Source organism: Marmota monax, unplaced genomic scaffold, assembly GCF_021218885.2.
Source record: "Marmota monax isolate L192 unplaced genomic scaffold, Marmota_monax_Labrador192_F-V1.1 WCK01_AAM20220418_F8-fsc00001, whole genome shotgun sequence".
NCBI classification, from domain to species: Eukaryota; Metazoa; Chordata; class Mammalia; order Rodentia; family Sciuridae; genus Marmota; species Marmota monax.
This window is the reverse complement of record NW_026693777.1, coordinates 16,269,556-16,784,140: the sequence shown is the minus strand read 5'-3', so window position 1 is coordinate 16,784,140 and position 514,585 is coordinate 16,269,556. Positions and strand designations below refer to the sequence as shown.

The 514,585-nt window shown below is 42.7% G+C and overlaps 5 protein-coding genes, 1 long non-coding RNA gene and 1 pseudogene across 20 annotated transcripts; 3 read left to right on the top strand and 4 right to left on the bottom strand.

The window, feature by feature from the left end:
* The first annotated feature begins 30,484 nt into the window (after window positions 1–30,484).
* On the top strand, window positions 30,485–208,814 carry Smoc1 (SPARC related modular calcium binding 1). 8 transcript variants are annotated; one of them, XM_046460856.2, is made up of 13 exons: window positions 30,486–30,851; window positions 116,475–116,640; window positions 118,046–118,158; window positions 136,204–136,393; window positions 138,403–138,450; window positions 151,535–151,624; window positions 153,452–153,532; window positions 169,865–170,057; window positions 170,610–170,692; window positions 172,846–172,951; window positions 182,528–182,772; window positions 187,586–187,636; window positions 188,154–188,524. In XM_046460856.2, the coding sequence occupies exons 1-13, from the start codon at window positions 30,753–30,755 to the stop codon at window positions 188,165–188,167; spliced, it is 1,479 nt and encodes a 492-aa protein (XP_046316812.1). In that variant the 5' UTR covers window positions 30,486–30,752; the 3' UTR covers window positions 188,168–188,524. The 8 variants fall into 8 exon arrangements, with proteins under 8 accessions (XP_046316816.1, XP_046316812.1, XP_046316811.1 ...); XM_046460855.2 differs by having other exon boundaries at window positions 188,151–188,524; XM_046460863.2 differs by having other exon boundaries at window positions 30,487–30,851; window positions 136,204–136,303; window positions 151,568–151,624; window positions 188,151–188,524.
* A 2,300-nt stretch (window positions 208,815–211,114) lies between these two features.
* Window positions 211,115–345,734, bottom strand: Slc8a3 (solute carrier family 8 member A3). Of its 8 annotated transcripts, none has more exons than XM_046461691.2 (8): window positions 345,400–345,734; window positions 327,817–329,665; window positions 230,273–230,379; window positions 222,867–222,884; window positions 218,804–218,928; window positions 218,165–218,264; window positions 216,169–216,444; window positions 211,115–213,186 (listed from the first exon to the last, which is right to left on the bottom strand). In XM_046461691.2, the coding sequence occupies exons 2-8, from the start codon at window positions 329,601–329,603 to the stop codon at window positions 212,810–212,812; spliced, it is 2,790 nt and encodes a 929-aa protein (XP_046317647.1). In that variant the 5' UTR covers window positions 329,604–329,665; window positions 345,400–345,734; the 3' UTR covers window positions 211,115–212,809. The 8 variants fall into 8 exon arrangements, with proteins under 8 accessions (XP_046317647.1, XP_046317649.1, XP_046317646.1 ...); XM_046461693.2 differs by lacking the exon at window positions 345,400–345,734 and adding an exon at window positions 344,481–345,131 and having other exon boundaries at window positions 216,169–216,441; XM_046461690.2 differs by lacking the exon at window positions 345,400–345,734 and adding an exon at window positions 344,481–345,130.
* A 35,144-nt stretch (window positions 345,735–380,878) lies between these two features.
* LOC124104357 (nucleolin-like) lies at window positions 380,879–383,378 on the bottom strand. Its single transcript, XM_046461249.2, is given in 2 exon segments — window positions 380,879–382,847; window positions 382,850–383,378. Coding segments are annotated over 2 exon segments (2,124 nt in total). The 5' UTR covers window positions 383,217–383,378; the 3' UTR covers window positions 380,879–381,090.
* Window positions 383,379–440,273: 56,895 nt separating this feature from the next.
* LOC124104738 (cytochrome c oxidase assembly protein COX16 homolog, mitochondrial) lies at window positions 440,274–457,663 on the bottom strand. Its single transcript, XM_046461829.2, has 4 exons — window positions 457,524–457,663; window positions 450,371–450,442; window positions 443,399–443,461; window positions 440,274–440,629 (listed from the first exon to the last, which is right to left on the bottom strand). The coding sequence occupies exons 1-4, from the start codon at window positions 457,590–457,592 to the stop codon at window positions 440,513–440,515; spliced, it is 321 nt and encodes a 106-aa protein (XP_046317785.1). The 5' UTR covers window positions 457,593–457,663; the 3' UTR covers window positions 440,274–440,512.
* Window positions 457,664–457,789: 126 nt separating this feature from the next.
* On the top strand, window positions 457,790–493,088 carry LOC124104740 (uncharacterized). The gene is made up of 4 exons (XR_006855503.2): window positions 457,790–457,929; window positions 465,964–470,417; window positions 470,519–470,631; window positions 490,888–493,088. It is a non-coding gene; the product is annotated as an uncharacterized LOC124104740 (long non-coding RNA).
* Window positions 465,352–496,588, bottom strand: Synj2bp (synaptojanin 2 binding protein). Its single transcript, XM_046461828.2, has 4 exons — window positions 496,384–496,588; window positions 483,342–483,478; window positions 472,001–472,096; window positions 465,352–469,862 (listed from the first exon to the last, which is right to left on the bottom strand). Exons 1-4 carry the CDS (start codon window positions 496,445–496,447, stop codon window positions 469,722–469,724), a joined length of 438 nt encoding a protein of 145 aa, XP_046317784.1. The 5' UTR covers window positions 496,448–496,588; the 3' UTR covers window positions 465,352–469,721.
* A 4,818-nt stretch (window positions 496,589–501,406) lies between these two features.
* Window positions 501,407–502,187, top strand: LOC124104602 (cyclin-dependent kinase 1-like; annotated as a pseudogene).
* The last annotated feature ends 12,398 nt before the right edge of the window (window positions 502,188–514,585 follow it).

The following is a 514,585-nucleotide window of genomic DNA, read 5'->3' as shown; positions in this document are numbered from 1 at the left end:
GTCTTGACCTTGGACAACTGACATTTTAGCCCTGATCATTCCTGTTGGTGGGGGACAGTCCTGAGCCAGGAAGGAAGTTTGAGAGCACCCCTGACCTGCCTCTGTCCTGCATGTGTAATCACCAGACATGTGTCCCTGACATTGTCAGATGTCCTCTTGGAGGAAATATGTACCCTGTTGAAAACCATTGTTTGAAAACCGCCCAGGCATGCTGCGTGTGCCGGTATGCCCATTATTTTGGGTTCTGCTGTTGTCTTTTGGGGAAAACAGTTGTCTATCCATGTGGGATTCTTAAAGTTCAGTCCTGTGATTTGTGGGGCTGTAGCAGGAGAGCAGTTGGCTGAATGGGACAAGACCAAACTGTCTGAATACCAAAATCCAGAGTTGTGTTGAGGCATTTTGAATTGGGTATCTATCTACATTTTTGGGTTCCATTGGGTTGAAAGCATGGGTGATGGTAGTGTGAAGAAAGCCTGACACTGAAGTAAGTAGGAAGAGGACTTTGTTGTACACAGCCTGTCCCCTGCTGGCCCTCCATGATGGGAAGAGGAGTTAACTCAGTTTTCATTTTTGGCTGCAACTTGTGTGACCCCACCTGCATCCAGCTCCTCATCCTTCTGTGGCCTGCTGTGGCTTTAGCCTACCAAAGAGTTCCATTTCCCACTTCCCAAAGCTTACCCAGGCCACCCAAAAGCCAGCCCCAGGCTCTGGGTCCACACTGAACTGAGACCTATTTCAATTCAATTGCCTCTTTCTCACTTAGAGTTGATTTAGAAGTGGACTCCCTTGTATCTGTCTTCCAGTTCTGGCTTTCCTACAACCCATTTGGCTGAATTGACTTGTTACTGGAAATGTCATCAACTAAAGGCATCTCTGGAAGAGGGTCAGATCCATGGGCATGTTGGCGGCACCAGGGCCTCCCAGACTGCAGACTTGTCTCCGGCACCCTCCTGGCTGGGCTTCATTAAACATGCACCTGTGTGGGCAACTCAGAGACTTGGGGATCGAGCCCTCTCGAGAGAATATACAGGATACGGGCTAAAGTTCAAAAGAGGACAGAAAGAAGTGGGAAATTGGGATAGTAAAGGCCCATCAACATTTCAGATAATGATGGGTTAGGACTTTTTGTTTTTGTCTCTCCGATATATTTTTTGGTGCACAAAGTCAGTAGTCTTTATACAAGTGTGTGGGGATATTCCATGTTCCTGTCTAACAACCTGCTTACATTTATAGGAAGGCCCACATTGAATCTCATGTGTACTCAAGTAAAACTGATTAATGAGAACTGTAAGCAAGTATAGGATATGAACCTTTCAAAGCTACTTTTATCAACACTTCTTAGTTTTAAAAATGACAAAGCTCATCAACTCCATTTTCACCCAAATCTCCTGCTAAACTTGGGTGTGATAGGGCTTTGCAGGGATCTTGGTCTTAGGGATTGAACCCAGGGGTGCTCTACCACTGAGCTACATCCCCAGACTTTTTATTTTTTTATTTTGAGACCGGGTCTTTCTCATTTGCTCAAGCTGATTTTGAACTTGCGATCTTCCTGCCTCAGCCTCCCGAGTCACTGGGATTATAGGCATGGACCACCATGCCTTTCAGGATCCAAAACTTTTTTTATTTTTTTAACTGTAGATGGACACAATACCCTTATTTTGCTTATATGTTTTTATGTGGCAGTAAGGATCCAGCCCAGTGCCCCACACTTGTTAGGCAAGCACTCTACCATTGAGCTACAACCCCAGCCTCATTCAAACATTTTTAATAAGACTTTGAAGCATCTTGGTGCAGGAGCAATGGCATAGGCCAGACCACAGCCCCATAGCTGACTAGGAAAGGTCACCAAGCACTAGGGTAGGTCTTCTGATAATTGAAGTTTATCTCTGTATCTCTTCTTCTAATATGCCTATAAGCTTTTGGGGTAAGCAGAAAAACATGTGCATAGTACACCACCAGAAACACCCTTAACTTAGTTTGGTATAATGTACATAACTTTCCTGTTTTCCTATTAAGTCAATAATACATATTTGGTGGCTGTGACTTCCCATTTTATAAAAGGGAGACATGAAAATAAGGCATGTGAGGATGTGTGTGTGTCTCCACCATATGTAACCGCTTTCTTTTCTTTCCACTGAGTGTCTCCCCCTCCCCTGGGTGGTTTCCATTTGCCCTCCTTTTGCTGAGATAATTTTCACTCTCCAACTTCATTAGCTGCAACCCCCTCCTGCCCTGGGACAAAAAATAGGGCCAAACTGTTCAAAGGAACACATGGAGACCCCATTAATGATGGCCCTAATTGTGCCAATTCAAATCCCTCAATAACTCTAATTAAAACCTGTCTTGTACGGGGCGCTGAACGGCAACACAGCTGCCACTCCAAACAATCACATAGCAGAGCTAGGAGGAAAAGGGTCTCTGGGCAGTTTTTGGTGGTGGGTGTTATGGAGGGGTCAATGGAGGAGGATTAAGACCGGGGTGCAGTCAGAGGGGGAGCCTTGAAAAAGTCTTCGATGTCAGGTCACAGTTTGAAATCGGAAGACCTTTAGCTTTTCCCCTTAGCTTCCCCCTCCTTCCCCACCCCCCAGGCAGGAACACCTGCAAGCTGATTGGAAGGGGCCATGACCACCAGACACATGGACACCACAAGTCGACTGCAACATCTGAAAGAAGGGAGGGGTGGGGGGACTCCAAAAACTCAGCCATCAAAACCACACAGCAAAAACTGAGAAAGGGTTGTTTTTTTTTTTTCTTTTTCCCCCTTTGCTTCCAACCTTGTCTTTTAGGATCCAGCTGCTGCACTGTTCTGGGCACCATAAATAACTCTGCAATTACATTAATTGGTTGCATATTTGTTGACACTGAAGGAGAAGCCCTTAAGGTTAGAAGAGGTGGATTTCAGCTGCAATTTAACACTCTTCCCCTCTGCCATCCCTCCATGTCTGATTTTCAACCACCCTGCTTAGTTTTCCTGAATGGGGCATGTGCTAGGCTGATGGGCTCCCTTCTGAATAAGCTTTGCCCACCCCTAACCAGACTCATGTCTCCTCTGTTGGTTGTCCCTGGATCCCTGGATCCCCTGGGTTTTGATGTAATATCCCACTACAGGAGAACTCGAAAGAAGGGTTTCTGGCAACACTTGATGGAGTTTAATTTCCTCTGAAGGCAGGGTCAGGGGTGGGCTTAGTGTCAGACATATTGTTTGGATCAAATGGTAACTGGGTAGACCTTTGCCTGGATCACCGAACACGTCTTGGATTCTTCTAAAGGCTTGGCCTACCCTGTGGAGTCTCGTGAGTTTCATTCCTTCTGAAGCAACTGGATGTTAGTTACCTTGTTCATTCTACCGCAGTCAGTGGGCAAGAACTGGAGAGCTCAGCTTGAAATCCAGGGTCCTGTCCACCAGGAGAACTTCACGAAGCAGGGTGGAGGGCGAATGAGGTAACAGAGACTGAGCCCCAGTTGGCAGCTCAAAGTTGGCTGAGGACTAGAGATAGAGACTCAGGACTTAATTTCTCCTCTGTCAGAGCTGGAACTGGAGGAATTCCCCAGGGTCCTGGATGGAGCATGAGAGAGCATGTGATGTGCCCAGGATGCCTTGGAAGCTACCCCCACCCACAACTGTGCCTGCTAAGTGGTATCCTGGGAGGAGGGGCCATGCTCATTTTACTCATCACTGTATCCTCAAATGCCCAGCATGCACCTCGTGGACTTTGCACATGGGGGTGCCCAGGTAATATCAGATGGGTGGATAGGTAGGTTGAAAACCTGAAATTTTGGCTTCCAGGTGCTCTGGGCTTTTAAGAAGGAAGATGTGACATCCATCCAGTCTCTGGTATTTCTACATGGTATGCTGTTCAGATTTAGGCATTGGATGAAAACTTTTTTTCTTCTTCTTCTTTCCTTCTCTTTTTGTGGCACTGGGGATTGAACCCAGGGCTGTAGGCATGCTAGGCAAGTCCTCTGCCACTGAGCTACGTCCCAGCCCCAGACCACAGCTTTCATACACGTATGGAAGTCAACACAAAGTTACTTGCATTGGTTTTCTCTGTGAAACCAGTGGGGAGAATAACAGGAATCTGAATCCAGGACTTCAGTTTCCTCGCTACAAAATAAGAATGTAGTCCTGCAAATTAGCAAAGGGGGAAGCAGCCTTGAAAACCCGAAAGCCTGGGCAAAACTGGTCTCCAGGTATGCTTTCGCCCTTAGGGCTAGGTATTTGCTCTTCCCTTGGCCTGGAATGCTCTTCTCCCAGGTTTCTGCATGGCCCGGTATCACCAGCTCTCCTTGCTGGGGATCTAATGCTGGGTTCACAAGATCTGACTATTCCAGTAACTCAAGAAAATGACAAAGAAAACACGCAACCACACAGAATTACTTTTCAATAATCTGGAGACGGCTCTGTGACCTTAAGGGTCCTTGGAAAGAAAGAGAGCCACCAGAATTCTTTTCTTATATAGGGAACACACAAGGGGAGGTTCCATGGAACATTCCATCCCCAAAAGGGCAAAGGGGTAGGATTACAAAGGAACAGGTGAGTGTAGCTCAACCCCTCTGGGTGCTGCCTACTCCAAGGGCCACATCTTGTCATCCGAGTGAGGGAAAAGCCCCAGTCATGAGTCTTGGCACTACTGGGCCAGACTACAGTGATCTTTCAGATCCCTGTGGGGCATCAGGACTTAAAGGTGTGTGCATTTGGAGTGACTCCCGACAGCCCAGTCCTGTTCAAATGTCACCTTATCAGAGTGGACTCCTTGAGCACTACATCCAAAAGAGTAACCTCCCCTTTCCATCACTCACTTCCTTTATTGTTTTCACCCCTGACATACATATAAATTGGTTTGTTTGCTGTCTTCCCTTATGACGTTCTGAGTTTTATAAGGACAGGAACTTGTTTGTTTTGTTCACTGCTGTATCCATAGCACATAGAGCAGCACCTGACACATAGAGGATGTTCAATATTTATTGAATGAGTGGATGGAGGAAGGAGTGGCTGTACTTTACAGTCACCAAGAGGAAGAGCACACCTGGCCCTAAATATGTCAACTCACTCCATGAAAAATGCATTGTACAAGGGTGGCCCTTCTCTACTTGGTTCCTAACCTGGGGTCCTGAGACTAGTGGTCAAGGTCATAGCCTTTAGAGTCATATAGATCTGGATTTCAATCATGGCTCCACTCTTCGATAGCAGTGTGAACTTGTGGTAATTACCAAATGCTTCTGAGTCTCAGTTTCCTCATCTGAAGGTAATAATTATGGCATTCTAGGCCTATTAGGTGAATTGAAATAATGTTTGAAAAGTGTTTTTTTGACAGTTCTTAGCACAAGTTGTTTATGGACCTTTGTTTTGTTTATTTATATGTGGTGCTGAGAATTGAACCCCGTGCCTCACCCACACTAGGCAAGCGCTCTACTGCTGAGCTATAACCCCAGCCCCTGCTCTCTTCTTTTTGAAACTTGCACTTGGTTGCCACTCACAACATTGTGTAGACACAGAAGGACCACAGATTCCCCACTGACTTTATTCTCTTGAGCTTGGACAGAAGATCCTCAAATGGTATGTGGGTCATTATCACCTTGACATGGAATCCAATTCCTCTTCAAACCAGAACAGGTTACTGTCCAAGGCCAGAGTCAATGCCATACCTTCAGAGGCCAAATAGATGAGTCAGGAGCAGACAAACCTGAGTCTCATTTCTGAGTTTTACTGGGATGTGGTGAGCGGACACTCCCTCAGTCTCTCACCACCACCAAGAGCTGGTCGTAGGTGTGGGCAAAGGGGACAAGCTGCTCCTGGCTTTCGACTTGGCAGTCCATGTGTGGACCTTTCACTTTTCTGGGACAAGTTAGCCTTATGTTGCAGCTATTTATCCGCCCAGGTGCCCTGTGTTCATTTACATGGTATTGTATGTGTGGATGTTTATGTGCGGGCATGGAAACACAACACACACACAAACACAGTCATTCCCTGCTTTTGGAGAGTTGGAAATTTTTGGAGGGTAGGCTTTGGAATGATCTAGACCTCAACTTCAAATTCTGGCTTTGCCATGGAGTAGTTTTGTGACTTGCTCTCCCTAGAATCATAATTGGTAAAAAGGTCCTAGATGGAGAATCTAGTATGGTTCCACCTGCATGAACTCTCTTATGCACATCAAAAGGCACTTTCCTCCTCATTTCTCCCAGCAGGAGAACAGGGTTAGACAAGGTTCCTGGGTAGGGAAAGAAAAGGAAGGGGTCACATTAGAGAAAAGGGAAGGACCTATTAAGAGTGGGGTTGTGCAGACAAGTGAGCAGAGGAGAATGAGCCTTTGGAGCAAGATCCCCATACACCCTGGCTCACTGTGTGAAACTGTGGTCAGGGGCCCAGCTGTACCCCAGAGCAAGTGCTGCTCACCCAGATGCACGGACATTCAGTTTGTAGACCTGGATACAAGGCCTTTCTTTGGCTTTGTCTCAGTGCATAGGTGGGGAGTGTGGACCAGGAGCAAGTGGAATGAGAGCCATGAAAGAGTCTTATCCATGGATACATTGAGAGAGCTTCATTGACAGTAAGCAGTGGTCTCTGAAGGGTAGCCTCAGTCCTTGGATGGTGGGAAAAGAATAGGAGAGCTTCAGTTTCTATCTGAAGTTTACCTAAAAACAAAACAAAAGGTGACTATTAGTGATTTATCACAGAGTATCTCTTATTGCCCCAACTGGTCCAAACATCAGACAATGTAAGGACAAAACAATGATCTGGCGAGACCCAGTGACTAAAACAAATGGAAATGATCACGAAGTCTACTTGAAATACAAACTTACAGCACCCATCATTCACTGAGTCTTTCCCTAAGCAAATATTTTGCCTTGATATATCATTGAATGATTGAAGCCATCACGATTAATAACATATGATTTTTCATGTTCGTTTAATTTTTTTCTTTTCCCTCCCTTCCTTTTCTTTCTTTTGTAGTTCTGGGAATCAAACACAGGAGCTCATGCATGCTAGGCAAATAGTCTACCCTGGAGTCACATCTGCAGCCCTCTTTTAAAATTTTCTATTCATTCTGTATATACTACGTCTGGAACTTTCAGTGGTCTGGGATTTTGTTGTTATTGAAGATGCAGCACCTCCCGACTCCAGAGCATTTAATGTGGATCATGGAAACAGTTTAGAATTTTCTTGTTGTCATAGTTGTCTTTTTTCCCTCTATATTTTATCTGTATCTGTTAGGAAAAAATGGGCAGGGGGTGCTAGGTGTACCCAGATCACATCTGGGAAATGTTAGACATGTTAAGAATGCGGCACTTAGCTGGGCAGTGGTGGCACGTGCTTGTAATCCTAGCGGCTCAGGAGGCAGAGGCAGGAGGATTGGGAGTTCAAAGCCAGCCTCAGCAACAGCGAGAAGCTAAGCAACTCAGTGAAACCCTGTCTCTAAATAAAATACAAAATAGGGCTGGAGATGTGGCTCAGCGGTCGGGTGTCCCCGAGTTCAACCGGTAGCCTCCCCCCCAATAAAAGAATGTGACCCTTTGCACACACCTTTAATCCTAGTGACTTGGGAGGCTGAGAAGGGAGAATGGCAAGTTCAAGACCAGTCTCAGCAATTTAGAGAGGTCCTCCGCAACTTAAATGAGACCCTGTCTCAAAAGAAAAAATAAAAAGGGGTGGAGATGTAACTCACTGGTCAATTGCCTCTGGGTTAAATCCACAGTACTCCTCCTCCCCCCCTGCCAAAAATATGAGTTTTGAATGGCAACACTTGCTTGCTAATAACCAATAGATGAATTCTACCTAATTTGCATCAATTAAAGACTTTCCGTGCTGTTGTCCTGTGCCTCTCTTAGTAGGTATTTTATATTCTAGAACAAAGTAAAACAATTTCTTTAGAAATATTCCATTCATTGGGGTTTTAAGTGATCAGGGTGATTTTCCTTCAATTAGGGAAAAAAGAAAATTTTACTGGAGCTTAGGATGTGCTGGGAACAGAGAAGAGGAGGCGGCTGGGCATGAGACGGAAGGACGGTAAAGGGGAGACTGGATGGAAGAACAGCTTGAAGAGAGAGAGGAGAGCGGCCAAGCGCGGGAGTCTGGGGAGAGAGCTGGCCATGGAAAGGGAGCTGGAGGAGAGGGGGTGGGTGGGAGTGGCGGGGAGGGGGTCCTGGGAGGAAAGGCTCTGGGCTCCCTCCACTCCCTGCTTCTATTAATCCGATTAAAGTGTTGAAAATCAGATCCCATGTGAAGCTTCGAACATGAATTTTTCATTACAGCATTGGGGTGGGACTGGGGGAGGGAGCAGAGGAGAGCAGGGAGTGGGGAAGGCACTGGGAGTCACAAGGTGGGATGGGAAGGCCCCTGGTCTTCCCCAGGACACACTATGTGGGCCAGGCCTGCTCTGGGGCCCAGGCCTGCTCTTCCGGGGCCTACCAGAAGCCCTGGCCTCCTCCTTCAGGTGAAATTTGGCCCCTGACAAAGAGAGAGTCTAGGAAGGGCCCTGCTCGCCTCAGAACAGCCAGCTCTGCCACGTTGCTTGTCCTTCCCCCGCATGATCACGGTGGACTCCGAGGTAGGGGAGGAAAGAGAGATACCAGTGCCCAGTGCTGCCCATTCAACGTCAATTTGTTTCAAAACTTTGGATGATAAAAACTGGCTGAGGAACTCTGTGTTCTCCTTCTGCTTCTGAGAAAATGGAACACTGGGCAGGGAAAAGGTGTGCTCAGGCGGAAAGGATACTCTTGTCCCATCCCCAGCATACCCCTCCTGCATTGTCCCACCTTCCAAACTCTGTTCATTCAATTAACAATTACCATTGGCAGCCAGGCGCTGTTGCATATGCCTGTAATTCCAGTGGTTTTTGAGGCTGAGGCAGGAGGATCCTAAAGTTAGAGGCCAATCTGAGCTATAAAGAAAGACCCTGACTCAAAATAAAAAAATAAAATGGGTTGGGATGTTAACTCTGTGGTAAAGTGTCCCAAGATTCAATTCCTATTATCAAAAAGAAAACAAAAATTATCATTGGTGCCTGGCGCTGTAGCTGCAATGTCTCCAAGGCTGAGGGACATAACAGAGTCTGACAATCTGTTTTGGTGTGAGCAGGAGAGGCAATGAACAGGAAGCAAACCTGCTACCTTCAGAGCATCCTACCAGGGCCAAGGCCGCCCCAGCCACACAGCCTCCTGCTTTTCAGTCTGATTTCATGACTGTTTGGAAAGCTAATCCAGATGTCAAACTCGACTCTGCAAAATCTTCCAGGTAGCAGAGAAGGCTGGTGTGAAAACCCAGACCAGGCTTTACACTTTCTGTAACTCTTTCACCCAGACTTCCTTCCAGATGATGTTTGTTGTATGGTTAATGCATTTGTTTAGCAGGGCGCCCTGGCACGTGCCTGTAATCCCAGTGGCTTGGGAGGCTGAGGCAGGAGGATGGCCAAATTCAAAGCCAGCCTCAGCAAAAAATGAGGAGCTAAGCAAGTCTCAGTGAGACCCTTCTCTAAATAAAATACAAAATAGGGCTGGGGATATGGCTCAGTGGCCAAGTGTCCCTGAGTTAATCCCTGGTACTCCCCACCCAACAAAATACATTTGTTTAGATTCAAACAAAACAAAACCCTAAAGGGGTCAGTTTCATCACATTCACTACTCTGTGCTGTGTTTTCCTGTGACTTACCCTCCCAGACTGATTGTCAGATGGACAAGTGGCTTGGATCTGGGTGGATAGGGTCAGGGTGGCATGGATGGTTCTCTCCCCAAACTCCCCCTCCATGCTCAGCTCCCTTCAGCGGCACTGGGGGCTTCCCTGGAAGGGGGCCTCCCCACCCGCCTGGGGTTTAATCTCCGCCAGGCCTTGCGCTGGGCTGCTGGTGTGTGGTCCTTCACACTGACGTGGCTCAGCAGCTGGAAACAGTGAGGAGGAAGGGAGACCTCGAGCATAAAACCCTGGCACTTCTCAAAACAAAACGAATGACTCCAGCTTTTAATCAGTTTAGGGCTGAGGTCGGAGAATTGTGGTTGGTTTTACATAGACAAAGCCCTTTCTAGGTCTCTGCTTTCAGAGGAGTCTGTGACTGCCCTTTATGCAAATGACCGCAGCAGCCTGGGCTGAAGGTGCCTGGGCTGCTGGGCAGAGACCTGGGGGAGGAGGCCCTGCCTGTGGGCAACCAGACCCCTCTGTGGTGAAATTGGGATCAGTTACCCCCTTTTCTTATCTCTGAAGCCAGAAAAATCACAGCTTTGGGGACTTTTTTTACCCTGCCTTATGCTTTTGACAGGGGCTCCTTCAAAAGTGGGGGCTTCAAATTTAAGGTTATTTATTTATTTATTTATTTTTGTACTGGGAATTGAACCCCAGGGAGCTTCGCCACTGAGCCACATCACCAGACCTTTTAATTTTTAAAAAATATTTTATTTTTAGTTGTAGATGGACACAGTACATTTATTTATTTATTTATTTATTTATTTATTTATGTGGTGCCAAAGATTGAACCCAGTGCCTCACACATGCTAGGCAAGCGCTCTACCACTGAGCTACAGCCCCAGCCCTTTATTTTTTCTTTTGAGACAGGGTCTCCCTAAGTTGCTGAAGCTGGCCTTGAACTTGCCATCCTCCTTCCTCAACTTCCCGAGATGCTGCAATGACAGGTGTGTACCACCATGCCTGGCATGCTCAATTTAAAAAATTAATTTCTACCTTAACACTGGTTAAGGAAACTTGCTATTTCCAGGGCTTAAATTGTGAAAGAGTACATTGTAAACCCAGAATCCTTTCACATCTCCTGTTTCTTAACCCTTGCCCTGTCCAGAATTTTAGGTTATTCTAGAATCTGCAGTCATCCTATAGTGACTCAGTGAAAAGTGCTGATGGATGAGCCATACCTGAGGCATAGACTGGCCAGACTTTGTTAGAGTCTGTAAACAAGTCAGGATGGCTCCTGGCATTTTGCCAGAGAAATCTTAGAGTCTGTAAACAAGTCTGGATGGCGCCTGGCAAAATGCCAGAGGGAGTGGTTTGTGAAGTAACACCAGCGAGCCATTAAGTGTGGAGATTCCTTATTGGTTGACTGCTGTATCTAGTTTATGCTAATTAGATAAGCTGTGTGGAATGTATAAATACTGCTCCTGTCCTGCAATAAACGGCTTCCACTCCTGCTGTATCAATCTACACAAGTTGTTCTTCACCTCCCGGTTATTTTGCTGCAGCCGGACTGTAGCAAGACTTGGCAAAATCGCCCAGCCAAATTTGAAGTTCAGATAAACAATGAATACATTTTTAGTTTAGGTATGTCCCATGCTACAAAATAGGATTACCGGGTGCATGCCTATAATGCCAGTGATTGGGGTAGTTGAGGCAGGAAGATTACAATTTCAAGGTCAGCCTCAGCAATTTAGAGAGATGTGTCTCAAAATAGAAACTAAAAAGGACTGGGGATGGAACTCAGTTGTAAAGTACCCTGGGTTCAAACCTCAGCACCCAAAACAAGACCAAAACCAAAAACGATGTATCTGTGACATACTTATACTTGTCCTCTTGTCTTTCTTTCTTCCTGCCTGCCTTCCTTCCTTTTTTTGCTGTTTATTTGACATTTGAATTTAGCACGTTCGGGGCTGGGGATGTGGCTCAAGCGATAGTGTGCTCGCCTGGCGTGCGTGAGGCCAGGGTTCGATCCTCAGCACCACATACAAACAAAGATGTTGTGCCCGCCAAATACTAAAAAATAAATATTAAAAAAAAAAATTCTCTCTCTCTCTGAATTTAGCACGTTCTGCCTGGCTGCTGGGCTCTGGCCGTTGCTCACAGAGGTTCCGCTGTGGATCTCTTCCTCTTGTCTCCTTCAGGTCCTCCTCTTTTCTTCCTCTGGTGCTCTCTGGACTTGGGTCTCCCTGGGGTCCTTTCCTCTATGTTTCTGTCTAGTTATAATCCTCCTGTTCTCATCTGGTGTTTCTCCACTCATCTGCTCTCACTTTTTCCTTTATTTAGTCCTACTTGCAGACTTTGGGTTGGTCAAGGTTCAGCCACTGGTTCTGAGGACTGAAGGTAATAAGAGTGACATCTTTGATTTTGTGCCCTCCTCCCTGACTTTGCACCAGGCATTGTTAGCTGCTTTACTAATGTTAATACATTTACTCCTTAGGACAAAATCACAAGGAAAGTACTTTTTATTGTGTTCTTCCTCCCTCCTTCTCTCTCTCTCTCCATACCTATCTATCTATCTATCTATATGAATATATAGCAATTTTTATGTTAGCTATGTGTACATTTTATCCATCTTTAGGAATGAATTTCAGTGACAGTAAGTAAATTCATATTGCTTTGCAACCATCACCAGAACTATCTCCTGAAATTTTTCATCTCCCAAACTGAAATTCTGTACCCATGAAGCCCATTCTCTCTTCCTCCAGGCCCTGGAAACCACCATTTGACTTTTTGTGTCTGTGAATTTGACTACTCTAGAGACCTCATAAAAGCGAGATCATACACTATTTATTTCACCCAGCATGATACCTCCAAGGTTGTCGCACATGTCAGAACCTCCTTCCTCTTATAGGTTAAGTAATCTTCATGTATGAATGTGGTGTGCATGTGCCACTTTTTGTTTATCCATTCATCCTTCAGCAGACCTGTGAGTGACTTCTACCCTTTGACTATTGTTGAGTAAGTCTGCTGTGGACATTAATGTACATATCTGTTTATATGTCCCTGCTTTCGATTCTTTGAGTTATACGCCAGGAGTAGAATTGCTAGGTCTTTTTTTTTTTTTTTTAAGAGAGAGAGAGAGAGAGAGAGAGAGAGAGAGAGAATTTTTAATATTTATTTATTTTTTAGTTTTTGGTGGACACAACATCTTTGTTTGTATGTGGTGCTGAGGATCGAACCCGGGCCGCACGCATGCCAGGCGAGTGCACGCTACCGCTTGAGCCACATCCCCAGCCCCCCCTTTTTTTTTTTCCTTAATGAAATTTATTTTCTTTTTTCTTTTTGTACCTGAGATTAAACCCAGGGGCACTTTACCACTGAGCTTCATCCCCAGCCCTTTTTTGTATTTTATTTAGAGGCAGTGTCTTGCTGAGTTGTTTAGGGCCTTGCTAAGTTGCTTGAACTTGCAATCCTCCTGCTCAGCCTCTGGAGCCGCTGGCATTGCAGGTGTGCACCACTGAACCTGACGAATTGCTAGGTCTTATGGTAATTCTATGTTTAACTTTTTGGGGAACCACTATGCTCTCTTCTGCAGCAGCTGTATAATTTTATGTTCCAACCATCAGTGCCCAAGGGTTCCATTTTCTCTACATCCTTGCCAACACTTGTGTTTTTTTGTTTTGTTGTTGTTGTTGTTTGTTTGTTTTTGGATAATGGCCATCCTAATAGGTATGAACAAGGAAGGCACTTGCAATTACTATTTCCAAATGAGAAAGCTGAGACTCAGAGAGGTGGAGTGACTTGTGTATGGTCAGCCAGCAAGCCACAGAAATGGAATTTGAATCAAAGTCTGTCTCACTCCCCAAACTGAGGCTCTTAACTATTGTGTTTCATTTCCTCTCTAACATAAGCATCCAAATGCAAAATTTTCTGTCTTTGAGCAGATGTTTAATTATGCAAGAATCTGGTCAGTCACAAATGTAGGAACAAAACACGTCTGAGGAGCTTTTACGTGTTCTTAATGAAACTATACCTCTAACGTGGAAAATGGGCAATAACACATAATTTCCTTCTAGTTTGCATTTCATCCTGGTTCACTTAAAAATAGACTACTCAATCTGGCTACTCCACATTCCCTTACCTTGCCATCATCTGGCCCTTTTAATGCCCTAGCAAGTGTGATTGAACAAGGCTTTGATCTTTTTGGAGGTGGAAGGGAGGATAGAGAAGCTGAAAAATAGATGACAAAGCCTCAGCTTCAAGATATTTGTGGTCTAACTGACCACATGAGAGGCATATCCAGCAGCAGAGACACAGGGACCACAGGAAGTACTGGACTGCTGGGAGGGTGACGTTCAGAAGAGCCGAGGCTGAGGGCATGAGGGAGTAGAGGCAGTAGGCTTGAGGCAGGTTGGGAGTGTTCCTAGCCTGGGGCAAGGCTGCCTGGGGCTGGGTGCACAGCCTGGCCAGATTCCATGGAGCAGAGGCTAGAGGAGGAGGCTGTGGTTGGTGCTGCCCTACTTCTCAGACTCTGGCTCCGTCCTGAGTGCCACTTTGCCCAGAGGACATGGCCCTCAGATTGCACCATTGACTTTGAACCAAGCTCCCATGGAAACTGCCTGGCTCCTGCTTCTGGTGCCAGCTGAGCCTTTAGACTTCCTCTTAAGAAAAGTTCCATCTGGTTGTCTAGTTCTCCCAACACAGGCTAGTGGAGAAGAACACGGAATTGGGGTAGACATGTTCAAGTTAGAAAACCGTTCCTGTGTAACCACGGGAAAATGTCTCACCTCTCCAAGCTTGTTTTCTCATTTGAAATATGGGAGTGGTATAGGGAACCATATTAATGGTTTTTCTGAGAATGAAGTGAGATATTTATAAAATGATCAATAAATTGTAAATGCTCAACAAATTGAAGTTGTTAAAATATGTGTGTATATATATATATATATATGAAATTTATAGGAAATAAATTACTGGATTAATATTTCTCCTTGTTGAACAGTTTTGCCAATTGGGAGGGAGTCAGAAGCAGAAATATCGTGTTGGGGAATGCAGTAGGCTTAATAATGCATCCCTAGAATATCCACATCCTAGTCCCTGAAATCTGTGACTATGTTCCCTTTTGCGGCAAAGGGAACATTGCAGATGTGATTAAGAGTCCTGAGATGGGGAGATGATCCTGGATTATCTGGATGGACCAACAGAATCACAAGGGTCTTACGGGAAAGGAATAGGATGAGATTCAGAGAAATCAGAAGATGTCATGTTCCTGGCTTTAAAGGTGGAGGATGAGGCTGCAAGCCAAGGAATGCAGATGGCCTCCAGAAAACAGGCAAGAAACGAACTCTTCCCAGAGCCCCTGGAAGGACTGCAGCCCTATTGATACCTTGATCTTAGCCTACCCAGACTGATTTTGGACTTCTGACCTCCATGAGCACAAGACAATAGATATGTGTTGTTTGTGGTAACTAGTTACAACAACAATAGGAAATTAAAATAGGGGTGGAATCAATGTACTAAACACTGATCAAGTAGAGTGTGGGTGCTTTGCTAGGTTGCCGAGATGTCTTGGTATAGTTTGGGGTGTGAGTAGGGTATTAGTCAGTGTTCTTCAGATCTGGAGAACCAAGAGAGCTGATGGTTTGACTCCAATTTGATTCTGAAGGCCAGTGATGTAGTCCTAGTCCAAAGGGAGGCAGGTTTGAGAACCAGGACTAGCTGATGCTTCAGTTCAGATCCAAAAGCCTATGTCCCAGTTCTAAGGCCATCAAGCCAAGTCATGACCTTACTCAACTGATTGGATGAAGTCAGCGAAAGTAATCTCTTTTATTCAGTCCACCAATGAAAATGTTAATGTCATCCAAAAATGTCCTCAAAATAAGGCTTGACCAAATATCTCTGGGGCTTGTTTTAGTTGACACATAGCACTTACCACCATCTCTAGCATGCATGGGGCTGTGAAGCCCGAGCCCTCCCTCACTGGCTGAGAATGGATGCAGTACCCCTGGTCAGGCCTCTCTCCCTCTTTTCCCGTGATGCACTGGGGGATTCCTTGGGGCTTATCATCTCCACATGGACAGGAGTCAATCTGCTTCTTATGCTTCTCCATGGCTGGTGTTGACTGAATTGGCAGGATGGCCCGTTCTTACCTGGGTGAAAGGGGTAAGCTCAAGATGTCTTTGTTAAGTCAATTCCCCAGGACACTGGGAGATCAGGAAGAGCAGGGACTGCTGCCTACGGACTGCCAGGCATTAGAATGCTCTGCATGGGTGAGGTAGGCGGCTGGTGGACACAGCAGTGACGGAGTCATCTTCTTCTCTTCCTCCTCTATTTTTTTTTTTTTTTTTGGTACCAAGGATTGAACCCAGGGGAGCTTGACCACTGAGCTACATTTCTAGTACTTTTTATTTTTTATTTTGAGACAGGGTATCACTAAGTTGCTCAGGGCCTTGCTAAGTTACTGAGGCTGGCTTTGAACTTGTGAACCTCCTGCCTCAGCCTCTTGATTTGTGGGATTATAGGTGTGTATCACTGTGCCTGGCTGGGTGAGTCTTCTTTGGCAGCCAGAGGGAGGAATGGACTAGCTGAGATGGTGAAGGAATCTTCTGTGGAGGGACAGACCTTGGGGGCTGGCTGGATCTTCTTCTTCTTCTTCTTTTTTTTTTTTGTACCAGGGATTGAACCCAGGGCACTTAAATACTGAGTCACATCTCTAGCTCTATTTTATAGTTTACAGGATTTCACTGAGTTGGTTAGGGCCTTGCCAAATTGCCGAGGCTGGCTTTGAACACCCTTAGCCTCCTGAGCCGCTGGAGTTACAGGCGTGTGCCTGGCTGCTGGCTGGATCTTCTAATCTTGCTGCTAAAATGCCTCACTGAATGATGACTCTCACGGCCCCAGCCTCACACGATGAATGGGCCTGAGTGCCAATATCCTTGCCCTCTAAATCTGCTCTTATTCACTCGCACAGCAAATAGCTCCAAGAGGAGCCAGTCAGCGTGGCCCTGGCCCCACAATGCCTGGACACAGACCCTGATCCATCCTCCTCCCCAGGGGCCAAGCTCCTTTAAAAGAACCAGACAGTTTTTTAAAGTCTCGTTATATATTTCTCCTAGAACACTGATGCTTGCCTCTTCCAAAATCAGAAAGATCTGCTTTGAGATGATTTTCTGTTCCTGGCTACACCCGAAGATAGCTGGAGAGTGATCTCTCTAAAGAAGATTCAAGGCACAAGTGTAGTCTCCAATGGAGCATTCTAGTACAATTTTTTACTTCATTGTCACTCCTAGCAACTTTGTGAAGACGTGATCCTTCTTCTTTTTAAAAAAAAAAATTATTAGTTTTCGGTGGACGCAACATCTTTATTTTAATGTGGTGCTGAGGATCGAACCCAGCACCCTGCGCCTGCCAGGTGAGCGCGCTACAGCTTGAACCACATCCCCAGCCCAATGTGATCCTTCTTTGATAGAAGTGGCAATTGATGTCAGAGGCTTGGATTGGAGTCTAAGTCCTTCATCTTGTGCCACAGTCTGGCTGGGCATAAATCACGAACCACTCAAGCAGGAACAAACTTTATTTCTGAACTCCACCAGCACACTCCACACACGCTCCCCGGGAACTCTCCCAAATGCCACCTACGCGGCTCCTCCAGGAACATACCACACACCAACCGGAACTCCCTCCCCGGGCTTCGCGCGCACTCACTCTTGGAACCCCTCAAGAACTCAACGGGAACTCCAAAGTAGAGGGCGCCTATGCAGCAAAAGTCATCCTATTACCGGTCAGTAAAGGTCTAATATACAATTGAATCAATCTAGCATCATCTTAATGGCTTGCCTCTCAACCATTACTTCTGGTAAAATGCCAGGGGCCATTCCGACTTGGCTGTGGCTCTCAGCATCTCCCCCCTTCTGTTTAATTAAACAACAAGCAATGTGGCTTAGGGACCATGCCTGTTAGGTTGTCCAATACTACATATGGTCCTTACCCATCATCGGATGAGCTGACTTCAAGGCGTCAGCCTCCTGTCTTAGGTTGGTACCACTGCAATTGGATCTTACCCGTCACTGACTACCGGTCCAGCATATAGCCATACTTGTGGATAGGCCTTTGCACCAGTGGTGGGGGTGGTGAGGTTCTTTGCCTCACCTCTGTTGGCCCCCAAATTTTAGACCATCACTAGCAGAAGGGAGGAGGATGCAAAATGCCACAACACCAAGCCAAATGATGGCTCTTTTTGGAAAAATTGTACCACCGATGACACCATCAGCAAAGATGCCCTAGCACTACCACAATTCGCTGCACCAACAGATAATTCACAATGCATACAAGTGATACATAGTCCAGGCAAGTTCTGCAAGCAGTTCAAAGCAGAGGAATCCATCAATATGTCCATTTCCTCCCAAAGTAAGTCGACTCCTTGATTGAGCATTACTTGTTGAGTTATTATTGATTGATGCATCAGTTTATACAGTTTACTGTGATAGCTATCGAAGAAGCTGTAGTTTGGTTTTATCTTTGTCTTCACCGGCACTGGGATGAAGATAGGAATTTTGGCAATGATGGCTAAAAAAAAAAAGTATGTACTAAGAAAACAATTTTCTGAACAATTTACATTATCCTGAACAGAATTATTAAATATAATGAAAAGGAAAGGTGAAAGTAGATAAACAGATCTGTTAACCACCTTTAAAAACAATCCTCAACAGTTGTTTACCCAATTTAAATTAAACCATATAAATCACGTGAATAAAAAAAATATTTGGATCCATTTTTTCATGAGCGCTCCTCATATATGATATATGGACATACGCACATACAGACATACAACACAAAACACAAGTGTGCACACATAACACAATACATACAATACATAACATAATAGTAAAGGCCTTGTAGCTTTTCACAGGTGAAATCTCCATTGCAATGTTTAAAAACTCCACAGTCAAAAAATAGAACTGATCAGAAAAACATTAACCTAGGTCTGTATGAGCTCAAAAAATAAAATAGAACTTCATGATGTGGGAAAGGGCAATAATAAAATAAATATTGAAAAAAGCATCCTGGTTACCACCTGGGTTTGACTCTTATTTGGATATCCCATCCTTTTTCCTGTAACTTGCATATGGGTCTGAAGGTATTCCCATAAGCAAGCCCCAAGGTTTTTACATTTGAAATAGGCCTTAATGGTGTAAGAGAAATGAGAGCTCCTAAACACTTTCTTCCTGAGATGTTAAGCAAAGTAATAATCCTGTCACTAGATAGAAGTGATGAAGATAAAGAAAAAGCAAGTTCTTTGATCAGTTTGCTCAAACAGGAAGGGATAGTCACAAGTGACAACTTCATGCAGGCTTTCCTGAACGTATTGGACCAGTGCCCCAAACTGGAGGTTGACATCCCCTTGGTGAAATCATATTTAGCACAGTTTGCAGCAAGAGCCATCCTATTACCGGACAGTAAAGGTCTAATATACAATTGAATCAATCCAGCATCATCTTAATGGCTCGCCTCTCAACCATTACTTCTGGCAAAATGCCAGGGGCCATTCCGACTCCACTGTGGCTCTCAGCAATCTTGGGCCCAGGGTTATTTCTCTGCTCAAGGCTACTTTTTAGCCAAGATTGGATTGTCCACTCTTTACCTCTGGGAGCCTTTTCCAACTTTTTGTCAAATGAAAAAAAAAAATTCCAGTGGTTTTAGGGCGCTCCTGGTTTTAATGACCTCTAAAAGCATCATTTCTTCTAAACCAAGGTCTACCACTGTCACTGAAGTTCTGAGGAGATCCCAGAGAGAGGACCTTGATCCAGGACAAGGGAGCTTCTTGACTTATATGACCAAAAAGAATTTCAGCGCTTGCCAGTCAGAGAAACAAAGATTTATTTAGGAAAGTAATTCTGGAGAATGTGGGCCATCTCCAGAGAGAGAGAGACAGCAACCCCTTGGTGTGGGTGTTAATATTTATGGAGGGATGGTTGCTTGGGGCTGGACTAGAGGTGGGGCCAGGGCGGAGCTATCTAATTTTATGCCAGTTTTTCCAGGGCTTTTCCTTGCCCTCATGTTACTTTTTTTCAGGCAAGGGCATGGGTCAAGGGCACGGATCAAGGACTCCCAGCTAAGGACATGGAATACAGGCATGGATATGCTTATTAATGCTTGTTTTGCATTTCAAAGGTTCATGGGTGTTTCCTGCATTCCAACGGGAGCTTCTCTTTTGATTCTCAGTCCATCTTTCCCTTTCTGTATCCCCAAATTCCCATCTCAACACCATCCTTAACTAGTCTCCCTGTGGTTTGGCTTGCCTGCATCAGCCCTCTTTTCTCTGTCCTGGGTTGAACCTACCCAAGGTTCTCCCAGTAGCAAATGTTGATGTTAGAAATTTCCGGGCAGGTAGTTTATTTGGTGATGATCTAAGGAAATGCAGTAAGAGAGTGGAGAGGGCAACAGGGAAGGGACAGGAGCTGGTGAATGATTTACTAATGAGAGAGCTACAGCAACGAGGGCTCAGTCCTGATGCACATCTACTAAGAAAATGGGTAAATACACTCAGAATTGCCTGGTAGAGCCAGGTGTGGTGGCACACACCTGTAATTCCAGTGGCTGGGGAGGCTAGGGCAGGAGGATCACAAGTTGAAAGCCAGCCTCAGCAACTTAGTGAGGCACTAAGCAAACTCAGTGAGACTCTGTCTCTAATTAAAATACAGAGGGCTAGGGATGTGGCTCAGTGGTTAAGTGTCCCTGGGTTCAGTCTCTGGTACCAAATAAATAAATAAATAAAACAAAACAAGAATTGCCTGGTGGAATGGTGAGAAAGTGGGAATTTGTTTATTAATTCCAGTTCCCCATTGTTTGAGGGCTGCTCCTGGGGTTGTTACCTGAACAGGTGCCTGGGCCAGAGGAGGCTTCAGGCAGAGAGAGGAAGGTATTCGAGGTTAGGAAGTTGCTAGAGAATTTCTGTTCTGAGGAGATATGAGGAAGGCAGGAAGTGTCTCCTTCAGGTCATATCTATGGCACTGCTTTTCCCAATCCTTTTAGCTAGTTGTGTTAATACTGTTGGGGTCTCCACTGACCCAATTTTAGTTGATTTTTTTTTTTTTTAGTACCAAGGATTGAACTGAGGGCACTCAACCACTGAGCCACATCCCAAGCCCTATTTTTTTGTATTTTATTTAGAGACAGGGTCTCCCTGAGGTGCTTAGCACCTCACCATTGTTGAGGCTGGCTTTGAATTCTTTTTTTTTTTTTTTAATATTTATTTATTTTTGTTTTCGGCAGACACAACATCTTTGTTTGTATGTGGTGCTGAAGATCGAACCTGGGCCGCACGCATGCCAGGCGAGCGCGCTACCGCTTGAGCCACATCCCCAGCCCCTGGCTTTGAATTCTTGATCCTTCTGTCTCAGCCTTCCAAGCTGCTGAGATTACAGTGGCGTGGTCCACTGAGCCTGGCCTCAGTTGATTTTTAAAGCACTTCTGACTTTTGTAAGACTCAATATTGCTGGAAACTGGGTGTGGTGTTGCATGCCTGTAACCCCTGGGACTCAGGAGGCTGAGGCAGGAGGACCACAAGTTTGGGATCAGCTTCATCAGCAACTTAGTGAGGCCCTGTCTTAAAGTAAAAACTAAAAAAAAATCTTGAGATGTAGCTCAGTGGCAAAATATCCCTGGAATCAATCCTCAGTTTTTTTAAAAAAAATCAATTTTGCTTGACATTCATTTTTTTCTTAGGCATCTTTCAAAATATAGCTATAAATTTACTATTTTTTTTTGTACCACAGATTGAACTAACCTAGGGGTGCTTAACCATTGAGACAATCTCCAGCCTCCCCCTGCAATTTTTAAAAAATTTGATTTAGAGACAGGGCCTCATTGCTGAGGCTGGCTTTGAACTTGCAATCCTTTGCCTCAGCTTCCTGAGTTGTTGGGATCACAGGCATGCACCACAACTCTAAAACATGATTAGCACATTCACTGGTGGGAACAAGTTGGGGAGGGGTGATTGGTCAGTACAAGAGGGGGATTTATTTGAACTGATTGGTTTAAGCCAAGAGGGGTGTACGTGTTGAACTACATGGTTTCCCAACACGTTATCAACCACCATAAACTACTGGGAGGGTCATCTGGCATCCCAGGTAAATTTACTAATTTTTAAATTAGTAATTTTTAAATTTACTAATTTTTAAAAAGATAGCAGAAGACATTTTTAATTGTGATATTAGATGCTTTTATAAGACACATTATGAATACTTTATGATTTTTCCTCCATGTCTATATAACAATTTAGTGATTTTATCATTTAGAAATCATTCATTATCTTTAAGAACATATAAAATAAGACTGGCTTTCATTGAAAAGATTTGAGAAATCTGGATTTCTTATTTTCTGCCTGTTAGAGCAAAGAGAAGAAAATTTTAGAGGAGAAGATTTATACAATTGTTAGACCGGAAGATTAATTCAAAGAGGCAGCAGAATCTAGGCAAATAATGATTAAATTGATTATGTAAGATATATCTTATCTTTTGATTCCTCAGATGACAATATCCTAGATGATTTTCTTTCTTTCTTTTTTTCTTTCTTTCTTTTTTTTTTTAATACTGGGAATTGAACACAGGGACACTTAACCACTGAGCCCAGTCCTTTTTTTATTTTTTTAAATTTTATTATAGATAGGGTCTCTCTGAGTTGCTAAGTGCCTTGTTAAGTTGCTGAGCTGGCTTTGAACTGGTGCAGACCCTCCTGCCTCAGCCTCCCAAATGGCTTGCACTACCTTGCCTGGCTATGATTTTCTGAAAGTCAAGAATTAATGATTTAGACATATATGAATATACTACAGTGAATTTCACCATCATGTATACCCACAAGACACTAAACTAAAAAAAAATATAAGTATATAGTAGAAAGATCAGTTAGAGTAGAGGGAAGGGAACAGGGGTGGGAGGAAGAAATGGGAAGGAGAAAAAAGTAAAAAAAAAAAGAAAAAATTCAGGTTTACTGAGGTAGAATTTATATATTATAAATAACTCTTTAAGTGTACAGTGTCTTTTTTTATTCAAATACATGTAGCCATGTACCTTCCACCATAATAAAGATGTGGAATATACCCATAAAAAAGAATGATTTAGAAGTATGTTTTTTTTTGGTACTGGGGATTGAACCCAGGGGTGCTTAACTACTGAGTGATATCTCCTGTCTTTTTGAGATAGGCTCTTGCTAAGTTGCTTAGGGCCTCCCTAAATTGCTGAGGCTGGCCTTGAATTTTGATCCTTTTGCCACAGCTGGGATTATAGGCATATGCCACTGTGCCTAGCTAGAAAAATGTTTTTATAGATAAAAAGGAAACATAGTATTTTTATCTGAGTAGTTACTCAGGAAGATGATTTCAATCACACAGTGTTCTAGTTAAAACCTTCTTATTTTGCAAAAAAGATATATGACAATATTCTTTTTAACTCTTTGGGATTTTTGTGCAAAATTTACTGGAAATCAATTGTAAATGGATGAAGACAAGTTTTATCTTTAAAACTAGGAAAATCTGAAATAAAATTTTGGACTGATAATACTTTTTTTTTTTTAATATTTCTAACAAAGTTCCTACTTCTATCCACTTACAGATGAGTCTGTTAGATGGTAAATGCTGGTAACTGTTCTTCATGGGCTACTCATGGTGAAAAGGCTAAGAGTAATCTAGTTAGTCACCAACCACCAACGCAGTTCCATGTTCTCTCTCACTTCAGGACCTCTGCTCCTGGTGTTTGCTATGTCCAGAATGTTCTTCCCCTCACACTTGGTCCAGATTAAACCAGACAGTCTACAGATCTCAATTTAAATACCACTTCCTCAGGTAGCTTGTTACGGATCCTGCAGACGGGGTTAGGTCCCTTTTAAAATAAACTCCCCAAACACCCTGTTCCCCTCTGTAGTAATGTGGACACTTGTCATCAGTGAATTAATTATTGGCAATTAGTTGCCGAAAGCCCATCTTCCCACCAGACTGTAAGCTCCTTGAGGTCAGTTACTGTTATGCTCGAATTCGGGACCCCCAAAAGACCACCAGAGACCAAGATCGATGTAAACAGCAAAGAGGTGTTTATTGTGAGCTAGCTCGGTCCTCCGCGTGTACACACACAGCAACTGGGGACGCTGAGAGGCCCTGAGCCCAGGGTTTCCAGCAGTTTTATACATTCTTTGGAGAAGGCAGGGACCCCCACATACATCATAGCATCTCTTAGCAAATCATCACACACCACGGGAAAATCAAATAACGACTCTAAAACATGATTAGCACATTCACTGGTGGGAACAAGTTGGGGAGGGGTGATTGGTCAGTAAAAGAGGGGGATTTATTTGAACTGATTGGTTTAAGCCACGAGGGGTGTACGTGCTGAACTACATGGTTTCCCAACATGTTATCAACCACCATAAACTACTGGGAGGGTCATCTGGCATCCCAGGTATTTCCCTGTCTCATGCTGATTGGTGGCTGCTAGGGGGTTACTATGGGTCTCCACCTAGCCTGACTGAGTCAGGGACACCTGGTGCAGCAGATCTCTCCTGTTATTTGTAGATAAACCACTTAGCAGGGTGGGAATGTGCCTAGGAGTGCTCTGTGGGTCTTTCCAAGGACAAAGGTAATGTCCCTTCCTTGGACAGGCTTTGCTCTGAGGTAGAGGCTGGTTTTTCATTACCTTCTATCTCTGTTCACACTGCATACCCAGAGCCTAGTGAAGCACATAGTAGGGATGCTATAATATTTCTTCAATTGCCTGGTTTGATTCTGTACCAATGGAGTAGGACCAAATGGTGATAATTGGCAGTGGAGTATAAAATCCCTGACTGAATGAAGCCCTTGTATTGATGCTTTATCTGGAGCACTAAACTCTCTGGAACACCTCAAACTGGAGGTGGTTATGGGCCTGAAGACACGGAAAGGCTCCTTACCTAATGGGTTCCTGTGTAAACAATACAGGCCAATAAAGCAGGCAAAGAAAGACAAAGCAGGCGAATGAGGAAAACTGATACACATGGAAATAGGAGTTAACCTTTAGTAATGCAAACAAAATAAATAATAAATCAACACAACAGCATGTGCAAATACAGCATGTGCTCTTGGCCATTAGGATGACAGGTTTAAGAGAATGTCAAAACCCTGGATGAGTATGCAAAATTTAAGGACCACCCTTGGTGAGGTGAATCTCTGGGGTTAAGCCTCAGTTCCTCATCTGTGTAATGGGACCAGTAATACAATCTCTTAAATTTGGCCTGAGGCTATGGTCATGTGGGGAAAGTGTTGACCAAACCATTTAGCTCTTAGTAGCATCAGGGGAGCTGGGTTCAAGTTCTGATTATGCTACTCATTTATGGCTACTCATTTATGGAGTTATTTAACCTTCCCAAATCTCATCCTCAGGGTACAATGGGAGAAATAAAGTATCTACCTTGGGCTGGGGGTGTGGCTCAAGCGGTAGCGCGCTCGCTCGCCTGGCATGGGTGCGGCTCAGGTTCTATCCTCAGCACCACATACCAACAAAGATGTTGTGTCCGCCAAAAACTAACTAAATAAATAAATATTAAAAAAAAAAAAGAGTATCTACCTTACAGAGTAAATGCAAGGTGTGTGTTAGGTCTTTACATTGAAGGTCTGTGAAACCCTCAGAGTTGTTTCTTTTTTTTTTTTTGTTAATTTTTTTTTTTTTTTTTTTTTTTTTTTTTTTTTTAAATTTTTTTTTTTTTAAATAATTTTTATTTATTTTTATTGTTTAATTTTCGGTGGACACAACATCTTTGTGTGTATGTGGTGCTGAGGATCGAACCCGGGCCGCACGCATGCCAGGCGAGCGCGCTACCGCTTGAGCCACATCCCTAGCCCTATTATTGTTAATTTTGAAACCAGATCACAGGAAAGTAGGTAAAAAGAGAAAGTCCTCTGTGCGTGGAAAGGGGAGGGAAGGAAATAGAAGAATGTAGACAATTGCCAATAATATTTTCACGAAGGTGTGCATTATTTCCAGTGCCCATAATCAGTCACTGGCCTCTTTAGGGGTTGATCCCTTGCTGCCGTGGAGCTACATGGCTTGAGCTTCATCCCGAATGTTTTCAGTTCCTCCTATCTGAATGTGCCTAAGAGAGAGAAAGAGTGAGTTAATTTTGTAGAATCAAGAATCTGGGTGTCCATCCCTAGGCCATTGTTTTTTGTCAGCTCAGGCTGCTGTAATGTGGACTGGGTGGTTTATTAACAGCATTAATTCATTTCTCACAGCTCTGGAGCCTGGAAGGCCAAGACCAAGGGGCCAGCATGGTTGGGCAGACTGCTGATTTCTCTTTGTATCCTCACCTAGTGGAGAGCAAAGAGAAGCAAGCTCTTGTGACTTATAAAGAGCACCAACCCCCTCCCCCACACACATAAGGGCTCCACCGTCATGACCTCAACTAACCCTAACCACCTCCCAAAGGCCCAACACCTAATTCTTAATTCTGTCACAAGGAGGGGTTAGGGGTAGGGTTTCAACATATGAATTTTGGGAGGACACAATCTACAATAATTTTTCTTTTTTTAAAATTTTGACAAGAATTTTGCCAAATTGCCCAGAATGATTTTGAATTTGTGATTGTCCTGCCCCAACCTCCCCAGTCCCTGGGATTAGAGGAGTGTGCCACCACGCCCAGCTTCTTCTTATTTCTGAATACAAGGGAGGCTGACCTGCAAACAAAGGGGAGTCACACTGTAGAACCAAAAGTTTGGCAGCTGAAGGTATCAAAGATGATGGCTTTTCCTACAGACTGTGTCCCGGTGTTTTATCCTTCCTCAGCAACCTAAACCTTCTTTGCTAGACACATGTGGTCACCTCCAGTTAAGGGAACATTTTTAGCCTGGTGTGGTGGTTCATGCCTGTAGTCCCAGCAGCTTGTGAGACTGACTCAGGAGGATCTTAAGGTTCAGGCCAGCCTGGGCAACTTAGTGAGACCCTGTCTCAAAAACAACAAAACAACCCCCCAACAAACAAACAAAAAACAAGGAGCTGGGTGGGATGTAACATAAGTAAATTTAACAAATTACATTTTTAGGTCCTTTTGCTGGTAGATATAGTCCTATAGCTAAGTTCTAGCAAAAAAATAAAATGCAATCTGACTTCTAAGAAGTGTCCTTAAAAAGAGGGGCATGTTCATATTTTCTCGTTCACTGGAAAACAGGTGTGATTGCCTGTGGCTCAAGCAGCCATCTTGGACCACCTGGTATTAGGACAGGAATCTGAGAGGAAGGAATCTGAGTGAGAGGAAGCTGTTCTATACTTTAAAAGGAGTTTGTGTACAAAAGAGAGAAGCTTCTAAATTGTTTGGCATGCTAATCATTTTTGTTATGTAGATTTAAAATTGAAGGAGTGGATTGGGTGAGGTTAACAACAGTGGGTAAGCCTCCTTTGCATAATAATATCTTTTCCAGCTGAATACCAAGGTTACAGGAAGTTAGTCATAATTTAGAAGGAGAATTTAGGATTCTTGGTGTCCCAAGCTCCAGAGCTCAGGCGTGTTTTTGACTAGAGTCCTGGACCTTAGACATAGCTCACCTCTCTCTGTTGGGAGCTGTTGTAACAAGTGAAGCAAACATAAATCAGGGTATATTTACACTGGAGAAGCACTTTGCTCCAGAGCCTCATTCAGGATCTTTCATTTTCATGAGACCTTCCTGCCCTTTAGGTCTGTGGTGGGTCCTTACACACACTGTTCCCACACACTGTGCAGGCCTCACTCTTAGTTATGGTCTCCTGGTATCTGTCTGTTCTCTGTTAGATGGAAGCCTCTCAAAAGGCAGGATGTACATCCAAAGACTCCTCAAAACAATGAGCATTGTGCCAGGCACAGAAGATGCACCAAAGTGCTTGTTAAAATAAGCAGAAAGGTGCTATTCCGAATGAGACAAAGCAAGGTTCCTCTGAACTACACAGAAAACCAGATATATTTGAAACTGCTGTTCCTCACTAGGACTAATTATTTGAGGCCCTCAGACCTTAGTATATGAGATAAAGTATTGTTTTTCTTCTACTGAATATCCCCTTGCAAATAAAAGTCCCACAGGACAAGGAATACGGCTGAAACTGGACAGACCAGTTGCCAGGAGAGCTAGATTTATTTTTGGATTTATATCATAAACCTGACCTCCAGGGGAAGAAGGAACTTGTCAATTTCACTTTTTTGCTTGGATCAGAAGATTGAACCTGGCAGAGAGATACAGTTTGGGACTAGGAGTTCTCTGGAATTTCTAACCTTCTCTGGGCTTGGGAGGAGTCTGGAGAAAGAAAATGCAACACTTGAATGGTGTCCATGCTTACGACAGGCCCTGCATGCCAACTAGGGGGAGAGAAAATACTTGCTAAGCAAAGTAACTGGAAAGTGGCTGGCTCATATTTTAAACTAAACTACATGGTTGAAATCCAGAATAATGTAGAGTTTTGGACCAATGACCACTTGGAAATAAGTTTTCTGGCTGGAAAGTAGCATTTGGTGTTAGGGATGGAAAGGACTATTGCAATGCTTTTTCCCTGGGCACTTTGCATTGCCAGATACTGGGGGGGGGGGGGGGGGGGGGATCTCAAGCATATTTACTTACTCCAACAGATTTCTCAATAATTCCCAAAACAGAAAGAAGTTGACAAACTTGACGGTTGCTTGTGGCCAGGTAGGGTTAGGAAAACCCTGCCAGGCTGAGCCGCATGGTAACATGCCCGTCCTGTCGGGTCCCTGGTGGATGAACACTTAGGGCACACGGAAACTGTGGCAAGTGCTGCATGAAGCACAGTCTGGACAAGTGTCACAAGTCCAGCTGGGCAAATTCCCAGGATGCCAGATCACAAGGGCTGTTTCCAGGAAGGCCTGACCCTGGCTGTTTATACCCTCTTCCCCTGCAACTCAGCGAAGCTCACAAATCTATTGACCTGTAGGCTACTGAAGAAATTTCCAAAGAGCCCCTGGGCAATGTCTAACTTTATGGCATTGGAGACTGGAGGTTATAGTCCTCATGGGACAAAGGCAGAATTAGACTCCAAAAAATCTGGCCTTGAAACTAAGCTCTGTCATTTTCCAGCCAAAGGAGACCAGGCAAGTCACAAGCTCATGGAGTGTCTATTGTCTACCTGTAAAGTGGGAAGGTCTAGCCTATCTATTTCACAAAATCTGAGAATAAATGAGATGAGGCGTTTCTTCTATTCTCTTCAACTGCCAGAGGGTAATGTTTCTAATTTAACCACAGAAGAGTTTTAGAGACTCCATCTACTTTAATTCTGGCAACAATTCTTGGGTGTGGATATTATTTTTATCCCCATTTTACGGAGGGGAAAACTGGACCTCAGACAAGTCAAGTCTTCTTCAAGGTTATACCACTAGGTGGCAGACCCAGGATTTAATCCAGGCTGTCCAGCTCTCAAGAGCCTGTGGGAACACTGCACTAATTCCCAGTAGGAGAAGGTAACAGTTCTTTTAGAGGTGTGCTTCATTTGTCTGGACAACCACAAATACTTTGTTCTTGTTTCAACACTCAGTCTGGGCTTTTTTGTCTGAGGACAATGGAGAGAGGCAAAGGCTTCTAAAGTGGGGGTAGCATGGTCAGGTTTGCTGCACAGGCCAGCATAGGGTGTGGACAAAGCAGGAGTTGATAGGTTTATTCATATAATCCAGGAGAGAAGCCCTAAGGGAGCAGAGCTAATCTTTTCAGGACAACTAGGCCAGCCAGAGATGGGTGGGGGGTGGGGAGGAGGAGGAGGAGGAGAAAGGGTTTTACAATCTGCTTTGAGAAAAGAATCCTTCCCCATGCAGCCAGTGTCCCATATGGGGGAAATAAAGCACTGAAGGTTATATGTTCCAGATACGATAATCTTGGTTTTCTTGGGGTGAGTGCAGCAGACCACCTTGTGCTATTGAGGAGCTGGTGTGATACAGCCCTGTGGGACCCTGGCCCTGGGCAGAGTCCTTGAACATCTGGCAGGACCCTTTGCTGAGCTGTCCTCTCCAAGCGGGCACCCGGGAGATCTCTGTCCTTCCTCTGATCCATCTGTGGGATCTCTGCATCCTCAGACTGCCTTTTCTTCTTCATCAAATGGGCCCAGGCCCTTTTGACCACTTTTTCCAAGATTGTGAGGCCACAGAGAAACTGTCCCATGGCCTTCCAGTTCAAAGCGGGTAGCCAGGACACCTACGTTCCAATCCAGGGTCACTGGAACCACAGGATTACAGGTGCTCATGACCATACAGGAACTCTCCCTAACAGGTGCTACCTCACCTTGTCCCCTCGAGACTTCTCCCCAGCAGCTGCTGTGGAACTCAGGTGTCACCCTCAGAGAACTCTGAAAGAAATGAATGCTCCCACGCCTCACTCCAGTGCAGGTCACAGTCCTCCCTTGAGTGTCACCTGGTGATTTCTCTGTGCCCTGGGTGTTGTTTCATTGGAGGAACAGATTTCTCAGCGCCTTTGTGCGATAGCATTGTCATCTGAAAAATGGGACTAAGAGTATTTTTCCTAATTCCTTCTTCTGGCTGTTGTGAGAATTCAAGCACTTGAGCTAAGAACTCTACAATGCCTAAGGCTTCATTATTAGCCAGGCGAGTATTCTTGGTGGGTTTAAGGCTGCTGAAGCTCTCTTAGGTTTCGGCAGGCGGAAGAGCCAAGAGAAAGTTACTCTTTATCCCAGTCTCTCCTGGAGTCCACTCGGGCGGAGCATAGGAGTGTCGCTCCTCAGTGGGGGGGTTGACCACGAGCCGCCCCTCTCCCATTGGCTTTCACCTGCCAGAGGGTCGGTCGCTACAGGCTTCTCGGCGCGTCAGTCAGGCCCGCCGGGCCCCGCCCCGCTCCTCCCCGGGGTTTATAATGGGAATTCCCATGGCCCGGGCTCAGGCATCCAACCTGCTGCAGCCGTGGCCGGGCCGAGCGCCGCGTGAGCCGCGCGTCGAGCACACGCTCGCGCTCCAGCTCCCCGCCTTCGCTGTTCATGACCGACAGTGTCCTCTGGCTGCAGCCTCCGCCAGACCCCGCCGCAGGCCCGCTGCCTGCTCTCCGCCGCCGCCGCCGCGAGGGCGCCAAGCGTAGGAAGGCAGGCGCGGTGTGTGCCCCGCCCAGCCCACGACCCCTGCCCGCCACCGGCTGCCCGGCCCAGCTGGCACCATGCTGCCCGCGCGCTGCGTCCGCCTGCTTACGCCCCATTTGCTGCTAGTGTTGGTGCAGCTGTCCCCAGCTCGCGGTCACCGCACCACGGGCCCCAGGGTAAGTGCGCCCCGAGCCGCGAGCCCACCTGCGGAGGGAGAGGAGGTCGTTTTGCCGCTCATCCCTGGGGCGGGAGGAAGGGGAAGGGAGGGAGGTGTCAGACCTTGTTCCCCCCCCCCCCCGCCCCGCTCCCCCTCTACTATCCCAGTCCCGGGGCGGGCTTCTTGGCGAAGTTGCAAGAATAAAATTTTCTCCCGTTCCTCCACCCATTTCTGGCAACACAGACCTCCCCCCACCACACACACCCTGCGAACTGTCACTGGTGGGTTTTCTTTCCTAGTCTCTTCTATGGCATTTTGCGCCAGAACCCTTACAGGCGCCTCCTGTGTCCGAGGGAAGCTCGCTCACGGCTCGAGTAGGGCTTCCCTGTGGTCTCACACTGCGCCAGTCCAGGCGCGCTGGCGTTCTTGGCAGGCGGCGGGGGGCAGCTCTGCCTGGAGAGTTTTAGGTTACCCGCTAGCCACACAAGGACCTTGTGTTGTTGTTGTTTTAAAAAGCGATCGCTGCTCGTAAAACCCACAGCAGATAATTTTAATGCTCTCTCCTGCCGGCACAACCCTGGAGGAGGGGCAGGGGTGGGGGGCTGTGGAGAGGTTGCGAAGAGCTGCGCGGTGTTCAAGGGTCTCTTCCCCTGGTTTCAGCGCCCAGAGGTTGAATTACTTGTTGAACCTTGGTCCGATTGGAGTTTCTGAACGACACGAAACGTGCCAATTCTGTGCACAGGACAGGCTGTCCAGGGCATTGTAAAATCTCCTGGAACCGACAGCTTTGTGTTCATTTCTGGTCTAGATTATTGCTCTCCCCACCCCCTCCAATTGGTCTAATAAAGAATTTCACTGCCGTAAGAAATGTACTATTAAACCACCTAGTGGTTCGTTTGGCCAAACAATCCAGGCAATCTCTGGTCAAGCATCGGTTTTGGTCAAGGCAGTTGCCTTTTGGGATAGCCGCTTACCTCCCAGTGCAGCTGGGAGTCCCAGCCGTGAAGGTAGCTCAGGATCTTTGTGAAAACAAGATTGGCTCCTTAGCCAACTTGTGGCCTTTCCTGGATAGTCTTCAGCCCTGTTTCCAGGATGACTAGTCCCATTACCACCTGTTCACATTGCAGCTTCTTTATTCATAGCTTTTCCTATATGAGAATCATCTTTATAGCTGTCGTGTGTGGAGGGAAAGCTTTGCAAAGCCCGACAAGCCTTAATGACTGCCCATATGCTGGCCGATTACATCTGAGCCCAGCTATCACTGTGAGATCAGATTTGCAGCCACTTAGGAAAGAAAAGTGTTTGTCCCCGTGTTGGGCTGGCCCTTGCTTTTATGACCAGATGTGCAACAGCAGCAGTTAAAGTGCGGCAGATTAGATCCAGGGCGTGTCATAAATCCTCGACAGCAGGCATTCCCAAAGCTGGGGCAAGTCAGGGCTCTGGGAGTGACTTTTATGGATGCAGATGAGGATGCCTTTTAAATGAAGCTGCTTGGTTTGATATTAGGACTTGAAGCTCTTTAAACTCTGAGGTCAGGCGATCCACAGCGTTCCTTCCAATAATTAGGAACAGTCAAGACAGAGATGCAGACCAGAGCACCCCGACTGAAATCTGGATGCCCGCCCACAGGAGGGTCGAAAGGAGAGAGGCCCTCAGACAAATGGTGGGGGGCTCATTTGCTGCTGGGCATGTCTAACGTCTCAAGCCATATGGCTCTCCTTCCCTGCCTCCTGAAATTGGAGGAAGCAACATTTAGGGGAAAGCTAGGGACTTTAGGAGAAAGCAGAGATTTTGGTTAAGGTTTCCCTCCAACTTCTTTAGCTTATTAATTTGCTAGAAGTGATGGAACACAGTAGGAACAGCTCTTTTCCTTGTTCTCTTTTCCCATTCTTTCTCTTAAACACACACACCCATGTGCACAGAGGAACATGTACACTTAATGGTTAGAAAATTCCAAGAGAAAACTGGCATCTTTACTATATGGTTATCTTGTTGCACTATAGGCAATAATAGGTACTACGATCTATGAGTTTTATGAACTTTTGGGCTCGGCACTTCACATGATTTCTGATCCTGAGAACAAATGAGAAGGTGGGTGTTTTTCATGCCATTTTGCAGAAGAGGAAGCTAGACTCATGGAGACTAACCAGTGCTTGAACTACTCATGGTGCATAAATGTGCCGCTGGGAGCCAAAGCCCAGCTCATATGGATTTAAAGGTTGTATGCTTTCCACACCATCCAGAAGCTGCAAGGAGTTTTCATCCAACCAGAGATGCCATTCCTGTTAAAGGGACAGAGGGCTCAGTGAGAAAATTCTGAACCCAGAGGCATTAGGAAATTCTGCAGAGAAAGTGTTAACAATGTTTTTAAGTGTCTGTATTGATAAAGGCTTAGGTTTGAACTTCAGCCTATTCCAGAAGACTCCGGCTTCTTGGTGGCCCCACAAGTGTGGCTCTGGTTGAGATCGGTGGCGTCATAGAAGAGCAGAAACATCTGGCTTGTTGCAGAATTCCCTTTGGGCACCCCTAGGTCTCTTCTGTTAATCTTTTGAGTGACAGAGGCTTAAGGATTGGCATCTTTTCCAGCTGGCTTTCTAGGAAACTGAGAACATGCCCTTTCAGTTTAACTTTATCTGGCTCACTAATTGAGCTCCCCTGAGGCCTAGACCCCAATCCTTGCCCCCTTATTTGCTTCCTGCCTTCCTTCATAAAATTCTGACATTTGTTTGACTCTGGAAACCAGCAGCTATCAAGTATCAGATTGGAGGTTATTATGTAGGAAGCACCCGATTTTTGGGTCTCTCAGCTCTGAGCAACTGCCTGCCTACCTGGGATGCTGGGCAGGATTCTTTTAATTACGATGCAGGCAGTTATTTCTTTAATCCTGCATAATTTACTGAAAATGTTTTGGGGAAGGGGAGGGGCTCCCCCAGGCTGATGGAGTCTGTTTGATGGGCAGACCGAGTCAACTACTTTGTTTAATCCTCTGTCTGCCCTTAAAGACAGGGAGCCAGGTGAGGGCAGGGACTGAGACCATCTTGTCCATGATTATATTCCCAGAGTTTAGCACAGGACCAGGTGCCTGTTGTTGGTGTTTGTGGGCAAACAAATAAATGTAGACAATGCACGTTTAACAGTGATTCACAGGTTCCCTGTTTTTGGTGTTTTAGCATGACCAGAGGCAGGAAATAGATTTTGGGAATTTGAGAAACAGGAGAAAATCAGAAAGTCAAGATGTCTGAATCTTAATTGTTTTAGGCATATTCTTTATTTTCTTTTCCTCTTGATTACTTGATTCATCCTTCAAACCCAGCTCCAGTATCACTACCTAAGAATTTTTCTGAAGCTCCTAATTTTTGGTTAGAATTAATCACTGTCAGCTTTGAACAGCTTCTGTGTCTGGCCTTCTACTAATCTTTCTGTAATGAACATCTTAATATCAGGCTAGGGTCACTGTAGAGTCCAATTCATTTCTATAAATATTGACAGAATGTGAGGAGCATATTGATGAATAAGGTCTCTACTCTGTCCTCAAGGGACTTGCAAGTTGTTTCATTTAACAAGACAGGATCATGCATGAAGTACGACAAAAAGGGGACTCAGTGTGGAGTAGATGTATTTGCCAAAAGTGAAGCAGCTTCTAGACTTTTCTTTTCCATTGGATTAGTCTGAACCAATGTCTGGACCAGGGTGGGTCCTTGTTCTGGTTAGATGCTCTTCCTATTATCTATGCTCATCAAGAACTCTTCTTTTGCTGGTGCAGGGGTGCATGCCTATAATCCCAGCAACCGGGGAGGCTGAGACAGGAGGATTACAAGTTTGAGGCCAGCTTGGCAACAAAGCGAGATCCTCAGCAACTTAGCAAGGACTTGTCCCAGAATACAAAAAAATGAAAGGGCTGGTAAATGAAAAGGTCAGTGGTAAAGGTAAAGCACCTCTATTTCAGTCCCTGATACCAAACAAAAACAGAAACAAAACCCAAAAACAACCGACAAAACAAAACCAAAAAAACCCTCTTCTTTTCCATGTGGAGGGATTTAGCTGAGATGCTGCTCAGGTGTTAGGCTGAGAACATGACTTAAACATTTTTGTAAAGCTGACATGAAATTTCAAGAAACAGAATCAAAGAGGCACCAGGGTGGTGGCACATTCCTTTAATTCCAGTGGCTTGAGGCTGAGGCGGGAGAATTGCAAGTTCAAAGCCAGCCTCAACAATTTAGCAAGGTAGTAAGCAAATTAGCAAGACCTGCCTCTACATAAAATACAAAAAAGGGCTGTAGATGTGTCTCAATGGTTAAGCACCCCTGGGTTCAATCCCCAGTACAAAAGACAAAAACAAAACAAAACAAAACAAAAACAAAAACAAAAAACCCCCAAACCCCAATAACAATAACAATAAAAAAACCCCCAAAACCAAAAAACAATCAAATAAGCAATGAAGAGGAAACAATCACCTAAGAATCTCTAGGAAATACAATCAAAATGGAAACCTTTTTCCCCATAATTTTTTATTTGTGCGTTAGAGTTGTAAATAGTGGGATTCCTTGTTAAGTATTTGTATATGCACAAAATAATTTGGCTGGTATCATTCCCAGTATTTTCCCTTTCTTCTTCCCTCCCTCTGGTCCCTTTCCTCTAGAACTGATCTCCCTTTGATTTTCATGAGACACTCCCCCCGCCCTAACTTTCTGGAAAAGTTTTCAGTATATCAGCTCATCATCTCATGAAGTTGAATATTCACATTCCTCATGGCCCAGCAATTGCACTCCCAGGTATCTACGCCCAAGAAACTGTCGAAACTGTTGTCCTGCAGCCTGGAAAGAGCCCAGATGCCCATCCGTGGGAGGGCGGGTAAATAACTGATGAATTTACACAGTGGAAAGTTACACTCAGCCCAAGTGAACAACAGGGACATGTAAAAATGGAAACGAATACAATAGCCAATAAAAGAAATGTACCAAAGATGCAGCATGACATCTTCCATAAACTTGCATAAATAACAACAATTAGAGAAAAACTATTCAGGAATAGCTATATAGCTACAATAAAATGATATGAAAGAAAATCAAAGTAATAATAGACTCTGACTCAGGGGGGAAGTTAGGATGAGGCCAGGGCATTAGATTGCTGGGGAAACCATATAGTGGTGTGAGTTAGGGCTGATACCTGACCTTTAGAGGGGAGAAAGAGGATGGGTTTGAAGATATTGTCCATTATTCAAGTTCTAATGGTTTATTAAGTACCAAAATGGGCCCTGCATAAATCAATGTTGAGTGTGTCATGAACCAAGGATTACGATTAATTCAATTCTCTGAACCTGAAGTCAAATAAACAAATATTCCCAGAGTCAGGGACTCCTTCTGCTCCCCCTTCTCCCTTTCCAGATGTGCATGTGGCCCCATCTAAAATAGCTCATTGGGGAGTGATTGTGTTTTGGGCCAGTGAGATGCAGAGCAGGCTCAGGCCCTGGCATAAATAGACATCAGCTGGTTTGCTGAGCTGCCAGTGGGTAGTCTTCTTCCTCCCTTGCTCAGGGGGTCAACCTGTGTGTCTGAACCCCTAAATGGCTGGGGGCCAGGGAGGCCTGTTTCTGTTTCCAATGCCCATCTTCATTCCCATCTTCTCACTTCTCCTCTCTTTGTAGGAGCTGGGGGTGGGGTGCATGGCCCTGCTTAGCAGGTACAGGGTACCCTTTCTCCCCAGACCACATAGAGATTTATTGTTTAGGCAGCCAAGTTCTGGCATTGCTGCTAGTGGTGGGGGATGTCATTGCAGAGGGCCCCCTACCCCCTTCTGTGTTTGTCACCGTGGAGCTGTTTGGGAGAGGACAAGGGTTGAGTTGCTGATGAGAAATTGATCGGAGCAGCCGGTGAGGCCTGCCAAACAGGGTTGGCATTGTGCACAGTACGTGCACTGCGTGGCCATGAGTCACCGAGGGACTAAGAGAATTGGATCTCCATGAACACTTCCAGCCGTTTCCATGAAGGCCCAAAGCAACACAGGTCATTCTAGCAACTAATTGGGTTTTCCTTTGCATCTGACATCATTCTGAAATCAATTGCTAGATCACAACATAACCTTACCTTTGGCTACCACCTAGGCTTGTTAGGTGTGAAGTTCTGCATACTTCACAGGATGCTGCTCTGTTGATTTCGGCCTCCCTTTTCTGAGCCAGGGTGGGGGCAGCCTCTACAAACAGAAAAGGGGAGGCAGCTTGGTGTCTTGTGGAGTCTGTCCTGCCACTAGGAGGATGAGATCTGAGTGAGGTGCTGTGAGATAATGTGTCAGAAGTAATGTGTCATGTGGTGCATTGAAACCTGACAAAGTACCCTAACCTCTGATCAGCTTGGCCCCTCCTCCTTGAAACCTATGTTACACTATCAGATGCTATAAGGGCTGTTTTTTTTTTTTTTTTTTTTTTGATACTGTGGATTGAAGGGAGGGGTGCTTAACCACTGAGCCCCATCCCCTGCCCTCTCTAAGGGCTGATTTTTAAAAGTACTGACAGTGGAAAAAACTGGACTTACTTCCCAGAATGGTCTATGTTTGGGACTAGCTGAGCATCTCCAGGACAGTGCTGGGCATTTAAAATATTTTTTGTGGGTGTTTATTGTGCATCGTCTTGAAAAGTTCTGCAAAGCCCTGGAGAGAGGACACAAAAGGCTGTAATAAGTAAGGGGATGAGGTGGGGAGAATTATGAAAGCACATACATCACTCCTTCAGGAACACGGTGCCCTTGACCAGCTCAAAACAAGACACTAGCGCTGTCCGATGGAACTTTTCACAAGGATAGAAAATTGGATCAGAACTATTCAAAATTAGCCATGGCTATTAAACACTTGAAACATGGTAAATATAACTGAGGAACTGAATTTTAAAAAATATTTATTTATTTATTTATTTATTTACAGGTGGACACAATGTCTTTATTTTACTTTATGTGGTGCTGAGGATCAAACCAAGTGCCTCTCGCATGCTAGGTGAATGCTCTACCGCTGAGCCACAACCCCAGCCCATGAATTCTTAATTAATTTAAATTTAATGTTATAGCCTCATGTGGCTAGTGACTACCATATGGACTGTGTGCCCAACTTTACCTCCGATGGACACCTTCACGTGCCCTGAACTCCATCTGCCCTGAATCACTTCCATCCTGATCTCTATTCCACACACCATTCCCATTTCTGCCTGTCAAAATCCTGCCCATCATTTAAAAAAATTCAAGTGCTGCCTCCACTCCTTTCAGACAGGCCCCAGGGTGAATTCTGTCCGCCTCCTGTGCTTGGCCTCCTCCCATGACAGCATGTGTCCCCATCTGCCCTGGGTTCCAGCTGACCAGGGTAGCCTTAGCACAGAGGTGATTGCAGATAGACTCAAGTTCAGTCTGAACCCGCCCATTCTGAGCCCACTGATTCTGGGCTAGTGGTTTAAGCTCTTGGGACCTCAGTTTTCCGATCTGTCCAATGGAGAGCACAGCATCTACTTCCCAAGGTGCTGGAGAGGATGGCTAATGAGCATTGTGTTAGCTTCCTATTGCTGGAGTGACAAATTACCACAAAATGAGTGGCTTAAACAACTCACATTTCCGGAAGTCAGATGTGGGTCTCAGTGGGCTAAAAACCAAGACGACTAAACTCCTCTCCTGAGGCTCTAGGGGAAAATCCATTCTCTTACCTTTTTCAGCTTCTAGAAGCTGCCTGTAATTCTTGATTCATAGCCTCTACCATCTTCAAGCCGGTGATGGCTGGTTGGGATTGTCTCCTGCTGCCATCCATCTCTCCTGCCCCACCCACCTTCCTTATTTAAAAACCCTTGTAGTTATACTGGTCCCACTTGGATAATGCAGACTAATCTCCCTAGGTTAAGGTTAGCTGATTAACCTTCATTCCTCCTGGCCATGTAACATGCATTTTTTAGGATTAAAACACAGACATTTTTTGGGATCATCATTCTGCCTCCTATATTTATTCAAGATCTAGTAAAGAACGGGCTCATAGAATGTATAGATACACAGGGGCCCTCATTATGACCTGCATCTGCTATTTCTTTCTTTTAGAGTGGGAGTCTCTTATGGTGAAGTGGCTTAATATTCTTTATAGACTTCATCCTGCCCAAGAGCAGGTGCTTGGTAAATGTTTATTGAATAATGGAATTTTCAATAAATGTAGATGGTTTCTTTCCTCATAAAGATATATTGGACAGTAAAAAGAAGTAAAATTCAAACCAGGATATATGGTCCCCTTTGTGCAAAAAGAAAAAAATGTTGGCTTAGGTATAGAAATGGGTGGATTCTATGTCATGCTATTAGTGGTTATCATGGGGAAATTCAACTCTTATGAGATGCATTTAAAAAAAAAAAATATATATATATATAGTTGTAGACGGACACAATACCTTTATTTTATTTGTTTTATTTTTATGTGGTGCCAGGGATTGAACCCAGTGCCTCACGTGTGCTAGGTAAGCGCTCTACCACTGAGCCACAGCCCTGGCCCCATGAGATGCATTTTAAGCAATTATTAAACCAATTTTGTTCACAATGAACATCTTTGAATCTTAGAGGAAAATAATAAAGATTAGAATATTCATGATTAAGAACACATCTCAAACCTGTCTCAATCCAGCCTGATTCCCGAATAAACCCAGGATTCAGTCTACATTTGACACAGTTGGCCTTTGCTTATGTTGGGCTGACTTTAAGGGCTATTTTTATTTTAGTGCTACTTAGGGCTGACTTTTAGTAACTATTAGTGCCAGGCCTCCTGCTCATTTTCAGCAGGCTTTGAACTCAGTCTGCTTTAAAGGAGAGTTTTCAATGAATCTCAGCAGGATATAACTGTAAAAAATGAATTTATTGCTTCTGGTGGGAATATAAATTAGTACAATCACTTTGTAGAATTACAGTTGAAGTTGCACACACTCTTGACCTTGTAATTCTGCTCTGTTATATGCCCTTAAGAAATGCACTTGAATGTGTATGAGGAGACATGTTCAAGGGCGTTCATAGCAGTATTCCTTGGTGTTGTAAAACACTGGAAACTTGCTAAATGCTCGTCAACAGAATAGAAAATAAATTGTGGTATGTCCAAATAATAGACTACTACATAACACTGAAAATGACTAATATAAAGCTACATTCATTATCATGGATCAATTTCATAGTTAAAAGAGAGATAAAAGCAAAGTGCACTAGTATAGACATCATACTACTATTTACATAGAGTTTGAAAGTATGTGGAAACTATACATTATTTGGGGGTGCAAACAGCTGAAAAAATGTATGAGAAAATTAAAGGCAATGATGAATATGAAGCTGCCATTCATGTTTATGTAGGGTGTGAGGGCGAGGTGGGAAAGGAGTATGTTGAAGGGACACACAGAAGGCTTGCACTGAAATGATAATGTATTTATTTATTTAATTTTTGCACTGGGGATTGCACCCAGGGGCATTTAACCACAGAGCTACATCCCTAGCCCTTTTAATTTTTTATTTTGAGATAGGATTTCACTAATTGCTGAGGCTGGCTTTGAACTTGCTATCCTCCTGCCTCAGCCTCACAAACTGCTGGGATTGCAGGTGTGAACCATGATGCCTTGCAATTCATTATTTTCTCAAAGTTATGAGCCATTAGTTTAGGATTTTCAGAGTTGGTAAATACAAATTGAAGATGCCCAGCTAAATTTGAACTATACATGAACAACAAATAATGTTTAATTTAAGTATGACCCAAAACCAAATTTTTTGTCATTTATCTGAAATTCAAATTTAATTGGATATCCTCTGAGTATAACCGACAAGCCTACATTAGTTTCGTTTCTTTTGTGAATTATTTACCCAGAGTTTTTGCTAATTTAAAAAAACAGGGGTATAGTTTTTATTAAATATTGAAGATATTAATCTGTTTTTCTGTCATTTCTGAAAGATTCCTTTCTTATGTCATATAAAAAGATAATAGTTTAATCTATTAAAATTCTACATCCTTGCCAGGCATGATGGCGCACATCTATCATTCCAGCAACTTCAGAGGCTGAGGTAGGACAATTGCAAGTTTAAGGCTTGCCTCAGCAACTTAGCAAGGCCCTAAGCAACTTAGCAAGAACCTGTCTCAAATTTTTAAAAATTAAAAGGTCTGGAGATGTGATTCAGTGATAAAGCCCCCTTGGGTTCAATCCCTAGTACCTAAAATAAAACCATTTTTTTTTATATCCTTATGTAGCTTATCTGTAATTGTGGTTTTTATCTTTCACGTCAGGCAGAGAAAGGCCTTCCTCTATTAAGGTTATAGAAATTAGAGTGAATAAATTTTTAAAGGCTCGGGTTGTATAAGAAACAAATACAAATAAATATATTATACATTGGTCATCTGTTAATGTTTGCTGTGAATTTCTATGGAACTTTCTGTGAACTAAACTTTTTAATTCAACTTGTAGATAGAGTATGTATCCTGTGTTTCAGAAATTCCCAATAACATTTGAAAAGAGGATGTGTCAAGTGGACATGTTCTGTAAAGTCAAATGGGGAAATTTATATAAAAAGTGTTACTTGGTAAACAGGCTATCCTGGAAAACACATTAGGACTTTGGCAAAGAATTTAGACTTTTCTTTACCTTTGGGTCCTTTCCATTCACTAAAGAAAAACTTATTTTATTTAATTTATTTATTTTTTTGAAACTTAATTACATTTATTGTAAGAAAGTTTTTGAAAGTTATTGTACATCAAACAGTGCCCTTGTACTAGATAGCAATGACAACAGCAGAACAATGCAGAAGTAAACAAAGATTAAGAAAAACTTATTTTAAAAAAAATATTTTTAGTGTTAGATGGACACAACCTCTTTATTTTATTTATTTATTTTATGTGGTGCTGAGAATCGAACCCGGTGCCTCACGTGTGCTAGGCAAGTGCTCTACCACAGCCACAATCCCAGCGCCCCCCCACCTTTTTAATTACCAAATCTTCCAAAGACACACACACACATAAAAGCGAGGGACTAGAATATGTACCTCCTGAAGCTTACCTGCTCCAACAACGAACCTCACATGACCAATTCCCTCCATCTTTATCATCTCCCTAGCTCAGATTATCTTGAAGCAAAACTGACATTGTAGCTCATCATCTGCAAATATTTTCCTATATAGATAGTCCTGGATTTATGTTGGTTTGACTTACAATTTTTCAAAGGTGTAAAAATGATACATATGCAGTAGAAATCATACTTTGAATTTTGAATTCTGATCTTTTCTTGGACTGGAATATGCAGTATGATTCTCTGCTGTGATGACTCAGACCACAGCTCTGAGTCAGCCACTTGATCACCAGGGTAAATAACCAACACCATAGTGTACTGTGTTGCTAAGCCATGATGTTCGGTAGGTTAGGTGTAGCAAATGCATTTTTTTTTTTTTTTGGTGGTGCTGGGGAGTGAACCCAGGGCCTTGTGCATGTGAGGCAAGCGCTCTACCAACTGAGCTATATCCCCAGCCTGCAAATGCATTTTTGACTCAGGATATTCTCAATTTGCAATGAATTTATCCGTATGTACTGTGATTCTAGGTTGAGGAGTAACTGCCTATCTTTAAAAGATCAGGAGCTGGTGGCACACACCTGTAATATCAGTCGCTCAGGAGGCTGAGGCAGGAGGATTGCAAGTTCAAGGCTAGCCACAGCAACTTAGAGAGGCCCTAGCCAACTTAGTGAGACCCTACCTTAAAATAAAACATAAAAATGGCTTTGGATGTGGCTCTGTGGTATGTACCTCTGGGTTCAATCTCTAATACAAAAAAAAAAAAAAAAAAAAAATTAGGGTCCATTAAAAACACTACCCACAAAACCATATTGCAACCAAAGAAAATTAGCAATAGTTCCTTGCATTCCTATTGTATTTTGCAACATGTTCTTCTATCCTTTATAGTACTTGTAAAATGGTGGTTTGATTAGGTTTGATATGTATCATTCTTTTTGCCAGTGTATTTTGTGGAAGTTGGTCTGCATTTCCAGTAGGAGGCACAGAACCTTTGTGATGTGAGCACTCCTCGATCATTGTTGGACTCATTACTTTACTGATTTTCAAACAATTGCTGTAACAGTTTGTCCTGAAAAGGGCTTATAACTATTGTGTGTCATTACCAACATCTTCCTTGTTTCTGGGGTTGCTGTGGAGGGGGACTGAAGGGCCATTACTCCCTTCTCAGTTGACTCTGCATGTGACTGCCATTTGAGAGGGACACTGCCCTGAGTTCTTGGTGGGTGGACTTGGGAGGGGAGCCAGCTCCATTTCTGATGGAAGCGATAAGAGGTTTTACTTGTCTGGTGCCCATTGGGAGGCCTTGAAGGTGTAACTAGATCAGCTTTGTGTGATCTTTGGTGTGTTTATATCAGTTGAAAATTAATTAATTTATTAATTAATTAATTTATTAATGTATTGGGTTTTGAACCCAGGGGTGCTTAACCTCTGAACCACACCACTAGCCCTTTTTGTATTTTATTTAGAGACAAGGTCTCGCTAAATTGCTTAGGGCCTTGCTAAGTTGCTGAGGCTGGCTCTGAACTTGTGATCTTCCTGCCTCAGCTTTCCAAGCAGCTGGGATTACAGCTTCCATGCCTGGCTAGGAATTTATATAACAGGAAACAACGTGTTTTGAACAAAGGGGACTTGTTGGCTTAAGTAACAGGAGGTACAGATGTGAGGCAGGTGTTATGGGCTGAATCGTGTCCTCCTTATATGCATGTATTAAAGCCTCAACCCCCAAACCAGAAAGCAGCTGTGTTTAAAGGTAGGGCCTTTTAAAATTCTTTTCTTTTTTAAGTTTGTATTAGTTTGATATTAACATAGTGTATACATGTACCAAAACATCACATTACCCCATTAATCTAATGATCAATCCTTGTTTTTATGTATCAGTTATAAAAAGAAAAAAGAACCCAGGTGTGGTGGTGGACACCTATAATCCCCAGTGATTTGGGAGACGGAGGCAGGAGGATCACAAGTTTGAGGACAGTCTCAGCAACTTAGTGAGACCCTGTTTCAAAGTAAAAATTACAAAGGGCTGGAGATATAGCAGCTCAGCAATAGAGTGCCCTGGGTTCCATCTTTAGTACCCGCCCCCCCAAAAAAAAATGAAAGAAAGAAAAAGAAAACAACAGCTAGAAAAGTATAATTAGTGCTCTTTAAAAAGTAAGTAAGTTCAGCTGGGCAAGGTGGTGCACACCTGTAATCCTGGCAGCTCTGAAGGCTGAGGCAGAAGGATTTCGAGTTTAAAGCCAGCCTCAGCAACTTAGCGAGGCCCTAAGCAATTCAGCAAGCCCCTGTCTCTAAATAAAATACAAAAAGGACTGGGGTGTGGCTCAGTGGGTAAGGGCCTCTGGGTTCAATCCCTGGTACAACAACAACAACAACAACAAAAAGTTCAAATGAGGCTATTAGAGTGGACCCTACTCCACTTTGCCTGGTATCCTTGTAAGAAGAGGCGATTGGGACACAGAGGGACATCAAAGGCATGAGAGCATTGTGAAGAGGCAGCCAGAGAGTGGCCTTTCTTAAACCAAGAAGGAGAGAGGCTTCAGAGGAAACCAGCCCTGCCAGCACCTTGATCTTGGATTTACAGCTTCCAGAGATGTGAGGAAGTAAGTGTCTGTGCTGTGAGCCTCCCAGGATGCGGTCCTTTGTCATTTCAGCACTGATTTGATTCAGTGGCTCAGCAGAGAGGTCACTCAGTACCTTTAAGTTCCTTCTGTCTGCCTTTGTGGTGTCTCTTGATCCCAAGTCCAGTTCTTCTCAGCCACTGACTGGGGTGGGGGTGGGGGTGGGGTTCCGTGCATCCTAACTGGCTCCCAGTAGCTCTCTTGAAAAAAGGAGAGTCTTTACTTCTAGATGGTTTCAGAACACTTAGGCTCTTGGCTTGTGGTGGAGATTGGATCAGATGCCCATTCTTCTAGCCAGTCCCTTGAGTCAGGAAGATGCCAGGAAGTGAGTGACAGCTGGATTGCTCAGACCCATCTCTGTGGCAGGGGAGGGGAGAGGCTTTCTGGAACTGGGGGTTGGGTCAATCCTGCTTGCACATGGCTGCTGGAGGGGTAGACAGTGGAAGGGATGCTGGGGCGACAAGTACAGTGCCTCATTTGGGATCGGTGGCATTCAGAGATCAGTGAGTCGGTGGAGTGGGAATTGCAGTGAGAAGATGTTGAACATTGGGGGTCAGAGCCCACTGTGCGATCAGGTCCTTCATTAAGCACAGGAGGATTCAGTGACTTCCAAGGTTAGCCCCAGTGCAGACATTCCAAGAGTAGGAACTGACAGGAAAACAAAACAGACTTTGGAAACGTTCAGAGTGGAATACGTGGGCCATGTGAAGATGATCCAGAAGGCCCACGTGGAGGGAGCATGGCCACATAGGCTCACGGTTGGAAGATTCTCACAGTGCCTTCCTTTCATGCATGAGGTTAAGGGCTGTCCCGAGGGCGCAGGGCCCACTTTTGGCAGAGCCAGGGCCAGAATGCAGACTTCTCTCATCATTGTTCTGTCCATGACTTTTCCTTTCAAAGATGCCCTGGAACTTTTGGGAAAGTGGCCGAATTTCAGCCAAGGGAAGGAAATAGCTTGAATTTTTATAGAGGATTGTGTTTCTGAGTTGCCTTTGGCCAATTCAGCAATTTCCAGTGGTCGGGAATGTGTGGCCAAACCCTCAGGCTGTGTGGAATCCTCACTGTCCTTGCCACCTGACTCTAAAAGCATTTCATCGCATTCTTGCTTCCCTCAAAGGGGTAGGTTTCTGGTTTCTGCAAATGCTGGAGGTCTCAGTTTGGAAACAGGAAGTAGAGCAGGCAAAGTGACACGATTTGAAGAAGTAAAGGTAGATCTCGGGGCTAGACTCCCCATGCTCATTAACAGCGACAAGATCAACCCAGACAAACTCCAAGCTGCAGAGAGAACGGTTTGGAGTGGAGGAGCCATGTTTGACGGCTGGCACAGTGGTTTCTTAGAAGGCCCTTAAAAATCAGTACCCTCCTTGAGGCTTGAAATGTAAACCCTTTGTTTTCCTTGAGAAGGGTCTCGAAGTGTCCAGACTGTTTTCTGTGGACAGTCTCCTTGCTTCTCTGGCAGAGGCTTTAGAAAGAATTAGGGAAGACTCACAACCTGAAGCCAGGGATCCAAGAGAGAAACATCATCTCCATCCTCTGCCCTCTCCTGGTGATATGGTCCTGTTCTTTCTTCCCCCATCAAGATAGAAAAAGGTTCACAGCCTCAGTTTCATCTGTTGCTGATTCCCAGTTTGTACCTTTTCTTTCCTTAAAGCTACATCCGCTTTAAGAGTGAGATGTATTTCTCTTCCCATTGCTGGGCGACGGGACAAGTCTGAGCCACTAAGATTGGAGGGGCTGGTGGCTTTCTTAGTCATGTGGAGGCAGTGTTTGGGACGGAAGTGATGGTATTAGGTAGTAGCTCTGCTGTCTTCTGGCAATGTGTTTTTGGGAAAATAACTGAACCCTAAGCTTTCCTCCTCTCTAGGTGGAAGATATTATTCACCTCACTGGGTCATTGTGAGTTTAAATGAAGCAATGGCAGGATACCCTGGAAATGTTAACTGTTCATAAAAATAACAGACATAATAAGAGCATATGAGGGATTCATATGTCAACCTCCAATTACTTTATTTCTCCGCTTGGAATTAAAGCTAAAAAACCCTATCAATACATGGGAGATTTAAATTCTATGGTTCTATTGCCTTTTGTTAAAAAAAAAAAAAAGAAAACAACAACAACAACAAAACACAAAACCATCACTTTTTTGTGCAACAAATCAAATTTCTTCCCTTTTCCAACCTGATACAGGCCAGGAGGATCCTCTTAAGTGGGAGTCAACAGAGGAACGATGCTCTTTGGTATGGCCTTTCTCTACATGCTGTGTGGCTGTGTCTTCTCCCAGCAACTGTATACCTGTCCTTCCTGAGATCTTCTTTCATTTGCTCTTTTCCTGACCTGGAAGGTTGTTTTCCTGAGATCAGCATCTGAAGGAAGCTTGAGAAGTTCTGACACCTTCTCTGACTACCTTCTTGTTATTTCTGTGAGACTGAGAAACAGCGTCGTCATTTGGAGGTCCTGCTAGTTAATATGCTCTCCTGGTGACGTCTGGGCTGGGTCAGACTCCCCACTTAGGTTCCTAGCTCTGGCCCAGGAAGATTCCATGGAGTGGGAGGGGCAGTGCCTGGCTTCTAGGCCTCTTCTTCCTCTGACCCCCCCAAACTGGCCTTTTTTCCACTTGAGGCTACCAGCAGCAGCAGGGCCTCCAGGCTGCCTTCAGAAATGAATTCCTTGCAGTAGCAAGACTTCCTGGAGGGATAAGGGGCCTGTGCCAGTCATATTCAACTGTTTTTCTTCTAAAAACTTCTAATTGGTATATAGAGACGATTGAAATTTTAAAAAATTGATTTTTTTCATATTTTTTTTCTTGGTGCATTATAATTATGTATAATGGTGGGATTTGTCATCATATATTTGAATACACACTCAATATAACAATATAACTCAGCGAATATCATTCCCCAGTATTACTCTTTCCCTTCCCCTGATCCCTTTCCTCTTCTCTACAGATCTCCCTTCAATTTTCATGAGACCCCACCCCTTTCTTTTCCTTTTTCCTATCTTCTGCCTATAAGAGAAAATGTACAACCCTTGATTTTCTGAATTCGTATCATTTCACATAATGTAATGTTCTCAAGTTCCATTCCTTTTCCTGCGAATGGTGTAATTTCATTTTTTGTGATGGCTGAGTGAATCTCCATTGTGCATATACACCACATTCTCTTTATCCATTCATCCATTGACAGACACCTAAACTGGTTCCATACTTTGGCTATTGAGAATTGTGCTACTGTAAGCATGGGTCTGCATGCATTGCTATAATATGCTGACTTTAATTCTTTAGGATAAATACTGAGGAGTGGTGTACTTAGGTCATATGGTGGTTCCATTTCCGGTCTTTAGAAGAACCTCCATATTGACCTCCGTAGTGGTTATACTAGTTTACAATCCCACCAACACTGTAGAAATGTTCTTTTTTTTTTTTTTCTCCACATCCTCTTCAACCTTTCTTATTGTTTTTATTCTTGCTGGCTGTCATTCTGACTGGTGTGAGATGAAGTCTCAGTGTAGTTGTGATTTACATTTCCCTAATTGCTAATCATGTTGAGTATTTTTTTTTCACATATTTTTTGGCCATTTGTATTGCTTTTTTTTTGAGATATGTCTGTTTCTTTCATGTGCCAATTGATTACTTGGGTTATTTATTTACTTATTTATTTGGTGTTGAGTGTTTTTTTAGTTATTAATATATTCTGGATATTAACCCTCTATTAGAAGAAAAGCTAGCAAAGATTTCTCTACCATTCTGTATGTTCTCTTTTTCTCATTCTTAATTATTTTCTTTGCTGTGTAGAAGTTTTTAAATTTGGTGCTATCCTAATAAATGAATTCAGCAAAGTGGCAGGATATAAAATCAACACGCATAAATCAAAGGCATTCCTGTATATCAGTGACAAATCTTCTGAACTGGAAATGAGGAAAACCACCCCATTCACAATATCCTCAAAAAAAAAATACTTGGGAATCAACCTAACAAAAGAGATGAAAGATTTATACAGTGAAAACTACAGAACCCTAAAGAGAGAAATAGAAGAAGATCTTAGAAGATGAAAAAATATACCCTGTTCATGGATAGGCAGAACTAACATCATCAAAATGGCGATATTACCAAAAGTTCTCTATAGGTTCAATGCAATGCCAATCAAAATCCCAACGGCATTTCTTGTAGAAATAGATAAAGCAATCATGAAATTCATATGGAAAAATAAAAGACCCAGAATAGCAAAAGCAATTCTAAGCAGGAAGTGTGAATCAGGAGGTATAGCGATACCAGATTTCAAACTGTACTACAAAGCAATAGTAACAAAAACAGCATTGTACTGGTACCAAAACAGGCGGGTGGAGCAATGGTACAGAATAGAGGACACAGAAACCAATCCACAAAATTACAACTATCTTATATTCGATAAAGGGGCTAAAAGCATGCAATGGAGGAAGGATAGCATCTTCAACAAATGGTGCTGGGAAAACTGGAAATCCATATGCAACAAAATGAAACTGAATCCCTTTCTCTCACCACGCACAAAAGTTAACTCAAAATGGATCAAGGAGCTTGATATCAAATCAGAGACTCTGTGTCTGATAGAAGAAAAAGTTGGCTCTGATCTACATATTGTGGGGTCGGGCTCCAAATTCCTTAATAGGACACCCATAGCACAAGAGTTAAAAACAAGAATCAACAAATGGGACTTACTCAAACTAAAAAGTTTTTTCTCAGCAAGAGAAACAATAAGAGAGGTAAATAGGAAGCCTACATCCTGGGAACAAATCTTTACTCCTCATACTTCAGATAGAGCCCTAATATCCAGAGTATACAAAGAACTCAAAAAATTAAGCAATAAGAAAACAAATAACCCAGTCAACAAATGGGCCAAGGACCTGAACAGACACTTCTCAGAGGAGGATATACAATCAATCAACAAGTACATGAAAAAATGCTCACCATCTCTAGCAATCAGAGAAATGCAAATCAAAACCACCGTAAGATACCATCTCACTCCAGTAAGATTGGCAGCCATTATGAAGTCAAACAACAAGTGCTGGCGAGGATGTGGGGAAAAGGGTACACTTGTACATTGCTGGTGGGACTGCAAATTGGTGCGGCCAATTTGGAAAGCAGTATGGAGATTCCTGGGAAAGCTGGGAATGGAACCACCATTTGACCCAGCTATTGCCCTTCTCCGACTATTCCCTAAAGACCTTAAAAGAGCGTACTATAGGGATACTGCTACATCGATGTTCATAGCAGCACAATTCACAATAGCAAGACTGTGGAACCAACTTAGATGCCCTTCAATAGATGAATGGATTAAAAAATGTGGCATTTATACACAATGGAGTATTACTCAGCACTAAAAAATGACAAAATCATGGAATTTGCAGGGAAATGGATGGCATTAGAGCAGATTATGCTAAGTGAAGCTAGCCAATCCCTAAAAAACAAATGCCAAATGTCTTCTTTGATATAAGGAGAGCAACTAAAAACAGGGACGAGAGGTGGGAGGGAAAGGGAGAGAGAAGGGAAATTGCATGGAAATGGAAGGAGACCCTCATTGTTATACAAAATTACATATAAGAGGATGTGAGGGGAAAGGGAAAAGAAAAATCAAGGGAGAGAAATGAATTACAGTAGATGGGGTAGAGAGAGAAGATGGGAGGGGAGGGGAGGGGGGATAGTAGAGGATAGGAAAGATAGCAGAATACAACAGTCACTAGTATGGCAATATGTAAAAACGTGGATGTGTAACCGATGTGATCCTGCAATCTGTATACGGGGTAAAAATGGGAGTTCATAACCCACTTGAATCAAATGTATGAAATATGATATGTCAAGAGCTTTGTAATGTTTTAACAACCAATAAAAAAATAAATAAATAAATTTGGTGCTATCCCATTTATTATTTCTTGGTATTGTTTCCTTATTTCCTGAGATTTAAGAGTCCTTTAGAAAGTTACTGTGCCTACAGGTTGGAGTGTTGACCCTGTTTTCAAACCATTGACATTTAAAGTGATTATTGAGGTTCAGTTAATGTCTTCTATATTTGCTACGGTTTTCTATTTATTGCTCTTGTTGTCTATTTTTTCTACTTATTGTGCTTTTAATTGAGCATTTATGTGATTCAATTTTCTTAGTATATCAATTATGTTTTTTTTTTTTTTTTGGTGGGGTGGTACCAGGGATTGAATCCAGGGGTACTTAACCACTGAGCCATATCCTCAGGCCTTTATATTTTTTATTTTGAGACAGGATCTCCCTAAGTTTCCTAGGGCCTCATTAAATTGCTGAGGCTGATTTTGAACTTGTGATCCTTCTGCCTTAGCTTTCCAAAGTGCTGGAATTATAGATGTGCCACCACCATTTTGCTTTTTTAACTTATAAAAATAATTGCCCTAGAGTTTGCATTATATATTTACAACTAATTCAGATCCATTTTCAAATAATGCAACACCACTTCATTTGGTAGTATAAGTGCCTTGTAATAACAAGTTCTCCTAATTCTTCCTTCAGTTCCTTGTATCATTGCTATCATTTATTTTTCCTCTATGTAAGCTATAATCATTGAATACATTGTTACTATCATCATTACTATTTTTTTTTTTGTTGTTGTTGTTACAGGGGATTGAACCCAGGGGCACTTAACTACTGAGCTACATCCCCAGCTCTTTTATTTCATTTTTAGGCAGGGTCTTGCTAGGTTGCTTAGGGCCTTGCTAAATTGCTGAGGCTGGCTTTGAACTTGCAATCCTCTTGCCTTAGCCTCCCGAGCCACTGGGTTTACAGGCACGTGCCACCTCACACAGCTGATGCTGTTATTTTGAACTAAATAGTATTTGTTAGATCCATTAAGAATAAAAAAAAACGGAAGCGTTTATTTAATATTCACTTATTCCTTTTCCAGTGTCCTTCCTTTCTTTATGTAGAGCTGAATTTTCTGATCTGTATCATTTTCCTTCTTTCTGAAGAAATTCTGTGAATATTTCTTACAAGTCAAGTCTACTGGCAACAAATTCCCTCGATTTTTGTTTATCTGACAAAACCCATTTCTCCTTCACTTCTACTGGGTAATTTTTCAGGGTATTGAATTCTAAGTTGGTAGTTTTTTTTTTTTTTTTAATATTCTACTATAGTCTCTTCTTGCTTGCATGTTTTTTTTTTAAGAATTTTTTAGTTTTCGGCGGACTCAACATCTTTGTTTGTATGTGGTGCTGAGGATCGAACCCGGGCCGCACGCATGCCAGGCGAGCGCGCTACCGCTTGAGCCACATCCCCAGCCCTTGCTTGCATGTTTTTTGAAGGAGGAGTCAGACATAATTCTTTGCCTCTGAATAGGCAAGATTTCCTCCCCACCCCCAGCTTTTTCAAGATTTTGTCTTTATCTTTGTTTTTCTACAGTTTGAATATGGTATGCCTAGGGTTTGTGTATGTTCTGCATTTTTCTTTTATCTGGTTTGGTGTTTTCAGATCTTCCTGAATCTATTGTCCGGTGTCTGATGTGAATATTGGGAAATTCTTAGTCACTATTACTCCGTGTGTTCCTTCTATTCCTTTCTTTCTTCTCCTTCTGGTCTTCCATTATAGAGAAGTTAGAACCTTTTGTGGTTGTCCCAAAGTTGTTGGATATTCTGTTTGGTTTTTCTCTACCAATATATTTTGCTCTTTGTTTTTCAGTTTTGGGAGTTTCTGTTGACCTATCCTCAAGCTCTGATTCGTGTACTCATGAGCCTCTCCAAGGTTTTCCTCATTTCTGTTAGCGTTTTTGATCCCTTGCCTTTGATTCTTTTTTTTTAATTCTTAGATTTTTTTCATTTCTCTGAGTACATCATTAATCTGTTCTTAAGTGTTGTTTACTTTTTCCACTGGGGCTCTCAGCATATTAATCATAGTTTAAAAAAATCCTGATCAGATAATTCCAACATCTCTGCCATGTCTGTGTCTGGTTCTGATGCTTGTCCCGTTTCTTCAAACTTTGGTTTTGCTTTTTAATATGCCTGGTAATATTTTTTTTTTTTTTGTTGTTGTTGAAAACCAGCCGTAATGTAATGGGTAAAAGGTCTTGTGGTAAATAGGACTTTAGTACAGAAAAGAGGGGAAGTCCTGGACTGTGCACTTCCCAAGTGGTTGTCAGTGTTTTTCTCCCCTTGGGGGAGACAGGATGACCACACAGACAGAAGTTGGATATTTCCCTTCTGCCATGTAGGTGAAACTCTGATAAGGCTCTAGCAGGTTGAGCTCTGTCTCTCCGGGGCAGGCCCTATTAAGAAGAACAGAATGCTCTGGCATACTTCAAAATGATTACTCTCCCCACCCCACTGCTGGACACACAGGGGGTTTTTCTCTGATTCTCACTCTGAGAACCTGGTAGGGCTGCTGGAGGTAAAACTCATCAAAGTCTCCTCAAGACTCGGCCCTCTGGAGTTTTTGGCTAAGCCTCTAGCAGTCCTCAGCTGTGGTTTAGGTGTTTCTGCCTAAACTGTTTATGTTTAGGTGCTGAATTAGGTTTTCCTACCACAAGGTCTCTGCTCTTGTAAGCTGAGATTCTCTTATCTGCCTGCCTATCTCTCCAGGTTTGGGGGCAGTAGTGTTATGGTTTAGCTGTGGTATCCCCCAAGAGCTATGTGTAAGACAATGCAAGAAGGTTCAGAGGAGAAAGGACTGGGTTGTAAGAGTCTTAACCCAATCAGTGAAGTCTCCCGATAGGGATTAACTGAGGGGTAACAAGTGGTAGGGTGTGGCTGGAGGTGGTGGGAATTGGGGCGTGGGTATATATTTGTATCTGGTGAGTGGAGTCTCTCTGCTTCTTGATTATGTGAGCTGCTTCCCTCTGCTACACTCTTGTGCCATGATGTTCTGCCTCACTTGAGCCCCTAGGAACGGAGCCTGCTGTCTGTGGATGGAGACTTCTGAAACCGTGAGCCCTCAAATACACTTTCCTCCTCGACAGTTGTTCTGGTCAGATCTTTTAGTCACAGCAGTGAAAAAGCTGACTAAAACAAGGGGTTGACGTGGGACCCACTTTCTGGAGGCTCTAAGAAAAGTTGCTGATTTTCAGCTTGTTCAACATTTTCCTTGTTAGACTGGAGCGGAGACTTCTAAACTCCTTATGCTCACCACATCCACTTATTCGCTCCAAACACACACAAAGAGAGTGTGCTCAGTGGAGCATCACAGAAACGTCTTCCTGGCTCAGGTGGCTGCACTTTGCAAAGGTTGTCAGTGTAGGAGGAGTCTAGGAAGAGAAGAGGGAAGACCAGTTACACTTTTCAGTGCCAGCAGAAGCAGATGCCCAGCTACCTGGCCTTTAGGGGATATGACCAAGGGAGGGTACAATATGCCACTATCTTTCCACATCAAAGGACCTAGCAAAGAGCCTGACACCGAACTGGTGTTTTCTTCTATTCAAATCAACAAATTCAACCAACATTTATTGAGTGACTACTATGTGCCAGTCAGTGTTCTGGGCACAGGAGAACAACAGAACAAAACAGAGAATGAGACAGTCACTGACTTTACACAACTCTTATGACACTTATATGACTTTTAGATACAGTTTAGATACCTTTCTTAGTCTTTTACACATACTAATTCATTTTATTCTTATGATAATCTTCTGAGGAAGGCATTTTTTAAAAGATAAATTTTTTAAAACAATTATTTATTTATTTGTTGTGCTAGAGATTGAACCTAAGGCCTTGTGCATGCGAGGCATGCACCTTACCATCTGAGCTATATCCCCAGCCCCAGGAAGCATTTTTATTATCCCCATTTTATAGATGAGGAAACAGAGGCTCAGAGAAGTTCAATGACCTGAGATGTTCACCTTGGGCAGCAGGGTGTTTTACACATGACTTAATAATGTGATGAAAGTGTCAAAAAACCAAACTCTTGTCTATCCCCAACACTTAAGGGCTCCCCTGCTCTGTTGTAGTTATGAAAAACCCAGTAATCAGGTGCTTCTCAGAGCACACACAGGCTGCCTTGTGGATCCCAATGAGGAGCAATTTCCTTGCCTTGTGCTCAGCACTGCTGACTAGGTTCATTACCACGTACCCCAGTGGCCTGATCCAGCACTGAATGCTAAGTCATGCCTGCCTGTAACTGGACATCACTAGCAAAATCTTGGCCTCTTCTCCAAGGAGCTGAAACACAGGTAAAGTCTTGTTACTTCTTGTAGACACATACTTCTCAAAGAATATTTCTGGAATAATAGGCTAGCTTACCTGAGATTTCTCAGGATCCAAGAAACCTCACTTCTAAGTCCCACATGAGATTCTTAGACACTCTCAGGTTTAAGATAAAATTGTAGAAGCGAATAAAGTCTCTCAGGCAAGGATGAGAATCCATTGCTTGTGCAATTGTGGTTTTAAAGAACATAAGCAGCTGGGTGTGGTGGTGACTAAGGAGGCTGAGGCAGGGGGATCACAAGTTTGAGGCCAGCCTCACCAACTTTTAACTCAAAGTTAAAAGAAAAGAAGAGAAAGGGCTGGGGGTGTAGTTCAGTTATAAAGTGCCTCTGGGATCAATCCCCAGTACTGCAAAAAATAAAAAATAAAGTGAAATAAATAGTAACAGAAGATGAGTGACTCCAAATTTTACTTACTCTTACTGGTAGCTACTTCCATGTACCAAGACAAGCAGAACCTCTGGAAATGCCGGCCTCTGCCCTCCCAGGTGCTCCACTTTTGAGGAGCCTCTCTAGTCTGGGGCTGGACCTGTCGCTTCATTGACACACATGAGGAATCTTGGCTGGAGAACTGCAGTTCTAAAGGATGGTGTCCAGTTCTGTGGGAGGCCAAGTCTTCAGGGCCCCATGCAACTCCTGTGCTGTGGAATGAAATTTAACATGAGAATTTCTGTTCTTAGCCCCTTCTCACACTCAGGGGATGCCGAGGAGGATGAAGAGAAGCAGTCTTGAACATAATCCTGAAAAACACAATCCCAAATGCCACACTTCCAAATGTTGAAATTTCCAAAGATCAAAAACCCCAAAGCCTAAAATCCAGAAAATCTCAGTCCTAAAAGATTAAAATCCTGAATGTGGAAATCTTCAAAGCCTGCATCCTGATAAACCATAATTCCATTATGGGGGAAGAAGAGGGGTGGAAGCTGAATTTTGGGGAAGGGATTAATGCATTAGACAGGATAGCTGTTTCTGTTGCATTAGGCAGAACGAATACCTAGAGGTATTCTGCTGCCTGCAACATCAGAACTCCAGGCTGGTCAGCCTTTGCACAGGAGGGCTTGCACCAGTGGCCCCCGCCCCGGCCTTGAGTTTTTGGCTTGGGACTGATCACACCATCAATTTCCCTGCTTCTAAGGTCTTCTTCAATAAATGAAGAGGTAATCCTTTCTGTACATGCTCATTTGTGAGTATAAACTTTCCCAAAGTCTTGGCTTTTCGGATGACTGCAAATGTGGTGGTGACCCATCATTTTTGATCCATCTCATCAAAAGACTCAGATTGTCTGTCATGGTATTTTAAATGACTACAGTTATGAAGTTGGGTGTGCCCAACTAAACATGGTGCTATCTGAGTATACCTTTCATTTTTGACCTATTTTTTTTTTCTTTTTTTGTGGTGCTGGGGATTGAACTTAGAGCCTCAACATGCTATGCAAATGTTCTACCTCTGAGCTATATCCATAGCCCTTAATCTGCTTTTTTTTTTTTTTTATGAATTTGCTTTGTTTGCTCATAACTACTATGCTATGTCAGACTTTTGTTGGTACACTTGAGTGTTTATGCTTGCAAAAATATATGCTATTATTGACTATTTTATTGTGTTAAGTGGCCTATGAAATGAGTTCTATCATGTCTCTACGTTTCTCAAAAAAAAAAAACTTTAAAAAATGTAAATAGAGATTTTTTTTTTTTTTTGTACTGGGAATTTAACCCAGGTGCACTTTAACTACTGAGCTCCATACCCAGCCCTTTAAAAAATTTTTTTAAAAAAAATTTATTTTGAGACAGGGTCTCGCCAAATTGCTGATGATCTCATTGAGTTGTGCACTTTTAGCCTCAAACTTGCCATCTTCTTGTCTCAGCCTCCCAAGTTGCTGGAATTATAGGCATGCATCACTGTGCCTGGTATTTTAAAGAATTTAAAAATCATTTTGTCAAAAATTCTATCTTAGAGATTTTATTCTTTTGGGATTTGGGACTCTAGGAATTTTAAACTTTAGGGATTTTTGGATTGATTTGGTAAAGATTTTAACATTCAGGATTATGGTGTTGGATTGTGTCTTTTGGGATTATGGTCCCGTTTTCCATTACTGTAACAAAATACCTGACATAATTAACTTACAGAGAGAAAGGATTTATTGTGACTCCTGATTTTAGAGCTTCTAGCCCATGATCTGGCAGACCTCTTACTTTCAGGCCTCTGCCTGGGGTGCCAAATGGCAATGGTGAAGAGCATGTGGCAGAGTATGGTCAAGAAGCAAAAGGGGAAAAGGAAGGGGCTAGCATCCCGTAATCCCCTTCAAGGGCACACCCAGAGTGACCTGATGACCTTTCGCTAGGCCCCACTTTATAAAGGTTATACCACCTCCAAATGGTGCTACCCAGGGAGCTGGAGCCAAGCCTTTAGCACATGGGCTTTTGGGGACATTCAATATCCAGATGATTGCAGGCCCAAACCCAAAGAGAAGTGCACAGTAGAAATTAGAAATAGCCCAGGAGGTTTCAAAGAGAAGGATTGGTTGGACTGCTAGGCTATGCTTTAGCTAATGCTATTCTTTGCTTCAGGACTTGAGGGCTTTGGATCTGACATACATCTCTGGTTAGGAGACCTCTGATTAGTTCATTCCCTCACTCATTTATTCATTCTTCAACTTATTCATCCATTTGTTGGAGGAGGGCCTAAATTCTGTAGGTTATGCTGCAGATATTCTTGGGGATGCAAACACCCGAGGTGGTCTTGGAATTACTAATTTACCCACAGTACATCTCTTCACTGGAGTCCCTCAATATTTGTGTAGTGCTGGCCCAAGTTACTGATGAAATTTTTTTGTGTTGTCCTATGGTGGTGCTGTGGGGGACGGGGAAGTTGTGTTTGCATCTGATCCAGGAAAACCACAGAATCAAAAGACAAAGCGTTCCGATTTCTATTTGGGTGGGGGCCTCTTAGGGAGCAATTTGACAAATGTCTGAGAAAGGACATCTTTGCCAGACTGAGGGATTGTGCAAGGGCATGTTGCAAAAGGCTTTGTTCTACGTCTTTGTTTTTCAGACACATAACAAGCTATTGAATGGTGCACACACCACCCTGCTGGGTCATCGGGACTTGTCAGCTGGCAAACTTGCATGATGCATCGGAGGGAGAAACGCAGTGCATTCTGTGGTGGCTTTTTACCCTGTCACCATCTCGAGAAGCCTATTGTAGGAAACATCTGTTGTTTGGGTCTGCCTAGGATCTATTCTCTCTCTCTGGAGATAGAATCTCTATTTTACCTTAGGGGACACCCCTCCCTTCCTCATGCTTAATCCCTATGACTTAAGTAGACTGATTCTACATCCCAGTTCCAGGGTTGAATGGATGACCCAGGCTGGGTCAATCAGTGTATGCTCTCTCCCATGGTTCAGGGTTGGTCATGTGACTCAAATGGGCCAGTAGATTGAATTCTGAGGCTTTTCATTGGAACTACTGGGAAAGAGAAGCCTCAGGGTTGGTACACTCTGAAGAAATAGCTCAGGGTGATTGTGGGTCATTTGGTCATGATGAAGGAATGTCCTTCCTCAGAATGAAGCTGACACAGCAACACAAAGCTGAGAGGGGAAAGAGGTAAGTTCGGATCATGTGTTATGAACATCTGGACTCAGCTACACTCAAGGCTCCCTTGAATCTCCCATTTATAGGAGCCAGTAACTTTGGTGATAGATTAAACATGGCCACAATTCCTTTGTGGCTCCTTTCATTAAGAGGTGACAGTCTATTTCCCCACCTCTGAATCTGAGCTGGCCTTGTGACTGCTTTGACTCAAGGACAGTGGGCATGAATTATGGAGACCAGCCTCAGGCACCTTGCAGCTTCTGCCTTCACCCTCTCGGCCCTCTGTTGGAAGAGGAGGGGCCGTGAGAACCACAGTTCCTTAGCCAACTGTTGGCACCTGCTGCCCACCATGTGAGGTGGACAGCAGTGAGGCCATCTTGGACTTCCTGCCTCATTGGAACTACTGGGAAAGAGAAGTAATTTGACGTTTGATCTACTGCTATTCTTTGCTTCAGGACTTGAGGGCTGTGGATCAGAAATACAGTTCTGATTTGGAGGGACATTGCTTTGAATGCAGCTGTGTTGGTGAGCACAGGTGGCACCACCTGTAATTCTGCCTAGTCAGTTCTCAGAATCAGAGTTGTTATTTTAAGCTAGTAAGTTTTGGGGTTATTTGTTATACATCAGTAAATAGCTGTTAAGCTTCCTTTCTGGGCTTAAGTAAATTTGATTTTATTTTCTGCCATTTGCATCAGAGAGAATTATGACTGATACACTTATGCAATGAACCTTGCCAGAAAAGTACTTTTGCAGGACTTCTTTCCACCTCTAAGTGAAACCAGCTGCACTGATCTAGGTCTCTGCATGTTAAGTGTGTGTGAGAATTCTGTTGTTGGTGGATGCCATTTCTTCTTTGTGGTTATGCAAATCATCTGAAATGATAATGTTACTATCTTCCAAAATGTATTTCTCCAGCAAGGGAGACCTTTCAACAACTCTTTCTTTACTTAGCATTTAGGGCTTTAACACTTATCATTCCTTTGTCTTATAAGTAGACTTTTTTTTTTTTTTTTTTGGTACTGAGAATTGAACCTAAGGGCTCTTAATCCCACCCCTTTTTATTTTTTATTTTGACATAAGGTCTCACTAAGTTGCTGAGGCTGGCTTTGAACTTGAGATCCTCCTGCCTCAGCCTTCTAAGTTGCTGGGATTATAGATGTGGACAACCATGCCCAGCCAAGAGATCTTTTTATAGGTTCTCATCTCACACAGTTGACTTAAGGAGTTTCTGATCTCTCCTGAAAATAACCAAGTGAGATGGAGAGGCAGTCACTTGAGAAGGTTGTAGAGGCAGTGAATGAGCATGAGTCCTGGCATTAGACGTAAGTGGGCTCAGAGCCTGGCCTTGCCACCTACCAGATGAGGACTTTGTGCACATGACTTAACGTGACAGTTGTTTCCTCATACATGAGTGGGATCTTCATGGAGTTGTAGTGACCACTCCACATGTTTTTAAGGCATAGAAGACCTGATGTGGAATGGCAGTAGCCCAGATTTAACACTGTTCCTCTCGAAGGAGGCAGGATATGGGTGAACACTCCTTTTTAACACTAGAAGGAACTGTGCCTTCGTTGGTTTGTTATCAGGTATAGAATGGGTTGTGTGTTGTGGAGAGGGTCTTTGCTGGTAACGTATCCATTTATTTCCTTTCCAACATAGACTCAATATGTGGTCAGGATGGTGATAATAATATAAGCAAATTATAATGTCATGTGATCGTGTTGTGTGTCATAGAATTATGAAGCAGAGTCAAAGTGCTTGACGTGACACTGAGGAGGAGTTTCTCAGGCAGGGGTTGGAGAGGAATTTCCAGCCATGGGAAATAGCACGTGCTCAGGCATGGGAGCATGAGAAAGAGCAGCGTGTTCTGGAGAGCGCCAGAAGCTCAGTGTGCCGGGATGCGGGGTGACCGCGAGGGAATAGAGGAGGGGAGCCAGAATGACAGATGGCGACGTTTGTGAGGGACAGTGCATTGGCCTGCTAAGGAATGTGGACTGGATGGTGTAGATAGTGGCCATCACTGGGGCTGGGGCTGGGGCTCAGTGATAGTGGCCATCACTGAGGGAGTGGAAGCCGTGGGGGTGACTTGAGGGATGTTTTAGAAAGATCAGGTCATTTGGAGGGGTGTGAGGCTGAGGGCTGGAGGATCAGTTATGACTGAATTGCAAAAGTCCATCTAAAGCTGATAAAAGTCTGAATTTAAGGTGGCTGAGGTGATAGCAAGGCTGGAGGAAAAAAAGGACTAAAAATATCCTGCAGGCAGCATTGCTAAAAGTTGGTGGCCAAGTGGATGCGGAAGGGTGATGGTGAAAGGCAGGGAGAAATTGAGGTTTCCTATTTATTTTAATAAGTAGGCATCCTCCCTTTTTTTTATTGCCCACTGCAGGAATTAGATGGTGTCACGAATCACAATGGAGAGTATAGGAAGAGAAGCAGACTTGATGTGGGGGTGAGGAAGCACTGTTGTGGATATGTTGAATTTGAGGCATCTTAAGAAATTCAGGGAAAGACTAGTACATATTCTAGGTCAGATGTGCACCGAGGAACCACTAATCCATAGAGGAAAGTTGAAGACATAGGAGTGGTTAAGATCGACCAGGAAAAACGTGTAAAGTAAGAGGACCATCTAGTGTTTAAACTTTAAAGAATACTCCTCTTAAGTGGAGCATGAGAAGAGAAATCACGGAAGAAGGTCATTGCACATCACATTCCCCAAAGATGGCTGCACCAATATCTTCCATGCCACAGGAGCTGTGAGCATTATGTCATTGCTTCAAGTTGCTAAGCGTTGGGGCAATTTGCTGTATAAACAAGTAACTAGAACAAAGAGAAAAAGGAAGAGGCAAGACAGGCTGGAAACTAGTGGAGAGAGGGAAGCTTTAAGGAGATCAAGACAGCTAACACCTATGAGACGCCCACTGGGTTTGGCCACTAGCAAACCATTAGTGACCTCAACAGAGGCACTTTCAATGGCATCGTGAAGGCTGGAGTCAGAGTACTGTGAAGGGAAAAATAAGAAATGGAGTGTTGGGCTGGGTTGTGGCTCAGTGGTAGAGCGCTCGCCTCGCACGTGTGAGACCCTGGGTTGGATCCTCAACACCACATAAAAATAAATAAGTGAAATAAAGGTATCGTGTCCAACTACAACTAAAAAATAAATATATATAAAAAAAGAAAGAAATGGAGTGTAAATGACTTTTTTTTTGGGTGGTGGTGGGGTGGTACTGGGGATTGAAGCCGGTGGTGCTCTACCACTGACTCTGCTATTTTTCTGCAGTATGCATCTTATTTGGTGACATTCAGTAAAAATGGGGTTGGGCAGGTAGATAAGAGGGAAAGCAAAAGAGAATTAAGAAATAACCTGAGTAGGTCGTGGTCTGACAGGGCTGTTGTAACAGAACCGTAGACTGTTTGGCCTACAACAACAGAAATGTATGTCACTGTTTTGGGAATTCCAAGCTCAAGGTGCTGACAGTTATGGTGTCTGATGAGGTCCCATGCCTTGAGATGGCTCTCTTCTCACTCTAACCTCACATGGCAGAAGAGATAAGGGGTCTCTTTTATAAGGGCACTAATTCCATTTATGAGGGTTCTGCCCCCATGACCTAATCATCTCCAAAGCCTCTTCCTCCCACTAAATTTTGGAGGGATGTGAACATTCAGACCATAGCAATAGGTGAGTAAGTTATGGCATAGATTTAAGGGCGCAAATTCTTTAAAAATAGCTTGTGTGTGTGTGTTTTCCCTCTTCCCTTTTTTTGGTCTCTGGGTATTAAACCCAGGAGTGCTTAACCACTAAGCCACATTCCCAGCCCTTTTAATATTTTCTTTTGAGACAGGGTCTCGCAGAGTTGCTTAGGGCCTCACTAAGTTGCTGAGGCTGGCTTTGAACTTGGAATCCTCCTGCTGGGGATTAGAGGTGAGCACCACTGTGCCCAGCTTGGTTATGTTTTTGACATGGGATAAATTCATAATAGATAACAACATGGGAGGAAAAAAAGTAAATTATGGCTGGGTGCTGTGGTGCGCATCTATAATCCCAGAGGCTTGGGAGGCTGAAGCAGGAGGATTGTGAGTTCAAAACCAGCCTCAGCAACTTAGAGAGACCCTGTCTCTAAGTAAAACATAAAAAGGGCTGGGGATGTGGCTGAGTGGTTGAGTGCCTTTGGTTCAATTCCCAATACACCTTTCCTCTGAAAAAATAAAAGTATATTATAAAACATTATATTATAGAGTCCTACTTTGTAAATGTCAAATGTGAATAGAAATAATAGTACACATGGAAATATCAGTGGTTTTCTGTGGGTGGTGTTGCGATGGAGATTTTCATTTTCCCTGTTTAAAAGGAACAGGTATTTCTTGTGTGAATAAGTAAAATCAGTACAAAGGAAGCAACCACTGAATCTGCATGTTGGTTCCTCACGGATCTATGTGTCAACAGGAAAGCCTGTTGCTGTCCCCTTGCTGCAGGCTTGAAGAGGATCACATCGTGTTGTCCTGTAGCCTCTGCTGTTGAGGGCAGTGGCCACAGGACAGGCTGTGTTTAGAAGAGGAAGAGGAAGACCATAGGAAGAACATGGCTAGACTCCTGAGGGTCTGCCAGCTGGGACTGGGAGGGCCTGAGCCTCAGCGCCCTCTTTGCCCTCTTCATCTGGCCTCTGTCCTGTTTCTTTGAAAAATGTGTATATCTTGGACGTGTCTTTCATTCTGATGGTGCCTTGGGTTCTGTGGGTGCCGGGCTGGCCTTCCGGTGCCCTCCGACAGTTTTTCCTGTTAGTGTTGGAGGCTGTGTGAGGGGGAGGCCATTCTGGATTATTGTGGTAACCTCTCCAGGTGCAATTAGGACTTGGGGTAAGCTGGGGAGTGCAGGGGAATTGTTTTTCCTGTTGTTTCTTGTGTGTGTGTTTTCTTTTTCTTTCCCCCTTTCTTTTAACCTTAAATATTGGTGTCTATTTGTGTGTGTGTGTGTGTGTGTGTGTGTGTGTGTGTAACTTAGCTGGGAGAACTCTACTCTCCTAATTGTTTCTTTGAAATGTTCCCCTCTTCCTTGTTGCTCCCTCCCACAGCACTTGCTACTCACCTGCTAGAGTCCTCCTTGACAGATGGGCTTTTTCTGTCTGCATTTATCCACTAGGTTAGGGTTAAATTCCTGAAGGGCAGGGAACCCTGTATTTCCAACTACATCAAAAGAAATCAGAAGACAGTGACCTCTCTCCTTCCGGGGCTCTGCATTATATCAAGTGCTGAATAATTGTCAGTTGGTAACGGCACCAACCAGTCTTTGATCATAAATATGTGTTTCCTGTGTCCCTGGACCACTGTGTGTATTTCCTCTAAATGCTACATTATTCTGCTTTGGGGTATGAAATATTGCTTCATAATCTGAATATGTGATGCACTGGATCTGATAGCGGGAATTGGCCGAGCCCTTCCATGTTTGTGGTAATCTTCTTTAAGCCAATATATTTCCTCTGGTGGACTTCACTCTGATCAGTCGACATGTCCAAGGTGGAAGGTGGACCTGTGCAGTCCCTCTGTGGTGTTTAGGTGGTGGAAAGTTTGTCCAGGGAGGGAGGCAGCTCTTAGCCTGGGGAGGACTTATGTAGAAGCTTTTCAGAATTGTGACTGTATCTTTGATGAATGTTCAGTCTCTTGTTTTTGTGAAGCGCTATCTTCCATTGGAAAACAATCTTGCAATTTAAGTTGTGCCAAGGGCACCCTAGGAGGGAGGAGCAGTTAACATGCTTCAAAAAATCTGTATTCTTATGGATGCTGGCTATTTAACTTGTTTTTCATTGATTCCACCTAGGTGTGAATGAGGATGGGGAGTGAGGGAGCCTCACATTCCCTAGATTGGGATTCCCTTGATTATTAGTCAAGGGGATAAACTGGAGACCAAATTTCCTTGTGTTTGCTCACCTATCATTCACTCCTTTGAACCATGTCCCCTTTGGCGGGGTGGGTTTCTCCCATCCCCCTGTCTTCTGTGTTAGCTTATACTTTCAGGTTTATGTGCAACAACTCCAGATAGAGGGACTTAACCAGGGGAAAAGAAAGATGTCACAGAATGAGCATGTTTTATGGGTCAACTGCATGTTAGGTGTTTTATAAACTTGTTTATTTCTGTCAACTGCCCTGTGAAGGGAACTGATTCTTATTCTTGCTTCTACATGAGTAAATTGAGGTACAGAGAATTTTAAAGAATGATCGGGGTTCTTGGGAGGAGACTGGATTTGAATCCAAGGTTGTCTAGTCACATAGTTCTCGTACTTTCCAGTGTACCACAGTTCCAGCAGGACTCAAGTTACTGACACAGGTGAGTGGAAATAAACAGTTGGGAAGAAACATCTCTGTGCAAGTTTTTGTTATATTTTGAGCATCTAGGGTGGAGTATTTGATGGCTAGGCAGGAGGCATGAAGCCGGCAAAGCCACTCTGGCACCTTCTGCCTACAAGACAGGCTCTGTTTATTTCATGCCAACGAACGTGGAGGGTGGCTTAAATGATTTATGTTTGAAGGATTTTTTTTTTTTTGCTTGACAAAAATGCTCCTATTGCAATAAGTCTTGGTTACTCAATTTTTAATAAACCAGGCTTAGCAGCTGCATAAGGTCAAGAGAGACAGACTGTGTTTATGCTGAGGAGGTATCAAGTCGAATGCGCCCCTGGTCACAATCCCTCCTGAGCAGATGGATTTTCCATGGCCTGACTCTTAAGGATTAACCCTGGACATTCAAAACGTTAGGGTACACTGTTCCCTAGGAAGTCACAAGGATAGCTAATAGGAACCTGAAACTGGGCGACTTCAGCCGGAGTGGGTCTGTTGGTTGTATTATTACCAGGGAGTTTCCAAGGATTGAGACTTATGAGCTATAGATTTAAGACTGACACATTGAACTGAATCCAGACTCCATGTTACCCTGGGCAGATCCTCAAGTCCTGGGAGTTGGGCAGCTGCAAAGGCCAGTAGCAGGGAGTCACCATGGAACTTGTTGCTAATGTTTATGCAGTGGCCGGTATGGAGCTGGGTACAATATAGCTATTGTTCTGCATTTCAGGAGTGCCAGTTAGTGGCTGGTGTTAAAATGTGTCCAGGATTTAGATGAAGAGCCTTTCCTGCCTAGCACTGTATTAGATTTTGGAGGGCTAGCCATACAGTACCTGGAGGTAGAGGGTGGGAATGGGAATAGATCAGGCAGATACTGAGACCAGGTTCAAGGTAGACAGTCCAGGAGAGCCATGTGGCCCAGACCTAGTTTCTCAAAGGGCTGTCCACTTAAACTCCTAAAATTTATTTATTTATTTATTATTTATATACAGTAAATGAAACACACATTTTGGTGTAGAGGTCCATGAGAGTTGTGTGTATGTGTGTGTGTGTGTGTGTGTGCATGCACGCTTTGTTGGGGATCAAACTCAGGGCATTGGACATGCTATGCAAGTGCTCTACTACTGAGCTACACCCTCAGATCCTAGATTATGAGTTTTGACAAATGCACATCCATGGTTTTGTAATGACCACAATCCAGATATAGAGTTGCCTCCACTGCCACCCCAATTCTTTTGTGCTACTTCTTTTAATGTACCCATCCTACTTAACCCCTGACAACCAGTGGTCTGCTTACTGTCTCTACAGTTTTGCCTTTTCCAAAAGAATATCATATAATGGAATTATGCTGTCTTCCAAGTCTGGCTTTTTTCATGTATTCTAATGCAGTTGAGATTCACCCATGGTATTGCATATATAAATAGTTTGTTTCTTTTTATTGCTGGGTAGTATTCCATGGAGAGGCTGAATCATGGTTTGTGTATCTGTTCATTAGCTGAAGGACATTGGGTCATTTCCAGTTATCTGTTATTATGAATAAAGTTGTCAGGAATATTCACATGCAAGTTTTTGTGTGAACGTAAGTTTTTATTTCTTTTGAGTCAATATGTCGAGTAGGATTGCTGGGCCATATGCTCAATGTGTGTCTAGCTTTCTTGGAAGCAGCCAACTGTCTTTTAGAGCAGTCATACCATTTGGGGTTCCTGCTGTCAGTGTAGGAGGGTTCCAGCTGCTCTGAGCCTTGTTGGCATTTGGTATTGTCATTATTTTTTAATTGTTTTTTTAGTTAGTATTCCAATAGGTTTCTTGGCATCTCACTGGATTTGTTTATTTTTCTTTGATTTATTATTGTTAACTTTTCTTTCATGGGTGATTTTGTTTGCATTTCTATTTAAATGTTTTTGGATGTTGTTTCCCAACGAGGTCCACGTGGACAGTCACCATTTTCAGGATCGAAAGAAGTAAATAGCACAGTTATATTGAATTGTATTTTTGTGTATGGAAAAAAAAAACCCATTCATTTGTCAAGTGTGTATATTTAAAATTTACCACAATTTTGGTGTCCTTGTTGTGGTGTTTCTTTATATTTTAATATACCCCGCGCCTGTGGCATTTAGGAATGGTGTCTGGCTGCCATTAACAGATACTCAACCATAGTTGAGGCATAATTATACATAATTCACATAAAGGAATTCCAGATGTGGACAGCTCAGGGCTGGTAAGGTGGCTCCACAGAATCGTCAGGGACCAAGTTTCTTCTATCTTTCTGTGCCATCATCCATAAATTGTGGCTTGTTTCTCAGGGTCACAAGACAGTTTCTGGAGCCCTAGCCATAACATTTGCTTTCCAGGCAGGAGAGGGGGATGAGGAAGAGGCTCTCCCCACTTTTCCTCCTGGTGGAAGAGTCTCGAGTTCCTTCGTTATCTCTCTGCCCTGTCTCAGTTTGCCTTTATCCTTCAGTATGTTTTACTGCTTTCTGGTTAGGAAAAATTGACAAGATTTCACTTATTTCACTAGGGAAATTGCAGGCCAGTTTATATTCAGTTTCAGCCCAGTTTGAACAAGACTATAACTTTAAGTTCATCTGAAAATTGGAAGTATCAAAATTAGAAAGTTGGAGAAAGAATGATAAGGGGCTGGAATGTGGAGGCAATGATCTTTGAGAATTTGATGTCAAGGAAGAGACAGATAAAAAAAAAAAACCCAGATCCGAGCCTCAGGTCATGTAGTAGAGGGCCACACAGCTCTGTGTATCTTGATTGCATAATCCTACCTGTAGGGTGGGGTAACAAATAATTTCTGTATCTCTTTCTACTAGACTGTAGGTATCTCTGGAGGGCAGGAAAACATGGTAGATTTTCCACCTATATCCAGCATTCTAGGTACTTACACATGTGGATTCTGTAGCCTTGCCAGCTTTCTGGGAAGACCAAAAAAAGTCAAATATAATTGGATGCTAGGGGGATCCTTAGAGTTAAGGCTGCCAGACCAAAAAAAGACACTCACCTAGTTAAATTGGATTTCAGATAAACAATGATTTTTAATTTTTTGAGAGTAAGTATATCCCAGATTGTGCATGGGACATAACTTGTAATAAAAAATATTCATTGCTTATCTAAAATTCAGATGAACTAGACATTTTATGTTTTTATTGGCTAAACCTGGCAAACCCTTAAGGATCCCAGGTGTCAGAAGAAGGTGCTGATGGAGCTGGTGGGTAGAACTGATTTTTTTTTTTAAATTTATATATAACAGTGAAATGCATTTCAACTCTTATTACATATATAGAGCTCAGTTTTTCATATCTCTGGTTGTATACATAGTATACTCACACCAGTCCGTGTCCTCATACATGTACTTTGGATAATAATGATCATCACATTCCACCATTGTTAATTACCCCATGCCCCCTCCCTCCCCTCCCACCCCTCTGCCCTATCTTGAGAACTGATTTTAATGAAACACTCAGTCTTGGCACAATGGTGAAAGCATTTGTTGATCTGATTTGACTCTGAGCATGGGACCCCTGATGATCTTTTGAAGCAAAGACAAATAAGTTTCCCTTTTCATAGCTGCTACTAAGCTAACTCAATATACAGCAGCCCTTGGAGAAATGCTGGCTGGCTAGGGTTTCAAGAGACTCAGGGACGACATGAAGTTTATGTTCCCTTATCTCCTTGGCTCATCCCTTGCTTATTTAGAGAACCCTTTATTAGAGGGTGTGTTTATGCATTTGAACCTAGAGTTAGAACAGAGAAGCTCAAGGTCACCACGAGTCAGGAGTCATGAATACGACGCGGATGATGTGAGCTCAGCAGGCTGGTGTTGACATATTCAGGGCTTTTCTAATCCAGTGCTTCTCAAAAGTGTGGTCCCTGGACCAGGAGCATCGGTACCACCTTGGAACTTCATGAGGAATGTAGATATGGGCCCTACCTCCAGACTTGTGCAATCATAAAGTCTGGGAACAGGGCCCAACAAACAGTCTGTTTTAGTAAGTCCTCAGGGTGTTTCTGATGCATCTTAAAGCTGGAGAGCCAGGGCCCTAAGCTAGAGCTCTATACCTGTTCTGTAAAGGATCAGATAATAAATATTTTAGGCTTTGTGGGCTATGGCGTCTCTGTTGCAGCTGCTGACCTCTGCCATCCTAGTGCAAATGTGGCCACAGACAAGATGTAAAAGGGTGGATGTGGCTATATTATAGAGTAAATCTAGCTACAGATTTCTAAACTGGAGAGCTGGGCCAGATTCACCCAAAACTTGAGTGAAACTTGAGTTGTCAGATTTGCTTATTTTATGCCTCTGTTCACTGATGCATGTGAAATGCTCCTAGACAGCCAGCCACACAATCAGAAGTGGAGATTCCACAGGGAGGGAAAAAGCAAAAAACGGAAACAACTCCCTCAACAACAACAGTAAACCCTAAACAGCCGCCTAGGTCTGGTGAAGTCGCTTCTACCCTCTGAGAAAGTTCCCAGTGACCAGAAGTGTCTGTCTATCTGTCTCATCCTGATTCCATCTGTCAGGCTGTCCGTGAAACCATTCTGACTGTTCTCCCTGGAAATTTGTTCCAAGTGCTACCTGACAATTTTTTTTTTTCTTTCTTTAGTCTGTACACTGCCACTGTTCTAGAAGATGAGTTTGCCCATTCTCTCCTCAAACCTCCAAGACGTCAGTTGTCCCTCCTCACTCTTAGCTGATGGCCTTGCTTCTGTTTTCACAGAAAACATAAGCAAGGAAAGAGAATTTCTGCCAGCTCCCATTACATCTCTGAACCTACCCATTTCTGTACCCAAGTGCTCTTGTCACTGGGTGGACAGCCATTGCCTCTCTCCAAGGCATACTCCCTCTCCCCACTTCTGCTTTAGATCTCACCCTTTGTGCTTATGCAAGGACATCACTGTAACAGTCACGTCCCTGTCTCCTGTTGGCTGTCCCTCTCCCCAACTTCCCTTGACAGTGAAACTCTCTGGAAGAGTTCTCTATCCATGCTCTGCCTTACCCCCTGCCTCTGTAGAACTTCTCTTGAACACACCTGCCAGACTTTTGTTTCCACCACTTCAACAACTTGTCAATATCCCCAGTAACCTCCATGCTGGTTACATCTGTGGTCCCACCGTACTGGACGTTCAGTGGTACTTGATGCACTTGGTCACTGCCTTCTTGGTGAGTCGCTTTCCTTACTTCCTGGGACATTACTGTCAGTTCTCTTTAGCTTTCCTGGGTGCTCCCAGTTAGTCTCATTTCCTGATTCCTCCTCATCTCCTGGTTGATTCTCATCTCTCTCATCTCTAAATGTTGGAGCTCCTTCCTGTTTCTTTCTGGTTGCTTCTCAACTTTTCCACCTCTAAATGTTGGAGTTCCTCAGGGATCAGCCCTGGGAACCCTCTGGACTTATCTGATCTCATTGATGGTTTAAATACCATCTACATACAGAGCTCAGTCTGTGCCTTTAGTTTGCATATATACATTTCAAAATGTCCAGATTCTAACTCAGCATCTCTCTGTGGATGTCTGATAAGTATCTGAGATTAAAAACTGAACTCAGTGGGTTCAGGACCAGATGAGCTCCTTTTGGAGGTTCCATCTCTAGACAGATAAAGGAAGTTCAGAGAAAGCCCCTCCCACATTTGCTATTCCCCAGCTGTCCTCAGTGTGAAGTCCAAGGTGGCACATTTTGGGGGGGGTGGTATTTCCAAAACCTCTTCATTTCCCCTGCCTGCAACTTCCCAGATGTTCCATGCACTAAAAGTTGAGTTTTGACAGGAGAAAATAATGGGCTTGGTAGCTGAGGGGTAAGAGACCCGGGAGTGGGTCAGTCTAGTGAAACAGTTGTGTCTCATCTTGGGCAGTGGAGTCTTAGCTGGGTTCCCATCAGAATTAGGCCTCTACATGGTGCAAGCAAAAGAAACAAAAGAAAAAAGTGTTTGAAGCAGTCTATAACGGAGTTCCTGAGTCTGGAGGTCAGACAGCTGAGAAGATTCCTAGATATAGACTGGGGCATCTTCTGTGGGGGTGGGGCGGTCAGTGGCAGTCTGGAAGATTTTCCTCATGTTCAGTTGCAGCAGGTGTCCCAGGGGACTTTCTGAAGGGACCAGATAGCAGCAGGCACAAAAGTTGTCCACAGGTAAGTTGCTGTGCAGATTTCTCGGACATCTGTGTTAAAGTCGTCTGGCTTCAACTTTCAGGGCTTCACCCAAGGGCAGTTTTAATTTCAATAATTCCAAGTCAGAAGGGTGGGAAAAAGTTGGAAGTATTAGTTTGGAGGTTAAAGTCACATATTGGTGGAAACTAGAATTAAGGATCCAAACCAGTTTGCAGATAAATACAAGCCCTCAAAACAATGAGAAGGATTTTACTTTTAAAACAAATAAACAAAACAAAACAAAACAAAACATGTAACTCATCAGAGAGAGCTAGAATTTAATAACAGGCGCATTGTATTTTTTTCTGAAACATAAAATATCTCTCTACAATTACCTTCATTTCTACTAACTACAATCAAAGTAAGACTAATTTATTTGCAGAATAAGTTTAGTCTCATTAAATGTGGTTTGGATATTTATATAAGGGCAACCAATTTATATGATTGACCATACAGATTCTTTTTAAAATGTCTGTTTTGGCTGGGCACAGTGATATACACCTGTAATCCCAGGGCTCTGGAGGCTGACGTAGGAAGATCGCAAGTTCAAGGCCAGCCTCAGTGATTTATTGAGGCCCAAACCAACTTAGTGAGACTCTTGTCTCCAAATGGAAAAGAAAAGAGAACAGAAGAGAAAAGAAAAAGCTGAGGATGTGGCTCAGTGGTTAAGTGCCCCTGGGTACAATCCCTGGTTTAAAAAAAAAAAGCCCATTGAGGCTCCAGAAATTCAACCTTAGTTTTTTAAATTTGTCTGGTCATATCAGAAAGTCAAAACCGTTTCCAATTGTGTTGTTCTGAAGAGAACAAATAGATTCTTATGGAGCTTCTGCAAATAAATATGTTGCCATAAAATGAGAAAACTCAACGTTTAGTTTCATAATCCTGGAGAGATCAAGTAGAGAGAAAAAGCATTTCAATTCTTTTTTATATTATAGATAACAGGAAAAAAAAAGGATTCTTTAAATCTGGCAAACAAAACCGAAAAAGAACCAGCAGTGTTTCAAATAAAAAAAGATATAAAAATCATGATCCTTCATCATTCAGTCCCATGTAATTAATTCTTGGTGAGTTTGATGCTGCTTTAGCAATTTTATGAGTTCAGTTCTTCTGTTAAGATCCTGGAAATTCTTCCCCAGTCTAATTGTATGATCTTAAGTTATCAGAAGCTGTTATTCCAGAGTCGTCGTCAGAGTATTTACTATGAATTTTCTGCCCAAATAATTTTGCCCTATAGCTGATTAAATGCTTTTAGAGAAGAATCAAAATAATCACTGGGGATAAATACTTAATACTAAATACTTAGAATGGTCATGGTTGAAAATCTGATGAGAGTTGATTATAACTAGTAATTAACTGGGTAATTTGGTTATTTCTATGGTATACAACATTTTAATGTGACCCAAATTATGACTGATTACATTTTAGATTTCTAGAATCTCAAAATTTTGCATCTTTTTATTGTTCATAACAACAACAAACTGATAAATATAGTTTAAAGAAGTTATATCATCACTTAGTTTAAAAAAATTTTTTTTAGTTGTAAATGAACCTTTATTTTAATTTATTTATTTCTTTATATGTGGTGCTGAGAATTGAATCCCGTGCCTCACACATGCTAGGCAAGTACGCTACCACTGAGCCACAACCCTAGACCCAGCATCACTTAGTTTTGACAATGCTTCCCATACAATGTAACATATTGAATAATCCTCATTAACCTTTTATTTATTTATTTATTTATTTATTTATTTATTTAAACAAAGTGAGAGACACATCATTTGAGCTTTTTCAAGAAAATTCTGAAATTAGTTCAAGGTCTGAAAGATTTAATTTAGAACTTGATTTTGGGAAGTTGTTTGAAGTGTCAAAAAGGTTTAAAACACTTGATTAAATATGATCATAGATCTCTGTATCATTCACTTAACCGGAGTAATAATCTAAAGTCTTTAAGGTTTAAATACATAAAATTACATAGTTGTAGGAAAAACAGTTCTTTTTAGTTTTTTGCACCTGGGATGGATTACACCCAGGGGTGTTTAATCACTGAACCACATCCCTCGCTCTTTTTATTTTTTTACTTAGAGAAAGGTGTCCCTAAGTTGCTTGGGGCCTTGCTAAATTGTTGAGGCTGGCTTTGAACTTGCTATTCTCCTGCCTCAGACTCCTTTGCTGCTGGGATTACAAGTGTGTACCACCAGGCCCAGTATGTTCTCTTAATGGAGAGGAATCAATTTTCTTTTTAAATAAAAGACCTGATAAAAGACAACCTGAAACAAAAATTATTTTGATAAGACAGAATTTTTTATGGCAAATCACTCATGGTGAAAAAAACTTTCATGTCAATATGAAAATTTGTCATTTAGAGAAAAGACTAAATTCTAGTCATTTAAATTGCATATTAGAATTTTAAGTCTTAGGAACTCTAATTTGCAGTGAAAAATCAAGGAAGAAATTTTTAAGAATCCTGAAACAACGTTTTATGAATATACAGTTGATAATTTCTAGAAATATATGCTTCCTTATAGAAAAAATTTTCATTAACAACCCAAATATTTTTAGTTGCTTTTAATAAGCCAAAAAGTTAATATAAACCTTCGATTTAGCAATTAATATTTTGGTCTTTTATCTTATTTGGAAATGATCAAGAGATAAATAAATATCTAAATCATTTAATTTAACTTAAGAAAACTGTAAGGGTATAGTCATCAAAGAGGTTTGGAAAAAGGTTTCAATAAGCATATAATAAAACATTGTTAAAGTGTTCATTTATTAACTTTTATCCCATTTATAGCATCTCATTTAATTTACTTGTTCTTAACAATTATGCTTGGGTTACCCGTGAGAATTTTACAGACATTAGAGAAAGCTAGCCGTTACATTTTTATTTTCCTAATAACAATCTTCATAGCCCAAACATGTCAGTCAGCACCTGAGGAAGAACCCTAAAGTTAAATACATGGGTCATCGGCTGATAATCCAGAAGCGCCATGTTGACCTAATCTAATTAATCAAGATTTACCCAAGTCATGTGATCTTGAAAAGTATTTGGATTAGGTCCTATATTTCTAGCAGTTTTGGGTATATTTAATTTATGTGAGCACTTATTTATCTCTAAGCCAATATCAAACTTCTTTAAGAGATTTTATACCTTTAGACAAAACATACAAATATACATGCATATGCACACATATAAACATATAGGAACAGATAAAGAGATCTCATTTTAGCTATAGACTGGTACAAAAATATAAAACTCACTTGTTTATAAGGAGGACAACTGGATCCAAATTGCATTTTTGCAAATGGAACAAATTAAGATTACTTGCTCACATGGGTAAAGGTTTTTATTAATAGTAATGGAAAAGACATTTTATGATTTTTCATTTGTTACTTTTCAAAGACCAATCCTCCTTTCACCTCCTTCCCCCAATTAGCTCCCTAAAGTTTGCAAATGGACAAGTCTCAAGCAAGACAGGGTCTAAGATTTACATTCCAAAAGCACAGAAAACAGAATACACGTTTTCTTCAAGAAAGAGTTGGGGTTGGAAGCATCTTTGTCCATGAAATGTTGAGGGTATTTACTATTTAAATTTTCTTTTTCTTAAGCACAGAACATCTCTATATTCAAGGTTTCACTTTTTCTTTTCTTTCTTTCTTTCTTTTTTTTAAATACAGTTTCTGCAAACATCTTGATGAATAGGTGAGGTTTTAAGATGGGTATGGATAGATGGGCCTTGAATTGCTTCTAGAGCACATTCCTGTTTTTTGTAAACACTCAATTTGTAAGATAATGACAGTATTATCTTATTTGGTTGCAGCCTGAATGATGTCAAAGGGCTGGATAATTGCCATCATCCAATTGCATTATCTTCAATTTGCTCCTTTATATCAGAGAGCAGATTTCCAACTAAGATGGAGATAAAAATATTTCTCTGTTCTAGTAATAGCAATTTCACTTTGAAAACTTTTACTGAATTGTTTTCTTTCTTTTTGCCTGTGCAGTTCCATTTTTGCTTAGAAGAGAAGGCCTTTGTAAAAAAACTTTTTGGGATTACCAGGGATTGAACTCAGGGGCACAACTACTGAGCACTCAACTACCCCCCTTCCCCAGCCCTCTTTTTTTGTTGTTGTTGTAGTAGGTGAACCCAATACCTTTATTTCATTTGTTTATTTTTATGTGGCACCAGGGATCGAACCCAGTGCCTCATGCATGCTAGGCAAGCGCTCTACCACTGAGCCACACCCCCAGCTTAGAGAGAAGGCCTTTTAAAAAGTTCCTATCATTCTCTGAGTGAAACCAAAGTTCTTAACCACAGGTACACCTAACAAGTGACTGAAGACCAAACTAATTAGCCTTTTATGGCTTTAACCACAGATGCAGGAGATGCCTCCAAAGAGAGAGACACTTCCAAAACCAGCTAATAGCAATCAAGATATAGGCCTGGCTAGTGATGGATGCCTGTAATCCCAGTGACTTGGGAGGCTAAGGCAAGAGGATCACAAGTTTGAGGCCAGCCTTGGCAATTTAGCGAGATCTTGTCTCAAAAAAAAAGGGGGGGGGGACTGGGGATGTCACTCAGTGGTCTAGCATGCTCCAGGCATGCTAGCTAGTAGGACCTTAGGACCACAAAAAAGTGCCCAGTGGGTTGGCCACTGATAGTACACTAACTACAAATGGAGCGCAGCCCACATTTCTGTCCAGCTGTATTCTTGTCAGCTCCCTGTCTTTAGGTTGTCACCTGTACATGCAGTCTCAATAATCTGTGTGTCCCTGGCAAGCAAAAGTCAGAACCAAGTTCTCAGGAAAAACAATACCCAAGACAAATAGCAAAGCAATAGTTCTCTATGGGAGAGAAAAGACCACTAATGGATGGGCCCCCCAAAACCAAGAATCACAATTCAAGCTAATTCTTACATTTAGCTAATTCTGATTTGAAGGGATTTGCTGAAGAAATGGAGCTGGATTTGGAGGAAGGGAGCCCAGAGATCCAAAAGATCTTCTGGAGGATCAAGGATTGGGAATTGGGGGAATATAAGAGGCTTAAAGGATTTTTAACTTTGTTCTAAATCTGATTTCTGCTTTTTAATGTTCTGAAGGGAGTTTCTGAGCTTGGCTATTGTACTCCTTTACAGCATCTTTTAAATTTGATCTTCCCATAGGTATTAATAAGACAAGTTGAGAATAAGAGCTCTCTAAAAAATGGCTTGAAAATGTAGCCAATTTTGTTATTCTAGAAATGACTCAAACCATAAGTCTTTTCCTGGAAGGACCTGGAGGTACATTTCTATCATCCGAGTGGGTGCAGAAGATGCAGTCCCTCGATCCAAGTTGTTCACTCCCTGAGTTAGACTAAGAAAAGGAAGCAAAGACCTTGGCTACCACTGTCCCTGTTCCCGTTGTCCCTGTTCTCCCCCAGAATGTGGGATGGCTGCCATCACAGACCCACTCATCTGTGACATGGGGTGAGCCATGCTGGGACGGGAGATTCCCTGAACCAACGAAGGTCAACAGGACAAAAGCCCCGTGTGGACTGAGTCATCTTCTTAGGACCAGCTTCCAGAGCTGGCATGGTCACAGGCAGAGAAAGCTACCTGTCACTTCATGTCATGGGTCCTAGCTGCCTGACAGCAAGCTGACTGGTGTCTTCAGCTGGCAAAGGCCAGAACCTGTGTTCTCCGTGGCCCAGAAGCCAAGCTTTGCGGATCCAAAGGGAACAAAAGGAGAACCTCGTGTGATTTTTGTCTAGAGGACCTATGGCAAATTTTGCCCAAGAAGAGGCCTGTGAAGTCCCGGGTCTGCAAGGCTGGTGCAACAATAGGCTTCCGAGGGCCTAGGCCTGTGTTCTTGCCCTCGGATGACACATGAGGTGAACAAGAGACCAAGGAGAACAGTGATCACACAGAACACCAACGTTGCTTTACCCGAGGTTCCACACGCCTTCTCCTGCTAATCTGAGTTCAGAAAGGCCAAGGAGGGATTCTTACCACCGTCACTGACTCCATCTACAAGCAGAGACCTGGGGCATGACCTGGTTAGAAGTCTTGCCCTTTCGCTGGCCCTGTCAGCTCCAGGTCTCTCAGCTGTTGCCTGCAGAGGGAGGGAGCAGAATGACATGACCCCACCTACATCCCCAGAACTGGAGGGGCAGGAAAACGTTCCCTCTTGGCTCTCAGGGTGTGATGTTTCCCTCTGTGCTCTGAAGGTGAGCCTACAGAATAAACTGACAGCAGACACGCCAACAGGAGAAAAGGTACATAAATTTATTATGTGCACGGGGGCATCACATGGAAGAAAAGTGAGTATCCCAGCCCCCGAATCCCAGTGAGACCTAGAAGTTTATGTACCCTCTTCCTAGGCGAGGGGGCAGCTTAGGTAAGAGTAAAGTATTCCTGGGAAAGATGGATGGGCCCTCAGAGGAATAGGCAACAGTTCGCCACAGGGTCTATGTGGGATGTTTGACCTCCAGTCTCTCGTGGTACCAGTTCAGTCTCCCCTGGTTGATGAGGGTCTTAGGGGAAGGGCTTGGGACAATTGAGCTCCTTTTGGAGGCCCTGTCTATAGACAGATAAAGAAAGTTTAGAGAAAGCCCCTCTCTGCATTTGCTGTTCCCCAAGTGACCTCAGGTTGGTATCTAAGTGGCATATTTTAGGGTGGCTGATCCTGAATGTCTTTGGAGTCATCCTTGACCCTTCTCTATCCCTCAAATCCCAAACCTATCCATTGGAACATTCTAGTGGCTCTACCTTCAAGACATATCCAGAACCTTTTCACTTCTCACCATCTCTGTTGCTGTACCCTAGACCAGTCTCTTAACAGGATCCCTGGAATTGCCGCCATATTGGTTTCTTTTCTATATAGCTTTTGCCCCCTGCACCCTGTAATCAGTGAAGCACCTGAGCATGCCTTTGATAATCAGCACTGTGCTCCTCTGGGTCACATTTGTAAGGGCTTCCAGGCCCACTCGATTAGCTGCTCTGATTCACTCCTCTGTGGCCTCTTTGATCTGACCTCCTTGCTGTTCCCTGAATGCTCTGGGCATGTTCTCTCCTTAGGCACTTTGCCCTTTCTGTTCCCTGTGCATGGAATAGTCTCTCCCTAGAAGACTGCGTGGCTCACTTCCTTCAGGCCTTTGCTCACATTTCACTTTCTCAGAGACCTTCTCTGATCAACCTGTGGATAAAAATGGCCACCTCCAAGCTCACACCTTTGTTTTGTTTAATTTCTCACCATTTGCAAAGTTACTTGCTTACTGACTGTGTCTCTCCTCTAGGATGAGCGCTCCATGACAGCAGGGATCCCAGTATCTAGAACAAGGCTTGAGGTTCAGGATGTGCTGGCACGTTTTTGTTTTTGAACCAGGGATTGAACCCAGGCTTGCTTAATCACTGAGACACATCCACAGACCTTTTTATTTTTCATTTTTGAGGCAGGGTCTTGCTGAGTTGCTTAGGTCCTTGCCGAGTGGCTGAGACTGGCTTTGAGTTTGCGATCCTCCTGCCACAGCCTCCCTCATGGCTGGGATTATAGGCATGCACTACCATGCCAGGCCTGTGCCAGCATGTTGAATGAACGAATTCTCACTTCTCAACCTTAACTTAGCTGCATTGTAACCGGGCACTAGTTTCCCCTTCCTTCCTTCCTTCCTTCCTTCCTTCCTTCCTTCCTTCCTTCCTTCCTTCCTTCCTTCCTTCCTTCTTTTTTAATCAAAGGATAACTCTTTTTTCCATACAAATTCAAAAGGAACCTCAATTTGTAGGTTGGATATCCATGATATTTAAACTGCTTGAATTTATCTAATTCTTATCTCGTTTTTGTTGTCTTCCTGTGAAAAAGAATCCTGATTTGTGTTGCAAAGAATGTCAGCTTGCTGAGCAGGAGCAGAAAACTCTGAGGTTAAACTGACCCAGAAGTTTCAAGGAAGGATTGTAAGGTATTTTTATTACAGAGTTGAACATTCATGGATTTTTTTTTTTTTTTTTTTTGGCACCACGGATTGAACCCAGGGTGCCAAACTGCTGAGCCACATCCCCAGTCCTTTTTCATTTTTTATTTTGAGACAGTGTCTCATTAATTTGCTTAGGGCCTCCCTTGCTAAGTTGCTGAAGCTGGCTTTGAACTCACTGTTCTCCTCACTTAGCTTCCTGAGCTGCTGGGATTATAGGGTAAGCTGTGGTCCCAGACACCTTGCTGACTGTCCTTGCTGAGCATATGTGCCCACCTTTTGACTTCAGGGCACATATGCTGTCCTGGTGAGCTTTACTTCTAGAATTTCACATGAACAGCCATGTGCAGCCTGAGTTCAGAACAAAACAAAACACAGAGCTACAGCTTCTTAATCAATGAATGACACATTTAGAAAACATTTAAATAAACACACAGGGAGATGACCCTGAAGAGGTTTTGTTATAGAGTATTGTACAAAAACCTTGGAATTGCAAGATAGTGTGTCGCCAGTCTTCGGTGTGTTATGATTTGGACTACAACACATTAGCTGTTCATATAAAAATGCTTTCAAAAATAGCTTAACTCTTCTGACTTATTCTCTTCCTCAGATCTCTTTTTGAAAGTGACAAACATTGTTTTTCAGGTTTCTATATAAACACCATCTGCCGAGCAGTGTGCAGTAGGCCAGTGATCTCTGGTGTCTTTTGGCTGTCAGGGGCGCTTCCAAAGACAGCTTGTAGGCATGCAGTAGACACTCAGTTAATGAGTGTTGGATGTTAAGTGAACCCAGCAAGAAACAGAACCCTCAAAACAAAACCTTTCTTCTTGCCTTGACAATGTGTTCCCCCACCCCGCCTGCTGGCTTTATTAAGGTGTAATTGATTGGTGTAGAAAAGTCTATGCTTATATGACGTTAAGTATATGTGATGTTTTGAGATATATATATATATATATATATATATATATATATATATATATATATATATTGTGAAATGTTTAAATTAAGCTTATCAACAAATCCCTCACTTCATATACTTTTTGTGTGTGTGTATGGTCAAAACACTAAGATGTAGCTCAGCAATGCAATGCATTCTTACTAATTCTGTTACCATAGGTCTTCAGAACATTTCCCTTGTGTCTATTTTGACCATGAACCACAGGGTCAGACTAGCTGCCTTCTATTTCTGGCTCTGTCCCTTACAGGCTGGTGATCATGGCCAAGGAACAAAACTTTGTTGTGCCTCAGTTTCTTCTTCGTTGAAATCTCTAGGCAGTCCCTATTTCACAGGATGGTTTTGAGGGTTAAATGAATTAACACCTGAAGCAATAGAACAGCACCTGTCAGTGGAAAAATTCACTATTATTATTGTTGTTTATCATTTTCGAGGTGACCCTTTGTAGCTGCCCAGCTGGCCACTGATTAGTGCTCTGAGAACAAAGCTTCTCTGTTCTCTCCAAACCATCACATCTTGAGGGGCTTCAGGTAATTCTTGGGAACACCTGGGGGTAAAGACCCAACCCCAGGCTCCTGGGCAGCTCTGACAGCCCTTTCCCCTGCTAGTTTGGACTCTACCTCTCCAGCTCTGAGTCTTGTCCAGCCTGTGTTCCAGCCAGGTGCCATGTTACTGTATTTTCCACATATGCTCTGAACCTTTTCCCTTCTGTACTTTAAAAAATGATAATGCTTATTATTTTAACCACAGCAATGATATTTCTTTTGTGCTAGCAGTTGCCAAGACCTAGATGGTGCCAGGCACATGTAATATTATAACATACCTTTACAGACATGCAGAAGAAACTGGGTTATTAAACTCGATTTGAGCCCAAGGTCACTTGGCTTGTGAATGGAAAGCTGGGCCTCAGCTTTGACCAGTGAGACTCTGAATATCATATTCTTAACTTACAGGTGACAAAACTACAGTGGGAGCAGGCAGCTTAAGACCTGCAGGGAATCCTGCTTCATTGACCCTTTTGACTCTGGCAAATCAGTGGAAATCTACCAGAAGTAGATTTTTCAAAAACTATTTTTTTGAAAAAATTTTAAAATTTGTTCTAATTAGTTACATAACAGAAGAATGCATTTTGACATATACTGTATAAATGGAGTATAGCTTCTCATTCTTCTGAGTGTACATGGTGTAGAGTAACACAGGTCTTGTAATCATTTATACACATAGGGTAATAATGTTTGAGTTATTTTACTATCATTCCTACCCCATACCTCTCCCCTCCATTCTCTCCCCTCTAATTCAAAGTACCTCCATTCTTCCCTAGCCTCCCACCTTATTGTGAATTAGACTCCACATATCAGAGAAAATATTCGACCTTTGGTTCTTTGGGATTGGCTTATTTCGCTTAGCATGATGTTCTCCATCTCCATCCATTTATCTGCAAATGCCATAATTTTATTCTTCTTTAAGGCTGAGTAACATTCCATTATGTAGATGTACCACAATTTCTTTATTCATTCATCTGTTGAAGCATATCTAGGTTGGTTCCATATTTTAGCTATTGTGAATTGAGCTGCTATAAACATTGATGTGGCTGTGTCACTATAGTACACTGATTTTAAGACCTTTGGGTAAAGACCAAGGAGTAGAATAGCTGGGTCAAATGGTGGTTCCATTCCAAGTTTTCTAAGGAATCTCCATACTGCTTTCCATAGTGGTTGTATAAATTTGCAGTGCCACCAGCAATGTTTGAGTGTACCTTTTCCTCGCCAACTTTTATTGTTGCTTGTATCCTTGATGATTATCATTCTGACTGGAGTGAGATGGAATCTCAGTGTAGTTTTGATTTGCATTTCTCTAATTGCTAGAGATATTGAACATTTTTTCATATATTTGTGGATCAATTGTATTTCTTCTGTGAAATATCTGTTCAGTTCCTTTGCCCATTTATTGATTGGGTTATTTGTTTTTTTTTTTTTTTGGTGTTAAGTTTTTTGAGTTCTTTTTATATCCTGGAGATTAATGCTCTATCTGAGGAGCAGTGATAAAGATTTTCTCCCATTCTGTAAGCTCTCTCTTTGCATTATTGATTGTTTCCTTTGCTGTGAAGAAGCTTTTTAGTTTAATTTCATCCCATTTGTTGATTCTTGATTTTACTTCTTGTGCTGTAGGAGTCTTATTAAGGAAGACAGTTCCTAAGCCAACATGATGGAGAGTTGGGTCTGCTTTTTCTTCTATTAGGTGTAGGGGTCTGTGTTTTAATGCCCAGGTCTTTGATCTACTTTGAGTTGAGTTTTGTGTAAGGGTGAGAGATGGGGTTTAATTTCATTTTGCTACATATGGATTTCCAGTTTTCCGCACCATTTGTTGAAGAGGCCATCTTTTCTCCAATGTATGTTTTTGGTGCCTTTGTCTAGCATGAGATAACTGTATTTATGTGGGTTTGTTTCTGTGTCTTTTATTCTGTACCACTGGTCTACATATCTGTCAAAAACTATATTTTAAGGGATGCAAGGTTGGTTCAATATATGGAAATCAATAAATGTAATTCATCACATCAATAGACTCAAAGATAAAAATGATATGATCATCTCAATAGATGCTAAGAAAGCATTTGATAAAATACAGCCTCCCTTCATGTTAAAAAATGCGTAAAAACTAGGGATAACAGGAACATATCTCAACATGGTAAAGGCTATCTATCATCTGTCATCATCCAGGCCAACATCATTCTAAATGGAGAAAAATTGAAAGCATTCCCTCTAAAAACTGGAACAAGACAAGGATGGCCTCTTTCATCACTTCTATTCAACATAGTTCTTGAAACTCTAGCCAGAGCAATCAGACAGATGAAAGAAAGGAATCAGATAGGAAAAGAAGAACTCAAGTTATCACTATTTGCAGACGATATGATTCTATACCTAGAAGATCCAAAACATTCCACCAGAAATCTCCTAGAACTAATAAATGAATTTAGCAAAGTAGCTGGATATAAAATCAATACCCATAAATCAAAGGCATTTCCGTATATCAATGACAAATCCACTGAAAGAGAAACTAGGAAAACAACCCCATTTAGAATAGCCTCAAAAAAAAAATATTTGGGAATAAATTTAACAAAAGAGGTGAAAGACCTCTACAATGAAAACTACAACATGCTAAAGAAAGAAATTACAGAAGACCTTAGAGGATGGAAAGATCTACCTTGTTTTTGGATAGGCAGAATTAGCACTATACAGATTCAGTGCAATCCCAATCAAAATCCCAATGACATTTCTTATAGAAAAAGCAATCATGAAATTCTTCTGGAAAAATAAGAGACCCAGAATAGCCAAAGCAATCCTTAGCAGGAAGAGTGAAGCTGGTAGCATTACTATACCAGACCTTAAACTATACTACAGAGCAATAGTAACAAAAACAGCATAGTATTGGCACCAAAATAGACTGGTAGACCAATGGTACAGAATAGAGGACACAGAATCTAACCCGAATAACTACAGTTATCTTATATTAGATGAAGGCACCAAAAATGTACATTGGAGGAAAGATAGCCTCTTCAACAAATGGTGCTGGGAAAACTGGAAATCTGTATGGAGAAAAATGAAATTAAACCTCTATTTTTCTCCATGCAGAAAACTCAACTCAAAGTAGATCATGGACCTAGGAATTAAACCAGAGACACTGCCCCTATTAGAAGAAAATGTAGGCCCAAATCTCCATCATGTCAGATTAGGCCCCAACTTCCTTAATAAGACTCCTATAGTGCAAGAATTAAAACCAAGAATCCATAAATGGGATGAATTCAAACTAAAAAGCTTCTTCTCAGCAAAAGAAACAATCAGTGAGGTGAATAGAGAGTCTACAATTTGGGAACAAATTTTTACCACATGCACATCAAATAGAGCACTGATCTCTAGGATATATAAAGCACTCAAAAACCTTAACACCAAAAAACAAACAAACAAAGAAACAAATAACCCAATCAATAAATTGGCCAAGGAACTGAACAGACACTTCTCAGAAGAAGATATACAATCAGTCAACAAACATAAAAAAATGTTCAACATCTCTAGCAATTAGAGAAATGTAAATCAGAACTACTCTAAGATTTCATCTCACTCCAATCAGAACGATAGCTATGAAGAATACAAACAACAATAAGTGTTGGTGAGGATGTGGGGGAAAAGGCACACTTCTACACTGCTGGTGGGACTGCAAATTGGTACAGCCAATCTGGAAAGCAGTATGGAGATTCCTTGGAAAACTGGGAATGGAACCACCATTTGACCCAGCTATCCCACTCTAAAGGACTTAAAAACAGCCTACTACAGGGACACAGCCATATCAATGTTTATAGCAGCACAATTCACAAAAGCTAAACTGTGGAACCAACCCAGATGTCCTTCAGTAGATGAATGGATAGGGAAACTTGGGAATATATATACATAATGGAACATTACTCAGCATTAAAAGAGAATAAAATCATGGCATTTGCAGATAAGTGGATGAAATTGGAAAATATAATGCTAAATGAAGCAAGCCAATCCCCCAAAACCAAAGGTCGAATGTTTTCTTTGATATGAGGATGCTGACTCATAATGGAGATGGGGGCAGGCATGGGAGGAATGGAAGAACTTTAGATAGGGCAAAGGGGAGGGAGGAGAAGGGAGAGGGCAAGAGGGTAGGAGTGATGGTGGAATGAGTTAGACATCATTACCCTAAGTACATGTATGAAGACACGAATGGTGTGAAAATATTTTTGTGTACAATCAGTGATTTGAAAAATTGTGCACTATATGTATAATATGAAATGAATTGCATTCTGCCATCATGTATAACAAATTAAAATAAATAGGTAATAAAACCCTATAGTTTAATAATACTTTTATTCAATGTAAGTTTGATAACTTATACTGCATAAGAATTGTCCAATATTGAATAAAGGTAACCACCTTTATTTTTACCAAATGCACACCTGGACTAAATCATCCTGTTAACACGGATAACACCCCCCCCCCCCCCACACACACACCCGAGTTGGAATGAAGGGTATTCACTGCATTTTAAGGTGGAGGTGGGTGCCTGCCATCATCCATACTCTCCTGAGAGATGTGGCTCTTTGGTGGTGGCCTTGGCCATTGCTGAGGATTGTTTTCAGTTTAAGGGACCTCATCAGAGCAAGACCAATGGCCTCCACAGGATCTTGACCTGCAGGCAGAAGCACATGCCCCTGCAGAGGGGACAGGTGCTAGTGAACCCTGCAAGCCCAGGAAAGCTTCTCTTCTGTAGTGGAAACTCTTTCTCTGATTTCCAGGACTTTGCTGAGGTTGGCCCTGTGCCAATGAGTGAACCTGAATGTGTTGATCTCAATATGATGAGTGATCTCTCTCTCTCTCTCTCTTTTTTTATGATGAGTGATCTCAATATGATGAGTGTGGGCTCTGTTACTCTCACCCATCTGCATGTAGGTTTTACAGACATACAAATTAGGTGACTTAGGTGGTGCAGATGAGGCGTGGGGGTCCTCACTGTGAGTGGGTAGCCTCCATGCTGCGACCAGTAAAGGCTGTTGCTAGAAGGACTTGGAGTCACAAATCACCTGCTCACACATCTTGACAGCTTCCTGCCATATTCCACTGATTTGCCCAGTCTGTTCACCATTACTCTGCCCTTTGGAGCCAATTCAAATGTTCTTCTGGCACACTTATACCCAGCTTCTGCTCTGTACCAGATCCGGCTCCAGGTGAGGTCACAATGATGACAGCAAGAGCTGACACAGTTGCTGTTGCCATCAAGGAGTTTGCAGTCTGGGGTAAGGGTGCGGGGTGCGGGGTGCGGAGGAAGGTAATAAAATCATCACACACAGAAGACAAAGTAGCCCCTGTGGTGAGAGCTGTGAAGGAGATGTTCTGAGCAGGTCTGGAAGGCCAGAGGGGCTTCCAGATGCATGTTGAGGCCAGGTCTGGCGTGAAGGGGACCAGAGCTCTGGGCAGAGGGCACTGCACAGGGAAAGGCCCTGGGGCTGCAGGTGGGCTGTGGAAATTCTGCCTATGCTTTAAGTCAGTTTGCAATCACTGTTCAGATGGGGAGTCTTGTTCTGGGCTCCTGGCGCTGGATTTCTTGGGGTATTGGTATACTCCAGCTCCTGTGAGGCACTGAATTCTCAGGGGTAGGGCTTGGTTTCCTGGTATCCACCATCATCCTGGGTGACTCATTGGCTCTTCAAGTACCCAGATGGTGAATTACCCTCTCTCACACCAATTTCCTGCCACAGGGCTGACCAGAGGCCTCCGGAGCCTAGCCTCCTGTGCTGATCACAGTCCTGGGAGGTCAGGGCCAGGGAGGAGAGAGAGCTTGTCACTACAACTACCATGACTTCAGGCTTCTGGCCTTTCATTATATCACGGGCAAGATCCTGCAGGCCTCACAGTATCCCAGCTGCACGTTTTCATTTTTACTAATTTACTACGAATTTAGTGTTGAATTCTTCTCTGTTCTGGGCCAAGTTTCCCAGTAGAGCAGAAGGGAACATCAATTAATTCAATAAGTAGTTATTGTAGACCCCTGGTATGTCACATTCCTAGTCCTTGGATCTCAGAGATGAGCAGACTCTATTCCCTGTCCTCAGGGAGCTTCCAGTCTGGTGACAATGCCAGGCTTCTTTTCATCTCTGTACTGGTCTGCAGTGAGGATGAATGATATCCCATATCTCTACAGAGCTTTGTATTTTGGGAAGGGAGAGAGATGGCATATACCCAAGGTGAATCTCATCAGTCTTCTGTTTCTGTATTAGTCTGATTTCTGCTGCTATAACAGAATGCCTGAGACTATATTATTTATGATGAACAGAAGTTTACTTGACTCATGGTTCTGGAGACTAGGAAATCCAAGAGTATGGTACTGGCATTAGATGCTGCTTCATCCCATGGTGGGAGGCAGAAAGGCAAGAGAGGACAAAAGAGAGAAGGGGGCTAAACTCATCCTCTTATTAGGTTCCCACTTCCATGATAATGACATCAGTGCATTTATGAGATCTAATTGCTTCTTAAAGGTCTCACCTCTTAACTCTGTTGCTTGGGAATTAAATTTCCAATACCCAAACATTGGGGCATGCATTCAAACCAGGAGTTTCCAATAAAATAGCATTCCCAGGGACTGGGTTGTAGTCTTAACTTGGGTGATCTCACTGCATCGGCCAGCTGGAGAACAAACGGATGCTTTTTGTTTTTTCTTTCCTTTTATCAAATGGCTCAGAGGGTAACTAGGTAACTACTAACTAGTGCTTTGCAGTGGGAACCAGAAACAGCAGATTTGGAATCAAGATGGGGCAAGGTGGGCACCTGAGGGAAGGAGGCCCTCTCTCTACCCTAGGACACTTGGCAGGCTGCGACCATGGAGCACCTCACCTGGTATCCTGCTCCTGCCTGCCCCAGCCTCCCCTCTCTCCTGACTCAGTGGTCTGGTAGAATCAGGAGGCTTAGAGTCACTGGGCTTTATACTCGTTAAGCTCATTGAAGAGGCAGCTTGGTGGTTGTTGTACAGAGCTCAGACTTTAAAGTAGGACTGCCTGGGCTTTTGCTGTGTTGTCCTGGGCTGGTCGCATGACCTCTGGAGGGTTCTCATTGGTGAAATAGAAGTGCAGATACAGCAAGTTGTGAGGATAGATTAAAAAATGCATCTAATATTCTTAGTACAGCGCCCTCCATGAAATCAGCAAGCTCAGCCAACAGTGGTGAAGTTGTTATCTACTTTTTTGTCTCTTCTCATCGTGCTCATCATTACATGCTTAGGCACAGTACATGCTCCTGCTTGAAGTGTTGGGATTGAGGCTAGCGTTAGTCATGCTCTTCCTGCTGCAGGAATAGGCTTTCTTGGGTGAAGTCATGGCTCTGTTTGACTTCCTCCCTTGACTATTGCTGTCAGGTGGAACGTGGTCCCTGGGTGCTCACAGTGTGGTCTGTTGACCAGCATCTTTGGCACCCCATAAATGCTGTAAGAAATGCAGCACCCTGGGCCCTCTCCAGACCTACTGAAAGAATCCTGCTTACAAGATCTCTCAGTGATTCATATTCCCCTTAGAGTTTGAGAAGGCTGCTTGATTGGGTCAGCTTATGAGGTTAGAGCCCTTTCCTGTGTGGTGGGGGTGGGGAGGAGGCACAGAGGCAACACCGAAAACCCCTAGAATTTGACCTGTGACTTTGCTCATCCCCACTGGATCTCATTCTCCTGTTGATTTCTCTCCTGGGTGAGCCCAGGACAGGCTTTGAGCCACCTTTACTGCACATCCTCCTTTCCAGCCTCCTGCCTGGCTCCCAGTGGGACTCATTAAATGGTTGAGTAAATGCTGCAGAACTGTTTCTATGTGGCCATGAGTTCCTGCTCATTGGTTCTGAAACCCTGGCAGGTAAGGGGTTGGGGTGGGGATGGAAGCCCATGGGGACAATGCAGGGTGGACTCTAGAAGCCAGGACTAGAGGCACCAATGTGAGAGCCACCAGGATCTCATCAAAATAGAATGAATGCAGTAGAGGGAGGGGCGAAAGAGGGACGGGAGGTACCGGGGAATGAGATTGACCAAATTATGTTGTATGCATATACAAATATGTCACAATGAATCCCACTATTATATATGATAAGGCACTGATAAAAAAAAAAAAAAAACTACAGTGAAAGCCCAGCACAGTGGCACATACCTGTAATCCTAGCAACTCCAGAGCCTGAGGCAGGAAGATGGAAAGTTTAAGACCTACCTTAGCAACTTAATGAGATGCTGTCTCAAAATAAAAAATAAAAAGGACTGCAGATAGAGCTCAGTGGTAAAGTGCCCCTGGATTCAACACCCCCAACACCAAATAAATAAGTAAATGAATGACATGAAGAGAAAGAGAGAATCACCAACGCATGCAGTTAAAGCCATGCAACTTGATGAAATCGTCTGGGGAAGAGAGTTTATTGAGCCCAACTAACCCTGCTTTTCTTTTTTACAATATTTTATTTTTTTGTGGTGCTGGGGATTGAACTCAGGGCCTCACAAACGTTTGCCAGGCAAACATTCTACCATTGCGCCACCTCACCAGTCCCTTCTTTTCTTTTTCAGAAAAGAATTTTAAAATGGACAATTGCTAATTTTATATATTTAGCATGTACCTCATGTTTGAAAAATGTATGCATAGTGGAATTGCTAAATTGAGCTAATGAACATAGGCATTAACTTGCTAATCTCACTGAGGAAGGTGCTTAAAATCAACTCTGAGCAATTTTCAGGAATACGGTGCTCTGTTATTACCTCGTTGTGCAACAAAACCTTGCACTTCTTCCTATCCAACAAAAAATCTGCATCCTTTGACTTACGTCCCCTGACCACGCCCACCCCGGCCCTGGTATCCTTCCTCCTACTGTTGGATTCTTTTTTTGTCACAATAGCTGGGATGCATATTTTTTTTAAAAAATGAAAATTTGGAATGGAACCACATTTGACCCAGTTATCCCACTCCTCAGTCTATATCCAAAGGACTTAAAATCAGCATAATATAGTAACTCAACCACATCAATGTTTATAGCAGCTCAATTCACAATAGCTAAACTGTGGAATCAACCTAGATGCCCATCAATAGATGAATGGATAAAGAAACTGTGGTATATATACACAATGGAATAGCTTTAAAGAAGAATGAAATTATGGCATTTGCCAGCTGGAGAATATCATGCTAAGTGAAGTAAGCCAGTCCCCCCAAACAAAAGGCTGAATGTTCTCTGTGATAGTGGATGCTGATCCACAATGGGGTTGGGGTGGGGGCATGGGAAAAATGGGGGAACTTTGATTGGAAAAAGAGGAGTGGGGGGCATAGGGATAGGAAAGATGGTGGAATGATATGGACGTTGTTACCCTAGTACGTGTATGACTGCACATAGGGTGCGATGCTACATCATGTGCAACCAGAGAAATGAAAAGTTGTGCTGCAATTGTGTACAATGAATCAAAATGCATTCTGCTGTCATATATACCTAATTAGAATAAATAAGTAAATTAATTTTTAAACGTGTATCAAATGGTGTCATCTTCCTGTAAAACCCTTCAAAGCCTTCTCATGGCACTTGGGAAGAGAATTCAAACTCTTCATTGTGGGGCCTGTGTTGGGTCCTAAATAACCCACCCCTCCCCGCCCCTCTCCATCCTCTCCCCTCCTCCTGCCAGTAGCCTGTGGTAAGGGAGGTAAGGGAAAGTGTGACTCTTCATGTTCATAGTCTTTCTCCTCTTCTAGATTGGGGGGCTCTGGAGGGAGGAGCTCTGATCTTGCCTAGATTTTACGTGGACAGCACGTAAAATGGACATGTGAGTGTATGGTCAGGTGTCATCCCAGGGAGTCTTTCTTCCATCCCCTGATCTGTCACTTGCTGGCTCCTCACCCTGTTTTGTTTTCAGATCACAGATTACCATCCGAGGTTGTTTTGACCCTCTATCTGTGTGCTGTCTGTCCTGACCCCCTACAATGTGAAGGGAGAGCAGGACGTGTGTTTCTCGCTCTCTGTGTCTCAGCACCGTGCCGAGCACCTAGTAGGCTCAAATATTTGCTGTCCGAGTGACTGGACCCTGGGAGAAGCAGAGCTGCGAAGTCCGCTGCTCTCTGGAGTCTGGAGGGGCCTGTTTCAGGTCAGGCTAGCTCCACCCAGAAGGCTCACTGTAGGCGGGAGTTTGTTCTTTTTCCAACTTTCTTCTTATCTCAATGAACAGAGCAGGACATGAAGCCCAGTTTCCTGCTTGTACCGAAGACCACCAGGAAAGACAGAGAACTCTGGGAAAAGCTGAGCACACACTGAGGAGCCTCCTGGCTCTTCCTCATCTCCCCAGAGCCCTGCTTGGCTCCTCTCAGGAACCCTCTGGACCAAGGGCCAAGGAGCTGGTGAAACATCACAGGCCACTTTTTCCGTTCTCCTCAGTTGGCTCCTGACTTGGATTTCCAGAACCTTGACAGAACCTGGGAGCTTTGTCCAGGGAACAAACACAGATGAGCCATGTTCTGGGTCACCACTCTGGAGAACAAGAGGCAGGATTGTGGTGACGGGACGTCCTAAGGGCAGATCTCTGGATTGTGTCCTGAGCAGAAGTCCTGCCGGGAGGAGGCTCAGCACAGGGCCCGTCCCGCCCTGGGGTTTGGTCAGCGAGGCTGGAGCTCTGCTTTTGATTTTGTGCTGAGGGCCAGGGAGGACTGGGCCATCCTGTTCGCCTCAAGCTTCTGGCCAGGACTTGGGACAGGACAGAGTGCTGGCCCTACTTGCTATCAGAGCCCAGGAAGGGAGAACAGGGCTCGAGGGTTAGGGTACCTGCTGAACCTCATTCCTTCTCTCTTGGGGCCTCAGGTCCCGGGGACCTTGCAGAGGAAGGATCATGTGGCATTTTGCTCAGGGGAAGCTAAACCCCACTTCCATCCATGCATGGCCAATCCTGTCAAATTGCCCAGAAACCATGTTCTTCTCACTTTCTGCTCCTGTGGGGGCCCAGTGGGGGACCACACTTGCCTTGATTATTGGTGTAGCCCCTGGAGGAGGATGCCACATAGGCAACAAATAATTTTAATGGAATGTGGAAGTAATTGGTCGTGGAAGGTGGGGAGAATGTTGTAGTTTGATGACCTCTTGACATGGGGTCCTTCAAAAAGTCACTTGACCTCTCTGATCCTCAGTTAATTCACCTAGGATTGCTTCTGGGTTGTTGTGAGAACCTGAATGTGGCCATGATGATGATGATGATGATGACATGATGATGATAATGGCTAACACTGACAGCACCTGGTCTGGGCCAGGTGCTGTTCTAAATTCTTTTTTTTTGGTACCGGGGATCGAACCCAGAGGTATTTAACCACTGAGATCTATCCTCAGACCCTTTTATATTTTATTTACTGATAGGGTCTCTCTGAGTTGTATAGGGCCTTGCTAAGTTGCTGAGGCTGGCTTTGAACTTGCCATCCTCCTGCTTCAGCCTCCAGAGCCACTGGGCTTACAGGCGTGTGCCACCGCGCCTGGCTCAAAATTCTTTATGGGTTTTCACTTGGACTTCACTTGGCTCGGACCCTCCTTATGCAGGGGTTCCACGAGCGTGTTCATTTTGCCGTTGTGGGAACTAAGACGCAGGTAAGCCACGCACGTTCCACGTCACAAACCAGAGTTTGGAATCCAACCCCTGCACCTACTTCACAAGACTAGTGTGCTTCATGAATTCCCGACGGGCTTCCACTTGTCACGGTGTTACACGAGGAGCTTGGCTTTGGTTTTGGAGGTCATCAACTTCTGAGCCTTGGCTGTGTGTCCTGCTGGGTCCTACCAACGCTGGGCAGGAGAGGCTTGGCCATCCCTCAAGAAGTAAGGGGGCTGGCAGGCTAGGGACTTGGGCTTAGTAAATGATGCATGGAAAACCTCTTACCTGTGCCGGAAAACCTTGCAGGAGGTGCGGGATGCTGGGGGTCAGGATGCTTCTCTGGCCGTTGCTCTGGTTCTCTGTAGGGAGGCGAGACAGGCCTGGTCCTTCTTGCCTGCTTACAGCTGAACCGAGTATTTGGCAGGACTGAGACGCCAGCAGGGACTTCCAAGCCACCTCGGCCAGGGCTGATGGAGCAGAGTTCCCTCTGTCCTGTAATGTGAAGCTAAGAGGGAGCCCTGGGGGAAACTAGAAGAGGAATAAATAGGAGGGGGTGAGGGTCAGTGCAGGGAAGAGAAGGCGCCTGGAGAACTGGGCAGGAAGGGACGGAGGGAGGCTGGGCTCTGAGCACTGGGATTCCTGCCTGGGAAAAGGGGTGCCTTGAACCAAGTCCAGGGACCTGCAGACCCGAGGCCCAGGCAGAGGGATTGGCCTGGAGGAGGATCTCTTTGTCAGGGCTTCAGGCTGTCACCTAGATGGCTGGTGCTGGCCACTGGCTTGCCAGGCTGACTTGTAGTCAGCCCTCCTCCTCCTCCTCCTCCTCCAGGAAGCAGGCAGGCTTCCTCGGCTGTGCCGTGCCTGTGCGTGGCTCTGATTTATTTCGAGATTTTTCCTTGTCTGAATCAGAGATGGTTTTTCTTGGCAAATTGCAACTTTTTCAGAAAGCAAAAATGCAGTCTCCTCATAGTCTGGGTGAGCGTAATCCCTTGTTTGTTTGTGCAGGCTCAGTGTGTCTGAGGCCCAAGCCAGAGCCAGCCAGGGCTGAGGGTCCAGCCCGGCCCAGACAGCTTCATAGCTGGATTTGCAGACTCCAGCGAGGCTCCAGCTCTGGACCTTGCTGATCCTTGGTGTAGGGTGGCTGGGTGCCTTGAGTTCCTGTGTACCCGTATTGGAGGTGCTCTTTGATGAATCCTTTTTCTGCTTCCTGGGATCTTTATTTTAGGGTACAGTGAAGAAAGAGCCTGTCTCTCCTATCACTTTGGGAGAAAATGTAGATTAATCCAGATTTCTTCTAACTCCATTTTACCCATCTGAATTAGGAAGGTCACATCTCTTCAGATCCTGGGTAATTGAATCCTGCCCCTATTTGCTTCTTCTGCTTCTGTTTGTTCTTATTCCCCACCTTTATCATGAATTCCCCAAGGGTGGGCTGGGGAAACCTATCTGTCTAACACCCCCGCCCCATGCTAGGCAGAGTGGACACTGGGGATATTGGATGAAGAGAGGGAACCAATATCTGGAGTCCCTTTACCCTGGAGGGACAACTTTCTGGAGGGCCCAGATCCCTCAGGAGAACCTCTTCCAGGAACTAGGGACCTCCCCAGGAGCAGCAGACTCACAAATTGCACAGGAAGAGACTTTGAGGTGGCATCTGCTGGCTTTGTTGAAACTGGTCAGCACCTGCCATATCAGAGCACCACCCGGAAGCTCTGATCTGTTCGGAGAGGCAGAGGAAGAAGCCAGAGGAAGCTATGCTATTTGCTTTCTCTTTCATTCCTCACTCCCTCGGTCTCCCCCATCCTATTTTGGCCTGAGGGATATTTCTGGAGTACTTACAGTGTGCCAGGTATTCTGCTGTGTGTGCTGTAAGTATCATCTCACCAGTCCGTGAAGTCAGCATTATTATTATTTTCTAGATGAAGACTTAGACTCAGAGAGAGGTTGAGTGGCTTGCCTAAGGTCACACAGCAAATACGTGGTGGAACTGGTACAATTCTAAAGGTCAGGCTCTTAAATATTGTGCTATGTTGGCCACAAAGAAGCCTGAGAAACCGAGTGATTTCCGGGACATTGAGATGTTTGTTTTAGACAGATGTTCTAGAAGTCAGTTAAAAGTTAAGCCTGGCGTTCAGAGAAGCCAGAGGATTGAATCTTGGAGGCTTCTTTAGGAATCTGAGCCTCCAGGGAGGGAGAGAGTGGTGCATGATCTCCTGAGGGGAAAGTAGAAGTCAGTGACAGCATCTTGGGTCTGGAGTAAACACAATGGGATGGCCTCTTAGCCATTCCTAGGGCTTTGACAGACTCTCTAGGGCTCATTTTTTGGTGCGGAGATAGAAGGAGGTAGCCCAAGGGGCCTGAGACTGACAGAGGAGAACTTATGCGAAGGCCTCTTTCGGGGCCACGTGAGGACCAGCCTCTTTTTTGGAAGTTCAGGTAGGTCTGGTGTAGAACTTGATGGATTGGGCTCATGCCAGTGGAGAGTGGGGCTAGGGCCGGGGGAAGCAGCCCCCACCTTCAAGTCCACCACGGGGCAGGCTGCAAAGTCCACACCTGCTTCTGCTACCCTGCTTCTGGGTCATTCTTGTTTTCTGTTCCTCTGTCCCTGGCGACTGTACCCCTGGTGGTGCCCGTGCCCACTCTGCTCATCTCTAGCTGGTTACTGAGCGACTGCACTGTGGTGCCACCAGTGGGTGCTGGGACCCTTGCTTGAGAGCTCTGTGGGCCACTTGCCTTGGGCCTTAACCATGTCTGAAGCTTGAGGGAGGTGCTCTGGGGTGAGGAGTACCATGTCTTCCCTCGAGGGACGTTTCAATTGCCTGAGCCGAACTGTGGCTTTGGGAAAGGCAAAGTGACTGAGTGCAGAGTAACAACGGCTGGTTCCAGCCATATTTTCTGGGTGGGCAATAGCAGTCGGGTCCTGGGCTGGACTTTCAGGAGTAGGGGTTCTGAAGAAGGGCCCCTCGGGACGTGAGAAGGGATCAGGGAGTCTCTGGGTTTGGGCCTCTGGAGAGATTGTCTGGAGAGGAGCTTGCTGGCCTCTGAAGCTGGCTCCCCAGGCGAGGACATTCATCCCCCCAACCCCCGGGCCTAAAGCCACTCTTGGCCTGGAGCAGAGAATGCAGGAGGTGACCCAGTTTCATTGCATTTACTGAAGTGGGCTGGAACCTGGAGATGTTTCCACACTCTTCCACTCAACCATCTTCTGCATTGATGCTTTCTTTCCATCCCCGCTGCCACTGGGTCACGCAGGCCCCTGTCAACACCTCACGTTTGGATTTGTGCCAACGAGTGCCTTCTAACTATCTATCTCATGTGTATTCTCTTCCCCTTGGGTCTGTTCTACCCCTGTGTCTTGAATAAGGACCCCAAAACAGCAGTTTTGTGAAGTGATTTTTCTACCTGAAAAATACCCATGGGTCTGAGATTGCTGTCCCAAAGTATCCGTGCGCCTCCCCAGTACCCCAGCCAATGTGACCTCCCTCCTTTCTGCTGTGAGCCTGGATGGGCTCCGGAGCAGCCCAGTCCCTTCCCTCCTGCAGGCTCCTCATCAGGACCCTCCAGCCTCCCATCCTTTAGACAGCTGATGAGGCAGGCAGTGCAGTACTCCCATTAGTCGGCTTCTAGAAGAAAGGGGCCAGATCGTAGTTTTTGGCAGCCCCGGGCAGGACCTGGGTCAGGCCTCAAAAGGGTACTCAAGAAATAATTGTTGAACTGATCAACAGGAAATAAGCTTAAACTGCAGCATGAGGGATTTGGATTAGATTTAAGGAAGGATTTGCAGCAAGCGGCCAGCTGTTCAGAAAGGGAGGTTGTGGCAAGACTAGATCTTATACTGTTTATGAAAACAAGAGGCAGCTCTCCAGAGCCCAAGGGGGACATGGTGGTGGTGGTGGTGGTGGTGAGGATAGGCTCACGTGGAGGAAGGTGGGGGAGGAGAGAGAGAAATGCCAAACTCGAATGTCCAGCTGAAGGACTCCAGATTTTCTGCTGGATTCTGCCTTCCTCCTCCTGATTCTTGTCACCGGCTCAGGGCTTTCTCTTCTTTCCCCTCCTGTTTTGCAGCTTGAGTCAGATTGTGACTGAAGGGGTGGGAGGATGCCGCAGTCTGGCTGGGCACAAATGCCGCAGTCTGGCTGGGCACACAATCACGAGCCACCACACAGCTTGTAGATTCAAACAGCAACTCTTTATTCCCGAACTCACACCAGCCGTCTACAATCACGTTCTGGGGAAATCCACGTTCTCTGCCCAAATCCACCTCCACTGGGCTTCTATCTCCAAAATATACTGTCTGAATCCCGTGAGAACTCAAGGGGAACTCAGGCAGCAGGATACGCCCTATTCCCAGGAGGAATAATCTTAAACCTGGAACGCCCTAAACTGGAACGCCCTAAACCCAATTATCTTAAACCCGGAACACCCTAATCCGCCTTGGTCCTTGAACAAGGTCACCTACATTCAATGTCACTGCAACATGGGGTACGCTGGCAAGGAAATTGTCATACCTACTTGGCTAATGGCTCCCAGCATCTCCCCCCATCTGATTAATTAAACAACAAGCAATGTGGCTTAAGGACCGTGCCTGGTAGGTTGTCCAATTCAACATATGGTTCTTACCTGTCATCGGAAAACTGACCTTTAGGCGTCAGCCTCCTGTCTTAGGTTGATACCACTGCAATTGAATCATACCCGTCACTGACTACCGGTCCAGCATACAGCCATACTTGTGGATAGGTCTATGCACCAGTGGGGGGGTGAGGTTCTTTGCCTCACCTCTGTTGGCCCCCAAATGTGGCCTTGGTGCCAGTGGGGGAGTGAGGTTAATGTGGCTTAAGGACCGTGCCTGGTAGGTTGTCCAATTCAAGGAAATTGTCATACCTACTTGGCTAATGGCTCCCAGCAGGAGGAGAAGGGAAGCAGGAGCCGGGCTGGGAGGGGACACCGTCCTCACTGGGGCCATGGAGCCATTTGCCTATGCCGGAAGTCCCCAGCCAGAGTGGCTTTGCCATTCTGATGCCCGAAACCTGGGCTCTTCCCCAGTTTGCAGCAAGGCGCCGGGTGGGCTGTGTGGTGTCAGCCCAGAGGAACGGCAGTGCCCTCGTCCCCACTGTGCCCTTGCTTCTGAAGACACAGGTGGCCAGGGTGCTTCTGTACACCTGGAGATGTGGGGGCCCCCAGGGGAGACCAGAAGGGCCCACTGGGGGAGGAGGTGGGACTTTGTTTCTTTCATAAAGATGGGTGTGATTTTCAGCAGAACACGTCGCAGCCACACAGGAGTCTGGACCGTTGACACAGGTGACTGGCTGCTCTGCTGTCCCAGACCCTGTCCCTGCCTGCAGCCCAGCATGCTTCCTACTGTCTGCCTGCCGTGGGGGGCTGAGGGAGGGTGAAGGTGAGGAACAAAGACAGTCACAAAGGGGCCAGGAGGAAAGGGGGTGGGGGGAGCCCAGGGACCTTTTGGTGCCACCGGGGGCTTCAGATGCAGCATTGTTCTTACAGGTGCAGCCCTCTCCACAGTTCTCAATGGCCGGATTAGGCACATTCAGTCTTTGTTCAAACAAGCAGCGGCAGCCCTTGCTCTATTCATTCAGAGGCGGCTTTGTGGGCCTGGGGACCAACCCTGTGCCGGAAGACACACAGACGCGGCCAGGGCAGTGGCAACCTCTCCCGGTGACCAGTCCCAGGACCTGTGATGAACTGGGGCGAAGGTGCAGAGCAAAGGCCACCGGGTCAGGGCAGAAAGGGCTGGGGGGATGATGGCACCTGTTCTGCTTCTGTCACCTCCTGTCACCCCACAAAGGCATCTAAGTAATTCCGAGATAAGATGTCCAAGACTCAGCCAGCCCCAGGCGGCAGTGTTCAGACTTTACGAAGAGCCCTTCCTACATCAAATCAAATCTTATTCTCAGAGGTGAGAAGGGAGAGAGTTTTAGTGGTTCGTGGTGCAGGATGACATCATGGTGTGAGAAGCAACACTTGAAATTGAGATGGTTCTTTGAGTTTTATCTAATAGCACAGGCAAAATCAAATGAATGAATGAATGAATAAATAAATGAAATTTTGTTGCAAAATACATCTTAAAAAAAATTTTTTTGAAGTATCGTTAAGGATCAAACCCTTGTCCTCGGGCCTGATGGCCCTGTACCTCTGAGCTAAACCCCTAACCTAAAGTAAAGTTTTTATCCTACTCTTTTACTTCAAGCCACCGATCCTCATTGGAAAGATCTAACATAAACAGTGACTGTGTAGGGTAGGGATATGTACTTACTGTAAGATTCAGGACAGGGGCTGGGCTTGTGGCTCAGTGGTAGAGTACTTGCCTAGCATGTGTGAGGCGCTGGGTTCGATCCTCAGCACCACATAAAAAAATAAAGGCATTGTGTCGTGTCCATCTACACCTTTTAAAGATAAATATTTAAAAAATTAAAAAAATAAAAAAATAAGTAAAACAAAGGTAGTGTGTCCATCTACAACTTAAACAAGTTTTTAAAAAAGGATTCAGGATGGTAATTGTGGGGCTGATAACATTATTTTCTCATTTAAAATAGTCATCATTGCCATCACTGCAAAACAAATAAAAGACAGTTTGTACTATGGCTAGTAACAGTTGTACTGTTTTTTAATTTAAATTTTTTTGGAATTTAAAATAGTTGCCACTTCTTTTTGCCATGGTCCTTTATGTGGATGGAAATGACTGTAATATGAAATCAGAAAATAAAAAAGATTAAAATAAAAAGAAAATTCACTATTTCTCAAAATATCCAAAGATTAGCTTTGTTGGCACACCAGTCCCTAGAGCCTTTGCTGACTTCAGTAAGAGTTGAATTATGGAACCCAGTTTGAAGAACTCTGATTTAGTGGGTGATAGAAATAATAATATAGTAACATTTACTCCTCCTGTGTTGACCCACTCTTCTGTTGACACCAGGACTCTTACACTTCCTTGCCTTAATGGATGATAAAAGCAAGGCTCAGAGAGGGAAGCAGTGGTTTTCAGCCTGGGGACTGGGCCTCAGTTCTGACTCACTAAAAGGCCACACTTCCAGCTTTCAACACCTGCCCTGGCACAGAGGACCTTCCCAAGTAGCACCACCTTCTTTGCTGTGTCATCGAAGGCTCAGGTCTGGTTTATGTTAAAAGTGTCATAGCTGATTGACAAGTGGGGTATTGAGTTGGTCTCCCACCCCGTCCCTTGCTCTGATCCCTGGATGAGGACAGCTCCTCTCCCCTGCATGAGAAATGGAATGGCAGAGTCGATTCTGAATTCCTCCATATTCTCATCATCAGAGAGACTGAGCAATACCCAGTCCACTCAGGAGGCGCAGGAAGGAGGGAGTGGAGCCAGACTAGGGCCAGAAGTCTAGGGTCCCTTGGAAAGTTATGGATGGGTCCTTGTGCTCTGACTTGAGAACAGCTCAGGATCTTTGCTTGGTCCTATTCTTTCCTACCACCCTCCTGCCCCCATTTTTAAATTTTTTTTTTAAGGGAAAGGATGGGAGGAAGTGAGAATGTGTTTGGTAGGGTTATTAGAAGTCTTCCTTTTCTTTACTTAATTATGCAAGAATATAACCATATCAACTTTTTTTTTTTTTTTTTTTTTTTTTTTTGCAACCAGGGATTGAACTCAGGCCTGCTGAATTACTGAGCCACATCCCCAGCCCTTTTAGAGAGAGGGTCTCACTGAGTTACTTGGAGCCTCGCTAAGTTGCTAGCTGGCTTTGAATTTGCAGTCCTCCTGCCTCAGCCTCTCAAGATGCTGGGATATAGGCGTATACCACTGTCCCTGGCTAGACTGAATTTTTTGAAATTGCTGAATCCTGTGTACTCTAAAGCTGCATTGGGGCGGGGATGGTTAGCTCCTTTGGGGGTCTTTATACGTTTCTTTGGTCCTTGATGTCTTGATACCACAGAGTCATAGGTCTATGTTTAAATTCCAGCTCTGTGGCCATGAGCAACTGCTTGATTTTTCTGAGCCTCAGTTTTTCCATCTGCAAAGTGGGATGAAAAACATGATGGCACAGGTTGTTGTCAGGAGCGATTAAAATAATTTAAAATACTTAACCCTGTGCCTGTAACAAAGAGGGAATGCACTAACAGGGAGCTCCTGAACATTTTATTTCTAGTAATGACCTTTTCCTCCCCAACTCTCTCTTACCATGCTTTGAAATTCCAGCTGTGCAGTTAGATGAGTTAGTTGTTTCATAGTCTAGGTGGGATAAGTGCCTTCGCTTTCCTTGGAACTCCTGCCCTGAAGGATAATGTGGTGGTGGGCAGTTTTCTGGTGGGTACTGAGGCCCCAGCAGATTCCTTCTGGCTTGGAGAATCCAAAGTATCATCTTCAGAGATGCTTTAGGGACTTGGGAGGATGTCAAGGTAAAATAGGGAAATTTAAAAATTGTCCTTTTCTGTAGAAGGAATAGTTTCTTGTGAAGGGCCAGGTACTCCTGCACACGTCACCCTCAGCCCTGTCTTCTTGGAGACTGGGCTGGGAGGCAAGTCAGCCTCATTTCCAGGCAGTCTTTACTACTCTGGTAAATTCGAGCAACCCCTGGACTTGACCTGGGGGCCCCACAAGTCCTACTGTCAGCTAACGTTCTGAGCTCTTTTTAGAGTTGATCTGTTTTCCTGGATTGGGTTTGGAATGGAGATGTCTTTTGTTGGGGACATCTGTGTGGTAACTCCACAAGAATATGCTGCTATAGTGGATGCTTTAGCTTAGCCTTGCTCTGAAGTCTGTGCCTTGGATCTGACCCTGTCACCTACTGGTACCAAGGACCCAGTCCCATGAAGTATAAATGTGAAGCTTGTAGAGACTCATTATAACTTACGAGGGCTTCTGACTGTGTACCCAGTGCCCGGTACAGTTCCTGGCCTACAGAGAGAGGTTAAGAGCTACTTATCAAATCAATGAGGCAAATTAAAGAGTTAGGATGTGAAACTTCCTTGCACGCTTTGAATTATTTTGCAAGGAAGTAAATGAAGGAATTTTTTTTTTGTTCCAAGGGCATCTTCCAGGAATAATGGGAAGCAAATAGCCTTCTGCTTTCCTCTCATACCTGGAACTGGAGCTCTGAGAGGTCTTATTTTTAATGTTGTGAATTTTTATCCCTTCCCATCCCCCAGTTGATGACATATTTACCACCCATCATCACCCTCTAGTCCAGTGACAGATACAGCAGATACATATGTGCCTCTGAAAGGCTGCTGAATGCTGTAGGCAGACCTTATCACAACCCTGCCCTGGATTGGGAGATTAGGGGTCATCCCCATTGGGAGGCTCAGAGTCACTTCCATAAAGAAGGCTGGGGACTGCCTGGCTATGCCCTCTGCACAGAAGAGGGAGACCATGCAAGAAGGAGGCTGACGCCTGGATAGATGCTGCCCAAGAGGTTACCTGGGCCTTGCAAAGCTAATGACATCATTTGGAAAGGATGCCACATGGTCCCGTGCTAATCTTTTTGAGAGCTGTATGAGTGATGCACCAGAACAGGAAACTCAGACTCCTGAACGAAAAACCAAGGCTGCATTCTCCCCTTGCTTTTCACGAGGGACGTAACCTTCCAGTCCTTGGCCTTGGGTGGGACATTAGCTGTCAGCCTTGGGTGACCTTGAGGTGACATCTGCTTTTAGGGTAGAAATGTGCATGCAGCCTTGCTTTAGAGACAGGTCTGGGTCAATCTGCTTGGACTTTTGTGTGGGCTTCTCGTCCTCACCCTTGTACCATGGATATGTTGTAGGAAACTTGGAAACTAAAGACAGGCGAGAAGAAAAATACCAGTCTCATCTGTGTTAGTCAGCCTTTCATTGCTGTGACCAAAACACCTGACAAGAACAGCTTAGAGGAGGAAAAGTTCACTTTGTCTCAGGGTATCAGAGGCCCAGTCCATGGTGGGCCAATTCCCTTGCTCTGGGCCCAGGGTGAAGAGGAACATCGTGAGAGAAGGGCATGGTGGCAGAGTGCTGCTCCATTCCCAGCAGCCAGGAAGCAAAGAGAGAAGGGGCTGCTGGGCAGATGCACCCTCCCAGGGCACGCAGTCGGTGACTGACCCAGCTCCTGCAAGCATGCCCCGCCTGCTTACATTACCACCCTGTCAGTCCATTCGTACTTAGAGGGACTGATTAGGTTCCAGCTCTCACAGTGCAATCATTTCACTCTGAGCATTCCTAGAGCTTTTGGGAGACACCTCATATTCAGACCAGCATCTAACCCCCACCTGTATTCTTACCAGTTAGAGAAATCCACTGTGAACATTTTGGTGTATTTCTTCTCTTTGGTCTTTCCACTCCCCTCTCTTCCTCTCTGGGTGGAAGGAAGATATACATATGTGTATGTGTTGTGTATATGTGTGCATTTATATGTATGTTTGATATTCAGCTTTTGTTTTATTTAACTTGATATTGTGATCATTTTCCTGTTCAAAAACAGTCTGGAGAACCCTTTGGAGACTGGGCTGAAGTCTTTAGTCCTGAGCCCCTGTGGATATGGTATCCAGCATCAGAAAGCTGCAAAGCCTGGATCCTTGGGAGTGGCAGCTTGGCTTGTTGTGCCCGCAGACTGTGCTGAGCAGCTTCCACCTACCCTTGCTATCTCGCTTCCCCAGGATTTCTTGAGAGGCAGGACCTGCTAAGTGCAAAGGCAAATGTCCTGTCCAGCCTGCTGTCTCAGCCCGTGCTGGAGGGCAGTGTGAACCTTCAGGCTGTATGCACAGAACAAAGACCCTCAAAAATCCAGTTTTGAGACTTCAAAGAAAATTGATTTCTCTTCTCAGGAACTAGAAGGGTTAGAACATGGAAGACTCATTCTTTCTTTCCCCCGGGAGGGGGTTTGATTTGGTTTTCCACAGATCCTCCCCACCCCCCCATTCCTGCCTGTAGAATTTGACATGGTTTTGTTTGCTTTTCCTCTGTCCAGTTTCGGTCAACAGGGTTTCTCTCCTGCTCAGAACAGCCTCACACTTGTGTGAGAGGTAAGCCGAGCTCGGGGCCCTGGACAGCCGTAATCAATCCTTGTCTGAGCTCCGCAGTGGGGATTTTCAGCTGGAGATGTCGGATGGCAGCAGGTTTTACATGGCCCAGGGCTGTTCCACGTGGGCCAAACTGTTTCTTCTTCTGTGTTGTCTATAAATGACTTTGAAGGGCTTTTGGTGTGTGCGTGTGCACATGCACACTCTCACGTGTGTGCACGTTGGCGCTCGTGTATTTGGTGATCTGAAGCTGGGCACCAGTACAGCGGGGTCTTAAGATGACAGTGGAGATTGCAATAAAAGGAAACACGTGGTTTAAACATACACGGCCCCAGCAGAGCACCATGATAGAGCGAGGTTGGGATTTCCTCTTCTGATAGTTTTCATCTGTACTTGCTCAGCTTCATCCCCAGGGCTTAGGGCTGTAGGGGAGTGGATTTCCTCAAGTGCTGTGGATCAAACGTTTCCCCCTCTGTTATCTCCCTTGTCAGAATAAATTGCTGCACCGCGCAAGTCCATACTGGAAGGTGTGTGTGCCGTGGGATCTTGCCTGAGTGAAATGGGCACTACAATGCCCTTTTTCTTTGGGATAATCCCATGACATTGAAAGTGTACTAGCTGCTCTATTTACTTGTTATAGAACCAGGAAATAATTCCCAGGGGCAGGAGGGTGTAAGACTTTTCCTCCTGCTGTGTTGGGAATTGCATGGAGGTCTTTTACCATGGGTGGGCTCTGTGAAGTTACTTTGGGGCCCTTTGTGTGGATCAGGTGGTTCAGTGCAGAAGGGCCCCCAGCACAGTGTGTGAGCAGACAGATATTTTCCAAGGCCCCGAAAATGAGCAGCAATACCACCAAGAATCCGAAACAGTGGGCTTGTGAGGGCTAAAGTCAGCCCCTTAGCAGGATGAGAAGGGAAACCAGCCAAGATCAGAGTTTGTCTTTCAGGGTGAACTGCTTGTTTCTGAAGTGGGTTTGGGTTCTACCTGTCGGGATCCTGTTGGGCTGGTGCTGTTGTGAGTGGTTGGGTAGGAGCCCAGCTAGCGCAACTGGCCCACTGTGGAAGGGACTAAAACTGTTTTGTGACTTTTGTGAGTGGGCATGAGGCTTCAGGGTCTCCATTTACCTTCTTTGGAAGCTATATGTGATTTCAAAGTGTACCTCTGACAGAGAAAAACTAAGACTTCCATTCAATTTTTTAAAACATATTTTTAGTTGTTGATAGACTTTTTTTTTTTTTTAATTTATATGCGGTGCTGAGAATTGAGCCCAGTGTCTCAAACAGGCCAGGCAAGTGCGCTACTGCTGAGCCACAGCCGTAGTCCCCTATGCAATTGTTTTTGCAAATATTACTTCCTAAGGACTCTTCTGAGCATGTGTGGGCACACGTGTATCCTATGTCCATACAATGGACATTTGCATGCCTCTGCTCAGGAACAGGCTCAGCTGATCAGCCCTTTGTCTGGGACATGAACCAAGTCCCACCCCTGCTAAACTCTCCCTCTGACCCTGGGCTGAGTGTTATTAGCTTTATTTCGGCCCCACTGTGAGGAACTGAGGTATTGTGTTGACCAGCCCGGAAGCCTCACGGCTGTTTCCAGTGTAGTCTTGGTGGAAAGCGGATCTCTGGGTCTACAGCTGGGCTCTGTAAGTCCTTCCTTCAGGCCTGAGCTTGCCTATTTGAGTTCCACAGCCTGCTGACCGCTCACCTGTGCTCACCTCAGCAACTGTTCTCCTAACTGGCCTCTCTTGTCTGTGATTACAAAGTGGCGCCACATTTACATTTCTGTCAAGTTACAATGACTCCAACACCCTCATCTACTCAACTAGTTATTCCCCTCAGTCCCTGTATTGTGGTGCCTCAACTATTTCCACAGACTCGTCATACATTTCCCCTTTGCCTAAAGGAACTCATGGCTGGCAGTGCCCATTGTGAAGGCACATAGGTCTGGGCTGTGGAACTGTGTCCAGCTGCTGCCAAAGCTGCCCAGGTGCCAGTGCAGTGCTGGGCTTCATACAGAGATGGGGAGAAGGCCCTGTCTCATTTCTGTGTCTCTTTGTCACCCAGGCCCTGAAATAGCTCTCTGTGAGTACCTGGAATCTCTCAAAGGATCTTGAATCTCTCAAATGCTTCCTACTTTGCCTAGAATCTCATTAAGTCTCCAATGGAAACAATATTGTCTATTTCAGGATCTTGTTCTTCTAACCAGAGGGGCTCAATCACTATCCAGGACCCAGCTGAATTGGAACCAACCCGTCATGCCCTCCAGTCATTACCCCCATCTAAACTCCTCCCTCAGTCCCTGAGTTGTCAAACACATGTCCCATGTCACTGGGTGCGAAATCATATTAGTGATGATGGGACAGAGTATGGTAGAGCAGGGACAGGTGGCACAGAAGGAGTATCTGGACCTGTGGCCACCAGCCAGGATGCTCAGTGACACGTTAGATATTTCTGTTCTTAGTAGTGCTCACAGCAGACTTGGATCACGTTGCTGTGAAGACCTGTAGGAGTGTCAGGATAACCTTGGAAAGAGCCACTAACCTTGATTGAATACGGAATATGTTGTTCCTGCCAACTGGAGAGAAAGTGCTAATTTAACAATCCCTTATTACCCAACGAGTGTGTCATGGGGATGAAGGGTGTGGCCCTTAGAACCAACAGGCACTTAGAAACTCCTTTGTCCTCTTTACCTCTGCACCCCTAAAAGTCTTGGCTCCCTCATATAATTCACAGCCTCTTGGATGTACCCCAAGTACAAGACTTTGTTGCTTCTTGGTCATACCATCAAATTAGTCTTTATTTTTTCCCCAGTGCTAGTGGGCTGAGAAGATTGGAAAAATCTGGGTCCTGGGTTCTGGAGAGCCCTCTGTTTATTTCATTTGGAGTGAGGAGAGTTTTTATTTACATTGGTGGCAGAGTTTGAAGCTTGAGGAAGGGGTGGGCACATGACTTTCTCTTGGCTAGTATTAAGTGACTGAGAGGGTACTAACAGGTAATAAAAATAGATGCTTTTGCCTGTGATTAATAGGTTTGAGGTCCTGTTGGAGCTCAAGGGCGGTTAAGTAGGACCCTGCTTGTTCGATGAGATGCATGCTTATAGAATCCCAGTTTTCCCTTCCTGGCCTCAAAGAAGTCCCACAGGGCTGTGTTGCAACCATTCCAATTCCTGCAGATAGCAGGATAGATAGGTCCTCAGTTGTCTCAGTTCATCCAATGACTTCAGAGACTACCTGGTGCATCTATCTGCTTTTCAGCCCGGGGTAACCAGCTTCCCAGGAGAAGGTGGCATGTCAGGCTCTGAGACTCCATGTGCCCGAGACTCTGTTGTCACTTGTCTGTAGGGAGCGGTAGGTTTTGGGGGTTGCTGATGGGCTTGGGTTTGCTCGACTCGTTGTCTGCAGTGTGGCCAAGCTCATTACCTGGGACACCCAGCCGCTTCCTTGACCCGAATCGGCCCCTCTTTTTCATCTCCCCTGTCCATATTCAGGGATAAGATCCTCCCACTCAGTCCCTCTGCTGTCTTTCATTCCCCTGCTGGAGTTCAGGTCTGATCTTGCCCTTTCCTTCCTTCACTGGCTGCCAATTCTTTAAAAAAGAAAAAAAAAAAGATGTGGGGTTTCAAGACCCTCCATGATCTCATCCCCAACCTAGCCCTAAACCCTGACTTCTTCCATAAATGGTAGTTTCAAAACTGTATTTTGAAATTAGTTCCCTTGTCCACTCATGTGTAACTGTGACTGTAGCTTACAATGACCTTTACACATCTCTTTCTACTTTTAGAAATCCTTCATGGCCCAGTTTCTAGCCCTATCCCCTAGAAATCCTCCTGGATCCTTCCAGTCTGAATTAACCTCTCACTCTGACCCACAGAACAGGGGTCAGCTGCTCTGTCCCCAGCATGCAGCCCAGCCCTGGGGCTTCCTAGGTGCTCAGCAATTCTTGGCTGAATAGATGCCTCTTTTTCCCTCCCTCCCCAACCCGCCCCTCCTCTCTGTTCAGTTTTAGGCCTTAGCTTCTGCTATCTCCCCTCTTGGGCTTCCCAGCATCCCATTTTCACATATTTTATTCTCTTGTCTTTTGGAAACTTAGGATTTGCTTCCTGGTTGCTGGTTTCAAATATGCAGCCCCTATGGAGTTAGCTGTCCCTGCAACGGTCTTTGCAATTAGATCAGCTCTTGGGGGCAGGGCCTGTGTTCTTGTTTATTTTCATGACCCGAAATGCACCTAGCGTAGTGCCTTGTAACTGAAGGGGGAGGGGGAGGACGTGTCCAGAAACCTTTCTGAGTACCTATGGGGAGGGGTGTGGGTCTGATGGGCCCTTCAAAGCAGACATTCTTTGGAATTATTATTTTAGTTTTGTGTTTTATGTTTTTCTCTTTTTGTTTATTGAGATATAATTTGCATGGGATATAATTCCCCTTCTTAGGTATATACTTTTATAAATTTTAATAAATTTATATAGTTGTGTAATTACTACCATAACTAGGAATATTTCCATCCCCTCCGCAAACATTCTCTTAGGCTTCTCCTCCAGTTTCCAGTCCCTGGTAATCACTGATCTGATTTCTGTTTAGTTTGGCCTTTTTCAGAATGTCATAGAAATGGGAATCATGTACCATGTAGTGTTTTGAGTCTGGCGTCCTTCACTTAGAATAATGCTTCATCTTTTGGAAATTTGATGACCCGATCCATACTGTATGTGTACCCACCTTTCCAGAAGGCTGGCATGGGCTGTGGGTTTGGGGGTGCAGATGTGGTTGGTGTAAGTTGAAGCCTGGGTTCTCTTTAGACCCAAGTCCCAGTCCTTCTCTCAAACTCATCAACCCCCTCGGCCTCCCACCAGGGGCAGCTGGTGAAAGACAGCTTTCCCTCATGGGTCTTGACCTGTCATCCCCAAGGTTATGGGGGGCAGAGCGGAGGAGGGAAGCTGGCTGGGTGGGAGAAGTGACCACTAAATTCCTCCCTTGGGGAGGGGGTTGATGGAGGGGTGACGAAGGTCAGGCCTCTCCTGGCTAAAACAACAGAAGTGGTTCCAGCTGCCCCACAGCTGGAGGGGGGTCTGCTTTCCCTCAGCAGTGTGAAAAGCCCTTTAATTGGGGCGTGCTGTTGTCAGGCCCACAGCGGAGGTGTGCAGAGGAAGAGCAGATGCGAGTTGCTGCCAGGCCTTCCCTTCCCTTTGACCTCCCTTATCTCCCCTCCTCCATCTCTGCGAGTCCCACTCTGAAGCTGCCGGAGGCCCTCCTTCGCACCTGTGTAAATGCGGTGGCCGTGGGGTCAGGGAAGGGTGAGCTCAAGCTGGCAGAAGTGGGGATGTGGATTTTCGCTGCAGATGATGGATCCGACAGTGGGTGGGAGAGTGATGGTTTAATGTGAAACTCCTCTTGGGTCCTAAAGATGTGGTCCTGGGAGAAAAAGGCCAAGCAAGGTCTGGTGTTGCAGATGGTAAGGCAAGAGGCAAGAGGTGACAGTCCCCGGTGGAAGATTAAGTGGCTGAGCCACAGCTAGCCGGCCGGGATGTGATGCGCCACTCTCTGTTCCAAGCATTGGCTTTGGGAGGGGCATTTCCCCATTTGATAGCAGATTTACCTCCCAGAGATGCTTTCAATTGCTTGAGTTTTAAAAACTTGAGCTGGACTTCGAAAAAAAAAATTCTTCTAGGGATGCTCTCTTTGCTTCTGGAGTCCTTCCCTTTTCCTGTCTACTCAAGGGGCTGCTGCCAAAGACCCCAACCATGGTTGCTGAAGCTACCAGCAGAGCACCCTGCCCCTTAGTAGACCTCAGGGCACAACGTTTGATAATCCGTACCCCGAGGGAGGCACTGGTGTGGTAGAAAGAATCAAGGCCATTAGTGCTCTACCACTTGCTAGCTTAAAGAGTTTGGGTTTCCTCTTCATTCATCTAAGCACACACATGTTCATGGAAGACCCACTTTGCTCAGGGCACTTCTGGATGCCGGGCATCCAGTGGTGTGGCACTTAGATCTTGGGTGCTGCCCACGGAGAGCTTTCAACCTAGCCGGGGAGGATAGGCAAGAAATGTCTAACTAACCAAATGGTCATTTAAATCATGATTGTGGCATGAGCCACGGTGGAAAGTAAGGGGGTCTCCACCTACTTGGAAAGTCAGGTGCCTCCAGGAAGCCCACTTGCACTGAGGTTGAAGGGTGAATAGGAGTCTGGGAGGTCGAAACATGTTCCGGGGAGAGGGGCCAGCACGTGCAGGTCCTGAGGCAGGAAGGAGCTGTTGGACGGGGCTGTGATTCTACCTGCCTCCTTCCCACCCAGAGGCACGTGGGTAGGGGTTTTCCTCCTTCTCTTTCCTTCCAAGTTGGCATTTGTAGATTGGGCATTTGCCAGTGGAGAAAACTCATGGGTATTTACAACACCAGAGTGTTGGGAAAATGAATGAAAAGTGCCTTGGAAGTGAATCCATTCTATCATGTAGCTGTTGTCTTACTCTAGGGTGTGCACTAGTAGCTGCCAGAGAAGCCAGAGTGCCGAGCGCACCCAGGCTGTTTGTCAGTTTTCCAATTTGACATTTCAAGCTTAGCAATCTAGATGTCTCAGATTTCTGCCTGACTTTGGGTGAGATGGTACCCCTAGGATGGCAGAAAGGTTTCCTGCAGGCCTGGGTGAAGAGGCTGGGCCAGGCTCACTGCGAGCAAATTCCATGATACCTGGTGACAGCAGCCCTGGGTTCGTGGGTTACTGTCTCAGCTACATGGCTGCTTTCTCTTCAATGATTTACTAATTTATTTTCCTTTTCTTAAATTCAAGGGAAAAACACTATGTTTAATGCATAACTGTCCTTATCTAATAGATGTTCTTTAATAGAAAAGAAAGAATAAACAGCTTCCAACACTCTATGCTTGGGAGTTGTAAGCTGCTGCTGGTGGTTGGACAAGAATCTTTCTCTTCAACAGTAATCGATAGAGAGAGGGGGTGCTTCTGCATAACATGAGTTGGTGGGGCTTGGTATTTATCCATTTACTCTCCAGACACCCTGAACAACTGCTTTGGGTCAGGCGCTGTATTAAGCCCAATTAGATAAACAGGGGTAAGACACATCTTTTGTAGACATGTAAAAAGATAAAGGATAATGTATGTTGAAGAGGTGTTTTTTTAATTGGTACATTATAATTATACAAGATGGAGAGGTTTATTATGCCATATTTGTACCTTAATCTGATCAATCTAGTTTTTCAGTACTTTTTCTTTCCCTCCCCTCTTCCCCCCCTGCTGTCTGTTTGCTGTACTGATCTCACTATTATTATTATTATTATTTTAATTAGTGCATTGTATTGCACTAATACATATACATATAAAAGCAGGATTTGTTGTGGTATATTCATAATGGACATAACATAATTTAGTAGATTTTGTTTCCCAGTATTTCCCCATGCCCTTCCCTCTACCCCTCTTCCTGTACCCCATTGGTCTTTTGAGGATTTTTGATAAAAGTATGAACACAATGCAGCCCAAGCTCTAGGAAGCTAATGGTGTTGTTTCAAATATGAAAGCATTTGCTTTTTTAGGATGATAAGCTCAGGGGTACTCAGAGTGGAATTTGAACTTGAATAAAGAGGAAAGACTGGTGGCAAAGAGTCAAACATTTAGGTGTGCAATAAGGGACTGAATGAAGTCATCATGGATGAGAGAGGAGGGTCTGCTAGAGATAGAGGCCTCCCTGGCCCCCATCCATTCCAGCTACCCCAGTTGAAGGTCAGGGGGTGAAGCCACAGTGAATGTTCCAGCACTACCCAAGCTCTCAACCAGATGGAGTTTAACACATAACTTCAGCTGCCACTATGGTGAGCAGAAGAACCTCCCAGCTGAGCCCCACCAACCCATGGCATTACGAGAAATGATAAATCATCATTCCAAGCTGCAAAGCTGAGAAGTGGTTTGCTTTGCAGTAACAGATAAGTGAAGAAAAAAAAATGTTGGAATTGAGTACTTTAAGCTGTGTTGTGTGTGATTTTATTAAAGAAAAACCTCAAATTTGTTTTGAGTTTGGCCTGTGATTTTTTAAAAAATTTGTCCTTTTTAGGTATGCATGACAGTAGAATGGCCTGTGATTTTTGAGTATGATATTGTAAAGAGAAATGCAACTGCTGCTCCAAATTGTGGACTTCACTCTCCCAAACCTACTACCGAGAGTTTTTCATATGGTTCTGTCCCAGCCCCCTATACCTGGGGGAAGAGGAGAGATGTTACTGAGAAAATACCTGTTTAGAATTTTGGCTACAGATTAAATCAGCATGGTACTAGCAGGTGGAAGTGGAGACTGTGAGAACAGCTCTATATTAGAAAGAATTGAACATCTCCTTGCAGATGGAGCCATGGGCTGGCTCTGTTGCTCCCTACATTGTCATGGGAACTTGGCTGTCAGTCAAACCCAACACAGCTCGTGGTATTGGGGTGGTCTCCTTGGGCAAGAGCCCTGGCAGGGTTTGCATTCTACTCTGCCTGAGACTGAAGGGTAGGGATCAGAATGTGTGCCTTTCAGATGGAAGGGATTATTGGTTGAATATTGACTTTTTTTTTTTCCTACTCTGGTCTCCCCCATGGTAGGGCTGCCCCAGCAAACAGCTTACTTTTCCAATAGGAAGGATGACTTGTTTATATGCAGATCAAGTGCCTGTCCTACTTTACAAATGTGAGCACAACACAAAATATTTGGAGTCATCTAGTCCCCAGGGAGAAGGGGTGGGAGAGACAACTGCAGATGCACAATTGTCCTGGCGCTCTTTGTTTGGCTTCCTTATTAGGCAATCATATTTAACATTATTATTTTGTTTTATTGTCAATTGGTTAGGAAGAGGGAAGGGAATCTATGTAGGGATTTTTATGAAAACACAATTTCCCCCCTAGAGGAAAATGGCTCAGTGTTTGGCTTGTGGGGAAACTGCCTGGCCCTGCCCAACACTAGAAATTTCCACCAATCACGATTGCTCTTGAGTCCACAACAACAGACTTCTGTGATCTAGGGGTCATGTCCCAGCAGGGTGACTCCAATTCTTTGAGTTTTGCTTGTCTTCTGAGAGAACTGCCCACAGTCTCAGCCTGATGCTGAGGACTTCTCTCCTGTACCCCTGTCCCCTGCAAGACCCTCATGACTTCATGTGGACTGTGACAACCTCCTGGGGTCACTTAGCGTTGACTTATAAGTAATGGACTGATTTGCTGTCTGGTTTCAAAATGCAGAAACTATTCTCAGGATCTGCTCTTTTTTTCCTGTTAGTCCAATCGGTCTTCACCTGACTCAACCAGGAAGAACTTGGTTGAGGCCCTCTCCTCTTGGTTTATTTACTTACTAAATGGGTTTTTGCATATGGTAGCCTCTAGCTGGTACATGGTCATTTAGGTTAAAATTAACTACAATTAAACACATCTAAATGTTTGGTTCCTCATTTGCGTTTGTTATAGCTCAGTGCTTCATAGCCATCTGTGGTCTGTGGCTACTGTGTTGGACAGGAGGGATATAAACATTTCCATCTTTGTGGAAAGTTCTATGGAACTGTATGGTTTGTCACATTGTGGAGTGCTTAGGATTATGTCCCCTCTTAGTATGGCTGTGATTTCTGCTAACATGCTGTGTGTTAGCGCTTGCTTGGGATCTCCATACTAGGTTGTAAGCTCATGGAGGGCAGGGGCCATATTGGTTGTGTGCTTCTTGGGTCTGTGCGTGCTGGGCTCACTGTTGATGTCCACTCACTGGATACAGAGTAGAGGAACAGATGGATGGACAGACTGGAGGATAGCTTTGTCCTCCGTATTTGTGGACCCAGAGTAATTAATCTCTTCTATGAGGCTCTGTTTTATAGAGCTCATTGCCTGTTTCTGAAAGCAATCACAAATACACTCAGTTCCCCAAACAGATGAAAATGAGACACCACAGTAGACTGAAGATGGTCTTTAGCAATGGCCCTGTGCTGCGACTGAACTTTTTACAGGTCCCCAGGGGCCAGCCGTCTCTAGACAGGACTCTTGGGAACCCTTCCAAAGGCGAGAACCATTCCTGTGTGTTGGGTAGGTGGGTCTTCTGTGGGCTCTTTGACCTGTCTGTCCGCGCACAGAGTGCTCTTCTTGTTGTTGAGCGGGTCTCTGGCACAGCTGCCTTGGAGTCTCTGTTGGCGCAGAGAGAACCATTTCCAAACCAGATTTATGGCTTGTAGTTCAATGCCACGGTGACGCCTGAGGCTCCCTTCCGTGAGCTAAAGAACAGACAACAGGGCCACCTCTACAGTTTGAAAAGAAACTTTGTCTTTTTCTCTCCCTCCTTTTTGGGGAGTTCTCCTAAAAGCAAACAAACAAACAAACAAAACACTATTTAAATTCCAGAGAAAGAAGATGGGTAAGAACTTATTTATGACTTATGGCATGATAGGTAATTGAATTTTCATAATAACCCTAGGAGGCTAGGTATGTAAGTATTCACACTTTACAGATGAGAACACTAAAGCCTAGAGAAATTAGGTAACTTCCCCAAGGAGAAACAGCCTGTATGTGTCCTGCTGGGAATGATACCCATTGCCTGGCTCCAAAGCCATGCTTCCATCCCCTAGGCAACACTGCCTTTCATTGTTAAAAAAATATCACCACAAACAGAAACACCTAGCCAGCTGCAAAAGTGAATTCACAGAATCAAAAGCTGGTTACCAAAAGCCTATGTGGGTCCGATAATAAATGCTAAGTCTCTGGATGAGATAGACTCACCCTCCCAAGTGCTTCAAGGCCACTGTGAGATTGAACCCAGGGGTGCTTAATCACTGAACCACATCCCCAGCCCTTTATTTTTTATTTTGAGACAAGGTCTTGCTGAGTTGCTTAGGGCCTTTCTAAGTTGCTGAGACTGGCTTTGAACTTGTGATCCTCCTACCTCAGCCTCCTGAGTTGCTGGAATTATAAAAATGCACCAACATGCCCAACTGGGAGATATTTTTGATAAGGTTCTGGTTCAGGAATGGGGCAAGGACAGGGCCTTCTGGGTTACCTCTGCCCACCACATAATGCCATAGGGTGAGCAGAGGAGAGGACATGGTTGGAGAAGTGCAAGCCTCAAAGCACTGCAGGGAGGAGTGGTTCCAGGGGATCCTAGAGAGCAGGATCCTTGGACACCGGGCCTGTCACCTCATACCAGCAGGTTTTGAGGTGATGTTGCACAGGAAGTGCCGCTGCACGAATTCATTCATCCCACAAATAACCAAGGGCTAGAGGCTGGGGATGTGTTTATAGGTCAAATAGACATTATCCTTGTCATCTGGAAATTCAGAATTGGGAGTTACATTATTAATCAAATTACACAAATCAATTCATCACTATACATGTTAGGAGCCACGAAGAAAGAGAGGTATGAGAGATTATTTGGGGGCACCATCCTCACCTGAGAGTCAGGGAAAGCCTCCCAGAAGAGTTGGTGTGAGCCCAGACCCAGTGCAGGATGAGAGGGGTGCAGAAGGCAGAGCCGTGGAGCTCACTGTAGTAAGGAGCTAGCTACTGTGTGCACAAGTGAGGAACTGGGGACAGAGTCAGAGGGAGGCCAGGGAGGGACCCGGGTCAGATTCTGCCAGGCCTGGATGCTGTGTGGAGGTCTCAAGGACAGCGAGATGCTAGTCAAGCTAGTCAAGCGTTTTAAGCTAGGCAACCCAAGGGGAGTCAAGGTCTCAGATCCCGCACAGGGGTTGATGTGTGGACACCCTGCCTCCCACACTGTCTCTGTTAGCTCATCCCTTGGTGCAGCAGTTGGGGACTGAATGGGCTTCCTTTTGATAGGACTTTGCAGTTGCTCTCTTTTACTCCAGGACACTAGGCTCTATCCAATGATGTGCTCATGAGAACCATCAGGACATTTCCCTCTGACCTTTGGGCAGGACTCAGTTTAGCCTGTGATGTGTGGGAGCCCAGGGTCTCTGAAGAGGGACTGAGTTGCCCCATCTGTCCTGATGAGGCACAGGTTGAGCCCAGTTCCTGGGTGTGACAGTCAAGGTAGTAGTGGGTGGCAGTGGGGTTGGGGGATCTGGCCTTACTGCTGAGATGTGCTCTGAGGAGTCATGGACTGGCTCAGACTCTCGCAATTTGGCGGGGGGGGGGGGGGGGCGAGGAGAGGGCTGTGTGTTTCCAGATTTCCCTTGAAGGGTGTGGCACTGCCTCTAGACCTTTCTCTGCTCTTCTGGACAAGTTCTCAACTGTTTGCTTCACACAGTGGGCCTGCAAAGATGTCTGAAGCAGAGTTGTGTTCACACCTCTGAGACCTCTGTGAGCTTGGTGTCATCACATGGTTGGCTTCACCATTGCTGGTGGCCACAGCTGTGCTCTTGACACTGCCAGGCATCACCCCCTCCAGCCCCACAGAGTGTGCCCAGGGCCCTGCTGTGGGGGTGGATGAGAATGGACCTCTCCAAGAGCCCAATAGTCTCCTCGTATTGTGGATTGTACTGGACGATTACTGTTCTCCAGCTGCATTCTGCCGCTGTTAACAGGGGGTTCACTAATGAATTTCATGGCTACAAAGAGGTTTGGAAGAGGCATCGTACATGTTCCTTGATCTAGTTATTTATGATCACTATGCAACAAACTACTACAAAAGTTAATGGCTTAAAACAATAGTTTATTGTTATCTCTGTCAGTTTTCTGGTTGACTAGGCTCAGCTGGGTGGTTCTTGCTTGGGGTCTCTCAGGCAATGACTTATTTTCGTCTCTTGATTGCAGTCAATTGACAGCTGGGCTGGACTCATTTGAAAGCTGTGTTCCTGGGTTTGTTGGGCATCTCTTTCCCCATGTGGTTGTGACACCAGATGACTTGGGCTTCCTCATAATATGGTGGTCTTAGAGTTGTTAGGCTTCTTACATGTTAGCTAGTTTCCCCCAGAGTGAATATAAGATAGGAGGAAACTGCCAGGCTTCACATGACCTGGTGCAGAAGTCCCCAGATGTCACCCTTTTATTGCTGAAGCATGTTACTGAGGACAGTGAGGCCAGTCTATATATTTATGTGTGACTACATAACTCAATACGAGGACTAGCATATAATTGCTCTATCTTTAATTCTGAGAATTTCTGTACCAAACAAACAAACAAACAAAAAACCTGTTTAACCCAGTATTTCCCAAGCTGATTATTATTGCTGTTAAAATCAGGAAATACCTTCCTTACAGAAAGTCACTTAACTTCTAATTCTGCCAGAGAACTGTGAGCAGAAATGGAAGAGTTCTAGAGTTGGGGCTCAATACCATCATCTAATAAGTAAGACTTGCCATAGATGGAATTTGGAGAGTGAAAGTGTTCTGGATTTGAGGTTTAGTGGTTGTCTACATGGGTGGAGAAGCCAAACATCCCAGAGGTTAAAGCTTTGATTTTATTTCCTGCAGATCTAGGTTCATGTTCAGCATCCACTCCTCATAGCTATGTGACGTTGGGCACATAGCTGGGTTGTTGTCATGTCCACTGGGACTTGGCCTGTGGATTACTTGTTGCAGTGACTGTTCATGGTCAATACATGTTCGACATCATGGTTCTTAGGGTGTAGAGGATGGCTTCTTTGGTTAGACTTTGTGTTGGCTCTGTTCCCTTGGCCTCTAGGGTTCAGTCGCAGCCACCAGGCTAGGGCTTAGAGAGGTGTGTTGCTCTCTGCCTGGTCCTTTGTTGTGTTTATTTGAGACCTTCTTCCCAAGGGCAGCCTGGTACAGAAAGTCATGGACTTTCTCCCACTTTTTTTGCAAAAGTAATCTCTATGCCCTTTTGCCTTTTTCCCCCCCCCCAATCTAGTTTCTCATAAGCGACCGTGACCCTCAGTGCAACCTCCACTGCACCAGGACTCAACCCAAACCCATCTGTGCATCCGACGGCAGGTCCTACGAGTCCATGTGTGAGTACCAGCGAGCCAAGTGCCGAGACCCGAACCTGGGTGTGGTCCACCGGGGCCGGTGCAAAGGTGAGTCCAGTGGAGGCTGCTGGGATCACAGGTCTGTCTGGTGCAGTCACTGTGGTGGGGGTTGGGGCAAGGGCTCAGCATGACTCTGTTCCTCTGGTTTGTTGTCCTGTCTCTCTACCCCTAACATCAGGAGTAGAAAAGGGAAGGAAGAAGCTCTACCTGGAGGAATGAGCACTTTCCTGTCTTTCAGTCTCAGCCACCAGGCTAGGGCTTAGAGAGATGTGTTGCTCTCTGTCTGGTCCTTTGTTTTGTTTATTTTTGTTTTAAAACAGTTATGCAAAGCTTCACTGATGACCCCTAAATAGGAATTTCAAATTGTTGACCACAGGATGTGTTTTTATTATTTTATTTTTAAAATCTGCTCTAAAACATTACAAACATTTGAGACAATATTTAGAAACTAGGGTATTCAAAAAAATTTTTTTCTTTTTTATGTTTCTTTTCCAAAATTGAAATTTCTGGTAATATTAGGTGTGTGTTTCTACAAAGCAGCACATGACTGGAGGCCCCCTCCCTTTTTTTGGTACTGAGGGATTGAACTAAGAGGTGCTTTATCAATGAGCCACATCCCCAGCCCTTTTTATTTTTTATTTTGAGACAGGTTTTGCTTAGTTGCTGAGGCTAGCTTTAAACCTATGATCCTCCTGCCTCAGCCTCCTGAGCCTCTGGGATTACAGGCCTGTGCCATTGCACCGAGCTGAATGCCCTTCTTCTTGTACCCGATTTATATCACTTTCCTGAGTCCTATGTGTATTTGAATTTGTGGCTCTGGATTGCTTAGAGAATTATATAAAGGGCCGAGTAGGCTGCCCTAAAGCTTTTGCTTTTCTAAAGAAAGTGCTAGCAGGGGCTGGGCTTGTAGCTCAGTGGTAGAGTACTTGCCTTGCATGTGGAAGGCACTGGATTCGATCCTCAGCACCACATAAAAATAAAATAAAGGCATTTTAACTGTCTACAACTAAAAAAAAAAAATTAAAAAAAAAGAAAGTGCTAGCAATTCTTGAACTATAAAACATCTTGGAAACTGCTTGGGCTTATTCTTTTTAGAATAAACCTAGGGAAAAAGTAATAGAACTGGAATACTTTTTTCCTGGATAAGGATAGGGCTACTTGGGAGAAAACAATAGTGGGACCTACTATAAACATGAGGCCCCCCCCCCCCCCACACACACACACTCATTTTTAAGAATAACATTGAGAGGAAGCTAAGGCTGATCAGCTGTCACTAGTCTTGGCGCTTGTACTGTCAGACAAGTTGGTGGCATGGGCTTCTCCCCTAGTGGAAGGGGCTTCTCTGCTGGTGGAAGGGGCTTCGCTGCGTTCCTGCCAGTGGGCAGCCATTTTGTGCCATGGCTTCAGGGTGAAATCCAAGTGAAATATGAAATATGCTCCTCTCGCCTTTTAGATGCTGGCCAGAGCAAGTGTCGCTTGGAGCGGGCTCAAGCCTTGGAGCAGGCCAAGAAGCCTCAGGAGGCTGTGTTTGTCCCAGAGTGTGGTGAGGATGGCTCCTTTACCCAGGTGAGGCCTTGGGCAAGTCTCCTGGGCTGTGTGCTGGATGGGGGCAGAAGGGGAGGTGTCCTGAGAGCGTGGGGGCCGCTGGACACCTTCACTTTCTGAGAAACGGCTGAGTGAGTGGCTCTTGGACTCCCCTGCATGCTGTCTACCCCCGCCTGAGCCTCCCCGCCGCCTCTTGCCAACTGGCATTTGGCCCTGACAAGATGCATGGAACTCTGAGCCAGGAAACTGGCATGGCTTGGTCCCCATCCTCCCCGCTGGCCGTCTCCTCCGAGGACCAGACCTGCATTGATTACTTTTTCTTATCCCTGCCAGTTTCCAGGGGCAACCTTGGTATTCCCCTCACTATTTATTACTACTCCTTTGCACTCCCCTGCCTCCTACCCCGTCCTTGAACAAAGCAGAGCCCTCTTTGAGCAAAAAGTGTACTGTGGCCCCTGGAGCGTTTGTGCTTTCGTGTGCACAGGCATGCATGGGTGTATGTACACTCTGACTGGAAAATCTCTTTTTGGGTGGTCCCACCTCTCATCCCACATGGTCCTCAGGTTAGTTCTTGGTGTAAAGGTAACTGGCTCTGTTGTCATTGGCACAGTCTGCTTCTGAAACTCAACAGCAGGGGGATAATAAAGTGCTCCCTTAGGGACGTTTCTAGGTTGCCCCTGCTACACAGGGGCTTGTGGCTGGGAGGCAGGAGGATTCTCAGAGTTAGGACACATGCCAACTGGATGTAGGTGCTATGGGGAAGGTCATTGCACAGAGTGAGCTTAGCATGATTGGGGATGGTCCCCATGCCTGCGACTCTCCTTGTCTAATAGAGCATCACTGGGGGAGTCCTTGTCCTGGAGCTGGGGTGGGGAGGACTTCAGGGATTTAAAGCTTTCCTGTAATTACAGGATCAATGGGCAAAGGATGTAGGCTGGCTCTTGGTCCGAGAGGTCTCAGGTTTCTTTTCTGGACCGGGTTAGGGGATGACTGGTTTCAGACTGAGTGCTGTTGGGTAGAAATGTGGAGGGGTGGTGGGGTGCAGATTGCACATCAATATGGTAAAGGTTTTCCAGTTGACTGCAGCAGGCCGGAGCAGTGGCTAAACTGACCTGCCAATCCTGGTGGAGGTGCTCCTTATTCACTTCCTTGTTTTACACCTACCACAAACCCACTTATGGGTGGGGGGACAGCAGTGGGACATGGAGTGGAGAACTGGGGTTCAAGCCCAGAGCCCTCCAGAGGTCTCAGAACTAGCAGTTTCAACAGAGGCAGCCTGGGGCTATGGGCCGTGTGCTGCCCCTGGAGCCAGCCTGCCTGGGTGCCAGGCCAGCCTCACTATGCTGGCAAGTTACCCAGCTACTCCGGGTCTTTATCTGAAAAATGGGAGGTGATGATTATTACCTATTAAAAATCTCACTTTAAAAATGAGATGATTATCTCTGCCATTGGTATGTTATACATATGTTCTGTATTACTATTACCATTAAGTCATATATGATGTATTACTCTTACTATGGTATTTATTATGTATTACTATTATCATTACCGTTGTTACTGGTTATTATTATAGATTCCCTTGTGAGGTTTTGATGAGGGATTGGATGAGTGAACACATGTAAAACACTTGGAACAAATGAATGCCAAATAAATGTCATCATTATCATCATGATTCCTGTCTCTACTACGGTTCTACTATTCAGGTCTTCCTAAGATTTTATGAATGATACCACTTAAAGAAAAAAAGAAAACAAAACAAAATCCTAAGATCTTTCATTGAAACTCCCCAAGTTTGGAAATTGCTGAACTCTTTCAATTTCTCGACTTTTTTTTTTTTTAGAGACTACAAGTGATATTTTATATAATGATGTGATTCATTATTACGTATTTGTACATGCGCAAAGTAGAAATCAATTTTTAATTATTTATTTTAGTAAAAAGAATATACGAAATCTTTTGTATATATTTTGAACTGCATTGTTAAGCTTCATGTCTGGGGGAGGAACTCAGACCTTCTCAGATGAGAGGGGGTAGAGGCGATTGAGAGGAGGGCAGAGTCCACAGAGGTTGTTTTCTGCCTTCTCTAGGCTTGTGCAATCTCGGTGTGTTGCTCATGAGGACAGTTGACCCCTGCCCTCCTGATTCTGAAATGTTTGCTGTCTGTGAGAGCCTGCTGGCCAGCTTTTGTTTTGGTGAGGCCAGGCAGACCAGGTGGTGTTTGCTGAAGGAAAAGAACTTCCAGATGAGTCCAGGATGAATTGCTAAATGAGAGTGCCCAAGGAGCCCAGCAGAGGTTATACAGATGCTGGGTACCCCTCAATTATTGGACTGCCATGTGTCCTCAGGCCCAGCTGGCTCACCCCGGTGGGCAGACAGATAACCAGACAACAGCCCATCCCAGCTCAAGTGATTGAATGGCTGTGCCTTCCTCCTGATCAAAAATGCTGCAATAGCTTTATAAAATGAGACTGCCTCTTTGAGGGTGTTTTAGTCCCACTGACAGGCTGCTGGAGTGTGGGTGACAAAATGCTTTTCTCTTTCCCTCCCCTTCATCATCATTTAACTGGACTTTTTTTTTTTTTCCTCCTTAGACCAAAACCCAGAGTCAAGATGCATTTCGTTAATGTTCCTTAGAATATTGACATGTACACATCCTGGTGTTAATAACAACATATTTTAGCCCTGGGAATTATTACACACTCTCTTGAAGTTTATGGAGGGGATGATGGGGTCTAATGGGATTGGGTTTGTCTGGTGTGGGACACAGCTTGAGACCACATGACTGAGTTGACTTTAATGGGGTTCAGATGGGACTCTATGGCTTCTGTTCTCTTCCTTTGTTTCCCCTGGTCCTCTTTCCTCCTTAGGCCGGATCCCAACTCCCTCTCACACATACACATACTTCATTTGCCTCCTGTAGCAGTGATACTAAAACTGCACATTAGATCACGTTAGATACTTTGTAATTAAAAAAAAAGTTTTTTGTAGTTGTAGATGGACAGCATGCCTTTCTTTTATTTATTTATTTTTATGTGCTGCTGAGGATCCAACGCAGTGCCCTACACGTGCTAGGCAAGTGCTCTGCCATTGAGCTACAACTCTCCCAGCCCTGAGATCACATTAGATTCTTAAAAGTCTCAAAACCCTAGTCCATGTCCATGTCTCACCCAGACCATTAAATCAAATTCTAGGAGTGTGACCCAGGCCTCATATTTTTTGAGCTCCCAGCGTAATGCCAGTGTTTGGTCAAAGTTTGAAGCTATTTAGAAAGGGCATTTCCACTCTTGTTTCTTTTCTTTCTTTCTGTACTGGGGGGTGAACCCAGGGGTGCTTAACCACTGAGCCATATCCTCAGCCCTTTTTTATTTTTTATTTAGAGACAGGGTCTTGCTGAGTTGCTTAGGGCCTCACTAAGTTGCTAAGGCTGGCTTTGAACTCGCGATTCTCCTGCTTCAGCCTCCCTGGCTGCTGGGTTTACAGGTGTTGTGCTACAGCACCTAGCTCCACTATCATTTCTTGATGGCATTATTGGATGGGAAGTTATGACTCTTTGGTGACCTATTAAGTCAGGAGCTACAGGCTCTGTCCTTTACTGTGATCTGTTCTGTTTTCTCTTCTGGGTATCAAGAGCATAATTCCTGACATCTGGCCTAACCAAATCCCCTGCCAAGTGACTGTCTGGTGCCCAAGCTGATTAACTGAAATCCCAGCCATCATGGAAGGGTGCTGGCTTGCCACCACCAGGAAGTGCTGGCTGCAGTTTGTCAAGCGTGTGCCTCTCCAAATGACAATGATGGGACTCTTTATGGAGTGCTAGCAAGTGCTAGGCACTGAGTTTTCCTTCTGTTAGTCTCCCACTACGACTTTTTTGAGGTAGTTATTAATACCCTTATGCATAAAGGAAACTGAGTTTCAGAGGCAGTGAATAACAATTTGAGGTCACAGAGCCAGAAAGGGTTTGTAGTCAGCCTGCCTGGTTTCAGGGTCTGTGGGCTATTTTGTGCTTCAAAAGTGGCCTTGATACATGTGTCTTTCATTTTCATCACCATTGTTATCCCAGCAGTTCCCTCTCTTGTTGCCCAATCAATCAAATGCACATTTAGGAAAAAAAAAAAAAAAAACAAAAACCTTTGATTATGGAAATTTTTTAAAACACAAAAAAGTAGGCATAATAACATAATGAACTCCATGTACCCATCACCAGCTCCAACAATGATTGACACGTGGCCAATTCGGTTTCATCTTTACATCATTTTCGTCTCCCATCCCTAACTGAATTGCTTCAAAGCAAATCCCCAGACAACATATTTTTTTTTTTAATCCCAAGCTGACAGTCTTGAGCTCCACTGTATTCTGGGCTGTATACTGGTTGTTATAGGGGATTAAAAAAAAAAAAAAAGATGTCCTACTTCTGCCTTCAAGGGGTTTACATGCAGAAAAGATATTAAGGCAAATGATAAAATACCTAGGTATAATGGGTAATACGGATTTTAAAAGCCCATTAACAAGTCAGTTATTTGAAATTCAGAATGCAATTTTGTTGTTGAGAACATATATACAAATTTAAATTTTGTGACCATAAACATTCTATACAAAACTGAAAAAACAGTGACACACATTAACCTTAGTTAAAAAGAGCTAATCTTTTGTAAATAATTCTTAAAATTTGGAACAAAAGAGCCCAGTAGAAAAACTGCACAGGACATATCAACAAGCAGATCACTGAATAATAATAAATAGGCAATAAGTGAATCTGAATGATTGTTATCTTCCCTGGTCACTAAAGAAGCACAAATAAAAGTGATGATTTTGTTTTGCTTATCAAATCAGAAAAAAATCAGAAAAGATGGTAATATTTGGGGAGAAGGCTACCCCTGTATTGCCGTGGAGGAAGAAAATTGGCATTGACTTTTTAAGGGGGTGATTTTGCAATGGGAGTCAAAAGTCCTTAATTGTGTCCACATTTTGGACCTATAGTTCCACTTCTAGGAATTTATTCTAAGGAAATAATTAAAAATATTTGAAAATATTTTGCCACAAGGATTTCCATTCAAGTTCTGTTTATAGTAGCAAAAATTTGGAAACAACCTAAATATCCAATAATAGAGAATGGTTTAAAAATTGTTTAAACAAATTATGGCATAGCCACACCAGGCAACTACTGAAATGAGGCTCATTTTGCATAAGTGTCTGTTGTATATTTTAGGGACTTAATTGGTCCAATAATTAAAAAGAGAAATATTTTCATATTTTTTTCCTCAATAGAAAATCTATCATAATCTGTAACAAGAAGTTCTGAAAACATAGAAGTGCATAGGGTGGAGATAGAAACAGTGACTTATTTATTAGCAACAATTAAGTCTATAACCCTCTAGATTTTTCCTTGTGCATACTTATTATCATTATTTAGGATAAAAATAGTACCATATCATGTATTTTCATAACATTTTAAAACGAATTATATTGTGGACTTATTTTTGGTTTCTTATAGCTCTACCTCATTAAAAAATGATCACATTGTATTCCATGAGTCTTGGAAATTTGGGAATTAAATTTCTAGAAGGCAGATATTGGGTGAAAAGGCCCAACTTTTAAAAAAAATTATATATATTTTTTGTTGTTGATGGACCTTTATTTTATTGCTGAGAATTGAACTCAGTGCTTCACACATGCTAGGCAAGCACTCTACCACTGAGCCTCACCCCCAGCCCGGGCCCAACTTTTTGAAGGCACTTGATGCATATTATTAAATTGTTTTCCACACATGTTGAGCAATTGTGTGGTTGACTAATGGTTGTTACCAGTCATATTCTCAAATCATTTAAATTTTTTGTTTTAATTGATTATAGTTCTAATATTATTATTGTAGAATATGAAACACCATTTATTATTACTTCTATAATAATAAAATGTTATGTTTCCTGTCTTTGAGCCCCAGGGTCCAGGAGCATTTTTTCTTGATGCATCTCTGTCAGAAAATTAACAACTTGTTTATTCATTCGAACCACTGTTCTTCCCATTAGTGCATAAACATATGCATTATTCCCGGAGGTCATTTTTTTTGCATATAGAGGTCCTGGGAGCTGTCATTTCTTCTTGATTATGCTTTGTTCTGAAGTTGGAGGTTCAAAGAAAAAGTTGTGTGGCTTTTTGACAAAGGCAGTGAGTTCCCTTGTCATTTCTGTAAGTCCTTACTGTTGTGTTTTCTCAAACCCAGGGAGATGCAACACTTATTTTCCAAGTGCCTGGAGTTGGTCTGTGAAGCAGGACTTTTTCCTTTTTAGCTTCCCCCGATTTCCCCCCACAGTACAGAATTGCTCTTCCTGATGTCACTCCTGAAAACCTGAGTTTTGTGACCAGCTTGCCCTGGAAACATCTTGGCTTGTCATCTGGTCTTCTCTTCCAGCATCTCAGCAAGTGCTGAAAGTCTCGATGCTTTACATGAACTGTGAACCTTCGTTGGCCTGGGCTGGTTAAAGCTTGGCAGGCTGGGGTGCTGAGTGTCCTTGTGGAATGGAAAAGATTTGTTCCATCTTTGAGGAGAGTAGACCTCTGAGTAGAGAGGCAATGGTCATTTTCGTGATAATGTGGAAAGATCTTGCCTGGAGCAACAGTGTGACTCTCTCCTCAGACCGGATAGAGGACCTAAAAGAACTGAGACCCAGAGTGCATATGTAAGCTTTTTTCCAGGCATAGGTGGCCCCAAACAGAACCAGTTGTTAGGTTTTTTGGGGGGAGCGGGGGGACAGCACTCAGGATTGAACTCAGGAGCACTCAATCACTGAGCCACATCCCCAGCCCTATTTTGTATTTCATTTAGAAACAGGGTCTCACTAAGTTGCTTAGTGCCTTACATTTGCTGAGGCTGGCTTTGAACTCTCTGTCCTCCTGCCCCAGCCTCCCAAGCTGCTGGGATTACAGGCGTGTGCCACTGCACCTGGCCAGTTTTTAGGTTTTAATGGATGGTACCATAATTTAGACCCCAGCTCTCTGGTGCATATAAAATGCCAACATATTCTCTCTCTCTGTCTTTCTCTGTCTCTCTCTTTTTCAGCAATCATACTGTTAAAAATTCAAGCCCATTTTGTAGGCAAAGATGGCATAAATGGTAAATGGACCCTTGTTGGGAAAGTTGTTGCTTTTCTTTTTCCCTTTTTAAAGAGTGCTCAATAAACATGGTTACTATAATTTGAATATCTACTATGTTCAGGACATTTTACTACTTGTTTTACATGTGTTTTTCCCTTCAAATAATACATCATGTGGATCATGTATACAGAAATGTGCTCTATTCAGCACACTTGCTGCTCAGCAAATGTTGGGTTTTCTTCTTCTTTAGGTCTTACTTTGCTCAACTGTAATATGGGAAAGTTGGCAATGCAAAGGTTGGCAAACTATGGTCTGTTGAGCTTACCACCTATTTTTGTTCTTTAAAACTATTGGCTCTGTGGAAATACAATTTGCACAACATAAAATTTGCCCTTTCTAATGTAGAATTGAGTATATTCACAGAATTGTGCAACCATCATCAGTATCTAATGCCAGGCCTGTGCACCACTGAAGAACTCCTGTACCCCACTGGCTGACCTCAGCTTTTCATAGTCACTAATCTTTATGTTTCTATGATTTTCTTATTCTGGATATTTCATATAAATGGAATCAGAATATGTGGACTTTCATGGTTGATTCTTTGACTCGCCATTATGTTTTCAAGGTTCAACCAAGTTGTGCCATGAATCAGTATTTCATTCTTTTTTATTGTAATATTCTATTATATGGCTGTGTCCTGTTTTGTCTATCCATTCCTCAGCAGATGGACATTTGGGTTGTTTCCAGTTTTTGGCTATCATAAATAAGGCCGTTGTGAACATTCATATATTTTTTTTGTTTCATTATATAATATATATTTTCAGTTCTCTTGAAATAGAATTGCTAGGTTACATGGTAACTACATATTTAAGTTTCTAAGGAATTGACAGACTTTTCCAATATGGCTGTACCATTTTATAGTCCTACTAACAATGTATGAAGGTTCCAACTTCCTTACATTTTTGCCAACAGTTATTATTATCTGTCTTCTGTATGATAGCCGTCCTGGTGGGTGAGAATTGGTATCTTTGTGGTTTTGATTTGACTAAAAATGTTGAGCATCTTTTCATGTGCTTTTTGGCCATTTACATATCCTTGGGGAAATATCTATTTGGATCTTTTGCCCATTTCTTAATTCAGTTCTTTGTCTTTTTGTTATTGAGTTCTAGATATGACTTATATACAATTTACAAATATTTTCTTTCATCTTCTTGGTAACTTTTTCACTTTTGATAAAATCCTTTGAGGCACAAAACTTTTAATTTTGAAGTCCAATTTATCTATTTTCTTTTCTTCTATTGCTTATGCTTTTGTTGACATACCTTAGAAATCATTTCTCAACTCGAGATAACAAAGATTTACTCCTGTGTTTTCTTCTAAAAGTTCAATGATTTCAGATCGTACATTTAGGTCTTTAATCCATTTGGTTTAGTTTGTGTGCATTGTGTGAGGTAGGGGTCCAATTTCACCTTATTCCCTGTGTGTAAGCCGTTATCTCAGCACAACTTGTTGAGAAGGCTTTCTTTCCCCTTGAATTGTCTTGGTACCCTTGTTGAAATCAGGTGAAGGTCAATATGAGGGCTTATTTCTGGGATTCTCAATTCCATTCCATTGATCTCCATCCATGTCTAGCCTTATGCTAGTATTACCCTGTCTTGAATATTATAACTTTGCCATGAGTTTCGAAATCTTCTCCTTCCTGTTCAAATAAACAGTGATCTCAATGTGTTGTTTAGCACCTGCATGTGGGGTTGACACCATCTTCTCTTCCCAGGGCAGTGCATCTGGGTGCAGAATTTGCAGGTACCTGTGGCCTGTATTGTAGTCTGAGGTTTTGTGATAGTATCAGTGTCCTTGATTTGGTATTTGCAAGGGAAGGGGGAGGGAGGGAGAGAGGGATGCAAATTGGTGGTGGGAAACTCTCTAGCATCACCAAAGATGAGTCTTGTGTGTGCTAAGAGTTTTCAGTCTTCAATAGGCTTATCTTTGAATCTTCCAGTGGGGAAGGGATTTCTTTTCTGAATCAGGAACTGTGGGTTACAGTAAGCTGTGTCACCATAGAGATGTGCTGCAGCCTGTTCCCATAGAACGCTGGGCTCTTTCCTCTTCCCACCCTGATGTTTCCTCCGAGCTCACTCAGGTTCTCAGCACTTCAGGATCTGGGAAGATGTAGGAGCTGGTGCCTTAGTGAGCAGCAGCAGCAGTCCTCTGTCCGAGGGGGCTTTACCTTTTGCCTTCCTGTGAGAGTTCTAGGTGGCATGTAATTTGTGGTCAATAAGCAATCTGTTACTGCAGATATAAAAGTAAAATTTAGATTTTGTAAATGATGGCAGGAACAGAGCCTGATCTCAGCACGTGCAGGAGGGACTTGTCTATGGCGGGAGGCACCACTCTTGTTTTGTCAATGGGAGAATGGTACCATTGGAAGCGGGGACGTGCATCAAGATGAAGTGGATGGAGCTGTTCTGTGTGCTCAGAACACTGTCCATTGTGTTCTGTGAGGACTTTCTGACCCCAGCTTCTGCTGTGTCCTGCTCTTCCGTGACTGACCTCCAGCTGAATGATGAATCACTGTGCACCCTCTCAAAGACTGGCTGACATTATTCATTTTGGCTCAAGCACACAGGATTTGGGTGCTCCCAGCTGGGCATCTGATCTCCTGGGAGCCCTTGGGATTCTGTCCCTATCACTTGTCTATTGTGGAAATGAAAGGAGCAAGCTCTGGGCCGTATCTGCAGCTGCTCTTATGCAAAGGGGTGTACTTGGGAAGGAGGGAAAGATGGAAGGGCTTCTCTGGCCTTCCTGCTGTCTGTGGGAGAGAAGGGCCCATGATGGCAGGCCTCAGTCACTCTCTCAATGATTCTTCTCTTTTTCAGATGATAATAATCATCAGCAGCGCCAACACTTTCTCATTTATATAGCATTTACCATGTTCTAGGCTGTTTTATATATGCCTGCCATGTATTTATTCAGTCTTCACTGCAACCTGTGAGGGTAGGCACTGTTATAGTTCTGTCGCATAGATGAGGAAATGGAAGCACAGAGGAGCTGAGTAACTAGCTCAGGGTCACACAGCCTATGACTTGGTTAGAGTCAGGGTTCAAACCCAAGCAAGCAGCCTCACGCCTGAGTTCTTGGTCCCAAACACTACTCCATACAGCCCCTCTCCAGGACACTGCCATCTTTTGAAGGGATGTTGACAAACTAGGGCATATCCGGGAGAGTGAGTCAGGTGAGTTACAGGAGAAATATTCAGGGGGAGCCAGAGATGTTTGGCATGGAGATGAGAAGAACCAAGGATGAGTAGAAGTGAGATGACCAAAGGGATACCCGAATGACAATAGCCTTTGTCTGTGAATGATAAAAGCCTTTGTACAGTCCTCTAAGCCAACCCAGGATCACTGATACAAAGATAAGAGATTCTGATTCAAAATAGGGGAGAACTTTTTACAAGCAGAGCAGTCTATAGATGAAACATAGGATTTAACTTCCCATCCTGGGAAGTGGGCAAGCAGAGGTGGACATCCTGCAGAGGTGCAGCATAGCTGTGAGGGCTGGAGAGGGGGTTAAATCAATGACCTCCGAGGAACACTCTTTTGGATTTTGTAAGACAAATGGTAATATTCCATAAAGTAGTTAGACACACAGTAGGTCCACAGGCAACACTTATTCAAGACATGTCCAGGCAGAGCTGATAATATACATGCATTTAGGACTGTTTCCATTCCAGTGTAAGTATAAAGAAGATGCCAGGAGCTGACCCTGCAGGTGGGTCAGTAAACTCTTTTGCAAAATGGAAGGGATCAGGGTCCCCCCACCCCGTGTCAAAATAGGGAAAGGTCATAGAAACACAGGCATGGGGTGGAAGAAAGGGAAATTTGATGAAAAGTGAAGTCAGACCTGGGTTCTTAAAAAGGGCTCCCAATACATGTCACTTTGTCCTACTATCAGCCAGATTTTTCATAATTCTAAAATGAACAGAGCTCCTACATATAAGGACTTTCTTATTGGGTGTTTTGTAAACATAAAAACATATTAGATCTCCCCCCGCAAAAAAATGGAAAGAAATGGAAATTAATAAGAGTTACCAATATTTGCTGTTTACAAATCTGGATCATTCTAGGCACAAACAGAGGGCAGGTCTCAGAAAACAAATTTCTGTGCTTCCCTGTTTTTTAAAATATCTTTGTATGTGCGTTGCGTGAATGGGATTCCATTTTTTTTGGAAAATGCAAAAATAAAAAAAAAGTTGATTATAGACTAAGAAGAATGGTCTTACCACTGACAGGTGCTAGTTTATGCATTATTTTAACTTTTCTCTTATACAGTAGAAGAACAATTTCCAGAAGGGTTTGTAGAGTTATGGACTTTTTGAATTAAAGGGCCTTGGAGGCATCTGCTTTATCTTCTCCCTACTGCTCCAATCCAGGGCTTTGGTTCCATTTATAGTCTTGTACCAAGAGGTTTATGCACTTTCTGCTCGATTGTCATCAGACAGGGAGCTTATTCCCAGGGTGACAAAACCCATAATATATTCTGGGGCCATTTTGTTGGGAAATCCTTCTTTATATTGATTTGAGAGCTTTCAAAAGCTGTCTTCCTATGATTTCTAACAGATGACTCCAGCTGTAGACATGGGACTTACAAAAGCCATAGAAATCTCACATTTCACAGAAAGATTTGAAGATGGACACCGTTATGTCCTTGTGAAATCCTCTCTTTTAGCCAGCAAATATATATATTTTTTTTTTTTGCCTGGCAAAAATCCTTTTATCAACCAATCATTCCCATATCATAGGGCTTTATATCTCTTTTCTGCTGGTCTCTTTCTTCCAGATCTGATTTTCCAAGGTCCTTCTTTATAAAGTGTCCTTCCTTAGACAGAACACAAGATTTAGTAGGGGTGTCTTTGGGGATGAATGGGGCTGTCTCTTGACTAACTAATGTCATATTGGCATCCATACCACACCATCAACTCACAGAGATGTGGTCAACAAAGACTCCCATGTTTAAGAGGATTTGAAAATTGAAGGATCACCTCCTTCTCTGCGTCTCCTTAAATTCTGGATGATGAGGTATATACTTGAAAAAGAAAATTCCTCACACCTGACACTGTGTTAGATGCTTTTCCTGTCTTCCCTCTCAGAGCAGCTTCTTTGTTATTTTCTTTTCAGCATGTTGCTGAGAACACGGGTCCCATGAAATGCTCCTCACACAAAGGTTAAGGTGGAGTCCTCTAGTTTAAGAGGTTTAGGAAATGCTGCAAATGGGACCTTCCTCTTAGAGCTAAACCATCTGTTGAGTTAAAGCTAGGAAGACTTCTGCAGTGGAGAAATCTTTTCACTTGGATTAACCCAATATTTCCAAAGTTACTTGGCCAGAGAATACCTTCACCTCCTGTAATTCCTGTTCACACCAATGGTGTCTGTCAGTATAGCAACCAGGCGGGAGAGACAGCCATGGACCTCCCATCTCTGGAGGAAACAGAAGGAAATAGGCATGCACGGGAGATGGTTTTCATCATGGGTTTCTTAGGGAAGTGGATGGCTGGTAGGAAGGAAGGCAGAAAAGAAAAATAACAAAGAAACTGCTCTGAGATGGGAGTTCTGACCTCTGTCAGAGAAGCCCCTAGAAAGGGCCAAGGGAAGGCTGGCCAGCCAGTGGGTGCTGGGGGGCCCCCAGGCTGTTCTGCAAAGCACCCCAGGAAAGACTTCTCACTCACTAGAGCAGATGGCTCTCTTCCAGCTGCCTCCTCTGGGAGAATATTTATCCTTGTCTCCCTCACCCCAAGAGTTCTATTTGCCAGAGAATTACAAGGCACAGAGAGACTCAGGCAGTTCCCACAGAAGCCAGCTCTTGTTACGACTTCTTTTCTCCTTCTCCCTTCTAGACCTGAGACATTTCCATCTGTTAGGATTAGGGACCAGGGACTCTGCTACTTCTCTCTCTCTCTGGGCCTCAGTTTCCTCACTTGTAAAATGCTTGGGTTACACTGGTGATCTCTGCGGCAGTTTCTAGCCCTGTCCATTCTGAAGTGTTATGAGCAATGATTCTAATTTCCTGGGATGTCATTAACTATGACACTTGAAGAACAGCTCTCTCCAGGCGTCTCCTATAAGGACTTGCACATGGGTTGACTTTGAGGCCTAAATGAGGTAATGCAGAGATCATGGATGGGGATTGAAAAGCCATTGTTAAAGTAAAATGTGGAATTTTCCATTTTGGGCATGGCACCTATGGGCAATGGTGGCCTATATGCATAATCCATCTGCCCCTCTGAGTTTCTCCTTGCTTTCCTATCCTCAGCTCCTGTGAATTGGTGTTTTCTTTTTTTTTTTTTAGAAATTTTAATATTTATTTATTTATTTTTAGTTTTCGGCGGACACAACATCTTTGTTTGTATATGGTGCTGGGGATCGAACCCAGGCTGCACACACGCCAGGCGAGCGCTCTATCGCTTGAGCCACATCCCCAGCCCCTGAATTGGTGTTTTCTAGGTCCCTTTCCACTGCCTTTGTTGGCAGTGCTGGCCTTCCACATTCTCCCAGGTGGCCAGGAGTTGGGCTAATGTTGAAGATTAGCAGGCTTAAAGTGATTGCAGATTTGTCTTAATCTTGGATGGAGGTTAAACTGCAATATGCCACTGAGCTGTTTATGTAAAGGGCTTCTTGCCAATAATATGAATGTATGTGAGTCAGAGATGAAACTTAACTTATCTAAGGACACACTGTTTTAATGTACCCGTTGGAACACCTGTTACATCCCACAGGATAATTATAGTACAAGCAGAGAGCAAAAAAAACCTCCTTTTGGTTGAGGTGTGCACACTTTTTGTCTCTAAAGGAAGTACCCTCAGTTGACACCTTCAGCCTACTAGAAGGCTTCAGCATGGTAGAGAGTCAGTTCCCTGGTTTGTGCCTATACCTTTGGAGTGGTATAGGCACAGTTGTGAGAACGGCACAGCAAGATATTAGAAACAGCCAACTGCCTGTTTAGTTCCTCAGGCCCAGGCTTCTCCTATAGATTAGGGCTGAGAGTTGATCAGTTTGAGGCTTGCAGGGAAACAAAGGCTATTACTTATTAATTTAAAAGAATAAGTTTGCAAGGGAGGAAGATTGACTAGGCAGAATTCACATTTGGTTGTCTGTATAAACCATCAATTCTATAGAATGTATACCCTGATTGCTTTTCTTCTGTGAAAGGAATAGAACTGTTTCTATATCTTCCCACTCCCAAACTTTTTTCAAACATTTTGCTGATTTCAGACTTGCTCTTTCCCCTCAGGCTGGTCAGAATAGGATGTTCTTTTGTCCTCATGAGATAATCTGGCACTGGCCTCTTTGAAGGTACAGATAGTTTTCTTAAAAAATAACATGATGATAATAAAAATAAATAGTTAAGGTGAACTGGGCACTTACTCTCTGAGCTAAGTACTTTATTTACATTACTTAATTTAATTCTCCCAACAATGGAGATAGGTACTATTACCATCATCTTCCCTTTTAAAATAAATGCAGACAGTTTTAGCCTTGGTCTAATAAAGAAGCTTTCCAGGCTGCAGTCTGTCTTAATGCCATTTCTTTTTCTGCAAGAAGACATCTTGAAAACTCCCCAAGGCAACTGAAAAACTACTTCTCAATTTAGAATCATGGGCTGATTCTCTTCAGGCCCCTACGACAAAGGGATTTTGCTTGGCCACCTCTGTGGTTCCCACAGTCTGACATCCTTCTGGGGGGTCTCTGTGCCTTCTTTTACTCCCATCTACTGCCTCCCCCTGTAATACACCCGGGGCAGGTATGCTGGCTACTGTGTACCCCAGGCACAATTCCCCATTTAGTTTCAGTTTCATAAGATTGGGAAGGAGCTCCCAGCCTGAGGATTTTGTAGTCCAGTTTTTTAGAGTGCTTATGGGTGGAAATGCCAAGGACCCTGGGGAGAAAGGAGCTGTGTTTGGGCTTTTGGGCCTGGCTGGGGGCTGGGAGGCAGTGCCCTGGTGCCCCCAGGGATACAATGGGCACACTCACTGTGCATGTGGCCCTTGGGACCCACTGAGCCCAGAGGTCAGATTATATCCCCTGGAACAAAGCTTTGGGCTTGGCACTTGACTCATGCATTTAATTGTGACTTTGTGCATGCCTTGGTGGAGGGGGCTCTCCAATCAGCCAGTTCTCTGCAGCCTCCTTGACCACAGTGCCAGGTTCTAGCAGTGCAGCACCAGCCCAGAGGCACGGCCTGGGGTGCTGACTTGGATTGTGCAGGCCTCATACAGAGAGAATCACCTTGACCCTGAGAGCCAAGGGGATCCTGCATGAGTCAGTATGGCCACCCAATCCCAGGACAGAGTCCCCCAGGGGTGATTATTAGCCAAGGAGGAGAAAGCAGCCAACCAGTCACCATTCAAATGCTGCTTTGGTGAAGCGTCATCTCTAGGAAATATCCCCTGATGGAATCTGAGGGAGGGTCAACTCCAAGTTTCCTGCTGCATTTCCCACCCAAGCCTGTGGAGATTGCTAGTGGAGCACTGGCCTGTGAAGAGACGGCTTGCCAGGTGTTTCTGACACAACCAAGAGCAACTATGGCGATAGCCACTCCACCTCTGTCCTTTACCACATGACAAGCACTGCTCTGCCTCCCCTGATCCTCCAGGTTGGACATTGTCACTCCATTGTGTAGACAGGGCTCAGAGAGCTAAGTAAGATGCCCAGTTCCCAACTGGCTGCACTGGGATCCAAGCCCTGGTTGGTATGGATTTCTTTTCTTTCCACCTTTAAGGCCCCTGAGAAAGTAGTGCTGTCCCAACCCAAGATACTGATCTTGGTGAACAGCCATGGCTGTGGGTGACGACTATGCCATGAAACAAGCAGGGGCTGGACGTGTGGTTCCAGGGTCAAGGCACTGGGTGTAGCTGCCTTGCAGAGATGATAGAGGCAAGTGCCTCATTTTGACAGCAGTTGTCATGCTGGTAGGGACCCTCCACTTTGTCTTGCCCTGGTTTCTATGTGCTGAAACAACTTGTCCTGGAGGAAATTGCAGGGTGTGGTGCCCACACAAGAGCAGAAACCTGTCTGCAGCTTTTCTGCCTTAGTGATGACTTCTGGGTCTTGCCCAGTCTGTCAGATTGCTCTTTTCGCTGTCTCCTTCTCCGCAGCCCAACTTAATTTGTATGCGATTACTGTCTAGCTGTGATTTCAATATGTCCTTGATCCCAAGAGACACATTTTTTCACACTTTAATCTATTTGCAGTTGGCACACATCTTGTCATTGAGATCTACAGTTAATGTGCTGCGGCTCTTTAAATTGATATTGCATTTTTAGAATTGATGGAGACCAAGACTTGAGGAAATATGAGAATTTGTGCCTTTATTCAGCCCATCAATCACCTACAATAAATGTCAGGTGCTATGCTAGATGCTCGGAAGGGGGAAATAACTAGTTTGCAGCCCTTGAAGTTATGGTCTAGAGTGGGAAGAAGACTAGTCAAATCAATAGCGAGAGCTCGCTGTGATAAGGGCCCTGAATTTGGGGAAGAATCAGAGGAAGAAGGGGAGGGAGGGGAAGCAGGAAGACAGGGACTGCTTTGAGGTGGAGGTGTGTCATGGAGGGGGATTAGGAGAGGGCCACCGAAGAATTAGAAGAGGACTGGGGCTGGGCTGGGGAGTGGTGTCCCAGACAAATTGAATAGTTGGAGCAAACAAAGGTTCAGAATCTGGAGAAACTAGGGTGTGTTTGGGAGCATCAAAGGCTTCATTGTGGTAGAGTGGAGGGTGTGTGGGATGCTCCTGCTGGGGTAGATAGGCTCAGATATGGAGGACCTTGAGCGCCATGCAAATTTCTTTAATCTATCCTGAGTTCAGGGTTGAATCATTTCTGAGGGTTACTTTGTTTTTGGCAGGGCTGGGCGTGGAGCCCAGGGCGTCATATGTGCTAAGCAAGTGCTTTACCACTGAACTACACCTCCAGTCCTCACTGAGGGGTCTTAAGTAAGGGAATCTGCTCTGATATGTGTTTAGGAACTTCACAGAGAAAACAGAAGGGAAGAGGACAGTGGGGTGGAGTGGGAGAAGGTGGGTGAGGTGACAGCTATGGGGGGGGGGCCCTTGGGGGGAGAAGAGTTTCCTAAAGGGTGTCCTAAAGGGTGTGAACAGCTCATTTTCATTTTCTATCCCAAAGGAACCCGACCCCGAAGATTTGGGGAAAGTCACCCAGAGGTGCATCTGGACATCTAGAAGTAGAACCTACAGGCACAAAGGACTTTTCTCGTGCTTTGACCCTGTGATGAGTGTGTGCCCTGGCTCAGGAGAGCCACGTGATAGTAGGCAGGCTGATCCATATACGGGTGCTTAGAGAAACTAGAACAAGATGGGGATGTGGCTCAGTAGTAGAGTGCTTGCTTAGCATGTGAGGTCCTGCATGGATCCTCAGTCCCGCATATAAATAAATAAAATAAAGGTTCATCAACAACTAAATCTCTCTCTCTCTCTCTCTCTCTCTCTCTCTCTATATATATATATATATATATATATATATATATATATATATATATATATATAGTAGCTTACCATTTGTCTCTACTTGTTAAAGAAGCATCGAGTCAATCCACAATGGTGAAATTCCAGCTCATATTTGCCTAATTAGTTTACTGATCAGAATTCTTAATAATTGGATGGGAGTGCTTGGGAAAAGAATGTACAGGGATTGGTGAGACCCAACACAGGAAAATCACAGTGGACATATCTCAGAACGATACCAGCTGTTAAGTGTTTGGAGTCAATAAGAATGAAGCAGATAAATGGCCATGGTTGTGCCTGGATGCTGTTGGCTAGGTGACCCACATGTGATGTACCCTGGAGACAGATGTGGAGTGAGAGGTGGCAGGAGCTGTTCTTCTGGATGGGCAGTGCATGGAAAGGGGTGGGTGCCTCTTGATGTTGTACTCTGGGACTTAAGGTTCTCCTCCCTCCCCTTCCTCTGAACAGGTGCAGTGCCATACCTACACAGGGTACTGTTGGTGTGTCACCCCGGATGGGAAGCCCATCAGTGGCTCTTCTGTGCAGAATAAAACTCCTGTATGTTCAGGTATCGTAGGGAGGAGCGGGAAGAATGAAAAGAGTTGGAAAAAAAAACCCCTTGATTGGTCTCCTGCATCTCATTGGGGATTGTTAAAAGGTTGGTGGTGACTACACGCCCTGTTTCAGGTCAGGAAAGATCCCCCTTTAACAGCTTCCTCAGTAATTAGCTGGATAATGAGGGTCAGGGTATATATGTTTATTTATTCTGAGTTTAGATTTCTGTTTTTTTTTTTTTTTTTCCTGGTGCTTTTTTCCTAAGCATTGGTGGAAACCCTTAGAGCTGAGGTGGCATGTATGCTTTTACCTTTTGTGCTGACTGACTGATTGCTAGTGGTCCTTGCAGTGCATTATTAACATGCATTTTGAGACCGCATGAGTTCAGCATCAAAGGCTGCAGTGATCAATTAGTGATGTCCATCACAGGTGTGGGAGAGGAGAGTGATGGCCTCTGTGCCATAGATTTGCCACACTTGAGTAAAGTGACCTACCATAAGGGAAAGCTTTCATGACAGTGGCCTTTAAATCTGACTGATCAGCAGCAGCGCCTGGGGAATTAAGAAAGAAGTCAGATGTCAAGGCTTCTTGTATATTCTGATCCAATAGGACTGGAGTGAGATCCGAAGTCCTTATTTTTATGAATCTTCTCAGGTGGTTCTGCTGAGTAGTTAAGTTAGGCAACTGGTGCTTGATTGGGAATTCTTGGGTTAGTCCATAGGAAAAATTAAGTCCTTTCTATTTCGACGTTAGAAGCATAGGGAAATTTTGCTACTGGATCAGATTCATTGGGATTGTGGATTCTGGATGTCTGTAAACCCTACACCTTCTGCCTCCTCTTAGTGATGAGGACTCACGAGCTCCTCCCTTGAATTCCCTGTGTGGCCAGTCTCTCATTCAAAAGGGCCTCTCACCATTTCCCCATATCTGTGTACATAGGGTTTTATTTATTCACTTATTTTAAATGTCAACAAAATATAAAACACTTGCTAAAAACCTATTTGAAATTCCAAAGGCTACCAGTCCTAGTAACTTCTTACAAAATTTACTCATTTTTTTCTTTCTACTAGCCCTTCCATATAAAAGAGAAAAGTTAAGTGGATAGGACAGTAAGAATGTATATTAGGAAACCCAAATTTGCAGGCCAAAAGGGAAGTTTACTTTATTTGTGGTTTACATGGAAACTGGAAACCTTAATTGGGGCTGGGGTGGAGGGGGGCAGGAATTAGCTCTCCTTGCACATGACCTGGAGAGTTTCATGTAAAGCAAACAAATGTACTAGAAAGTAGCCATGGAGGATAATATAATGGAATTCTCACAAAACTAGGATATGGAGAAGGAAGGGGTATGATAAAAATTAGGAAAATACGGATCCTCTTTCCTTTTGTTGGTGGTGTCTCTGCAGATGTCGTCTCGTGGATATGTGGTCATACCCTGCTTGTGTGGGGGAGGGCTTCATGGAGAAGGCAGGTGCCACAGGGTCAGGTCTGGAGGATGGGTGCATGTGGTGCTCCAGTATATGCAGGGGAAACGGACATGCTACCCCCACCCTGAGGAACAGGCTGTGTCTAGAAAATTGTTTCCATGCCTCAGACTATTTTGGCCCATTCAGTACAATTGGGCCGACAATTTTCTACTTAATGCAGATGGAAAATCGCTGATTTCCTGCCCTAACCAGCAAGGGATGTCAATCATTGCATTTGCAGTAAGAGGGGTTTTCTTTTCAGTTGGCCCTGCCGACTGGATATGGCTCAGAACAGGGAGCTGCTGAGAAGTGGGGGACATGTGGATGTGGAGGGGTAGGTTTTGAAATGTTCGACAGGGGAATTATCTGCAAGTGGACTTTTTAAAGAACCTGGTCAAGACCACTGCCAGGGAACCTGGAAATTATAGTTTGTCTCAAAACAGTGCTAGGTTATCAGTGACATTGATGTTAAACAAACCCTGCTGACATGTATGTACATACTCACTTTGTATATAATATCCCCCGGTGTGTATACAATACGTATATACATGGCCATATGCTCATAATGTCAGGCTTTACCAACCCTTTGAAAGAAACCAACCGCCGCACACTCTGAATGGCTGTTTTTGTTTCTCCTCTCCCCCAAGGTTCAGTCACCGACAAGCCCTTAAGCCAGGGTAACTCGGGAAGGAGAGGTGAGTGGAGTTTGATGCTTTATCTAAATGTTTGCTTCTAAAGCCAGTCCGAGCAGAAGTTCTTACACAAGAGAGAAGGAGCCTGGAGTGAAAGCTAAAAGTGCCCCCCAGAAAGCCTTCTGTTTCCTCCCCATTCTGGTGGTAAGTAAGGCTTGCATGGTGGTGGTGATCATCTCCCAGAATTTCTGAGGGGGACAAGCAAGTGTAGCACGTAGAGCTGCAGGGATCTGGATGTGAGCCCTGAGCTCCTGGCTCCCTGGGGAGTTCAGCTGGTCAACCGCAGATGTAGCCAGCCAAAGAAGACAGTGAAGGTAGAGTGCTCCTGTCTGCTCTCAGCTTTCTTTTGAATAACCCACTTGAGTACCCCCCGCCCCCATTCTCCTTACCCCTGTGTTCCAGTGCATCCCGCTTCTCTTCATTAACACTGGGCTGGCTCCATGGTTGTGTGGCCTGTGCACTTGTTTTCCTGAAATTCTGAGTAGTTCTGTCTTGAATCCGAGGGGACAGTGAGCCTGGAGATACCTGTAATATGAGTATCTGATGACAGATGTTGTCACCCCAGAAGCATGTAGCTTTTGTGATGTGAGCTTCGATGACTTTTTTTCTTTTCTTTCTTTTTTTTTTTTGGAACCAGGGATTGAACCCAGGGGAGCTTTGTCACTGAGCCACATCCCCAGACCTTTCTATTTTTTTATTTTGAGACAGGGTCTCAGTAAGTTGCCGAGGGCTTCACTGAATTCCCGAGGCTGGCTTTGAACTTGCTCTCCTCCTATCTCAGCTTCCTGAGGTACTTGGATTACAGGCATGTGCCATTGGGGCTGGCTGTGGCTCCCACAGCAAGCTTAAGGCTTTAATTTTTGTTTACCTAGAACAACACTAAACAGCAAATGAGAGGTCACTATGATCTCTCAAGAGGAGAGACTATGGAAAACAGGGTAGAGCTTTATATTTTAGTGACTTGAATGTCAGTTTTTCCTGGTTATGTTTTTATTGTTGTTATTTGTTTTAATTTTTACAAAGGGTCCTACATATTCATTTCTTGCTGGGTCCCTGAAGTTAGATAGCTGGCATTTGTCTGAATGCTGTTTAGTAGATTAGCCTGCATGAGGATTATGTATATGTTTGCAACGATTTCCAGTTTGGGAGATAGTTCGAGGCCTATATTTTGTTGCCACTGGCTTCTAGGATGGCATTCACAGAGAGCGGGTAGCAGCCTGGAAAGCAGATCTCCATTTCGTTTCATGTATAAGCACTGCAGAGCTCCTATCTCTGATGAATTTGAGGCTTCCACCTGCACTTAGGCCTTAAGAGCCCATGTGGAGTTGGAACTGCTGAGTCAGCACAAAGTGCACAGGCTTGTCCTACATGCATGGTCCTGGGGATGGAAAAAGAGGCCGAGCCACCCACTCTGAATGCAGGAGACAACAGTCCAAAGAACCTGCTGCCTGAAACACAGGTGCTCCAAGCCATGGAAGTGGAATACAGTGGCCCAGTAGAACACGGTGACCTACCAGGAAATGTATGCCCACGGCCCAGTTGTACTGTTCCTCTTCCTGCTGGGCAGGAATGAGTGAGTGGGTGAAAAGAAGGGAGCAAGTGTCTTTCCAGATTCTTTTCAGACAAGGGGAGATAGCCATGAGTGCTGGTGGTTCCCTCCCAGGTAAGGGAAGGTGGGAAGAAGGGCAGGAAGTCTCTTTTTCCAAATCTGCAAAGATCTTTGAAATCACTAGTGCTGTCAATGACCTGTGTCTACAGGGGGTGGAAATGGGAGCTGCCTTCTGTTTTGCTTTTTGCCACTGAAATCTTTAGGAACATCACCTTGTGTCTCTGGGCGTGAGGTCCTAGTAGTAGGGGGAAATGGGTAACCATGCAAAACTGACCTCTTGGATTTTCCCTTCCAAAGGGAGTGGGTGAAGTGTGTGATGCTGAATGAAGCCCAAGTACCAGGAAAGGTCATCTGGGCCATCTGGTTCTTAAACCAGACAGAGAAGTACTTTCCAGGTTGATGTGGCTTTGCGCCCTGTGGGTAACAGTGAGACAGAACCATGGTCATCCTGGACCTCACTTAGCCAGCTGGAAGAGGGCAGGTGCGTTGGGGAGCACATTTACAGCAATTTACAGTGAGCATGGGCCAAAGGAGGGCAGACGAGCCTGATTCTCCAGAGAGGTGGAGGAAACGGGGTAGAATCTGCAGCCTCCTCTTGGAGAGAATGAGTGCTGTTGGCTTCCAGCTCTTTGCTCCCCTGTCCTGGATGGGGTCTTTCCACCTAGATGGTTCTGCAGAGGCTTCTTCCTTGGGGCAAAAGTCAGGACAAGACCCTGGCAGGAGATGCTAGGGCTCACTCTCTCCTAGAAACTTGATTTTTGCCCAGTGATCTCTCTTTCCATCTATTTGGAGAATCTAATTAGGCACCAAGTCTTCTTTTCTTTGTCTTCCATGGGCAGTGCTATGAAGAGCAGGTTTGGGCCACCTGTAGGAAGGGCCACCTAAAGCCACACCTGTCCAGGAAGCCTAAGTTTGAATGGGGACAGGGTATGAGAGGGCATTTGTAATATCCTGTATTGACCTGCCAAGGTTCCTCTTTCAGAGGCCACTTAAGAATGGAATGTGCTCTGTAGGGCAGCAGGTGGGAAGACACAAAGGCCCCTTGTCTGAGCTTGTGCCCACACGTGGCTTCCCCAAGGAGGCATCTCCCTAGTGCTGGAGCTCGCCGTCCTGAGGCTGCAACTTAAATGATGCTGGCCCGGGGACCCTTGAGCAGGAGGGGGATATGGTCAGAAAGGAGGTGAGGCACGAGGTCTGCAGGTGTGAGGGGTGAGGGGCTGCAGGGTGAGGACGGGACCCAGGCTTCTCACTCCCTCCCCTCTTGGCCTTTTGAATCTGCCCCACTGACGGGGCTGGGAGGGATCGGTTCTCTCTGCCTGGAAGGAATGAAAAGATGTATTGTGTGACCACATACCGTCTGGTTGCCAGCCAGGAATTAGTCCTGTGAAGGAGAGGAGGAGAAAGGCAAGGAGCCGGGGGAGGAGGCCCAGAGAGATAGCAGGAGGAAAGGAGGAGGGCAGCCTTCGGTAGCAGGTCACGGTGTTTGACCTCAGGCTGGGAGGCCTGGGTTGCTGTGGTCCACAGGTGTGGGGCCCCAGGGAAGAAATGGGGGAAGAAGGGGGGCCCTGTTATCTTCCTCAGCCAGATGCACGTGCTTCAGGAGGGGAGGAGGGTCACAACTTCAGACTATTTACTTAATCCCTTGGAATGTCCTTTCCTCGCTCTGTTCTTTGGGCCCCTGTGTTTAACGGACTCCTTTATGGGCACATGTGTGGTAATTAACACGTGCAGTGTAGGTCCTGGGCCATGTGTTTGAGTTTCAAATATCCATTGATCTGGGGCAATCTCATCCCGGCCGCCCCCTCCCCTTCTTCTCTGGTCCTAGCCCTTGGAGGGGGGCGCGGGTGCACACGTGCACGCACGTGTGCTTCATTGATGTGACAGAGAACTATCTGAAGAGAGGGAGAAGACCCCACACAGCCCCTTTAGTTCTGGAAATCTGCTGTTAAAACAGATGAGAGAGAGAGAGAAAGCTGGATTTTGGGTTTCCACTGAAGTAGTTGAAGGAGAGCAGCTGGAAGCAGACAGTTCTGAGGTCATCAGCTTGCCCGGCTTGGCTCTACCTGGCTGTGCCAAGGCCTGTGGATTTTCCTCAAGTGTGTCTTTTTTGGGGTCTTGATGCCAACAACTGGGGGGTGACCTTCCAGGATAACACCAGGACCTGGGCCTGGTCTTCACATCTCGTGAGGGGCCAGGAGAGAAGTCCTCGGCCTCCAAGGGAGGGTTTGATGGGTGGTGAAGAATGACAGGTGGGACCACATGGCCGTGCACTTGTCAGATGCTTGCTGGCAGTTCTCAGGGAGCTGTTTCCTCTGAGTGCCCAGAAATACAGAGGGCCTGGGGCTGACGCTGTGATAAATTGCAAGTGAAAGTTTAGGGTCATCCGGCGTTTTCTGTCATTTGTTTATTTTCCTCTAAGAGGTCTGGGAGTCTGTTGTTTAAGAGAAGTGAGAGAAAAATAAAAATAAATAAATAAATAAAAACATTAACAAACTGCTCAGATTTTGCTACATGGGCTTCTGTATTTGTCAAGACAGTCTCAGAGACGGGCAGAACTTCCAAAATCCAACCAATCTTTAATGTGCAGAGACTTTTTTTTTTTTTACCCACCCCCACCCCCCGCCACACACACACACACTGGTTGCTCCGTAGTATGTGCTTCAAGTAAGGAGTGAGTCACATTTCTTCCCCAAGGTCTCTGTCTGTTTTTAGAGTCTGGTCTACAGATTGGGGCCAACTTGGAGAGCTTGTCCCTCAAGTGATGGATCAGGTAGCACTTTGGGGCACCATTAGGGCAGGGGTGATGGATGGCAGGCATCTCTTCACCCTCATGGGGGGTTAGCATGCCTGAAGGAGGTGTACTTCAGTGCTCCAGGCCTGGCTGATCTGTGCCAGGCTGGCTGTCGAGGGATGTTCCACGTGACTTAACCTCTTCCCAGCTATCTCTTTTTCTCTCTTTCCCTAGCTCAGGGGGAGGCTGGATCAGCAGCTGATGAGCTGCCAGCCTGGGCTGGATTCGAGTGGAGAGGGGCATCTGCTGGGCTCTGTTCACTTTACCTTTGGTAGAAGCATTTGCTCTGACGTTGTGCCTAAGCAGCCCCAAGCCCACAGGTAGCAGCTCTTGGGCTCTCTGTGCATATGTTGCTGGTTCTTTCTCATGTTCCGAACCTCAACCAAGCCTGGCATATCTGTGTTTCAGCTTTGCCCTTGCAGTGTCAAAAGGGGCGTGTGTATGTGTATGATGGCTTCCTTCTTCCCACTGTTAACTGCTCCTCCAGCTTGGCTCCCTCCTCAGTCCCTGCTCCTCACCTTGGCCCTTTTATCAGGGCTCCAAAGCAAAGTTTGTGTTGTGAAGAGTATGAGGCTAAGAGTTTGAATCCCTGCCATATCCCCATTTCTAGAGATGTGGAAATGCCTCCTCCTCAGAGACTGACTTGAGCCCCTGTTGGTATTAGTAACCACTGGTATTTTATACTTGGTTCTTTTATTCAATAAATATTTATTCAGAACTTACTAAGTGCCATGCTTCTTGTAATCGCTGAGGATCCAGCAATGAGTAAAAATGATAAGAGCTCTGGTCTTATTTTGAGACATTCACATCTGGATGGGACTTTGCCATTAATTATGGAAGTTCTCTTCAGGTGGATGTGAAGCCTCCCCAGGGAGGAGCAACAGTCTTCTGGATGCTCGCAAGTTGTCACTTCTTCAGGGGAGGGAAGCCAGGTGGCCCCTCCAAACAGCCCCAGCTGGTAGCCCATGTTGCCAGAACCTCTAAAGAAAGACCCTTAGAGGGCCACCTGGGGTGATTGTGACAGGCTGCCAATCTGGTTGGTGCTTTCGTAGGGCTCCTAAGTCCAGGTGCAAGGGCTCAAAACCTGTCAGGCCAACAAGACTGTGCTTGTTGGCTTCCTGTTCCTTACCTGAGTTCAGTTCTAGCTGTGGCACAGCAACTTAGAGGAAGCCAGGGAAGTGGGCACAAGGGTAGACAGGCCTTGGAGTCTCTTTTGACTCCATATGCACATTTTTGAGAGCCATGTGGCTCTTGTGGTGGTGGTGGTTGAGAAATTGCCACTTTCAGGTCCTGTTGTTCCAATCCTGTGCCTGCAGAAAGGAAGATGTGAGATTCAGGGTTGCTTGTTCTCAAATTTCTGTGGAAAGGCAATGGAACTAGAGTAACTAAAATCATTTTTTAAATAGAAAAATCAAATGAAAGAAATGATTGTGTCTGATTTTAAGACTTATAAAGCTGCGGCAATGAAGACAGTGTGGTATTAGTGTAGGGTCTGACACACAGTGGGGAACAGAGAACCCAGAGACAGACCCGTACCAGGATGGCCAAGGGATTTATGCCAAGATGCAAAGAATTCAGTGGAGCAAAGATGGTTTTTCCAACCACTGATTCTGTAGCACTTGGGCATCAATAGGCCAAACAGACTTTCAACCTGAACCTCACACCTTATATGAAAATTAATTACAAAATGGATCATAAAATTAAATATAAAACTTGTAAAGCTATTCTACCTTTTAAAAGAAAATATGGAAGAAAATCTTTACCACCCAATACTTGGTCCGTATGTATAAATGTAATAAATAAATAATATAGTCTACAAAAATTCTGTTAAGAGAATGAAAAAACTACAGATAGGGAGAAAATATTTACAAACCACATATCTGACATAGGACTTGTATCTAGAATACATGAAGAACACTCTAATCACAATGGTTAAAAACTGTTCAATTAAAAAAAAATGGGCAAACTTATGAATATACATTTCACCCAAGCAGATATACAGAGGGCAAATAAGCAACACAAAAAGAGGCTCAACATCATTAACCACAGGAAATGCAAATGAAGACCATGGTAAGAGATCACTATTTGAAGAGGTTTTTTTTTTTTAAAAAAAAAAATTATATATAGTTTCAATCCCAAATGCTGGTGAGACAGTAGACAGGCTGGATGTCTCATATGTTGCTGATAAGACTGTAAATGGTACAGGCACTCTGGAAAATACTTTGGAAGTTTCTTTAAAAAACTAATTGTACATTTAACCATAATCCAGCTATTGCCTCCTGAACAATTTTTTTTTTAGAGATATAAAGACTTAACATCCACACAAATAAAACTGTACACAAATGAGTAGTAGCTTCATCTGTGGTAGTTCAAATAGAAACAACCCAAATGTATTTCAGTGGGTGAAACAAACTACTACATCCGTGCTTCCATGTTATGGACAAATACTTAGTAATAAAAAGGCACAAGCTACATATATATCTCTCAACTTGGAGGACTCCCAAGGGCATTATACAGAGTGAAAAAAATTCAATTTCAAAAGGTCACAGACTGCATGATTCCATTCATGCAACATTCTAGAAATGACACGGTCAGAGAGGTGGAGAACTGAAGAGTAGTTGCCAGGTGTGCGGGGAAGAGGGAAAGTGTGGCTCTACCGTGGTAGCGTGTGGAGGATCTTTGTGGTGATGAGATAGTTCTGTATTGGCTCTGGAAGTGGTGACACAAATCTACACCCAAATAAAATGACAGAATTGCATGCGCGCATGCACACACACACACACACACACACACACACGAGTGTACATGAAGCTGGTGGAACCTGAATAAGGTCTATGGATTGGCCAGTGTTGTTTCCTGATTTTGATTTTATGTTACAATTGTATTATCTCTATAATTGTGGTCATCCCCCAGTATCCATGGGGGATTGGTTCCAGAACATCCCCATACAGTGGATACCAAATTCCATAGATGTTGAAGTCCCTTATATAAAATGGCATAGTATTTATATACATTTATGCACATTTCCAAATACTTTAAATCATAGATTACTTATAATATCTAACATAATATAAATGCTCTTAAGTAGTTGTTGTACTGTATTTTTTTTATTTGTACAGTTTTTTTTTTTTAGTGTTAAGTTGTATTTTTCATTGTGATTTTTTTCTGTATATTTTTGATATGCAGTTGGTTGGATTTGAGGATGCACAACCCTTGAATTCAGAAGGCCATAGGTATAGATTACCTATGTAAATGATGTTAACCATAAAGATGTTACTATTGGTGGAAAGGGGGTACACGGGACCTCTTAGTATTATTTTTAGAACTTCCTTTTGAATCTGTAATCATCTCAGAATAACAAGTTAAAAAAGTTAGCACAATCTTGTATGTGAATCAGCCCTCAACTGACTCTTGTGTGGTTGGCGTCTCCTGTTCCTCCTCCTTATTTGGTCGCCTTCTTCACTAGCCTCATGATTTTGCTCTTATTTGGGGAAATGGAGGGCTTGAGAACATAGGGAACTGGTCACAAAAAGCCAGCTCGTTTTCACCCTGGGGAGGGAGTAGACAGGTGGGTGAGCTGAATGAAAAGCATGGACCTCTTGCTTTGGCGAGGCCTGGAAATGCCCCGAGAAATTCTGCTTTGGGGCGTCAGAAAAGGGACAGCTCACAGTCCATTTCTGAGCCTTGTTAGGAGACGTGCATCTCAGGAAATGCTGAGGTTGTCCAATATTCCTCCTCCTCCTTGTATGATTTGGGCTAGGTTCTTACAGGAGTTACCAACAGACCTAGTTGTCTCCCTACAATGCCCAGAATAAGTCAGCACTGGGCCCTGAGTCACCTGTCGAGGAGGATGGTGGCTCTGGCAATAATGTGGTTCCCCCAAAAGCAAGAACTTCTTGCTTTTCTACCAGGCTGAAGTTTATCTCCATGTCTATTTAAAAGATGGACAGTGGCAGCCTAAAAGAATATGAGGGAGGTTGTCACCAGTGATGGACATGGTTTGGGAAGAGCTCAAGACCCAAAGGACACTTGGGATTATTGAGGGACCTTCCATATCTCAGGATGGGGGTGGTAGTTTCTTTTTTTCCCTCATTCCCCAAAGCTCTTCAGTCTCGGAGACCCCAAGAGATGCCATTAATACAGATTCCTCCTCTGGCCCCTTTGACACACTTTCTTTTGAAGGACCTGGAAGAGAAAGCTCTTTGTATGTGGTCAGAATAAACTCATTGTACACCCAAACAATTAACTCCTCAATGGACTTGCCAGCCCCTTGAAAGGGCCAGCCCTGCTTCCCTGGACCTCTTGGGCTCTATTCAGTCCCCTAAGCACACCAATGTTTTTGGGGTTTTGTTTTGTTTTGTTTGTTATTCTGAAAAGTCTTTCCTTGAGAATAGTCAGAGGGATCTACATTGTCCTCAGCCCAGCATTTATCTCCCCTCGCCAGCAAATGTCAATCAGGAATCAAAAAGCCAAACAGAGGAGGCTTTGAACGGTGTCATGGGGGTCGAAGTGACTTCCAGCTGTCTGTGCGTGGGCCAGGCCTTCTTGCAGGGCAAGGAATTGTGCTGTCACACAAACCCACTGTCTGTATAGACTCCCAGAGCCCATGGAGGGGCTAGGACTTTCTGGGGCTGCACCTGCAAGGACGAGGCATGGTTGGGGGTTGGGGAACCTTGGAAGGCCAAACACCGGGGCTGTGGTGGCTGTGCGTCTGGCGGTTTCCAAAGCTGTTGCTCAAGGTCCCTTACTTGCCTTGAGACTCAATTCACTTTTTATCTGCCTGGTGACTTCCTCCTTCTTGGCTGGTGGTGCAAAAATGATAATCTTCAAATTGACTTTTTTTTCAGTGTTATATCTTGCCTTGGTTGTGGAAGAATATTAGGGTATTAAGGAGAAAGAAAATCCTATTACTTGAGGTCCAAAAGATTCACTGAGAATAAGCATCAGGCATGACGTTATCAGAGACATATATGTAAACTGAGATTTAGATATTTTTTCCTTAAAAATATATGGAAGAGTCTCCCTCTTAATTAAGGATTGCTCAAATGATCTAGTTGCTGATGCCTGATGATTTATCTGCGATGACTTTTCTACTCCCTTCCTTTTGTTTTAATAGCTTTATTGAAGTATTTATATATCAACAAATTCACTCCTTGTGAATGCACAGTCCAGTGAATTTAGTAAATTTATAGAGTTCTGCAACCACCAGAGAACATTTCCATCACCTCAGAAAGAAACCTTGAGCTTATTTACAGTTATACCCCATTTCCATTCCCCATCCCTCACACACCATGGATCTGTTTTCTGACTCTATGGGTTAAGTTTTATTAGACATTTCATATAAATGTAATTGTATAATGTATAGTATTTCCATCTGCTTCTTATAATGTTTTTCATCTATACCCTCACATGTTATTAGTGTATATTCCTCTTCACTGCTCAATAACATTCCAGTATATGGATATACCACAATTTATTCACCAGTTGACAGAGAAAATGGATTGTTTCAAATTTGAGGCTATTATGAATAATACTGCTATGAATGTTTGTGTACATGCCTTCAGGAGGACATTTTGTTTTTTCATTTCTGTTCAGTAGATTCCTAGGGGAGGAATTTGGGAGTGTTGAATGCTAAGTTTATGTTTAGCTTTTAAAAGAAACTACCAAATTCTTTTCCGAAGTGGCTGCCCAATTGTGCATTCCTACCAGCCGTGAACAAAGGTTCCGTTTCTCCTTGTCAAGACTTGGTATTTTCTTTTCTATTTTAGCCAATCTAGTGGGTATTTAGTGGTATCTCACTGTGGTTTTAATTGCACCTTCCTAATGACTAATGATGTTGAGCATCTTTTCATGTGTTTGTTAGCCATCTATATGTCTCTTGCAAAATGTCTATTAAAACAACTTTGTTCATTTAAAAAATAAAGACCTGAGTTGTAAGGTTTATTTAATTAAAAAACTTTGATCAGATTTTAACTTTGTAAATCTGTTTTTTAAAAGTAAACTTTGTAAATCCATTTTTTAAAAGTAAGCCGTTAAATAAGGTGGTCAGCATTCATGGAATTATATACCCCCTTAGTAGGCCTTTAACTTATTCTCCACCTGCAGAGTTTTTTCTGAGGCTTGGTCATCAGGAGTCCTTCATTTTTAGAAGAGATATTGCTGCACAGGGGAGTAAGGGAGAGCCTCAGGTTAGTCAACATACTGGACGTGACGTGGGGACTACAGTTTGATCCTGCTTGGGATCAGGAGGCCGGGGACAGATGTACAAACCTGACACTCTCCCCAGGGTCTGGTGTGGGGCCTGGTGCTCCTCCAAGGCTTGCCCGGAAACAGAACTGCTGTGGACCTTGGACCCAGGCCTGGGACCCCCTGCTTGGTAGAAGAGGTGCGCTTGTTTGCTAGTCAGAAGCCAGGTGCCCGGAGATGATGGCCGCAGGGTCCTGTTGGCTTTGGCCTAGCTTCCTGGCTTTGGGGCATGCCGGATTCCACAGGTGGCTCCGGGCAGCTGTGCTCCTTGTCTTTTCGCACTTCATAAAGATTTCCATGTAGGTCCTCCCTTGTGGCGGAGCAGCTGTATCTCTTCACCTTCAGTGACCTTATTCTGCAGGGAAATTCACTGCCTGCATGTGGCTTCACGCTCTGTGGGTTACTGCGCCTGCGTCTGGGCAGTCCGTGGGAGTCCTCTACCTGCAGGAGTGCGGCTCCTCTTGGGAAACCCTCCTTGCTCCCCTGGGGTACAGATCCCCTTTGCTGATGTCTGAGCCCAATGCAGTCCCCAACTCTCATCTGGATGGCAAGAGAAAGAGGCAGGATGTTTTCAGTTATCTTCCTCCAGAGAGACACAATTCTTGTAATGTGGGATGGTTTTAATGTCTACGTTAAATATTAAAATATTGCATAAACCATCCTGCACTTGGATTCTCAGTCCCTTTTGGGGAGTTTGATCTCTTACTTTCCCTTTGATAGCCTGTGAGACTCCTGAAGTAAAGCGACTCTCTGAGGACGGGCTGAGCATACTGTGCCCAGCTATTTACACTGTGGACTCTGCATCTGGCAAAAGCAACCAAATGTGCATTGCAGCTGCAAAAAGGCTCCTTTCAGTGGCTCATTGAATTCAATGGCAAGAGGTGTTAATAGAGTCAGGGGAAGTGATGCTATTAAAGAAAATGACATTGTGTGGCTCTGTTCTATGTTGATTCTCCCTCAATGACTTCCAGATCAAGCTCTCACAGTTTGGCATCAAAAAAATGTCTGTTTGCAATTCAGTTGGAGGGAGATACAATGTGCCGTGCCTCGACTCCTCTCTTCCTGCTGCATCTCATTCCTGGGGTTGATTGTCAGTTCAAGATATCTTTGGCCTAGGGAGAGTTGGGTCTTGGTGCAGCACCTGGGAATAATAGTGGAGTCAGGTGTCACACAACTGTCAAATTGTTGGCTTGGCCTTCAGCAAGGGTGTGGGTCTCCATAACTCTCAAATCTTAAGATTCCAAGGGTGAGGGTGTTGACACAAGAAAGAGATCAGGACTCTGTATTCTTACTCCCTCCCCTGATAAGATGCAGGGAAGTTAGCCAGAGGTATTGGGAACTCCAAATGGTGGAGGGTTGCTATTATTGATGATCTGACTGGCGTCTCCTAGACTATCTGAGAACTTGCATTCTCCATAAATAGTTAATGTTCAGAGAATATCACATTCCATTCTAAAAGATCTCTGGGGGCATCTTGGGAGGAGAAGAACGGTGTAATCATCAAACCATTGGAGATGATAGTATTCAACCTTCTTCTGAGGGAGAAAACAGAGAAATCTCTAAACTATGTATTCTCAAGATGGGTGAAGATACCTGTTCTCATCCTTCATCAAGGGAATGAAAAAAATTATTCTTTTTGCATATAAAGCACAAACACACATACACAGAGTATGTAAACAGATAGATAGTATGAGTTATTAAAATTTCAAGGAGGTGATTAGGGGAAGAAAGGTCTAAAAGTGCTTCTGAAATGAGCAATAATGAAAAACAACACTTTTTTCAGCTAAAGGTTTTGAGGCCCTGATGAGTTTTGGAGGGTAAATAAACAAAGTCTGCACTAAGTCCCAACCTGCAGAAGTTCTTGCTGTGCACAAAGACCTGCCCACACTAGGGACGATAAGCATTAGGACTTTGCTACTGGGAGCTCCCTCCCTGCTCCCATTCTTGATAATAGAAATTTCAAAGCAAGACCAGGGTGATGTCTGCAGCTTCACAGGTTAGGTTCTATTCATTTTGTTTGCCCCCACCTCCTACAGGGAATTGCAGCACATGCTGTTTCAGAGGTAAAAATGTGCCAGGGAGTCCCGATTCTCCTCAATTTAGCATGCAGGGGAAAGAGTGATCCTTCCTGCCTTCTCATCAGTTGGGCTTTTCAGTGGGGAAGAACGATGATGTCATCCGGGTATCTTCAGGTTGATAGAAAGGATCCTCCTAAGCCACGAGTCCATTTGTGTGTCCCCCGGGATGGTGAGCACACACCCGGGTTGGTTTTACTGTTGTGTGTGTGTGTCTCTCTCTCTCTGTTCTCTTTTCTTTCTCGATCTTTTCTTCTTTCTTTTCTTTTTCTTTGGTCTCTTCGCTGGGCCTTGGCCGGGCCATGTACAAACCCCAACCATTCAACAGTGCTGGAGAGTAGATAGTATTTACCTCAATAATGGTAGTTTCTTTTCACTTCTTTTTAACCCTGAATTCAGATGACGGGTCTAAGCCAACACCCACGATGGAGACCCAGCCCATGTTCGATGGAGATGGTAAGCCCTTGTATTACTTCTACCCCTTGTCCTCCTACATATTTAAGATTTGGGGAAAGTCTTAACCGTAGATGTTTGTTTAAGCTGCATTATCATTATTTTTCTTTTTTAATTTTAATTTTTCCCAATGTAAGCAAATCCTCCAAGGAACTGGTAACACTCTCTCCTTCTGGAAAGGCCCTCTGTTTTCCCCAGGCTTCCTGCCTGGCTCCCGATGTCCAACAAAAACACAGTCTGAGTTGCCAAGGGCAGGGAATCATCGCTGAGAAAGTCATCCAGTGTCCCTTCAGTGCTTACTAGCCCTGTGCCTAGCTTGGTGTGAGGCCCCTGGGGGATGAGCAGGGTGCATGCCAATGTTACCCTTTGCTCTTAAGATAGCTACAATCGCTTGAGAGCTTTATGTGCTGAATTCTGTGGTCTCAATTTTTATTGTAATAGACATTTATGGAAGAAAGAGGTCGCAGTGGTCTGGGAAAAGCTTCTATGAAGAGATGAGAATTGAGCTCAATCTTGCAAGCATAGGCGAGGAATCAGGCCAGGGGACTGGCATGAACAAGGAGGGAGTGCAGTGGGGACAGAGTGAAGGACGTATCAGGAAACAGATGGGTGCGTGGGGCTGGCTTGGCTGTGTTATGTAGGGCCTTGAGATTTGAGTCTAGGCATTTGGGACAGGGGGAATTCTAGGTCAAGGGAAATAGTGGCTGGTGACAAAATAGATGATGGAAGTCCTTGGAGGTCTGGGGACTGGATAGAAGGGGCCCAGGGTGCAGAAGTCTGGCCTCCGTTCCAGAAGCTATGCAGGGCCTCTCTTCTTCAGGTGCTTTACTGAGTACTCTGGATTCTCAGGGGCAGGAACAGGAAGTATGGCAGCGTGAATTCTCTAAATGATCTGACCACCAGATTTGGCTTTCAGAACATTATGTCGCAAACTTTTAGCAGCTCTCAGCCAAGGGTATCCAAGCCTGGATCATGAAACTGGACAGTAGGACAAAGAATTTAAAAAGGATGTTGCTAGCACAGGCTCAGCTCTGAGGAGGATTGAAAGTGGTGAATTCTTTGCAACTGGTTCAGTGGTGGAATGTAGGTTGGTTCATGCCTAAAAATTCAAATGTCTCTGTGATTCACAAAGATACTAGGTCATTGGCCAGTCTGGGTCCTGGAGGACTGGGTGGGAATGGAGAGCACTCTCACTGAAGAGCTTACCTCTCCACAGAATGTTCAGGATGTCCTGGGTGTCCACCTGCTCTGTTCACTGGGTGACCTGAGTTCTGAGAGTTCGGAAGAACCCTGGGGCACTCTGAATGGAGGAGGCACTCAGCCTCTGCTTAGGGAGACCCTGGGAAAGGGGGTGGGAACACACGTGAGCTCTTTTCCTTTCTTCCCTCTTAGAGCAAAGTCTCAGCAAGCTGAATCTGCTGTGGCTAAGCTGTTTGCTCTGAAATGGTCTCTGTGGTTGGTTTGGCGTTCGTTCGTTTGTTGACTTATCCCCTTTCAATCTTCTCCCAGAGAAGCAGCTGAGAGGGACTTGGCTTGGCCCATGTTCTTCACCTCCTGGGATAATATTTTCATTCCTGGATGGAGTGGCTCGGTGCCTCTGGACTCTGACCACTTTACATCCCAGCACAGGATGTCCTGGTCAGCTCTTATGAGCTGCTGGGGAGAGGAGCTTCCTTCTTAAGGAAGGGAGAGGGTTTTGGGACTAGGGGGATATGTCATGAGGGAACTAGCTGAAGTTTCCAGTGCCTTAGGCTTTTTAAAAAAGCTTTTTTACTTCTTTACCCAGACCCTCCCTGACTCACACAGTCTTTTATAATTTTTATTTTTCAGAAATTACAGCTCCTACCCTATGGATTAAGCACTTGGTAATCAAAGACTCCAAACTGAACAACACCAATATAAGAAATTCAGGTAAATCATCTTCCTTGGATTATATACACACCCTGTCCGTCCTTGTTTGCTCCATGCTTACCGACTGTGTGGGTTTAGTTAAGTCATTTAATTTGTCTGGTCTTCAGTTTCTACATCCGTGAAATAAGAAGGTTGAATGAGTTCATTCCCTACAACTTTGATTTTCTTCAATTATCAACTCAGGGATCATATTTCATGAATAGTTGATCCTTTATCTAAAAATGGTTTTGACTGTATATCTTAGTATTTTAGCTGACTTTCTGTATGCCATGGAGAAGAATTTGAAAGAAGACTGCCTGGGCATAAACAAGTTGGACTTCAAGCCTGGAGGAACTGGGTCTATGTGTTTTTAAGACTCTAAAAGCTGTGTGTAGTCAGCTCTTTCCTGGTCTGATCTTTTTGGGGGATCTTATGAGTGGTCAGATTCTGGTGCTGACTGAACCCTTTGTAGAGAGGTGATGATTTTCAAAAGGCGATAAGATCTGTAGGATTTGTTTGTAGAGTTTATTTATCTGAAATAAAGACCAAAGTCAACACAGTTCATTTGCCATTCATTAAGACTAAATGTTCATCAATATGAAACAAGTCTCTCTCTCTCAGCTTTAGCCTTCTTTGTGATCACGAAATACTACTACTTTGCATAATTTGTGTAACCTGTTGAATTTAGCCATGTCTTCTTTTCTTATAGATGGTAAGGGCTGTGTACAAAAGATACATGCCTTTGAACCAACAGGCAGAGTTTTCCATGACCACTGGCTGATGAGTGGGCGGCCATTGGCCTCCTTAGGGTTTATCTGTGTGCCAGCTCTGTCCTCCAAGGGGCGGTGTGGGGGCTGGATCACAGGAGGTTGGAGATCAAGAGGTGAATCCTTGAAGCATTGATTGATTTTCCCTTTGACTTGCAATGGTTGATACCTCTTCATGTGTCTGGTTCACTGTTTGATAAGAATTGAAAGTATCAGATGGATGGAGACTGCGTACCATACTAGTACCCTTGTACCATACTAGTGCAGTGGTTTGGAATCAGCAAACCTGGGTTTACATTCTGTCTCCAACACTTAGTGAGGGATCCCAACTCAAATAATCCCTCTGGGTTTAAGTTCTAATCTGTAGAACAGAATCATGATCTGTCCCTCAAAAGACTGATTAAAGATTTACTAACCTAGTTTCTATAAGGTATTTGATGTCTGACTGCATGATAAATAGTAAGTGCATGAAAAATTATAAGTATATGTGTTATCGTAATTCTTGGTAGGACTAATGGGAATATTAATCATAGTGCTTATCGTGAGAATTCTTTAATCAGGAAATAAGTGATCACTGTTAACCCTAAGCAAAGCATTTATCAGATAGTCTGCTTCTAAGTATCTTCTTCTTTCTCCTTACTGTTAGAAAAATGGACATGTCAAAGGTAAGTAGGTTTGGTGCCTATAGTACCTAATGCTGAAGGGAACATTTGCAAATGGTCTTCCTAGTTCCTGAGACACTGGGAGGTCTGCAGGCCTCCCAGTGAGGGGATTCATTCTCATTCTGTGACCAAGTGGTAGATAGGAGGCTGAGCTTTCAGAATCACACAGCACCTTTTTCCTGAAACACTCACATTTAGCAATTGCTTCCATAAATTCTTTTCTATCTATCAGTGGTTAATTTCTCTGTGGAGGTCATTCTTTTTGTGAGCAAAAAAGACTTTATTGCCTGCCTATTTTGTCTATTATAGAATCCAGCTCAATGCATTTCATTGCTTTGGGAAGATGGAGGGAAAGAGATCATTATCAGTAAATTAGACTAGCACTGTCGGAGTAGCTAGTATACCTTTTTTGTGAGCAGTATTCTCTGCATAGGATGAAAAGATGATGTCAAGTTCTGCTTTACATCCTCCTTTGCCTACGTACTTCCTATCGGATGAGTTCAGGGTCATGTTGAGAAATGGTTTTCAGGCAGGTACAACTACCTCCTTTTCATTGGCGTGACCCAGCCACTTTTATTTTTCCTGGTTGGTCCCAGTAATGTGTGTAAGATGAGTGTATAGGACAGTTGTGGGGGACCTAACAGTTCTCTGGGAGAGACTGAGACCAAAGATAATGATTAGGTATTGATATCTTAGTGATCTAATAAACTGAGACATTCTCTATCATGATCAACTGGCCATACTAACTCAAGGTCTGCTGTCTTTTTGATGTAATTATGTGTAAAAGACGTGGTTCCACAAAGGCTGAGAGCAGGGGTTGGCAAGTGGGTACCTGGTTATTTTGCAAGTGAAGTTTTATTGGAACATAGCCACTCTGACTTGTGTATTATCTATGGCTGTTTTCATCTACACAAGAAGACCTAAGTAGCTGAGCCTGAGCCTGTGTGGTTTGCAAAGCCTAAAATATTTACTCTATGACTTTTTACAGAGAAAGTTTGTTGACCCTCCAGTATACATGAGTGGCTGAATGGAAGCCTCAGGATGGCAGGGTGTGTATGGAGTTATTTCACTCGGGTTTCTTAGCCCCTTTGTAGATCAAGCAGAAGCAGGGTCTGTGGTTTCTGAGATGCTTCTTAATGCACCCAGATAAGCCTGTGTCAGCACAGAAACTGCTGAGGCAGCTCACAAGGCTCTTCGTCATCACAGATTAGCCATTTCCAAGCTTTACCATCCTATTCTGGTGCAGGATGCTCTCACAAATGTGTTGCCGAGAAAGCCTCCTGAGGTTTGGTTTTAGCAGGTAACAGGTAGGGAATCTTACACATTTAGTAGAGAGAGGCCATGAAATAACCACAGCCTGGGCTTTGGAATCATACATTCCTGCAGAGCTGGCTTCCAGTGCTGGCTTCCCACTGGGAGACTTGGTGAGACTTGGTGAGCTTGGGAGCTCCCTGAGTGTTGGCTTCCTTATATGTAAAAGAAAATTAGTGCCTTGCAGTTTTGTTTTTCAAAGATTCAGCAACAGACATATAATGACTGGCACATAGTAGAAGCCATTAGTGATTTTTAAAAAAGATCCAGAACCTTGGCTACTCTGATGGAATATTTCCAGGTGTTGGGCTAGCCTCTTCTCATATGTTGTCACCATTCACTTAATAAATCAGACATACTTTGGTGATAACTCGTGTCTGGGCAGCTGGCTCTGGTGAAGACTGGAAACTCGGGGTCAAACACCTGAGACCATTTTCCATTAGACTTTAGTGGAAGATTCTGGGTGCAGGTGAGCGTCAGCCGCAAGCCTGGGGAGGTTGTAGCAGGACTCGGTGAAGCCCCTCTGGGTGAGGACTCTTCTAAGCCATCCCTCAGAGGCAAAAGGGCCATCCCAGTTTCTTTCACACTCCAAACATCCTTTTTCACACTTAGACCCTGTGACGCCAGGTTTGTTTTCTGGCCTGGGGACTGCTGTTGTTGGAAAAGTTCCATGGGGCTGCTAAGTTGGGCAATAACACCACACACATGCCTGCAGATGGGTCCAGTCTCCGGCTCACCTCCTGGAAGTTCTGGTCCTTGTTTTTAAGGCTTTGTCATGTTTTGCTATTGTCAGTGCTGCCTCTGAGTCCTGGGAAGCTCCAGCAGCAAGAGATTTGCTCTTTTTGGTCTTCTCTTCCATTTTTATACCCTCAATACCTTTCCTCCATTACACCACAAATTCGTCTTACATTCAGGAAGATGTCCCAGGCCAGCTAACACCCTGGACCTCTGGAGCAACATCTCACAGACGAGTACCAGCCAGAGCCTTTGTGCTGCTGTTATAAGGAAATGTGAACAACTGCTGAAGTTTTTTCTTTTCCTTTTTTTCTTTTTTTTCTTTTTTTGTGTGTGTATATGCTTTTGTATCAGGAATTAACTACCAAGGGATTTCTTAAAATATCTATAGGTGAAAATATTTTTAAGACCTCTTTAAAGAAGAGGGTGAAGAGATGAAATAAAAAACAAGTTAGGCTTCATCTAATTCTTCATCTCATATTTCAAGGTTTCTGATTTAACTATATGAAGACACTGGAAGTCTTGTTGTATCTGTATGGTTTATGTCTTTTTGTTTCCATGTGACAAAATTTTGTGCTTCCTTCTCCAGGATGGTACAGTCTCTCAGGAGATAAGAGTCATGTGCACCATAATGACATTCCCAAGCCCCATAGCTTGTTGCCCTCTGGTGGAGTCTCCATCTCTTTCTTTCCTTCCTCCCTGGCTTTTCTAACTGTCTCTTTGATGATCTAATGATGGCCCTATGAACCTGGCCATGTAAGTTAAATCCATGAGGACCCTGCCTCTCCTCTGTCACCTCCTTGACCAACAGAGCTTCCTGCTGTACATCAGTGAATGAAGCAACTCAAGGTAACTCTACTCCCAGAGATAGAGCCACTAACAGCGACATATGGTGGAAGTGTATTTCTTATTAATTTTGCCATGAAAATACACTCCCGTGTCTCTTTACCCAAGATGCTGTACAGGTATACTGTGCCCATCATCCCTGCCGTTACTTGCTAGATTAAGAACATCGCTCTTCTGGGCCTGCCTTGAGCACATTGGCCACAATTTGGATTGCTCTTCCCTCTCCCAGGAAGTTCTGCTGGGACAGCTGCTGTGACTGGGGCTTGGGGTCACTGAGGCAACTGCGCCTCCTGGCTGGATCCCCCACCCCACAAACCTGCACTCTTGGCCCGCCTAGAAACCACGGGCTGATGTAATGACCTGAGGCCTGGAAAAATAAACAGCTCACAAGGAAACCAGCGGTAGCCGTTGTAAGCAAATATCCCACAGCCACCTGGAATCTCGCACATGACGTGATTGGAAGGAAGAATGAGTAATCCACTCACGTTAGCAGCCGGGATGGGCCTGGGCTTGTGTGCATTTAAAATATTTATATAAAAACAAACCCAGGATATTTATTTCTCTAACAGACCTTCTGGGCATCTGCCTGTCTATCCCATGCAGGTGCCTTGGTCTATCGTGACCAGTGGGACTGAGCTGGGCAGGGGCTGGTGGTCATCCCCATGGCAACAAAGGCTCCGTTCTTCCTCTAGTTGCCCCTTTGCCGAGAGAAGCTGTAATCATATGTGGGGGCCCCAGAGAGCCTAGCCCATCAGCTCATTTTTACTTCATTTTAAAGTTAGCTGCTTTGCCCACATTGTTTGCTTGGGACAAGAGTCTGGTGGTGACTATGTAATTCAGCCTCGAGGACTTGTTTGACTAGCAAAGTTTTATTTCTGGAGGTGAATTTATATGCTTTGGGGGGTTTGATAGCAAAACCACATTTTTCTTGCTAAAAAGCTGAAATCACAGATCCTGTCCAGGTATTGTAATTGGTTTGTTCCCATTTACTGGAAGTCTAGAATGGTCTGTGCTTTAATTTGAGGCTCCTCATTTTGTGTTTATTTGTAAATGATTTTGGGAGTAGGCAGGGTATAGTATAAACACCTTATAAATTTATAAGAACATTGGCCTTTTTGGGGGGTAGAGAGTGAAATACTTAATTTTTGACAAGTTAAAATATATTTCTTTCATTTTTTCCCTTTATGCCTTTCTCTTCCTTCCTTGCCTGAATTTTTATTTTATTTTATTTTTTTTAGCTCTTGTTCCTTAAAGTACAGAGTCTGTCAGGTCAAGGTCAACAAAATTACTGAGGAAAAACTAGAAAAACATAGAGCCTTCTATTTCTTAGTACTTGTCCTTGCAAAACTACTGTGAAGCTTTCCTATTTATTTATTTTTTTTTTATTTTGAGGGTGGGTCCTATCTGCCTGCTTCATGGCCTGAGTCAATGGAGACAGAAACTTCTCAGAAACTTGAATGGATGTGAGTCAGTGATACTTTGGGGGCAAAAGTTAAGAAGAGACATGCTTATGTGCTATATCAGGACAATCCATTCTGGAAGAAATGTCCTCTGTAGAATTTATATCTCATTCTCCCCTAACCCTTAGGAGTTCGGCATCTGTGTGGAAAGGAGGCGGTGACCACCTCAGACCATGGTGAGCCATGCATGGCCATATTAGGTTCTGCAGAGTGAAGCTGTTTAGACAGGCTGTCTGGTTTGTAATTTTCCCTTACACCTCCTCCCCCATGACACTTCATCCCAACAATATGCCCTATTTCCAGTAATACCTGCAAACACCCCTCTGAGGGGGTGCTCTCTGCTGCATCAAGAATGTGGGATGGAAGTGTTAGTTTTGCCTGAAGATGGGGCTCCTGGGACACTACAGGTAGGTGTGATTGGCAGGCCCTGTCCCAGGACTACAGAAAGAGGTCTAAGGTCCAGGGGACAGCTCAAATGTCCCCAGCAGTCTTGTCATGGACTCAGCCCCTTCCCCCTCACTAAACTAGTGCTTAGTTTGAAAAGTGCTGTTGAATGGTCAGACGGTAGACCCTTAGAGTGAGAAGGGCCTGGGAGTCGTCTAATACCACTATTTAATTTTCAGTGAGAAATCAGGAACCCACACTCCCTGAGGGCTTTGTCCAGGGTCCCAGGCCCATCAACAACTCTTATGTGCCAAGGCCTCTGCTGGGAGGAGGGTAAGAGAAGCAACCCAGGAACATTTAGGAAGGAGCTGACCATCAGGCAGAGGAAGCAGGTTAATAGTGTGGCGCCCCCACACAAGGAGAGGGGAGTATTTTTATCACTGACATTATCTTGAATTTTTTTGGCATGTTAATAAAGAGCAGACTGACTCTTAGTTACATATATTTTTAGTTCACCTTTAGTGTACCCCTTTATATTGCCTGTATTGGGGGCAGACTGCTCCCATCACCCTATCTCCTAGGTCAGCCGCTGAAATCAATAGAGGAGACTAGTCATGCATAAGGATAGGACAGAAAGATCACATTCCCAGGTAACTGACACACCACTATCTTAGGTCAGCTAATCATATAGCAGCTACCATTTATCTATGTACTCTGGTACTGGGCTAAATGCTTTACATATACTGTTATATTAAATTTAAAAAAATTTTTTTAATATTATGTGGTGCTGGGGATCATACCCAGGGCATTGCACCTGTTAAGCGTATGCTCTGCCATAGAGTTCCACCCTTGTCCCCCCAGACACATATATGACAACATCTAATCTTTACAGTGACCTTGTGAAGCCTGTGCTAGGGTTGCCCTACTTTTACAGATAAGGAACCTGGGACTTGGAGAACTTCTGTAAACTGGTCAAGGTCATAGGGTTAACAAGTAGGAGAGCCTGGTCCACTGACTCCAAAGCACATGATCTTGACTGCCATGCTATACAGCCTGTGTTCCAGCTGTGGTTGACTTTGATGAAATCTCCCAGTGTTCCAGACCCTTGGCTGGAGCATGAAGGAGTAGAGTGACAGGCACTTCCTTCTGCTTTTAGCTGTACCAAGGAAGCCCAGGTATCTCCACCCTGAACTGCGGCTCCTGGAACATCTTTCCTCTGAATGCCCTAAGTGCCCTCTGACATTTGGGAACAGCCACTGGGCTGAGCCTTTATACCATTCCCATTCCCCATCTGGGGTGGAGCCGAAGATGACTCTTCTTGGCTGGCTGGCTAACCAGAATAGGTGCCTGGTCCAGAGGTCTTCTCCAAAGTCCCTCTGTAGCTTTTGATTGGACGATGATGTTGTCATTGTCACTTCCTTTCACTGCATACTAAGAGCTTTTTCATTTTAAAAATTGGTGCAAACTTTCTTTCTGTTCTCCCCACTCCCAGCTCTACCCCATACACACCTGAGCACAAGTCCAGGGAGTGACTTTATTCTGTTTGCCTGTGACTTGCTTCCTGCCCTGGCAGCTCCCTTTCTCAGTCAGTTGTCTGCCCTCTGTTCTGAAGGGAGCCCTGAGCTGTGGTTTCATGGGCTCTCCTCTTCTTCAGGGGTTGTGAGAACCCCTGGGTAACTCTAAGTCACATGGATGTTGAAGCTTGGGAATTAGCTCAGGCCAAGTGGCATTCAGTGACATGGGTGATGGAAAGCCCATGGTGGAAGGGCAGGGCCAGCCCAGCAAATGGTGCTTGGAAAAATGATCCTCCGGAGGCCACTTAGCCCCTCCTGTGAAAAAATGCTAAGTCCACAAGTAAGAAAAATAACTTCTTCACATAGTTGGCTTGAAACCCTAGGTGCTAAAACCCCATGTGGCTAAATAAACAGAAAGGGCCTGCTCAGTGATGCCCCATAAATCACTCCCAGAGATCACTGACTCCAGCAGGGCCTCTCTCCTGAGTACCACATCTCCAGCCCCAGTGCTTACGCTTCCCTAGCAGCAAAGTCAATGCCTTAAAATCTGTCCCCACCTTCCCTCCTTTTGCTTCTGCAGTTCCTTCTTCTACCAAGTTTTCAGCCACCCAGCAGTTTGGGGGCGGTGGTGACACCACCCGTCCACATACTCATGTGGACCTGGAGAATCCTGAGGCAGGAGGTGCATGGTTCCTTTCGCCTCTGGCATTACATGTTGTGATTTGGAAAGGTTATTTCGAATGCATGGTTTGTTATTTTGGGTTATCTTTCAGCATTTCATTCATTTTTGATAAGAGGCGAGGTGGGCGGGAGGTATTTGAAGGGTTTTCAGGGTCACTGGAGGCGACATGACACTAGTGTTTTCCTTAATATTCTTGGCCTGGCAGGATCATTCCTTTTGCAATGAAACATAAGTAAGCGTCTCTCATTTTTCAGGCTGGGTAGACTTTTATTGATGTCCCCCCGCCCCCTAAGAAAATCAAGTCTCGATGGTCCGAGAACTGAGTGTCTCATTTCCCAGGATGAGTCAAGGGACAAATATTCTTTTTTCAGCCCCTGTGGTCTGATCCCCAACGTTTGGCATTTATTCCACAGTGGATGGCCCCATCTCCGGAGCATCAGACTAGAACAAACTTCTTGGACTAAATACTCTTCCTGAATTCTTTATCCCTAAGACTCCATGGTTCTCTTCTGAGTGAGGAGCTGGTGCCAGGGATGGGGGTTGGTGAAAATTGGGAAGGATGCCACAGTCCTTGCTGTCAGAAGCTTGCAGACTGTGGGGTCAGGATACCAAAGGCTAGGTCACGGGACCGTGTACTCCTTAACCTTCTGTTTTAGTCAGCTTTCTCAATGCTGTGACTAAAGGATCTGACCAGCAAAACTGTAGAGGGGGAAGAGTTTATTTGAGGGCTCACGGTTTCAGAGGTCTTAGTCCATAGAAGGCTGGGTCTATCCCTCACAGCTCAAGGTGAGACTGAACATTATGGCAGGAGAGGGTGGTGGAGAGAAGCAGCTCACATCGTGGTGATCAGGAAACAGGCTCCACTCACCAGATACAAATATATACCCAAAACCACACCCCACTCTCCACCTCCTCCAGCCACACCCTATCACTTCATTACCACTCAGTTAATCCCTATCAGAGGATTAAATCGGTGATTGGATTAAGACTCCCACAACCCAGTCATTTTTTCTCTGAACCTCCTTGCATTGCCTCACACGGGAGGTTTGGGGGGACACCTCACATCTAAACCATAATACCTTCTGCCAGGATGAGACTCTCAGGGCAAGCTTCAGGAATGGAGAAAGGCCTTGGGTGAGGGTAGGTTAAGCTCTTATGGCTAAGTCTTTCTGCCTGATCTTTAATGGAACTTTTCCGGCCCCTTCAGGGCACCAGCACAAGGCCACACCCACGCACAGCCTGGCCCCAGACCTTCTCAGGATCCTCCGCTTGAGCCCTAATCTTTCTTTAGGTCCTTCTTTCTCAGTTCAGTGTCAGCTTTCCACTGCCTTTTCTGTGGTGTAAGCAACTATGTCAGGATGACTTGAATAGCTGCCATTCCAACAGACCCTCCTAGAGCAGAGCCCCTGGCTCTTTCTCTGGGTGGACAGAATCCTTGATCCAGGTGTCTTCCCAGCCCAGGTCTTGGAGGTCTGGAACTCCTCAGTTCTTCTGTGTGTGGTTCTATGTAAGATTTGGCCTTTTTCCTCACACTCATCTTTCCTGTGGACCTTGATGTCTTGTTCTTACGTCCACTTGGCTGGGCAACTGGTCAAACACTGTCTAGGGGCTGGGGATGTGGCTCAAGCGGTAGCGCACTCCCCTGGCATGCATGCGGCCCGGGTTTGATCCTCAGCACCACATACAAACAAAGATGTTGTGTCCGCCGAAAACTAAAAAATAAATATTAAAAAATTCTCTCTCTCTCTTTCTCTCTATTAAAAAACAACAACAACACTGACTAGATGTTGCTGCAGAGATATTTTGTAGATATAGTGAACATTTATAGTCAGTTGACTTTAATTAAATTACCCTCCATGATGTGGGTGGGCCTTATCCAATCAGTTTTGAAAGTGTTTTTTAGGGTGTGGATTTAGGGGCGTGGGGAGGACAGGCAGGCAACCACTGAGCTGCATCCCAAGCCCTTTTTGTTTTTTATTTTGAGGCAAGGCCTCGAAAATTGCTGAGGCTGGCCTCAAACTTGCAATCGTCCTGCCTCAGCCCCCCAAGTTGCTGGGATTATAGACATGCACCATCACACCTGGCTCAGTTTGAAGAGCAAAGTCTCAGGTTTTTCGAAGAAAAAAGGGATTTTCTCTCAAGGCTAACATAGAAGTGCTGCCTGAGTGTCCAACCTGTGGACTTGACCTTTTGCTTTTGTACTCAAGACTGTCCATCACTCTTACCTAAATTTCCAGCCTATTGACCTGCCTGCGTATTATAGACTTGCCAGTCCCTGCAGCCAACTCCTTAAAATTTCTCTCTCTCTCTCTCTCTCTCTCTCTCTCTCTCTCTCCACTGGATTTCTTTCTCTGGAGAACCTTGAGTGACAAGGGTCTCACCGTTGCCTTCTCTCACCACCCATGTCTCCCATTTTCGTTTGTTAAAGAGTTCACAATGTGGCTGGCTCACCTATCACTGCTGACTGTACCTTGAGGGTGCTTGGGTGTTGGATTACCCAAGATTTCAGCTTTCCTCTCTGTACCTTCTTTTAGCATGTCCTCCTCCGGAAGGCAGCAACTGGAAAGAAGACCCAGCCCAAAAGGCTGAAACTCATATATCTTATAATATTTACATTTGTTGGCCATTTTTGCTTTAAAAGAAAAAAAGTAAAGAAGAAAAAAAGATGATGAAAGAGAAAAGGTTCCCAAGAGAAAAGGATAAACTCTGGGCTAAAATCAAGATTGGGGCTTAGCTGAGGATTTAGGTTCTCGGTGTCCTCCTTCACTCCTAATTACCATGGTAACTGAGAGGCGTGGGCCGCACACAGACAGAGCTCTTCTCCCTGCTTATCCGTTCTTGGCGGGACACCTAAGGGTCGGGTCCTGGGTCTTCAGACAGGGCTTACCACCTGGTTCAACCTGGCCTTTCCTCCCCGTCTCCTGCTCTGTCCACTCCTGGGCCTGCTTCAGAGGGCTGGAGGAGGGGCTGGACTTGGCTGCGTTTCTTCACAGGGTGTTTCTCTGTTCTGTGTCTTCTTTAGCAGCCCAAGTTGGTGAGTGAGGCTTTAGTCACTCGCTGTCATGCAGGGAGTGACCAGGCTCTCACTTTTTCTCTGCACCATCCCAGGGATGAGATTATAAAGGGTAGGCCTGCGTGAGTGTGTAGGTGTATGTGTCATGGATTCCCATGCCCCCTGGCCAGCCCCGGTTCCTCTTCCCTGGTGTTTATTATGTCTTCCGAGTGTGTGCAGAAGGTCCTGGCCCATTCCCATAGTGACTGGGCAGACCTTCTCATCTTGTCGTCTTTCCCTGAACTTTCCTAAGCAGAGACAGAGTGTTTGAGAACAGTGGGTGCCTACTTTGGGAGACTCTGCCCTCTTTGAATAGATGGTGGTGAAGAGACCCTGTCTTGCATTCTGGAACGTGACTTTTAGGAAAACTGATAGTTGTGAATTTTTAAAGATTCATTTGGGAGGTAATGGAGAAGGGCAGAAGGTAACAGTGGCCCCAGGATGGGCTGGCTTCTGGCTTCTTGGATCCGGAATGATCCTCTACCCCTTGTTACTTGCTTATTAGCATTTGGATGGAGAAGCACTGCAGGAATAATTTGATTGATTGGTTGGTTGATGGAAGGACTTTCAGGGTCTGCAAAAGTACTTATGTAATAAATTGATCAAGAATTGAGCAGGTCTAGATGTTTCAGTTGTCTATTACTATGTAATCGATCACCTCCAAATTTATCGACTTACCATAGGATAATTTATTTTTGCTAATGTGTCTATGGGTTGGCCCAGTGGTTCTTTAACTGGTTTTACTTAAATTCCCTCGCAGTCTCATCCAGGTGGAGGGTCAGCAGAGCAAAACATCCCTGATGGCCTCTCACATGTCAGGCAGTTGGTGCTGGCTATGGTTAAACTGCTTCTCTTGTCTGTGTCCTCTCTTCTCCAGGAGGCTAGACCAGTTTCCTTACATGGTGGCCTCAGGGCAGCTTCCAAGGAAGTGACAGGGGAAGCTGCAAATCCTCTGAAGGTCTCTCTTCATCACTGTGACATTCCTGGCCAAAGCCAGTCATGGTCCGTATAAATGGGTCTATAAAAAGGCACCGCTTTGGTTGTTTTCATCACTGTGACCAAAAGACCCGGGGAGGAAAGGTTTATTTGGTACTTGCAGTTTCGGAGTTCTCAGTTCACAAACAGCAAACTCCATAGCTCTGGACCCTACGTGAGGCAGCATTTCATGGAGGAAGGCAATAGGGAAGCAGAGAGAGCTGTGCTCACCAGGGACAAAATATAAACCCCAAAGGCACGTCCCGATTGACCTACCTTCTCTGGCTACTCCCCACCTGCCTGCAGGTACCACCCAGTTAATCCCTATCAGTGGATTAATGCACTGAGTAGGTTAAAGCTCTCATAACCCAATCATTTCACCAAGTTTTTCTTTCATTGTTGCACACATGAGATTTTGGGGACACCTCTGTCTGAATCATAACAGGCATGGAGAGGGGGAGGTACAGTCACTGAAGACTGTTTTGTAACAATCTACTACATATACTGAGTAAAAGAAAAATGTAGGTTAGATTAAACATCAGATTAGCCTATGGCTATGAACGATGTCATTGCAAAAGGTGAAGGATGTAGCCAAACTGGAGTCCCCATTCTGCCACCTCCTAGTTGTGTGGTCTTGATCAAATTCCTGCATCTTTCCCTCAGCGGAGGAGCGTGACATGGATTAATAGAAGCAGAGCACCCAGTATCAAGTCTGGCTCATGGTAAATGTTAGCTGCTGGTTTTCATTTTATAGTTCTGTACTGGCCGGCAAGTTACCAATTGGGTTTTAAATTTTCTAATTCGGAGGCATAGAGAAAAATACTCAGGTACAAGATTTGTAGTGTGCTTAAGTTGAGAAGATATGGTCAATTCAGAAGAATGCAGCAGAATTGAGGTAATCTGAAAAGTACTGACCTGGGAAAGCTCACTGTGAAAATGAATGTATTTTCTTCCTATGGCAAGTGGTTAGAGGCAATGCCACCTCGAGGTTAGCAAGGTGGGCTTCACTGTCCTCCTTGACTGGATTCCTAGCACGCTGCTTTTTCTCTCCTGAAGAATAAATTTGGGAAAATGCATGATCTCTAAAATTCATCTTCCTTGTTTCCCAAGTGGGCATCATAATATAGTCCCCACCTCAGGGGGGCCAAGAGATTAGGAAGTAAAACCTTTAGCCTATTGCCTGGCACATTTTACTCAATGAATATTAGCTTTTAATGTTATTCGTTGTAAAGGTGACTTTAAAGGTGAGTTTTTCTTTATGGAAGACACATGGCGTACTCTTCACAAATGGTTGGGGCTATTATGATGAACCACCCTTGTCTTCTTCTAAGAGGGCACCTGGACATGCAGGGACTGTAATAAATAAATAAATAAATGATGAGTAACAGGATAATAAAGTAATAAGCCCTGTGTTTAGTCTTCTCCTTAATTCCATGCTACTCTCCATTTTTCTAGATTACTGAGTTTTATCATTTATGATTTTATTTTCTGTAGAACTTTCCAGAAGCTGACTGTATACATTTCTGAACAGCCTTCAAAGACCTCCAGAAATCCATCCACAGGGCCCACACCACTGGTGGCACCTCCTCCTACCTGGCCCCTGCCCACATTGCCACAGGCTCCGGGACCCCCAGTGGTGTGAAGTCAGGTTCATTACTCATGCTGTCCCCGCAGCGGTGGGGGAGGGAGTTCCCTCCTCCTCTCCCGGGGTCTCCCTGTGTCTGATTTATGGCTCAGATGGTTGGCCTGGAGGGCCTTAATTTAAAGCCTCTGTCAGAGGTTGTTGTAGGAACGTGGTGCCAGCAAAAAGCTGTTTTCCTCTGCCTGTGCTTCACTGTTGCCTCTTTCATGGCATGAAATATGAGGCAGGAAAGTAAGGCTACCACATTGGGGTGGAGGGAGCTATTGCAAACCTCTTGTGAAGTTGCCCGGATGCCTTCCCAGCCAGAGGCTGAAGTCAGAGTGCCGGGTCCATGTGCCAGGTTTCCCCAGGTCCCCTTTCCCCACTCTGCTTTGGTCTCTTTCCTAAGCTGCCTCCAGGTGCTGCTCTGGTGGTGGTTATGACTGGGGCAGAATCCCTAGTCTGATGTTCATCAGTTGCTTTAACCTATACCTTGTCCTGCCAAGGAGAGTCTCTTTAGCTTTGCTGAGTTTGCATTATGGAAACAATAGTTATTTTTTCACTTTCCAAGTTAAAAATTACATTCCTATAGTGAATAGACTCTCTCTATATAAAACATAATCTCCATCCCTGCCTCTTTTCCATCAGATATTTTTAGGCCCCAAGGAAATATTCCCCTTACCTGCAGAGAGAATTACTAGACTATTGTTACTCATCAGCACATTCCCTGCCACTGAGACAGAGGACAGTTTCCCATCACCTAACTTCCTTGCTTGGCGATGGTGGGTGGGGTACTAGGGATTGAACTCAGGGATACTCAACCACTGAGCCATGTCCCCAGCCCTATTTTGTATTTTATTTAGAGACAGGGTCTCATGGAGTTTGCTGAGGTTGGCTTTAACTTGTGATCCTCCTGCTTCAGCCTTCTGAGTAGTGGGATTACAGGTATGTGCCACTGCGCCTGGTCCATCATCTAACTTCTTTAAGTTAGTGTTGAGTTTTGTGTCTCTTGTACACCTGTGATGTATTCGTGCTTCAATGGAACCATTATTTTGAGGGCTTTGGCTTCTTTGGGGTAACATCTCTGTTATTTTGATCATTTGCTCTGTGTTTAGTGAGTGACATGGCTCTCTAGGTTCCTGATGCCAAGTTCCCGCTCTAAGAATGGCATTTTGTAAGCATACAAAAACGACAAGGGATGCCCAAGACTATGTTTCTATCAACTTCTTCAAGAGGAAAGATAGAATCATGAAAAAAAGTAATCATAAAATCAGGAAATAAATAGGTAAATGAAAAAAATTAGGTTTTAGTACAAGTTAATAATGCAATCCCCATTTGTTAAAAAAAATGTAGATGTGTGTGTTGTGCGCCTGAATTTGCTTATATTGGTGTACACAACAGAAGATCTAAGGAAGGTGGAAGGGTTAACTTTCATGAGGTTATGGGATTGTTTAATTTTTTTTCTTTTTAAAGTTTTCTTTATAATAAGGAAAGAAACCCAACACTATTTATTTTTAAAAATTAAAACAGAAACAAAAGTAAACCCAAAAAACACCAAGGGAAGCCAGGCTTGTGGACGGGGTAGAATTTTCAGGTAAGGGCCGTGCAGGTGGGAGGCTCTGTTCCTGATACAGGGAACTTACACTGTCTCTGCCTGGGCCTGACTTGAGGGAAACCCAGTTTGGATGGTCAGACATGTTGACTTGTTCCTGATACCGCTGAGCACAGACACCTTCCTGCCAGGCCTGTTTTCTCTCCCACTAGACAGAAGCAGTATTGAGTAATCAATGCAAGCCTACTTTGTCCAGCCTTTTGGAGGATGGGAAGGAGCTGAACTTGGCTCTTGTGTCTCTTCTTCTTGGGTGGTGAGCATCATTTTGCATGAGGCTGGTGGCTCGTGCTCTGTCCTGCTGTGTCTGGGCTTGGCGTCTGCCTACACATGACATCCCTGCATCGGCTCGCAGGGCAGCCTGGCTCCTGCCCCTGCCTCTCCTGGGGCCAGTAGACAGTACATCAGCAGGAACCACTCTGAAAACAGTGAGGAAATTCCAGCCCCAGGGCAAACTGCTGCTCTGAGAAGGAGCAGCCTGGAGTCCATGGCTGGCTCAGAGCTGCAGCAGACGGCGTTTGGTGGGAATGCTGATGAACCCTGGCAGTGGAGATGACCACAGGGCTGTTCTGGGCTTCCCAGCCCATCACCACAGGCTGGCATGGGAGGCATAGCTGTCTGTGATGCTTCAGTATCTGGACCATCTGTTCCTTGGGGCCAGGCCTGGTCATTGCTCTTGACTTTGGATGCCAGGCACAGAAGTTATAGTCACAGAGGCTGCTTCTTCTCTTACAGAGAAAGTCCACTCATGTGACCAGGAGAGACAGAGCGCCCTGGAAGAGGCCCGGCAGAATCCCCGTGAGGGCATTGTCATCCCTGAATGTGCCCCTGGGGGGCTCTATAAGCCAGTGCAGTGCCACCAGTCCACTGGTTACTGCTGGTGTGTGCTGGTGGACACCGGGCGCCCGCTGCCTGGGACCTCCACACGGTAAGCCTGCCCACGGCCTGTGTTGCACTTGAATTGGGTCCTGGGATAAGAGGACCAGCTTCCGGTTCTGTTAGCATTTCTCAGCTTGACTGCCCTAGTTAGGTGGGAGTCAGGTCACTAGGAGACCGGCTTTTCTATTCATGAGCAGATGAGATTCCGTTAGAAAGATCCTAGGACCTAGATTCTGGTCACAGAGCTGACTCTTTCTATCTGTGGAACTTGGAAGAGTATTAACCTACGTGGTCTCAGTTGCCTGATGACATCAGTATGTTGTCAGAGTTAACAGGTTCTATGGATCAAAAAAGATCCTGTGTGCAGATCTAGGGTGGCCCTGTTATTATGCTTGAGTGGCTAAAAAGACTTCTCTGAAATGTGTCAGTGGGAACATTTATGCTGGATGGCCTTGTAGGGGCTAGACAGTGCAGGAGACATTTTGCTGCCAACCCTGAGGGCTCTAGGCTTGGTGACAACACAGATCTTTGCTGGGCAGTAGTGGCTGAAGTATTCTCTGTTGCCAACCTCTCCAAACCTCCCGCCTCTCTCCCTTCCCAGCTATGTGATGCCCAACTGTGAGAGTGACGCCAGAGCCAAGAGCGCAAAGATGGACGACCCCTTCAAGGACAGGGAGTTGCCAGGTAGGAAGTGCTGCCCTGCTGGCACCTTCGCCTCTTTCCTTTCTTTTCTTTTCCCTCCCCTCCTCCTCCCCTCCCCTCCTCTCCCCCTCCCCTCCCCTCCTCTCCCCCTCCCCTCCCCTCCCCTCTTCTCCCCCTCCCCTCCCCTCCCCTCCCTTCCCCTCCCCGCCCCTCCCTCCCTTCCTCCCTCCCTCCCTCCCTCCCTTCCTTCCTTCCTTCCTTCCTTCCTTTTCTTCCTTCCAGGGGTGCTTAACTACTGAGCCGCATCCCCAGCCCTTTTTGTTTTTTATTTTGAGACAGGGTCTCGCTAAGTTACCTAGCACCTCACTAAGTTGCTGAGGCAGGCAGTGAACTTGCAATTTTCCTTCTTCAGCCGCCCAATCACTGGGTTTATAGGTGTGCACCCCTGTGCCTGGCTCTCTTTTCTGTTCTTCCACCCCTCAGCATGCACACGCAGCTCCTCCTCTGTTTCCCCCTCTGTTCTGCAGCACAGGAGATGCTCATCTGGTACATTGCTGGGGCACAGAGCCAGGAGCCAGGAGCTATGGAATCTCACCCCAGTCTGGGATCGGTCTCTAATTAGTCCTGTGCCTTGAATACATTGCTTTTTCTCCTTGCTCTTGCTCCTGTGTCTTTAAAATGTGGCTCTTGAGTTAAAATCCTATCCCTGGGATTCCACAGTCTTTTCTATATCCCAGTGTGACTGGGGGCAATGTTTTACAGGCTGTGAACTATTTTTTCCCAGGGCCTTGAAGAGAAGATGGCTTACAGGGAGGGGCTCTCTAGAGCGGTCTGGACAGCACCTGTCACCTACCTTGCAATGTGCTTTCATGATGATCCCTGGGGACACAGGATGGCTATGGTGGGGAGGTTGTGGTGGGTGAAAGATAGGCAGTGGCTCAGGACCCTGAAGGGGCTGCTATCCTGGGTTTCTGCTTATTTATAGTAAATTCTGATTGTGAGTTACATTAAGATTGCAAAGATCTGGGCTTTGGAATCCCATAGTTTTTACTTAGCACAAAGGCATATTGGTGCTGGTGGAACTGGGGCCACCTTCCCCTGACCCATTGGGACTCCAGAGTAAGAACTGAAAGCAGAAAAGTCCTGAAAGTCGGGAGCTTCCCACATGAAGTTTATAGAAATCACTTTGTCACCAAAGTGGAGTCATGGAGGCCGAGATGCCTCCTGGCCATTCCCTCAACATATGAGAATTGGGATTCTACTTTGTGCCAGGCACCAGATATAATCTAGTGTTCAAAATTGACAGGAGGCTTAGAGAATGGAGGAGACAGATCGCGTACAGCTGAAGGACGGCATCCATCAGTAGTAATCATGCAGGAAAAGAACAAGATGCTATGAGAATGTCAGGGGGAGCTCAGATGCTCTGAGAAGTAGCAGTTAACCCAAGACCTGGCGGGTTTGGAGAGAGGAAGTACTTGCTGCAGAGAGAGGGGCTGTGGCTATGTGGAGGGCCCACTGGGTGCTGTTGAACACTTATAGGGACTCCCGCCTCTGCAGTTGCATGATGGTGTTTTCCCCAGTAGTACCCTGCTAGTGGGTGTTGATATGGCCCAGCCATACCTGGGAGCATACCCCACCTACACTGGGGTTTGGCAGGAATACGAGGGGAGTATTGACAAGGTGAGTCTATGATAGAATCTCAGCTGGTTGAGGAGGAAAGTGAGAAAAAGGAGGAGGTTCTTGGATAGATAAAACAATTGGTGGACTTAAGTCAACTAGGACCCATAGGGCTTCTCTCTCCTCCTCCTGCTCCCATAGCATCTGGTCCTTACCCCCTGGAGCAGCGTTTTTACTATTTTAGGAATGACTGCCTGGCCATTGGCTTGACTATATTAGCTCAGTATTTTGTGAGTTCCATGAGCATGAGGATCCTTTGCTTTGTCTCCCTAGAATTTAGCACAGTGCCTGGGTTGGTGCTCAGTGATGGAGTGATCATTGAAAGCATTATTGTCCCTGTGGACTGTGAGTAAATGATGGAGGTTTATGAAAATCAGCCGAGCAGTAAACACATCCCCAAAGTGGATTTGGCTGGACAATAAGGACTTTACAAAGTTTGGGAAAGGATGGTAGTGGGGAAAGCTGTTTACTTGATTACTTACCTGGCATCTGCCTTCAGATCTCACTTTATCTTTTAGGTTGTCCAGAAGGGAAGAAAATGGAATTTATCACCAGCCTCCTGGATGCCCTCACCACCGACATGGTTCAGGCCATTAACTCAGCAGCACCCACTGGAGGTGGGAGGTGAGAATGTGAGCAGGACTCAGGCCCAATAGGGAGTGTGGGGCCTAGGACTCTCCAGATGCCGTGGGAGGCTGGAAGGGCGGGAAGATGGGCAGAGAAGGGATTGGAAACCTATCTTCTTCCTGAAACCATATGTCCCTGACTTTTCCCACTTTCTTCCCCAAATCTCCCTGCCCTTCAATCATCCCTATTTTGAGCTGTGTGTCTCTTGCTTTTAGTTACCTAGTTTACAGGGTTGTCTGGAAACTTCTAGCTATTTAATCTCGGAAGGGGAAGCAAAGGAGAGAGAGTCTTAAATGACAAGAAGAGTGCTGGACTCCTGATGAGAACAGGGAGCTCCAGGAGGGCAGAGAAGGAGCACAAAGTACTTTGTGACCTTGTTTTTCTCCGAGAAGGCAGGATCCATTGCGTTCCAGGGAAATCTGGGCAGTGGAACTGGCTACTCCCATAGCCACATCCCACTTGGTCCAGGAGGTAATATGGTAGCTGTGACAGTGCTGACGGGAGGCCTAGTTAACCAGCAGCCTTGGAGCTCCCAGGGGCCCATGGAGTCAGTAGACCAGAACACACATCCATGCTTTTACTGAAGGCCTTTTGAGCACAGATGACATGGTAAACCTTGGGCTAGGGACTAAGTCTCCAGGAATATGGAGGCAGGTCCCTGCCCTCAAAGAATGCAGCCTGGTAGGGATACTCGACCATAGACAGAGGCTTACAAACCATGTGGTAAGTGCTACATGGAGAAGGGTTGTGTAACTCAGCGTGAAGGAGTCAGAGCAGGCTTCCTGGAGGAGGTGATCACTGAACTGTTTTTGAAGGACAGGTAGGACTTAGCCAGTCAAAGGAGGGAGAAAGCCATTCTAGGAAGGAGGAAAAGAATATTGTAACTCCAGTAAAGTATATGTCTACAGTTCATCATGGCTGGCCCCAGGTGGTGGTGGTGGTGGAGGAGGAGGAGGAGTTGGAAAAGGAGGAGGAAAGAGTGACCAGGGTAAGATGGAAGATGAAGAAAGAAACCAGATTTCAAAGGACCTGTGAGACATGCAAAGTAAAACTTCCAGTTATGCAGCCAGAGCAGGAGGCATAGTAGGGGCCAGAGGGTAGCAAAGGAAGGGAGAACCGAGGTGTTGAGCCTCCTTACAATAGCAGAAGAGGTACCATGGGCTTGGCAGCCTGCTTCTGAGCTTACATGGTCCATCAAGGATGGGAGCTGGTTCCCAGCTTCTTCTCAGAAGTGGAGCTGCTAGGATAGTAAGGAGTGACACTAGAGGACAGGCCTAGGCCCTTGGGCCCTGTGGAATGGGCATGTATGGAAGTGATGATGAACAGGGATATTTGGGATGTATTTAGAATACCGATCGAGGACTGCATGCATAGCCATCAATGGTTCCGCCTCCTGAAGGAGCCGATGGCAGCCTGAATACCCAATTTTATGACACATCAAAATGATGGCCACAAATAAGCTAATGCCGCCCAGAGGCAAACAGATAAACAAAATGTGGTGTGTGCATAGATTGGACTATTAATTAGTCTTTAAAAAAAAAATCCTGTTACATTGAGGAAATTATGCGAAGGGAAATAAGCAAGTCACAGAAGCAGTCCATTCACAGGAGCCATCTGAAATAGTCCTGCAGAGTCAGAAGAGTAGAATGGTATTTGCCAAGGGCCATGGGGAGAGAGAAATGGGGAGATTTTAATCAAAGGGTATCAAGTTTCAGCCAAGCAAGATGAATTAATTCTAGGAATACGCTTTATAGCATCGTCCTTCTAGTTAACAGAACTGAGTTATGCACTTAAATTTTTGTTAAGAGGACAGATCTTATGGTAAGTGTTCTATGATAAAATAAAATTTAAAAATAAAGAGGAAAGTGGAGGTGGGAACAAGCAAATGCACAGGTTGTCACTCTTGGGAAGTGCTTGTGGGGCACCCCGTGCTCCTGTGAGCTCTGAGCTGGTCTCTGGCTGTGGCTTTGTCTCCACTCACCCTGGGGATGTGGGCCAGGCCTCCCTTAGGAGAACAGCAGAATCTGAGAACATGGAGACAGCATCTGACAGGCCCACAGATGGGAGCTTCCCCGAGGCCGCCCATGCTCAGTAATTCAGTATCTAAGACTCAGAGGATGCACCCTGATTGCCAAGAAGGCGGGAGGGGTGTGAGTTTTGAAAAGGCTGTATTGTCTGCCTTTAGGTTTTCTGTTTAAAACATGGAAATACACTTGTTGTTTCATGCAAAAACAAGCGAGAGATATAGTAGCCTCTCTTATCTGTGGTTTCACTTTCTAGGTTTTCAATTACCAGCTCCAACGTGAATATTAAATGGGAAGTTCCAGCGATAGACTATTCATAAGTTTTAAATAACTTTTCTCACAGTATACTGTTATGCATGTTCTATTTTATTTTTAGTTATTGCTAATCTCTTACTGTGCCTAATATATAAATTAGACTTTATTGAGGATGTGTATGTTTTAAAAAAAAGAAAACCTAGTCTAGGACTCCTTACTGTCTGTGGTTTCAGGGGTCCCCTATGGTGCTTGGGATGTATCCCCTGTACATAAGGGGGCTATTATATTTATGTTCATTAGAAGAGAGAAAGAAAAAAAAGGGCAGTCATGAGCTTAAACTCTCCCAGGTCTGGGTGGTCCCGCCCATAGTTCTCTGCTGGCTCTGCTCTGACCAGCAGCCTGGGGTACTGTCCAGCAGGTCTGCTTTAAGACAAGACTTCAAGCTCTGCCCCATTGGCCTCCCCAGAAGCCACAGCCCTTGGGCACTGATGGTCTTAGTCACAGGAAAGGGAATACAGGGAAAATGGGAATTGGTGTCTTACCCTCAAATCACAGGTAAAAGGGATTTTTTAAAGATAATAAAAACTGAAACATATAATGTTTTAATACCAGTGGATCCTTAGAGACAGGATTCTTCTTTTTCTTTTTTTATTATCTCCACTTTCAAGTGTAATTTAGAGTTGGGAAAAGTTTAAAAAAAAAAAAAAAAAACTTTCCCAAACACATTTTTCATTTGAAGCTCATGTCAGCTTAACTATGCTTGGTTTCGATAGGCATGAAAAAGGTTTGAACTGCTTTTGCTAGTTGTGTTACCTTGAGGCTGGACTTTTAATCAACAGACAAATAAGAAGGACCAAGAAGTAGTTTAGAAATCAAGGAAGGCAGGGAGAAGCAGTTGTATAGGGAGGTAGGTAGCCAGGGGTGACAGGTTTCTGGGTTTAGAGCGCTCCCAGAGCTTCCCATTACATATACCATAAGCCCTAACTCTGACCTGAACTGGCCCTGCAGGATGGTCTGGCTGCCTCTGGCCTACCTCCAGGACTACTTCCCTCCTACCACTAGGTTTTAGCCTCCTCACTTCCTTTGGCAGGTCAAGCAGACCTTCGGTCTAGAGTGGGATCGTCCTTCTTCCCATGACTGGCCCCTGTGTATCCATTTAAACATCACCTTCTGAGAGACTGCCCCGTCCAAAGGAGCTGTCCAGTCATCCTCTGTCCCTGCACCCCTTTGGCACTCTCAGCCTGGTGCTTATCATTATCTGATTTTTTTTTTTTTTGCTGGCTCTCATGCCACCCAATGAGAACTGCAGTTCTACAAGAGGAGTGTTTACTGTTTTTCCCCCGACTCTATTCCTAGCACTTAGAATAGTGCCTAGTGCTCGTAGGTGCTCAGTAATATGTGTCAATGAATGAACAGCTGGAAAGACAGATGGAGGGACGGATCCTTGAGGGTCCACCAACTACTGCAAGATGAAATGTAAGACTAGATGCAGCTGTCCAGTTCTCTGTGGGCCTGCTTTGTAACCAGGGCTCTATAGCACCTGCCCGGGTCTGAGGGACTTGGGCGTTATATAGACAGACCTTGGTCAGTCACTCCTCTGCTGGAGGAGAGAAGCATGGGATAGGTAGAGATTGAGACGCACATCTGGAACAGGGCTGATTAAGAGATTAGGAAATATAGGCTTTCTGGGTTTTGGCCTTGGGTTTGGAATTTAGGCAGAGCTAGGGTTGGAATCATGGGGTTAAAGAAACCACATCTAGTCCCTCCTGCATCCTCTCAGGGTCTGGCAGTTAAAACTGGACACCAGCTGAGGCCAGCAGGAAACAGTCCCAGATGAAGACAGTGGGAAGAAGTGACAGGAAGATACTGGGGCAGTGTAGAAAAACGAACATCTTGTTCCCCAGCTACCACCTGTCATGGTGATTTTGGTTAGACATAGGAAGTGGCATTTGAGCCACATTCTCACTTCTAAGTGGGAAACGTTCTTGCCTGGATGGACCAGGGGTAAGGATATCGCAGAAGAGGGGACCATATGTGTAGCAAGAGATGAATGACAGGGGATACATGGAATTGTAAGAAGCAGCATGGTTATTTGGGAGGCAGCGTGTGGACGGGCAGGAGATGAGGCTGCAGAGTTGGGCAGAGCCCTAGTTGTGCTGGGCTATGTGAGTCATGCCAGGGACCATGGAAATAGATGGGCATTTTTGAATAATCATCCTAGCGGTGCTTTGCAAGCAGGATTTAGAAGAGAAGGTTATAGCAGTTGTCAGCAGAGAGTTATGAGGGCAGGACTGTGGGGGGGGAAAGGCATGACTAACTAAAGCTTTTGCAACGAAATCGAGAACATTCAAGACTCAGTGGATACAGGGAGTGGGAGAGAGGGAGGAGTCAGCTTGCTTTTCTGGCCTCCTAGCCTGATTCAGTGGTGAAAAGCAGCGCCACCCGCATTTAAAAATAGACCAAGTAGAATGGAGTGTTTGGGGAAACTTCTGTGGCTGGTGCATGGGAAGGGGCGCCCACAGATATCATTGGATGATATCCATCCTCAATGAACACTTGTTGAATAACTGAGCGAGTCCCCTGCCATCCACCCCTCCCCACCAGGACTCCAGAAGGCAAAGCTCCCTCCTTCAAACAACCTTGCCATGGCACCCTTGAACCTTTATTAGTCCCACAGGAAGACTTTTGAGATCCCAGGTGGCATAGTGTCCTAGGGCAGGGGAACCCACCCTTGCTCTACCCCACCCAGGCATAGTCAACCTGGAGAGAGCAGAGACAGGCTGCAAGAGCCTGCTGGCCCTCCGAGGCCCCCTAAGAAGAGACTGCTTCTATTGGGCTTCATCCTCCCTGCCCAGTTCAGCTGCCTGTTGATGGCTTCTGCAAGGAAGAGGCTGGAATGTGGCTGACTTGGCATTTCCCAACCCCACCCACACAGCTGGTGGGGCCTGGACCCAACTCCAGATGGGGCTCAGTTGGTCTGCTTGGCTTGGCCTGGGCCTCCTGGCCGTTCTGCCTTACCTTCTCAAAAATTGCTTAGGGCAGCAGAACTGGGCCCCAGATCTTGGCCAGAGCAGGTTGTGGTAAATGGGGCTGGCTCCTCAGTTGTGCGTTGCAGCCAAGGCCTGGCAGGGCTGAGGCTGCAGAAACAAAACTGAAAGTGCTGCGGGAGACAGTGCAGCTTCTGCCACCCCGTAAGTGGGAGAAGGCTCAGTGGGGCTATTCAGGGAGGGACCTGGCTCAAGTGAGTTACCCCATCCCTTTTAGGAGTCACTAAAACAGCCCAGGGGCTGTGGACCCTGGTGTTGCCCTGAACCATGGTCTTCCCAAATCTGAAATTTGGTATCATTTAGGTGTATTTTCCACACCATAGCCAAAGAAACTTGTGCATTCTGTTTACCCAGTGCCAGTGTCAACCTAAAGCTGCGAGTGTCCGCTGCAGATGTTTTAGAAGGATACTTCCAGAAAATTGAAAAATCTAGGTTGATCAGTGGGTATGGCTTTGAGGTCAGGGTATAAATGGTGGGGAGTCTATGATGGACAGTCTCTAGCACAAATGACTTGAAAGACTCTGGAGAATCTAGGGAGACCTTTCCACCCCATCCTTATCCAGCCCTTGTCCAGGAAAAATCTCAGAATCTGGTAGGTTAGCAGAGGCAGGATTCTTGAAAGATTTCAGTCTTAGCGGGAGCTTGTAAAAACTATGGTAGGTACCCTGCTGTCAACCTTGTTTGTGACTTATGTCTATTGTCAAGCCAGAACTTGATTCACAGTTCTAAATCAGATGCCTTTAGTAGTTTTCTTTTTTTTTAAAATGTTTTTGTTAGAAATATGGAAGTTGCCCCCAAACCCCTCCCAGGTACTCTCTTTTGTTTCCATCTTCCTCCTGAAGAGACCTGCTTACATATTCTTCTGGAGCCATGGCTGGAATTTCCATTCCTCTAGACCGAGGGTTCTTTACAAAGCCTGTGGACTTTGGATGGGTTATGGGGGAATCCATGGATCCCCTAAAATCTGCAGACTTCTGTGTGGGGGGGGGCATTTTTCTAGAAACAGGCCTATATATAGCTTTGTTTAGGTTTGTAGATGGGCCCATGATCCCCACATGGACCCAAAGCTAAGAAGTTCTTGGTATAAAGCACTTGGATTTTGACCTGACCTAGGTGTTGGGTTCCCAAGTGTGACACTAACACCACCCAGCCTCACAGGTAGACTGAGGGCTCTGTTACTTGAGGAGGGGGCCTGGTGGTCAAATGGGTTCAGAAGCAGAGCCTCATGCTAGCTGGGAAGGAAGGGGATGGAGACAGAACCCTCAGGCCCCGTAGGGCAGACCATGGGGTCATGGCTTGGCAGGGCCACTGAGGGCCTCTTCTGAGGAAGCGCTCCCTGCCTATCTAAGCCTAGCCGCACAGCCAGGGGCCCAGCATGGGATGGGTGGTGTAGACCAGCAGTGGGCCGTCAGGGCTGCTCAACAATGTGAGGTCCTGATGGGTGGGAGGAGAGCAGTACCATAGTCTCCCAGGAAGGGGACAGGACAGGAAGCAGGAAGGGCCAGCTGATCACTCTGGCATGGAAGGAAACTCTTAGAGGCTGCGGTTGGGAAGAAGAACCGCTTCTTGCTGCAGGACAGCCTGGAGGAAGGTGGGGGGTGGGGGTGGGACTCTATCAATGGAGTTGCTGAAAATTGGACAGGCGGGAGCCCAGGAACATGTGTTGGAGGGAGCGAGCCTTCCCTGGCAGGGCCTCTGGGTGGGATGACCTCATCCCTTCCCGTCTGAGCGACTGAGGCTTTATTATTCCAGCCTCTAGGTAGACATTACGCTATGCCGAGCCTAAAGGTTAAAGGAAGAGCTGCTGTTGCCTTGGGCTCTCATGGCTCCCTGGCAGGAGGGACTGAGGGGGAAGGTCCTGACTGCCTGCTGCTGAGAGGGCCTTCCTCAGGGGTCCCACAGTGCCCTCCACAGCCTGAATCCTCCTTGGCACTGGGGAGACCAAGGCAGGTAGGGTGTTCCATTCCTGCACCCTGAGTATCCCCACAGAGAATTTTCTGCCTGATCACATGGTGCAGACTGCAGGCGCCATCTTGAGAGTACATATTGCGGGCACTTAGAGGAAGAGTAAAAACCCCAAAATGTTGGCAGCAAAAAAAAAAAAAAAAAAAAAAATCTGAGTTTTGCATTGAATAATTTTATACCTGCTTCAAAGACTTCCTGCATCCAGTTTCCATGACAGCCATAGTAGAGTCCCAAAGAGTCAAGGGTGGTGGCTGCTCTGCATGGCTTCCTCACACCTCCCCAGGTACTCCCTGGGTCAAGCCCAGTGTCAAGGTGAAGTTCTGCCAGCAGATTGTTAATTGTGATCTCTTGGAATCAGACCAGGATGCCCAAGAGGACCTGCCCAAGGATGAAATCCACCTAAGTAGGAATCAGGAATGGGCATCTACCAGGAATGATGAGCTGCTCCCTCCCACAAAGAAACTTCATTTTCCTTGAACTTTGAGGTCACTTGGGAGGGGTGTGTGTGTGTGTGTGTGTGTGTGTGTTTGCTTGCAGGGGTGATTTTGATTTGCTGGCTGATTCACATGAGAGTGATCAGAAATGGTCCCTTCCCTTCTGGAAACACTGACAAGCCCCAGAGAGGAGAGAGCATCAACAAGTGTCTTGAACATTTTTCTTACCATCTACAGCTTCAGAGTGCACTGACAGTCCCTGATCCTGTGGTTTGGGATCCCGGTGAACCCTCCATCACATAGTGTTCCAGTGCCCTGAACACTAAGTATTTTGAGTGTAGGGATTTCTCAACTTCAGCTTTATTCCCCTTTCCAAGGACAAGTTACTCAGGCATCTGAACACAGGACAGCCTACATTTACTCAGTGTCAAGCTCTGGAAACGGGACCCAGGGTACTGGTATGTTTCTGTTCCTCTGGTGAGAGACTCCAGCCAACCCCTCTGGAATAGATCCATCATTGGCTTTAAATATTGTAAATATTCGTTTTCACCCTGACTCCTTTTGGGGGAAAAGATGTGGGTATGAATAAATAAACAAAATAGAAGGGTAGACTATTGCATGTAGTTACACATAGACACAGGCCTTGTAACTTCACGGTCACCAGAGATATATGGGCTGTGCAAGATGTGGTCACTACTGTGCATTTGGATACTAGGAGGTGTCCTGGTCACCCTGTCCTATTCCTCAGCAGAATTGCCTGGAAGTGCTGGTTAACATGAGGTCTCAGACCTCCTGACCAACCAGAGACTCACCCCAGCAACTGTGGAAGACGCCGGTTTTAGAGTCTTTGTGTCTCTACCCCTTGCCTCCTTGTCTCAATTCCTGTTGAGCTTGCTACTCAGCTGTGATGGACCATGGGAACAGGACACTTGGCATTGAATTGTTGCAGCTTATTTTCATATTTCAGCTCTGCCTCATGGACACAGTGAGCAGCTTGAGGCTAGGGATATACCTCCCTCTTTGGGAACCTTCTCAGACCTGGCCTGACACTCAGAGGAACAGTTCCCATAGTCGCATACGTCAGAGCAGGAAAATTTATGTGAGAAGAGCATTTTTTCTAACAGAAGGAGAACAATTTGTATCCTAGCTGGGTGAATCAATCCAGCCAATTTGTCTTGAACATCCATCTCGTATAAGGAAAATCCTAGCTGTAGTAAAGGGTGAAGTGGATTCATGTGTTGAGGGGACCTTATTACCTGGGGACTCCTAGGGAAAGAATTGTCCATTCTGGAAACTCAAGCTGGAGAAGATGACTTGATTCTGCCCTAGAATGAGCAGCCCTGGGAGATCTTTGGTTTGGAGGAGCCATTACTACCTGATTGTTGGCAGCCCATCTGATGCTATAACATAATACCTGAGACTGGGTAATTTATAAAGAATCAGATTTATTTAGGTCATGGCTCTGGAAGTTCTAGAACATGGTGCTAGCACCTTCTGGGCTTCTAGTGAGGGCCTCATACAACTTCAACTCGTGGGGGAAAGCTTAATGGAAGCAGGCTCATGTTATAAAGTATATAACAGCCCACCCTCAGGAGAACTAACCCATTCCCACAAGAACTAATCCAGTCCCTTGAGCTTTTAAGGTCCCACTTCCAGGTTTTAAAGGTCCCACCTTTAACCCCCAGCACAGCTACATTGGTAACCAATTTCAACCTGAGTTTTGGCGGGGACAAAGCACACTCAAACCACAGCAAGCGCCCTGGCTTCTGGCCATCTTGGAGAAAACTACGGTGGGGTTGGTGTTCCTACAAGATCCTGAGTGGTGTTCTCGGGGTGGGGTGTGTCCAGGTTCTCAGAGCCAGACCCCAGCCATACCCTGGAGGAGCGAGTGGTACACTGGTACTTCAGTCAGCTGGACAGCAACAGCAGCAATGACATCAACAAGCGGGAGATGAAGCCCTTCAAGCGCTATGTGAAGAAGAAAGCCAAGCCCAAGAAATGTGCTCGGCGTTTCACCGACTACTGTGACCTGAACAAGGACAAGGTTATCTCACTGCCTGAGCTGAAGGGTTGCCTGGGTGTCAGCAAAGAAGGTGAGTGCTCTCCCCTCGGCTCCTAGTCTTCTGGTTCTTGCTGTAGGCAGACAAGGGACCCTAAGGGTTTTCAGATTCCAGATATTCATTTATTGAACAAAGCTGTTTACTGGGACTATCCTGTGCTTCATGCTAAATGATTGATACAGGGGTTGAATAGACTAATTAGGTCCCTAACCTTACATAGTCTACTGAGGAGACAGATATTAAGTATTCATGTGTATTGTGGTAAGTGCTTTGAGAATATATTAGAGTGGGTCAGGCTGCAGTAACAAGTAGGCACACCCACATGTCATGTGGCTCACTTAGAAAATGTTTTGTCTTGAGAAGCATGGTTCCAAATTGTGTGTGTGTGTGTGTGTGTGTGTGTGTCCATCTGTCTGTATGTTGTGAAGCATGGTTCCGAGTTGTGGGTGTGTGTGTGTGTGTGTGTGTGTGTTGGAGGGGTGGTAGGGGGAAGGATTAGAGTGGGGATTGCTCTATGTAATTACTCTGGAGTCCAGGCTGAGAGTGACTCTTGGGGTCACTGGTATCCATCTTTATCATGTGGCTTCCAAGGTCACCCTGGGGGTCACCTCTATTCCCAGTCAACCAGATATAGTAAACATGGAACAGTGCATGTGATAGTTTCATGGGATAGTCCTGGAAATGACATATGCATTACTTCTCATATTTCATTTGCTGGAACTCAGTCCACTAGACCATACCAACTGTAGGGAGTGGTGACAAGAGGCAAGGTAGTTTGGAGAGCATGAAAGATGTTATAAGGGCAGTGGGAAGATGTTTGTTTTAGTCAGCTTTTTCACTGCTGTGACTAAAAGACCTGACAAGAACAACTTTAGAGTAGGAAAAATTTATTTGGGGTCTCATGGTTTCAGAGGTCTCAGTCCATAGAAGGCTGACTCCATTCCTCAGGCTTGAGATGAGGCTGAACATTATGGTAGGAGAGTATGGTAGAGGGAAGCAGCTCACATGATAAGGAAGCAGAGAGAGACTCCACTCACCAGATATAAAATATATAACCCAAAGCCATGCCCCGAGGAACCCACCTCCTCCAGCCACACCCTACCCACCTTCAGCCACCACTCAGTTAATACCATCAGGGGATTAATCCACTGATAGTATTAAGACTCTCATAACCCAATCATTTCTCCTTTAAACCTTCTTGTCTTATCTCATACATGTGCTTTTGGGGGACACCTCACTTCTAAACCACAGCACTGTTGAAGAGGTTCAGTCAGACAAATTATAGAATCAGTTTTGCTTTAAAATTTTATTCTGGCTGCACTGTGGGAAATGGATTGGAGAAAGGCAGGGTCACCCAAGAGGAGGTGTGGCATGGTCTGGGCAAGAAGTGATGGAGAACCTCGTTATGAAAAACACAGGGGGGTGAAGAGAAGTGGATGGACTGGTGACTGAGTGGACACAAGGCCAACAATTGGTGTGGGCACCTACAGGGTGGGACTGCTCGCTGAGATAGGCAACAAGGAAGGAAGAGAAAGTGGGTGTAGGAGGAGGGTATGGTTTGGACAGATCCTGTTGGATGCACCTAAGGCCTGAGTGGCTCTGTAGAGCAGGGGAAAGGTCTGCACTGAAGATAGATTTGGGTGATACAGACTTTTGGGAAATGGAAAAGCTGAGATTATTTAGGGAAAGTTTAGCATAAGAAGACAAAAGAGCTCCTTGTTCGTCGGTTGTCAGTGTAAACTCCAAAAGTGGCATGGGTTACCACAAGAAGCCCAGTTTGGGACCTGCTCCTCCATAGCTGGGCTCTGGTTCTGGTTCTGAGGCCAACTGGCCTGTGACGTGGGTGAGTGACATCCTCACTCTGGACACATTCTATCTGATGAAGATGGCCCTCCGGTTTCCACCGTACTCCAATTTTCCACGTCACAATACAACATGAGAGTTTCCAATCCTGCCTTTGCCATGGACTAGCTCTTTTATCAAATGTATATTAATCCACCATTTTGTGTTTTGGTTTCTTCATCTGTAAAATGGGAATAATGATAATATCTACCTCTTAGGGCTGTTGTGCTCATTAAATGGGACAAAGTGAGAGCATTTATCATAGGGCCCAAGACATTGAAGGAGCAGAATAAAAGGTCAATATTAATATTCTTCTTCATAAGATTATTGCCTCTGCCAATAGTACTTAACACACTGGGTTGCAATTTACTTTTATGATTCCTTCCTTGTGGCTATGGACTCTGTCCTTTCTATTCCTAACCTCTAGCATATGACATCTAGTAGCAGTTCCTTAAATCCTTGTCAAATGAATGGATGGATGGAGAGGGGTTGCTCCTTGTGACAGTATCATGCTCAGACATCTTTAGAATCTGCTCATTTCACAGAGCACAGGCAGAAGTCCAGTGCTAGAAAGACCCCGTCCAGCACTAGTGGTACCCCAGGTCGACCCATGAGCACCTCCAGGTTGACTGATTCTGTTCTTGGTCTCCTTCCCTTGCTGGGAGTTCTTTTCTGTGCAACCAGAGAAGAAGCCAAGAGAAGGCCTGATGTGGTACCCAGAGCTCAGGGAATCCTCAGAAGGTAGTCTAGGCACCAGACGTCTCCCAGTCCCTGTTGATGCCTAGCACCTGAAGGAACATTCGGGGAAAACTCTGGGCCAGAACACAGCATTTAGGGGAGTGTTGGTCCGATTCAGTCAGGGATGGGTTTTAATTTCAAGTCATCTTCACAACTTTGCCCACAGAGGCCCATAGGGTGCTTTGGGTTGCAGTTGTCATGGCTCAATGTATCTTTCTGCTTCCTCAATTCACTAGGGAGACAGGAGGATGGATGACTGTTTAGGCCTAGGAGAGGAGTGGAGGTCCTGGCTCTTAATCCCAGCTCTTCCACTTAACTAGCTCTGTAATTTCTGGCAAATCACCCAAACTCTCTAAGCCTCAGTTTCCTCGTGTGCAAAATGGAGACAGTAGTATCCTCCTTATGGATTTGGTGTGAGGATATAACAAGTTAATGCATGTGAGGAACAGCACGGCACCTGGTACATGGTGAACACACAAAAGAGATTAGTAGTACTAGAGGAGCCCACCTAGGGGCTCAAGACGCAGCAGCCAGCTTCTCCTGTCCTGCTGTTCTTGTGGGTGGCAGAAAAGCCACTTGGGTCCATAGTTTGTAGCCATCCCAGGGAATGGAGCCCCTTCCCCTATCATATGGTGTCATGTGGTGCCCTCTGGTGGGCCAAAAGGGGCTTGCATGCTAGGAGTGGGTACAAGAGGGGTGGGGAGCAGATGCTGGGCTTGGGAACGAGTATACTTTGGGGTCTGAGGGACCTTTAGAAATGTCCCCTGAACATGGCTATTTTCACCAACCAGATCTCTCATTAAAGAGCTGAATTCTCTGCCCAGCATGAAAAAGCCAGACATTCTGAGGGCTGGAGCCTCTGTCTTGGCCTTTTCCAAATGATGGAACATTGTCACCAGGATTATTGTCACCATTCTGTGAGCAAAGAGAAGGAAAACTAGTGCCTCCATGTTCCAGTAATGTCAACTCTTTCTTTAAATTGTCTGAGGTTGTCACCTGCCCCTGGGCTCAGCCTTTCCTCTCCCCTGCCTTGCCTGGTGGGCCGGAGCATGGTGCCAGAGGCTGAGATCCAGGTCTGAGTTCGCTTTCTTACCTGAAAGCTGTGCCATCCTGGGTAGGTTACTTGGCAACTCCAGGTCTCAGTTTTATCATCAGAAAATGGGGATAATTTTATTACTATCATTTAAAGTTGCTCTGAGGATCCAATGGCACATTTCTGACTGTACGTTGTGTGTCTTGAGTCTCAGCTCAGTCGGTGCAGGACTGCTGTTGGCCTCCTCTCTGTGTGTGGATCTTTCTGTTCAACACCGAGAGGAGCAGCTGCTGAAGCAGAGGAAGGATGGGATCTAAGGCCACGCAGCCTGGTTCTCCCCTTCCCACCCATCTGCCTTGGGCCTGTCCCTCTATATTTCTGTTGATGTCCTCTCCTACTAAATTGGATATGCCAGTATGTACATGGTGCCCACCCCTTTACCTTGTGCTTTGTCTCTTTCTCAGGTCTTGAGGAATGTTGGGGACATTGAGCTATGGGGTCACATGACCCACAGCTGGGCTTAGATTCTACAGCACTGTCCATTGCCCCAAACACTTTCTCCCCTAAGAATTCAGTCAACCCTGAGGGCAATCCTGTGAAGGAGGCCGGACAGAATCAGAATCAGCACATCTGCGGTCCTAATTTCCATTCTCTGGGCAGATCCAGGGCCACTCAGCATGGCTCAGCACCTCGTGTGCTTCCCCAGCTCCCTGCTTCTCTTTGGGGAGACCAGGATCCTACAAGAGCAGGCACAGGCTGTCTCCAGAGCTGCTTGGCACCTAGGGGGAAGAGTGCATGTGAGCAGAACAGGCCTTGGACTCATATAAACCACCCAACCACTCTGAGCTTCTGCCTCCGAATGTGTCAAGGGAAAGACCAGGATTCCTTCTGTCTCTGACATTCCGTGATTTGGAAAGTAAGATCAAGGAGGTTATAACACAAAAACGTTCACTAACACAAAAACCCTTCTTGGCTAATAGCTGAGGAGGCTCCAAAGGGGGCCCCACAGGGCCTTGGCCTTAAGGAAAAAGTGACCTTGGTTAAAGGTGCTGACCAGCAATGGGTTCACCTAGGCAGAATGTGACCATAGGCTTCCACAGAACAGACAACTTCTGGCTTTATCCTAAGTTCATCTTTCATTTGGGGTTATAGAGGGCAAGGACCCAGTATAGAAGTTGACCCAGTTCTCTGGGTCAAGGCCACTCCAGTGTCCTGTGTTCCTATTTGTTGCAGGTAGCCTTGACAGCTTCCCCCAGGGGAAACCAGCAGGCTCAAACCCATTCAGTAAGTCTCCTTCTTTCTGAGCTTTCTACTTTCTCTGTGGATCCCTTGAGGAAGTGTTGATGGCACAGCAGGGGTGACACCACTGGCCCAGTGACTTGGGCTTCATTTTCAAAATTTTTGCTGAGGACATGAGAGAAAGATGGTTCGTGCTAAGAGGATAAATCATTGTGCCATTTCCTCCCCAGCCCCAGGCTGACAGGCTGGCCTCTGGGGGTGGTATGATACGTGCAGAGTGCACCCCCAGCCTGTGCTCCCCAGGCAAAGCCAAGGTCTCTGGAGTGCTGGACCCATTCTAGGTGACCTGGGCCGCCTCAGAGTGGCAAAGGATGGGCTGTCAAACTGCTTATCTGCAAGTCTAAGGCACCTGTGTCACCCGCAGCCCATCTCCAACAGCGGGTGGAAGGAGCTACCCTTGTGGGGGAAATTGATAGACATAGCTGAATTTCTCAGATATCCCACTCTTTTTAATTTTTCTCCCCCTCTTCTGTTTTGCACTCTCCTTTCCCCCTCCCAGTAGGACGCCTTGTCTAAGGAGCAGAGAATCAAAGGGCGGTGGAAAGTCCAAGGAGGCAAGATGGACCACCAGACACCTAACTAACCTTCAGCGCGGCCCGTGGCCAGCAACATCCCGTGTAACATAAGTGGTGCCCACCATGTTTGCACTTTTAATAACTCTTCTTTACGTGTTTTGTTTCTGGTTTCATTTGTAAACAACCAATATCTAATACCAAGTGGGAAGAGGAAAGGGAAGAAAGACTTGATTCTCTCTCTCATCGTAAGTTTTTGGATCTGCTACTGACAACTTTTAGGTTACTGGGGGGAGGGGTGTTGTTGGGACTGAGAAGAAAGAGATTTATATACTGTATATAAATATATATGTAAATTGTATAGTTCTTTTGTACAGGCGTTGACATTGCTGTTGATTCCTTCCCCTCCTTTTCCCAGATGTGGGTGCTCTAGACTTTCAGTCCACCTATCTAGAACCTAGGACTCTGTCTTCTTCCAACCCAGGTTCCATGGAGGCCGGCCCTTGTGTGTCCGTGGACAAGAGCTCTGCACTTGCTTTGCAAATGCCACTGGCTCTCATCAGATGGGAGGAATGTACTGCCCCATGCCATTAGCTGTCAAACTTGGCAAGTCACCCGGCCCTTGGCCTTCTCAAGGGAGGCTGAGTTGGAGAGACAGGCATTGCCCCGGAGAGGAGGGAAGTCCAGATGATGTGAATAGTCATCACAGCCCCAGTTCTCACATGGCCCAAGTGTTCCTGCTAACAGATCCCCAGGAGCCCAGGATCAATGGGCACCCTGGTCTCTTAGTGATTCACTGAGCAAATTATCCTCCGAGGATTTGCATTAGGTCAGTTTAAACATTCCATATGGATTTAGCACCTACTCTGTGTAGTGCATGAGGAGGGAGGTGAAGAAGAAAAAGGATGTACCGCTGGGCCTTTTATTTAGTATGTTTGATACCTGAGAAACCCAGGGAAGAAGACAGAAGGCCCCCCCGGCAATGGGACGCCGGCTCTCCTGCCACGTGCAGATGAGGCTCCCAGATGAGGCTCCCGAGCGTGGCTCTCACCCTTGAGGTCACTTTGGGTTTTTACCTCCTCTCTCCTCCCACTGTGGTCCTCAGTGATTATCACAAGCTCCCAGGCCTATAAGTCATTTCCAGAAGTAAAGCAGATCTTGGGTGTCCAACTTCTTTCTTGCCCAGAAGGGCAGGAACAATGACCAGTTATGGGAATCCAGGTATACCTTTCCAGAATGCTACCAGGATTCCAGATGGGCTGCCCAGCCCTTGGGGCAGATGCCCAGCTTCCTCTGCCCAGTTGATGTGCCTTCAGAGCTGCAAGTGATACTTGGCACCTCTTCCCATGGGCAAATGTGGTGACGGTGAGGGCTGTCACGTACCGTAGCCCAGGACTGGTGCCCTCGTCCAATTGCTCTTGGCCACCTGGCCTCATTTTGTATTTCATCCTGGGTGGATCTATCTTGTATTCCATTCCCTAAGTGCACCTGTCTTGGCAAACTATTTTCCATTTTGGGTCTGGAAGGCATTGGCCCCCAAAGCACTCCCTAGTGAGGGAGTGTGGCCTCTTGGGACTGGATCTGATGGGGTCTCAGGCTAGAGAAAGTTCTTGCTGTACTGAAGAAAGTCATAGAGGTTGTCTCGGGGACAGTCACTGGCCCTGTCCTGACCTGGTAAAGTGAAACAGAAGCCCTCTCCTACAACCTCGACCAGAAAACAGCATGCTGGAGCTGGATGGACCTTGCAGGAGACCCCAGCCTCATTTGCTGGCTGGAGGAAGCATGCACACACGGAGAAGGTGCCTCCTTGTAGGAGTGCAGACTCTTCCCAGCCACCTTCTCTCTCACATTTGTGCACAGGCCGTGTTGCGTGGTTTTCCTTTGTGAGGGAGGGAGGGTGGGAGGGAAACTATTTGTAGCTTGTTTTATAAAAAATAAAAATGGGTAAACCTCACAGCTGTTATCTCTTTCTTTGGGCGGCTCCCTGTGATGGAAAGGTTTTCTAGCGGGTTTCCTCATTTTCCCTGGCCTCAGTGCTCTCACTTGACCCCAGGAGGTCTGATTGCTGGCATAGGTGGTGTGTGCATGTGTGCAGATACCCAGTCCACTTGGCCTTTGCCTACACTGTGTGCATCCTCTGTGATTCTCCCCCTTACCTCTCTACCCATGCAACTGGTCCATGAGACCCTCTACCCCCATCCTGATCTCCTGCCCACAGGCCAGCACTGGACTAGTGGGAATGTTGCTGCCGAGTTTTGGAGGCAGAACTGAGGACAAGCCTATTCCACGGCTTCTGGCTGCTGGGAATGGGTGCTGTGGCCATGATCCAGATCACCAGACCCTAGGCTGGGATACAAGTGGGAAGTAGACCTCAGTGAGGTTTGTACGGTCCATGTCACAGTTCTGTGGGTCACATCCATGCTGAGGCTGCTGGTCTGGTTGCTCATCAAGATGGGCATTGACAGCTGGCCTGGGTGTTTTCCTGTGTGGCTGGCATCTTCTCCTTTTGCTCTCTCCATGCACCCAGAAATGACCTCTGCCACCCCCCACTTGAGATTCTTCTCTTAAATCCCTTTTGCCACACTCTGGGCCCTTGTCCTCAGTGAGCAAACAGAACACAATTTCCCTTGTAAAACCCTCTTCAACCTTTTCTCAAGCTGAGTGTCCCTGGGAAAGGGTCTAAGTGCTGGAATGTGGTCACATGGGCCCCTCCTCATCCAGCACTTTCCCTTCCCCATCCCAGTCCCTCTGCGGCTTCAGAGAGGACAGCTGATTTGCTGCATGCTTATCACATGCCAGACACTGTCCCAGACCTGTCATATGTTATACCACAGCCTAGATTCAGACATCGTTGTTCCCATACCCAAGTGTGGATTCAGGATCAGGAGTTCACTGACTTTCTGGGGACCCCCAGCCGGGACAGGCAGAACAGGAGTCACCCTTAGATTTCAGACTTTGGGCCTGCAGCTCTGCCCATTCCCTGGCTGCCTTCCTTGAGGCTCCAGAACAGCATTCTTCTCCCTGCGTGCAGCTTAGGGACTGAATCAACAGTGTGCACATTTTTTACTCTGAGCCATTAAAGGTCCTGTTAAAAGTCACTACTTTGCAGAGACCTATCACAGTCTTCATGGACTGTGAAGAGAAATAAAGAAGGCACTGGCCTCTGTAGGACCTCCTTGGAAGATTTGGGGTTGGCCCAGCAGAGAGACCCAGCCTAGCATAGGAAGGGGGCAGTCCTGAGCTCACCCATAACTGCCTCATTCTGTCATCCTTTGCTTTCTCCAAGACCACAGGACTATGAGCCAGGGAGAAGTGCAAGATAGATCTGTTCTATTTGTTTCTAACCATGAGGCTCCAGCCACATGCTGACTCTGTAGGGAAGACCCTGGGATCTTCAGTAGAGAAGCAGAGAAGTGACTGCTGCTAGAACCAGCCATCTTTTCAGGACCCCTGTGGTACTGACAGGGAGGGGGCCCCAGGTCAGTTCCCAATGGGATCCAAGACAGGTAGGAAGCTGCTGGCACCATCCTACAAAGAAACAAAAATGAAAAGAAAAAACAGAGATAGCTAGGCTGGCCATCTGTCGTTTATACCCAAGTTCCTGAATGACCTGCAAGACCACAGGTTTGCTCACCAAGGAGGCCAAAGACCATCTAGGCACCCTGACATTCTGGAATGTGGCATTTGGCTTTTTCCTGCCAGACAGCTGGAGACAGGTGTTATGGTTTAGAGATGAGGTGTTCCCCAAAAGCTCACGTGTGAGACAATGAAAGAAAGTTTAGAGGTGAAATGATTGTGTTCTGAGAGCCTTAACCCAATCAGTGCATTAATCCCCTGAGAGGGATTAGCTGGGTGATAACTTCAGGCAGGTAGGGTGTGGCTGGAAGAGGTGGGTCCCTGAGGGCATGCCTTTGGGGTTTATATTTTGTTCTTACAGAGCAGAGCTCTCTCTGCTTCCTGATCATCATGTCCTGAGCTGCTTTCCTTCACCACACTCTTCCGCCATGATGTTCTGCCTCACCTCGAGCCCCAAGGAATGGAGCCAGCCTTTTATGGACTGAGACCTTTGAAACCATGAGCCCCCAAATAAACTTTTCCTCCTCTAATTGTTCTTGTCAGGTCTGTTAGTCACAGTGGTGGAAAAACTGATTACAACAAATAGGCAAAATTTGATCTGTTCATGCAGTGCCTCCAAAACAATCCTAGATCACTACTATCCTTTGTGCAACTTACAAGAATTGAAAAGAAGGGCCATGACCTTTGTAACATGCCCGACAATTTCTACTATGCCTGAACTAGGTATGTGGCCACTTATCTCCTTGTTTTTCCTTGTCAAATGTGGGCAGAGAATTCGGGCCAATTCCTTCTATTATTTCAGGTCACCCCTAACCTGATGCAGCCTCAGTGCCCCCTTTCTTGCTCTGTACCACCCCTTTCCCTTAATAGGGTGCACTCTATAAAACCCCTTCTGCCTGTGTCCTCCTAGCCAAAATTTTGATGATTGATGATCTTGTATGTGACAGACCAGGTCTGTCTGCAAGTCCAAGGTCACCCTGATAATCTACATGCTTGATGGTAGAGGGGCATGGCATACCTGGGTGTGATTTCTCTGCAAGGTGATGGACAATTGTCAAACTGCTCACAAAAATCAGGAGAGACCAGGATAAGCTGCAGTAACACACTTCCCTCTCAATCACTGTGGCTTAAGACAAAGGTGCAACATATCCATGTGTATCAGCTGGGGTACTTCTCTTCATTGTCCTCACTCAGGGATCCAGGCCAAAGTAGGCTCATCCTCCACGATTGTGGAAGCCCAGGAAAAGGAACATGTTGACTTGTGCCCTGGTTCCCATCTGGAAGTGCCATGTGTCATGTCGCTCACATTTCAATGACTAAAGCAAATCACATGGCTCCAATTACCTCCATATCAGTTGACAAGTGTCCAGAAATAGAATCAGAAATAGTTAGTGAACAACTCTGGCAATTATTCCAGCACAGATTATCTTTGTGTTTTCTTTTCTATCTTGATTTAAAATGTGAAATTTTTACCCCATCTAAGAACAAAGGCTTTCTTGTCTCAGTTTTCATGGTGCATTTTATACGCATGACTTCTGACAGGTCTAACACATTTATAATACTGACCATAAATGTACTTTTGTGAGATTTCAGTCCCCCACTGGAAAGCACCTCTCAGTAACAGAGATCCTGCAGGACTGCCATCCTCATAGTGTGGGCAACTTAAGAGAAAGAAGGGGAGGCCCAGGTAACTCTGGGGGAAAAATAGTTGGTTGAAGATGTCAGTGCCTTGAGGCATGAACGTGGAAGATGCCTACTGAGGCATCCTTCCTCTGTGTATCAGATCCTTTAATGACCAACCTGGACCATTCTTATAATTTCCTGGTAACTTCAGTTACCTACAAATTCAGTACCATTCAATTACAAATCTTCAATCTCCAAATTGATTTAGATCCTCCTCCCCTCCCTTCCCTGGTACAATCTTGTGTTGGCTCCCTGCTGGGAGAAGAGCAGTTGGTTCTGAGTCATTTTCTCCACTTTATCGTGACTCCACCTCTCTGAGGTGATGGGATTAGGAGGAGAGGAGAACATGAGGGTCTCTTAACAGTTGTAGCCTCTCCCTTCACTGTGGCTTTGCTTTCCCACCCTGTGGCAGGTGCCCACGTACTGGCCCTCCTGTGGGGCACACTTCAAGTCCTAGGGTGGTGACTCCCCACTGCACAGGACCTTGACATGGGTAGTCCAGCCCTGGCTTGATCTCTTCTATATTTCCCCACATCGATATATCTCACATCCACTTTGTTCTAGGGATTCCGACTTTATTTTTTGTTTTGTTGTTATTTGATTTTGTTTTTGTGGGGCTAAGGCTCAAACTCAGGGACTCACATGTGTTGGGCAAATACTCTACCACTGAGCTACAATGCCTCAGCTGGGGACTCTGCCTTTGGTTTGTACCAAAGATATAGCTCTGCCTGGCTCCCTCTGGAGTGTGTGTTCACCTGTGGGAGATCACATCCCAGCCAAGCCCAATGGTGGGAGTGCAGGCTGGTCCTCAGCTGCCCCTCTCCTGGCTCTGTATCTCTCTCTTCTTCTCTCCTCCTTAATCCCTAGAAGTGATTATTCAGAGCTTCCCCGTTTTTCTTTTAATTTTGGTGGTGGGGGGGCATGGGGGTGGGGAGAAGCAGTCTAGCATTTCTTGGCTTTCTCCTTCCTTCTTTTTCCAACTTTTTCTTACAGATGGGGATGAGTGGCTAGTTGCAGAGATAATTCAATATTGTCTTAGGGTCGGGTATCAGTCCCCAAATGGTTCTCTAGGATACAGGATGCTTTGTATCTTTATATTCTTAGTTTGGGATTCTAATCGCCAACTCCAGGAAACAGAAAAGTGTTGTTATGGTAGGTTTAATGTTAGATACAAGAAAAAATTGTTCCCAGAGAGACGCCCTGCCCCATCACGGAGGATGAAGAAGGCCCCTGTGTTCTGAGCCCACAGAACCTCAGCAGCTCTGTGGGAAACGCAGGCTTCTGCCATCTCAGAACTTTTGGGCTTGCCTTAGACAGCTCTGTCCTTGGAGGGCCCAGATTCCCATCTATTCCAGGGCCAGGCAGGACCCTTGGAGACCCACTCATCCCTATTCCCCACATAGGCCTCTGTATGGTGCAAACACATCTTCTAAATTCCCATGACTGGCCCATTTCCATTATGATATAACCCCTCACAATGCTGGTACAATGGAAGAAATTGAATCTTTTTCAGGGGAGGATTTTTGGAGAGGTGACATGGAGCTCACATAGAGACCTCAGTCTTTCTACTGCTCCCATTCTCCCCACAGCCCAGTATTTAGCCATTCATTCCTACAGCATACCTCTTTGCTCTGGACAAAAACTCTGATTTTTGGAGGCTTATTCTTGAGACCCAAGGAGGAACTATGCTGGGCTGAGCTGACCCCAGAAGATTTGATCTGATTCTCTTATACATCAGTCCCTTCAAAATCCTTGACTGGGTATAAAATGGGCCTGGTAGAGATTTTCCCAGGCCACTGCAAAACCTAGAAACTGGAACAGGATTCCTGGCTTGGAGTAGGAGGACCAGGAAAGCTTTTCATTCTCCTGCTGTATCAGCAGGAGATGGTGAGAAGTTCTACGGGGCTTCAGCTGGAGCCCAAGTGAGATGAGAGAGCGAGGGTCTTGTGGATCTAACCTCCCCACCGCGCCATTTCCCCCAGGTGTGTCAGAGTCCTGGACTTCAAGCCAGGAGGCCAACTTCTCATCCTGGTTCAGCCATCGAACTACCTTAGGCCTTGGGTAATTCCCTTCACCTATAGCCCCCGATGGTTTGTGTCTGGGCTCTTCCGCCTACTGCACACGAGGTAAGCAGGTCTTGAGTTAAAGGAAGTTTGAGTGCTTCATAACATGGGGAAGCACATGCAGAGAGGGAAGGAGGTTCAGACAGGCTGAGGGCCAAGAGGATGAAGAGGAGTGGGTATAGAACGGGGACAATGCAGGAGATAAAACTTCAGGACATGCACAGTATGAGAAAGCCTCCTCAGAGAGGATCCACATTATAGGGACCACGGTTAACTGTACAGCAAGGAGAAAATGAGGAGTATGCATTAGGGGAGAAATAAGATGTAGATGGAATAAAAGGTAAAGAGAGGTGCAGGGAGTGGGAGAAGAAAGGTAGGATGTAATAAGAAGTGGCAGAGGGATCGCTGAGCAAGGGGTCACACTGGATGATGAAGAATCACAATGGGCTGGCTGGAGGGGTAAAACATGGTGGGGACAGGAAGGGCAGGAGAGTAGTGTAAGGTGTGGTGAAGGGATTGGAGGAAGAGCACTTGAGAGGAATGTTGGGTCACAACCTAGAGAAACAGGCAAGAACTAGGCTGGGGTGCTCCTGATAGGCTATTGTTGTTTGAGGCCTTCACATTGCATCTAGAAAGGTCTGCAGAGCAGCATGTGGACTGTTTTCAGTTCAGAATAGGTGCTCAGGTGAACTGTGGTTACACTTGAAATTTGCTGCACTATTTCAGTCTCAGGATCCAGCCCAGCTCTCTTGCAAATCCAGGTTCCCAGGCACATCCACGGAGGTGTCCCACAAGCCTTGCTACCCAACATGCCTAAAACTGAACAAGTCACCTCTGCTCTCCTCCTATCAATGCTGGGGCACAACCAGCCAACCACTCTCCCAAGCCTGGAACCCCAGAGACTGCTCTCCCTCTTTCCTGTGTCCCTCCCTCCCTGTCCAAATAGTTCATCGCCATCCTGTAAATTCTCTCTCCTCTCCATCCCTGTTGCCCCACTTCCTACAGCTGCCATTGGCCCATCTCTGCTCCATCCATTCCCCACCTCAATCATCCACAATGTGGATGATTCAGCTACTGAAAAAGGAAATCATGTCAGGTGACGTCCTACTTGAAGTTCTTCAGTGGCTTGGAGTAGCTGATATGGGCTGAATTGAGTCTCCCCAAAGCCCTATGTCAAAATCTAACCTCTAATGTAGACTGTATTTGGGGAGTGTCTTTAAGGAGGTAACTGGGATTAAATGAGGTTATAAGGATGGGTCCCTGATCCTTGTATGGACTGGTGTCCTTATAAGTAGAGGCAGACACACCCGATTACTTTCTCTCTCTCTCTCTCTCTCTCACACACACACACACACACACACACACACACACACACACACTCAGACACAGAAGAAAAGCCATGTGAGGACACAGTGAGAAGGCAGCTCTCTCCAAGACAGGGAAGAAAGCCTCACCAGAAACCAATCCTGACAGCACCTTGATCTTGAACTTTTAGCCTCCAGAACTGAGAGAAAATAAATTTCTGGTTAGGTTGCTGAGTCTGAATCATTTTGTTATGATGGCCTGAGCAGACTAGTATCATGGCTCTCTGGTGTTGCTTTAGTTTAGTTTGCAAGGCTAAGCATCTTCATCTAGTCCTGACATTGAGCCCTGGTTCCTGTGCATATATTCCTATGAAATGCACACATCTCATTGTTGTGACATTGACACACTGCATTGGTGTGCTTCCAGGTAAGCACAGCTACATCTGCATCCAAGGTACTTTCCAGGTCATACATATCACACCATCTGTGCCACGTGCTGTTCAAGGTCTTACATTTCCTGCGTCTGCCTGGGAAAACAATAACATCAGTAACAAGCATAAATAATCACAAACTTACCAGGCAGTGTGACGCATAAATTATATCAGTTATGTATTGTGATCCCTCCCAAATCCCAAAGTAGATAATATCTTAGTTATGCAATTGAGAGAAAAAAAATGCAAGACTTGGAGACCTTAGGTGACATGATCAAGGTCACCTTGCCTGTAACTAAGAGTTGGGAATTTAAACTCAGGTCTCCACAAACAAGCCATTCTTTGCTTTCTGCCATTTCATACAGCATCACTAAATGACCCAGAATATGCGTCTTCCATCTGTCCTCATTTGGTGAAATCTGCCTGGTCTTTCAAAATTAGCTCAGACATCTTTCTGCCAGGCTGAATCTTATATGCTTCCTCCTGAATGCTCCCAAACTACCCTTTCCTTGCCTCAGCTACAGCCCTGGACTTTCAGAAGGGTCATGGAAAGTAGAGTCTCTATTTTAGGCGTTTTTCTTAATTCATCTCTGGAAGAGCAGTCAATGAATACCTTTGAATTGATGAAAAGATTATCTTTTTGTTGGATTTTTTAAAAGGAACTAAGAAAACAAACTACTGTAATTTTTCTGGTTAATGTTGGAAACTCCACTTGACTACTCCTCTTTTTAGGCAGCATCCCGGTTTTCTTTGTCCATTATATGATGCTTCAGCATCTAATGCTGATGTCTCTGACTTCTAACGGTTTTCCTGTTATTCCCTCCCATATTATAATCAACAGTTCTCGTGTCTGTTCCATCTACTGAACTGGAATCACCACCTTAACGTTAGAATACCTTGCAAACCTTCATGAGATGTTTACATGGAAATAATTATGGGATTAGCACATTTAAATATAATATTGGGGCACAGTGAAAAATTTGACAGGATTTTGACAGGAATGATTATTAACTTTTTAGGTATGATAACAGCATTATGATTATATTTTAAAAAGTGTCCATGTAACTGGATGTGGGGGCCCATGTTGCTAATCCCAGTTACTCAGGAGGCTGAGGTAGGAAGTTGCAAGTTTAAGGCCAGCCTGGGCAATTTAGGGAAACCCTTTCTCAAAGGAAAGTAAAAAAAAGAAAAAAGTGGGGAGAGGCTGGGATATATAGTTCTATAGTAGAGCACCCCTGAATCCAATCCCCAGCACTATAAATAAATAAATAAATAAATAAATAAATAAAACAAAAACAAAACCCTGTTCATTTATTTTAAAAATACCTACTTCACAGATGAAGTTTTTTGATGTCTGGAATTTGCTTCAAAATAATGGGAGGTGGGCTAGTTGGGAATGGAAGAAACAAAACTGGTTGTGAGTTGATAATGTTGAAGCTGGGAGATAGTATATGGGAGTTCATTACTCTAATCTCTTTATCGTTCTACATATTAGCAATTTTCCAAAATAAAAGTTAAACTACAAGAGATAAGATTAGGTACACGTATATACAGACACTGGAGCTGTGTTTCTATCTTCATGTCTGAACAGGCACTGTGGATGATAGGGGGTAAGAGGAGACAGGGGCATAATGGTTTGGAACAGGGGATCTCACACTTGAGAGTGCAGCAGATTCCTTTGGAAGGCCTGTTAAACAGATTTCTGGGTCCTATTCCCAGAGGTCAGGAGTGAAGTCTGGGATAAGGCCTTAGAATTTTCATTTCTTGTACATCAGCAGTTTGGATCTTAAATGTCCCCCAAAAGCTCATCAGCGGATGCTGATGTTGCTTATCTGGAGACCACATTTTGAAATAATCATTAGTTTATAGTTTGGCTTTCAATGTCAGATGTCCAAGTACACGTTTGAGTTCTGTTAAGATAGTTAAGATATGGACTCTGTTAAGATATGGACTCCAGGATAATCACTTGTCTGCTGTGTCTTCAACCGTAAAATGGGTGTCATTCTATCTTATAGGGTGGCCATGGTGATTCAGTGAGATAGGCTTAAGCACTAGACATGGTGCCCAGGTTACTTACAATACCTGATACAATGTAAATACTAGGGGTCAGCCTCCTCTTCCTCTTTTATATCATTGGAGAGCTTTGGTGATAGGGGGAGCCTGAAAAATTACCTCTTCTAATGTTTCTTATTTATTTATGGTTATTTTTGCAGTGCTGGGAAGAGAACACAGGGCCTCCCATATGCTAGTTAAGTGCTCTATCACCAAGCTACATCCCCAGCCCCAATATTCTAGTGGTTATACATAAAAAATCCCAGGGCTGGGGATATAGCTCAGTTGGTAGAGTGCTAGGTTCAATCCCCAGCACTACCAAAAAAAAAAAAAAAAAAAAAAAATCCCAAACTTTCTCCATATCTGCAGGTTCTGAATTCACAGCTTGAACCAATCACAGGTCAAATACTTATCTTGTGGTAGATCCAGAACTAGAATCCACTTCTTTCAACCTTAGTATTTTTAATTTGCTATACATTGAAAGAGGACTCATATAAATGGAAAAGTTCATTAAAAGTGGAAGAAGGGGCTTGTCTACCTAAATCTTGAGTAGTGCATTACATCAGTATCTAAAAAGTGAGGTTTTGGAAAAGATATGAAAAAATACACCTGCTAACACCATGAAATAGACATGCCATTGTAAAAAAAGCATGGTGAGGGACTGCATCATGGGGACTCCGTGAGGAGAAACAAAGAGTGAAAGGACTATCTCACATCAGTAGCAAAGCCACCTGGCATAGCAAGGAAGGCAGGGGCAGTAGAGAGAGCTCCTATTCCTGGGACTCCTCCTCTGGCTTTGCTATGAACTATTTATGTGTCTTTGAGCAGTCAGCCTCACCTCTCGGACCTTCTCTTTCCACCTGGAAGTTTTTTTTTTTTTTGGGGGGGGGTGCCAGGGATTGAACTCAGGGACACTTAACTACTTAGCCACCTCCCCAGCCTTTTTTTGAATTTTATTTTGAGACAGGGTCTCACTGAGTTGCTTAGGCCCTGCTAAGTTGCTGAGGCTGGCTTTGAACTCAAGATCCTCATGCTTCAGCCTCCCTAGCTGCTGGGATTACAGGTGTGTGCTACCATGCCCGGCTCACCTGAGAATTCTTACTACAGTTGGCTCTCCATATCTGCAGGTTCTACACCCACAATTTGAACCAACCATAGATCAAAAGTATTCAGAAAAAATTACATCTCTATTTAACATGCACAGACTTTTCTACTTGTCATTATTCCCCAAACAATACCATGTAACAACTATCTGCATAGTATTTACATTGTATTAGGTTTTGTAAGTAACCTAAATATGATTTAAAGTGTACAGGAGAATATGTGTATGTCACAGGCAAGTAGTGCGCCATTTACATAAGAGACTTGAGCATCCGCAGATTCTGGTGTCCACGGAGAGGGGAACCAATTCTCCTCAGATGCCAAGAGACAAGTGTGTACTTCAGGCACTTTGCTAAGCCTGTTATCCCATGAAATTTTTCTGATGACTTGATGTGATGTGCCAGATCTCTCCTGCCTGTGTCTCTGGGTCCATTCTTCCCATTTCCCCACCTGCTCTCTGCATTGCCACAGAGGTCGACTTGTGTGCACTGTTATCGGTAGAGCTCTCGTGCCCTTTAGATAACCAGGGGTTCAGCAAGAGATGGGAGAGGGGAGGCAGGAGAGGACAGGGTGTTTATTCCCCTGCTTCCTCCCTGTGAGGCTGTCTGAGGCTGGCTGTTTTCTACTGAAAGGTGTTGCCCCTCTCTAAGTAGCCTACCTACCTGACTCTTCTCTTAATTCTGAAAACCTCTCCACTCCCACAATTTGTGCCTAGGGATAATCGCAGCTCCGTTGCTGACAGCCCTGGGTTTCCAACTCTGTCCCGGCCTTCGGAATATCCTACTTTGAATGCCCCATTTATTTCTATTGGTGTTCGGACTGATCCAGGACTGTTGCTTGAAGTGGCCCCAGGAGACAAACTCATAAAATGGGACTCAAAGTTTAGGTGGGTCATGTTTTTGAGCCATTCAGAGTTCACTTCCTTGATGAGGGCAAATGATGGATCATGAAAGATGGTGGCAGTAAGATTGTCCAACACATCACTGAAGGTAGTGTGAGGGCAAGGTGTTGGGAGATCAAGAGGTTCTAACATCACTAGGGCAATAACCATGATTATAAAAATTGTGGAGCCTATGGATTCTTTGGGTGGCCTTGGTGATTGCTATGGTTTGGATCTTAAATGTCCCCCAAAAGCTCATGTGTTGAAAGTACATTTGCCAGCTAGAGGTGCCACCTCAAGGTGGCAGAAACTAGGAGGTGGGGACTATTTGAAGGAAGCAGGTCCCTGGGGATGTGTCCTTCTTTGTCTTTTTGCTTCTTGGCCCTCGTTTGATGAGTGGGTTTCCTTTGCAACACCCTCTTGCCATGAGGTTCTGCCTACAGGCTCAGAAAAAATGAAGCCAAGTGACCAGGGACTAAAACCACTGGAACCACAAGCCAAAATAAATCTTTCCTCCTTTAAGTTGTTTTTCTCAGGTATTTTGTCAGAGCCTTGGAAAGCTGACCAACACTGATATCCTACAGGATGGATGGGAAAAACAAATTTTAAGCTTTAAATATACACATGGAGAACTGGCAGTCCTCCCAGGAAACTCTAAAGGAGCCCCCTTGTTTCCTGTAGGCACAGTGAAGATAGAGATGTGGACCAAGTCCAAGTTGTAGCATGAATTAAGCACTCAATCTCGTTAGGAGTGAGGAAGGAGTGACATGCAGAACTGGGTGCCTCATCCAACACAATTATAAAATTGGCTGTACATGGCAATACTCCATCGTAAAACAGAAATGGTATATAAAAACCCAGGCCAATTAGGTCATCCTACTGCAAGGCTGTAGGAACAGGTGGTTTAGACTCCTGCGGTAACTCTGGCTACAGCTTTGCTATCTCTCTCTCCACCACACTTTGGCTTTCCAGAGAATTCCCTGTGATCAGTTTATAATTTAGGAAAGAAAAAAAAGAACTTAATTCTGCATTTGCACAGTGTGCCAGGGCCATCCAGAGGTGGACAATATCATGCTCTAATCCTGCTCAGGTGTGGCCCTCAAAGACGGGCTGTACTGAAATCCTCCCAGTGGGCAGAATTTCAGGCAGTGTATTTACATGTTCAGTTTGATCTGAATTATGGATCTACATTGGCTCATATTGAAGACTTGAAAGGAAGCCAACTAGGAGCAAAATACTGGGTGGTTTGACCTCTCCAAAGCTCATGTTGAATCTCAATCCCCAGAGTCATATCTTAGTGGTATTTGGAGTTGTGTCCTTTGGGAGGTAATCAGGATTAGATGAAATAAGAGGATGGAGCCCTGTGATTGCATTAGTGGCCTTATAAGAAGAGAAAGAGAGACCTGAGTTGATAAGCTTTCTGTGTTTCACCACGTGATGTCTTGTGCCACTTTGGGACTCTGCAGTATGTCCCCACCAGCAAGAAGGCTCTCACCAGATGTGGTCCCTTAAATGTGGATTTCCCAGTTTCCTTAACTGTAAGAAATAAGCTGCTTTTCTTTATAAATTACCCAATCTATGATATTCAGTTATAGCAACAGAAAATGGACTAACAAAAGGAAATCTGGGGAAGGTGTGGAATGAGGTACACTCTGTGAAGATGTTCATGTCCCACATAAATGTCTACCAGAGAGAACAACCATGGTGGCCAATGTTCTCAATAATCAGATGGACTCTATGCTATGCATATTAGTTGGCCTCTCTCTTTCTGACATTGTTCCATGGATCCTTGCATGATATGGCATCAGGAATGGAGTCTATACTTGGGCTCAACAATACATGAGTCTCCTCATCAAGTTTCATTTGGCTATTGTCACTAAAGAGTGTATGAGCTGCTAATAGCAAAAGCAACAGATGAGCCATTGATATGGCAATATCTCCCAGGAAGACCAGCTGGTTGCCTGGTGTCAGGTTAATTACATTGGACTGCTCCTATCATTGTGGAAGAGGCAGAAGTTAGCCTTTACAGAGTATCCATATTCTTGGTATGGATTAGCCTTTCTTGCCCATAGTGTTTCTGCTATCATCTGCTTTATGGACTCAGAATGCCTTATCCATAGCTATGGTATCTTCCACAACATGTCTCTAACCAGAGGTGCTGGTCTGACCATATTTTCCATTATCCAAAGGAGGATTGACCTTGGGTGGGAATGGCTTGATGCAGACTCAATTACAGCACAAACTAGGAGATAAACACCTTGTGATATTATTGTGCTATCTTACTGAATGTGTTCTAATTTACATTCTTTAATATTTAGCGTTGTCTGCCTCTACATAGGATTCATAGGTCTTGATATCAAGGGGAAAGGGATAGGATCATTTCTGAATCTAATAATCTACTTACAAATTTTTGATTTCTGTTTCTAAGTCTTGGGCTTAGTAGGTTTATAGGTACCAGTGTCCAAGGGATAAATGCTTCCATCAAGAACCACAGTTATGGTTCTGATGAAAAAGAAGCTGAGCCTGCCGCTTAGCCATTTTGGATTCACTGAATTGGGTAGGGTGATTGTCCTAATAACTCGCAGGAAATCGGGTTGTTGTTACTGCTGGGAGTCAACCCCGCTCCAAAGACTAACTTCCCCATCCCCCAAGAAGAGCCGTCCAATGGTGAGCCCTGCTGGCTCACATGATCCTTACCCACCAATCAGAGCCCTGCTGGCTCACCTGATCCTGCCCACCAATCAGACTAGCCCTGCTGGCTCACCTGATCTTTACCCTCCAATCAAAAGGCACCCCATGCCAACTGTCAAACAACCCCTGGCTCTATAAATATGCAGAGCTGCTCGTCAATAAACGGGCATTTGCTCCGACTACAAGCCTTGTTCATTCTTTCAGTAACACAATGAGATTAAGAAGGACTGTGTTTGAAACTTGGGGATTTGTTTAGTGTGTATTTTCAAACTCTCTTACTCAAAAGTACTTGTCAATGAAAAACTGAGCAACATGCCAAGAACCATGAAGGTTTTCATGATCCCACCAATTAAAGAACTTTGCCCAGTTTAGATGCTGGGTGAGAATAATAGCACATGGAATCATTGGGAAAGGGGACAGCATGACATAGCAGAAGGTGAATGTATAGAGTCCGCCATTTTGTAGCTCTGTAAGAATCATAATATTTGAGGTTAACCAACCATACCAGTTTCCCAGGACTGGGGGATTTCCTGGGACACAAGACTTTAAGTGCTAAAATTGTGAAAGTCCTGGGAAAATCAAGACAGAGCGTACTGTTATGGTCTTTATTTTCTTCTCTAAATAATGACTTCATTTCATACCCAATAAGAGTATGTGAAGGTGGTAGGATCTTGGATCTCAGTAGACCTAGATATGAAGTGCCACTTGTGGAATGTCCTTGGACAGATTCCTCAACTTCTCCCAGGGTCACCCTTCTTTCTTGAAGTCCACAAGTTGTTTTTGCTTACCATTATCTGCCTTATTTATTAGCATGCAAGACCTGATGTGGCCTTCTGGCCCTTTCTGGGTTGCTCTTTCATTGATACCAAGCTTGTCTGTCTTAATTTTTCACTATGATCTGGGGTTGGCCTGACTTGGAAGTACTGGTGACCACTGGTCATCTCTCCAGGTATTAATTTACAAGTCTAACACTTCTAGGGTATGTATATACTCTGTACCATGGTAATTGACTTGATAATGATTCGTTTAATTTTTGCAACCCTGCATTTTTTGATTGAGAAAAATGAGAACCAGGGAAGTCATCACCTGTTTAAAATTTCACAGGTAGACTTGGGACTCAAACCCTACAGAGTGCTGAGGGCAAGCACCAGCATGTGAAGGGCCAAAATGTAATTCTATATGCAGGTGTCACACAAATAGCTGCAGAGCCAGGATGGTCCCTTAAATGAGAGAGATGGGTTGGGTAGGAAATCTGGGGAACTGAGGAGGTAGACCCTGTGTATGTGGGGTGGCCACTTATTAGCACATAAAATCATTAACACTCGGTGTGATCAGAAAAGCCCAGATACAGATTTTGTACAAAATATTTCAGTTTTTAAGTATTAACAACTCTTCCAGTTTTTAACAAAGCACTGCGTGGATCAAGCTCTTCAAGCCTGCTGGCCACAAGATTTTAACTGCCGCCCTGCTGTCACAAAAAAAGAAATTGATTGAATGAGTTAGAGGTACTGATCATGAGAAGAGAATGAATATTTACCACATAGTGTGGAAAAAAGTCCATTCACGTAATGGTCCGTTTGTAATAAAGATGGCAGGGTGAGGACCAGCTTCCATTGTGTTCCACTCAGGTAGAAGTAAGGAAGAACTTGAGATGAGCAGAAAGGACCAAGAGTAGAAAACAGAATCTGAGGATTTTGAGGCACCAGAATAGTCTACCTTGAGTCAACTTCTTCCTAGATTTTTTTAGAAAAATGCAGCCCTATTTCTAGGTATGTGTTAGTCAGGTTTTGTTGTTGTTGTTTTGTTTTGTCACTGTGACCAAAACACCAACAAGAATAATTTAGGGAAGGAAAAGTTTATTTTGAGCTCACCATTTCAGAGGTTTAGTCCATGGTGGGTTGACTCTTCTGCTCCGAGTCCAAGGTAAGACAGGACATCAATGGCAGAAGGGCATGGGGGTGGGGGGCTCTTCTATTCATGGCAGCCAGGAAGCCGCAGGGTCAAGGGGAAGGGACTGCAGGGAAAATGAACCCTTCCAGGGCATGTCCCCAGTGACCACCTCCTCCAGCCATGCTCCACCTACCTACAGCTTACCACCCAGTTAGTCCATTCAAACTAAGATGAACTGGTTATAGCTCTCATAATCCAACCATTTTATCTCTGAATACTCCTTCATTCATATAGGAGCTTTGAGGGGACACCTCTTATTCAAATCATAATAGTCCCCAACACAGCAATGTCCTGAGGTGGGGTTTTGGAAAGTGCTTGAATCACGAGAGCGCTAGTCTCATTAGTAGATTAATCCATTGGAAAATGAAATCAGTTGAACACTTTTTCATATGTTTGCTGGTCGATTGTATATCTTCTTCTGAGAACTGTCTGTAGCAATAATAAGCATTGGCGAGGATGTGGGGGAAAGGCACACTCATACATTGCTGGTGGAACTGCAAATTGGTGCAACCACTCTGGAGAGCAGTGTGGAGATTCCTTAGGAAACTTGGAATGGAACCACCATTTGACCCAGCTATCCCACTCCTCAGTCTTTACCCAAAGGACTTAAAATCAGCGTACTGTAGTGATGCAGCCACATCAATGTTTATAGCAGCTCAATTCACGATAGCTAAACTGTGGAACCAACCTAGATGCCCTTCAAAAGATGAATGGATAAAGAAACTGTGGTATATATGCACAATGGAATATTACTCAGCAATAAAAGAGAATAAAATTATGGCATTTTCAGGCAAATGGATGGAGTTGGAGAATATCATGCTAAATGAATTAAGCCATTCCCAAAAAAACAAAGGCAGAAAGTTCTCTCTGATAAGTGGATGCTGGTCTATAATTGGGGGAGCATGGGAAGAATGGAGGAACTTTGATTGGGCAAAGACGAGTGAGAGGAGGGGGACGTTCATGGGGGCTGAAAAGATGGTGGAATGATATGGACATTATTACCCTCAGTACATGTATGACTGCACATATGGTATAACTATACATCGTGTACAGAGAAATGAAAAGTTGTGCTTCATTTGTGTACAATGAATCAAAATGCATTCTGCTGTCATATATACCTAATTAGAATAAATTTTTAAAATGACTGAATATTATCATTACAAAAAAATAAAAGAAAATGAAATCAGTATCCCAAAGATATATCTTTGTACCCATGTTCATTGAATAGTCAAAGTACGGAAACAACCCAAATGTCTGTTGACAGATGAATGGATAAATAGTGGTACATATATAAATGGAATATTACTCAGCCTTAAAAAAAGAAGGAAATCCTGTCATTTGTATATTGTGGGTGAACCTAGAAGACATGATAAGTGAAATAAGCCAGGCAGAGAAAGGTAAATGCCACATGTTCTCACTTATATGTAGAATTCACCAAAGTCAAATTCATGAAACAGAGACTAGAAGGATGATCACCAGGGGTTGGGTGAGAGAAATGGGGAGACATTGTCTAAAGGATACAAACTTGTAGTTATCAGATGAATAGGTTCTAGATATCTAATGTGCAGCATGAAGACTGTGGTTAAAATGTATGGAATACATGCTTGAAATTTGCTAAGAGAGTAGATCTCTACCATTCTTGTCACACAAAAAGGGCAACTAAGCCATTGTGGTGGTGCATGCCTATAATCACAGCAACTTGGGAGGCTGAGACAGGAGGATTGAAAGTTTGAGGCCAGCCTCAGCTACTTAGTGAGGTCTGTCTCAAAATAAAAAAAATAAAAAGGGCTGGGTTTATAGATCAGTGGTAAAGTAACCCTGGGTTTCCCCTTTCATTTCTTGGCCATGTTGTGATGCCCAAGTCTCTCACCGAAATCTGAGCAGATACAAGTGCCATAGACTTGGACCTTCAGAACTGTGAGCTAAACAAACCTTTTAAAAATATAAAGTACCCAGTCTGAGGTATATTATTATAGATCAGGATTCTATTTCCCTGTTCCCTTCTGAAAATGCAGGAAGTACCACCTGTCATACAGACCAGTGCAGTTTCCCAGGAGTATTTTTTGGATACACTTTCCCGAGAAGGTATTTTTTTGAATCATCTTTCCCTGGGGCCAGATGACACTCCCTCATTAATTATCAGTAATTATCAGATTTTTCATCTGCCCTTGGATAGTCCATCCAGAAGCCCCTAGAGGAAGCTCCTTAGTAAGGATGTAGACTAAGCAGAGAAGGGGGCCATAGAAGACGAGGGACCAGTTGCTGGCTGGCTTCTCCTGCTTTTCCTCCTTGGACACAGTCTGCCTCTCTGTGGGCTTCTTTGCCTAGATCCAGTGTCCCCAAATTCCGGCTTTCTCTCTTTCTTTGTTCTTATGTCTATCAGAAGAGATCATGCTTAGGGCCTCACTAAGTTGCTGAGGCTGGCTTTGAACTTGTGATCCTCCTGGGCTGCTGGGATTACAAGCATGTGCCACCATGCCCGGCTTATGAAAGGTTTTCGGAAACCACATAGACAAATATCAACTTTCTCTTGGCCCTGGAGATAAAAATATCCATTCTTACCCACAGAGTGATCATGGGTGGGGCAAACATTCATAAGCCATTCATCCTTCCATGGCATAGCATGTCATTGGGAAGTGGCTGCCTAGCTAAGGACCATGCTTCTCAATTTCCTTGGCATTTGGGTTAAACTGGGTTCTTTTACTAATAGAACACGAGCAAAAGTGATGAGCCTTCCTTCAGAGCCAAGGCAGTTCGGAGTGTACGCACCGTCTCTAATTTTCTTCCCATCTGCTGCTGAATGAAGAAGACTCCAAGACCCCAGAGACTGGCAGAGTTACAACAGGAGAGGAAACGGAGTCCCTGAATCATCATGTGGAAGAAAGCCACCGGCTGATCAAAAGCCATCCTCACTGGATTATCACATGAGGGAGAAATAAACTTTACTTTTGCTAAGTCCCTGAAATATTGGAGTCGATTTATTACATCAGCTAACAGTGCCCTGAAAATAAGTGAGACTAAGGGGTGGGGATGATGTGGCTGATTTTCAGTAAAAGGTGCTGACAATGATCGTGTGTGGGACAGAATAACACACAGGCCGTAGGACCGTGTTATTCCAAAGGGACGTGTCGCAAAGGGACGTGTACAGTGCTATTGTCAATCAAGGTTGTCAGGCCCTTGGTGCACATGTGCTTGTTCATATGTGTACACACACACACACACACACAAGCACACACACATGCACACAGAGCTTCTGGATATATTCTAGAATCTCAATGTCAAACCTGGAAGCAATTGACTTCAGTGGTCCCCTGTTACTGTGATGGGACAGGAGAAGTGTTGACTCAAGTCCTCAGAGTTGACGACACTGTTGATGCTGGTGGCATCTAGACTGGCACCAGCATCCTCAGTGAGCAACTTCAGGCTCCTAGGCTGCTCCTTTCAGCCCCATTCGCTGTGGTTTACTTCCCTCTTGACAAAGCCTAGCATCTGGATAATCCAGAAAGGACTCCAAAAAAGGCAAGGGACGGACACAAATGGATTTCATGATTTTGCATCTACCATTTAATCAGCTCAAAGGTTTTTATTCATTTTCAACTGGGTGGTATGCAAAAAAACTGAATGAGCCTTTTAGACAAGACCCTCTCTCTATCTGCTTTTTTAATGCACTGTCTTACAGATCCCGTAATCCCCTAGTTATTGTTTCCACAACAGGACTTGTGCTCCTGATGCAGCTTTTTCCGAGCCAGAAGTTGGAACTTAGGCAAAGGCTAAAAACCCTCAATCCAGAGAAAGAAGGTAGAGAAGAGCCTTCATCACCAACTCATAACCACTCCTGGGCCTAAAACTTTCTCAGACATACCCACAGGCCACAGCCAGGACCCACCTGCCTTTCCTCCACCCCCAGCAGCTCTTGCCACTCTGTGACCACACCCTATTCTGTTTCAGCCTGTGCCTGTGAGCATGCTGTTCCTTTTGTGTCTGTCCGTCAATATCAAGCCCTCTCACAGGAGTGACTCACTATTTGTTCTTCCTTCAAGATCCTTCGTAAAGGTCACACTCTCTGTGAGGCCTTTCCCGGCTCCTCTGGGCTGAGTTAGTGTTTCTTTCCAGTGTGTTCTCACAGCACTCCGGCTCTGCCCCTCTTACAGCCATTTTTCCTTTGTACCTTGGTGTTCCCGGGCTTCATAAGCTCTTTCCCATCCTGCAGCTTTTGGAAGGGGCAATAGGGATCCCCACCCTCCTTTCCTTACCTGAATCATTTGGACCAGGAATGGAAATCCGATGCACAACAGTCACTCCACAGGGGCCCCGACCGCCACCGCAGCCTCCTACAAAGAGGTCTGCCTTCCGGAAATGGACTTCTGGGAATGAGCTGAATTCTCTTAATTGAGAATTTGGGCTCAGATGAGAAAAGGGGATGTTCCAGTTAGCTGTGGGAGTGAAGCTGTGAGTGAGGTCATGAAATGCCATCAGGGCTGGTGACTGTGCTGGACCGTGTGTGAGACAAGCAAACCAGGAAGCTCTTTGTGAGGCAGAGGAAGAGGAGGGGCCCAAAAAACAGGGAAACAAGGATGGGAGAGACCTTGTAGTTTTGGGGGGGGGGGGTCAGTTGTCTGGGTTCCCGAGGGCTTTCAGGCCCCTGAGGCTTGGCTGTGCTCCTGCTTTGAGTTCTACAGGGTCACCCTACCTGGCCTTCCCATGCCCTGATCTATTTCTCTGAACTTATTTTAATGGGTTTCTGCTGCTTTTAACCCAAACAGCCTTTATTAAAAGGACTTTTACTTCCCCCTCTAGACTGTGAGTTTCTTGTGGTCAGGTCTCTTACTCTTCTTTGCGTTACCAGAACATATCTCAACTTGTGGAGGGCGTCCAAAGTGCTTTTGGTTGAATGAATGGTGAGTGCATGAATGCGGAGTATGTGTGTCTTGGAAATCAATACGGGGGCCCTGGTTTCCTAACTGGGATCCTCCCCCGCTGTGCCCTCCCCTCTATCCCCACAGCTCTCCGTCCATATGTCCTCCAGCTTCTTAAAGCCCAGGCTGTGACAGCTGGCATTTCCCTAAAATTTTCGTGCTTAAAAAAGTACCGTGTCTGGCACATTGGCACCTGACTGTGACGGGAAATGACACTTTCACCTCACCTCAGTTGCACACGCTTCAGAAGAAACCCAGGGTGACCCCTGGACCATTTGCTGAAGAAACACAGGGAGAAGCGAGCTATATGTAGAGATATAAGTAGAGCTTTTATTTTTTTTTTAAACCAACCCAACATTTCCACTGGCAACTGTCAACATAGCTTATGACATGAGCACTGTTTCTTTTTTAGTTATTTTTTTCTTAAAAAAGTGTTTAAAATTAAACAGGTGTTTTTTTTTTTTTTAATTTATCCCTCCCCCTTTAGAAAATGTATTTATGTCAATGCAGAAAGCCTAAAGATCTGTGGGCAGTTCTGTGGTGATGTCTGTGTGTTCACTGGTGTGTGTGTTTGTAAAGCCAGGTCCTCTCAAAAGTCATCAGGAAAAGTTCCTTGGGGCATGTCCATCTCTTTTTCTACCATCCCAGGCTCCACGGGATTAGGGAGACTGAGACTCTCTTAGGGGGCAAGAAATACCCCACAGGCTGGAAAAACACTTCATGAGGTTTTAAAAACAAGCAGGAACATGGGAGAAATGAGGAATTCTGGTTCCCATCCTGTGCAAAAATTTTCAAATGTGGCTCGAGGGCCAGGAGAGGTGGAAGGAGCCCCTTGCTGTCTTATAACCCTCAAACTTGCATCACTTGAAGAAATCTAGGCAGCTCTTATGTATGGCACATTAGGAGGTGAGGGGCTGGGGTAGCCCACATTTCTCAGAAGGCTGACATTTTAAATATCGTCTTTTTCTTTAAAGATCTCATTGGTTGGACACCTCTTCTCTCCTGCTTCAGATACAAAGTCAGAGATGTTCCAGAAGGCATGTGCCCCTTTTGTCTCCTCAGCTGCCCTTTGTCATCATGTACGATTTCTATTTTTGTCCCATCACCCCCTTGGTGGGTTTTCTTGCAGGAGGATCCACATACAGACACGGACACAGTGAAATATAGAACTGGAGAGACGTGAACAGGGAAGAGGACAATTGCTTTTTGGTTTTGATTTGATTTCAACGCAAGCAAATAAAGCTCCACCTGCTCTCCATGTTGGTGTGCGAGCTCATTTCTGCTCACACCACCCAGTCCTCCAAACAACACAGAGAAAAAAAGGAGATGGGAGACAGGACCTTGCTGGAGCCGCGGGACCTCTGTGACCCTGTGAAAGCGGGAGGTGCGTTTCTGAAAATTCATGCCTCCATCTGTCGACTTGGACCTGGGATTCTTTCATGGCACTTTGTCACTAACTTCAGAAAGAAAAGACAAGACAAAACAACCGGCAAAGCCCGATGGGAGAAATGAAAACAATCACCATAATGATTGGGATAAAAAGAGAACCCAGACCAGCCACATGGTTTGGTTCATGTTCACACCTCACCAGCTGGATGGGAGAATCGTGACATATCCCAGTGGAGAGACAGGAGAAACCCTGTCCTCAGAGAAACTCGAGGCAAAGGAATAATCCAAAGGTGGACTAGAAGGACATAGGGTCTGCCCTTTGTTGGGTCAGGGACAGGAGTGGGAGTGAGAAGACAGAGGTGGATCTGTTGCTGTTGTTGGTTTGTATTTAATGAAATACTTTGGAAAGTGGGTGTCTCCTCCGTTCTATCTGATGAAGACTTGGCCCTTTCAGAGTGTGGCCAGGGCCTAGGTCAGGTGGAGTTCCTGGGGCTCGGCCCTGATGCTGCCTCCGCAGGGCTGCTCAGCCTGGGAAGGTCACTGTTGGGAAAGTGCCCTTCTCTTGGAAGAAAGTCCTTGGTCTGCCCTGCCGGAGGCCTGGTTCTGGGGCTCAGAACCCCTTGATGTAGCAGTAGGCCTCCAGTGTGGCAAAGAGTATGTAGAGGAGCCACAGGCTCACAAAGAGCCACGTCGTGGCCAGCTTGCAGCCGCGGGGGCCACCGAGCTCCCCACCCAGGTGGGGCCGCCGTCGGTACAAGAGCACACTGATGCAGACAAATGCAAAGATGGTGAAAAGGGTGACGGAGAAGGCCAGTGTGCCTGCGGACACGTGGAACTCCTGTCCCTGCAGGGCCCAGTAGATGGCGGCCACGGACCAGGCCAGGCCAATACCCAGGAAGACATTGACGGCGTTGCTGCCGGTAACGTTGCCGATGGAGGCGTCTGCGTACACGTCCTGGAGGGCAGCGGCTTTGCTGGCAAATGTATCTGGAAAAGGACACAGACAAACGGGAGCTGGTGGGAGTCTGAGATGTGGAGGGCCTTTCTTCAAGTATGCCCCAGGGCACCCTGGCAGCAGGAGCTAAAGGGCCACTGCCCGCTCTGTCCGTTAATGAGCTGTGTGGCCTTAGGCAGGTCCCATTGCTGATTTGGGCTTCCTAGTCCTGAAAGATTACTAAGAGCCACCCAGTCCTGATAGTCACCAAATGGATTTATTGTTCTCCTTTGATTACTTTTTCATTAAGGAGAGTTTGCCATTTTAGAATGTCTTCCCAGGGAACTTTGACATCCTGGGAAGCTGCTTAACGTGGATGCCTGATTATAATTATCTGAGCAATGCCTATAGGCTCGGGGGTGGGCAATGATTTTCAGGCACCAAGGACAAGCAGGGTGAGCTGTAGACTCAAGGAAGATGGGGTTGTCTCTTTGCTATTAGTATATGGATCACAAAGACTTGAAGGATATTTGACTTTGGATCTTGGCACAGGTTGTGGGCCCAGGGAGGATCGCCAGGGACATCTAGCCCATTACTTTTATTTTGTAGGTAAGGAAAATAAGGGTCAAGGATCTACCCAAGGTCACAAAGGAAGTTAGCAAGAAACTTGACCTTCATGTAAGGTTCCTACCATTGACCTTCAACCAAAGAGCACCAGCCAGCTGTGAAATCAGATGTGTGGACTATAGCATCAACTTCCCAATGCTCCAAGGGCAGTTAGCTACTTTTTGGACCAATTGCCAGGACTTGGAAATACCTCAAGACACCTCCCCGGCTGTTTTCTCTGGTCTTGCCTCAACATTGCCAGTTTTCTCAGATCTCCTGGAGAAAACCTCTTGCCCTTTCTTGCCCGTGACCTTGCACTCAATCCTCTATTATTTATTCCCACATCTATTCTTTTCCCCATATCTGCTCCTTTTCCTCTGATGGCTTGGGTCTCTCAATGCCTGGAGAACAGTGATCACAGGGCATCTCATATACTAAATCTTGCCTGTAGCATCCATCTAATTCCTTCCTTCCTTCCTTCCTTTCTTTTTTTTTTCTCTTTTTGGTGCCAAGAATTGAACCCAGAGATGCTTAACCACTGAGCCACATCCCTAGCTCTTTTCTTTATTTTTTATTTTGAGACAGGGTCTTGCTAAGTTGCCTAGGACCTTGCTAAGCTGCTGAGGCCGGCTTTGAACTTTCGATCCTCTTGCCTTACCCTCCTGAGCCGCTGGGATTATAGATGTGCACCACTGTGCCTGGCTCTAATTTCTTATCACTCAATTTATTTCCATGATAGCCAAACCTCTTGCATCACTAATAATCCCACAGTCTGTGCTGAGGTTTGGGGAAGAGGTTTTCCTAAAGTGTGACACAGATTTAGTTACTCTCCAGGAGGGTAAATTTTCTTGGTTCAGAGAGGGCTTCCCTTGGTTCAGCCAGCAGATTCCTGCCCAGTGAGATTCAGCCTCACCCCTCGAATAGGAGGATATCCTCTGCTTCTCCCTTGGGCAGTTGAAGCTGGGAGGAGTTCAGGGTTCAGATGCCCTGGAGGTCCCAACCAAATTGTGTAAGGCTTTTGATTAATTGTGTAAGGCTGCACTAGTTAATTCCTGCTTCTCATTCAGGCCCAGCTTCCATATGATTTCCCTTGGAAGCCATCCCTGACCCCAGCCTACCCAAGTCTCCCTGGTTTATATCTTTCTCTTTGTAGCACTCATTGAGATGATTTTAATCACAGCATTTGAATGTAGTCTTTCTCCTTTACCTGGATTATAAACTTGGGTTGGGAAAGGAAACACATCTGGTATTATCTCATACATGATACGTCCCCCAAAAGCTCACATGTGAGACCACGTGATAGGGTTGATGGAGGAGGGGATGTTAAGTTGTGAGAGCCTTAAACTAATCAGTGAATTGATCCCTGATGGGATTAACTAGGTGATGGTTGGAGGCAGGTGGGATGTGGCTGGAGGAGGTGGGGCATCGGGGCGTGGCTTTGGGGTATATATTTGTATCTGGCAAGTGGAGCCTCTCTCTCTCTCTCTGCTTTCTGATCATCATGAGAGCCACTTCCCTCTGTTATACTCTCTTGCCATGTTGTTCTGCCTCATCTTGAGTTCCAAGGAATGGAGTCAGCTGTCCACGAACTGAGACCTCTGAAACCATGGGCCCCCACATAAACATTTCCTCCTCTACAATTGTGCTGGTCAGATCTTTTTGTTACCGCAGCAAAAAAGCTAAAACAACATCTGTAGTCTCTCCTAACAGCCCCAGCAACTAGCACTCTACTGTATCAGGCGTAATAGGAGCTCAGTAAATATTTGTCTAATAAATGAATTAGTGACACCTACTCCTGTTAGTCTTTGAGTATTTTGAAGAAAATAAATAGTATGCAATTCATCATATGAAAGGGCAAATCTCACTAAGCTTTCTTTGCCTGTCCTGCTAGGGGACACTTTGTATTCACAGGTGTCCTTACAAATAGAAGAGACCAAGAATGCTTGTAGACATTTCTATTGTAACATTTTCAGGCAGGTTGATCTTTCATCTCTCAGAGACTGCCAGGGGTAAATGGAAGAACAGTGTCTACCTTCTTTGAATTACATTGTTTGTGTGCCCTGTTAATGTAATAGAGAGATTAAGAAATTTGGGCCACTTACTTTGGGCAGGTAGCTTAAGCTCCATGGACCTCAGTTTTCTCACCTGTTATGTGGGGATAATAACTTTCTCTATTTAATAAGGTCTTGGTGAGCATGGCAGGGATGCAGATTTTTTAGCATACATAGTGCCTGTCATATCAAAAGTGCTCCATAAATGTTAGACATCCTTATTAAATTGTCATTCATCCCCTTGATTGACTTTTGTGCATTGTAGGCACAGAGGCTCTGTTACACTCAGATCTGAGATGCGAAAGAAGATGAGGCAGAGCACAGGGATCATGTGAACCAGGCCATTCCCCTTTGCAGACTCAAGCCCCTCTCTCTCACCTGGCACAGAGGTACCAAATGCCACAAAAACAACAGCTGTGACTGAATCCTTGAGACCAATTGTGCAGCCGAAGTGGGAGGCCAGGTCCCCGATGATGGCGGTGAGCATGCCGATGATGAGGATGGAGACCACGAAGCAGGCCCAGCCGTGGCAGTACTCTGTGGGGGGCACGCAGGCAAACAGCACCTTCCAGAAGACCGTCAGGAAGTGCATGACGTAGTCAAAGCAGGATGGCAGCCTCTCCTCCCCTGACTCATCCTCATCCTCATCCCCTGCTGGAGACAAGATAAGCAGGTCCCAGAAAGGACAGTGAGTGAGATCAGATCCTCATTCATAGAAAATCAAGTCCATCCCACATTGCAGGCATCATTGACCAGAGGGGGTCTACAGCTCTCTCTGGGCATATGGTGACCCACACAGGGTGTGGTCATTGGAAAACAGCCAGGAACTGAGAAACAATTTGGTCATTTGGTTGTCAATTTGGATGCAGGCACAAAATGAGACTGGGAGAAAGAGCAAGGGAACAAGGAAGAGAAGAGACAAAGAGGTCGACAGGGTGGGAGAACACGAGAAGAGCAAGATCATGGAAGGGGAGGAAGGGAGGATGGAGCAGTCTGCATTTGACTCTGAGGCCCAGAAAACAAAATGCATTGTGTGCTCACTCTTCACTGGATGCCGATGAGGCTCCCCTCGGATTATCAGGACCGGCTGCTGTGATAAACATCGTACGTCTGGTCATTATCCATCCTCAGATGGCTGACATTCCAGATCATGCAGGAATACCAGAAAGCCAGTACCATTTTCCAAGTACCCCATGGGACAGAGCGGGGATGGGCCCCGATTGTCTTTGCCAGGAAACATGAGCAGAGTTGCCCATTCAGCATCTCAGAAGAGACGTGCTGTTGCCTCTCAGTTCCTGGTCAAGATCAGCTCATCACGTTTGGGCATAATGGGTAGAAGCTGAGTTTCTGAAGAGCAGTAATCAGGAACCGGGTTCCAATTCCAGTTTTGCCATAAAGAAAATCTGTAACTAGGGTACATTATCTATTGTTTTTGAACCTCAGTTCCTGCATTGGTAAAAGGAGAAGGGTAGATTCTGGGGACTACATTCTGTTTACTGTCTCTTGAGGGGCACTGTCAGGTCATCAGAGGGGGCAATGGAAGGATCGATGTGAAAGTAGGGCAGCAGCAGCAGCAGCAAACCTTTCTTCCTGGCTGTACTTTTGCTCTGGCTCTGGGGCCTTGGGGATGTGACCCTGTGAGTTGCTATGACAACAAAACCTCCTGAAAAAAGACAAGGCCAGTAGTGCTCAGCAGTACAAAGAGGCCTCAGTGATGCTGAGAGGCAATGTGGGGTGGTTGGGAGACTCTGTTCATTCCCATTCTAATGTACCTGCAGGCCTCTGGGACTCCTGTCTGGGCTGTGGGTCACTGCACAGGGATCTGTCAGTAAATGCTGAAGTAGAGGTTTGGAGTCATCCAGGGAGAAGATTTGTTCAAGAGTCAACAACTCCTGACCCCTATCTTGCGAGATCAGAATCATCCCTCATTTCATAGAAAAGGGAGATCAAGTTAATGAGAAGAAGGAATGACAAAAAAACAAACAAACAAACAAAAAAAAACAATTTGTGGTGTACTTGTTTTGTACCTGACTCTGTACCTTTCTGCTTTTCTGAGAAATGTAGTGATAGTTCCCTTTTGGGATGAGGACATGGAGGACAAAGAGGATACTTGCTCTGGCCCACATAGGACGACCAGGATTTGAGGCCAGACATAGCCATATTCTTTTTAGTCACCCCACCATCTTCTTCCAAAGTGACCCAGTGAAGCAGCTGAACACGGAGCACCAGGACTAGGAAGATGGAATGCAGCCCCCCCCACTCCCCGCCCCGCTCCCCCCTCCCCCGAAACTGGTGAGCCACTGACGGTGCCGTGCTCTTGCTTCTCCTGGGTTGTCTGCTTCTCCCAGCAAGGCCATATTTAGACCCTTCTTACCTGCACTGACAGTGATGGCCTCCATGAACTGGTCCCTCCAGGAGTGGGTCCCCACAACCAAGGCCAGGTTTGTCTTTTTGATCAGTTTGTCCACTGTAGTCTGTCAGGGAGAGAAAAACTTGAACTCATGAGGTTAGAGTGCCCAGAACCAAGGAAGAGCCTGCTGCTTAGAGGAATGAGAGACGCCCTGCATTCTGGGAGTTCTGGAAGTTATGGATGGAGCAGCCACCTTGGTTTAAATCCTCTGGGGCAATCTTCTACTTGCCTTTTTTTTTCGGTTATGACTCCTGACATTGGATATTTGGAGTGATACAATAGAGAATAGGGTCTGATGTCAATGAACCTTGCCCTACACCACTGAGTTTTAGTATCTTTGTTTTAAAGATACAATTAAACAATTGTGATGATACATCTACCATCTTTCTAGCTATTCATTCCATATTCTGTATTATTTTTTTTTTCTCACAATATTTCCAGCACTGTTGTTTCAGGTTACAAATGGGGAAAGAGAGACCTGGAGTGGGTAAGTGATTTGTTCAGCTTCAACTTCACATATTTAGTGGTGAAACTGGAGCAGAACCCCAGGTTTTCTGCCCCCATCCTGATTAATCTATTATTAGACCTCACTGATGGCCTGACCTTGAACTCATAGGACTCTTCAATGATGACCTCTAGTTTGGGGTGTTCACCCAATATTGGCTTTCCCATTTCTGCTATCCTCTTGGCTTCCTCTTCCTCCATAGTCAGCTTCCTGTCTGTCACCTCTGCAAAAAAAAAAAAAAAAAAGAAAGAAAATCAAACAAGCTTTTCCATGTCCTGGCAATTTAAAGCTCAACATATTAGACATGCGCGATAGGTACAAAACAAATAGCTCTTGGGAATGGGGACTTTGTGCATTTTAGTGCCTCTTTCTATATCGTGCTAAATACTTCATGACCATTGGGCCAGGAGAGGGTTCTTGTAGGCTTGGATAAGAAGTCTGTTTGTATACCTGTGTGGACAACATGACTCAAAGACCTTCTGAGAAATAGCACCAAGTAAAGTCTCCCAAAGCATTCAGTGTGATGTTGGGGAGCTAGTAAAGAAAGTTGAACTCTTGATATTTGACTATTTTGAACAGTTGGGCCTGTTTAACTTCATGTAAGAATTCTTGGAGGCACAATTATCCAAAGGGAACAGCTGGTCCACATCAACATCTGTTTCCAACATTGCAGGTTCTCTCCCCTCTGGAAAGGAGAAAGGGGGTTTCTAGGATGTCTACATTTTGTACAAGAGACTATTGTCTTCATGGTGACACTTGGAAGATTTCCCCCCAAATATCATGGTGTTCCAATGAACGATCCCCAGTGTTTCCATACAAATCAGGCATATTTCTTCTGGAATACAAATACTTATTCAAACATAAAATAAAGTTCTTCCTTTACTTTCTTTGGAGGCATTCTCTGTGTCCCTCAGCATCTTGACTCATTTACCATTCTCGTGTTGTACAGTTAGACATTTTTTTTCTGCTTCATCTGGTGAGTCCATTTTAAGACCACTTCACCATGAAGACATGTTTTCTGGATTACAGTGAAATAGAGATTGAATCTTTTTATTCCCCTTTGATTAGAAAATCGCTCTTGGCGGCCTGTTTCTTTCAAAGCTCGTTTAAACATCTTCCCATCCAAGTCCACATTCTCACATGCAATTAATTCTTTTATTCGGCTCCTTAATTGCTTTCATTCCACACAGTAAACCTCCCAGGGGAATTCACTAGTCCTTGGATAATCTCAAGGACGAGATGGGTCAGAAGCCAGAAGATCTTTTTTTTCTCTCTCTCACTGGGGAATTGGTGAAGCAAGGGGAGGGGCAAGGCTCAAGTTCTTGAGGTTGCAATGAAAAGAACTCATGGAAAAGACCATAAACCAAGAATGTAAGTTACAAAAGAGAGAGACTTGTATTTTTATATAACGTTTCTTTTTCTTTTTCTTTTTTTCTCTTTCTTTCTTTCTTTCTGTTAACATAGTATGAATGTTCACAGTCTCTGATTTCTGCACTTGCTGTTTTACTACTGTCCCTGGCATCAAATATAAAAAGCAATCCCAAAATTTCGTGGGAGCTGTCCGTGGTCCTAAACCCCCTCTAGTGCTGGTGGCCACTTTTGGAAACAATTATTTCTCAAGGATGTATGTCCTTCTGTATATTTTCAAGTCAGAAGACACCTGCTAGCAACCTAACTTCATTTAATTCATTTATTCTGGTTCTCTGGTTAGTTAATTCTGAAGGTATATCTGTGTGCATCTAGGGTTCTGGCTATGCACAAGGCCAGAAATCCTAGAAATCAGTCTGCATGTCACTCTGGAAAAAAGCCCTTAGAAAAAGACATATAGATTCCCTCAAAGAATGGAATAGTTTTTTCCTCTTCTTTCAGGGTTTGGCACCATATCATGATGCCTGTCTTAGCAGTGACAGTGTTATTCCACCCCTCCCTCCCAGTTCCCCTATGTCTTACTTTTACATGTGCCATAAGAACTTTAGACCAATATAATGAGCTCTCCAGTGACATAGAAATGTACCTGTCTAACCCCTTGTCTAGCTATCAATCTATCCCTGTATCCATCTGGCATGATATTCATCTACCTACTGACCTGTCCACCCCTGTGGTGACAGCCAGTTTTTCCATTTAGCTTTCAGCAAAAAAATCTTTTTGACAAATAACCAATGCTCTATCTTTAGGTCTCCTACAACCCCACATGAGGCACTCTGTATTTATCTGTTAATTGATTGATTCACATGCCTCTATATAAACTCTGATTTAGCATCTTGGTTTGGCAGCAATTCCTGCCTTTTTCTATTTTAGTAATAAGCATTGCTTTCAATTCAGATCAAGTTAATTTCTTGAGAGAATGTTAAGTCTCCAGCTTAAAAGATTATAGTGAGTCTGATCACTTGTTGATGGAACTCCTCAGAACTTCAAGAGAATAAATAACAGGTGATCCTGATATGCAGACTGACTAAACAAACTCCCAGCTCTAGGAATAGGAAAAAAGATAGGTGGGAGCGAAAAGAAAGGGAGGGAAAGAATATGAATAAGATGGAAGATTGGACAAGTACTGGAAGAACAAAGAACTTGCCAAGCCAGACAAGGCTGTGAATACTCTGCAAGTATCCTTACCAAGAAGTGGGGGTGATGCGGCCAGGGCTGTCACTCCCAGGCCCTTGAGCTTGGTGGGTAGCTCGGGATGAACATATTTACTTTCTGTGTCTAATGCTACCAGGCATTTTAGCCACTTCAGTCTATCCTGCCAGGAATAAGAATTTGAGTTTCCCAGTGAATTTAAAGCCTAATCAAAGCCTTCTAAATTAAAGGTCCATGGATTGAAATATCTAGAAAAAGTGTCGTCTCCCCCAATTTTTAGCTTCTAGTGATATTTGAAAGTGTGTTAAAAGTATAAAGAAACTTAAGGTCAATCACAATCTTTGTTGTATGCATATGTGTATGAGGTAGAGGCAAGATCTGGAACAGATGAATCCAAATATCTTCTCATCCCAAGAGGATGAATGAAATGGAGAAGACCCATTGTTATGAGATCAATCCCCCAGGAGAAGCATGACAAATACTGTTGGGTATGGCCCTTGTCCTGTTGGTATAGCAAGAAGCCAAGGAAACTGGAACGATGTTTTTTTTTTTTTTTTCCCACAAAAGTAAAGTATAAGCATTACCTACATTTTTTTTGTTTAGGCTCCAAGGAGGCAAATGTCCTTACTAGTCGATGGCCTCCTCCTAAGCCCAGAGTGTAGCCTGTAGGTGAGTATGACTATGAACTCTTTAGATGCTTTTCCTCTTAAATAACCTTAAAATTTTCTGTGTTCAAAGAATGGATGAGAGATAATACATTCTTTAAAAATACATTGGAACTCTCTTGTGGAGCCCATTCTGCCTGCATCAAGAGTTATGGCATTGCCAGATATGGGGAAATGCTTTCCTATCTGCTCATAACATTGGATGTTTGTGAATGGTTTCTAGTCACACCAGCCCACTCTCAAAATAGGTGTACATCCTACACAGAATCTAGATTCTCCAAGAGAATCTCCACAAAATAAATTCTCTAAAATGTCTATGTCTAGCCAGAACACTGTGCCCACTCCTCTTCCCATTGTTCATGGCACATGTCACTTTAAGGGTCAATGACAAATGCATCAAAATTCTAGTAATTTAGGTTTCATCTGTGATGAGATAGAAGATCTCCAGGATTGGTAAAATTTCAGGTTATTTATAAAAAAATGCTTTTTATGCTCTCACAGCTACTTTTTATTATTTCCTCTTGGATTCCTGGGATCAGAATTTTCTTTTAAATCTCATTACAATCTTATTAGGAGGTTCCAGGTTTGACTTTCACCCTCTCTTCCCCAACAACCTGAGTTACAGATGAATTCAGATGTACAAGTCTACTATCCACCATCTCCTTGGTAAGTTTCTCTTCCTGGTCCCAGAGAGGATCAGCTATGCCTTTAGCCACATGCACGGACAGAAATGATACTCATGGAATTGTTTACTTCCTCACAATTATTTCATGTGGGGAAATAAATCTCTCATTCCTTAGGAGAACCGGTCAAGTTCACTTGAGCCTGTAGTTCCTATTAAGTAAATCAAAGAACACTGATCTTAAACCAAGCAAGGGCACTGGCAAGAACTGAGAAAGAGGGGAAAGACACCTCTTACCTGGAGATAACAGGAGCGCTGTTTGCAAATAGGTACCAGACAAAGGGAAGAAAGAAAAGGAAAGAACATTAAGGTCCCATCTTGAAAGTATCCCCAGACTTTGTTGTGGCTGGCAGCATAAGAAAAGCAATGAGCTTAGTAGGTGAGCGCTGAGGGATGCATGCAAAGAAAAGCAGCACTTGGAGCATGCGCAGCAGTAGCAGCAGCAAGAGGTGTGAGCAGCTGCAAAGGCTGCCGAGAAGTTAGGAGAGTTATCCCCACACCTTCCCTGCAACCTTGGAGAGCTAGGGATGGAGGAATGGGGGAACCAAATGAGAGGAACAGAGACTGAGTAGGTTACTCGTGATCCAGTCTGAAAAGAAGAAGTGAGAATCCAGTTATCATGAAAACTAGGTGGACTGCAACCTGCTAGAGGAGCTGGCTCATCAGTGGGGAGTGTGTCCACGGGGCTTGAGTGGGGCCTCAGGGAAACAGGTAGTAGTGTGCAAGAGTGCAATGGTGCCCGATTTTATGAGTTCTATTCCTAACCTGATAATCAGACTATCTATGATCTGCTCTCCAGTGCCCATAGGTTTCCATGGCCACGAAGTGCATCTGAGCTACCACGTTTATTTATCCTAAAAGAATGAGTTAGTGAAAAAGATAAGTCCTTCAGAATGTTTTCCTGAAATGGTTTGTCTTTTTTATAGATATGCCCTGGAGGTTAGGGACATGGACATGGACTCCTATCATTTTGTGTCACCTGGGTCCATTAAGTCCCTGCATCTAATAGTGTTCAGTAAAGTTTTGTTTTTCACCATCTATTTTTGCAATCATCTTTTCCATGGATGCTGCATCTATGGGGGGTGGCCTTCTTTTTTCCAGAAAGGGCAGGTGAAATCAAAGTCCATATATTCTGGAGAAGAGAGACTGTCAGAGAAGAGAGGTGACAATTGAAAGTTCCCTAGATGGACTGGGACACTGAGCCAAGATATAACCAACACAAGTTGTCCCTAGTCTCTGAATTTATATACCTTGAATTTACAGCATTTATCTGAATTTATAGCATGGTACTCATGCTAAACTCTTTAAGACTTCAACATTCCTCCAAAAAAAAAAAAAAAACTTATGACATACCATGCTTTTATTCTGATAGTGTCTTAGTAAAGCCCCTCACTACTTGGTGCTTGTCAGATAAGTCTGGAAACACCCTTCCATGATGGGTGGAAGGAGTATGTGTATGTGTGGTGGAAGGGAGTTGTGACTTATTTTTTCTAGGAATCTCTAGGAATGCAACTCAGGCCTGGGATCTATCATCCCATATTCATAGCCACTGAAGACATGTGGACCCAGAATCTGCACACCATATAAACAGCAATTGATTCTTCCTGATATCTTCCATTTAGAATTCTAAAGAAGTAATGGATCGATGCCTATCTTCACTACATTGAGATAGAGAACAAGAGAGCTTGTTTATTCTGCTCCTTCCATGGGTTTGCCTGGGAGAGCATCTCCTGTTCCCCAAGTTCCAGTGAAGGCTGGAGATCCCAACACATGCGTATACCCAGGCAGGACACACACCAAGGAAGTTCTTCCAAAAAGGTCCTAGTGCTCTGGTTTTCACTCAGATGTCCATTCCAACCCAGGCTCATTCCTAGAGCACAGAGAAGGCCTGCCATCAGCTGGAATTGCATCATTCTCTGGCCATTGTCGGCAGGAATCTGAGACTTCCCATTAAACAGCTACAGATGGGTCTGTGAGATCCAGGAAGGCCAACTTTGAGTGATGCAATACCTTGAGGGTGTTTTTCCTGTTGCTGCTGATGAGAGAAGCTGGAGTGGAACTTTCTCCTGTATTGGCCACCAGGGTCAGCTTGAGAGTCATTTAACCCTGCTCATACACTCCAGGCACAAACAGAAAAGAGTATAGCTCTGTGAGTAATTAGGAAGCAGCTGGGGTATTTGTCTGGGTGCCCCTACATGTGGGAAGAGGAGGAACAAATAGGCCCAGTTATTGGAGGGTAGTGTTTTCCTTCCCCTCCTGAGACTTCCAGTGACCAGGTCCAGGCCCAACAGCCCTGAAGAAGCTGCTCACTGCTGCTCTCAGAAGCCGGTTTCGTAGACTCCAGGACTTACTCCACTCTAGGGCAACCATGTTTACTATTTATCCTTCCTTTTTTCTCTACCACAGATTGTTCAGAGCTTTTTAATATCACTTCTGAAGTCTGTTTTGTTTGCCAAGAATATAGTCTTCTATTTCAAATCTTGTCCTTTATTTTAAAAAAATGCAATTGTCATCTTGACCATGCAGAGAGTATGTCATTCTAAATGCCTAGGACTCTCCCATACAGCAGTGATAATGAAAAGCAATTTCCACTGTACTGTCTCTCACTCCGAGAGCAGCAGGGAATTCTGCAAATCAGTATGGGTTTTCATTTGCTTCTGAGTCTAGACAATCTGGTTTTATGACCTTTCACCTTATGGTGGTCTGATGCCAATATATAAGAAGAACTGGAAAAAAAAAACCCCAAAAAACCTGAAAGTCAACTCCCTAGGCCATAGGGCAGGAAGCTGAGAAATTGACAAATTTTTTACTGTCTGCTTCCATCTTAGGATCTTGGTCATTGGGAAGATACAGAGGTACATCCCACAGAGAGCTTGCTGAAATATTTGCCTTCTCACCTATACTCTCCCTCAAGAGTAGATTTCACCAGGGCTTTGCTGATAACTGACAAAGAATCCAGTGTAAAAAGGAAAGGTGTCCTCAAATGGGGAGTAGCTATAGGTATTTGCATTTGGCCAGGTCTCTGGAGAGCAGAAGACCTATCTAGGTCACTTTCTGTCCTGCAGTTGGTAGAGGTTTTAGGGGAGGGAGAAGAGAAGACTTTATTTACTGTTGGAACAAAGGCATAGATGGTGTTCAATTCTTTCCTCCTGGTGGAGCCTCTGCCTTCCTTCCAGCTCCCCTGTATGATCCTTTGGGCTGCTTTGACTTTTACCTAAGTAGCTGGAACTGTGGAAATTGATGATACTAGCTTACAATGGCCTCAGGTATTTGCTAATTCCAACCAATCATGAAGAGGTGGAATAAATGCACAAGGGAGGTGAGAAGGAAGTAAGGAAGGTGCTGACACAACTTCTGAGAATCTCCTTAGTGGCAGGAACTGGACGATTGGCTGAAATTCAGTGGAATGGCACGAGATATGCTTTCTCTCTCTTTGGCAGTCAGCTGATGGCAGCATCTTATTAGGTGATCAAGAAGAAGGTAAGCTATGGAAGATCCAGGGGGTGTCTACCCGTACACCACCAGATGTGTCCAAGCCAGTATGGCACAGAATAGCTCTTCAGGTAGTCCCCAGAGGATGGAAAGAACTGATCAAACAAACAGGTCTGAGAAGAGCTATAGATGAGCCTTGGGAAGTGCTGCTGCCCAATCCTTTGGGTCTGTTGGCTTCTTGCTGTTCCTTGTTACACGAATATGAAGTGGTTGCAAAATGATTGTCCTTTTTGAACAACGGGTGAATTTCACTGCTCCGTTCTCCATGAGACTCCCAGCAGCATCTCTTCCCTTAAGGGGAGTACCAAGGTCCTCCTCTTGGTATTTCCCTAGAGCATGCTTACTCATTCCCACATCCATTTCTCTGACTCTTTCAAAGGGGTAGCTTCAATCATTTTCTTCAAGGGGAGAAACACTTCCTTCCTTCTACCCTGGTTGTAACATAATCAGCCCCTTAGGGATAAACCACTGGCAGGTATGCTGAGATGCATGTCCTGAGGAGGAGGAGGGGCCACTTCTCTAGTGTGGGATAAAGGTTATTTGAGGGATTTAGGCAATATCTTCACTTGTGGATGCCAAGCTAAGGTAGGTGTACATGAACCATCCATTAGCTGTATTCAATAGCTACCCTAAGAAACCAGCAGCAGAGACTACACCATTTAGAGTCCCTTCGATTAGTAAATCCATAATCAATCCTCTGGGCCTACTTAGAGTCAGTTTATTTCCAGGGCTTACTGGCTAGGGGAATTTTCACATCTGGACTTACTTCTTTTCTCTTGAAGACTATCAGTTTTTTTTGCTTTAAAGCTTGTATTATCCCAAAGTAGCTTGAATTAATTACCCTACCTTGGGATTCAAAGAGGGGTAGAATGGGGTAGATAGGATGCTGGAGGGAGGAAGAGTAGCTCAGGATTCCAGGTTGCAGGACTGCCTCAGGAGCCAGCTCTCTCTCAGAGAGCTCCAGAAGCCTCTGACAACTGGTATACCTCCCCATGCCACCGTTGACCCAACTGGGAAATAGCCAGATGACACACTTACCTCCATGAAGGGCAGAGGGGCCCATGGGCCACTCTTGCAAGTGAATAGCCTGCCAAGCATTCATTAGAGGTCGAAGGATGCAGCAGAAAACTGTCAAAGCATCATGGCAACGTGAGCCCCCACCCCCATCCCCCACCCTCCCATATTCAATCCTGGCTAGAGAGTGAGGGGTGGCAGGGTAAGAGGCAGGGAAGGGGCACAGGCATGCAGCACATCACATTCCTTTCTTTTTCTTCTCCTCCCCACCCATCAAGGAGTCTTCCCAATCATAGGCTACGGTATGGGGTGGGGTGCAGGGGACAGCGGTGACTGGATAAGTGTAGCAACACGTAGAAGTAACTCATCAGGGTCATGAGGAGTTGAGGCCCCAGTGCTGCCCAGAAGGTGGGAAAGGAGGACTTTGGAAATAAACTATGGCTAAGAAGGCAGAGATGAGACCGAAACAGGGTGAGAGCGAGAATACAGGAGGGAAAAAGAATTAAAAAGTCCATTGGCCAAAAGGAGAAAGGATGAGGAGGAGGAGGAGGGAAGAAACGGGGTGGGGGGAGAAAAAAAATAGAGTTGCTTTTTTCTTTTGGATTGTTTAAAAAAAATTCTTTTTTGCTTTTTTTGGTTTGTTGTTGTTATTTTGTTTTTAAAGAATCTCACACCTGATATTCCACGTTCCATCCATTTCGGTTCACCAAGGGCAATGAAGAAATTCTCTTGCCTTTCGTATTCCTCCTCATCTACTATTTTAACCCTTATGGTTTTCCTGTAGGGACAACAAGAGAGAGAGTGTGTCGACTGGGTGGGCAGGTTGGTCGGTCACCTGGAGCATAGCCTTTAAAATCATTCCCCGTCACTCTTGGCACATGCAACCCTGTCCCACCACGGTGGCCTTAGATAGGACTATGGTGGATTGTGATGTTCTCATATAAAAAATGGTCTTGGCTTTTCTTGTCTCCTTGATCACAGTTGTTCTTGTGGGTGAGAGGGAAAGGGAGCCAGGAGGCCAGGACAGGTGGGCAAAGGGAGGGGCCAGGAGGACAGGAAGGAAACGGGGAGGGAGATTGGGGATGATGGTGGGAGGAGTCCTTTTAGGTCCTGCCGAGGGTTAGTAGGAGGTGAGTGGGGCAGCACATTCCACAGGGTGTCACATGGTAACAGTGCCATTTCTTTTAGGCTGCAGGTCAACTACCTGCCTGTTGGGATGACGCAGAACCTTCTACCACAGCAAATACGTCTGTGGAACCCAGGACTTATATCTCTTTTTTTGTGTCTGTACCCACTTCTCACATGAGTCTCTTAAAGAAAAATTTAAAAGGAAAGGTATTTATGAGAAAGGTAGAGAGAGAGAGCAGTGGGAAAGAATGGGCATCAGAAGTCTATTGTCTTTCTCATTCTTTATTTGATAGTGGACTTGTGCTATCAGGTGGGAACCAGAATAAACAAATACTAACCACAATATGATACAAGAATCCATTATATTTCTACCTCTATTGCATGGGGTGTTGGTCCTAAGTCTGGCTTCATAAAAGCTGATTAACTTGGGTTTGGGGCACAAGGTAGTGAGATTTCTGTTCATCTCTGGCTATCTTAAAGAGGCATGGTGTCTTTTACAAGCATATCATTCAGGGAAGCAAAATTTCTTGAAAGTCATTACCCTACAAAGACTGGCTGGAGGCTAGCTCAGGCTCACTGTCACCTGGAGAGGTTGGGCATATCTGTCTCCTGGTCCTTCATGGAACCACAATGGTGGTTAGCAGGCCCAATTAGTGAGCTGGAATTATTATTTTCTGAGTTTTTTGGGGGGGTTGAGAGGAGCAGTTGGCTGGGACCTAAATTCTCTCAAAGTGCAAAGAGAATGAATGAATGACAGCTTATATGTGTCCTCAGATCCTCTGATATTCCTGTGATATTCTAAAGACATGCTCTGCCTTGCTACCAGTAAAGTAGTAAAATGATCTGAGCTGTTTTTTTGGGCACAGGACTTGATGTGTGTGCGTGCATGCATGTGTTTCAAAAGTACATATTTGATGACCTCTGGGGCCCTTTCTTGGACACCATTTCATACCTTGCTCCGTGAATCAAAGACAATACTCACTGTTTGTTGAGCCATTTGGGGGTGATTTCTTCTCCTTAGATATGGGGTCCTGGGCTATCTATAAGATGTGAGTGAGACTGTTTTTCTGCCACAGAGACAGGAATCGGGAGCTCTGCACCCATAAGCCTGGCCCAGAGGGACATGATTGATGACTTGGCCAAAGAACGTTGCCCCCCCAAATCTAGTAGCTGCCTCCTCCATGGTATGATCTAGATGGAAAAGATTTCCTGCTTAGTGGAGGCCATGGGATGTACAGAGTCGTGTAAGTTGAAGGCAAAGGACTCCATCCACTCTGAGCAGTTCTATGAACTTGTTGGAGAAGCTTCCCTGAAGATCAGAATCCTCTTGCCCTCTACTCCAAATCTGCCTGCACACCTAGCTGCTCTGAGTGGGAAAGTAGAGTAAGGCAGGCAGATCTTTGACGGAGACTGGTATTTCCAGCTCAGTCAAGGTCAGGGAGAGAACTAAATCTTAATAGTAGGGATGTGGCAGGTCAGACGGCTCCTGAGGCCTGTTTGGGGAGTGGAATGAACCAAGACCCCAAAAACACAGATTCTCAACTTTTGAGGACTCTAAGCTCAGCCCTGGGAATAACTGTCCCCGTCAATCTGTGCTGAGTCTCTTTCCTGGTGTTGCCTCTTGCCCGCCTCTGTGCTGCTGCCCTTTCTCTTTCCTGTGCTCTGAGTCACTCAAGAGAAGCTGAGAATCCACATTCCATACTTCTGGGGCTTGGGCAGGGGTCTCTCTCTCTCTCCCTCCCTCCCCCTCCTCATCCCAGAAAAATTGCCATTGGTTCTCGAGCATCCCTTTTCTGGATACCATGTGACAAGTTGGCAGGTGTTAGGAGAGAGCTGGGAACAGAGAGAGAGGACAGAGGAGAGGGAAAAGTGAACAGAGAACAGGAAAAGAAGAAACAGGGAAAGAGACTCAGGTAGAAGAAAGAGAAGGAAGAGGAGAGAGAGGGGTTATAGAAAGGAAGAAAGTAGAGAAGAATGTTAATGTTAGTGTGGAGGACAGGGTACTACACCTTTCTGAAAACTCATATCCACCATGCGGGGGCCCATCATCTGAATGAAGTAATTCTTGTTTTTCTCATACGCCTCATCATCAATTACCTTGATGTGAATCGTTTTGCTGTGGATGGAAAAATAAGTATCATAAGCCAGGAGCCGAGTGGGGGCAAACCAACCAGGAGAAAAAACAGGAAGAGAAGGAAACAGCAAAAAGATGCAGAGAAGTTCAAGTCTGCCCCAACACCACAGAGGTGGTGGCATGGGGGAGAGTGACTGCCCAGGGCCCCCTCCAGACTCAGTGGGTTGCTCATGTGCTTCACATAGCTACACTATGTGACCATACTCAAAGACTGGCGGGAGCTCGGGCTTTATGGTCAAAGGCTCTGTGTTCTAATTACGGATGTGCTGTGTGATCTCAGACTTTTTTTTTTTTGGTACCAGGGATTGAACCGAGGGGCACTTAACCACTGAGCCACATCCCAGCCCTTTTTATTTTTTAATTTTGAGACAGGGGCTTGCTAAATTGCTTAGGTCCTCGCTAAATTGCTGAGGCTGACTTTGAACTCGAGATCCTCCTGCCTCAGCCACCCTAGCCGCTGAGATTACAGGTGTGCACCACCGAGCCTAGCTCAGATGAATAATTTAACTGATACACAAACAGGATAACAATGCTTATACCATCCTTGGGGAACTTTGAGCAATTGAATAATACACAGGAGATACCTTCTAACCCCAGTAGTTACCTGCACCCACAGATTGTACTGAATCCTCCATATGCTATGCTTTTTTTCCCCTTATGCATACCTATGATAAAGTTTAATTTATAAGTTAGACACAACAAGAGATTAACAAGAACTAGTAATAAAACAGAATAATTATAACGATATAATAAAAGGCATTTAAAACTTTATGAGTTGTTTTTCTTTTCTAGAGTTTTCTGTTGATAAGGAGCGGGGACTACTGTATATCTATAAAGGCTCAGGTATTAGCACCTTCCCATAATGTTGGTTTCCTTATCCCTCTTGCTTTTGGAACTAGGGAGATTTGTTTGTTTTACTTTCAAAACCAGCTGGTACTAATTTAAAAGATTTATTTTATAGAAAGAGCAGGAAGAGAGGACATTCCAGGACCAGACCCCAGACCCCAAATGGCCTTGGGATTCTAGGCCTAAAAAAGTCCAGCTATTTTACCCTTTCTGTGGGGCCATGACAATCAGGGAGGGGCCTGTAGGGGCTGGGGGCTGTTCCACACGAGTCATGCATCCTGGTGGTTCATGGCAGGCCTCAAAGGCCACTGAGTCCATCTCCAAAGGAGCTCCAACAGGCACAGGAGGGACACATAGGTGGGACTCTTAACTCTAGGGCACCCCAGATTCTACAGGGATCTTGTGACTCACCAATTACACTGCTCTGTGTGTTGAAAAGTGGTGTTTTGTTAATGTGAACATTTAAAAATATAAGTTGACTTTAAAACCCCTGATTTTTACATTTCTTCTTCTTTTTTAAAAAATACTAGTTGCTTTAAAAACAGAGGCAGGCCTGGGCCTCTCCCCCGTTGTAGCCTCATGAGCGGACATTTCGGGATCAGACCCCAGTCAAGACATTTTGGCCTCTCCTGGAGGATATGAGGCATTGCCGATGGAGTGGGCAGTGGAGAGACCCCCACAGGAGCCCTGGCCTGCTCCCAGGGTGCTTCCCCTTCCAGGCTCTGCTGCCTGAGGCCTGCATGACCTTTGTTGGGAAGGTGGAAGCCTTCAGCTCCTCCCTTCCTTTTTATTCGAGTAGGAATATCTTTACAGTCTAACTTGGGTCAACCTCTTTGCTTTCCTGAGCATTCCCAAGTCACCATGAGCACTGCGGTTGGATGTCTACGGAGTCTCTGCTGGTTACCATGTTGATCTTGCCGACTGAGATCGGGGTCCACCACTCCCCGGGGTGAATGTAACAGCAATTACTTAATACGCCCCGAGCCCTGCCAACTGAACTTCCACAAAAGCAGACCCTCATCTCTTGCCAGGCCTGGTACTGACAAACCCAATGAGCCACCACTAGCAGCCTTCTGAAAGCCATGACACTTTGTCCTCCTTCCCCCCAGGATGTGGAGAACGAAGGTCTGCGTTGAAATCCCTCCTTCCTCCATCACTGGCAGGGCGACCTTGGGCATCTTGTCAAAGTTCTCCACGACTCATGTGTGAAATGGAATAACAATACCTACTTCTCCAGGTTATTAAATGAGATAATGCACAGGAAGTTCTTGACAGGATGTGTGTTCTGTTTAATAAATAGGAACCATCATTACTGAGAGTAATAATGACCTCAGTTTGGTAGTTGGAGAGTAATATCGAAGAGGATCTTAACAGCTTCCAGCCATTTAGTCAGAAAATAAGGGTACATCAACAAAGAATTGGTGATCCAAGAGGTGGTACAGGCTGTAAATAGAAGTCAGGTCAACAAAGGTTGGAAAGAACAGGAGGAGAGATCCCAAATGGGTTATTAGAGGGGTTTGGAGTGTGACGAACGGTAACAGAGAGCACCTCTCATGTTCTCTCAAAATCTGGCCTCTGGCTCCCGGCAGCGACAGGGTCTGGGCAGGGCAGACCTGTGTCACCCAATCCTGCATGACTTGTGCTTGTTTTAATTTTGGGTGAACAGATAACAGAAAAGCAGCCGCCACTGACTTCTTAGTTGAGGGCAGAGAAAAGAGGACAGTCAGGAATTTCGGCTCGCTGGAGGAAGCGCCAGGTGGAGGGTGGGATGAGTGGAGGGGGCAGGCTGTGGGATTCCTGGGCTGAGATCCTTCGCGGGGACAGCGGCACATCTGTTCTGATAGAAGGTGTTACTCTGCCCGGAGGCCACAGAGAGCCCTTCCAGCTCTGAGGAAGTTCTCGCTTGTCACACAACCAGGTCAACAAAACAAAAAACAAAACATTTAAATTGAACAAGAGTCACCAGCCAGGTCTCAAGTTCTTTTCCAAACTTCTTCTCCCACTTCGGTCCGTGGCACCATCGTCTAACAAGTGACTCAGGCCCCGAGCCTGGCATCACCCCTCCCTACCCGCCACCCCGTCTCCTTATTTTGCTCATGCCTCTGGCCCCCAACACGTGGACCATCACCTGGCCCTCCTGGGGTTCCTGCCCTGCCCTTGCTTGCTTTCTTCAATCCTTTCCCCGTATTACAATCAGTGTCATGGATTACAATCAGCCCAGGTCCCACGGTGGCCCCTGTCGCTGGAGTTAGCACAGAGCCCTACCACGGCCTAGAGGGAGCTGTGGAGCCCCTGGACTTCACAGCAGCAGCTACCCTTCCAGGGTCCCAGAGGCACTGATCTTCCCACTCCTCAATCGGGTCTGGCCCCTCCCCTGGCTTCCCTGTTTCTGGGATCAGGTTTGGGCTCACTCTCATCCCTTGAGTCTCCTTGCAGACACCCCCTCTTCAGAGGGGCCCTGTGTGGCCACTTTACCTCATGGACACACCCTCCCCGCCAAGGTCTGTTCCCTCATGATACCCCGTCGGTTCCTTTCAAGGCACTGACCACAACCCAAAGTTAGCTGGTTGTTACTTGGGTACTGTCTCTCTGTCCCCATTTGCGTGTGAGCTCCAGCACCTGGCAATGCCTGGCATGTTAGGAGGCCCCCCATCAGGACTCTGAGTGCCACGGTGAATCCTAACACCCCTGGGTTCTCATGAAATGCATCCATTCTGTCTTTTTGCAGTAAGAATATGTCATGAGGGACAAAAATTATTTTGAAGGCTACTTTGATGGCATGCCTAAGGATTCTCATTGGGACAGTCAGCTGGAAGGTCGGAATCATCACCCTGGATGCTCAGTTAATTTAACCTACGACATTTGTCCACTCTGCAGAAGATCTTTCCAACGACAGGGATCTAGCTCATGGGTTCAGTGGGGGATGTTTGAATCCTTCATTCCAGTTCCTCCTTCTGGCTCAGTGGTCTAACTAGATGGTCCAGGGGACAGGCTCTCCTGGGCAGCTGCTCCTGGAGTCCGCAATTTGTCAGCGGCTGCAGGGCTCACCCACACCTGCCTCTAGCATCTCCAGCTCAGACCTGGCTGTGCCTCTTGGACAGGAAGCCCCAGGAGATCTCCCACCAACAATCCAGAGGGACTGGGGGAAATGCTGCAGGCAGCTGGCTGGCCTCACAGAGCATTCCTTTGCAATGAGACACATAGAAGGTGTTACTCTGCCCGGAGGCCACAGAGAGCCCTTCCAGCTCTGAGGAAGTTCAGAGGGCCCCTGATCCTCAGTGTGCTGCAAAGGGAGCAGTTCTCTTTAACTGTTGAGTTCCTTCAGAGTGAAAGGGAGAGGAAGCAGCATCTATCCATTGAATAAATGAATAATACATTAGAGGAGGACCCTTGAATTTCACCATTTATGGAAAGGAAGAAATCTGGAAAAAAATCATAGATGGATATATAGTGTCTGGCTCTATGAGAATAACTTTTTAATTTTATCCTTATTTTGCCATGTCAATATGGGTATTATTATTACTTCCATTTTAAAGATGAGAAAAATGTTCAGACATGTTAAGTAACTTACCCAGAGTCACACAGCTAGTAAGCAGTGGAGTTGGGGTTTTAGCATATGTTCCTTATTACTCCTATAGCTTATTCCCTACAAGGAGGTAAGTAAGCTCTGAGTGCCATTCCCAAGCTGCAGCCACCCTGGGGAACCACGGAGTTAGTTCTCCCACTGAAGTTCAGCCTGCCCAGGCAGTAATAAGTGGATCTGTTCTGAGTTGGACTGTGAGGCGGAGGCTTCTTAACACTTTGGGCCTACCATGTTTGAAATAATCTCTAAACACAGGTTGAACTTTGGAGTCTGAGACCTCTTCCCTCATGATTCCTTCTCAATGACTCTTTTGTATATCAACCTGGCCCCCTCTTATCACTTGTAAATGTGTCTTGCTGCTCCAGGTCACTGGATGCTCTCAAAGCTTCTTGGACCTGAGGCAGCAGGATGGGGGAAATGCCTGTGAGCCTTTCCAAGAAGCTTCTAGAAACCTCACGTCTCCATGCTAGATTCTTTTTTTCTGTCTCTTTTATCTTCCTGGTTGAGCACCATCAGCTCCCCTCTCTTCCCCAGTCAGGTTTCTGACTCTTCAAACCTGGGCAGAGTCCCTCACCCCACCAATCCCTGACAGCTCAATGCTGATACTCCCCTCACTCATCCACCCATCCATCCATCCATCCATCCATCCATCCATCCAACCATTCATCCACCTACTCCCCCATTTATCCAACCATCCACTCATTCACCCACCCACCCACCCACATACCCATCCATTAATTCTTTTATCCACCATTCATCCATCTATCCATCCATCTCTGTGAACTTATTTTTTCAAATTTGTCCACACAAATGCTGTACTTAAATTCTTCTCATTGTGCTTCACCATGTCATATCTCTGCTCACTTTGGAGGTCTGTCCTTCCTTCCTTCCTTCCTTCCTTCCTTCCTTCCTTCCTTCCTTCCTTAATTTCCTCCATTGGTTAATCCTCCATTGGTTAATCCATCCACCCATCTATCCCTTTCACTCAACAAATAATTTATTAAGCACTTAATACACGTCACGTGTAATTATCAAGAAAAAAAGATCTATTATGCCTTTAGAGAGTCTTTCGTGCAGTGAGGAGGCAGACAATTAATTAAGTAATCATTGTAAGATGTGGTAAGTATGATGATAGGGTAAGAGCAGGGCTGAGGAAGCATTTGGCCTAAAATCAGATCAGTGTAGCTTTTCCAGGGCATGGGATAATTAATCAGGGATGAATGATGAGTGGAGTTGGTTTGGCCATAAGGAGGAAAGCCTTATGAGGGGATGGTGTGTACTTGCTAGTAAGAAAATACATGATGGTTTCAAGGGAGTGACATGAGTTTAGGTTGGCCACAGTGTTATGACTGTAAGCCATACCGAGGAGTTTGGGGTGTCCTGCTCTGTCCTCTACTCTTCAGATCCACTAGCGAATCTAAGATAGAGCCAAGGTACCATCTAGGTCTCAGAGGATGTTCCTGTACAGCAAGCCCACATTGTTGAGAATTAAAATAGGATTTTCTATATTCTTATTGTTGCTCTAAGTTAATCATGTACTGTCTGAAGCATTTTCTGTTTGTTTCGTGTGTAATTAGCTTGCCTCTTGAAATAAGTTGCATTTCAGGGGAAAGGAAGATGTCTTGCCCCTATACTCTTTGGTTCTCTTCAGTGACACCTACTAGATACTTGGTCTCTGAATCATCCATCCAGCTGTTCATCCATTCATCTCCCACCCTCTTGTTACTTCTCAAAGACAAGCTCCTGCTTTCATGGAGTGCATAGTCTAATGGTGGGTAAAGGGTCATCATATACACCAAAAAGGTTTCCTTTGTGCTGGGGGTATAGATCAGTGGCAGAGTGCTTGCCCAGTATTGGAAGACCCTGGGTTTGATCCCCAGTGCTGAAATACACACACACAAACACACACACACATATATGTATATGTGTGTGTGTGTATATATATACCTTTTTTATTTCCCCTTTGTTTGTTTGTATGAAATTTCCATAGAGCAGAGGTCACTATTAAACTCATTATTATTAAAAATATTTTAAATTTATTTAAAAATCATTATTAAAAAATCAAATTTTCAGTGTCTCTATGGAGGAAACCAACTTATTCACATTTCTCAGAGAGTTCAAGTAAGTCTTGACTTAAATATACAACAAATTTAAAGGCGGCTCCTAAGCTTGACTGTTTCTTCTGGCTACTAAGCAAAGATCAAGCAGGTGTCTGTGCCTGTGCACACACACACACAGGAAGGGAAGGGGCCCACTCACTGCCTCATAGCATTTTCTCTGCTAGGACAAGAGCGCTCTTATCTCTTTGAGCTACTGTAAAGATTTTTCTCCCTCTTTGCTGTCTCATGGTGGAAATGCTTTGTATTTCTGATCATGAGTGTGTGTATGTGAATGGGGTATGGTGGGGTGAGGGTTAGGAACAATCCACTAGAATTAGAAGGAGAATCAGGCCTTCTTAAAGGTAATCTCTGTAGTGGTCTTGCTAGTTAATCTCAAAGGGGAATTAAATTCTTAATTTTCATAGCTGTAAACCTATCTAGTTTCAGCTCTGTATATGACTTATTTGGGTCCAAGTGTTGCTATTTATAGCCCTATTTGAGCCCCAAGTTTGCCCTGGCTCACCTTAAATGTGTGGGGGAAGACAGAAAGATTGACAGCTCCAATTCTCTCCCTCTTCTAAGTCAAGAGGGGAAGTAAAAAACACAAGTGATCTGGGAATAAATGGTTGCTGTGTCCTGAAATTGATAAATCCCCTTCTTGGAAAGGCAGTGAAAATAATCCATGAAATTATTTATTTAACAGTGTGTCTGCTCCCAGCACTGAAGGGAACAAGTGGCTGGTTATCTGATTCATGGCTTTACAGATGTTGGGTCCCTCTGTCTTGCTTTGTCTCCTGCTGGGGAACTCATTTTTAAAGAATGATTTTGATCTGAACAAAAAAGAGAAAGTTTGTGTTGTAGAGACATAAAACTTCCGACCCAAGAAAAACCTTCTAATCCTTGGGGAGAGAGAGGAGCTGGCTCCACAGGGCCTGGGTCAAATTTGGCCATTTCTTCTTGCTTTCCACCTTAGTTCCCTGTCCACTGGAGCATTTATAAAGTTCCTATTTCTGGTGGGCAGTTTCTAGAGATCCCAGTGAGTAGTAAATTCAGAAAACATGACTATGCCTGGGCTGGTTCTTCAATTAGAGACTTAACTCTGTAGACGATCAGCTAATTCTATAGACGTTTTCTTGACTGCACCAAGCAGGGGCCAATCTGAAGCAGAGATGCAGCCTTGAGCACCTGCCCTGCACCCCATGCACATAGGAGTGAAGGGGAACGCTGTCCCCGGGGGTAGTACAATACCATGGCCCATAGCGGCCCTGGGTGCGAGAACTGTGTACGGCTGGCATGTCAGTCATTCGAGGTGTATTGAGTTTTGGGTCACAAAGGGGTTGTCAGAAATTTCCTTCTGTGAGCCTTCTAAACGACCTGTCTTCCAATCCATAGCTCTTCCCTTCTTCTAGTCAAATGGCTGATGCTTATTATCATTATTTTTTTGGATGACCTAGACACAAAATGGGGCCCAGGCTGTCACAGAGTGGGAGCCAGAGGGCTCAAGTCCTAATCTCAGTTCAGCTAAAGAAGCGGTATAGCTTCTGCTCTAATAGGAGAATCGAGTCCACGGTTGGTTTTACTTGCTTTGGATGCTCTTGGGAGGAGCACAGTAGGCAAACTTTTTGGGAAATAAAGTCTAAAAGCAGAAGTGGAGAATTTTCACTAGGGAGGGAAGTGGGGATGGAAATCACGAGACCTTTACGTGGAAAGGTTTGACGTCCTGATGGTCCACACAGGCTGTTCCAGAGAACAGACAGTAACAGACCCAAGGCCAGGGTGAGGGTGAGACTGGGGAGAAGGGCAGACATGTACGTGGGTTCTCCTAAGCCACCTACCCTCACTGAACTTATATGAGAACAGGAAGCCTGTTTCTCTCTCGGAATTTTTATTGGTGGATAGGAGCAAACCCTACAACACTAGTTTTTGGAAATTGCAGGTCTCATTCAACAGTGTGTGTTTGTGTTTGTGTGTGTGTGTGACATAAAGAGGGCTCCTATGTCACACTCCAGAGCTTACCTCTAACTCTTTCAGGAAATCAGACCAACAGGACCTCAGCCTTGCAGCCTGTCATCCACCATGGCCCCAACTCTTCACTGGCTCCTCTTCTTCCTCTCCCCCACTAGGGGAGGTACCTGCCCTCTGCTAAGAGTTGGTTCTGGGCACCCAGCCCAGATTGCCCCAGGCCAGCTCTCCACTGTGCTTCTTACTTGTAGGCAGTGGGCCGGGGGGATGGCTGGAGGGTGGGTGGCTTCTTGAGGCTGCTGTCTTTGAACTGTGCTTCTGAACAGATGGCAGCCGGGTCTCCATGCTCTTCCTTCTGCCTGCCCCCCCTTGTCAGACCAGTGTGAGCCACACTCCTTCCACTCCTTGGCATGGTCCCTCTCTGCTGGGACCCCTCCTCTGGTGCCTACTCAAACCACTGTCGCCACTTGCCTGGACTCACACTGGCTGCCTCACCTGCTTCCTTGTGACCGTTCCTCTCATTCTGTTACTGCCCACTCTCCTTTCAGCAGCCAGAGGACTCTTTTAATTTTTAAAAGTAAACCCCAACATGCCACTCTCCTTAACACATGGACAGGTTCCCACTGTGCTTGGAATACAATTAAAACTGTATAATCCAGAAATTCTGAAATATAATGTTGGCCTACTCAGAATCATCTGGAAGGCTTGATGAAACACAGAATGCTGGATTATATTCCCAGAGTTCTTGATTCAGCAGGTCTGTCTGGGTGGGACCTAAAAATGTGCATTTCTACCAAGTTCCCAGGTGCGGTTGCTGCTGGCTCCAGGCTCACACTGACAGCTGCTGATCAAGCCCTCAAAGATCAACCTTTCTTGCCTTCCGAACACCTTCTACCATCTTTCTCCATCTACTCTGCCCTAGCCATAGTTGCCTTCTTTCTATTTTCTTGAATGTGTCAACCTCATTCTTACCCCAGGGCCTTTGCACTAGCTGTCTCTAGTCTCTGGAACTTTTCTTTTCCAGACATTCCCATAACAAGATTATTTTTAAATGTCCCAGCTTACATGCCACTTCCTTGTCTACCCATCTGATTGGTGCTCCAGAAATTCTTCATGAAATCATCCTGTTTCATTTTTCTCTTGTTAGTTTATCTATGTATGTTTGGTATCCTCCATTAGAACAAAATCTCCCAGACAGCAGAAACCTTTTCTGTCTCATTTATCAGCACCTGGAATAGTCTCTGGGATACAGACAGTACCCATTATATATCTGTTGAATGAATGAATCAATTGTGGTAGACCGTGAACCCAGGACTGTCTGACCACAGAGCCCATGCTTTACAGTCACCAAGTTACACTGAGAGGGATATGGAGGACCAGCTATCAGCTGGTCTCACTGATTCTGTTTTTGTACATACTACTCTGTTGTGAGTGCTGTATTGATCGCTTTAATAGTTCCCTTTGATTTCCCCCAAAAGAGTCTAACCTCCTTTTCCTGGCCTTCAAAACATGCATGGGAGGAGACATCTTGGCTAGAATTCTGCCTCAGCTGTCACTTCAATTATTCGGTAATGACTTTAGTTCAGCGCATCCTCCTTTGTTCCTTTCTGTGACCGATGCTATGCAAGTGATTATCCATTCCATCCTTCAGTGGTTAAGAACAGGGCCTTAGAATCAGAGATATTCACGTGCTGTCCTCAAAAGTTTTGGCAAATTACTGAACGAAGCTCTCTATAAGCCTCAGTTTCCTTATCTGAAGAGGTGTGCAATTATAAGACCTACCCATGGGGTTTTTGAGAGGACTCAACATGGTAATACAAGGAAAATTTGTAGCATGGTAACTAGTAAGCAGTCATAAATGTCACTTAATCTGGTGATGATCTGTTTAAGTTATAACTGGAGCAAGCAAGAAAAGGATTATGCTTCCCCTAGTTCCTAGGACAGGATTAGAAGAGGTTGAGATAACTGGAAGTTTGACAAGTGCTGATTTGGGACCAGGCAGGGTATTTCCTGAACTCAGTGGTCTGGTCTGAGGATGAATTGCTGACAAAGGAGGGTATGCCTTGAGAGGTCTTGTGTTTCCTCAGCACCATTCCTCATTCTCATAGCACTGCATATTGGCCTTACCCTATTTTAGGAAGTTTGGAAATGGATGTCATCATTCCCCTGCACCTACTGCCCCAATGTGAACCAAATGCCTTTCAAAGGTCAACCTTTCCTGGTACCCAACACTGTTTTCTCCTAGGTCTTAGTGCAGAAGCAGCTCATTTGCATACCTAAATCCCATTGGTTAGAGATAGACCTTCAAGGGTCCAGGTTTATCTCCACGGTGGGGGGGGGAGGGTATGTGTGGAGAACCAATGGGATCAATTCATACTCTTTTTGGGGGGCAAGGGGGAGACCAGCTATTGAACTCAGGGGAACTCAACCACTGATCCCCATCCCCAGCCCTATGTTGTATTTTATTTAGAGACAGGGTCTCACTGAGTTGCTTAGCACCTTGCATTTGCTGAGGTTGGCTTGAACTCAAGATCCTCCTGCCTCAGCCTCCTGAGCAGCTGGGATTACAGGTATCCACCACTGCACCTGGCTCAATTTGTACTCTTGAGGGCTTTTCAGCCTTGGATAAGGAGAGTTAGTTCATGCCTGGACGGTCGATGCTCTTATTGACACCTAAGCCCCCACCCATGCCCTTTTCTTTTTTCAGAGATACCAGAATCTGATTTTGTAGTACTGGTTCCAAGTTGTCAATGTCCTTTCCCACACTGCCTTGGCTTTAACAAATCCTCCCAAGATCTGCTCCTTACTCTGCTGGACAGAGTGAGGGCGTGGGGGCTGTCCCTCCTCCTGTTTCTACCTCTCCACTCTGTCCAGGGGCAGAAGATGGGCAGTTATTACTCATTTCAAGCAGGACATTTACCTAGTCCTGTCTTATTGGAGGAATGAAAAGAAGCTTGGGTTTAGAGACAGGTGAGGATCAGATGGTAGGAGGCAGCCCAGTTAAAATCATGTTTGCTTATACTACACATCTGGGGGTGGCTGTATTTCTGATGACATTCAAGGCATGGAACAGTCAGACAGAGTCATTCACCTGAGAAAGAAACGCAGTGACTCTCTGGGGTGATAAAAAAAAAAAAAAAAAAAAAAACCATAACGACAGTGACAATAATATAATACATTTTAAACTCTGCACTTGCCTGGAGGGCCCTTAATCAAGGATTTCAAAGCACTTTCCCGAGATCTTGCCCATTCATCTTTCCCACATCCCCAGGAAATAGCTGGCAGGCAGGTAGCACAGCACTATAAATAGAGTACTGTATCATTATCTTTGATGTGAACACTATGTATTTAGACAGCATTTTCTCTGAAGAGCTCAAGAGCTCCACACACGTTATATTATCTAATTCTAACTCATTCATACGACGGCCCCCATATTTGCTGCCTTGCAGGTAGTTTGGAAAGCTTTGGATCAGACAGAAATTCACAACTCTGAGGCCTACTCTCTTCCTCCCACTCCTGCCTAATTCACAAGCACTTCTCACTGCTCCTCTTGCTGTCCTTAAACAGCCACTAGCACTGCCGGATCACCCCGTCCAGAAACCACCATGACACAATCACCCTTGGCACGCACACTCAATTTCAGGTCAGTGATACCAACGACTGAAAGAAAATGACATAATAAATTTCCTTACTGCCAGGTTCCACGTGGATCTAGTTTGTTGGATTTCAAAGCCTCACTTGAACACCTATCTGATGGACTCCGTGATATCACGAAGATACGGGGTGGGGATGGATCCACAGCAAGCACTGATCACAGGAGCCCGTGGCTGAGGTTCAGCTGCTAGCACAGTCCCTGTTCACCTTGAAAATGCACATCACCTTGAAAACTGACCCCCAATGGGTTTCTTTTGTTTGTAAGAGCTTTGTATGTCCTTTCCACTGATAGCCTCAGGCCGGTGGTATTCTTCTGGTGTGGACTTACAGGGTATGTCACATTGTAAGGAATCCATCAATTGTGTGATCATTTTCTTAGTTGTCTTCACTGTTCTAGGTTCTGTGGGGGGCAGAGGGCTCTCTATATCTCCAGAGTTGAACACATGTCTGATGCTTAATAAAAACACTCCTTGAATGAATGAATGAGGGAAGAAATGATGGTGGAAATCACAACGAGCATTCTCTCTGTTAGGGCTTCTAATCACACCTTTACGCACAGGTATAAGTTCCACTTTAGTGCATGATAATGCTACCTCGTGCCCTGGCATACCCTGGAAACTGCAGCTTCAACAACCCTCATTCTCCCCAGCCCCAGGAAATACAGGGGGCGGTTTAGGTACCTAGTCTAGTATCATCTCATAATTTAGTGGAGCTCTAAACTCAAATTATTTTTATGATCTGCCCCAAAAGCCCAGTGTTCCCAGCAAAAGATGTCACCTGCACCTGTCTATAGGGTACGAGGGGTAAAAACACAGAAACTCTGGGGGTAAGAGAAGCTTGAGTTAAAGTCTTAGCTCTATTGCTTACAGCTGTGTGAACTTGGCTGCATTCCTAACCTCTTAGAGCTGCTTTCTCTTTGCAGTAATGTGGAGAAGATAACATCCACATTGGGGGGTGGTGGAGGTTAAATGAGAAAGCGCAGGCAGCAAGCTTGGTAAATGACTGTTCCTTTCCTTCCTTCTATCCTTGACCCCTTCCTTTGACTCATCCTCCCTTCTGGTGGCCAGTTATCCTTTGGATGCGTCTAGCTGTCACCCCATAGGTTTTAGGCTCCATGCTGGAAGTGTTGAGAGACTCAGACTATATTTAGATGCCTTAGTTCTTTTATTTTTTTACACCACTGTGTTGCTATGGTGATGGTGGAGCGGGAAGGGGGAGGACAGCTTGAAAGTAAGGATGGAGCTCAGCCGTGGAGATCAGTGGCTCTGGCTGTGGACTGTTCTAGTGAGCTGGTACTCTTCAAGATCCTTACCTGTGCATTCCATCAAGAGATGCCGCAAGGAGAAAGGAGGAGGTTCTGCCTGGCAAAAGCGCTTAAGAAGAGGGAAGATAAAGAGGACAGAATGCTGAAAACCGCTCACTCCACTGGCCCAGACACAGCCTTATCCCCTGGAGTCCTTCTCCAATGGCTTTTCTATCCATCAAGTCAGCAGACAGCAAATGGGGTTGGGTGGAAAAATGGCATTAGTTATGCTGGAGTTCGGAAGATGTTCAGATCAGAGTCCTCATGAAGAAAGTCACATCTCTGCACCAGGGTACAGACTTGTCATGGATTCAGTCCACAGGGATGAACAAAGTCACACAAGGGCAGAAAGGAAAAGGTTCCTTTAATTGTATACTTGCTGGATTTGAATGTGGGCAGGCAGGCTCCATGCTGATGGCCAAAGCCCTCACTGTAAAATGATCCCGTGTTCCTAAGGCTGTTAGACATCATTTCGTCAAGACCTCAGAATGGCCTGGTGAAGCAGGATTATCTTTTCATGAGGAAATGACACAGAGTTGGCAACTCACCCAATGTCACACAGCTGGTAAATAGCTGAGAATTGAACTCAGGCCACCTGGACTCCAAATCCAATGTTCTTTCCAGTATACCAATCGCTACCAAAAACAATTTTTTTTAAAAGCTAAAGATAATTTATGTGAAGAAAGTCTATAGTGACATATAACCAACAAAGCAGATCAAAACAGAGTGGCTGCAACTGACGTGGAGGGTCCAGCTAAGACAATTCCTCCTCCCACCTCACCTGTGTGAAGAGGGTTCTCGGCAGCACTCTTCAAAGGGTGGCTGTTGAAGCACCCATATTAGAAATAGCTGGGGTGACTGAAATGCTGATTCCCAGGTCACAGGCTCAGATTCCAATAGAGTAGATTTAGGGTACAGGAAACTAGGAGATTTTGATAAATACTAATTTAATTGGGGGTAACCTAGCAATACTGGGTCAGAAAACCGGGAGACAGAACATAATCACATCACCTATTTCTTTTCCTATCTGATTTCTCAGGCTCATTTCCAGCAGCCTGAGATCATGCCTGGCAAAGCAATCTGGCTGGACTGTTGGGTAAGGATTTTGAACTGTCCTCTGGGCCTCCTATCTAGGGGGCTTATCAGGGTCCAGAGGAGGCCACAACCATTTTCTGGACTTGGTGGAGTCATCATGGTGCCTAACGGGGCAATGTCCATGGAAGGAGGCCCTGCATGAGGGTAGAGGGGCGGGTGTCATACTCAAAAGCATCAAAGGGGCATTTATCAGGTAAAAAGTCCTAAAGGAAAGGGTGAGGTTTGGACTGAAAATATATTCATTGGCCAAGCACAAAGTCCAGAAAGACATGCAGGGAAATGTGTGCTTGATTTCTCATTCACTGAAGGGTTGAAAGGCCCTATATGTTAAAGAAAGGAGGTTTGGGTATTTCTGCTGAAGGTAGCAGTCAGGGATGGACCACAATTTTGAGCTCCCCTAAATTCTGAAGACTTTATGTTGATTCCCTCTCTCATAAGCAGTAGCTTCCTGTGCTTTACACAAATAACTCATTTAATCCTCCCCCAAACCAAAGAAGGTGCTATAAGCCCTCCTATGTTGGAGGCAAGGAAAGTGAGGCTATTGGAAATTAAATAATTTTGCCCAATATTGCCCAGCTAGAAAGTGAGAGAAGGAGGATTTGATTTCAGTGATCTGATTCCAGGGTTCAGAATACTCTTAACTTAAATTAATCCATAATTTAAGTGTAGATAGTTCAAATAAGTTCCTATGATGAAAAATTTTAACTATTGAATTCTTTCCATTTTCCCCCCTAATTTTGGGTGGGGAAATGACCCTACTTAGGATGCTTTTGGGTAATCCAGCTGCAGGGAGTTGAAGGGAGTCTCCAAGAGAGCTATTTTTTCCCCATTTTTTTTCCTTTGCTATTCTTCCTACTCTCTCATCAGTTTACATTTTTTCAAAGTTGTTTTTTTAAATCAAGTTTTATTAAAACAACAACTAAGGACTACGATGGATTTATGATGTAAGCCCTGCCTCCAAGGCGGAGCTGGGATCCCACCTCCCCTAGAAGCCTTCCCCTGTGTCTCTGCCTGTAGGCCTTCTACCTCCTCCAAGCCTGGTCTCATTTCCAGTCTGTAGCTACTACCACTTGCACCCAGCATCCCAAGACTCCTGTCCTCTCTTGTGCTCACCATCCTGTGGGCCCCCCAGGGGCCTGGCCAAGGAACACACCTGTTTGCTTCTCCAGAACTTGTCAGAGTATGGCTAGCCCAAGCCACTGAGCTCTCCACCTGGGAACAGGAAGTCGAGCCAAAGGGAAAACGAAATCAAAGGAGGTCAATAATCCTTTGTATTTGCTCTGGGCTCTTCTGGTTGCCGAGTTACTTCCGTTTTGCCTTCACAACAGCTCAGAGATGTCAATGGAGTTATACTCACTCCCAGTTGAGGGGTGTGATAATTGAGACTCAGAGGTGTCAAGGAATCTGCTTAAACTCACACAGCCGGTAAGTGGCACAGCTCAGATTAGGCCCATGTCTTCAGATAATGAGGCCTCCCTGCCTACAAGCCTCATCCCACCATACCTAGGCATTCTGTTTAGCAAAATAAATGTAAGAAGATGGTTCATTTCAGTGGACCAGGTGTATCACTGTGTAGGAGTGAAGGTAGAAGCAGAGTTCTGGCAGACAGATTCATCTCTGAGTTATGGCTCTGCCACTTATAGCTAGAAAATATTGTGTGATTGTGTGTGTGGTGGGGGGTGTGTGGTGAGCCGCTTCTGCCGTTTCTGCAGACTATGGTCGCCATTACAAGATGACGCTGGCTCCACTGTGGTCTGTGACAAACAACTTCTTATCTGGGAAAGTTGGCACATGATTTTTCACCACCCTGTGAGAAAGCTCCACGCGGCAGCTTTGCATTGGGGCTTGGGATGCTTTATTAAGGCTGGGAGGGGCATCCGAGAGAGAGAAGAAGAAATATCAAGGGCCTGAATAAACTGCTGAAAGAAGATTCCTGAGTTGCGTCTTCCTTGCGGGCAAGGGGTCGCGACAAGTGGTGCCGAAACCCGGGAACCAGAACTTTCAGCAGTCAGGGGTGGTGCACCGGTTAGTCCCAGGTAAGTGGGATCCGTGACCAAAGCGGGGTTAGTCCCAATAAGTGGGATCCGCGATCAAAGCGGGGTTAGTCCCTGGTAAGTGGGATCCGCGACCAAAGCGGGGCAGCTCCTCTGTAAACACAGAGAGAGCCTTACATTTTATTGCAGCTGCACTGTGTACTTTCGCTTTTGTTTTCTGTGTTTCTTTTGTTGTGTCATTTCGTTTTTGTTTTTTGTGCTTCTTTTGTTGTTGTGACGACAGGGACGCTCCCCTGTAAAAGGAAGAGAGCGGGGACTTTTGTACTTTCACTTTCTTTATAGCTCTAAAAACATTATGGGCGTTGCTTCTTCAAGCCCAATTTTGTTGGCCCTAGATGGGTTGTTACATTCAAAAGGACTTAAGATAAAGCAGAGTACTTTGCAGATGTTTTTAAGAGAAGCTGATATAGCGGCTCCTTGGTTTGCTTTTTCAGGGAGTCTTACGGTTCCCAGCTGGGACAAATTAGGGAAAGATCTAGATTTCGCTCATGAGCAAGGTACCTTGCAGGGTGGCATTATACCACTTTGGAAGTTAGTTAGAGGATGTATAACAGATGGTCAATGCCAAGAAGCTGTGAGTGAGGGTCAGGCCGTTCTTGAACAACTACATGAAGAAAAATCTGAAGGATCATGTAGTGAAGTGGCAGAGAGTATTAAAAGTAACAGTAGTGAGAAGGCAAAAGAGCCTGAAGATAAAAATAGGAGAAGGCTCTACCCAGACTTGACCGAATTAAAAACGCCTGAGAACACAAGCGACTCAGAGAGTTCTGAGGACCTTGATATATTGTTACAACAACTACATAAGATAAAAATGAAAAAGAAGAAAAAGGAGACACAGGGCACGCAGGCCTACTGTAAGAAGGGGAAGGGAGTTAACATTGGTCAACAAAACTCTGAGGAGGAGGAGGTAGAATATCTAGAAGAAGATATGGTGCCGATTGCCCCACCTCCGTATGTGGGGGGGAGCCAAGGTTCCGGGAGATCTTTTCATGCACAAGTTTGGAGGACAGTTAATACAGATATGGGACTTGCATACCCTGTATTTCAGGACAATAACAGGGGAAGATATCATGAGCCTTTAGACTTTAAGATAATTAAAACCTTGGCAGAATCTGTCCGCACTTATGGCATAGATGCCGCTTTCACTCTCACTCAGGTGGAGGGACTTACTAGATTTTGCATGACTCCCTCAGATTGGGCTAGTCTAGTCCGCACTTGTGTTTCCCCAGGGAAATATTAGGAGTCCAAAGTTGGCTGTTTAATGTTTCTGGCAGTACCCAAGACTCGGAGCGAGGTAGGAGGCTTAAAATTTCTGCAAATAATTCACAATTGTTTAATGCTACATTACCCTCCGCAGCAGTCTGTCTCCAATCTCCGTTCCTGTTTCTTTTGGCTAATGTTACATCACAGGGGATGCTTAATTGTTCTAATATTACCTGTTATTTGTCTGAGTGTTGGAATGGCTCCTGGACTACGGCAATGGTTATGAAAATTCCAACTTTTGTCCCGATCCCGGTTACTGCAGATCCAGAGTCATTTCCTATTGTTGAACTGATTAGAGCCCGTAGAGATTTTGGAATTACGGCAGCCATAGTGACAGCTGTGGCGGTATCTGCTGCTGCAGCAGTTATAGCTGGAGTAGCCATGGCCAGCCAGGTACAAACTGCTGCCACTATTAATCAGGTTATTCAACAAACATCCACCATACTTGAATCTCAAAGTAGAATTAATCAACACATTTTATCTGGGATTCTGGCTGCTAATCAAAGGATAGATCTGCTTCAAGCTCAAGTTGAAGAATTGTCTGACCTAGTACATTTGGGTTGTGTTGATCAACGTGCACATTTATGTATAACCTCTGTCAGATTTTATGATTCCAGAAATGCCTCCCGCATCATCGGGGAATATTTATCCGGAACCTGGTCCATGGAAGCAGAAAACTTGATCCAGTCTCAACTAACTCAGATTGCTGTTCTGAATAGCACCCGTGTCGAACCAGTGACTTTGGGTCAATTCACCAGTTGGCTATCCTCTGCCTTTTCCTTTTTTAAGGAATGGGTGGGAGTGGGCATTTTTGGTGCAATGTGTTGCTTCGGTGTTGTACTTTGTTTGTGGCTTCTCTGTCGCCTTAAAACTCGCCATGCACAAGAAAAGGCTATGATCATACAAGCTCTTGCAGCTTTAGAAAATGGCAACTCACCTCAAGTCTGGCTTGCGCATCTTAAGCAGTAAACCTTTGTCATGGTCGTTACACCCCAAGTTATTATAACATTGCACTGGGATCGACATGACTTTCCTTGTTATTCTCTTAGTGTTGGAAAGCCCTTGCACTCTGCCGGTCTTACTGCCATTGCACGCAGATGGGTTTCCACACTAGTGCTTTTCTATCGTCTTAAAGTCCGTGCCTTTCTTTCAGGGTGCTGTCAACTTGTTTGTCCTTATAAACAGCCACAGTTCAGCCTCAGCTATCCCCCTTCGTCCACCATCATCATCACGATACGGGATGCGAGGCAAGGCACTGCACTTGAGTGATCCTTGACGTGGACCTCAAGGAGAGCATGTCCTATTGCATGCGGGTTAGATGCGTTCACGCCCCGCCCCACGAAAAAAGGCGTCGGCTGATATGGCCTCAGATCTGGGGAAGGGCCCTCCTTAGGACTGAGCCATACTATGCAGCCACTTCTGCACAGTGGGATAGGACCTCTACTCTCGCCTGTATTGTTTTAAGAAAACAGAAAAGGGGGAACTGTGGTGAGCCGCTTCTGCCGTTTCTGCAGACTATGGTCGCCATTACAAGATGGCGCTGGCTCCGCTGTGGTCTGTGACAAACAACTCCTTATCTGGGAAAGTTGGCACATGATTTTTCACCACCCTGTGAGAAAGCTCCACGCGGCAGCTTTGCATTGGGGCTTGGGATGCTTTATTAAGGCTGGGAGGGGCATCCGAGAGAGAGAAGAAGAAATATCAAGGGCCTGAATAAACTGCTGAAAGAAGATTCCTGAGTTGCGTCTTCCTTGCGGGCAAGGGGTCGCGACAGGGGTGGATCACTATTTCTTTCTTTTTTCTTTCTTCCTTTTTTTTTTTTTTTTTTTGTTTGTTTTGTTTTGGTGATTGAACCCAGGAGCACTTAACCACTGAGCCACATCCCCAGCCCTTTTTTTGTATTTTATTTAGAGGCAGGGTCTCACTGAGTTGTTTAGGGCCTTGATAAGTTGCTGAAGCTGGCTTTGAACTCGCGATCCTCCTGCCTCAGCCTCCCAAGCTACTGGGCTTACAGGCGTGTGCCACCATACCTGGGTGGGGAATCCCTATTTCAAGCCTCTATTTTCTGATCTATGAAAGGACGATGTGAGGGTGAAGTGAGACATCTCAATTTATGCAAATTGTTTGGCATAAATCACTCAATGTCTACTCCTTGCTACTTGGTTGTTGACGACATTGGTATTAATCACTGAATCTGTTATAATTAAAAGATCCCAAGTAAGAGTGCATCCTCTTGGTTATTTTCCAAGATGGAGGCTGTGTCCTATTGGCTCAGACACTGCCTCTATGTAGTAAACTTTTCTATTTCCTGAAAATGGCCATACGGTTGCTTTTTTAGCATGCCCTCCATTAAGAGGAGTTTCAGTGCTTTCTGTTGTCAAACTTCCTGGGCTTGAGGAGAGAAATCCTGTAAGTGGGTGGTTATCTTATCTTTTCACCCTGCTGGTCATTATTCAGCCAAGCCTAACATATTTTCATCTTTTCCTCACACTCTGTCTAGTCAAGTTTCTAAAGAAGCAAACGTGTCATTGAAGCGATCAGACAGAATACTTAGCATTTTCCTCACATGCACAAGCTTTCAAAGTACTTTTCCATCTCTCTCCAACATGCAATCTCTAGGGGCAGTGTGGTGTCCAGGAGCACAGCATTAAGACAGGAGAAAATGGAACGCTCTCTGGAAATGCTGTATGCCTAATGGAGAACCAGAAAATATTCAGAGGGAGGGCAGACATGGAATTGGGGAGAGAAATTCAGGACCTGCCTCAGCTCAGATCTTCAGATTCCTAGAATTCCATTTCCACAATGGCACTTAAATTTTTGATATGGGAGACAGAGTGGTGGAGGGGTCAAGAGCAATGATGGAGGAGAAAGATCATTGGGGAAAATTTACATGCTATTTATACAGTGGACATTGGAAGGAAAGACCTGTCTACATGAGCTAGTCGGACAGGGATAGGAAAAGGTGAATGACTTTCTGGACTTCAGAAACTCAATTCCATTTACATATTGTTACTGCATTTCTGTGGGCAGAGTATGTGTTAAGCATTAGAAACTGAAGGAGTTAAAAAGAGGAATAAGATATCGTTCTTCACGCCAAAGACTTTGGCATGACAAGGATTATAAATATTGAGAAATAGTGACCTTTTGGCCAAATTCATAGGCTGTTTATGACAATTCCTCCCTGATCCCTAGTCTGGAAAGAAGAATGGATTGGTGGTACCCCATTTGCCTGCAGACTAAAACAAAACACACCAACACACACACACACACACACACACAAACAATACATAAATAATAATATACACATGGGCAGATTACAATTTCCTCTTTCCTTCCACACATTCTCCTTGGACTCTGCTGGTGTTGACATGAGGGTGAAACATGGACCAGCTTCTAGACAGCAATGTTGATAGTTCATGGTTATCTGTAGTGTGATGCCTCTGGGGTCCTTCTTCTCTCTTTAACCTGACCTCCCTCCCTCCTATATTGACCCTCATTGGCTGAATCCCTACAATATGCCCAGTGCTGTGCGTGATCCCTGGTAAATATCAGGCATCCTACCTAATAAGAGGCTATGCTCTCTTTAATCTCAAAAACAGAGAATAAAACACTTTCCTGCTTTTCAAGAATTCACAGTCCAATGGGAAAGGCAGACGTAAGCGAATATTTATACTGAAAACTCATGTCTGATTTATGAAACTGGGAAGGACTGAAATTCCTAAATGTCATTTGCCACATATCAGTCAATAATAACAATGGCTAATACTTGCATGTCATTTGATATTTCCAGGAACTATTATAGTGTTTTTCATGTATTGATTCATCAAGACTCCACAACCAATAGGCTAGGAACTACTGTTATCCCTCTTTTACAGATTATAAAACCAAGGCCCAGGGTGGTTAAGTCACTTGCTAAAGTTCACACAGTTAGTAGATGATAGAATGCTAGATGAAACAAAAGGAGGTTGTGGCCTCCATTATAACCTCTAGGTCTCTCTGGCTTCTTTACAACCAGCATTGATCGAGGTTCCTTAGGTGCCAGACACTGCTAGATTCTTTCAACACATCTCATTTAATTCTTTTTACAATTGTCTACGAGGCAGGTGCTAATGTTACCTCTATTTTATAGAGAAGGGAACTGAGAATCAGAGAAATTCAATAATATTTCCAAGGTTGCACAAAGAAGTGAAAAGAATCCAGGATTTCAGTCCAGCTTAGTCTGACCTGAGGCCCAAACCTTTCCTTGAACCTGCATTTCTTCTTCCTGGGTGATGGGTTCTCTTTGGCTGGAATCTCAAGAACAGTAGGATTAGTATCTTTAGTTCCCTCAGCCTACTCCAAGATGTGACAACCCCTTTGCTCTGGGAATATGTTTGTGTCCCTGTTTTGCTGAGATGGATCAAATTCCATAAATCAGTCCATCTACTACCCAGAGCCAGCACTGAGCAGGGGGTGCCCCAGGGAAGAAGTTAGAGATATTAGAAGATGAGACACTTCAGCTCCAAGGGCTGTGACCAGCTGCAGCCAGGGACCCTTGATGACACAACTTTGCACAGGTACCATTACCCAAAACATGGGTCTCACGGGCTTTGATGCTTATTCAAGGAAACAGAAATTCTCCAAGAATCTCCAGGGGTCTAACATATCTTTTTGTAATTACTAAAATTGACCAAAGGGAAAAAATATGTCAGGCTAGAATTATTGGACAACCGTCATATAAATGAGGAAAGAACGAGAGCTTAATGTGGAGAATAAGGAGGAGGTGGCCAGGCAGGTGGTGTTCAGGAGGACAGGCTTCTAAGGAGGCTCTTAAGTCGCTGGGCAACTCCCACATCTCCTCAGACTTCCCAGAATGCCTGTAATGCTAGTGGCTCAGGAGGCTGAGGCAGGAGGATCAAGAGTTCAAAGCTAGCCTCAACAAAAGCAAGTTGCCAAGCAACTCAGTGAGACCCTGTCTCTAAATAAAATACGAAAAAGGGCTGGGGGTGTGGCTCAGTGGTTAAGTGCCCCTGGTTCAATTCCTTGTTTAAAAACAAAACAAAACAAAACAAACAACTTCCCAGAACATAGGCCATTAACACAGAATATCTACTGATGGCTTGACAGTCATGTAAACATTGTCTATCAAAGACCACAGTGGCTTGAGTCCAACAGGTTTAAACATTTTCCACTTGATCTCATTTATCTTCACTTTTTCTTTTTCTTTTTGTATTTTGCTGTTTAAAAAAAAGTCTTGAGAGCTACTCTCTTCCCCTTTTCCTGTCTTAAGCAATTAGTCTGTATCAAATATTCAATTCCAGTTTCTAGTTGTACTGAAAAATCACTTGAGCTGCCATTCACAATTTCAATTCTTAGGTAAATCAAACAAATTCAAAACAATTGCTTCAAGAACTAAAAGGGAAAAAAAAATCTGCACCTTCTCTTATATTCGCTTTGCTTTGTGGGATTTGAGCTCCATGTACCATCTGTCATTTCCACTTTATAAAAGATACACATGGACCAGAACTTTGAAGCCCATGTCAAATAGGAAATTAACGAACCAGTCTTCTTAAATATTCATGGTGCATCTAAATATGTAAGGAAATGTACTAGAAACTGATGAAGTATAAATTGGATTCTCTGTCCATCAAAAGATCGCAACATTAGTGTATAATGTTATTTTGTGCCTTGTGGTGCTGGGAATGGAACCCAGGGCCTCCTGGATGCTAGGCAAGCACTCCACCACTGAGCTACATCCTCAGCCAACACAGGTGCACAATAGCATTTCGTTGGATAGTTACAGAAGACGGGGGTGAAAGTGCAGAGTGAGTGGAAGGAATGATCACTTGATAGATATTAAAGTGTTCTTGGAAGAGCTGGGATGGGACTGATCATTAAGAATATGAAAGATTCAGGTAGTTGAGATGGGCAAAAGGTTATGACACCAAGGCTGAAACAGAGAGCCTGCCCAGGGAAGAGTGTCCTTCCTAAGAGCATTCAGCAGATAGTGAGTTGGCCCCTTCGACAAGAGCAGAAGGGTTGTGGGGGCAAACAACGAGATGTTCATCTGGTTGGTGATGTTGAGACCTAACCAAGCCTCTTAACCAGATAAGAGTCCCTTGGGAACAGAGTTTCTCTACATAGGTGTTTTGGGGAAGCCCCTGCCCAGCCATCTCCTATGGATGCTGCAGTTTCTTCCCTCAAGATTGGTTTAGAAGCAGATCCCTCAGAGCTGTGTCAGCTGGGGACAGTTCTGTCCTCCCTGCTGTCTTCCGGTTAGTGGCTCTTTCCCCATCAGACAATGAACTCTTCTCCTGCTGCTTTCGGCCACTCTCTGACATCTGAGTCACTTGCCTCAACCGTGATGACTTTGGTACCTGGCTCACAGTCCTTCTGCCAGCATCCTGGATGATGTTAGTGCCCAAGATGACTCATTAAAACTCCTTGGCCTTCAGTCCCCTTATGAATGACTTTCACCTCCACCTCAGCCACCCACTCTCAAGTCCACACCTTACGCCTTATCACCTGCAACTGCCCCACCTTCAGGATATCAAATGCAAACATCCCATAGCTGAACTTACCATCTTCTTCACCAGAGCTGCTTCTCCTTCTTCATGCTCCCTGCTAGTTGGTCCATTATTCATTCATTCTTGCATCCTGGTCCCCTCTCTGTACTACCTCACTTCCAGTCAGGCATCCTATTTGGCTGCTTCTACTTACTTAGGTCTTGTGAAAACACTGTCTCCTTTTCCTTCCCTGCTAAAATTCTCGTGGGTTGATCACTGTTACCTCTGGCCCAGATTCTGGTTAACTGTCTCCTGACCCATCTCCCTGGTCCACCTAACTTCATTCTCCCCATCTGTTTAAGTTACAAATCTCCTTCTGCCTTTTCTTCCCTCCAAACTTTTTGATGGTTTTTCATTGCCCTCCAAAGTTGTTAGCATGTTGTAAAAAAGCTTTTTTATTTTATTTTCCTGGAATACTGCCATTTGAACTCTTTCTTGCTCAGTTCCCATAGGATCTCCAGATCTCAGACTCCTTCTTGGAGAAGGTTTTTCCAACTTCCATAGATGGGTGTGGTGAGTTCTGCCCCAGGTCCCCCCACAGCACCCTGTGTCTCTGTGATGACACTTGCCATGCTCAATTGAAATTATTATTAAGGACACTATTCCCAGCAGGGACTCATGAACACTTATGGGATGAATGCATGAAAAGCAATGTAAGAGAGAGGTGTTTTAAATGAAGAAAAGGTGGGTAAGGCAAAGTAAAAGATAAATTTCAGGTTTCACACTGAGTGAAAGAGGTCATGGAGCAGTGAACAGGGAGGGGGACTATCGGAAGAGAAGGAGCCAGTTTTGAAAGTGATCCTTTCAAGTTGGACATGCCACTTGGAGAAAGCCTAGACATGAGGAAACAGAAGACAGGAGGCACATATTTGGGACATTCACACAAAGAAAATACCTTTAAATCCATCTACTTAGATGATTTCTTCAATCTAGAATTTTAGAGAGGGGAGCAGTGGACCAAGGCTTCTATGTGGAAGAAGTTTCATCAGTTATCCAGATAATTCAGGCCTAAATGAGATTTTTTCCCCTTACTTTTCTAGATAACTGTCTCCATTTGTTGTTGTTGTTTTTACATATATAACAATTGGACATATTGATGGAGTACAGCGTGATATTTCAACACAAGTGTATAGCACAATGGTCAAATGAGGGTTATTTGCATATCCATCACCTCAAATATTTATCATTTCTTTGTGTTGGGAACATTCAAAATCTTCTCGCTGTTTTGGAATATACAATAAATTTTCATTAACTACAGTCTGCATTGTTTTTGATTTTGAAGAGATCTGCTGGAATGATTTTTTCTCTAACTACTCTCCTTTTTTGGACCTATTTTGCTAACTCCAGCTGTTAATTACCTCACCATACAATCAAGCCATTGTGATTCCTGTTTGCTGTTTTTGTGCAGCGTGATGCTTGTTTTTCAATCGACTTGTATTGTTTTCCCCCAGAAGATAATTTCTCTGATCAGCGCATTGACTGGCTATTGATTTATCTATTTTGCCAGAAATAGTCTTGCTTACTTTTTTTCCTGATATCCTCTCTAATATTTCTGTAACATTTCTGTGTCCTGAACTATCTTCTTCTCCATTCCAACTGACTGTTCGTGGGTCTTTAAACATATTGCATAATATGTGCCGTCCTGCCGCTTGCTTGTCAAGTTCAAAAGCTCAGTGCCTGTTAGTAGATAAAAGTACACAGCATCACAGCACTGGCATTTTGCAAGGGTTACATTTCACCCCTAAAAGCCCCAATCAGACAGCATTTTCCTAATTGAGGTATAAAGGTTTGATTCAGTGAAATCACAATTACCTTTCAGGGTTGAAATATAAACATGAGGGTACTTCGTGAGTCCAATAATGCTCTTTCCTGCCAAAGGTAGAACGTTTTATGTTTTGGAGGAAACTGTACATAGTGATTCTTATTCTCAATAATAATATTGAATGTCTGATTCTTACAGAATGACTGTAATACATCCTTGATGCATCTGTACAGCTGAAGTAGACTTGATATTGAAATGCAAAATGGCATCCCTATTGGGTGACATGCCCTGGTTACCTCTGACTCAACCTTTGCTCTAAGAAGTGGTTCTTAGCCTTTTGGCGGATCATGAGCTGTTTTGATCATTCAGGTGCCTTTTACCAGAAAAATGCACATGCTCATACATAATATTTTGTGTATGATTTCAGAGGGCTCATGGACCCCTAGAGTTCCAGAGATTCCAGGCTAATAGCCCCTGGACTAAGAGGTAAAGATCAATTGTTGATGGGTAAGGAATTTCACAAACCTCAAAATATGCAGACAATAGCTGTAAAGAAAATGTGAACTGCTGGGCAGCTCCCAGCAGGAGAATCAGAGCTTGTGCACAATCAAGCCCAGCATGGCGTTGAGTGGTCTGCCATCTTTCCTTCTGCAGGGTATCAAGTTTTCTGCCCATTCTATTATGAGATTTTTAAAACATCAGAGCTTTGATTTTATGATGGGAGCCAGCACAAAACAGCTCCTTAGTTTTTAAAAAATGAAATTTCGCCTTACAATCATTTTAGCTAAAGCAAACCAGTTTTTGTGTTTTGTTTTTTTTTTAAGCAGGGTTGGGGGGAGGGAGGAAAGGGGAGGGGAACCTCCTGTGTCAAAGGGCTACTCTTTTTGCCTCTTGGGCTCTTCCTTCCAAGCCAACCTTAGCTTTTCACTTTCTCTAATATTTCAAACTCCCTAGACTCCCACTCTCCTTTACTAGGTCTCATTTCATTTTCTTGAAGCTGGAGTCTGAAAATCCTATATCAGTTCCAATCTTTCAAACGTCTAGTATTAATCTCTTTCCATACTGCTTCACACATATCTGATTTCAGAGCCGCACACCATTCATTCCCTTGAATCCTAGCGGGCAGCTCGGTGCTTTTGATCATTTGAATCACCATCTCTTATGCTCTTTTTTTTTTTTTTAACTTGAGGCAACACAATTTCCCTTTTTCTATAGTTTTTTCAAACTTAACTGACCTTTGATTTTTTTCAAAGTCACGCATAAAAAGCATGACTTGAAGGACGGGGCAACTTAATAACCATGAATTACAAACAGCCCTGTGATCTATTTTGTCTAGCTCACTATCATCCTCCTAACAGTACTTATTAACATTTTATGTGTACAGGAAAGCTCATTAATTATTGGCACAATTTGAGATTCTTTCCTCCCTTCCCAAAGAAAAGGCCCTTAAAACGCCATCACATCATGGACGCTCAGTTTTTCAGCCAACATTTCTGCCATGTCACTTGCTGACCCATCTTCACAGCCTGTATACCTCTTTCAGGTTGCTCTTTGATTCTATTCTAAGTAAATCCTTTCATGGTGTGTGAGATTCTAACTCAAGTATTTTCCAAGGACTTTCATTTTTCTCTCCTTAACCTCAGGGCCTCATCAACCTTCCCTTCTGTACCTTGACATCTGAAATGACTGATCTACTTGCCTTTCCTGGATGCTCAAACTGCTCTGTGTGTGTGTGTGTGTGTGTGTGTGTAAGTATATATACACATATTTTTTTTCCTTCAGTTGTAGATGGACACAGTACATTTACTCTATTTATTATTTTTTTTAATGTGGTGCTGAGGATCGAACCCAGTGCCTCACATGTGCCAGTCGAGTGCTCTACCACTGAGCCACAACCCAGCCCTTCTCTGTGTTTTTGCTGGTATTTTTATTTTTGTTTGGATTTCTTTCCCTCCCTGGGTACTTTATAGTTCCCAGGCAACTTTTGAGGGAATGCTCCAGTGTCCCTCAGGCTCCTCTCAATGCTTTCATGATACCTCTCCTCAGCACACCCAGACTCACACGACACCCCTCCTGCAGACTCTCGGGGCTCTTGTGTTGCAGAGCTAATGATGCTGTTCTACAGCTGTTGACTGACTTGCCCAGGCCCATTCCCTCTGCTAGACTAAAAGCTCCTTAAGGTCAGGAGCTGGGAATTGCTTATCATCTTGAGACTCAGACTCCTTCCTCCACTCCCCCTGATTTGGGTGTTTATTCTTCTAACTCTAACCATGTGCTTCCAATGGGTGCTGCCATCTTTTTACCTAACCTACATCTTTTGCAAAGGAGATGGTCTAAGCAATCTCTGTCACAAAAGAGATGATCCATCTTTGGTGTTTAAGCTGAAAATGAGGACCTGGTGGCTGCTTATGGCTGGGTCTCCAGCCTGGTAGAGGGAGCCAGTCTGAGAGAAAAAAGCAGGCACAAAATGAGAATGAAGACTCCTGGAGACATCTGAATTCCTGGTTGTGACCATCCCAAGAACTTTTCTTCTTATGCTTTGCTTATGGAAGCCAACAAGCCCTCTTTCTCCAAAGCAAACTGAAGATGGACACTTTGGAACCAAAGTGTCCTCTGGTAATGTCAACCATCTTATATCTCCACCTCCAGCAGGTCACTCAGTATTTGGTGTTCAGTAGGGACTCCATAAACAGGGCCATCGTTACTTTAAAGCCTGAAATAATATTTGTGGTGAAGTGGAATCAGGATTGAGGTAAGAGTGAACTTGTGTCATACTGTGACAGGTGCATGGGGATCACACGTTAGAGCTACCGGAGTCTGAGTTTATTCTGTTGGTATTGGGTCAACCATCCTTGACCAATGTTGGCTATTTCTTTTCTAACCAAGAATAATTAAGTCTCGTAGGATATAGATAGTCCTGAAACACAAAAATGAGGGAGACTGCAGCCTACAAACTCAACGGTGGACTATTGGATGGTCCAGTGGCTTCCTATTTGCCTGATTCACAGAGTACTCCATGTAGGAAATGGAACAGCTGAGATGGACACTGTTTACCAGCTGTGTGGTCCTGGGAAGCAAGTTTACCTCTCTGGGCTCTGCTCTCACCATCTGCCAAGTGAAGAGAGTAACAATGTCTCCTATGCCTTATGGGGCTATGGAGATGATGAGACGGAAACACACAAAGGTGGCACTTTGTTGATGTTGGCAAATGCTTTCTCAGAGAATCATGTTAGGGCCTTCTTTAAACACAGAGGCCACTGTAGGGCTGACAGATTTGCTTTGATAAACACATGGCCTAAGGCAGGGTCACTGCGGCAAGAGCTGGCCTGGTGCACTTCCATCAAGGACGGAGGTGAGCCTCCCCAAGCCTGACAGTTACTTTCTCTCCTGTCCGTCTGGCTTGATTGTCAACCGAAACTTCTGGATACTTTCTACTCTGCCATTGCTTTGAAAGCCTCTCTGTTCAGCTTTTGGTCAGGGAAATGCAACCCCAGTCTCCTGCCTATGTGCTCCATCTCTGGAAACACCCTCTGGTACCTGCCCTAGTTAACACAGCTAGGTTAAAACCTCAGTGAAGCCCGAAAGGCCCCCAACAGCTTACGCAATATCCAGGGTGTCCCTGAAGAGCACAGCCAGCCTTGTATGAGACCTGATGAGGACAGCTGGCTGGACAGTGTTGGCTGGCATGGGCAAGTTGCCTGGGGGTGCCCCATATAGTTCCGACTCTGCTCCCTGCCTGCTGGCCTTCGCCTGGGTTCTTCCAGCAGCTTCCCAGGCTGCTAGACTGGAAAGAGACATCTCTGACATCCAGTCCAGGGCCTCTCCTCCAGTGGGAGGCAGTGGTAGAAAGGTGGAGGCTCTCGAGACCTGTCTGTGGGAACCAGCACATGGAACACAATCTTGCTGGGTTAGAGCCCCATCTGTGACATGGGGATAACAAAGTCACATTACATTGCAAGAATGGCCAACACTCACTTAGCTTTCCAGCACACAGTAGGAGCTTAGTAAATGTCAGTTTTCCGTCCCATCCCTCAATTATAAGACAAAAAAGTCCTCATCACTGGAATATCTTGTATTTCTAGAAGGTACTTGGATTCACAATTCGAATCTACAAATGAAAGTATCTAAAAAAGAAATCTGGGGGGAAAATACACTTCCTTATCTCCCCAACGTGCTGGGACCACATTCTGGGTTCTGCTTTCCCTCAGCAACAAAGGAGCGTGAGCTACACTCCTTCCCGGCATGGGGACATGGGGGAAGAGTGGGACTCAGTTTGTCAGCCTTGCTTAGGGTGAAGACAGACGGTCCCCCCTGCTGCTGATGGGGAGGAGGCAGCTCCAGAGCTCTGAGCTGGGAACAGCTTAGCAAAGCCCCAGGGGCTGGTGGTGTGTGACAGAAACAAAAATAATTCCCATCTGCAGGGGCTGCATTCATTTTCAAAGCACTTTCTCTTCTTTTATCTGTTTTTTCCTCTACAATATCCATGTGAGATGGGTATTATCGTTCCCATCTGACAGATGAGGAAATGAAGCAGAGAGCAGGAGAATTGCAAGTGGCAAGCGCACAGCTCTCAGGAATCAGACACAGAGCTGTGTCCACATCCTGGCTCCGCTGTCTAACCTTGAACTTGCTGCTTATCCTCTGAGCCTCTGTTTGCTTACCTGCAATTTTATCTGAAAGCATCCATCCTCATAGGGACATTTGGGAGGTTTATGAGGGTTTGTCCCAAGGTAAAAAGAACATAGACTTTAGAGACTCAAATTCAAATCCAGGTGAATTCAATCTTAGCACCATAAGGTCACAACAAAATTAGTAAAGAGCTGCTCTTGGGACCCAGGGTCCTTTTTCCAGAGCCAGAACTTCCAAAACTTCACTCTGGAAGCTTTTGTATTTAGGACTTTGACCTGAGTCTATCTTAAGGAGGGCCCAATTCTCCCTGACCATGCTCTGTAGAAGGCATGTGGCACAGTAGAGAAGCCACACTTCCTTTAGAGATCAGATACCATGTCCAGGGGACCCAGCACGGATACAAAGTTCTGGGACTGGATCCCTGCCAGGTTCCCTCTATGCCTCATTTTTTTTTCCTCTGTGACAAGGACATGGCTCCTTGATCTTTTGAACTGTCATGAGGACCATGAAAACAGCTTCCTTCCTGGCCTCCCTGTTGCTCATGGACCTGACAGCCGTATCTTTACTTAGTTTCTTGCCCTTCAGCTGAACCCTGGAACAAGCTTTCTCCCCACAATGTGGAGTTTTAAGGACACTCTGGCTGTCTGAAATGCTGAAATGAGCATAGATAAATGGGAGTCATTGATGCAAGATTTTCAATGTACACAATGAAGCAATGAAAGTCTGGAGAGAGAGAGAGACAGAGAAGCAGTTAAGAAACCATTTGTTTCCAGGCGAAAGACAGGGAGGCACTAGCGACTGCCCAGTTTCTATTTGTAGCACCTTGTAAGGCCTGTCAGCCCTTCTTTGAGTTCTGTAAGCTACCCTTATATCTTACACACTTAGCTTTTGTTTTTTTCCAGAGCTACCTTTAGTGGGTTCTTGCTCTTGGAACCAGGAGAGTGTCAAACATAAACCTGTGTGCTCTTCCTACCCTGCCTTCGGATGGGCCTCATCCCTGATGAAACCACACAGTGGGTTGTGTTCTTAGGGCTATCTGGTTGTCACGGCATCCAGGCAAGTCCTTGGTCTTGAGGCCCTCATTTAACTGAAGCCACTGATAATGGACAATAAGGTCAGTGCAGCTCCAGGGCAGCTGACCTCTGATTTATTATGCAAGAATATTGCAGCTGCCATATCTCAAACGTTTCCTTAGATGTTTTCAAGTGGGAGGCAATAGAGAGCCATGGCCAAGAGCACAGGCCCAGCTTTGCACCAAAGTTGCAACCACTCACAAGCTGTGTGAGCTTTAGCAAGTTACTCTGACTCTTTGTGTCTTGGTTTATTCATCTGTCAAATGGGGGCATTTATGGTACTTCGCTCATAGGGATATTGTAGAGAGGGGGATGCGTAGCATCATGTACACTCAACACATGTTCCCTGTTTAGTTTCATGTCCCAACAGAATCTAGAGAAGAGGCTGTGGCAAGTGGGGCTGTGAATAAGTTTTGAGTCCATCCTTTACACTTTGGGAAATGATGAATGTGGAAAATTAAGTGCCATCCTGAGAAAGGAGCAGAAGGACCATGGAGCTGGACCAGGAGAGAAGCTCGCACTGTGAGAATGGTTGGACAGAGCGCAGTCCTGCAAGGCTGGGGAAGCCATGGGGCTCAGGAGGAACAAGGCAATGAAACCTGCTGAGAAGTCTGAAGAGAACCGCAGTGCAGGAGAGCTGGAATGGAACTCGCCAGAATCTCAATCGTAAAGACTTTCATGAATTTAGATACCGCCCTCAGAAAACCTCTTAAAAAAAACAAAAACCCACCTCTTTGAGGATGAATGAAATCCCAGCAGCACATCTGCAGACTACTTTCAGCTCATCAATACAAAGTTACTATAAATGGTTCTGTGCACAGAACGTTGTCTAAAATGTATGACAGGCCAACGGGAGGTACTGATTTAGCTTTGCCGAGTCTCAAATCAGTTTGCTTGGGTAACAAACCTGGCTCCACCGTGAATGAGCTAAGTGATTCTGAGTAAGTCCTCAACTTCTCTGTGCCTCAGTTTCCTTGTGGGCCCAATGGAGATGGTAAGCACCTAGTCCCCTAGTCCACAGAATTAGGGAAAGGAAAATAGTTTAACATACGTAGAATGCCTACAACACACAATGGCATGGCAAAGGCCAATAAGCATTAGCTATTATCTCCGCCTGTGTTTTTTATTTCTTTGCGTGAGGTACGTATGCACACATACATCTGTACTCCAACAACTCTGGTGCAAAGAACTGAGCCAGCTTCATGAACTCTCCATAGTGCAGGGCCAGGGTGAGGCCAGAGTTTGGCTGAAGAGCTAAAGTGAGAGTTCTCAGAATCTAAGCAGCCAAGGAATGTGCTTGGCACTGGGGTCCAGCACCCATCACTCTGTAGGCCCTCTCTGATCCCCACATCCTGTCTTTGGACGTAACCTCTATTGTCTTAAGACTATCCTCACTTCGTTTCATGATGACATTACACACTGCAGGTCCCCAGAGCACCAGCTTACTGCTTTGCCACTACTCCTGCCCTGCCCCGCCTCAGCCCCTGGGAGGGAAACCCATGAACAGCAGTATCAATCACACTCCCAGGCTTAAGTGTCACCCTGGCTGGAGCTGACTGAGCTCATGGAAAGGGAGATCAGAGGTTCCCCGGACATGTGACCCAGGACAGTTGTCACTGCAAGCCTCTATGGGCTTCCGGCAGGAAGGAGCTAGTCAGGGAGAAGCTGCTTAAGAGAAATGTTCCATTCTTCACCTTTTTGTGAAACCCTTCCCTTCTGAGGTTTTCCTTCTCTTCTTACCTCTTTTTTTTTTTTTCCTTTTTTAATCTTCTCTCTGTCCATACAGTCCCCTCCCCCTTCTCCAATTCCCATCTCATTACGCAACTGCATGGGCTAAAAATACTTCTGGCAGCCGTGATCAAACCCAAACTGAGCAAGATGCAGATTTAATGAGGCTTCCATGGAAACAAGATTCCTTTTGCCAGGCAGAAGACTGTCTGTGCCAGGGAAGAGGAGAGGGCAGGAGGAGGTGGAGGTGTTACTTAGATGGGGGCAGTGGAGTCACAGAAAGCCCCTTGGCCTAGAAACTTTTTCTGGAAGCTATGGACTGTACCCACTAGAGACAGTCAATTGTCTTGGTCAGCTGCACTCTGAGAGCCACACTGTGTGTGTGTGTGTGTGTGTGTGTGTGTGAGAGAGAGAGAGAGAGAGAGAGAGATTAGCAAGGGGAACAGCAGCTTCTTCCAGGCTAGAGATAAATATTTACCAGTGGAGTCTCTCAAATAGTCAAACACTTAGCCACTGAAAAAAATTAAAGTATAAAAATAAAAAGCTGCTGACTTGAAAGTTTCTGCTTTGATGATGATCAAGAAAGTTCAGAGGAGAAAGGTTGAGAAAGGCCAGCCAGATGCAAAGACAGTTTCTGCCCTGCAGTTTTCCTGTTCCCTTGAGGAGTCTCTTCCCTCCAGCCTCGTGTTTCTCGGGGCTGCTGGAGGCACGGTTCCTGAAAGAATCTCAACGGGGAATCTGAAGATTTTGTTGGCACAACTGGTCACCTGATGCCTGGTTTTATCTCACCAGGGCAGAGGTGGCATCTACTGGAATCCTCCTACCTCTCCCAGGACCTTACCATTTTCTTGCAACTTTTTGCTACAAATGCACTGAAATTTCACACCCCAAGAAGAAGTATATGTACTGGGTAAAGAGTGAGTCCAGCAGAGTATGTACCAACCTGGCCTGTAAGCTCCTCTTGTAAGGTTTGTGAATCTGAAATGGTTTTTACAGTTTTAAAAATAGTTACACAAGAAAGATGAATATACAACAGAGACTGAATATTGACCACAAAGACAAAAGATATTTACTAACCCTCTTTACAGAAATAGGTTGCTGATCCTTGGTTATGAGCAAAGACTATGAAATCAGATAGATTTAGGTTTGAATTCCAGCTCTTCTCTGGACTGGCTCGATGACTTGATAGAATTACTTAATCATTTTCATTCTCAGTTTTCCCAACTACAAAACAGGGCTAAGAACACCTATCTCACAGAGAATGAAGCAAAGAGCTTAGTTCCATTTTGGTCACCTAGATGCTCTATAAGAGCTAGTTAGCATTACCATTGGGAATGATGGGGAAGTAAGTTTGAAGTGTGGCAGGAATGATCTAGATTTTCTGAAGGATTATTCCAATGACAAATATTCTACTCCTTGGTTTGGACTAAACATCAGACATGCATCCTCATGATTAATTTGGGAATAAGAATTCCCAGAGTTCTAAGACTACCGTATTTCATCCGTGCAGGGGTCCTGGGCTACAATGAGCTTGGCAAAGCCTCTGAAGCCAGAATATGCTGCTCATGCAAATCACAACTTTACAGCATTGTGCTCTAAGTCCTTATGCACCTAAAACCAATGTTATGTTAGGAACCCTACACTGACTTGCCTGTGGTCTTTAGCACGCAGCACAGCAGAAAAGTGGCAAAGAACTTATGGTTAGAATCCAGACAATCTTTAATAGTACAAAACCCCTTGGGCCTACCTTTTCCCCTCTTTTTTAAATGACTAGAGTTTACAAGTAACTAGGAAAAATAAGTGAGATCAAACACCCCAAAGAGACACTAACACGATGTTCAATCAGCCCTTGGAATAAATAGCTAAGCTGCTGAACCAAGAGGGAGCTGAGAAGGTAGTTCTGATAAAGTCAAGGTTAAACCTGGGTCAGCCACTCAGCTTTGTGTGGCAAAAATTTCAGCTGGTGTTCCCAACCCCAGCCAGTTGTCCTGAGGAGCTTAGGTGGAGAGCATTGAGCTCAGCAAATTCACTTCTACCCAGGGACAATAGCACACGAAAGACTGCAGGGTTTCTAGATTTATGGCTGATTTTTGGCATAGTCTTTATTGACTTAAAAAATTATTGGGGGCTGGGGTTGTGGCTCAGTGGTAAAGCACTTGCCTAGCACATGTGAGGCACTGGGCTCCATTCTCAGCACCTCATAAAATAAATAAATAAACTAAAGGTATTGTATCCATTTACAACTTAAAAAAATTTTTTAAAATGTTACTGGAATGTTTGGGATATATTTTTACAACAACAAAAAAAGGCTCAAGCAACTTTAAAATTTGACAGAATGACAAAGGACCCCTGCCAAACACCCCCCCACCAAGGCCAAGAATGGAAATGGGGATGCTCTGTTCATGGGAGTTGACAGGAGCAAAATGATTGTAAGCCCATAGGGTTTCACTGTGTTCACTGATAGTTTTAAGAGCTTCACAGCCAACATGATTTCAATCTGAATAAGTAAACACCTGCTTCAAAATAGGATTTTAATTTTTGTACATTTTTGCCTTACAAAGTAAGTGTAGAAAATATTAAGAGAGTGGGAGATCAGGGGCCTTCTAGAAAGAACTCCTGATCAGATGTCTGGAGACTGCTCTATCCATGTTTCTGCCTCTGGCAGCATGGGCTCTGGCAAATCATGTGACTTTTCTGTGTCTAGAAATCTTCATCTAATAATATTTATTCATAATCTTTTTTTTTTTTTACAGGGTTTTGTGAAGCTCAGAGGCGCTATTCAGGGAATCCTCTTTGAAAAGTAAAAAAAAGTCTCTATGAATGTAAGGTATTATGTTTATTATCAATGATAAATGAGAAGATCTAAAAGATAGAAGTTGAATCACTTATTCAGTCAGAGATCTTTACCTACTGGGCATCAGGCATTAAACTGGAGATATGGTATAAATAAGAGGAAGGATTTCTGTTCTGAATTGTGTATTCCAGAGGGAAAGACAGATATCAAATGAAAACCATATAATTACAATGTAAATAAGTGCTATGAAGGAAAAATATAGGGTAAAACAAGAGCATATAATGGGGGTGGGGGATGCATGTGATCTAGACTGGTTGTGCCAGGAATGGCCATCCTCAGGAAATGACCTTTCAATGGACACATAGGATGAACAGCAATGAAGGAAGAAAAAGAAGATGGAGCATTTTCATAGTGGAAAGAAAAGTCATGAAATACATCTTGTGGTAGATAGAGGTTTAAGTAAAGAGAGGAGAATAAAAAGAAAGGAGAACGTGAAATGAAAAGTTGGTACAATAGAAATGAGAGAAGTTGTCAGGGTCCGCATCACTGTAGGGCCTTGAAGGTGGTTTTGTGGGTCACAAAGTTATCCTAGGAGCAAAGAAAAACAACCCGAGGAACTTGTGACCTTGGGACAGAGTAACTGGTAGTAGAATTGACCTCCATAGAAGACAACCTTAACACTGGAGAAAAAATATTGGAAGAATCTCTCTTGGGTACTGAACAACAAACTGTGAAAAAACTATGATCCTTGTGAAAAAGGAAATACATAAAGTAGTACCACAATCATCTCATAATTGTTCCATCTTTCTTCCTAGAGATAACTCCCTGTTTGGGAGTAGGAAGATGAAGACGAAAAAGAGTGGCAGTTTGGCTACACTGAGGAGGCAGAGAAAGAGTTCTGAGTTATTGAGGTGGTGAAATTTGCAGAAGAGGAAACTATACAAGGAGCGAAGGCCCAGACGTTTGCAAGGGGGGCTTTCCTAGAGGTCTTTGGCTGAGTGCTGGGCTGCACAAGTGCAGGCAAGATTCTCTAAGGGCGGGCAGAGGTCTCTTCCTGCAGGCCCCCAAGCTGAATGAACTCAGAGGTCATGCTAGAAAACACCGCAGTTCCATCCCAACCAAAGTGAAGAGATTTAACTGATTATTTCAGGCAATAGAAAGTTGTGTAATAAAAATAAGGATCATAACATCAAGCAAGAGCTTGAGTTTAAAACTAGAACAAACTCATTCTAACAAAGAATAAAACCAGGTGTATGTGGCAAGAACAAAAGTCTCCACCAGTAATTTAAAGACTTTCAGAACAAAAACTCAACACCCTTTAAAGGAAGATGATACAATTGATACTACTTGCAATATTTCCCTTTTTTTATTATTTATTTTTTAGTTGTAGTTGGCTGGACACAATACCTTTATTTTACTTATTTTTATGTGGTGCTGAGGATCAAACCTAGGGCCTCGCAGGTGCTAGGCGAGCGCTCTACCGCTGAGCCACAACCCCAACCCCTGTTTGCAATATTTCATCTCAATGTCTCACAAACAAAAATAAATAATTACTAGACATATAAAAAATAGGGAAATGTGCCCAATGGACAAGACAAAAACAATCAATAAAAAATGATCTCAAGCTGGCCCAGATAATGGAATTAACTAACAAGAACTTAAAATAAGCTATTATAAATATGTTTAAGGACTGTAAGAGAAACACAGTCATAATGGATGAAAACAGATGAAGAATCTTAGCCAAGAAACGGAAACTATTATCAAAAATCTGTGAAGGGATAGGGATATAGCTCAGTTGGTAGAGTGCTTGCCTCCCATGCACAAGGCCCTGGGTTCAATCTCCAGCACACCTCCCCCAAAAAATCTGTGGGCTGGGGTGTGCTCAGTGGTAGAGGGTGTACTTAGCATGCATAAAGCCCTGGGTTCAATCCCCAGCACCAACCAACCAACAAACAACTCTAGAAATGCCAGGTCTTGATGGGTTTAATATGAGATTGGAAGTGGCATAATAAAGGATAAGTGAACTTTAGTAGATCAAGTGAGAGGATTCAATCTGAAAAACAGAAAGAAATTTTTGAAAAAAAATGAACAGACCTTCAGTGATCTCTGGGACATCAAGCAGCTTAACCTACATGTACTTAGAGTCCCAGGAAGAGAAGAGAAAGAATGGGAAAGAAAAAAAAAAATAGTTTAGAATTCCCCAGATTTGCTGAAAACAAATAAACAACAACAAAAAAATCTTACAAAGCCTAGATGCTGAGGGAACATCAAGTAGGATGGATACAAAATAACAGCAACAACATTTTTGGCCATCACATTCAGTGTGTTGATAACCACAAATAAAAACAAAAATCAACAAAAGAAAGATAACATATTCAGGGAAAGAACAAATAATAATAATAATGTTTTCTTCATAAACAACAGAACCAGAAGATAATGGAACTTAAGAATAAGGGGGAGGGCTGGGATTGTGGCTCAGTGGTAGAGCGCTTGCCTAGCATGTGTGAGGCACTGGGTTCGATTCTCAGCACCACATAAAAATAAATAAATAAAACAAAGGTCCATCAACAACTAAAAAAAATTGTTTATAAAGAATAAAAGGGAAAAATTACCAACTTAGATTTTGATGTAATAAAAATGCACTTAAAATGATAAAATAAATCCATTTGAAGATAAATTAAAATAGATAAAGTATTATTAGAAGTCCTGCACTAAAAATGCTAACAGAAATGACACCAAATGGAAATAGGTCTAAAGCTAAGGCTAAAAAAACTACAGATAAGAATGAAAAAAAAAACAGATATGGTAAATATGTAGATAAACATAAAAAATATATTTTTTTCTACCCATAAAGTTTTATAACTCACATGAGGGGTTGAAGCAAAAGTTACAAGACTGTACTGTGACTTTTACAATGCATGTGGCTATGATATGTAAGACAGCAACCGTACAAAGGTTTGGGTATAAAAGAGCCCAGACATATGCAAGGTTTTTATATTTATGCAAAGCAGCATAATGTTATTTCTAAGTTGACAGTGATAAGTTAAGCGTTCATATTATTATCCACGGAGTAACCAATAAAAAATAATTCAAAGAGGTAGAGCTATAAAGTCAACAGAGGAATTAAAATGGAATATTAAAAAATTAAAAGAAACAATAAATAAGGAACTGAGGAATAACAACAAGAGATGGAAGATGTTACAAATAAATGATAAACTTAAATGCAACTATATTAATAAGCATATTAAGTGAGAAAGTCAAAATCATCAAAGAGGCTGGGCACAGTGGTGCATACCTGTAATCCCAGCAGCTCAGGAGGCTGAGGCAGGAGGATCAAGAGTTCAAAGCCAACCTCAGCAAAAGTGAGGCACTAAGTAACTCAGTGAGACCCTGTCTCTAAATGAGGTACAAAATAGGGCTGGAGATGTGGCTCAGTGGTAGAGTGCTCCTGAGTTCAACCCCAGTACAAAAAAAAAGTCGTCAAAGAGGAGTAAAATCAATCAAGAACATAAACGATATACTATCTATAAGATATATACTTTAAATATAAAAGTACAAATGGATTAAAAGTAAAATAATGGAAAAATATAAATAGTAAGCACAAAAAAAGATGAAGTGGCCATATTGATATCTGTCAAAAAGACTTATAGACGGGGATATTCCCAGAGATAAAGAAGGCCATTTCATCAATGATAAAAGAATCAATTCATCAGGAAGATATGACAATCATAAATGAGCATATCTAATAACAGAGATTCAAATTGCATGAAACACAATTGACAGGATTTAAAGAGAGAAATGGCCAAATCCATAATCACAGATAAAAAATGTTAACACTCTCATCTGAGTAATTCATGAAATAATTAAACAAAAATTCAGGAAGGAGATTGATGATCTAAATAACATTACTAGTCACTTTACTGTCATTTATAAAACTCTATACCCAATAATTTAAAACCACACTTCCTTTTGAAAAGCACAAGATCAACCACCTACAGGCCAGAACATATTCTTAATAAATTTCAAAGGATTGCAACTTTATAGAGTACATCATACTCCGATCACGGCAGAATTCAATTAGAAACCAATAAAGGAAGAACTAACAAAAATGTAACCCAAATTCTCTCAGAAAATAAAACAGAGAGTAATTCTTAATTTATTTTGTGAGGCCTGTATAAACTTGCTACCCTAAACCCTTACAGAAAGTTTATAAGAAAATAAAGCAGCAGGCTGATTATTAAAAAATATTCTTTGTTGTTGTAGATGGACACAATATCTTTATTTGTTTATTTATTTATTTTTTATGTGGTGCGGAACATTGAACCCAAGGCCTCACATCTGCAAGGCAAGCACTCTACCACTGAGCTGCAGCCCCAGCCCCTAGGCTTATATTTTTAATGAAAATAGATACAAAAATGCTTAACAAAATAGCTTCAGATTAAATCCAGCAGAATATAAAAGGGATAACACATCATCGACCAAGTAGGGTTGGTGCCACTAATGGAAGCTTGTGAATCAGTAAATGTAATTAAACCATATTAACAGCTTTAAAAAGCAAAATCATAGATCCTCTCAATAGATATAGGAAAAAAATGACAAAATTCAGTATGTAGTCATGGCAAAAAAAAATTATAAGGAAACAGGAATAGAAATACAAATGTTCAATCCTAACCAGTGCAATAAAACAAAGAAAAAGAAGTCAGAGACATAAAGACAAGGAAAAAGTAAAACTATATGACCACAACATAATCGCCTGTTTAAAACCCTAAGGAAAATATAAATCAACCACTCATTGCTAAGTGAATTTTGCAAGGTCACAGGACACAAAGTCAAAGAACAGGACACTAATTATATTTCTATGCAGCAAACATCAAGAACATAAAATACTTTGAAACAAATTTAACAAAATATGTGCAAGGCTCTACATTGAAAACTACAAAACATTATTGAGAAGATCTAAGTAAATAGAGATACATCGTGTAGATACATCGTGTATGTGGATTGAAAGCTGCCATGTTATTAATATTTTAATTCTAGCTAAACTGACTTATTAATCAACAACATATTTCCAATCACAATCACAGCCAGTTTCTAATATATAAATAGAAAAGCTAATTCAAAAATGTACATAGAGATTCAAATGACCTAGAACAATCTTTGAACAAGGAGAACAAAGTTGGGGGGCTCATATTTCTTATTAAAATGACATTGCACGAGGCACTGTGGCACACGCCTGTAATCCCATGAGCTCGGAGGCTGAGATAGGAGGATCGGGAGTTCAAAGCCAGCCTCAGCAAAAGTGAGGCACTAAGCAACTCAGTGAGACCCTGTCTCTAAATAAAATAAAAATAGGGCTGAGGATGTGGCTCAGTGATTGAGGGCCCCTGAGTTCAATCCCTGGTATCCAAAATTTTGTTTTAAAATGACATTGCAATCAAGTTAGTATAGTATTGGCAAAAGGATAGATTAATGTAATAGAAGAGTGAGTTTTTAGTTGTCAGTAAGGACAATTTGATAAAATGTGAGACTAAGTTTTTTGAAGAAAATTAGGTTACCTGAAGTACACAAAGAAAACTCTCCAAAACAGAGCATGAGAACAGTTGGTACTCTATGCACTAATAGTAATTCTAAAACTGTAAAAAATACAAACATCAATTTAAAGCTATATCAATGTTATGGATGTGGCACTGACCACCACTGTTCTTATTCTTAAATCATATGCACCTTACTTCATGTCTGATTAAATGTGATTTATTTGGTCAGCACTGTGTGCTAACATTCTGTTGTTACTTTATATTTCACTTTATTAAAAAGGAAATATTCTTGAAAAAAGGATAAGTTTAATAGCTGTAAATAGGACCCAAGTTTTATTGTGACAGAAATCTAAGTATTTAAAAGTGCCTTAAGAAAGAAAAGAATCATTTTTGTAATATGAATAAACGCCTTATCCAATGTTGGTGTGGAAAGTTCACGCATGAGTGACTCTGTCTTAGTGATTTTGTAATGATGGTGGTGGTCATGTTGATGCTTATGGTAATGAAGATGGTGATTACTTTTAAGAATGGAATGGAGGCCAATGTGCTTAAAAGGATACCAGGATGGGGCTGTGATATCACAAGAGCAAATCAGGAACTCCATCATATGGAATATCTCAGAGCTGGGGCCCAGGTTCAACTTGATTTGATTCAATTCTTTACCCCATCCTTCTTTTTTACCTTTGTTGTGGGAAGTTGCACAGGGAGCATCTACTGAGGTCTGCTCCACACAGATGGTGAGGATCGAGGTCACAGATGCTACCTTACTTGACTTGGTATTCTCCCCCCAGGGCCAAGCACAGGGCCTGATCTATGGAATCCTGAAAGAAAGCACACTTTGGTAGAGGCAGGGAGAATTTTCAGAGGCACTGAAATGTCAGTTGGACCACAAAATAAATAACTAAATAAAAAGAAAGGAAGGAAGGAAGAAAAAGAAAAAAAAGAAAAACTCCCTTGGTGGAGGAGAGCAAAAGAACCTGTCTGAGCAGAGGTCAAGTTCAGGATACCTCAAGTAACTTGGAGGAGCTAGGTGACAAAAGAACAGGTGGGAGTGAAGGCTGGAAAGGCCGAGTGGGGCCAGACTGATTTTCATATCAACAGAATATGATTTAAACTGATTGGCTTACCTATAGACAAACCAAATAAACCACACCTGAGGACTGAGAAGAGACAGCATGTGGTGAGAAACTTCCTGCTTGCTTACCAGGCTAAAGGGGAATGGTATATATACACAATGGAATATTACTCAGCCTTAAAGAAGAATGAAATTATGGCATTTGCCGGTAAATGGATGGAGCTGAAGAACATCATGCTAAGTGAAGTAAGCCAATCCCCCCAAAACCAAAGGTCAAATGTTTTGTCTGATATGCGGATGCTAACTTATAATAACAGGGTTGTCTAGGGAAGAATAAAGGTATTTTGGATTAGGCAGAGGGGAGTGAAGGGAGGGGAGGGGACACAGGGGTAGGAAGGACAGTAGAATGAATAAGACATCATTGCTGGGGTTGTGGCTCAGTGGTAGAGCACTTGCCTAGCATGCGCGAGGCCCTGGGTTTGATCCTCAATACCACATATAAATAAATAAACAAAATATTGTGTCTAACCAAAAAATAGATATTTAAAAAATTGTTTAAAAAATGTATTCTCTTATCATGTATAACTAATGAGTACAAATTAAGAAAATAAAGGTGAAACAGGAATAGGAAAACATGATAACTAGTTGGTCATGGTGGAATCAGGTTCCTTAAAGATCTACTATGGTTGATAATTTTTTATCAGAATGCTTGCACAGAATAGCACAGTTCACATTCAGGTTGTAATAAACGTTGCCAGCAGTCACTGTGTGCTTGTAGACACGAATCTATACATCAGATCCTATCACAAGGGCACCGGAGGCATTTCAGCCTCTGAGTGAGTAGACAGTTGGCTTGCCCTGTGCACACAGCCTTGGGAGGTTTCCAGGAGAAGCCAACCTCCAGACGTGGAGAGATGCTGCAGTAGATTAACTCATGCCAGTACTGTCCAGGGGCGTCCCCACACAATCACAGCAGCCCAGAGGGCCACGGCTCAGCCTGTTATTTAAGCCGCCTTCTATAACACAGATGAGACATGGGAATTCTACAAACCCAGGACAGAAGTCTTCCTTTCTGTACCTTATGTCAGAAGTGACTCTAGCAGCAGCTCCCTGGAAAGCCTTTTAAATTGGGGTTTGGAGGAGAGAAGGAGGTGAGAGGTGGGTGGCAGGGAGAAGGAGAATGAATGAATGATTTATCATAGCAAATAAATTTTGTCAGCCAGATAATTTCCCATGTCCTTCTTCTCTCTCTTCCTTTCCAAAAGTCCCCCTTTATTATTCAGGGCAGGTCCTAAAATTCCTCTCTCTTGCCTCTGATAGATGTTTGGCATCCATGGATGTGTCCGTCCTTTGTCTTTCTTCTTTTGGATGTGTTCATGCTGACTTCCTACAAGGTTGGCTTTCAACTCCCTCATGACCACTGAAATGTATGCTTCCTCATAGCCAGGATTTTGCCTGTGTCATTTACTGCCATATCCCAGTGCCCCGAGTGCCCCGTAGAGCCAGGAACGAAGTAGAGCCTCCTTACCCCAATTCACTGTACAACTAGAGGAGCAGCCGGAGTTATTCCTGAGACTCTCTTCCCAGTTCCCTCCGGCCATTGAGAGGAAACAGGGAACACAGGTTTCTCTGTGTGTTCCGACTCAGCCTGAACTGTGGGTTGGGGAAGAGGCCTCTGCACTCCTTTCCCTCTTTTCACCTTCAAGATGCCCCTGTCCCAGCAGGCTGACTTCTATTGCTGCCTTGTCTCCTCCTAGACTCAGGTACCTCTCCAGTTGGATTGTTCTTGGGTTCCTCCTAGAGAAAAATGGCTGCTTTATGAATCAGAGCTTTGTCCACACAGCGCTTGGCAGGAGGACTGGTTCCGAATTAGAGCAGCTGCTGCTCATGGTGGTGTGGTCCAAGTGTACAAGAGTTTATTTAAGACTCTGCCATCCTTAGATAAATTAGCTTTCCAAAAGCCATAATATTATTCTAGAAGGCAGACCGACCTTAAATCTTCCATGTTTTCAATTGTGCTGAGAAGAAAGTCTGAGCTTCTCGGTGAGGCCTACAAGGCCCTCCCCACCTCTCCACCCTGGCCATTGTCTGCCACCCTGGCCTTCATTGACATTTCTTCACCAGGCGTTTCTCTGCCTTGGGCCTCTGAGGTTCTCTCTGCCTGGGTCGCTCTTTCCCCACTAACTGCTGCTGCTACTCCTTCCATGTTTCACCCTAAGTGCTGCCTCGTCAAGAGGCCCTTGCAGTCTAAGGTTCATTCATCTTTCTCAATCTTAACACCCTTTGTGTCACTTACAGCACTTTTCACATATTATCATTTACATGTATTTTGCTATTTAAGCCAGTTTTTCCCACTAAGCTGAAAATTCCTCAAGGAGAAGGACTGTTTTTCTTACCACTGCATCTTAATCGTGGAACACATTTACTGATGCATAAAGCCTTCTTAGCAAATATTTAAAATCAAGGAATAATTAAAGAATACACCCCCGTGTCTCTTCCACACAGAAACGACCCCTACAATAGCCCTGCTGTAGAAACAAAGAGCTCACCACATCCTGAGATAGCTGCAGGGTTGGGCTGCTCTGAGTGTTCTCAAGTTGCTTCTGTATCAAATCCACAACACTCGTCCTCTAATATCCACTGACCGGTTTTAGTTTATAGTATGGAGACTCAACCTGTCCTCACTCTTCTGTGGGTAACATTTACAAGTGTCTGATTCTCAAGCGGCTGTGATGGTCCACAAACACAACATTCACCCAATGGATGTGGCACTTTTTTAACTATCACAAGGGAATTTAGCCCAAGTAACACACCTGTATATCAAAATGGGGATTATGATTCTTAAGTGATGATTATCTTGAGGATTAAGGGCCAGGCTTCATTTGAAAGTATTTTGTAAACCATCCAATATCATAGAGAGGCAAACCTCTTCTTCTTATTTATTATCATAAGCAAGTTCCAATAGGAAAGGATGTGGAAATAATCACAACAGGAGGCAGAATATGGTGGGAGGCAAGAGACCCAGGCAGAGGGGTCCAAAGGCAGTCATTTGCTGGCTAGCCCCCTACTTTTTCTGACCTCGGTGTCTACATTGCCAAAGAACCAAGGAACTCTTGCTCTTCCCAGGTTCAGGCTATTGTGAGGCTCTGCTGGGGAAGTGAAAGTGAAAACATCTTAGGAACTGTGAAATTCTATTCAAAATAGGGTAAGATTACGGTGGCAAGGACGGCAAAGATGATTTGGGATAAATTTTGAAGTAGGTCCTGGATTTTGACAGGTAGTGCTCCAGGGAGGGAGGAGGCCGGGGGCAGAGGAAGCAGGCTGAAGTCACCAGGAATGCAGGGCATCTGAGCAGGAGAGGAGGTGCAGCACAGGGAGGGGTTTGAAGGCCAGCCTGAGTCTTCTGCTACAGAATATCTCCCCCCTTTTTTAGTAGAATTGAGTCACACTCCTCCAACTCAGACTTCAAGCAGCACTTTGGAAATTTTTTCCTATCATGTAAGTTGACATTGACTCAGAGGGAAACTCAGGTCCGAAGACTAGTTAGTAATTCACGGCAATGGTTTAGATAGAATGTGATGAGGGCCTCTCTGGTGGTACTAGGCCTTTAAAACCCCCCAACAATTACATTTTGAGGGATAGCATGGGGTTAGACTCTCAAAATTAAATTATTTACTAGATTTGAGGAGTAGTGGAGATGAAAGAACCAAAAAATGGCTTCAGAGTGGCCCAGAAAGTAGTGTTGCTGGGGACTTCTGTGCAGGAGCACAGAGAAAGAGGGGGTCAAAGTGGGAGATGGTGAACAGAGAGCCTGAGATGACTCAGGAGGGTGGGTGAAGAGGCTGAGGACAGAGAACAAGAGGAGTATATCGGGGGAGAGGTAACAAATCCAACTTTAGGTATGCTGAGGGTGAGGTTTCTGTTGCACATCAGGGCGGCAGTCAGAAGATCAGCAGGCAGGTCTAGACCGAGAATAGGAAACAGAGCCATTGGTAGGCAGGTGTTAACTGAGATTACCCAAGCAATGAGGTGAGCCAATGAGGTTAGTAGAATGAGAACAGATAGAGGGTCAGGAAGAGGAGCCAGAGAAAGAAGGAGCAGAGGGGCAGGAGGAAAACCAGGGACTAAGAGGTGCAAGAGATTCAAGAGCAGAGTGGTCAAGTGTGATAAATGCCACAGAGAATGTCGGAGCCATGATACCCCCATGCAAATAACACCTGTATGAAAGGCAAATTGCAAAAACTAGAAAGTTTTATGTTCAGGTGTGAGATTCTGTGTGATGCTTACAATGACTAAGATGTCTGAAATACCTTTAATGTTAGGAGAGAAGATCATGGGGCTTGTTGATTTGGAAAGTGTCTGGTGGCTTTTGAGAGAGCATCTCAGTTGGGGGTGAGGGCAGAAGTGTGTCTCTAAGTGTTTTCTGGAGTGGAGGAAGAGGTGGTTAACAGTGCTGTAAAGAAATTGGAAGGGAAAGGGAAAGATCAAGTAGTGGTTTGATGAATGCATTTGCAGTTTGGTTTTAAGAGAGAGGGGGCCTGCTGAGAATGGGGAGAGAAGCAGGTAGGGGAGAGACTGAGACGGCCTCTAGGTGAGACGAGCTAGCAGAGCAGGCCCCTGAGGTTGCAGAGAGGGTTGGATCTAGGGCACCTGTTCAGGTAAGCAAGCGCCTCACACTTGCCCTCATCAGACACAGCGGGTGTGGGGGTGTTCTGAAGTAAGGCCAGAAAATCAATTGCATCCATGTTTGAGAATACGTCATGAATTGCAGGCAGGGAAGGAGGAGTAGGCTCAGGACCTTGAGAAAGGGAATAAAGGTCTGGAACAGTCACTGAGGGGCTGGGATAGGGCATTAGCAAGGGAAGAGTGGAAGGGTTACCACATGCCCGTGACTGGGGAGAGGATGTGTGGGGGAGACAATCATCCTGCTTCACTACTTCCTGTTGTCTCAAAGCCTGGACATGGATGAAGAGCGGGGGCAGTGGACAAGCCCAGGCTGGGGGTTTCTGGCTATTTCTATTTGTTCTCATGTGTGTCCCAGACACCTCTCCATCTTAATTGGACGAGTTTCCTAGGGCTATCATGAAAAAAGAGGTGACAGAAAAGTGTTCCCTCACAGTTCTGGAGGCCAGAAGTCTGAAATGAAGGTGCCTGTAGTTCCATGCTCTCTCTGAAGGCTGTAGGGGAGGACCCTTCCTTGCCTTTCCTGGTTTCTGATGGTTTAGGGCAATACCTGGTGTTCCTTGGTTTGTAGACTAGTTGTTCCTGTCTTTTCTTCTTTTCTTTTCTTTTTTTTTTTTTTGGCACCAGGAATTGAACCTAGGGGCACTTAACCACTGAGCCACATCCCATCCCTTTTTATTTTATATCTTGAGACAGGATCTTGCTAAGTTGCTTAGGGCCTCCATATGTTGCTGAGCCTGGCTTTGAACTTGAGATCCTCCTGCCTCAGCATCCCAAGAAGCTGGGATTATAGGCATGCGTGACCACACCTAGCCATTGTTCCAGTCTTTGCCTTTGTCCTCATGTGGCCACCTCCCTTGTCTCTGTGTGGGTCTGTGTGTTTTCCTCTTCTTATAAAGACTACAGTCAGTAGAATTCAGGTCCCACTCCAAGTGCTGTGGCCTGTAATCCCAGTGGCTCAGGAGGCTGAGGCAGGAGGATTGTAAAATTGAAGCCAGCCTTAGCAGCTTAACAAGGCTCTAAGCAACTTGATGAGACTCTTTCTTAAAATAAAAAATAAAAATAAAAAGGGTTGGGGACATAACTCAGTGGTAACGCACACCTGGGTTCAGTCCTTGGGTACCAAAAAGGAATTCAGGTCCCACTGTGAAGTCTGCTATGACTTCACATTAACTTATTACATCTATAAAAACTTTTATTTCTAAATAAGGTTATATTCCGAGGTGCTGGGTGGACATGAACTTTCGTGGGATGCCATTCAACAAGGCACCCTGACCTTTGTGCCCAATGGGGACTTAAGCTTAGAAGGGTGGTCAGTGTCTAGAACTGGACTCCCAGTGCCGTGGCTGGCGTGGGCGGTGTGCGGGGAAGTGGAATGACATTGATCAGCTGCACTGAAGCCAAAAACTCTCCTCTTTTTCCTTTTATCTTATTTTATTCATTAAGTCATCTGTGTTCCAGAAAAAGCTGTTATTTAGCCATTCTGCCTTAATGCTGACCCCTCACCATGCAGAAAATGATCCTGCCAAAGGGAAAGGGAGAGTAAAAACGAGGTGAATCACTAAATTGTTTACACTATAACCACAGGCTAATTCAACATGCTCAGACAGAGCCAGCATCGCTGAAAATTGGTCCAGAGAGCCACATCTGTGCTAGAGGAAGCAACATATTTTAAAGCTTTAAGTCACTGTCCTGTCATTGTTTCATGAACTCACTTGCCTATCTTGTGTAGTGATAGCAAATTCAGAGTCAAATCAGAATTCAGCAGCCTCACCCCACCATGACATAGGGGACTTTTTATTTCTCTGGAATTGCTTATGTGTTGGTGGGATTTTCTCTGAAGATTTGAGAATAAGCCTCATGAACTTCCAGTGCTGGAAATAATTCAAGACATGCCCTTCTTAGATGGCATTCATAAGCCAGAAAGGGAGGTACCTTTTCCCATAGAAAGTTTGTAACATAAAACCCTAAGTTCTTTCTTAGGATCAATAAAGGTAACTGAGAAGCCTTGAGTGGAGGGGAGAATTTTAAACAGGAGGGACCAGCTCTTTGTGGACTATATGACATCTCACGGTGCTGGCCTCCAGCACTGTCGACACAGGAGGCTCAACTAGGATTTTAGAGCTGGAAGGGACATTAGGCTCATTTAGTTCAACCTTCTCATTTACAGCTGATGAAACTGATAGGGAATGTTACTTGCTCAAGGACACACTGAGAGCTTTGGGCTACGCTGGGAATAGATTCCGGTCTCTTGATTCTTGGCCCAGTCATCTTTTCACTATATGCAACACCATCCAAAACAAAAATATAGGTGCTGGAAGTGAACTTAGCTCCTCCTTACACCTGCTGTTTTAATTGGAATTCTCCACCCCCCACCCCACCACTGGTGGAAAATTCAGGTTCGGAAATGCAAAGGCTAAAATTTTTCGGAGATTTATTGGCTCTTTAAAAAGTACTCTCTAAACACCTCTTCTCCCTGCCCCCATCCCTACCATCCTCTGGCAATTCCATTAAAAATAGCTTTGACTCAAAATTGGCCTGGAGATCATCATCAACTCCGCAATTACATAACCTCTCAACTGAGCGTATTATCATACCAAGCACAACCCAATCGGGTGTATGCTGGGGCTGGGCTGCCTGAGAGGAACGCCAGATCCCTGCTGGGAATCTGCAGATGCTCTGAGAACTCAGACATGCAGATGCTTCTTACCTGAGCTGGAGTGCGTGTGCACTGAGGTGTGTGTGTGTGTTGAAGGTGGGGTGGGGGTGGGGGTGCTCCAAAGAGTCCAGGAGGCAGTGCCTCCTTGCTCGGCTTCTCCCTATGCATCAGGACCAGGCAGGATGGATGCAAAGTGGACTTCGCAGACCCAGGTGGAGCTGATGGCTGGAGATGCGACAAGGAATTCCCTCCACAGAGATGACTTGAAGGATAAAGGATCACAGGTTCTAAAAGGCTTTGTTCTGTGAACACTTAAAGATCATCTTGTCTATCTCCCTCTCCCTACGTGACTTATAGGAAACCCTCAGAAAGGCAGTGGCGGTCAGGACCAGACCCCAGGACACTTAACTCCATGTCCAATGAGCTTTCCTCCTACCAGCCTTCAGGCTATGCCATCTCTTTCCCGACTCTCCCACCTCCAACATTTGAGAAACACCCCTTCCTCTGATAAGGCGCTAAAAACTTTTTTTTTTTCCCAAAGATGTATCCAGATATAAGCCTTTTCAGTGATGGCTACTTATCTGAGATGATGTGCTGTGTATTTTGGTTTGAACCCCACTGCCTCGGTTTGCCCTTCTGCAAAATAGGTGCAACAATGGCTCTTCCTTTACAAAGTTACTATAAGAAATAAATACAGTAACTCATGGGAAGCATTTGGCACTATTCCAGGCATGCAGGAGGTACTGATGTGCACAAGCTGTTGTTATTGCTCCTGAGCCTACACATGAGGAGCAGGGAGACTGGCCCAGCAACAGTGGGCACCACAGGAGACGGGAAAGGCTGCTGGAGCCTTTGGCACAAATGAAAAAGGTGTGACTTGCTGGCTGAGCACACAGCGAGTGGTCAGGTGGGCTTCAGTTTTTACTCCTGGCTTTTTCACTTAGCAACTCTGTGAACATGTGCAGGTTGTGAAATCTTTTGGCTTCAGATCTACAAAACGTTGGGGTTGACCAGGTGACATCTTAGGTGCCTTGCAGCCCTCACACTGTAGAGTTTCATGAAAATCTTCTTTCCCAGGTTTAGAAGGGAAGAAGCAGGGGCCTTTTCCACTTGCAAAGCATTTCCCAGACCTCCCCCAGCTCGACACCTTTAACAAAGCATATATCAGACATCTTCCAGTGTCAGGTCTAAGTTTCCCAAAAGAATGTCCAGGCTTATATTTATTTGACATTAGGAATAATGTCAAGAAAGATAAGCAGGGCTCCCCAACAGCAAGTCATGCTGAAGGTCAAAGAGTGGAGCCGGACTTGGAAACTTTGACAGTCTGCATAGTGGCAGCTAGGGGATTATACATGGTACTTGGATCTTCTGGACCCTTCTCCAATCTCTCAAAAATAATTTTCCAGAGACCAGGAAAGGAACCAGGTGCCACACACATTTGGTGCATACTAAAAAATTGATGAGCACTCAAAACACTTGTTTGTGGGATGGGGTCAGGGGGATTGGAACCCAGCAGGAAGAGCAGATTGAGGACTTTATAAAGTGTGGAGCTTCCCAGAGGTAGTGGCAGGTGGCTAATGTAGTGGGCCATGTTCCCAAGAAGATCAGCTGACCCAGGCCTTTCCAGGTGGGTAGACAGGTCACCACTTCATCACCACTTTCCAGGTGCACCTATGAGCCTGTGATTTACAGGGACTGGAAGATGAAGAAAGCGGTGGTCTGTTTTTACCTGTGCTCCCAAACAAGTAATTTCCATTAAGTCTTCCTCTCACAAAAGGGGAACTCCAGCCATCCTTTCTGGTAGGGCTGTTGCTTCATTTTAAAGAAGAAGCTGATACTCCCTTAGAAATCTAGAGGAGGCCTAAGATGAACTTCTGCCTTTCAAAACAAATTCACGAGAAAGAAAATGCTGTGGATTGGATTCTCTTCGTGGAATTTTTAGCAACGATACAGCTATACCACAAGCATGCCAATAGATAAATTTTATCTGAGCAGAATTGTCAAAAAAAAAATCTGAATGCGATCCACGAATTTTTCAACACAAATAAGCCAGTTTGGTTTGGTGACTTCTTCCTAGCAGCAAATTGGGATGTCTTACCACACAGCTTGATTAAAAAAAAATTTAAAAATTATGCCTGTCCTCCAGGGGATCCCTGCTTGGGATCCAACCTATTTCTGAGATTGAATCTCTGTCCCAACTCTAGTGCCTGCGGAGGTGTGCCACCCAGTACCCCCTTCAGGACTGCGGGATTCCTTCCTCCAGCTGCTGAGTATTGGTGACCAATTTCCCCTCGTAGGGTGCTCCGGGTATAGATAGTTCAAAGACTGTTATTGCTGTTATTGTTCCTGAGCCTGCACACGAGGAGCAGGGAGATTGGCCCAGCAGCAGTGGGCACTACAGGAGGCGGGAAAGGCTTTTCCCAGGACAGGAAGCCCACATCCAGTGACAGGTCTCACTCTTTGTCCCATTTGGGGACATTTCTGAAGGGCCCTCTGGGCTCTGCAGCTCCCTGTGGAGCATCGGACTAGCAGAGGCCAGTGTGTGACTGGCATGCCGTCCAGGCCCTCCTGCACCCTGTCGGTTCCTTCACTTCCTCCCCAGGTACGGGAGGCGGGGTGCCTTAGGAACTCCTTAGGAACTTGGCTAGAACATTAACTTCCCGTCATGCAAATCTCCATCTCAGAATCGATTTCTGGGGAACCTGAGTAACCCACACCAACAAGCAACTCTCTTCCTTTGCTCTTAACTCCACATAAATGAGACCTCTTGCGGGTATGAATTAATCTTTTTTTAAAACATTATTTTCTGATACTTTGACATCTGAGCCCATGCTGTCCCTGGATGGATTGCCCCTCCCAGGGCTAGCCAATTTCTACAGATAGTAAAGACATCCTGTAGATGCACCTTTCATATACAAATCAACCAATTCAAAGCCCCCACCTCACACCACCCCTTTAGTGAGTTCTCACACTCTAGGCTAGGATTCACCTGCCCTCATCACCCAGGGCCAGGTACTGGGTGATAGACCATCTCTATACCCTATAACACAATGAATTTGTTCAAACTAGACAATTCTAAACCTTCTTACTCCACCTTGTCTGTTCCTTCTCCATGGAAACCACAAGGCTCCTGTAGCATGAGATGCCCCGACTAATATACAATTGCAATTATTCTGAAAATAGAACATATGTTGAGAAAGCAAAAGAGAAAATTAGAGTGGCTAGCTCATATGACTCCTGGCCACAACTTCTCAGTCTGAAGGTGGGAAAGGTGTGTATTTGAGCCAACAAAAGTCTCGAGACTTTTGTTCCTCTACTGTTTTAATGGTAGAGGACAAAGAAGCAGAGGCCAGGCTATCTCTGTCCTCCCTGGGGGCTGACACAGCTTTCCTGATGAGTGGTAAGAAGATGCTAAATGATTTCAGCCCCGGCGGTATGTTCCTGTAACATCTCGTGCAAGAATGGCAAAAGCATTAGAGCCATTATAGAAGGGTGACGGCGGGGCCATCGTCCTGCAGCTGCATGCCCTTGGCCAAGCTGCATAATGTCTTGGTCTTTGCTTCCTCATCTGTAAAATGAGGGCGAGAAGGATCTGAGAGCATCCTTCAGCTCTAATGGTTTGGGATTTTTAAGAGTTCACTCATTCAACGAACATTTATTGAGCACTATTCTGGCCGCTGGAGGTTCAAAGATCTTTAAGAGGTGGTCTCTGACCCCAAGACACTCGTAGTCTAGAGAGGATTTGCCTGTCCTGGAGTCAGGCATGATGAAAGTGGTCTTTATGCAGTGTTCTCTGCCCACGCAGCCACTTAAAGGCTTCACTTACCTTGACATAAAATAGAGGAGGAAGGAGAGAAGGACCACTTCACAAGACCAAGAAGACTCTAAGAAGTGTGCTCATCCTGGAATCTGCAACATGGCCACAATTCAGAAAAGGCCTAATTTCTTTTTTTGTTTCACTCCTTTTGGACTCTCAAAAATACTGCACTTTAGACCCTAAAGAGAGCCCATTATCATATACTTCCTAATTTTGAGGCCCAGAGATATTAAACAGCTCATCTGAGAGTAGGTCAAGTTCAGGATTCCTATGCCAGTCATGCTGTCATGGCCTTGGAAAGGAAGGGAGCTTTGGAAAAGCACCGCTCCTCTGTGCTCCAGGGAGAGGCCTGGTGTTTTTCACGGCAGTGCAACCCAGATTGCTCGCTTCGGAAACCTCTGCATTTCTTTAGTGGATGTTATTGAGCTGGGAGACTCTTGATGCTCCCTCCAGAGTCTTACAAATCTCTAACCAGGACTAACATCCTCAGCTCTGATCAGTCCAGGTACCTCTGGACTAGGGCCTTCTTCTGCCCTTCAGCCTCGGTTTCCATTTATGTACCTCTCCCACTCATGTTTTAAGACGCATAACTTAAAAATGCATAAGACAAGGGGCAGGAAAGTGGATTGTGGGGAAGAGCCAACAGCTACCTTCTGGTTGAAAAGATTCAACCTTCTGAGGAAAACAAAAAGCCCCTTACTCTGTTGCCATAGGAACAGCCAGCAATGCTGAGGATGCTCTGCAGGAGGCTGCCTTGGAACAGAGCTGGGGAGAGGGCTTTCTCTCCAAAGAGGCAGGAAGGCCCAAAAAAGCAATCTTGTGGGCTCTTCGGATTCCTGCAGGGGCTGGGAGGCGTCCTACAGCCCCTGGCCTCATAGCATCTTTTTTTCATAGTATCATCCAATTGGCAAGAAAAGGGGCTATGGTCCAAGGTTCATTCCAAATGATTATGGAATAGGGTTCTTTTTTTAAGGACTCAAACTCATAGAGCAGAGGAGAGCTTCCTCATCTCCACTGCTACACTCTATTCCTCTCCCACCAGGATAAGATGACTGGACACCCCTAGTCTGAAGGAGCCAGAGTCTCTTCTATGTGACTTTGGGATTTTTTATTGCCCCCCGCCCACACTACACATTCAAATGAAGATTAGCAATGATCATTGCCTCCTGACCCATTTTTTTTTTCTTTTGCTCTGTTTCACAGAGACTCATTCCTCAGCCCACTCCCAGCTGTTGCTGACTCAGACACACTGCCAGGGGCGGGTCCCCCAACCATCCCTGTTGAAGTGCTCCAGCTTTACTAGGTCAAGGACAGGAGGAAGGGCTCTGATGGTATGGCAGTGAAAAGCACGAATTCTGATGTCAGAAGGATTTGGCCTTCCCTGGCTCTGCCACTTCCTGGCTCTGTAACTGGGCCAGGCCACTGAACCTCAGAGTCTCAGTTTCTTCATCTGTAAAATGGGTCACAATAATATCTACCTCACAGGATTGGGGGGCATATTATATCATAGACTGTACGGTTAACATTTAGCCCAGGGACATAATGAGTATTTAATAAATGTAGCAAAAAAAATTAAAGTTTTTTAGAATGACCTTTATAAATTTCCCACTTATAGGAGACTGATTTCTATTCTCACTTCTCTAAAAAATGTATAATGTTCACCCTCCATGGTTATTTAAAATTTTTTTTAAAAAAATCTTATTTACTATCTCCTTTGCATATTCTTCCTTAAGAAGTAATTGCTTATGTTAAGAACAAAGAATACGGCATAGAGAAATACAATAAAATGTTAATAATGTGTTTGATGGTAGGAGATTATGTGGGTTTTTTTCCCTTTTATCATGGAAAAATATTTTCAAGGGTGGTGTTATCCAACATTCCTGTTTGTGTGATCTCCATTCTCTTTTGGACATCTATTTAAGAGATCTTCACAATTCCCAACTTTAATTATCTTTTCCACATAAAATATTTTCAAGTCTCCATCTCCAGGCTTGGCCTCCTTCCCAGGCTTTCATCCCCAGGGCCAGCAGACATCCACCAGGAGGAGCCAGAAGAATCCATAATTAACCAATTGCACATGGTGTGTTACTGATTACAAAGCCCTGCCACACTTGTCTCATTTAATCCCCAAATAACCCTAGGATAAGACTATTGGTATCATCCTCCCCGTTTCAAAGAAGAGGCAACCAAGACAAATCAAAGGGCTGGCCCATTCCGTTTCAGTCAGTACATCAATGGTGGAACTAGTTATCTGAGCCCAGGTGTGCTGATGATGCCACTTCAGAACAGTCTTCCCCGAGGAGAAGGTCTGGATACCCCAAGTTAATTCTCTATTCACTAAATTTAGCGACTCCACTTGCCTCTCTCTCTCATCTCATCCCAAAATCTAGCAGTCATTTGACTTCTATCTATCTCTTCTCTAATACTTTGCTCAATCCATCATGAAGTCCTATGAATTCTTCTCTTTCAATGCCTCAGGTTGTCCCCATTTCCCACTGTGGTTCTGTGCTCATATTCAGGTTTTTGTCACCTCATCTTCTGATGATTCAACTATGCAACTGTCCTCACTTCAATCTCTTTATCCTTTACAGTAACCAGGTTAATCTTATTTATAGTCTCTTGTGGGGAAAAAAAAAAAAAAAAACACTTCAATAGCTCTTGATTGCCTTCAGAATAAAATTTGAAATCACTGCCTGACAGACAAGACCTGCCTTGATGTCCGACAAACCTGTCTTTCTTGCTTTAGCTCTTATTACTTTATGTGTTAATCAGTTTTTCCATTACTATAACTAATGCCTGAGAAAAGTCAACTAATAATAAGAAAAGTTCCATTTTGGATCACATTTTTTTGGAAGTTTCAGTCTATGATCAACTGGCCCAATTGCTCTGGGCACATCAAGGCAGAAGCACATGGTAGAGTAAAACCAATTGCCTCGTGGTTATGATGTGAAAAAGAGAAAGAGGAAGGGACTGAGGTCCCACCATCCTCTTCAAGGCTATATCCCCAATGACCAGAAGACCTCCCACTAGGCCCCACCCCTTAAAGGCTCCACCATCTCCCAACTGCACCACTTTGGAGAGCAAACCTTGAACCCAGGATTTTGAGAGATATTCCCAATCTAAACTACATCATTCCCCTATTCATTCATTCCACTCCAGCCACATATGTATGGCCTGTCTAAGAACAGCAAGTGGGTACCAAGAGACCAAAAGATAACATCTGCCTGGAGCCCAGGATTGAAAACATTTATAAGACCATATTTAGTTCAAAGGAAAAGGACAACAAATATCAATTACTAACCTCTGCCATTATCAAGAGGATGGAGTGAGTATTGGAAGAAGATGCCTTTCATTTATTGTTTCTTGTGTTTCTTTTATTAGCTTGAAACCTAGACTGTTACCTTACCTTCTCCCCCAAACTAATTTCTATATAGCCTAACACCTTGCACACAGTAGGTACTCAATAAATATTTGTAAATTGCTCTCTAAAGTGTCCTAATCTCATTTTGAGCAGAGACCCTACAGGACAGAGCAGTAGTTGTCAACACTAGGGAGTTTTGTTTAAAGCACTAATGTCTGAGTCCCATAGGTTCTGATTTAATTGATCTGGGATAGATCTAGCACTAGTAGTTTTTGAATCTCTCCAAGGTTGAGAACACTGCTTTAAGAAAAAGCCAGTGGGCTGGCCCTGTGGCTCAGTGGTAAAGCACTGCCTAGTATGTGTGAGGCACTGGGTTCGATTCTCAGCACTGCAAAAAAATAAATAAAAAAGGAAAGGTCCTTTGACAACTAAAAAAAAAAAAAAATCGCGGGGCCCAGTGGCGCATACCTGTAATCCCAGTGGCTCAGGAGATGGAGGCAGGAGGATCAAGAGTTCAAAGCCAGGCTCAGCAATTTAGTGAGGCGCTAAGCAACTCAGTGAGACCCTGTCTCTAATAAAATACAATAGGGCTGGGGATATGGCTCAGTGGTCAAGTGCCCCTGAGTTCAATCTCCAGTTCCCACCCCCAACACACACACAAAAAAAAAAAAAGAAAAAAAAAAGGTAATGAATCTCAGACCTCTTGGTTTTACTGAACAGCCAGCCGTATAATCATGAATAGATCACTTAACTTCACTGAGTTTCCATTTTACCTTTTAGAAAATAAAGTTGTTCTGCTTTATTTCTAGGGTACTGTAAGTTCTAACAATATTCTTTCTTTTTTCTTGAAGTATTTCTACCAGCAGAGTTCAGCCCTGGAGGATTCAAAGATTTTTATTAGATGTTTCAAGAATTTGAAGAAATATATGAATTGGAAGAAATATATTTTATTTTTTTTGCCTTTTTTTTTCCAGCCAGCTGTAGCCATTGGAAATATTGCTTCTTCAGCCAATCAAGGGATGATAAATAAGGAATGACTTGGGTAGGAAGTCATGAAGCCCCTCCCAGCCTGTTCTTAAATATGCAGTTTCATTTTCTCACATTTATGAAATGTGTTTTAAGAAAAGACCCAAGAATTCTCTCAAAATCAGACTGTTGCCTTTGAGGCTCCTCCTACAATAAAAAATTGAGGGCTGCTTGAAATCAAAGACTTAATGAATTCCTATTATTGCTTAGAACATGCAAGGGGCTATGGGGAGAATACAAACGAATGCAAAATTTTGTCCTGAGGAGTTTGGAATACAACTGAAGAAAGAAAATTAACACATTATAGACACACACACACACACACACACACACACACAATTTAGAACTAAATATAGGCCCTGACAGTTAAGAGTATTCACGTGGCACCCAGGGAAGGAAAAGGTCCATGTTCCCCCCTCCATTCCCAGGTAGTTCTCATTGACTTGAGTGTTGATATCATCCCAAACCTACTATCAAGTTTATTCAGGCTATGGCCAATTCCCTGCCCCTGGCAAGGACTCCCAGAATGTCTTATAATTGTTGAGCACAGCAGGAAGTAACAAAAGCATCTTCTACCCTTCCCACCACGTCTGCCTTCTAATCCCCTAGTAAAGGCTCACAAAATCATTCCTACGTAATTTACTTGCAAATTAGACTAGAAGGAGGCCGAGAAGATTGGGGTGGGGTAGGAGAAAGTACACCACTTGGAAGCACTTAAAATTGAGAGCTAAATGTTCTGTCACTTGAAAACAGAGTCAGGGTGATGCAGATCTATACCCAAGATCTATAGAGGATGGGGTGAGTCCAGGCTTGACAAAGGTCAAACTTGGGTCTTGTGTGCTGAGCAGGTAGACATTTTGAACCTGCCCAACTTCTTACTTAATGGCTTATTGACCATCTTGTAGAACAATTGTGTTGGTGAGCTTTCTATCACTATAATAAATAAGGGACATAATCAACTTATAAAGAGAAAAGTTTTGGCTCACAGGTCTAGAGGTTTCATTCTTTGGGCATTGAGTGCATATCATGACAGGAGTGCATGGCAGGGCAAAACTGTCACCTCAGAGCCAGGAAGTAAAAGAGAAAAAGGGGAAGACACGGAGTCTCACAATTCCCTTCCAGGACATACCTGCAATGACCTAAAGACTTCTTATTGGCTTCCAATAACTTTGGAACTTCTTTAAAGTTTTAACTTCTTTAAAGTTTCTACCACCTCCATTACTGAAGAACAAGACTTTGATACATGAGGCTTTGGGGACATTTAAGATCCAAGCTATAATACCAGTGTTCTTTGGTCATCTCCAAACAGTTAGCTCTCAGCTTTGATAATTTGTTGAGTGTGAGCTATAATTGGCTGAAGGCTAGGATGTGATGCAGTGGGCAACTCAGGTAGCTGAGTTCTGCCTACCTGGGACCAGCACCAGAAAGTGTCTTCCTTGTGCTGGACTTTCTTTGCTTAGTTCCATCTCAGAATGTCCCCACCTGAAAGCAGCCAGTTTGTTACATGCTGTCTAAACAGCTTCACAGAATGTGGACTGTTCTGTCGAACTCCTGATGATAACGGATGCAGAAATTAGGCCCTTCTAGAGAGGGGACTTGTGCATGGTCAAACATTAGGTAGTTATCTTTACAACACTCTGAGGGTTTGTGCCCAGGACTGAAGAAAGAGTACAGTGAGGAGAGAGGACACCACAAGCTTAGCCTTTGGCTTTTTCTTTTGATGATTTGAATTCTCCCCTTCGGTGATCTCATCTCTCCCCATTGCTTCTATAACATTTTGATGACTTTTTAATCTGGATCTCTCACCCATATCCCATCCTGAACTTCAAGGGTATTTCTAATTGCCATTATTATCTCAAAAATAAATGTCCCAAGTGGAATCATCATTGACCCCAAAATATTAACTTATTACCCATCTTAGATTCTCCATCCTATTTAAGGGCAATTCCATCTATCCGGTTGTGCTGGATTGAAATCAGGCAGTTTCGTCTTCAATCTTTTCCTTTCACGTTCCCTCCACGGTGCCATTCATTCTCCAGATCTATTTCTCATCATAGAATGCCTTCTTCTCTACTTCCCTGTCCCTTTCAATGGACATAATCCATCCCCATCTCTCACTGGCAAAACTATGACAATTTCTTTTTTAGAGAGAGAGAGAGTTTTTAATATTTATTTTTTAGTTTTCGGTGGACACAACATCTTTATTTTATTTTTATGTGGTGCTGAGGATCGAACCCAGTGCCCTGCACATGCCAGGCGAGCGCGCTACCACTTGAGCCACATCCCCAGCCCAATATGACAATTTCTTAATCAATGGCCTTCTTCCTTGGGTTCCCTCCGTCTGCTGCTTACCTTCCTCCATATGGCTGCCAGACTAACTTCCAAAACACAGATCTCTGATGTCATTCCTTTGCTCAAAAACTTCTGGGTTGTTTTACGGCCTCTAGCAGTCGTTCCCCTCAGCCTGCCGATCCAGGCTCTCTATGGTTTGGTCAGATTCTGAAGTTCCTTCCCTCTCTGTCCTGTTCCTGCCACATTTTACAATTCGCCCCTGCCTCCATAGGCCACGTACTTCCTTCTCTTGACCGGAAATGTCCTTCCTCTTGTTCTACTTTGATAAAGCCCTACTTATCAGAAATGTCCTTCCTCTTGTTCTACCTTGATAAAGCCCTTACTTCTTCTTCAATGAAGCATCTCCCATCCACATAGTCTTCCAGAGGGGTGGCACTTTAACATTTCCAAATTAATCTGATGGCATGATGATTATTTAAGACTATGATAGGATGTTAGGGAAAGAAAAACCAGGAGAAACCTGGAGAAGGTGAGAGGGTGGCCTCTTTTAACATGTTTCCTCTCCACTAAGCAATCTTCTCTCCTGTCTTTGTACCTTGTACTTCCATGATAGGTGTGGATAGAAAACTTTTCCTCCCCTACCAGTTGAAAAGCTCGTTTTGAAGTAGGCCTCATTATTGCCTTGGGCTAGATACCAATGCATAAATCCGATACCCTAGGCCATACCTTGGAAAGACCCTTTTTTTTCTGTATAGGGTAGATGCAAACGTAATTCCCTACTACACTCAATTCCATCTTAGATTGTACGCTTCTTAAGCTTGAGAAAGCCATACTTATTGCCTAAGTGGAGGAAAGGAATGCAAAAAAAGCCTGCGATGAACCAGAATAACTGTATTTATCCTCCCAGAAAAGCTACCACAAAAACCATGTTATCTTGGCATCTTCTTATTCTGATCTGGACTCCTATAGAGCAAAGGAAAGATAAATAATGCTGAGGGTACCTCAGAGGGTACTCAATCCTGTGAGCCAGAAGTCTGTGCTAAGAATTTTACATACATTATCTCACTTAATACCATCAGTGATCCTATGTGGGTATTGTTGTTATTATCCTTATTTATAGTTTAGAGAACTTTGGGTCTGTGTTTCACAAAACAGAGTGTTGAGTAAGCTTCATGAAAGTTTTAATTCATTTGTTGAGTATTTTATGTCAGGTACTAAAGGAGCTTCAAGGAGAAATCTGATATGTTCACATGCCAGTGAGGAAGACAGTTATGTATTCAAGTAAATCAGAAATTATTAGATGGGGGAGATATCGCCACAGACTCAGCAGTCTTATTTAGAAAAAAAGAATTTGGCTCAGTGGCCTTGAAAGATAGGTTGGACTTTAGAAGGCAGAGATAGGAAGGCATGTGCTTCCAGTGAAATTAAACTGCAAACTCCTTGAGGGCAAAACCTAGTCTTTTATGCAAAGATCAATTCAAAAGACACTTATCAATCACCTTTTATGTACCTGCCAGGCTGGTGTGTGTATGAGGAGCTGGTCAGTGAATATTTGACCAACTTACTTATTTTATTTTCCTTTGCTTCTTCTGGCTCAGACATTCCAGAACAGCACCGGGGGCTGCAATTTTGAGATCTAAAAGATTATGGGAAAGAACTTTATGCCCTAAAACATTTGGCTATTACCTACTGAGCCTGTGTATGCATGTGTTTTAGAGGAGATTTAATAACCTTCCTTATATGATACTCAACCCACCTGAAGTTCACCTGATCATTGACATGTCCCCATCCCTTGTGGCACTGCAATGCTCATAACTGGGAAGTGTGGAGATGCTGGGTTTCCCAGGTTTGCTTTTGTCCAGTGCATGCACATTGTACACTTGTGCATGCATGCTTAAAGGAGGTGGGGGAGGGAAGAGGGAAGGCACATGCAGGTACAAGTGATCATTTTCAGGATCACCATGCACTTTGGGGGAACCCAAGTCAGCTTTCCTGCAGTTCTATGCAAGGGGAATAACAGTACCCAGGAAACCACACTCAAGCTTGGGTAGTTGAACTGCATGGCCGGAGAACTCCTCTGGGAATCCCCAGGGGCTTGTCTGGGGAGAGCCATGAACACTCATAACACAAAGGCAGAAAAAATAACAACAGTCCATCTTGGCGCCCTGGCTGTAAATGGCTCATTTACTCTGGCAAGAGGGATAGAGTTTTAATGACAGATTGTAATGCTGCACAGCAGGCTTGGTTGTGTGCTATAAATTATTTTGAAAGAGGCACTATGCCTTAATAAAAAAAAAAAAAAAGGATTGCTTTCTGCTGTGGAGCCTGACGTAGCAGCACAGAGGGAGCCCCTGGCGTCCCCCATCCTCATTTCCACCCATCTCAATCTCCCCCGTGCAGCCCCAGGCCTACTCCTTCCTGCCTCTGGTAGATGAGGAGCTGGCTAGGTGGGATCTGTAGCAGTGGATTTTTATCTCCTGGGATGGCAAAGGGATAGAGTTGAATTTCACAGCTCTCAGACCCAGAGGGCACAGGGCAATTGTCCATTTGCTCTGCTAAGAACTTTCTAGTCTTTCCTCAACACAGAATTCCCTTTCATAAAGGATGGAGCTCTGAGGACAGTGTTGGAAAGATGTAGAGGCACATCCGCAGACCTGAGAAGCATACTATCAACATCTTGGAAGAAGGCAATGTGTGTGAACAGGAAGCTCATGGACTAGGAGGCAGATGCCAAGGTGACAGAGACAGTACTCCATTCCATATCCCAGCCTCCCTTGGAATGGGTCAGGTGACTGGCATTGGATGATAGACTTAGATAGAAGTATAATCCCAGCAGTTCAGGAGGCTGAGGCAGGAGGATCAAGAGTTCAAAGTTAGTCTCAGCAACAGCAAGGTGCTAAGCAACTCAGTGAGACCCTGTCTCTAAATACAAAATAGGGCTGGCGATGTGGCTCAGTGGTAGAGTGCCCCGGAGTTCAATCTCTGGTATGAAAAAAAAAAGTGCAATGTATTATTTCAAGGCTGAAGCACTTAAGAGCCTATGTGGCTTCCCCCGGCTCCTTCCTCTTTCTCTCTCTCTGTCCTACACTGTGGTGATCTTGGAGTTCATCCATTCCAAGCAGAGTAGTCATGAGATGAAGGAGAGTGACAAGGCTTTGTATTCTTATGAATGAGAAATAAATATTGTGTTAAGCCTGAGATGTTTCAGAGTTTATTACTACAGTACTTGCAAGTGCATCTTGACCAATGTAACCCTTCTCTGGGGCTTCTACTTGGAATTATGTTTGCTGGAGCTGGGTAGTATGTCCCCTGTCCTGTCCCCATGCACTAGCCCTGCCCTGCCTGAGGCCTGACTGTAGAGCAATGTCAACACAATCAGACAGGCCTGTGACTTCCGAGGCAATCTTAGACAGCTCACTCACCTTCTCTGAGCCTCAGTTTCTTCATTTGTAAAACAGGAGCATCTATCTTATCAACTATTATGACAAATAAGGCAATCTTTATGAAAACCGTAAGGCAGTTCTTGAAACATAGTATGTGCTCAAAAAAGCCAATTCTTCTTTTCTCTTGCTGTCAACTTTCTAAAGTTGCCATACAGTCCTAAATGAAGTGAGATTAATTGGCCCATGAGAATCCAACCTGGGAACTGGTCTTCTCAGCCCTCTATGCTATCTAAACACTTGAACATCATGAGCAAGCTATATAATCCCTGTATCTCCGTTTACCTGTCTGCAAAAGGGGAAGAAAAAAAAAAAAAAACCTTAGACACTGGGTTGTTATTAACTACACAACATGCTTGAAATAGTGGCTGTCACACAGTAACTACTTCACATGAAGGTGATCTGCTATTATTATTATCTTCTGCCCTTGACTAATCTCACCTTGAAGAAGCTGTCTACTGGTGGGCTCTCATTTATGTATCCTGAACTGAGAGACCTTAAGATCCAGACGTGTTATCCACTGCAAGACAGATGGCATATGTTTCTATGCCCAAGGGTGTCTTCTAGCCCCCTTCTTCTCTAGGCTAGCTCTCAAGACCTGCATGGCCAAGTTTTCTCAGATGTTTGGGTTAATTTTGATGAGACAACAAAGGTTAGGAGAGAGGAAAAGAAAACCATATCTAGATAGATAAGTTGAAATTGTGTTCTGTACCCGGTGCCCCCATTCATTTATCCTCTGAACATTTATTTAGTGCCTGCTATATTCCAGGTATTGGAGCATGCATCAAGGCTGAATGAGTATATCCTCATACTCTGACAGGGATGACAGACACATAAACAGAGTTAGGATGTAATGTGAGTGGAATGACATTGGTCTAAATAAAATATTTTAGGGAAGATCAGGAAACAAGTCCTAAAGCAGCCATGTTTTGTGTGTGTGTGTGTGTGTGTGTGTGTGTATGTAGACTTCTTAGAGGAGACCTTCAAATGAGTTTATAAGGCTAGGTAGAAGTTTCTGAGCAAAGAGAAAGAGAAGGGTATACAAGGCATTAAAACACACAGGACAAGACACACAGAACAGAAACAGCTGGGTCATGGACATGGGCTGTGACGTGCTGCTAAAGCATAAAGTGTGAGGCGGAGATGAAGAATAATGAGACTGGCAAAGTGGACAGATGGCCCAAGCCACAGAGGACATTGTTCTCCAAGATGAAGAGCTTATGTTCTGTTCTGTTGATGATAAGGAGCCACTGAATTCCTCAAAGTTCACTTTGGAGCAAAGTTTACTTTGGTGGCATGTGAAGATGGATCTGAAGGGGACAGGGAAAAGACAGAGGCCGTTTAAGAAGCTATTGCAATATAAAAGAATGGAGATGAAGCTAGGAGCCCTGGCACTCATCTGGAATCCCAGCATCTCGGGAGGCTGAGACAGGAGGATTGAGAGTTCAAAGCCAGCCTCAGCAACAGTGAGGTGCTAAGCAACTCAGTGAGACCCTGTCTCTAAATAAAATACGAAATAGGGCTGGGGAAGTGGCTCAGTGGTTGAGTGCCCCTGAGTTCAATCCCTGGTACCAAAAAAAAAAAAAAAGAATAGAGATGATGAAGGTACAGGGTAGTGATAAGTAGGTGGAAAGAAGGGAATGGATTTGGAACATATCTGAGAAAATTTTGTTGGGAGTAAGGATGTGAGGTGGATTAGAATCAGAGCAAAGGAAGGGTAGCCTGAATGAACCCCAAGTTACTGGCTTTGGTGACTGTGCAAAATGTTATGCTACCAAATAAGAGAGATTCTGTTCCATAGGAAGGAGACCTGCACTGGCTGAGTTTGAGATGCCTGTGACATAGTCAGGTAGATACATCTAGCAGGCCCTGGGCATGTGGGAAAGATGCAGATTTGGATCTTGTCAATATGGAAGTTGTGAACAAAACTCGAGTGGGTAAAAATAATCAAGGAGACTGTATAGCAAGGAATCTGGCGCCCAAAGGTGGGATCCCATGACACCAACATTCATGGGGTAGGATGGAGAAAAAGCCACCAGTGGAAGAGACAGATGCAGAATAAGAAGAGCCAAGGAGATGCTCTACTCTTTAGTGCGTGGGAGTAGGACACTTCACGAAGGCCAGAGAGAAACAGTGCCCGGTGCAGCAGGGAAGCCTTGGATGAGCTCAGAGCAGAGGTCAGACAGCAGGGGGCTGAGGAATAAAGAGAAGGGGGCGGGGGACACAGAGACACTGAGGAGTAGATAAGAATAGGAGGTGGTAGAGGGGAGAAGCCAAAATAATGTAGGAGGGAGGCACAGAGGGCGGAGCTTCTGCCATGTTTGAGTCAGATAGGGTTGGCTACAGCTGTGTGACTTGGCGTAGATCATTTAACCTCCGAGACTATTTCATCATCAGCGAGCTTAATATAATAAAAGTTAGTGTTTGGGGGCATATGTAGGAGGTGCCCAATAAATGAAGCTGAAGAAAGGGACAGACAGGACAAGACAGAACAAATTCAGACACTGGCCCTAATAATGTCAAGTCGTGCTGTTCAAGTAATCCTGATTCCTCTTCCTGACAGTGGGAGAAATGATGATTTCCTGGATTTCATCTGAAGAAGGGAAATGTGTCAGTTTACAGAATGTGACAGAGTTTATAACTGTTTAGCAAGACACTATGTGTTTGAAAATCAGGTTGAAGTTCAGGGGCTTCAGAAAAATCAACGTAGGGGGATCACAGGATAGTTCAGAAGTTATAATGTTACCTGTAGCCAAACCAGAGAAACTTCCTGGACAGATTTTTGCCATGTGCTCCATAAGAAATAAACAAACAATGTAAAAATTAAAAATAAGCCGGATGCAGTGGCACATGCCTGTAATCACAGTGGCTTGGGAGGCTGAGGCAGAAGGATCCCGAGTTCAAAGCCAGCCTCAGCAACTCAGCCAGGTCCTAAGCAACTCAGTGAGACCCTGTCTCTAAATAAAATACAAAAAAGGGCTGGGGATGTGGCTCAGTGGTTGAGTGCTCCTGGGTTCAATCCCTAGAACCAAAAAATTAAAAAATAAAAAAAATATGCAGTTTGATCAAACTAAGGAGAAGCAGCTAGATTCTTTCTCTGCTGATTACAGAAGCAATTACAACTATAAAAGCAAAAGCCAGGTGATACCCATGTGTAGATTTAGCTGGGCTGTGCTGGCCAGAGAACATCAGGTGCAGGTTCCTTGGCATGCAGCTCGGCCAGGGCATAGTTTTTATTCTTAGCCTGAGGAAGTTCGGAGCTATGCTTCAATAGGTACAGTGAGAGAACAATTGAATAGATGGAAACAATGGGGCACACAGGACAGGTCACACAGAAGAGGGTGGAGGTGGGTCAAGGCTGCCTTTAAATGGGAGAGACATCTCAGGTATTAATCCTCACAGGAAAGTTCCTGAATGAGCAGACGTTCATGGGAGGGGGCAGGAGAAGAATGATTAGCGTTCATCCAAGCTGCCCCCTGATCTCACCAAGGAAGACACTGAAGACCAGAAAGGCTGACATATAAAATTCACACATGTAACTCACAGTGGAGTTGGAGCTACAGCCTGGATCACTTGGCTCTTTCTGTGATATCTGCCTGAAATTGATTAAAAATGGAAGGATTAGGCCAGGTGTGATGGTACATACCTGTAACCCCAAAGGCTTAGGTGGCTAAGGCAGGAGGATAGCAAGTTGGAGGCTACCTCGGCAACTTAGGCCCTGAGCAACTTGGTGAGACCCTGTTTCAAAAATAAAAAGGGCTGGGAATGTGGCTCAGTGGTTAAGCACCCTTGGGTTCAATGCCTGGTTCTAAAAAATAAAAAAAAGGAAGAATTAGCTCATCTTGGTTTGGTGAGTGAGTTCTTCGTGTTAGATCAGGAGAGAGGAAGCCAAACCAAGATATGAGAACCGTCCATCAGAGAAGTAAGGAAAGTCCAGAAATGTGGCAAACTTCACTGAAATATTTGAGAACCCGTCCCTTGCAATATATAAATATATATAAATATAAATTTAAAAAAAATATATATATATATGAGTTTATTCTTGAGAATCATGCTATGTTAGTGCTTTAAAAATAAGAAACCTATTTGCCAGGCACACAGGGAATCTGTGGCCAAGATGGAACTAGAATTGAGGTGTTCAGGCTTCTAGCCACAAGAAAATCATTGTGTGTGTGCTGTGTGGCCAGGCGAGTGGGACTCTGGCTGCCCTAAGTAGCTCAGAGGCATGCACGGAGGAAACAGGAAGCCCGTTGTCCCATTTTCCAATTGCATTTCAGGTCACCCATTTGAGGTGATGATCCTGACAACTGGTATTAAAAGATGGGTAGGCATCTAGATTAACTAGATAAATTCACCTCTTTGCTTTGCTGGTCTCTGTAAGTGGGTGTTTGTCAACATTGAGAAAGGTGATCTGAGCTGGTGGAGGCAGGAGCTCAGGTGCTCACAGCCCACTCTTAGGCGTCTGTGGATTCACTGAATGACAGAAGGAGAGCTTCAAATCCCTTTTGTGGTGCCAGCCACCAATTCACCTCTCTGCTCGCCTGCCCGTGGCAACATCCTTGGCGTCTCTCTGCTTACCACCGGCTGTTGTCTTCTGATTCTAATTTACTGCCAGTTAAACACTCAATAGAAACCAAGGAAACATTAGTTAAGAAACCTTCCCTTCCTCCAGCTACAGCCCTGTCCTCCAGTCTCCCAAACCAAACAGATGTGTTTTTTTTTTTTAAGTTATCCCAAGAAAAAGGAAACTTTCTTCCTTTTCCTTAATAAAACCAAGGTAAGCTTGGTCAGTATTAATGACCAATATATAAATATATATAAATATAAATAAATAAATAAATAAATGACCTTTTACATTGTTCAAGCCAAAAAATGAAGGGTTGTGGGGTGGCACAGGGTTTAGGAGAAGATAATCAAATAGGATTCAGTAATGTGCCTGTGGGCTGGACAAGTGGTCCTGACACCAGCATCTCTGGTGGTCTATCCAAAAATGGTAAGCCCTGCAGCCACCGCTGCCTTCACTGTTACCCGTTGAAAATTACAGTGGGGCCAGGGACCCTTTCTGACCTAGGCACAGGCTCAGTCTACCACACTCTTCAGTGGTAATATCCTATTCAGAACAAGGTACCCTGAGGCTGTAGGGGAGCTGATATTGAGCTTGTCTTTCCACAAAATCCATCAATTATCCATACCAAAAGGTAGGGGAGAGACCGGTGGGGTCACACCGTGCGGATCGACAGAGCCAGGATGTCAGCCTTGAAAGTTATTATCCCAAATGCCCAAACTCAGTTGGCCTGACAGGGGAGGAAAGGGGAGGACAATGGAAATAAAGGCTGAAGGGGTTGCTGAGGTGATAACCCAGCTATGGAAGAAGCAAAATTCTGGGGTGTGGGAGAGCCATGGCCAGGAATGTGGAGGAAGATGGGATGTCAGGAGGGAGCTATGGTGGTCGGTGAGGCACAGGGAACAGGTCTAAAAAAGAGCCTCAGCTGTGAGCCTAGGTTTCCTCCAAGCCTGTTTCCCAGTTCCCTGCACATCTTCTGTGCCCCTCAAGCTCCCCGTTTCATTTCCAGCTGGTCTCTGTGGAGAGAAATCTCTACCCTCTAACCCTCTTATTTGGGCGCCTTGAGCAACTTGCTCTTGGGTGTTGGTCCTGCTCCAGCTCTGACAGAATTAAATTAGGCTCTCACCCACGGCCAGTCTATGGAAAAACCATGACACCCAGGACGTCCTGCCAGGGACCTAATTTTCTGTCTGTCCTAACCACATTTTTTTCTGATGTCCCATGTGCTACTTTGCCTCATCTCCCAAGCAATGGCTGTTTTGAGAAAAGGCGCTCTGGTGACTGTTTCCTCTACAAGGATGTATCTGCACAAGGGATTGAACATTTCAACAAAGGAATGCTAATTTATGTATGATATTTCAGATGACAGCAAGAAGGTGGTGATGGGAAAGGAGTACTTCTAATTTTCATCTCTGAATTTTTCCATTCCTTCCCCATTATCACCACTCCCAGCCCCAAACCTGATCCTTTCCAAGGTTCCCCCAACAAGGTAAGTGGCACCTTGTTTAATCTCATAATTAAAGTAAAAGGCCTAGGCAACACCCCCAGAGTCCTCCCTTTTCCTGAAATGTTTTGTCATTCTTCCTATGAAAGATGTCCAAACTCCAAACTGCTATAGCCTTCGTCCAATCAACATCACCCTACACCTCAGCTGGCCTATCACAAGTCACTTACCACTCACCAACCTCCATCCTCGCCACCCTAAGGCCATCCCCACACGGCAGCCTTTAGAACATTCATGACTTCATGCCATCTACCTGCTTAGGACACTCAGAACTTGCATGTAGAACAAAGTTCAAACTCCTTTCACAGTGTTATGGGCTGAACACGTCCTACTGCACTTCATTAGCTGATGTTCTAACCCCAATACCTTGGAATGTATCTTATTTGGAAATAGGGTTGTGGCTGATATCATTAAGATGAGGTTATACTGAAATAGGGTGGGCCTTTAATTCAATATGACTGATGTCCTTATAAGAAGATGGCTACATGAAGACAGACCCACAGACAGAATGCCACAGAGACTGGAGTTACACAGTTGCAAACCACAGAATGCCAAGGATTGCCAGCAACCACCAAAAGCTGGAAGAGGCAAGGGAGGATTCCTCTAGAAGTTGCAAAGTGTTCTTGGGCCTACCAACACCTTGATTTCAGATGTCTGGCTTTCCAAGTATTGAGACAATATAGTTCTGTTGTTTAAGCCACCCAGTTTATATAATGGTAGCCAGAGGAAACTAATCCTCGTGGCTTCTAAGAGCCTGTGTGCTGAGGCTTCTGCCTACTGCCTCACTCAACTGGCTTTTCTTTGGGTTCTAGAACACAATAAGACCACATCACCTTCAAGGATGCTGCACGGACTCGTCCTTTTCCATAGAACATTGCTCTTTTCATGTTGTTGACATCTTCTCATCTTTTTTTGTTTGTTTGTTTGTTTTGGTTTTGCTTTAAATGTCACCACTTCCAGACCATCATATCTACATCCGTTTAGCTCCCTCACAGCCCCCAATACACCCTAAAATTGTGTAATTTTTTTTAGCTCTGTTTATTTTACTCTTCTACTAGGAGGCAAACTGCATAAGGGCATGGGGTGAGATGGCTCTATGTCAAGCTCACAGTCACTCTCTGGAAAGAGTTTGCTCCCCAAATACCCTTGGCATTTGTCACAGTGATTGGCACATAGAAGGTACTCAATGCTGATGACCTGAATGAGCAACGGAATGGAGGATGAATGCTGCACTTGAGATACACCCTGATGTATCTCCTTTATGGAAAAAAGGACACTAACAGACAGGAACATCTGCTAAGAAGTACAAAAGGACCAATCAATGCAGGTGATAACACACCCGGTAGGAATCAGGAATAGAATTAGAAACCATCCTCTAGGACTTAAGGCTCATACTTTTTTGTTGTTGTTGTTAATTCATGCTGAGAACATATTTTTAAAATCTTGTTTATATATAATTTTTTTATAAACCAAATTATGTTTTAAAAATACTGAGGGAACTGGCCACCTAAAAAGAATCCTGTGGTAAGCCAATCTGTAAAATGAGCAGTGGTCTCCTAATTCATAATTTGTGAAAACTCAGCTTTGTGGTTATTGACTTAGTAGGTATTAAGACATAATTATGACTTCTGTTCTGAAAACACCAAGGTGCTTCTTTGAACCATCCGCCCAGAGGTGGATGAATTTTCAATATAAACTCTATGCCTCAACCCCTTGTTCAAGGTTAGATGCCAAATAAAATGATCTGCACCAAAAAAAAAAAAAAAAAATCCAAAACCAAAAACCCACCAACCCATCAGCCTGATTTGGGAGCGGGTGGATTTTCTGTTTGTTTTTGAAATCAAAATCTTGCCAATTTGACCCTGAGTGGGGGAAAATGTGATGTTGATTCACCTTCTTAGGGGAGAATGGTGGAGGGCTTGTCCTTTTAAGCAAATCTTCTGCTTCTCTGTGTCAGACAAGGATTCACTTCCACATCCCCTCAATCCACCACTCCCCTCAATCCCTCCCCTCTAGCGGTCTTGCCTGGTGCTCCTTAGTTAGGGGAAGTGGATGGAGATTTCCCTGAGATCTTGCTTTCAGAAGGAAGGCAGCAGGGGAGTGGGTGTCCCTGCTCCTACTACCAATGGATGCACTCTGACCTTGCATGACTGGATGGCTGGCATGCCAAGGATCTGCATCACTCTGGAGCTCCTAGCATCAAGATTGCAGGAGAACAGCCACTGAGAACGGGGCTTCAGTCTCCAGAATGTAAGTTCCATGGGGCAAGAATGTTATCTGCTTTGTTCACGGTTGCACCTTCAGTGTGTAGAAGAGCGCTTCACACATAATAGGGGCTCAAGACATCTTTTCTGGGTGACGGAAAGAATGAGTGAATGATTATGTGTGATTCCCACCAGGTTACAAAGCAGCTTAGAGGCGGCTGGTCCTTCTTTGAGCCGGTGGTTTCCTCCTGCTCTGAGCTCACAGTACAGCCCCCTGCTCCCCTCACCTGGATCAGGCACTTTGAATCCCGATTCAGACTTCTGTCTGCATCAACTTGAAGTCCCTGGAAGGTGAGGACTTGGAGTTTGACTTACAACAATCTTCTCTCTCCTCGGTTTCTGTACTTTAAAGTTAACTAGCCATGTGCCTTGATGCAGAGTTTGGAAAAAATGGTCTCTGTGGCTGTATGGTGCTTGACAAAAGTAGACTTCAGTAAACGTTTGTGGAGTGAGCATGTCTAGGCTCTGCCTTCCAGACTCCTGGGTGGGATAAGGACACAGGGCAGAGAGGACCACAGTCTCAGTCTTCTATTTATCTTGCTATTTGGGGATAAGCACATGGTCTTAGCCACCTTGGTGGCAAAGCAAAAAGGAAAATAATATAGCAGGCCTCTCACTGGCTACCACTTAGGAAACACCTGCCCGGTGCCAGGCACTGTGCTAATATGTATTACATATTTAACAGGGCATTGGATGGAACATTCCTGCTCTCCCAGCATTGGCAATTGGCATGCAGAGCTGAGGCAAACAGGCCTTAAGTCTCCTCAGACTTAAGACAGCAGCCAGCAGCTGAGGACAGACACCTCTCTCAGGACTTAGCAAAAGGCAGCTGTGCCACCCCTCAGCCATTGCTCCAGCAGTCCCCTCTTTCCAGTCTATAAAACAGAGGAGAAAGGAAAGGATGCCTGACTTGTTGACCAGTGGGGACCTTTTGAGCTTTCCCTCCCCTTTTACAAGGGAAAAGAGAGACGTGCCTCCTCTTACCCCTACCAAATCTGGTGAAGGGGGCCCCAGGAATTAGATTGGGGTACCTCTAAAAAGGGGACACTGGTATTCTCTCCCAACTGGTACTTTGCATGCTTCCTTTCCTGCTGCCATCAAAATGGGCAGAGTGAAGGATCCCTAAGGCTGCTGGTATGAGCTCCATCAAGGCTTTGGGAGCACATGAGATCATGGGATTCAAGGCTGCAGCCTCTTGCCCAGAGGGAGGCCTGGCTGGATGGGTGAGGAGAGGCGGTAGTGTCAGGTGCCTGCAGAGCAGGCGTGAAGACCCTCTCTTGCCCCCAGCATATGATCTCAGAGAGTATGAGAGAGGATCCCAGAGGTTCCCCTAGCTCTACAGAGCAGAACATAAAGGCTGGAGGGTGGGGAGAAGCCCTGAGGCCTCCCAGGAAACTGCTAGACCAAGAAGGTGGTGACCCATAGGAGAAGGGATGGAGGCATGAACTGACCTAAGGAAAGTATGTTTGTCTCCCTCTGAGAGGGTCCGCAGTGACCAGGGGCTGTGGTGAAGCTGTGCACAGAGGGTAGAAGACAGAGTGAGTGGCAGCCCCAGACATTTCTCTCATTCCTGCTCCCTAACTAGTCAGATCCAAAAGGAGAAGAGTTTCACCCCAGAAGGGAGGGGTGTTGCAGAGGCAGACCATTCCCATTATGCTACTTCAAGGAGGTGTGGGGAGGAGGAGGAGAAATGCAATGGATCAGACTTGAAGTTTCTTATCTGCCTGCAAGTCTGTGGAGTTGTGAACCTGGTTAACATCCAAAGAGGGAGTTTCAAATAAGTTTTGAGGTTGGTGATTTGAACTAAGCAGGCAGAATGATTTTAACAAAAAACTTGCCAGTATATCACAGGTCCTGCCCAATATGTCATTAAGGTATGAACTTTCTGTTTACATTCTGGAGAGGGAGGGAAAGTCTACATAAGATTTCTGGAGACAATGAATAGAGAAAAATAAAGCTGTCCCATTGTTAGACCCCCTGAGTACAGTCTGCCTAATGAACTAGTTACACATACATAATACCACTGCATTCAGATAGCCCTACAAGATATAGATATATATACACACACACACATATGAGGAAACTGAGGGTTCAAGAGGTAAAATAACTTGCCAAAAACCACACAGGAGTGGTCATCCTTGTACTTAACTCCTACAGAACAAGGCTTCCCCATTCTCTTCTGGGCACCAACTCCAGGTTCTGTTTTGTACTACCTCACACTTTGGGATCTGGGAAAATAACCCAAAGTGTCTGAAATTTACTTTCCTCCTCTATAAAATGGAGGGAGTAACTACTAACACAGTATAGTGAGGATTTGATAATACTTTTGCTTATGGTCTAATAAGTGACGTAGATGTGCATTAATTAATAATTCTTTCATCCCTTTTCTTAAAGGTCTGGTTCAAGGTGTACCCTTATCCCTGGACCTCCTACAGCATCAGAGAAATCTTGAAGAATGTTCTATGTTCAGCATTGGGAATTGACTACAAACTGCTCTGATTATCCACAGGTCCCCCCTCCAATTGATTGCATCTCCCCAAACTAGACTACATGCTATCAAAGGGCAGGAAAAACTCGCACCCCTCTGAATGCTTGATAACAAGCCACACATACAAGTAGAGGCTCAGTTAAATCAACAAGTGCTTCTGCTAGAACATCTCTCTGTTAAACAGCTAGAAAAAATTCAAGTCTATGAAGAATAGGATGATGATAACACTGATCATAACAACAACTGATTTATTGAGCACTTACTCTGTGTTAGGCATGGTGCCAGGTGCTTTAAAAAAATTCTCTCATGGACTCCTTCCATTAATCCTGGCTATGAAGTTTGTATGTTAGTTGGCTTTAATGAACATTTATCAAAAGCTTACCATGGCATGGATAGCGTTTGAGTTGTATTAACACATTTAACCCATTTAGACCTTACTGCCAAGCTACACGTAGACACTAGCACGTGCACACACTGTGTGGGCAGAAGAGGAGGCACAGCTAGTTTGAAACATTGCTCAAAGCCACCTAGCTAGCAAATGAAAGAGTCAGATCCTTGAAATTTGTCTCTAAAGCATAATCTAACCCCTGTGTTCCAGTGCTAATGGGTTAGGTGATTTGCCAAAGTGTAGCTAATAAATGACAGTGTGGAGATTTAAAAACTCTGGCTGTAGAGCTTAGTTCCCGCATATGGTAGCAGATGCAGGACTCCAAAGCAGCAGTTCATAAATGGAGTGTGAACATATGCCTCAATCAATGAACTTCTTTGACAGGACAAAAGAGTTCGTGAATCCTTCATCTAACCTTTCATACTTGTCAACAAAACATGCTGTCCTCAGAAGAAAGGTGAGGCTTTGGAGGATACATCAAGGAGATAATCTCTGGTCTTATTGAATACTAAAAATCAGCTACTGTCTACTACCAGAGGTGAAATCCTATCATTTTAGAAATATTACTCTCCCAGAGAGCTCTCCCTGATATTTCCTCATGTCTCCACGACCACGGGACCTTTCCTGTATCAGCCTTCTCTTCTCCTGGCTGACCTCAGTGTGACTCCCTTTTACCTGTTCTCTCTGAAGAGGGAGCTACTGTCCCTGGGATGTGCAGATCTAGGCCAATGGCTGCCTATTGTTGGTGACAAGAATCCCAGTGCTTGCTTATCCTGGGTGAATCTGCGAATCCTTCCCCTTCACCTGTGCTTCTTCTTCCTCTTGCTTTCCCTCCCCCGTCAGTTAGTCATGCCCTCTTGTGTGTCCCCCAGGGCCACGATCACCCCCTCCTACAATGCTTACCTCATCCTATTTCTCTATCAGTGTGTTTCCCCTGCTGGACTCTGAGCTGCACAGGGACTGGGGCTGGGTCTGATTCCTCTGCATAGCCCCACTATACGGCCAAGTGCTTAGTACTTAGGAAGGACCCAAACAAAGTGGGCTAGAAGAATAAATTCAGGCCTGAAGAGTTGGATTCTTATACCAGAAAATCTTTCCCCCATCTGTTCCACAGCCTCTTCTCATTCACTTCCATTTGACACAAAGACTTTTTTTTTTTTATGAGAAGTAAGAAACAAAAGTAACTCACCCTTCAATATTTGGCTCCTAACGTACTTCCAAAAGGAAGTCTCTTGGATGGCTCCCAGTTCATCATGATCTCTTTAAATGAATTGTTATAGTCTCTACAGTCTATATTTTAGTGGTCAACTGCGTTCCTCTGTTATTTTTTCAATGGTTATTTTTAGTCTCGTAGGTTTATGTTTTACCTTCTTAACGAGTCTGCCAACTCTGTGAATGTGGGGACTCTATCTACGATGGCAGCGTCATTTTGTTGGCTCACTCACTTGATGTCTCCTGATAAACTGCAAGCTCTTTCAGGCCTGGCACTCTCTTCCATTAATCTTCACGTGACAGCAAAGGCATGGTGCTGGCACGGGCAGGTGCTTGGTTGGACTTTGTTAAATGAACACATTTGGTGACCCCTTTTAGGCCTCTGCCCTGAACTTACTCACAGATCATATTTGCTGACTGGGTGTGAAATGAAAAAGCACAGTTGTTATTATAAGACGCGGTTCATAGGGAGCACAGAAATTCGTAGAGTAAACCCCTTTTAACTTTTTTTTTCTTCTTCTTGTGAATGCTTGACTATTTGGTTTCAGTATTGAAAAAATATGGGGGCGGGGGTGGACTTCCTCATCCAATTCCAAGTCCTTCACATATGCATTTTACACAAAGTCCCTAAGTCACTCTGAATGTCACATACCTCCATTATTAAATTCGATACATCACTGCAGAGAACAGACAGTGGTACCAGCTGTGTTTGATTGGTGCCTGTACGCCCACACCTGCACCTAAGTGTACTTCCTAAATATGGAATCAGCTTTGCTATTTAATTTTTTAGGAAAGGAAATAGATTCCCCAGCCCCCTCACTAGAGAGGCTGCCTTGCTGTATCAGCTACAAAGCACAGGATTCTGCTCTGTTTTGCCAAATGATTATATAGGAGGGCTCCCCACAGATGACAGGTTTGGAACCCAAAGATAGCAATGCTGTCAAACACATCGCTGTCTTCTGTTTTCCTTTGGCGTAGTAACAGTGTGTGGGGGAAGAAGGGGACACACAAAAGAAACAAATGAACTCACCTGCCCCTGACTCCACTCTGTCCCCAACACTGAAACCAGCCCCATTTTGGGCCCTCTGGCTTCTACACACCAGCACACAGCTGCTGCTTCTGCTCAGCTCTAATGATCTGGGGGAGGGGGAGAGTTTCCAATGCCACTAATGAGAAGGCTCAAAGATAGGGGCTCAGGGACGCTGGTTGTAAAGCAGATGAGCAGAAGGAAGGAAGGCCCAGAGACATCTTGTCCCAACGTGTCAGAATATGAGGAGGTTCTGGATAAATGTCTTCTGGAACTTGGTGAATGAGTTTCAAAGCCTCCGCCAGACCAGACCGGTTGCAGTCTTCCCCCCAGGCAGAGGAAAGGAAGAAAAAATCACAGCTCTAGCTGCTAGTGCATTGCCCTTCAGCATTCTGCTACGTGCAGTGGCTGCTGAGGACATCTTCCCATTCCAGGCAGTGAAAAATCTGTCCTGTGGACAGTGCCATGGCTGAAAAGTTCAAGCCAAATTACCTTTGGCAGAAATCTGGGTCTGCAGTGAGCTGGAGGTGCTGTGTCCCTGTCTTCAAAAGGGTGCCCCAGCACATTTTCTCTCTTAGTACTGAAAAACAGACACATGAGGCTTTTTATTGGTGAGACACAGTTTCCCCTTTTAAATGGCACTTAAAAGAGTTGGGGCTGGGGATTGGCTCGAGTGGTAGCGTGCTCTCTCTCTCTCTTTAAAAAAAAAAAGAGTTGCAAAATGTATTGAGGGAATGATTGGTCTCCAAAGAGGCCCTTCATGGGAAAAGGTCCTTGCTCTAGCTTCTCCATTCACTGGAAAACATACACACACACACACACACACACACACACACAGATTTAAGGGAGTAAAAACAATTATTTTTACACATTTATAAACTTTAAGTGACCTGACTGCATGTTCCTACCTGAAGTCAATTGTGTTGGTTAGCTTTTCATCACTGTGACTAAAATACCTAAAAAGAACAATTTAGAGGAGGAAAGATTTACTCTTGCTCAAGGTTTCGAGGATTCAGTCCATGGTCAGCCAGTTCCATTGCTTTGGGCCTCAGATAAAGCAGAACATCATGGTGGAAGGGTGTGACAAAGGAAAGCTACTTAGTTCATGGCAGCTGGAAAGCAGAGAAAAAGAGAGGAAGGGTTCAAGAAGAGATCAACCCTTCCAGGGCATGCCCACTATGATCTATTTCTTCCAACTAGGTCCCACCTCCCATTCAGCAATCAATGGATTCATCCACTGATAAGGTCAGAGCTCTCATGATCTAATCACTTTCAGAAGTCTTGCCTTTGGATATTGCTGCATTGGGGACCAAGGTTTAAGTGGGGAACATTTCAGATCAAAACAATAATATTCCTCCCTGGCTCCCAAAGCTCATGCCTATCTCACAATGCAAAATGCCTTTAGTTTGTCTACGAGAGTCTCTTCAGTCTTAACACTTCTAGATTGTTCAAAGGTCCAAGTCCAATGCCTCCTCTAGAACTCAAGGCAATCTTTTAGCTATAATTCCCTTATCAATGAAAAAGTAAGTTATGTGCTTTCAATATACAATGGCCCACAGCAAATATTCACATTCCAAAAGGAGGAATTGGGGGCATATAAAGAAGGGGTAGGACCAAAGCAAGACTGAAATCCAGCTCAGTAAACAAGTCCAGTAGCTCCATGTCTAGCATCTAGTGCATATGGTGGGGAGATGTGGATTCCAAAGGGCTGGGGCAGCCTTGCCCTTATGGCCTTGCTGGCTGCAGCCTACATGGTCTTTTGAGGGGGTTGGCTCTACTTGCTGCCTGCACCTTTCCTCTGCAGACATTCCATGTTCCTGGCATCTCTAAATTTCTGGGGTCTCTATTGCAACTTTGTCCTTACCCTCACAACTTCACACATCACCCTATCAGAGGATGCCCACAGGATTCCAACCCTGCCACACACTGCCTGGCCTCCAAGTCTTTTCTTTAAAGTCTGGGTGGAATTCTCCATGACCCCATAACTCTTGCATTCTTCATGCTTGCAAAACCAGTATCATGCAGATGATGCCATAGTCTGCCACCAGCAGAAGAAGTAGCCAAGTCCTCTGAACCACAGTTGCAGTGGTTTCTAAGTACCTGGATGATGGAGCATGGTGAAACCAGTCCTGGGGAAACAACTTCCTACATTGCCCTGTGGGAGCAGAGTGCTCCAACACTTTCTTTTCAAAGCCAAGTCTCTTAAATGAGTTTTCACTTTTATACCCTTGAGCCTGAAATAGGTGGGGTCTGGCCAATCCTGAGATGTCCTCAGGGCATCTTTCCTATTGTCTGAATACAAAGTCCTTAGTTTCTCTTTAATGGCACTCATCTGTTTAGCAACCACCTCTTCCTAGACTCCAATTTTACATGCACTTTTCTGGCCAAACTCCAAGTTTTTCAAATATTTTTACTATGTTTTTTTGCTCCAAATTCTCACTGTAAGCCTGGCTAAATGCTGACAGCAATACCCACTTCCTGAATGCTATGCTGCTTTGAAATTTTCTCCACTAAATTAGTTTGTCCATTGCCTTTAAATTCAGTCTCACACAAAATCTCAGGGCATGAACTGAATGTGAAGAAGTTCACAATGCAACATGAATGGCCTTTAGTCCAATTCCCCAAAGAGTCCTCATTCCCATCTGAAACCTCATGAGCCCAGTCTTTACTTTCCACAGTCCTATTAGCATTCTGGTCTTCCAAGTTCATACTAGAATCATCCATTAAGCTCCACTTACAACATTCTAAGGTTTCTCTAACTTTAATCTCCAAACTTTGACAATTCCTCCTACAAACCAGTTCTAAAGGCTTCTGAACCACGTGGTCAGGTATAGTCCCATCCACAACATTACTTCTCAATACCAAATTTCTGTGCTACTTATCTTTTCATTACTGTGACTGAAGTACCTGACCAGAACAACTTAGAAGAGGAAAGATTTATTCTGGCTCAAGATTTCAGAAGATTCAGTCTATGACTGGTTGACTCCATTACTTTGGGCCTGAGGTGAGGTAGAACATGTTAGAGAAAGAGAATGGTGGAGGAAAGATACTCAGCTCATGGCAGTTGAGAAGAAGAAACAGGGAGAGGAAGTGACTGAGAAAAAACAAACCCTTCCAGGCCACATCCCAGTTGACCTACTTCCTCCAACTACATCCCACCTCCCAGTAGTACAGATAGTTATCAATGGCTTAATCCACTGATGAGGTCAGAGCCCTTGTGATCTAATCACTTCCCCAAATCCCCACCTCTGGATGTTGCTGCATTGGAATCCAAGTCTTTAAGTACATGAGCCTTTGGGAGACATTCCAGATCAAGACCAAGGCAATGTTCCAATTTCTTGCTTTAGCTCTTCTATAAAGAAGTGTCCTTTTGGAGTCTATTTAATGCCATGCTTTCACATTCTTGTTTCTTTTGTTGATGATTTTCTTGTTTAAGATGATCTTTCAAGTATTGTGCTAAAGTTCTAGCTAGCATTTCCAAGGGCAAAACGTCTGTGATGAACAGTAAGAGAAAACATGTGTGTTTGATAAGTTTCACTCAGGAATGAGTTATCGTGTGGTTACACATGAGTATAAAAGTTAATAAATCAACAATATATATTAAACGGAATGTCTTTAAACAGAAACATACAGAAGACAAGGTATGAGCAGTTGATAAAAATTTGAGTAGTTGATAAAAATGTTGCAGCCAGAAGCTCACAAGGACCTAGCCCTATATTTCTCCCAGGAAGAGTGCTTCAGTCCTCCCTGACTCAGTGTTTCCAATAACTTTGTGGAATATAACTACTAATCACTGTACTTTTTGGCATAATCTTGGCTACTTGAGATGGTATTATATTTCAAACTACTGAATCTAGAGAATAGGTGAACAGTAACAGGAAGAAGAGATAGAAAATTGTTATACATAATGGTTTGGATATAGTTGGTTGTGTCCTCCCAGAGGTCACACTGGAGGCTTGGTCCCCAGTGTGGCAATATAAGCAGTGGTGGAGATGGGTGGCAGGGAGGAGAATGAATGAGAGATAGAATTTACTGGGAAATTATTGGAGAAGCTACCCTCAGAAGGAACAAGAGAGCTCTCCTACCCCCAAGTTTTCTTGAAAGCAAGTTGTAATAAAACCTGATCCTGACCCTTGAATCACTCTCTCGCTTCCTGTCTTGTGATGTGAACCTTTCCTCTTCCATACATTCCTACCATGTTGCCATCTCTAGCGTTGGGCCCTTGCCAAGGCTTAATCAATAGGGCTACCTCATCTTGGACTTTCAGCCTGTGAACTGTGAGCTAAATAAATGTCTTTTCTTAATAGTCTGCCTCAGGTATTTTGTTATAGTAATAGAAAACAGACTAACATGACTTGTTTCTACTATCTGCTAGACTTTTGCAACATTATATCATTCAGTCTTTGTAATAGCCTTAAATGGCTGGTCTTATTGCCCATTTTTGTCCAGGTAAGGAAAATGGACCTCAGAGACATTAGCCAATTTACCCTAGGTTACATAGCATGGGAGACAGAATCCTAATGTGGCCCTGAGATTCTTTCACCTCCTCCCCTGCCCATGCTCTGTCTAATCAGTCTTCTCCTTCAAGTGAGAGTGAGACTTACAAACATGATCATGATTATATGTCATAATTATGTTACGTGGCAAAGGTGAGGGAATTTTGCAGATATTGGGTTTCCTTACTAGATGACTTTTAAGCCTTGGTTTTTCAGGAAAACATCCTGAATAGGCCTGGACTAATCAGATGAACCATTTAAAAGAAGTGAGAGATTTTCTCTCCTACTGGCCATAAAAAAGCAATCCATGAGTCCAAGGAAATTAGTACTGTTAACAACCACCTGAGATTGGAAAAGGACCCTCCAAGACTGAGATAGGAGAACATGCCCAGCCAACACCTTAACCACAGCTAAGTTATGCCCAGACTACTGATTTATGGAAATTGACCGAAAAGAAATTGTGTCATTCATGGCAATTAGTAACACAGCAATAGAAAACCAAAACATGCAGCTGAGAAGTGGCAAGTCCACCCGCCTCCAAAACTGATGTTCTTTCCCTTCATACCACATAATACCACATTTTGTTTGTTGTCTCTTTGCTTTATTGCTTGTTGGTTGGCATAGGGGTGGTGAAGGTGGAAGGGAATCATTTTTTTTTTCTTTTGAGGAAAGGGAAATGGAAGACACTCAGATATAACAGCCAAGGACTGACACAAAGGGAATTTCTGGCCTTGGGAGGTGGCAGCAACTGTGTCCAGTGGGAAAGGTGGGGGGCCTCTCTGATGAAGGAGAGGTGGGTATGAGCAAGTATTTTAACTCCTCTGGTTTAGGGAATAGCCTGTGGGGTTTGGGGGCAGCAGAGTTCATAGAACACTGGGACCTAGTGTTGGACAAACCACACAAAATTGCCAATGTGATTATGTTTTTGATGTTCAAAAATAGCAATCACATATGACTTAACTAGCATGTGCAGGGACGAGGTTTACCCAGCGGTTAGACCAGGGCCAAGTCAGTGGCCAGCAGCAGGGAAGAAGCCAAGCATTCTGCAGGGAAGGACTTCTTAAGTGGGAAGAGAGGTGAGGGGGCCACTATCAATGCCAAATCCAACAACTAGGTGTTGAGAGCCAGGAGGAGCCTTGTCAGTGATCGCTTTCAAGTTCCAAACACGGGAAGCTACAGGTAAGGGCTCTGCACAACCATGGGAAGGATGAACACCAATGAAACCCAAACCTAACCTTCAAATGACAGTTTCCAATGTTGTGACAGACCATGCTGTGAAAGGGAAAGCCCAGGCAGAGTGCTCAGGGCTGGGAAGTTGTTCCTCCATTGCAGGCTTAGGGTAAGGTTCATAAATAATATGTCACACTCTTGTATCTGGCACACTGTAAGTACTAAATGAATGGCAATATTATTATTTGACACTTTGTAAGACAATAGGAAACTGTCTTCCTTAGGTAAGATGAAGGCAAGAGTGAGTCTTCTCCAAATATAAAAATGAAAAGGAAAGGCATATGGCCCTGCCTTATTGAAAACTAGAATCAGATGGGAAAAAATAAATAAATTCTTTAGTGAGGGAACTTCCTCTTTGGGGGTGCATGAGGTAGGCCAACCCCCTCCCCAACCAGCAGAGCAATGAGAGGGTTGAGGGTCTTGCTGAGGACCACTTAGCCATCAAGAGCAGGCCTCTCCATCTGAAGGTTTGCAACACACAAGCGCATCAGTGTGACTCCACTCAGAAGCCATAGTAGATCTGTGGAATCCTCTTGGTTATGGATGGGCTCTGAGGTGAAAGGTGTACCCACCGTAGGCCCTGAGAGGTAGGTTCAGTGAGACAGGTCTCCACACTGCCTGTGTGCTGCTCAGAGACATGCCCGGGAGCTCTCTGGAGCTTGTCCTGTAATTATTGTAGCTTTTCCAGCCCCAGAGTCCCACTGGCAAGTGATTTCACATGTAATTATCGTTGAGATGAGAAGACCTTGCCCATCCTCCCTCCCAGTCTTTCTTCCTCTCTCTCTCCTTTTATTCTCCTTCCCTCTCTGTATTCCTTCTTACTTTCTCATTATCTCCCAAGCAAGCCAGATGAATCCCGCATCAGGATGCAGAGGACTCAGTCTCAAGGTCACCTTGTGCCCTGGCCTGGGGCTGCTCTCTCCTTAGGGAACAGCCTGTCATGTTCTCTGACACTGTCAAAGAAAACCCCAATGATGACATTTTGCTCCACCTTCCTCTAGACAATATTCTTTGACTTTCTATCTTTAGATCATCTGTCCCTTCCTAAAAACTAACCTTGGGGATAAGGAGGGAATCCAATTACTGATGGGGAAACAAGAGTGATCGCTGGTCTAGGCAGGTCAGAACAGCTGGGATACAACTGAGATTCTACCAGTGACTTAACTAATACCTAGCATATCATACCCCGATGAGTAACCAAGACAAAGCGCTGTGCTGTTTTCTACTGTATGATTATATTCAGTCTTCACCACAACCCTGAGTTGAGCACCATCAGTAGCCACACTGTGCAAACGAGTCAAGTGAAAGGTTAGGTCACCACCAATAAGCAGCCGAACTGGGACTCCACCTCCTCTTTCTGACAACAGAAATGCAAGGTCCATGCATTTAATCCTGCTGCTCTATTAACACTTATGTTTATATGGGCTTCAATCCACATAGTCGCTTTTATACTTCTGTTATTGGTGAGTTCACTGTGACAATAAAGCAAAATTTTCCCAGTTCCCCGATGCTCAATCAGCACCCCTACCCACCTCTCAGTAATGCCCTCCTTTCATCATAGGCTGGCTGAGGCCTCAGTTGCCCCTAGATTGCCCATGGCATTTTCAGTTGTACCCCAGCCAGGCCTGCCTCCCTTTGCAGAGGGAAGGAGGTAACATATCTGTATATTCAGGACAAGCAGGTAACACCCGAGGTTCAAGATCAGTTGCACAGCACCAAGGAACTGCAAAAAGAGAAGGGCTTTGGCCAGGCATGGTGGTGCATGCCTGTAATCCCAGCAGCAAGAGGCTGAGACAGGAGGATCGTGAATTCAAAGCCAGCCTCAGCAAAGTGAGGTGCTGAGTAATTCAGTGAGACCCTGTCTCTAAATAAAATACAAAATAGGGCTGGGGATGTGGTTCAGTGGAGTGCCCCTGAGTTCAAACCCCAGTATGCCCCCTCCCCCCAAAAGAGAGGGGCTTTGGAGAAGAGGCCTTATTTTATCTTCCCACTCACAAGGTGAAAGATATGAACCTCACTGTAGGAGGTTGTGTTCAGTAGCCCAGAGTGTAGCTGTTTGGAAGGGTGGAAGAGCAGAAATGAGAACGCAGGTCCTAGGGCTCAGGCAGGAGCAGTTGGCAGTTTTTAAAAATTGTGAAGACACCAGGACTGAGGAGGTGGCATGATGGCAGTGGAGGCCATTATAGCAGCTGTAACAAAGTGACTAAACTTACCCTGATGTGTGACTTAGAGAAGGTTGAATATTTCTTTTTTTTTTTTTTGGACCTGCATCTATTTGCAAACAGGAATTGAAGAGGTTTGCAATTAGAGAACTTATATAACAATGAGCTCTGGCCTCCTCCTGCCTTGAGGGCCAAGAATCCATGTCCTGAGGGACAACAAACCCCCAGGAAGCTCTTCTCCTCCTCAGACCTTAGGGACCATAACTGTGAGGTCCCAACTCACACAGTGAAGTGTGGAGGAAGTGTTGGGCAGGGATTATGTACTCATTTCTGTAGCTATATCACAAACTTGGTGGGTTAAGACAACTGAAATTTATTGTTTCAATTTTAAAAGCTGGAAAATCAGAAATCAAGGCCTTGGAAGGTTCAATTTCTTCTAGAAATTCTGAGGGAAAATCTGTTCCATACCTCTCTCCTAGTGTCTCATGGTTACTGGCAATTCTTGAGGTCCCTTGGCTATATCACTTCCATCTTTGTCTGCTGTCACATGACCCCCTAATCCCTCTGCATCTTCACATTACATTCTTATAAGGACACTAGTCACAGGATCTGAGGCCTCCCCTAATCCAGTGTAACCTTATCATAAATAATTATATATGCAAGGTCCCTACCTCCAAATAAGGCCACATTCTGAGGTTGTCATGAATGTGAATTTGGGAAGAACAGACACTATTCAACACAGTACTGTTTGTCATAGGGATTTGGGGCAGAGCCTCCCTAATGGTAAGAAAACCTTTGGGGTTTCTCAAGAAGAAGAATCAAATGAACCTGGGCTGTGCTTCCCAGTGTGGTTGGAGAGAGGAACCCCTGAGCAGTGTTCACAGCAGACTGGGGCACACCCCATGCACCCAAAAGTTGCACAGGAATCAAGCAAAGAGAATCACACAGAGAACTAAGGCAACTTTTCTCACAGCTTATGACAGAGTAGGCACCCCTCCCTCCCAAATTCAGCACATGAACTACTTAGATCAAATGCTATGGATGACTCAATCAACCTTACACAGTTGCCCAGGCTGGCCTTAAACTTGTGATCCTCCCACCTCAGCCTCTTGAGTTGCTGGGAATACAGGTGTGTGCCACTGTGCCCAACTAGTCTGATTTCCAGCTTTCAAACTTGAGATAATAAATTTCAGTTGTCTTAACCCACCAAGTTTGTGGTAATTTGTTATAGTAGCTACAGAAATGAGTACATAATCCCCAAGCTAACAGAACACAGGCAAAGCCTTCAATCTTCTTTCTCTCCTTCCCAACTCCCAGGAGGGCTGGATGGCCATGGGAATATGCCACGAGAAGAGAGTGGAACTCTCCCGCTCTCTTGGCCTCTCACACATAAAGGACAACCCTGGACAGAGCAGCTCCTGGCCAAGAGCACAGCAGGACTGAGGGGACACTTGGTTCCTGCAAGACAGGCCTGCTCTGCTAGTGCAGACTCATTTCAGAGGCATTCGGGGAAGTGTGTCCAATCTGGGCTAAGCAGATTAGTTCCCTCCCAGGGAAAGGTTTTGGGCAGCTGAGCTGAGCGGGGCGGCTCCCTGTGCAGTGGCAGGGGGCTGTCATTACAAGGCGCAGATAGGACATAATTACATGCTCCCTGGAGGAAATGCTTAATTGAATTCCAGAGTGTCTCCTGAGCATCAAAGGCAGCCCAGGCTCAGAGGTAGCCCAGCTGCACAGGAACAGCCCCTCTGAAGCACTGGTGCCAGTCAGGGGTTGGGCTGTGCAGGGGCTCAGGGATGCCAGTGCACAGAGGGCTATGTGGGTCTCTCTGAAACTGGGGGAGGAGACGAGGAAGGGACAGAGTAGAGAAGGGTATGCCCTTTCTAGTCCTGATATCTGAGAGGCATGACCGAATCTTAGATCTCCCTATGCTTGATGCAACCTGGAGGTGGTAGATAGGCAGAGAAGTGCCAGAAATTCACTCACTCACTGTTCTTTCATGCATCAGACATTAACTGTAGCTCTCTTGTGTGTGAGGCATCTCACTAGACAGAGGGGTAGAACTGGATGCTGTATTGGTATGAGGACCATCGGGGTGGCCTGGCTGGGGACCATCTACTCCTGAGGCCACCTTCTACTTATATCTGCGTGTGCCACTCAAGCCAAAGCCATTAGCTATCCTTCCCCTCCTTTCCTCCTCCTTCTCCTATTTTTTTTGGCAGTACTTGTGATTGAACCCAGGGGCACTCTACAGCTGAGCTACATCCCAAGCCCCTTTTTAAATTTCTATTTTGAGACAGGGTCTTTCTAAGTTGCCCAGGCTGGCCTTAAACTTGTGATCCTCCCACCTCAGCCTCCTGAGTTGCTGGGAATACAGGTGTGTGCCACTGAGCCCGACTGATCATTTGTCTTAATAAGTCCTTCTGCATGGACTGGAGGAGAAGGTTCGTGTGAATCACCATGATGACGTCAAACTGCATCCCCAACAAAAGGCAGGAGGAGGTTTGCCTCTGTGTGACCACAATCCTCATTGGTTCCTTCTTCTATAGCAACTGTCACACATACCGGTTGTCCCCCTCAGGGACTGTGTCTCTTCTCACTGTGCTCAGCCCATAGTATGCGCTCCCCAAAGGTCTGATTTTGCACACTGAGTGGTAGACACCCTCCTACACACACACCTTCTCTACTCTCTTGTTGCTTCTGGCCCCGCAGATGTGAAGAGCTGGCTTGGGCTCTCCTGGGACAGCAGCAGAGACCTCCTGCTCTCCATTATCATCATCCCTCTAACCCCTACCCCTGGCTGCCTTCAGACACCATGGATATATAGCATCAGAGAAGCCCCCTGAATCTGACCGCATGGTCCTAAGCCAGCCTCACCCCTTTCCCACACAGCAGCCACAGCAACATCTGTTGGCAGCTCCTGGAGAAGAAGCGGTACACCAAGAATCTTCTGTGGACTGGCTTGGGCAAGAGTGGGTCTGAGCCAGCAGTCAAGGGTGATGGATACAGACTTCTGGGCTGGGCATTAAGTTTATTTGACCTTTTCTGAATTCCTTGGGCTCAGTTGTCCCTGAATTAAAATGAGAGAAGCCAACTCTTGCTGTTAAGAAAGAAATGTGGGATGCACTCTGAGCTGCTTCTGCTTGAAAAAAAAAAAAAAAAAAAAAGGAAACTGCTGCTTTTAGCTTCATGACCTTATCCCAACGCTGACACATGTAACTTGGTAATCAGAGGATGTATACTTCATCTTAAAAGTCCTGTGTTCTGGGGTCAATTATTTTGTATTTCTTAGATTCTGTGGACCTAAGCTGGACAAAGTGCTGATAGCAACCCCAATGTTATAACAAAATCTTTATACTTTTAAAAGTAGAAATTTATGTTTCATATAAATGTTATATAAAATGTTATAGAAAATAACAGCCTTACTATAGAAAATAGTAAGACTTCTCAAAGGTTTGAATCCAATTTTAACAAAAACTGTGCCCATTCTCTCCAGAACATTCTGATCTCCCTACAGGATTAGCCTCATGAAAACAACTTTATACAATTATGACCTAGTACTTTCAAAGCTTTTTATACCAGTTAGTTTCTCTGACAGTCAGCTCTTGGCTGTATTTATTTTACTCTTTCTTCAATGCCCCCCCAATAGATTAGATAGTATATATTCTTTCAACAGTCCACAAAGGTTAATTAAGATGTCACTTCTCTCTGCTTTGGTTAGAATTTTATTAATTCATCATGGTAACACTAGTTATCTTTTGTTATATCGTACAAGAAAAATGGAAATCATTAATTATTAGCTAATAATCTTCTAAAACACAGGTTCCCCAGGAAGGGGGAGATAATGAAAATGACCTGTAATAGGAGTGGTTTGGAAACCATTGATCTAGTTTATGAAACCCAGTAGGTTAGAAGGGGGCTCTGGAAGATTCTAATCAGATAAGAAAATTATCTGCTTCATGTCTCCAAAGGGAATTTACGTCCCTGTGGATTCATCTAGGGAATAAAGAAGGTTCTGTGTGATGTAGGATAAAGTCAGGAGTGATTCAAAGAGGTTTTTCTGGTATTAGGACTGGCCCAGGATTGGTGACATAGTAGCTATTTCATACTGACACATCCAATGAAATAGAGCCTCCTAGTTTCTCCACTGAATGAAGTTCTTTCTACCTCTAGTCCCAACACTAGGGTTGGCAGACATTTGACCTTCCCATCTCAAGTCTCCCACTGAGCCCAGATACAGCCTCACAGATCCTCTCCACCATGTTTCCCCAGATAGTCACTACTCATTGAATGGAGCTGACACAAAAGGAGAGTCTATTTTCCACCCCAGTCCTGGGTCCTAAGATCTGGACACCTGATAGAGTCACACACAGTGAAACCTATACAGAAGAGTACTCTGACTTTAGGGAATTCCTGGGAAGGCCTCAAATTGTAGCTCCTAGGATAAAGAGGGGGTGCCCGCTGGCTCCAGCTGAGTCCAGATGACCAGCTGTCCAGCAGAGGAGGGGGAAGAGGGAGAGGCTACAGGAGAGCTATCACTCTGTCCTTGGCAGGCGTGAGAGTCAGGGAAGCGTTCTGTCTTCGTCTGGAACACAGGCTGCTCTGGAAACCCAAACCCAGGAAGAGGCTTTGAACGTGACTCAGTACCCAAATAGCACACCTGAAAATGAGAGCAGATTATCTGCTGACGCTAGTGTCCTGGAGAGGACAGACCAGCAAAGGGTAAAGGGGAAGGGATGACCCTGGTAGCCTTGAGATTCATGCCACTCAGCATCACTGTTGATCTGGGCAGAGGCCATTTTAATCCTGGCTGTGGAGTCTGTAGGCAATGTGACGTATGTGGTAGATCTGGGGCTTCTATTCTTTCAGCCTACTGTCCCAGCACAGACTACTATAAAACCAGTGCTCTATAAACCTTACATACCTGTGCAGGTTCAGAGGAGACAGATGCCTGTGTCACCTGAGACTCCTTTCAAAAGTGACATTGCCCACCAGTGTGCTTAAGTACAACTGCTTAAATAGCTTATCATGGAATTCTCACAGCAACTTCATTTTCTATCACTCAGTTATGTAGATGAGCTGGGGTAGGGTGGGCAGAAGAAGTATTTGACAACCAACAGAGTGACCAACGCATGTCTGGCCAGTGGACTTTGATGTGACCAAATTGGAAAAAAAAAATTAGACTCCTTCTTTTGAGAATATGAGATAGAAAACTATAAAGAACTTTCCAGATAAGGGCTGAAAGCACATATGGAAAGAGAACTTGGTTTGTGAGTTAACACTACAAGCTAGACGCTAAAGGAGAAGATCACAGAGAAAAGCCAGGAGACAGAGGCCATGTGGCCCAGGAGGGAGCGCACTGGAGAGAGAAGGCAGTCCCCAGAGCTGCCTCTGTCCTCTGCGGCTTTCCGTTATCAGTCCCAGCCTGTGGTGGATCCTGGCAATAAAATCTTTCTATCTCCACAGAGTCAGGCAAATGCTTGTTGATGGAGGAAAATGGAGCACCACTGGGAGTGGCTTGTTTCCTGGGAGATATCCATCTTCTTGGCGCTATGGTGAAGCTGGCTCTTGCTGTGCAAAGGACAGGCTTTCTTGAGGGATACTTTCCTGGCTCCTTCTTGATCACTCAAAGAAGGCCTAGATCAGACAGGGGACAGAAGGCAACCCAAATGCAGAGGCCAGTAGTGAGAAGGAAGGGAATGTTGGGAACCGGATCGTGTTAGAGGAGCAGATGTGGCCAAAGGCCTTGAGGAGGAAGGCCCTGAGTGCGGGAGGAGCGGAGACCACAGCAGACACTCTTCAGCACCTGCTGCAGCGGAGACTGTTTCCAAAAGAAAGTGAGTGCAAGAAAATAGCATATGAACAGAAAGTAAGGTACCACCAGCAAGGGAATAAAGTAAATGAACATGAATACTTGCAGTCAGAGTCATGATTAGCCCATATGGTGGTGGTAGAGTACCTCCTGCATGAACAGAATCCAGAAAAAGAAGGTCAGAGATGGTAGTGGGGTCAGTGAAGGTCATGTGGCAAACACAAGGAGAAATTCAAAAGGTCAACAAATCAAGGCCAAAAGGTCTGGAGAAAAAATGGAATACTAAAATGGCAGTTGTAGTCATTCATAATCCATAAATTATTTTACTGTCGTATTCTGCCATATTTGGAGTATTAAGTTACTATCAAGATGCCATTTATTTTGAAAGTACCAACTCAAGAACCTGCTACAGAATTCTGTCTGGATCAAAACTCACTGGTTCTTAGGAATCCAACCTGTTGAATGGTAACTGAAAGGGTTTAGGCAAGGGCAGATGAGCTAAATTGTGCCTCTGCACGCTTACCTGCAGCTAGGGAGGGTAAGGGTGTTGGTGTCAAATCAACGGTTGATCTTAATATATGTCCATATCTAGCCATCACTAAGTTTTCAGAAAAACAAAATTTTTCATAATAACAAAATTTTCCATAATAAGTAGCTCCACTTTCAACTTTAAATTTTTCTCTACTTATGGGTAACTTCTTACTTGGGTACCCAGTAGGTGGTAGCCATCAGAATTTAATTCCTGTGAGTGGTAACTGTCATGCCTAATATTTACCTAATCTTTACCTGGTGCTTTCCTTTATAGTTATATAGCAAAATTCTCAAAGCATTTGACTCTTGCAAATGCTTCTACACTGTGCAGAATTTAAATATCAAGACCTTGTTCAATTTGCAGATCAAGAAGCTCTCTTTCTTCAACAATCAATTATATGCTATGGGCTTTCCGCCAGGACTTCAGACTAGATTATGGGAGTGAAGCTTAGTTTTTCTTTAGAAACAACAATAATAAAACAACATCCTGAATAAGTTGGAGACCACAGCTCAACCTCTGATACCTTCCTTATGAAGTTGACGGGGCATAACCAACAGAGAAGGAATGAGTATTCCTGTCTCATCCAACACATCTGGGAAGTTGATGAAGGTTAGACAACCAGGAAGCTTCTCCTCACTCACCTGCCTCACTTTGTTCAAGCGTCCCTTGCCTTCATCTTTGTGAGTGAATAAGGAAACTTTGACCTTCAGAACCAGAGGACTCGAGGGAAAATCAAGACTTAAAACAAAAAACTTCTGTGGACTCAGTGTCTCCTTCCTGAACAGCCTCAAAGTGCACAAAGAGATTAAAAACACTCCATAATATATTATTATTCTTAGTTAAAACACTAGTCATGGGCTGAGGTTATAGCTCAGTGGTACAGCACTTGCCTAGCATGTGTGAGGCACTGGGTTCAATTCTTAGGGCCACATATAAACAAACAAATAAACAAACAAATAATAAGGGTCCACTGACAACTAATTTTTAAAAAAACCAAACCACTAGTCATATGATACTCCTTGATTTGCTCTTCTAGAGTATGTATTTTTCCTTCCACCCCTGAATTGCAATAGTCTTTCTGAAGTTAACACTGTACTGGTGAACAAAGGTAAAGTGGAGAAGTCCAAACCAATAAAGGTACATGTGCAGCAAATGCTAAAGTCCTTTCCAACGCTGACTTCCTCTCCCATCTAGCTGATATTGGACAAGTCACGTTTCCTCTCTAAATCTCAACCTCATAATTTGTCAAATGGGAGGTCAGATACCTGCCAGCTTTTCTTGATTTGGTTAGAAAATGTGCAGCACAGCCAATACTGAGTGCTTCTCTGAAGGAAGCCCATGCGATTTAATTGCAGTAGATCTTGGCATTTGCATAGCTGACATCTGTGCCTTTGACTATTCCCAGAGACCCCAAAGGTCCATGAGCTGCAATAATGGGTTATTTTGCAGAGGCGTGCTGTGAGCCTGGGATAGAAGAGCCAGTCACTTGCTTAATGAGTGAAATTACCATGCAGGCAAAACTCATATCTCCATGAGTTATAGTGACATTCACAAAAGCAGGGATTCGTCTAGATCGTGAAGATGTCAACAGTGTCACTTGCAAATGTTAAGGGCTTATTGTAACCTGGGTGTATGTTAATCGTGTATACACCCCTGCTCCTCCCCCTTCACTTCTACATTCTTAATGAAGGTTACTTTAGACACTACAGTGGGGTCACACACACAGCAGAACTCTTGTTCCTCTTTTATTGAATCTGCCTCAACTATGTCCTTCTTCCATGTTTAGATTGGTGTAAATACATGGATTCCCTCCTCCTGAGAGTAAAATCCTTCAGAGATGATTGTCTCACTCATTAATTTATCCCTTGTGCCAAGGCATGTATCCAGTACATAGCAAATATTTAATAAGTGTTTGTTGAATGACTGAGCACCTTCTATGGGGAATCACTGTGCTCAAGAGGCATTTTTTTCCTATTTCTATTTGATACTCTTTTTCAGAGCCTTGTGCACACCAAGCAAGTACTCTCTACCAGTAAGCTATATTCCCCAGCCACCGGATTTAGTTATCACTCCCTGCCAGGAAAGATATTATTCTATCATTCCAGCAAAAAAGTCTGGGATTCAGACAGGTGAAGTGAACTACTTCAAAGTTAACACAACTCCTGAGTGATGGGTTCACATCTATTTATCAGATTCCAAAGTTCATTCTTTTCTGTCCTATCATGCTGTTTAGGACAACTTTAAGAAGTAAAGCCTTTAACCAAGCAAATTAATTCAATATTATTGATGGCTCCAGTGTTACTGATAGGCCACGAGCCTGCCAATAACTTGATTCTATCTAGAAGACTAAGGTGAAGGCAAAAGCGAAAATGCCTACCCCAAGCTTGGTAGGCAAATAAAGCTTCAGAAAGAGGGAGGGGTTAGAGAGCAAGATTGTTTCCAGTATCACGCAGCTTCTGTACAAGTATCCTGAAGGTTTCAATTTCAGTTCCCAGATTGGTATTGCAATTAGCAGGGCCTGTGTTCTTGCAAATCTGGGGTTGAAAGTTGGAACTGGAGGAAAAGCATTCATGATTCAATTAAGCAAGCCATTTGAAAAGCCACTTTCTTTCCTGGGTCTCATGGTTTGGTCAGGAACTTTATAGTTTTTCAATCCAAAGAGGGACCAGCAGCATCAGGAGCTTGTCAGAAAAGCACAATCTTAAACCCTACCCTAGACCTTCTGAATTATAATCTGTACCTTATCGAGATCCCTGGGTGATTGATAAGGACATTAGCATTTAAGAAGCATAACTCTAGAAGATATTCTAAGGTCCTTTCTGGCTCTGACCATTTATGAGTTTAGGTGAGGACTCTTCATGGTAACCAGAAAACCAGCATGCTCATTAATTAGGGTTGCACAGAGATACAAGTAACCTGATCACCTTGTGACCTCTTCTGAAGAATATTGCTAATTTATCAATGTTACTATTAAGGCTGTGTTTACTGAGCACATACCATGTACCAGATATATGGTAGTTTTAATAGCCCTACAAGAGAGAGAGATCACCATCCTCATTTTACCCATGAGGAAATGACCTCATAGGTTAAAAAAATTTCCCCAGACCACATGGTCAAGTCAGCAGCAGCAGCAGATTTCTAACCCAGAGTACTTAGAGCCTGTGGTTCTTTTGCTACATTGTATTATCTCTCATACTAAAATTATACTTGAAGATCTCCTGGGTAGTGATTAGCAAGTTTTCATTTTTTTTTCAAGAAACCTGAAAGGATCAAACCCACAGAAAATTTTAAAAATAATGAAATGAATATATAAGAATGTAGATTTGCTCACCCAAACCTGGACTATGTGGACAAGAGGTTGACACCATTTGGAACAAATGACACCCTGAAGTAATGTTCATGGACTCATTTGCCACAATATATTATACAATCAAACATAAATAAGTTGGAGGAAGGTTTAGTCATATCCAGAGATTCTAGGTAAATAATTGATTATTACTAGAATGAGGAAATTGGGATCTAACCCTGTGATCCCTCATAAACTACACTTCCATGCCATTGGGAGATAGGTACTAAATCAGAGAAACTATGAGTTCATAGAATTAGGGCATATTCTGTAGGCTTGATGCTATTTGATGCCTGACAATAAACTCTTACATACCAACATTGCCATAAATGTGTGAAATTTCATGGAGTTTGTCTTCCCAGCAAGGGCCTGAGCTTCATTTATATGTATGAACACTCTCCCCAGAGCATATATAAATGGATAGTATTCTCTGGAAGGCACAGGTTTTTACTTATGCTAACAAATGATTATCCTTCCCAGCAAAATGACTAAACAGAGCTCTAATAAATCAATTTGTCAATGGCTATTTCCTTTCAGAAGACAATATCCCCTGCTCCATTTTTTGGCTCATGCAAATACGACCTACACAGAGCATTTGTGTCCAGGGTTCAGAAAATCCTTGAGCTGGAAGGAACTGCAAAAGAATCTGACCCTACTTCCAGGCAAGGAAAGTATCTTTATTCTCACTTTGAATAGGAGAAGGTTTAGTTCCAGAGTTACTAAATGACTTGCCAAAGTCACTTTATTAGGAAAAGATTGAGGACGGGGTAGAGTTCCCTGGGTCTTTCAGCTCATTTTCCAACAGAACCCAACCCTTTTGGAGTACTGTCTCAAGACTGGACCTGGGAAGCAGCAGTTCTACAAATACCTTTCCCTGGGGTCTATGGATCCCCCTTTTCTATGAGTTGCTTCCCTCCCTCCTAACTGTTGCATGGTTTAATTTCCCACTGAAAGTATAATTCACGGGTTCTTGGGGCAGTCTGACATCCCCCCCTTTTATTCTTCACCTCAATTCCTGCTATTGTTTATTTTTTGTGGACAGGAGCAGGAATTCAGAGACAGGTTTCCTGTTTTCTCATCTCCATCTTTCTAGGCCTCCCCAGAAGGTCCACCCTATCAGAAAGCTGCAAATCTTAGGAAAAGCCACTCTGCTTTCTTCTTTGAAGATATCCATCTGAGAAAAGGATAGAATGACCAATCTGTGAGAAGGTTCAATGGGCAGAGACCTTAGGGTAGTCACCACAACAGAAGCATAGTACCTACAGCTTCTGAAGAACTGGATGGGGCAGTAACCAGAGGATTACTCCAGGAGAGTTCTAGCTTATGAAATGATATGAACACAGAAGATGTGCTTTCTCCCACAATTGTTAAGAGGTGTCTCTTCTCCTTCACTGCATAGCCAGAATTTGGAGCTTAGGCCTGAGACTAGAGACAGGCAGTTTGCAGGCATGGGAACTCTGCTTCTCCAAGATACCACTAATACCGAAGCCACATTGATTCATCTCACCTGGCTGGGCAAGGCTTGCTCCATAAAATTGGCTATGGGCATTTAAAGAGACTCTGCCAAGTTTCAGTCAATTTTTCAATTTCCAAACTGAAGGAGAAGTGCCTGAAATCTGCCTGTGCAATACAACAGCCATCACTGGGGGTTTTCCCCCCTCTTTCAGACTATTCTGATTGGGCTATTGCTGTCCCAGAAGGGTATGGGACTGGCTTCAAAGCTCATAAGTCCTTTGTATGAAAAGAGGAGGAAGGGGAGGCCCAAGCAGTTTCCTTCTCTTGCTAGTCACAGGAATTCTCTAAAATCTGATATTGCAAAACTTCTTTCATCCTATTTCCCCCATCAGCCATCATTTTGAGTTTCAAGAAGACAAAACTTTCTGTGTCCTTAGATCCTATCACAGGATCCCTTGCCCAGAAACAAAGGGAGAAAACCAAAGGAGAATTGGGAAGCAGGACCTGTCCAGTAGTGTTGGCTGCTCCTGCACACCTGTGATGGAGCCAAAGTTTGACATTAACACAAACACAAGGAAGAGTTTTGAAGGGTACAGAAGGACAGAAAGAGATGGCAAGGGAGGGCTGGGGAGGACTGGAATAGAAAAACAAAAAAAAGTACTTACACTGTCTCATCATTCTTGAATTCCAGCTCCCCATACGTGTCTTCAAAGTCCTCACCACCACCCTTGGCCGTCCCTTCTACTGTCCTAAAAGGGACGATGACTGTGCCCCGGGCCCCTGATGTCCGCAGAACCTTGACTTCCATAACACCAATACTTTCACCGACATGAATGGTATCACATTCAAAAGTGAAGATGCCCGCATGATCATCGTCTAAGATAGTGACTGTGGCCACACAAGGGGACGCTAGGACAGCCCGAGGCAGAGGAAGACTGTTGAGGATGGCCGGCGGTGGCATCCCCTCCTCGGGCTGCTCCTCTTCGATGCGGACATTGCTCAGCCTCACAAAGAAGTGTTCATCCTCCTCAAAAATGTCATCGTCAATGATGCCCACAGAGAACTCCTTTTGGGTCTCTCCTGGTTTCAGAACCACAGTGCCCTCTGTGAACTCGTAGTCAGCCCCCGCGTTGGCAGAGCCGTCCTCGGTTTTGTAGTCCACATACATGGTCTTGGACATGTCTCCTCCTTTCCTGACCACTGTCAGGAGCACGGCCCCACAGTTCTCCAGGCACTGGTAGGAACAGGGGTCAAAGAAGACCTTGGAGACAAAGTCCTCAGGCTCCTCGGTGTGCACCTCGCTCATGCTGGAGCTCTTCTTGGCTTGTTCTGCGGCGTGTTTCTTCAGGATGTTGCCTGCACCGGTCATCATGCGGGTGGCTTGGATCCGGTAGAAGGCGCGGCTCTTCTGTTGGTGGGAAAGAGCATAGTAATTGGCCATCTCCACCAGCTGGTCTAAGTCCTTCTCTGGGTGTTTTTGTTTCAGATCCTTGAGAATCCGGATCATCTCCCGGCGGGACTCATCCACTTCCTTCCCTTCCAGGGGCACCAGGTTCCCATCTAAGAAGTGGGAATTCATCATTTTCCCATCCATTTCAATGCCCTTGGGGTGGTCACCCTCTGTCTCTATGATAATTCCTCGGTGTTTATCTGTGCGGTACTTTTTGTGCATATATTTATAGAAAAGCAGTCGTTTATCTGCCACCCAGGCCAGAAGGACACAGACTGGAAAGAAGAAGAGAGTGAGGAGGCCTTCCCAAACCTGGACCACACCAGGAGAGAAGACTGCCAGGATCATATAGAGCCAGATGTAGGCAAAGATACTCCAGGCAGCAGTGACAAAGAAGACCCTTAGGTGCTTGATCTTGCGTGTCTCTCCATCGGGGATCACGTAGACGCAGATGCCAATGATGATGAACATGTTGAAGGCCGCACTGCCTACAATGGTAGAAGGTCCCAGATCACCAGCAATGAACCCGTGGCCACACACCTCAATTAAAGAGAGGAGAATCTCAGGAGCAGAAGAACCGAGGGCCATAAGGGTCAGGTTGGAGACAGTTTCATTCCAGACCCGGATGGTAGTCGTGCTGGTCTCCCCATTGGGCTTTTTAATGGTCACCTCCCTCTCTTGGGAGGTGATGACTTCAATAGATGCCATGAAGCGGTCGGCAATGATGGACACCCCAAGGAACATGTATATCAGGGCCACGAAATAGACAATGACCCTGGCGATCTTGTCCCCAAGGGAAGGGTTCTCTGGATACCAGATTGGGAGGATGACGCCTTCCTTGCAGTCCGATGACCCTGAACAGGACTCATTGTTCTGCCCTGTGCTGGGCGCATCTCCTGAGCCACCAGCCTCTGCCCGAAGACCATTCAGGAAGAGCATAAAAGTAACTAGCCCAAAATGGAGGAAGGCAGAGGTGAGAGGCTGCAACCTTAACCACGCCATACACGAGACTTAGACGCTAGCTTCCACCGCAGCACCAATGGTCCTCCTGACAGGCCAGAGACCTAGGAAAGATCAGAGAGGCACGAAAAGGCATGAGGAAAAGGGGGCAGCAAGTGGCAGGCTCCCACCAACACAAACGGATGCTTCACCTCCGGAGACATATTGCACTGACATATGGGGCAGTCTCTCACTTGGAAAAATAGATGTCAATGGGAGGCACAAATAGCTGCTCTGTCCTCGGAACCATCTGGTGGGAGACTCAGTTGAAGAATGGTTTGAAATAGCCAGGAATATTGGTGATGGGAAGCTAGACAGTAACCTTGTAATCCTATCTCCCCACTGATCTAGACTCCACTTAAAATAGGGTGCCCACGACCTGAATCTTTGTACTTCTAGAGCTTTTAGCCTTATTTTCTCCGTTGTCATCATACTGAAGACTCCTGCTTTACATGGGTTTGCAAGAGTAACTACTGAACTGAATTTTCATGAGCTAGTCTCCCAACGTACAATACCTTGCTTTGAGTGTAATTGAACCCTCTTGGGTTAAAAAAAAAATCCTTCCCCAAATGCAGAACTTCTGGAGACAAGCTATCATTCTGAGATTTCCTGTGAAACCAAGAAAGTCAACACCTAGTTAACGCTACCTGCACCACACTAAACCGAGGCTGCGTCAAGTGTGCCCAGGTAGAGTTCACAGCAGCTCCTGACCCTCCAGTGTAACACACTTAAGAACAGGTTAGGAAGCCTGTTACAGGAAGGGAAAGATCAATCAGCCACTCAAGTTCCAAAGCCAAAGATGGAAAGAGACCCATAGTAGAAACTGTTATTAATAAAACATGCAAATGACTCTCAAGTAAGTCTTTTATAAAAATGGAGACAAGATTTTGGGGTGAAATGCAACCTCACCTGCTGGCCTCAAACCCCTAAAAGGTGAGCATGAGTTCTGAAGAACAGGAAGAAACCCAGTTGAAACTCCTCTTAGTCTTTCCACTCATTGCCTCATTGAGATAGAATAAGAATAAAAATAACCATGCAAAAGCGTAAAAAAGAAAATAAAGAAAGAAAGCAACCTATTCATTTCCCCTCTCTGCTACTTTCATGTAGGGATCCCTCTAGTAGCAGAGTAATGCTGATGTCCGTTGTGCAGCAGCTTAAGGGATTCAAAGTCCTTGTCCTCTGTGTATGCTCCTTTGGCCAGTGTTTCCCATCTCTGAACATAGCACCTCCATCTACCCATCTACCTTCCTCCATTTTGGGCTAGTTACTTTTATGCTCTTCCTGAATGGTCTTCGGGCAGAGGCTGGTGGCTCAGGAGATGCTCCCAGCACAGGGCAGAACACATGCTAGATGACAGGTGTTATTCTGAAAGCCTTCCTGACCCTCCTGCCTCTTTACCCAACCCAGGACTAAATCTTACCAATTCTCCCTCCAACTCTCTTGCCAAAGCTACCGTCATTCCTCATGGGATGAATCTACTCCAGTAGCCTCCCAACTGCACTCAGCACTCCAGCTCTTGCTAGAGAGCAGAGTCTTGATTTTCCTGTCCCCATACAGCCATAACAATCTTAAAAAAAAAAATCACCAACACAGTGGTGCATGCCTATAATCCCAGTGGCTCAGGAGGCCGAGGCAGGAGGATTGCAAGCTATAGCCTCAGCAACTTAGTGAGGCCTTAAGCGACTCAGCAAGACCTTGTCTCTAAATAAAATATAAAAAGGGTCTGAGGATGTGGCTCAGTGGTTCAATCCCCGGTACCCCCCCCAAAAAAACAACCCCAAAAAATCCAAACTTACATATATCCTCCCCTTATTTGAAGCTCTTTCATAGTTTTCTCTTGCTCTTAATACAAAGACCAGATTCCTAACCTTGATTTGCAAAGGATTGTAGAAACTACCTCCTTTCTCCTCCTCCCACCCCATCCTCTGTCTCTTACTACATTTCAACAATGCTCTTCATTTCTACCCCTGAATGACATTGTGTTGTTACTCCCCACCTCAGGATCTTTGCATGTGCCCTTATTCCTGCCTGAGGTGAGTGTTTCTTCTTTGCACTCCCAACTCTTAATAATGCTTTAGGTCTCGGTTGAAGTCATGCTCTTAAAAAGAAAAAAAAACCCACCTTTTCGTCACCCCTAAAAAATGGTCAACTCCCTTTGTTAGGTTCTCTCATTTTACTGTTTGCCCTTTCTGTAAGGCACTTTCAAAACGTTGAAATTACATGTTTATTCTTAGTGTTTAGATGATCAGTGTCTTAGCCATTCATAAAGCTGTAAATAAGAGCAATACATAAGGCTGTATCTCTTCAGCTTATCGCGGTGTCCTAGGTATTTAGTAGGTGCTCCGTAAATGTACACTTTTGGAATGAATAAATGTAGCCATCAAAGAAGTTTCCTAAGACATCACCTTCTTTGTAGCCATTTTATGATTAAATTATGATCATTTGCTTTGGAAATAAAGAGAGAGAACTCAGAGACAAATCCTGACTAGGGATTTAGAGGCTGTGGAGGACATCTATAAATTCCCAAAGCTTGTGCTCAGAGAGAAATTCCCCCTGGGACCCAGGTCACCAGGGTACATCCTACAACCCTAAAGGCTTCCTTCCAAAGGGCTGCGGATTAACTTGGTTTCGTGTTCCCCGGAGTGGCATCCAAGTGCTGAGGACCACATTCCTCATCAGTCCAGGTACTGGGGGTCATCACAACATGTGCTTGGGGCCTCTGCCTCTGACCTCACTCAGAGGACAAGAGGTCATGAGGACTGCGGAAGAGCAGGTCGGATAAAGATGTTCATCACCCACCGAGAGAGCTCTGGCAACCTGTGATGAGTGCAGGGACTCCCCCGCCCACAACACACACCCAATTCAAAGTCTGACACTCATTCACACCAGGAAAGTGTGGATAAACAAAGATCCTGGCTTCTTGCCTTGATCTGTGAAAACCCTGACACTCTGTGGATTCTGATAAGCCCCTTGCAGGAGGAGACAGAGGGTGGGGACCGCTGGAGCGGCTCTTCCATCAAGAGCCAACATGGTGACAGGAGGTGGTACCCCCAAGGGAGTGGGGTATCCACAGGTGAGGGAGAAGGGCTGCCCTTCTGGAGAAAAAGGACACAGAACGTGTGTGGTAGAGTTATCCTGAGTAACAGGGGGCATGGACTCCTGTTTATCTTATGCACCAGGAGGATGAAGAAGGATTGTGGCTTTGTTCTCCCTGGACTTCACAGACACTTTGTGGTGACGGGTTTTTATAAGGTTTATGCTATGCTGTGGTCAGTATCAGAGGCCAGTTCCCTGCGAAAACAACTGAACCAAAGGAATGAATGGAAAGAAAACGAGGCAAGAAGGTAAGGTGTGTCTAGTAAATACTTGCCCTGGAGTTTGGAATTGAAGGTGGAAAATGCTCTTTGATTAGCCTCACGGTGCTTTCCAGCCCTGCCAGGGAATGGCTTCTGGCTGAGATTGTCAGAGGGGGAGGACACAGCTCTGATGGGCACCTGTGGTCTTTTTTCTGTGTGTGCCATTACTTACCAATTGAGACAAACTCCTGAGGGTCTCATTAGTTTCTCTGGAACCCAGACTCAGGGATATGACTCAATTTTAGACTCCTCCAAATAACAGATATTAACAATAGTAATGAACATACATTAGCATTTATTGTGCGCACAATGCAAATTTTAATTTTCATCGCAACCCTGTGAGATTAGCGATATTTTTATCCCTATGTTCCCATTTTGAAAGAGTGAGTCTTAGTTAAGTCATTTTACTCAAAATGTATAAGGCCAGGAAATAGTAAAGCCCAAACTCTCACACAGTTGACATAAAACACATGGATCTGATCACTCAATTTTCCCCAAATTATCTCATTTGGTTATAGTACATCCATCCGCTTCCAGCCTGATGTGGGCTTAGGAGCAATGTGCCTGTCCCACACTCCCCATAGGAGAGACTAGCCACTTGATACAAGTCGCACAGTCCCCAGGCTTCCTGGGGCTGTCCTGGCTGCCTGCTGCAGTCTCCCAACTGAATATTCTTTTCATCAGCTCAGTTTGACAAATATTGACAAAAGCCTGTGATTTGCCAGGCCTGGTCCTAGATGCCGTGGGTAAAAAGAAAAATGAGATACAGTATTTGCTCACAGAGGTACCATCGAGCAGGGGCGGAGACAATTTTACTACACAAAGTGGAGGCAGGCAGAAGGCTGTGGGGGTCCAAGGAGGGCGCTGAGCTAATATGGGGATTCAGGGAGGCGTTCTGAAGGAGGTGATCCCTGAAATGATTCTTCAAGCTTGAGTGAGCTTTAGTCAGAAAAGAAAAAAGGAAAGTGGGAAGGGCATTCGAGTCAAAGAGAACAGCCTGAACAAAAAGGTCACGGAGACACAAAAGAGCCCCCGTGTGCATGGGATGTGCATGGGATTACAGGGAATTCAGTGTGAGGCAGGGGGGTCAGCAGATGAGGCTGGACAGTGGGGAGACACGATTCATGGCAGGTCTTCTACGCCCGGCTGAGAAGATGGGATTTGATCTCAAGGGCAGAGAAAAGCCAATGATGGGATTTGAAACAGGAAATGACATGGTCTGATTTATATTTCAGAAAAACCAATTTCGCTAAAGACTCAGGACAGCTATAAGGAGGACAAGACTGGAAAAGAAGATCAGTTAGAAACCTATTGCACACAGAGAAGATGCAGATAAGGAGGCCCAGGGTGTATTCCTCATGGGACAACTCTCTGCCCCCATGTCACATTCCTCTCCCTTAGCCAAACGGATGCCCTGAGTCCGTGACCTCTTGTCTCTTTCCTAGATTATTTTCCTAACGCCCCCAGGGCCATCTGCAAGGTGTCTGTGTCCTCAGCAGTGGCTCCTGACATCTTTTAATATCACTGGCAAATTTAATTAAAGTCACTGTTCCTCTGCTCTTCCAGATCATTAATAAAACAGTGCCACCAGGCCAGACTGAGAAATTCTCCCTACTGCTACGCCCTCCACTTTCTCCAATGGGAACACTGCTCCAGGCCTGTCACCAGCCTGAGTAGAGTCGTCCTTCTCTGCTTCTAAATCTGGGGCCCTGCACAGGCGTCACAGCCGATTTACATTAAAGTTTTAGGTGCAGCAGCCAGGCTGTCCTGGCTCTGACACGTCAGCCGCTCTAAGCACACTGCAGCGCCTTACTCACTGAGACACAACTAAGAAGAAAGTTCTTGCTTCCTGCTTTCAGATCCAAGAGGGTGGTAGGAAGTAGGGGTCTAGAGAAGGTCAAGGACAGCCAACATTCTGTATTTACCAAAAGCCTCTTGATTCAAATCCAGTTTTTAAGAAATGGCTTTTTGCTCATTTAGGGACCAAACACGATGCTAGCGATTGGGGGTACCACCATGAATGAGCTACACCTCATCCTCAACCTTATTCAGTAAAGCTTATCTTCTGATGAGGGATGAAGACAAACCAGTAATCACAGGAACTATCCATTACAATTACGTTCTGAGAAGTAATTAATACCTTTTTCTTGTTCTTCTCTAAGTACTCAAGCTGGTGGCTCTAGAACTTGTTCAGACCATGTGGGTGAGTGGCTCTAATGCAGGAGGGCTTCATAAGGTGGAGAATCTTACGGTACGTGAAGTGATAGTACACTGTTCCTGATTCTCTGATTACATGCATCTGACATATTTTTGCCTCCCCTAAGATGAAGCCTCATAAACAGACCAGGGCACCAGCAGGCTCAGTCTCTCATGCTTCACATGAACTAAAGACTTAAAAATAAATAAATAAATAAATAAATAAGGATGACAACGTCAATGATCACATGTATTCATGGAGTCCCTGCTCTATGGCCAGCACTGCAGTAGGCACTGTTGTACATGCCTCCTGCGGTCAGAGTGAGACAGGTATTGTTATCTGTTCTAGAAATGAGGAGACTGGGGCTCAAAGACTGACAGTTCACCTGAGGTCTACCAACTGAGCAAGCGGCATAGCTGGGCTGTGAAACTTGGTATGTCAAATGTCAAAGTTTGCTTCTAAATCCCACGGGATGAAAGGGATGGTGGATGATTAGGGTAGGAACCTAGGGCCCCAGAAAGCTCTCTCTCTTCTAGGAAGGCTTCCTTGACAATGTCCCCTCCTCTACTTTCAGAACTAGTCATTTCCTCCTTTGAGTTTCTCTCAGACTCTGACCACCACAGAAGTACTTGTCACAAAATCATGGGTTTATCTGTTTAAAAGTTCATCTTCCTCATTCTTCCAGAAGACTCCAAAAGGGATTTCAACTCATTGTAGGGAAGAATTTTTTTTTTTTTTTTTTTTTTGGTAACAATGACTAGTCACACTCACTGAAACCCTATTGATAAGGTTAAGAGGTTGAACTTGAACTCTGATCTCCTTTCTCCCTCAAAACTTCTATGATTCAAAGATGCTCTAAAGCCTGCCAGACTTGTAGAAGCCAGAGGATTTTGACCTCTGCAAGGCCTTGACTCATCTGGGGTATCATAAACACTGAGTGGGTGAAGACCTAGGAAGAGGAAGAGAGGAGGCTTTTCACAGCTTAAGTTCTGTTTTTTTTCTGCCAATGGGTCTATATCTTAGTCATCCCCCAACTTATGGAACTAAAACCATAGAGGGGGCTGTATATCAGAAAAAATATAGTCATCTGAATTCTACTTTAGATCTAAGATTTGGGATCTCTGGGAGTGAAGCTAGACATTTATAGTGTTTTTGTTTGTTTGTTTTTTGATACTGGAGCTTGAACCCAGGGGACCTTCACCACTGTGCTACATCTCCAGCCCTTTTTGTTTATTTATTGCCGAGGCTGACCTTGAACTTGGGCTCCTCTTGCCTCAGCTCCCTCGTCACAGGGATTATAGGCATGTGCCACCATTCCCAGCTAGATATTAATGTTTTTAAAAGTTCCTTAGTTGATTCTAAGATATAACTAGGGTTGAGAATCCTGGGCAAAGATTGGACAAGGAGCGCAGCATGTCATCTGCATTTTAGGGATTCCAACCTTAGGAACTTTTTCCGGACTGAGAGAAGGACTTTTGGAGAACTATGAGTTGATGCACAAGCAAGGTCTTCCTGTTTACTAGACAAAAGCCCCGCCTCCTGGACTCTTGCTTACTTCATACCATGCGAAATATAGTGGCATCGGTTCTTTCACCCACAAAAGCAGGTTTTCCCTTTGTCGCTCCCTAAATTTGCTGATTGCTTGGCTTACACATCTACTGAAGAAACATAAAAGACATAGAGTTCTCTTATCTTCATAGGAAAGTGATGCTACTCATCCATTTTCAGCAAGATATGTTTCTAGTTATTTTCCCTTTCAGTGATGTCAACTTAGGTCAACTTCTCCACATTTTCTTAGGGCCTCTTTGCTCACTCGCTCATTCATTCATACATGCATGCATTTGTTTAAAACTCAGCTTTGTGTCACATGATGACTTTCCCTGAATTATCATGAGACAGTTACTCTGATTTGTTCCAAACTCATTTTTTTTTTGGCCCACATGCTCAAAAAAGCATAAGTTCCAAGAGAGTTGGAATTTTTATCTGGTATTTCTGTATTTCCAGTGCCTAAATCAGTGTCTGGCATATAGTAGAGGCTCAGTATATATTTATTGAATGAATGTGCAAAAATAGAAGGGATAATATCCAGTGATTTCTCCCACCGTTGGCAGTGTTCAAGCGGAGTTTGGAGAACCATCTGTCAGGGATGCTGTGAGCAGGTTTTTTGAATTTGAGTAATAAGAACAAAATATAATCCGCCCTGAAGAACATACATTTCACTGGGGAACAATGACAGAAAACTGAATAATTAGGACAAAACAAGTATTAGATTTGGAAGCATATGCAATGTCCCAAGAGAGCTCCAGGAAAGAAGGTTTAGCACAGCCTGAGATCATGAGGACCAGCTCCACGAACCAGGTAATCCTGGATCTGAGACTTGAAGAATGAACGGGACTTCACAGAATGCAGCCAGTGAATCCTGAACAAAAGCAAAAGGAGGCCTATTCCAGAGGATGTGGAAGCCTGAACCAGCAGCATGTGTTTAGAGAAGGACAAGTGATGTGGCCAGAGGGCACCTGACAGGAGCTGCAGAAATGGGTGAGGAATTGTTGGTAAAAGGCCTTGTATACCCGACCAAGGAATTTTGGGCGATCTCAGAGGGAATAGGGAGCAATACAGCTGAACGTTTTTAATCACAGGAGGAACAAGGTCAATGCTTCTTCTTTTGGGAAAGGCAAACCACAATGAGGACAGTGTGCAAACTGGACGGATGGACAAAAGCAGGGCAAACTAGAGTGTAGAAAGACCTGGTTCAGACTTGCTCTGGGGTGAGAGGTGGGAAGAACTCAGAAAGTGAGAGCAGGGCTGCTGGGGAAGATGGGAAGCTCAGAGCTACCCAAAGTAAAAACAATGTAATCTGAAGATCAATGCACACCAAAGATGAAAATGAAGGTGAAATGAAGAGGCCTAGCAAGCACCAAAACACATCGGGCACTTTCTCTATCCCATGGGCCCTGGAAAGTTCCTCCTGATTCGGAGATGCGAAGGCTCGAATAAACAGGTGTGGGAGAAATCAACCCCAAACCATGCAACTTACACACCTGCTTAGCTTTAGGACTTTCCTAAACTGTGAGCTAAATAAGACCAATGAGAGTTCTGTGCTCTCTAGGAGGTGAGGCAGGAAGTCCCCAGATTCGTCTGAGGTACCGGAGTGCTTCTGTCTGGTTCAGGTGGTGGCCATTTGTTGTTTCAATAACCCAGACCGTAATAAGCTCTGGAGATACACTGGCAAGGCAGGTCTATGTCCGTACCCTGGATGAACACAGAAGAGTTCACCAGATCAGTATTTAAATGTGAGCTGAAGGTTTGGGGGACTTAATCACACTGTCCGAGAACATCAAGAAGTGGTAGAGTGGAACATCTTCTGTCTCAAATGGGAATGTAGTTTCACGCAGAAGGAAAGGAACCCTTGGAGCACATCAGCTAGAAAAATTAAAAACTATCTTCAAAATATCCAGAGTGTTGATGCTAACTCAAAACCTAGAGTGGCCACAAGAAAGCCTTATTCTGTTTCATAGATTCATGGAGAAAAAATATTTGTTCAGCGTTTACTATGTGCCCACCAGAGCTGTAAATTCATTGAAGGTGAACTTTAAAAAAAAAAAAGTGTCACACTCTGTTCTAGCTACTGGAGTTTCAGTATTATTTCTCTCACCTGAACTACTGCAATAGCTAACAATTCTGCCCCATCTCTTCTAATCTACATCCCCCACCCATCCACAAAACATCCAGAAATATCTTTTTAAAATATAAACCAGATAGTTCATGCCATTATTTGTGTATTCTCTCTTCCTGAAGCTCCTCCCTCCCCTGGCTGATTTCACTTCTAACTTCTCACTTGATGACTTTATGTCCTACCACTTTGGTATTTTTGTACCCAGGGGTGTTTAACCACTGAGCCACATCCCCAGCCATTTTATATTTTATTTAGAGACAGGGTCTCACTAAGTTGCTTAGGACCTCACTAAGTTGTTGAGGTTGGCTTTGAACTCGTGATCCTCCTGCCTCAGCCTCCCCCAGCTGCTGGGATTACAGGCATGTGCCACCATGCCTGGCTGTCCTACCACTTAGTTTTGCCATCCACAATCCTGTCAGCTAAGATAAAGTTCTCTGAAGTTTCTAGAAGAGGCTGAACTTGAGCTTGCCTTAGAGCCTTTGCATTTATTAGTTCCTTTGCTTGAAATAGCCTTACTCTAAATATCCACATAAGTCACTTTTTAATTTCATTCAGGTCTCAACTGCCACCTTTTATGAGAAGCTTTTATACCATCTGTCTTATCTAAAGGTGACCCCCTTTGTCATACCACTTTTCATTTTCTTTATGTGCTATGAAAAATCATTTTTTGCTTGTTGAAGTCATCATTGCTCTTGTTTATTTGTTTGCTGGTTTACCAAGGAAAATAAATCCCACCCTAGCGGAAACTTGCTCTTTCTGTTCACCACAGGATTCTCAGGGCCTTGACTAAAACCTGGCAGAATGAGTGCACAATAGGTATTTGCTGAACAAATGAATGAATTATAATTCTTCAAGATTAAGTGATTTTGGAAAGAGGCATATGTGTGGGGAGACTTCAAACTTCCCAGCAAGCATTAGGGTAGAGAAGTACACAGTTATAGTTAAAGATCTCAGAGAGCAGGTAATTTTATTCATTCAGAAGAACCAACATATGCACATGGTGTTGGAGCAAAAGTCGTGAGTCTGTTTGTCAACAGTTCTTTCCTCTACCCTGCCTTCATCAGCACCTGCCTTCTCCTCCAGTGTACACCACAGTGATAATCAGCATTTACACTGCATCAACAGAGATTAAGCACTATGATGCACCAAGAGTTTACAAAAGTCTCCTTGTACACCTGATCTCACTGAGTCCTTCTTATAAGGATGATCATTCAGATACAGGTCATACAGATCATCTTGTGAAGATGATCGTACAAATAAATTGAGGCTCTGTTAATCACCAAGGGTTTTGATGCCAGTATGGAGCCAGAACCAAACTCTGACTGCCAGAGGCCTCCTTCCACCAGGGCTGCAGACATGTATTGGATCAGGAAGGACCAAGAGAAAATAACCTCGGCAATTAAACAGACCACAGGACTGAGATCAGAGAAGTGAGAAGACCCAGGCAGCCTGAGGCAGCCATCATTCTTGCCTTTTATTGCCTGAACAATCATATGGACTCTATTTTTTGAGGTTGCTCATAGAGAGAGGGCTAACATCCTTGTGCCCTGTTGCTAAGCCACTGAGTGAAGCTGGTAATCAGCCTCCTGTATGTCCATTCTCCCCAGACCATTCTCCAGAAGCCTGATTTATTTATTTTTTAATATTTATTTTTTAGTTGTAACTGGACACAATATCTTTATTTTATTTATTTATTTTTATGTGGTGCTGAGGATCCAACCCAGGGCCTCACACGTGTTAGGCAAGTGCTCTACCGCTGAGCCACAATCCCAGCCCCAAAGCTTGATTTATTTTAATACCATTTAATTTATCTTATTTTTTTAAATGTTGAAATACAAAATTAAATCATTTCATTGTTTGAATGAAGAACAAATGGAGTCTGGCAAGTAGTCAAAGTCATCTCTAACAGACGTGGCTGGAGGATTCTCTCGTACAATCAACTCGAGGGGTGCTCTAGACACCCCTTTCACAAGAAGAGCTAGGAGTGGATTCTCAGACTCCCTGCTGATCAGCTTCAATCTTTGCAGCTGTGCTCAGTCCCCAATACCTCAGGATTCCCCTTGAAGCTAATTTCCCTATTAGTTCCTTCTGAGGGGCTGAAAGGCGAAGGCTCAAGATGGTTCTTCCTATCTCACTAGGGAGGGATTCCGGTGATGTGGTCCAGGATGGGCAGAGTGGTTGAACTAGATCAATGGTTTGCATGAGACAAGATGGCTGGAGCATGGGCCCAGTGGAGGGTGGGGTGATCCTGGCTGGGGACTACACACTGGTACCAATCTAGGGCATCAGAGCACACTCAACCCAGCTCAGGGGGACTAAAAGCCCAAACATCCAGATAGCCAAGTTGACTGGCAGCTGACCTTTGACTTGACCAGCATGAAAGCAGACACACTAGGGGCTTCAAGTTAAAGCCCGAAAGATTTATAGCACTTAAGGTATTCTTAGCAGGAGGCAATCTATATGCTGTGAAATAGAACTCACAGAATACAAAGCTGTCAGGTCAGGGAGGAGCTTATCAGTCAACACATCGAATCCAAACTCTTTTAATGGACAAGGAATCCAAGACCCAGAGGATAGAGACAGCTCTTTTCTGTGGTTGTCAGAAGCAATAACAACTAGAACCTAACCTTCTTACCACCAGCTCCATGCTTCTCCTGTTATGACACGTTGGCTGTTCCTGGCTTGATTTGTTACTCCATTGCTTGCTTCTTTTATGCTAAATTGCAGGGATCCCCTTCCTTGACCTTGTTTCACCTGCCTCGAGAGCAAGGTGGTTTGTTCACTCCTTCACTTTTCATTGAACATCTACTGTGTTTCAGGCCGCATGGGACAGGGAGGGGGAGAGAGAAGTGCCGACCCAGGAGGGGGAGGCAAGCCACCGGCAGAAAAGCCAGAACATAACCCCTACATTTCACTCCCTCCAGGGAGAGCAATCACTTTCTACGGCAACTGCCTGTTCACTGGTTGGTTATCCCTGCTGGAATCTATGTGTATGAGGAAAGGGGCCATTCTATTTTACTTGCCTCTGCACCTCACTAACACAAGCTGGCAGGTAGGTGGCTGTTGAATATTCCTTAAATAAATGGCTGGCTGAATAAATAAATGAAAGCTTTCTCTTTTGGAGTCCAGTGTATTTCGAATCTCACCAAATATTGAAAACAACCAGACTTGAGTGAAAAAGTTTTTCCTCTCTTCTAATGGTTTGAAGAGAAGTCAAGATGTGTGACACATTCTTCAAATCCAGATTGTGGGCAATCACTGGATGGATCATGCAGGCCAGGGCACAAGGCCTTCAATGAGTGCTCATGGTCAATACCAATAATTGTGTTCAGAGACTACATAAGGAATTGCCTTACAAAAGAGCAGACTGGGGCCAGGGCAAATGCTTTGGGGTCCCAGCCTATGGAGGGGCACAGGAGAAAGGGACTTTTTTTGACAGGATCAGTTTGATTCCATATGACTCCCTTTTCTGACCAGGAGGATGTGGAGAGCAGTACAAAGTGGAGATCAGAGGAGCAGGAGCAGAGAGAGGAAGCTGTAACTTGTCCTTCGAGTTTTATTAATTCAACCAATGTTTACTGAGTGTCTACTGTATGCCAGGCACAGAGGTAGGCCCTGGGGATATAATGTGAAAAAATACCAGCCATCTTTCCTGTCCTCGTGGAGCTTATTGTCTAGAGCTGTGCCCAGCATTACTCAATCATAAACAAATTTAATGTGCATCTTTAAATTACTTCAAAGTCATAGGTTATGGGTGTATGAAATAAGGGAACCTGGCCTAGTCAGAGAAGGTATGGAAGGCTTCCTTGGAGAAGTGGCTGAGAGCTGGAGGGTGTGTAGGAGCACATTAGGGGTGTTGGGAGAACTTAAGTAAGCATTCCAGGTAGAGGAAACTGAATGGCCTTCCCATCTCCATCAAGTTAAAGAAAGACCACTGCGACCAAATCCAGTTCTATAGGTTCTTTCTGCTTCTTCTCAACCAAATATCCATACTTATTTAAAGAAAAAGACTAGGGAGTGGACTGTGTTAAAACTAACTACTATGGAAACTGTAGATCGGGATGAAGGATTGGGCTGAGGAGCCCACGTCTGGTCACCACAAGCTCTGACCATCAACCATCCTCATTTGGAAAACTGCAAGGAGTGAAGGGCCAGCTTCCTCTCAAAGTTGGATGCAGTTGGGGAAGCCAGCAAAAGAAAGGGCCGGCTGGAGGCCAAGCGCCCATACACAGTGAACTGATCACCCTATTTCAGGAAGAGCATGGCGCAGCAGCTATATTTGAAAACCCGAGGTAAACAAGAGCTGAGCTCAAGTGGACGGGGCACAACAGCTGTGGAAGATTAATCACAGGCGGCTGCAAGTCACCAGGTCGCTGGAGGCCCCGAGGCTTCCCTTTTGGTGCCCGCACCAGAAGGCCGGATGTGTTCCTATCACGTACCCACACCCTCCCCCGCTTCAGGGCTTTCTTGACCACCCAGGAGCTGAGCACCTGGCTCCCAGCTGCAGCCTGCGTTTCTGATAAATTGCACTCAATTTCAGTCTTTCTGCCTGGGAAACCTTAGCACCACGTTCAGGGGTTTGTGTTTTAATCGCCAAAAGAGAAAGGGGAAAAAAAGAGAGACAGAGAGAGACAGGGAAAGGGGTAAAGGAGGCGGGCAGAAGCGAGCGGGTAAATTTATGGCACTGCATTAAAGGCGTTTGTTTTATTTAACCCCCCTCCCTCCACGGTTAAAAATAAAGCACAATAAATACAGACGAAAAACTGCGTTTTTCCTGAAGCAAATAGCTTTCATCATCTCCCCCAAAGGCTTGGGTCCTCAGGGCAGGTCAGCCAGGGTCTGCAGGAGCAGCGCTAACCTCTAAATGAGGGCCTGTGGCTGTGTGTGTGTGTGAGAGAGAGAGAGAGAGGGGGGGGGAGGGAGAGAATGGGGAGGGGGCTTAGTTATTATATACTTCGCTTCTCTCCACACAGCCCGGATCGCCCAGACCACCCCAGTCTGGACAGTCCAGGACTGGAGAACCCCTCCTTGTCGCCCGCCCCTTTGGCGGCTGTGGGAGGGTGAGCTGGGGCTGCAGTTCCCGACCCGCGGCGGTGGAGTCCCGAGGTTGGGATGCGCGCGTGCGTGCCTGTGTGCACGCGGGCGCGCGCCGAGTGAATAATGCACTCTCCTCCTAGCCCCCAAATCCGGTGGGCATTCATCCCCAAGAGCCCAACACGCCCTGGCACAAGCGATACACACATGCACACATGCATACAGCATGCAACATAGCGATTTCCCCAATGAGCTGAGCACCCGCCACTACCCAGCAAGCCCACGACTGGACTGTGCATACATTCCCAGGCATTTCTCCCAGCACCCCTGTAGACACTCACTATGACAGACCTCCCTCTCCAACACCGCATACACGACATATACTTTCCAGGGCACCCCCCCCCACACACACACACACCATCCACACACACAGACTTCTACTGGCAGCAAACCCACAAGAAGGCAATACCTATGAATGATCATAAGAAATAACTTAATTACCATAATTATTCACGGCCACGGACCTTCTTGGGGCATCCCAAGCCTCCCAGCCTCGGTCTCCCCTGCCTCGGTCGCCCGCTGAGGGGGAAGGGCAGGAGGCTCACCCCATTACTCACCGTTTCCTCTCGGCCTCTAGAGCCAAGTGGGCAAGCGAAGAGGGTAAGGAAGATGCGCGATGCCCCCGCCACCGGGCTCCTTACCGGCCGCAGCGGCTCATCGCCCCCGCGGGCTGCCCGCCGGCCGCAGCCGCGTCCGGGGCATGTCAGTCCGCCGCCACCTCAGTCGCCCGCCCGCAGGGGCTCGTGGACTCGCAGCTGTCAGGGAGCTGCGGGGCAGCGCATCTGGAGCGCGAGGACTGGGAGGGAGCGGGGCTGAGGCCAGGGCGAGGGGACAGAGGAGGGGGCGCTCCACGCCGAACCGAGCAACCAGGAAAACCCCGACGCGGAGCACGGGTCGCCCAGCGCGGGAGAGGCCCGGAGTCCCGGCCGCCACCGGCGGGGGATCCCTGCCGGGAGGGGCTGCAAAGCAAGCAGCCCGGCGCGCCCTGGCGGCTCCGAGGGACCCGGCTCAGGCTCTCAGTCGCGTCGCCCGGGCTTTCCCGGGACTGGGAGCGCGCCGGCTTTCCGACTCTCACGCCGTCACCGCGGGAGACGTCTCGGCCTCGCTGAGCGCAGAGGGGACGAGCGGAGGGGCTGGTTTCTGGGCGAGCCGAGAGCTTTGCCCATTAAGCTGCCGCAAGAAGCCAAATCAAAAAGCCAATCTCCAAGCCTCCAAAGCGAACGTCACCCTATCAGCTGGGAGAGAGAGCCGCACCGAATGACAAGCCGCGCATATTCAGCCTGGTGCGCAGAAGGGAGACTTTCAGATCACTTCCCGGCCAGAATTGGGGACATCAAGCCTGCACCTCGCGTCTAGAGAGCCCCGGAATACCAAACGCAGACGGAACCCCTACCCCTCCCACCCATCCAACCATTGGAGCCTGGCGTCCAGCGCCTCTGGACCGGCGGCGCTTCCAAGATATCGGCGCGTCCTGACCTGGATTCCCGGGAGTTGGGAGCTCCAGGCAGCAGGCGGGCGCGCGACTCTGGCTTTCCCCTTGTCCTCAGGAGACGCCGCCTGCAATTCCGAAATTAAGTCTCCACCGAACACATCTGTGGTTTTTAAATATAGCAGGGGACGATTACCCAGGCAGGGTCCACCCAGGCCTAGGGGAGGAGTTGAGGGGGACGGAGGTTAGCAGTGGAGGGAAAATAAAACTCTTTTCTCCCCCGTTTTTTTCTTCTCTTGTTGGTGCAGAACTCAGCCTGTCATTTTCTCAACCCAAGTCAAACAACAGCTTGTGAGAGACGCTTGAGTGAGCGCTGGTATGTTGGCTTTTGGCTTTTTTTTTTTTTTTTTTTTTTAAGGCTAAAAATAAGAGGGGGCTGCCTCCCAAATTGCGGCTTGCTTTGGGCCTGGAGACTGGAGGAGAGATGCTTCTTTGATGCAGCCTCAGAAGTAAGGTTTGGGGCTTGGCTAGGGCGAAGTGTACACACATAGCCTTAAATCAGATGCCTGTAATTTCTGCTATATTTGTCAGGCGTGGTCCTGGAGGCAGGAGGGGTGGGCAGGCCTCTCCTAAGAATGGAGTTTCGTGTCCTGAGCTTATCATGGCATTAGACAGCTCTAAAATGAGCACAGTGGGTGGCCTTTTGTATGGACATCAGGATGGTGGGGACAGATATTAATATAAAGGCCAGTGGTTGTTTTTGCAGCCTTCTGCTGCCTGAAAACAAGGATAATGGAACCAATAAACAATAATAATACTTACCAAATATAAGCCTCTCCTTGGAGCCAGGGGTGGTGCTAGTAAAACTGGTTTATTATCTCATGCCATCCTCTGAAGACTATGAGATAGGTACAACTTCTATTTCCATTTTTCGGTTGAGGAAGTTGAGGCTTAGAGAGGTTAAATAAGCATCCCAAAGCCACATGCAGCAGAATCAGGATGGGAAAAAGCTGGAACTAACTGGGGCTGTGCTGACACACAACAGTTGTGAAACCACAATCTATACATGTAATTTCCAGGATCCTAGGCTCCCCAGGGGGGCTGCTTTCCAACAAAGTTTGATCCCCAAAGGAGTAAAGGGGGTACAGGACTAGAGAGCCTCTGGACTTGGGATGAAGTGAGTTCATTTCTGATTCCTTGACTCAATGTTCCCCTAGCAAGTCGTATAGTGGCTTTTGTCCTGAGTTGGGTCTTGGATGTGCCTGGTTAGGAGTACTCTGAAACTTTATGGGCCTTGCATTAAGTTAGGGCTGAGACACTGACTTAGTAAGATTTCAGGAACTCCTGACTGTAGGATTTCAATACATATTTCTTATTGGGATTTACCTGTGTCTCTTCCCATGGAGCACCACAGCTGACTGGATTGTAGTTTAGACCAAGAGATGGCTGGTGGGCATGAAAACTGCTATGGGAAGGCAATTTGGAAAGATTAATCATTCCTTAAAAAATGTGAGTCCATGTGACTCCTTAATTTTACTGGCAGAAATTTATTCTATGGCAATAATTAGGGATAAGTGTAAGAATTTAGTTATGAGGATATTCATGGAAGTATTCATAGTAGTGAAAAATTAGAAACATCTTAATTTTCCAACAGAAAATAGGTAGAGTAAATCAAGTTACATTGACATAATGGTGTAGTATACTACACCATTATGTGCTGATTCAGCATTCTATGTATTAGCATAGAAAGGTTTTTCTGATATATTATTGAAAGAGAAGAAAATAGAACATGGAGTGTGATTGTGTGTGTGTGATTTTGTGTGTGTGTGTGTGTGTGTGTGTTTATGCCCCGGCAGTATGAAAACACCACAATGGCAATGGTTATCACTGAATAGCATGATTTCTGGTGATTTTCTTTTTCTCTTTAGATCAACGTTATTGAGGCATAATTTACATGCAATAAAATTCACCATTTTTTTTTCAGTAGTGGGGGTTGATTCCAGGGCTTCACATATGCTAGGCAAGCACTCTATCACTGAGCTACATTCGTAGCCTACACCTGTTTAAAATGTTTATATTGATGAGCGCTATACTTTGGATCTGAAGTGGTAAAGCCCTGCTCCTCAGGAAAGCACTATTGGGAGGTGGGTAAACCTTTAAGAGGCGGTGCCTAATGGGAAGTCTCTAGGTCATTGAGGACATGCCCTTGAGGACATGCCCTTGAAGAGGAAATGCCCTTCTTTCTGTCTCTTTCCTTCACTTTCTGGCTATGAGGGTGAATAGTTTTTGGATATCAAATGCCCTTCTTTCTCCAGAGGCTAAGCAGCATGCAACAGGGCAGATGGGATGGATTGTAGGAAAGGGCCATGAAGCTTCTTGGTTATGCCCCATTATTTACTACCAAACCCCAGAACTCCACAAGTTGCTGCCTCTGCAAAACTGGGACCTTGGGCACTTCCCAAGGAATAGACCTGCCTACCCCAACCATCACTGGCACAAGGCATAGACCTGGTGCTCACAGGCAGCCTAAGTTGCCAGGATGCCACAGCCCTTGAACTGTACAATCTGACCACAGTTAAGAAGAGGCAAGAGCAGAAAATCAAGTTCATCTTTAAAGTAAGTCCTGGAGAAGCTCTGAATGGGAGATGAATGTTTAATAAGCAGTTTGATAACAGGGTAGTTTATTGAGGCATGATTCTTTCCTATACATTGTATTAGTTTTAACTTTGTTGTAACTTGCACATCAAACTTTTGTCAATTATTTTTTGCCTTTAGTAAAATTGTTTACATACAGAAACATGCACAAATCTTCAATGTAAGGTCAAAGATTTTTTCACAAAGTAAATGTCCAAAACAATAAATATTACCAGTATTCAGGGATCCCTCATGTTTCTCCCCATCCTTTCTCCTCCTATCTAAAGGGAACTGCTCTCTTGATTTCTAAAATCCTACATTAGTCTCATGGAAACACATAGAATAAACTATTGTGTCTGGATTCTTTCTGCATGTAACTTTTGTAGGGTTTGTTCATGTTTTTGTATATAGCAGCAACTGTTTATTCTTAATTATAGTTTCCACTGAAGGAATACACAACTTGAAAAATTTTTTATTTTATTTTTTTAATTGGTAAATAATTTTATATATTTACAGGGTACATATGATGTTTCAGTACCTGTATACATTATGGAGAGATCAAATCAGGTTAATTAACATATCCATCATCTCAAACATTTGTCATTTCTTTGTTGTGATAGCATTTAAAACGCCTCCCTGCTAGCTCTTTTGAGATATGCAGTACATATTATTATTGACTATGGTCACCATGCTGTACAATAAAATGCCAGAACATATTCTGCCTATCTAACTGAAACTTTGTAAATTTTAATTCTGCTCTTTATTGCTATCCAAATTGTTTCCAATTTTTAAATTCTTTTCCATATGCTGCCGTGACGTCTTTTGCTTCCTGTGTCTACTCACTTCTCTTGGGTATGTATCTAGGAATAGACTGGCTGGTTTGTTGGGTTGTGAATATGCATCATTAATTGGTAATGACAGTTTCCTGTTATTTGTACTTATTTACACCCCTGCTCCCCAGCATTATTTTGTCACATTTATGTTAACGTCGGTCTACTTAATTTTAGTCATTTCAGTGGTGTTTACTGAAATTTAATTTGCATTTTCCTAATAACTATTGAAGTGGAAACTTTTTGATGTATACATTGGCTTTTAGATATCCTCCTTTGTTCACGGATGTAGCTTCATTTTTCTGTGAGATTGTCTCTTTTTCTTATTGATGTGTTGGGACTCTTTACCTATTCTGGATGAGTCTTCTCTCATTACATGCTTTGCAAATATCTTCCCCAATCTGTGGCTTGCTTTCTCATACCCTGAATTATCTTTGCATGAACTGAATTTCTTACTTTTAATGGAATCCATTTATTTGTTTTTCTTTTTCATCCTAAGTGTTTTCTGTTTCTTTTTCCTTTGTCAACCCAAGGTTATGAAGATATCTTTCTGTGTTATCTTTTAGAATTTTTATTTTTTTTAAGTTTTAATTAAATGTATAATCCTTCTGGAATTGAGTTTTTTTACTTAATGTAAAGTAGAATTTTGCTTTTTCCATATGACTATACAAATAATTGAAGATAGGTACAATTTATCAAAATGAGATCATTTCACTTGCAATGTCACCTTTGATATAAATCAAGTGTTCATATATGTGTGTATCTATTATGGACTCTATATTTTATCAGCTATTTTCCTACTTTTGAGTCTATATCATACTTTTTTTTATATTGGGGATTAAACTCAGGGGCACTCAACCACTGAGACACATCCCCAGCCCTATTTTGTATTTTATTTAGAGACAGCATCTCACTGAGTAGCTAAATGCCTCACCATTGCTGGCTTTGAACTTGTGGTCCTCCTGCCTCAGACTTCCCGTATCATACCATTTTAACAATTATAACAAAACATCTTGATATCTGAATATTTTTGCTTTGTTATTTATGAGTATTTTGGTTATTTTTGGCCTTTTGCAATTATGCATAAATTTTAGAATTTAGTCAGTATTCACAAAAATTCCTGCTGAGAATTTCATTAAGATTGCATTACATTTATTGTCAACTTGGAATGAATTGTCAATGCCAATCTTTACAATATTGAGTCTTCTGATCCATGAACATAGAATTTCTTTAATTCTTTCATTTCTCCCAGTAGTATCCTAAAAGTTTCAATGTACAGTTCTTGCACATATTTCTTTAGTCTTATTTCTGGGTATTTGAGTTGAATGATGCAGGTAAATGGGTTCTTCTTCTTTTTTTGTTCTAGTTATACAAAATTTTATGTTAAAATGTTTTTCTTATGGTAAAAATAAAATTGACTTTTGAATAATGATTTTGTATATGGTAACATTATTAAATTTGCTTTTAATTCTGAAAGTTCATTTGTAGACTCCCCCCACCCCAATATATAACTATGCTTACAAGTTTCTTCCTTTCAAATCTTTTATTTTTGCATGGGCTAGGATTTCAATACAGTGACAAATGGAAGTGGGCATAGCAGGTATCTCTGTTCCTCTCTTGATCTCAGTGGAAACACTTTCAATATTTTCCCATTAAATATGTGAGCCAGGTGTGGTGGTGCAGTAATCCCAGTGGCTTGGGAGGCGAGGCAGGAGGATAGCAGATTCAAAGCCAGCCTTTGGAATTTAGCAAGGCCCTAAGGAACTTAGTGAGACCTTGTCTCAAAAATAAAAATAAAAATAAAAATGGCTGAGGATGTGGCTCAGTGGTTAAGTGCCCGTGGTACCAATAAACAAAAACAAACAAACAAAAAATGATGTGAGCTTTATGCTCTTTGGACAACATTTTATCAGATTAAGGAAATTCCCTTTTCTTCCTAATTTCTTAAGATTTCCTTTGTTTTTAGTTGAAAATGTGTGTTGAATATTATCAGTTTCTTTGCATCATTGAAAAATTGTATGCATTTTTTCTTAATCTGTTAAAGTAACACATTATAAGGATACATTTTCTAATGTTGGAAATTTTACATTCCTGGAACAAAGTCTTGTTGGTTGTGTTGTAGTATCCTTTGATGTGTATCTTGAATTTTGCTTGTGTGTTCTTGATTAAGGATTTCTGTATATAGATTCAGGATACAGGTTGATCTATAATTTTCTGTTCTTAAAGTGTCTTTTTCAGACTTTGGTGTCAGGGTGTTCGGGCTTTATCAAGAGAGTTGAGACATATTTCTTTGTTTTCTGGAGGAATTTGCGTAACTTTAGTAGGGAAGCCAATCTGGAATTAGAGATTCTGTGTGGAAAGATTTTTAAAGTAGGGATTCAATTTCTTTAATCATTTGTATTAGTTTTAGTTTTCAGGGGTGGCTGCAACAAATCACCACAACTAGAGTGGTTTAAAACAACCCAATTTCATTATCGGACTATTGGGTAGGTTGAAAATCCCCCACAGATCTCGCTAGGCTAAAACCAAGGTATTGGCAACAATATGTTTCTTTTTGGAAAGTCCTTTTCTTTGTCTTTCTTGGCTTCTAAAGGCGTTTGACTCATGGTTCCCTTCCTCAGCAGCTTTGCATCTCCCTGACCATTCTTCTCTAGTCACATCTTCTGAGTACAGAGTGGGGAAGGTTCTCCACTTTTAAGGACCTATGTGAATACAGTGGACCTGCCTGGATAATCCAAGATGATCTCCCATCTTGACGTCCCTAGTCACCTCTGCAAGGTCTTTTGCCTTATAAGGTGACAATATCCACAGGTTCAAGGTATTAGGTTATGGACATCTTTGGGGAACCATTATTCTGGTTATCACATTGAAATTTAAATTAGTCTTCAAATACATGCAGTTTTTCTATTTTTTCATGTTTCAGTATGTCAAATTGTATTTTTCTAGGAATTTGTTCACTTCATGTATCAAATGTATACTTTCAATTTTTTTGGTAAAATAACATGATAGGGTCTTTAATGTTTTTACTTTCTATTAAATCAGCATTTTCAGAATTCTATTTTTTCTTTATTTAATTTTTGTGTGTGTGTATGTGTAATATGTGTGTGGTTCTGGGGATTAAACCTAGGGTCTTATCCCCAGCCCTATTTAAATTTTTTATATGAATAATGTGTGCCATTTTTCTTTTCTTAATCAGTCTTGCTAAGATTTAAAATCATCTTTTTAACATTGTTTATTCTAATTTGTTATATATGACAGCAGAATGCATTACAGTTCATTTTACACATATAGAGGAAAATTTTTTGTATCTCTGGTTGTATATAAAGTATATTCACACCATTCGGGTCTTCATACATGTACTTAGGGTAATGACCATTTTTAAAAAATAATTTTTTAGATGTTGATGGATCTTTCATTTATTTATATGCAGTGCTGAGAATCTAACCCAGTGCCTCACACATGCTAGGCAAGTGCTCTACCACTGAGCAACAAACCTATCAGTCAAAATCATCTTTTTTAAGAAATTCAAAGAAACTTTTAATTCTGATGATTTTTATCTAATGTATGATTGTAGCTTATTTTATTATTTCTTATATTCTATTATTTCTGTCATTATTATTTCATGGGGTTTGATTTACCATTCTTTTTTTTTCTCTCTCTCTCCCCCTCCCTCCATCTCTCTCTCTTTATATATATATGTATATAACATGCATTATATATATATATATATATATATATATATATATATATATATATATATAATTTTCTTCTTTCCTGAGTGCCTGGTAATTTTTAATGGAATGCTAATATTATTTGAGAAAAATTCTATAATTAATTTGAGTCTCTGGATAAAGTTAGCTTTTCTAGAGAGGACTTTTCTTGAGTGGACTATTAGGACAGAGATAAATTATCCTAATTCAATATGTATTAAAGCTTATTGGAGACTGTGATCCAGGTTTAGTGAGGATTGGTCTATTTGTACCTTATGTCCCAAGGTTTTCTTCCACACCGAGTCAGGAACTCCTTTTTTGTTGTTGTTGTCTCCACATAGATTAGAGTACTTCAAATTCTATTTAATTTCTCATTTGTTTTCTCTTCATTTCTTTCTCTCTCTCCCTCCTTTCCTTCCTTCCTTCCTTCCTTCCTTCCTTCCTTCCTTCCTTCCTTCCTTTCTTTCTTTCTTTCGTTCTCTTTTTATTTATTGTACCAGATATTGAACCCAGGGCACTTAACCACTGAGCCCCTTTTTTATATTTTATTTAGAGTCAGGTTCTAGCTAAGTTGCTTAGGGCCTTGCTAAGTTACTGAGGCTGGCTTTGAACTTGGCTGGCTTTGAACTTCCTGACTAAGCCTCTGGAGCTCTAGGATTACAGGTGTGCACCACTACACCCAGCTTTAATTTCTCAGTTTCTCACTTGCTGCATTCTGCCTACCTTTTCAGTAGACCACAGATTGTGAATCTGCAGATGGCTCAAGAAGAAAGGCACTAAAGAATTTTAGCTCACATCTAAGTGCCTGCTCTCCCTCATGGGTTTCATCCCTCAGGTTGTCTCTGAAGCTTTTGTTATTTTCAAGCCATAGCTAGAAGTGGAAATCATTTATTTTTATCTTTTTGTAAAAATCTACTGACTACTCTCAGCTATTCTCCTATTGATCCTGGAAATTATTTTATACTGTGTAAAAACACAAACTAGAATTCTGGATGAAATTTTATTAAATATATAAATTAATTTAGAAAGTGTAGACATTTTCATGATACCATAACATTTTATCATGGAAAATTGTCACCCCATCTAGGTGTCTTATTTTCTTCATATCATAATGAGATGTATCCAGTTTTGTATCTAGTCACTTTATTCAATTTTTTAAACAAGAGGTGCCTACTGAGACCAATAGAAGTCTAGAGACTACAGTGTGTTCAACCAGCAGGTGGAGAATGGGTGTGAGAGAGGTAGAGATGAACTGATAGGTTCACTTTACTGGAGTACTGGGTGTCACCTGAGTGGCTTTCATGCAAAGAGTTCTAATGAGTGGGTTTGAACCAAGAAGATGTGTTGCATAGGGACACTCTGAGAGGTGGTCACTGCAGCGTCTGTGTAGTCTGTCTATTTTGTGGGTGTTAGAGGGGTAAGGCAAGAAGCTTTTGTGTATATGTCCCACAGCAGGGTGGGATGTTACCAGGAGGTTACTATATAAGGCAGATAAATGGATCAACCACATTGAGGAATTGGGAGGAGGTAAAATGGAAACAGCGTCAAGTATAATTGAGCCCTGTTTTGGTATGAGAAAGTCTGACTTGGATGCCAAGACAACATAAAATTATAAGAATTCACTATAGTTCGCCCCTTGGTGCCTCAGCATTTATACAGATTCTTTCTTTTTTATTATTTTGGCTAAAACTTATAAAACAATGCCGAGTGATAGAAGAAATAATATTTTCAATTGTAAGGCAATTGTAGTTTGAGTAGTTATGGTGGTCATGTTCAGAGACACATGGCAGGGTAATAGGAGATAGAAAGCTGGAGCAGGGTAACAGGAGAAGGCATCAGGGAATAGGTGGTCCTCTCCCCAGGGTGTCAAGAGGTTGATGGACACAGGACGGGTGCCTCCTTGGGAAAGCAGTACTCTCCATTAACTGTAGTAACTTGCATCAGAATTTCCTTTAGGTATGGAGGTATATGGAAGTGTAGGGTACATATTTCAGCAGAGAAGAAATATACCAGGAACATGGGCTGAACAGACAAGTTCAGGAAGAAAAGCAAAAGATGTCTTGTGTCTCTTTTGTGTCTTAGGAGAGGCAGTCTCTGGGCATCACTGGGTGGAGGCGTTAATGTAAGGAGTGGAGAGTCTCCAGCACTAGAGAAGATGTCATCTCCAAAGGTGAGGTTCTGGGTTGGCCAATGTCCTCTGAGGGAAGGTCATCTGCGGTTGGCTAGATTGATGTTGTATGGGATGTGAGACCAGGGTATCCCTTTTTAGTGGGTATGCACTTGAGCTGATGTGGACTGCCAGACTGTAAACCAGTGGAAGTACCCAAAGCACTAGGAAGACCAACAGTCAACAGAATACTGTCCTATACTGCTACATCTAATTGGACTTTCGGTTTTTGTTTGATTTTCTAGTGGAATTTTAGTTTTAAATGAGTCCTGGATCAGATGAGCAGCTGAGTGGACTATGGGACAATTTATGATTAGTGAGTCCCAAGAGGGTACGTGCCTTGGATTTGGCCTCCAGCCCTTTTGGGATGAGGACAAGATGGAAGATTTACAAAAAGTAGGTAAAGACCTGGGGCAAAACAGAAACTTATTTAGGGGCTTATTTGCTGGGCTGGAATTTGAGAAGGAGTTGTTTGAAGAGATCATTATGTCTTTAATTAAACTAATCATCTGGGGCCTATTAGAGATGTGAAAGTTTCATTGAATGCCTTTTTCAAGTATTTAAAGAAGTGAAATATGTGTCTTGGTTACAACCAGGAACGTCTGTAACTCTGAAGGAAATTAGGAGTGTCCTAGCCAGGCCTTTTATTTTGTCCTTAGAATATGTGGAGACATGAATGATTTTGATTTATATTTTGGGGATTCATGAGGCAAGAGAATCCCAGTGTTTTGACCTGGAGGGGGACAAGTTTAGGTAATGACCCAATAGTTTATAATAAACATGAAGATGGGACCATTTGTTGACCAGGGCTTCCAGGGTTAGGATGAATACCTGAAGTTTGACCACATGTTGTTTTGAGAGTCTGGTCCTTTATTAAGAATATCCTGGCTAAAGGATTGAAAGCGACAAAATTTCATTAAGCTCCCTCACTTATGATGCTCAGCAGTGCCATTTGTATAGTCCATGAGCTTCTATTACAGGGTACTTGGTTAATCCCAATGGGCTCCCCAGATGGTAAAGGGCTGACCTCCTCCAGTATGCTGGCTTCTGGCAAGGGATTGAGAATGGGGGAAATCACTTCCTCCTGTAGGTGGAACATACCAAAAGGCCAGGCTTGACTCTATGCTGTCTCAGGGACTCTTCTGCAGCTGTGCGGGAAAACGGGAGGCTTTAGTGTGAGGAGTGGAGTTGCCTTCAGAGTTGCCTCCAGCACCAAAGGCGAAGTCATCTGCAGTGGCAATGTTTTGAGTTGGGGCCATGTTGTCTGAGGCAATATCATCTCCAGCAATGAGATCCTGGGCCGGGTCAATGTCATTTTCTTGACCCAATGAATAATGGGCAGCTGAGTATGGAAGTTCACAGGCTCAGGGACGTGAGAATCTCTACTTCCAAGAGAGCCCAAGAGACAGCCAGCCACCTATTGTTAATAAGGGTGTAGAGCCAGAGGTTGAAAGGGGCAATGTTTTTTTTTTTTTTTTTCCTATGATGCCCTGGGGCTACTAAAGGCCATCAGAAGTGGTCCAGAGATCCCAAGAGGCATGGAAGAGGTTGTCAAAGCCTTTACTATGAAAGAGCCTTTCCTTTTTTATTCCCACTCCCTCTCTTACTTTCTTCTTTCTTTCTTTTTAAGGCTTTAAGGAAATAGTGTATTGTGTCCCTTCAGAGATGGGGGCAGACTATTGAGAGGCTGCTGAGGTAGGCACTGAACAGAACATGTTGGCCAAATCTACAAGAGCAAAATATTTACAAATTGTTGGATAGAATAAGTAATTTTAATAATATTGGGTGCTGGGCATGGTGTCCTTGATGAATGGGAACACAGCAAAGGTTGTAATAATCCACAAGGTGACCTTTATTTTTTCCAGATTTGAGAAAAAGCAAAATATAATTACTAAATGAAGAAGCAGTGGGGGAAAAAAAGCCTTTTGTTAGTTAGGCTTTGAATAAGTTTTAATATTTAAAGACTATATTTTAATTTTCTTTAGGCCATACTAACTATTTGAGGCTCATGGGCTCCCATTTTATCAACTAAAGAGTTACTTTAGTTCAACATATTGTTGATTGGCGTATCTATGCTTAACTTAGAATCTTTTTCAGCCATGAGTAATGTGACCACAGAAAATTTGGGGCAAGGCTACAGTTAATGTGAGACCTACATACCTTTTTTTTTTTAATAAGAGAGGAGAGAGAGAGAGAGAGAGAGAGAGAGAGAGAATATTTTAATATTTATTTTCTAGTTTTTGGCGGAGACAACATCTTTGTTTGTATGTGGTGCTAAGGATCGAACCCGGGCCGCATGAGTGCCAGGCAAGCACGCTACCGCTTGAGCCACATCCCCAGCCCTATACCTTTTTTTTTATAGCTTATATTTTAGTTGTCACCTCAAGATTATAGGAGCAAAAAGTTTAGATTTAGTGAGATTATTAGATATAAGTATAATTTGAGCCCCTCTATTGTGTCTATGAATTTTGTCCATGAGTGCATTTTAGCAAATGTTAAAGTTAAGTGAGCATCTATGTTGTAGAGACACAAAAGTCTATAAGTATCCTTTAAAAAATCTTTTATAAATTCTTTAGCATATAGATTTTTGGATATCCAGTTGAATCAAAATATAGAAATTCATTTTAATTTAATACTATCATATATACATACGTGTACACAAATTCATTTATTTAATCTATATTAAAATATATACATAAATATAATGTATTTAATTACATTTTTCTTCCCTGTACTTAGGGTTCTGTCTATAAATCAATAAGAAATCTAGGGCAAGCATTATGTTTTGTAGACCTGATCGTTCGCTAGGTGCTTAATATTTTTCTCCCCTCTATCCTACTTTGGACTTGACACATAAAGTGGCAAATCTTTTCTTTTCTTTTGTTTTAGACTTTTAGTTGCCTTTTTTAGTTTCTGTCTCTGCTAGTTAAGAGGAAAAGGGCCAGTTGCTGGGTGCACACCTGTAATCCAAACAACTCAAGAGGCTGAGACTGGAGGATGACAAGTTCAAAGCCAGCTTCAGCAACTTAGCAAGGCCCTAAGCAACTTAGCAAGACCCTGTCTCAAAATAAAAAATAAAAAGAGTTACTTTAGTTTAGAGCAACATCCTACTTAATGGTTGAGCACCGCTGGGTTCAATCCCTGGTACAAAAAAAAAAAAAAAGGAAAAGGGAAGGAAGAAAGAATTGTGTTTTCAGGCAGGAACATCTCCCTGGGATGGCCCCAACCCCAGGGTGATCAGTTCCTTCCCTACTTTCCCCCCCCTTCCCCATCCTTTCCCCCTCCTCCTCCCCCTCTTCCTTTTTCAGGAAGCAGGACTTTATTCTGCAATATGGAGGAAGCATGCTTTGCCCTCTGCCCTAGACATAAATTGTTACCACTCAGGAACTGGCCAGCAATGCCCCTTGTGGATCCCTTGAAGGGTTCTAAAGACCAACCAGAGCCCAAAAATTCTTTCTTTCCTTAAACACACCCATATCATTATTTACAGAATTCACTCTTATACTGTTATTAAAAATTATACTAAAAATTTATCACTAAACTAACTTTATTATATTTTTTCCCTCTTAAATTTCTTTGCTAAATATCTTCACTGTCCCGGTGACTTCTGTTTCTTATTTTCTTGGTATATACTGTGTCCTTATCCTTCTTTAGATTTTCTTTTTTAGTTAAAGTCCAGTCCTTAAAATCGTTGAAATTTTTTTAAGGCTGAAAATGGTTTTCCCTCTGTCTTTGGATGTTTACTAGATAAGCTCCTGGTGGTCCCAAGTGGCCCGTGCTGTGAGCAGTGCCTCTGATGCTGGTTATGGGCAGCCCCACATATAGGCAGCTGTCTCTACAGGGTCCCAAGAGACCTCATTTAGGTTAAGTAGGAAGAGTGACAGAAGCCGGGGAAAGCAGTAATATTGGGATGGCAGAACCTGCAGCACCATTGTCAGAGAGGTGCCAGTGGGAAATAAATAATCTCCTTAGATTGTGCCAAACCAATTCAGTGGAGAGTCAGAGGGTGAGGTTCCTACTCCATCTACTAAGGCTCTGCTGGCCTAGTGTCTACCTGACAGCCTCTGAAGCTGGGATTACCCCTTCTGACTTTCAATATTAAGTCAGAAAGTTCTCAGAATACAGCTGAAAGATGCAAATTGCTTCTGATCTTACATGAAATTTTACTTAAAAAATACATGTGTCTAATGTTTATATAGCATGTTGCTAAATTATATCTGTAGATAGAATCTCCTTAAAAACTGACAATGATCCCCAAAGGTAGATATTGTCCAATTTGACAGATGAGGAAACAGGGACCCACACATAATTAAGTGCTTTGCTTAGGGGCCTGTGGCTACTGGAAGTGTTCAGAGCAGAGCTCCTGACTGAGTTCCAGCTCAGGGCTGTTTTTTCACTCTACAGCCCTTTCTGTAGAGGAGTTTGGCGGTTTCTGGTATCCTTTATTTGTTGAAAAAGAGCAGTAAGCTGTCTCAATGCAGGACAGCCTTTCCCCTTTTTATGGAGAAAAAGTTATCGTAGAGCCGTGTGACGTGTTAGGGATGAATAAAGCCCACAGAAGTGCCCTCAGACACCAGTGACAGTCTCTGAGGTCCAGGGGCCTAGGTCCACCCTGGAGAACACAGGTTGGTTGTGATGAAGAACTCAGAGAACAGCCCTCAGGGACACTCAGAAAAAAGCCGAGGCTCTAATGGAATGAATCCCCAGAGGAGATGATGAAAGATAGGAACTGGACAAGAATAAAAGAAAGTGAGACAAAGAAAGGCTCTTTGGCACAAGGGAGAGAGGCAAAGGGAAAAATTCAAAACTCCAGGTTCACTCTGATTGCACCTTGATTCACCTGAGAGACCTCACAGGGGTGAGGGAAGGTAAAGCTGCCGCAAAATCCTCTTCAGGAGTGAGGTGAGGGAGGGAGGTTGTTCATTTTTTCAATGAGTGCTTGACTGAACATGGCCACGCTGTAGGTGCTGGGATACATCAGCAAGCACGAGGAAGTTCCTGCTTTAATTATAATGGAGAAGGAGAGGGATAATAAGCAAGTGAACTAGGGTCTATTTTCACAAAACTTCAGATGAAAATAAGTGGTATGAAGAAAAGCAAGCTAGGTGAGGGGTTAGAGAGCAACTGTTTGGGTGGCAATTTAGTTGGAATATCGGAGAATTTCTGTGGAATGTATTCCCTCCTGTTCCCCACACCTGGCAAATTCATGTATGAAAGACTTAATCCTCTAGGTTTGGCCTTCAGGAGGTAATCAGGTTTGAATGGGGACATGGGATGGACCCTCCATGGAAAAAATTGGTGAATTTGTGCCTTTATATTAAGGAAATGAAGGGACCAAACTTATTTATTTATTTATTTATTTATTTACTCCTCTTCATGTGAGGACACAGCAAGAAGTCGATCCCCTGAAAACCAGGAAGAGAGCCCTCACCAGGAACTTAATAGGCCAGCACTTTGATTTTGGACTTCCCAGCCTTCAGAACTGTGAGGAATAATTATCTGTAGTTTAAACCAACCAGTCGGTGGTACTTTTGAGATAGCAGCCCTAACTGAGTAAGACAGAAAGTCTGTCAAAGGAGGTGACATTTGAGCAGTGATTTGAAAGAAATGAGGCAGTGAGCCATGAGCAGGTGTAAGGGCAGAGGCGCAGGGACTCTGTGCAGGGTGAAAGAAGCCGCCATCTTGGCTGCAGCCTCAGCCACCACAGAGAGTGGAATGTGGGTAAAGGAGGGAGATCTGCTGGTGAAGTCAGACAGCCTGCAATCCTAAGGTTTTTTAGCTGGCTTCTATCTTCTCTGGATTCTTTTAAGATAGCACCTGCTTCCTCCTCTCCCTGATGGAAGGCTGTTTCCCGTCACAGGGGCTGAGCTGTCTACCTGCAAGGTACTCAGCTGATTACTTGTTTGCTGGCAGTTTGGAAGGCAGTAGAACCCACACAGCAAAGTCTCGAATGGCATGGTGATTTAAAAAAAAAAATTTTTTTTAAATTTTTGCTTAACACATAATAATTGTCAATGAACCTGGAGGTTCAGGAGCACAGTGATTAATCTGCTAAAGTCCCCAGTGGCACAGGAGCAGCATCAGGCCAGACAGAACAGACTTCAGGCTCCTAGGCAGTCTCTCCCAGAGGAAATCATCACAAAACTTCTGGTGTTGATCTATTGATTACTCTTCCTTTTGCCCAGTGAGAAATGCACTACTTGATGAAAAGAAAACAGCTCTTGAAAGATTTGCTCCTTCCCAAGATGGGGCACAGGCCAGCTGTTAAATAGCATCTGCTTATCTGCTTCTATGACATGGATTTAGAAAAAAAGAAAAAGAAAAAAAAACCTGATGATTTTTACCTAATCATGAAACCAGTGCATATTTGTTGTTGAGAAATTAGACATGTAGGAAATTAGAAAGAAAAATCATCTAAATACCACCACCTGGAGATACTTATTATTAAGATTTGTAATTTTACTTAATTATACACGTTTTTTTTGCATATACCTGATATCATTTGGTAGCTGGATTATATAGTGCTGTGGTTTGGATGTGGTTTAGTTGGGTTACCCGAGGTCCAGATGTTATCTTTTTCTCGTTCCCATGTGCGGTCTTACCATTTTTGTCTACACCATCAGGGCACACAGCCAAGGCTGCACCATGCTCTTTGGACTTTCAACCTCCAGAACTGTGAGACAGATAAACCTCTTTCCTTCAAAAGTAGATTGTCATATTTCATTGTAGCGATAAAAGCTGAGTAATATACCTAGTAATCCCTTTCCCATGGACATTACCTTTTAATCCCACATACTGGCTTCTGGGCTCTAGCGGCATCAAGGAAAATAATGCCGAGAGAGGCTGGAGTTGGCAAAAAGCTGTTTTGTGGGGTAAACACCATTGTGTTACAATCATGGCAGTCCCCCCAATTTATAAGGCATTAATCAAAGAGGATAAGGGGCCTGCAGAGACCTGGGGACTGGGTTTCAGATCAAGTTATTATATTTGGCATGTGGATGTCAGTTAGATTTGTTTCCATGTATAATTCATTCTAAAGAACATGCTTAATATACAATCGCACAAATGGCATTTAAAATTTTTTTGGCTTCCATCATGGCCCAGGCATCCTGACTTTAGTCCTACTAAGTTGATCTTCCTAACCAGGGAATGGACTGATTCTTTGCCTTTAGAGATAAAGGAGCTGTCTTTGGCAAAGACTTTATCTTTGTCTTTATCAGAGATTTACTCTTCATCACCTGATTGGAACCACAACTTCAGTTGCCTCCTCCTTATTTTTGCCCAGAGAAAGTCTCTTAATGGTGTTTGTAGTGAGTCAACTTTATAGATTTTAATTAGCATTCACATTCCTACAATTTTGGTGTCTTTGTTATCTTTTCCATTCTGTGGCCAAGACTAAAGCAGGAGCTAGACACAGACCTAACTCACTTCTTGACTCTCCTTAACCACAGCATCCAGGTAACTTTACTACCCTTTGTTGCTTATCAGAGCTCAGAGGATGGTATGAGATATGGCATCACATGAGTAGCAGGCTCTGTTACCTGCCTAACAGCCATTTTCCCTTTCTTTTGCCTTGACTACAGCAACAGCAAACATCCACAAAAGGCACCAAAAAGGGAGGAATGAAAAGGTTGCATAACATAAATTGTGATTGGCCTAAACCAGTCATAGAAATCTTAATCCCTCCTTGATAGATACTCACTTTTCAGTTAGAGATGACTGTGTGATTCAGCTCCCACCATGGGCTTAGGAGAAAACCTAGGAAATTTTTTTTTCTTCCTGATGAGTAGGAAAGTGGTTTTTCTTTTGTTTGCCTTTTCTCATCTTTGAAGGTAGTGTGAAGACCTAATGACTAGAGCTGTGGCAGCCATCTTGTGACAATGAGGTAACAAGCACGTGCAGGAAAGTTGGCAAGCTAAGCATGCTGGAGTTGAAGGGTGAAAAGTATCTAGACTCTTGATCACTTTTCAAAGTTGCCAATGAACTCTGGAATAGCCTACTTCAGGAATCTTCCTTGGGAAAAAAAAAGAGTATTTCTTATGGTTTAAGTCACTCTTTCTTGCAGGTACCCTGTCCTAAAGGATACATATGTAGGGTGACCAATTAGTAGAAGATCTAACTTTCTGAAGGGCACCATTAACACTGTAGTAACTGCAGTACAACAGGTTCAGTTTCAGAATCTTGCTGCTTGCTTGTGTGAATTTAGAGAGTACCGCCTGGCCAAGTGTTTCTTTTTGTGTGTGAAGCTATTGGTGTTCCTTGGTGATTAATTATGCACAGGATATCGGGACCTGAGAAACTGAGAACTGCAGGAAGGCTCTTCCCTTATGAATATAGACTATAAAAAATAATTGGACTGGCCCTGGCTTAGTTCAACATGGGTTGGATGATTGATGACCGTGTGTGAAATTATTTAGGACAGACTAGTGCAGAAGGCACAGCTGTTGGGCCATGGTGATCTGATCTGGCTGGCTAAGGCCATTCCTCTGAGTTTCCTTTGTAGCAAGGGGTTCGAACTGAAGAGACTGCACTGTAACAGGAAGTGATTATAATAGGAAACACTTATAAATACCAAGAAGTGTAATAAGGGTTTGCTTGAAGTATTTCTTTAAATCCTAAAAACAAAAAACAAACAAAAAAAACCCTACTTTTAGCTCAATTTCACAAAATGAAGCGATCTATGCACAGAGAGGTGAAGTAATGTGTCCAATATTATACAGCCACTAAGTAGTAGAGCTGGGATTTGAATCCAGCCAGGCTCCAGAGGCATGTTCTTAACCATAGTGGCCTGCCACCTCTTGAAAATATGTCTAATGTCCGTGAGTGAAGCTTGCATGATTAAGTCAAAGGAAGAAGGGAACTGGATAAACTGGAAATGCACATCCTGTCCCCCAACTTCTGTGATGGAGGAAGATGGGCCCATATCAATGTGACTGTCCTATCAGGATAGCTTCTCCCCTCTCTAGTTCTAAAGCAGTACATTTAAGCTGCGTCCCTTGGAGTGATGCAACACTGCATGATCCACTGTGGTTGCTGACATCATGGACAAACGGAGATCAGTGACAGTGGTTATAAAAGACAATTTATGATGCATCCATTTGACATTAAAAGCAATGTTGTGCTGGGCGTCATGGTGCATACCTGTAATCCCAGTGGTTTGGGAGACTGAAGCAGAAGGATCGAGAGTTGAAAGCCAGCCTCAGCCTCTTAGAGAGGCCCTGAGAAACTTAGAGAGACCCTGTCTCTAAATAAAATATAAAAAAAGGCTAGTGGTGTGGCTCAGTGGTTAAGCAACCCTGAGCTCAATCCCTGGTACAAAAAAAAGCAATGCTGTTTCTATCCTATGTTTTTTGGGACATTATATGAATTTTGTATTCTCACTCAAAACTTTATAACCATTATGAAAACTTGGACTTTTTTTTTCCCCTGGGGAAAGTTTTCCTAGGACCAGGACTTAAAGTACTAGACCAGGACAGTATTGGACAAACCAGGATGGTTGGTCACTTTAGCCAATAAACTGAGATTGTGCATATAAAGCATTTAGTGTGATGCCTGGGGCACTGAAGTGTCCATTAGGGTCTTGGGAAGTTGAATCTGGGTTTAGGGGCACAGAGATGCCCAGAGTTCTCTCAGTGATGGAAATGAACTCATTTTACCACAGGGAGGCAGGTGAGGAGTTCGGGAGAGCTTTTAGCCCTATTTTATTTATTGTCTAGGATTCTCTAACAAGCTACATAAAAAGGTTTAGTTAGGCTTTTTTATGAGGACCATTAGCAAGGAAGATAGGAGTGGGCAGATGAGCAGCAGGGAAAGACTATGCTGGACTTGTCTATTTTTTTCTTTCTTTTGTTGTGTTCTCGAGAATTGAACCCAGGGGCACTCGACCTGTCCCCTTCTTATTTTGAAAGAGGGTCTCAATAAGTTGCGGAGGCCTCGAACTTGCAGTCCTCCTGCCTCATTCCTCTGAGTGGCTGGGATTACAGGCTTGTGCTCCACACATGGCAGGACCTGTTTCCTAATACATGAAACAGAAAACAATGAGGCAGGGTTTGAGCGCCCTTAAGCCCCTCATGATAGGGTTAACAAATAAAATTTAGGAGACCCAGTTAGATTTCAATTTCAAATAAACAACAAACAATTTTTAGTTCTTTATAGTTATACCATTTTAAAAATAATAAGTACATCACAAATATGGTGTGAGGCATATATATCTAACTTTAAAATATTCATTAATTATTTGAAGTTCAAGTTGACCTAGGAATCCTATATTTTTATTTGCTAAATCTGACAACTCTACTGCATGGGAAAGTGGGAACTTAACAAATGGTAACTGATTTACATATGCATATAATATATAACAATAAAATCAGGGCAATAAGCATTTTTGTCTCCTCAAACATCAACCACTAAACATTTCTAAGTCTTGGGCCATTTCCTACTTTTTTAGTCTTTTTGAAATGTATCCCAGATTGTTGTAGACAATAGTTATCCTACTGTGCTATAGGAAACCAGAATTGATTTCTCCACTCTAACTCTTATTTTTTTTTTTTTTTGGTAGTGTTTCAATTTTTAATCTAGGATCAAAATTCACTGAGTTGAGATTTACTGTGGAATATTCATGTGTGTACATACAAAACTTTGGTCAGATTCATTCCACTGTTCTTCCCCTATCCTGTCCCTCTTGCTCCTCTTCAATCCCCTTTGTCTACTCTGCTATTCTTTCCTCAATTTTTAATTAATTTTTTCATTGGTTCTTTTTAGTTACTAATGACAGTAGAATTCATTTTTATATAATTACGTAAGAATGGAATATATTATATTCTACTTAGGATCCCAGTCTTGTGGATGTATATGATGGTGAGAATCACTGTGGTGTATTCGTTTATGTAAATGGGAAAGTTACATCAGATTCAGATTGTATTCTTGATAATTGCCATTCTGACTGGAGTGAGATGAAATCTCAGCATAGTTTTAATTTGCATTTTTCTAATAGAGAGGTTGAATGTTTTTTCATATGTTTATTGACCATTTGTATTTCTTCTTTTGAGAATTGTCTAGTTAGTTTCTTTGCCCATTTGTTGATTGGGTTATTTGTTTTTTTGGTGTTAAGCTTTTTGTGTTCTTTGTATATATCCTGGAAATTAACACCTTACCTGAGGTGTGGGTGGCAAAGATTTACTCCAGTTCTGTAGGCTCTGTTTTCATGCTCTTGATTGTTCCTTTTGCTATGAAGAAGCTTTATAGTTTGATGCCATCCCATTTATTAGATTTTTAATTTTATTTCTTGCACTTTAGGAGAATTGTTAAAGAAGTCAGCTCCTGAGCCAGTATGTTGGAGTGTTGGGCCTACATTTTCTTCTCGTAGTTGCAGGGTTTCTGGTCTAATTCCCAGGTTTTTGATACACTTTGAGTTGAGTTTTGTGCAGGGTGAGAGATAGTGGTTTAATTTCTTTCTACTACATAAGGATTTCTAGGTTTCCCGGCACCTTTTGTGAAGAAACTATCTTTTCTCCAATGTAGTTTATAGTGTCTTTGTCTAATATCAGATAACTGTAGGTATTCGGGTTTGTCTCTGTGTCTTCTATTCATCTTCATGACTGTTTTGGTGCCAATACTATGCTTTTTTTGTTACTGTAGCTCTGTACTATAATTCAAAGTCTGATATTGTGATGCCTCCTGCTTTGTTTTTCTCACTAAGGATAGCTTTAGCTATTCTGGGCCTCTTATTTTTCCAGATGAATTTCATGGATGCTTTTTCTATTTCTATGAAGAACATCATTGGAATTATAATTGGGAATTGCATTAAATCTGTATAGTGCTTTTGGTAATATATCAATCTATTTATTTATCCTGATTTGTTATACTTGATGACAGAATAGAGCAAAACTTTTCAAGACACTGGTTGTACACAAAGTATTTCACACCATTCACATCTTATACACGCACTTAGGGTAATGATGTCAAATTCATTCCAATATCATTGCTACCCCTTTGCCTCCTCCTTTCCCCTCCCTCCCCTTTGCCCTATTCAAAGTTCCTCCATTCCTCCCATGATCCACCCCCCACAATCACCTTTATGCATCTGCATCTTCATATCAAAGAAAACATTCAGCCTTTGGTTTGTGGGGATTGGCTTGCTTCACTTAGCATTATATTCTCCAACTTCATCCATTTACTTGCAAACGCCATGATTTTATTCTCTTTTAATGCTGAGTAATGTTCCATTGTGTATATATACCAAAGTTTCCCTATCCATTCACCTACAGAATGGCCTCTGGGTTGGCTCCATAGTGAATTCTCTATTGTGAATTCTGCTGCTACAAACATTGATATGGCTGTATGTCCTCTATTCTGTACCATTGATCTATAGGTCTATTTTGGTGCTAATACCATATTGTTATAGTTACAATTGCTCTTAGTGTAGCTTTAGGTCTGGAATAGTAATGCCACCAGCTTTATTCTTCTTGCTAAGGATAGATTTGGCTATTCTGGGTCTCTTATTTTTCCAGATGAATTTCATGACTACTTTTTCTATTTCTATAAGGAATGCCATTGGGATCTTGATTGGGATTGTATTGAATCTGTTCAGTGCTTTTGGTAATATGGTCATTTTGATAATATTAATTTGGCCTATCCAAGAGCAAGGTAGATTTTTCCATCTTCTAAGGTCTTCTTTGACTTCTTTCTTTAGCATGTTGTAGTTTACATTGTAGAGGTCTTTCACCTCTTTTGTTAAATTTATTCCCAAGTATTTTTTTGAGGCTATTGTAAGTGGGGTAGTTTTCCTAATTTCACTTTCAGTGGATTTGTCACTGATGCACAGAAATGCCTTTGATTTATGGGTGTTGATATTATATCCAGCTACTTTGCTGAATTCATTTATTAGTTCTAGGAGATTTCTGGTGGAATATTTTGAGTCTGCTAGATATAGAATCATATCATCAGCAAATAGTGATAATTTGAGTTCTTCTTTTCTTATGTGTATCCCTTTAATTTATTTCATCTGTCTAATTGCTCTGGCCAGTGTTTCAAGAACTATGTTAAATAGAAGTGGTGACAGAGAGCATCCCTGTTTTTAGAGGGAATGGTTTCAATTTTTCTCCATTTAGTATGCTGTTGGCCTGGGGCTTAGCATAGATAGCCTTTACAGTGTTGAGGTAGGTTCCTGTTATCCCTAGTTTTGCCAGCATTTTGAACATGAAAGGATAATGTATTTTATCAAATGCTTTCTCAGCATCTATTGAGATGATCATATGATTTTTATCTTTGAGTCTATTGATGTGATGAATTACATTTATTGATTTCTGTATGTTGAACCAACCTTGCATTCCTGGATGAATCCTACTTGACTGTGATGCACTATCTTTTTAATATGTTTTTGTATTCGATTTGCCAGAATTTTATTGAGAATTTTTGCACTTATATTCATTATAGATATTGGTCTGAAGTTTCCTTTCTTTGATGTGTCTTTTTCTGGTTTTGGAATCAGGGTGATATTGGCCTCATAAAATATGTTTGGAAGTGTTCTCTCTTTTTCTGTTTCATGAAATTGTTTGAGAAGTATTGGTATTAGTTCTTCTTTAAAGGTCTTGTAGAACTCAGTTGTGTATCCATCCAGTCCTGCACTTTTCTTGGTTGGTAGACTTCTGATTGCATTTTCTATTTCCTTGCTTGAAATTGATCTGTTTAAATTTTGTATATGATCCTGATTTAGTTTAGGCATATCATATGCCTCTAGAAGTTTCTCAATGTCTTCAATATTTTCTATTTTATTGGAGTATAAATTTTTAAAATAATTTCTAATTATCTTCTATATTTCTGTAGTGCCCAGCATAATATTTCCTTTTTCATCATGGATGCTAGTAATTTGAGTTTTCTCTCTCCTTCTCTTTGTTAGCATGGCTAATAGTTTATCAATTTTATTTATTTTTTCAAAGAACCAACTTTTTGTTTTGTCAATTTTTTCAATTGTTTCTTTTGTTTCAATTTCATTGATTTCAGCTCTAATTTAAATTATTTCCTGTTTTCTACTGCTTTTGGTGTTGATTTGCTATTCTCTTTTTGGCTTTGAGATGTAATATTAGGTCACATATTTGTTAACTTTTTCTTCTTTGAAGGAATGAACTCCCTGCAATTAACTTTCCTCTTAGCACTGCCTTTATAGTGTCCCAGAGATTTCAATATGTTGTATCAGTGTTCTCATTTACTTCTAAGAATTTTTTAATCTCCTCCTTGATATCTTTTACAACCCATTGTTCACTCAATAGCATATTATTTGGTCTCCAGGTGTTGGAGTAGCTTTTATTTTTTATTTTATCATTGATTTCTAATTTCATTCCATTGTGGTCTGATAGAATGTAGGGTAGTATCTCTACTTTTCTGTATTTACTAAGATTTGCTATGCGGCATAACTTATGGTCTATTTTATAGAAAGATCCATGTGCTGCTGAGAAGAAAGTGTATTTGCTTATTGATGGATGATTTACTCTATATATGTCAGTTAAGTCTAAGTTATTTATTGTATTTTTGAGTTCTATAGTTTCTTTGTTTAGCTTTTGTTTGGTAGATCTATCTATTGGTGAAACAAGTGTGTTAAAGACAATCAGAATTATTGTGTTGTGATCTATTTGACTCTTACACTTGAGAAGAGTTTGATTGATGAATGTATATCTCCATTGTTTGGGCCATATATATTTATAACTGTCATGTCTTATTGATGAATGGTTCTGTTAAGCAGTATAAAATGGCCATCTTTATTCCTTTTGATTAACTTTGGCTTGAAGTCTACTTTATTCAATATGAGCATGGGAACCCCTGCTTGCTTAGGTAGGCCATGTGATATTTTATCCCAACCTTTCACCTTCAGTCTGTGGGCATCTTTTCCTATGAGATGAGTCTCTTGAAGGCAGCATATTATTGGGTCTTTTTTTTTTTTTTTTAATTTAGCCTATGTCTTTTGATTGGTGAGTTTAAGCCATTAACATTTAGGGTTATTATTGAGATATGATTTGTATTACCGGTCATTTTTGTTTATTTTTAGTATTTAGCTTGACTTGGTTTCTCCTTTGGTTGGCTCTTCTTTTATTATTGTTCTTCTCTTTGCAGATTTTCATTGTTGTTTTTCATTTCCTCCTCGTGGAATATTTTGCCAAGAATGTTCTGTAGTGCAGGCTTTCTTGCTGTAAATTCTTTTAACTTTTGTTTATCATGGAAGGTTTTTATTTCATCATCAAATTTGAAGCTTAATTTTGCTGGATATAAGATTCTTGGTTGGCATCCAATATCTTTTAGAGCTTGGTGTATGTCGTTCCAGTATCTCCTAGCTTTGAGAGTCTGGGGTGAAAAATCTGCTGAGACCCAAATTGGTCTTCCCTTATAGGCCTTAAAGAAACTGATTTTTCTTTCTTGTAGCCTTTAAAATTCTATCCTTATTCTGTATGCTAGGCATTTTCATTATAATGTGTGTTGGTGTAGATCTGATGTAATTTTGTACATTTGGTGTCGTATAGGCCTCTTTTATTTGATTTTCCAATTCATTCTTCATGCTTGGGAAATTTTCTGATATTATTTCATCAAAAAAGATTATGCAGAGGAAGATGGCCGCTGCGTACGGGGGTTGCTGAAGTGCTGAGCGTGGTGCTCAAAGCAGCGGCTTTAATAGAGATTTCGCACAGTCTGTTAGAGCTACTTTCACCGTTAATCTGTAGTGGACCACTTTGCCAAGGAGCAGGAAGAACAAAGAAATCAAAAAAGAGACGCTTGGCTGCTCAGAGCCGCGGGCGCTTTGCTCCCATCTGCTTCCTCTTTCGCTTCGCTCCAGGCGGAGAAGCTGAATGTGTAATCAGCAGTGGATTGTAAGTACCCGAGGCAAAGAAAGCTCAGTGTGCCCCGCCTTTTTTTTTTGAATATTTTTATACAGGGAGAGTTTGTGGATTGGGATTGTTGGCGGGGCTGTGGTTTCTGTGCTGAAAATCCACTCCGCGGGAGCCGCCATTTGCTTTCTGCTTGCTGTCTTGATGGCTCTGTATACACTGTCCGGCAGCCGCACCTAGAGGTTGGAGCTGGGCTGCGTGCCGAGCCCTGTCCTTCGAAGGCTGGACTGCAGCCTCGAGCGTCTCGGTGGCCTGTTCGCCGCTGCACCTTCGGGCAGAGCCTGCTCTGGGGTCGTTCTGCACCCCCCTGCCAGGGGACCCGTGCTCCGGAGGAGGGGGACGGAGAGCCGCGGCGGCAGCCGCTTGGGCCCCTGGGGCCGGGCACTGGGCTGAAGAGCTGCGGAGGCCAGGGTGGCTCTGCTACGGTCGCAGACAAGCGCGGCGCTTGTGAGCGCGGCCCAGAGACGGAGGCGACGGCAGCAGGGTTTCATTTCTAGAAATCTGGACTGGAAACAGAAGCAGCAGTTTGTATAATCCCAAGAACTTGCTTATACCAGGAAGCTGTAAGGGCAACATGAATATCATTGAGGAGATGTAACATGGTGGCAGGCGCAGAGAGATCAAGTCTCTGACATCTTCAACTGCGCGGGCATAGGGAGCCGTAAACTGTCTAAATGCTGTTTGCTCAGGATCACTAGGCAATGCTGAGCTGACGTGGATCTGGGGTGTACAGGCTGGGCTCCTCAGAACACACACACAGAGCCCGAATTGGAGGCAATTAAGCTCCGGTTCGCCTGCTTCGTGTGACTCAGCACTAACGATCCCGCTGAAATAATTGGCCGGCCCTTAGGAACTTACAGAGGTAAAAGCCAACCGAGCCTTCATAGGCAGTGGCCACAGGACTGAAACGGGGATTGGGAGAGACAGTCAGGACCCACCCGTTGCATTGGTCACCCGGCAAAGGGAACAAACGGTCACCATTTGCATGGGATACCACCATGGCAGAGAAATGGCGTCACGGGCGGAGGAGATAACTGCATTGAAACCAGCTCGACAGGTGTGTAATCCCCTAGTTATCTCTCTCCACACAGCAGGGAAAACTTAAGGGCCACTCCCAGCTCTCCTGTGAACGCAATAACCAGACCGAGGGAATCAGGAGTGGAGCGGGACTCGCGGCGCGGAACTCCCGGCTACCGCTCCCACCAGTGCTGACAACTGAGGTCTCTTGCACCAGCTACCGGGGGCGTGGCTACAGGAGGGCAAGCAAATTCGCTGGGGGATCTCAGCCCCAAGCTCTACAAACTTAGGGTCTGAGGGAGGCAAACAGGGAGAGTGAGCCCAGGTGTTCATGAAAACAGGACTCCCAGGAGCAGCAGACCTGGCGTGTAGCCAGTATTGTGGTGAGCGCCACAGGTGAGCATGGCCTAGCTTGAGGAAACACAAGAGAAGGCCCTAGACACTCAGGATTGGAGACACGCCCAGTCTAGGAGAAAGAGCTGCTGCAAAGTGAATGGTTCCCACTTATTGAGAGGAGAAGCTTGGCCCAGTGGGCACAGCTCCACCTACTGGAAGAGAAGTTAATAGAACTCTAGGACTGCATTTATTATTATTATTATTATTATCATTTTTTTCTTTTCTTTTTCTTTTTTTTTCTTCTTTTTCTTTCATTTTCAATTTTTATTTGTTGTTCTTTAACTTTTTTTCAATGTTTCTATTTTTTTTAAATTTTTTTATTTTATTATTATTATTATTTTTTTAATTTTAATTTTCATTTTTTATTATCACTATTATTTTTGTTAAAAAATTTTTTTCATCTTTTCTTTCTTTCTTTATTATCTAATCTTTGTTATTCTTGTTTCTTTTGTCTTTTCATTTCTTTTCAATTTTCTTATTCCCCCTTCCTTGAATTCTACCTGCCTACTCTCATTCTCTTTAGTGACTTCTTCCCTTCCCTTCTAATATCATTCCTCTCAAGCATCAAATAAATCTATAAGAGTAAACAGTAACTCAGCAGTCAAACAGAACAAGAAGTAACATGAGCAGCATAAAAAAGCAAGGAAGAAAAGGAGTACAAACAATGAAGGACAGCCTAAATATTCAGGAGGACCTAGAGTCAGCAGAAAAATGGTCATATAAAGAACTCAAGGAACACCTTAGACAGATGGAAAGGAACCTTAAAGAAGATACGAGACAGCAAATCCAAACAGTGAAAGAACACTTTGAAAATGAATTACATAGACAGAAAAAAGAAGAAGTTAAGCATCTTTATCAGGAGATTGAGATTATAAAAAAAAACCAAACAATAATTCTAGAAATGAAGGAAACGATAAACCAAATTAAAAACTCAATTGAGAGTATCACTAACAGAGTGGAGCAAGTAGAAGCCAGAACATCAGATAATGAAGACAAAATATATCATCTTGAAAAGAGCCTAGCCAACTCAGAAAGGCTGGTTAAAAACCACGAGAAAAACATCCAAGAGATATGGGATAACATAAAAAAACCAAACCTACGAGTCATCAGGATAGAAGAAGGTACAGAGATTCAAACCAAGGGAATGAGTAACCTGCTGAAAGAAATAATTACAGAAAACTTTCCAGAAATAAAAAAGGAAACGGATATACAAATTGTAGATGCATACAGGACACCGAGCACACAAAATCACAGTAGACCAACGCCAAGACACATTGTTATGAAGATATCCAATATACAGAACAAAGAGAAAATACTAAAAGCTACAAGAGAAAGGAGGCAGATTACATTCAGGGGTAAACCAATAAGGTTAACAACGGATTTTTCATCACAGACGCTGAAAGCGAGAAGATCCTGGAACAACGTATTTCAAACACTGAAAGACAATGGATGCCAACCAAGAATTCTGTATCCAGCAAAATTAAGCTTCAGGTACGATAACGAAATAAAAATCTTTCATGATAAACAAAAGCTAAAAGAATTTGCAGCCAGAAAACCAGCATTGCAAAGCATCTTGAGCAAAACACTCCACGAGGAAGAAATGAAAAACAATAACCAAAACCATCAGTGGGAAGTGCCTCTATAAAGACAGAGGGCGGGGGGAAAGCTAACCATGGAGAAACAAACTAAATTAAAAAAAAAAAAAGAAGAAGATAAATAATCAAACATGGCTGGAAGTACAAACCATATATCAATAGTAACTCTAAACATTAATGGCTTAAACTCTCCGATAAAGCGACATAGGCTGGTAACATGGATTAAAAAAACAAATCCAACAATATGCTGCCTCCAGGAGACACATCTGATTGGAAAAGACATACACAGGCTGAAGGTGAAAGGTTGGGAAAAAATATACCACGCACACGGTCCTCGTAAGCAAGCAGGGGTGGCCATCCTCATATCGAATAAAATTGACTTCAAGACTAAATTAATCAAAAGGGATAAGGAAGGACATTATATACTGTTAAAAGGAACCATTCACCAACAAGACATAACAATTATCAATATTTATGCACCAAATAATGGTGCTGCGACGTTCATAAAACAAATTCTCCTCAAGTTCAAGAATCAAATAGACCACAACACAATAATTATGGGTGACTTCAACACACCTCTCTCACAATTGGACAGATCCTCCAAACAAAAGCTGAATAAAGAAACTATAGAACTCAATATCACAATCAACAACCTAGACTTAACTGACATATATAGAATATATCAACCATCATCAAGTGGATATACTTTTTTCTCAGCAGCACATGGATCCTCCTCAAAAATAGACCATATATTATGCCATAGGGCAACCCTCAGTAAATATACAGGGGTGGAGATAATACCATGCATTTTATCTGATCATAATGGAATGAAACTGGAAATCAATGATAAAAGAAGGAAGGAAAAATCCTACATCACATGGAAAATGAACAATATGTTACTGAATGATCAATGGGTTACAGAAGACATAAAGGAGGAAATCAAAAAATTCTTAGAGATAAATGAAAATACAGACACAACATATCGGAATCTATGGGACACAATGAAAGCAGTTTTAAGAGGGAAATTCATCGCTTGGAGGTCATTCCTCAAAAAAAGGAAAAACCAACAAATAAATGAGCTCACACTTCATCTCAAAGCCCTAGAAAAGGAAGAGCAAAACAACAGCAAATGTAGCAGAAGGCAAGAAATAATTAAAATCAGAGCGGAAATCAACGAAATTGAAACAAAAGAAACTATTGAAAAAATTAACAAAACTAAAAGTTTGTTCTTTGAAAAAATAAATAAGATTGACAGACCCTTAGCCATGCTAACGAAGAGAAGAAGAGAGAGAACTCAAATCACTAACATATGGGATGAAAAAGGCAATATCACAACAGACACTACAGAAATACAGAAGACAATTAGAAATTATTTTGAAAACCTATATTCCAATAAAATAGAAGATAGTGAAGACATCGATAAATTCCTTAAGTCATATGATTTGCCCAGACTGAGTCAGGAGGATACTCACAACTTAAACAGACCAATAACAATAGATGAAATAGAAGAAGCAATCAAAAGACTTCCAACCAAGAAAAGCCCAGGACCGGATGGGTATACAGCGGAGTTTTACAAAACCTTTAAGGAAGAATTAATACCAATACTTTTCAAGTTATTTCAGGAAATAGAAAAAGAAGGAGCTCTGCCAAATTCATTCTATGAGGCCAACATCACCCTGATTCTGAAACCAGACAAAGACACCTCAAAGAAAGAAAACCACAGACCAATATCTCTGATGAACCTAGATGCAAAAATCCTCAATAAAATTCTGGCGAATCGGATACAAAGGCACATCAAAAAAATTGTGCACCATGATCAAGTAGGATTCATCCCTGGGATGCAAGGATGGTTCAATATACGGAAATCAATAAATGTTATTCACCACATCAATAGACTTAAAAATAAGAACCATATGATCATCTCAATAGACGCAGAAAAAGCATTCAACAAAGTACAGCATCCCTTTATGTTCAAAACATTAGAAAAACTAGGGATAACAGGAACTTACCTCGACATTGTAAAAGCTATCTATGCTAAGCCTCAGGCTAGCATCATTCTCAATGGAGAAAAATTGAAGGCATTCCTCCTAAAATCTGGAACAAGACAGGGATGCCCTCTATCACCACTTCTATTCAATATAGTTCTCGAAACACTGGCCAGAGCAATTAGACAGATGAAAGAAATTAAAGGCATAAAAATAGGAAAGGAAGAACTTAAATTATCACTATTTGCAGATGACATGATTCTATACCTAGAAGACCCAAAAGGGTCTACAAAAAAACTACTAGAACTAACAAATGAATTCAGCAAAGTGGCAGGATATAAAATCAACACGCATAAATCAAAGGCATTTCTGTATATCAGCGACAAAACTTTTGAAACGGAAATGAGGAAAAACACTCCATTCACAATATCCTCAAAAAAAAGTAAAATACTTGGGAATTAACCTAACAAAAGAGGTGAAAGATTTATATAATGAAAACTACAAAACCCTAAAAAGAGAAGTAGAAGAAGATCTTAGAAGATGGAAAAATATACCCTGTTCATGGATTGGCAGAACTAACATCATCAAAATGGTGATATTACCAAAAGTTCTCTATAGGTTTAATGCAATGCCAATCAAAATCCCAACGGCATTTCTTGTAGAAATGGATAAAGCAATCATGAAATTCATATGGAAAAATAAAAGACCCAGAATAGCAAAAGCAATTCTAAGCAGGAAGTGCGAATCAGGCGGTATAGTGATACCAGACTTAAAACTATATTACAGAGCAATAGTAACAAAAACAGCATGGTACTGGTACCAAAACAGGAGGGTGGACCAATGGTACAGAATAGAGGACACAGAGACTAATCCACAAAGCTACAACTATCTTATATTTGATAAAGGAGCTAAAAGCGTGCAATGGAGGGAGGATAGCATCTTCAACAAATGGTGCTGGGAAAACTGGAAATCCATATGCAACAAAATGAAACTGAATCCCCTCCTCTCGCCATGCACAAAAGTTAACTCAAAGTGGATCAAGGAGCTAGATATCAAATCAGAGACTCTGCGTCTGATAGAAGAAAAAGTTGGCTCCGATCTACACATTGTAGGGTCGGGCTCCAAATTCCTTAATAGGACACCCATAGCACAAAAGTTGATAACAAAAATCAACAAATGGGACTTACTTAAACTGAAAAGTTTTCTCTCAGGAAGAGAAACAATAAAAGAGGTAAATAGGGAGCCTACATCATGGGAACAAATTTTTACTCCTCACACTTTAGATAGAGCCCTAATATCCAGAGTATACAAAGAACTCAAAAAATTAAACAATAAGAAAACAAATAACCCAATCAACAAATGGGCCAAAGACCTGAACAGACACTTCTCAGAGGAGGACATACAATCAATCAACAAGTACATGAAAAAATGCTCACCATCTCTAGCAGTCAGAGAAATGCAAATCAAAACCACCCTAAGATACCATCTCACTCCAGTAAGATTGGCAGCCATTATGAATTCAAACAACAACAAGTGCTGGAGAGGATGTGGGGAAAAGGGTACTCTTGTACATTGCTGGTGGGACTGCAAACTGGTGCGGCCAATCTGGAAAGCAGTATGGAGATTCCTGGGAAAGCTGGGAATGGAACCACCATTTGACCCAGCTATTGCCCTTCTTGGACTTTTCCCTGAAGACCTTAAAAGAGCGTACTACAGGGATACTGCTACATCGATGTTCATAGCAGCACAATTCACAATTGCTAGACTGTGGAACCAACCCAGATGCCCTTCAATAGATGAATGGATAAAAAAAATGTGGCATTTATACACCATGGAGTATTACGCAGCACTAAAAAATGACAAAATCATAGAATTTGCAGGGAAATGGATGGCACTGGAGCAGATTATGCTTAGTGAAGCTAGCCAATCTCTAAAAAACAAATACCAAATGTCTTCTTTGATGTAATGAAAGCAACTAGGAACAGAGCAGGGAGGAAGAGCAGGAAGAAAAGATTAACATTAAACAGATACATGAGATGGGATGGAAAGGGAGAGAAAAGGGAAATTGCATGGTAATGGAGGGAGACCCTCATTGTTATACAAAATTACATATAAGAGGTTGTGAGGGGAATGGGAAAATAAACAAGGAGAGATATGAATTACAGCGGATGGGGTAGAGAGAGAAGATGGGAGGGGAGGGAGGGGGGATGGTAGAGGATAGGAAAGGTAGCAGAATACAACAGTTACTAATAGGGCATTATGTAAAAATGTGGATGTGTAACCGATGTGATTCTGCAATCTGTATTTGGGGTAAAATTGGGAGTTCATAACCAACTTGAATCTAATGTATGAAATATGATATGTCAAGAGCTTTATAATGTTTTGAACAACCAATAAAAAAAATTTAAAAAAACAAAAGAAAAAAAAAAGATTGTGCATTCCTTTGGTTTGAGTTTCTGAACCTTCCTCTATCCCAATAAATCTTAAATTTGGTCTTTTGATGGTATCCCATAATTCTTTGATGTTCTGTTTGTTGTTTCTTACCATCTTCACTGTGAGATCAACTTTATTTTTCAAGATTGTATAGTTTGTCTTCATTGTCTGAGGTTCTGTCTTCCACGTGGTCTAGACTTTTGGTAATGCTAGTATTGAGTTTTTAAATTAGATTATTGTTTCTTTCATTTCAAGGATTTCTGCTTGTTTTTTAAAATCAGTATCTCTATCTCTTTCCTTAAGTAATCTCTTGCAACCTGTATTTGCTCTCTTATCTCTGTTGGAGTGATTGATTTTTGCTTGTATCTGCTCGCTTAGCGCATTCTTTAATTCCCAAATCATTTTACGCTTCTGCCCTATTGTCTTAAAGTGTGCCTACAGGTTACCAATAGCTCACTTTTAAGGGAGAGATCAATATTATAGCACTCAATGTACCTAACGTGAAGCCATATATCAGTTAGCTTCTGTTTTTACATTTACAGTTTTGTCATTATAAACAGAAATGAGTTTGGTTATCTTCAACCATATAATCAATAGGGTTGTGTAATGATTTATAGTTTCTGATAGTGGAAGGGAGGACTGGGGGGTTGGCTGAGATGTTTATGAGGTAGGATGTGAGAACATGGAGGTATTAGATTATATGACTAGTGAGAGGATAATCATAGGAAGTTGGCTGTTAGTAGGAGAAACAAGAGATAGACAACCCTATGCAAGACTCCTGTTACTTCAGCAACAGGATAACTGTTAGCATCCCTATTAGAGAAACCTCTGGTTCAGCCAGGCCCCAAGCACCTTGGTGATGTCTTACCAGGTCCTTATTTTTGTCTCTTGATAGAAGCTGCGATATCCCAGTTTCCTGGTTGTGGCAGTCTCAAGCCTGTATGTTTCCTGATGTTGGGCTGTGGAGCCATGCTTTGGTGAATAAGGAACCCTAGTGCAGGATGTCTCTGAGCATGGGCATGGCATGGTTCTGCCTCCAGAACTCTAGGCTGCAAGGCAGGTGGGCAGGCTCTAGTATAGCCATTTTGACAATATTAATTCTACCTATCCGAGAACATGGGAGATCTTACCATAAAGTCTTCAATTTCTTTCTTTAGTGTTTTATAGTTTTCATGTAAAAGTCCTTTACGTCTTTTGTTAGATTGATTCCCAAGTAGTTTGGTGGCCCTTGTCTGACTTCTTTCTTCTTCCTCTTGTTCCCTTTCCAGTCCCTGGTGACCACTATTCATCTCTATTTTTCTATGAGATTGATTTTTTATTTCACTTAATAGAATGACTTGACTTCTGGTTCTATCTATGTTACTGCAAATAATGTCTTTATATATCAGGGATTGAACCCCAGGGTGCTTAAACATTGAGCCACACCCCCAGCCCTTCTATATTTTTTATTTATAGAGATGGGATCTTGCTAAGTTGCATAGGGTCTTGTTAAATTGTTGAGACTGGCTTTGAACTTGCAATCTCCCGTTTCAATCTCCTGAGCTGCTGGGATTACAGGCATATGCCACCACACCCTGCAAGATATCATTCTTTTATGGCTAAAAATATTTCATTGTGGTGTGTGTGTGTGTGTGTGTGTGTGTGTGTGTGTGATATTTTTCTTATCCATTCATCTGTTGCTGGACACTTTGGTTAATTCATTATCTTGGATATTATGAGTAATCTGCAATAAACATGAAAGGGCAGGTATCTCTTTGATATAATTCCTTTAGATATATACCCAGTAGTGGGATTACCAGATCAGATAATAGTTATATTTTTAGTTATCTTCATACATTTTTCAATAATGATGTACTAATTTATATTTCCACCAGCAGTGTTTAAGAGTTTTCCCTCCTCCACATCCTCACTAGCCCTTTTGCTATTTTGAGGATAGGCTTTCTAACTGGGCTGAGGTGATCACTGTTTTTTTTTTTTTTATTTCCTTATTGATTAGTGACATTAAGCTTAAAAAAAATACACTCATTAGCCATATGTATTATTTTTGAGAAATTTCTACTCAAATCTTTGGCCCATTTTAGTAGAATATTTTTTGTGTTAAGTTCTTTGAGTTCATTATATATTCTGGATGTTATGACTTGGACCCTTATTGTCCCCGCAAAAGCTTATGTGTTAATGTGGGAATGTTCAGAGGTGAAATGATTAGATTAGCTCTGAAACCTCATTAATGGATTAATCAATTGGATGGACTAATAATTTGAATGGATTACTGGGTAGTAACTGTAGGTAGGTAGTACATGGCTGGAGTAAGTCACTGTGGGCATGCCCTTGGACTATATGTCCCTGGCTCCTCTCTTGCTCTCTTTGCTTCCTGGCTTCCAAGAGTTGAGCAGCATTCCTGTGCCATACGCTATGCCATGAGGTTCTGCATAACCTCAGGCCCAAAGCAATGGAGTCAGCTGATCATGAACTGAGACCTCTGAAATTGTATGCCCCAAATATACTTTTTCTATTAATAAGTTGTTTCTGTCAGGTATTTTGGTCACAGTGATGAAAAGATGCTAACCCATTGGATATTAATCTCTTTTCAGATGAATAGTTTGCAAATACTTTCACCCACTCTATAGGTTTTTTAAAACTCTATTGATTGTTTTCCTTAATCTGATGTTCATCACAATATGGCAAATCTCCAAGACTGAGTGATCAATTGATAGACAACTGAAAATGCAGAAATCAAATATTAAACATGGTTATCATTGAATGGATAAAACTACAGTGATTTTACTTTTCCTAATTCTTTTTTTTTATTTGTAGGAAAAAAACAGTTTTGTACATGGGATGAAACAATATAAATTCAAAACTTACAGATAAGGGTTAGCTCTATCACTCATCTCTTTAAAAAGTTTATATGAACATCCAGTCAAAACCAACAGGGTATCTCCTTTGAAATGTCATCTATACGGATTTCCGAGTAGACCACGGGACTGTATACCATCTTGGAATGTCCTCAGAAGGCTCTGTCATTGAACAGGTAACAGAGTTAAAAACCCCAGAGTCCTTTCTTTCAAATGGAAGAGGGAAAGACAGGGACAGAAGAAACTATTCAAACTTCATCTTCTTTCCTTGTGGCTTGTGGTCTCCTCCTCCCCCTCTGCCTCCTCGGAAGCCTCCTCGCCCTCCAAAGCCTCCCCGGCCTCTGCCGCCGAATCCACCTCTGCCTCCTCGGCCACCACCTCGGCCTCCAAAGCCTCCTCTGCCTCCACCATGACCCCCAAAGCCACCTTCCCCTTTAGGCTTGGCCCAGTCCAAGGTAACTTTGTTTCCATCAATTTCACCATCTTCCATGGCCTCTTTGGCAGCTTCGGCAGCTTTGGCATCTTCTTCACTGTTGAAGTCTACAAAACCAAACCCTTTGGAGGATCCAGTTTCTCGGTCAGTGACTATCCTTGCACGAACAGAACCGTCAAATGATTCTTTTAAGGTTTCTTTGGTGGTATCTTCAGACAGGCCTTTGACAAACAGAGTTTTTGATGGCTGGCTTCTTGCATCAGGTGATCCCCTGGGTCCTTGCAACTCCAGCCTGATTGCTCTCCCCTCAATTTCCCTTTTATTACAGGAATTTAAAGCTTCTTTTGCATCTTCAAACGAAGCAAACTCTATAAATGCATACCCTTTAGATTTGCCATTTTGGTTCTGGGGCACTTTGATAAAAGTTGCCTTCTCAAATACTTCCTGAAGAGTTTCTTCTGTTGCATTGTAAGAAAGGTTGCTTAAAACCAGAGTTTTTGATTCACCACTCCAATTGTTATTCTTTCCACCTCTGTAGTCTTGATTTTGACCTTTCTCTCCAGTGTAGTAGAGGGATACAGATCGACCATCAATTTCTGTTCCCTGCTTTTCTTCAAAGGTTTTCTCTGCATCAGCTTCTGTCTTAAATTCAATATAAGCAATCCCTTTACTCTTCCCATCCTTGCTGACTAATCTGATCTCCATGGCGTCTTCAAACACTTCTTTTAATTCATCCTGAGTGACTTTGTAGGGGAGGTTTTTGGCCAAAAGTGTTCTTGCATCTCGGTCTTTCTTACTGTCTTTTCCTTTGGGTTTCTCTAGTTTAATTTCATTGCCAAAAAGTTTTAAACCAGTGAGTTCCAAGGCTTTTTCCAGATCTTCAGCAGATTCAAAATCCACATAGCCAAACTTCCTAGTTGTTCCAATTCTGACATCCACAGCAGCCAGATCATTTTTCGCAAAAAGTTCACTGATACCAATTTTTAGTTCAAGGGCATATTTGTTAGAATTCAGGTTTCCAACGACGAGATTAAAAGATGTAGTTGGTTCTGCGCCTTCTACTTTCTGTTTCTTTGCTTCAGGGGCTGCCTTCTGTTTGGCCATTTCCTTCTTTCGTTTTCTGGGTGCTTCTTTGACAGGCTCTTCTTCCTCCTCCTCCTCCTCTTCCTCATCCTCTTCATCATCATCTTCATCCTCCTCGTCCTCATCCTCATCATCTTCATCCTCCTCCTCCTCTTCCTCGTCCTCCTCAGCCATGCCCTTGTGCTTCACTGGTTCAGCTTTTGGAGCAGCTTTCTTTCCTTTGGCTGGTGTGATCTCCATAGGTTCTTCTTCTTCAGAGTCATCTTCCTCCTCGTCATCCTCATCATCATCCTCTTCATCATCCTCCTCTGAGGCAGCAGCTGCTGCTTTCATGACTTCTGGTTCAAATTCATCCTCTTCCTCGTCATCTTCATCCTCCTCATCGTCTTCATCCTCCTCACTGTCACCCTCCTCCTCCTCATCACTGTCTTCCTTCTTGGCATTCTTGCCATTTTTTGCCCCCTTGGCCGGGGCAACAGCTCCTTCTTACCAGGGGCTGCTGCCAATGCTTTGCAAGGAGTGGCTCCCTTCTTGCCAGATGCTGCAACTGCTTTGGCTGGTTTAACTGTCTTCTTGGCTGGAATGGCTGCTGCCTTTTTGCCTGAGGTGACAGCTGCTTTCTTGGCAGGTGAGGCAACTGCCTTTTTTGTCAGGGAAACCACCACCTTCTTTACTGGTGCTGTGGTAGCCGCCTTCTTGCCTTTTTTCTGAGGGACGACAACCTCTTCTCCACTGCTGTCATCTTCTTCATCTGAAGATTCCTCATCTTCACTATCTTCTTCTACCTCCTTTGGGGGAGGAGCCATTTTCTTAGGGTCACCTTGATTTTTACCGGCCTTTGCGAGCTTCACCATGATGGCGGGTTATGACGGCGGAGTGTGTGGCGGGCGAGTGGCGCAGATAAACCTAGAGGAACTGAAGCAACGTCGATGGCGGCCCTCCCGTACAGAAGATGCCGGAGCACGTACCCCTAGCTGCCAGCTACAGCTAGAGACTGAGGCGAAAGGTTTCCTAATTCTTTAGTTTTTGCACATTGTCATATTACTATAATTAATATAATTAAAATTAGCATATTTAGTTTTTGCACATTGTCATATTACTACAATTAAAATTAGCATATAATGTAAAATAAATTAAAATAACATAGGTTTTTTTTTTTTTGTACCAGGGATTAAACACAGGGGTACTTGCTCAACCACTGAGCCACATCCCCAGTTCTATTTTGTATTTTATAAGAAACAGGGTCTCACTGAGTTACCTAGTGCCTCCCCTTTGCTGAGGCTTGCTTTGAATTCACGATCCTCCTGCCTCAGCCTCCCAAGCTGCTGGGATTATAGGCATGCACCACCATGACCAGCTAAAATAGCACAGTTTTGATGAATAAGAAAACTAGAGAATCTCCTAAAGGATGCATTAGTCATAATCTGATAACTGTTATAACACACAGCCTCAAAATTTCAGTGGTTTTACCCAATGAAAGTTTATTTCTTCCTCACATACAGTTAAAATGAGTATCTCAGATGATTTGGCAGTGCTCCTTCAATGAGAGTCAAGGACTCAGATTATTTCCATCTTTTGGCTTCTCCATCTTCAATATATGACTTCCAAAGTTGCTGTGTTGTTGTTTTTGTTGTTTTTTAATCTCCATTTTTGTTGCATCAAATGGCAAAATGAGCATAAAAGATTTTAAATGGAAGGACATTGAATGGGAAGACTTTATAGGATAAAATCAATACAGCATTAATTAAATAATCAATCCCATACATCAGCTTAATCCACATTCTAGCAACCACAATTCACATAGCAGTTTCTGCCACCAAAGACATAAATGAAAAACTTGAACCAATGACAGGTATGGCATGTTCCTAGGATGTTTCATGATTTTATGGCTACTTGATAAAGTTATTTTAAAAGTTATTTAGAAGGAAAAATATTGGTGAAAACAATATTTTCAAAAGAAAATGCTAATAATGAATAAGTGCATGAAGGGGGAACTTCAGAATCATGTGAGGATACATTGAAAGTTCACATAATGAAATCACAATGAAACTCATATCAAAAATTGACATACACACACTTGCTCAGAAAATGGAGTTCAGAAAGTGACATAATTTATGAAGTAGAAGTTGCTTTGAGTTGTAGAAGTATGCTTTTTTCTCCCCTCCAGGACCAATTAGCAAAAACTTGCACCTAGTTCTCACTGCCATTCCTTTTATTTGACAATAAGGAAGAAGCACTTGCTTCAACCTGGGAGAAGCATGTTGTATGACCTGATCTGAGCAGTGGCTGTACAGGCACTTGCCCATGTAAACATCCATGTACACTTAAGATCTGTTCACTTTATGTAAAGTATACCTCAAACCAAAGCATTAAAAACAGAAAAAGAAGGAGGACCTTTGGACATTTATAGCAGAGGAATCGGAGTAAGCCTGGTAATCAAGGAAGACTTTTCTGAGGAAATAACATGTGAGCTGAAATCTGAAGGATGAATTGAGAGAAGCAGACAGAGGGGGATAGCAGACCATGCTGGATGCAAGGCCCAGCAAGTATAAAGATCCCGGAGTGAGAAAGGCATTTGATATTGCCTTTAAACACTTTTATGGAGTTGCCTTGACATTTAGATTTTTGTTATCCACCCAATAGATATTAGTTTTGCTTATATTGTAAGGTATGGGTGTAATTTTATTTCATTTTCTTCATACAGATTATCAATTGTCTCAGTATCATTTATCAAAAAAAAATTATACTTTTTCCATTAACCTACTATGCTAAATTTGAGTGTTTGTGTGGGCCTTTTTCCAGGCTTGTTAGACTACTTGTTTACATCTTCATCAACAGTAGCACACCACCCTTAATTACAAAAGGTTCCCAGAGACTCTTCTAGCCTAGTAGGAATTCCTCTCATCTTGAGTTATTTTTTTCTTTTTCTCAAGAGTGTCTTGACTATTCTTGCATCTTTGTTCTTTTTTTTAGACATTTTAGAATTATCTTTAATGTCAACAAGCCATTGGTTAGGATTTTATTAGGAATTACATTAAATAATAAGTTTGGGAGAGAATTGGTATCTTTACAATATTGGCTTCTGACCCATGAACATGGTCTCTCTCTTATTTAGATAACAAATTCATTAAAGATTGATGATTTTCTCATTGAAGGTCTTGGGTGCCTTTTGTTGGCTTTTTCTAAATTTTTATATTCCTATAAATATTATTTGTACTGTTTCTTTTTGCCATATAAAAATACAATTATTTTATGTATTGTTTATCTAACAGAATTTTTATCTTGTTAAACGCTCTTAACCCAAAAAAATAAGTTATTTTGTATTTTCTACAAAGAAAATGATGTCATTTGTAAATTAGGCAGTTTTATTTATTTCCCACCCTTATTCATTTTATGGTCTTTATTCTTTAATTTGCTAATCAGTAAATTCTAACAGCTGATTTTCAAATGTTGATAAAACACTGCATTACTGTAATAAATTCAATTGAGTTAAAATATACTATCTTTTTCTTCATTGCTAAAATTCAGCATGCTAATATTTTGCTTACAGTTTTAAAATACATGTTCATTATTGCAAGTGACACTTTTCTTTCTCGTATTCTCCTTCTTAGGTTTAAGTATCATGATTAGAACATTCTCTTGAAATAAGTTGAGAGTGTTTTCCTTTTTAAACATTTCTGGAAGAGTTTGTGTATGATTGGAATGATCTATTTCTTGATAGGTAGGTAATTATCTTACAAAGCCATCGAAGCTTATTTTCTCTTTAGCTATTTAATTTTTATAAGAGTTTTAACTACTTATTCAAATTTTAACTGAAATTTCCCTTAAGATTAATTGTAGATTCACAAGTAGTTATAGAAAATAATATAGAAAGATACCATATAGCCTTTACCTAATAGAGAAAATAGTTTCCCCAAGAGAAAAAGTATAATTATTGGGTTGTACAGTGGTTGCACATTTAATTTTTAAAGAAATTGCCAAACTGTCTACCAGAATAGCTTCACCACTTAAATTTCCATCTGCAACATATGAATGATTCCAATTCTCTGTATCCTTACCAGTACTTGTTGTGTCACTTTTTTTTTTTAATTTTGCCATACTAATAGGTACATAGTGGTATCTTATTGTGGCTTTTATTTGCATTCCCTGATGGCTGAAATGTTGAACATCTTTTTATGTGTTTATTTGAAATATATTTATCCTCTTCAATTAATGTTTCTTCATATCTTTCATCTATTTTCTGATTGGACTGTTTGACATTTTTTTCTTTTTAGTTTTGAGAGTACTTTATATCTTCTAGATACTAGTTCTTGATGGATATGTGGTTTGTGAATATTGTCTCCCAGTCTATAACTTGTCTTTTCATACTCTTCATATGGTCTTTGGTAGAGCAAAATTTTAAATTTTAATTGAGGTATTTTAGAGATCATGCTTTTGGTGTGAAGTATAGTAACCCTTTGCCTGGCCCTAAATGCAAAACTAACTTGCTGAGAGTGTTTATCATGAATGTGTGTTGGATTTTGTCATTACTTTTCTGGTCAACTGATACGATCACATAAATTTTGTTCTTTATTCTGATGATGTGGGGGATTACATTTATTACTTTCAAATGTTGATCTAACCTTGAGTGTTTGGAATAAATCCCACTTGTTTATAATTACTATTATACATTTGGGGAATTTATTTATTAATAGTTTGTAGAAGGTTTTTGTATGTACATTTTGGAGAGATGTCTGTACTTTTCTCATTTTGTGTTTGGTTTTGGTCTCAGGATACTAATGGCCTCATGAAATGAGTTAGGAAGTGCTCCTTCCTCTTCTATTTTTCTGGAAGAGATTGTGTTAAATTGATGTTAATTATTCTTTAAACGTTTGGTAGAATTCTCATTTCAGACTACATAAACCTGGATATTTATTTTGCAAGGGATCTTCTTAATTACATATTCAAATTTTCTAATTGTTATAATACTTAAGATTATCTATTTTATTTTGGTTGAGCTGTGGTAGTTTATGGTTTTCAAGGAATTAGTCTTTCTTAGTTACTAAATTTTTGACCATAAAGTTATAGACTTTTTTTTTTTAACTATCCACTTTATGGCACATAAAGTGACATGACACCATCTTTAATGGTGCCTCAATTTCATTTATAAAACTGGTGATTTGTGTCTTCCTTTTTTAAATTTTCATCAGTATTACTAGAGGCTGATCAAGTTAATTTTTTTTAAAAAACAACCTTTTTATTGATTTTTCTCTATTATTTTCAATTTCATGGATTTCTGATATTTATTATTTACTTCTGTTGTTTTGAGCTTATTTTTCTTTTACTTTTTTATTTTACTGATACAAACTTATAATATTAATTTACAACTTTTCTTCATCGATAATGTAAACGTTTATGCCATAAATTTCCCTCTTAACAATGTTTTGACTGCATCGTGCATATATTTTTTTTTTAATTTTTTATTGTGGGTTGTTCAAAACATTACAAATTTCTTGACATATCATATTCCACACTTTGATTCAAGTGGGTTATGAACTCCCACCTTCACCCCATACACAGATTGCAGAATCACATCAGTTACACAGCCATTGATTTACATATTGCCATACTAGTGTCTGTTGTGCTCCGCTGCCTTTCCCATCCTCCACCCTCCCCCCCTCTCCCCTCCCCTCCCCACCTCTCCCCTCCCCTCCCCTCCTCTCTCTCTACCCCCTCCACTGTATAACCCTGAGGGTCTCCTTCCATTACCATGCAATTTCCCTTCTCTCTCCCTTTCCCTCCCACCTCTCATCCCTGTTAAATGTTAATCTTCTTCTCCTGCTCTTCATCCCTATTCTGATCTTAGTTACTCTCCTTATATCAAAGAAGACATTTGGCATTTGTTTTTTAGGGATTGGCTATCTTCACTTAGCATAATCTGCTCTAATGCCATCCATTTCCCTGTAAATTCTATGATTTTGTCATTTTTTAATGCAGAGTAATACTCCATTGTGTATAAATGCCACATTTTTTTTATCCATTCGTCTATTGAAGGGCATCTAGGTTGGTTCCACAGTCTTGCTATTGTGAACTGTGCTGCTATGAACATCGATGTAGCAGTGTCCCTGTAGCATGCTCTTTTTAGGTCTTTAGGGAATAGACCAAGAAGGGGAATAGCTGGGTCAAATGGTGGCTCCATTCCCAGCTTTCCAAGAAATCTCCATTCTGCTTTCCAAATTGGCTGCACCAATCTGCAGTCCCACCAGCAATGTACAAGTGTACCCTTTTCCCCACATCCTCACCAGCACTTGTTGTTGTTTGACTTCATAATGGCTGCCACTCTTACTGGAGTGAGATGGTATCTTAGGGTGGTTTTGATTTGCATTTCTCTGACAGCTAGAGATGTTGAGCATTTTTTCATGTACTTGTTGATTGACTGTATGTCCTCCTCTGAGAAGTGTCTGTTCAGGTCCTTGGCCCATTTGTTGATTGGGTTGTTTGTTCTCTTATTGTCTAATTTTTTGAGTTCTTTGTATACTCTGGATATTAGGGCTCTATCTGAAGTGTGAGGAGTAAAGATTTGTTCCCAGGGTGTAGGCTCCCTATTTACCTCTCTTATTGTTTCTTTTGCTGAGAAAAAACTTTTTAGTTTGAGTAAGTCCCATTTGTTGATTCTAGTTATTAACTTTTGTGCTATGGGTGTCCTATTGAGGAATTTGGAGCCCGACCCCACCGACTGTAGATCGTAGCCAACTTTTTCTTGTATCAGACGGCGCGTCTCTGATTTGATATCAAGCTCCTTGATCCATTTTGAATTCACTTTTGTGCATGGCGAGAGAAAGGGATTCAGTTTCATTTTGTTGCATATGGATTTCCAGTTTTCCCAGCACCATTTGTTGAAGATGCTATCCTTCCTCCATTGCATGCTTTTAGCCCCTTTATCAAATATAAGATAGTTGTAGTTTTGTGGATTGGTTTCTGTGTCCTCTATTCTGTACCATTGGTCCACCCGCCTGTTTTGGTACCAGTACCATGCTGTTTTTGTTACTATTGCTCTGTAGTATAGTTTGAAGTCTGGTATCGCTATACCGCCTGATTCACACTTCCTGCTTAGCATTGTTTTTGCTATTCTGGGTCTTTTATTTTTCCATATGAATTTCATGATTGCTTTCTCTATTTCTACAAGAAATGCCGTTGGGATTTTGATTGGCATTGCATTAAACCTATAGAGAACTTTTGGTAATATCGCCATTTTGATGATGTTAGTTCTGCCTATCCATGAACAGGGTATATTTTTCCATCTTCTAAGATCTTCTTCTATTTCTCTCTTTAGGGTTCTGTAGTTTTCATTGTATAAGTCTTTCACCTCTTTTGTTAGGTTGATTCCCAAGTATTTTATTTTTTTTGAGGATATTTTTAATGGAGTGGTTGTCCTCATTTCCATTTCAGAGGATTTGTCGCTGATATACAGGAATGCCTTTGATTTATGCGTGTTGATTTTATATCCTGCCACTTTGCTGAATTCATTTATTAGCTCTAATAGTTTCTTTGTGAGCCTTTTGGGTCTGCTAGGTATAGAATCATATCATCTGCAAATAGTGATAATTTAAGTTCTTCTTTTCCTATTTTTATGCCTTTAATTTCTTTCGTCTGTCTAATTGCTCTGGCCAGTGTTTCGAGAACTATGTTGAACAGAAGTGGAGAGAGAGGGCATCCCTATCTTGTTCCAGATTTTAGAGGGAATTCCTTCAGTTTTTCTCCATTCAGAATGATGCTAGCCTGAGGCTTAGCATAGATTGCTTTTACAATATTGAGGTATGTTCCTGTTATCCCTAGTTTTTCTAGAGTTTTGAACATAAAGGGATGCTGTACTTTGTCGAATGCTTTTTCCGCATCTATCGAGATGATCATATGGTTCTTATTTTTAAGTCTATTGATGTGGTGAATAACATTTATTGATTTCCATATATTGAACCAGCCTTGCATCCCAGGGATGAATCCTACTTGATCATGGTGCACAATTTTTTTGATATGTTTTTGTATCCGATTCGCCAGAATTTTGTGGATTTTTGCATCTAGGTTCATTAGAGATATTGGTCTGTAGTTTTCTTTGCATCGTGCATATTTTGATATGTTTTATTTCCCTTCAGTCTTTCTCCTTTAACCAATGGATTATTCACAGAAGTGTGCTGTTTAATTTCCATATTTTTAGAGATTTTCCTGTTTTTATTTTGATTTCTACTCCATCAGAGAATATACTGGATGATTTTAATTTTTAAAAATGTGCTAATACTGATACTATGGCACACGATATGATCAGCCATGGCAAATGTTCCATTTGGGTTTTGAAAAAAATGTAGTTGCATCTCCTTTTTATTTCTATATTCTGTCCCTTTTGAATAAAAATTTTTGGGGGGCAGGTACCAGGGATTGATCTCAAGGACACTCAATTACAGAGCCACATCCCCAGCCCTGTTTTGTATTTTATTTAGAGACAGGTCTGAGTTGCTTAGTGTGTCGCCATTGCCGAGGCTGGCTTTGAACTCCTCCCGTCTCCCAAGCCACTAGGATTACAGGCTTGGTGCCACTGTGCTCAGCTTCTATGTTAGATTTACTGTATTCTGTTGATATTCTACTTAGTAGCTTTATCTCCTTCTGAAAGAGAGGTATGAAGCCTCCAACTGCAATTGTAGTTTATGTACTTCTCCTTTCAACTAGATCAGTTTTTGTTTCATGTACTTTGAAGTTCTTTGGTCCAACACATACACATTTAGGATATTTATATTTTCTGTAAAGGGTTGAATCGTGTTCCCTCCAAATGGTATGTTGAAATCCTAATTCCTGGTATTTGTGAAAGTGACTGCCTTTGGAAATATATGTAATCAGATCATGATGAAGTCTTATCAATTATGATGAATTTAAAAGAAGAGAAATTTAGACACAGACAGAGGGAGAAGACAATCCTGTAACAACAGAGAAAGACTGGAATGATGCATCTACAAGCTAAGGAATAACAAGAATTGCTAGCAAACACCAGAAACTAGAATTAAAAAAAGGAAAGATTCTTTCCTACAGGTTTCTGGGGCAAGTATGGCCTTGCTGACACCTTAATTTTAGATTTCTAGTCTGTAGAACTGAGAGACAATAAATTTCTATTGCTTGTACTAACTAGTTTGTGGAACTTTGGTACAGCTGGCCTAGGAAACTAACATCTTCCTAGTGGATTTATTCTTTATCGTTGTGTAATGTTCTTCTTTGTCTCTAGGAATATTCTTTGCTCTAAAATCTACTTTGACAGCTATTAATGCTGCCATTTCTGCCTTTTTTTTAAAAAAAAAATAAACATTTGTATGGTAAATCTTTTTCAGTTCTTTTATATTCAGCCTACCTATTTCATTTGAATTGACGTTTCTTGTATATAGCATATTGTTGAGTCAGGCTTATTTATCCACTCCGTTTATTTCTCTTTTGACTGGAATATGTAGATCTTTTACATTGAAAGAAATAATTGTTGCTGCTTAAATTTGCCATTTTATTATTTGCTTCTGTTTGTTCCCTTAGTTCTCATTGTTTCTCTTTTCTTGCCTTTGTGTGGGTGACTTGAAGGTTCTTTAGGATTTCATCTTGACTTAGTTATAGTGCTTTTGAATGTATCTCTTTGTATAGTCTTCATAGCGGTTGCTGTGAAATTCCTTTTATTCTTTCCTTCAAGAATTTCTTTTAGCCGGGTACCCTGGCGCACACCTGTAATCCCAGCGGCTCACAGAGGCTGAGACAGGAGGATCGCAAGTTCAAAGTCAGCCTCAGAAAAAAAAAAAAAAATGAGGTGCTGAGCAACTCAGTGAGATCCTGTCTCTAAAAACAATATAAAATAGGGCTGGGGATGTAGCTTGGGGGTCAAGTGCCCCTGATTTCAATCCCAAGTATCCCCTCCCCCCCAAATTCTTTTAGCCTGTATTTAAGTTTGCTGGCTACAAACTCTTGCAGTTTTTCTTCCTTTGTCTTTATTTTTTCTCCACTCCTGAAAGATAGCATCACAGGATATAAAATTCATGGATAGTTCTTTTCTGTCATTACTTGAAAAATGTGTCACTTCCTTCTGGACTTCATGTTTACTGGTGAAAAATCTATTGTCATTCAAATTAGTGTTGCCTTATAGAATACATTATTCCTCACTAGTTATTTTTAAGATATTTTTCTTTTGATTTAGTTTCCAGAAATTAATTATATAGTATGTTGGAGTAGACTTCTTTGGATTTTTTTTCCTGCTTGAAATTTTCTTGCCTTCTTGAATTTATAGGTTTGTGTTTCGCCAAATTTGCAGAATTTTCAGCTATTACTTCTTGCATTCCCACCTTCTCTGGTTATTCCAAGAGTCTGATGTTACAAATGTTAGTAATATTCCACAGTCCCCTGAGTCCCTGAGGCTTGATAATTTTTTTAGGGTCTATTTTATTTCTGTTGTTCAATATTCCATAAATTCTGTTGTTTCATGCTCAAGTTCACTGTTTCTACTCTCTAACAAACCACTTCTACTGAGTCTATCCAGCAGCTTAAAAAATTCTTTTAGCATAGTTTTCATATCTATAACTTCCATCTGGTTCCTTTTTAACTTCTATTTTATTTTGCTGAGATTTTCCTTTTTGGTTTGAAGAGAATTTAGAGTTGATTGTTGAAGCATTTTATGATAATCTCATAAAAATAATTCACAGATAATTCCATCATCTGATTCATTTTCATGTTGGTATTAGATGATTCTTTTTGTTGTTGTTGTTGTTTAAGTTGGTGATTACACTGATTTTTGCTATGCTGGTTAATTTTTTTTATTGTATCCTAGAAATTTTTTCTACTGTTAACTCATTTTCAGAGGCTACCTATTTATATATGGCATTGTGGGCTGCAATTTTTATGGCAGATTAGTTTTCAGAGGTTTTGTTACTTTGTTTCCATGGGGGCTCCCTTGTCAGTGTTAAAGGGAGCAAAATAGATTTCTTCCAGATGGGCCATCAAGATCCCATTGGGAACATAGGAGTCTCAGTTCCTCAGGGACAAAGGAGTTTTCTAGGCTGAGGGGCTTGTTGTAGTAGGGGTCCCTCTTGTTGATCACTGCCTGGGTCCTAGCCAACTCAGTGTCACGGAGTGGGGGAGAAAAATCTCAGGCCTACACAGACAAAGGGCTTCCTTGCATGGGATGCTTGTGGTGGTGGGGTCCAGTGAATCAGCGCTTCTTATCCATTCCTTAATGAGGGAAGTGGATCCCAGGTCCAAAAACGAAAGGGCTTTTCTTGCCACTAATTGTTAGCAGGACTTTTGTTAATGATGCCAGGCCCACCTGGTGCTATTTTCCTCTTTGTTACAGACGGGGTGAGGGTGGGATAGGACTCAGGGAAAGAATCTATCTAGGCTGCCTTCTCTTGCTAGCTTGGGGGTTGGGAAACACTGAACCTGGGTTGCCGCCTTTCCTTGGATGAATGGCATGTAAAATACCCTGACATCATATACTGGGATCCCAAATCATTTCACCTTCTTTCTACTGCCCTTTCGAGTTCTCCTTTGGTTGCTTCTTATGTCATTTATAGGACATACAGTGGGAAGGGTCAGAGAGAACCAAGTTTATGTCATCTGAACCAGAAGTTATCTACTTGTTCAGTTTTATCATTTGCAAAACTATTCACGTTTTCTGTTTAATTTTCAGTCAGTTTTGGTAAATTAAATTTTCTAGAGTTTATTAAATTCGTTCAAGTTTTCAAACTTGTTGCTTTTTAAAATTTTTATGACAGGGATGCTACATATCCAAATTTTGCATATTTATAGGGTACACTGTGACAATCTCATACATGTATACAATAAGTAAAGATCAAATCAGGTAATTAGCACTTTCATGTCCTTAAACATCATTTCTTTGTACTGGGAGTCTCTGAACTCCTCTCTTGTACTTCTTTATATAAAATGTAGAATAAACTGTTGCAAACTATAGTCACCCTATTTAGCATAAGACCATTAGAACTTATTTCTGCTAATGAAGCTTTCATTTTATTGTTTTCTGATATCTGGAATTATAATTCTATTTCTCATATGGTTTGTTTATTCTCCCTGAACCCTTGGTAAGATTTGCTAGAGTTACCAATTTCATTTGTCTTCTTAAAGAAAGATTTTTACCTTTAATGGGTTTCTCAGTTTTATATGGATTTATTATTTTCCCCCATTCCTTCTTTCTTTAGGTTTGCTCTGCAATTCCTTTTGCGATTTTTTTAAATATTTTTTTTTCAGTTACAGGTGGACACAATGTCTTTATTTTACTTTATGTGGTGCTGAGGATTGAACCCAGTGCCTCATGCATACTAGGCGAATGCTCTACTGCTGAGCCACAACCCCAGTCCCTTTTTGTGATTTCTTAAATTGTATACTTAGTTTATTAATTTGTTTTTAGCTTTTGTCACTCCAACCTCCTTGTCTCTTAATATTTCTTTTATTTTTCCATTTTATGTTTTCCTAGATAATTTGCATTCTAGATAATTTCTTTGAATAGACCTTTCAGTTCACTGATTCTCTCAAGTGTTCTTATTTGTTCCACTGAGGTTTTAAGTCTAATTATTATATATATTTTTATCTCTAGAAGTTTTAGCTGGCTGTTCTCTAAACCTTAGTGATCTCTTTAAAATTCTTTAGTCTAAGCTTTCAAAAATATCTTTAAACATATTATTCATTTTATAATCTATCAATGTGAATACTTGACAATTGGAATATTTCAAGTCTTGTGTCTGATGCTGCTGTTGTTTCTTTGGTTCTCACGTTGCCTTATTTCTGCCCTATAATTTGTTTATCTTAGAGCTGTTTATTTTACTTGGAAACTTTAGGGCTTGGTTGATGTCACATTCCTGCAAAAGAGATTTGCCTTTGTTTCTACTATTTGCCTAAGGGCACTAGTCATATAATAGAATCAACTCTGGTGTTAAACACTCTAGATGGAACACTCCTATTTGATCCCTAAATAATAGAGTTTAATTTAATGCAGTCCAGATAATTTTTTTTCCTAAGCATCAGGGCTCCTACCTTACCTTCCTTTCTTTCTGCTTACTCTTCTATTTCTCTCCTCCTCACTTCCTCACCCAGTTCCTAAGTGCCATTTTAATATGATGGATACAATGATAGTAAAATTAACTTGAAGTGAAATTCATCAAAACAGGTTGCACAGGAAAGCGAATGAAAGTCTGTTCATCACAAACATGGAAAGGTTAGAAAAGGATGCTTTGTCAGGTGTAGTGGAGTGCTGGGCTCAATTTCCTGTTGTGAGAACCCTCAATGGGTCTGACCTAAATGTTTGCACAAACTTTTTACAGGGGGAGTTGTGGGAAGGGGAAAATAAAGAGAGAGCCAGGGAGATTATGAGGAGAGGGAAAAATAACTTAAACAAAATGTACTTTTAAGAAACAGAAGTACTTTTTCAAAAACATAATGAACTAATTCCTCTTTGCTAGTGTTTTCCTATCCTGGAGGTGAGAGGGATGTTACATATCCAAACTAGATTAAAATGATTCAGAAAAAGTGTTTCTGGATGAAGGCTACTGGTAGAAATTTAAAGAAGAAATAAAAGGGTTGGGCTATAGCTCAGTTGGTAGAGTGCTTGCCTCACATACACAAGTCCTTGGGTTCAATCTGGCACCACAAAAGCCAAACAAATAAAAAACAATTACATGAATAAAATATTCAACCTCATTACAATTTAAGAAATATGAGTAAACAGAGAGTCAAACTGTCAAAGGTTAAAAATCACCATGTGTTGTCATGGTAAAGAAATAAGCAACTAATATGTTGCTCGTGGAGTAAAAATTCATACATATTTCTTGAAGAATCTAGTAATATTTCTTCTTAAAGATTTATATTCATGGGTTTGGGATGTAGTTCAATGGTAGAACACTTGCTTATCATGTTCAAGGACCTGGGTTCAATCCCCAGTAATACACACACACACACACACACACAAAATATAGATTTTTTAAAATATATTTTTTAGTTGTCAATGGACTTTATTTATATGAGGTGCTGAGAGTTAAACCCAGTGCCTCCCACATGCTAAGTAAATGCTCTGTCATGAGCTACAACCCCAGCCCTCAAAATATACATTTTCATCCAGAATGTCCAACTATAGAGAAGCAATAACTAAGGCTTTGGGTAAAGATAAAACTCTATGTAAGTTAATTACAATATAGAAAACCTGGAAATACCTAAACTATCCAAATATAGTGTTTTGATGAAAGACAGTATATCTTTTGACTAGAAATTTATCTAGTGATTAACAAATTACATGCTGTGAAATATGTAAAGACCTGGGAAATATACTAAAGTAAAACACAAATTACTATGGATTACATTATCCCCTATGCTTAGAAAAATGTATTTTGAAGTAAAAAAGAAAACCTTGATCCCCTTCTTCCACTCTCCCTTTTTACTATCCACTATTCATCAGTCTTAAGAAGTTGCTAATATTTTGTCAAATTCTGGGATACCGTTGGAAAGTCATGTGTGGCTCCCCTCTCTTGCTCCCTTTTGCCCCCATGTGGTAAGACTGGTGAAATGAATCTCGTCCCCTTTGGCTACACAATCAATTGCTGGTTTGCCTCGCCTTTCTTCTTTCTACTCACAGTTGTTTAGGCCTCCAGAACTCTGTGGCAGGCCAGAGAATGGCAAATCCCAAGGAATAGGAATTGTGTCTGGGGAAAGGTAAGAATTCTTCTAGGTTTACAAGGAACTGGTGTCAAGACTCAAATATCTTGCACCAGGCTGTCTAAACTGCAAACAAGTAGAGGGCATTGATGGACTTCATCAATTATTTAAAGGTCTAAGAAAAACAAAGTTTAAAGAGTAGTGGCTTTTAGAGTGAGGACACATTTTATACTAAACCCTTTGGGGCTTTGTCTAAAGGGCAGTGATAAATTGCAGTGAACTTTTGTTTTTGTTTATCCTGCACCTTTTTATTCTGATAAGAGTACCATGACCTGCTCTACTCAGGTTTTTGACTTGCATTAAGCTAAATTCTTTCCTGGCCTCAGCAGTTGTCACACAGCATAAGCCCAGCCAATAAGAGCACTGCATTCTTGTCTCCGTGACATTTTTTTTGGAGATGAAAATGCCCATTCAAAGACAAGGTGTTTCCTTGCAACCAGGTGCCATGTGTGGAGCTCTGACATACGCTGCAACACTAAAGCATGGAACATCTGTGCAAACAGAAGTCTATGAAGAAGTAGTCTAGGTTGAGTAGTACAGAACACTTGTTGAATGTGATGCCGATAGAACAATACCTGGCACACAGTAATAACAATAAAATGCCTTAACATTAATATCAATATTGCTAACAGCAAAACACAGCATTTTTAAAAGACCTTTATTTTAGGTATTTTTGATGTGGTGCTGAGGATTGAACCTAGTGCCTCACACGTACTAGGCAAGTGCTCTACCACTGAGCTATAGTCGCAGCCCAACACAAGCATTTTTAGAATATATTTTACTCTGAATACCAAACTTTGATTATTATCAGGTGAAATTGATGGTAATCATCTTTCTGATTTCTCTCCATTTTTTGAGTGGGAAGGCTTTTTCATGGCAAAAGTCAGGTGGCTAAAAACATAAGAGGATGCTTGGTGTAGGATCTGATCAGGTGGTATGTCAGTTGTGGCAATAAAAAGCAGAAAGAACAGTGATATGAGCAAAGGCAAATATTAATATCCACATACCAAAACTCACCACAGCCAAATTTGTATTCAAGTCTAAGTGGTCAATTTTAGGTTTCAAATGAGAAATAAAAGCAAAGGTCAGATTCAGAGTATAATCTGGATTCAAGTAGGATTCAAGAAGAAAATAGACAAAGAGAGGGTCAAGGTCATTGCCTGGAATTGGAAGTACTAAAGATTCTACTTATGGAATCAAAACCAGTGATTCTTAAACAGGTTTAGTGTAATTTAAAGCTCTATGGAATAAATATCACCTCCTTAAGGGTCCTTCTAGTGTGCCTATTTAAAAATAACAAAATAAATGATAAGAAATAGAAACTAGACTTACATTTTTAGTGATTATGGTAGATTACATATGCAGCAAAACAATTTAAAATTCCAGGTAAGTTTTTAATATTTTATTTATTTATGCAGTACTGGGGATCAAACCCCAAGGATCAACGAAACTAAAAGTTGGTTCTTTGTAAAGATCAACAAAATTGAAAAGCCCTTAGCCAACCCAATCAAAAGAAGGAAAAAAAAGACTCAACTAAAATGATTAGAGATGAAAAGGGGATATTACCACAGATACCACTGAAATCCAGAGGACAATTAGGGAATATTTTGAAAAATTATATGCCAATAAATTAGAAAATATACAAGAAATAGAAATATTTCTGGCCTACCAAAATTGGACCCAGAGAAGATAAAAACGTAAGTAGATGGAATAACAAGCATTGAGATTGAAGCAGTAATAAAAAGTCTCCTTCCCCTCCAAAAAAGCCCAAGACTGGAAAGATTCACTACTGAATTCTACCAGACTTTTAAAGAAGAGCAAATACCAACGATTTTCAAACTATACCATGAAACAGAAAGGGAAGAAGGAAGTCTTCCAAACTTTCTACTAGGCCAGTATTAGCCCTGCTACCAAAACTTGATAAAACAAAACAAAACACCAATATTCTTGATGAACATAGAGGCAAAAATCCTAAATAAAATACCTGAAAATCCAATTCAACATCACATTAAAAATATCATACAACATGATTAAGTAGGTTTCATTCTATGGATGCAAGGTTGGTTCAATATATACTAATCAATACATGTAAATCACTTTGTAAATAGAATCAGGGATAAAAACCACACGATCCTATCAACAGATGGAGAAAAATCCTTTGATAAAATTCAACATTGCTTTATGGAAGAAACCAGAATAAACTAGGTAAACTAGGATTATACTTCAACATAATAAAGGATATGCACAATGAACCTATAGCAAACAACAGGGAAGCTAAAAGCATTTCCTCTAAAGTCAGGAATGATTTAAAGGTATCCACTCTCACCATTGTTATTTAAAATAGTACTGGAGACTTTAGCCAGAGCAATCAAGCAAGAGAAAGAAATAGAAGGGATACAAATAGGAAAGAAGGAAGTAAAATTATCCCTGTTTGCAGATTATATGATTTGATACCCAGAAAACCCTAAAGAGTCCACTAAAAGTCTCTTAGAATTGATAAATTTAGCAAACCAGCAGGATACAAAATCAATATAGAAAAACTAGTAGCTTTTCTACATACCTAGAATGAACTTGCTGAGAAAGAAATCAGGAAAATAATCTCATTCACAGTAATCACAAAAAAATATAAAATACCTAAGAATAAACCTATCCAAAGAGATGAAAGACCTGTACAATAAAAATTATAAACACTGAAAAAAGCAATAGAAGATACTAGAAGATGTTCATGGATCTCCCGTGTTCATGGATTTAGGAAAATTAATACTTTTTAAATGTCCATGATACCCAAAGTAATCTACAGATTCAGTGCAATCCCCATAAAAATACCAAAGACATTATTCACAGAACAGAAAAAATAATCCTAAAATTCACAGGGACGCACAGAAGAACCTGAAGAGTCAAAGCAATCCTGAGCAAAAAGAACAATGCTGGAGGCATCACAACATCCAATTGCAAACTATCACTATCAAGACACTGTAACGAAGACAGGATAATAGTGACATAAAAATAGACATGTAGACCAATGAAACAGAATAGAGGACCAAGGAATAAATCCATGCATCTACAGCCATGGGGTTCTCAACAGAGGAGTCAAAAAAATATGTTGGAGAAGAGACAGTTTCTTCAATAAATGATGCTGGGAAAATTGAATGTGTATGAAGAATATGCATGTAGAAGATTGAAGCTAGATCCCTCTCTCTCACCCTAATCAAAAATCAACTCAAAATGGATCAAAGATCTTCATGTAAAATCCAAAACTTTGAAACTACTGGAGGAAAACAGTAGAAACTTTAAGATATTGGCGTAGGCAATGTTTTCCTGATAAGGACTCCAAAAGCTGAGGAAATAATAGCAAGAACTGATGAACAGGATTACATAAAATCAAAAGCCTTTGCATAGCAAAAGAACCAATCAATTGAGTGAAGAAACAGTCTAATGAAAAAAAATAAATGAATGAAAAAAATCTTTGGAAACTGCTCCTCTGACAGAGGATTAATATTTGGAATATTAAAAAGACAAAAAAAAATGTACACCAAAAGAATAAGTAATCTAATCAATAAATGGGCAAACAAGCTGAACAGACGTTTCTCAAAAGGAAAAGTATAAATGGCCAATAATTTATGAAAAAATGCTCAACATCTTTAGCTATCAGGAAAATGTGAATCAGAAGCTACATTGAGATCCCATCTCATCCCAGAGTGGCTATTATAAAGAAAACAAACAAATAAACAAACAATAAATGCTGATGAGGGTATAGAGAAAAAGGAACCCATACACTGTTGGTGGGAATGCAAACTAACATAATCAGTATGAAAAACAATACACAGGTTTCTCAAAAAACTTAAAATAGAACTACTGTATGATCTAGTTATGCCATTCATGGGTATATACCTGAAGGAAATGAAGTTAGGATACAAAAGTGATACCTACATATCCATGTTTATCATGGCACTATTCACAATAGCCAGGTTATGGAATCAGCCCAGATGCCCATCAATGTATGAAATGGATACAGAAAATTTTGTACATGTGCACACACATACACACATGCATACATATGTGTACACACATTGGAGTATTATTCAGTCATCAAGAAGAATGAAACCATGTCATTCACAGGAAAATGGATGGAACTGGTGATCATCATGTTAAATAAGCCAGACTCAGATTAAGTATCACATGTTCCGTCATATGCAGAATCTAGGAGGGAAAAAGACAATGTGAAAGTAGAAGGGGGATTAATATGAGAAGGGGATCAGTGGAAAGAGGAGGAGGCAAGAAGGTAATAATGATGGTGAATATAATGAAAGTACATTATTAATCATGTGGTTCTTTATAATGGTAGCAGATAGTCCTTTTACTGATACGATAATTCATTCATTCAGGTTTGATTTGGAGTTATTTTTATAAGCATAATATTTCATTAAAATGTTCATCATTTTTAGTTCTTAAATGTTTGGCTAATAATCTTATGCTGTATTCAGTTATATTATTTTAATTATTTTCAAAAAAATCTCTTAAGGCAGTGAATTCACATTAGCCAAGTTATGGAACCAACTTAGGTGCCCTTCAACAGATGAAAACGTGATACATATACACAATGGACTATTACTCAGCCATAAAGAAGAATGAAATTATGGCATTTGCTGGTAAATTGATGGAACTGGAGAACATTATGCTTAGTGAAATTGGCCAGACTCAGGAAGTCAAGGATTGAAGGTTCTCTCATATATGGAAGCTAGAACAAAATAAGGGGGGGGGGAATGAGGGAGGGAATCCCATGAAAATAGAAGGGAGACCAATGGAACAGAGGAAGGGGACTGAAGGAGCAGGAGGAATGATGGGAAAAGGGATGACTGATAGAACAAAATTGACCAATGTATGCTATCTACTTACATGAACATACAACAGTGAACTTCAACTTCATATATATATATATATATATATATATATATACACACACACACACACTCACACACACACACCTTTATACCTATAAAGCAATGATTTTTTTAAAACCTGTAAATAAATAGAAGAGCAATTTCTAGAGTAGAGGTATGGGAAAAAGGAAGGGATGAAGAGGAAAAAAGAGGAAGTATTGGAGCCAATTACATTTCATGTATGTATGATTATGTAAAAAGAAAATCCCCACATTATGTAGAACTATAGTGCATTAATAACATTAAAAATCTCACTCAAAAGCAAGATTACATTTACAATAGCATATAAAAATAAGGTAGTATTATGGTTTGGATGTGAAATGTTCCCCCAAATCTCATGTGTACAAGAAGGTTCAGAGGAGAAATGATTGGAGTGTGAGAGTCTTAACCCAATCAATGAATTAATCCCAATAGGGATTTACTGAGTGGTAACTGAAGGTGGGTAGGGTGTAGCTGGAGGAGATGGGCATTGGGGGCATGGCTTTGGGGTATATATTTGTATCTGGCAAGTGGAGATAGCTCTCTGCTTACTGATCATCCTGTGAGCGGCTTCCCTCTGCCACTCTTCCACCATGATGTTCAGCCTCACCGCCAGCCCCTAGGAATGTAGCTGGACTTATATGGACTAGGGCCTCTGAAACCATGAGCCCTCAAATAAACTTTTTTCCTCTAAAATTGTTCTGGCCAGGTCTTTTAGTCACAGCAATTAAAAAGCTGACTAAAATAAGTAGTTAGGGAAAAAATCTAACAAAAAATGTACAAGCCTTTCCTAGAGAAAAGTGAAACTCTTTAAGATTTGTGTAAGTGGAGAGTTATGCTATGTTTACATATAGGCAGAATCAATACTACCAAGATGCCAGTTCTCAATTGACTTATAGATTTAATCCAATCCTAACTGAAACCTTAATCAGTATTCTTTTTGGTCACTGGTTCAACAAGCTGTTCTAAAATTGCTATAGAATAACAAGGTCAAGATAGGATACTCCCAAAGAAAAAGAATCAAGTGGGAGTCTTAATCAAGGCCTATAACTAAGCTGTATTATAAGTTTTTGCACAAGTGCTTTGCACTTGTAGACAAATGAAAACAGACTAATAAACATCAGGACAGAGACTCAGAAACAGATCCCATATATCTGCAAACTTGATTTAGGACAAAGGTGATATTTAGATCAGTGGATTCAGAATGCTACAATGAATGATACTGGGAAAATTGTTTATCTGAATGGTTAGATATGAAACTGGAATGTGAAGTTTTATAGCTCCTTTAAAAATCTATTTGATCAAATAGTTAGCTATGTATGCCATATGGTCTAGAAATTATACTCTTGGACACGAATGCTAGAGAAACTTGGAAAATCTATAAATTACTTGTAGACAATGGACATATAATATAGAAGAGAAAATGACTCCATGAACCTACATAAATCAACATGAATAACTTTCAGATATAATGCTGGGAAGAAAAAAATCCCCCCAAAACAGCATATACAGTATGATTTCATTTATATGAAGTCTATAAACATATAAAAGAGATATATAATTTAGAAATGCACGAGGAGTAAATAAATAATAAAAATTCAGACAAATTAATAATTTGATTAGGTGGGATGGAAGATTAATTCAGGTAGGGTAAGCACTTAAAATATATTTGTAACTTTCTATTTCCTAGTCCAGGTGATAGGTCTGAGGCTATTTGCTTATTGCTACTGCTTAGTCCCTCCAAGTCCATACATTGATGCTGAATTCCCATTGTGGTAGCATTAAGAGGTAGGGCCTTTGGGAAGTATTAAGAACTGTGTCCTCATGAATGGGATTAATATCCTTGTAAAAAAAGAGGTTTCAGAGAGCTGCCTGGCTCTTCCATCTCTTCTGCCATCTCTGTGATATCTCTGTGATAAGACACAGCTTTTGTCCTGACCACCACACAAGGAAGCAGCAATAAAGAGCCATCTAGGAGGCAAGGAGCTTTCTTCATCAGACAGCAACTTAATGTTGGACTCTCCAGACTCTGTTACTGTGCAAAATAATTTCCTGTTGTTTATAAATTACCTAGTCTAAGGTATTTTATTGCAGAAGGAACAGACCAAAACAACTACTTTATTATCTTAAACAAATGAACATTCCTTTGTATTCACTAAATATTTAATAAAACTGTTGTGAACACTTTGCAGAGTCAGTATGGACCCCCAACTCAAAATCTGGTTTTGATGTTCTCTCTCTCTCTCTCTCTCTGGACTCCCAACTCAAAATCTGGTTTTGATGTGTTCTCTCTCTCTCTCTCTCTCTCTCTCTCTCTCTCACACACACACACACACACACACACACACACACAAACACACGGGGATAAAAAGATTTATCATGTGCAAAATGAGGCTTTCTGAAGAGAACAGAATATCTCCCAAGCAGGCTATAAAATGGCTTGAGAAAGCACAGAAAGAAAGTTGGCTCAGGGTTTTTATGGTGACTAGGAAGCGGGATTAGTGTTAGGGTTCCATGTATAGTTTGAATTTCCAGGCTAGTACCAAAAAGAGATCACCTTGGTTTTCTTATCAGCTTGCTCATATGTGGGTTAGAAGGGGAGGAAGAAAAGGTGATATTTAAAAGCTATCAGAATCAAACATCAAAAAATAAAATCAAGCTGTGGTGCACATCTGTAATCCCAGCAGCTCAGGAGACTGAGGCAGGAGGGTTGCAAATTCAAAGCCAGCCTCAGCAAATTAGTCAGGCACTAGGCAATTCAGTAAGACCATGACTCAAAATAAAAAATAAAAAGGGCTAAGGATGTAGCTCAGTGGTAAAGCACCCCCGTGTTCAATCCCCAGCACTAAATAAAGAGATTCTTTATTACAAATATATATATAATTATTTATATATAATAAAAATAATATATATATTTGTAATAAAATAATATATATTTGTAATAAAATAAACAATATATTTTTTAATTGTGTCGGAAACAAAGAGGGCATCTGCCGTTTTGGAAACAATATGTCCACAGAAAAGAGAATATCACCTTTCCCTTTTAGAAACCACTTCTCTCATTTTTTTTCTTCTAGGAATACCCCACTAAAGGAATCAGTGCAGTGAAATTGTTAAATATGATAGAAAATTGAATATACTACTATACATAAGAAATCAAATGTCAAGAGGGATTACTTTTTTATTTTTTAAATTAATTTTGTTTATTTATATATAACAGCAGAATGTATTACAATTAATCTTATACATATAGAGCACAAATTTTTCATATCTCTGGTTGTTTACAAAGTATATTCACACCAATTCATGTCTTTACATATGTATTTTGGATAATGATGTCCATCACATTCCACCATCATTTCTAACCCCATGCCCCTCCCTTCCCCTCTACCCCTCTGTTCTATCTAGTTTTTGTCTATTCCTCCCATGCTCCCCCTCCCTACCCCACTATGAATCAGCCTCCTTATATCAGAGAAAACATTTGGCATTTGTTTTTTTGTGATTGGCTAACTTCACTTAGCATTATCTTCTCTAACTCCATCCATTTATCTGCAAATCTCCATCATGTGGGTTTAGGCCCCAACTTCCTTAATAGGATTCCTGTGGTACAAGAATTAAAATCAAGAATCAATAAATGGGATGGATTCAAACTAAAAAGCTTCTTCTTAGCAAAATAAATAATCTGTGAGGTGAAGAGAGAGCCTATGTCTTGGGAGCAATTTTTGCCCCTCATACATTAGATAGAACACTAATCTCTAGGGTATATAAAAAACTCAAAAAGCTAAACACCAAAAATAATAATAATAATAATAATAATAAAAACCCAATCAATAAATGGGCCAAGGACCTAAACAGTCACTTCTCAGAAGATCATATACAATCAACCAACAAACATATGAAAAAAGGATCTCTAGCAATTAGAGAAATACAAATAAAAACTACTCTAAGATATCATCTCGCTCCAGTCAGAATGGCAGCTATTATGAAGACAAACAACAATAAGTGTTGGTGAGGATTTGGGGAAAAGGCACACTCATACACTGCTGGTGGGACTGCAAATTGGTGCAGCCAATATGGAAAGCAGTATGGAGATTCCTTGGAAAATTGGGAATGGAACCACTATTTGATCCAGCTATCCCTTGCCGCAGTCTGGCTGGGCACGATTCAGGAGCCACTTGTCAAAAGAAACGAACTTTATTTTTAGAACCACACACGCCAAACAAAACAGCTCCTCAGGAAAAACCCTCAGAGCCCAACTGCCACCACTGGCTTCCCACACCTCTCTCACCACCACAAGCCACTCCACCTCCCACAATCCTCCTGCTCTTGAGGCCGATTGGCTGGGTCGTGTGGGCGGAGCCAAAAAAGTCCCCCAATGAGCAGCTCCGTGGTCTGAAAGGGCAGGGAAACAGCCCAATGAGCATCACCGCAGAGGAGCCAATCAGCTAGATGTTGCTGGGGCTGCTGTGAGCCAATCATCAGCCGGCAGCTGGAAGTTTGCTGGCAGCTGGAAGTTTGCTGGGGCCCCTTCAGCTGTGGCTCTCAACAATCCCTCTCCTCAGTCTATACCCAAAGGACTTAAACACAGCATACTACAGGGACACAGACACACCAATGTTTATAGCAGCACAATTCACAATAGCTAACCTGTGGAACAAACCTAGATGCCCTTCAGTAGATGAATGGATAAAAAAAAAAATGTGGCATATAAACACAATGGAATCTCAGCAATAAAAGAGGGATTATTATAACAACATAAAGTCAGATATCAAGTCCTGTGGAGGGAAAAGAATTATAATTATTATGATTTTGAAATTTTATAGGATTATGCTATGGAATAGATATCATTCAGGCCACAACATTATCCAGCTGAGCCCATACTGTACCATCATGGAAATTGAAGAATTCTGTATCTCTAAAAGCACTAATTGTAAATGAACACCATTTTTGAAGCCTTCTCCCAGAAGGTGGGGTTTTCATTCCTACTGAAAATATACTGACAATAAATTACAAGTATCCACCAAGTTTTTTTTTATTGGTTCTTTTTAGTTATACATGACAGTAGAATCCATTTTGATATAGATGAATATATATTTTATTCTAATCAGAACCCCATTCTTGTGGTTATACACAATGGTGGTATTCACTGTGTATCTATGTATGTACATAGGAAAATGTACATGTATGTCATTTTCATGTCAGGTTCATTCCACTGTCTTTCCTTTTCCTATCTCCCTTCCCTTCACTTCATTCCCCTTTGATTAATCTACTGAATTTTACCACCCACTTCTTGTGGTTTAGCATCCACATATCAGCAAAAAGCATCTGACCTTTGGCTTTTGGGGAGTGGCTTATTTCGTCTGGCATGATAGTCTCTAGATCCATCCATTTACTACCAAATGTCATAGTCATATTCTTAATGGCTGAGTGATACTACATGATGTATATATACCACGTTTTCTTTTTCATTCATTTGTTGAAGGGCACCTAGTTTGGCTCCTTAGCTTAGCTATTGGGAATTGAGCTGCTATAAACATTGATGTGGCTGTGTCACTGTAGTATGATGATTTTAAGTCCTTTGGATGGATGGATATATATATCTCAAGGAGGGAGACAGCCTCTTCAACAAATGGTGCTGGGAAAACTGCAAATTCTTATGTAGTAGAAAGAAATTTAACCCCTATCTCTCACCCTGCACAAAACTCAACTCAAAGTGGATCAAAGACCTAGGAATTAGATCAGAAACCCTGCAATTATTAGGGCCACATCCCCAGCCCTATTTTGGCTATTTAGGCCCAACACTCCAACATGTCAGCTCAGGAACTGACTTCCTTACAAGATTCCTAAAGGGCAATAAGTAAAAATTTTTTAAATCAATAAATGGATGGCATCAACTAAAAAGATTCTTCACAGCAAAGGAAACAATCAGGAGGAGCCTGAAGAAAGGGTCTACAGAATGGGAGTAAATCTTTGCCACCCACACCTCAGATTCAGTGTTAATTTCCAGGATATACAAAGAACACAAAAAACTTAACACTGAAGACACAAATAACCCAATCAATAAATGGGCAAAGGAACAGAACAGACAATTCTCAAAAGAAGAAATACAAATGGTCAACAAATATATGAAAAAAAAACTCAACATCTCTAGCACTTAGAGAAATGCAAATTAAAACTATATTGAGATTTCATCTCACATCAGTCAGGATGGCAGTATCAAGAATACAAGTAACAATATACATTGGTGAGGATGTGGGGGAAAAGGTACACTCATACATTGTTGGAGGGACTGCAAAATTGGTGCAACCATTCTGGAAAGTAGTATGGAGATTCCTCAAAAAACTAGGAATGGAACCACCATTTGACCCAAATTTTAAATTTTTTTGGTACTAGGGATTGAACCCGGGGCAGTTTACCACTAAGCCACATCCCCACCCATTTTTATTTTGAGAGAGGATCTTACTAAGTTACTTAAAGTCTTGCTAAATTGCTTAGGCTGGCCTTGAAATTATGATCATCCTGCCTCAGCCTCCTGAGTCGATGGGATTACAGGTGTTATGCACCACCTTGCCCGGCATCCATCAACTTTCTTCTTCTTCTCCTTCTTTTTTTTTTTTGTGATGCTGGGATTGAACCTGGGGCCTTGTGCATACTAGGCAAGTTTTCTACCATTGAGCCACATCCCCAGCCCCCATAAACTTTTTTTTTTTTCCCAATGGTACCGGGGATTGAACTCAGGGGCACTCAATCACTGAGCCACATCCCCAGCCCTATTTTGTATTTTCTTTAGAGACAGGGTCTCACTGAGTTGCTTAGGGCCTCACTTTTGCTGAGGCTGGCTTTGCACTCACAATCCTCCTGCCTCAGCCTACTGAGCCTCTGGGATTATAGGCGTGCACCACTACTCCCAGTATCCCATCAACTTTTTGATTTTTGCTTTTCTGTAGTGCTAGGGATTGAACCCAGGGCTTTTGCATATGAGACAAACATCAAGCCACATCCCCAGCCCCTCCCCCCATCAACTTTTGAATCACTTGCTAGCTACCAATGTGGACATAAAGATGTAAAAGATTCAATTTCTGCTCTTTAAGGGTTCACAGTCTTTTGCATTACTTTTGCAGCCTGAGGTTTGAAAATGTGGATATATTAAAAAACAAAACAAAACAAAAAAAAAAAAACCACAGTCACAGTGATGGTTCAAATGATAAAATAATTAATCAGATTGCTTCCAACATACTTCAATACTCAAGAATTTGGAAGACCTACTAGAAACTATCCATTTACTGCATGATATATGCAGGAGGAAATACTGAGGCTTAAGAAAATTCTTGATAAACAAGTATATTATAGTTTAGATATGAAGTATCCTTTAAAATTTTGAGTGTGGAACAATACAAGAATGTTCAGAGGTGAAATTATTAGGTTATGACAGCTTTAACCTAATAAGTGGATTAATCCACTGATATTGATTAACAGTAGGCCGGGGTGGCTGGAGGAAGTAGGTCACTGGTGACATAAGTTTGGGGTTATTAAATTCCTAAGTGTAGTTCTTCTGCTTCCTGATCACCATGTCCTGAGTTTCCTTCATTTGCCACAACCTTCTTCCATGATGTTCTTCCTCACCTTGGGCCAGAGCTGTGGAGTTGATTTACCATGGACCAAACCTCTGAAATTGTGAGCCAAAATAAAGTTTTCTCCTCTAAGTTGTTCTTATTGGGGGATTCTGGTCATACAAAGCTTACTAAAATGAATATATGATGAGACTGAGAACAGAGTTTAATGGAGCTAAAGGTGGAGAAAAAGCAAAATTATTTTGCATTCATGAAGATTAAAAATGGAGAATGGAGAATAAGAGGAGGGTAAATTCAATCTGGACATCTCTGAGGAACTTTTAGGAACAGGATTATATATCCTGAAATTATACATTGTTGGCACAAATGAAATGAAAATTCCTTTATTTCCCTAATCTTTAATAAAGTCTTCTAGACACACACCCTACAGAGTAAGACTGTTTTGAATGGAAAGAAAAAAAAAAGAGGCTGAACCTAACATCTGGTTTAATGAATAATAATCAGGTTAGCATAGTTATAATAATTACTTATTATAATTAAAAAGTAAGTAGTAATTACTTGTTAATAAACACTCATGTGTCAAGAGGTATTCTAAGCTCTTTACATATACTAAGATATTTAAATGCTTTATAGTAATTTATTTAATAATTCAATTTTATTTTTTTTGTACCAGGGTTTTAACCCAGGGTGCTTAACACTGAACTATATCCCCAGCCCTTTTTATTTTTTATTTTGACACACACGGTCTCACTAAGTTGCTTAAGGCCTCACTAAATTGCTGAGGCTGATTTTGAATGCATGATCCTCCTTTGACATGACTAGGAAAGTTCCTGATGACCTTCATGATGCCAAATTCAACAATCAACTCTGCTGTTTCTTCTCACATAGTCTCAGAGCATGAGATACAGGTGGAAACATTCTCCCTGAAAAATTTCATGTCCTTGACATGCATGCATGATGTCATTCCATGATAAACTTTGTGTGGGATTGTTTATATCCTGATTTTTTTTTTACTTATGCCTCCTTTGTAGCATATATTCATTTGTTCAGGTTGTCACCTTGTTATTTTAAAATTTATTCTGTAGTGCTCTTGCATGTTAGGCAAGCATTCTACCATTAAACTAAACCCTCATTCCAGGTTGTCATCTTAAGAATAGATTTTGTACTTTGTATCTATAGTCTGCCATTTACTAATATACCATAAAGAGCAAGTCACAGTAAAGTTCCCAACACAACAGACTTTTGGCTCCGAAGCTTAGTTCATACTGTTGCTCTTCCTGAATGTCTGTCCAAATAACCTTCTAAAAGTAATATTACTCCTTTTCAAAGTTAACTCCCAGGAGAATCAACTACTTCCTCCTCTGCACTCCCTATGCCATGTTCTAATTAATGTCTTTCAAATCCCTACAATGTTCAGTTTCACTGACTGCTTTATACACGTGCTTTCACCTCAAGACAGATCCTTGAGTACATGAAATGTGTCTGATTTTTGGTGGTTCTGAGACCCAGCTCAATGCCCAATACTCAGTAGCCACCTAATTAATACACAGGAAATACAGTCATGTGCACCTTAAAGATGTGATATATTCAGGGAAATCCATCATTAGCTGGTTTCATCATGGTGGAAACCTCAGAGTGCACTTACACAAACCTAGGTGACATAAGTCAACCACTCCACATGGCCTTTTGATACAAACAAAGAACCTGGAAGTCAAGAAATCTATGAGGCTACTGTCAGAATAGAACAGTATACTCTTTTAGAGTTAACTATATTTTTTTAATAAGTAGGAGTACACTCTAATGATAAAAAGTATAGTATAGTAAATACAAATAGTAACATGGTCATTTATTATCATTATCAAGTATTATGTAGTATACATACCCATATGTGCTATGCTTTTATCAGATTGGCCAGGTTTATTTACTAACATGTTAATAGTGTGCTGCACCACAATATTTGACAGCTATGATTTCACTAGGAGGTAGAAATTTTTCAGCTCCATTATAATCTGATCACCATCATATATGTCATTATGTGGCATAACACTATACATGAAGGAATGTGTAGTTCTCTGGCCTTCCAATCAAAGCCCTGATAATTTACTAGGTTCTCCTTGTGGTGGGTTCCCAACTTTTTCTTCTCATCTTGTACCTGCAACAAAGTCATAAATGCTGCTCAATCTCTCAATATCTCAGGCACCTCTTCCAAAACTGGACACACTTCCAGGAGAAATTAATACAAAACTCCACACTCAAGTCTTGGGATTCCTTTTCTTTTCTATATTCTCAACCTGATACTTAATTCTCTAGTTCATTGTATCTGTAGCCTTCAAGCAGATTTTTAATTCAAATTTTACCTAACTTTTTAGTTTTCTTAAGAATTTGATTTGCATTACCTAGTCTATCTCCTATTGACAGTGGAAGTCCTATAGTCATTTCTTGCCAGTTTCTCCAACTCCACTACAGATCCCTTCCTGGGAAGACCTGTGTCTTGTTCATTTTTGTAACACCAGTAAGATGCTTTATAAATGTTTTTAATCAGTCTAATTTCTTGCTTTCAATATGGAATTGATCCTGGGTAGTTTAAGTTGCTCACAGAATCTGGGAAAGCTGAAGAGCCAATTATGGGGATTATAAATTCAGAAGTAATCCAAGTTCCACAGGTGGTCATGGGTAGACACAGATGCCCATGGGCAGTAGGCCCAGACACTGCAGTTTATATCATCAAAGTGAGCATTGATATTAAATCTGCTCCTGGGCAAAGTGGAAATCCTGGGCTACTGAACAGAAGAACTGAAAGGAAAAGGAATGGAAGGAAGAACTGGGAAAGCAAAGAAAGGGAGGGCAGGATAAGGGTATAATAAATTTGGCTGCTTCTGTGAAGGAATTGATAATGGGAATTTAATCTATTCTCAATGTTAAAAAATGAAGTAGAAATCCTGTAGAACTAGGAAGTGGGTTTGTAGATTCATTACAAAGTGAATCTTAATATGTCCAAGGAATAGATGATACAAGAAAATAAAATGATCCAGAAGACAAATGTACTGTGAGCCCATTTTTTCCCTGCCCTGGATACCCTGCTTAAGAAGACCATGATCCAGTCTACATACTTTTCTTTTCAAAAATCTCCATGCTCCTTCTCTGTCATTATTTGCTGAGCCATTCAGACTCTACTACTTACAAAAGGATGTTTTCAGTAGCTACTATGTGGGCCAAGTGTCTTACCAGCCATTTTGTCAATGCCTTTCAAGTAGAACCAGAGAATTGTTAATTAAAATGATTGTATTTCTCATCTAATTTCATAGACATAGTTTTATAATAAGAATGTTTCTTCAGAAGCCTGGAATTCCCTAAAGGCTTTCATCTGGTTTTTCAGCCAGGTTTTTAACCTGTTCATAAATGCATCAACTCCAAAACTAAGGAGTAAATCTGAAGAGGCCTGAGGATGACTGATTTTGCCACTTATCCCTGAGGACCTTTTTCTTTTATGAAAACTCACTTTGCTATTTATCTACAGATCTGCAAACAATAAGAAGCAAAGAAAATATTATTCAGAGACCAGTCCGTTTTATGAAGTCTCTAAGTGGTCTTCCTTCTTTGATCCTTCCAGGGTCTTCCTACATCTGTCTGTTGTATTATATCTAGAGATTTTTTAGTTGTAAGAGGAAATAGTAGGCAGAAATGGGGATATTTCATTTTGCCCAGGATTAGAAGTCTTCTACTTATACTTTTTTTTTGTTGTTGTTGTTCCAGGGATTGAATCCAGAAACCCTTTTAACCACTGAGCCACATCCTCAGCCCTTTTTATTTTTTATTCAGAGACAGGGTCTCACTAGGTTGTTTACAGCCTTGGTAAGTTGCTGAGGTTGGCTTCAAACCTGTGATCCTCCTGCCTCAGCCTTCTGAGCTGCTGAGATTATAGGCATGTGCCTCCACACCTGGCTGCTTATACATTTTTTTAAGGGAATGGGTACTATTCTAACACAGACATATCACAATATATATACTCCAGAGTTATTTTTATAGTCATGTACAGATTATCTTCTTTTTTCTTCAAAATTACAAACAGTATTGTAAAGAACATTTGGATATTTACAGAGATGGAAATATTAAGTCAAAGGGATAGTCTTAAATTTTTATATTTATTAAATTGATATCAAATTAATTCCAGTAGTGAATAAGTATGTATATTTTTGCACATTTTCATTAACACTACACATTATCAAATACTTTAATCTTTGCCAACATAATTTGTAGAGAATATTATTTAGCTAGGGTTGTAGCTCAGTGGTAGAGTACTTGCCTAGCATGTGTGGGGCACTGGGTTCAATCCTCAGCACCACATAAACATAAATAAATAAAATAAACATATTTTTCCATCTACAACTTAATATATATATATATATATATATATATATATATATTTAGTTGTAGATGGAAAATTTATATTAAAGAAATTATATTAAAAATTTATATTAAAAATTTTATATATATATTAAAATTTATATATATATATTTATATATATATTTCTTTAATTGAATTGCTTTGGATATTATTGAATTTGAAGAGAATCTAAGGTTTAAATGGTAACTTATAGATGGTTTTATATTTAGTCATGTATTTAGTGAATAAATGTATATACATATATATATAATATATAAGACATATAATATATGCTATTTTGATGGGAGGTACTGGAGACTGAACTCAGGGGCACTCAACCACTGAGGCACATGCCCAGCCCTATTTTGTATTTTAGAACAAACCACTGCAGGCAAAATAGCAGTTTCCTGGGTCTCATTGAGTTGCTTAAGGGACTTGCTTTTGCTGAGGCTATCTTTGAACTTGCGATCCTCCTGCCTTACCCTCCCCAGCTGCTGGGATTACAGGAGTGTGCCACCGTGTCCTGCTAATATATACCATTAATGTAAATATATAAAATATATAACATGTATTAAATATGCAATATATAACATAAAATATAACATGCAACATAAGTATCTCTGGAAAGCAAACATGTTATTTTACATGGCCAAAAAAGAATTAAACCTGAAGATGGAATTAAGAATTTTTTTGTTTTGTTTTTGGTACTGGGATTAAACCTAAGGGTGCTTAACCACTGGGCAACATCCTCAGGCCATTTTTTTTTTATTTAGAGGTAGGATCTCGCTGAGTTGGGTAGGGCTTTGCTAAACTGCTGAGGCTGGCTTTTGAACTTGCTATTCTCCTGCCTCAGCCTCCTGAGTCACTGGGATTGAAAGTGTGAGTCCCTGGGATTGGAGGCATAAGCAGAATTAAGGTTCTTAATGACTGACCTTAAGACAGGAAGATTATCCTGGACTATCTTGGTGGGCCCCATGTTATCACAAGGGTCCTTTAAAGTGGAAAAAGGAGACAAAAGTGGAGATCAGAGTAGATGTGAGAACAATCCAACCTGCCATTAATGCCCTTGAAGATAGAAGAGAGCCACGAGATAATGAATGAGAAACTAGAAAAGGCAAGAAAATGGATTCTCCAATAGATCCTCCTGAAAGGAGCACAGGTGTGGGAATACCTTGACTTTAGCCCAGCGACACCCATGTCAGACCTCTGACTTCCAGAATGTAAAATAATGAATGTGTTGTTTCAAACCACTAAGTTTATGGTAATTTGTTGATGTAGCAATTGAAAATTAATATAGTAAGGTGGTACATAGATACTGCAAAACAAAGGGACACAGAATTTGGGAAGCACTGCGGGCTGAGGATATACTAAGGTACATGTGTATGTCTTGGGTTGTAGTTGCCAGTAGAAAGAAGGGTTAACTGAGAGGTGGAAAGAATCAGGAATTCCATTCTTTAGTTGAAACTTTCTCTTAATTACTTTATAGCCAACTCAGGTTAACTAGAATATGAGGGACCTTCTCTCTCTGGCCCTATGTCCCACACTAGGAGACCACCAGAGCAATTCCAAAATCTTTGTTACATAAAAAATCTTATGTGGCTATCAATATAAAATTCAACTATATGATAGTAATGTTCTTCCAATGGTGAAAAGCAATATTGGCACGATAGAAAAATTATTAGTTGGAATTCAGGAAACAGGTGCTTTTTATAAAGGACTGGCAATCTGTTAATGGACACCAGGGAAATGCCAATAAATTGATATTACATGTATCATCAAAATTACAGAAAGACAGGAGACATGCTGTGTTCTATCTTCTGATTAGTTGTTAAAGTTGGAAAAGCCAGATTACTTTTCTTTTTTCAAAGATTCACTTGCTAAGGTAAGAGCTGAGTAGACCTACTGTTAACAAGTATTTAAAGTGGCAAATGCTATTTTGCCAGCAGTGATTTGCTCTGTCTTTATGTTAGGGTATAGCTGATAAAAGATTCCTTTTCCTCTTCCCATTATAAAAAATAATGGGAAGAGGAAAAGGAAATACCATTGATATGGGAAAACCTTGATTCCTATAAAATAGCAGAGATATGAAATTGAAACTACTTTACAAATATTGTTGGTTTTTGGAAAAGCAATATCTTTCTATGTGTAAACACAACACACATGTACACATGCAAATATTTTCTCACATATGTACATATATGGCAGATAGTATTTTCCAAAATTATCTTCTATCCCATTTTCTCTTATGCTAGGTGACCGTGCCATTCTGCCATCAAAAAATGAGTATTTTTTCTTTTTCTTCTTCTTCTTTTTTTTTTTTGTACTGGGGATTGAATGGTATACTTTACCAGTAAACTATTTCCCTAGCCTTTTTTATTTTAAAATGGTCTCACTACGTTGTTTAGGGCCTTGCTAAGTTGCTGAGGCTGGCCTCAAACTTGTGATCCTCTTGCCTCAGCCTCCCAAGTCACTGGGGTTACAGGCATGCACCACCACACCAACCTAAGAGATTGTTGGGAGTCTCCCTGAGAACTCCCTGGGCCTTTCAAACATGGTGGCAGGTAAATTGCCAGTGGGTGGCTAGAAGTCCCCGGGCCTTTCAGATAAGAAGCCCCTAATGCAATATGGCAGCGGGCAAATTGCCAGTGGGCGGATAACAAGTTGTTTTGAAAATTTTCTAAGGTCCTCCCGTCTTCCACGCTTGTGGACAGTTCGTGCCCCCCATGAATCTTATGCAGGGTGGACGTGCGTGCACAGTAAGGTGATGACTTGACCTTTACTAAGATTGGCCCCGGGAGCTTCCTGGTTTAAGATAACTGACTCTCACTTTCTATATAAGCTAGAACCAGCTTGCAGTAAAGTGCTTCATCTTTGTCACTGCTATCTGTGTGTGTGCATTTTAATCTCTGACCACGAACCTTGGCCTTTCAGAGTTGGAGTCTTAATTCCCTTCCAAATCTGGGTTTAGCTAGTCTTAACGGTTTGCTTGTAAAAGAACACAGCAGAAATGAACTTGGTTATTTCTGAGACCAGGTAAAAATTTTTTAAACAAATAAATAAAAAGAAAAAGAAGCTTTCATTTGGTTCATACAGAACTCAGTATCTAGATATTACTTCCCAGAATGCTTCCTTTGGAAACCCAGAACATTAAGAGGAGCCTAAGCCACTTGGAGAGGCCATGATTAGGTGCCAGCCTAGGAACTAAATATGTGCATGAATTTGCCTCAAGATAATTCTGGCCCCTGTTTATTATAATACTCCCATCCACTGAGTAGAAAATATGAAGATCTGAGTAGAGATATAAGACATGCCTGAGTGAGTGGGGAAAATAAATAGGCATTACAGAGACATTTGAGACACAGATTAAGACTTTAGGCAGTGGTGTCTGCAAGATATAAAGAATAAAGGACTTGGAAAAGAAACCAAGTTTGGTTATTATACATGTGGAATCAGAAGTACCTAGGATGGAGTACTGAAAAATACAAGTTAATGGACAAAGAAAATCATAAATGAAAACGAGAAAGAGCTGCAAGCTAGCAAAACAATGGATGCACAACAGTTTTTATAGGACAGAGGTTTTCACAAAGCAGGAAGTGACACTGGTAGCACATACTATAATACAGTCAGATGGAACATGAGCAAAATACTCAGAAAGTGATGAGTCACTGATAATATTAACTGAGGAAATTGAGGAAATGAGTAGAAAGAAACTGAACTAGAAAATCCATTTTTTCCCCAAATAGACTTATCAGAGAAGGAAAGAAGAAAGTTATTAGCATATACCTGTTACTTTAAAACTCTCTCTGTATGTCATTGTGTAAAGATTACAAATATTTACCAAAGGACATAGTCTAACATGAAGATGTGACTGTAATTATGCTATGTACAATAATATGCTGTTTTTCACCTAAGATTCCTACCTGGGAAAAGACTCATTACTTGAGTTCATGCTCTCAAAAAGTCCTGAGAAGTTTAAGAATATTGAATTGAACACTTTCTGTATACCTTGACTCCAGTTGTGCCAACAAATTAATTGGTGTATTCTACAGGACACTTAAGATAAGGCTTATAATCCTTCTGAAAGTAACACTGTTTTGTGTTTGAAATGAAGTGGCCTTTATATTTGGCCTTGTCAGTACAATTGAACTTCGACTGCAAGGCCTAATTCCTGTTCCAAAGCTTAATCCAAAATGTAGAAAACTGAGGATTGCAAAAGCCAACAACTTGCCTAAGTTCACAAAGCAAATACAGAAAGGTTTTTGTAGTCCAACTCAGGGCTGGCTGATTCCAAGGCTTTTTTTTTTTTTCTTTTTCATCTTTACACCATAGTCAACCTGCATGCCCTTAATTAACAAAGAGAGAGAGTTCCTATTTTGGGTAGCTCAATATACAACAAGACACAACACCCAAAGAACAAAGTCTAAGATAATACGAACAGTAATATACTACAAGTGTGTATACAAATAAACAATACCACAGCTATCACTTTGGGAGGCCCTACCATTTGACAAGACACTGGGCTAAACACTTCATGTGTGGTTTCAAATGTGAAATACAAATTAAGCACATTTTACAAACTAAGAAACCGATGCGCAGGAGATGTCCAATATAAGGAACTACATTTGGTTCAGCGATCAGAGAAATGTCAAGTGATAAGAAAAATGCAGACTTTGTAACCGGCTAGAGCTGGGTTGAAATCAGGCTCTAATGTCGGTTTAATTTTGTTATCTCCTACAAGAAAGAGAACCATCTAAATCCTCCAAATCCATGGAGGCCAGCATCCCTCACCTTGCCCCTACACATTACACACAGCTCCCTGGTCCCTCCATCCTGCCCAGCAGGAGGCCCCGCCCCTTCCGGAGTCCCTGCCCCATACTTCTCGAGCCTCCTCGCTCTCACCTCTCCAATCGGTCACAATTCTAGGGCCTCAGTAGCGCAGGACCTTGGTCTAGCGCAAGGCGCACAGCACCCTGGGTGCAAACGGGACTAAATCTCCAGCTGGCGGGATACCTGCCTAAGAGGCTCAGCGGGGCCTGCCAAGTCTCAGAGCCTCAAGCTTGCCCCAGGAGAAGGAAGTCAAGGGCCTCGGGCCTTTTCTGGGCCAATCGGGGCCCAGTCCCCTCCTGATACGCCTCCGCCAGGCAAAAGCAATCGATTCGTCCTAACACACTCCTGCGTCAGCCCCGGAGCTGGGGCTTCGGATCCGAAACAAGGTGCACTATTGGGGTTGCGGGGTTACGGGGCTTGACTCTGTTTCGCTATCACCATCAAATTGATATAGAAATCCGTACCTCCCACATTCTGGGTCTTGACTACTGTCTTCTTGGAACGTTCCCTGGCACAGCCATTCGATAAAATCAGCGAAGGGGGAAAAAGTATTTTGAAACTAGTACTCTAGCCTCTTACGAAGTTGAAATCTTACGAGGGGTAGGAAATTTTCCAAACTAATTAAAAAGAAAAACTTTTCTAATGCTAAGAAAGATTAGGCTGAATGGTGACCAGATATCGTCTTCCCATCAGTGAACTGTTAATGCAAATGCTTACATTGTGAGAGGATAGCCTGTCATCTTCAATCATTTGGAAATGCTTATTTTTCACTCATTTAACCACGAAGCAGCCCTCCCTTTTGTGCGTGTCACTGGAAAGCTCTAGGAACACTGAGAGGAAAGGATAATGATCCCTTCCCTGAAGAAGCTGGCACCTAACAAGCACACAAATGAAGTACAATGTTAAGAAACAGCCACACACGCCATTTGTCAGGACCAGTGTCACCGATCAAACACTATTTGATCTGACATGGTCATATAGGTTTCAGGGAACATAGAGTATCATCTCTCATGCTTTATTTCTGAAATCCTTCTACCTCTCCAAAACCTTCCTATTTTAATCCTTGTCTTTCCACTAGACAAAGTAGCTCCCTATGGAGCTCAAGAGGAGAAATTCCAGAACTCTACACTCTGCACTGCAGGTCAAATACAAAGGAAAGAAAAACAAACTTCATTGTGATTCTCAATTCTATCTTGACACTGCTGAAAACTAAGAGATATAAAGATAATGGGATTCTCCTGCTTTTGACTATAGTGTTTGCTGATTTCCTTAGCAAGTAACTTTAAGACCCTTTGTAATGTAACTTCGACCTGTCTACTACTGTCTCCCATTCACTTTTTACTACATTCTAGAGGAAACAGTGTTGCCTGAGTTTTCCATGAATTTCCACAAGTTCAAAATACAGCTCCAGGGGCTGGGGTTGTGGCTCAGTGGTAGAGTGCTCTCCTAGTGTGCTTGAGGCACTGAGTTCGATCCTCAGCACCACATGTAAAATGTAAAATAAAGATGTTGTGTCCACTTAAAACTAAAAAATAAATATATTTTTTTAAAAAATACAGCTTCAGGGAAATCAGGTTCATGAAGACTTTACCTACTCTGTAGGCAATGTAAACCACTACCACCTCAGAGCCTTTGACTTATATATCACAAAGTACTTATCATATTCTACTATCATTTTTAATGTATAAATCAGTGCCTCAACTAGAGTATAAGCAATATGAAAACAGGAGAGAATCTTGCTCTCTGAATCCCTAGCATTTAGGAAAGCCCCTAAACTATGATAAATACTGATGAATGTTCATTTAATGATGTAAATAGTTTTAATAAGAGTCATCTGTCATTGCCTTGATTAACATGAGGCTGTGAAGCACTTTACTTGCTTTAAAGCAGTTGGAGTGAGCCGAAGGCAGTGAACTGAGGTATTAAGGCTTCTGGTCCTATGTTGCCCATTACAAAGGAGTCAGCACTGTTCCAATGGGGCCTATTTAACATCCTTGGCATAATTTCTAATGCACAAACATGAGCAATCCCTGCAAAAAAAAAAAAAAAAAAAGGCTTACTGAATTTTGGGAAGTGTTTATGGAATTTCAGCACAGGATTATTCAAAAGAAACCTCTCCATAGCTGACTCCATAACTGGCTTTGAACTTTACTTTTTTTGCTGCCCTATGCCACATCTCCATATTTTATCAGCTTGCTTCTTTAAAGTGTCATGTAAGATCATCTGAAGGAGGCCTTTGGTTCAAGTAAAAAACATGCCTCAACCCAGAAACCAGAGAGTTTTTTGTATGATTATGTTATGCTTTCCTCAAAACCTTCCAATGTCCCACCGTTCCCTTCAGAGAAAACCAGATATTACAGTGGTCACCAAAGCCTTTGGTATGCACCTTCTCTCCTCCCTTTACCTCTCACTTCTTTTTTTCCTGCTACTCTCCACGTACACACTTGTCTTCACCCCTACTTGCCTCCTATGTTCCTCTAATCATACCTACCTCAAGACCTTTGTACCAAAGATGCCCTCAGCCTGGAGTCTACTTGTTCCAGATATGCACTTTCTTACTTTATATTCTTACTTTTCCTTTCTTCAAATATTTGCTCAAATATTATCTCAATAAAGTCTACCCTTAGCACCTTATTTAAAATGGCAACCTACTGTTCCCTTCTCCCTACACTCTCAACTTCCACTATCTTCACTATTTAATTTGCCTATAAAATTGACCACTTTTTAACATATTATATATTTATTTATAATTTAATGTCTAAATCTATCTATACAAATACAATTTCTGTGTGGTTGGGATCTTATTCTGTTTTTAACATTGTTGCATTTCAAAATGAGAGGTTGTTGTTTGACTCACAGAAGTCACTTAGTAGTTATTGCATTAATTAATCCTTGCCAACTCTTCTCTGCCAGATTTGTCTATCATAGCAGTGCTGAGAATTGTGAGTGTTGAGCATGTTCTCACACCAGTATCCACTGTATGCTTTAGAGTTTTTTGTTTTGTTTTGTTTTTACCTCGTTCTCCCAACATCTCCCAAATCTGAGGATTTGACTTGCCCAAAAGACTCCCTAAGTCAAGGAAATGCTATTTTCAAACACATAGTAACTTCTGTGCATGGGAGTAAATGTGTCCCCTTCAAGTGTGATAGACTGGTGACTTATGCTGAAGGCAGGCTCAGAGCTATCTCCTAAGACTACTGTGTCAGATGGCCCATTCCTATGCATCAACCACTAGGGACTGGCTGGTGTGTGTGTGTGTGTGTGTATGCGCACATGTGTCCATGAGTCAGTATAGTTCTGGAGCAGGTGGTCCAAGGGACCAACAGGAGGATTCTTACTGCCCTGAGGCATCTGACAGAAAGGAGCCCTGTTTTCTTGTAATCAATATACCCAGACAAGGAAAAGGGAGCTGAGAAGGAATAGAAGAAAGCTGGACAAGAAGCATAAAGGAAGACAAAAATAGCTGAAAGAAGGTACTGGAGCCCAGCTCAGACACATGCTAGTAGATTTGCAGAGCATCATATGTGAAAGACTTAATTTTTATTATTGACACATATTAATTGCAAAAACAGTGGGATTCACTGTGATATTTTCATACATGCATCAATCATGTCCTACCCTCTCTCCTGACCTTCTGCAAGCTTTGGCCCTCTTCCTAGTCCCTAATAGTACCTATTCTACTTTCAGGTCACTAAAAAATTTTGCTTTTCGTTGTTACATAAGAGAAAACATACAATCTGCAGCTCTTTGGCCTCTTTTTTTGGAGTCCAGGGTTTGTGAGGCTCTGCTGAGCTGCAGGCATTAGGTATTCTTTAGGGAGGAGGCTCCACACAAAGAGGATGCAGTAGCTAATGCAATTCATACAGCCATGTATTTCTTTTTTTTAAAATATCTTTATTTTGTTTATTTACTTTTATGTGGTGCTGAGGATCGAACCCAGTGCCTCTCCAGGCAAGTGCTCTACCCAGCCATGTATTTCTTGACCTCACTGTGCCTAAAGGTTTTTCAGAGAGAAAAACTGAAAATTCATGATTCTGAGACTCCCTGTCAGGGTATTGTCTTAGTAAAAGCTTGACTTCATCCAAGGGCTCCAGCTGGAAAACACTACTGTATTGCATGGTCTTAATACGCCATCTGGTGGTAGGAGAAGTGACTCTTTCCCAGACCAGGATGATTTCTGTTGGGAGCATTACAGAGTAAAGTACATTCTCAAAGCCCCGTCTCTAATTTCACAATCTAAAGGCACACACACAAACATCATCCATCCAGTGGATTTCGGAAACCACCTGTCTATTCTCCTTCAAGAGCTCAAGATGCTTCCAACAGGCTACAGGACAAAACAAATTAGAGACTTTTTTTTTTAAAGCCTGAATTACCTGAAGCAATGTCTATGTATCAGAATATCCGTCAGTAGACTTTTATTGTACTAATTCATAACAATCACCACTCATTACTAGCTATCCCTTATTACTTGCCTCCTCACTGAGTTTTATGCACACTTCACCTAGGTGAACTGATATATACAACTATACAAGTCCCATTCACAGATGAGGTAAGATTCAAAAAGGTTATATAATTTGTCTGATACTACAAAGTTTGTAAATGATAGAATCGAGTCCAATCATTCTCTCTCTGACTTTTTCTTTAAAAAAAATCCTAATTCAGGTCTACCAATTTTACCAGTTTGGTTTTCCACTGAATTTTGATGTTTACAGAAAAGAGACATTCAAGATAGTTTAGATAGAACTCTCCACATAGGATTAACTGCTACAAGTTGAATGGCCTGCTAAGTATGACATTTTGATAATTTGATACTAAAAATGCTTTCCCATTTTGTATTAACAATAGCTAACATCTATCAAATGTTTTCTACATGCCAGTCACTATTCTAAGAACTTTAAAAAATTAACTCATATCCACCTTACAATGTTGCTATTATTACTATTCCTATTTTCACTTGAGGAAAATGAGGCACCAAGTAGTTAAATAATTTTCCCAAGATAACTATTCCCATTTATATTCCATTTGTAGAAGGTAACTTTCCTCACTATGTTATATTCAGAGGATATGGGGATGGGTATGGTGGTTTACAGGAGCTGAAGAAAATATGAAGTTTTCTACCTATTAATGAGTTTGGGAGAAGAGTGTGAGAGAGGGTAACATTGGAGGGTACTGGTTACAATGAATAAAGATCCAGAAACAGAAAAAAAGATTCATCAAGAGCCCTTCATAGGGAAATGGCCAAGTGAGAAGAGAACATGGTGCCCATGAGTGGTACAGCATATATGGACTTGGTGGGGAAAAGAAATTGGTAAGGGCATTTGTTGAACTGAGAGTTATACGATGCAGTATAAACTTGTCTCCTCTCTTCCCTATGAAATCTTTAGTAAATTTTACATTAATTATTAATACTTATGTGTTAGAGCTAAATTTCTTTTAGGGCAGGGAGCTCAAAAGATACTGATGGAATACAAGCAAACAATAACACTTAATTGAAGTGCTCCCAAGAACTCATGGAGACAAAAAATGTCAACAGCTTAAATGTATGTAGTAATTCCTCATCATCTCTTAGAAAAAAAAAACAGAAAAAGGTAACATTAGTCCAGAAACCACTGTCTTCAGTAGAAAGAGGGGAAAGGAGAAATGGGGTGCAATACTTGGAAAAGAAGAATTCTCTGTCTGAGGCTTAGTCTTAGCAGATCCTAATGCCTCCACTGTGTCTAGGATCCTACTTTCATTATATAGAGAAAAGTCCAGAATTTGGCTACATGTAGGTAAACTCCCAGCTGCCTTGCTTTTTAGGCCTCATTGTATCAAACAGTATGCTAACACTCAGCCCTACCCTTTACACCCCAGCTAACATCCAATTCTAGCCCATTGCCACTTATGCCACTGACTGGTAGGGTTGAAGTATGATTTCTCCTACCCCCACTGCTTTGCTATAGAATGATTGGGACAGTCCCATCATAAATAAAGAAAATGCCAATGTATTTCCACACTTTGGATTTTGGCCAAGATTCTCTCTGTAATAGGTGATGATTTAAGCAAGTCAGTACCTTCTCTGATCTCTTTTCCTTATATGTAGATTGGAAAAAAGGATGTTAGTCCCAACAGTCTCACAGAATACACTGAAAACAGAAATAAACTGGATAAAATGTTTGTTGAACAACAATATATATAAAATGTTTTTGCAGATACTTTCCAATATAGAGACATACTTACTGTAAAGCCAGGAGACCACTAATGGGAAAGCCTCTTATAAAGATAAAACTGCTTTAAAAAAGATAAGTTAAAAGGATATTAATATATTACCCTTTTGCTTAAGTTTTCAGGTATAATTTATATATTTTTAAACATGAAACAAATTTTAACATTTGAAAATATTGACATTTAGATTTTACGTTTACACCACAAAATCACATTTTAGTCAATGATAGACTGTATATATAATGTTATATATATTGTTCCCATAAGATTATAATGGATCCTATTGCCTAGTGGCACTGTAGCCATTGTAGTGTAATAATACAGTGCATTACTCATGTTTGTGGTGATGCTGGTGTAAACCTACTGCACTACCAGCCATGTAAAAGTACAGCAATACAGTTGGGCATGTGGTGCAACTATAATCCCAGTGTCTCAGGAGGATGAGGTAGGATTACAAGTTCAAGGGCAGCCTCAGCAGCCTAGCAAAGTCCTAAGCAACTCAGCAAGGCCCTGTTTCAAAATAAGACACATGAAAGGACTAGGGATCTAGCCCAGTGGTAGGGTGCCCCTGGGTTCAATCCCCAGTGGCCCCCCAAAGTACAATATAATTATGCATAAAATATAATTGACATGATAATAAATCACTGTTACTGATTTACATATTTATTATACTACTTTTTATCATTATTTAAGAATACTTCAGCCAGGTGCAGTGGCACATGTCTGTAATCCCAGCAGCTCAGGAGGCTGAGGCAGGAGAATTGCAAGTTCAAAGCCAGCCTCAGCAACTTGGCGAGGCCCTAAACAACTCAGTGAGACCCTGTCTCTAAATAAAATATATATTTTTAAAAAGGGATAGGGAGCTGGAGTTATAGCTCAGTGGTAGAGCACTTACCTAGCATGTGTAAGGCACTGGGTTTAAATCTCAGCACTGCATATAAATAAATAAATTAAATAAAGGTCTATCAACAACTAAAAATATATTTTTTTTTAAAAAAAGGACTAAGAATGTATCTTAGTGGCAAAGTGCCCCTGGTACCAAAAAAAAGTACTTCTACTTATAAAAAATTTACTATAGAAAAAAAATTTACTTTAGAACACTATGCTGTACTATGTTGGCATCAGCCTCATCTCATGTTTACTGTGTCTCTTTTTTTTTAATTTTTTTTATTGTTTAATTTTTTTTATTGGTTGTTCAAAACATTACAAAACTCTTGACATATCATATTTCATACATTAGATTCAAGTAGGTTATGAACTCCCATTTTTACCCCAAATACAGATTGCAGAATCACATCGGTTACACATCCACATTTTTACATAATGCCATATTAGTAACTGTTGTATTCTGCTACCTTTCCTATCCTCTACTATCCCCCCTCCCCTCCCCTCCCATATTCTCTCTCTACCCATCTACTGTAATTCATTTCTCTCCTTGTTTTTTTTCCCATTCCCCTCACAACCCTTTATATGTAATTTTGTATAACAATGAGGGTCTCCTTCCATTTCCATGCAATTTCCCTTTTCTCTCCCTTTCCCTCCCACCTCATGTCTCTGTTTAATGTTAATCTTTTCCTCCTGCTCTTCCTCCCTGCTCTGTTCTTAGTTGCTCTCATTATATCAAAGAAGACATTTGGCATTTGTTTTTTAGGGATTGGCTAGCTTCACTTAGCATAATCTGCTCTAATGCCATCCATTTCCCTGCAAATTCCATGATTTTGTCATTTTTTAGTGCAGAGTAATACACCATTGTGTATAAATGCCACATTTTTTTTTATCCATTCATCTATTGAAGGGCATCTGGGTTGGTTCCACAGTCTACCTATTGTAAATTGTGCTGCTATGAACATCGATGTGGCAGTATCCCTGTAGTACGCTCTTTTAAGGTCTTCAGGGAATAGTCCGAGAAGGGCAATAGCTGGGTCAAATGGTGGTTCCATTCCCAGCTTTTCCAGGAATCTCCATACTGCTTTCCAAATTGGCCGCACCAATTTGCAGTCCCACCAGCAATGTACAAGTGTACCCTTTTCCCCACATCCTCGCCAGCACTTGTTGTTTGACTTCATAATGGCTGCCAATCTTACTGGAGTGAGATGGTATCTTAGGGTGGTTTTTACTGTGTCTCTTTTTTAATATTTATTTTTTAATTGTAGTTGGACACAATACCTTTATTTTATTTATTTATTTTTTAATGTGGTGCTGAGGATTGAACCCAGGGTCTCGCACATGCTAGGCGAGCTTTCTCTTGTGCTTGATGTGAATCTCAAATTGTGTTCATTATAGCCCTTAAGCATACAAAATCCACTGTTACTGTTGACAGTAAGGAACCATATTTTACTTGGTAATGAAATGAAATTAAATGAATGAAGAACTATGAAGGGGAAAACCAGTGATGGTTAGTTCTTGTCATTCAGGAATGTCCATTTCACCATGCATACAATCTTGAAGAACAAGTAAAGTGACAGAGCTGTTGAAGGATTGAAGGCAATGAGAGTAATAAAAACTTGAGGAGAACTATATCAGATATCAAGTAACTTCTAATGTCTTATATTGAAGACTAGACACAGAAACATGCTCTCAACAGCATATTGATCACAGCCAAAGCCAAAAGTTTGATTGCAATGTTGAAAGAAAGGCTGGACCCAACTACAATGCTGAATTTACTCCTAGCTATGGAAAGTTTAAACAAGTCAAGCATCATTATACAAAACATAATGTCAAAGCAAGTGGTGAGCCTTTGAGTGCTGATATGAAGGCAGTGGAACAATCATTGCAAGCTCTACTTATACAGATAGTGAAGGGAAATTACTTGCCAGAGCAAATCTTCAACATGGCTGAAAGAGTTTCATCTATAAGGAAGCCAAGTCAAGGCCAAGTTCCTAGGTTTTTAAGGATAGAAAAAAAGTCTTGTTGGGGAACAAGGCTGCAGGTTACAAATTAAAACCCTTTGTGATCTGGCAAAGTTAAAACCCCAGGGCCTTTAAGCCTATCGATAAGCACTCAATGCCAGTGTACTACAGGGGAAATAAGAAGTCATGAATGACCCAAACTCTCTTCCAAGATGTCCTCCTGAATTGCTCTGCCAGTAAAATAGAAAAGTACTATTTGGAGAATACTATATACTATCTTAAGAATCAGTGTGTGGATATCCACAAAATAACTTGCTAGTATTTTATTGGGATGGTGTTGAATGTATAGGTCAAGTTGGGAAGAATTAAATCTTAATAATATTAGTTGGTCTTCCTATCCACGAACATGGAACACCTCTCCATTTCCCTCCCTCTTTCTTGATTACGTTCATCAGAGGTATGCAGGTTTCCTCATCTAAATCTTGTATTTTGTTAGATTTATACCAACGGTTTTTTTGTGTGCTAATGCAAATTGCATTTTTAAAATTTCAAATTCTAACTGTTCATTGCTTATATATAAGAAAAACAACTGATTTTTATATATTAGGCTTATATCCTGCACCCATCATATAATTGCTTGTTTGTTCCAGTTTTTGTCATTGTTGTTTTTAGGATTTTCTATATAGACAATTATGTCACATGTGAAAAAAGGATAGTCTTACTAAATAGGAGAGGTGAAAGGGAAAATTCATGCATTGTTTCTGATCTTATTGGGAAAGCATTCAGTTACATATGATTAAGGATGTTAGAGATTTTTTTGATAGATGTTGAGGAAGTTCCTCTCCATTCCTACTTTACTGAAAGTTTTGAATCATGAATGGGGGTTAGAATTTTCAAATGCTTTTCCTGCATATATTGATATGATCACATAATTTTTCCCAATGAGCCTAAAGTGATAGATCATAATGTTTTTTGAATGTTGAGCCAGTCTTGCACACCTGGATGAAATCTCACTTGCAAAAGGTGTGTTAATATTTTATTATTTTGCATCTGTATTCATGAGAGATATTATAGTTTTCTTTTCTTGTAAATTTATTTTTTTTTGCTTTGGTATTAGGATGGGGCATCAGAATGAAGTAGGAAATAATCTATCTGCTTCTGTCTTCTGGAAGAGATTGTAGCAATTGGCATAATTTCTTCTTTAAATGTTTGGTAGACTTTACCAGAGAATCCATCTAGGCTGGTGCTTTGTTTTGAAAGGTTACTATTGATTCAACTTAATAGATTTGGGCTATTCAGGTTGTTACTTCCTTCTGTGTAAGTTTTAGTATATTGTATCTTTTAAGAAATTTATATCCACTTCATGTAGGTCATTTGAACATAGTATTTTGCATATTATTCCTTTATTATTTTAATGTCTATGGGGTCAGTAGTGATGGCCCCCTTTTTAATATTTGTAATTTGTCTTTTTCTTAGTTTGGCTAAAAGTTTATCAACTTTATTTATGTTTTCAAAGAACCAGTTTTTAGTTTACTTGAAATTTTTTATCTCCTATTTTCATTTGTACTGATTTCTTCTGTTTTTTATTAGTCCTTTTTCTCACCCATTTTTTTCTGGTTTCTTGGAATATTTTTTTTTTAACTTTCCTAAGGTAGAAACTTAGACCCATAATTTTAGGTTTCCCCTTTTTTTCTAATGTATGTATTCATTCTATAAACTTGCTTCAAAGAAACTTGTCACCTCACTAAACTATGATAAATTGTATTTTCAATTTCATTTTGTTCAAAATATTTTGAATTTCTCTTTATTTAGACTTCTTCTTTGTCCTATGTGCTATTTAGAATGAGTATTGTTTAATCTCCAAGTTATTTTGGAATTTCCAATCTCTCATTGGTTTCTAGTTTAATTCCATAGTGTTCTAAAGGTATACTTTGATTTCTATTCTTTTAAATTTGTTGAAGTTGTTTTATCATTGCCTACTGTGGTTAATGTTCAACATGAGCTTAAAGAGAATATATATATATATATATATTTTTGGTATGAAGTACTCTATGCATTTCAGTTAAATCCAGTTGACTGATGGTGCTCTTTATTTCAACTATGTCCCCAATGATTTTTCTGCCTACTGGATTTGTCAATTATGGATAAATTATATGTCCCTAACTATAATAGTCTACCTATATATTCTTTGTAGTTATGTCAGTTTTTGCCTCATGTATTTTGGAGCTTCATTTTTAGGCACATATACATTAAGGATTATGTCTTTTTGGAGAATAAACCCCTTTTCATTATATAATGCCTCTCTTCATCAATCATCACTTTTCTTGAAGTAGGCTTTGTCTGAAATTAATAGTGATTCCAACTTTCTTTTGATTAGTATTAGCATGGTGAATCTATTTTCTTTGACTCTCCTCACCTTTCCTCACTCATGTCCACTCTATTGATAATCCCTTCAAAGGCATTCTTCTGTTCAGTATATAGTCTTAGAATTTTCTTTTGACTGCCTCTGTTTCTCCATTATCATTCTGTTCTTACATATTGTGTAGTTTCTCCATTAGAGACATTGGCATATTAATAATAGTTATTTCAGACTCCCAGTCTGATAATTCCAATATCACTGCCATATCTGAGTGTAGTAGGTCTGATGCTTATCTCTTCAAAATGTGTTCTTTCCTTTTTGCTGAAAATTGGATACAATGTACTGGGCAAAAGGAGCTCCAGTGACTAGGCCTTTAGTGATGGAGTAGTAATGGGGATAAGTAGTGCTTTACTAATCACAGTATTGTGATTATTATTATTATTATTATTTTGTTGTTGTTTTATTGAAACTAGGCCTTTTGGGCTCTGATCTTTGCAAGCACTTCTCAATCTTTTCCCCTATCTTCCAATCCCCTATTAGGTGAAACAGGAAGGCTGAAGAGGGCTGGAGTTGAGTATTTCCATTCTCCTAGTAGGTTAGGTTCATATGGAGTCCAAAGTGATTAGGCTTTATTTAGCAAAAGTTTCTGCTGAGACCAGGCCTTTGTTATGGAAAACCAAATTCTCTGGTCATATTTCAAAATGGTCACTTTCCCCTACTCCTGCTGGAAACACAATAGGATTTTCCTCTGATATTCACTGTGAGAACCCGGTGGGATCCCTGAAGGGAAAACTCATGTGTGCCTTTCTCCCCAAACTGGCCTCCATCTGTTTTTCTCTCAAAATAGGCCATGTTGTTTCCAGCAATTAGTCAATTCCTCTTTGAGTATTCTTACTTGATACTTGTTCCATCAGTAGTTTCTAGGCAGATTCTACTCCAGGAAAATTAATTCTTTACCTGTCACCAGTTTTTAGGTTGGTGGTTTTTCCTGTGACCTCAATTCTGATGGACCAAAGGAGAACTGATGTTTATTTTTTAGCTTTTTGTTGAGTTGTTAGGAGGGTAGTTATTTTTTGGCTCAACTTCTAAGATTCTTATATATCAAACAGGAAAGCAGAAGTCACTTATACTGCTTTTGAAGAAACTGCCAATTTTTCAGAACACTTGTTCCATTTAACACGATCCCAGCAATATGTGAGATGTAGTTCCTTCACGTTTTTTGACAGTATTTGTATTGCCACTATTTTTTTTTAATTTTAGCTGTTCTAACAGATATGTAGTATTCACTGTGGTGTAAATTTAACATTTCCCCTCGTGCCTAATGATGTCAAACATTCTTTTCTTTTTTTATTTTTTATTGTTGGTTGTTCAAAACATTACATAGTTCTTGATATATCATATTTCACACTTTGATTCAAGTGGGTTATGAACTCCCATTTTTACCCCGTATACAGTTTGCAGAATCACATCAGTTACACATCCATTGATTTACATATTGCCATACTAGTGTCTGTTGTATTCTGCTGCCTTTCCTATCCTCTACTATCCCCCCTCCCCTCCCCTCCCCTCCCCTCTTCTCTACCCCCTCTACTGTCATTCATTTCTCCCCCTTGTATTATTTTTCCCTTTCCCCTCACTTCCTCTTGTATGTAATTTTGTATAACCCTGAGGGTCTACTTCCATTTCCATGCAATTTCCCTTCTCTCTCCCTTTCCCTCCCACCTCTCATCCCTGTTTAATGTTAATCTTCTCATGCTCTTCGTCCCTACTCTGTCCTTAGTTACTCTCCTTATATCAAAGAAGACATTTGGCATTTGTTTTTTAGGGATTGGCTAGCTTCACTTAGCATAATCTGCTCTAATGCCATCCATTTCCCTGCAAATTCTATGATTTTATCATTTTTTAATGCAGAGTAATACTCCATTGTGTATAAATGCCACATTTTTTTTTAATCCATTCGTCTACTGAAGGGCATCTAGGTTGGTTCCACAGTCTTGCTATTGTGAATTGTGCTGCTATGAACATCGATGTAGCAGTGTCCCTGTAGCATGCTCTTTTTAGGTCTTTAGGGAATAGACCAAGAAGGGGAATAGCTGGGTCAAATGGTGGTTCCATTCCCAGCTTTCCAAGAAATCTCCATACTGCTTTCCAAATTGGCTGCACCAATTTGCAGTCCCACCAGCAATGTACAAGTGTACCCTTTTCCCCACATCCTCGCCAGCACTTGTTGTTTGACTTCATAATGGCTGCCAATCTTACTGGAGTGAGATGGTATCTTAGGGTGGTTTTGATTTGCATTTCTCTGACTGCTAGAGATGGTGAGCATTTTTTCATGTACTTGTTGATTGATTGTATGTCCTCCTCTGAGAAGTGTCTGTTCAGGTCCTTGGCCCATTTGTTGATTGGGTTATTTGTTATCTTATTGTCTAATTTTTTGAGTTCTTTGTATACTCTGGATATTAGGGCTCTATCTGAAGTGTGAGGAGTAAAGATTTGTTCCCAGGATGTAGGCTCCCTATTTCCTCTCTTATTGTTTCTTTTGCTGAGAAAAAACTTTTTAGTTTGAGTAAGTCCCATTTGTTGATTCTAGTTATTAACTCTTGTGCTATGGGTGTCCTATTGAGGAATTTGGAGCCCGACCCCACAGTATGTAGATCGTAGCCAACTTTTTCTTCTATCAGACGCCGTGTTTCTGATTTGATATCGAGCTCTTTGATCCATTTTGAGTTAACTTTTGTGCATGGCGAGAGAAAGGGATTCAGTTTCATTTTTTTGCATATGGATTTCCAGTTTTCCCAGCACCATTTGTTGAAGATGCTATCCTTCCTCCATTGCATGCTTTTAGCCCCTTTATCAAATATAAGATAGTTGTAGTTTTGTGGATTGGTTTCTGTCCTCTATTCTGTACCATTGGTCCACCCGCCTGTTTTGGTACCAGTACCATGCTGTTTTTGTTACTATTGCTCTGTAGTATAGTTTGAAGTCTGGTATCGCTATACCGCCTGATTCACACTTCCTGCTTAGCATTGTTTTTGCTATTCTGGGTCTTTTATTTTTCCATATGAATTTCATGATTGCTTTCTCTATTTCTACAAGAAATGCCGTTGGGATTTTGATTGGCATTGCATTAAACCTATAGAGAACTTTTGGTAATATCGCCATTTTGATGATGTTAGTTCTGCCTATCCATGAACAGGGTATATTTTTCCATCTTCTAAGATCTTCTATTTCTCTCTTTAGGGTTCTGTAGTTTTCATTGTATAAGTCTTTCACCTCTTTTGTTAGGTTGATTCCCAAGTATTTTATTTTTTTTGAGGATATTGTGAATGGAGTGGTTGTCCTCATTTCCATTTCAGAGGATTTGTCGCTGATATAAAGGAATGCCTTTGATTTATGCATGTTGATTTTATATCCTGCCACTTTGCTGAATTCATTTATTAGCTCTAATAGTTTCTTTGTAGACCCTTTTGGGTCTGCAAGGTATAGAATCATGTCATCTGAAAATAGTGATAATTTAAGTTCTTCTTTTCCTATGCCTTTAATTTCTTTCGTCTGTCTAATTGCTCTGGCCAGTGTTTCGAGAACTATGTTGAACAGAAGTGGTGAGAGAGGGCATCCCTGTCTTGTTCCAGATTTTAGAGGGAATGGCTTCAATTTTTCTCCATTCAGAATGATGCTAGCCTGAGGCTTAGCATAGATTGCTTTTACAATATTGAGGTATGTTCCTGTTATCCCTAGTTTTTCTAGAGTTTTGAACATAAAGGGATGCTGTACTTTGTCGAATGCTTTTTCCGCATCTATCGAGATGATCATATGGTTCTTGTTTTTAAGTCTATTGATGCGGTGAATAACATTTATTGATTTCTGTATATTGAACCAGCCTTGCATCCCAGGGATGAATCCTACTTGATCATGGTGCACAATTTTTTTGATATGTTTTTGTATCCGATTCGCCAGAATTTTATTGAGGATTTTTGCATCTAGGTTCATTAGAGATATTGGTCTGTAGTTTTCTTTCTTTGAAGTGTCTTTGTCTGGTTTAGGAATCAGGGTGATGTTGGCCTCGTAGAATGAATTTGGAAGTTCTCCCTCTTTTTCTATTTCCTGAAATAGCTTGAAAAGTATTGGTATTAGTTCCTCTTTAAAGGTTTTGTAAAACTCTGCTGTATACCCATCCGGTCCTGGGCTTTTCTTAGTTGGTAGTCTTTTGATGGTTTCTTCTATTTCCTCAATTGACATTGGTCTGTTTAGGTTGTCTATATCCTCCTGACTCAATCTGGGCAGATCATATAACTTAAGAAATTTATCTATGCCTTCACTATCTTCTATTTTATTGGAGTATAAGGATTCAAAATAATTTCTGATTGTCTTCTGTATTTCTGAAGTGTCTGTTGTGATATTGCCTTTTTCATCCCGTATGCTAGTAATTTGAGTTCTCTCTCTTCTTCTCTTCGTTAGCATGGCTAAGGGTCTGTCGATTTTATTTATTTTTTGAAAGAACCAACTTTTAGTTTTGTCAATTTTTTCAATTGTTTCTTTTGTTTCGATTTCATTAATTTCAGCTCTGATTTTAATTATTTCTTGCCTTCTACTTCTTTTGCTGTTGTTTTGCTCTTCTTTTTCTAGGATTTTGAGATGAAGTATGAGATCATTTATTTGTTGGTTTTTTCTTTGTTTAAGGAATGAACTCCAAGCAATGAATTTTCCTCTTAGAACTGCTTTCAATGTGTCCCATAGATTCCGATATGTTGTGTCTGTGTTTTCATTTATCTCTAAGAATTTTTTAATTTCCTCCTTGATGTCTTCTATAACCCATTGATCATTCAGTAACCTATTGTTCATTCTCCAAGTGATGCATGATTTTTCCTTCCTTCTTTTATCATTGATTTTCAGTTTCATTCCATTATGATCAGATAAGATGCATGGTATTATCTCTACTCCTTTGTATTGTCTGAGAGTTGCCCTGTGACATAATATATGATCTATTTTTGAGAAGGATCCATGTGCTGATGAGAAAAAAGTGTAACTGCTTGATGTTGGGTGGTATATTCTATATATGTCAATTAAGTCTAGGTTATTAATTGTGTTATTGAGTTCTATAGTTTCCTTATTCAACTTTTGTTTGGAAGATCTGTCCAGTGGTGAGAGAGGTGTGTTGAAGTCTCCCATGATTATTGTATGGTGGTCTATTAGACTCTTGAACTTGAGAAGAGTTTGTTTGATGAACATAGCTGCACCATTGTTTGGGGCATATATATTTATGATTGTTATGTCTTGTTGGTGTATGGTTCCCTTGAGCAGTATGTAGTGTCCCTCTTTATCCCTTTTGATTAACTTTGGCTTGAAATCTATTTTATTTGATATGAGTATGGACACTCCTGCTTGTTTCCGAAGTCCATATGAGTGATATGATTTTTCCCAACCTTTCACCTTCAGTCTATGTATGTCTTTTCCTATCAAATGCGTCTCCTGTAGGCAGCATATTGTTGGGTCTTGTTTTGTGATCCATTCTACTAGCCTGTGTCTCTTAATTGGTGAGTTTAAGCCATTAACATTTAGGGTTATTATTGAGATATGGGTTGTTCTTCCAGCCACATTTGTTTATTTATGTTACTAAACATGGTTTGTTTTCCTCTTTGATTATTTTTCCCCCCTTTACGGTCCTACCTCCCACTGTTGGTTTTCATTGTTATTTTCCATTTCCTCTTTCTGTAATGTTTTGCCGAGGATGTTTTGAAGAGATGGTTTTCTAGCTGCAAATTCTTTTAACTTTTGTTTATCGTGGAAGGTTTTAATTTCATCTTCCATCCTGAAGCTTAATTTCACTGGATACACAATTCTTGGTTGGAACCCCTTTCCTTTCAGTGTTTGAAATATGTTATTCCAGGATCTTCTAGCTTTCAGAGTCTGTGTTGAAAGATCAGCTGTTATCCTGATTGGTTTACCCCTAAATGTAATCTGCTTCCTTTCTCTTGTAGCTTTTAAAATTTTCTCCTTATTCTGTATGTTGGGCATCTTCATTATAATGTGTCTTGGTGTGGATCTCTTATGATTTTGCACATTCGGCGTCCTGTAGGCTTCTAGGATTTGGGATTCTGTCTCATTCTTCAAGTCTGGGAAGTTTTCTTGTATTATTTCATTGAATAGATTGCTCATTCCTTTGGTTTGGACCTCTATACCTTCCTGTATCCCAATGACTCTTAAGTTTAGTCTCTTTATGTTATCCCATATTTCTTGGATGTTCTGCTCATGGTTTCTTAACAGTCTTGCTGAGCTGTCTATGTTCTTTTCAAGTTGAAATACTTTGTCTTCATTGTCTGATGTTCTATCTTCTAAGTGTTCTACTCTGCTGGTAGTATTCTCAATTGAGTTTTTTTTATTAACTTTTTTTAAAAACATATTTATTTAGTTATTGGCAGACACAACATCTTTGTTGGTATGTGGTACTGAGGATCGAACCCAGGCCACACGCATGCCAGACGAGCGTGCTACCGCTTGAGCCACATCCCCAGCCCCTCAGTTGAGTTTTTAAGTTGGTTTATTGCTTCCTGCATTTCTAGGATTTCTGTTTGTTTGTTTTTTATAACCTCTATCTCCCTGTATAGTTGATCTTTTGCTTCCTGGATTTGTTTATGTAATTCCTTGTCGAAGTGATCTTTCATTGTCTGATTTTGCTGTCTAATGTCTTCCTTGAGACTCCAGATCATCTGAAGCATGTATATCCTGAATTCTTTATCTGACATTCCATCTGCTGCAGCTATTACCTCTTCTAAAGTTGAGTTGACCTGCATTGCTTGTGGTCCTTTCTTTCCTTGTCTTTTCATACTGCTCGCGTTTCTTTCTGCTTGGTGAAACTGTTGTGTTTTTGAAATTTTCCCCCTAAATATTTATATTGCTCTTGTATAGTTGAAAATTCTCCCTTGCAGGGTCGGGCGGCAGCTGTGCTCCTCCTCCAATTGGGGTGAACTGTCTACCACGCCTGCGGACCCCTGGGCCTGTTCTGCCAGTCGGTCACAGGTCTGCCTACCTTGCAGGCGCGGGCAGCGGCTCTGCTCTGCCCTTACTCCAATTGGGGTGACGTGTCTACCATGCAGTCGGGTCGCTGGGCTTGTTCCAAGCGCGGGCGGCAGCTCTGCTCTGCCCCTACTCCAACTGGGGTGACGTGTCTACCATGCCGGCAGGCCGCTGGGCCTGTTCCGCCGGTTGGTCGCAGGTCTGCCTACCTTGCGGGCATGGGTGGCGGCTCTGCTCAGCCCCTACTCCAATTGGGGTGTCGTGACTAACATGCCGGCAGGTCGCTGGGCCTGTTCCGGGCGTGGGCGGTGGCTCTGCTCTGCCCCTACTCCAATTGGGGTGACGTGTGTACCACGCTGGCAGGCCGCTGGGCCTGATCCGCTGGTTGGTTGCAGGTCTGCCTACCTTGCAGGCGCGGGCAGCGGCTCTGCTCTGCCCCTCCTCAAATTGGTGTGACGTGTCTACCACACCCACGGACCTCTGGGCCTGTTCTTCTGGTCGGTCGCAGGTCTGCCTACCTTGCGGGCGCGGGTGGCGGCTCTGCTCTGCCCCTACTCCAATTGGGGTGACGTGACTACCACGCTGGCGGGTCGCTGGGCCTGGTCCGGGCACGGGCGAAGGCTCTGCTCTGCCCCTACTCCAATTGGGGTGACGTGACTACCACGCCGGCGGGCCGCTGGGCCTGTTCCGGGCACGGGCGGTGGCTCTGCCCCTCTGGCTTGATGACAAAGTGAGAGAGACTCGGGTGTTTGTGACTCACTTTCTTTACCAGGAGACCAACCATTTCTGTCGCCGCTGGCATCGATGAAGTTCTCTCCTCCGCCGCTTTCTGATGACATCAGATCTCTGCCATGTTGGTATCCCATGTGAATGGCAGCATTTCGTTCCCTTTGCCGGGTGACCAAAGCAACGGGTGAGTCCTGACCGGCCCTCACAAGCCCCGTCTCAATCCTGTTGCCACTGCCTATGAAGGCTCAGTTGGTATTTACCTCCCCAGTATTCAGCAGGACCCGGACGAGAAGCAGTTTCCGCGGGTTCTTTAGCCCTGGGCCAGAGCAGTTCCGGGAGCCGGAATTTGGCCGCTCCGGGCTCAGTGTATGTTCTGATAGGAGCAGGCTCCAAGAAGCAGTTTCCGCAGGTTCTTTAGCACTGAGCCTGAGTAATTTGTCTGTGAGATGCAGGTGAATGGCAGCCTGAAATTACCTGTTCTATGGCTGAATGAGCTGCGATCAGTCGAAAACAGGGATGGTGACGTCAGCTCTTCAAACATTCTTTTCATGTGCTTGTCATTCATACTTCCTTTTCAGTGAAATCTGAGGTTTTTTTTTTTTTTTGCCTATTTTTTAATTGGATTTTTTTCTGTTATGTTCCTAAAGTTCCTGATATATTCTATAGGTCTTTACCAATAATTGCTCTCAATCTACAGGTTTTTCATCCTTTTTAACAGTTTTTTAAATTTATTTTAATTAGGTATATATGACAGCAGAATGCATTTTGATTCATTGTACACAACTGCAGCACAACTTTTCATTTCTCTGGTGGTACATGATGTAGCATCATACCTATGTGCTGTCATACATGTACCTAGGATAATGATGACCACTTTTTAACAGTCTTTAGGAAAGGAAAGTTTGTAATTTTGATGAGGTCAATTTGTCAAGTTTTCCTTTTATGATTTTTTTTGGGGGGTGGGTAAGAACTATTAATCATGAATTATTCACTAGGTCCAGAAGACTTCCCTGTTTCATTCTCAAGTTTTGTATGTTTACATTTAAGTCAGTGGCACACTTTTGAATTACTTTTTTGTTAGGTTTGGTGGAGGTTCCCCCCACCACCACCTTTTGACCATTTCTCCTCCAAATAACTAAGGCTTAAGGATAATCTCTATCACTGATTATTATTACCAGGTAATCTGTTTACTCTGGTTTTTACTAAAACTAACTGCTAAAAAGAATAAAAATTTTGATTAGGGGAAAGGCAGCATGGACTTATGATTTGTTGGCAATTATGGTGGGAATATTTTAATTGAGACTTTAGGCTTTTAGAACTCAGCATGAAAATACCAGAAAATAGGGGATCACACATGTTCAAAATAGGGGTAAAAAGGAGAAAATGAGTTAAAAAAGAAAGAAAGAAAGAAAGAAAAAGAAACAACTTCCCAACCTTTTGCCTAGGGATCGGATAATATACTAAACCCAAGATTAAAAAAAAAAAAAAATCTCAGTGGCTTGGGAGGCTGAGGCAGGAAGATTTTGAGTTCAAGGCCAGCCTAAGAAATTTAGTGATGCCTTGCCTAAACACCTTAGTGAGACCCTGTCTCTAAATAAAAAGGGCTAGGGATGTGGCTCAGTGGTTAAGTGCAGGGCCCTGGGTTCAATCCCTGGTACCAAAAAACAAAACAACAATAACAACAAAAAACTAGGGTCAATTTGCAAGCAAATTATGTTAAGGCATAAAGCATACATTAAATCAATATTTGCCAAATTGTAGTCATTTATGGATTACCTCAACAATATCATTATTTTTGGCTCAACCAAGAATTACATAATTTTCTTAACATGTTTACTGGTATCAATACAATCATCAGGTGATGCTTTGGAGACTGATTAGCATACTATATAAGGTACTATAAATAAAACTAAAACTGTTATTGGAACATGACCACAATTACTTTCCTACCTAGGTTTTAACACAAAATCACTGCTTGATTTTACTTTCAGAATTTGGATCCAAGCCATTCTCATTAGGAATCAGAATGAAGTAGCAACTATTGCTCTAGGCCAGACATGGTGGCACTTGACTGTAATCCTGGCAATTTCAGAGGCTGAGGCAGGAGGATCACAAGTTCGAGGTCAGTCTCAGAAATTCAATGAGAGTCTCAGCAACTTAGTGAGACCCTGTCTCAAAATAAATAATAGTTAATTTTAAAAAAAGGGGGTTGAAGATGTAGCAAAATGGCAGAACCCCTGGGTTCAATCCCTAATACCAAAAACTAAAAATTAAAAAAACAATATTGCCTTAGTGGCTGATAGAAAAGAAATACAAGTGGCTAGCTGCATAGTGAAATACATGACACACTTTGGTAACAATATTCACATTTTTATTGAAAGGTATATAGATGTGCTCACCACTGATACCTTCATTTGCAAATGGATTAGTTGCAAAGTATAAAGATCTGTACTTGACTTTTTAATCAAGATTATTGCCATAAGATTACTTATTTCCAGGTTTCTGCAGGTATGGAACTTTTTTCCCACTGGATCAGAAGTGTATCCAGTTGATAATATTTAAACAAACAAACAAACAAAAGAGAACAGTCATGTTGTCTTAGTCTTAAGGGTTTCTGAATTTTGTCCTTGGAGTAGATCAGGATCTTCCCAAGGTCTCGGACCTCGGATATTCTTCCAGTCTTCAAAAGTAGAGTCCTTTATTTTCTATAGAATCACAAAAGTTAAAATATATACATATTAGTGCAGGAGCCCTGCAGGTTTAATTAGGACATCACTGATTAATGAACAAATGAATAGAAAGAATTCAACAGGCACTTAATTAAATTGCTAGCAAATAATCAACTGCAAAAATAATAACTGAAAAAGCAAGCATAATAACTGAAAAACTGCCATGTTTCTTAGGATTTGTAGCTTTTTTGATAGGCATTGATGTTAATGCTTATCTCTCCCCCATAATAAAACTACTAATACAGAAAGAGTGTACACACCTTATTTATTTTTAAGAGCACAAAGGGAGGAAACTGAAAAACAAGTGTAAATCTGAATGCTGATCTAACATAAAAGACTAAAAGGGTTAGCATGGGTGATGGTTAAAAAGAGAGAGAGAAGAACACAGGTAGAGACCCTAAAATATTGTATAAGGAAGAAAAGAAATCAAGATGATTTATTTGAGCCTGGGCTTAAGAATGAAAAGACTTTTCCCATAGTTACCATATACAAAAGTTTTTTGAGCAATCAAAACTGTTCCAATAACAGTTTGGGGTATCCTATCTTTGTTTAGTATTAAGTGTCTCTCAAACACAGAAATGAAGGTAGGATAAAAGGGAAGATCAGAAACATTTCTTCCCTCCTCTAGTAACTACCACTCTGACAGTTATTTTTACATAACTGCTAACTTTGATCATTCTGGAATAAGTGAGCAAAATAAAAAAAAAAAAAAAAACAGGTAAAGAGAACACAGAATAACATATCCAAAGATGGGGAAAACGGGATAAGTCTATCTTGACATTTGGATTCTAAGCATTACTCTTTCACTAACTAGCTGCATAACTTTTAGCAAGTAATTTAAACCTTTTGGGAATTAATTTCTTATAAAAGTAATAATGAAAAGGTAGAACCAAATGTTCTATGTGGAGTCTTTATTTTAAAAATTTTATGACCTCTAAAAGGACTAGAAGGAATATCTACCCCAAAACAAGCACTTCATAGCATCACTACCGGCACAGTACTAGTAGATATTCAAGTAGCGAGTTACAGTTTGGGGCCAAAAAACAGCGAATGAGTGAATGAAAACATTGCTTTTTTAAAGTCAGGAGTCTATACGCTCTAAAGATATGAAAAGATTTTCTAAAGTAATGGCCAGTATCCATTTAACTTAAGATATATATATGCATAAGACAATTTCAAATCATTCTTAAATAAGAGGCAATGTTGGCAGAACAAATCCACATAAGAGTATCCAGTCTTTAAAGATCTTTGGAAGAAAAAGTTTCTTAGAAATTCTGCAAAACATGCAAAGTGGATGAACCACAGGTTGTATACATGCGCTGCGCAAGATCACTCAAGACTTACCATTTAATATCCAACTGCCACAGTAATGAGTGTGGAACAGACTCAAGAAATGCCAAGAAAAAGTAGTGTTAGGAATACTGAATTTTGAGCTCTGCCTGAATGGAGATGTCTCCTTATTATCTTGCTGCTACCTTGACATACAGGTAAGACATCTTTTAGGAGTAAGCATTTTTCAAAATCCATTTAGGTTCACTCCAAAAAAATTTAAAACTGAACCCTGACAAGAGCCTCTGGGGAGACTGCAGAATGAGTCCCACATCAAGTTACAGGGGCATAGGAAACAATAGTCTTTCCAAGATTCTCCCTTACAAAGCACAAATCAAATTCGAAGTGATCAGCCAATAATTAAACTGTCTGGTAAAATGAAAAACATAAGAAGTTTCTTCAGTATATTATTCATCACATATACCTCTCAACCAAATAGGACCAGATATACAAACAGGAAAGTGTGATCTAGTAAAAAATGAACAAATTAAAACAAAAAATTTAACCAAGTAAGACGAAGAACACACTCCCTTACCATATTCCATGACATATGTGCCATTAAACTTTTTGATTGTGCTGATCACTTAGGTGGAAAAATGACACCCTGTTATAACCCTAATTAACTGACATACCTATTATGTATGTTGAGCATCTCTTCATATGTTTAAAAATATGTATTTCCTTTCCTCTGAACTCCTTACATGCTTTGCCCATGTTCCTACTGACCAACTGAGTTGTTGAACTTTTACACATTGATGTAGATGCTTTCCATATTTAAATAAATTACTTAGCCATAAGATAAAAACATTTTTAGAATTTCTTATTTAACTTAGGACTTTATGTACAATATTTTGTTAGGCTGAATTTTTATGACCTAAAAACACAAAAAAGAAAATCTGCAATTTTTTCCCTCCTAATACCTTTCATATTTTGTTTATTTTAAAATCTGTGACCTCTGTGGAATCTGTTTGTAGAGTATGAAATATGAATCCTCCTTTATGTTCTTTTCAAACTGTTACATAAAGAGCATCCCTAAGTCCAAAATATGGAATCTAAAATGAACCAGAATCAGAAACTTTTGGGGCACTGATATGATGCTTAAAACTTCCAGGTATATCTCAGCATGTGTGAGGTAGTCGGCTTGATTTCCAGCACAGAAAAAAGAAAGGGACAGAGGAATGGGAGGGAAGAAGGAGAGTCTGGATGGGAAGAAGAAAACTAATTCATATTTTGAGTTTTCAGGTTAGAGATGCTCAACCAGGAGTCTATCTGAAAAATTCCAAAATCTGAAACACTCTGGTCCCAAGTAGTTTATCAAATACCAGATTTCAAAATAAATATTTTTTTCCTGTATTAGTAATTTAAGTTTATCTTAAGGCAGACAGTTTCAAAACATAGAGTATTAACATAGTGTACCTCATACTCTGACTCTAAAGACACTTTATTCATTTTCAGTTTTTTTTCCAATTCAGGATCAATCTGGAGAAAAGAAAGAAGAATAATAAGTTACTTAAATTTGTTATAGTCTATTTCCACTTTTAAAAGTTACAGAAGGGATGACTGGGATAATACAGCCAACTTAAAACTCATGGCAAAACCTCAACCATCCATCCATTCCAGTCACAAAATGATATTAATGCAGTACTACCATCACCACTACAATTAACAATTGCTGATATCTATTGAGCATTGTTATGTGCACGACATTTTGAAATGTACTGTCTCATTTAATCCTCATAAAACCTGTAAGTATTATCTATATCTCTATAATTACATGTAAGGAAAATAGGACACAGGGAATTGGAATAACTGGTCAAAAATGCAGTGCTTAGCAGTGAATATTGGCCCTTTGCCTTGAGAGGTCACACAATTAACCACCAACCTAAATTGTGTTACACAAAAATAATATTAAAAATGTTAGTAAATATATTACACAAAAATAATATTAAAAATGTTAGTAAATATATATGCACTTGAAAACAAAAATAACACCTTCCGCAGACCAGAAAGAAAGGGATAGCTATGAAAATACTAAGATTCCATAATGGTACACAGGAGCTGATGCTATGTTACTTGTATATGGAAAAGTTTCTAGAAGAGTATGATTGCTAAAATAAACAAACAACAATAAATTAAATTAAAAGGTATAGCTGATCAGTGATGATTCTACAGACCCTAAGAACAATTAGTAAGCTAGAGGTATATCCAGGATTCCACTAGAATGTTGCATAAAGAGTAGATTATATAACATTTTGATCAACCATCTTCCTGTGCCTTTAGTTTTTTTGTAAATGATTAAAAATGTGTCCAATGATGTCAAAGTAATTTGCAACAAAACCAGAAAACTATATGACCTGAGTCTCTTGGGGATTAAGAAGTAAAGACCCACTTGTGGGGAGGATTTCATAAGAACTGAGAATTGAGGTTGAAAGTCCATTTTGTCCTTGGGCACACATCCCAAACCTGGTAGAGCTATAGAATAAGAGCTAAGGCTTGAAACCAGATAGATGGCTGCTGATGGGGTTAAAGACATCATCCAGGCCTCTAACAACAAAAATAGAGATAAAAGAACTCAGAACAGTGATCTCCCTCAAAGAGGTTCTAAACTCATAAGTTAAGATTATACAAATAGGCTGGAAAATCCTTGAAAAGTAAAGCTAAATATCCTGAAGTCCCAACTGAAAGTCATATAGGGCTGCATCCTAGGTGTGAGGAAAAACAGAAAAAGACTAAGTCATAATTTTAAACTACAACCAAGCCATGACCTGGATCACTCCCAGATATTAGGGGGACTGCCGCCCCACTCTATATGCCTAGCAAAACAAAAAAGCAACCTTTCTGAAAGAAAACAACACTATCTCTACAGCTGTTTATAACCAATGACCAATATTTAATGTTTAATTTAAAAATTAAATTTAAAAATCAAAAGACATGTTCAAAGACAGTCATACTGTCAAAAAACAAAAAATAATAGACAATAAAAGTACATCTAATCTTTTTAAAATTAACTAATATTTTTAATTCTAATTTGTTATATATGACATCAGAATGCATTGTAATTCATATTACACATATAGAACACAATTTTTCATATTTCTGGCTATACATCTAATCTTGATCCATATGTTGGAAAAAAGGACTTTAAAGTAACTATAATTCATATATGTTAAGACATTAACAGAGAAAGTGGATAAAAATATGGTACCACTGAAGATTTCTCCAAAGTAATGGAATACTTTAATTTATTTTAATTTAATTTATTAATTTTAATAAAAATTAAATGTACAGTTCAGAAGTAAGAAAATATAGTAAGAAACCACAGTCAAGGGATGGCTTTAATAAGAGATTGAACAAGCAAAAGACAGGTTTAGTGATTAGAAGATGAAACAACAGAACATATACAAATCAAAATACAAAAAAAAAAAAAAAAAAATGGGGAGGGGAAGAAGCCAAATAGAAGAATGTTAGATATACTTAAGTAGTCTAATATGCATCTCGGTGAAGTCCCATAAAAGAAGTAGACAAAACTGGGCAAAAGTAACATTTTATAAGACACTGACAATTTTTTTTACATGATTTCATTTAATTTTTCAAAGAAATCAGAAGACAATTTGAAATTCCATTTTTTTTTTTCCCAAATCAGAGTACTTAAGAATTATGGTAAACACTTTGTGTTGCTATCACTCAGACCATCACTTGGTACAAAACAGAAAGCATAATGCTTGGTCAGATTTTACAGAATCAGCTCTATACAGTAGGGGATCAACAGATCTGGTACTAAAATTTCCTCTTTTGTTCACCCAAGGATATTTTAGTTCTAATCTCTGAATCAGAAAATGATTCAAGAAAAATGTAGTTAGCTACTACGGCGCACACCTGTATCTCAGCAACTTGGGAAGCTGAGACAAGCAATGGCAAGTTCAAGGCCAGTTTGGACAACTTAGTGAGACCTTGTCTCAAAATAAAAAAAATACTAAGGGCTAGGGATGTAGGTCAGTGGGAGAGCACCCCTGGGTTAAATCCCTAGTACCAAAAAAATGGGGAAAAAAGATTAAAAAGTAACTTTATCCAGTTTCATAGGTCAATCAAGGAAAACAAAATGAAAGCTCTTTTTTAAAAAAAATTTTATTTGTTCTTTTTAGTTATACATGACAGTAGAAAATGAATGTTCTTATTAGCATGGTCTGCACAAGTCAATTGAGCATCTGCTATTTTAGACTGAGTATTTTATTTGGGGGGGAGATAAATAAACTTATGAATGATTTCATATGTACCTGCCTACTTGCCTGTCTCACCCTGGTTATGTGAGATTCAGTCTTCATATGTGTTTTCACATCCCTGTCTCCAATATGCCCAATTTCAATTCTTTTTTGCATTGTGTTGTATGCTCTGTTTTGGTTATTTAACTCCTAAATCCAATTATATGTGTCCTTTTCATCTGTCATTAAAATAACAGATTTATTTAGCTTTCTTTTTCAGTGATGTCTGGATCACATTCACAGTAGTATTTTAATTGTTCTCATTTTCATTATCTAAATCTTAGAAAACATAGTCACAATATTGATAATGTTAAAAATTAAACTAGCCACTACCTTGTTATAAAGCACAATAGATAGGCAAAGTCAAAGACTGTTACTATTCACAAGTGCAAGGTATGAAAACAATGTACTTAAACTGCACACTTATATCACTTGGAATGATCCAACAATGGAAGATTCATTATCGTAGATCCACGACTGTTACCATCAGCATTCAGGAGAAAAAACAACAGCCCCTATGGATGGCAGACAAACTGCCATATATACATCACACTAAAAAAGAAAAGATGCTCCTTTCAGCTCTGTTTTTGTGGGTCTTCTACTTTTCTCTCAACTTTCAATACCCATTACTGAAAAGCAGTAATTTTCTTGTCATTGGATGCCAAATTTTCAGTATGAAAATTATTACAGTCTCAGGCAAAAACTACAATCTCTGGTCACTCCATACCATTATTGTCTTCTTTCTCCTTCTTCCAATTTCTCAACTGAACTCATTCTCCTTTGGTCTTGTCAACTGATTTTGTTTAGTGCTGAGGATGTAGCTCAGAGGTAGAGCACTTTGCCTAGCATGCACATGGCCCTGGATTTGATACCTGGAACAACATATTTAAAAAAAAAAATCAACTTGACTTTGACCTTTAGACCCTAGTCTCAATCTGCCTTGGATCCAGCAATTTTGCCCTCTTAGCCAAATCCCCATTGACCTCAACCTCTCAATCCTTACAACTACCATCAATCTCAACTAATCTTATGCTCTCAACCCTTAGGAGAGCATAAGATTATGGTTCAAATTTATCCTCTCAACATCAGCCTACCTCATCCTTGCTAAGGCATTTGAACTCAGCCTTAACCAAACACTGAATTCTTTGGTTTTCATCTGAATTAGACTTCACAATATCAACCACCCTCAACCTCTCAATCTCAGTTGGCCTTGTCCTCTGATCTTTCTCACCTCAACCTTGCGCTCTCATCCTTCTCCTACATATAGACCTGACCTCACTGTTTTTTTTAAAAAAAAGACGCATTTATTCAGCATCATGATCAGACTATTACATTTAGCAATCAACAGCATAAGTGCACCAAAAAAAAAAAAAAATGTCTACATTAAACCCTTTGTTGGAATACTTTACACTTTTCACACAACAGAAACTAAAATAATCTGTTATTCAATTAGTCCACAAATACAGTCCTTGAGTTTTGTTGCCCATAAACATGATTATTAATGAGTACTGTCTTCTTTATAGCAGCTAGGCCCCGCCACCACTGCGCTTGGCTGACTGTAACCTGTTGCTTCCCTGTCACTTCTCTAGCTCTCCTCTCCTGCTGAGTTTCGTTTCCTGGCAGTATGAAAACCTTCTGCCACAGCCAAAGCTACTGCTGCTGCTGGAAACGCCACAGCCACCTTGGTTTCACAGTTTGGCAAGGTATTGGCCTCCACCACCATAAGGTCCAGAGCTTCTGTCTCCAAAGTTTCCACCATTCATGGGTCCAAAATTTGATGACTGTTTTAACTGCCCAAATCATTATAGCCTTCACCACCTCTAAAACTGCTTCTGTTATTACCAAATCTAATGTAGCCACCCCCCACTGCCACCATATCTACCACCACCATGGACACTACCAAAGCCACTCAAGTTTCCTCCACTACCAAAATTGTCATTTCCACCAAAATCACCTCCATGACATGACCACCACCAAATTTTCCAGAACTACTTTGACCTCTTTGGCTAGATGAAGCATTAGCCACTGGCTTTCCTCACTTCACAGTTGTAGCCATTCACAGTATGGTATTTCTGATGACAATCTTATCCATGGTCATCAAAAGTTACAAAAGCAAAGGATTTCTTCCTTACACTGTCTCGGTCCATCATGATTTCAGTAACTTCACTTTTCCCATACTGTTCAAAATAATCTTGAGGTGATGTCCTTAAGTGTCTTCTTTAATTCCACCAACAAAGATCTTTTTCAGTGGGCCCCTGGTCTTTGAGAATCTTCTCTTGAGACAACTCTGTCTGGTTCCATAACTCTTCCATCCACCTTGTGTGGTCTTGCATTCATGGCTGCATCCACTTCCTCCACCATGGCATAAGTGACAAACCAAAGCCCCTGGAGCACTTTGTGTTTGGGTCTCTCGTTACTACACAGTTCATGAGTGTTCTCCATTGCTCAAAGTGGTTTCTCAGACTCTCATCAGTTGTTTCAAAGCTTAGCCCTCCAAAGAATAGCTTCTGCAGCTGTCCGGGCTCTTAAGGGAACTCTGATTTAGACAAGATGGCAGTACTTTAATGATACTTTCTCAACAGCATTCCCGGGCAGAAAGCCTGACCTCATTCTTTTAACCTTAATTCTCTCGACTTCAATTGACATCACCTTCTAAACTTCAATCAACCTCATTGTCTTGACCTTACTTACATTCTTCTCTTTATTTTGCCCCCACCCTCTAGGCCTCTCCTTTTATCTCAACCTCCCACATTCTCTTCTTAGCTGAATAACTAGCACCACAATTTATCCAGTCCTCAAAATCAAAACTTTGAAACATTTTAGAATTACTCTTATATTCATATGACATACATCACACTGTGTATCAAATACAATCAATTCGCTGCTATAATTTATTCTGGAACCCATTCATTTTTCTTTATTTTCATTGCCATTATTGTTTATGTACTCTGATACCACAGAGTCCTAACAAATCTCTTTAAGCAATCTCTTCCCTTCTATATTGCTCTCCCTGTCCCCATCCATCCTCTTTACTCCATTGCAAGAGAGACATTTCTAAATTGAAAATTGATAAACATACATTACTTGTATAAAGCTTCCCATATCAAATAGGTGGCACAAATAAAAACTACATACTTCTCAATGACTGTGCCAGAGTTCTTATATAACACCTGGCATGGATTTGACAGTATATGTGTAATAATAGAAGGTGATCCTAACTGTACCCCAATACAGTCACATGACCTCAAGCAAGATACTTAAGTTTTCTGAGTCTTAGAAAGCCCATTTTCCTCACATGTAAAATGAAGGAGCTAGTACAGTCCTAGCACAAAGTAGACACTATAAAAAGGCAGGTATCTTTACTTATAATAAAAGATAATTTTTCCTTTCTTTCAGTATCAATTACTAAAGATGTGTATCAATATAATTAATACAATTAATAATATTAATATTAAATAATTAATTTTAATTGGAGAAATAAAATGAAGATTTTTGATCCATGTTCTTTAGTCCCTTCTAAATCCTAAAAACAACTAAACCAATGTATGGGAGAAAGCTAATGATATCTCAAATTTCCTAGTGAATAGACAGATTCAATCACTTCCATGTGATTATTAATGATATTTTAAAGAATAAAGGCCAGGTGTGGCAGTGCACACCTATAATTCCAGCAGCTCAGGAGGCTGAGGCAGGAGGGTCTCGAATTCAAAGTCAGCCTCAGCAATTTAGCGAGGCCCTAAGTAACTCAGTGAGGCCCTACCTCTAAATAAAATACAAAAAAAGGCTGGATGTGTGGCTCAGTGGTTAAGTGCCGCTGGGTCCAATCCCCAGTACCTAAATAAATAAGCCAGCCTCAGCAACTTAGTGAGGCTCTAAGCAATTTAGCAAGACCCTGTCTCAAAATACAAAATAAAAAGGGGTGGGGATGTAGCTCAGTGGTAAAGCACCCCTGGGTTAAATCCTCAATACCAAAAAAAAAGAATAAGAAAGTGCTGAGGTATTCAGAGAGACTGAATACTGGCTTTGAAAAACAAGACAAACTTAGACTGCTAAATACTCGGAACATTTAATTCTAAACCAAAATATACATATACACAGACACAAGTAAAATTCCAATTACAATTCTTACTTTAATCTTCGCAGCATCATATCGGATTTGTGAAAATTCACGAAGACCAAAAGAACCTCCAACAACCAGCAACTAAAACAAAGAAAGGAAACAGTTAAACAAAATAGAAGAGTAGATTTTATGCACAAATTACTTGTCTGAACAACAGCAGAGACAGACTCTACAGATCCTATAGATTAGTCCTCCTTTCAGAACTGATGCAGTGGATATAATTCAAAGATATTCCACAGATGCCTGAAACCTCAGATAATACTATGTTTATTCCTATACATATATATCTATAATAAAGTTTAATTTATAAATTAGGCACAATAAAAGATTAGCAACAATAACTAATAATAAAATAGAACAGTTGTGATAATATACTATAATAAAAGCTACTTAAGACATAAATTATTTATTTCTGGAATTTACCATTTAATATTTTCAGATAGCATTTGACTATGAAATTACAGAAGTGAAACCTCAGACAAAGGAGGCTACTGTAACAGTCCTGGAAAAATTTACATTGCTATCAAATACCAAAATTAGTACCTTATAACCTGTACTTGGTCTTATAGTTTAAATTATGTCATGACAAGCAAATATTACTTGATCCTTACAACAGACCATCTGCTAAGGGGGAAAACCCATTTAACAGATGAGGAAATAAAAATAAAAACCCAGCTAACTAAATGATTAGCCCATTGTTATATTACATTTGGCCTGAGGCTGTTTCTATACTTAGAATTCCTATCACTCTAACTTAGTAGGTAAACAGAAATTTGATTAGACCATGTTCAAATAAAGCAAATGCCTAGCTGTTACCAATCAAGCTATTTCTGTACTTCATTTCCTTGTTCTGTCTATAAATACTCACTGCCCAGGTCAAAGAAGGGAAATTCCCAAACCTCTTCTGGTTCTAAATGCTGCCTGATTCATGAACCTTCTTTGCTCAAATACTGTAAAATTTGTTTCCTTTAAGTTTTTATTTTTTTAAATGGTATTGTATTTTTTATGCCTTAATTTATTTATTTATATGCAGTACCGAGGAATGAACCCAGTGCCTCACGCATGCTAGACAAGCACTCTACCACTGAGCTACAACCCTAGTCCTGAAATTTTTCTTTTAACATGACTCCTCATGGTAAACAAAGGAATAAAACTGACCTATTTCTTTAAGTCCAGGATTCTTTCCATTTTATGATTTTGCAAAATAAGCCAACTGGAAAACATTCTCTCATTTTCTTATCTAGTGATAAAGGAATCCTGTGAAATATACCACACTTTTTAGAATTTGGTGAAGTTTTTAAAAATCCCTCAATTGTCACTGCTGCTTTACCATCTCCTCTAAAAATCTAATTGGCCTTAATCTTCCATTCTAAAGCTGCAAAAGTCTAGCCATTTGGAAAAAACGTTTGATTCCTATCTTACTTTTTATATTATTATACTTATACTACTGATTAAAGAATTAATATAAAAAGTATTGGACATTATAAATTATAAGCTCTTACAATTTTGAAGGGAGTATCAACAAGACATTGAAGCCATGAATTTTTCAGTCCAATACATGTGCCCACATAAAAGTTTAAAACTTCTACCCTGACAAATAAAACAAAAAGAACATAAATACAAAAGACAATAAATCAGGAAAAAATATCTGTTATATGTTAAGCAGATAATACCTGCAATGTCAATATGTAAGAAATTCATCACATAAGTAACTTTGCCCTTTACTTTCAATATGAGAATGCATACCCCTGGTTTTCTTACTTCCTCTCAGTTTCCTTTTATCTTCCCAATGTTGGAGTACCCCCAAAGGCTAAGTGTTTTCACTCCTTCTGCCTATTATCAACCAACATTGAGACCCTAGGTGATGTTATCCATTTCCACTGATTTAAATAGCCTCTATGGCTAAACCTCCAAATGTATATTTTCAGTGGGAACTATTATACCAAACTGAATACCTGCTTTCTTATTTGACAACTCCTCTTCAAAGTCTAACAAGTATATACAAATAAACATAAAAGATCTTTACCCCAACCTTCTTTCTGTCCTAACCAACTTTTATGATCCCAGTAAATGTCAATTACTTTCACCCAGTTCTTGAAGTCAACTTCTTTGTTGTCATCTTAAGCTCCTAGTTCATATCTCCTATCTAGTTCATCTCTGCATTTTGTTATATCTACTTTCAAAATATTTCTTGAATCTGACAATTTCTTACTATATTATGTTCTAATATCCTAGTTCAGGGTACCATCGCTTTTCTGGACTTATTCATTCACAGAACCCACATAATGCATAAGAAAGAATTTGGTCTTTGTCCTAGGTTTCTAGAAGTTGTTTCAAACTTGGAATTTCCTGAGTGATAGGACTGTCTTTGTTATGGTGAATGCTGGGACACAAACATTACGGAAGTGATGCAAGGTGGGCCCCTAGACAGTTTCAGAATAGAGAAAGGCTGGTCATGCTGGAAAGATCAACTGAGTGACTAGAAAGCTATGGCTTTGCGCTGAGTGATATCAACCTGACCTCTAAACCTCTAGGAAAGGGAGCACAGAGGTGGAGACTAAACACAAAGTCTAATCATTCCTGCCTAGATAATGAACCTCAAGAAAAAATTTGGACACTGAGGCTTGGTTGAGCTTCCTGATTGGTGAACACATCCATGTGCTAGATGGGTGCCATGCTGTGATTACAAAGAAGGACAGAAGCTTCACATTCAGGACCCTCCTAGATCTTGCCCTATGTGTCTCTTCTTTTGACTAGTCCTAATTAATAAACTTTATAAGGAAATAGCAATTGTGAGAATAGAGCTCACCTGTGTTCTGTGTCATTATAGTCAATACTGAACAAGAGGGAGTACAGAGAACACCTGAATTTGTAACCAGTTGTTCAGAAGCAACAGTTAGTTTGAAAATCCCAGAGCTTCCACCTGAAGTGACAGTTCTGTGGAGGGTTGTGCCCTGAGGTTGTAAAGTCTATCATAATAGTAGGACTTGCCATATGAACTGTACTGCACCACCCACTGTTACCTTAAAATCCACACTTCTAAGTATCTTCATTTTTGCACTGGATTCCATCTTCTCTTATCTACTAAAGAATATTGATTAATTACTTTCCTCTTCTTCTGTATCATCAAAATTTTGCTCAGTTCTTCATGAATCATCATAAAAGGCTATTATTTCTCCTTCTTATTAACAAATTTTTCTCGATCTTACTTTCCCACCATCTATCATCTATTTCTTTATTTCTATTTGGAGTAAAACTTCTCAAATGAGTTGTCTAGCCAAAAACGTACACTGGAGAAAAGATAGCCTCTTCAACAAATGGTGCTGGGAAAACTGAAAATACACATTAACTAAATGAAATTAAACCTCTATCTCTCAGCATGCACAAAACTCAACTCAAAGTGGATCATCAAGGACCTAGGAATTAAACCAGAGACCTTGCACCTAATAGAAGAAAAAGTAGGCCCATATCTTCATCATGTCGGATTAGGCCCCAATTTAATAAAACTCCTGTAGCGCAAGAATTAAAACCAAGAATCAATAAATGGGATGGATTCAAACTAAAAAGCTTCTTTTCAGCAAAAGAAACAATCAGTGAGGTGAATAGAGAGCCTACAGAATGGGAGCAAATCTTTACCACAAGCACATCAGATAGAGCACTAATCTCTAGGATATATAAAGCCCTCAAAAACCTTAACACCAAAAAACCCAAATAACTCAATCAATAAACGGGCCAAGAACCTGAACAGAGACTTCTCAGAAGATGATATACTGTCCAGCCCCGGTGGGGATCCAGGGGTCCTGAAGGAGGCAAAAGATGACGAGATGGGATGACAGGTTGTAAGTTACGAGCAGCCTCCAGAAAAAAACTGCTGCCCCTAAAGGGGCCTTTATTTTTATACTTTTTTTACAGGTGTTTTTTCAGGTAGTTAATGAATAGCCTCAAAGCCCAAAACTTCTTTGACTTATATAATTTTAAAGAGTTACAATCTTTTCTGACATACATTGATAGATACCTAAGATATTATGTACATTGTTTAAAATATTTTCCTGTAACCTTAGCCAATCATGATTAAGCTTTTACATTTTCACCTCAATCATTAGGTGCTAGGCTACCCAACTAGACTACATGTCTCCGGACCTATTATTAACTTCTAACTTTAAAGCATACCTATAATTATTTCATTAACCTTTAACTTTTATGATAATTGGTAAGTTTTCTTACTTCTAAACTAAAATCCCAGTAAAACGCACTTAAAATAGTGAAAGTCTATTACTTAAAAACCCTACTACTCTGAAATGCCTCTAAAATATATTTATGTTAATTTTACATTATTTTATTTTTAATTTCCAAGGTAATTTCCTTTTTTCATATGACCTATTTAATTGCTTTCTTAAAGAGTTTCCTGGATCCTTGGTCAAAGTACACCAATTCTTATATCTTTGTAATCTTTAACTAAAGGGTAGGCTTTGCACCTCAACCCATTTGTCATTTATATTAACTATGTGTTTCCCATTCTCATCATAAATTCCTGTGTAAGGCAAAGGAGGGGTCTGTTGGTGGGGGGAATGTATGTCGCACAGGTTGTGGCTTTAGAACGGATGGCTTAGTATAAACTCTTAAGCTTTTCTCAGGAACCTCAATTTGCAATCTTTTCCCCGTGAATTTCTTGAGGAATAACACTATTGTTTGTATCCTGAGAGATACTGAAACACACCTTGTGGCATGTCTTAATTTTGTATCCTTAGTCTCTTTCTGGGAATTTTCCTGCAATCTCAGGCAACACATAATTTTATTATTGATTGACATATGCCCTATTATCCATATCATGAGTATCATAAACAAAACACTTAACATTCCCCATGGTTCCAGTTTCCAGATGGTGTGGCCCTGCCACAGCATCCCCCCATGCTGAAACCCTGTCAAGACAGTGGGTGCAGGAACACCTTCACCAATATATATAATCAATCAATAAACATATGAAAAAATGTTCAACATCTCTAGCAATAAGAGAAACGCAAATCAAAACTACTCTAACATTTCATCTCATTCCAGTCAGAATGGCAGCTATTAAGAAGACAAACAACAATAAGCGTTGGCGAAGATGTGGGGAAAAGACACACTCATACATTGCTGGTGGGACTGCAAATTGGTGCAGCCAATATGAAAAGCAGTATGGAGATTCCTTGGAAAATTGGGAATGGATGCACCATTTGACCCAGCTATCCCACTCCTCCGTTTATACTCAAAGGATTTAAAAACAGCATATTACAGGGACACAGCCATATCAATGTTTGTAGCAGCACAATTCACAATAGCTAAATTATGGAACCAATCTAGATGCCCTTCAGTAGATGAATGAATAGGGAAACTTTGGTATATACAGACAATGGACCATTACTCAGCATTAAAAGAGAATAAAATCATGGCATTTGCAGGTAAATGGATGGAGTTGGAGAATATAATGCTAAGTAAGCCAATCCCCAAAAACCAAATGCCAAATTACTTCTCTGATATAAGGATGCTGATTCATAATGGGGATGGGGAGGAGCATGGGAGGAACAGACAAACTTTAGATAGGGTAAAGGGGAGGAAAGGTGGGGAATGTGGTAGGAAAAATGGTGGAATGAGACAGACATCATCACCCTAAGTACATGAATGAAAACACGAATAGTGTTCAACCAAAGACATGAAAAATTGTGCTCTATTTGTGTAATATGAATTGTCTTGCATTCTGCTGTCATATATAACTAATTAGAATAAATAAAATTTAAAAATGCTCACAGAAAAAAAAAAGGAAGAATACTGCTGATGTGGTGGCATATGCCTGTAATCCCAGCAGCTCAGGAGGCTGAGATTGGAGAATCAAGAGTTCAAAGCCAGCCTCAGCAATGGCGAAGCACTAAGCAACTCAATGAGACCCTGTCTCTAAATAAAATACAAAAGAGGGCTGGGGATGTGGTTCAGTGACAGAGTGCCCCTGAGTTCAATTCCCCGGTACCAAAACAAAACAAAAACCCTAAATACAGCATTTTTCTCTACAAAATTATTTACATGTTTAGGGCCAATACAAACATACAAAGCAATCTACAGTTATATACTCAGGAAGAAAGCTACTGAAGTACTTTCCAGTTCATGAACTAAAAACAAAGGAGAAAAACCCTAGACAGTACTTCAATATGCAGTGGTTTTATGACCTTGGCTTTCTTTGATAATTTTGAAAAGTAAGAAACTCAAACTGGCCTCCAAAGGAACATGCTGGTGACTCAAAGTCAGTGACCACAATCTCAGTGTTTTCAAATGGCAGAGGACATTTTTATATACATGCCCTATAACCTACAGCAATGTAATTACTATGTTATTTTTACAAAGACAGTTATCTTTAAACTTTTGAAAGCATATTAAAAAATTTTCTAAAGATGAAATTTAGTCCTGCTTTAACAGCAGAAGCTGGTAAGTTCACTTGTGCCAATATCCATACCAAAGTATTAAACTATTCTGTAGTTTTAAAGCGGCTTTTCTTCACATGCTTGACTTACATGATTTCATGTACTATGACATCGAGGTTTGCTGAAGCAAAATAACTTATCCACGATTCAACAGCAAATAAAAGTAGCTGTCAGGATTCCAGCTCTGATCGGTCTTATGTCACTTTGAATTTCATCCTCGAGACATTACGGGAACTCAGCGCAGAATTCAAAGCAACCATATAAGCTACAGTGCTTTAGAAATATTAACTAACACAGTGACCATTTGAGGGGTGTCACGGGTGGCAGACACCGTACTGAACATTTTATTCACAAGATCTTATATGATTCATAACAAAACCCTTGAAACAAGCTAGCAACATCCGGGCTTGGGTAAAACGTTGGTTGATACAGTTTTCTGAGAAACGGGGACAGTAACAATCGCGTTCCCGATGGAAAAGAGGCCGCACAGACCCCGCTCTACCAGAGAAAAGCGGGACCGGAGAGCCTATTGTGAGCGGGGCAAGAAGACGAGGAAACCATTGCCTGAAAGCTCTCAAACCTGTCGCTAGTCCACTCCTTTCCAATCTCGGCCGTCGGACTTCGGTATAGACTCCAGCAGGCTGGAGCCAGCCAACCAGGAACCCGCCCCCCCCCGCCCCCCCTCCAGAGTTCGGGCCCACAGATCCACTCACCAACATCGGGACTCCGTAGCTCAGGGTCTTGTTTTTGCGCAAGGCACGCAACACTTCTGGTGCAACCATGATTGAACTCTCCAGTTGGCTGAGACGCCCCTCCGCTCAGACCCAGTGAAGTCTCGTAAATTTCAGCAAAGGAAGGCGTTCCGGCCTCACCATCTCTCCTTTGCTATCTGGTTTCCGGTTCTACCAGGCAGAACTAATCGATTCATCGTAACACACTCCCGCGACCGCCCGGAAACTGGGGAGTCACCGCTTTAGTTCCGTGACGTTGAAGGAGTTTAGGGACTTGAATCTGGTTCCTGATCCCCATCAAATTGGTGTGGAGGCCAGTACCTCGCAAATTCTGGGTCTTGACTAATGTCTTGGAATACTCTCTGGCACAGTCACTCGATAAACTCAGGTAAGGAAAAGAAGAAAAAAAAACATTCTATAGTCTATGCCTACCTATAAAATTTAAGTTTTTAAAGTAAATCGCTAGAAAGTTTAGATTGAATGTAATTGCTGTTTTACCAAGTTTCACCGAAATGTAAATGCTAATGCTGGACCTGTGGGATAGCCTCCAATATTCAGTCATTTATGAAAGCCTAATTTCCACTGATTCAACCACGACAATACCTTTTTGCGTGCCCTTGAAAGCTATAGGAATACAGATGAAAAGATATTCCCGTCTTAAAGAAATTGGAGATCTAATGAGCACATAAATGAATACATCTCTAAAGTACTGTGATAGCTAGCCTAGGGAACAAAGTCACCACGGTGACATTTGCCAGAATTAATCAGAGAAAGCTTCAGCTATGAGTGCAGATGACATAGAGCAATGAGCGTCTCCCATACTATTCCTGAAATCTTTCTATCTGCCCCAGTCACTGACACTTTCCTGGTTATCATCTTTCCATCTACTAAAGCAGCCCCCTAATGAATTTCTCCAGAGGAGAAACGCCAGATCTACCTTTATGCTCCTCCAGTGACTCCCATGTCTATAGGACTAGGGCCAAATTTTAAAGATTCTTCACACTGCTGAAGACATAATCTGATGAGATTCTGCTTTTACTTAGTGTTCCTTCACTTTCCTTAGCAAGAAATTTAAGACCCTTTTTAATGTGACTGTGGCCTGCCACTGTTCACTCCATATTTCATCCTGAAGGCCACACTATTTCTTGAGTAGTCCATGAATTTCTGTCTTCAGTATGCAGCTCCCAGAACACGTTTTTGAAGTCTCTCTTATTCTCCATTGTAAACCATTCCTTCCTCAGAGCTCCAGTAATCTTTTACTAATATCACACAGAACTTTCACACTGTATTATAATTTTTAGCATATTAGGTAATTATCACTTGGACTAGCATATAAGCAAGGTGAAAACAGGAGAATGGGAATAATATTCCAGTTTGAATATGAAACTTGAGGAGAGAAGCATCATTTGCATTGAGCTGAGGGAGACGTGGAAGTGATCAGGACAAGGTATAAAGTGACTGTTGGCTAATTCTTTGCCTCACCCCACTTGACTATGGAAAAGAGAATTCGCAAATGTGGGGACTGAAGCAGTAGAAAGGTGGGAGGTCTTAGCATAAAAGGTTAAGTTAAACTATACAGGCAAATAGGAAATTATGTAGATTTGTGGGGAAAGTCTAGAGCAGAATTTAGAACTGAAGGAATGGGTTTATACAGGATTGCTATGGCTCATGAACAGGATCTCCTTTAATGTTGGTGTTTCTTTATACTGTATTTTGGGTTGGTGTATGCTTGTCTTTTAACTCAGCTCTGTGCAGATATGACCATATGGGGCTGCAGGATTAGAGAATTTATTGTTAAGTATATAACACAGAGTTGAATCTTCACTTTATTTACTTCCCTTTGGTTTTGTTTTGGGCACCGGGTTACTGGGGATGGAACCCAGAGTTGCTTTACCACTGAGTTACATCCTCACCCCTTCTTAAAATTTTAGGGTCTTACTAAGTAACTTAGGTTGCTGAGTCTGGCCTTGAACTTGAGATCCTCCTTCCTCAGCCTCCTGAGTCACTGGGATTATAGGCGTGCACCATCATGCTCAGCTTCACTTCCCTTTGATATTTCAAAATTCATGCAACATTCAGGTTATACAAATGTATTACTTTTCCCACTTTACCTCAGATCTTAGAAGACAAGATGGATATTCCAAACTCCAGTCATTATCTTACCAATTCACTACATAAAAATTACCCACTGGATCCTACTCTATCAAAGCCCTGCACCCGGATAGTAGTTATAAATTATATACATATATTCTGGATAAGCCGTTTTCAGATAAGGCACATATCCAACTGAAGTGACCCTAGGTCTCTAGTCTCTTGTTTGTTCATTTATATAAGAATTCATTGAGAATTTTGATAACCTTGAAGGAATAACTTTAAATATAATAGCAGGAATTTCAAGTATCCTGGCAGATTGTCAGGGCACAAATTTGGAGGCAATGAGGAATTTAAGCACCTATCAAGTCATACTATCTCTGTGGTAAACTCTATTGTCTATACATAATGCTCACCTTAAACATCACTACTGTATACCTCAGTTTCTCCATCTGGTAAATCAGAATAAGTGATAACTTGTTGTCAGTTTCTAATTCTCACCCCCAAAAAGAACAAATTTCTCATCAGTATGGAATCTGTTGCTTTCCCCAAAATATAACAAGTTCTGTGTTTCTAGTGTTCATAAACAGTCAAAAGTTGATTCAACCATTTTAAATGTCACACATGGGAAGATATAAAAATTTATATCTGGGATATAAGAAATCTCTTCCACCCATGCCAGTCCCTGAGGACTTGTATAGTCTTGATATCTAAGAAAGTTATCCAGGTATATAGCAGATACCAATGTCTGCTCTACCAGCACTTAAGTACATGGGAACACTTTGAAAACACTAGTCCTTTTTGAGAATTTTAGCACTGAATTAATTTACAAATTACGTCCAAATTTCATGGTTATTGTATGGAAAGACTAGTTACTTCATAAATCTTTGGATTTGTAATGCCATTAATACCTACTATCCAATTTAATTGAAAATCATTCTAAGATTTGAGGCATGATTCATTTTATAGTGAGCTGAGACTCAGCAAGGTTTAAAGGCTTGTACAAGGCCACACCTTGTATACAAATATCCTACATAGAACCAACCTTCCTGTAGAATTTGAAAATATTGATTACTTTCTACTCGGGCTATTTCACTTCCAAGGATCCTTTTGAACTGCGACTTCTTGTCTAGCCTTGCAAACCTTAAACTCGAATCTTTAGTGCTTTTCCATTTTCTTCTTCCAGCCCAGTGTGCTTCAAAATCCCTTAGAGAACTAAAACACAAACTGCTGAGCCCCATCACCAGAGTTTCTGATTCAGGAGATAAGAGATGAGGCCTGAAAATCTCCTTTTCTAACAACTTTCTAGGATATTTTGAAGATGCTGGTCCACGGACCAAATTGTGAAAACCACTGCTCTGCTTTCCCTAAATAAATCCAATTTTCATTTTGGCTTCAAATTTTATCACAGTGTAGATGACTTCTGCTACATTTCCAGAAACTGGAACTAAAGTTTGGATGTTTTTCTAACCCTTCAAGGTCAATATGCCACAAAAGATATAATATTTTAGTCACTCTCCCCAATCTAATTTCTATGGCTATCATTAAAGTAGCTGAGACTTCAGTTCAACTTGAAACCAATTAAAATCAAGTTCTTAAAATTATTCAACTAGAAAAACAACTGTTTCTCCTTTAGTTCACATTCCTCTTGTAACAGTGATAACAACCATTACAGTTTTAGAATTAATCCTCTATTGTGCCATATTATTTTTTATGGGGTATAAGTTAAGGGATAAATGGAACCATGCCTAATACACTTTGGTCTTTCATGACTTCCTGATAATGCTAAATCATAATTTATAATTTTTTAAAATAAATTAAATGGTAAAAGCTTCTTATAACATACTACATAGTTAAGAATACCGTTAGTGATTTCCAAAACAAGCAAAAACCTGTTCTGTTACATTTTAGAGAGAATAAAAGGTTAACTATTTTGCACAAAAGTGCTAGAGATCTCTTCTGTATAGACTAATGACTCTGTAAGGAATTCAGAGTGCAGTGTCTCAAAGTGTACTACTACCTAAGTTACAGTAGATTTCATCAGGTGGGGCAAAGCAGGAACTCTAGCCTTCTGGTTGTTATAGGCCTAAAATTTCATCTGAAAGCTTTTTCTGTCTAAATATTGTCAACTATATTAATGATGGTTTTCTTTTGGGTAGGCGAATGTGTGCTTTCATGATACAAATCAAGGGTGAAACAGGATTTTATTTATTGCAGTTTTTTTTAATTTCCAGAAAACAATTTAGAAATATAAATGTTTGACTCCAGAGCAAGTATACTTTAATCTCAAACTTTTTGAAAAGGAAACCATTAAAAAAATGGCCTGTCTATATATGTGCATTTTATATTGTTTGAATATCATTTGTCGTCCACCACTAGCTTTAAAATAGATTGGCCAACTATCATTATATACAGTTTCCTGCAAAACAAACAAAAAGCACATTATTCTAATAAAAACTAGAACTTGATAGCTCAAAGTAATAACTTCTTCAAGTAACCACTTCAAAAATCAAATAATATTACTGAACCAGGCCTATTTTGCTCTCATACAATATACCAATAACTGAAACAAGTTTTTCAAAAAACAAGAGTTTTATTCACAAGATGACCACATGTGAAGACAGGAGAGTAGGTCTCAAATCCACCTCCCCAGAAATAGGATTTTGGGGTATTGGGGGTGGGGGTAAAAAAGTAGACTGATCTAAGACATGGAGAAAATGGCAGTATGAAAAACAGAAGTAAATGGTGGTCTATGCAATCATAACGAAATTTCACGGCTCTTCACATAGCACATGTTCAGAAAGTTCTGGTGCTAGTTTCAAATGTTGACTCTCAAAACATAATTATTAACTGGAAACAGAAACTTTTCTCTTATAAATTCTTTTTCCCCCTATTTTTAAAATAGAAATAATTTTGATTTGATTGGTATATTTTAAGCTTTAAAAGAAGTAACTTATATAGTCAGTATAGCTACTTTTATTGTGTGCATCCTTGAATCCTGAATAGCGTTTTGGCCATGATGAGAGCCCACAGTCAAGTCTAAAAATGGTCACAATTCACCTCTTCCAAAATTACAATAGGGAAAATTGTTTGACTTTCACTGGTTCCTATTTCTTAGAGGACAGATTTTTAAAAAGAGTTACTATAGAAAATGTCAATGCTTTTCAAATTGGGGCTCAAAGGAGTCAACATTGGGGAAACTTCTCTCATTTTTACTCCTTATGGCCAGTTTCAATCTGCAATAGGTTTTGGCATTGATCCTCAAATAATAAATTAACAAGGACTACTGTTTGGGGAACTACAGTAACATAGTACATGATATTTGAGTCAACAACACAATACATATTGGATGATGGCACAATAAAATGGTAATGGAGTTGAAAAATTCCTGTCACCTTGCATTTTTATTCTATCTTTTCCATGTTTAGATATACAAATGCTTACCATTATGTTACAATTGCTTATAGTATGAAGTACATAATATGCTCTGTAAATTTGTAGCCTAGGAGAAATAGTTGTACTTTCTAGGTTTGCATAATTACCTAAGTTTGCAACAATGACAAAATTGGATAATTATGCACAGAATGTGTGCTGGTTAAGTGATGCATGACTATAAAGTTTTACAAGAACAATTACACCTTTTTGCTTAAATATATGTCCATGGTTGCTTTCACAAGTACAAAGACCCAAAGTCTGGCTCTTCAAAGAAAAAATGTTTGTGCCTGGTGTGATGGTGCATGCCTGTAATCCCAGCTGCTCAGGAGGCTGAGGCAGGAGGGAGGCTAAGATGGGAGAATTGCAAGTTCAAAGCCAACCTCAGCAATGGCAAGTGCTAGGCAACTCAGTGAGACCCTGTCTCTAAATAAAACACAGAATAGGGCCAGGGATGTGGCTCAGTGATACCAAAAAAAAAAAAAAAAAAAAAAAAAAGTTGCTCCTTGAGTCTAGTTTCTTAATGTGGTGGATCATAAATGCCCACAGTCTGCACTACTTCCATCAAGAGGTGGGGTTGAGGTCCCCCTTCCACAGTGACTCCAGGCTTGGCCATAACTTGCTTTGGCCAATAAAATATCAGTTATAGAGTCATGAGACTTAAATGAATACATGTAAAGGACTTAGAACAATAACTGCAATACTGGTAAGAGCTCAATAACAGTTAGTCTGTTTGCCAATTTTTATTATTTGCAGTACATGAATGTTCTATTCCTTCTCTCCTATGTTAAATTTAAGCCTCAAATTGACCATTGATTTCTGTCCTCTTTCCATTGTTCTGCCAGAAGTGTTAACCTAAGAAGGTAGCAGAAAAATAAGGAGATTTAATCAACAGTCTCCTAAATAAGGTGATGAAAAGGATTGTAAAGATTCATTGACAAATTCAAGTTTTTATTGAATGCCATAGCTCACTTAATAGGCATAGTTAGACATAGTATTATCTCATTTGCTATATCTGATATCACATAGCAAAGCTTGAGATTATCATAGAATCTGACAGCCTCATTAACACATTTAATCTATAGTGAAATAGATATTGCGGTTTTATACTGACATGTTTTCCAAGGGACTATTGGGCATTTACTTGATTTGAAAAACAAACTGCTGTGTACATCCAGAAATGCAATGTAACATGACAATCAAAGAAGAAAGGAAACAAAACAAGGCTCATGAGGAAAATAACCTCTTAAGAACTATCATAGCTTGAAGGTAAAATTCACAAGTATCCAGTAATAAGAAACTCACAATCAAAGCAGCACTGCAGATACAGCATTAAAATGGGATTCAGTTCTGTGTCTTCATTTGAGAATCTTCAAACAAGGAGGAAGGATCACCCATTTTCCTGTGATTTGTCAATAAATTTACAAAGTTATTTTGTAAATGACCTTGCTGGTTAATAATTACATTGCATTTGAAAATCTCCTTCAGCCCTCTTCCCTTCCCTATTTTTCCTGGGAAAATAGAGAACATTAACAGTGAGGAAACTTTTTAGGAACAGGCATTAATGTTTGCTATAACTTGATTCCTTAGCAGCCATAATGCTTTTTAATAATTTAATAATTTTATGCTATCAAGTGAAGCAGGTAAGTAGATCACATGCTTTGTAAATACTAACACTAAACAAAAGAATATAGCAATAAAGAATCTGGTTCCAACCAGAACAGATTCCTTAAAATATGTCTTCCTTTTGATCCTGATTGTCCTTTTGGATGCAAGTGCTGGTCTCAAAAATATTTGCAGTTAAAAGAGGAACAGCATTGGGCATGGTGGTGCATACCTGTAATCCCAGCTTTTGGGGAGGCTAAGGCAGGAGTTCAAAACCAGCCTCAGCAAAAGTGAGGCCCTAAGCAACTCAGTGAGATCTTGTCTCTAAATAAAATACAAAATAGGGCTGGAGATGTGGCTCAGTGGTCGAGTGCCCCCGAGTTCAACCCCTGATACACTCCCAAAAAAGAGGAACTGCAAAAAGGGTGTGCCTGGGATAGCAGCTAACATTAAACCTATTGTAGGAAAAAAGGTAGAGAGCTTCAAAATCCAATTGTCGACTTCTAGGTAATATTAGATAACTTAACATCAACATCCCCACTGTCAGATGCTGAACTGTTTCAGCTTAGAAAGCAATAGTTTATCTTTGTATCTTCAGCATCTAACAGAGAAATACTCATTAGTTATTTGCTGAATGAAGAAAAAAAAATCCTCATCTGTTCAAAGATAAATCTCCACAGAATATGGTTTGAACAAAATCTTTATTGGCTCTACATAAACTATAGGAACTCAACTTCTCCACACTTTTGATAGTCTATAGTTCCTTGTTTCATTTCTTTTAAGTACATTTTAAAATTTAAAAGCAACATCCATCACCAAACACCAAATATCTCTAGCACTATTAGAAGAACACATCCAATTGAATATTAAGTCTCTCAGATTGTTCAATGAAATCTCCCATTCCAATCATGATGCTTGTTAATACCCTTCAGCTATCAGTTCTGGTCTTCATTCAAAGTTCAAAAAAGAGAAGATGGATGAGGACTGAAATTAAAAAGGACTTTTGTATATATGCATACAGTGGACACATTCAAAAGGAAAAGATGAGAGAAAAAGGGGACCTCTGCAAGGCTGAGGTTGTGGCTCAGTGGTAGAACACTTGCCTTGCATGCATAAGGCACTGGGTTTGATCCCTGGCACCACAACAAACTTAAAAAAAGTTTGACCAATTTAAATTAGCTTACCTCTCTAAACATTGATTTCCTTATTTCTAAGGCAAATTCATTCCATAATCCTTCTGGTTCCTTTTTAGCTTCAATATTCTCTCATTTGGTTCCTTTTTTTTTCTCTTTAGAGTGGAAAGTAGAAGCTTTATTAAAGGACAGTAGAAAAGACTTCTTCCCGGAGGAAGAAGGGGACCCAAGAGATGGAATCCATCATTTGGTTCTTAATGGATGCATGAACTGAAACACTAATCATATATTTTGCTGGAGGTGGAATAGTTTCTCATTAACACATCAGGAGTGAAAGAATGTTCTACTTAATCCACATCTATATCAGGTTCTGAAATGGCCCAAGGAAAGTTATTGGTTTGGGGCAAGAATAAATCCTGTAGGTAATTTAGTAGTTTAAACAGTGTCTAAATTCAATTGCCAAAGAACATTGTCAACTTAGATTGTAACCGGAATTGCCTGATAAACCTGTTTTATTGCTGCCTGAATCCTAGTCCTGTATATTACTATCCGTATGTTGCTCTGAAGTATAGCCTGGTCATAATTACTTTCACTAGCTCTCTAGGTGATTCTCACCTAAGAAAAAAAGGAAAACTACTAACACAGAGTGGTAACCTCTCAAACTTAATCATGAATTGGTCTCCTGGAGGGATTATTAAGATTGCTGGTTGCCATATATATAACTGATACTGGTACCTGAAATCATAAGTTTAAATCCTGTTATTACCACCTCTATAATCTTAGGAAAATACTCTCTGTAGTCTCTTTATAGCAATACTTAGATCTCAGAGCTGTGAGACATAAATAGTGTACCAATCAGTCTCCTGGAGGGATTATTATAACAGATTGCTGGTTGCCACACTCAGAGACTCTCAGTAGGTCTACAATGAAGCCTAAAAATTGCTTTTCTAACAAGTTTCCCAGTAGTGATGCTTTTTGCCCAGAAACCTCCCTTTGAGCACCACTGGTACAGTTTCTGGCACAGAATGCAAAAACAAATATTAACTTCCTTTTTCCATTATACATAGCAAGATGGACCAATGATTACACTAAGATGTTTGCACAGAAGTTAATACTTCACAGGAAAAGCAGCCCATCTAATGAAAATTACATGTATAATCATGACAAGTATGAGAAATATTTTAAAGTACAGGGCATTAAAAATACCTGCATCCCGTTTTTCAAAGCTTCATTATAATTTAGGTGGTAGGAATATTAAAAACAGTATTAAGTATTAGGAATATTAGGTTCAATCTATAAAGAATATGAATTTTTTTACACCATATAATGGATTCTGATACCTCATCCATGGTAATAATTTGTTTTCCATAGAATTAGAAGAACATAATAAATAGCAATACTTGCATCAAACTTTAATATTTTGGTCTTTAAATGCTATTTAATTTCCAAGAAAACCTGTAATATAAGTGCATAAGAATCCTATTACCACAAAACAAAAATACTGATGATGGGATAGGTGGCTTTTTATTTACATATACTAACAAGTAAAAAAGCAAATCTCTTTTCTGCTTTCCATTTGCTTCACTTTGTATGTCCCAAGGTCTTTCATGAATTAATGTCTAAACCCTGAGGTGAATACTGGGAGGTTAAACAGGCCACTATAGAAGTAGTTGCACATGCCTTGCCATCAGATATAGGGAAAGCACCAGACATTGGGCCTTCATGGTGGGCTGGTTAAAATAATAACTGGATACTGTTGGTTTTTCTCTATGGAACCTACAACGAGTCTCAAAAAGTACTGAATAGTTCAGGTTGGAAGGCATAAGTTAGGATTGTTTAAAGCATGTTTCTTCCTATGTTAATAATTGACCCAGAGGCAAGATCTTACTGGAACTTTTTATTTTGAAAGGCCTTCCCTTTCCATTTAGCCCGATGCCATTAAAACACAAATTTCCTTTTCTGAACTCTCTAGAAAATAAAACTGATGACCACCTGTAGATCTTCATTGCTGCTTCATGTTCTCCATGGTCCTATTTCTTTTCATTACTATTTTCAATTATTACTTAATCTGACAATAAACTTTTCATCTATTTATGAATTTTCTTAACTAGACTGTGAACTCTTATTTAAGAGTCCTTAACTTGTGCCCTTTCCTCAAGTGCTTCAATTCTAACTTTTTTCTTTTGCTTCCTGCAATATAAACTTGACACCAACTTACACTCCCCTGTTTATGTGTCTAATTCCATTTAAAGCTTTCTCTTCCCAACTGGAACCAAAAAAACCCTTTAGGATGAAAGTAAATATTTCACTTCTTTGTAAGAGCATCTCAACAAAGCTGATGTCCAATCAATTTTATTAAATAACTGTTAATTTGTCCATGCTAAAAACTGGATACAATTTATTACCTGAGGAAAATTCCTCATCATCTTAAGTCACAATGATATAAAGCCTCCAGTCTGGTTGGTATATTTGGAGAATGGGAATGACTTTCTAAGGCTAAGCCTTAGTTCAGTTATTCTCAGTGCTTTAAAACCAACACTTAAATAAGATGGGTCCCATGTCACCAATATCCCCCGTATTCCCTAGCATCCATTCATCCATATTTTCTTTCCAGGCTTTCCCCAGGAAACAGCCATCAAATATCCCTAACCCTAAACAAACAAAACTCATTTCCTCCCAGTCTCTGAAAAATTGCTTATTTTAATGTATTAAAAGCCACACTCATTGTTTGGAGCCTTTCAAAAAGCTAGTAATTCAGGCCTTCTCATATTCCCTAAATCAGAAACAGAGCTGATTTCATGCTTATCCTGTCCAGGAGGCAGTTCCTTTTCTCAGGTTTTTTCCTGTTACTAGAAACCAAAAAGATTGGTAGATTGCCTGAGAGGGTTCAGATTCCTCCTTGAAGGCACTATCTTTTGTCCTTTCAGAAGTTGTCTTGATGGGTTGGTTTGGTCCCACTGCCATATCCCTGACCACAATCATCCCCATTGATCCTTTAACAGTACTGTGAGGTATCAAAAAAATCCACTAGTATAGCCACAAATTGGTAAGACTTATCTTTATATCTCAAAGTTTTTTGAACTGATTGACCTGAGCAGAGCTGTCTTATACCAAATTTACCTCTACTTCATCTTAGCTAGTATGAAAAGAAATATTGTTCTGATTTTTAATTAGTTGCTTTAGTTATTGTTTTTTAAATGACTTTGATTAGGATGCCCTTTGAAAGTTCAACTTCCTGTTTCCCATTACATATGTTCTGCAAATAGCTATTTAAAAGTTCTTCAATTAAGATTAGCCCTTATATACAGAAATCTAGAAACCACAGAACAGTTTTCTCACCTCTTTAATTTTCCATAAGGCATCAATATTATACTGTCATATATGCATATGTATCTGTATTATATATATGTATTCGCTTTTTATAAAAAGTAAAAAGCTCTTCTTAGTCTCCTGTGTCCAATATAGGCACCAAAAATATATTTAGAAATTAAATAAAGGCCACAAGTACTTCCCAAGGAAGATCATTAAAAAAGAAAACTCCTCTCTTCCTCTTGTCATACAGCTAGCTGGCCTTCAAGACACGGCAGCTAATAAAACGGTGTGACCCATGATGACAGGAAGACTAGACCGTTCCATCTTTGGGTGGTAGCTGAATTTCTATTAGCAGTCCTAGCAAAATATATAACTCCTCATTTGTTCTAAGCAAGTCTTTTCTTCAGCTTTCCTTCAAACAATACCTTTACTCTCCCATTAGAATATGAAGACTTGGAGCTTCTGAACAGCAATGTTCTGGGTGGGAATCAGTCACTTTAAATCATGTGTTGGCTATGCAGAGAGGGAAAGATACAGGACAACAGCAGGGAAGGAGGAGAAAAGAAATGTAAGTTCACACTGGGAGCACTGGAAGACAGCAAGACTTTCAAAGGTGTTGCCGGTATCTCATGAAGGCCCAGGCTGCAACCACGGTGAGGGCAAACACTGGCAGCAGCACCATAGCTATGGGAACACCACTTGGCTCCCCTTCACCTCGATGTCCTATAGGTCCATTCTGCTCCTGTAACTGGAAGGGAAAGAAAAATATTAACTCTAGTGACTACAGTGTTCACCACAATTGAAATGTCATGTTGACACATCACCCAGGGTTGTAGTCTGTAGAGCACCCAAAGTGGTAAACTCAAGCATTTCCTATTGTCCTGAGCTTGTGCACCGTAGACACAGATGTTTAAGGAAAAAATAGGTCTGAGGGTTCCCCAAGGGCAAGTCAGATGTACTCAGTTTCTGTACTGCCTCCATCTCACTGCATGTGTTTCATATCAGGAAAATGGAGTTATGAGATGAAACCTATGTATCCTGTGAGGAACCTGGATATTACTAAGAAGGAGAAGGGAGAAGGAGAATATCTTCCTTGGAATGTTTGCTTATATGATTATTAATCATCAGAATGCAGTAAGATCAGATCAAGGAAATGTAAATAAAAGTGCAATGCCATCACTTGGAAATGTTTTTCAGTTCCTGGAAGGTACCCCCTCCCTCCTAAGATGAGGTGTTGTCCTTCATGCCCTAATTTATAACACTAAGGTGAAACCTATATGGAAGAGAGGTTAAAGAATGAGAGGTAAGTGAGTAATAATAAATTATATACTAGTTATTATAATTTCTCATGCCTAAATATTCCTTTTGAGATTGGATTATCTTTCTTTATTGCGTTTTTTTCAGGGTGGCCCTTCTGACTATCAACTTTTAATGATTAACTTGCAATAATTATTGTGCTATCTTGTTAGATACCTCCTTGTGATAACCTATGAAACTTTAACCCCTCCATCTGAAAGGTAAGACCACACAAACTACCTTTTATACCCTCTATCCCACTTCTACACATTTCATTTCTTTCTTGATGTTCTGAGAGGGTATATTCAATAGGAAGACATGTATTTTAGGACTAGGCCAATTCCCTTGAACAGCAGGATCTGTTATATTAGGAGTTATTTATAAATGCTCCCTAAAGAGAACACTGCAAAGCACTTCCCACACACCTTTAAAAAGAATCCTAATTATATCTTAAGTATATGCCTGTATTTAATTGCCTTTACCTACTACATAAATTCTCCCATACTTTAGAAATACAGAAGAGTCAAGGCACAAGCAGTGGATGACCAATACTGTCTCTTATCAACTTTTTCTTTTTTTGTTGGGGTGGGTACCGAGGATTGAAGGATTGAACCCAGGGGCACTTAACTACTGAGACACATCCACAGCCCTTTTTTGTATTTTATGTAGAGACAGGGACTCACTGAGTTGCTTAGGGTCTCACTAAAGTTGCTGAGACTGGCTTTGAACTTGCGATTCTCCTGCTTCAGCCGCCTGGGATTATAGGCCTGTGCCACTACACTGGGCTTATCAACCTGCTTTCTAATCCATCATACCCACATTCTGTTTGTAATACTAGGTGCTAGCTCAGCTTTTGTGTTTTTCCTTCTCCATTTTTTTTTTTTTACTAGTTTCTCTCAAACTTCTATAGCCTCTCTTTACTCAGTCACTAGGTAAAGCAAAGAATATACCAATTTAAGAAGGAATAACTATAAAGGCACAGTGAACCTGTACTGTGAATACACTTAGAAATTCTTGGTGCTGTGGGAAGAACTGTCTACTAAGTACCCTTCATATTCATCATCCAAATTATAATCACTAGGAAATAAGAAGTGATGGAGGGACAGATATTGTCTTAACCCAATTTTGAATTCCATTTCCTTTTTCCTAGAACTCCCCTTTGAGCATGATAGCTTTTGTCAAGAGTTATCAAGTTGGTAGAGAAGGGTTCATGGAATGATAGGGCAAGTAAACGAGGGATCCAGGAAATACACCATCTTTGTAGTCCAGAGTTTTATAAACAAGATTTTTCCAGGGCAGGTATATGCTTCTTTCCCTAACAAAATGTAAAGGTGATTTTCCCCCCAACTATTTAAATTTGACTATTAAGCTTTATCTTTAAAGAACGTTACCTTGAAGGCAGGATCTGGGTTACAAGCATATTGTTACGAATTTCTTTTGATGACAAACAGAAGAACCAGAGAACTCCTGCCTGTGCCAAACAAGCTCTTCAAAGTAGTGACAGAAAACAAAACAAAACACAAACCCACCCACCCACAGGTTTACTCACAAGGATGGTGCAAAAACCCAATGGCTGCAAGTGACACCTACTCTGTGTTGCACTCTCAATGAAACAGCATAGCCTGCATTACGAAAGAGGTCTACTGCATCCCGGTGCAGCAGGTTCTTTAGGTCTTGACCATTTACCTGTCAAAAACAGTGAGGGAGAATAGTAAGAGAAACAGACAGCTAATCTCGTAAGTCAACAATCTACTTTCATATGGCCAAAGCTAAAAAAACAAAAACAAAAACACCCCAACTCTTTCAGGGCAAATTCAAAGGGCTAGGAATAAAGGCAAAATTACTTAGAATCATTTTTCCCACTTTCAAAGTTGTTTTCCTACAGCTAAGGTTCTGTGGGCCATAGGAAGAGAACCTACATAAAAATAAAATGGGTTCTCCTTTTTCCCAGCTTCTATGCCTGTCCTGTTTTGACACTTGGGATTCTTTTACTATATTTGTATGTCTTCCTAGAGAATTAGCCTATAACTAAACAATCTTCTAGGTTATAACCCTATTCTTGATATTCCTAATCCTTAGCATTATCAATTTTAAATCTGGAAACGTAATTCTATGAAACTCTCCCACAATTAATTGATTGCTTGATAGATAGATACCAGGGATTGAACTCAGGGGCACTTGACCACTGAGCCAAATCCCTAGCCCTACTTTGTATTTTATTTAGAGACATGGTCTCACTGAGTTACTTAGTGTCTCACTTTCAGCCTCCCAAGCCACTGGGATTACAGGTGAGCACCACCATGCCCAGTTTACACAATTTATTTTGATATAAATCTATACTGGCACATTCTCTTGGGCTTACTTTATTGTGACCAATTTTCCTGGATTCCATAGACATTCCTATCCTTAAATTTACTAAACACCATATTTCTGTGATGATACAAACCTTAAAAAGGGCATTTAAACATAGGCTACTCTTGGCAGTTAAAGGTAAATGATGTGAGGAATACTGGAATTGATACTGTTTATGGTTAGGAGTGACACTGGCCACAAGTGATATCTATCCTATGCTGTACCCAGTGACACAGCACAGTAAAATGTGTACAAGATACAGATCTTTTGTACACATCAGTGTTATCAACAGCAATAGCAGTAAGAATATTAACATATTTATCTATGCTTTGTATATGTTATCTTAATTCTCTCATCCTGTGAAGAAAATAGCATTTTTATATTGATTTCATTGATACAACAATTGAAGCTGTGTGAGACTAGTGAGCTAGGGCTAGTTTTTAAATAATGGAAGGAGAATCAGAGTATCCTTGCATTCTACTGTCCACATATGCTACTATTCTACCACCCTAACTCACCAACCATCCCTGACTTGATTGAAGCTCAAGCTATTGACTTTTTCAATTCTCTCATCTCCCTTGTCACAATCTTCCTTCTCCAAGAGATTCATAGCATTCTATTTCCTGCTAATGCCCTTGGTAAATTTACCAATACTTTTGCCTTTCAGGCTGTCTGTTCTCTTTATAGTTACAAACTCCACTCCTCTTTTGTTACCAACTGAGTGACACACACTTAAGACTTAACATTAGATATGCTTCAACTTAAAACTATTAAAAACCTGTCAATTTCTACTCCTTTTATACTTCCTAGTCCCATCTTCACGGTTGCATTTGTAACTTCAACCAAGCACTTAATGAATCATTAGAATTTGTTGTCCCCAAGATCTTCTGACATCTTCCCAGTCCTGGGTAACATACTACATCTACTTTCCTTGTCATCACTGAGTTGAATATTCCTAGAGAAAGATAGTAACTCTACGATAGATACACATTAGCTGAGTCTGGCTTATCCTTAAAACGCTCTACTCATCAAAAAAACCCACTAAGAAATATACAGCAGTGTCTCTTCCACACCTTTTCCACCATCAAAGCCCCTTCCAATCTTCTCTCCTCTCAGCAGATTCCCATCTCATCTTTTTTGAGAATAGTGAGGATTTCTCATACTCTCCCCCTTTTCTTATCATCCTCTTTAGTTTCTTGATATCCTCTCACTGCTCCTTTCCCCTAATTTCTGAATTAGATCTATTTCCTTTATCAAGGATAAACCATCTAGTGAAGTACTTGTTCATATTCTCTCTATTATTTTCTCCTCTCAATTGCTTTATTTCTCCTCTATAAAGAATACAATTATTTCTTACAATCCACTACCACCCTCTTCGCATTTTTTTTTTTTTTGGTAGTGATAATTAAACCCAGGGGTGTTTACAATTGAGCTACATCCCCAGGTCTTTAAATTTTTTTTTTTTTTTTTTTTTTGAGACAAGATCTTGCCAAGTTGCTGAGGCTGGCCTTACATTGCAATCATCTTTTCTCTGCCTCCCAAGACTCTGGAATTACAGGCATGTGTTACCATGCCTGGCCTCGTCTTTCATTGCCAAACTGTTTAAAGATCTGTTTGCAAGCACTGCCTCCACTCCCTCAGAATCCATTCACTCTTTATTCCTTTATAATTTAATAATATATAAGTCGGGAGGAACATGTTTTCTTGAAGGTCAGCGGTGATTTCCAATCGTCAACTCTTTCTCAATCTTCAGATCAACTCCTTCCTTTTGTAATCTTCTCCTATGTACACTTAGTTCTCTTAGTCCTTAAATTATTCTTTTTCTGATTCCTCTCCCTTTCCTTCTTCTTAAGGTAAATTAGCATTCTTCACTGTGAGTCCTTCAACCCTTCTCTCTCATGATGATCTTTCATAATTCCAACCATAACCTGTAAGATAACTCTCAATTTTTATCCTGCTTTTACTTTGGGTTTTGCTAGTTTCCTGCTGAATGCTTATACTTGACCTCAATGCTCTACTAGACCTCAATTCAACATATCCAAAGCCTCTTAGTAACTTCCCACAAAACCAGAAATTTCCTGACTTCCTTCTCATTGCTACGACCACCTTTTCACACTAAAATGTTAATACCATTTTGCTGTTTAAGACACAAAAACAAAATTGGGGAGCAAGGAGAGTGCATACTTGATTTCTCAAACTGGTATGCAAAGTCCTCCAGGAAAAGGCTCTAACCCACTTTCTCAGTTTAATCTCTCTCTTCCTTTATATATTCTATGCCCGAGATATGCATAGCTTACTGACCTCTAGGACCTAAAACATAAACATTCATATCTATGCTAAGCTATATTCATCACCTAAATGCTATTCCCTTTTCCAAAATTCTACTTATCTTCCAAGATTGATCTTTAAAAGGATCAGTCCTGCAGTGTTTGCTGGCAAAGAGTAGGAGTTTTGTTGACTTGGATTTTGACCAAAGGTAGTCTGTGAAAGGAACTTTTTCCTCCAAGGTTCTCAAATCCAAGCTTGGTAAGGTTGTCAAATACTACAGCACTACTCTTTCCAACACACAGCCCTGCCACACTGAGATCTTCAAACCTTCTGTTTCCCTCCTACTCCCCACATCACTACCAAGTTCCTCAGTGTTTTATATAGATTGTAGGTTCATTTAAATTACCTTTTCCCTCATGAATGAGTTATTTATAGAGATTTTGTTAAATATTGAGCCATATGCATATGTGGATATTGGCAGGGTTGTGTTTGGTTTATGATACTGTGCAAACATTTCATATTAGCCAATAAACAGAAATGCATACAAAAAAAAAAAAAAGGATCAGTCCTGCTACCTATAATATAGACTAAACATACAGGGTTTTCTTCTAGTTGATGGACCTTGATTTCACATTATCAAGACAACTTCTGATTATGCCTTTTTTGGGAATGAGGGAGATAGGCCCCATGGGAGAAACTTTATAATGAATTCTCAATGACTCAGTTTTCTAGTTAACTCCTAGGGGAGAGAATAGGTGTGAGATTACTGACTGTAGTGAGAATACCCACTTATGTAATCTAGCCCATATATTAACTATATTTCTCATTGTAAAAAAAAATAGGTATTTTCTATTAGAGCATACAAATAAGTTAATAATGCAGTCCTGTCAGCTAATGTCAAATGATGTCACAGCTCCAAATTAGTCTCAACAGCAAAGTGTCACAGTAATATGAATTCAAGTGGAATAACTGGATCACTCCATGACATTCATGGTAGGAATACTGAGCTTAAAATAATCTTTGCCATAATGTTCAGTAATGATTCCAGGAAAAATTATTTAACATTTATATTATGTTTGGGGCTCCTAGTCATTCTACCTACATTAATCTTCACAATGGTTCCTTTATATTAGGAACTTCCATTTTTTAAGTGATAAATCAAAAACTCAGAGAAACTATGCAACTCATCTATGAGCACATATAATGGAAGTAACAAAGCAAAGATTCCAATTCGAGCATCCTGGCCCCCAAACCTTCACTTTAAAACACTGACCTACACAAATTTACACTGTAAGCAAGGATCTCATTTCAGCAACATTTCACTATCTCATTAATGATGTAAATTAGATTTTATAGTTTTGTCGGTATTTAATGTTAACTTTACACATGCATAAAACATAGGTCTTTAAATATTAGTATTTTTATCATTTATATATGCTAAAGTAGAATTAAAAATTTAAAAATGCAGCTTAGTTAAATGCCACTTCATGGACAAAGTCTTTCTTCATAATTTCACTAGATGTGACTGGTTTACTTCTTTGGATCTCTGTAATATATAAAGCTCTTAAATATAATATAATATAATCTCATTAATATAATATAATCTCATTAATATATAATGCTCTTGAACTCTGCCTCATGTCATTTTACATTCTACTTTGAGTAACTTGAAGTAGTTGTATCTCAACTCATCATTATAAGCCTTATAACACCCGAAGAGCAGTTTGTACAACACTTGAACATAAGAAATGTCATGTTTTCCTGAAGTTTGGCTACAAGTGTGCCCTGCAGGAAGACTGACTGACAACAATCTCAGTATCATAAAGTTGAAAGGTCTGGAGTCTAATAATAGTTCTATCTGCCAATGATTCAGTGAACAATCTTGGCCCTCATTTGAACCTCCTCCTGCTAACAAGGAAGAAAGACATTGATGATATTAGGCAAAAGAAGGTACTATAAAGGGCAAAAGCCAATTAGGCCTCTCAGCCTCTTAGTAAAGCCTAAATGTATTTTAATATAAGAGAATTATTCTAACTACTATTTTAAAAATAAGACCCTTTTGCTGGGTGTGGTGACACACACCTGTAATTCCAGAGACTCAAGATGTTGAGGCAGGAGGATCACAAGTTCAAGGCTAGCCTCAGCAACTCAGCAAGGTCCTGAACTTAGTGAGATCCTGTCTCAAAAATAAAAATAAAAAAAGGCTGATGATAGAGCTCAGTGGTAAAGCGGTTCAATTCCCAGTACCAAAAATAAAACCCTTTTAAAATAAGAGAAATTCTAGAAATGCAAAGAAAATTTCTTTTTTTTTAAAAAAAATTCATCCTTCACCTAAGATAAACTAACCTCATAAACAAGTCATGACTATGATTTTCTCCCTTGACAACATAATTTCTACTACAAATCTGAATTTGCTTTCTATTATTTATCTCTCCTAAATATTTTATAGTTTCCAGTTGCTTAGCTACAAAATTATATAGATTTTACCATATATATCTACAGAATTCACTTTCTTTATCACCATACATTCTAATACAGAAAACAGCTCTCAACCTCCGGGTGATTTTGAAGTTGAGTGAATCCTAATCTAAACTACCTCCAATAGTCTTTCAACTGGTCTCCACTCCTAGACTACTTAAGACACTCCTATTTAAGACACATCCCATGCATCTACAGATTTTATTGATGAGTTTCCATTTACTGAAGTATTGAAGTTTCAAATATGAGTCTGTAGGCCAAGTACAGAAGGTTGTAAAATCAACCCATTGGGTCAAGAGAGTATTTAATTTTTAAAAAACGAAATCAGAAGAAAACATTAAATACTGGATTTTATCACATACAGAAAAGTAGTTTTCTTAAACTTTTATTTCAAATATATATGCTTATTCCAATTTGATGAATACAGAGTATATGTAGTTCTTATTATAGGACATAATTTTAGATTTTTGAAAAATACTTGCCTACCACAGTAGTTCTTGAACTACAGAGACCCAACCAGGAAAGTTATAATGTAATTTTGATTTACAGGTCTGAATGAGATTCTGCATTCCCAGGTAAAACAGACTGCTGATTCTTAGACTGCCTTTTTTGGGGGGTGGGTACTGGGGATTGAACTCAGGGGCACACAACCACTGAGCCACATTCCCAGCCCTATTTTATATTTTATTTAGATACAGGTCTCATGGAGTTGCTTTGTGCCTCACTAAATTGCTGAGGCTGGCTGTGAATTCATGATCCTCCTATCTCAGCCTTCAGAGCCACTGGGATTACAGGTCCACACTCAGCTGGATGTCACTTTTAATACCAAGAGCTACTCAGCTGAGTAATCTCAGAATTGTTAACTTGCTACTGCTGCTTCCTTAACTCATGGCATAATTTTTATTGAACCCAATAACAAGTTTACAATGTACTAAAAATATTTACCAAGTGAATTATTTGGAGAATCAGGATGGTGGTGTTCTAATTAATAACTGATGGGTTAACACAAAATTTTTGCTTCAACTCTGACTACTGGCAAACTACTGTGCTAGATGTGTTTCCTATTCCTGCTTTAGGAAATAAACTAAGCTAAAATTAGTTTTCTTGGATGATTAAGAATTTCAAATTGCCTCAGGATAATCCAAAACAGGAGCTCTCACTACAGGATAGATGTGGGGCCATAAAGAAAGAATGAGCCCAATTTAATGAGCATCAATCTTAGATAATACTGTGGATATTTTTATCAAGATCCTGAAACCACATTTTTGTCTCTTTTTTCGTCAAAGTTGAGAATAAAAAAAAGTTATCTAAATCCAATTAGTCAGGCCCAACCAAAAGAGTCAGTATATTATAATAGAATGATTCACTAACTGAACAACTAAGTTAGATCTTTAACCTGTGCCAGTTATAACAAGCCTCAGTGCTAGAGATTCAGAGATAAGAAGAGAGACTCTTCTGTAGAGGTACTTTGTCTAAAGGACTCTGCTGCATATTTCAATGTCTGTATAGCTAACTAGATGGGGTTTCTGCTAGGTCATTCCCCAACTGCTAATCTAAATGGAAACCAGACTTTCATCTTCTTTGTAACTTTCCACAGCCCCGACATATGCTCGAAAGGCCATCAAGTACAATAATTGATAAATGGTAACTAACCAACACTTTCTTTCACCCAATTGACTTGTACTTGAATAGAATATGAAATGCAGTTGGCTAATGGCCCAGTCTATACTATTTTGTTTTATAAATGGTTTGGTTAAAGAGGAGCATGCATCTATGCAGTGTAATAAGCCAGCTGCATCACCCTGAATTTCATAAAAAGATTGAGAATTTACAGAAGATCCACTATTATTAGCTATCTACCTCCTTTCATTTAGGTAGACAGAGGAAATAAGAAACATCAGAGAGTTTACTCTTTTTTTTCTTTTAAGCAAAAAAGAAAATTTCTCCAGCTTCCATGGTAACCTATTCTAATATGAAACCATCCTCATCAACACACACACACACACTTAAATAAATAAGGAAGGAAGGAATTTCCAGCTTTCAGGTCTTTTTCTCCATTACTAATAACTATTTTTGTTTCCCATACAACACAACCTTTAAAAAATTATTTAACATTGATTAGTTTTAAATTTTTATTCTTTTTTTTGTTGAAATCATAAAAAATTAAATTTTACTTTTTGATGAGAAAAGAGGGCACTACATGATATACCATGCAATTATTCAATTTTAGAACTTGAAATCAAGACAATATGTGGGTATTACTTGGAAAGAATAAAAAGATAGTCAATAATAACTCAAAAAATTTACAGGTCACTGAATGATACTTCTATTAATTATCTAAAATGGATGTGTGCCAAGGAACATATTCTTAATTTGATTATCTCACAAAAGTTATTAGAAAAAAGTGAGGCACATTTTAAAACATGGAAAAATAACCCATATCAGGAGAATAGAAAAATCCATTAAAAAATGGAAATATATTGGAGCTGAGATTGTGGCTCAATGGTAAAGCACTTGCCTAGCATGTGTGTGGCACTGGGTTCAATCCTCAGCACCACATAAAAATAAACAAAGGTATTGTGTCCATCTACAACTAAAAAAAAATTTTAAGGAAATATATGCTAATAATTTAAAGTCATTCATAGAGACATCAAAGCCAATAATAAATGAATATGTAAGTACATTAAAGGATGAAGTAAGCTAAACAGATGAAACCATTTCATGGTTATGGCCTAATGGATTAACTTAAGCATAGAGAGGGAATATGATGCCATGGATGAGTGAGGTAACAGAGACTGTTCCACAGTGTTTGTTAAGGAAAGGGATCTACAAAGAAAATTTTGGAGCAAACTTAGATGGGAAATTGAAGTCAAAGGAATGTAGGCCTAGCTAGAGAGAATATGCTGCCCTTTCCTCTTACATGTCTCCATCTTTTTCTGTCTTATTTCCTGCATACCTGTTTTCTATTTCTGCCTTTCTATCCCCTGACATTTTCCCTTCTCTTTTTCAACATGTGTTTTGATAAAGTAAAATCCTATTTACTATAAATTTTAAAGATAGGTAAGCTGAGTTTTTTAATCATCTACTTTTCTTTCATTGACAGTAATCTCTCACTATCCATCACTACCCCCCAGCCCTATTTTAAAACTTCAGAGGCCTTCCAATAAGTCCATCTTCTAGAGAAAAACCAATTTCAGTATGAGTATGATTACCATCTACTGTTAACTGACCATACAGGCACAGTGGATAAGAACAGAGACTTCAAGTTTGGACAGACCACAGTTTTAGTTCCCCAACACTTATTATTTATGAGGCCTTAGGCAAGCTGCTTGACTTCATCAAGCCTCAGTTTCCCTAGCTGCAAAATGGGCATAATGATCATATCCACCTCATAGGGTTATTATAATATTATACAAGATTAGGTCTGCCAGGCACAGTGGCACACACTGTAGACCCAGCAACTTCAGAGGCTGAGACAGGGGGATCAAGAGTTCAAAGCCAGCCTCAGCAACTTAGCAAAGCATGAAGCAATTCAGTGAGACCCTGTCTCTAAATAAATTTTACAAGATAGGGCTGGGGGTGTGGCTTAGTGGTTAAGTGCCCCTGAGTTCAATTCCCAGTACCAAAAAAAAAAAAAAAAGAAAGAAATATCATATAGCCAATAAAGATGATATTTAAAAAAAAAAAGATTAGGTCTGAAGTTCTAAAAATGCTACTTGTCATTTAATGCTTAAAAACTTCTCATTGTTTTCATTTTGCAATAACCTACATTTAACCAAAGCTTTTCAAATACTATAGTTCTCTTCTTAACCCCTTTATTACTCAAGTCTTTCTTTAACCACAGAGCCTGTCTGAGATTGTAATTTGTGTTTCAAATTACTAAACCACATAGATCCTACCTACATGCTATACCTTTATTTTAACCACCCACTCTTTTTCCTTACTATACCATTGCCAAGTTGATTTACAGTTTTTAGGATGTCTTTCTCTGGGGAGCCATAGGACATCATGTGCTTCTAAACTCTTCAATATACATTTGAGATGAAAGGTAGATTATCCCTGTCTCCATCTTACAAGGTTAATAAACAGCACCTAAGAGAAGCTTAATGGGCTAGAACACAGTAAAAACAGTGAGATGGACTGAAATAAAGCCATACATGAGATTATATTTATATTCTGGATCAGTTAGGACACATTTTTTAAAAAATATTTTTGAGTTAATTTAGATATCTCTAATAGCTATGTGTTCTGATTTTCTGGGGACTAAGCTTTCTTGAAGAGGTATTCAGAACTATTGCTGAGCCTGATCTCTTGAATACTCAGAGACCAAGGGAAGAAGAGGTGGACGTTCTGTTTTCTTTGTATCTCTGCCTACACATATTACTATAAAATGGGCTGGATGACAAAGAAGTGTCTAATAAGTTGACAACTCAGAGGACCAGGAGACTTCCCACATATGTCCTTTAATCACTATTCAACTGGACTGCATGAGATATAATTCAAAAGGGAAAATTCTAAACAAAGCTACAACAAAGTCTTTAAAGGGATATACCTATCTTATAGAGGCAGATTCAAAATTAAGTCTCTTAGACTAATTTTTTAATCAAGACTTCTCTTAACCTAAATTACATCCATCTATTTCAGCCTCTTCCCAACTTAACCTTTGTGCCTCATTCATAAGAGAAAGAAAAAGTTTTTTCCTCTTCAGACCATGGGCTCATGGTCTATGGCCCAAGTGAAGAAGAAAGTAGGGTTTTTTTTCCATAAAGAAAGAACCTAGTTCAAATTTCCATTTATTTATGTCTAGCCCTTTGAAGCCCCCATCTAACTCCAAAGAATGTAAAACTTACCCCCCACAACACTCCTCCATTCTTTATAACAATCAACTGTATCATTTACAACTAGTAATTAGCTGGTTATTTTTCAGCTAGCCCTGGAGTTTTAATTAAAAAAAAAAAAAAAATCTACAAAATCACCTAACCAGGCTGAGGATATAGCTCAGTTAGTTGGCAGAGTGCTTATCTAGCATGCAAAAAGTCCTGGGTTCAATCCCCAGGATCACCAAAAACAAAACAAAAAACAGACAAAAAAAAAAAATCACCTAACCTTCCTACCTCTCTCACAACTGAGATACTGTGATACTATAGCCAATGATGGGGAATAGAAATGAAAAGTGAGGCCAGATGTATGCTGTGCATTTTAATAGTTTTAAAATTCTTATTTTGCCAGTATTCTGATTTACTATAGGCTAAGTCTAATTTATTTTGATACTGGGTTAGCAGGATGAAATGGGAGCACAGTTGATAAGATAGCAAAGTTAAACTGCATTCCAATATTTCATCTTTATAATGGGTAAGAAAGAGCTCTGAGTCTATAATGGGTAAGAAAATACACTGAATTCCTGCTTTTCTTCTTTGAAACTAAATCAATTTATAGAGGCTAACAATCCCCCCCAAAAAAAATACAAATTCATTTTTTAATTTTTAGCAAAAGAGAGGTAATAAAATATTGAAAAAATGATGAAAATTGTGGGTTTTAAATCTCTTCCCCACACCAGTCCTTCACCTCTCTTTGATTTGTGATTTTTGGAACTTGGGCAAGTAATTTCATATTATGGGTTTAATTTGCTATGTCTGTCAACTAAAGATCATATTATCCTCTAAGCCCAATGGTAGAGCTGGAAGACTGAGCAAGGTTTGTCCCATTCAACTATATAATCTGGATATTTCCAGATCCAAAAAGGTAGGCAGGAATCTTTCTAAGAAAGGGGTTAGGGTAGGACCTAAGAACTACGGAGCACAGTACAGCAAAGGAGGCAGAAGCCAGTTCTCACCGAGAGGATCTTATCACCCTCCTGGAGCCGCCCATCCAGGGCGGCAGCCCCATTCTCTTTGATGCGGCTGACGTAGATGCCACTGTCATTGGAGACATGCTGTTGATCTGTCCCACCGACGATGTTGAAGCCCAGCCCTGAGAAAATCATGGAGGAATGAAGGAGATGGGGGTGAAGAAGAAAGAAAAGGGATTAGAGAAGTAAAGAGAGAGAAAAGGCCTAGGGGAGGAGAGGCTGGTAAGTCAGACTGTGAGGCAGCTACAATAGTCATAAGCAAGGTCAGTTAAGTTCAAGAGTTAAGGTCAAGAATACCAAGTTGCCCACTCAGGTCAGGTAGGACTGAAAATACAAACACAGAGATCAAGATGACCTGTTGAATACATACAGAAAGATCTACATACAATTAAAGAATATAGTCATTCCTGTAAGATGTTAAGTGGTTCTGCTCACATTTGATTTTGATCCTGTTGATGGCATTCCTGGCATTTCTATTATTAATGTAATAGGATTAGCTGCGTTCATAAGAACCTAAGCTTTTAACCAATTATGAAATGAATTGTTCTTAATTGAGAGATTTCCAACCATAACTTCCCCTCCATACTTCTCTCAAGATTCTGGAGAATTTGTATATGGCAGTTTTGGAAGAAGTGATCTTGGGAATTTCATTTATTATTTTCCATTTTGTGTTATGGGAGGAGGACAATGTATAGGTGTTGGTAGGAAACCTCAAAACCAGAAAGGTAACTGATGCTTCATGGTGGACATAGAACCAAAATCCCCCCCCCCTTTTTTTTGTTTTTAATCTCAAGTACAAATAACCACATACTTGGGTATAGTCATGACCAAATTTTATTCACTTTAGATAAAACTGATTCCCTACTGACTACCAACTGCCCATCTGCCAAATCTCTAGTTCCTGGAAAACACGATTCTATTCTTCATTTCTATGAGTTTAACTATTTTGGATGGGTATAAAATTTTAGTTATGCAAAATGAATGAGTTCTAGAGATCTGCTATAGAACACTGTGCTTACAGATTGACACAAGTTTAACTTTGAAAGCTGCTCTCTCACACACACACACACAAAATGCAATGTAAGGAAGTACTAGGGATGTGTTCAAATTCCACACTAGCTGTGAGAGACCTCAGCCCCTCCAAATCCCACTTAATAATACAATATTAAGTACCCTCTTGGTAGGATGAAAGATACACCCTTAATTTGTATCACAGAGGATGGGGGTGTTGGGAAGGTTCTGATAACTTGAGATGAAGTGAAAAGGTAGACAGATCCAGACACTTCAAAATATGTCAACAGGGTAGATTTAACTGTTCTTATTATAATAAAATACAGAAAGCAAGCAAGCTAACAAGCCAGCTGAGCTAACAAAGCTAGTAAGCTAACAAAGTGCCGTTTTCATGGACCAACCACTAAGCTGTAGAAAGAATTTCACTCTATAGAAACCATTGTCATAAAGGGATTTTACCTATGCATTTAAGAAAAGAAGACATAATTCAAAATAGCCAAACTATTCAATCAGCCTAGGTGTCCATCAACAGATGAATGGATAAAGAAAATGTGATATATAACAAAGGAGTTTTATTCAACCATAAAGAAAAAAGAAATTATGGCATTTGTAGGAGAATGAATCAAACTAGAAACCATCATGTTAAGTAAAATAAGTTAAACTCAGAAATTCACGAGTTGTATGTTTTCTCTCATATGTGGAAACTGGAGGGGAAAAAGGAAATCAAAGGTCAGAATGGACCCCCTAAAAATCAAAAGATCAGTAGAGGAAAGCAACCAAGGAGTAGAAGGCAGGAAGGGAAGGGGGGAATGCAGGGGAATGATATTGGCAAAATTATGTTGTTATATTGTGTGCATGTACAAATATGCAACAACAAATCCCATCAATATGTACAACTATAATACAACAATAAAAAATGTGGAGATGCCAGGCACCACCATGCGCACCTGTATCCCGGTAGCTTGGGAAGTTAAGGCAGAAGGATCATGAGTTCAAAGCAAGCCTCAGCAACTTAGTGAGGCCCTATCTCTGAATTTAAAAAAAGCGGGGGTGGGGGGGTGGGGGATGTGGCTCAGTGGTTAAGCACCGCTGGGTTCAATCCTCAGTACCAAAAAAAAAAAAAAAAGTGGAAGGAAAAAGAAACTCCGAAACTCCTTTAGGGGCTTCTTTATGTTAACTACTGGTTGGTACAATTCAGGGCCACAGTACAAAGAGAAGGGAGATAATTTGGAAACAATTAAAAAACAAAATGCATTGGTGCAACTGGAAGGAATAGGCATAGACAGCTTTATACTACTAGCCTCTCTTTAAGTATCTGTTCAAGAAAACAGATTAATGAATAAAGAAAATGTGAAAACATATACTTAAAAAGAGAAAATATGTGGGCTTTCTAAAAAGTTTTCCCTGTTGGTAGGATGAAAGATACACCCTTAATTTGTATCATAGAAGACGGGGGTGTTAGGGAGGTTCTGATAACTTGAGATGAAGTGAAAAGGTAGACAGATCCAGATTATGGAAGGCTCTGAAATGACTTCAAAACAATGGCAGGTTTGGGTAAGGGGGATGAGGCCAATCAGCCTGTCCCAATCCTGGGACAAACTATTTATAGAAAATCTTTCAATGAAATCCAACATCCTCAGTATGGTTGGAGTGTCACCAAAATGCTGTTGTCTCTGGGGATCTTGGCAAAAGAAAGCAAGTATTAAGTAGCCAAATGCATTACAACAGTTAGCAAGAGAAGGAACTCTGCCACAGGTTATTTAAAGCAATAGAACAGTATCCAAAAGAAGATAAGTAGAAGAAATCTTACTGAGACTTATTATAAACAAGCACATTCTACTACCCACCCCTTAATATCACATTATATAGGTACATTTATAACTCATTGCTAACTTCTGTCATAAATGAACCAAACCACTTAAAATGAGAACTCCTGGACTGATGTAAAGCCCTCTTCATCCACTTTTACAGAACTGAGCTCATCTATAACTCAAAGCCTTGCTACTATAAATGGAAGTCTCCACAACATTGAGTAACAGTGTTTCAACTCAACCATATACTTCAATTGGACAGCATTTGCCTAGCATACAAATGCACAGGAGTCCCTGGGTTCAATTCCCAGTATTAAAATTAAAATAAAAATTTAAACTTGGACCCTGTGTATCCCTAGATAATCCCCAGTTTATTTGTTCACATTTGTTATTTACCACATGTCAGGTACTGTGTTAGGTTCTGAATAAGGCAAAGCTAAACTGGACAATCCCTGTTTTAATCACAAACAGAAGTTTATCTTTTTGCCTGTCCCTTTTAAATACTGTAGAAGCAAATAAAAGAAACGATTTCAAGTTCAACTCCATAACTTACCAGAAATGTGAGTCAGTTTATCTCTGATCCTCAGCTTCCTTTTCTGTAAAACAAGGATTAAAAATTCTGCCCTCTCTACCTCAAAGAGTAATACTAGGACCCAATAACATAAAATATGAAAAAAATTCTTTATAAAATACACAGTAGTTGTTATATTGGAGTAAGGTTCTAGGAGTAGTTATCAATAAACTAGTAATGGCTACTTACCAAAACTATATAGTTTTGCTGCAAAAGGAGGAATAAATACACAGTACAAATGTGAGAACTCCTGAAAAATGGTTAGACAGATTTAAAAGTCCACCCACCTATAAACAGGAAAAGACTACATTAGAACTTAAACTATTGAAATTAAGTATGTCTATAACCTGTGACCTAGAAATCCCCTTTAGGAGTATTTTCTGGCAAGGGTGAAATTTTAAATTTGCAACAATCATCCAGCACATTTTATCAACAAACTGGAACAGATGCCAATCTGAAACAACTGGAAGGAGAAAGCCTATCCAGTACATATCTTCTAATTATTAGCTATACTCTAGAAAAATCTTTCATGAATAGGGTGTTCACATACTCTGGTTTGTCTGGAAGTCGTGGTATACACCTTCTGCCCCAGTGTTATTAAGTGTTCCTTTTCAATTTCAAAATCATCCCAGTTTGGACACATATTATCATCCCATCTACAAATATTAATGTAAAACTATGTTTACTGCAGGACATTTTGTGGTAGTGTGGAACTGACAGTAATCTAAATGTTCATCTTTTGGAAAACAGATTAAAATACAGTTAAAAGTTAGAAGCACTAATAATCATATTAAAATAAAATGGATAGGGGGCTGGAGTTGTGGCTCAGTGGTAGAGCGCTTGCCTGGCATGCGTGAGACCCTGGGTTAGCTCCTCAGCACCACATATAAACAAAACAAACAAATAAAAGATCCATTGACAGCTAAAAAATAATTTAAAAAAACATAGGTAGAGTTTTAAAATGTCATGTTGATATTCACAACATACTATCTTCCCATAAGTAAATACAAAACTATTACCTGTTTACAAAGTGCATGTAAAGACATATCAGAGTAGATACTCAAAGGGAAGAACATACAGGGTGGAGGTTAGGTTTGAAGGGTAAAAATAAGACCAGAGAGGGACATACTGATGACAATAGTATGTTATGGAGCTGAAGGATATAATTAATCTACTCTCAACATCTAAGGTCCAAAAAGGATGAAGGCCAATGGGAGAAAGAAAAGACTGGGATTCAGCAAATATTTTAAAAAACCGAGTGAATGAAAAATATTGCTTAGTGAACTCTAGTTATAATATGCTAATAAATTTTAAAATATAACAAAATTAAAATGGGTTGCTCAGTCTCTAATTTTGATGAGCAGTCCAAACACACTCCCAAAAAAGAAAAGGTTGCAGGTAGTACAGGATGATACCATTAGAGGATTGAGAGGAAAAGAAAGTGTGTTTAGTAGAAGAACCTTGGAAAGCTAAATGAGAAACACATTCTTCTAGACTCCTCCTGACTACAGGTCTGGACCCTGAGCCCATTTATAAGTAAAGGCAACAGCAACAGCAACAGCAACAATTAATATTTGCTGAGTATTTAATATCTATGAAGTAATATAGTATAAATTATACTTCCATACAGATGAATTTTAAAAATGAGTTATGAAGGCTGGTGCAGTTGGCACACACCTGTAATCCCAGTGGCTCAGGAGGCTGAGGCAGGAGGATTCAAAACCAGCCTAGGCAATTTAGCAGGGCCCTAAGCAACTCAGCAAGACCCTGTCTCTAATAAAATAGAGAAAAAAAAAAAAAAACAGAGAGGGGTGAGGGTAGATAACTGGGGATGTGGCTCAGTGGTTAAATGCCCCTGGGTTCAATTCCCAGTACCAAAAAAAAAAAAAAAAAAAAAGAGTTACGGAGCGATTAGGCAACTTTACAAAAGGTCACAAAGCTTTTGGTGAAGCCAAAACTCCAAGTGAGGCTGTTTGATGCCAAGGTCTAAGCTTTTAACCATTTTGCCATACTGTATCCTTGTAGAAAAATGTACTATTTTAGAAAAAAGTCTTTTAAGCACTGCTTGCTATCTTGGGAGCCAACTGGTCTTTGAGCTAGCTCTGAAAAAAACAATGTTAAGATAGTGGTTGAGAACAGTCCCCATCATAATATATTCCAGAAGAAAGACTGGAGTTTTGTCATAGTAGTAGGTTCCTACTGCTTATCTTTAGGTCAGAGAAGGAAAAACCCTGCATTTCGTTCAGATTCTTGTCTATAAAGTCTTTAAGTTATAAAGTAAAATAACCGTTCAACCTGTTGTTCTGGATATAATTAATATGAAACAAAATAGTCAATTAACATCAAGGATGTTATGAACACTAGATTGACAAACACTGTATTTGTCCTTCTGTCTACATGGAAACTTTTTCTACCACAAAATCAATCCCACTAATTTTCATCAGACATCAAGTAAACTATTGGGTACAAAATCTTTAATATGGTAAAACATGCTTAATGTAAAATTTATAGTTTTAATGGCTTTTAATTATATAATTCAGTGGCATTAAGAACATTCACAATATTGTACAACCATCACTATTCATATCCAGAATTTTCACAAAGACACACACACACACTCACAAAACCAATAAACAAAAATACCCACCTCTATACCCATCAGACAATAACTCCTCATTCTCTCCTCCTTCCACATCTTGGCAACCTCTATCATGTATTCTGTCTATATATCTAATAAGTGGAATAATATAATTCTCTTTTGTGTCTAATTTCACTTAGTAGAATGTCTTTAAGGTTCATCCACATTATAACATGTATCAGAATCTCTTTCCTTTAATGGCTGAATATTATTCTACTGATTAAATATACCAAATTTTAAAAATTTGTCAAGGGACATTAGGAGTATTTCCACATTTTAGCTACTATGAATAATACTCCTATGAATACTGGTATGCAATCATCTGTTTGAGTCTCTGCTTTCAATTATTTTGGGTATATACAGAAGTGGAAGTATTAGAAAACAGGGTAATCCTTGTTTTATGATAAGAGGAATTGCCAAACTGTTTTCCACAGTGGTTGTACCATTTTACATTCCTATTAGCAAGCATAGGGTTCTAGTTTCTCCACATCTTTCCTAAGATTTGTTATTTATTTTATAATAGTCATCCCAGTGGGTGTAAAGTAGCATCCCACTGTGGTTTTGATCTGCATTTCCCAAATGCCTAGTGATGTTGAATATGTTTTTCATGTGATTATCAGCCACTTGTACATCTTCTATGGAAGATGAGTCCTTAGCTCATTTTTAATTTGTTTTGTTGTTGTTGTTGAGTTTGAGTTCTTTACATATTCTGCTTGTTAATTATTATCAGAAATAATAAATATCTTCTCTGATTCTGTAGATTGTCTTTAATACTCCTGATAATGGCCTTTGATACACAACATTTTTAAGTTTGATGAAGCCCTATTTCTTATTCTTCTTTTGTTGTCTTTGCGATTGCTGTCATATCCAACAAATCATCACCAAATCCAATGTCATGAAGATTTTTCCTATCTCTTCTTCTATGAGTTTTATAGTGTTAACTCTTAAACTTAGGTATTCATAAATTTTTAATTTTTATATACTGCATAAGGCAAGGATACAAACTCATTCTTATGCAAATGAATGTCTAGTTAATCCAATATCATATATTGAGAAATGGTATTCTGCCATTATTTGATGGAATGTTCTGTATGTCTGTTAGGTCTAATTTGTTGATAATGTTGTTCAGACCTGTATTTCTTTATTCATCTGCTAACAGTCCTATTACTGAAAACTGGACTACTAAAATTTAACTATTACCGTAAAATCATCTGTTTTCCCTTTAATTCTTCAACATTTGCTTCATGTATTTTGGGACTCTGTTGTTTAGTGCATGTAAGTTTACAGTTATTATTCTTTCTGATGAACTGATTTTTTAATAATTATTATGTAAAAAATAGGGAAAAAGGAACATGGGCTGGGGTTGTGGCTCAGTGGTTGGGCACTCCCCTAGTATGTGTGAGGCACTGGGTTGGATCCTTAGTACTACATAAAAAAATGAAATAAAGAAACTGTGTCCACTTAGAACTAAAAAATAAACTTTTTTTTTTTTTTAAAAAGGTACATAGTTAAACACTGTAGAAGCTATATACAACAAATCCAAGGTTGACATCATTCTAAACAGAGAAAAATTGAACACATTCCCTCTAAAAACTGCAACAAGACAGGGTGGTCACTTTTACGACTTCCATTCAACGTAGTCCTTGAAATTCTAGCTGAAACAATTAGGCAAAAGAAAGAAATTAAAGGGACACAAGTAGGAAAAGAAGAGCTCAAACTATATGTGTTTGCGGACAACATGATCTTATATTTAGAAGACCAAAAAAACTCCACCAGAAAACTTTTAGAAATTATAAATGAATTCAGCAAAGTAGCAGGATACAAAATTAACACCCCAAAATCAACTGCATTCCTATATTACAACAAATAGCTGAAAGAGAAATTAGGAAAACTATCCCATTCACAATAGTCCCATGGGAATCACTCTAACAAAAGAGGTAAAGAACTTCTACAATGAAAACTTCAGAATAGCAAAGAAAGAAATTGAGGAAGACCTCAGAAGATGGAAAGACCCTCCACATTCTTGAAGAAGCAGAATTAATATATCAAAATGGCCATACTATCAAAAGTGCTTTACAGATTCAATGCAATTCTCATCAAAATTCCAATGACATTCCTCATATAAATAATAAAAAAAAGCAGTCATGAAACTGATCTGGAAAATTAAGAGGCCCAGAATAGCCAAAGCAATCCTTAGCAAGGAAAAGCAAAGCAGGAGGCATCACAGTACTAGACCTTAAATTATAGTACAGAGCTATAGTAACAAAGCAGTATGACATTGGTACCAAAACAGATAAGACGACCAACGGAACAGAATAGAAGACACAGAGACAAACCCACAGATTACAGTTACCTCAAACTTGATAAAGGTGCCAAAAACATATAATGGAAAAAAAATAGCCTCTTCAAAAAATGGTGCTGGGAAAACTGGAAATCCCTACATAAATGAAATTTAACCCCTATCTCTCACCCTGCACAAAATTCAACTCAAAGTGGATCAAAGACCTAGGAATTAGACCAGAAACCCTGCACCTACTAGAAGAAAATGTAGGCCCACACTCCAACATGTCAGCTCAGGAACTGACTTTCTTAACAATACTCCTAAAGTGCAAAAAGTAAAATCAATAATCAATAAATGGGATGATATCAAAATAGAAAGCTTCTCCACAGCAAAGGAAACAATCAAGAGTATGAAGAGACAGCCTACAGAATGAGAGAAAATCTTTGCCACCTGTACCTCAGATAGGGTTTTAATTTCCAGGATATACAAAGAACTCAAAAAGCTCAACACTAAAACAACCAAATAACCCAATCAATAAATGGGCAAAGTACTAAACAGATACTTCCAAAAGAAGAAATACAAATGGTCAATAAATACATGAAAAAATGTTCAACATCTCTAGAAATTGGAGAAATGCAAATTAAAACTACACTGAGATTCTATCTCACTCCAATCAGAATGGCAATTATCAAGAATACAAGTAACAATAAATATTGGCAAGGATGTGGGGAAAAAGGTACACTCACACATTGAGTGAGACTGCAAATTGGTACAACCACTCTGGAAAGCAGTATGGAGATTCCTCAAAACCTAGGAATAGAACCACCATTTGACCCATTTATCTCAACCTGGTTTAAATCCAAAAGATTTTAAATCAGCATATTACAGTGATGTTTATATCAATGTTTATAGCAGCACAATTCACAATACTAAGCTATGGAACCAACCTAGATGCTCTTCAACAGATAATGGACAAAGAAAATGTGGTATACATACACAATGGAGTATTACTCAGTTATAAAGAAGAATGACTTTATGACATTTCTAAATAAATGGATGGACCTGGAGACAACTATTCTAAGTAAAATAAACCAGTCCCAAAAAACCAAAGGTCGAATGTTTTTGCTGATATGTGTATACTAACCACAATAAGTGGGAAGAGGAGAAAACAGAAGTTCAGTAGATAAGGTAAAGAGGGAGAAAGGGAAGAGAGGGAATAAAAGGAAAGACAGTGCAATAAATCCAAAACAAATTTCCTATGTACTTATATGAATACACCATCATCAATCCCACCATCACGTACATCACACATGTACATCCTAACTAGAATAAGATATATTTCATGCTTGTATAATTATATCAAAATTAATTCTATTGTCATGTATAACTAAAAAGAACCAATAAAAATTTTATTATGTAATGTCCCTGAGTGTCTTGTAATTTTTTACTCATTAAATCTATTTTGTGTGAAATTAGTACAATCATTCCAGCAATCTTTTGAATGGAATATCCCTTTTCATTCTTTCATTATAAATCTACTTGAATCTCTAGTTTTAATGTGAATCTGTTGCAAACAGAATATCATTGGATCTTTTTTATTCCATTCTGCCTATTGATTGAAACATTTAATGCTTGTACTTTAAGTAATTAACAATACTTCATCCATACAGGGTTTTTTTTTACCTTTAGTTGATTTTTGTTTTTCAGTGACACTTTTATTCTCATTTTCTTTCTTTTTTTTTTTTTTTTGTAGTGAGGATTGAACTTGGGCACTCAACTACTGAGTCACATCCCCAGCCCTATTCTGTATTTTATTTTGAGACAGGGTCTCACTGAGTTTTTTAGCATCTTACTTTTGCTGAGGCTAGCTCTGAACTGGCAATCCTCCTGTCTCCACCTCCCAAGCCACTTAGATTACAGGCCTGCCCTGCCTGGCTTAGTCTCATTTTCTTTCTTTTTTAAAAAAATATTTATTTTTTAGTTGCAGTTAGACACAATACCTTTATTTATTTATTCATTTATTTATTTATTTTTATGTGGTGCTGAGGATTGACCAAGGGCCTCACATGTCGTGCTAGGCAGGCGCTCTACCACTGAGCCACAACCCCAGCCCCTCATTTTCTTTTGACTAACAAATATCCTATTGTACAAGAATCATTTCTTGTCCTTCAGTATCAAAAATTCCTAATCATATGTACACATGTAACAAACAGTAAATAAATTTTAAAGTTTTACTTTAATTTTGAGTCTTCTAAAACTAACATTTCTATCATTTTAGTTGTCTTTCCCTCAATAAATAATTTCACAATTATTCAAATATAATCCACTTAGTCATATGGCTCCACAAAGTGGGATGCACCTATCCACTTATCTTTCATTTCTGTTTCCCCCAAATAATGGCTAGATGTTCTTAAGGATTGTTCTGAAAAGACCTTTAGACTAATCCTTCTCCCCACCCCACCCCCAGCCCTTTTTATATTTTATTTTGAGACAGGTTCTTGCTATGTTGCTTAGGGCCTCAGTTGCTGAGGCTGATTTTAACTTCTGGTCCTCCTGCTCAGCCTCCTAGGCTGCTGGGATTATAGGCATGCACCACCATGCTCTGACCTTTAGACTCATCTTCAGAGCTCTTCTGTTCCGTGGAGTTTTTCCACCTATTTCTTCCTCTTGTTTATTGTATCTTCGCTAATTTCCTAGCTGTCACTATAACACATTATGTCCAACCTCATTCTTTTTTTTGTCAAATTGTTATCTACTGGAGAATTCTGTTTATGACTTTGCAAAAGCTTAAACAAACCTTGTTGCTGGTTCTTTTTACTGAAACACATTCCATTATGTTATTCTAATATATCAGTTTGGTCATTTACTTTACTGTTCATTTTGTGTCATGCACTAGACAAAGCATTAGCCAAAAAAAAAAAAAGAAAGAAAGAAAAGAAATGAAATGAAATATATATTTTGTGTGTGTGTGTGTGGGGGGGGGTACCAGGGATTGAATTCAGGGACACTCAACCACTGAGCCACATCCTCAGCCCAATTTTGTATTTTATTAGAGTCAGGGCCTCACTGAGTTGTTTAGGTTGACTTTGAACTTGTGATCCTCCCTTCTCAGCCTCCAGATCCACCGGGATTACAGGTGTGTGCCACCACACCCTAAAACTAACATACCTGGCTGAAATATACATTTTTGTTAAAAAATCAGAAAACCTCCTAGTAGAGAGAGGAGACTTCAGTAGGAAAACAAAAACAAAACAAAATAAAATTATCTCTAGTGTTTCAGAGTTTGATTTTTAAGGATCCAGTTCTTAAATCTGTCCCATAAGAGCTGTATGATGTAAAAGTCAAGATTTCCTCATTTGTAAAACAAGGGATAATAGCAATTCCATCTTTTCCTTGATAGGAGATAAAACAAAGACCTTGGCAATATATAAGAGACAATCTATAAATTGTGTAGAATGTTGAATGATTAGGAAGGATCTAATCTGGGAGAAGCAGTAAGTTATGATATGATCTTATCGTAAGATCAACTGCCTGTTGCCCCCCACCTTTTTTTAAACAACAGGAAGGAAGACACAAATATGGATAAATCTGAAAGTCATGTTTCATAAAGAATGATCTATTAGTAGTGAGTAAACTATTGCAAAATTCCACATAAGAGAAGGTGACGGATGGTTCTAGGTAGTGGCAATGAGAAGAGAAAAGAATGAAAGGACATTTCAGAGAACTCAGAGTACTTGATTAGAGGCACTTGAAATACAGTATTTGGCAAGACTTAACTGTCACCTAGCCATTCATCCATTAACAATAACAACGGTAGCAAACACACTGCTTTACACATGTCAGACAATGTTCTAAATATTTTACAGAGATTAACTCATTTCACTCTCACAACACTCTGAGTATATTCTATAACCATTCCCATTTTACAGAGGAGTATATTCTATAACCATTCCCATTTTACAGAGGAGAAATTAAGGCTTGCATCAGTTACAAAGTTAGTAGGAGGCTAGATAAAGATTTGGCCCTAGGTAGTGTAATCCTAAATCTAAAACTCTTAATGGAAAAACTAAACGGCCTTATAGAAAAGGCAATCAACTTCAAGAAAGGCAGCTGTAGTCATGTCAAAAGCACAGCGTAATGAAGTGTCACGGAAAAGAGGTAAGTGAGCATCTGGCTATATCTGAACCACATGAGGTTTTCAGTTTAAAAGACAAAAATCAAAATCCATACTGAATCCAATACTCCGAAGATGGGCCTAGGAAATAGCATTTTGGTTTTTTTAAATGAAAGAGCAAAAATTAAAAACCCTGAACAATTCTGGAGTAGTACCAAGTTTGGATGTTTTTGTAAAAAAATAACCGGTCCCTGAAAAACAGGGATCGAGCAGACAAGGGTAGGAAGGGGATGGTATCCGCGATATGCTGGCTTACAAGCAGGACTTTTCTCGTTTTGTCTAGCACCGTTAGCTGACAGAATCCCTTCCTGGCTGTGAACGCATGTGGTAAACCGATTGGATTATGAAGCCGAGTCCTCAGACCCGTTATCTGACTAATGATGGATGCCAAGGTTTTTCCTACGTGCCTGAAAGCTTACAGGAAACTTCGAGGTTGGGGCCTGCCTGCCCCGAGGTCAGGTAAACCCGGGTTAGCAAAACAAATGTCTGCTCTGCAATTACACCCTCAAGTCCCCTGCTCCGAGTCAAGTCCCGCATATACCTGAGGGTCCTCTCGTAAGATTGATCTCTTCCTCAGTGACCAAATAATCCACCCTTCCGTTCATGTTCCACTGCTCGCCTGGCTTCCTCCTCGGGTCAGCTGGCGCTCTGCACAGGTGAAGGTGAATCGGTCTCGGCGCGGTGTCCCAGGCACAGTCCTTTCGGTTTCCGAAGCCTGCGAACCGGAAGAAGCCGCCGCCGGGCCGAGGGCGCAGGGAACGCAGGGAATTGTGGCTCTCGCGTTATCTCGCGGTGAGGGACCGCATTATCTCACCGCCTTTTCCCAGAGAGCCTCAACGTGGGTCCCAGCCCCAACGCCTCCGGCGTAAGTCTGAGAGCAGATGGGAAGATGGGAGCGGAGGCAGGCTTGCACTGGTTGGGGACTTAAATAAATGGATTTTGTCGAGGAAATTTTTAAAATTAAATTTCCTGCCATCTCAGGAAATCACAAATGTAGAAAAATGTAGAAAGGAAGGGGTTTTATTAATCTATAAGTATCCATCCAAACTAGTTTGAGCATCACAAATGATCTATTAATGAGATTGCAAAGAAGGACGGAAATAATACCTTTTATGTAGCCAAGCAGATGCAACCCATTACGTGCATGTTCTCCTGTAAGAGGGCACCGTTTGCCACTCATTCTTCAGTAGTTCACCCTTGGGGTGGCTGGCCTTGTTAATTGTTTGCCTTTACCCAAAGGAAAAACAAAAACAAAACTATCACTAGCCCTCCCCGCTCCTGCTCCCCGCTCCCCTCACCCCCGCTCCCCGATTCCCCCCTCCCCCGTTCCCCCCTCCCTCTCCCCCCTCCTCCTCCCCACTCCCCTTTCCCCCTCCTCCTCCCCCCTCCCCTTTCCCCCCTCCCTCTGCCCGTCCTCCTCCCCCCTCCACCTGCTCCCCCCCTCCCTTTCTGACAAGATTCTTAGATCTTGGCACAAGCCACTTTGGATAACTTCCTTGGTGACAGGAGATGGAGGACCATCTTTCTTGATATTGACGTTTCAAAGTTGTGTCCCAGAACCTTAAGAAAAAGATCCCATGTTTGTATCTGACAGAGGCTTATTTAACTTTTATATATATACAGAGACACAGAGGAAGTAATGTAATTACAGATTTTTTTCCCCCAAGAAAATCCTCAAAGTAAAGGAAGAAGGAAAAATATCTCATCCTTTTATCCTTTTGACAATAGGGAAAGCTTCGATCATTTTTCTTCTTTTTAACCCTTATAGTAAAATTAGTGCACTCCCTAGCTATGACTTTTTAGCTCAGCTTTCTTGATTTTTGGGAGCGGATATTCCATACTGAGCTTGAAGAAACTTTCAGGGCTTAAGAGCCAGGAAAGTAAGTTTGTCTATCTGTCTGTCTCTCTGAGGATGGCCTTAGGCCTGAGCCTAAGCAACTTCATTTTATAAACTCCAGTTTGAAACCGGCAGTCTCACCAAGTACATACAACAGATCCCTCCCGAACAGCCTCAAGCAAGTTACTTCCACTCACTCTGATAAACAGAGTGAAACCTCTGGCAGGCTGGATGTTTCTGACCCCAGGGTAAAGATGTCAAGGAGAAATCCAGAGGTAGCTGATAAAGATTGAAAGGGTGGGGGGGGTCAAAAGCCCCAAAATTTAGTATAAATAATAGAGTTGATGAACAGGAATTCAGCCAGCCGAAACAAGGATGCAATCAAGCTGGAGAGCCTGATGAGGACCTGACATCCTGTCACTTGTCAGTGACAGGATCCTCTTTCCATCCTCACTGCTCTCAAACTCTACAACCTTATCTGGACCATGGTGAGAGCCGCAACTCCTCCCTATGACCCCCTCCTCAACCAGTCATCCACTCCACACCAGGAAAAGCCTTCCTTGGTTCACTCAGACCTGATCACCGTGGTCTGAGTGAGTGTGCATCTGCTGGACTTAAAGCCTAAGGCTAAAGACTTTTGAACTTAGCATGCAGAGGGAATGTCTGTCATTAGCCTGTCATGATTAAGTGTGTTTGCAGTGCTTAGAGTTAATCTAGAATTGTTTGCTGTGAATTGATTATGTCTATTGCAGTGCCTAGTATTAAGGATTGTCCTTTTCTTAAGAACCTATAGAGTGAAATTGTATTGAGCAATTTGAGTGAATAAAGCATTGAAAGGGGCAGAAACATGTAGACATTCTTTATTTCTCTCCTTGACTGCATATGTTGCAATTTTGTCCCCTTGCAACACACAAACGTGCACATGTATATGATGTTGTTGCTGGCTGCCAAGCCAAGGGACCTGCCTGCCATCTGCCCATGTAAGAAATAAACAATGGAAAACCAAAAATGAATTGTATGCAGTTTTATCAAACTGGGGAGAAACAGCAAGATTTTTTTCTCTACTGGTTGTTAAACCATGTCGCAAAGAAAAGACCACCAACTCCAATTGAAATCAAATTAAAGCAAGCTTGTAACTCCTACCGGCTGGGGCTCTCTCTCCTAAAACCCGTGGGAACAGAAGACAGCCCCACAGCTTTCTAGGAGCGCAGCTTTATCCTCTCTCTGAGGATGACCTTAGGCCTGAGCCTAAGCAACAGAAAGTTGCAAATGGTGGGGGGGGGGGGGGGCGGTGTCTTAAGACCTTACAGATAACAGGATTTTCACAAGTATAACACAAAGGCAGGTAATAGGTTAATGGTCCAGCACATAGGGAGTAAATTTAGATCCCAACATCAGAATTTACGAGGCACCACTAGAATTTCAGTTATCTGGCCAGGGAAACCAAGGCATGGGCAGGCATTTCAAGCAAGTAATTTATGCTAAAGCTGAAATCAACTTTTCATGCCTTTGTGACAAAATGGCTCCCAATCTTAAGAGGGAATTAGGCTGGGTTTATCGTGGACCCACAGAAGCAGTTACAATTTAGAAACAAAAGCCAGGTGATATACATATGTAGATTTAGCTGGGCTGTGGTAGCCAGAGAACATACCAGTTTTAGCTTCTTTGGAACGTTTTTTATTCTTTGTTTCAAGGTGACCACAGGGGTTAGAGGGAACATTGGAAGATTGACAAATGAAGGCCCAATAAAAAGGCATTCAAATGTAGATGTAAAAACCAAACTAGCAGCTACTATGTGTACCAAACAAATAAGACAGATTCAGCAGGAAGGGCTCTTATTTGCTCACCTTGAAAGAAGTTAACATGGTTGTGGAAAGAGCACAGAAAATGATGCCAAGAATATTTCAAGTTCAGTTCCATCTGTTTCCAGTTGTCTGGGCTTGACCAAGTAACATCTCCAAACTCTGTTCATTCCTCTTTATGAGGGAGCTCTTCTGAGGTTGTCACAATGAATCAATGAAGTGAAACTTTCAAAATTACATTTGTACTTAAAATTCAGACTTTCGCTACCCTCATTTCCAGCCCTCTTCCACATATGTTGGTTGAATGAGTGAATAAAGCAATCATTATAAAAGGCAGCAAAAAAAAAAAAAAAATGAAAAAACTAAGATAAGAATAAATGACATTGGAATGCCAAGAGAAAAGAGATCAAGTATAAATAGAAAAAGAAATTGAAGATGTCATCAATGAGAAGATTTGAAAGGAGAAAACCCATAATGGGAGGTGGTTGAGAAGATCATCACTCTATCTGGGAGGTTTGTCCTGATCTGAGCGCACAATTTCAAAGGAAATACATGGGCAGTGAAAAAAAAAAAGTAATTAAATAAGTTCAGGAGATGCTAGTAATAGGTATAGGGACAGGTGGGAGATATTAATTGCCTAATGAAAGTATAGTTTTTGTTTGCCTAATGAAAATATAGTTTTTATTTGCCTAATGAAAGTATAGTTTTTGTTTGCAGTATTAGGGATTGAACCCAGGAGCACTCTACCACTAAGCTATAGCAACAGCCCTTTTTATTTATTTGTTTATTTTAAAAATATTTGTATGTTGCAGGTGGACACACAATATATTTATTTTTATGTGGTGCTGAGGATCAAACCCAGTGCCTCACACATGCCAGGCAAGCACTTTACCACTGAGCTACAGCCCCAACCCTTTATTTTTATTTTGAGACAAGTTCTCACTAAGTTGCCCAGACTGGGCTCCAACTTGCCATCTTCCTGCCTCAGCCTCCCAACTAGCTGGGATTACAGGTGTGTGCCACCACCCCTGGAATGGAAGTGTAGAATGAAGCAGGCTAATATATATAGAGAGACAGAAAATGAGAAATAGGAGCTCCCACTCAGAGAAAACAATTGAAACAAATTATGGAATCATGATAGGGATGGAATTATAGAGGCAATAAAGAATTAATCAAATAAACAGCATTTTGTGATCTTTCTGAAAGAATTTAAAAGGCTTTACTAACATCCAACTTCATATCATCCACTATAATGGAAGGAGGAATGTTGGGAAGATTCAGAGTGGATGATGGAGGAAAGCTATTTTAGACATTTTTAGAGCCAGGCATTTTAATGCTATTCAAAGGATATTACTGAGATCTTTAGAACTTAGTCTTGCTCCTCTCACAGAAGCTAAACTGCTTGATGTTTGGACAGTGTAGCATGAAGCACTTTTCCATAAAGTATCTGAGCACTTAGATGTTTTATTGTTAGCTGAGCTTAATTTGAATTTGCCACCAAACCAAGGCAGTTTCTTTCTTATTAGACTCAATATTTATGTGATGTATATTACTATATACTCAAAATATGATAAAATGCCCATGTGGTATGTTAAGATCAGTACCAAGATTTATGATATGGGGCTTGGGGATGTAGCTCAGTAGTGGAATGCTTGCCTAGCATGAATGAAGCCCTGGGTTCAATCCCCAGCAGCACACACACACACACACACACACACACACACACACACACAATGTGACATTGATGACACATGTAACAAGTATGCAAGTATGCCACTAGTAGTCCTGGGACTAGTCATTCCAGGGACATCATGGGAGGTATATGAAAGGCCCAAGAGCTCCAGGACAGCTGGGACTGACAAACATATAACTTGAGGAAATTCAATATCCTGCATATAGTGAAGAAATTTTATGTGGTGATCTAAATGCAGCAGCCCTCGTAGGGGGTTCAGGGGATGACTGACTATCAGCAATAGGAGTGAAGTCTAAGTGAGTGAAGTCTGTTTTGGTCATCATTGTATTTTACATTAAAACTAGTGACCTTGGGCACTTGGCTTCAAAGCTGGTGCTTGGAGTTGAGTGTGGAGTCATGAACATGGTAGCTGCCACTGTAGCCATCATGGGACAATAAGCTGGGATCTATCCTACCTATAGAGTAACAGTGGAAGACCATACCAAAATAGAGGAAATTGGGGAAGGTACTTATGGAGTTGTATATAAGGGTAGACATAAAACAACAGGTCAAGTGGTAGCCATGAAAAAAATCAGACTAGAAGGTGAAGAGGTAGGGCTTCCTAGTACTGCAAGTCAGGAAATTTATCTATTGAATTCCTTTCTATGGATCTCAAGAAATATTTGAATTCTATTCCTCCTGGTCAGTTCAAAGATTCTTCACTTGTTAAGAGTTATTTGTATCAAATCCTTCAGAGTATTGTGTTTTGTCACTCTAGAAGTTCTTCACAGAGACTTAAAACCTCTTATTTATGATGAAGGAACAATGAAACTAGCTGATACTGGCTTTCCAGACCTTTTAGAATACCTATTAGGGTATATATACATAAGATAGTACCACTCTGGTATAGATCTCCTGAAGTTTTGCTGGGGTCAGCTCATTACTCCACTCCAGTTGTCATTTGAAGTATAGGCACCATATTTGTAGCATTGGCAACAACACAAAGATACTCCATGGTATGCCAAGGGACATGAGGGACATGGTCAGGGACTCAGGCAAGCGTCCAGGCACGGGGACTGGAGCACAAAGGGTCAGGGTTAGGGAGGGCTGGGTTGGGTAAGGGACACCATGCAAGGTGAGAAGGCAAGGGGAGGGAAGGGAGGGGATCTCTCAGGGCTGGAATGGAGCAAATCTCATGTTAACTGCCAGGCCTCAAGGTTCAGGCTGTGAAGGGGATGCAGGCAAGTGGCAGGGCTGTGTTTCCCATAGGGAGCATTCAGGGCACAGAGGCCAGCCCATTCTGCTCCTCTGCCCCAGGTGAGTAGATCCTCAGAGAGGGACCTGAACCAAAGTAGGGGCAAAAGGGGGTACTGTGAGGGGATACCTGGAGTGTGGAGGTGGGGTGGTGTGGAGAGCCATTCTCACGCGTGACTGGGTGACTCCCGGTTTGGGTCTGAGGCTTCTGGCTGTGTTGGAACTTTCCCGGCCCTCTCCTGATGAGAGAACCCGTCCGTGTGGGGGTGTGACTGGCCACTGACCCCAGGGGCCCAATCACTGACCCTGACCTTGGAGTGCGGCCCCCCCTCAACCTTCATTGGATGGAATTCTCCCCTGAATTTCTTGTTCCCCAATAAAAGGCTACTCCCTGGCGTGCTCGCTCTCTCTCTCTCCTGCTAGCCCTGAGTAATCCTTGCTGCCCTACGGGTGGTTCGAGGTTGGAGCCAGAGAGGGGAGCCGTCTTGAACCTGGTCATAGAAAAAGGTAACTGAGTCTGTGTGTTTTATTTCGATCTCTGCTAGCTAACTTTTATGCCAAGAACCTCATTAATGAAACCAATGCGCAGGCTGCATGGTGGAGGGTGGACTACCAAGACCCATTCCAGGAGCCCAGGCTAGGGAGAAGCAGGGGGAGTGGAGGGTCTGGGCAGTGCCAGGATACCACAGGATGAGGGGAACAAAGAGGAGGCACAGGAGTGGGCCGGCAAAAGGGGTCTGAAACCAAGGGACAGTGACAGGGTCCTCAAGGAGGACGGCCAGGGGCTCAAGCAAGGAGTCGGGCCCAGTAATGGAGAGCCAAGTGCTAGCACCTGGGCCTGAGTGAATGAAAAGGGACATGGATGGGGAGGGGCAGGAGGGGAGAAAGAGGAGCAGGTGGCACAGGGGGAGGAGTGCTCAAGACCCAGGTCCACTGCAGGGTGTCAGGATGAGCCAGGCTGAAGGAGGCCAAAGGACCCAGGCAAGGGGCAGGGCTTCATTTTCCCAAAGGGAGCCTGAAAGGCCAAGAGGCCAGGTCAAGTCCCCTGGCCCAAGTTTGCATCCTGGAAAGGGGATGAGGAAAGTGAGCCTGGCAGAGACAGAAATGACAGGAGGGCTAAAGTAGGGCTCAGCCTGAAGGGCCCCAGGACGGGTATGGGGATGGTGGGGGTCAGGACCCGAGCAAGGAGCCCAGGCAGGAGACCTAGAGGAGGGCCCAGGCCAGGGGAGAGCAGGGAAGGTCTGGGCTGCACTAGGGTCCTGCAGTAAAGGGAAGCCAAGGGGAGCAGGGAAGCGGCCCCAGGGAGGGGCCCTCAGACACAGCCCAGAAAAGCATGAAGCAAGAAGGGCCAGAGGCTCAAGCAAGGAGCCAGGCCAAGAAAAGGAGAACCAAGGGCCAGGGCTTGGGCAGGGGGCTAAGGACAGTGGACAAGACTTGGGAGGGAAGGCAGGGGATCCAGCAGGGGGCAGTCAGGCTCCAGGACCTGGGTCACTTCCAGGTGTCAGGGTTCCTAGTGCAGGACCAAACACTCAGTGAGAGCAAGGGGCCCAGGCTAGAGGCAGGGCTCTGTTTCTCATAAGGCGCTCTGGCTCAGATGAGAATCCAGGGCCAGGGACCTGGCAAAGGAGGCCTGGCAAGGGAAGGGGGCCAGGAGGAGGGGGACGGGAGGGCACGGTCGGGGGTCAGGGCAGGTGCGTGGAGGGACAAGAGCCAGGACCCAAGCCGGAGCCCAGGCAAGAGACCCACCCAACCTATGGTGATGAGGGATCCAAGAAGCAGGAGACCCGATGCATGAACGCCAGGGGAAAACATGAGGGGAAGGGTAGGAAGGGGCTAAACATGAGGGGAAGGGTAGGAAGGGGCTGCACGAGGACCAGGAGACAGAGGGAAGTGCAAGGGGCACCTAGGGGAGCCTGCTGGGGGGCCTAAGCAAGGGACCCCCAGGTCAGACTCAACACGAAGAGACTCCATGCTATGCCAAGGGACATGAGGAATATGGTCAGGGGCTCAGGCAAGGCCCAGGCAGGGACTGGAGCACAAAGGGATAGGATTAGGGAGGGATGGGTTGGGGTAGGGACACCATGTAAGGCAAGAGGGCAGGGGAGGGAAGGGAGGGGATCGCTCAGGACTGGGTTGAAGCAAGTCCCATGTTAACTGCCAGGTCTCAAGGTTCAGGCTGCGAAGGGGACTCAGGCAAGTGGCAGGGCTGTGTTTCCCATAGGGAGCATTCAGGGCACAGAGGACAGCCAATTCTGCTCCTCTTCTCCAGGTGAGTAGATCCTCAGAGAGGGACCTGGATCAAGGAGGGCACTGTGAGGGGATACCTGGCGTGCGGAGGTGGGGGGGATCAGTGGGGAGCCAGGACCCATTCGAGGAGCCCAGGCTAGGGAGAAGTAGGGGAATCAGAGAGTCCGGGCAGTGCCAGGATACCACAGCACAAGGGGAACATAGGGGAGGCCCAGGAGGAAGCAGAAAAAAGGGGCCTGAAACCAAGGGATGGGACAGGGTCCGCGAGAAGTGTGCCCAGAGGCTCACGCATGGAGCCAGGACCAGGAATGGAGAGCCAAGTGGGAGCACCTGGGCTTGGGTGCATTAAAACAGACAGGAATAGGTAGGAGAGGGAGGGGAGAATGGGGAGCAGGTGGCACAGTGGGAAGAAGGCTCAAGGCCCAGGTCTACTGCCTGGTGTCAGGGTTTGGGAGCAGTGCCCTTGCTGAGGGAGGCCAAAGGGCCCAGGCCAGGAGTAGTGCTAGGTTTTCCCAAGGGGAGCCTTCAGGTCCAAGAGGCCAGGTCCAGTCACTTGGCCCGTGTGAACATCCTCGGAAGGGGATCATGAAAAGGGACTTGGCAGGGACAGGGATGACAGGAGGGCCGAAGGATTGCACAGCCTGAAGGACTGAGGACGGTTTGGGTGTTTTGGCAACCAGCACCCCTGAAAGAGCCCAGGTTAGGTACCCAGAGGAGGCCCCATGCCAGGGGAGAACAGCATAGGGCAGGGCCCACAAGGCGGGGCTGCACTAGGGTACTGCAGTATAGGGAAGCCAAGGGGAGCAGGGAAGCGGCCCCAGCAAGGGGCCTGCACACCAAGTCTAGGGAGGCACTGAGCAAGAAGGGCCACCAGAGGCTCAATCGAGGAGCCAGGCCAGGAAATGAAGAGCCAAGGACCAGGGCTGGGGTAGGGGGCTCAGGAAAGTGGACAAGGCCAGGTGGATTTGATGAGGAAAAGGCTGGCACAAGACCCAGGGCCACTGCCTGGTGTCAGGGTTCAGGGTGCACGAAAAGGGACAGAGCTGGGGAGCGGAGGGAGGAGAGACAGTGTGGCGCAGCGGCAGGAAGGCTCAAGGCCCAGGTCCACTGCCTGGTGTCGGGGTTTGGGAGCAGGGCCCTGGCTGAGGGAGGCCAAAGGGTCCAGGCCAGGGGCAGGGCTAGATTTTCCCAAAGGGAGCCTGCAGGGTCAAAAGGCCAGGTCTACTCCCCTGACCCCGGTAAGCATCCTGGGAAGAGGATTGTGAAAAGGGGCCTAGAAAAGACAGTGATGACAAGAGGGCCAAAGGAGGGCACACCTGAAAGGCTGGAGGACCGGTGTGGGTGTTGTGGGGACTAGGACCCCCCAAAAAGCCCAGGTTTGGTACCTAGAGGAGGCCCCAGGCCAGGGAAGTGCAGGGAAGGGTAGTGCGGGAAGGTGGTGCTGCACTAGGGTACTGCAGTACAGGGAAGCCAAGGGAGCAGAGGAGCAGCCCCACCAAGGGCCCAGTGGTCAAAGCCCAGAAACTCATGGAGCAAGAAGGGCCACCAGAGGCTCAAGCTAGGAGCTAGGCCAGGGAATATGAGAGCCAAGGGCCAGGGCTGGGGCAGCAGGCTCAGGAAAGTGGACAAGGCTGGGGAGAGAAGGCAGGTGATTGGAGAGGGAAAAGGCAGGTTCAAGTCCCAATGCTACTGCCAGGTGTCAGGGTTCCAGGTGCAGGACCAAGAGCCCAGGGAGAGCAAGGGGCCCAGGCGAGTGGCAGGGCCTTGTTTCCCATAAGGCGCCCTGTCCCAGATGAAAATCCAGAACCAAGGACCCAGTAAATGGGGCCTGGATAGGGAAGGGAAACCAGAGGACGGTGATCAGAGGGCTCGGCTTGGGGTCACGGTGTGTTCTGAGAGGGATGAGAGCCAGGACCCAAGCCAAGAGCCCAGGCAAGGAGCAACCCAACAGACCTAGGATGAGGGAACCAAGGAACAGGATTCCTGCGAGCACTAGGGGAAAGCATGAGTGGAAGGGGAGGAAGGAGCTGCAGGAGATGAGGAGACAGAGAAAGGCGCATGGGGCATTGAGGTGAGCACGCTAGGGGATCAGGGAAGTGGCCCAAGTAAGGAGCCCGTAGTAAACGCCCATGGTTGAGCTGGGCAACAAGGACCACCAGAGGCACAAGGGAGGAGCCAGGCCAGGGAATGGAGAGCCAAGGGCTGGGACTGGGGCAAGGGGCTCAGGACAGTGGATAGGGCTCAGGAGGGAAGGCAGGGGATCCGGCAGGGGCTAGGAAGCATCGAGGCTCAGGGCCACTGCCAGGTGTCTGGGTTCCAGGTGCGGGACCAAGCACCCAGGGAAAGCAAGGGGTCCAGGCGAGGGGCAGGGTTCTGTTTTCCATAAGGCACCCCGGCCCAGATGATAATGTTGGGCCAGGTATCTGGCGAAGGGGGCCTGGCAAGGGATGGGGGCCAGGAGGAGGGGACAGGAGGGCTCGGGGCAGGGTGGCAGTGGGTGCGGAGAGGGGCGAGAGCCAGGACCCGAACAAGGAGCCAAGGCTAGGGACCAACCCGACCTAGGATGATGAGGGATCAAGGAGCGGGGGGACCTCGCGAGGGGAAAACAGGGAAGGGGAGGAAGGGGCGATGCAAGGATGAGGAGACAGCAGGTGGCGCAAGGGGCACCAAACGGATTGTGGTAGGGTCCCCAAGCAAGGGGCCCCCAGGTCCGACTTGACACGAAGTGAAGCCACACAATGCCATGCAGCACCACGCAACGCCACACGACAGCACAAGACACAATGAATGTGGTCAGGGACCCAGGCAAGGAGACAGGCCCGGGGACTGCAGGGCAAACTGTCAGGATTAGGGAGGGCTGGGTTGGGGTAGGGGCAACATGCAAGGTGAGAGGACAGGGGAGGGAAGGGAGGGGATCGTGCAGGTCAAGGTTGGTGCAAGGACCACAACCACTGCCAGGTGTCTGGGTTCCGGCAGCAAAGGGTGCCCAGGCGAGGGGCAGGGCTATATTTCCCATAGGGAGCCTTCAGGGCTCAGAGACCAGCAATTCCACTCCTCTGCCCCAGGTGAGTAGATCCTCAGAGAAGACCAGGACAAAAGGAGGGCCAAATCAGGGCACTGTGTGGGGAAACCCTGGGTCCAGAAGTGGGAGCAGGAGTGGCTGGGTGAGTGGGGAGCCAGGACCTATTGGAGGAGCCATGGCTAGGGAGAATCAGGGGGAGCAGCCAGGATACCACAACACGAGGGGAACAGAGGGGAGTCACAGGAGAGGGCACAAGCAAGGGGCCTGAAATCAAGGGACAGGGACAGGGATAGGGTCCTCGAGAAGGGAAGCCAGGGGCTCAAGCAAGAAGCCAGGCCCAGGAAAGGAGAGCCATATTCCAGAGCTCCAGCAGGGCTTGGGAGAATAGGGAGGGGAGAGAGGGAAGTAGGTGGCATAGGAGGAGGAAGCCTCGAGGCCCAGGTCCAAGGCTAGGTGTCAGGGTTGGGTAGCAAGGACCAGGCTGAGGGAGCAAAAGCCCAGGCAAGGGGCAGGGCTATGTTTTTCTCCAGGAGCCAGGAGGGTCAAGAGGTCAGGTCCACTCCCCTGGCTCAGGTGAGCATCCTGGGAAAGGGAAAAGGAAAGGGGTCCTAGCAGGGATAGGGATCACAGGAGGGCCAAAGGATGGCACAGAGGGAAGACCTAGAGGACGAGTGCTGGTGGGGTGGGGGCCAGAACCCCAGCAAGGAGCCCAGACAAGGGACCTAGAGAAGTGCCCAGGCCAAGGGAGAGCAGGGAAGGGCAAGGTCGAGCTGGCGGGCGGCACTAGTGGACTGCAGTGCAGGGAAACCAAAGGGCACAGGAAAGCGGCCCCAGCAAGGGGCCCGAAATCAATGCCAGCAAGGAGCCAGGCTAGGGACTGGAGAGCCAAGGGCTGGGACTGGGTAGGGGGCTCAGGACAGTGGACAGGGCTTGGGAGGGAAGGCAGGCTACCCAGCATGGGGGAGGCAAGGTCGAGTGCCAGTGTCACTGCCAGGTGTCAGGGTTCCAAGTGCAAGACCATGGGCCCAGGGAGAGCAAGGGGCCCAGGTGAGGGACAGGGCTCTGTTTCCCATAAGACACCTTGGCCTAGATGAAAATCAAAGGCCATCAACCAGGCAAGGGAGCAGTACAATGGACAAGGGCCAGGAGGACGACACAGGAAGGCATTGCATGGGGTCCTGGTGGGTGCAGAGAGGGGCAAGAGCCAGGACCCAAGCAAGGAGACCAGGCAAGGGATCCACCCGACCAATAGAGGGTTAGGGACACAAGGAGCAGGAGTCCTGTGCTCCATGGAAAGCCCGAGGGGAAGGAGAGGAAGGAGCTGCGCTAGGATGAGGAGACAGAGGGCAGCATAAAAGGCACGGTGGGGAAGGCACTAGGGGGCCCGAGCAAGGGGCCCCCAGGTCAGACCCAACGCCAAGAGACACCATGCGAAGCCACACAACAAGAGGAACACAGTCAGAGGCTCAGGTGAGCAGCCAGACTTGGGGACTACAGCAAGAAGGGTCAGGGTTAGGGATTGGTAGGTTGGGGTAGGGGCAGAATTGAAGGTTAGAGGTCAGTGGATGGAAGGGAAGGGATCCAGCAGGGCAGGGTCGGCCCTAGACTCAAGTCCTCTGCCAGGTGTCAAGGTTCCAGCTGCAAAGGGGGCCCAGGTGTGGGGCAGGACTTTGTTTTCCACAGGGAGCATTCAGGGTACAGAAGCCAGCAATTCCACTCCTCTGCCCCAGGTGAGTAGATCTTCAGAGAGAGACTAGACTTTGGTCCTTTGGGCCAAAGGAGGACCAAAGGAGGGCATTGTGGGGGATCCCATCCTTTTGGATTTGGGGGGTGTCATGGGGAGCCAGGACCCATTCTAGGAGTCCAGGCTAGGGATAAGCAGGGGGAGGGGAGGGTCCAGACAGTTCCAGGATACCACAGCACAAGGGGAACAGAGGGGAGGCACAGGAGTGGGCTCGAAAATGGACCCTGAAATCACGGGACAGGGACAGGGTCTTTGAGAAGGATGCCTGGGGGCTGCAGCAAGGAACCAGGCCCAGAATGAAGAGCCAAGTGCCTTGGCCCTGGCCAGAGTTGCATGAAAAGGGTCAGGACTGGGAAGGGGAGGGAGGGGAGAAAGGGGAGCGAGTGGCACAGGGAGAAGAAGGCTAAAGGCCCAGGTCCACTGAAGGGCATCAGGGTTGGGGAGCAGGGGGCCAGGGCTGAGGGAGGCCAAAGGGCCCAGGCAAGGGGCAGGGCTACATTTTCCCAAAGAGAGCCTGAAGGGACAAAAAGCCAGGTCCACTCCTCTGGCTGTGATGAGCACCCTGGGAAAGGGATCAGGAAAAAGGGTCTGGCATGGACAGGGACGACAGGAGGGCTGAAGAAGGCACAGTGTGAAGGGCCCGAGGACTTGTGTTGGTGGAGTGGGGGCCATGACCCCAGCACAAAGCCCAGGCTAGGGACCTAAAGGAGGGCGCAGGCCATGAGACAGCAGGGAAGGTGGGGGGGGGGCAGCAGTAGGGTGGCACTAGGGTCCTGCAGTGCAGGGAAGCCAAGGGGAGCAGGGAAGCAGCCTAAGTGAGTGGCCCCGCATTCAAGCCCAGTGAAGCACGGAGCAGGAAGGGACACCAGAAGCTCAAGTAAGGAGCCAGGCCAGGGAATGGAGAGCCAAGGGACAGCACTGGGGCTGGGGGCTCAGGACAGTGGACAGGGATGAAGAGGAAAGGGAGCGGATGCAGCAGGGGAGAGGAAGACTTGAGTGCCAGCACTACTGCCAGGTATCAGGGTTCCGAGTGCAGGACCTAGGGCCGAGGGAGAGCAAGGGGCCCAGGCGAGGGGCAGGGCTCTGTTTCACATAAGGCGCCCTGGCCCAGATGAGCATCAAGGGTCAGGGACTGTGCCAAGCGGGCCTGGCAAGGGACAAAGGCCAGGAGGACGGAGATGGGAGGGCATGGCATGGGGTCGCGGTGCCGAGAAGGGCAATAGCCAGGGTCCAAGTAAGGATCCCAGGCAAGGGATGGACCTGACCAACAGAGGATTATGGACACAAGCAAGAGGAGGCCTGTGTTCTCGGGAAAGCCAGAGGGGAAGGAGAGGAAGGGGCGGCGCTAGAATAGGAGACAGAGGCGAAGGGCAAGGAGGGTAGCGTGCTAGGGGGCCCAATCAAGGGACCCCCAGGTCAGACCAACACTAAGAGATGCCACGTGAAGCCACGTAACAGAAGGAACATGGTCAGAGTCTCAGGCAAGCGGCCAGGCCCCGGGGACTGGAACACAAACAGTAAGGGTTAGGGAGGGCTAGGTTGGGGTAGGGGCAGCACGCAAGGCTAGAGGGTAGGAGATGGAAGGGAGGGTATCGCACAGGGCAAGGTCAGCTGTAGGCCCAAATCCACTGCCACATGTCAAGGTTCCAGGGTGCTCATCGTGGCCAGGGGAGTGGACCTGGTCTTTTGTCCCTTCAGGCTCTCTTTGGCAAAATGTAGCCCTGCCCCTTGCTTGGGCCCTTTGCCCTCCCTCAGCTCTGGCCCTGCTCCCCAACCCTGACATCCTGCAGTAGACCTGGGCCTTTAGCCTTCTTCTCCCTGTTCCCAGGCCTGGGGCAGGGCTGTTTTTCCCATAGGGAGCCTTCAGGCACAGAAGCCAGCCAATTCCAGTCCTCTGCCCCAGGTAAGTAGATCCTCAGAGAGAGACTGACCAAAGGAGGGCCGAAGGAGGGCAGTGTGAATGGATCATTTTCTTCTAGAATAGGACGGCAGTCAGGGGGAGCCAGGACCTATTCAAGGAGCCCAGGCTAGGGAGAAGCAGGGGGAGGGGAGGGTCCATGCTAGGATACCACAGTATAAGGGGAACTGAGGGGAGGCACAGTGGGGGCTCGAAATCAAAATGGAGCCTGAAATCAAGGGACAGGGTCCTCAAGAAGGAAGGTCGGGGGACTCCAGCAAGGAACCAGGCCCAGGAATGGAGAGCCAAGTGCCTTGGCCCTGGCCAGGGTTGCATGAAAAGGGACAGGGCTGGGAAGGGGAGGGAGAGAAGAAAGGTGAGCGGGTGGTGCAGGGATTGGAGGGCTCAAGGCCTAGGTCCACTGTTGGCTGGGTGTCAGGGTTGGACAGCTGGGTTTGGGCTGAGGGAGGCCAAAGGGCCCAGACAAGGGGCAGGGCTACATTTTCCTAAAGGGAGACCACAGGGACAAAAAACCAGGTCTAGTTCCCTGGCCCTGGTGAGAATCCTGGTTAGGGGCCTGGCAGGGACAGGGACGACAAGAGGGCCAAAGAAAGGCACAGTGTGAAGGGCCACAGGATGGTTGTTGGTGGGGTGGGGGCCAGGACCCCAGCAAGGAGCCCAGACTAGGGACCTATTGCAGGGCCCAGGCCAGGGGAGTGCAGGAAAGGATGGTGCCAGATAGGAGGGAAGCACTAGGGTTCTGCAGTGCAGGGAAGCCAAGGGATGCAGGGAAGCACCCAAAGCAAGTGGCCCACAGTCCAATCCCCAGGACGGACAGAGCAAGAAGGGCCACCAGAGGGTCAACTGAGAAGCCAGGCCAGGGTATGGAGAGCCAAGGGCCAGTGCTTGGGCAGGGGGCTCAGGAGAGTGGACAGGGCTTGGGAGGGAAGGCTGGAGATCCAGTAGTGGGGAGCCAGGCTCTAGTGCCAGCACCACTGCCAAATGTTATGGTTCTGGGTACAGGACCAAGGGCCCAGGGAGAGTAAGGGGCCTAGGTGAGGGGAAGGCTCTGTTTCCCACAAGGTGCCCTGGCTCAGATGAGAATCAAGGGCCAGGGACTGGTCCAAGGGGTTCTGGAAAGGGACAAGTTCCAGGAGGATGATGATGGGAAGGCATGGCACAGGGTTGTGGTGGGTGCGGAGTGGGGCAAGAGCCAGGACCCAAGCAAGAATTCCAGGCAAGGGACCAACCCGACCAAAAGAGGATTAGGAACCCAAGGAGCAGGCGGCCTGTTCTCTAGGGAAAGCTCTAGGGGAAGGAGAGGAAGGGGCAGTGCTAGGATGAGGAGACAGAGGGCGGCACAAAGGGCAAGGAAGGGAGTGCACTAGGGGGCCCAAGCAAGGGGCCCCCAGGTCAGACCCGACACCAAGAGACCCCACGGGAAGCAGGTGAGCGGCCAGGCCTGGGAATTGGAGAGCAAACGGTCAGGGTTAGGAAGGCTGGGTTGGGGTAGGGGCAGCATGCAAGGCTAGATGGCATGGGATGGAAGGGAAGGGATCAGGCAGGGCAAGGTTAGCAATCGGCCTACAGGGGCAGAGGCCAGCCAATTCCACTACTCTGCCCCAGGTGAGTAGATCCTCAGAGAGGGACTTGGACCAAAGTAGGGCAAAGGAGGGCACTGTGAGGGGATACCTTTTGTCCAGAATTGTGGGGTTTGGTGGGGAGCCAGGACCCATTCTTGGAGCCCAGGCTAGGGAGAAGCAGTGGAAGGGGAAAGTCCGGGCAGTGCCGGGATACCACAGTACTGTTGTCATGACAAATGAAGCAAGGCACCAAACATAGTGGGAAACAGTTTTATTTGGCTGCAGCCAGGCTCAGAGGGCACAGCTTTTGCTGTAATCAGTCAATCCCATGAACCCCAAATTCAGGCAGTCAGAATTTTATACCCAGCATGTAAGGGGAGGGGCTGAGAAGTTCACAGTCTGCAGAAGTTCACATAAAAAATCCTCAACAGTGTAATAGGGAAAAGTTCATCACAATGTATGTGAGTCTCCTGACCCAGCTTACCCAATTGAGACTTAAAGTCCTGTTTCTCCTTTGAACTTTACCAGAACTCTGCAGCCTATAGGCAGTATGTAACTTCCAACTGATGTTTAAACTCTTGGTCAGTAATCATATCACCTCTGCCCAAAAGTTGGTCCATTGTCTGAGCCAATAGTTATTGGGATACTGAATCTGGGAATCATTTTCCAGAGAAGCATCCTGGTTATCTAACTAGCCTTTTCAGTGTGGATGGGAAAAGCTTCCACCCAGTCAGAGTAGGAAGACACAAAAACCAAAAGTTATAGCCCCGTGAGCATGGTAATTCAGTGAAGTCTACTTCCAAGTCTTCAAAAGGTGCTCCTCCTATAGTCTGGATTCCTGGTGGGAGCTCTGGCCCCTGACAAGGATTGTCGTGAACACAAAACTCACATTGTTTTCAGATCATCCAGGTGATGTTTGTGAGTCAGGGGACATAGAAATGTTGACTCAGAACTGTCTCAAGTTCTGTATGTCCAATGTGTTCTCCTGTAGAACTGTTTGATAAAGGCTGGGGCTAGAATTTCCAAGATGACTATGCCAGACATCAGAAAATCTCCATCATCCTTCTGGGAGAAAATTTTCTTTTTCAGTCTTAAACCATTTACGTTCATGTTGGGAGTACGTTGGCTCCCATTCTGTTAAATAGTCAGCTAGGCAGAAGGGCAGCATTTAAACCAGGGACTGTATTTTCTTCTCATTTCTTGCAGACAGATAACCTGGCCTCTCTGTCAGTTCTCGGGTTGCCCTGAGAAACCACAGTGTTTCCCTTTCGATGACCTTGGCAATATATAATCACAACTTTCCTGGGAGCCCAGAGTGCATCCAAATATTTAAGAATTTCTTGCCCATACATCATGCCTTTTTTTCTCCTGAGTTAATGAGCCCCTTTTCCTTACATAAGGCCCTATGAACATGAAGGATAGCAAATGCATATTTTGAGTCTATGTAAATATCCACACAGACTCCTGCTGTCAACTGAGGTGCTTGAGTCAAAGCTATAAGTTTTGCTTTTAGTGGCAGAGGTTCTGCCTTGGCAGTGGAGTCCAGAGTGATCACTGCATATCCAGTAAAACATACCCATCTTTTATAAAACTTCTTCTTGCTAAGAGCCAAGTATATGATGCATGGCATTTTTGGTCGAAAGGTGACGCCAGCTAGCCATTGAGATGATATGATTATGTTAAGA

Bases quoted from the DNA above. Each gene is read 5' to 3' on its own strand.
- Smoc1 (XM_046460855.2), top strand. From the start codon at position 30,753: ATGCTGCCCGCGCGCTGCGTCCGCCTGCTTACGCCCCATTTGCTGCTA. The intron at 136,394-138,402 runs GTTGGTGGTGAC...CTCTCCCCCAAG, and splicing joins TCATTGGGGATTGTTAAAAG to GTTCAGTCACCGACAAGCCC. The intron at 138,451-151,534 runs GTGAGTGGAGTT...CAATAATGGTAG, and splicing joins GGGTAACTCGGGAAGGAGAG to TTTCTTTTCACTTCTTTTTA.
- Slc8a3 (XM_046461691.2), bottom strand. From the start codon at position 329,603: ATGGCGTGGTTAAGGTTGCAGCCTCTCACCTCTGCCTTCCTCCATTTT. The intron at 218,265-218,803 runs GTCAGGCCATCA...TCTCCCTGACAG, and splicing joins AAGAGTCCTATGAGTTCAAG to ACTACAGTGGACAAACTGAT. The intron at 213,187-216,168 runs GTGAGAGAGAGG...GTCCTTTTCCAG, and splicing joins ATTTGGTACCTCTGTGCCAG to ATACATTTGCCAGCAAAGCC.
- LOC124104738 (XM_046461829.2), bottom strand. From the start codon at position 457,592: ATGGTTGCACCAGAAGTGTTGCGTGCCTTGCGCAAAAACAAGACCCTG. The intron at 450,443-457,523 runs GTGAGTGGATCT...TCTTTGTTTTAG, and splicing joins GCTACGGAGTCCCGATGTTG to TTGCTGGTTGTTGGAGGTTC. The intron at 440,630-443,398 runs GTACACTATGTT...GTGATTCTATAG, and splicing joins CTTTAGAGTCAGAGTATGAG to AAAATAAAGGACTCTACTTT.
- Synj2bp (XM_046461828.2), bottom strand. From the start codon at position 496,447: ATGAACGGAAGGGTGGATTATTTGGTCACTGAGGAAGAGATCAATCTT. The intron at 483,479-496,383 runs GTATATGCGGGA...TGATTTTCTCAG, and splicing joins TCTTACGAGAGGACCCTCAG to GGCTGGGCTTCAACATCGTC. The intron at 472,097-483,341 runs GTGAGAACTGGC...TGTTTTTGACAG, and splicing joins AGGGTGATAAGATCCTCTCG to GTAAATGGTCAAGACCTAAA.